This window comes from Eretmochelys imbricata, chromosome 6 (assembly GCF_965152235.1).
Source record: "Eretmochelys imbricata isolate rEreImb1 chromosome 6, rEreImb1.hap1, whole genome shotgun sequence".
Taxonomy (NCBI): domain Eukaryota; kingdom Metazoa; phylum Chordata; order Testudines; family Cheloniidae; genus Eretmochelys; species Eretmochelys imbricata.
This window is the reverse complement of record NC_135577.1, coordinates 8,037,086-8,612,262: the sequence shown is the minus strand read 5'-3', so window position 1 is coordinate 8,612,262 and position 575,177 is coordinate 8,037,086. Positions and strand designations below refer to the sequence as shown.

The window sequence follows — 575,177 nt, the reverse complement described above, 5'->3', positions numbered from 1 at the left end:
AGGGCAGACTAGATCATGTAATGGTCCCTTCTGGACTTAAAATCTATGAATGTAGTGTCACCGTGCCTAAAGTGGGTCACAACTGAGTACCATATTCAGGATAAACTGTATGAAACGGCAGATCCACCCCAAACTGGTGGTTATTCTATCATTAGAGTTTACCAAGTCGGTAACAAAATGAGCTTCTGTCTCACCATACTGGTTCACCAGTGGCCAAAAAATACAGTCCCCTTAGGAAATCCAGCCCTTGGCTCACCACCCAGACATCTGGTCTTTAAGATGAGAGGTCACTGAAAGACAGATTCATCATTAGGGCCCTATGGAATTGACGGTTCATTTTGGGAAATTTCACAGTCATCACATTTTAAAAATCTTGATTTTCACAGTTACAGATCTTTAAATCTTAAATTTTAGGGTGTTGTCACAAATCATGAATATGTATTTAAAAATATAAAACATGTAAAGCCTTCAAGTCAGCACTTTTCAAACTGGGGAGCCCAACCCAAAAGGGGGTTGTAAGGCTATTGTGGGATGGGTGGGGGTGCTGTGGTATTACCACCCTTACTTCTGCGCTGCCTTCAGAGCCGGGCGGCGGGAGAGCGGTGGCTGCTGGGCAGGAGCCCAACTCTGAAGGCCGAGCCACCACCACCAGCAGCACAGAAGTAAGTGTGGCATGGTCTGGTATTGCCGCCCTTCTCCACTGCTGCAGGTGGCAATGGCATACCATGCCACCCTCACATCTGTGCTGCTGATGGCAACAGCACTGTCTTCAAAGCTGGGGTCTCAGCCAGCAGCCACCGCTCTCCCACTGCCCAGCTCTGAAGGCAGCACAGAAGTAGGGGTGGCAATACCGCAAACCCCCTACAATAGCCAGATTTAATAGGGGAGACCAGGTTTTGTGTCTGTGAATTTGGTAGGGCCTTATTCATCATACATAAAGTCCTTGCAATCCCAAGGGACCAGCCACTTAACCAGGTCAATATATCACTCAGATCTGGTAGCCAATCCTCTAGTATTTAATAACTACAGGTTCTTCTTCAAATGATGTCCCTGTGGGGGCTCCACTTCAGGTGATTGTGCGCCCCTGCACCTCTAGTCTAGCAGTGCCCGGTGGGGTCGCATGTGTGCTCTCCCTGTCTCGCGCCAGCAGGGGCCATTAACCAGCGCTGTACGACCAACACTCCCCCCACCCCCCAGTCCTTCTCAACCACCCTTAGTCTGAGTCTGAGCTCCAGCAATGCCTCTGCATGACTTACCTTTTGATATAGGATTAGCCGTGTAGTTTGGGAAATACATTAGTTAGATAGGAAAATATCTCTTCGCCCTTCCAATTACAAAACGATTCTTACAAGGTGTCCGGAATCTCTGTCCTGAACTCAGAATCCTAATACCTCTATAGGATCTTAACCTAGTACTTAGTTCTCTTACCGGACCTCCGTTTGAACCCTTGGCTACATGTCCACTCTTACATCTATCAGTGAAAGTGGTCGTCCTTGTTGCCATCACATCCGCAAAATGCGTAGGAAAACTTGGGGCCCTCATGTCATACCGCTTATACAGGATCTTCTTCAAGAACAAAGTCACTCTAAGACTGCATTCTAAATTTCTATCTAAAATACCCTTTTCATTCCAGCTCAATCAACCCATCCATCTTCCCGCATTCTTCCCTAAACCCCTTAAGACAGTGGTTCTCAACTCTTGTCCACCGCTTGGAGCGCTGGGCCCATTTATTTACCTGCTGTGTCTGCAGGTTTGGCCGATCGCGGTTCCCACTGGCCGCTGTTCACCGCTCCAGGCCAACAGGGGCTGCAGGAAGCAGCATGGGCCGAGGGATGTGCTGGCCACCCTTCCTGCAACATAAGTCAACAACTCAGTTCCCTTAAAGTAACATAGCCTCAGGCTTCTCACTAGTCACCCAAGTCAGATATGATGAGGATTAATGAAAACCTTATTCATCATATAAAAGAAAAGGTTCTGCCAATCCCAAAGGATCGGACACATCACCTGCCATGTTAATGAATGTTCCAGCTCTTACCCAAATACACGCTGACAGCCAGTTCTTATCAACTAAACTAAAATTTATAAAAAAAAGAAGAGAGTATGGTTAAAAGATCAGTATACACCCAGACATGAGTTCAATTCTTGAGGTTCAGATTCATGGCAGAGATGGTGAGCTTTGTAGCTGCAAAGAGTTCTTTCAGAATTTAGTATAGAGGTTATAGTTCAGTGTCCAGTATCACATTCAGGGTGTTCCAGTTTAGGACCATGATCTCAATCTTGCGACTCAAACTTCCCCTGATGAAGCTTAAGCAGATCTGAGACGACAGGATCGGGAACCAAGGATCTTTTATACAATTTTAGGCCTTCTGTGACAGGGCAGAGTCCCTTGGCTCACAAATAGGTCCACCACCAGTACTTAGCTACACGAATTAACATAAGGCAATTGCCTGTTTTTCCACCATTCACAGAGGATTTGCTATACATTTCAAAGAGAGATGAATACAGCAGTATCCTATGTTTAAAGTTCATTTAAATGTTAAGATGTTCTTTTGATCTCTGAATAAATAGAATACAGCATGGACAGGGACTGTCTGATTACATTGTTGACCTCTACCAGTGTATATGTAAATACACAAAACCACAAATATTATCTCCCCATATGTTGAATTTGAGTCATTTATCCTGCAGGAGGCTTAACCCTTTCTGGTCATGCGTCCCAGACCCAGTTTGGGATCCCGACCCACAGTTTAAGAACTGCTGAGCTAGAGAGAGATCCTTAAGTCTAAAGAGGGTTGGGGTGGCAGTAAGCTATGAAATTGCTCCTCATGTTCTTGGTTCCTCATACATTCGGAGAAGCAGGACTTTGTTCATTCTTTGCAAATAAAATTGCATCAAAGAAATACCTGGCTTCCAGCAGCACATCCCCAGGGCCCCAAACTCAGACTAGTTGCTCAGGTCGAAAAGTGTCAATAACACTATGAAGCTATAAAAGCAATATAGTGCTTTAATAGTACCTGTATTAAGAAATGAACTCTGAGGATGAGCACAAATAATTTAGTCCCTTGACTCTGATGCTGACAGCACAACCACCCAGATATCTCAGGGCCTGGCTGAGATCAGTAAAAGGGAGAAAGGCAGCTGGCTGAAGCTTTTCTTGGGCAAGATAGAGATGATGTTGATTGGAAGAGAAAACAATGGGAAGAGCCAGTCACCACCATAGACAGCAGTTTCCATTAATGGAAGAGTCACTCCTCAAATAGTTATTTCAGAGCCTGGGATATCTTCTTGCACACTAAGATAACTACAGCTGCCAAAGACATCCTCTCTCACCTGGGGCTAGCAAGTAGGCAGCAACCCCTGCCTATTGGAGCATGACTTGAGCACAGTGACCTGTATCTGTGGGTAGGTCTGCACTGCAGCTTGGAAGGGTAAATCCCAGGGCAGGTGTGAGGTGACAAGCAACCCAGCTCAGAAATCTCATCTTTAGGGAAGCTCCAGGTGGACGAGGAGACCACAGCCCACTTCCCCAGTAATGTCAGCAACGGAAAGGACATCCCCACCACGTTCGACCTGTTAAACTGGCTCCCTACAGAATACTGGGTTCATGTCACCATATCAGTCCTCAGCTTTAAGGCCCTCCACAGAAACAGACCAAGCTATATGAAAACACCGTTAGGCACCAAGGGGCCAGAGGCAGTGTCAGTCTGTTCCCTTCCCACTTCAGGGAACACTGGTGAGGGAGACCTTTGGGCTTCCCACCAACATCACGCTGCACAGGGGCATTGCAGGGGGAGAGGGTGGAGGTGTGAGTGGGTGTGGCCAGCACATTGATATGTCCTAGCTTCTCTGCACCTCTGCAAAGTCCCTTAAAGGCCACTGTGGCAGGGGAACAATCTTTCCTGTGACAGGGTCCCCCGCAGCTGCTGGATCTGGACTAGTCTCAGTGATAGCAGATGGATCTAGACTATTCTCAGTGATAGCAGATGACAGGACAAGGAGTAATGGTCTCAAGTTGCAGTGGGGGAGGTTTAGGTTGGATATTAGGAAAAACTATTTCACTAGGAGGGTGGTGAAACACTGGAATGCGTTACCTAGGGAGGTGGTGGAATCCCCTTCCTTAGAAGTTTTTAAGGTCAGGCTTGACAAAGCCCTGGCTGGGATGATTTAGTTGGGATTGGTCCTGCTTTGGGCAGGGGGTTGGACTAGATGGCCTCCAGAGGTCCCTTCCAACTCTGTTATTCTATGATTCTATGAACTGGGCAGGCATAAGCTACTTGCTGTGGACTCATTTTGGGCAGTACTTCAGGTACATTGGCGATGGGCTAAGAACCTAGATAGATGGATAGCTGTGTTGTTACAGGGACACCGTCATCTTGAAAACAAGCCACACTTCTGTCTGAAACCTTTTCACTTCCGTTCTGAGTAAAATCCCCATGATTTCGCTGACAAAGTGGTGACTCTAAGCACCGAGAGCACTTTGTGTACAGTCAGTTTCCTCCTGTTTTTGTGGGTCTTTCACATGGGACAGCAGAAGGGGAGAGGAAATATTTGAAACAATAGGACAATGTGATTGTAATCCCATCAAAATGCAGCACGTGAAACTACTTTAAACTCTTTTCTTTTTTAATGACTCGATCTCAAGCTTTGACAGAGACAGTCTCGCCTTCCAGCTGTAGGATTTTTTAGGAAGTCCAGGTGTCAGAGTGTAATTTCAGAGCAATTCCCATGTAAGTACGAAACCAAGGGGTAATAATATGGAATTCAACCATGAAGTTAAATATCATTATTGCTAAGGAAGGTTATCAAAAACTATATTCCTACGGTAATTAATGACACTGTACACACAGCATAACTACATCGCTGTATGATAATGCATACCGTAGGCTGTTAGACATACTGCCTGACAGCCATAGATAGTGTGGATGGATAGATGGTTGAAAATCCTCAAATCTCAGTTACCTCAGGTTTTGTCTCTAGGTTGGGTGAACTGGAGGCGGTGCAGTAACAAGTCCCGTAATGCAGGGGCTTAGTCAGAGGCGGCTTGGGCACCTGAAACGACTGAAACTTCTTCTCGTATTTTTCCACTGCCTGTGGAAGTTCAAGCAGAGTCACTTCTGGGAGATGCAGAGAGAAAAAACACACAAAGCAAAGACAATTCTTTCCTTCTCGCTACAGCCTGGTTGTGTCAGTGCGGTTCACGTGGCTCAGGCCAGACACCTGGGTTGAGGACCCACCCCCATACCACTGGTCGAGGGCCTGGGCCCAGGGTGTTAACAGCCCCCTCCTCACCCCTCCCTGAGCCCAGCCTGGCTCCTCACCTGCAACAAAGCAGAAGCGTCCATAGGCCTCACTGCTGCCCGAGTCCCAGGCGCTGCTATTGTCACATGGGGAACGGGCCGAGTTGCTGGTGCTGGGACAGGGATCCTCCACCTCCTTCCCTGGGAAGGCTGGAAGGTCCTCAGGGACCGGGCAGGGCGATGCCTCCTGCTGGAAATCAGGGCTGGACTCCTGGGCCCGCTGCTGCCCACACAACAAGCCCCAGAGCCACCCTGCCCGGTTCCGCTCCTGGGCTGGGTCCTGCCTTCCCAGCCGCATCCTGGCCCAGCTCCATTTTGGCCTGGATGGAGGGGCCACTCTGCTCCTGGGGAAGATGGCAACTGCTTCCCTCAGGCTCTGCGGCCACCTACAGAGCCTTCTTCCTGAACATCCTCAGGAGCCTGGCCATCCTGGAACCGAGCGGGGAGTAGGCGTGAGTCTGGGGTCAAGGCAGCCTCTCACTAACCAGCCTTTTTTGTCCCTTCCCATCCATGCCCCAGCCAGAGCAGCTCTTCCTCCCCCCACAGGGGTGCAGGGAGTGCAAGCAGGAGTTCATTGCATGGTCTGCTCCCAATGTTCCCCCTTTTCATCCCTGGTGCTGCAATAACTGGGGAGTCTCCCCCTTTTCGAGCACTAGGGTCAGTCACAAAGACCATCGGTCACTTTGGACAAGCAGCTCCCTCCTGCCATCCCAGGCCAGACTCATCCCTACCCCCACCCCCGCACAGGCTAGAGAAGGAACAGAACTGAGAAGTCTGGACTTCTCCTGGGAAACCATTCCCCACTTCAAAGTCCCCAGGCATAGCAAGGCCAGAACCCCCTTGTTTCCCATTGATTTCCATGCTCAGCAGCTCACAAGTTCTGGCCCAGTTCAGAGACTCTCAGCCTGGGGAACAGTCTCCCATAAGGGAAGGGCTGTGGGCCCCATTGCTGGGACCTTTCCAAACACACTGGAGACTGCTCTGGAGAAGCCCCTCCCCGGTCTGAGAACAAGGGGCTCCTGGGGGCTGTTTGCAAATCCAATCTCCTTTGGGAGAGATTCTCTCCCCCTCTTTCTGCCTCTCTCCAGACAGACAGGGAACACCACAGAGGAACCCTAATGCCACTCACTTGCTCTAGGTGATGGAGCGATGGATGGAGGATGTTCAGTGTCGTCCCTTGCCCTTCTCATTCTCCAAGCCCAAGGCGGGCTGGAGAGGGTGATGGTGACCTGAGGAGTTACCCTGCCCAGCCACCAGGCAGGGTGATGACACTGGGGGATCGACTGGCTGGAAAACAAGAGTCTGTCTTATTGGCAAGGGATGGAGAAATTCGGCCTGCAGCAGGGGGTACAGATCACTGCCGTAGTGCGCGGGTGACAGCGCCTCCAGGATCCTGACATCCCAGCACTTTACACACCTTCCTGAAGCCTCCCAACCCGTCTGGGCTGTCAGGATTGCGACCCCAACCCTACTGATGAGAAACAGGCCTGGGGAGGGGAAGCTACTGGCTCAGAGTCACAGCAAGTGTCAGAACTATGGATGGGACCCAGCAGTCCTTATTTCCAGGCCCCTTCACTAACCACTGCTGCACACTCCCTCCCACAGCTGGCAATTACAACCAGGCCCTCATGTCCGCTCCCCCAGCCTTTCAGAGGGAGTGTACTCCGCTGGAGTGACTGGACCAGGGAATTGGGAGTCAGGACTCCTGAGTTCCATTGCTGGGTTTCCTATTGGTTCCATTGCTGGTTGTTTTCCTTTTCCTGTGGGACTTTGGGCAAGTTGCTCCCCCGTCTATGGCTCTGTCCCCAGCAGTCAAATAGGAATTTAATACTTTCCCGCTATTGGAAAGTGCTGGGAGAATCCCCCAGCAAAAGCTGCTCTGACAGTGCTAAGCAGCATCTGACCATTACAGTTCGGAGCGCACTGCCCAGGAGGAGGAGTGTTTGGCTCTGGGGTTTCACTTCAGCCCAGTCTATAGAGAGGGGCCCAGCCATGGAGTTTGGCTCAAGAAGACCAATTCTCCAATTTGTTAAGGGCGTTTTCAATTCCAATCCTGTGCTTCAAAGTGCTTGGTGTCATTTGCAAATTTTAGAAGCATACTCTCCACTCCATTTTCCAAATCATTAATGAAAATATTGAATAGTACCGGACCTCGGACTAATCCCTGCCAGACCCACCAGGTGCACCCTATCCATTGGACAGCCAAACATGGAGAATGGCTCTTGGAGTATGGGCTTTCAACCAGCTCTGCACCCATATTACACTAATTGTATCTCAACCACATTTCCCTCGTTTGATTGTGAGAATGTCCCATGGGACTGTGTCAAAAGCCTTAGTAACACCAAGATAGATCACATCTACTGTTTACCCACCTCCACCAGGCCCGTAACCCTGCCAAAGAAGGAAATAGGACTAGCGAGCATGGATTTGTCAAGAACAAATCATTCCAAACCAATCCTAAGAACCAAATTATCCTGTAGGTGCTGAGAAACTGATTGTTTAAGAACATATTCCAGTATCTTTCCAGCTATGGAAGTGAGGCTAGCTAGTCTGTAAGTCCCAGGGTTCTCTTTGTTCCCCTTTCAAAGATAGGTCTTGTCTTGTTAATGGATGGGAAGATGTTCTTTTTCAGGGATCTCAGACGCGAACTGGGGCACAGCACCTGGTTTGTTAAGGCCACAAAAATGGAGGCAGGAACCTCTTTTCTCCTGCTGGCAAAGAACCCCAGGTACCTAGAAGACAGGGACTCACATCCCTGAATGGGCTTTAAACAAGGCAATGGTTACAAAATTTGGCCCCAGCCATTTCTTGTTTCCACGCGCTAGACATTTTGGCAAACTTTAGAATTCCTTGGTGCTGAACACCGTGAAACTCCCCTCTCTCCTTCACAGAGGGCTTTAGCGCCCCTTCTCTCACTCGGGCTCACGACTGCCCAGAGTTCGAGAATATTCCCCGTTCCCATTGGAGAGATGGGGAGGAGCCTGGGGTACAGAGAAGGGAAGTGGCCGACCCAAGGGCCTACGCTGCCAGGGTGCTAGACGGGGGTGATTCTGGAGCGAGTTAAAGGCTGGGGAGGGGGCATCCTCCATCGAGAGGGGAAAGCCCAGGCTGTTCAGGGTGGCTGATCCCCCTCGCCCTCTGAGGGGGCACTTTGGGGTGGAGAAGAAGATTGACCAACTGCCAGAACTGCCACTTTGGAGGATCCCACTCTCCCAGGTGGCAGGGGCTTATCCTGACACAATCCCAAAATTTGTCACTGTGGCAAAAATCCCCCTTTGCTAAAGAGAACAGGAAAAATGAAAAGGATCTGATTGTTCAGAAACCCCAAAACCAAACATCAAACTGGTGAATTTTCAACCTTTGCCATTTTATCCCTCCCCCCACCCCCCAGTGAAATGGTTCATCCCCTCAGCTGGGAGCTTTTATCCTGAGTCTGGGGATAAGTCTCCAACTCCCTTTCTCCCCCCCCGCACAAGTGAGAATGGTCCTTCCCCAGCCCAGAGTGGCAGTTGGTAATTAGGGGTGGGGGCGGGGTTGTGCAGTTTGAAAGTAGAGGGTGAATTGCCCAGAGAGGGACAGTCTGGGCCTGTATTGGCTCCATCCCACAATCCAAACCCCAGATACCCTTTGCCCTTCACTGCGGCATTAACCCCTGGGAGCAGCAGCTGCAGGGGGCGAGAGGGGACGATGGGCTCAGGAGGATCAAACAGCTCCTGAATTTCTAACAGTCCCAGTGAATGTTCCCTGAGGGGCCACAACAGGCTGCCCCGGCCTCAGACCCTGAGAGGTCCCTGCCCCCGCCCCCATATCCTGTGGGGCAGCCCCTGCTTCAGCCCCTAAGACGTCACTGCCACCCTGTATCCTGTGAGGCTCATCACACTCCACAGGGATCTATGAGATCACCCCCATTTCCTTTCCTTGCCATCTTCACCATTTATGGCCAGGTAGCCCTACCCCATCTCTGTGGAGGGGCACCCCAGATGATGCGCCCAGGGGAGAGGAGCCTGTGACTGCAGATCAGGTTCCTAATAAATTATTCTGTCTGAGGAGTACATAAAAAGGACCATAATGATAAGCTGACCCTGGAGCCCATGCTGATCACTCAGCAACTGTCATGTGAGCCCAGATACACACCAGGAGAGTGTCTGCTTCGGCAACTGCCAAAACTGGTTGAGGGGAGGGAAGGGGATAACACTTAAGGGGTGGGAATGAAGGTTGTCTCCACTGTATTGCAGGAGAATTTCAGCTTTCATTACAAAAGTTTCTAGCCCTCATGGTAGCAGAGAAAACCGTGAATACATGAAACCAGTGCACCTAACAGCTCAGAAACCTAAAGCAAGTAAAAACCTCCAACTTCCATTTTCTTAGAACAGTCTCATGATTTTTAACCATTTGGGGGTGGCAAACAGTTTAGCTAACATGTACTGCTCAGGCAGGTTAGTCATAGTACAGCTCAGGTTCACCAGCAGGAGACAGAGGACAATAACTCCTGCTTTCTATCCCTATGCCCCAGCTAACAGGGATAATACTGACCCACCTCAGAGGGGCTGGCAGGGGTCACCACTGTCATGACTCAAGTTGGAATGAGTTGTGCTCTTGGTAGTGAAGGGCCCAGAATCAGTCCCCATGGATGCCCAGGGTGTCTGTATTGTGCCCGTGTTGACTCACCTAGCATTACAGGCTGTTTAGCCCAGTCCTGTGCATCTGCTCCTGGCCCTCTCTGGCACACAGCTCCAGAGAGAACAGAGGGTCTGAACCCCAAAGAATAAGCAATTGAATCAATGGATTTACTAAAGAATTATTGTGCCATACAGGTACATCATAAGGTCCTCTCATGGACTGGTAACTGGTTAAACACTGCTCTGCACTGACTTCCCTGACCAAGGGTCACCCAATGGCCCACTGCACCCCCAACTTAGCAGCTCCAGCTACCAAGAGAGCAAGACCCAGAGGCCTTCCTGCTCCTGGGACAGAGGAGTAGGTTGATGATCTACCTGGATGTGAGTGTTGGCCTTCCCCATGCCCATGGTCTATACTCCATTCAGGTCAGCACACAGGAACTGCAATTCCTATTCTGGATCTAGGAGCGGTTTCAGTTTGCTGGCAGGAGACTGTACATGAGCCCTTGCAGTTGCAGAGCGACCCAGCACTAACACGGGCATGGAAGTTTGAGGAACAGGGCAGAGGCCTGTGTGGGGCAAGGAGGGCAGGGATTTGGGAAGCAAGATCAGAGGATCCAACACTTTCTAATGTGGGACAGCATGATCCCCATTTCAAAGATAGAGAAAGTGAGGCACCAGGTGGGAGAGTGACCTGGCCAGGATCACGTTACCACTCAGTGGCAGGGCTGCAGTATAACCTGTTCCCTGCTCTCGTCACTGGACCCTGCTGCCCTTTCCAGCCATCCTCTCCCACAGGCCACCCCCACCACTCTCCAATACCAGGCTGTTTCCATAATGGAAGAAGGCTTGTAACAGTTCACTCACCGATAGGTGCCCCTTCCTGGCAAGGCCTGGTGGCACAGCTTTCTTGCTGGGCTAGCACCCCCGCCGAGAGTTGCCAAGGCCCTCTGGCAGTTTTTTGGCAGGTGACCGTCTTTTAGTCCTCTCCTTCCTGAGTCGCGTTCATCCCAAAGGAAAAGTCCAAAAATGTCTTTAACCGAAACAAGGTCCTCCGTCCCTTCGGGGGCTCTTCGTCAGCCTGACTTTGGCTCGGCCTGCCCATGTTGTCCTTGGTAGCCCTTTCTATAGCCTTGTACACCCCCTTCCTTCGAGACCATGGGAGAACCAGTCCTACCCTGGATTCTAGGTTCTGCCCCAAGGCCCGGTACCGAACAGTTAGGCCTGCTCCTGTACCTTTGCTGCAGTTTTCCCTGGCTTTCCCCTCAGGTGGAGCTCACTCTGTAATCCATTTGGCCTAGCTCCAGGCTTTATAACCCACAGGCCAAGCCCCCGTTATATACCCTCCTCCTTAAAACCTGGCCCACATGGGGGGCAAGTTCTGTTCTTGTCCAAGCTTCATCCCTCATCATCTCGTCGCTGTCACCAGCTGCGTGCTTGTACAGCCTGCACCCACAGTGTCTCCAGCTCCACTGCCAGCTGCCTCACCAGAATGAAGAGGCAATCCTCCTCTTCTGCAGTATCCCAACGCTCTTCCTGCAGCCACTCATTCTCATTAACAGCTGCTTGCAGAGCCCGTTCTGAAGCCTTTAGCTTCTTCTGTAGCCTTTTTGCTACTGCCGCTGCAGACGCCAAAACCTTTTCCATCAGGTCTGGGAACCCACCATGGACTGCTCCCCCCTTGTGTTTGTCCCTACTCCAGTCAGCTTCATCTCTGGGCCAACCATTTCATCCTTCACCTCCCTGCAGCACCTGACAAGGTGTGTTGGTGGAGGGTCTGCAAAGTCCATGGCCATTCCTGCCACCTCCATGTTGCCTGCCTCATGTGGGTTTGTGTCAGAGGAACCTTTTCCTTTCTTTCTAACCTCTTGGGGCCCTGGCCCCTCCTTTTGCCACTCAGCAATTTCCTAAGCAGGCCGTGTCTTTTGCTTCTTTGCGGCCAGTACGGGAACCCAGTCCCACCCTGACATTGGTAGCAGCCCAGGGCCCTGTACCCAATAGCAAGGTCTGCTCCTTTCTCTTTGCTGCAGGTTTCCCTGGGCACGTCCTACCTCTCTTCTCAAGTTCCCTTGCTGCTCTGAACGACCTCGTTCTCATTCCTGTTGATACCCCAGCTGGGCTGTGTCACCACTGAAGTCTGGCTCTTTAGGGGGAGGTACCTGGTGCCTCTCAGTTAGGGCTCATTCTGTAATCAGCTTGGCTAGGCCCCAGGCTCTGCAGCCCAGGGGAAAGCACCCTGTTACAGGCCTGCTCTGCCCACTCCTACTGTTATTGGCCTGGGGTCCTTGCTCCCCATTTCAGACCTGGTTTCCAGAGGGGCTGAGCACACACAGGCCCCACTACCTGGAACTGGAGTTTGCTTCTTCTGGTGACTTGGACATTCAGGCCCTTCATCATTCAGAGGCTGACAGGTGTGGTGAGGGGGCTGGAGAAACCCCACTGTTGAGTGGAAGGAAGTCAAAGAGTTGGGATTCTGGGAGATGATGGGTTCATTTGCCCTGCTGCAGGAAGTGGAGTTGGAGACCGGAGATGCCATGTGAACAAGACTACCTGATGCTCTCTTCCTGCCCGAGGGGCTGGAGCCTCCTGCCAGAAATGCTCTCAGGAGTCCAGGTTCGAGGACATCTCTGGGGAGCCCCTTCCTAGGAACAAAACCAGGGTGGTACGATGATGGAGACGTCTCTGTCCCAGAGCTGGGAGTCAGGGACGTGGGAAGCTCCCAGCCAGGCTGTGCATTGGGGAAGCCATTTCTCCCCCAAGAGACCCACAGGCCCCAAGAAGTAAATGGCTCTTAGCTCCATGGGGGAGTGGGGTCTTCCATCTAAGCCTCTTTGAGAGCCAGTGTTGCTTGCTTGGATGGGATGAGGTGACCTGTCCCCACTGCTCCCTGACGTGGCTCAGCTACAGGATGCGCACATCTGGGAGGCTGTAACAGATCCCAGGGTCTGGAAGACAGTTGGGAAGGAGGCTCCTATTCATTTCACACCCAGAGCCCCCATAGAAGGGCCAAGGGGAGAATAAAGGGCAGGAGGTGAAGCTAGCCCTGAACCTCTGTCCCATCCCCACCTCCTCAAAAGTTTCCGAGCTTTCGTGGGGCTTGGGCTGTGGCCCTGACACAACGGCCTTTCCGCACCCTATGGGGCAGGGAGAGCTTTGTTTGGGCACAGGGGAAATGGGATGGGGGTAGACCAAGGAAAGGGGGGAGGGGAATGGGTGTGAGGGAAAGAGCTCCTGCCCCAGATGAAGGAATCTGGGGGGCAGAGGAAAGGACCCTGCTCCACAGAGAAGAGAGAGTTTCTGTGAGTTCCAGGGGGCTCCATTTCCCCTTCCACTAGCTCCCCATTTACAGGGAGTGTGAGGGGTTCAACCCACCACCGCTGGCACCTCTTGTTGGTCACTCCAGGAATAAGCTCTCAACCGCTGTGCAGTGCCCTCGACACGTGGTGTCTGGCCATCGTCTGCTCTGCTGCCCTGGGACCCGCGTTGCTGCCTACTCAGCGGCATCCTCTTTGGCGCAGTACCGTTGTCTGCTTCAGGCCACTGCCCTCCGGCAGTGCCCACCACTCCAGTCTCATCCCCTTCCCGGGGGTGGAGGTGGGGATTTTAACAGCAGTCCTCCTGCTTGCACCTCCCTTGGTGGCCAACCACAACCCTTTAGTCTAGCCCCTCTGCTCAAGGTCTGGTTGCAGTCTGTCACAACCACTCTTCCACGGCCAGGTGCTGTACAAGGGGGAAAGGGGTGGACCGAGGCCTGCCCGCTCCTCTGGGTCCTGACCCAGGGACCCTCTAGCGGCAGCCTCCCTCTGCCCTTCTTCTCTCCCCTCGTCTGCCTAGTTTCCCTGGGCCACTTCACCTTTTGGCCCTATGCACCTTCTCGACCCTTTTTGGCATGGGCCGAGCCTGGCAGGTAACGGGCTGGAGCTCCATTCTGCTCCCCAAAGCCTGCCCAGCACTGCTCTGTCCAAGGTGCTGCTCCTTATACCAGGAGCCAGTCCTTCTCCCTTACTAGCCAGGGAGCGACCACCTTCGCCTCTGCTCGGCAGCCTTTATATAGGACCTAGCCTGGCCCTGATTGGCTGCCTCTTCCTCTGCTCTGATTGGCTTTCCTCAGGCCTTTACCGATTGGCTGCTGGCCTACGCATCCTCTCTGGTCTGGTTCAGCCCTTCTTTCTCCAGGGGTGGGGCACTGCCAGAGCAGTACCTGCAGCAGAAGCAGGGAGCGGGAGTTGCTGGTGGCCTCAGAGGCAGAGCCCCTGCAGCGCCTCAGGTACCCGGCGCAAGTGCCGGATGACGCGGAGCTGGCGCATCACATTGGCCGTGACGCCCTCCTGCTGCAAGGGAACGAGGACCTGTCAGAGACTCAGACGCCCCCGCGGAATCAGGGGGAATTAAGGGCACCTGGAACCAGCAGCATTTCCACCCAGCACCCGCCCACCTCTGAGGGATGGATTCCCCCTCCTGACCCCCAGAATGGAGTCTTGTTGTCCTTTCGAGTGACTTCCAGTGCCAGCGCCCCTCCTTGTAGAGTGAGTGACTCCCCTTCTTGTAGAGTGAGCTCCTGCCACCTCCCCCTCAGTGCCCCTGACAGCTCTTCCACCTCCAATCCACAGCTCAAGTTCTCAGACCCCTCTCTTCCACCCCCACCCAGGTTGGGCAGGCAGGGGGCTCTAGCAGAGGGGCAGGAGGGATTCTGACAGCAGTGAAGTGGGATGTGGGGAGGTTGAGACCTTTCCCCAAGTCATCCCAGCCACTAATGCTGAAGCCGCAGGATGGCAGCCCTGGTGAATGGGGCAGATCAGCAGCCCCTGCTGACTGAATCCTCCCGTTCTCTCTAGAGCGGGTCCAGCCCTGCCAGCAGCAAGACAAGCTTCCCCCGCCCATGTGCCTCAGAACAGCCTGGTCAGTCGCCATCACCTGTCAGTCCTTGGCCTCCCAGGCTGCCAATGATGGGAGCAACTCTGGGTGATGGCCTGGGAGACACGGACACTGGGCCACTGGGTGCAGCCCTGTGGGACAGGAGAGGCTCGCAGAGGGCACTTAGGGGGCTCTTCTGCCCTTCCCAAGAGAGACAGCACTGTGTCCCAAGAACATAAGTCCGTGATGAGGTAATGCTGGTCATTAATTAGCCTTGCTAAAGCGCTGGGTTGGAGCTGCTCCGGGGACAAGCTGGCTCCCTCCTGCTCATGGAGGTGAATTCATCTCCCTTCCCAGTAGCACCTGCTCTCACTCTCATTCCCCGCCAGTCTCCTTGCTGTCAGGCCAGCGAATGGCCATAGGACAGGAATGAGGCCTGGGCCCCACCCCAATCTCCTGAGTCTAATGCAGCTGCTTCCCTTGTCCCCCATCAGCTGCTGGGCTTCCCCCAAGAGGGAGTAGGTGAGGAGCAGCCCAGCCTGGTTGACACGCAGCAGGGGGTCTTGGATGGCCAGCACTGCCGTCCGCAGGAAGAATCTTCTCTGCCCCTCCGAGAAGAACTTTCCAAAGACCTAAACCAACCGGATGTGAGGCTTCAGCAGATTGCCCAGAGCCAGGCTCCAAATCCTGGACTAGAACGGCATCTCCGTCTAGTGGCTCCAGGAGGCAGCCACCCGCAGTGCCAGAGCTGTGTCATGCCCTGGCAGAGTGTCCTTACCTCCCCCACCCTGGCTGTATTCTTGTAGCCCAGGAGCCTGCAGTCCTGGTGCCAATCCCAGACCCACAGATCTTCGGCCTCATGGACGGTCAGGCCTGGGAAAGAGAGACACACACACATTTGTCGTTCTGGTTGCAGTGCTTGTGTCCTTCCAATTGCATTGCTGGCTGCAGAGTTGGCAGAGTCCTCGCTGTGTGCCTGGCCCGACACAATTGCAGGGGGTGGTGTAGAAGACAGAAAGAGAGAGAGACTCATCCTCCAGCCGGGGTCAGTCTGAGAGAAATTGGCTGGGGTCCCAGTCTCACTCTTCTCTCGGGTGCCATTTCCCAGCTGGGTTCCTTACCCCTCTGGTGCAGCAGCAGCTGGTAGAGCTGGTAAACCCCTTCCCTGGCCTGCCGGGTGATGTCCTTGGCTGGGTCACCGATGAACAGAGCCAGCTGTGCCACTTGGTGACCCATCCTGGGGAATTTGGCTGAGTTCTAATGGAAGGGAGAGGGAGAGGGGACTTCATCAGCATTTTCCTGTCAGTTCCCAGTCCCCACCTGGGCCAGGACTCTCCTTCCCCTCAGCAGAAGATGCTAGAGGATAGGAGCTAGAGCTAGATCCTTAATTGTCTCTGCTCGCAAGGGAGCCTGGAGCACAGGGATGCAGGCAGGGCTCTACATGAGGATTTGCTTCCCCAGCTGCTCCAGGATGACAGGAAGGCATGAATCTGTAGCATGGTCCCCTTAAAAGCAAGAGTCGCCACTTAACCAGGATAAGAAGAACTTGACTCAAGCCAGGCTCATTCTCTGCTTCGACTCTGCCTCCCCAAGAGGTGCACTCCTAACCCACACCCCCTGCAGCAGCAGATCCTACAGCCCGTTGGAGCCGGCCCACCTATGCCTGGAGTCAGGAAGCTGGGGTCAGAGGCCACTTATGTCGAACTCAGGGAGGGTGGTGGTGGATCTGAGCAGGGCCATGCTGCTCCTAATGGCCCTGGCTCTCTCTCGCGACACCCTGGACAAGATCCAGTAGTTAATGTGCTGTGGGGAAAGGAGGCAGCTCAGGATCAATGGGCAGGTGCATGTGTTGTGCTAATGAGCCCCGCCCCATTCCCAGGGGGCTGAGACATTGTATGAGGGGTGGAATAGCTGATTCATTAATTGTAGAGCTTTAGAAGGGGATTCTTGCCCCTAGGATGATGCTTGTAGATCACAACTTGTCATTGTCTCTCTAGATTGGGACAATGCTCAGTGTCGGGGCTGGTCCCATCCTCCCTGAACTCCTGATTCCTGAACAGCCCACCAGGAAGGAGATAGACTCCTCCCGCCTCCCTGGCTCTCAAGTCCTTGGTTGGGTGAAGGGACTGAGTATGAGCACAATTCCCCCAGGAATCTCGGGGCCCATCAGAGACAAGGGCTGATTCTCTGGGGTCCTCCTGTTTCTCTAGGAACGAGCTTGTGACTCTTCCCTGAGGACCATCTTCTGGGTCTCACAGGAGGGGTTCAGACTCCCCCTCCTCAAGCCAGCCAGGGGCCCCATGGTTAGTGCTCAACAGAACTTGGCAGAGCTCTGGCTTGAAGTCCCAGCTCCTTCCTCTGTCCTTCAAGGAGGAAGGGCCTGACACTGCATTGCACTGAGTGCCCTGACCAAGGACGGCCCACTGGGGGCCCAGCTAGGAGGACAGCCTGGAAAAGGGATCTAAGAGTTAAGGGAAAATTGCCCCCACCCCTCTCATCAGGCTCACCTCCAAGGTGTAGTGGAGCCTGTTGGTGTCTGGGGACTTTGCCAGCGGGTTCCCCAGCATGGCATCCAGGAGCTCTGGCAAGACCCTATGCAGATCCTGCAAAGCAAGGGAGAGTCATGGGTCAGAATTAGGGAAATTGGGGCTACATCTGCCACAGGATGGGAAGAGGGGGTCTCTGGGAAGCACTGGTGAGACCCCCAAACACATATCCTGGCCTCTCTCATTCACATCCCACTGCAGGCAATTCGCAAGGATTCGTGGCAGGATGACAGCTGGCTCTTCAATCCGGGATTTAGCAGGATCTACCTGGACTTGGGTGGTGTCCTTCTCTGTGCCCAGAGTGAAGACTGCATGCAGGGCAGCTCGAAGGAGGTGGGTCTCCAGCTCTGGCTCAAGGGCAGGTGTCATGGTGCTGGCAAGAGAGAGGAGCCGGTATTAGACTGTGCAGTGCAGGGGTGGGACTGGCACCAACACGGACGTGAAACTGCAGGGAAAGAGGCAGAGGCGGGCGAGAACGGAAACTGAGGCACCAAGCCAGGGACTGATAAGGCCAACGTCTCCCACACAGACAGTGGCAGGGCAGGAATGGTGCCTGTTCCCTGGACCCTGCTGCCCCTCCTGTATCTGATCCTGGGAGTCAGCCTCTCCCCAATGCCATTGCAATGTTACTGGAGGGAAAAGAACAGAGCAGCCAGGAGAGAGAGTGAACCTTCCCGCCACCTCTGCCAGAGGAGACACCCTTGGGACGTGACCTGGGAGTGGGAGGGGCAGTGACTCCCAGCCATGGGCCTAAGCAGCACCAGGGTTAGGGGAACCGGGCAGGAGGGTCTTGGTACCTGAGTTTGCCCATAGCAATCAGGGAGTTGGCCAGGACGGTGCCAGGTGGAGAGTCGTCAGGAAGCTCCTCAATGAGCTCCTGTGAGACCCAAAGAAGACAAAGGAGCGTGTGAGATTTGGGCCTCACTGACACTTCCCAATGAGGAGATTACACAGCCAGCACCCCACTCAGCCAGGAGGATCCCCCCACCTGCCTCCCACTCCTCCGATTCCTGCCCACTATTTCTCCCATCTCTTCTCCCCAATCTTCAGCCCCAGCAATCCCTGCCCTCAGCTGCCCCTCCAGCACCAGCCATCCCCCAGCCATCGGCCCGGGGAGACCCCTGCCCCTCCCATGTCTCTGTCCACCCTCCAGCTGCCGGGCGCCGTGTCTCGCTCACCACAATCCTCTCCACCACAGCCGCCTTGCAGCAGTGCGTCTCCAGTGTGTCCTGCCCTCTCTGCTGTGCAGCGAGACACACGGGGTGGATGGCGTGCAGGAACAGGAGCTGTTGGGCCTCATCCTGCACCCACCAGGAGTGGGGTTAGGGGAGACAGAGCCAGTTAGCCAGGGACCTCCCTGCCCCAGCCACACCAGCTCCAGGACTTAGGCCTGAATGGGGGATAGTGGGGACCCACCCATTGTCCAAATCCCCCACGACTCCTACACCAGCAGGGTCAGGAACTGGGACAGTGCCTGTGGGGGAGGAGACCCCGGGTGGTGTGTGACAAACACCCTTATCTTGGGGGTCCAAGATCATGGAGGAGAAAGGTCCCCGTTAGGGGTGGTGGCTCATGAGGGCCAAGACCCTCTGCAGGGGGTTGGGATGCTGGGAAGAAGCAGGACAATCTCGGTTCTAGCACAGCTGGGGGACGTTTGTACCTTTTCTCGGCCCTGGAGCTGCTCTAGGATGTTTTTGAGAGCAGCTTCCTCTGTGACCACGTCCACCCAGTCCTCCTCCTCCTCGTCCTCTGAGTCCCTGGCGGTCCCTGCACCAGAGAGAGAAGGGGACAGGGTGACTCCTGCTGCCACTTGGGGGAAGGACAGGGGCATGGTGGGGCAATGTGCCCCCTTCCCACCTCTGGGACCTAGGGAAGATCAGGCCCCACACTCCCCCCTCTCAGTGATGCCTTCAGCCCCCAACTTTTTCAGGAGCCCATACCAAAGAGACCCCCCACACTGTCCTGGACTCCCTGGGAGGTGCCTCTCCACCTGCCCCCCGCCCCGCCTAGTGGAGCACCAAGGACCAAAGTGGCAGCATCTAGTGTCAGTGGGGTTCACGTGGCTCAGGCCAGACACCTGGGCTGGGGACCCACCCCCATAGCACTGGTCGAGGGCCTGGGCCAGCAGGTTCACAGCCCCCTCCTCACCCCTTCCTGAGCCCAGCCTGGCTCCTCACCTGGAACAAAGCAGAAGCGTCCATCAGCCTCGCTGCTGCCCGAGTCCCAGGCGCTGCTGCTGTCCCATGGGGAGCGGGCCGAGCTCCTGGTGCTGGGACAGGGATCCTCCACCTCCTGCCCTGGGGAGGCTGGAAGGTCCTCAGGGACCGGGCAGGGCGATGCCTCCTGCTGGAAATCAGGGCTCGGCTCCTGTGGCCGCTGCTGCCCACACAAAAGCCCCAGAGCCACCCTGCCCGGTTCTGCTCCTGGGCTGGGTCCTGCCTGACCAGTCGCATCCTGGCCCAGCTCCATTTTGGCCTAGCCACTGCCTCTCCCACCTCGGCACCTGCGCCAGGAGTGGGTTTCCTCTGCCAGTAGGCTGGGCACTTCCACCTCCTGGCCCGGCTAAGGGCTCCTTCCCCACCAGCAGGGACGGAGGGGCCGCTCTGCTCCTGGGGAGGATGGCAGCTGCTTCGCTCAGGCTCTGGGGCCACCTGCAGACCCTTCTTCCTGAACCTCCTCAGGAGCCTGGCCATCCTGGAACCGAGCGGGGAGTAGGCGTGAGTCTGGGGTCAAGGCAGCCTCTCACGAACCAGCCTTTTTCGTCCCTCCCCATCTCTGCCCCAGCCAGAGCAGCTCCTACTCCCGCCATAGGGGTGCAGGGAGTGCAAGGTACACAAACTGGCAGGAGTTTATCGCATGATCTGCTCCCAATGTTCCCCCTCGTCATCCCTGGTGCTGCAATAACCGGGGAGTGTCATCCTTTTCGAGCACTGGGGTCAGTCACAAAGACCATCGGTCACTTTGGACAAGCAGCTCCCTCCTGCCGTCCCAGGCCACGCTCCCCTGCCCAGGCTAGAGAAGGAACAGAACCCAGGAGTCCAGACTTCTCCTGGGAAACTATTCCCCACTTCAAAGTCCCCAGGCATAGCAAGGCCAGGGCCCCCTTGTTTCCATTGATTTCCATGCTCAGCAGCTCACAAGGTCTGGCCCAGTTCAGAGACTCTCAACCTGGGGAACAATCTCCCACAAGGGAAGGGCTGGGAGCCCCATTGCTGGGAGCTTTCCAAACACACTGGAGACGGCTCTGGAGAAGCCCAACCCCGGTCTGAGAGTGAGGGGCTCCTGGGGGCTGTTTGCAAATCCAATCTCCTTTGGGAGAGATTCTCCCCCCCTCTTTCTGCTTCTCCCCAGATAGACAGGGAAAGCCACAGAGGAACCCTAATGCCACTCACTTGCTCTTGGTGATGGAGTGATGGATGGAGGATGTTCAGTGTCGTCCCTCGCCCTTCTCCTCACCCTCCAAGCCCAAGGTGGCCTGGAGAGGGTGGTGGTGACCTGAGGAGTTACCCTGCCCAGCCACCAGGCAGGGTGATGACACTGGGGGATTGACTGGCTGTGAAAACAAGAGTCTGTCTTATTGCAAGGGACAGAGAAACTTGGCCAACAGCAGGGGGTACAGATCACTGCCATAGTGCGCGGGTGACAGCGCCTCCAGGATCCTGACATCCCAACACTTTACACACCTTCCTGGAGCCTCCCAACCCCCCTGGGCTGTAGGGACTGCGACTCCAACCCTACTGATGAGAAACAGGCCTGGGGAGGGGAAGCTACTGGCTCAGGGTCACAGCAAGTGTCAGAGCTATGGATGGGACCCAGCAGTCCTTATTTCCAGGCCCCTTCACTAACCACTGCTGCACACTCCCTCCCACAGCTGGCAATTACAGCCAGGCCCTCATGTCCGCTCCCCCTGCCTTTGAGAGGGAGTGTACTCTGCTGGAGTGACTGGACCAGGGAATTGGGAGTCAGGACTCCTGAGTTCCATTGCTGGGTTTCCTATTGGTTCCATTGCTGGTTGTTTTCCTTTTCCTGTGGGACTTTGGGCAAGTTGTTCCCCTGTCTATGGCTCTGTCCCCAGCAGTCAAATAGGAATTTAATACTTTCCCGCTATTGGAAAGTGCTGGGAGAATCCCCCAGCAAAAGCTGCTCTGACAGCGCTAAGCAGCATCTGACCATTAGAGGTCGAAGTGGAACCTTCCAGTCCAGGAGGAGGAGTGTTTGGCTCTGGAGTTTCACTTCAGCCCAGTCTATAGAGAGCGGCCCAGCCATGGAGTTTGGCTCAAGAAGACCAATTCTCCAATTTGTTAAGGGCGTTTTGAACTCCAATCCTGTGCTCCAAAGTGCTTGGTGTCACTTGCAAATTTTAGAAGGATACTCTCCACTCCATTTTCCAAATCATTAATGAAAATATTGAATCGTACCGGACCCTGGACTGATCCCTGCCGGACCCACTATGTACATCCTCTCCCTTGGACAGCCAAACATGGAGAAGGGCTCTTGGAGTATGGGCTTTCAACCCATATGGGCTTTCAACCCCCATGCACCCACATTACACTAATTGCATCTAGACCATATTTCCCTCCTTTGCTTGTGAGAATGTCCTAAGGAACTGTGTCAAAAGCCTTAGTAACACCAAGATAGATCACATCTACTGTTTACCCACCTCTACCAGGCCCGTAACTCTGCCAAAGAAGGAAATAGGATTGGTTTGGAATGATTTGTTCTTGACAAATCCATGCTCACTAGTCCTAAGAACCAAACTATCCTGTAGGTGCTGACAAACTGATTGTTTAATAATGTATTCCAGTATCTTTCCAGCTATGGAAGTGAGGCTAACTAGTCTGTAAGTCCCAGGGTTCTCTTTGTTGTTCCCCCTTTAAAGATAGGTCCTGTCTTGTTAATGGATGGGAAGATGTTCTTTTTCAGGGATCTCAGACGAGAACTGGGGCACAGCACCTGGTTTGTTAAGGCCACAAAAATGGAGGCAGGAACCTCTTCTCTCCTGCTGGCAAAGAACCCCAGGTACCTAAATGACAGGGACTCACATCCCTGAATGGGCTTTAAAAAAGGCAGTGGTTAAAAAATTTGGCCCCGAACATTTCTTGTTTCCGCAGACTAGACATTTTAGCAAACTTTAGAATTCCTTGGTGCTAAACACCGTGAAACTCCCCTTTCCTCTTCACACAGGGCTTTAACGCCCTGTCATAACCATAAGGGTAGCCTCAAATTAAGAAGCTCAAATAACCTGGTTGGCACCTGACCAAAGGAACCAATGGGGACAAAAGTTACTTTCAAATCTGGGGGGGAGGGGAGGGTTTGTTTTGGGTTCTTTGTTTCTGTGGCCGTTCTCTCTTGGGACTAAGAGGCTAATAAGGATCTTAGGGATAATGGTAGCATGACAAATGGGAATGAGGATATGGGAGGTAGATATTACCATATCTGAGGTAGAAGCAAAACTCAAACAGCTTAACGGGACTAAATCGGGGGTCCCAGATAATTTTCATCCAAGAATATTAAAGGAATTGGCACATGAAATTGCAAGCTGTCAAGGTTCCTTCCCCACTCTGAACTCTTTGGTATAGATGTGGAGACCTGCATGAAAACCCCCTAAGCTTATTTTTACCAGCTTAGGTTAAAACTTCCCCATGGTACAAACTATTTTACCTTTTGCCCTTGGACTTTATTGCTGCCACCACCAAGCGTCTAACAGATATATAACAGGGAAAGAGCTCGCTTGGAAATGTCTTTCCCCCCAAAATCCTCTCCAAACCCTACACCCCCTTTCCTGGGGAAGGCTTGATAAAAATCATCACCAATTTGCATAGGTGAACACAGACCCAAGCCCTTGGATCTTAAGAACAATGAAAAAGCAATCACGTTCTTAAAAGAAGAATTTTAATAGAAGAAAAAATAAAAGAATCACCTCTGTAAAATCAGGATGGTAAATACCTTACAGGGTAATCAGATTCAAAACATAGAGAATCTCTCTAGGCAAAATCTTAAGTTACAAAAAGACACAAAAACAGGAATATCCATTCCATTCAGCACAGCTTATTTTCTCAGCCATTTAAACAAAACAGAATCTAACGCATATCTAGCTAGATTACTTACTAAGTTCTAAGTCTTCATTCCTGTTCTGTCCCCGGCAAAAGCATCACACAGACCGCGAGAACCTTTGTTTCTCCCCCCCTCCAGCTTTGACAGTATCTTGTCTCCTCACTGGTCATTTTGGTCAGGTGCCAGCGAGGTTATCCTAGCTTCTTAACCCTTTACAGGTGAAAGGGTTTTTCCTCTGGCCAGGAGGGATTTTAAAGGTGTTTACCCTTCCCTTTATATTTATGACACAAGCCCATTAGCAAGAATTTTTAATGAATCTGTAAACTCAGGGGTTGTACCGTATGATTGGAGAATTGCTAACATAGTTCCTATTTTTAAGAAAGGAAAAAGAAGTGATCCAGGTAACTACAGGCCTGTTAGTTTGACATCTGTAGTATGCAAGGTCTTGGAAAAAATTTTGAAAGAGAAAGTAGTTAAGGACATTGAGGTCAATGGTAAATGGGACAAAATACAACATGGTTTTACAAAAGGTAGATCGTGCCAAACCAACCTGATCTCCTTCTTTGAGAAAGTAACAGATTTTTTAGACAAAGGAAACATTGTGGATCTAATTTACCTAGATTTCAGAAAGGCGTTTGATACCGTGCCACATGGGGAATTATTAGTTAAATTGGAAAAGATGGGGATCAATATGAAAATTGAAAGGTGGATAAGGAATTGGTTGAAGGAGATACTACAACGGGTCCTACTGAAAGGTGAACTGTCAGGCTGGAGGGAGGTTACCAGTGGAGTTCCTCAGGGATCAGTTTTGGGACCAATCTTATTTAATCTTTTTATTACTGACCTCAGCACAAAAAGTGGGAGTGTGCTAATAAAGTTTGAGGATGATACAAAGCTGGGAGGTATTGCCAATTTAGAGAAGGACCGGGATATCATACAGGAAGATCTGGATGACCTTGTAAGCCGGAGTAATAGTAATAGGTGAAATTTAATAGTGAGAAGTGTAAGGTCATGCATTTAGGGATTAATAACAAGAATTTTAGTTATAAACTGGGGACGCATCAATTAGAAGTAACGGAGGAAGAGAAAGACCTTGGAGTATTGGTTGACCACAGGATGACTATGAGTCGCCAATGTGATATGGCTGTGAAAAAGGCTAATGTGGTCTTGGGATGCATCAGGAGAGGTATTTCCAGTAGAGATAAGGAGGTTTTAGTACCGTTATACAAGGCACTGGTGAGACCTCATCTGGAATACGGTGTGCAGTTCTGGTCTCCCATGTTTAAGAAGGATGAATTCAAACTGGAACAGGTACAGAGAAGGGCTACTAGGATGATCCGAGGAATGGAAAACCTGTCTTATGAAAGGAGACTCAAGGAGCTTGGCTTGTTTAGCCTAACCAAAAGAAGGTTGAGGGGAGATATGATTGCTCTCTATAAATATATCAGAGGGATAAATACCAGAGAGGGAGAGGAATTATTTAAACTTACTACCAATGTGGACACAAGAACAAATGGATATAAACTGGCCATCGGGAAGTTTAGACTTGTAATTAGACGAAGGTTTCTAACCATCAGAGGAGTGAAGTTCTGGAATAGCCTTCCAAGGGAAGCAGTGGAGCAAAAGACCTATCTGGCTTCAAGATTAAACTCGATAAGTTTATGGAGGAGATGGTATGATGGGATAACATGATTTTGGCAATTAATTGATCTTTAACTATTCATGGTAAATAGGCCCAATGGCCTGCGATGGGATGTTAGATGGGGTGGGATCTGAGTTACTACAGAGAATTCTTTCCTGGGTATCTGGCTGGTGAATCTTGCCCACATTCTCAGGGTTCAGCTGATCACCATATTTGGGGTCGGGAAGGAATTTTCCTTCAGGGCAAATTGGAAGAGGCCCTGGAGGTTTTTCGCCTTCCTCTGTAGCATGGGGCACAAGTCACTTGCTGGAGGATTCTCAGCACCTGGAAGTCTTTAAACCATGATTTGAGGATTTCAATAGCTCAGACATAGGTGAGAAGTTTATTGCAGGAGTGGGTGGGTGGGATTCTGTGGCCTGCATTGTGCAGGAGGTCAGACTAGATGATCATAATGGTCCCTTCTGACTTTAATATCTATGAGTCTATGAGAGGGGCCAGACAGAAATCCATCTTCTCCAACCCATCCTAATACAAGTCTCCAATATTGCAACTAGTATAGGTAAGCCAGGCAAGGCGGATTAGTTTTTCTTTTGTTTTGCTTTTGAATTTTCCCTGTGCTAAGAGGGAGGTTTATTCCTGTTTTCTGTAACTTGAATTTTCCCTGTGCTAAGAGGAAGGTTTATTCCTGTTTTCTGTAACTTTAAGGTTTTGCCCACAGGGGAATCCTCTGTGTTTTGAATCTCAATACCCTGTAAAGTATTTTCCATCCTGATTTTACAGAGATGATTTTTACCTTTTTTTTTAAAATAAAATCTTTCTTTTAAGAACATGACTGATTTTTCCATTGTTCCAAGACCCAGGGGTTTGGGTCTTTGATCATTTTGTAACCAATTGGTTAGGATATTATTCTCAAGCCTCCTCAAGAAAGGGGGTGTAAGGGCTTGGGGGGATTGCTGGGGGAAGAGGAACTCCAAGTGGTCCTTTTCCCTGGTTCTTTGTTAAATCACTTGGTGGTGGCAGCATACTTCAGTCCAAGGATAAATAGAGATTTGTGCCTTGGGGAAGTTTTTAACCTAAGCTGGTAGAAATAAGCTTAGGGGGTCTCTCATGCGGGTCCCCACATCTGTACTCTAGAGTTCAGAGTGGAGAGGGAACCCTGACACGCCCCTTCTCTCACTCAGGCTCACGACTGCCCAGAGTTTGATAATTGTCCCTGTTCCCATTGGACAGATGGGGAGGAGCATGGGGTACAGAGAAGGGAAGTGACCTACCCAAGGGCCTACACAGCAAGGCGGTGGCAGAGCCAGAAAGAGAAGTCACCAGTCCTGACTCCTGTTCTAATGGACCACAACCTCCCTCCCCCTCAGCAAGGATAGAGCCCAGGAATTGAGATGGTGGGAAATTTCATTGAAACTGTTTCTGTCAGAAAATCCCATTCAGACTAAACCAGTTTGTTTCTTGAAATCATAACAAGTGGGATGAAAGTTCTTTGCACAAATATTTTGTTGCAAAACAAATGCATCTCCTGTTTGTCACAGTGTGTTAAATTGTCTTGCCACACACAAAGAGCAGACACTTAGATCTCGAAAATTAGATAAGCTGCTTCAGTCTGAGCTAAGTAGTTGCTGCTCTTAACAATTTCAAAATAAAAAAATACCAATAAAATAGAATATTTCAGCTATTCTATGATGTCATAATCTGATCTGAGTAAACGTGATAGGACACCTCATATTATGCACTTCTCATAGTGACACTCTCCAATGGATCCCCATCCTCTATCCACCGTGAGGTAGGTAGGAGAGGATCATTATTATCCCTACTTGAAAGAGGGAGAAGCTAAGGCTGAGAAAGGAGAATTGACTTGTCTTAGGTCACACAGCCAGTCAGTGGCAGAGTTGGGAATAGGACTCAAGAGCCCTGATTTTCAAACTAACCATCGGATCTTGAATTTCATACATTGAATGACCTGAATAAAGTGCTCTCCAATAAGCTCCAGACCAACAACAGTGCACAGGAATTATTCAGCAAGTATTTTAGGAGAACTGGAATGTTAGAGAGAATCATAAACTGCTCAGAGACAATTAATGCCAAAAAGCAGCAAAATTCGTCAAACATATGACTGGTTATGACTTACTTTCTTGGTCTTAAAAGAGAACAACAAGGACCTGAGTCTACTCTCTGTCAATAACCTCCTGCTCAGGCAATCAGGGTAGAGACTGAGGGTGGGAGGCTGAGGGTTCTCACCAGAGAGCCCGAAGGGTGGCCCAGGTCACTGGTGGGGATCAGTGCCTGAGCGCTATTTCAGCCCCACATTTTTGGGGGTCCTCCCACAGTGGGAGCTGCAGAGCTCTCCCCCACGACACACACACTTCCTGGTGTTGGGAGGTGAACAGGAGAAAGGACAAAAGAAGCAAGAGAAGAAGAGAAAGGAGGGAGGGATGGAGGAAAAGGTGAAACGAAAAGGACAAACCCTAATGTCCCCAGTGATTCTAAGGGACAAAATTCTAGGTGCGGAATAAAATTCTGCCTCCTTAAGCTCGTGTTTTCCATGCCTAGAATTCATCTCTCACCAGATGGATCAGACTGAGCAGGTTTCAAACCTCGAGGAGGCTCTTACCTTCTAAACAGGGACGTCTGTTTTCTACTCAAATTAGTAAAAGGAAAGGAGAAAACTCGAAAGAGGTTCCTCCTCGCGCTCACATACGTGAACCCTAATACTCTCTCAGTCCTCAAAGAGAGACCTCAAGAAGGAGACTTGCTGAAGCAAAGCCACAGGGGGCTGCGAGGTTCCCTGGCCCCTCGCCCCTGTCCTGCCTGGCTGATGTCAGCATCTCTCTGTGAGGTCACCACCTCCCCCCCACCTTGGACCAATAGTCTGAGGTCCTGCAAAAGGCCTTTGTGATGTCACTGCCACACCCCTCCCTTGCTGTGCTAATGTCCTGCCGCTGGCCGGGCATTTTGGAGGTTTGAGCTACTCCCTGTGGATCACCCCACTCAAGGAGTGTTCATTCTCGGAAGCAAGCCGGCTAGACAGTAAAACATCAGACGCTGCTCCCAGTGCTCCACTCAGTTTTTCAGAAATGAGGAGACTTTGTGGCCAGAAGAGACCATTAGAGCATCTAATCTGACACCCTGCATGTCACAGGCCTCCTGTATGACACAATAGCTACTTTTTGGGCAAACACATTCTAGAAAGGATCTAGTCTTTGTTAGGATATAGATATTCAGGCCTGTCTGTAAAGGCCTATACTTTAAGAATTTAGGTATATGTTTATCATTTAGCTAGTTATAGAGGTATAAAAGAAAGAATCTGTGTAAGGGCCTTTTCTCACTGTGACAGTCTGAGGCCCTGTGCTTAGGCTAAGGCCTCTGGATAAGCAGCAGAGGCAGCCATAAGCTGGGAAGCGAATGGTCACATCCTTACATTCCAAACCAGTCATACTGAAATAAGGCAATCTGGGGCTGTTAGAAAGGTAATCCAATTTATCACCTTTAGAGAAAGGATGTAAAAGGAAGATGTAAAAGGAAATTTAGTTTGATAGTTTTCTGTTTGGTAAGAACTCACTTATCAATAGACCCAGCTGGGAAACCCTTATGTCTTCATAGATATAGTTGTGAAATCCTCACTTCTGTATTGTTTTGTCAGTATAGTTCCCACTTTGCTATTGTTTATTTGCATGGTCTCTGTCTGGTTCTGTGATTGTTTCTGTCTGCTGTATAATTAAATTTGCTGGGTGTAAACTAATTAAGGTGGTGGGATATAATTGGTTGGCTAATCATTTACAATATGTTAGGATTGGTTAGATAAATTTCATAAAATGATTGGTTAAGGTATAGCTGAGAATATTACTATATAAATTAGGGGCAAACAGGATGTAAGTTGGGATTCGAAAATAAGGAAAAAGGAACTTGGATTTAAGCTTGCTGGAAGTTCACCCCAGTAAACATTGAATTGTTTGCACCTTCGGACTTCCGGTATTGTTGCTCTCTGTTCATGTGAGAAGGACCAAGGAAGTGGGAGAGTGAAGGAATAAGCTCTCTAACAGTCTTCATTAAATGACATCAAGAGATGGCGAATCCACCACTTTCCTTGGTAGCTTGTTCCTGTGGTGAATCATCCTCGCTGTTGAATATTTCTATAATTGCCATTTAAGGCTCCCAAAGGACTTTGCACTTGGGAATTAAGCCTCAACTCCTCCCCATTTTTCAGATGGAACAACTGAGGCACAAAGGAGCAGTGATGATTTGCCTAAGTCTCCAAGCGAGTCAGTGAAAGAACTGGGGAATAGAACCCAGGAGTCCTGCCTCCCAGCCCCCACTAGACAGACCTGTCCCTGTTCTGACCATGTCTACGGGGTCCCTCTGTGTATTATACACACAAAATCTCCAAAATGCTCTCCCCAATAACCCTGGTCATGGAGCAGCCACGTGGGTTACACACTGAACAGTGCTTCACTCTCTGTATTTCCCTGCTATGTCAGACCAATCATGAAGTCTGAACGTGCCCATACTTGAGGGATGCTGCACACGGTGGAATAGGAACTGGCCTGTGCTCCCAGACATGAACTCCTGCAGAGGGGGTGACACCGAATTCCCCACCCCAGCTCTTACCTACATGTTGGGGATTGGTTCTGCTTTGAGCAGGGGGCTGGACTAGATGACCTTCTGAGGTCCCTTCCAACCCTGATATTCTATGATTCTGTGTCTCCTGGCTCCCCTCTGGGGCCTAAATGATCTCTGGCTTTACTTCTTCTGGTAGATCCTAGAACACAGGATCAGGGGTTAACATGGCTCCAGTGGGGATTTCCCACAGGAGAGCTGTAGAGAAGAGGGAGCCCGAGCAGCTGTGGCTGTTTCTGTGGCCTGGGGGCTTTACAGCAAGGCCGCAGAGGGGACTCAGGGATCAGCTGGACTCTGCCCCACAGTCTGTCATCCCTTGCAATATTCCCCAGGTGACCAAGATGCCCCAGGAGGTCAGTGAAAGGATTGTGAAAGCTGAGTGTTTTCTTCTCAGTGGGCTGGAGAAGCGGCTCTGTGAGGGGGGGCACGGACACTTGTGATCAGCTTCCAGGTGCCAGGAAGAGCGGTTCAGAGAGTTATGAACAATCCTTGCCAAACTCTATCAGGGAAATCCTGTCTTTGCTAGTGCCTCCACCCCTTGCTCCCAAGGGCTCTGCAGGCACCCTGGCTCTGTACAAGAGAGACAGCTCTTCCTAATAAATGCAGCCCACAGCCGGGATAAATGATCTACTACTGCAGCTGCCAGCCAAGGGGGAGTCGCCTTGAGCTCAAGTGGCAGAGGCTGGTCGTGTTGAGGCTGGGGGTTCCCACGTGCACAGCGTATGGAAACAGCACCCCTTCTGCGCAGCCTGTGGCTATACTAACCCAAACATAGCAGGATTGATGTTTCCCCTAGAAAGGGGTGGCAGGATTTGGGGAGCAGGAGCAGCGTGTTGAATGGCAAAGGCAGGACAAGGTGTGGATGGATCCTAAGGTTGTAGATAAAAACCTCCCCTTGCCATTTTGGAAATGCCAAGTTGGCTCAATGAAGCCCCAGCACAGCACTGCACCGAAAACAGTTTTCAGAGGAAAACACTAGGGCTCACATCCCGCCACCAGGAAATCTGGAATTCATTGTTATTGTTGTTATACAGACTAACGTGCTAAACCACCATGAAGGGAAAGGATGTGAGCCGGGTCACCATGGCTCCACACTGTCTTTCTAGAAATATGAACTTTCAGTCGCACCCCCAGCTCTAGCCCACTAGACTCCACTCCCAGAGCTGGGAATAAAACCCAGAAGTCCTGACTTTCCCCCACCCAACCCCCTGCTCTAGATCCTGGAATTGGGGGTGGGGAAGAGGTAACAGTTGCGATAGGAGTAAGTGAAATTAAGTCTATGGATGAAAGAGGAGTCAAAAAAAAGTTGTGTGCCTCCAGGGAGCAACTACTGAGACCCTCACTGATTACTGGGATTGATACAGTTTCTGACCCCTCTAGCCATTTCTGCTTCCCAACTCCACATCCCAACACACAGCCACATGGAGGTAACTTCCTGAACAGTGTCCCAGTTGGATCTGGTACTGTGGTAAATGAAGGGGGGCAGGTAGCTCCCTGTTATGGACACCCAGCCAGCCAGTTAGCTATAAAATCCCTCTTAGTAGCTGTTCTCCACTTGCTTTACCTGTAAAGGGTTAAAAAGTCTCACTGCGATGCATAGGGAAAAGGAAGTGAATTGGCACCTGACCAAAAGAGCCAATGGAAAGGCTGGAACTTTTTAAAATTGAGAAAAACGCCCCCTTTGTCTGTCTGTCTGTTGTTCTCCCGGGAAGAGGGGGACCAAGCAGCGATGCTGTAAGAAGCTTGGGCCAGGTATGAAAAATCATCAGATCATATCTAGAAATTACTCATCTGAAACCTCAGATATGTAAATAGACCAGGAAATGTCTAGGAAGATGCGATTAGGTTTCTCTCTTTTATTTCTTTATGGTTTGTGGATTCCTCTGTGCTAACCCTAGGTGCTCTTGGCACCTTTAAGTTGGAACTCAAATAAACTATTTTTGGAGCTTAATCCTTGTAATTTTTTTTTTTTAAATCAAGCAATAGCTGAGTTTACAGATTTATTTTCTTTCCTTTATTTTAAAAATAAAATTTGCCTTTTTTAAGAATAGAATTAAATTTGTATATCTTAAAAGGTTTGCGCACATGTTGTTTAATTAGCTGGTGGCAACAGCCAAATTCCTTTTTTATTTCTTTCTCAGCTCTTCCCCGGAGGGAGTGGGGGGGGGGGAGGGCGGTGAAAGGGCTTGAGGGTACCGCCCAGGAAGGAGTTCCCAAGTGCGCCTTCCTGGTCTCTCAAAGGGGTTCTGCACTTGGGTGCTGACAGCATCTACCAATCCAAGGCCAAAGAAAAGCTGTAACATGGGGGTTTAATACAGAGGTGGGCAAACTATAGCCTGCAGGCCACATCCAGCCCGCGGGACCGTCCTGCCCAGCCCTTGAGCTCCCAGCCAGGGAGGCGAGCCCCCGGCCCCTCACCCGCTGTCCCCCCTCCCCCGCAGCCTCAGCTCGCCGTGCCACCAGTGCTCTGGGCGGCAGGGCTGCAAGCTCCTGCTGGGGAGCGTGGCTGCAAGAGCCGCCAGCGTAGTGTACTATATTGCTCCCTGTAGGAATGCGCTACTTCCAGTGCTACTTACGGCTGCCAGTCCTGGTGCTCTGAGCGGCATGGTCAGGGGACAGGGAGCAGTTGGATAGGCGTGGGAGTCCTGGGGACCTGTCAGGAGTGTGGATAGGGGGTGGGGTCCCAGGGGGGCAGTTAGGGGTCAAGGAGCGGGGGGAGTTAGATGGGTCGGAGGTTCTGAGGGGGGTGGGAAGTGTGAGGGGGCAGAGAGGGGGCAGGCTGTTTGGGGAGGCAAAGCCTTCCCTACCCGGCCCTCCATACAGTTTCAGAACCCCGATGTGTGGCCCTCGAGCCAAAAAGTTTGCCCACCCCTGGTTTAATACAAGCCTGGAGTAGCAAGTATTAGAGTCCTTGCGGGGCCTCAACCTTCTGCACTTGAAGTGCCAGAGTGGGGAATCAGCCTTGACAGGTACAATACCCTTGCGAGAGCACAGTCCGTACCTTCTCTCTCGGACACAGCTCACACTGGTTCTCTCTCGAGGCATCTGTGGGAAGGAAGACAATGCTTCAGATGAGCACATACCACTGGCATTTCTCAGTGGGGAGAGTCTCCAGACTGCATTACGACTGTTCCTGAAACTGATGCCCTCTCTCCAGCCATAGGAAAGGAGCAATCGGCAGCTACAGTACAAGCTGCCCCATGGCACCGCCCACGTCCCTTGGGGCTGGGATCCCAACTTATACAGCGTTCTCTAAGGCCATTCATTTAGGGGCTCTTGGTGGCAATGACTAGGACTGGAGTAGCTGAGAGCTTTCCACACAGCCAGCGCGCCTGCCTCGCTCCCTACAGCGCCCCCTGCTGGGAGAGGCTAGAGTATCATAGAATCATAGAATATCAGGGTTGGAAGGGACCCCTGAAGGTCATCTAGTCCAACCCCCTGCTCGAAGCAGGACCAATTCCCAGTTAAATCATAGCCAGGAACTCCCCTGCAGCCCGCACTTTAGCTCTGGTCCTGCTGCTGGGAGAGGCTGGGATTGGAGGAGCTGGGAGCTGCTTCCTTAGGCCTTAACCAACCTCTTAAACATTGCTCCCTGGATTTGTTATTATTCCTGCACCAGAGACAGGAGCTAGTGTTCAGACCATCTTTTGTCTTCCCCTTGTCTCCCATATTCTCCCTCCACAGAGAGTGTATGGCTAAGGACCAGGAGAAATATGGTCCCTCCTCTCTCTCCTTCCCTTGTACACTGCCTTGATGCCCTCCAAAGCCATCCTCTCCCCTTGCAGGATGTGTCCCAGAATGTTGCTCACCTTTTAGATGAGCAAAACATAACTTCCTGCCTGTCAATGAAATGCCTGTCAATGGGATTCCCACAAACCCCCTGTGGTCTGATTTTACCACTACTCTGTGTCACCTCTACTTGGTTTGCTCTGTTTTAGGGAACTTTTGCCAAAAAAAACAAGCAAGAAATATTTCCCTGGGGAGACAGCTGTCTGTAGGGAATAGGGAAATGTCACATAGAGCCAGGAAGGAAAACCGTGGAGAACCAGGGGAAATGGGAGGCAAAAATGACAGTGTTGGTTGCATCTCATGGGTCATACAAGGGATGGGATTGCAATGAACTAGAACTGCCTTCATTACCGGTTCCCACTTCCTGGCTTTTCGAACCATTCCCAAAAGTTAGGAGTTTCCGTATAAAAGGAGACATGGATATAATGGGATTCCCCAAGGAGCCGATCTCCCCTCCCTGACTCATTCCTTACCCGTCCTAGTTGCCTCCATGAGTCTCTGTGCCAGGGAAACCCTGTTCATGCCTCTCAGGATGTCCTGGGTCACCCGCAGAGCATGTTCCTGCCCACACTCATGGATCAGCTCCTCCATGACCTCCACAGGCTCTGCTGTCTCCAGTCTATTGCAGGGAACAGGGTTAGAGTCCTGCTCCTGGTTGATCTCAGACACTTTGATCTGGAAGCTCTCAAGTTCCTTCTGTCCCATGCTGCCCCAGGTTTGCATCAGGAGATCACTGACTCTGAAGAGGGCTGATCTCCACTCCCAGGTTTGTCTGATGTAATCCCTCTGCATCTCAAAGTCTTGTCACCTGGGTTCTCTGGTTCTTGTTTCTCAGCACGCTCAGGGTTGCTTCTATGGCATAGCGCACCGTGTAGTGACTGATTATGTCCTCCATCATCTCTGCCAACCCTTCCCTATCTAGCTTGTCCCCATGGATGGGGGGGTTGGTGATAGATGTGTTTCTCAGTTCAACTTCAGTCATTTTGAAGATCCTTGAAGATCCTAAGCTCCTCCTCTCCCAGGTTATCCAAGGTGCAGCACAGAAGCTCCTTCACTCTGGAGATGGTCAGTAGATGCTCACTGCACTCTTTCCCATATGCCCCCAGTGTCTAAGCAAGTCCTTTTGCGCCGGCCTCTTGGTTCATGACTCTTGTCAAGGTTCCTTCCCCACCCTGAACACTAGGGTACAGATGTGGGGACCTGCATGAAAACCTCCTAAGCTTATTTTTACCAGCTTAGGTTAAAACTTCCCCATGGTACAAACTATTTACCTTTTGCCCTTGGACTTTCGCTGCCACCACCAAACGTCTAACACCAGTTACTGGGAAAGAGTTCGTTTGGAAAAGTCTTTCCCCCCAAAATCCTCCCAAATCTTACCCCCCTCTTTCCTGGGGAAGGTTTGATAAAAAATCGTCACCAATTTGCATAGGTGACCACAGACCCTTGGATCTTAAGAACAATGAAAAAGCATTCAGTTTCTTAAAAGAAGAATTTTAATAGAAGAAAAAGTAAAAAGAATCACCTCTGTAAAATCAGGATGGTAAATAGCTTACAGGGTAATTAGATTCAAAATATAGAGAATCCCTCTAGACAAAACCTTAAGTTACAAAAAGAGACAAAAACAGGAATCTACATTCCATTCAGCACAACTTATTTTCTCAGCCATTTAAAGAAAACAGAATCTAACGCATATCTAGCTAGATTACTTACTAAATTCTAAGACTCCATTCCTGTTCTGTCCCGGGCAAAAGCATCACACAGACAGAGAGAAAGGCTTTGTTTCTCCCTCCCCCCAGCTTTTGAAAGTATCTTGTCTCTTCATTGGTCATTGTGGTCAGGTGCCAGCAAGGTTATCCTAGCTTCTTAACCCTTTACAGGTGAAAGGGTTTTTCCTCTGGCCAGGAGGGACCCCAAAAAGGTGTCTACCCTTCCCTTCACACTCATGATGCCCCCCAAATCACAGATAGAGTGAAACGCTGGCTGGGATTCTTCCTGGAGCTCTAGGAGAAAACAGAGTTAATAAGACACATGCACCTCTAAATATACTACAAAGTATATAAAGACTAACAATATTTTCCACATCTCAAGGATGATTTTAACCAGTTGATTCTGGGAAACTTTCACGGCAGAGTGCATCAGCCACTTTGTTAGAAGCTCCTGAGATGTGTTGGATGTCGAAATCAAAATCTTGGAGAGCTAAACTCCACCGAATAAGTTTTTTGTTATTTCCTGTGGCAGTATGAAGCCACTGTAGTGCAGCATGGTCGGTTTGCAGGTAGAAACCTCCTCCCCAAATGTATGGGTGTAGCTTTTCCAGAGCGTAGACAATGGCGTAACATTCTTTTTCACTGACTTACCAGTTGCTTTCCCTCTCAGACAGCTTCTTGCTGAGAAACACTACAGGTTTGATCCAGTCCTTCCTGCATTGAAACTGCTCCCACACCACACTCGGACGCATCAGTGGTGTCATAAATATAAAGGGAAGGGTAAACCCCTTTGAAATCCCTCCTGGCCAGGGGAAAGCTCCTCTCACCTGTAAAGGGTTAAGAAGCTAAAGGTAACCTCGCTGGCACCTGACCAAAATGACCAATGAGGAGACAAGATACTTTCAAAAGCTGGGAGGAGGGAGAGAAACAAAGGGTCTGGGTCTGTCTGTATGCTGGTTTCTGCAGGGGATAGACCAGGAATGGAGTCTTAGAACTTTTAGTAAGTAATCTAGCTATGTATGTGTTAGATTATGATTTCTTTAAATGGCTGAGAAAAGAATTGTGCTGAATAGAATAACTATTTCTGTCTGTGTATCTTTTTTGTAACTTAAGGTTTTGCCTAGAGGGGTTCTCTATGTTTTTGAATCTAATTACCCTGTAAGATATCTACCATCCTGATTTTACAGGGGGGATTTCTTTATTTCTATTTACTTCTATTTTTTATTAAAAGTCTTCTTGTAAAAAATTGAATGCTTTTTCATTGTTCTCAGATCCAAGGGTTTGGGTCTGTGGTCACCTATGCAAATTGGTCAGGCTTTTTATCCAACATTTCCCAGGAAAGGGGGGGTGCAAGTGTTGGGAGGATTGTTCATTGTTCTTAAGATCCAAGGGTCTGGGTCTGTAGTCACCTAGGCAAATTGGTGAGGCTTTTTACCAAACCTTGTCCAGGAAGTGGGGTGCAGGGTTTTGGGAAGTATTTTGGGGGGAAAGACGCGTCCAAACAGCTCTTCCCCAGTAACCAGTATTAGTTTGGTGGTGGTAGCGGCTAGTCCAAGGACAATGGGGGGAATATTTTGTACCTTGGGGAAGTTTTGACCTAAGCTGGTAAAGATAAGCTTAGGAGGTTTTTCATGCAGGTCCCCACATCTGTACCCTAGAGTTCAGAGTGGGGGAGGAACCTTGACAAGTGGTTACTAGGAACGGTTTGTCAAAGTCTGGGGCCCTTAGTACAGGGTCAGACATGAGTGTCGCTTTAAGCTGGTTAAAGGCCTGCTGACACTCTTCAGTCCACTGAACGGCATTTGGCTGTTTCTTTTTGGTTAGGTCTATGAGTGGGGCGGCGATTTGGCTGTATTGTGGTACAAATCGCCTGTAATAACCGGCCAAGCCTAAGAAGGATTGAACTTGTTTCTTTGACTTTGGGACAGGCCACTTTTGGATACCATCCACTTTGGCCTGTAGGGGGTTGATAGTTCCTTGACCCACCTGGTGTCACTCTGTTTAGGCCTATTTGACACTTCTTAGCCTTAACAGTTAGTCCTGCCTCCCTTATGCACTCAAAGACTTTTTGTAGATGTTCCAGGTGTTCTGCCCAGGAATCCGAAAATATGGCCACATCAAGGTAGGCGACTGCATCGTCTCCTAATCCCGCTAGGAGACCATCTACAAGTCTTTGGAAGGTGGCGGGTGCATTCCGCAGCCCGAAAGGAGTACATTAAATTCATACAGCCCAACATGGATGGTGAAGGCTGACCTTTCCTTGGCGGATTCATCAAGCGGTATTTGCCAGTACCCCTTGGTTAAGTCCAAGGTAGAGATGAACTGGGCCCATCCCAGTTTCTCTAATAGTTCATCTGTGCGTGGCATTGGATAGTTGTCTGGGCGAGTTACAGCATTGAGCTTACGGTAGTCCACGCAAAAATGTATCCCCTCATCTGGTTTGGGAACTAGAACCACTGGAGATGCCCATGCACTGCCAGAGGGGCGGATTACCCCTATCTGGAACATATCCTGGATCTCCCGTTCTATAGCAGTTTTAGCTTGAGGAGACACCCGGTAAGGTTGGACTTGGGTGAGCATTACCTGTGTCAATGGAGTGGTATGCCCGTTCAGTCAGTCCTGGGGTGGCTGAGAACATCGGTGCATAGCTAGTGCACAGCTCCTGGATCTGTCGTTGCTGCATACGCCCAAGGGTCATGGAGAGGTTCACTTCTTCTACGCCACCCTCACTTTTCCCTTCGTAGTAGACACCTTCAGGCCACTCAGCGTCATCTCCTCCCTGGGCTGTAAACTGACAAACCTTTAATTCTCTGGAATAAAGGGCTTTAGAGAATTAATATGGTATACCTTAGGCTTTCGGTTAGAGGTGGGCAATGCTATGAGATAATTAACAGCTCCCAGGTGCTCCTGGACCGTGAACGGCCCTTCCCACAACACTTCCATTTTATGGGCCTGGAGCTCCTTTAAGACCATGACCTGGTCCCCTACTTTGAAGGAACGCTCTCTGGCATGTTTATCATACCAGGCCTTTTGCTCTTTTTGAGCATCCTGTAGGTTTTCTTTAGCAAGGGGTAGAGAGGTTCGGAGGGTGTTTTGTAGGTTGGTTACAAAGTCCAGAATGTTAGTTCCTGGAGAAGGTGTAAATCCCTCCCATTGCTGTTTCACCAACAGTAATGGCTCCTTAACCTCGTGGCCATATACAACTTCAAAAGGTGAAAACCCTAAACTGGGATGTGGTACAGCTCTGTAGGCAAAGAGCAACTGCTGCAACACTAGGTCCCAATCATTGGAGTGCTCATTTACAAATTTACATATCATGGCCCCCAAAGTTCCATTAAACTTCTCCACCATGCCATTTGTTTGATGGTGGTAAGGAGTGGCAACCAAGTGATTTACCCCATGAGCTTCCCAAAGGCTTTCCATAGTTCCTGCCAGGAAATCAGTTCCTGCATCTGGGAGGATGTCAGAGGGCCAACCTACCCTGTCAAAAATGTCTGCTAGTGCCTGGCACACACTTTTAGCCCTGGTGTTGCTTAGAGCTACTCTTCCGGCCATCGGGTGGCAAAATCCATGAAAGTCAGTATGTACTGCTTTCCTCTGGGTGTCTTTTTCGGAAAAGGACCCAGAATATGCACAGCTACTCATTGAAATGGAACTTCAATGATGGGGAGTGGCTGGAGAGGGGCTTTGACCTGGTCTTGGGGTTTTCCCACTTTTTGGCATACCTCACAAGACCGGACATAGGTAGAAACATCCTTGCCCATTCCCTCCCAGTGGAATGACCTCCCCAAACGGTCTTTGGTCCTGTTCACCCCAGCATGGCCACTAGGATGATCGTGGGCTAAGCTCAAGAGCTTAACCCAGTACTTAGTTAGAACTACCAACTGTCTCCGAGGATGCCAGTCTTCCTGGTGTCCACCAGAAAGAGTTTCCTTGTATAAAAGTCCTCTTTCTACAACAAACCTGGATCAATTAGAAGAGCTGAGAGGCGGTGGGTTGCTCCGTGCTGCCATCCAAGCTCTCTGGAGGCTTTAATCTGCTTCCTGTTCGGTCTGGAACTATTCCCTTGCTGCTGGAGACATCAGTTCCTCATTGGATTGTGGATTTATGCTTGGTCCCTCTGGAAGCGATGTAGGGGATGGGGCTGTTTCCGTTGATTGTGAACTGCTCTCCACTGGAGCACTATGTTAGGGTTCAGGCTCCGGCTGAGCCTCTTGTGTAGGGTTATCGGCTGCTGCCGGTTCAAGTTCGGTGGGGCCCTCTGGTGTTGGGGTTGCAAGTACTGGATTCAGTGCTGGCAATGGGTCTGGTGCTAGTTGTTCCGCAGGTTCCGGTTCTGGGACTGGCTCTGTCTGGGTCTCTGGGACTGGATCCACTACTGCTGTTGCAGACATTGGCCTGGTGTCTGGGTCCATCACCTCTGACCAGGTCCTGGTAGAAGTTTCCGGAACAGAGCTAGGCGTGACAGTTTGTTTAGCCTGGCTGCGGGTGACCATTCCCACCCTCTTGGTTAGCTTCACACGATTGGCCAAGTCTTCCCCCAACAGCATGAGGATGGGATAATCATCATAGACTGCAAAAGTCCACGTTCCTGACCAGCCCTTGTACTGGACAGGCAACTTGGCTGTAGGCAAATTGAAAGAGTTTGACTTGAAGGGTTGAATCATCACTTGGATCTCTGGGTTGATTAAATTGGGGTCCACTAAGGAAGCATGGATAACTGACACTTGTGCTCCGGTGTCCCTCCACGCGGTGACCTTCTTCCCGCCCACACTCACTGTTTCCCTCCGCTCCAAGGATATCTGGGAGGTATCTGAGCCTGAGGACCTCTAGTGTGATTCCGGTGCAATGAACTAATCTGTTGGGGTTCTTGGGGCAGTTGACCTTTACATGCTCCGGCTCGTTACATCTAACACATTGTCCAGCTGACAGGTCACTGGGGCAAGGTGGGTTGCTGGAGAACAGTGTGGCGGGACGATAAGGTGGCTGGAGGGTTCCTTGGGGGGTAGGTGGGGCCTTGGGCTGCCCCTGGTAGTAGGGTGTGGTCTGGGGTTGTTCCTTCTGGTATCCGCTCCAACTGCAACCAGTTTTTCTCTTTTCTGCCACCTCCACGCATTTGGCTCCAATCTCCCCCACCTCGTTTACTGTTTTGGGCTTCCCATCTAGGATGTACCTTTCTATTTCCTCAGGAACACCCTCTAAGAACTGTTCCATTTGCATTAGGAAGGGCAAATCTTCTGAAGATTTAACACTTGCTCCTGATATCCAGGCATCCCAATGTTTCACAATGTGGTAGGCATGTTGGGTAAATGACACGTCTGGTTTCCACCGTAGGGCTCTGACCCGCCGACGAGAAGGCTCGGGTGTTAGCCCCATTCTGACTCTCGCCTTGGTTTTAAACAGTTCATACTTGTTCATGTGTTCCTTAGGCATTTCAGTCACCACCTCAGCTAAGGGTCCACTGAGCTGTGGCCTCAGCTCTACCATGTATTGGTCTGTAGAGATGCTGTACCCAAGGCAGGCCCTTTCGAAGTTTTCTAAGAAGACCTCGGTATCATCGCCTGCCTTGTAGGTGGGAAACTTTCTGGGATGGGAAGTGGTACCTGGAGGCGGATTGCTAGGGTTTGTTGGTATATTCTGCTGAGTCTTTGCCTTCTCCATCTCCAGTGCATGCTTCCTCTCTTTTTCCTTCTTCTCCAGTTCTTTGGCCCTTGCTTCCATAGCTCTCCTGTGGGCAGCCTCTTGGTTCTTTTCTGCCTCTTTCGCTGCCTCCATTTCTTTATCCTTTGCCTCCATTTCTCTCCTGTGGGCAGCTTCTAGGGCTTTTTCTGCCTCTTTCACTGCCTCCAGTCTGGCTAACTCCAATTAGTATTGTATCTTGGTTTGTGTCATCTTTGCCTCTCTGTTTTTAACTAACTTTACACCCGAGAGTTAGAAATAAACAAAAAAACCCAAAAAACCTTGGCTTGTAACATTTTGCTGTGCTGTAATATGATACCTATATTCTCTGATAATGATTGTCAGCCTACAGAAAAATCCTAAAAAACAAAAAACCCTAACACCTTTGTCTCCAGGCAAATAGATAGAAAACCCCTCTAGTTGCTCTTAGGAAAAAAACAACTTCAGGTCTGTGAAGACTTGTAAATTTCCCTGCAGGAGGTTAACTACCCTGCCTTTAGGTAGGGAAACTCCAGCTCACCAAAGACAATTCCCTTTTGTCTCTGCTCTGGCCCCAAAGCAGGAAAAAATCCTAACTGCTTTCAGCTTAAAACCTGCTTTCCAGCAGCCCAAAGAAAAAAAATTTCTTTTCAAATCTGTGCTTCTGGTTCAAAAGAATCTCAAATTGATCTTAAATGATTTCAAGTTAATTCCACCGCTCTGCCACCATGTCAAGGTTCCCTCCCCACTCTGAACTCTAGGGTACAGATGTGGGGACCTGCATGAAAACCTCCCAAGCTTACTTTTACCAACTTAGGTTAAAACTTCCCCATGGTACAAACTATTTTACCTTTTGCCCTTGTACTTTATCGCTGCTACCACCAAACATCTAATGGATATAACTGGGAAAGAACCCGTTTGGAAACGTCTTTCCCCCCAAAATCGCCCCAAGCCCTACACCCCCTTTCCTGGGGAAGGTTTGATAAAAATCGTCACCAATTTGCATAGGCGAACACACACCCAAACCCTTGAATCTTAAGAACAATGAAAAAGCAATGAGATTGTTAAAAGAAGAATTTTAATAGAAGAAAAAGTAAAAGAATCACCTCTGTAAAATCAGGATGGTAAATACCTTACAGGGTAATTAGATTCAAAACATAGAGAATCCCTCTAGGCAAAACCTTAAGTTACAAAAAGAGGTAAAAAACAGGAATATCCATTCCATTCAGCACAACTTATTTTCTCAGCCATTTAAAGAAAACAGAATCTAACGCACATTTAACTAGATTACTTACTAAGTTCTAAGACTCCATTCCTGTTCTGTCCCTGGCAAAAGCATCACACAGACAGAGAGAGAGGCTTTGTTTCTCCCTCCCTCCAGCTCTTGAAAGTATTTTGTCTCCTCACTGGTCATTTTGGTCAGGTGCCAGCGAGGTTATTCTAGCTTCTTAACCCTTTACAGATGAAAGGGTTTTTCCTCTGGCCAGGCGGGATTTTAAAGGTGTTTACCCTTCCCTTGATATTTATGACGGGGCCATTTAGGGATCTGGGGCAAAAATTGGGGATTGGTCCTGCTTTGCGCAGGGGGCTGGACTAGACGACCCCCTGAGGTCCCTTCCAACCCTGATATTCTATTCTATGATTCTATTCTATTCTAAAAATGAGTGTGGGCTCTGCGGCCACGGATGAGGGATTCAGGGGGTGGGACGGGGCTCAGGGCTGGGGCAGCTGTATGGCCACTCCCCTGTGTGCATGTGCTGGTGTAGTCTGAGGTTTGAGTTGTGTGCAAAGTCCTTGCTGCAGTAAGCACAGGCGTACGGCCGCTCCCCGGTGTGTGCGTGCGCTGATGGGTTCTCAGATGTGCGATCTGTGTAAACCCCTTGCCACAGTCAGCACAGCAATACGGCCGCTCCCCGGTGTGCGTGCGCTGGTGTATTTTCAGCTTTGAGCTCTCTGCAAAGGCCTTGCCGCAGTCAGAGCAGCAGTACGGCCGCTCCCTGGTGTGTGTGCGCTGATGGGTTCTCAGGTGTGCCATCTGTGCAAAGCCCTTGCCACAGTCAGTGCAGTGGTACGGCCGCTCCCCAGTGTGCGTGCGCTGATGGGTTCTCAGGTTTGCGATCTGTGCAAAGTCCTTGCCACAGTCAGTGCAGTGGTACGGCCGTTCCCCGGTGTGCGTGCGCTGGTGTATTCTCAGCTTTGAGCTCTCTGCAAAGCTCTTGCTGCAGTCGGCACAGTGGTATGGCCTCTTCCCGGTGTGTGTTCGCCGGTGGAGGGTCAGCATATTGGCACTGTTGAACCCCTTGTCGCAGTCGGTGCAGCGGTACGGCCGCTCCCCGGTGTGCGTGCGCTGGTGTGTTCTCAGGTGTGCGATTTGTGTAAAGCTCTTGCCACAGTCAGCGCAGTGGTAGGGCCGCTCCCCGGTGTGCGTGCGCTGGTGTATTTTCAGCTTTGAGCTCTCTGCAAAGGCCTTGCCGCAGTCAGAGCAGCGGTACGGCCTCTCCCTGGTGTGTGCGCACTGGTGCTGGATGAGTCCGGAGGGTTTTCTGAACCTCTTGCCGCAGTCAATGCAGCGATGGCGACGCTGGCCCACGGGGAGTCTCTGGTGCGTAGCCAGGTCTGGTCTCTGACTGAGTTTACCCTGGGGATGGACTGTGTCCTGTGCATGGATCCCTCTGTGGGATGTGGAATCCTGCTTTCCTGCCGCACTCTCCCCACACTCAGACCATTTCCTCGTTCCGCCCGGGATCCCGTGCCCTGTTGGAGAGAGCAGAGGCAATCCCAGTGTTAGCTCACGGTTAAGGCTACAAGTTTGTCAAGGATAGAAAATGTCACGGATAGAGCGATTTCTCCATTTGTCCATGACTGTTTTTTGGATGGGTGCCTTACCCTGCAATGATGGCTCCTGTCCCACAGGGATAGACCCAACGCCTTGCACTGGGCATTGAGACCTGGCCCGCGGGGTTACAGTGCCACTCAGATTTGCCCCCACTCACATTCATGATGGTTGGGGTGGGGGGGGCAAACTTCAGTGAATGGCCTTGCCACCCAGATCTTCTCTAGCCCACACCAACCACTCTGCACCAGGCTGTGGTCAGGGTTGCAGTGCTGAGGGGGAGGGTGCTTTTTGGGAGGCTAGTGCCCTCTGGACAGGGCAGGTTTTATTAAAAATCCTGGAGCAGTCACAGTAAATGTAGTGACCTGTGATTTTACTAAGTTTACTTTAACTGCTCCATAATTTTTAATACAAAATTCCACGACAAATCTTCAACCTTAGTCACGGTGGTTCTACCCTACATTGTTTGTGCAGCACCTAGCACCTGCTCCCACGTGTACCATGCACCTCTTGGGTCTCATTTTATGCTTAAATTGTAGCCTGCCCAGGATACAGGCAGCGCCTGGCACAACGGGGCCCTGGTTTTGTTTTCAAACTTATTTTGTTTTTATTTTAACCAGAGGTGTTTACTTACCTGGTGCTGGTTCTTCACTTTCTCCTCTTATATAGCATGAGGCCTGTTTGCCAGTTTTTGTGCTGTTTTAACTACATTGGTTTCAAACTAGTTGAGGGGCTACGATCTCCTCATGTGGACGTACCGAGACTGGTTTAAAGCTGCTGAGAACAACGTAGCTTATTCCTGTGGGGGAGTGAGTCCTTTTCAAGGAATTCCTTTTAAAGAAGTCATTTAGCCTCCGCTTGATGTTTCATTCTTTGTGCAAAACTAAAACTAAACTAAAATCCTCAAGAGGGTGGGGTTTGGGGTTGAAGGGATGTAACCTGTCACTCAGGGTGTGTGATGTAACCTGAAAAACATGTTTGTATTGTTTTACAACCCAATCAGTGACAATGCTGTGCTGGAAAGTGAGAGTGGCCTTTGATCTACAGACAGTCACAGACACATTAGGGCTGAGGGCTGTGCTAAGCATGGACACTGAAGCAATGCAAGTGACAACGATTTCATGCCACTGAGGCCACGTCTACACTACCCGCAGGATCGGCGGGTAGTGATCGATCTATTGGGGATCGATTTATCTTGTCTAGTGTAGATGCGATAAATGGATCCCCAATCGCTCTGCCGTCGACTCCGGAACTCCACCACTGCAAGAGGCGGAAGCAGAGCCGATGGGGGAGCAGTGGCCGTCGATCCCGCGCTGCGAGGACGCGAAGTAAGTGATTCTAAGTTGATCTAAGATATGTCAACTTCAGCTACGCTATTCTCGTAGCTGAAGTTGCGTATCTTAGATCGATCCCCACCCGCAATGTAGACCACGCCTGAGAGAGCAGGACTAGTGGGGATGTGACAAAGGCCATGCCACCTCCTCTCCCTCACACCCTGCCCATACACCAGGGTACTCCACGCCATGGCCTGTAGGACGATTTCGTCTGGCCCCCAAACGCATCAGCTTCCCCTGCAGCAGCTTGCTGGAACCCGGGGCAGTTTTAGCGCATTACAGTGAAGCTCTACAAGTGCCTGAGACCTGCTCTACAAATTGCATCCTCCATGTGGTGTCCCCTCACACTCATCGTACATGACTGATCCTGCTCTGCCTCGAGCCATTCCCAGCTTTCTCCTTATTCGCTGGGGAAGGTTTCTCCAGTCTGAGAGGTTATGTGCACAATGAACTGGCAGAGAGGGGGTGGGGTGGGAACCTGGAGAGGACAGCACCTTCTCTGCTGAGGGCCAGTGACTCTGGGATGCTCTCCCAGGCTGCGAGCAGGTTTTTGCCCTTCTCTGAGCTATATTTGGACCCACGTGCCCAGGGCCATAGGACACCAGCATTCATAACTTGAGAGAGGAGGGTCAGAGGCATGAAACTCATCTCAAAAATCTCTAGGATATCCCTTCCCTTGGTATGATTTTCTGAGGTTTGGGAAGCCTAGAAGAAGGTGATGTGGTCTATGGACCGGCAGGCTTGTATTTCTACCCAGGTGCTTTTCTTCTCCCCCCGCCCGTGCCAGATCCGCTGACACACACAGACGGATTTTAGCCTCACAGTCCCAATGCCCTCTCCATTACACAGGTGAGGAATCTGAGGCATGGTGGAGCTGTAATGACCCACTTCTAGAACTGAACCAATATGTAGGGACAAAATTAGAAAGGCCAGGGCTAAAAACAAATTAAACTAGCTAAGTATATAAAAGGGAACAAGAAAGCATTTTACAAATACATGGGAAGCAAGAGGAAGACCAAGGACAGGCTAGGCCCATTACTAAATGGAGGGAAAGACAATAAGAGAAAACGCAGCAATTGCCAAACTCTTAAATGCCTCCTTTGATTCAGTTTTCACCAAAAAAGTTAGCAGTGATCGGTCGACTAACATAGTGAACATTAGTGTCAACGGGGTAGGATCTGAGCCTAAAACAGGAAAAGAAATAGTTATGAATTTCTTAGACAAGATAGATGCCTTCAACTCAGCAGCGCCTGATGAAATACATCCTAGAATACTTAAGGATCTGGATGAAGAGAACTCCGAGCCATTAGCGATTATCTCTGAGAACTCCTGGAGGATGGTAGAGAAAACAGAGGACTGGAAAAAGGTAAATATAGTACCATCTATAGAAAGGGAAATAAGGACTACCCAGGGAATTATAAACCAGTCAGCTTAACTTCAGTACCTGGAAAGATAAGGGAGCAAGTAATCAAACATTCTATTTGTAAGCCCCTAGAAGGAAATAAAAGTAATAAGTAACAGTCAACATGGATTTGTCAAGAACAAATTATGTGAAACTAACCTAATATCCTTCTTTGACAGGTAACAAGCCTTGTGGACAGGGTGGAAGCAGGACATGTCACAGCTCGACTTTTGTAATGCTTTTGATACTGTCTTCTCATAAACAAACTAGAGAAATATAGCCTAGGCAAACCTACTATAAGCTGTGTGTGCAACTAGTTGGAAAACCACACTCAGAGAGTAGTTATTATGGTTCATAAATGAACGGCAAGGCTATATTGAACGGGATCCCACAGGGATCTGTCCTGGCTCTAGTTCTAGTCCATATCTTCATAAATGATTTGGACAATGGCATAGAGAGTACACTCAAAGTTTATGGATGATTCAAAGCTGGGAGGGGTGCAAGCCCTTCGGAGGACAGAATTAGAATTCAAAATGATCCTGACAAACTGGAGAAAAGGTCAGAATTAAATAGGATAAAATACAATAAGATCATACACAAAGTACTACACTTATGTAGGAATAATCAGTTACACAAATACAGAATGAGAAATGACTGCCTAGGAAACAGTACTGCAGAAAACCATCTGGGGTTATAGTGGATCACAGACTACATATGAGTCAACCATGGAATCGTTTTTTGGGGGAGGGGGAAAAAGCAAATATTCTGGGATGTATTAGCAGGAGTGTTGCATGCAAGATGCGAGAAGTAATTCTTCCACTCTACTCAGCACTCGTAAAGCCTCAGCTGAAGTACTGTGTCCAGTTCTGGACACCACACTTCAGAAAGGATATAGACAAACTGGAGAGGGTCAGAGGAGAGTAACAAGAATGATTAAATGTCCAGAAGACATGACCCATGAGGAAAGATTGAAAAAATTGGGTTTGTTTAGTCTGAAGAAGAGAAGACTGGTGGCGGGGGGGGGGCAGAAGAAGGGGAGAGCTGATAACAGTCCTCAAGTACGTAAAAGGCTGTTACAAAGAGGAGGGTGAGAAATTGTTCTCCCTATCCACTGAGGCCAGGACAAGGAGCAATGGGCTTAAATTGCAGCAAGAGAGATTTAGGTTAGACATTAAGAAAAACTTCCAGACTCTACGGGTAGTTAAGCACTGGAACAAATTATCTAAGCAGGTTGTGAAATCTCCATCATTAGAGGTTTTTAAGAACAAGTGAGGCAGACACCTGTCAGGGATGATCTAGATAATACTTAGCTTTGCCTCAGTGCAGGGGACTGGACTAGATGACCTACTGAGGTCCCATCAAGTCCTACGTTTCTATGATTCAAGATATCAAGGCCAGACAGGCTCATTGTACCCATCCAGCCTGGCTTCCTGCCTAACCCAGGGCAGAGAATCTCCCCTGCAGTGATTCCTGCCTCTGGCCCAGTAACTCCTGGCTGAGTTACAACAGGGCTTTGAGAAAGAGACACCCATCTCCACTGACAGACTCCCAGTGATGGAGAATCCAAGCTGCCATGAGGGGAGCTCTCCCAATGGTTCCTTCCCCTCCCAGATAAACACTGACCCCTAATTCCCAGCCTCCATTTGTCCCCTTCAGCTCCCAGACAGTGGAGCTCGCTCTGCCTTTGCCTTCTACATTAAGGAGCCTGCCACTAGCAGCTGTATAAATCAGAAGGGACTGGATTATTATGACTCACCTGAGGAGGGGCTCTCAGGCCCTGAGGTTTCCCTGGAGTCCTCGGCATCCTGGATCCAGAGCTCTGCCTCCCCTAGCTCGATCCGGTGGATTAAATCCGGTGTGGAACCTGAATAGCCTGTTTGGAGGGGAAAGAATCAATTTTATTAATAAAATTTTGGGGGCAGGGAATCATTTATATATTGGTGCAGCCCCACACAACAGGGCCCCATCTCGATCAGGGTGTGTCTGCCGAGCACCTGGCATGATGGGACACTGACCTTGGATGCTGCTTCCGAGGAAAGCGCAAGAGATCCCAAGCAGGAGAATAAAGAAATAAGCCTTCCTTAGAGATTTCTTCTCATCTCCCACCGGGCAAGTTTAGTTCATACTCTGAAGTGCAACGTCTATAACTCATCTCAATTTGCAGTGGGGGGCCCAGTTTTAAATCCTTACTAGGGGAACTCCAGATGTTCCACAAAAAGTTCTCATCCTGCTAACATCTTGGCCTCCATGCTATCTTGTGGCAGTAAGTTCCATAGGACAACGGTGTTCTTTAACGAGTTGAAATATCATTGAACACCCCATTAACTCTGATTAAGAGACAGGGTGGATACAAAGTCCCCAACTACCCTCTCTCACTTACCCAACTGTCTCCTTAAAAATGTATGGTGGGGAAGACTTTGGAAGAAGGGAAGTTTAGTCCTTTGCCCTCTTATAGCTCAAATTCAACACTTGGCAGTACATCATTAAGGCATAAGCCACAACATGTGCCATGGCAGGTGTCACCAGGTGGCGCCATTCTACAAATCTATCAGTTCTTTTGCTTAGGTTGCAAGCGTTGTTCTACTATACAGTTGTTAAATGTATGATGCGTGTTCTTTTCAGGAGGTTGGGAGCTGCTGCAAGCAGCAGATGTGTTTTCTCCCTGCCTTATTTTTCTAGCTAGAGTCAGTTCCTGAGGCAGAGTTGCTGCCATCGGTGTCTGGCCGGGATTCCTGGAAGAGGTTGTCGTTCACGTGACTGTTTGCTGCCATGGCTGTGCCAGGACTGAGGTACGTAATGCAAGTAAACAAGTTACACTGAGGGCTTGGCTACACTTGCAGATGTAGAGCGCTGGGAGTTAAACCAGCCCTTGGAGAGCGCAGTAGGGAAAGAGCTGCAGTGTGTTCACACTGTCAGATTCAAGCGCACTGGCGTAGCCACATTAGCAGCTCTTGCAACGCCATAAAGAGCAGTGCATTGTGGTAGCTAGCCCAGCGTTCAAGTGGCTGCAACGTGCTTTTCAAATGGTGTGGGTAGGTGGGTGGGTGGGTGGAGTGTGACAAGGACTGTGTTGTGGGTAAGTGGGGGGAGAGAGAGTTGGTTTTTGGGGGGCAGAGAGTGTGTCAGCATGCTGTCTTGTAAGTTCAGACAGCAGCAGACCCCCCCCCCCATCTCACACACTCACAGCAAGCAGCATTCCACAGCAATGGTTGCTTTGTCCCGGAGCAGGTAAGCAGCCAGCTGTCAGAAATGGAGCTTTGAAAGGGCACATCCACATTCCTACAGCCAAGGTCACAACAATGGGAAGAGTGGCCACTTGACTTAAGGGGATTATGGGACGTTTCCAGAGGCTGATCACAGCACAGTAATGCAACATGTCATCCACACTGACGCCCGGGCGTCTCAGCCGAGGCGCAGCAAGCATTGTGCTTCTCGTGGAGGTGGATTACCAGGAGCGCTCCGGCTGCAGAGTCCAGGTGCTGTAAGAGCCTTGCCAGTGTGGACGGGTCGGGAGTTAGGGCGCCCGGGGCTGCTTTAATGCGCTCTAACTTGGAAGTGTAGCCAAGTCCTAAGATTAGCCCCAGGCTCTATAGCAGCGGAGTCCAATACGTTCGCCACTAGCCACATGTGCCTAATAGGCTACTGAATTGTGGCTAATGCAAGTGGCTTTTTTATAATGTGGCTAAGAAGAAAAATTCAAAACCACAAGTGTGGCTCGCAGCGTGGCTAGCATGGAATTTTTATTGGACACCACTGCTCAATAGTCCTGATTTCTGCTTCAACAGGAAGCCGACCTGAAAGGGGCCAACATTTGCCAACACTCGACCGCGGGGTGGCACATGGCAGCTGAGGCATCAAGGGAACCCAAACGTTTCACAGCTATGAGTAGAGATAAATCGGTCCTTACCCAAGGAAACGAGGGCCTGGTAATTCCTCAGCATCTGGTCCCGGTACAGCTGCTTCTCTGGCCGGGATAAGAGCTCCCACTCCTCCCGGGTGAAATACAGAGCCACGTCCTCAAACGCCACCCGCAGCTGCTGGCACAAGCGTTACACACTCAGCACCCTCCGCGCCAGCCCCAGCCCGGGCTCTCAGCAGGGGACGCGGGTTCTAGGGCAGCGGCTCCCGGGGAACCCCCAGCCCAGCAGCTGTGACCCAGGGAGACCCCCCCGCACAGCCCCCCGGGGACTCGGGGTAAAGGGGTCCCGCCTGGCTCCGCATGTCCGCCAGGCTTTGTGGGCGGGTCCTGGGGCCCCAAAGCCGCTCCCCGGCCCCAGCGCTCCGCCTGCTGCAGCCCCTGACCCCCGGGCTGCGCTGGTGCAAAGCGGGAGCCCGGACCCTGCCTGGCCGCGCTGAGCCGCTCCCAGCCCCGGGGTCACTAGCGCGGGAGGGACCCGGTCCCGGCCCCAGCCGGGACCAGCCAGAGCCCGGCCGGGGAGTCCCCGCCCCGCGTCCTACCTGCGCCGGCCCCGCTGCAGCCATCGCCGGGCTCGGCTCCGGTCCCGGCCGCTTCCTCCGCCCGGGCAGCGACTTCCCGCCCCGCGGCTGGTCCCTCCCCGAAGCCGACTCGCCCGCCTGGGGCTGCAGCCGGGACCCGCCCTGCGCAGGGGCCGGGCTGGGACCCAGGTGTCCGGGAAGGCCCCGCCCCGCTCCAACCCTGCCGCGCTCCCCGCCCGCGCCTGCGCCGCCAGCTCCAGCAGCCGGGGGAGGCCCCAGCGCAGGGACTTTCTGGATCAGCCCCCCGGACGCCTGGGTCCCGAGTCCGGCCGCCGGGGGCGCTCGCGGCACCTGGAGCCCCAGTGGCAGGAGCCCGTAAGGGGGCAGCCCGGTCCCCGCCCTTGGGCTGTGCGTGGGGCCGTAGGGAGCTGGCTAGGGCGGGGGCTTGGGAGCCCCGATTCCTGGGTTCTTTCCTGGCTCTTGGAGAGGAGTAAGGATCAGTGGGCACAAGAGGGCTCAGGCCAGGCTGTGCAGCTTGTCAGTCTCTCAGTAATGGTATGTCTACACTGCGAAGTTGTCAACAAAACGTTTGTCTTTCACGGGTACTTAAAAAAGCCCCCCCCACGAAAGACAAAAGTTTTGCCCGACGCAAGTGGCAGTGTGAACATGGCTTTGTCGGCGGGAGCGCTGTCCTGCCGACAAAGCTAATGCCGCTGGTAGGGCTGGAAGAATTTGGCAGCAAAAGCTTGTTGACCCCCTCAAAGATTCTAGTAGATTGGTGAGGCACGATTTCCCTTTACTGAAACCATGTTGACTCTTCCTCAACAAATTATGTTCATCGATATGTCTGACAATATTGTTCTTTGTTATAGTTTCAACCAGTTTGCCTGGTACTGAAGGCAGGCTTACAGGCCTGTAATTGCTGGGAGCATCTCTGGAGCCCTTTTTAAAAATTAGCGTCACATTAGCTATCCTCCAGTCATTTGGTACAGAAGCTGATTTAAATGATAGGTTACATACCACAGTTAGTAGTTCTGCAATTTCACATTTGAGTTCCTTCAGAGCTCTTGGGTGAACTCCATCTGGTCCTGGTGACTTATGGCTGTTCAATTTATCAATTTGTTTCAAAACCTCCTCTAGTGATACCTCAATCTGGGACAGTTCCTCAGATCTGTCACCTAAAGAGAATGGCTCAGGTTTGGGAATCTCCCTCACATCCTCAGCCATGAAGACGGATGCAAAGAATTCATTTATTTTCTCCGCAATGGCCTTATCGTCCTTGAGTGCTCCTTTTGCACCTCGATCGTCCAGTGGCCCCACGGGTTGTTTAGCCGGCTTCCTGCTTCTGATGGACTTAAAAAAGAATTTGCTATTACTTTTTGAGTCTTTGCTAACTGTTCCTCACATTCTTTTTTGGCCTTCCTAATTGTGTAGTGTGTGTGTCTTTCAGGAGGGCTGCACCATGTGTGTTACAGGAGCTCACACCTGTGTCTCTGCCCAGCGCCATGGGGAGGGCAGCTGCCCCATACAGATGCTCTGTTTTGACCTCGGTGCTCGTGCCTGGCTGTGTGCCCCTGTCCTCCCGCCCATTGGGCCAGGCCTTCCGCCCCCGCTGGCCACAACAAATGGTCCAAGGTAAAATGCATCAAGGGCCCGCAGGATGCCGAGCACAGCCGGTGTAGTGTAGGAAACTGCTCTCTGTAGGAATATGCTATTTAGGGTGCACTCAGCAGGCTCACACAAACAGAGCATGCTCACTAACATCTGCTGAAGCCACTGCCCTTCACCCTGCCCTTATTAGCCATAAGATTCTGCTGACTGCTTTTAACGGGAGTTAAAAAGGGGCAAAGGGGGGCAAATCGGAGGAAGGGGGTGGCCAGGGTCTGAGCAGGGGGTGAAACTTGACTGGTCAGGGGGGTCAAGCAGCTGGAGGCAGGGTTAGGGTAGGGGCTGAAGGCAAAATCAGGGATGGGGTGGGGAGGTGACAGGGGTGAGGAGGTGCCAGAGGGTGTCAGAGGGCAAAACCCCGGCAGAGGCAGAGGGGGTAACAGTTACCCCGGTGGACTGAGACACCAGTGTTTGCAAAAATAAAGTGGGGGGAACAGAGGGGCTTTTCTATTTCCCCTCCCACAGACTGGGCTTCCCAGGGCTGGGTTCTTAAAGGCACGGGCATTGCAATGTCTTTTCTTAAAGGCATGGGCATCCGAATGCCAGGTCACTGCAGCTCCTCTTTGACGTAACCTACTGAGGTGCTGCAGCAGGAGACTTAATTCAATGAAACCGGGCCTTCCCTACCCCCCAGAGGGCTGTACACCCCCCCTCAATTTCCCCAACAGCCCCCCCCCCCCCCCCGCCAGTGGTCAACTAGTTACATGCAGTGTTGCCAGTTTAGTCATTGGCTCGAAACTTGAATTGAAATTGAAACATGAATACACACTTTAAAAAAAAGTCAATAAGGCTTTCTGCATGTTGATGCAGTCCAGAGGATTGGAGTTTTGCAGCCTTTTCGCAGTTTGTCATTCTGCATTGGCTTTGCTGATGAAGCTGGCAAACCAGGCTCCTCCACATTTACTATATAAATCCATGGTATGCTCACATCTTGAATACCGTGTGCAGTTCTGGTCATCCCATCTCAAAAATGATATACTGGAGTTGGAAAAGGTACAGAGAAGGGCAACAAAAATGATTAGGCTTATGGAACAGCTTCTATATGAGGAGAGATTAAAAAGACTGGGGGACTTTCCGGCTTGGAAAAGAGACTATGGAGCCGGGGGGGGGTGTGTCTATAAAATCTTGACTGGTGTGGAGAAAGTGAAAAGCTCCCTCACATAACACAAGAACTAGGGGTCACCCAATGACATTAATAGACAGCAGGTTTAAAACAAACAAAAGGAAGTACTTCTTCACACAACATACAGTCAGCCTGTGGAACATTTTGCCAGGGGCTGTTGTGAAGGCCAAATCTAGAACAGGATTCAAAAAAGAACTAGATAAGTTAATCAAGGATATGTCCATCAATGGCTATTCACCAGGATGGGCAGGGATGCAACACCATGCTCTGAGAGCCTCTGTTTCCCCAAAGCTGGGAGTGGATGACCAGGGATGGATCACTCAATAATTGCCCTGTTCTGTTAATTCCCCTTGAAGCACCTGACATTGGCCACCGTCGGAAGACAGAGTACTGGGCTAGATGTTCTGACCCAATATGGCCGTTCTTATGTAAAAATTAATTATAATATAATAGAAATGTTTGGTACAGAAACTCCCAACACCAGCCAAAATCGATCACTTGGGCAACACAACTCTGTCTGCTGGATACCTAGGCAGAGTAGGTGAGTTCATGTAAATACAGTCTGGTCCTGAAGCCTTCCCCCCACCCCTGGCTCATCACTAGCTATCAGGGGAGAGCTCACTCAGACCTTGCTTACAAACCATTATTTTAAATTATAAGGTTGGCCAACATTCCCAAAACCAATGCGCCAATATTGTCAGCAAAAACAGCTGTGTGAGGAAGCTAGTCTTTGTTCAGACTTTTCAAACCTATTATACTTTTTCAGGTACAAGTATTTTATCATCCATTGTATCTGCTTTTAAAGTGTGTATTCACGTTTCAATTTCAATTCAAGTTTCCAACCAATGACTAAACTGGCAACACTGCACGTAACTAGTTGACCACTGGTGGGGGGGGGGGGGGGCTGTTGGGGAAATTGAGGGAGGGGTGTACAGCCCCCTGGGGGGATAGGGAAGTCATAGATGAGATTTTCTCCATTAGGATCATAGACTATCAGGGTTGTCCTGGTTTCACTGAATTAAGTCTCCTGCTGCAGCACCTCAGTAGGATACATCAAAGAGGAGCTGCAGTGACCTGGCATTCAGATGCCTGTGCCTTTAAGAACCCAGCCCTGGGAAGCCCAGTCTGTGGGAGGGGAAATAGAAAAGCCTCTCTGCTCCCCGAACCCCATTTTTGCAAACAGTGGTGTCTCAGTCCACGAGGGTAACTGTTACCCCCTCTGCCCCTGCCTGTGCCGGGGTTTTGCCCTCACCCTGGGGTTAACTTGTCTCCTCCCCCACCCCCATCCCATCAGCCCCTACCCTAACCCTGCCTCCAACTGCTTGACCCCCCTGTACCTTGTGCATGGGCAGTAGGAGCCCACTAGAGGGCAGCCAGCTCCTTGTCCTTGGGCTGTGGGGCCTCGCTGTGCCTTGGGGAGCTGGCTAGAGCAGGGCGCTGGGAGCCCAGATTCCTGGGTCCGCCCCTGGCTCTGGGAGGGGAGCGGGGACTAGTGGGTACAAGAGGGCCCAGGCCAGGCTGTGCAGTGTGTGTGTCACAGTAAGGGACAGGTCGGGCTGTGTGGTGTGTTTGTTGCTCGGCTGTGTGATGTTGGTGTGTGTGTTATAGGAGATCACACCCCAGCTGTGTAATGTGTGTTAGAGGAGCTCCCACCCAGCAGGGTGCCGTGTGTGTGTGTATATATGTGTTTGTTTCAGGAGCTCTCACCCAGTGCCCATGGCACTGCCCGGATCCATGGGGATCCCCATACAGATGCCATGTTCTGTCCTTGGTGTTGGTGCCCTCACTGACTGCCCAGCCCCCTGTCCGGCTGCCCCTTTCCCCACCCATTGGGCCAGGCCCTGCACACCCTGGGTGCTACCCTCGCGGGCCACAACAAATGGTCAAGGTCAAAAACACCAAGGGCACCCTGGGGCCTGTGGGATGCCGAGCGCAGCCGGCTCTTCCAGAAGCTCGCCATGCTGCTGCACTTCGTGGTGAAAGACATGCAGAGGGGAATGGGAGATGGATCCTGTGTGTTGCAAAGCCCCAGCCAGATGGGGATGCTACAGAGCCCTGCCAGCCCAGCCTTGACCACTAGCACTGACCTTGTTGCCCATAACCCCAGCACCCCCTAACCTCTGTTAACCCAAGGCCAGCATCCTCCCTGGCTGCTGGAGAAGAGGATACTGGTCTGTGGGGTAATGTCTCTCCCATTCTCATCCTTCCTCCACTGGACCTTTCCTCTGTCTCACACCTCCCCTAAAGTGGCTGGGTCTGTGCCCCACTCTAGCAGCTGCTTCACGTAAGAGGGGGGCAGCCCAGTCCCTGTGGTTCAGGTGTCCTGAGGTAACAGCTAACAGGGATGAAGAGAAGGACAGGTGGTTTGGGGCAGGGAGGGTCACCAGGGGCCTCAGGACTGCTGGGTTCCATCCCCAGCTCTGCAAGGGAGATAGTGGGTTATAGCAGGGGGGTCTCAGAATCAGGACGCCTGGATTCTATCCCTGGCTTTGGGAGGGGAGTGGAGGCTAGTGGGTTAAAGCAGTGGGGGCTGGGAGCCAGGACTGCCCTGGAATGGGATCTCAGCCACTTTTCCCTTGTGATGCTCTTTCTGTCCTGTTGCGGAGCGGGGACCCAACCCTGATCTCAACACCAGCCTAGCCAATATCAACAAGCAGTGCCGGAGCAAGAGCATCCATTGAGGCAGCCATCAAGGGAGGGGTACGTAGCCGGGTCCTGCCAGCCCAGCTCATGGGGCACAGGGGCTCATGGGCTGCAGCCTTGCTGCATTCTCTGGGTCAGGCCATGCCATGTCGATGGGCATTGGGAGCCTTGAATGAGGGAATGAAGCTGGGCTGGTGGCTACAGTGCTGAGCTGGGCTACAGGACTCCTGGTTTCTAATCCTAGCTCTGCACTTGCCACTCTGTGACCTTGGGCAAATCACTTAAGTAACAGGGAATTGCCAGATTGGATCAGAACAGAGGTCTGTCCACTTCTGTGTCCAGTACCAGAGGCTGCAGAGGCAGGTTTAAGAACACTGCAGTAGCGGCTGTGGGGGATAATAATCCTATGCCAGGACACATCTTGGTCTGTAATAGTAACAATCAGCTCGAGCCCTGAAGCAGGAGGTTTAATATCCCTGCCAGAATTTGGTTACATTAACTATTCCAGCTCTGGATGTTCTTGTGGTCCATAGAAATATCCAGTCCCTCTTTGAATCTTGCTAAATTCTTGCCCTCTGTGACATCCTGTGGCAGTGAGTTCCACAGGATAACCACCCATTGTGTGAAAAAGTATTTCCTATCATCAGCTTTGAATTTCCCATGTTTTATTTCACTTAACATCCTCTAGTCATTGTATTATGAGGAGAGATGATTGGGAAATAGAATGTCCATCCCGTGGGAAATTCTGACACTTCTAAATTTGTTTTCCTTCTGAATCGGATCAAAAATTGAAATGTCAACATTTTTAGTGGAAAGAAAATTCAGAAAAAAACCCAATTCAGAAACATTGAATTATTTCCTTTCACTAATGTCAAAACCTTCTAATTTAATAGAAAACATTGACTCTGCATTAAAATGAATAGAATGGAAAATTGGAATGAACTGGAACAATAGTCAAAATAAAATGTTACATTAGCAAAACAATTCTTTTAGATCATAGAAATAAACTGAGGAAATTGAAACCTCTTGATGCCACCTGGCAAAGAGGGGGTGCATAGGGATTAAAGACATCCCCATGGTCTGATATTTACATAATGGTGTGACAGAATATACTCCTGTAGTCACACCTTACTCATTATTGTGATAAACTTTGTACAAGGCATGTCTTCGGAAGTATCATTTGAAAACTCATTCCTTGCTGAGCAGTAATACAGTATCATGGTAAAATGCATGTAGCAACGTTATAGTTAAAGTTCTGAACATAAGCTGAGAGCATGACTGACGTGTGTTTCCCAGATAAGTCTGGGGAATGGCTAAGCCAGGTTCTCAGACACAAAGGGCAAACTGAGGCCCCAGCTGGGTGCCAACAAAGCTGACGGGCAGGGCCGGTGCAACCACTAGGCAAACTAGGCGGTCACCGAGGGCGCCAAGCGGTTGTGGGCGGCGGTGGAGCGGAGGTGAGCTGGGGCAGGGGGGTGCGGGGAGGGCCGACTGCAGCAAGTAACAGGGGGGCGGTGCATAGGAGAACCGCTCCCCGCCCCAGCTCATCTCTGCTCCGCCTCCTCCCCTGACATCGCTGCCCCGCTCTGCTTCTCTCCCTCCCAGGCTTGCGTGCCAAACAGCTGATTGGCGCTGCAAGCCTGGGAGGTGGGAGAAGCGGCGGTGTGCTCGGGGAGGAGGTGGAGCAAAGGTGAGCTGGGGCAGGGAGTTCCCCCACGGCTCCCCGGGCCAGGGGAGCTGCCGCACGGCGGGGAGTTGCCGCACGCGGCTTCCCGGGCCGAGGTGGGGACGGCCATGGGGAGTTGCCGCATGGCTCCCTGGCCGAGGGGAGGGAGGGAGAGAGGGGGTGGCGGGGAGTTGCCACACGGCTCCCCGGGCCGAGGGGACAGTGGGGCACCTCAGGGCGGGGAGGGTGAGTGGAGCTGCCACAGGGCTGGGGGCGGGTGCAAAGTGGAAGTTTCGCCTAGGGTACGAAACATCCTTGCACCGGCCCTGCTGATGGGCCATTACCTGCCAAGAGGCCATTCTTTGGCCAGAAAGGGGGGCAGGGACAAAGAGATCTGCATTTTAACAAAGAAATACTATGAAGTCTCTTTCCTCCACCAGGCCCCCTGTCTCTTGGTTCTGTCCGGTCAGACAGCCCCTGCGCTGTTAAGGATGATAAAAGGCTCAGGGAAGGAGAGCAGTCAACAGGAGCAGAGGGAAACCTTACCATAGTTGGGACCCTCCTTCCAGATGATATTGGGGTAACTCCAGTCATTAGGAAAAGACAGGTGTTAGTAATTGGAGCGTCGATCACTAGAAATATAGATAGCTGGGTTTGTGATGACCGGGAGAACCATATGGTGACTTGTCTGCCTGTTGCAAAGGTTGTGGATCTCCTTCTGCCACCAGATCCCCTGTCTCTTGGTTCTCAGCTGGAAAAGCTTTCCAAAGAGGAACTGCAAGTATAAAAAGGAGGGGCAAACACTCCAAGACACCCCTTCTCTCTCTTCCTGCCCATCTCACTCTCTGCATCTGAGAAGACAAAGGAAACAGCCATTGGATGCTGGAGGAGGGGTCCTGACCTAAATGTTTGGTCAGCAATGCTGCTGGGAGCATGTGGTGAGAAACTTTCCTTTGAATCTAATATAGTTTGTTAGTAGGCACTAGACAGCATTTTATCTTTATTATTCTTGTAACATCTTCTGACTGTAATGCCTCATTGCTTGTACTCACTTAACATTTCTCTTTGTTGGTAATAAACTGCCCTTGACCCTGCTGACTCCCTAGGCTCCAGACCATTCCTTGCATTGCCCATGGCCATCACTGCCTCTCTGGGGCTCCAGTGTGTTTCAAGTGTCAGGGTAACTCCATTTATGGTAGTAAACTAGTGTATATTATTTCCTTAAAGGAATAATGGATTTCATATTTCTGGACTGTCTGGCAGAGGGTTGGGCATGGCTGGACGTACATTTCTGCAGGCAAACCAGGGATTGGGAGTGTGTTGGGGTCACCCTGCGATAATAATCCAGGCTGGTGAGAGCCAAGGAGTGGCTAGCTGGCTGGCTGCAGCACACACAGACGTAGCTGGGAGGGACCTGCATGCTGGTGGCGGCTTGTGAGCAGTCCAGGTTGGAGGCTAGAGCAGCAAAGCAGTGTAAAGGGCACCCAGGTTACAGGGCAGGGGTGACACAGCCCCCCACTTCCTGGTCTGGATTTGTACCCCGGTGTGTCACAAATGGTTCACCTGAGGGTGGCATGTAAGATTTCTAATGAAAGCTTGTGTTGCAATGAGCATCGTAATCATTGTGAAATGCTTGTACAGAGACAATGTAAGGAGTTAGATATCGATACTGCAAACCATGTTCTTAAGGTCTGCAACTTGGGCAGCTGGTCACCAGAAAAGATGAAAACAAGGTTTTCTTGGGACAAAAGATGTTTATCGTTCTACCTGTTTACATGTGAATTGATGGGTGGGGAGCCCCAGGGAGGCAACAGGAGTCTGGGGAAATGGCTGGGGAGCCCCAAGGAGGCAGTGGTGGCCAGGGGCAATGCGGGGAATGGGTATGAAGCCCAGGGAGGCAGCAGGGTCAAGGGAAAGGGGGAGGTGGGGTGGGGGGAACTGGGGGAGGCAGTAGGAGCCAGGGGAAATGGGAAGATGAGGGGAATACAAGTGCAGTTCCCCTGAAACTGACAGTATTGTATTTCATTTTTTCTAAAGGCCCTCACCCGGAAGAGTACTTCAATGGGCTTAAATCCAAGCACTTGAGCACTACCATTGATTTCATTGGGACTAATCACATGCTTATAATTGACCATATGCTGGACTGAGGCCTTAATGTTGGAATATATTGAGTAATAATTATGAACTGGAAAGTCACACTTTGTAACGTTAACATTAATAACGTTAATAGCAAAAGGAGGTCCGTTGTGAAGCTTTGATCCAAATTCAAGTTCCTAAACTTCAGATCCAAACCCAAGTCACTTCACAAGAGTGTTGGGATTTGAGTTCTGAAATGGCCCCTCATAAAAATAAACCTGAGCTGTGAAGTTGAAATCTGCACCTAGATCTGACTTTTCTCATGTTTCGGAGCGGTCTGGATTCTGTGCCCTAGTTTGGGGTCCATCTCTAGTTAAACGTGAACTGTAAAGAGAAAATAGAATTGTAGGCAAGCTCAGATAGGTGACTGGAACGTCCCTGCTAATGTCCCACCTTCCTGGAAAGCCTTCCTGTGGACCCAGCAAACAGACTTTCAGCTGTGGCTGTGGAGTCATGTGATCACGTCACCTGATATGGGACTCCATGATAAAATTAGTACTTTTCCACTGACCGGAGGTTGGGGTGGGGATCATACTGGAAAACAAAGGATTCCGGCCATATGTGAAATCTATTTAAGGCAGGGGAGTGACATAATCAGTGTTTGTTCTTCACTGAATCCCCGCCCAAGATGTTTGCTGTGAACATTTAAGAAACAAAGGTGCGGGGGGGAGGGGGGGAGAAGAGCTGGAAAGCGGTCTAGCCTTCGAAAGAAACATCTCAAGTTTTAAACTGCAAGCAAGAGCAGCTTTCCTTCAAGAACCTCTGCAATCTGCCCAAAATAACATTTAGGGTGAGAAATTGATGCATATAACCAGTTTCTTTAGCACATTGAGCTTAGCTTGCATGTTTGTTTTATTTGCTAGGTAATCTGCTTTGATTTCTGTGCTATCCCTTATAACTGAAAATTGATCTTTTGTAGTTAATAAACTTGTTGTTTTCTCTAAAACCAGTTTGTGAAATTCATAACTGGGGGGCAAAAGCCATGCATATCTTCCTCCACATTGAGGGAGGGGGTGAATTTCATGAGCTTATGCCAGGGGTTCTCAAACTGGGGGTCAGGAGGTTATTACAGGGGGGGTTGCAAGCTGTCAGCCTCCACCCCAAACCCCGCTTTGCCTCCAGCTTTTATATATTTAACACCCTTATAAATAAGTGTTTTTAATTTATAAGAGGGGTCACACTCAGAGGCTTGCTGTGTGAAAGGGGTCACCAGTACAAAAGTTTGAGAACCACTGGCTTATGCCATATAGTTCACGCCATATAGTTCTCTATGCAGTGCAAGACTATGTAATTTTGGGTTTATACTCCAGAGGGGTTGTGCACTTGAGTGCTGAGCAATTCCTTAGTTGAAGCCTTCCCCTGCAGTGCTGGTTTCAGTGTCGGTGTCTTTCTGCAGCTGGGTGTAGCCCTATCGGTGTGTGCTGAAGGAGGCTTGAGGGCCTGGCTCAGCAGGGCAGGGTAAGGGAGCCCAGGCTGGTGGAGCAGGTGGGCTCAGTGGTTCCCCAGTACATCAGGTGGCACCCGGGGGTAGGGGGAGAACCCGACACAATGACATCAAAAGTAGGTCTAGAAATCAAAACTCCTTTGGTGCTTGAGTACCTGCCCTGACCCTGCAGCGGAGCACCAGAGCCTTTACATATTCCTCCCCGCACTGCCAGCCGTTACCAGTCACCTCTGCACATCAGACATTTTAGTCGCCCAGAGGGTGTTAACTCAGATATGAAGCAGTTCACTTAACACAACCACGTTGTCAATTCATTAACCAGTGTGTAAATATGGTTCATTAACACATATGTAAATATACAAAATGACTTTTTTTTTCCCCCTACATATCTGTTGGAGCTGGCATGCAGGTGACTTCTCTAGCTCAGTTTCACCGTTGCAGTGGCTGGTTCTAGAGACGGAGAGGGAGTTCATTCAGGCGATTCACGCAAGGTGCTGTGACAGCCAGACGCCTGTTCTCTGGGTGGATTTCTCAGCAGTTGCCCAACACTTGACTTTAAAAGATGGAGTTAGTAGGGTGCTTTTCAGCAATCAGAGTGCAGTTGTTATCCAGCAGGGGGTCCTCTCCCTGGCCAGGCCATGATGGTCGCACTCACCATCTTGTTCATGCAGACATTTTGACTTCAGGAAGCAACACTTTATTCATAGATTCATAGATATTTAGGTCAGAAGGGACCATTATGATCATCTAGTCTGACCTCCTGCACAACGCAGGCCACAGAATTTCACCCACCACTCCTACAAAAAAAACCTCACACCTATATCTGTGCTATTGAAGTCCTCAAATTGTAGTTTAAAGACCTCAAGGAGCAGAGAATCCTCCAGCAAGTGACCCGTGCCCCATGCTACAGAGGAAGGCGAAAAACCTCCAGGGCCTCTTCCAATCTGCCCTAGAGGAAAATTCCTTCCCGACCCCAAATATGGCGATCAGCTAAACCCTGAGCATATGGGCAAGATTCATCAGCCAGATACTACAGAAAATTCTTTCCCAGAAAATTCTTTCCCAGGTAACTTGGATCTTACCCCATCTAAAACCCATCACAGGCCATTGGGCCTATTTACCATGAATATTTAATTACCAAAACCATGTTATCCCATCATACCATCTCCTCCATAAACTTATCGAGTTTAATCTTAAAGCAAGATAGATCTTTTGCCCCCACTACTTCCCTCGGAAGGCTATTCCAAAACTTCACTCCTCTGATGGTTAGAAACCTTCGTCTAATTTCTAATCTAAATTTCCTAGTGGCCAGTTTATATCCATTTGTTCTTGTGTCCACATTGGTACTGAGTTTAAATAATTCCTCTCCCTCTCTGGTATTTATCCCTCTGATATATTTATAGAGAGCAATCATATCTCCCCTCAGCCTTCTTTTAGTTAGGCTAAACAAGCCAAGCTCCCTGAGTCTCCTTTCATAAGACAAGTTTTCCATTCCTCGGATCATCCTAGTAGCCCTTCTCTGTACCTGTTCCAGTTTGAATTCATCCTTCTTAAACATGGGAGACCAGAACTGCACACAGTACTCCAGGTGAGGTCTCACCAGTGCCTTATATAACGGTACTAAAACCTCCTTATCCCTACTGGAAATACCTCTCCTGATGCATCCCAAGATGACATTAGCTTTTTTCACAGCCATATCACATTGGCAGCTCATAGTCATCCTATGATCAACCAATACTCCAAGGTCCTTTTCCTCCTCTGTTACTTCTAGTTGATGCGTCCCTAGCTTATAACTAAAATTCTTGTTATTAATCCCTAAATGCATGACCTTACACTTCTCACTATTAAATTTCATCCTATTCCTATTACTCCAGTTTACAAGGTCATCCAGATCCTCCTGTAGGGTATCCCTGTCCTTCTCTAAATTAGCAATACCTCCCAGCTTTGTATCATCTGCAAACTTTAGTTTTGAACAACATGGGACATTTTATACCATTTCTGCTGGGTGGTGCAGCCTGGTCACTCTGCTGGGCAAAGCTGGCCTGGACCAATCAGGAAATGACCCATACTCATGGCAAAAGCTTGGAACATCCAACCAGGATATGAGTTGTGTCCATTCTCATTGTCCAATGGGGCAATCACAATCCAAAGTGTAATCCAGACCAGTGGGGAGCAGTGTCACCGCGTGCCCTGTAACCTGGGGGGCCCAGTAACGCTTTGCTGCTGTAGCTCCCAACCCGGCCCACTCACAAACAGCCTCCAGCATTCCAGTTGTACCCCGAGTGTCTGTGTGTAGCTGCTGCCTGCCAGCCACGCTCAGCTCACACTCTGGCTTTCACAGCCTTGGTTATTACTCCAGGGTGACCCCAAAACACTCACAGTCACAGATTTCCTACCCAAAATGTGTGGCCTGTATTGTCCAGCCTTTTCCTGGACAGTCCTGATACAATAGGTCCATTGCCTCTCCCAGGGGATCAAGATATAACAATTTCCCACCCCAAATGGAGATAGCCGCAGAGTTCACAATACTGGATTCATTTCAATTAAAAGAAGAAAAATTTATTTCATCACAAAGGTAGATTTCAAGTGAGTACAATGATGAAGCATCAAAGTCAGAAATGGTTGCAAGAGAAAAAAAAGAAAAACACTTCTTAGTACCAAACTGAACAAACTAGACTTGAGGCGAAGTGAAGTCCCTTAGAATAGGTTTCCAGGAGCATTGCTGACCAAATTTTCATGTCAGGATCAGTTCCTGAGGTCCAAGAGCTGCTTTTCTTTTCTTTTGTTTGTCCTCTTAGGTGATAAGGAGAGATGAACAGGGAGAAATAACAAGAGGTGTTTTTGCCCCTCTCTTTTATAGTTCCATCTCCCTTTAAAATGCATTTTTCTCCAAGCAACCCCTAGATAAAGTTCACAGCTGAGTGGGGAGACGAATTTTGGTGGGGAAGAGGTTTCATGCTGTTGTTTTCTAAAATGCAGGTTTGTTTGTTCCTGATTGCCTTCCTTTCCAAACAATGGCTACCTGATAGGTGATGACCCATCAGCTTTGATGATACCTTGGCCAGAAGCATTAACTTCTTTGTTTTTGAGAAACGGTTTTACCCACTCCCCAGACGTGTCTGGTAAACACACTTCAGTTGCGATTTCAGCTTAGACACAGTTGCTGATAGGTAGTTTGAAATGAATCACCAAAATAATTGGAACTGTGATTATATTGTGTTATTTTGACAAATAAAATATGCAGAATTTTAAAATATGGTGTGCAGAATGTTTAATTTTTTAGCACAGAATTCCCCAAGGAGTAATGCAAAAGTCTCTGTGTGCACCTGCCAGTCACATAGTTCATCAGGCCTCATAACATTTTGATTGGTTTATTTTAAAGATTTACACTTCACGTTGGCTTTTCCTATGCCATCCGAATGCATCAGCTCCTTTAATAGCAAAGAAACACCTGGTTAGACAGACCTTTGTTACAGATTAGGTATGTAGTTCTTCTTCATCACATTTGAATTTAAAGTAGACTAGCATGAGCAGTTCCCGAGTCTTCTTTCAATCTCACACACCAGGCTGTCCTACCCCCCGCCTCCTCAGACCAATCCATGGGGAGGCAGGACTGCAATCCCATCTCCAGATGTCCCCTAAGAGTCAGCCCCTGCTTGGAACCAAGGTAGGAGTGGGGGGAAGTTCCTGACACGGTCGCATCTAGATGGGGGAGGGTTGTCCTGGCTGCCTCACAGCTAGATATGTGGGGAGAGGGGGCAGAGGGGGACACAGACACCTGGGTGGACCCCAGGTAGATGCAGGGGGGCCCTAATGGAGTAGGCTGTGACCATCTGCTCTAACATCCCCCCACCTGTCTGCTCTTCCCCACACTGCTTGGCCAAGTCCCCTTCCCTGCCCCACACAGTCTCTCTGTGGGGCATCATGGGGACAGGACCACTCCCTGGTCTGCATCTGCTGGCGCTGCGTCAGGCCCACGGGTTGCCAGAAGCCCCTCAGGCCCTGGCGGTGGCAGAGGGGCACTGGTGAGCCAACTGGTGCTGGGCGAGGTTGCCCAATTGAGCAAAGCGTTTGCCAATCAGCACAGCTGCGTGGCCGCTCCCCGGTGCTCATGCGCTGATGCCTCCTCAGTGCTGCTGAAGCTCTTGCCCCAATCGTGACAGCTGCACGGCCGCTCCCCGGTGTCCGTGCGCGGCTGGTTTGTCAGCGTCCTGGCGTTGCTGAAGCTCTTGCCGCAATCGTCACAGCGAGGCGGCCGCTCCCGTGTGCGTACGCTGGTGTTTCCTCAGGTGTCCAATCTGTGCAAAGCCCTTGCTGCAGTCGTCACAGCGGTAGGGCCGCTCCCCGGTGTGTGTGCGCTGGTGTATTCTCAGGCTTGAGCTCTCTGCAAAGCCCTTGCCGCAGTCGGTGCAGCGGTGCGGCCGCTCCCCGGTGTGCGTTCGCTGGTGTGTTCTCAGCTTTGAGTTCTCGGCAAAGCTCTTCCCACAGTCGGTGCAGCGGTGCGGCCGCTCCCCGGTGTGCGTGCGCTGGTGTGTTCTCAGGTGTGCGATCTGGGCAAAGCCCTTGCCGCAGTCAGCACAGCAGTGCGGCCGCTCCCCGGTGTGCGTGCGCTGGTGTATTCTCAGATAGGCAATCTGGGCAAAGCCCTTGCCGCAGTCAGCGCAGTGGTGCGGCAACTCCCCGCTGTGCGTGCGCTGGTGTCTTCTCAGGTGGGCAATCTGGGCAAAGCTCTTGTCGCAGTCGGCACAGCGGTGCGGCCGCTCCCCGGTGTGCGTGCGCTGGTGTATTCTCAGGTGCGCAATCTCTGCAAAGTCCTTGCCGCAGTCGGTGCAGCGGTGCGGCCGCTCCCCGGTGTGCGTGCGCTGGTGTGTTCTCAGGCTTGAGCTGTGTGCAAATCTCTTGCCACAGCTGGTGCAGCAGCGCGGCCGCTCCCCGGTGTGCGTGCGCTGGTGTATTCTCAGGTATGCGATCTGGGCAAAGCCCTTGCCGCAGTCAGAGCAACGGTACGGCCGCTCCCCGGTGGGTGTGCACTGGTGCTGGTTCAGTGCGGATGGGTTGCTGAACCTCTTGCCGCAGTCGGTGCAGTGGTGGGGACGCTGGCCCACGGGGAGTCTCTGGTGTGTAGCCACATCTGGTCTCTGGCTGAGTTTACCCCGGGGATGGACTGCGTCCTGTGCATGGATCCCTCTGTGGGCTGTGGGATCCTGCTTTCCTGCCGCGCTCTCCCCACATTCAGGCTGTGCCCTCGTTCCTCCCGGGATCCTGTGCCTTGCTGGAGAGAGCAGAGGCAATCCTGGTGTTAGTTCATGGTTAAAGCTACACCTTCAACAAAGACGGAAAAATGTCACGGATGGAGCGATTTCCCCATTCCTCCATGACTGTTTTTTGGATGGGTGCCTCACCCGGCAATGGCAGCTCCTCTCCCACGGGCCTGGACCCAACACCTTGCTCCGGGCACTGAGACCTGGCCTGTGGGGTTCCAGTGCCACTCAGATTTCCCCCCGCCCCCAGTCATGATGGTGGGGGAGGTGGGCCAAACTTCAGTGAAGGGCCTTGCCACCCAGATCCACTGTAGCTCACCCCTACCCCTCTACACCAGGCTGGGGTTAGGGTTGCAGCGCTAGGGGGAAGGTGCTTCTTTGGGTGGCTGGTGCCCCTTGGGCAGGGCGAGGAGGTGGGCAGGTTTTATTAAAAATCATGGAACAGTCACAGTAAATTTAAGGACCTGTGACTTTTACTAAACTTATTATAACGGCTCTGTAATTTCTGATACAAAACGCTGTGACAAATCTGCAGCCTGACTCAGGGTGATTCTACCCAATGTTGTTTGTGCAGCGCCTAGCGCCTGCTCCCTTGTGCGCCATGCACCTCTTGGGTCTCGTTTTATGCTTAAATTGTAGCCTGCCCAGGATACAGGCAGCGCCTGGCACAACGCAGCCCTGGTTTTGTTTTCAAACTGATTCTCTTGTTATTTTAATCAGAGGGGTTTATTTACATGGTGCTGGTTCTTCACTTTCTTCTGTTTTACAGCGTGAGGCCTGTTCCCCAGTTTTTGTACTGTTTTAATTATATTGGTTTGAAACTAGTTTCGTTGAGGGGCTGCAATCCCCTCATGTGGACGCAGTGAGACTGGTTTAAAGCTGCTTAGAACAATGTAGTTTATTCCTGTGGGAGAGAGTCCTTTTTGGGAATTCCTTCTAAAGAAGTCATTTAACCTGCGCCTGATGTTTAGTTTTAGTTTTGCACAAAGACTGAAACTAAAATCCGCAAGAGGGTAGGGGGTTTTGGGGGGTGGGAAGTCACTCAGCGTTTGTGTGATGTAACCTGAAAAACAGGCCTGTATTGTTTCACAACCCGCTCCCTGGCACTGCTGACTGGAGGGGGATAATGGCTGCCACCCAGCAGGCCTCTGATCTACAGCCAGTCACAGATGAGTTCAGGCTGAGGGCTGTGCTAAGCCCGGACACTGAAGTAACGTAGGTGACAACGATTTCATACCACCAAGAGAGCAGGGGGTAGGTGACAAAGGCCATCCCACCCCCTCTCCCTCACACCCAGCCCATACACCAGGGTACTCCAAGTCACGGCCCACACGAGCCTTTTGCCTGGCCCCCAAACATGTTCACTCTCCCCATAGCAGCAGCCTGGAACGCGGGGCAGTTTTAGAGCATTACAGTGAAACGCTGCAAGTGCCTGAAACCTGCTCTACAAAATTGCGTCCTCTACCTGGCGTGACCTCGCACTCATCATATGTGACGGATCCTGCCCGGCCCTGAGTCATTCCCAGCTTTCTCCTTGCTCGCTGGGGCAGGTTTCTGCAGTCTGAGAGGTCATGTGCGAAGTGAAATGGCAGAGAGGGGGTGGGGTGGAAACCTGGAGAGGACAGCGCCTTCTCTGCCAAGGGCCAGTCACTCAGGGATGCTCTCCCAGGCTGCGAGCAGGTTTTTGCCCCTCTCTGAGCTATGTCTGGATCCAGGTGCCCCAGGGCCATAAGACACCAGCACACAACTTGAGACAGGAGGGGCAGAGGCATGAAGCCCATTTGAAAAATCTCTAGAGCACCCCTGCCTTGGTATGATTTTCTGAAGTGTGGGAAGCCTAGAAGGCGGTGGTGTGGTCTATGGAACAACAGGTGTGTCTTTCCAGCCAGGTGCTTGTCTGACCCCCAGTGCCAGATCCACTGACACACACAGATGGATTTTATCCTCACAACCCCAATGTCCTCTCCATTACAGAGCTGGGGAACCTGAGACATGTAGTGACTCGCTTCTAGAACTGAACCAAGGTCTTCTGAATTCTACTGAATTCTACTGATGTCCTACCCACTAGGTAAATGCAGCCCCCCATGCTCCCCCACACCACGGAGACCTCTCTTTACTTTAGCACTCTGCAAATCCACCACCCCAGATTGTCCCATATCACAATTCCATCCCTCTTCCCATTTCATCGCAGCCCCATCTCCGATCCATTTCTTTGTTGTGGCTTTGAGACCCCGTCATTTTTAGGTCACATCCTTGAGTCAAAGATTAGCAGTGTGTAGGAGAGATAGGAAGTATTGTAAGAGGCCTCCCCGGCTTAACCAGGAGATCTTCGATGACCTGAAACTCAAAAAAAAGAGTCATACAAGAAGTGAAAACTAGGTCAAATTACAAAGATGAGTATTAAAAAAAAAAAAAACAACACAAGCATGTAGGGACAAAATTAGAAAGGCCAAGACAAAAAACAAAACTAAACTAGCTAGGGATATAAAGGGTAACAAGAGAGCATTTTACAAATATATGGGAAGCAAGAGGAAGACTAATGTAGTGCCCATCTTTAAAAAAGGGAAGGAGGAGGATCCTGAGAACTACAGGCCAGTCAGCCTCACCTCAGTCCCTAAAAAAATCATGGAGCAGGTCCTCAAGGAATCAATTCTGAAGCACTTACACAAGAGAAAAGTGATCAGGAACAGTCAGCATGGATTCACCAAGGGCAAGTCATGCCTGACTAATCTAATTGCCTTCTATGATGAGATAATTGACTCTGTGGATGAGGGGAAAGCAGTGAACGTGTTATTCCTTGACTTTAGCAAAGATTTTGACATGGTCTCCCACAGTATTCTTGCCAGCTAGTTAAAGAAGTATGGGCTAGATGAATGGACTATAGGGTGGATAGAAAGCTGGCTAGATTGTCAGGCTCAATGGGTAGTGATCAACGGCTCCATGTCTAGTTGGCAACCAGTATCAAACGGAGTGCCCCAAGTGTCAGTCCTGGGGCTGGTTTTGTTCAATATCTTCATTAATGATCTGGAGGAGGGCGTGGATTGCACCCTCAGCAAGTTTGCAGAGGACACTAAACTGGGAGGAGTGGTAGATACGCTGGAGAGTAGGGATAGGATACAGACGGACCTAGAAAATTGGAGGATTGGGCCAAAAGAAATCTGATGAGGTTCAGCAAGGACAAGTTCAGAGTCCTGCACTTAGGACGGAAGAATCCCAAGCACTGCTACAGACTAGGGACTGAATGGCTAGGCAGCAGTTCTGCAGAAAAGGACCTAGGGGTTACAGTGGACGAGAAGCTGGATAGGAGTCAGTGTGCCGTTGTTGGCAAAAAGGCTAACGGCATTTTGGGCTGTATAAGTAGGGGCATTGCCAGCAGATCGAGGGACATGATCGTTCCCCTCTATTCGACATTGGTGAGGCCTCACCTGGAGTACTGTGTCCAGTTTTGGGCCCCACACTACAAGAAGGCTGTGGATAAATTGGAGAGAGTCCAGCGAAGGGCAACAAAAATGATTAGGGGACTGGAACACATGACTTATGAGGAGAGGTTGAGGGAACTGGGATTGTTTAGTCTGCGGAAGAGAAGAATGAGGGGGGATTTGATAGCTGCTTTCAACTACCTGAAAGGGGGTTCCAAAGAGGATGAATCTAGACTGTTCTCAGTGGTACCTGATGACAGAACAAGGAGTAATGGTCTCAAGTTGCAGTGCGGGGGGGTGGGGGGGGGGGTTAGGTTGGATATTAAGAAAAACTTTTTCACTAGGAGGGTGGTGAAGCACTGGAATGGGTTACCTAGGGAAGTGGTGGAATCTCCTACCTTTGAGGTTTTTAAGGTCAGGCTTGACAAAGCCCTGGCTGGGATGATTTAGTTGGGGATTAGTCCTGCTTTGAGCAGGGGGCTGGACTAGATGACCTCCTGAGGTCCCTTCCAACCCTGATATTCTATGATAAGACCAAGGACAGGATAGACCCATTATTAAATGAGGAGGGAAAGACAATAAGAGAAAACACAGCAGTGGCCAAACTAGTAAATGCCTCTTTTGTTTCAGTTTTCAACAAAAAGTTAGCAGTGATCGGTCGACTAACATAGTGAACATCAGTGTCAATGGAGTAGGATCTGAGCCTAAAATAGGAAAGGAAAATAGTTATGAATTACTTAGACAAGTTAGAGGTCTTCAAGTCGACAGGGCGTGATGAAATATGTCCTAGAATACTTAAGGAACTGGATGAAGAGATCTCTGAGCCATTTGCGATTATCTCTGAGAACTTGTGGAGGAAGGTAGAGAGACCCAAGGACTGGAAAAGGGCAAATATAGTACCTAGCTATAGACAGGGGAATAAGGACAACTCAGGGAATTATAGACCAGTCAGCTTAACTTCAGTACCTGGAAAGATAATGGACCAAGTAATCAAACATTCTATTTGTGAGCACCTAGAAGGAAATAAAGGGATAACTAACAGTCAGCATGGATTTGTCAATAACAAATTATGTCAAACCAACCCAATATCCTTAGACAGGTAACAAGCCTTGTGGATAGGGAAGAAGTAGATGTCACATATCTTGACTTTAGTAAAGCTTTTGATACTGTCTTACATGACCTTCTAGTAAATCAACTAGAGAAATATAGGGTACGCAAAGTTACTATTGTTGGGAGATTATATATATATATATATCTCCATGTAATATGTTATAGGCTTGTGACGAAGTGGGGATTTCCCCTTTGTCATAAACATACAGCTAAGGGTAGCATAAAATCCCTCCTTTACCTGGAAGGGGTTAAGAAGCTCAGATAACCTGGTTGACACCTGACCAAAAGGACCAATAAGGAAAGAAGATACTTTCAAATGGAGGGGGGGGGGTTGTTTGTGCTCTCTTTGTTGGTTCCCTCTCGGGACAAAGAGAGAGACTAAGCAGGTAACCCTGCTCCTACTGAAATGATACTTACAATTTCTGAAATTTTAGATGTAATAGCAAGGAAATGCATTAGATTATCTTTTGTTTTAGCATGTGAATTTTCCCTATGCTAAGAGGGAGGTTTATTCCTGTTTTTGTAACTTTGAAGTTGAGCCTAGAGGGGCATCCTCTGTGTTTTAAATCTTTTTATTACCCTGTAAAATTACCTTCCATCCTGATTTTACAGAGGTGCTTCTTTTACTTTTTTTCTTTATAATAAAGTTCTTCTTTTAAGAACCTGATTGATTTTAGTGTCCTAAACATAAAGGGTCTGGTTTGTACTTTTATTAAAGGTAATTGGTTGGTATATTAGTCTCAAGCATCCCCAGGAAAGGGGGTGAAAGGGGTTTGGGGGGATATTTTGGGGAAATAGGAACTCCAAGTGGTCCTTTTTCCTGAATCTTTGTCTAAATCACTTGGTTTTGGCAGAAATACCGTCCAAAGACAAGGAAAGGATTTGTGCCTTGGGGAAGTTTTAACCTAAGCTGGTAGAAATAAGCTTAGGGGTCTTTCATGCGGGTCCCCATATCTGCACCCCAGAGTTCAGAGTGGGGAGGGAAACCTGACACCCTTGTTATGTTGTACGTGAGTCTTACTGTTGAGCCTATGTGAGTTTTACTGTTTTGTATGAATAATATGTGCCTCAGTTTCCCTGTGTGCTGCACCAGTATCTCAGTGGTGGGAACAGGGGTGTGTGACTTTGGCTGAGACCTCTGGGGCAGGTGAGGCTGCTTCAGCTGTCTGCATGTATGCTATAACGGGGCCCTTTGTAACCTGAGACCCAAGAGGGGGATGCAACCAGGTGACGACCAGGTGACACTCTGCCCAGGAAGCGAGACAAAGACAAGGAGGAGGAGCAACAGGGGGGTGTTGGAGGTCCGGTCACTCGGAGTCTGCTTGGGGGGGGACTGGAAGAGGGGGAGTCCAGGGCTTCTGGCCCATGACTCCCCAGGATGGACTTGGCTGAAAGTCAACGATTTCTGTGCCAACAAGACCTGAAACTCAAAAAAGTCAAAGCCAAAGCTTTGACTTTGACTTAGTGGGGCTGGTGTAAATGGAAGTTGTGATTTGACTCGATACGTGTCAGAGATTATTATAGCAGCCTCCTGTATTGGGGAAGGAGTGACAGGAAAAATGTATCATTCAGTAGAAATAGCTATACCCAGAGAGCGGGGGATGTTCGTTGTAAAGAACTAATGCTTCAGATAGATCAGGCGGCTGAGCCAGTGATATTGGGGACTCCTTTTTTGAAGAGGAATCGGTTCGTTTTGGATTTAACGAACGGAGTTCTGGGGCGTGTGCCCGGCTGGACGGAAAGCGTCCCGACAGCAGGGGACATTCCACGAATACGGGCTGCAGAAGCAGTGGAGGAGATTATACTGGATCAACAGGATGGGGGTAAAGGAGTTTCCCAGTGTATGGATTAAGAATAAAGCAGAATATAGTAAAATCAAAGCACGTGTTAAAATCGTGGGGGACAAAGCGTCACCACAGAGACAATATAAATATCCTGCGCAAGCAGAGGCAGGAATTGAGAAAATAGTCGAATCATTAGAACAGGGAGTGATTGAAAAGGGGAATTCCACACACAATAGCCCAGTTTGGCCTGTATTAAAAGCCTCAGAAGACTGACAGTGGATTTTAGACAAATTAATAAAGCTACCCCGCCCATGTCACCGATAATAGCAGATCTGCTTCAGGTGACGGCAAGAATACAGGGGCCCCCTAAATGGTTCTCTGTCATAGATTTGGCAAATTGTTTGTTTGCCATCCTGTTGCATCCCGATTCTTGGGCCTGCTTTGCGTTTATGTTTAAGGGACAACAGTACTTGTTTAAAAGAATTCCCCAGGGCCTAAGCTGCACTCCGGCTATTGCACACTAATATGTGGTGTGCCTGCTGGATCAGTTATCCAAAGAGGATCAGGAGAACGTCACCTCAAATGTAGATGACATATTAGCGTGGGCGGACACTGAAGAAGAGGTGGCTGAGCGGACTAAAAAAGAGTCATCCAGGAAACGGGTTTCAAGGCTAATAAAGAGAAAGCCCGACTAGTGCAAAGGAGAGTGATTTATTTGGGGGTGACCCCCGGGGAACAAGGAATTCAGGCGGATCAACAAAAGGTGAAATCATTAGTGAATTTACCAAGGCCAGAGGATTCTCGTGCACTGAGGGTGATGGTAGGAGGGTTTAACTATTTAAGGAAACATATAGAATTTTGCCACTATAACTGGACCCTTGTGGCGTTTACTAAAAAAGAAAGGAGAATGGGAGTGGGGGCCTGAACAAGAAAAAGCTCTCTGTCATTTAAAACAAGCATTGATGCAAGCTCCAGCATTGAAATTCCCAGAGATAAACAAGCCGTTTGTGATTAAGTTGGCAGCAACCCAACAAAGTCTAGCATTGGAACTAATGCAGGAAATTGACGGAAAGTTAATACCGGTAGCATACAAGTCTAGAAGATTAACCCCTATGGAGCAGTAGTTTGGGATCTGTGAAAGAGAATATTTAGCTGCTGTGTGGGCCAGCGAAGCTTTTGCTTTGAATACTGGCACAGCCCCTGTTATAATACAAACACCTCACTTTCCACTGAAGTATATTTTATCAGGTAAACTGCAGGGGAAAGGAGTATTGAATTGCAGAATGGCCCAAGGGACCTTGATGTTAACTAACACAGATGTTACTTATGAGAACAACAAACAAGCCATGATGTTACCATATGCCCTCCATACTGCAGAGACCACTTCCAGAAACCGAACCGAAGTTAGTTGAAGCAGCACCCCTGGTAGACGTTAAGTCTCGGAGAAAAAGAGGTTTGGTTTACAGATGGTAGTTCGTGCCATTGGAACTCTAAGAAACATATGGGATATGCTGCTGTACAAATTGACGGGGAAACTATTTCTGGTTCTATGAGTATGACTGCAGCTCAGGGAGCAGAGGTCAGAGCTCTTAGTGACCTGCTTAAATAGAAAAATAATGTTACGGATTGTCTTTATGTCTAAATGGATTCAGACTTTGTGGTACAAGGACTGTGATACTGGATTGAGATTTGGAAAAAGAATCCTTGGCAAACAGTCGAGGGGAAAAATTTGGTCCAAAAGGAGGATTGGAAATCTAACGGATTGGTTGAAAAAACACCCAGGAAAATTAAGAGTAAGACATATTAAAGGTCATCAAAAGAGAGAAGGGAATGAAAAATATTGGAATGATAAAGCGGATGCTTTAGCTAAATTAACAGCAAAGGAACCTTTGGGAGTTATGGAAGTTACTAGAGCTCAAGCCATAAAACAGGGAGGTTAAACCTGAGGAAAGAAGGGGAAACTGGAATATACAAGGTAACTATGCGGTGAATAAAAAAAAAAACAGGAGAGGTAAAGTGGACACCTGACAAACTTCAAAGAGAAGAGATTATTAACCTGTGTCACTCTGGTGCATCAAGGAATAGAGAATACTCTCTTTAAGGTAAAACAAATTGGAATATGGCTCAGGTGCAAAATGACGTAGACAATTTTGTTAAAAACTGCATAAGGTGTGCAGCAGACGGGAATACACCAGTGAATTTGAGACCCTTGTGGCACCAAAGAATTGTGGAGCCATGGAATAGAATACAGGTTGATTATACTGATAAATTGCCTAAGACTCAAAGGAGGAATCGGTATTTATTAGTGACAGTAGATTCCTTTTCTGGATGGGGGGAGGCAATTCCCACCAGAAATCATATTGCAGAGACCACTGCCAAAAAGCTGTGGGAAGTAGTGCTTAGTAGATATGGACTATTATGTGGGGGAGGTCTAGGTTGGATATTAGGAAACACTGTTTCACTCGGAGGGTGGTGAAGCACTGGAAGGGGTTACTTAGGGAGGTGGTGGAATCTCCATCCTTTGAGGTTTTTAAGGCCCGGCTTGACAAAGCCCTGGCTAGGATGATTTAGTTGGTGTTGGTCCTGCTTTGAGCAGGGGGTTGGACTAGATGACCTCCTGAGGTCTCTTCCAACCCTAATCTTCTATGATTCTATGAACTCCAAAAGTAATTGATTCAGATAATGGGCCACATTTTGTAGGAGGAGTAATTAAAAGTTTATTAAAAGCTTTAGGAATAAAGCAACAACTACATATCCCCTATCATCCTCAATAGTTAGGGACAGTAGAAAGGATGAATCAAACTATTCAACAAGCTTTACGCAAAGTAGTGCAAGAAACTGGCAAAGATTGGGACGATAAATTGCCAATTTGTTGGCGGTCATCCGAAGTAGTGATCTATTGGGTACTGGCTACCAGGCTTATCAAATTCTCTTTGGAAGGCCTATGAGATTGTGGAGCCCTTTATTGTACCCCGAAGAAGAAGAGGAGGTATCAGTTATGCAATGGGTAAGGGTGTTACCGATAGAACTTAAGAAAATGGAATTTAAACTGACTGATGCCATTGAAAAAGCAAGAGACACTGGATTCTCATGTGGCTCAGGACAGTAAATTATGGAAAATCGGAGATAGAGTAATGTATTTGAAATTATCGAAAAATCATGTCCTGGAGTCTAGATGGGTTGGACCATTTCCCATCATGAATAAAATTTCACCTACTGTAGTGCAGATTAACAAGGGGGAAAAGGGAAAGTGGATCCACACATCACAATTAAAGTTATGGCCTAAAGATTAAATAATGTTCCTTTCTTTTTCTTTTAGTTTATCTTACAGAGAGAAAGGAAAGCCCAATTGCACAGGAGATTATCCTGTACGAACCTTGGATTTGGAGTGTGGATACGGTGCTACAATTTTTGTAATTGGTTTATTGCTTATGCTTGCTTTGCTTTGCATTTTGTGCTTAGTAGAAGAATTGTGTTGTGGGTGTTATATTTTAGGAAGAAAAAAAATAATACCAGAGCTCGAGTAAAGATAGAAGAGGGTTAGAGTAAGTATTTAGAATAATACGGCTGGAAGCATTGGACATTATTCCTATGGAATAATGGCCATGACTTCAATATTGAGGCTCCTAATAATTCAAAAAGGGTGGAAATATAATTTTTGGCTTTTATGTTTTTTGAATATTTGGGGAAATGTAGGGGTACATGGATATACATATGGGAGCACCTCTAGGATGGAGGTAAGGATCAAAGGTCAAAATACATTAGACTATTCGTGGGACAGAATGGAAAAAACAGGACCAAACAAAACCAGATGTAAAGAAAAATCTTTTGAGGTAAAATTTGAAATATGGCGGGAAGATGGCAAAAATGTGACACGGGAATATCTAAAGCCAAAAGATTTGATATTGAGACATTACAAGGGAAAATGTCAGCTTTGGGTAAGATTTTGGGGGTTATACAGACACATGTGAACAAAATTTTGGTGCATTATCGGAACAAGGAATAAGTAGTGTAGAACTCCAGTTGAAACAAGCCCAACCCTTGAAAATGTCTCTAAATGTAAATCTATTTGTTGTGTCTGAGATGGACGATAAAACTGTACAAGCAATACGAGGCGTACAGAGGCAAACTTATGGGATACAACAGAAAGAGAGAATGGTTAATCTGTTAAGTAACGGACAATGGCCTTTTGAGTGGTTCAAAGATCCTCATATATGGAATCAGCAAATTGCAGGATGGAAGAAATATATGGTGTTTAATTGGGATCAAGCCACTCTGAAGGTGGAGTGTGGAAAGGCAGAATGCTGTTACACAACACAGGGAAGCAAAGGAACGCAGCAATGGCATTGGTGCTGCCAAAAATTATGAACGAAGAGTTATGGCAAATAGAAATAAGTGGGACACACCTGATTCAAGAAGAAGGGGATTATAAATTAGTAACATTAACGAAACATTGTGAAGAGTGGGGACGAAGTAAATGGGTGTGCCCACAACTAACTTGGTCCCTAGAGGCATGTCATTTGAACCATTCAAGCAGACAATGTACCATGCAATACTTAGCCTCTCATGGCACAAGAGTGTTTGATTTAGGCACGGTTGTATTTGTGTGGTAACCACTGAAAAACATGTATTTTGGGGAAGTATGACAGAAAAAGGCCCAATTAAGTCATGTAAATGTAATGTAATAGAGATCATTATTAATGGAATTATTTACCGAGGTCCTCTATTTTTATAAAGGAAATTGTTTGGGAACCAAAAGATGTGGACTGGTACTTTGATTTGAGGATACATTGGGAACAATGGGAAAAATTTATTGATGAAAGAGAAAAAATCAGGCAATATGCAAAAGATGTATCTAAGTCTGCTCAGCTAGGAAAATAAACATTTTGAGCCACAAAGGTCAAATATTAAAATTGGGGAAAGTAGGAGAAGAATTGGCAATTTCTCATTGGTATGATATTTTCAAAGGATGGTCTCCCAGTGCCACAGCTCTTCTAAATTTAATGCTATATCCTATTGTGATATTATTTGCATGAATTATTTTGTTAACCTTTATTATGCTATGTTTATACTGCCGAATAAGAAAGCGACAAGAAGTTTTGGAGCAAGCGATATATAAAATTGAATTGCTTGTGAAATTATAATGTGATACAATAATTAATGGCATTAATCATGTATTGAGGGGGGGAATGTTGGGAGAGATATATATATATACACACACACACACATTGTGATTCATCTCTAACATATTACATGGATATGTCATTGAGGCCTGGTATGAATGACGCATACTTGACATGAATATGTGCATTGCAAGTTAGCAACGGAAGCAAGAACTTATGGTCAAGGACTGTTAGAACTATCTGTGCAAAAACAATCTTTTTATGTTCAGAGAAAAATATGGAAAATGAGCAGAAAAGGAAACTGTCAGCTGGACTGATATAAAATTGTATAAGAATTGGAGGAAATGGCACGCCTTGAACCATGGCAGCCTGCCCAGGATTGTCTCTTTGGAATTATGTGGGTAGAAAGCCTAGTAAACAAAGGCAAAGAACCAATGACATGACAGAATGGACTAAAAATAGTTGCCTATGACTTCTGCAAATCGGAGTTATTTATTGATCCAGAGCCCCATGTGGATATAGATGTGGTTTTCGCCGGCTCCCCATATCTTATGATCGGAAGGAATCTCTACTGGCCATCGAGCCCATTCTGACCTTTGGTCTCTGGGATAGTATGTTTGGGATGTGAACGTGGAGTGACTAAGGTTTGTTTTGTAATCAATAAAGAGCATTTAGATTATTATATACCAACACTGTGTCCATTATCTATCTGTTCCCCATCCCGTAAGGGAGACTTCTACTGAGGGTCTAATACTCCTAGTGATGGAGAATCATTGTGTCCTGAGGGAAGCTCTCCCAGTGGTTCATTTCCATTAAGATAAATACGGGCTCCTAATTCCCAGCCTCAATTTGTCTCTCTTCAGCTCATTTGCCTTTGTCAAGGAGCCCTTCATTAGCACGTGTGTAAATCAGAAGGGACCGGATTATGACGACTCACCTGAGGAGGGGCTCTCAGGCCCGGAGTTTTCCCTGGAGTCCTCGGCATCCCAGATCCAGAGCTCTGCCTCCCCTACCTCGATCCGGTGGATTAAGTCTGGTTTGGAACCTGAATAGCCTGTTTTGGGGGGGAAGTTTTATTACTAAAGTTTTGGCTGCAGGGGCTCAATTATATGTTGGTGCAGCCCAGCACAACAGGGCCCCGACCTCGGTCAGGGTGTGTCTGTGCAGCACCTGGCACAACGGGACACTGATCTCAGTCGCTGCTTCAGAGGAAAGCACAAGAGATCCCAAGCAGGAGAATAATGAAATAAACCTTCCTTAGAGGAAATTTCTTCCCATCTCCCACCAGGCAAGTTCAGTTCATACTCTGAAGCAGCAACGTCTATGACCCACCTCAATTTGCAGTGGGGGCTGAGTTTTAAATCCTTACTAGGGTAACTCCAGATGTTCCATAGAAATATCCCATGCTGCTAACACCTTGGCCTCTATGCTATCTTGTGGCACTACATTCCATAGGACAAGTGTGTGACACAGATTTTCTTTAACGAGTTGAAACACCATTGAACACCCATTACTCTCAGATTAAGAGACAGGGTGAGTAGAAAGTCCTCAAACACCTTCTCTTTGGTCATTCACTTACCCAGCTGTCTCCTGAAAAATTTATCATGGGGGAAGATTTTGGAAGAAGGGAACTTTTCTCCTTTGCCATCTTATAGCTGTTGAAAACAGTTTGCAGTAGGTCATTATAAGGCACTGGCCACAGCGTGTAACTGCAAGTGTCACCAGGTGGCGCCGTTCAGAGCTACCAGTTCTTTCACATAGGGTGCAAGCATTGTTCAGCTGTACAGTTGTTAAATTTACTATGTTCATTCTTTGGGGGGAGGTGGGGAGCTGTTGTAACAGGAACGTTTTTCCCCTGCCTTATTTAACTCGAGTCAGTTCCTGAGGCACACTTGTTTCTCATGTGATTGTTGGCTACCACTTTTGTGCCAGGACTGAGGTAGGGAATGCAAATAAACAAGTCCCACTAAGGGCTTGTCTACACTACCCGCTGGATCGGCAGGCAGCGATCAATCCAGTGGGGGTCGATTTATCGCATCCAGTCTAGACGCGATAAATTGACCGCTGAGCGCTCTCCCGTCGACTCCAATACTCCACCGGAACGAGCAGTGCAAGCGGAGTCGACGGGAGAGTATCAGCTGTCGACTTACTGCAGTGAAGGCAGGTAAGTAGATCTAAGTACGTTGACTTCAGCTTATGCTAGTCACATAGGTGAAACTGCGTATCTTCGATCGACCCCGCGCGGAAGTGTAGACAAGCCCTAAGATTAGCCCCAGGCTTTATAGCCCTGATTTCTGCTCCAACAGGAAGCCGGCCTGAAAGAGGCTGGCATTTGCCACCACTCAGCCCAGGGTTGTACATGGCATTGAGGGAACCCAGACATTTCACAGCTGTTAAAAAGAAGATAAATTGGTCCTTACCCAGGGAAATGAGGGCCCAATAATTCCTCAGCATCTGGTCCCGGTACAGATGCTTCTCTCGCTGGGATAAGAGCTCCCACTCCTCCCGGGTGAAATACAGAGCGACGTCCTCAAACGCCACCTGGACCTGTGGGCACAAGCGTTACAGCACCTTCCACTCCAGCCCCAGCCTGGAGTCTCAGCGGGGGATGAGGTTTCTAGGGGAGCGACTCCCAGGGAAACCCCCAGTCCAGCAGCTGTGACCCACGGAGACTCTCCCCCCCCGACCCCGCACAGCCCCCCAAGGACTTGGGGCCCTGCTGGCCAGGGACAGGAGTCACCCTTGGCTTCCCATGGGGATCTGGGGTGGGGCGCTGGGAAGGGCCCCAATCCCAGGGCAGGGAACAGGCTCCGCTCCTCTCCCCTCCCCAGCCGGAGTCCCCGCCTCCGCCCCAGGCCTGTGTTCAGTCCAGCTCCCACTCCTGGCTCAGGAGCCAAGAAAGCTAATGGCATATTGGGCTACATTAGTAGGAGTATTGCCAACAGATCGAGGGACGTGATTATTCCCCTCTATTCGGCACTGGTGAGGCCACAGCTGGAGTATTGGGTCCAGTTTTGGTCCCCCCACTGCAGAAAGGATGTAGACAAATTGGAGAGAGTCCAGCGGACGGCAACGAAAATTATCAGGGGGCTGGGGCACATGACTTACGAGGTGAGGCTGAGGGAACTGGGGTTATTTAGTCTAGAAAAGAAGAGTGAGGGGTGATTTGCTAGCAGCCTTCAACTACCTGAAAGGGGGTTCCAAAGAGGATGGATCTAGACTGTTCTCAATGGTGGCAGATGACAGAACAAGGAGCAGTTCTCAAGTTGCAGTGGGGAAGGTCTAGGTTGGATATTAGGAAACACTATTTCACTAGGAGGGTGCGGAAGCACTGGAATGGGTTCCCTAGGGAGGTGGTGGAATCTCCATCCTTCAGGTTTTTAAATCCCGGCTTGACAAAGCCCTGGCTGGGATGATTTAGTTGGGGATGGTCCTGCTTTGAGCAGGGGGTTGGACTAGATGACCTCCTGAGGTCCCTTCCAACCCTGATATTCTATGATTCTATGAAGGGGCTGCGCCCGGCTCTGCATGTCCGCCCGGCCAGGCCCCCCCAGCCCCGGGGGCCCCAAAGCAGCTCCCCGACCCCAGCGGCCCCGGGCTGCGCTGGTGCAAAGCGGGGCCCCGGGCTCTGCCTGGCCGCGCTGAGCCGCTCCCAGCCCCGGGGTCACTAAAGCGGGAGGGACCCGGGTCCCAGCCCCCAGCCGGGACCAGCCAGTGCCCGGCCGGGGAGTCCCCGCCCCCCGTCCTACCTGCGCCGGCCCCGCTGCAGCCATCGCCGGGCTCGGCTCCGGCCGCTTCCTGCGCCCGGGCAGCGACTTCTCTGCCCGCTCCCCGCCCTGGGGCTGCAGCCGGGACCCGCCCTGCGCACGGGCAGGTCCGGGCTGGGACCCAGGGGGCCGGGCTGGCCCGGGAAGGCTCCGCCCCGCTCCAGCCCCGCTGCGCTCCCCGCCCCCCGGCTCAAGGGCCCAGCGCCTGCGCCGCCAGCTCCAGCAGCCCGGGGAGGCCCCAGCGCAGCGACCTTCCGGCCCAGAGCCCCGCACGCCTGGGTCCCGGGTCCGGCCGCTGGAGCGCTCGCTGCACCCGGTCCCCGGGCGGTAGGAGCCCCTTGCAGGGCAGCCCGGTCCCCGCCCCTGGGCTGTGCGCGGGGCCCCGCTGCGCCTTGGGGAGCTGGGAGCCCGGACTCCTGGGTTCTCTCCCGGCTCTGGGCGGGGAGCGGGGACTAGTAGGTACAAGAGGGCCCAGGCCCGGCTGTGCAGCGTGGGAGTGTCACGGAAAGAGACGGGTCGGGCTGTGTGACGGGGTGTGTGTGTGTTACAGCGGCTCGCACCGCCGGCTGCTGTGTAATGTGTGTGTGTGTGTTAGAGGAGGCCAGTGTATGGGTGAGCGTGACAGGAGCTCACACTTGCCTGTAATGTGTGTGTGTGTGCTTCAGGGGGGCTGAGCAGTGTGTGTGTTGTGTGTGTGTGCTTCAGGGGGGCTGAGCAGTGTGTGTGTTGTGTGTGTGTGCTTCAGGGGGGCTGAGCAGTGTGTGTGTTGTGTGTGTGTGCTTCAGGGGGGCTGAGCAGTGTGTGTCGTGTGTGTGTGCGCTTCAGGGGGGCTGAGCAGTGTGTGTGTTGTGTGTGTGCGCTTCAGGGGGGCTGAGCAGTGTGTGTCGTGTGTGTGTGTGCTTCAGGGGGGCTGAGCAGTGTGTGTCGTGTGTGTGTGTGTGTGACAAGAGGTCCCACCCAGCTGTCTGTGTGCGTTTCAGGAGCTCACACCCATGTCCCTGCCCAGTGCCATGGGGAGGGCAGCTGCCCCATACAGATGCTGTGTTCTGGCCTCGGTGCTGGCGCCCAGGCTGGCTGCCCCTGCCCCCCGCTCATCGTGCCGGGCCCTGCACACCACAGGTGCCACCCCCGCCGGCCACAACAAATGGTCCAAGGTGAAGCACATCAAGGGCCCGCGGGACGCCGAGCGCAGCCGGCTCTTCCAGAAACTCACCATGCTGCTGCGCTTCGCTGTGAAAGGTACCGAGGGGGAGAGACCGTTCCTGTGCGTGACCCAGCCCCAGCCAGAGGGAGTGCTACGGAGCCCTGCCAGCTTCCCCGTGCCCCACAGGCCCCGCTGCAGCCAGAGGGGGCATTACAGAGACTTCCCAGCCTCCCGGCACTTGATGGGGCCCAGCCTTCGCCAGAGGCTGTGGCTACAGAGCCCTGCCAGCCCAGCCTTGACCACTAGCACGACCCTAACCCCCACACCCCCTAACCTCTGTTAGCCCGAAGCCAGCAACCTCCCTGGCTGCTGGAGAAGAGGATGCTGGTCTGAAGGGTAGTGTCTCCCCTTCTCATCCTTTCTCCACTCGATCTTTCCTTTGTCCCACAGCACCTCCCCTAAGGTGGCTGGGTCTGTGCTCCACTCTAGCAGCTGTTTCACATAAGAGGGGGGCAGCCCAGTCCCTGTGGTTCAGGCAGCCGGAGGTAACAGCTAACGGTGGCTGAAGAGAGGAGGGGCCTTGGGACAGGTGGTTTGGGGCAGGGAGGGTCACCAGGGACCTCAGGACTCCTGGGTCCCATCCCCAGCTCTGGAGGGGGGATAGTGGGTTAGAGCAGGGGGGTCTCAGAGTCAGGACACCTGGATTCTATCCCTGGCTCTTGGAGAGGAGTGGAGGCTGATGGGTTATAGCAGTGGGGGCTGGGAGTCAGGACTGCCCTGGAATGGGATCCCAGCCATGTTTCCCTTGTGATGCCCCCTTTCTCTCCTGTTGCAGAGGGGGGACCCAACCCTGATCTCAACACCAACCTGGCCAACATCATCGAGCAGTGCCGGAGCAAGAGCATGCCCAAAGCATCCATTGAGGCGGCTATCAAGGGAGGGGTATGTAGCCGGGTCCTGCCAGCCCGGCTCATGGGCTGCAGCCTTTCTGTATTCTCTGGGCCAGGCCAGGCTACGCAAAGGGGCATTGCGAGCCTTGAATGAGAGAGTGAGGCTGGGCTTTTGGCTGTGGTGCTGGGCTGGGCTACAGGACTTGTGGTTTCTATTCCTAGCTCTGCCACTTGTTCCCTCTGACCTTGGGCAAATCACTTGGGACATAGGGAATTGCCAGATGGGTCAGAGCAGAGGTGTGTCCACTCCAGTATCCTGTTTCCAGCACCAGAGGCTGCAGAGGCAGGTGTAAGAATTCTGCAGTAGCAGATGTGGAGATAAGTTAGGTCTCAATTTGGTCTGTAATAGTTACAGTCAGCTCAAGCCCTGAAGCAGGAGGTTTAATATCCCTGCCAGAAGTTGTTTACATTAATTATTCCAAGTCTGGATGTTCTTATGGTTCATAGAAATATACAGTCCCTCTTTGAATCTTGCTAAATTCTTGCCCCCGTGACATCATGTGGCAGTGAGTTCCACAGGATAATCACCCATTGTGTGAAAAAGTATTTTCTATGATCAGCTTTGAATTTCCCACCTTTTATTTTGCTGAACATCCTCTCGTCCTTGTGTTACGAATAGAGATGATTGGGAAAAGGAATGTCCATCCCACAGGAAATTCTGACACTTCTAAATTTGTTTTCATTCTGAATCAGATTAGAAAATTTAGATTTTAAAATGTTTAGTGGAAAGAAAGTTCAGACACACTGAATTATTTCCTTTCACTAATGCCATAACCTTGTAATTTAATACAAAATATTAAACCTACATTGAAATTAATATAATATAATGTAAAATTGGAATGAACTGGAACAATACAGTCAAAATGAAGTGTTACCTTAGGAAAACACATTTTTTGTATTCTTGAACTGAGAAAATTGAAGTGATTCATTTTCACATCAAATTTCATTGAAATTTACAAGCTCCTGTGAAATGTTTAGATTCTAACAAAATTACCTTTTCTAACGGAAGACTGTTTTGCTACCAGTGTTTTGACCATCTGTGGTTATAGGGTGGGGAGAGCAGATGCTCTCAATCTCCTTTCTCTACCCTAGCCTTCAGTTAGCTCAAGAGCATCCCTGACTTCAAGCTGCCCCATCTTGGGATTGTATAAAGGGACTTGGTTCTCAGGAAGTGCCGAGGTCCCAGTCTCTGGAAGTCGTACTCCTTCATGCCCTCTCAAATTGGGGCCCCAACCCTGTTTGGGCCCAAAAATAAGTGGCCTGCCTCCATTTCCCCCTGAGTCTATTCAACCCTAGAGTTAGGGTTGAAACATATCTGTCATAGACCCAGGACAGCCCAACAGCGAACATGTAATAAATGTGGCTTTGGTTTGTCTGTGCCTCAGTTTTCCCATTTGCAAATAGGGTCTGAGCTAATAAACCCATTCGTATTTGCCCAATCAAAAGTCACCCAGTTGCAAAACACACACACATGCACAGGGTGAAGACTGCAAAATGAACTAGAGCAAATGGAAAAATCCCCCACCCTGCCCCGGTATTGCTACCAGTACCTTTTGATTGGTTAGTTTGGTCACACAGTACTGTTATGTTTTTCTGGGGGGTGAGGGGAATGTGCATCTAATCTTCTTCTCTTGTAAATTCATTTTTGAAAATGTCCTGGTTCAAAAAATGTGTCGGGGGGGGGGTCTTCTTTCAGAGGGCGGGAAAAAGAATAGCAAAAATAATTGTGAAAGATTTAGTGAAAACTCAAGTACTATTGCACAGGAATAGTCTGTGGTGCCCATTTTCTCCACCCTGCGTCCTGTCTATTTAGATTATACGTTCTTTGAGGCAGGGACTGTCAACTACTTGGTGTATCTGTGCAGCACTTGTTGCGATGGGGGACCTGATCTTGGTCGCCGTGTATCTGTGCACGCCCGGTCTGACGGGGACTTTTTCTCAGTCACCAAGTGTCAGAACAGCGCCCGGCACAATGGGGACCAAATCTCAGTTCCGAGATGTCTCTGCCGTGCCCAGTGGGCCAGGGCTACGCTCTTAGTCATGGTGTGTCTGGGCTGCGTCCAGCCTCGTTCACCATGAGTCTAAGTTCCCCGTAAGCTGTGCAGCCATGCAGCAGTCTATTTAGTGCTGCGCAGGCGCTGAGGGAAGCAGCCTGGGGACCTACAGGAGGAGGGGTGCCCCTTCCCCAGCCCCAACTCACCCTGCTGCCCTGACCCGGCTGCAGCCGGATCAGGCCCAGGTGCGGGCGGGGCGGCCCAGACCCAGCTGAAGCCGGATCGGGCGCAGGCAGGGTGGCACAGACCCAGCTGCAGCCAGATCGGGCCCAGGCGTGGCCTGACCCGGCCCCGTTGGGGCCAGGGGGAGGGATGCCTATCCTCCAGCCCCAGAGCTCCCGCGGCAGGGAGAGGCGCCTCTCCCATTGGCCTCGCCCAGGTGTTGCTGTGGGGAGAGAGCACTGGGGGCGGGGGGGAGTCCTCTCTCCCTGCAGTAGCCCTGGAGCACCCTCCTGTACCCCAAACCCCTCAGCTCCACCACAGAGCCTGCACCCCCAGCCAGAGCCCTCACTCCCTGCACCCAACCCTCTGTCCCAGCCCTGAGCCCCTCATCCCCGGCCCCACCCCAGAGCCTGCACTACCAGCCAGAGCCCTCACACCCCTGCACCCCAACCTTCTGCCCCAGCCCTCAGCCCCCTCCCACAAGAACCCCTCAGCCCCACTCCCACCACATGGATTTTGTTACGTGCACCAATATGAAGATGATGTGTCACACATCACCTCCATTTTGGTGCCTGTAACAAAATTCATTCCGCACACTGGTGGGAAAAATTAGAGGGGCCACTGCCATGGGGACGTCTACACAGCAATGAAATATGTGGCTGGGCTCGGTCAGCTGACGTGAGCTCATGGGGCTTGGGCTGCAAGGCTATAAAATTGCCACGTAGACATTTGGGCTTGGGCTGAAGTCTAGGCTCTGAGTGCTGTCAGTGATAGGAGACTGGGCTAGATGGGCCTAGATCGTCGGGCTCAATGAGTAGTGATCAACGGCTCGATGTCTAGTTGGCAGCCGGTATCAAGCAGAGTGCCCCAGGGGGTCTGTCCTGGGGCCAGTTTTGTTCAACATCTTCATTAATGATCTGGATGATGGGGTGGACTGCGCCCTCAGCAAGTTCACAGATGACACTAAGCCAGGGGTAGGGATAGATATGCTGGAGGGTAGGGATAGGGTCCAGAGTGACCTAGACAAATTGGAGGATTGGGCTAAAAGAAATCTGATGATGTTCAACAAGGACAAGTGCAGAGTCCTGCACTTAGGATGGAAGAATCCCATCCACTGCTACAGGCTGGGGACTGAGTGGCAAGCAGCAGTTCTGCAGAAAAGGACCTGGGGATTACAGTGGATGAGAAGCTGGATATGAGTCAACAGTGTGCCCTTGTTGCCAAGAAGGCTAACGGCATAATGGGCTGCATTAGTAGGAGCATTGCCAGGAGATCGAGGGAAGTGATTATTCCCCTCTATTTGGCACTGGTGAGGCCACATCTGGAGTATTGCGTCCAGTTTTGGGCCCCCCCACTACAGAAAGGATGTGGACAAATTGGAGAGTCCAGCGGAGGAAAACGAAAATGATTAGGGGGCTGGGGCACATGACTTATGAGGAGAGGCTGAGGGAACCGGGGTTATTTAGTCTGCAGAAGAGAAGTGAGGTGGGATTTGATAGCAGCCTTCAGTTACCTGAAGGGGGGTTCCAAAGAGGATGGAGCTTGGCTGTTCTCAGTGGTGGCGGATGACAGAACAAGGAGCAATGGTCTCAAGTTGCAATGGGGGAGGTGTAGATTGGATATTAGGAAACACTATTTCACCAGGAGGGTGGTGAAGCACTGGAATGGGTTACCTAGGGAGGTGGTGGAATCTCCATCCTTAGAGGTTTTTGCCCATCCTTGACAAAGCCCTGGCTGGGATGATTTAGTTGGGGTTGGTCCTGCTTTGAGCAGGGGGTTGGACTAGATGACCTCCTGAGGTCTCTTCCAACCCTAATCTTCTAGGATTCTATGATCTTGGTGTTGATCCCATATGGCAAAGCCTACAATCTATTGCTCCAGAGGCTCCCCTCCTTTACCCCAGTTTCCAGGTCTGACCGGTGCGCCACTCCATACCATAAAAATTCAGAGTGTTTCTATGGCTCCAGTTTGCGGTTATGTCCCTCATGCATGTGTGTCCAGAGAGGAAGCAGGAGCCATTCCTGGGTAGTGCAGGAGCCACCAGTAACGTTTATCTGGGGCCTGCTGATGGATGGAGACTTGGCCTTTATTGTTTAACCCCAGGCCTTTGTTAGTATATAGGCCTGTTTGTTAGCCTGGGGCAGAATTTTGGGCTTGACTTCTGATGTTCTTATATCCTTACTAATAATTGTGAACAAAGACACTGTGTGTTACTTCTACCCAGCCAGATGGGCTTGTTAGTACAATGAGAAGAAAGAGAGTTAAAAGGGTTACTGGGTATGGTGAGGAGTATAACATACGAGCATATCCTGGATTGCCTGGCACTTCTCTCAAGCCAAGTTCAAGCAACCAGTTAGGAGGGGCAAGAGGGGATTGGGGGGAGACATAAGAAACACTGAAGGCCAAAGAAAGGCCTGGCGTTGGCCAGAACACAACACCACTCCTTATCCCTCCCATGGGATACAAAAGAGGTGATACCATGACCCCAGACTCACGACCCTCTGAAAAGGAACATGACCATACATTGTAAGGGGTAGGACCAGGGGTGTGCACTGCCGATATATTTGGGCCTGCTAAGGAGGTGGGAATAGGGAACGGGGATACAGGTAAAGGATCTGTGGCATCAGAGCCATGGATATGCTTGCTTGAAACTAACCCCAATAAACAATGCATTGCCTGCAATGTTCCCTCTAATTTTTTCCATCCATGTGCGGAATAAATTTTGTTATGTGCACTGAGGTATGTGCGGATGTGCACCACCAGTGGAAACAAAAACCCTAGATATGATATATATATATATTTTTAACAGTTACCAGGGCTAATTACTCCAGCCTGGACCGGTTAGGCATTTTAGAACTCACTGCTCAAAGAATTAAATTTAAATGTAAGAGAGAAATAAAAATTATTAAATGCATAGACCACTCAAAACACTAAAATAACACACTTTGAAAGAATAAAATTACAGAGAATATATGCGAATTGCGGGAAGTACCAAGAAGTACCAACAACAATAATACAAGTATGTGTTGGGAGGTGAGTGTGACTGAGACTGTGCGTGTGTATGAGAGAGAGACACACACACAGAGTGTGTGTGTGTGTGTGAGAGAGAGAGACACACACACACACAGATGCTGTGTGTGTGTGACAGACTCTGGGTGTGTGCTGGCTGCTGGAGAAAGTGCTGCTTTAAGACACTCACTGAAAGCTCTCCTGCTCTGTCCTGAGCCCTGTTTCGCCTCCCCTGCTCTGCGGAGATGGGCTACAGGGGGAGAGGGAGAGAGAGAGTGTGTGTGTGAGAGACTGAGACTGTGAGCTGGCTGCTGGGGAAATCTCAGGAACCGTGCACTGTCTCTTTAAGAAAGGTGCCCAGACACTCACCATTCAGACCTCAGACTGCAGCAGCTCTGAGTCCTGAGCCAGGCTGTCCCCTCTGCTCTGTGGAGATGGGGTACTGGGGGAGGGGGACACCCTTACATCAGTATCCTCCTCCCTCCACCCCTAGTCTGCATAGGCAGCAGGAGGGTCTCGGGAGCAGCTGCAGGACAGAGCAATGGGAGGGGAGGGGCACCTGAACACACGTTGCTGGCTGCGCGGAGAACACAGATTGCCTGCACTTTGGATTTCCAGTCTTCTGCTTTCTGTCTGCATGGCAAGAACTGGGGGTGGGGTATGTGTGAAGGGAAAGCCCCCTAACACCTCCCAAGACATAAGCCCAGCTACAGAGCTGAATCTGCCCCTTCTCGCTGCAGGACAAAGGGAAGAGCTCCTCGTACCTGCTCTACGAAGCCAGAGGCCCTGGGGGATCTGCGCTGCTCATTGAGGTGCTGACGAACAATGCAAAGCGAGCCTACCAGGATATCCGGCTCATCCTGAGCCGCAGTGGGTCAGTCCTTCCCTGCCGAGCCCGACAAACCTGCATTTCATTGCACAAAGGCCCTTCCCGTGCTCCATGCAATGACCAAATCCGACGCTTCTGGGTCTTAAAACATGATTGTCTCGTGGTTGAGATAAACACAATGCATGAGTTCGAGGGCAATAGTTAGCTAATGCTCTCTACAGCCTGGCCACAAGTGGGAGACATGGAACATACAGTCTACATGGGGATCAGGGCTGGTCTGTACATGAGGTTGTAATAAGCAAGGCCTTGGGTTGAATTATCAAAAGCACCTAAGTGATTTAGGAGCCATAGTCCCATTTTCAAAAGTGACTTTTGGCCTTTAGGAGCCCAAGTCTTAGCAAATCAATGGGATTCAGGTTCCTAAGTCATGTAGGTTGTTTGGAAAATGTTACCACTGGTTAACTAGAACAGGTGCACCGGGTTAATTTAAATGGGTTTAATTAAACTGGTGCACATCTGTGGCATTAATTTAGATGGAATAAATGGGCCAAAGGTTCAAGGATGGGCCTAACAACATCACTGTCCAACACAAAAAAGTGTTAAACAAGGTTCGGGGTTTGATATACAGAGACCTTATGCTGCTTAGCCGCACAGCAAATACTCCACTAAAAATCCTTTTGTTAAAGATTCAGAAAAGAAGGCAAAACAGTTAAAGCCTTTGAGATGTAAAGTAGTGAGTAAGGCTTTCATTTTAACAGCTTCCCTTTTAGTTGGAGAGAGTCTTTAGACATCAAACAAGGGTTTCTCCAGTCTCTTAGATGGTCACAAAGATGGTGATTACTGGTCTTTGTGCTAAAAGATAAGTTAGTTGAGATGAGCTGAAGCTGTTACTGCTGCTGCTAAAGTCTGATCGTATTTTATCTCATGTTTGGGGCTTTGTTTGCACTGCAAAGAGACACACCAGCCGGCTTGGGCTAAGAGGCTGTTTAACTGTGGTGTAGACATTCAGGCTCAGGCTGGAGCCCGAGTTCCGGGACCCCATGAGGGGGGAAGGTCCCAGAGCTCAGGCTCGGATGTCTACACTGCAATTAAACAGCCCCTTGGCGCGAGCCCGAGTCAACTGGCACGGGCCAGACGCAGGTGTCCAATTGCAGTGTAGACATAACCTGGGATTCAGGTCGAGCTGGTAGGGGTGGTGATGTCATCTGAATCCCTATCTTTGGCCTGGTCTGGTCAAGACATCCCCGAGGATTAGGTTGAAAGGGGTCTGGGTCCAATAGTCTCCATCTGTTCTTCCCATATTTTCCGCTAAATTGCTTTAAGGACCCCAGAATGTACTGATGCGTGGAATAGCCCAGCCCCTTGTTATCCTGTTCAGCAATTAGGCCTAATTTCCGATTCACCAATTTTGGTTCATTAATTTCTAGTTGCACATCTTTGGTGTTTAGCAAGGATGATTTCAATATAGCCCTTGAGTTATACTAGTCTGACGTTTTTGTTTTAAACTACTTCATTCTTTCTGTCTTTTTCATACCTTTTCCCATCAGCATTTGTTATTAGGGCAAATATAGTGCCAATCTATAAAAAGGGAAATAAGGAAAACCCAGGGAATTACAGACCAGTCACCTTAACTTCAGTACCTGGAGAGATAATAGAAAAACGAATTAAGCAATCAGTTTGCAAACACCTAGAAGATAAGAAGGTGATAAATAACAGCATGGATTTGTCAAGAACAGATCATGTCAAACCAACTTAATAGCTTTCTCTGACAGGGTAACAAGCCATGTGGATAGTGGGGGAGCGGTAGATGTGGTATATCTTGACTTTAGTAAGGATTTTGATACTGTCTTCGATGACCTTTTCATAAACAAACTAGGGAAATACCACCTAGATGGAGCTAGGTGAGTGCATAACTGGTTGGAAAACCGTTCCCAGAGTAGTTATCACTGGTTCATAGTCAATCTGGAAGGGCATATCAAGGGAGGGTTCTACAGGGATAACTTCTGAGTTTGGTTCTGTTCCGTATCTTCATCAATGATTTAAATAATGGCATAGAAGAGTACACTTATAAAGTTTGCAGATGATACCAAGCTGAGAGGAGTTGCAAGTGCTTTGGAGGGTAGGATTAATATTCAAAATGATCTGGACATACTGGAGAAATGGTCTGAAGTAAATAGGATGAAATTCAATAAGGACAAATGCAAAGTACTCCATTTAGGAAGGAACAATCAGTTGCACACATACAAAATGGGAAATGACTGCCTAGGAAAGAGTACTGCAGGAAGGGATCTGGGGGGTCAGAGTGGACCACAAGCTAAATATGAGTCAACAGTGTAACACGGCTGGGGGGAGAGGTAGATACGCTGGAGGGTAGGGATAGGGTTCAGAGTGATCTAGACAAATTGGAGGATTGGGCCAAAAGAAATCTGATGATGTTCAACAAGGACAAGTGCAGAGTCCTTAGGATGGAAGAATCCCATCCACTGCTACAGGCTGGGGACTGACTGGCAAGCAGCAGTTCTGCAGAAAAGGACTTGGGGATTACAGTGGACAGGAAGCTGGATATGAGTCAACAATGTGCCCTTGGTTGCCAAGAAGGCTAACGGCATATTGGGCTGCATTAGTAGAAGCATTGCCAGCAGATCGAGGGAAGTGATTATTCCCCTCTATTTGGCACTGGTGAGGCCACATCTGGAGTATTGCATCCAGTTTTGGGCCCCCCCACTACAGAAAGGATGTGGACAAATTGGAGAGAGTCCAGCGGAGGGAAACGAAAATGATTAGGGGTCGGGGCACATGACTTATGAGGAGAGGCTGAGGGAACTCGGCTTGTTTAGTCTGCAGATGAGTGAGGGTGGATTTGATAGCAGCCTTCAACTACCTGAAAGAGGGTTCCAAAGAGAATGGAGCTTGGCTGTTCTCAGTGATTGCAGATAACAGAACAAGGAGCAATGGACTCAAGTTGCAGTGAGGGTGGTCTAGGTTGGATATTAGGAAACACTATTTCACTAGGAGGGTGGTGAAGCACTGGAATGGGTTACCTAGGGAGGTGGTGGAATCTCCTTCCTTAGAGATTTTTAAGTCCTGGCTTGAAAAAGCCCTGGCTGGGATGATTTAGTTGGTGTTGGCCCTGATTTGAGGAGGGGATTGGACTATATGACCTCCTGAGGTCTCTTCCAACCCTAATCTTCTTTGATTCTGTGACTGCTGCAAAAAAAGGGGACATTGTTCTGGGATGTATTAGCAGGAGTGTTGTAAGCAAGACACGAGAAGTAATTCTTCCACTCTACTCCGGTGCTGATTAGGCCTCAACTGGAGTATTGTGTCCAGTTCTGGGCGCCACATTTCAGGAAGGATGTGGACAAATTGGAGAAAGTCCAGAGAAGAGTGACAAAAATGATTAAAGATCTAGAAAACGTGACCAATGAGGGAAGACTGAAAAAACTGGGTTTGTTTAGTCTGCAGAAGAGAAAACAGAGAGAGGACATAACAGTTTTCAAGTATATAACAGGTTGTCACAAGGAGAAGGGAGAAAAATTGTTCTCTGAGGACAGGACTATCACCGTGCCTCAGTGGGTCATAACTGAGAATACCAAATTCAGGACAAACTGCTGAGAAATAGAGCAGAATAACTCCAAAACTTGTGGTTATTCTTCCATAAGATAAACCGAACCAGCAACAAAATTAAACTTCTGTCTCACCACACTGGCTAACGAGAAGTCAGAACTGCAGCCTCCTTAGGCATTCCAGTCCTTTTTTCAACACCCAGACGCTCGACTTAATGAGGAGTGGTTATTTAAAACCAATTTTATCAACCAAAGGATTATTCTGAGCCCAAAGAAGGAGCCACATACCCAGGTCAATATATAACTCAGATTTTACCCAATAATCACACTCTTGCCAATCCTTTAGTATCTACTGTCTAAAGGTTTATTTATAAGAGAAAAGAAAAAGGTGAGAGTTAAAATTGGTTAAAGGAATCAAATACATACACATGTTGCAAAGTTCTTGTGTCAGGCTTGAAATAAACCGTTGGCCTGTTAAGTCTCTGGTTGCTTCCAAATGATTGGAAGGTCCTCAGTCCTTTGGATGCTCCCGTTAGTATAAGTCCATAGTGCAGAGATCACAGCAGGAAAGAGGCAAAATTGAGATGTTTCCAGGGTCTTTTATAGCTTCTGCCCTATGGAGGGAAACCCATTGTTCCAAGCAAAGCCCTCAGCACAATCTGTTTAAAAGTACAGGCCGAGATGGAGTTTAGCACCACATGATCTAGTCCAGGGGTTCTCAAACTGGGGGTCGGGACCCCTCAGGAGGTTGCGAGGTTATTACATGGGGGGTCACAAGCTTCAGCCTCCACCCCAAACCCTGCTTTGCCTCTAGCATTTATAATGGTGTTAAATATATATAAAAAGTGTTTTTAATTTATAAGGGGAGTCACACTCAGAGGCTTGCTGTGTGAAAGGGGTCACCAGGTACAAAAGTTCGAGAACCACTGATCTAGTCATATGCCCTTGCATGCTTCAATGAGTCATAGCAGGGGCCATTAGCAATATTCTGGCTGGAAAGTCCATCAGGTGGGGATAAGCTTCTGCTATGGCCCATTGTATTTGTTGATGGGTCATCAACTTGAATACTCCATTCACAATGTGTTGGCTAGACTGGATGTAAATACCTTGTGGGTGTTACCACAGGAGCGAACACATTTGAAATACAGGTACATAGTCAATATTCATAACTTCAGGTACTAAAACGATACATGCATACAAATAGGGTAATCATAGTCAGCAAACCATAACCTTTCCTTTGACCCCTTACATGACATACTTATATAAGATTTATTGCAATTGTATAACCGTGGTAGCAACAATAATATACCTGATCATATTTTAATCAGATAATGTCACAAGGATAAGAAACAACGGGCATAAATTGCAGCAAGGGCAGTTTAGGTTGGATATTAGGAAAAACTTCGTAACTGTCAGGGTGGTAAACCACTGGAATAAATTACCTGGGAATGTTGTGGAATCTGCATCATTGGAGATTTTTAAGAGCAGGTTAGATAAACACCTGTCAGGTATGGTCTAGATCAGCGTTTCTCAAACGGGGGTCCCCGAGGGTACCCCAGGGTGTCCGCAGGCCCCGCTGATCAACTTCTCCCTGTCCCTCCCAAAATTCCTCCCCCTTCCTCCCAGCACCTCCTGCACGCTAAAGATCCGGGGGTGCAGTGGGGCTAAGGCAGGCTTCCTACATGCCCTGGCTCCACATCACTCCTGGATGCTGCTGGCAAGTCCCTGTGGCCCCTGGGGGGGCCAAGAGGTCTCGGCACACTGCCCCTGCCCTGAGCACCAACTCTGCAGCTCCCATTGGCTGGGAACTGCGGCCAATGGGAGCTGTGGGGGCAGTGCCTGCGGGCAGGGGCAGCTCGCAGAGATCCCCTGGCCTCCCAACCAAGGAGTTGCTGCCAGAGGGATGTGCCGGTTGCTTTCAGGAGCCGCCCGAGGTAAGTGCCGCCCGGACAGAGCCCGTACCCCCAGCCCAGAGCCCACACCCCGCATCCAAAATCCCTCGCACCCCGAACTCCCTTGTGCACCCCAACACCGTACCCCAGCCTGGTGAAAGTAAGTGAGGGTAGGAGACAGCGAGCGACGGAAGGAGGGGGTGGAGTGAGCTGGGGGTGGAATGAGCGAGGGGCAGGGCCTCCGAGAAGGAGCAGGGTGGGGCATGGCCTCAGGGAAGTGGGCAGAGTGTGGGGACTTGGGGATTCCTGAAAATGTTTAAATCAAAATGGGGGTTCTTGGGTTGCTAAAATTTGAGAACCGCTGGTCTAGGTAATACTTAGTCTTGCATTGAGTGCAGGGCACTGGACTAGCTGACCTCTCAAGGTCCCTTCCAGTTCTATGATTATATAGAGTACTGTGACATCTTATGAATTTTTACATTTTTTTTACAGTTGATCTCACAATTAGGGTAAATTTGCCAGCCCACTTATCACAACACATCTCTGGGTGGACTCTTTTATATCCGTGCAAGAAAGGCTTAATTGGAGGTAGCTTAAACCTCTTCCCAAACCATTTACATTGTTATGGATTCAGAGAAGAGCTGCAAGAGCAATCTGAGGGCTGGAAAACCTGCCTCATAGCCAAGGACTGAAGGAGCTCGATCAATGTAGTTTATCTCAGAGAAGGTTAAGACGTCATGTGATCCTGCAAAAAGAAAAGGAGTACTTGTGGCACCTTAGAGACTAACCAATTTATTTGAGCATAAGCTTTCATGAGTAGCTCACGAGAGCTTATGCTCAAATAAATTGGTTAGTCTCTAAGGTGCCACAAGTACTCCTTTTCTTTTTGCGAATACAGACTAACACGGCTGTTACTCTGAAACCTGTCATGTGATCCTGGTCTATAAGCACCGACATGGGGAGGGGTTTTCTGAGACCAGAGGGTTCTTCAACCTTCAGACAAAAGCAGAGTGAGATCCACTGGCTGGGAGCTGAAGGGAGACAAATCCAGGCTGGAACAAGGAGCCCAAGGTTACCAGGGAGGGGAATGAACCATTGGAACAGCTCCCCAAGGGACGAGGTGGATTCTCCATCACAGGGAGTCTGTCAGTGGAGATGAGATGTCTTTTCTCAAAGCCCTGCTCTAGCTCAGCCAGGAGTTACTGGGCTGGAGGCAGGAATCGCTGGAGGAGATTCTCTGGCCTGGGTTAGGCAGGATGGGCACAATGGGCCTTTGACATCTCTGAGATAAATTCAGTACACTGGGAGCCTTCAAGCTCTCTCTGTGAGGCAGGTGATTCATGCTTGTGGCTCTTCTCTGAGCCCTTCCTCGCTCGTCTCTATCCTGTGCGAAGCACGAACCCCCTGGACCAGCATCCAGGAATGGTCTCTCATGCTGTATAGAAGTGACTCCCTGTCCCTTGATGTCCCCCTGTTCCCATGCAGGGCACAGATGTCCGAGGGGGCCCGGCACAGCTTTGACAAGAAGGGGGTGATCACAGTCAGTGGGCAGGACCGTCAGCAGAGGCCAGTGGCCCTGGAGCAGGCCCTGGAGCTGGCGATCGAGGCCGGGGCCCAGGACGTGTGGGAAGAAGATGAGGAGGAGGAGCGAGCAGTTCTGAAGGTGTGTGTGTGTTAGCCAGGGTGCCCCCGTCATAGTGGCAAGTCCATTGTGGCTCTTGCCACAGGGCCCTCCCACTGCTGCAGGGCAGATTGCTGGGAGAATGTGGGACTCCGGAGTGGGAGATACCATCAGCCAGTGGGGGGCAGCGGCTGTTGTAATTGCTCAGGCACCAATCGGGGCCCACCTGGTGCTAATCTGCCTCGGGGGACAGGTGTGGAGATATGTGGGGATCTGGCTGGTTCTGATCCAGCCCAGGTGACAGGGGAGATACATGAGGGTCTGGTTGCTGCTGATATGGCTGGGGAAGGGGAGGAATCGTGGGGATCTGGCATTGCTCCGGCCCAGGGGAGGGGAGAGATGTGGGGGTCTGGCTGGCGTGGCTCTGGCTCAGGCGTATTATACACGGGATCCGTGGGAGACATTGGGAGGGTATGCTTGGATTTACCCTCGAGAATGCTATGGGAGCATAAGGAGGTTGTAAACCCGCCCCCCCACAGGGTCTTCCCTGGCTGGCATGGGCATCGCATGCTGCCCTCTGTCCCATTCCCTGCTTCCCCAGGGGGCCTGTGTATGAGTGAGAGCTGCCCCAAGGCTGCTCTAGCATACACCTAGGGGCTCGTCCTGTACGCCCTGTCCCACCGGAGTGACTGCATGGGCCCCCCTTTGCTGCCGTTATTCCTGGGGTGGGCGGGTTAAATCCCCTGGAGCCGCAGTGCAGGGACAGGGTGAATGTGGGTCAGACGGCGAGTTAGATGGTGGCCAGCACCAGGCATTGAACTGGCAACAGCCTGGTCTGAAGAGGCAGGCTCTACAAATCAAGCCCCGTGGGGGTGGCATGGTCTGTTCAGCGGGCACCTGTGCTGCGGCCCGGGGGGCCAGCGGGCAGGTTTGCAGCCCCTCACAGCCCCTGTCCTGTCCTCTCCCCTCAGTTTGTGTGTGAGGTGCCATCTCTGCACCGGGTGCGGGAGAAGCTGGACTCACGGGGTCTACAGTCGCTCTCCACTGCCCTGGAGTTCATCCCCAATGCCAGGGTGCGGCTGTCAGATGAGGAGATGGAGCGGGCATCCCAGCTGCTGGCCACGCTGGGCGACTGCCAGGAGGTGATCCGGGTCTACGACAACATCGAGTAGGGGCCAGCGCAGGGGGGTAGCAGATGGAAATCCGCCCAGATAAATGGTGACCAGGCATGTCGTTCCCAGCTTGGCCTAGTCCTGGCCTAAGATCAGCCCATATGGAGGGCAACGGTTGACAGCCTGAGATCCTCTCGTATGGACGGCAACCTGTGTGTGGTTCACAACTTGGCCTAGTCCATTGGATCAGGAGGCCCTGGGGCAACCAGTTCAGGACTCTGCCTCATCCTGCCCTGGGATTGGACCCCTGAACTCCACGTGGTTTAGGGCTTAGCCCAAGATCGGGCTTAATTTGAGATTTCTTCCCAGGTTGAACCATCCCCATGGCTGTCGGGCCATTAGTAACAGGTGCAGCTCTCTAGGTGCCAGCACTGGGTGCAGTCTGGCGGCCCTCTCAGGAGCAGAAGCCCTTGCTCCTGAGGATGGGGCGTGTTCTCTGAGGCACCTTATGGCTCTTAACTCCGTCCCCTGGGATTCGTGACCTGAATGCCTAGGCTCCCCTCTTGAATCTGATCCAGCAGGCCTTCTGCAGTAAGCATGACGTTCTGGCACGTCCCCCACCCCTTGCCTCTCTCCCACCGTGGTGGGTGGAGGGAGCTTCCTCTGCACCCATGCAGCACCGAATGCTCTGTGGATAAAGAGTAACAGTGTGCCAAGGCGATGACAAGCTACGGACTTAACACCTCCCTGTTGTGTGACCCCCTGTTCGCACCCCCAGCAGGAGAACAATAGGGAGTGCATCCCACCCTCCAAATGTACTGTCCAGGGCGGGCTGCCTTTCCCATACACTGCTTAATAAATGGCTTGCTTGTCAGTGCTGGGGAGACTTTGTCCATAACTTGGTTCTCACTAAAGTGTTGGTATGTCCATCCAAATGCAAATGCACCAGGAAGGGCAGAGGGTGCAGCATTAGGAGAAGGGGGCCTTTTGGGGGTCACAGAGTATGGGTGTTGAATGAGCAGTTGACTGGCAGGTAAACCGGATGGTGACAAACTGTTAATGGTTCAAAAGAACCACAAGAATGATTTGAGGTCTGGAAAATCTGCTGTATAGTGAGAGAGTGGAGGAGCATGATCTATTTAGTGAAGAGAAGGTTAAGAGGTGACATGGTCTGTAAGCACCTAAATGAGGAGGGAATTGCTGAGAGCAGAAGGCTGTTTAATTCCCAGACAAAGACAGAGCAAAATCCACAGGATGGGAGCTGAAGGGAGAAAAATTCAGGCTGGGAACAAGGGGCCAGTGTTTCTCAGAGAGGGGACTTCACCATTGGAACAGCTTCCCTATGAGGGGGTGGATTTTCCATCACTGGGAGTCTGTCAGTGGAGATGGGGTGTCTCTTTTTCAAAGCCCCAGTCTAGCTCAGCCAGGAGTTATTGCGTCAGAGGTGATACCGCAAAGATTCCCCGGACTTCATTTTGTGTCCCTAGCTTCCATTTTGAATAGGCAAAAGTCACTCCACCATTAGAAGCTGCAGTTCACATGGTACTTCACTGCTGAAAGTAGGCCAAAAGGTCGAAAGTTCAGCGGGGGGAGGGAAGTGTGGAATAGAATTGGTAGAAAGCCGAAAAGGTGCAGAATAACTCAGTGATAAACAACTAGCAATAAATATGCACCCTAAAGATCTGATAGCTGACAGGACAGTATAAAAGGCAGATGGTTAAGACTATTCAAACAGTTAGGAGTGGAGTGAATGAAAAGATCGAGCAGAGAGGTGACCTGAAAGGGTGGAGCCAAATGGAGTGAAGCAACCTGAAAAACCAGCAGCAGAGTCAACACAGCAAAATCAGCAGATAAGGTGAGTCTGTTAGTTACAATTCTAGTATAGCACAGTACAGTGTAGTATTAATATGTGTGTGTGTGAGGATGTATGAGTGTTAATTTTGCTTTATAAATGTAAAATTCAAAGTACATTTTAAGATTGCTGTGAGTGATCTGTTGCAGACTGGCCATCTGTAATGGAGCGCAACCACTTAGAATCATTTAAACTGTATACTATTGCAGTTTAAATGCTCTTTAACTTGTGTTAATAAGGGATTTGTGCCTTTAGATTATTAGTATATAAGGGATTATTATTTTCACCAATAAAAAGGAGCCTAGTTTTGGAAAGAATACTGCTTGTGTCAATCATTTTATCAGAAAGTTATATCTGTGTTGGCCAAGTTTTTCCCTAACTACTTTGGAGACCCAGACCGCGGGAAGGATAGATTAAGAGGGCAATAGGCAGGTTATTTAAGGGTGCCCCAACACCAGTTTCTCGGAATAACAAACTGGTGAGCCATCCAGGAGTTGTTAAGGAAAGAAGGACGATTGAAAGAGTCAGTTTAACACAAGGCAGTTAGTGGTATAGATAAATTTGTGGGACAATTGAGAGTGGCACATGACCTTGTGGACAAGGACTGTCTCAATAAAGACTTGGGGCTACTATAATCCCATGTGCATGGCCTTGTGGATGGGGATGGTCTTGTAAGGACCAGGCACTGACACAGTCCCGTATGTATGACCTTGTGAATAAGGATCTTCCTATTAGGACCAGGCATGCATGACTGAGGAGTCCTGTGAAACTTTTATCTGTTGTTGTTACAGCATAGGTCTGGGAGGTGCAGAACTATGAGAGACAATCCCATAAGCAAGCAAGAGGGTAGGAACTAGGGTCATAAACTATGTTTCTGCTATAGTCCACTCAGGAAACTTAAGACTCTGGTATTATTACCTGGCTACGTGTGTAAAAATATCAGAATGACAGCAAAGAAAGTAGAATTAAGTACTATTAAAGACGTGGTATTAGGAAAAGAGCTAAAGGATTTTGTTTTAAAATATGGAGACAGTCCTTCGAAGTGTGGTGCTTTTATCGGACCTGATGCATATCAACTATGGAAGCAATGGGATCAGTGAGTTAAGCATGAGAGAAAAAGAATCTTTTCAAGAGCTCCAGACAGGTTTGCAAATGGTAGCTGCAGTATTAAATAAAGAAGTAAGTAGTCTGAGGATAAGGATGCAGGAATTACAGGAGAAAGAAATAGCGAGAGAAAAGAAGTATGGTTTAAAATTACAGAAGCTAGAGGAAGACAAGGTAGCAAGGGACAAGGAATTGGCTAGTCTAAGAGTGGAGGCTGATGTGCTGAGAGCTACTATGTTAACACAAAAAGAACAGGAGGACTTGTGGCACCTTAGCGACTAACCAATTTATTTGAGCATAAGCTTTCATGAGCTACAGCTCACTTCATCGGTGAAGTGAGCTGTAGTGAGCTGTAGCTCACAAAAGCTCATGCTCAAATAAATTGGTTAGTCTCTAAGGTGCCACAAGTCCTCCTTTTCTTTTTTGCGAATACAGACTAACACGGCTGTTACTCTGAAACCTGTCATTATGTTAACACAGACCATAGGCGCCGACTCCGTGTGTGCTCCGGGGCTGGATCACCCATAGGGGAAAATTAGTGGGTGTTCTGCACCCCTTGGCAGCCAGCAAGGTAGACAGAATGGGGGGAAGCGAGATAAAGAGGACAATAAAGGTAGAAATTTTAGTAGGAGACAGTGGAGAACCCCTGACTCATTGAAGAGTTTAGTTTGGAAACTATTGTTGAAGTATGAGAACAGGGACCAAACTGACAGGCCACCCACTGCAGAACTGCTTCAAAGGCTGGCATACCACGAAAAAGCTGCACCTACAGCTCCCCTGCCTGCCAAGAAAATAGCATAGGGAGGCTGGACACCCCTGTTTTCGCAGTATCAGCACAAGATCCTGCTGGCTTGGTGGCACATTTAGATCAGGATACCTGATCGATTTTTTAAAAGTAGGTCTTTTCACAGATTCTGAGTGGGTACTAAGAGCTATAGTAGACTGGATGTCCCAGTGGCAGAAAAGAGAAATGAGATCAGCAGGTAACAAGCCTGTTGCACATGCCAAGAAATTGTCTTACCTTTGGAATTTAGCACAGCAGAGAGAACAGCTGGTACAAATGGGAAAGGTAAGGGGTCATAAGAAAGAGACTGAGGAGGCTCAGTGGAATAACAGTGCAGATGCGGAGGCTAAGGAAGGCGCTAACGAGGGGACATTGTGGCAACCGTAATTCCAGTTAGTTCCAGTAGCAGTAGAAGGGGATAAAACAGAACAAATAGGTCTAATATCCCAACAGGAAAAAAAGATCCAGCAATAAAACGGCTTGTAGCTAAAGGGGAATATCAAGGGTGGAAAATTTGGCTGCATAATACAGGATTCATTTTAGCTACCAAAATGGGGAAAATGTGCCAGTAAGGGTTGTCCCAACTGAAACAAGATCTGAAGTGATAACCCTAGTCCATAATAATGGACATCTAGACATGGAGAAAACACTCAGCAGGCTGCAAGCAGCAGCTGGTGGCCAAATATGAGAACTGATATGGAGCAGTATGTAAATAATTGCTTGCCTTGTGCTGCCAGTAATGCAGATATTGGACTGGTAGAAGGACCTCCCCCCCCCCCCCCGAGTCATCAAAGGATAGAGGGTCCCTGGGCCAGAATACAAATTGATTGTATTCTTCCATTACCTTAAACCGAAAAAGGAAACCAGTGTTGTCTGGTAATAATTCAGTGTGAGACAAAAGGAAAGAGTGAAGTGAAAAATGGTGTTTCTCTCCTGTCACTCGCCCCTGGGGGGTGTCTCAGCTAGATGGAGCTTTGGGACGGGCACTGAAGATGAATCCTGCATCCAAATAGGGGCCACAGGAATCAGAGAAGTCCCAGAATTGGGAAAGCGTAAGAGGACCCTGCCCTGCTCCCTGCATCATGATGCCCACTACAGAGCCCCCCCTACCCGCTCCCTGCAGCACAGCACCCCCTACTGAGCCCCCACTCCACTCCTTGCAACACAGTGCCCCCTACTGAGCACCCATCCCACTCTCTGCAGCGCTCCCTAGCACCACACTGGGTTACTGGGCTAAGCACCACTCCCATTGCCCTCCAGGCTGTGTATTGTGAGGGCCCCTGAAAGTAGGCCAGGCTCAAGGGTCGGGCAACCATGCTGGGGTGGCTGCATCTGCCGCCCTTCCCGATTCATTCCACTGCATGTGCTCCTGGACCCTGCCCGCGGGCCAAGTTAGGGTCAGCATGGCATGCGGGGTCCCATAGCAACAGTCACCCGCACAGCAGGGGGCCCACTGAGGAGCAACAGGTGGTGCCCTTCCCAAACGCCACCTACAACACAAGCTTGGACCTGAAGACAAACAATAAGCCCCACCTTTTCAGCCACTGAACATGTGGGTTATTGTTCATAGACGGGAATTCACTGGACTTTAACCTAACTTTGCGTGTTTGTACCACGGCGTTTTACTTAATAAAACGTATGTGATTTGGGATTTCATTTCATGTCAATATTCCTTGACCCTGGACACTTTACAAAGTTGAGAAGTTGATTACAATGACAAACCATGACAATGCTATAGAAAAACTGGTATTTTGTTCTGAGTTTTTCCTTCAATTTATTTGAAAGTTCCAGAAAAAACAACAACCTCACAAAACAAATGTTAAAAGTACAAATATTGGGAATGCAACATTTCCATCACAGCCAGTCATCTCAATACAGCCTCCACAGCTGAGAGCATGGTAGAGGTTAACCGATTTGTTATCCACAACACAAATACGGGACGTGTGACTCTAACTCACAGCCTCCTTCACATCCCAGTGAGTGTTCAAATCTCCAAGCAGCCTGACAAGATCTCCCCAGTGGAGCTATGGCCAACTTACTCCAGCTGGGGATCTGGGCCATTGACTCTAATGAAGCTACAGACAATTGACACCAGCTGGGGATCTGGCCCCATTGACTCTGTTGGGGCTATACCTGATTTATGCCAGCTGGGAATCTAGTTTAGCAGACTATACTCCTTGTCTAGTTAGATCTGCAAGCTGAGATCTCAGAGACAGGCTGTTACTAGTGACCCAAACTCAGTGACTGAATAGTTTAAATGTTTTGATTCCAGCCTTTCAATCTTCCCCTGGATGAAAAGTTTTTGCTCTCCCAATGCAGTTCTGCCTGGGGAAGCTCCCAGCCAGCAGATCTCTTTCTGCCTTTGTCTGTGAGATCAAAGACCCCTCAGAAATCGAGAGAAATGAATCTAGTTGGGGAGTGAGTTCTAAGTGGATTGTGGGACAAGTCAGCACAAGAAGATCTGTTTGATGTTCCCAGTGCACATCTGCCTGGGTGCAACCACAGGTTGTGTTGGCAGGGCAATGTATAGCCTTTATTGAAAAGAGCCGGTTGGAACTTTTGTGATGCCATAGGTCTCTGTCAGAAAATGCCATTTCATTGAGTGGAAATACATCGATTTCAATGAAATTTCATTTAGGAAAAAAACTGGAACAAAATGCTTTGACCTTTAGCGGAACATTTTGATTTCCCATTTCCAGATGATGTTTCTTTTCAATTTTTTAAATTGCGTATTACATATATTTTAAAAATTGTATATTATGGTATATAATAAAGAATGAGAGAGTCTAACCCAGAACAAATTGTTTTTGCTAACACTAGATGTTCCCTCCCCCTCCCCCACAGATTTTGTTTTAGGGGAAGTTTTGAATTTGTTTCTTTTCATTCTGTTTTGGAATGGATATTTCCCCCCCAAAAAATCACAGAACTTCCCATGAAATGGAAAACCCATGTTCAGTCCAGATCCATCTATGAGTCCACTGTGTCGCTGCTTTAGCCCTATCAGGAGAGGCAGTTGCATGTCCAACTGTGTGTAACCCTCTGCTGCCCAGGCAGCATATTGTGGTTTGTAATTCCCACCATGTCTCTGAGTTAGCACAAACATTGGAGGCTTGTGATGTTAGACCCATAGTCCCCATGGCGAGCACCATTATGTGGGTGTGGTGGAGGGCTGCAAGGCTGTGTGGGTCCTTTGGTGCTGCAGATAGCCTGAGCTCTGCCGGAAGCTCTTGCCGCATTGGTGGCAGCGGTAAGGTTTTTCACCGGTGTGGATGCGCTGGTGGGTGAGCAGGTTGGAGTTCTGGCTGAAGGCCTTGCCACACTGCGGGCACTTGTATGGGCGTTCACCGGTGTGGGTGGTCTGGTGCTGGATGTAGGTGGAGCTCTGGCTGAAGCCCTTGCCGCATTGGTGACAGCGGTAGGGTCGCTCCCCAGTGTGGGTGCGCTGGTGGGTAACCAGATGGGCGCTGCGCCCAAAGGCGCGCCCGCAGTCCGGGCACTTGTAGGGCCGCTCACCGGTGTGTGAGGCCTGGTGAGTGATGAGGTTGGAGCTCTGGCTGAAGGCTTTGCCGCATTGGTGGCAGTGGTAGGATCTCTCACCTGTGTGGGCCCGGCGGTGCTGGGCCAGGGCCGAGCTCTGCCCAAAGCACTTCCCGCACTCACCGCATTGGTATGGTTTCTCACCGGTGTGGATGCGAAGGTGCTGGGCCAGTGTGGAGCCCTGTGTGAAGCTGCGCCCGCACTCGGGGCACTGGTACGGCTTCTCCGCCAGGTGCACGCCTTGGTGCTTGAGCAGGGACGAGCGCTCCACGAAGACCCGTCCGCACTGGGGGCACTCGTGGCGCTTGACCCCCGCGTGCACCCGCTGGTGGGTCAGCAGGTTGGCATTCTGGCTGAATCCGCGGCCGCACTGTGGGCAGCGGTAGGGCTTCTCGCCCGTGTGGGTGCGCCGGTGGGTGGTCAGGTTGGAGCTCTGGGCGAAGCGCTTGCCGCAGTCAGGGCACTGGTAGGGGCGCTCCCCGCGGTGAATGCGCTGGTGTTGACACAGGGCTGAGCTCCAGCTGAAGCGCTTGCCGCAGTCAGGGCACTGGTAGGGGCGCTCCCCGGTATGCGTGATCTGGTGCTGCAGCAGGTGGGAGCTCTGCCCAAAGGTCTTGTCACACTCGCTGCACCTGAATGGCTTCTCGGCTGGCTGGGGGGCAGAGGTGAGATCTCCAAGTGCCCCATCCAGCTGAGGGGCAAGGGTGGGATCCTCAAACACCTCTTCTTTGTTGCACCGGAAGGGCTTGTCCTGCTGGGGGTTAGCAGTGGGATCCCTGGGTACTTCGTCCCCACAGCCAGTGGAGTCTGCCAGGTTCTCCCAGAGGGAGAATGGGCACAGGGAGCTGAGGGCAGAGGGGGCAGTGTTGGTACCTTCCTTGCTCAGCTTCCTGTCAACAGCTGGAACGAAGAGACAATCCAGATGAGAGTCAGTCTGTTGTTATAACATCTACAGCAGGGGCACCTATGAATGGGGATGGTGCAGGGCTTAGGGCACTGGACCGGGAGTCAGGAGATCTGGGTTCAATTTCCTGCTCTGAAACGAACTTCCTGAGTGATGCTGGGTGAACCTCTCTGGGCCTCACCTTTAGCCTGATCCTTCCTAGCCTCACAGGGGCTGCGTGTGGCTAAACTCACAAATGACTGTGAGATGCTCAGACCTGGCACCGGTGAGGCCAGATAAATAACACGGATAGACACATGTGCCAAATAAGAGCAGGGCCCCGTTGGGCCGGGCACTGCACAGACAGAGTGACGGAGAGTGGGGCCCTGTCATGCTGGGTGGTGCACAGGCACCCAGGAAGTGAGATTGGGAGGCTGGACACTGCACGGACACAGAGTGACTGAGATCGGTGGGGTGGGTGAGGCAGAGGGACCAAGATCAGCGCGCCGGGCGCTGCACAGACACTCACTGACTGAGATCAGGGCCCCATCATGCTGGGCGATGCCCAGACACCCAGTGACTGAGATCAGGGACCCATCATGCTGGGCGATGCCCAGACACACGGTAACCGAGATCAGGGGCCTGTCACGCCAGGTGCTGCACAGACACCCAGTGACTGAGATCAGGGACGCATCATGCAGGGTGCTGCACAGACACACAGCAACCGAGATCAGGTACCCATCATGCTGGGCGATGCACAGACACCCAGTGACTGAGATCAGGGCCCCGTCATGCCAGGCGCTGCATAGACACAGTGACTGAGATCAGGGACCCATCATGCAGGGTGCTGCACAGACACCCAGTGACTGAGATCAGGTACCCATCATGCTGGGCGATGTACAGACACCCAGTGACCGAGATCAGGTACCCATCATGCCGGGCGATGCACAGACACCCAGTGACTGAGATCAGGGCCCCGTCATGCTGGGCGCTGCACAGACACCCAGTGACTGAGATCAGGGCCCCGTCATGCTGGGCGATGTACAGACACAGTGACTGAGATCAGGGCCCCGTCATGCCGGGCGATGCACAGACACCCAGTGACTGAGATCAGGGACCCATCATGCTGGGCGATGCCCAGACACCCAGTGACTGAGATCAGGTACCCATCATGCCGGGCGATGCACAGACACCCAGTGACTGAGATCAGGGACCCATCATGCTGGGCGATGTACAGACACCCAGTGACTGAGATCAGGGCCCCGTCATGCCGGGCGATGCACAGACACCCAGTGACTGAGATCAGGGCCCCGTCATGCCGGGCGATGCACAGACACCCAGTGACTGAGATCAGGGCCCCATCATGCCGGGAGCTGAACAGACACCCAGTGACTGAGATCAGGGACCCATCATGCTGGGCGATACACAGATATGCAGTGAGGGCGGGAGATGGAGAAGTGATTTGTTACCCGTTTCAAGGGGTTCCTCCTTTATGTCACAAAGAAGCTCACGTTGGTGTCCTGTTTCTGGGAGAGCTTGGGGCTTCTCTTTGGGGATAGAAAGCAGCTCACAGTGGGGTCTTGCAGGTTTACCCTTTCCCTCCTCCTCCTGGGATAGACATTCTGGATGGAGCTGCGGCTGGTCCAGCTGGGAACCGGGAGATTCCCATAATGCCCCAGGGGATGCCATCTTCTCCCAGGCCACTTGTTCAACCTTCACCGGCATGCACCCTGACCTGGGGAGGAGCCGAACAGGTCACCATGGAGCCAGGGCCTGGGAGGACCCAAGGGGGAGAGGGGAGACTGCAGGGAATGTGCCCCAGAGCCGGGGGAGGGGAGCACAGACCCTCGCTCAATCCCCAGAGCCAGCAGGGGGCGCTGTGGGGGCTGGAGGGGGGAGAGGCCGGTAGCCTTGGCTGGAGCCAGGCTGGGTCTGTCGGAGCCTCCCCCAGGCACAGCTCAGCCGATGCTCCCCGGCCCCCAGCCCCGTTCCCAGCCCATACTGCCCCGGAGCTGGCTGGGGGAGCGGGGGTCTCTCCAGGCCGGTCCCCTCCTCCCGGCAGCGGCTTCTCCCGGGCAGCGATTTCCTGCCTCCCTCCCCGGGTGCCGCCTCTCGCGGCAGCCCGGCGCCCCGCACTCACCGCCCGGCTGGGGCGATCCCCCCAGACCCGCTGCTCACGCGCGGGCCAGACCTGGGGACCTGGGGACCGCGCTGTCAGGAAGGTCCCTCCGCTATCCTGTCCCCGTCCCAGCCGTCTGCTCTGTGAAGTGGCAGACCCAGGAGTCACTGGGCTTAACCCTTCCCACCCCAGCCATGACGCTGCATGAGCCGCTCAATGCATTGTGAGAAATGTGGCAGATCCCCCACGGGTGTAAACTGGGCTCAATGGGGGCTAGGGTGACCAGAGAGCAAGTGTGAAAAATTGGGATAAAGGGTGCAGGGTAATAGGTACCTATATAAGAAAAAGGCTCTGAAGTTTGGGACTGTCCCTATAAAATCGGGACATCTGGTCACCCTAATGGGGGCAGATCCCCAACTGATGTAAATCGGCAACACTCCATTGAGGTGACACTGATTTACACCAGCGAAGGATCTGACCCTGGGGCATCTTTGACATCTCTGTGTTAGGCAAAAATTCCCCAGAATTATCTTGCCACCCTTCAGGCCTTCTCTCTGTCCTAGCCTTTCGGCCTATTGTCTGTCTTTCCGCTATTCCTCTGGCCAAATCTCATTGCAGCCTCCACACGTGGCCTGGAAGTTTCTCCCTCAACACCTGAGAGACTAGACTCCCTCTTATACTGCTGGTGTATTCTGTGGGCAACCTCTGCCTCCTGCCCTACAGTTGTTTATAACAGCTTGGATTTAGAGTCATGGAGCTCGTGGCCAGAAGGGCCCATTGTGCCCATCTGGGTCAGGCTCCTGCCTCACCCAGGCCAGAGAATCTCCCCCAGGATTCCTGCCTCTGGCCCAGTAACTCCTGGCTGAGCTAGAGCAGAGCTTTGAGAGAGAGACGCCCCATCTCCACTGACAGACTCCCAGGGATGGAGAATTCACCCCATCCTAAGGGGAGCTCTCCCAATGGTTCATTCCCCTCCCAGATAAACACTGCCCCCTAATTCCCAGCCTCAATTTTTCTCCCTTCTGCTCCCAGCCAGTGGATCATGCTCTGCCTAGACTGGAGGATAAAGAGCCCTCTGCTCTCAGCCATCCCCTCCATGTCAGTGCTTACACCGGGATCACGTCACCTCTTAACCTTTTCTCGAATAAACGAAACCCATTGAAGTCCTTTGGTACCTCACTATTGGGAGGTGTGGCAGGATTTTATTTTTTAAAATAACGTCGATGTGTCACATCAGTTTGGTTTGAAGCAATTTTTTCAAAATTTATATAAATTTTCACAGTTGTGGGAAATTATAGGAGGTCCAACAAGGTGTGTGGGGGGGAGATGTCAGACAATAATTATTTAATGATGGTAGACCTCGAGATTAAAAAAGTTAAAGCTTTATATTTACTAAAACACTAATGGTCAATGTCACATGTCAAAATAAAACAAGGTATGTAGCCTTAAATCAAACTCTAGTTCTCAAGCAGCATGTTTCTTGCTTTACCTATCTGTAAATTTTTATTATTACAGCGGAAATTGTTTTTCATCTATGGGTGTGTGTGGATGGTGAAATTGACATTTATCGGCAGTTACCAATAAAAATATAATCTTAACTATAGAGCAGGTTTTCCAGACCTCAAATAGCTCCTGTAGCTCGTCTCTGAAACCCTTCTCCAATGGTGGGAGAGCTGTGCTTTGCCATCAAAGGCCCAAACGCTGCTCTCACTTCCCTGGGATTTCCCCCGATAGACCTTTGTGAGAACAGTGCTGTGACACCAATAGACAAGGTGCCAGCTCATGCCAAGGCCCCTAGGCCTCACTGAATACTGACAGATGCATAGCTGGAAACCAGACCGGTTTGCCTGTGTGTTAGCATTGTTAAAATATATATTAGCTTCATAGAAATGTGTTCTGTGTTTGGACTTTATAAAATGCTTGGCAGGCATTGATCTCCATTATAATATCTGAATCTTCTGTTATAAGGTAATATTTAAGTGTTTGCTCTGTAACTATTAAAGTGTTTGCTATGAAACTGGAAACCCTTACAGTCAGGAGACGAGCATTACCACGTGTGCAATACTCGTTTACCACGAGAGGTGTCACCTCCTGCCCAACAAAAGAAGGCCCATAGACACCAGACAAACCATTGTGGAGTGGAACCAAAATACTTTGTTGATTGTTTTCCCCACAAAAAGGGGACATGCGCTTGTCCCAGCAGGGTTTGAACTCTGGGGGAAGGGAATCAAATCCCCCTCAAGAAGAAATTGTCATCACTCTGCTGCTTGGAATGCAGAGAGGGCGATATTACTGAGTTGAAGCAAGCTGCTTAGCTCCAGAGGATTTATAGTGCTTGCACATTACAACAGATTTGATCACCTTTTGGAACCTAAGACTGTAACTCATTTGTGTGTGTAAGTTACCGGCTTCAAGTTTGTGATGTCAAAGTCAGATTCAGGACTCACATAATTTGTCAGCCCACTCTGTTTATTAGCAAAGCGCTTTGCCAATGCACCCAGATATGTGAGCCCCGCTCTGAGGTTCAAGCTAACTTATTTATACAGGTAAGCCAAAGCCAATTTAACATAAGAGACAAAAGGAAGCAAAAACTGACAAATATACATGCATATCTTATTTGCATACTAACGTTTACCAATCTCCTAGCTCAGTAGAAGCTCTAAGTTAATTAGCTTGAGGACCCATTGTCTCACACTCCTTAATGTTTCTCTTCCTGACAACTATATTTCAACAAACCCTTCAAGTAGCATTTCTTTAATGAATTATAATTTCAGTATAATTCATTCTACTTTCACAGTGAACAACTCTCTTGTTTCCTTTTTTTAGTTAATAAATCTTTAGTTAATTAAAGGATTGGCCACAAGTGTTATCTTTGGGGGAAGATCTAAGGTGCAACTGACCTGGGGTAAGTGACTGGTCCTTTGGGACTGCGAGTAGCCTGAATATTGTTAAAAGAAAAGGAGGACTTCTGGCACCTTAGAGACTAACCAATTTATTTGAGCATAAGCTTTCCTGAGCTGCAGCTCACGGCTGTAGCTCACAAAAGCTTATGCTCAAATAAATTGGTTAGTCTCTAAGGTGCCACAAATACTCCTTTTCTTTTTGCGAACACAGACTGACACGGCTGCTACTCTGAAACCTGAATATTGTTGTGATTTTTGGGGTAAGGGACCCTCTCGCACAAAAGCAGGTTTGCCCGGGGTGGCAGGCTAGCCAGAGTGCCCAGGGCAACTGCCAGTGAGGCCAGTTATTCTAGGGCTTGAGGAGTTCACCTCTGATACTTGCTTGGTGACATCTGAGGTACAGAACTCACAACCGGTCTGGGGTCTGTGCCCGGGCCTGCGTCACTCTGCCCTGGGGTTGGCACCCAGGTTGATGAGCCACGTGACACCCTGTGCGGAGCCTGAGGCCCGAGAGGGAGAGACACCCGCTCCCTTGCCGCCTGGGGAGGGATGGGTTAAACCCACCGAGTTCCTCATCCCAGATCAGAGCCGGAGAAGCCGGCCCGGCATGGGGACGTAATAACTAGAGGGACCTTCCTGTGCCAGCCCCGGCCGACACTTGGGTCCCCAGCCCGGCTCCCGGCCTGTGTGTGCGCGCAGGGCGAGTCCCCGGCTGCAGCCCCGGGCCCCGGCAGGGCGGTGAGCGGGGCGCGGCGGAGACGCGGCTCCGGGGCTGGAGGGAGGAAATCGCTGCCCGGAGGAAGCGGCCGCAGGGCCGGGGGAGCGGAGCTGCCCTGTGGCTGGGACCAGGCAGATTCCCCGCTCCCAGCCAGCTGGTCCCAAGGAAGCTCCCCCGCCCCCGGGGCCCTCTGCTGAGCCCCCGGGGCCCTCTGCTGAGCCCCCGGGGCCCTCTGCTGAGCCCCCGGGGCCCTCTGCTGAGCCCCCGGGGCCGCGCGCAGGGTCCCCGCTAGAGGCGTCTCTGTTCCAGCCCCTGCGGCGGAGTCTGGCTGCGCTCGGGGCACGTCCACACTGCAGGGGCACAGGGACCGCGCTGGCCTGGGAACTCCGGAGCAGAGGCGCTTTCTGCAGCGCTGGAAGGGATGTCGCTTATGCACCTCTCCCAGAGGCAGTAGCTGGGCCCAGGGAGGACTTCTCTCCTTGAGCTGGCCACATCTGTTTTGGGCCTAACTACAGCAGGCAGCCAAGATCCCTCCTTTGATCCCCATTGCCTGTCACATTAGCACTTCTTCCACCCAGACGTTTTGTCTTCAGGACCCCCGCTGCTGTGCCCACGGGTCCCCTGGTCCTTTTTGCCATGTCCCGCCATCATACGTCCCTCCAGTCCCTCAAACTCACAGAGCGTCCTTTGTAACAGCTGTTTAACCCAGCCCTGGTCTCCCCTCTTTTCTGTCCTCAGGGCCGGATTCCCAACCCCCAGACGAGCCGTGAGTCCCAGATGGAGCCAGAGGTAGAGCCGTGCACGCTGGATCCCCGGTGCTCCAGTGACAGCCACGTCCCTGCAGGCACAGGTGAGAGACACTTCCTAACTAACCCTGGCTCCCCAGGACACAGTGAGCCCATCCACTCCTGCCTCATCTCGTCCAGTTCAGCATGGGAACCAAGAGCTGCCACATCAATGTGACGGGGTCAGTTGTGACTACAGCTGGATAAGTAATCTGAGACATACTGGATGGATTTGTTTTTTCAGACACACTTTATATAGCGATTCTGTTTATAAATGACAGGTAAAGTGTTAATCACCGAGGCCCAGCTGTTGAAAGCATGGAACAGGCACGTGTGGTGGATGATTATAAGCGCTGGAAGGTGTGTAGATGGTTTTGTTCGGTGTTTGTATAGTGCCTAGGACAAGGAGGTCTTGGTCCACCACTTGGGCTCCTAAGTGCTACAGTAATACAAATAAATCAGACTAATAGTAATAATAATTATACCCCATGGTTTTCAGGAGCGTATTGAGCTGCTGGGCACTCTATCTATTCAGTCACTGTTCTTTAAGACATCGAGGAATTATTTATAGATGGAGCCTTATGATAAAGTGGAACCAACTTTTTGGGCCTTGTGAATTCTCAGATTTGTCAAACAAAATGTTTCTCAGATTTCTCCAGTTAAATAGGCACGTGTCGCTCAGCCAGGAGTTACTGGGTGGAGGAAGGAATCGCTGGGGAGTTAGGTGAGGCAGGAGAACACAACAGTGGCCAGACTGGTCAGACCAATGGTCAGTGTTGCCCAGTATCCTGTCTTCTGACAGTGGCAGATGCCAGATGCTTCAGAGGGAATGAACAGAACAGGGCAACTTATTGAGTGATCCATCCCCTGTTGTCCAGTCCCAGCTTCTGTCAGCCAGAGGTTTAGGGACACCCAGAGCATGGGGTTGCATCTCTAACTATCTTGGCTAATAGCCATTGGAGGGTGGACTGGATGGTTATGATGGGCCCTGCTGGCCTTAAATTAATTCTTGGTTGGCAGATCTTGCTAACAGTGATTGCTATAGAAGTGTACACAACTCACAAACTGGGCTACATTGGCGAGTTACAGAACCCTGTCAGGCTATCTCCATCCACGTTCATCTCTCTGCCCATCTACCCCAGGTGTACTCATCTTTTGGAGAATCCTAGGGGTTAATTCCCCTCTAGTAAACATTGGCTGTGGCCAAAGGGGCTAGTGCAATCCTTGGATGCATACACAAGGGAATCTCTAAGAGAAGCAGAGAGGTTATTGTATCTCTGTATTTGTCATTGATCCATCTGCTCTTAGAATTCTGTGTTCAGTTCTGGTGTCCACAATCCAAGAAGGATGCTTAAAAATTGGAGAGGGTTTCAGAGAAGAGCCACAAGAATGATTAAATGATTAGGAAACCTGCCTTATAGTGAGAGACTCCAGAAGCTCAATCTATTTAATTTAGTAAAGAGAAGGTTAAGGAGTGACTTGACCACAGTCTATAAGTCTACACTGGGATAGAGAAAGGTCTAACACAATCCAGTGGTTGGGAGTTGAAGCTTAGACAAATTCAGGCTGGAAGGAAGGTGTAAATTTTTACCATTGAGAGTAATGAATCATTGGAACAATTTACTAAGGGTCACGGTGGATTCTCTATCCCTGACAATTTTAAAATCAAGTTTAGATGCTTTTCTAAAAGCTCTGCCCAAGGAATGATTTGGGGGCAGGTCTTTGGCCTGTGTTACACAGAAGGTCAGACTAGATGATCACAATGGTCTCTTGTGGCCTTGGAATCTATGAAGTTATACAGCCAAGGATCTTGATACTGGTTGAAGTTCTCTGGCCTGGGTTCTCAGGCTGGACTGGATGGGCACAATGGGCTCTTCTGGCCTTGACATCCACAGCTGAAGTCCTGACCCCATTGTAGCCCATGGAATCATGGATTCCAAGGCCAGAAGGGACCACTGTGATTATCTAGTCTGTTCTGCTGTATCACACAGGCCAGAGAATTTCCCTGAGTTAATTCCTGTTTGAACTAGGCCTGATCTTTTAGAAAAACCGCCACACTTGCTTTAAATCTTGTCATGGAGAATCCGCCACAACCCTTGGTAGGTTGTCCCTATGGTTGATTACACTCATTGTTAAAAAAAGCATGCCTCATAAGCTCTATGGGAGCTGCATTCTGGACTCCAGCACATCCTGGATTTCAGCCCACAACCCCTCTCCTAGCCTGCGTGTCATGCTGGGACACGGGCTCCCAGCCAGCTCCATCTCTAGAGGGTGGGTTGGGAGACGGTTTTTCAGCCCCGTGAGTGGTGATCTGTTTCCATGTCGTTCCAGCTGGCGACGAGGTGCAGAGCAGAGACAAGGAGGGGAGTCCTGGCCCGGAGGACGGGGCGCTGTCAAGCGGGTCCGAGTGGGAGTTGTCCCCCAGCCCCGACCAGGAATGGCCACCAATGACGCTCCCCGCTGCCGACTCAGGGAAACCCTACAAATGTGCCGACTGCGGCAAAGCCTTCACCTGGCCCTCTCACCTGGTGCAGCATCGGCGCATGCACACGGGTGAGCGCCCTTACCGCTGTGCCGACTGCGGCAAAGGCTTCGCCGACAGCTCGTCCCTAGTTAAGCACGGCAGGACCCACACGGGAGAGCGCCCCTACACCTGCCCCCAGTGTGGCAAAGGCTTTGTGGACAGCTCGTCGCTCACCAAGCATGCCCGTACCCACACGGGCGAGCGCCCCTACTGTTGCCCCAGCTGTGGGCGCAGCTTCGCCGACAGCTCCCGGCTGGCCCAGCACCGACGCACCCATGCTGGGGAGCGACCTTACCGCTGCCCCGACTGTGGGAGGGCATTCGGCCGTCGGGCACACCTGATTGAGCACCGGTACACCCACACTGGCGAGAAACCCCACCGCTGCCACCAGTGTGGCAAAGGGTTCAGCCAGAGCTCCAACCTGACGCAGCACCAGAAGACCCACCTGGCGGAGAAGCCTTTCATCTGCCCACAGTGCGGGAAGGGGTTCTGTCTGCACTCCCAGTTGGCCAAACACCAGCGGCTCCATAGCCCTGACAACCCCCACCGCTGTCCCCAGTGCCACAAGGGCTTTGTGGACCGATCGCCGCTCCTTAAGCACCTGAGGATCCACACCGGGGAGCGGCCCTTCCGGTGCACTGAGTGTGGGAAGACTTTCAGCATGAGTTCACACCTCACACAGCATCAGCGAGTCCACACTGGTGAGAAACCCCACCGCTGCCACCAATGCGGCAAGGCGTTTGCCCAGAGCTCCAACCTGACACAGCACCTGCGCACCCATACTGGGGAGCGCCCATACAAGTGCCCGAAATGTGGCCGGGCCTTCAGTGATAGCTCCAGCTTCTTGAGGCACCAGCGGCTGCACAGTGGGGAGCGGCCCTACTGCTGCCACCAATGCGGCAAGGGCTTCGCTGATGGCAAGGTGCTGCGCAAGCACCAACTGACCCATAGCGGTGAGCGGCCCTTTGCCTGTGGGCAGTGTGGCCGCACCTTTGCCCAGAGCTCCAACCTGGTGCAACACCAGGCCATCCACACCGGGGAGCGGCCCCACCGCTGCCACCAATGCGGCAAAGGGTTCTGCTTTCCCTCGCAGCTGGCGCAGCATCAGAAGCTCCATGCCACTATTATTGTGGTGGATGATGGTGATAATGAACTCCCCTCCCCACCTGCCAACTAAGCCCCTCCATTCCCTGGCTGCCCTGGGTGGGGATTGAACCCGTGACTCCTCTGTTGCTTGAGTTACCAGACCAAGAGGGTGATACAGACTTGTAATCCTTTATCCAGCCACTAGAGAGGGACAGGGAGCAGGTGTAGTGCTAGAGCTGATCAAGGGACAGAAAGAAAAACAGTTTCACTAAGTCAATTTGGTTCTGGAACAAGACACCTTTTTTCTTTTAATCAAAATTGTTGGTGATATTTTCCCCCCAAAAGTCATGTGACTATAGGAAAATCTCAGCTTTTTAAAAAAGTCATTTTCTGATCCTCATGGTTGGGGAGAAAGATCTGATTTCTGATTTCTGAATTTTCTGATCCTCATGGTTGGGACAGACCCTTACATTTATGATTTTCAACATCTCATGATGTTTTTAAGCCATGATTATTCTGGGGGCTGACTCATGATTTGTGAATGCTTAGAGTGGCCAGGCTGGTGGGGTTAAATTTTGGAGGCATTTGTGAACCTGCTCCAATCCCGATGGAGTTGGTGGAATTTGTTCATGTGTCTCACAGTTGTGAAGGGTTTAGGAATCCACCAGAGGCTGAATTTATAGCCAGGATTCTAAGGCTCAGGTATAATTCGTGGGCTTAATGCCTGTGGCCATGTCTCCCTCTAGTGCACAGCCCTGGCTACTACAACATCCCACTGCTCACTCACAGCTGGGGGAGTTACCCCTTTAGCTCAGGGTAGCATGGGATCATGCATTTGGGTTGGGATTGGGTCTAATGGATGAGAGCTGGTCAGGAAATGATTTGTGTGTCCCCATAAATTTTTTAATGAAAACAAGGTTGGGAAAAATGTGTTTCCTTGAAATTTTTCGTCTAAATGTTTGTGGAAAATGTTCAGGGTTTTTGTCAACAAACCTAAAGGTGAGAAAATTTGGGTTCATAGAATATCAGGGTGGGAAGGGACCTCAGGAGGTCATCTAGTCCAACCCCCTGGTCAAAGCAGGACCAATCCCCAATTTTTGCCCCTGATCCCTAAATGGTCCCCCTCCAGGATTGAACTCACAAGCCTGGGTTTAGCAGGCCAATGCTCAAACCACTGAGCTATCCCTCCCACTCAAAACCCAAACAGTTTCCAGGTATTTTTCAATGAATCCCATCAACTTTTCCATGGAATGGAAATTTCTAGGGGGGAAAATATCTGTTTTGTCCAAAAAAAAAAAAAAAAAAAAAGGGGGGTGGGGACGGGACAGACCAGCATTTGATCAGCTTTGGAAGAGAGTCATGTGCCCAAATTCCTTCAGATCCTGTAACAATCACCTTTGGGGGCTGAGACCCCATGAGTTGGATATACAAGAATAAACAACACATCACAATGGAATTGGCTCCTTGCTTTTCAAGACTTTTTGGAAGTGTCACTCCTGTTTGCTTGAAACCTCCCTGGTTTTATATATATTATGTATATATATTTGTAATATGAAAATTAACATTTTCCTCCATTCTTTTCCCAAAACTTTTATGTATTTAATTTTTTAGAAAACTAACACTTAAAAATAGTACTTAGGGAAGATTAGAAATAACAACGTACACTTTTTGTTTTATTTGTTAAAACACAAAACAAAAAATGAACAATAAAAACCAAGGAAAGGTTTGTTTTCCACAGGCAAAAAACTTTGTTAACTGCAGGATTCTAAGAATAGTATCACAAATTAAGGGATCACAGAGTCATAGAATATCAGGCTTGGAAGGGACCTCAGGAGGTCACCTAGTTCAACCCCCTGTTCAAAGCAGGACCAACCCCCAATTTTTGCCCCAGATGCCTAATGGATAGCCATTAATAACCTTAACTCCGCCTTTCAGGAAGTGTTTTGTTAAAGACTGAGCTACTGTTGTTAGGACTCCACCACTTGGATTTGGACGTTAGGAGTTAGCCTTCCCAGCTGGGATTTTTCAAAGAAGTTGAAGAGAATTTGGTTTCTAAATTCAATGGGATTAAATTAATCAGAGTGAATTGATATTTTGTAAGCAAAACATATTCCTGGCAAAAAATGAAGTTTAGTGAAAAATGGAGTTTTTCTCATGAAAACGTTATTTTCAACAAAAAATTTTGACTGGTGATCACAAAATGCACATTTTTGTTTAATTTCAAATTGGATTTTTTTGCTTTGCTCTCCTCTCATCAAACACGCTTTCTGTCTCACTTCTACTTTCACCCATCATTTGCAGTGAGGCAAAAAGGAGGGGAGAGAAAAATAACTCAAAAATCCCCAAATTGAAAACTTTTTTCTTTGAAAATCCAGACCGAAATTGTGATTTGAAAATAAAATGTTTTTACATTTCTTTCTTTCTTTTCTTTCTCAAAAAAATGAAATTTTTCATGGTGAAAAATTTCGTTATTTTAACAAGTTCTAGATCAGATTTCCTGAGGGGATTTCAAGATCTTTTGTATGCTGGAAATCTGCCCCAATTCAAGACATCCCCTGCACCAACAGAAGTAATGATTTCCATAGTCTTCCTTAGGGGTTTACATTGGGACAGATACATGACGAGCAGCTAGAATCAGCACAAATCCCAATTTAGACAATGTTTGGGTTAAACTCTTCTTTCCTGAATCCTCCATAACCATATTTATTAGGTGCCACTTTAGAGGCACCTAAGAATCTCTTCGCAGATGCATCCAGGACCTGGCTGCTTCTTGTGAAGTGTTGATAGAAGCCGTAATTGCTATGATCCTTTCAGGATTGGACCTCTGTAGCCTAAAAGGTTTGGGACATCTTTAAAAGGGCTTGATTCTGAATAAAGGGTTGAGCACTTTTCTTCCCAAAATCAGGCCCCCTTTAAGGTATTGAGCTGGGGCACACACAGCCTCAAAATCTCTAGTCACTTCTGAAAATCTTGGCAGAAGGTATTAAGTCCGAACTCCCAAATATCTGCGGTATTTGTTCACTTTTAGCTACAGCATTCTAACAGTGCCGTCAGAAATGGAGGGATGTGCACTCATGACCTTAACTCTGCCCTAGAGGTTGAATTTTGCTTTTAACTCAAGGACTCTAACAATGATGCAGCAAATTAAGGGATATTTGTTATTAACCTCACCTGTGCCCGTCATAGGTTATATTTATCTGTGGGTTTAGCAACAACTGCTAGCATCTGATGTAGGGTTGCCATTCTTCCAGGATTGTCCTTGGAGTCTCCAGGAATTAAAGATTCATCTTTAATTAAAGATTATGTCATGATGAAACCTCCCGGAATAAGTCCAAACAAAATTGGCAACCCTAATCTCATGAGGAGGTGGGACTTGGATGTTACCAAGCTGCATTTGGAGGCTTTAATGTTTTCTACTTGCCAAACCCTCTTCCAAACTTTTTGCCTTTGGAATATCTTTTTCAGTCCCTCTTTTGTTTGCACCTTGCCCTAAATCCTGTCTGGGTCAGTTACATGTGGGTTCCTATTTTTCTCTCTTTATTCAATTAATAAGACTTGCCATTTCCATAAGCAGTTCCCTGCATTTTTGTCCTGGTTCTGGGTCGAGTTTTTATTTGTTTCTTTCTTTCTTTGGTGGTTTTTGTTGTTGTTTAACAATTTTAACTCAGACATCTTTTCTCCAAAATGCTGCTCAGTCATTTGATTTCCCAAAAGAACAAAAAAGAAGTAAACAGGTGTAAAAAGGTGTAAACAGTCTGATTCACAATCCCTCAGCAGGTTTAATTCCCAGGCCAGTGTCCTTGCGGCTAGACCAAGCTGTCAAAGCTACTGAGAGAATGTGGAGCTGGTGAGGGGGCAGAGTCCGAACTCTTGGGTTCTATTCCCAGTCTAGGGATGGGAGTAAGCAGTACAGGAATGTCTGTGCAGTTGTGATCCATGCAGTGAGCTGTCAGATGCTGTGAATTCTCAGGGCATCTCCAGCTCAGGTTCCCAACACATCATAACTGGTCTCCTGGGTCTGACACGTGGGCAGCTCGTCCCCGCCCCCTAGCAGCATCGTGGCATTCAGCCAGACTGGATTCAGCTGCTCCCTTCCAACCTCAGCACAAACAGATCCTTCCCACATTGGAATGGGGCTCAGACCCAGATCTCCCGCACACGCACCACTGCTGTTCAGAGTGAATGTGCCAGAGCTATGTGCCAGCCAGACCTCACCCGCACCCCGGAGACCCCCGGAGCCAGCTCCCCACCCCCTCTATAACACTGTGCCTTCCTGCTATACTGACATTGTCTCCCTGAAAGAGCAACCCCCCAGAAATGCTCCTTGTCAGAGCATCCATTTCAGGAGCAGACCCCATCTCCATTGATCCAATTATTCCCAGCTCTGGGAAGGAAATGGGGTCTAGTGAGTTAGAGGGGGGAGTCAGGATTCCTGGTTTCTATCCCCAGCTCTGCGAAGGGAGTGGGGTGTAGTGAGTTAAGTAGAGATGCAGGAAGTCAGGACTCCTGGTTCTAGCCCCAGCTCTGCAAAGGGAGTGGGGTCTAGCAGATTAGAGTTGGGGGGAGATAGGGTGATCACTCACGCCTCCCCAGAGTACTGGATATTCCAGTACTTCCAGGAATGGTGTGCGCTCTCCCTGCCAGAATGACCTGGGGGGGAATTCATTCCTGACCACAAATTTGGTGAGCAGTTATACCATGAGCATGCAAACAAGGCACATCAGCTCTGAGCACTGGTCCACCCTCCGGTGTCCTACCTCCAGATATGGTCAATCCCTAATGATACAGAGAAAGGTGAATAAAACAAATAACCCAGAATCCATTGCCCAATTGTGCCGCTGGGGGGAAAACGTCATGCCTGACCCCTGCAGGCCACTGGCGGAAGTATAAGATTGGATTACTGCCCTTGTCTTCATGCAGACCTGAGTGTTATGAGCATGCAGAGGGCAATACAGGTGACCCTGCTTGGACAGCAGTCCGGAAGGGACCACCACAACCATCACAGAATCACAGAACTGGAAGGGACCTCAAGAGGTCAACTAGTCCAGTCCCCTGCACTTGAGGCAGGACTAATTATCCAGACCATCCCTGACAGGTTTGTCTAACCTGTTCTTAAAAATCTCCAATGATGGAGATTCCACAACCTCCCTAGGCAATTTATTCCAGTGCCTAACCACCCTGACAGTTAGGAAGTTTTTGCTAATGTCCAACCTAAACTTCCCTTGCTGCAATTGAAGCCCATTGCTTCTTGTCCTAGCCTCAGTGGTTAAGAAAAAACAATTTTTCTTCCTCCTCCTGGTAACCACCTTTTACATACTTGAAAACGGTTATAGAATCATAGAATCATAGAATATCAGGGTTGGAAGGGACCCCTGAAGGTCATCTAGTCCAACCCCCTGCTCGAAGCAGGACCAATTCCCAGTTAAATCATCCCAGCCAGGGCTTTGTCAAGCCTGACCTTAAAAACTTCCAAGGAAGGAGATTCCACCACCTCCCTAGGCAACGCATTCCAGTGTTTCACCACCCTCTTAGTGAAAAAGTTTTTCCTAATATCTAATCTAAACCTCCCCCACTGCAACTTGAGGCCATTACTCCTCGTTCTGTCATCTGCTACCATTGAGAACAGTCTAGAGCCATCCTCTTTGGAACCCCCTTTCAGGTAGTTGAAAGCAGCTATCAAATCCCCCCTCATTCTTCTCTTCTGCAGGCTAAACAATCCCAGCTCCCTCAGCCTCTCCTCATAAGTCATGTGTTCCAGACCCCTAATCATTTTTGTTGCCCTTCGCTGGACTCTCTCCAATTTATCCACATCCTTCTTGTAGTGTGGGGCCCAAAACTGGACACAGTACTCCAGATGAGGCCTCACCAATGTCGAATAGAGGGGGACGATCACGTCCCTCGATCTGCTCGCTATGCCCCTACGTATACATCCCAAAATGCCATTGGCCTTCTTGGCAACAAGGGCACACTGCTGACTCATATCCAGCTTCTCGTCCACTGTCACCCCTAGGTCCTTTTCCGCAGAACTGCTGCCTAGCCATTCGGTCCCTAGTCTGTAGCGGTGCATTGGATTCTTCCGTCCTAAGTGCAGGACCCTGCACTTATCCTTATTGAACCTCATCAGATTTCTTTTGGCCCAATCCTCCAATTTGTCTAGATCCTTCTGTATCCTATCCCTCCCCTCCAGCGTATCTACCACTCCTCCCAGTTTAGTATCGTCCGCAAATTTGCTGAGAGTGCAATCCACACCATCCTCCAGATCATTTATGAAGATATTGAACAAAACCGGCCCCAGGACCGACCCCTGGGGCACTCCACTTGACACCGGCTGCCAACTAGACATGGAGCCATTGATCACTACCCGTTGAGCCCGACAATCTAGCCAGCTTTCTACCCACCCTATAGTGCATTCATCCAGCCCATACTTCCTTAACTTGCTGACAAGAATACTGTGGGAGACCGTGTCAAAAGCTTTGCTAAAGTCAAGAAACAATACATCCACTGCTTTCCCTTCATCCACAGAACCAGTAATCTCATGATAAAAGGCGATTAGATTAGTCAGGCATGACCTTCCCTTGGTGAATCCATGCTGGCTGTTCCTGATCACTTTCCTCTCATGCAAGTACTTCAAGATTGATTCTTTGAGGACCTGCTCCATGATTTTTCCAGGGACTGAGGTGAGGCTGACTGGCCTGTAGTTCCCAGGATCCTCCTTCTTCCCTTTTTTAAAGATTGGCACTACATTAGCCTTTTTCCAGTCATCCGGGACTTCCCCGGTTCGCCACGAGTTTTCAAAGATAATGGCCAATGGCTCTGCAATCACAGCCGCCAATTCCTTCAGCACTCTCGGATGCAACTCGTCCGGCCCCATGGACTTGTGCACGTCCAGCTTTTCTAAATAGTCCCTAACCACCTCTATCTCCACAGAGGGCTGGCCATCTCTTCCCCATTTTGTGATGCCCAGCGTAGCAGTCTGGGAGCTGACCTTGTTAGTGAAAACAGAGGCAAAAAAAGCATTGAGTACATTAGCTTTTTCCACATCCTCTGTCACTAGGTTGCCTCCCTTATTCAGTAAGGGTCCCACACTTTCCTTGGCTTTCTTCTTGTTGCCAACATACCTGAAGAAACCCTTCTTGTTACTCTTGACATCTCTCGCTAGCTGCAGCTCCAGGTGCGATTTGGCCCTCCTGATTTCATTCCTACATGCCCGAGCAATATTTTTATACTCTTCCCTGGTCATATGTCCAACCTTCCACTTCTTGTAAGCTTCTTTTTTATGTTTAAGATCCGCTAGGATTTCACCGTTAAGCCAAGCCGGTCGCCTGCCATATTTACTATTCTTTCGACTCAGCGGGATGGTTTGTCCCTGTAACCTCAACAGGGATTCCTTGAAATACAGCCAGCTCTCCTGGACTCCTTTCCCCTTCAAGTTATCATGTCCCCTCTCAGTCTTCTCTTTTCCAGACTAAACAAACCCAATTTTTTCAATCTTCCCTCGTAGGTCATATTTTATAGACCTTTAATCATTTTTGTTGATCTTCTCTGGACTCTCCCCAAATTGTCCACGTCCTTCCTGAAATGTGGTGCCCAGACCTGGACACAAGTTGAGGCCTAATTAGAGTGGCAGAATTACTTCTCGTGTCTTGTTTACAACACTCCTGCTAATAAATCCCAGAATGATGTTCGCTTTTTTTGCAACAGCATTATTGACTGATATTTAGTTTGTGGTCCACTATGACCCCCAGATCCCTTCTCGCAGTACTCCTTCCTAGGCAGTCATTTCCCATTTTGTATGCGTGCAACTGATTGTTCCTTCCTAAGTGGAGTACTTTGCATTTGTCCTTATTGAATTTCATCCTATTTACTTCAGACCATTTCTCCAGTTTGTCCAATTCGTTTTGAATTTTAATCCGGTCCTCCAAAGCACTTGCAATCCCTCCTAGTTTAGTACCATCCGCAAACTTTATAAGTGTACTCTCTATGCCATTATCTAAATCATTGATGAAGAACCGGACCCAGAACTGATCCCTGTGGGACCCCACTCGTTAAGACCTTCCAGCATGACTGTGAACCGCTGATAACTACTCTCTGGGAATGGTTTTCCAACCAGTTTTGCACCCACCTTATAGTAGCTCCATCTAGGTTGTATTTCCCGTTTATTTATAAGATCATGCAGGACAGTATCAAAAGCTTTACTAAAATCAAGATATACCACGTCCCCCCATCCACGAGACTTGGTACCCTGTCGAAGAAAGCTATTTGGGTTGGTTTGACAAGTGCAACGAGGATGAGCATGGCTCAGCAGGTAGCTCCGGGGCTCAGTGTGTCGGCCGACCCCACGTTTCACCTGGGAACCACGGGCTTTTGTTTTTAATATCAAGAAACCTGCTGCAGCTCAAGCGGCATTGGCTCGGGGCGGGGGGTGGCACACAACCCACGGAGACCTGCGGCACTGTGGGCAGGGCCCAGCCTGCCTGATGCTGGTCCATACAGCAAAGACGGGCAGCTCTCCTAGGGCACCTCTGAGTTTGTTGCCATGGCGCAGCGCTGTGAGCAGCAGACTGGAGCCAGGGGCCAACACTGGCCCTTTCTTCCTTGGGGGGATGAAAGGAGAGAGCTCTGCCCCAGCAGGCCCGGCCTAAGTTGGCGGTAATGCTAGGAGGAGGGTTTAGGAGGCAGCGCTTCCTACTGGACGGAGAGTTCAGCACCATGGCAGGGAAGAGAGGGCTGGTGCGGCAAGATGGAGGAGCCACCTTCCCTGAGGCCATCTGATCCTGCTCCATGGGGTGTTGCTTGGCTCAGGGCTGCAGAGAATCCAGCCACCAGCCACTTCCTCCTGCCTTGTGCTCTGACCATCGCAGCTTACGCCTGCCATGGCCCCAGCCCCAACCCACACCCCTGGCCTTTGGTTCCACCTCAGCCTACACTTGACATGGCCCAGCCCCAACCAACCCCCCCAGCCTTTGGCTCCACCTCGGCCTATGCCCGCCATGGCCCAGCCCCAGCCAGCCCCCGCCCGGCCTTCAGCTCCACCTCAGCCTACACCTGCAACGGCCCAGCCCTGTCCAGCTCCCCTGGCCTTTGGCTCCACCTTGGCCCATGCCCCCAGTGGCCCTAGCTCTGTCCTGCCTGTCCCAGCAAGGGAGTATCTTCACACTCAGTGGCCACCAGCCCCTGGTGGTGAGTCCTCTGGTGCCTGGCCAGGTTGGAGCTGACCCGGAAGGTGCGGCCGCAGCCCTGGCACTGGTAGGGCCGCTCCCCGGTGTGGACTCTCTGGTGCCGGATGAAGTTGGAGCTGCCGGCGAAGGCGCGGCCGCACTCCAGGCAGCGGTAGGGGCGCTCCCCGGTGTGGGTGCGGCAGTGCTCAGCGAAGGCAGTGCTCTGCCCGAACCTCTTGCCACAGTCAGGGCAGCGGTGGGGCTTCTCGCCGGCATGGCTCCGGCGGTGCCGAGCCAGGGAGGAGACACTGGCGAAGACCGCCCCACACTCAGCACACTTATAGGGTCGCTCCCCTGTGTGGCTCCGCACGTGCTTGACTAACGCAGCCCGGAGCCGGAAGCGCCGGCCACACTCGGGGCAGCCGTGAGGTCGCTCGCCACGGTGGATTAGCTGGTGCCGGCTGAGGTGGGTGGCGCGGGTGAAGCCCTGGCTGCATTGGTGGCAGCGGTAGGGGCGCTCCCCAGTGTGGGTGCGCTGGTGCTCCACCAGTAGGGAGCTGCGGTCAAAGCTGCGCCCACACTGGGCACATGAGAACGGCCGTTCCCCCGAGTGGCTGCGCCGGTGGATGGTCAGGAGTGAGTGGCTGGCAAAGCCTTTCCCACATTGGTGGCAGAAGTGGGATCTCTCCCCTACGACATGCGTTCTTTGGTGCCTGGCCAGCCCTGCGCTCCCTGTGAAGCTCTCCCCACACTCAGGGCAGCGCCAGGGCCCCTCGCCCGCTGCGTGGAGGCTCTGGTGCCGGCAGAGGTTGGAGCTCTGAGTGAAGCATTTCCCACACTGGGTGCAGCAGAAGGGACGCTCCCCCGTGTGGACCCGCTGGTGCTTCGTGAGGTTCGACCTGCGGCTGAATCCCTTCCCGCACATGGGGCAGGTGATGGGGCTTGGGATGCCACCCACTGACCCGTCGCTCAAGCCACTCTTCACGCAAATGGAGCCCAGAGGTCCAGGATCCTGCTGCCCTTCCACCCAGCCATCGCCCCCCTTGAGTCTACAGGACACACTCCCTTTGCATCTGGCTGCTTCCCTTTCATGCTGCAAAGTCTCTTCCTTGCTTCTACGTGGGATCTCGGCACCTGTAAGAGGAGCCAGATGGGAGTCATTGCTGCACTGATGCCCAGAGGAGGTGCCCTGGGGCAGATCAGGAGTGGCCTGTAATAATCTATAGCCGCTCTAGATGTTTGTCTGCCTAATGTACAGAGGGTTACTGCAGCATCTATCGGGTCAGTTCCATATCCTGGCAGTCAGGAACCATAGCTGGACAATAGCCCAGGTCAGAACTCTTGCGATGCACACCCAGGACTAGCGACCTCTGCCCTCCCACTTCTGGTGGGCCAGACCCACCTTCCTAGGGCTGAGATCCAGATCCTCAAAGGTACTTCCAACTCCTAACTTCCACTGAAATCAATGGGAACCTTTGAGGATCTGTGCCTGAATCACCCCCGCCCCCATGAAGGGGGGAGGGGACAGTCAAAAGACCGAGGGTGAGCGAGATGTTGAAGAAACACACACTCCCTGAGAGACTGGTTTTACATGATGGTTAAGGGGGAGAAACTGCCTCCCTGAATCTCCTGAGCTGAGAGTGTCTCAAGGAAGCTAAGCCTGCCTAGCATGGAAGATGAGGGAGTTTGTTATCCTCTCCTCCCTATTCACCTGCCAGAGTGCCAGGAGTGAAATCAAAGGATGGTCCCTCACAGATGGTCTCCGAATACCCTCACCTTCTTGGGTGCCTCTTGGCATCTCCTGTTCCTTGGAGCACTGGGGATCTGGGACTTGCAGCTCTTCCCATGGCTCCATGTGCGACACGAGGTCGGGTTTGGGAATGGGGACGCCTGCCCCTGGAACAGCAGAGAGGAGGCATTGGAGATTATCACAGCACTGAGAACTTCTTACTGTCACTAGCAACAGTAGCACCTAGAAACCCCGGCAGAGATCAGGGCCCCATTGTGCCAGGGACCGCATGAGCACCCAACGACCGAGTTTGGGGCTCTGTTGCCCTGGGTGCTGTACAGGTACGCAGTGGAAGACACTCCCTGCCCTGAACAGCTTACTGTCTGCTCTAAATAGACAAAGTGCAGGAGTATAAACTGAGGCCCAGAGAGGAAAGGTGATTTGTCCAAGGTCTATAGCAGAACCATGAATCGAACCCAGGAGTTTGGAGTCCTTGCCCAGCACTCAGCCAGTGCCAGTGTCACAAGTTAGGTCCAATAAAAGTAGGGCTGTTAATTAATTGCAGTTAACGCAAGCAATTAATGGAAAACAAATTAACTAGATTAAAAAATAGTCACGATCAATCACAGTTTTAATCGCACTGTTAAACAATAATAGAATACCAATTTAAATGTATTATAAATACTTCAATATATTTGAAAATGTAGCAAAACATCCAGATTTCAATTACAACATGGAATACAAAGGGTACAGTGCTCACGTTATATTAGTATTTTTGATTACAAATATTTGCACTGTAAAAAATATAAACAAAAGAAATGGTGTTTTTCAGTTCACCTCAGACAAGTACTGTAGTGCAATCTCTTTATTGTGAAAGCGCAACTTACAAATGTAGGGTTATTATTATTACTTTAGAATCTGCAAGTCGAAGCATGAAGGGGCATGCTAAAGTTTAGTGCATCTGGCACATAAACACCTTGCCGTGCCAGCTACCACAGTACCATGAGAACGCCTGTTCTCACTTTCAGGTGACATTGCAAATAAGAAGCAGGCAGCATTATCTCCTGTCAATGTAAACAAACTTGTTTGTCTTAGCGATTGGCTGAACAAGAAATAGGACTGAGTGGACTTGTAGGCTCTAAAGTTTTACATTGTTTTGCTTTTGAGTGTAGTTTATGTAAAAAAATAATTCTACATTTATAAATTGCACTTTCACTATAAAGAGGTTGCACCACAGAACTTGCATGAGGTGAACTGAAAAATAATATACAGTGCGCACTGTACACTTTGTATTCCGTGTTGTGATTGAAATCAATATGTTTGAAAATGTAGAAAACCCTCCAAAAATATTTAAATACATTTAAATTGATATTCTGTTATTGTTTAACACTGCGATTAAAACTGTGATTAATCGGGACTGTTTTTTTAATCTCGTGATTAATTGTGATTATTTTTTTAATCATTTGACAACCCCAGATAAAAGATATTACCTCACCCACTCTGTCTCTCTGAAATCCTGGGACCAACACAGCTACAGCTACGCTGTGTATTGCAAGAGACACAATGTCCTCCTAAATTGCCATTACTTGGGCACGGGATGCCTGGGGCATTGCTAATGGGTAGGGCATCTGATTTTAGGTTTTAGCTGATAAACACGAACAAAACACCCCAATACAAAGAAAAGAAATCAAACATTGGAAAGGGTTATAAGGGCTTGTCTAGACGGAGCAGTCATGTGCACTACAGGAGTATGATTTCTCAAATGAAGGAATGTGTTGAGCATTAATTGGTCCACATGGACCCTGCTGGTGCGCACTAGAAGCTCCCTAGTGTGCTCTAACATAGTGCTGTTTGAAACAGTGCTAGGTAAAAGCGCATAAGGGGCTATAGCAAATAAATTCCTCATTACAATATAATATTGATAATACAGTAAAGTGATAATACTCTGTTGATTTACTCAAAGTTTAAATTGCAAAATGAAGAATATTGATACAAAGGGAAAGGCCTGAAACACCCCCCCCCGCAGCTTTTGGATAGCTACACAGAACTCAAAAATTGTTAAAAATAACACCAGAAAAACTGACGTTAATGAACCCCAAAAGCAGAAGCCCCACTAACAGGGGGCCACTAACTAAGCCCCAGCCCAGCCGCTGTTCCCACCACGTGGGCATCTAGAGGAGTTGGGCAAGTCCCAGCTCCAGCTGCCACACCACAAACTAACTCACCCTTGGCAGGCAGTGTGGGCAGGGAGCAGGTGGCTCCCTGGAGAGGCAGTCATTGCTCCACCAGACACCAGCCCCCCGTGCCTCATGCCTTCTCCACAGCCGGGTTCCTCCCCCCAGCCTAAGTCAGCCCACACCCGGGATCATCGCTGACAGAGCCATTCCCCCGGGCAGGCCATTGCCTCGCCTGCTGCACAACTTGCTTAACGCCTGCACTGCGGAGCTAGCTGCACAGACCCCGGGGCTGCCCAGGGATTGCTGGGGGGGGGATCTCTCTGGTCCCAGCCGCGGTTCGACTCCGATCCCCCCCCGGCCCTGAAGCCGCTTCCTCCAGGCAGCGATTTCCTGCCTCTGCGGCTGTTTCCCTCCCTCCCATGGCCGCCTCTCCCCGCGCCCCTACTCACCGCCGGGCCGGGGCGATCCCCCGGAGCTGCAGACTGCGGCGGGAGGGCAGCTGGGCTCGGGACCCAGGTGTCCGAGGCGGGCACAGGAAGGTCCCTCCGCTATCCCGTCCCCCTCCCTGCTCCAGGCTACACGCCAGGCGCTTGGTGTCTTTAACCCATTCGTGCCCCGGCTCGCTGGGGAACGGGGAGGTAAACGAGGAGGGAGATTCCTGGTGGGAGGATTTGAACCCGGGGCAGGGGGCGCAGAGGCGGCAGCGTGGTACAGAATCGGAGGCAGCCCATGGGTTATGGCTGCCACAGCTGGGAATAAAACCCAGGCCCCCCCTGCTCTAACCAGCTAGACTCCCCTCCTCCCCCCAAGCTGCAAAGAGAACCCAGGAGTCCTGAGTTCCACTCCCCTCCCAACTCACTAGACCTCATTCCCCTCCCAGAGCCAGGGATAGCCTGGTCACCTGAGACAGGGTCTGCCCTGACATGGGGGGGGGGGTCTGATGGGAAATGCAGTGTGTGTGTGTGAGCGGGTGGGACGCATTGCTTGATCTCCCAGGAGACACCGTCTCAGCACAGCAGGAAGGCACAGGGTTATAGACGGGCAGGGAGCCGGCTCTGAGGGAAGGGGAATGGGTCTGGCTGGCACATAGCTCTGGCATATTTGCTCTGAAAGGCAGAGGGTGGATGTGGGTGAGATATGGGTCTGCGCCCCAGTCCAATGGAGGAAGGGTCTGTTTGTGCCTAGGTTGGAGAGGAGTGGCTGAGTCTAGTTTGGAGGGAGGGGGCAGCCCCAGGATGCCGCTGGGGAGGGGACTGGCTGCCCCATCTGTCCGAACCCCGCTGCCCAGCTCTGGGTGACCCGTTAGGCTCACACTCCACATGGCTGAGTGCACAGGGATGGGGATCCAGATTTGGATCCTGCTGCTAACACTGGATAAGCCAGGGAAGGGCCACAAGAACAGGGCAGGGGTAGCTCACCCGTCCGGCTTCCCCTTTGTTCCCCTCCCTCCCAGACCCAGGAAAGGGAGCAGACAGAGCCAGGGATGTGGCTTCCACCATCATCTTTATTAGTGAGCAGAGTGTTCACACAGGGCGGGGACAAGCCCCACCTGGAGTCAGCTGCACACGTTCCCACAGAAAGCACCATCACCAGGGCCAGCAGTGCTGGGGGGGGGCGTCATGCTGGGGTGGAGAGCTCCTCAGTGGGAGGAGCTGTGGGGATCATGCCAGGGGCATGTGAGGCCCACACGGGGGGAGGGGGGAGTCAGTGCAAGGAGCTGTGGGGCCCTGCTGTGCTGGTGGGAGATGGAGGTCTCGGTGGTCAGGGCCGCCACGGATGGGGGGGCTCAGTGGGAGGCACCATGGGGGCCGCACTGGGATGGGGGGGGGGGGGAGGGCTCCACGGGAAGAGCTGTGCAGGCCATAGCGGGAGGGGGGAGGGACTCCATGGAGGCCACATCAGAGTCGAGGGGGAGACGGGGTCTCAGTCATCAGAGCCATCAGGGCTGCCATGGCTGGGGGACGTGGGAGGGCGGCTCAGGAACACGTCCCCGTAGGAGCGGGGGGAAGTGAAGGCCTGGGCAGGGGTCAGCCCCAGGGCGCGCCCCCCAGGCCCGCCCCCTCCGCGGTCCCGTTCCTCTTCCTCCTGGGCGTGGCGGCGGAAGGACTGGAAGTCGATGGCGGCGCAGTTGTCGGGCAGCCCCTGAGGCACCTGCCCGTCCCCGGGACGACACACCTCGAAGCGCACCCAGCGGTAGGCCCCGCACTTGCGGGCCCCGGGGCAGCTCTGGATCAGGTTGTGCACGGCCGGGTGCGAGAAGCCAAAGAAATCAGCCCCGGCTGGCTCCAGCTCAGGGTAGGGCCGCCCCCGGGCAGCACTGATGGCCGCCAGCAGCTGGGTGTGGCAGGTGTCAGCCGTGGTGCCTGCCAGGGCACTGCCCGGCTCATCCTCAGGCACGATCTCAAAGCGGGGGCCTGCCCCGCCATCTTTGATCTGGCAGGTGTAGAGGCAGCGCTGGTCAGGGCGCCGCATGCTGGCGTAGACCCGGGTGCTGCAGAAGCCCACTGGGTAGATGGCCCCCTCATCGTGGAAGCCTGGCCGGTCGGCCACGATCTCCCCCAGGCTGTAGACCGTCAGCCCACCCAGCGCGATGGGGAAGACAGGCCGACCCGAGGGGTCCAGCGGCACTGGCTGCACCAGCCGCCGCACCCCCCTGTCTGGCGCTGCCCGCCGCTTGGCCGCACGCCCGTTCTCCTTGCCCTTCTTGGGCCGCTTCCCCGCAGGTGCTGGGTCATCTGGGCCAGGCGTTGGTGCCACGCTGTACCCTGCTGAAATGCCCCCCAGTGGCACGGCCGGGCTCTCCTCCTCGGCCGTCAGCGCCTGCAGCTGCAGCAGCTTGGTGAAGAGGAATCGACGCTCCTCTCTCGCCCGCAGGAATTTCTCCTCCAGCCGGGCAATCTCATCGCACAGTGCTGCATTCTCGAACACCATGGCCTTGGCCGCCCGGCGCAGCCGGCTGTACTTCAGCCGGTACTTCTCATTCTGGCTCTTCCTTGACACCTTCTTCATCCTCAGCTCACCACGCCTGGAGTGACAGCCACGTTCAGACCTGCTGGAGCAGAGAGCCCGGGCACCATCACCGCTATGGCCACGCACAGACACACACATTCATAGATTCGCTTTCACATGGGCACTCACACAAAGATCGCGGTTTCCTATCCATTCCCAGAGCTCCCTCCATTAGCTCTGTCCCTGCAAAGGCCACTGGACTCTGAAGAACAACACATTTCATAAACGTTAAGGCCAGAAGAAAGGCCCATTTTGCCCCTCCATCCCAGCCCCCCCTAACAATTCTTGCATCCTGTCTGAGCTACCGACATTGCAATTTCAGATGTTTATTGCTCTGTATGATCTGTGCTCTCCGTGATTAGGTAAAAGAGCATTAAGGTATTAGACGTGGTGCAAAGTGTCTCTTTGTGAGTGGGACCAGTATAGTGACAGCTGTATAATTATATAGCTGTACCAGTAAATTTCCCTGTGTAGACAAGCCCTTAGTCTCTTGCTGTAAGGCAGGTTTTCCAGATCTAGAATTGTTCTTGTAGCTCTTCTCTGAGCCCTCAGCAATTTGGCAACATCCTGTTTGAAGTGTGCACATCAGAACTGGACAGAGTCTCCGATAACGGTCTTACTGATGCCCTACACAGAGGTAACCCCCCAGCCCTGCTTCTACTTGCTACTCCCCTACTCAGACAGCCAGAGACTGCGCTATTCCCTCTCAGCTACACCCTCCCACTACCAGGCCATGTTCAGCAGGTTTCCACCATGACCCGTAAGCCTTTCCCAGGGCTTCTCCTTTGCAGGATACAGCCCCTCATCTATTAAGTGTAGGCTACCCCCTCTGTCCTAGATGTGTAACCATGCATTTGGCCCTGTTGAGAAGTGAGCTGTAGCTCACGAAAGCTCATGCTCAAATAAATTGGTTAGTCTCTAAGGTGCCACAAGTACTCCATTTCTTTTTGCGAATACAGACTAACACGGCTGTTACTCTGAAACACTCAATAGGGTGGCTCTGTATAACTGACCTGCCCTTAGCGCTATTTACCGAGCTAGTGGGCCAGAGGCAGGAATCGCTGGGGGAGACCCTCGGGCCTAGATGACGCAGGAGGCCGGGCTGGATGGGCTCAGTGGCCTTGAGCATCTATGAAGAAGGCAAGTGACTGGGCCCCTCCACTCACAAGCCACCACGGCTGCTGTCTGATTGGCTCTGAGCAGGAGAGTGGCTGGCTGGCTGGCTCAGGGGTGTGGGAGAATATTGGACATGGGATCTGGGGGGGGGGTGTCCTGGCTGGCTCAGAGATGCGGGGAATGGGACACGGGAGGGGGGGGAGAAAGGGGGGAATCTCTGATCCAGCCCCAGGGGGACTGGCTGGCTGGGGGGTACCGCTAACGTGGTTGGGTTGGGGGCCCCTGCAGGGCTCAGCTGCACAGACCCCCCCCCAGCCCGTGATGCCCCGGAGCTGGCTGAGTGGGGGTGTCTCTCTCTGCCCCCCCGGGCTCCGATCCCCACCTCGCTCTGCCGCTTCCTCCAGGCAGCGATGTCCTGCCTCTGTTGCTGCGTCTGTTTCCCTCCCGCCCCGGAGCCGCCTCTCGCCGCGACTCTGGGTCTCCCCGGCGCCCCCACTCACCGCCGGGCCGGGGCGATTCCGCGCTGCAGACGGGCCCGCTCCTCGCGCCCGCACGGGCCGGGAGCCGGCTCAGGGGTGGGGCCCCAGCTGCCTGGGGGCCGGCACAGGAAGGTCCCTCTGTTATTCCGGTCCCACCCAGCCCTGCCTGCGCTGTGAAGGGGAGGAGTTTTCAGCCCTTTCTCCCGGGTTAGGGTGGTGCAGGTCAGGGATAGGGCTGTGTGGATTAGAGCTGGAGTTGGGGACACAGGCGGATTAGGTCTGGGATTGGGGTGATGCAAATTCGGGTGATGCAGATTAGGGAGCCGGGGGTAGCATTGGGCAGATTGGGTTTGGAGTTAGAGCTGAGCAGATGAAGGATAGGGCTCAGGTTCTGCAGGTTAGGTTTGTGGTTAGGAAGATATAGATTATGGGTGGAGCTGTGCACATTAGGGTTTGGGTTAGGGTTATGCGTTTTAGCCTGGTTACCCAGGTTTTATTCCATGTAACTCTTTCTACGCCGATTTTGCACTGAGCTCGATTTTTACTCAGAACCCTGTGCTGCAGCAAGTCAAAGAGCCTGTAGAAGTCAAGTCTATTATATCCACACAGTTACACAGATCGGCTAAAAGTGTCGGCTTGTTTTAAAATTGTAGCAAGTTTGTGGAGAGGGTCAGAATCTAAATTAAAATACATAGTTCAGTTCAGAAGAAATGTTGAGGTTGTTTTCATGCCCAAGTTTCAAGCGATGTTTTTCATTTTTCATAAGATTAATCAAAACCATTGTAAAAATAAATAGAACAGGAGGACTTGTGGCACCTTAGAGACTAACCCATTTATTTGAGCATAAGCGTTCGTGAACTACAGCCCACTTCATCGGATTGCTGTAGCTCACGAAAGCTCATGCTCAAATAAATGGGTTAGTCTCTAGGGTGCCACAAGTCCTCCTTTTCTTTTTGCGGATACAGACTAACACGGCTGCTACTCTGAAACCTGTCATTGTAAACATAGTTAGAGAAATTTTTCATTTACAGTAAACAATAATTTTCTAATAACATTTCAATAGCATTATATGTTTGATAAAACATTCAATTAAGAAATGTCACAATGTTTTGTAAAAAAAATGACATGGAAAATATGAAATATTTTTTGTGTGCAAAAGATTTCATTTTTGGGAAAAGGCCATTTTTCAGCAACATTTTCTGTGAAAAATTTTGACCCTAGTCAATTCTCATTCAAAAAAACCATTTTGTAGAGCACCGCTTACATGCACATGACATCGCATGCACCGTCTATGTGAGGGCATGCTGTGCAGAGCAAAATGGAATCATCTGTACACTCGGGATTGGCACAACCCCAGCTGCAGTTTGGGAACGGCTGATATAGATATATTGTTTTCTATACCGTGTTTGAGAAAAAAATTATTAAAAAGTCAAAGTTTTCACAGAAGACAAAAATGCCAATATTTTTTCACAATTTCTTTTGTTTTCAACCAAATATATTTTGTGTTAAAAAATTTGTGACCACCTGTACAAGCCATGTGATGAGTTATTTCCATTAAACCATATTGGTTGGCATCAATTATATCTACATTTTCTCACTCGTCAGACAATTCTTTTAAAACTCTTGGGTGCAAATTATCTGGTCCAGGAGAGGTAGGAACATGGGTATTGCCAAACGGGATCAGAGCTGAGGTCCACCTTATCCAGTCTCCTGGTTCTGATAGTGCCCAGCACCAGATGCTACAGAGAAAAGTGTAAGAACCTAGCAGATGTGGGATAATTTGCCACCTACATAAATTTTGCTCCTCACTATGAAACTATCATTAAACCCTAAAACAGGCTTTGCAGCAGGTGCTATCTCACCCCCACTTACAATCACAAGTATTTTCGCTTTCAGGATAAAGAAGTTGACGCAACACGATGCTGGGAAACTCGGTCCTGCTTTATTAGCTCCAGTTCAAAGTAAGAAACCAAATTAAACCATAAACTTAATTTAGTGCAATCTGATAGATAGATGTATATGGGTATAGTCAGATACAGATTCAGTGGCCATTAGAGCTAATGGAAAGGTTCCTGTTTTATTCTATTCCTGCACGATGAGGCCAATAGATCCCAGCAAACCAGATTGGGAGTTGGGGGGGGGGGGCGGAAGGGGGGCTTTTTACCATTTTACCAAAGCCAGACCTCCTCTAGTTCACAGCTTTTGGTTCACATTGTGATTGATGCTTAGGGCTCCAGCAAAGCATACAATGACCAGGGACCATAATGGCTACCCTTCCTCTGCCAACATCTTGTCTTGTGAGGCAGGGCGCAGGGCCCGTGTCTCGGACCCATCAGAGTGTTGTCATTGTCCCCACTGCTGTCACAGGGGGTGAACATCTCCATCTAAGTCTGACAAATCCCAGATGAGCAGGGGATAGAATGGCCCAGCAGCAGGGTCTGGCTGCCAGCCAAGCTCTGACCTTGCCTCTGCAATGGAGACCACAGAACACACATTCTGACACGTGTTCTGTGTCATCAGGTGGTCTCTTTCTCTCTCTTCCCCGCACACGTCTTCTATGGTGTTAGGGGGTCTCTCTCTCTCTCCTTGCACAAGGACATAGGTACCGAGGCCAGCAGGGACCATTGTGATCATCTAGTCTGAGCACCACAGGCCAGAGAACTTCTCCAAAATAATTCCTAGAGCAGATTTTTGAGAAAATCGTCCAATCTTGATTGAAAAATTGTCAGTGATGGAGAAACCACCACGATCCTTGGTAAGTTATTACAATGGCTAATTACTTTCACTGTTAAAAATGTTCACCTTTTTTCCTGTCTGAATTGTATAACTTCAACTTCCAGCCATTGGATCGTGTTATACCTTTCTCTGCTAGATTGGAGAGGCCATTATTAAATATTTGTTCCCCATGTAGGTTCTTATAGACTGTAATCAAGTCACCTTTTAACCTTCTCTTTGTTAAACTAAATAGATTGAGCATCTTGAGTCTATCACCATAAGGCAGGTTTTCTAATCCTTTAATCGTTCTCATGGCTCTTCTCTGAAACCCTCTTCAATTTGTAAACATCCTTCTTGAATTGTGGACACCAGAACTGGACACAGAATTCCACTAGTGATAAATACAGAAGTAAAATAACCTCTCGGCTCCTACTTGGGATTCCCATTTATGCATCCAAGATTTGCATTAGTGCTTTTGGCCACAGCGTTGCAAGGGGAGCTCAGGTTCAGCTGATTCTGCACAAGGGCCCCTAAATCTTTTTCAGAGTCACTGCTTCCCAGGATAGAGTCCCCCATCCTGTAAGTCTGGCCTACATTCTGTGTTCCTAGATGGAGGCATTTACATTTAGCCTTATTAAAACACATTTTGTTTGCTAGCATCCAGTTTACCAAGCAATCCAGCTTGCTCTGAATCAGCGACCTTCTCTTCATTATTTACCATCCCTCAGTTTTTATGTCATCTGCGAACATTACCAGTGATGATTTTATGTTTTCTTTCAGGTCATTACTAAAAATGCTCAATGGGGTAGGGTCAAGAACCGATCCCTGCAGGACCCCCCTAATACACCCATTCAGGGATGATTCTCCACTTACTACCTTTTAACACCTATTAGTGAGTCAGCTTTCAATCCACTTAATGTGTGCCATGTTAATTTTATATCTTTCTAGTTTTTTAATCAAACTGTCATGTGGTACCAAGTCAAATGCCTTACAGATGTCTAAGTAGATTACATCACCACTATTACCTTTGTCAATCAAACTTGTAATCCCATCAAAAATGATATCAAGTTAGTTTGATGGGATTTATTTTCCATAAACCCATGTTGATTGGCACGTATTATATTACCCTCTTTTAATTCTTTATTAATCGAGTCCTGTATCAAGTGCTCTATTATCTTGCCTAGGATCAGTGTCAGACTGACAGTCCCATATTATCCAGTCATCTCATTTATCCTATTTAAATATTGGCACAACATTAGCTTTGTTCCAGTCTTCTGGAACTTTCCCAGTGTTCCAAGACTTATTGAAAATCACGATTAATGGTCCAGCAAGCTCCTCAGCCAGCTCTTTTAAAACTTCTGGATGCAAGTTATATATTTAAAAATGTCTGACCTTAGTAGCTACAGTTTAACATCTTCCTGAGACACTAGTGGAATGGAATGTTATCATATGATATAAGTCATCATTTATTTTTTCCCAAATACAGAACAGAAATATTTGTTGAACATTTCTGCCGTTTCTGCATTATTATTGACAATTCTACCATTTCCATCTAGTTATGGACCAAGACCATTGTCAGGATTCTTTTTGTTCCTAATATACTTTAAAAACTCCTTCTTATGGTCCTTAACTGTGCTGGCCATAGGTTTTTCCTTGCCTCCCTTTGCTTCTCTAATCAATTTTCTATAATTCCTAGCTTCTGATTTATATTCATCAACTTCCCCTTTCTTCCATTTTGTTATATACTTTTTTTTTCTATTTTCTACAGTTGCCTTCGCTTCCCCGCTAAACCAGATCAGTGGCCTTCTTCCTCAGTTGTGGGACTTTGGCTTTTTAGACATCTAATAAAGTGTTCTTAAACAATTCCCAATTATCAATCATATTTTTCTGATTCAATTCTTCCTCCCAATTGATTTGGTTCATAATTGTTTTCAGCTTTTTGAAATTGGCTCTTTTAAAGCACCAAGTATATATATATAAATCACTGGTCTGGACTGCATTCCGTTTGCACAGTATAAATCTGATCAAGTCATGATCACTTGTACCTAAGTTACCATTAATTTTTAGTTCTGTGATTATTTCCTCTTTATCTGGCAAGATGAGGTCTAATATAAATTCCCCCATGTTGGATGCAACACTTTTTGAATTAGGACATTATCTATAACATTTAGAAATTTCAAGGATGTTTTAGTACTGGCAGCATGAGACCTTCAGCTTATGTCACTCAGATTGAAATCCGCAAGGATCACGCAGCTTTTTTATCTACACATTATAGATAGCTGTATAAGGAGCCGGTCTCCCTGTCCCCTAGTGTGATTTGGTGGTCTGTAGCAGACACCAACTAATAACCCCTTCTTGTTCTTTATCTCTTAGGACATTGAGTCATAAGCATTCAAGATAATTTTCTTCCATGCCATGTTCTGTGCCATCAGGCGGTCACTCTCTCTTTCTCTCCCCTGTGCATGTTCTGTGCTGGCAGGGGGACTCTCTCTCCCCAAGCATGAACTGTGCCCTCAGGTGGGCTCTCTCTCCCTGCACGTGTTCTGTGCCATCAGGTGGTCTCTCCCACTGCATGCTGCCGCCGCTGATGTGCCAGGAGGTTGCCGCTGCGAGTGAATCCCCTCCCACACTGGGCACAGTGGTAGGGCCGCTCCCCGGTGTGAACCCTGTGGTGGGCCAGGAGGTTGGAGCTGAGGCTGAAGCTCTGGCCACATTGGTGGCAGCGGTAGGGTCGCTCCCCAGTGTGGGTACGCTGGTGGGTCAGCAGGTCGGTGCTCTGCCCAAAGCTCTTGGGGCACTGGGCGCACAGGTAGGGCCGCTCCCCGGTGTGGGTCCTGCGGTGGCTGACGAGGTCGGAGCGCCGGCTGAAGCACCTCCCACACTCCCCGCATGGATAGGGCCGCTCCCCAGTGTGGCTGCTCTGATGCGCCAGGAGATTGGAGCGGCGGGCGAAACCCTTGCCACACTGGGCACAGCGGTGGGGCCGCTCCGCGGAGTGGCTGCGTTGGTGGGCCAGCAAGTCTGAGCTGCGACCAAATCCTTTGCTGCACTCTGCACAGCTGTAGGGCCGGTCCTTTGTGTGCAGGCTGCGGCGGTGGGTGGTCAGGCTGGAGCTACGGCTGAAGCACTTGCCGCAGTCAGGGCACTGGTAGGGACGCTCACCCGTGTGCAGGCTGCGCCGATGCAGTGCCAGGGTGGAGCCCAGGCTGAAGCACTGCCCGCAGTCGGCACAGGAGTAGGGGCGTTCCCCCGTGTGCAGCCGCCGGTGCTTGGCAAGGGTGGAGCTGAGGCTGAAGCTCTGCCCGCATTCCCCACACTGGTAGGGGCGCTCCCCTGTGTGCGTGCGCTGGTGGGTCAGCAGGTTGGAGCTGCGACCAAAGCTCTTCCCACACTCAGGGCACTTGTAGGGGCGCTCTCCAGTGTGGACTCGCCGGTGCCGGGCCAACCCCGAGCTGACAGTGAAGCCCTTCCCACACTGGTGGCAGCGGTGGGGTTTTTCGCCTGTGTGAGTTCTCTGGTGGGTAATGAGGTCTGAGCTCTGGGTGAAGCCCTTCCCGCAGTCGGGGCATTTGTAGGGCCTCTGCCCTGTGTGGACCCGCTGGTGCTGAATGAGGTGGGAGCTCCAGCTGAATGCCTTCCCGCAGTCAGGGCAGCGATGGGGCTTCTGCCGCAGCTGGGTTCTTTCCTGGGTCCTATGTTCTGAGCTCCCACTGGGGCTTCCCCCTGGCTCAGCCCATGTGGCTGTGTCCTCCCCTGGCAGGGTGCCATCCTGGACATTTAAACTTCTCCTGACAGTGTCAGGATTGCCATCTGCCTGCTCTTCCAACCCGCTGTGATCCTCGCGGGCTTCTCCCTGCCCAGGACTCTGGTGTTCATCAGCTTCAGAGATTCCTGAGGCGGTCCCATCTGGATCCATTGTCTCATCACCTCCCTGCTGCCGATTCCCTCCTCATCCTTGCTCTTAAATCTCAGCTCCTGCTGGGACGAGAAAGAATCTGGATGTGAGTCAGTCCCTCCACTGGGCAATGGTGGGGGACACAAAGGAGATCTTCACAATGGGGAGTGGCCAAGGCAGTGAAAGGAATAATTGTTGGATAGATCAAAAAAAAATCGGCAGCTGGATACCCCTCAAGTTCCCAGAGGGGAAGCAGGAAGACAATACATCTGCCTCCATGTCCCTTCCAAACACCCAGGGGAAAGGTAGCAGAGCAGGGGAGCAGCTGCCAGACTTCCAGTGATGCCTGCCACAGTTGCTGGGTACAGCCTCAGCCTGGCTGAGATGGGGGCAGAGCTGTGGAAGTTCACGGCAGCTCTGTGGGATCCCAGCTGTTTCACTGCACTCACAAATACTTTGAGCTGGTTTCAATTTTTGTACCTCTCCGCTGTGCTGCTGTCTCTAGGGAAATAGATATCTAGGCCTGAAGGCCCACTGTGCCCTTCCAGCCTGGCCTCCTATCTCACCCAGGCCAGAGAATCTCCCCCAGCCATTCCTGCCTCTGGCCCAGTGACTCCTGACTTTGAGAAAGAGATGCCGCATCTCTATTTTAACAGACTTCCAGTGATGGAGAATCCACCCCATGCCCAGATCCTAGAAATCCAGGATACGTGGCTCTTCCCTTCCCTCTGTCTGGGGAACCACGTCAGATTTGCTGTTGGGAATCCAGCTCAGTGTGAGGGAAAGAATCAAGGTGAGTTCAGGGCTTGATAGGTGTTTCAGGGAATGTGCCAGGGACATGGCATCACAAATGGGGAGCTAGAGGCCAGCTGGGGCTGGGTACGCGCCCTGTGGGAGGTACCGCTCAGCCAGGAGTTACTGGGCCAGGTGCAAGAATTGCTGGGGGAGATTCTCTGGGCACAATGGGTCCTGTTGGCCTTGGCATCTGTGAAATACGTCCTGTTCCGCGGACCCCAACAGTCTGTCGAATGGACGGAGCTAATGGAGGGAGCCCTGGGAATGGACGGGAAACTGGGACCTCTGCCTGTGAGAGTGTGGGTGGGTGCCTGAGGGTGTCTGTGTAAGTTCGTGTGTCAGACAGTGCATGTGTATGACTTGTGCGAAGTGTCAGAGTACCTACGCGTGCATGAGTCTGTGTGCGTCAGCCTGTGAGTGTGCGAAGGTCCCATCGGCGTCTCGGCCGGTGTCGGTGTGACAGCAGCGAGTGGGTCAGAAAGTGGCTGCCTGCCGGCGAGTGTGTGCGTGCGACTGCCAGCGTGTCAGTGTGTGCAGGGGTGCCAGGGGCGGCGCAATGCCAGGGGAGCTGGTGGTAGCAGATCCCCTCTCTCCACTTGTTTCTCCCCTTTCAGTCTCTCTCTCCCTGCCCCCTCGGCGGGGAACCTCCCCTCCCCAGGGCCACGCGCTCCGCCTCGGGCAGCCGCTCTGGGCGCTCGCGGCGTCCGGCGCTGCACAGAGCCCCACCCCCTGCGCTCTCTGTCACCTGGGCCCTGGAGCTAGGGTTGGCAGAGCCCGGCGGGGGCCTCGGGCCAGCCAGCGACGGTCCCCGCCGCAGCTGGGAAGCCGCGCATCAGACCCCGCTGGGCAGCAGCGGCCAATCATCAGCCCGGATGCAGCGGCAGCGGAAGCTCAGCCGGCCCTGGTAAGCTGAGCCGAGAGAGCAGACTCCTGTCTCTTAGCCACAACCGGGGCCCTCTAGTGGCTGCAGCCGCTGGCCCCTTTCCCCACCGGCACCCCGAGCACAGACCCACAGGGCACAAAGTCAGATCTAGCCCGAATCCTTCCCTCCTTTGCAACGCCGGAGACAGAGCCCCAGGGAGCACAGGCTTAGACAACAGGCGTTATCGTGATGGACTCAAGGAGATCAATCGCTTTCGTTGAGCAAAGAGAAGACGGAGGAGTGACTTGATCCCAATCTCGACTCGTACCTCCAGGGGAACAAACAAAGGGCTCTTCAATCTAGCAGAGGAAGGTATAACATGATCCAACGGTGCAAAATCAGGCTGGAGATAAAGTGTACATTTTTAACCCTGACAGTAATTAACCATTGGAACAACTCACCCAGGGTTCAGAGTAGCAGCCGGTGTTCTCTGTATCCGCAAAAAGAAAAGGAGGACTTGTGGCACCTTAGAGACTAACCAATTTATTTGAGTATAAGCTTTCCTGAGCTACAGCTCACTGCTTATGCTCGTATAAATTTGTTAGTCTCTAAGGTGCCACAAGTCCTCCTTTTCTTTTCAGCCAGGGTTATGGTGGATTCTCTATCCCTGCCAATTTTTAAATCGAGACTGGATGTTTGTTCTACAAGCTCTGCTCTAGGAATGATTCGGGGCAGGTCTCTGGCCTGTGTTACACAGGAGGTCAGAGGAGATGACCACAATGGTCCCTTCTGTTCCTGGAATCTATGAATCGAAGACCTCATCTACCTTAGAAAGTTGTCCAGCTTTAACACTGCTGGTATAGCTAACGTGGTCCCACTTCCTCCCCCTGAGTGTGGACGGAGTTATAGCAGTATAAAGATGCTAACAGCAGTATAGCTGTTCCATCGTAGAATCATAGAACTGGAAGGGACCTTGAGAGTTCATCAAGTCCAGTTCAATACAGGAAGATGAATGACTATACTGGTAAACACCACATTTATACCAGTGTAGCTGTGTCCACACTGGAATTTTTACCTGTATACCTATTTCAGAAAAAAAAAATCACATCTCTAACCAAAGTAGTTATACTGGTAAAACTTTTAAGTGTAGACCAGGTCTTAGGTATTTATCTAGACCCCATCACCAGAGGTGGATTAAGATTTATTGGGGCCTCCTGGGCACAAAGGACATTGGGGCCCCCAACATCCCCCCTGCCATAGGGCCCCACACTCTGCTCCTCCGCTTCCTCTAAGGCTCTGCCCTCTGGTCTGGCCAGAAGCCAGGGCCAGGGTAAGAGCTACCCAGGGAGCCTGGGGCACTGTGCGGAGCCCTGGACCGTCTATCTGCCCTGGGCAATGCACCGTGGGGGACAGGAACATGGGCTGGGGGCTGCTCTTGTCTCTTGGGCACCTTGGTCCCCCACCCAGGGCACATGGAGGGCATGGTCTCCCCACAGCTGCCTGGGCTCCCTGGGTGACTTTTACCTCAGCCTAGGAGGGCACGGAGGAACATTTTGGTCACTGTGAGTGCAGTGGGGCCCAGGTCAGCTCATATGGGGGGGAGTGGGGGCAGGGAATGAATGGCACTCATCCTTGCTCTGGCCCCACTCCAGCCCTGCCCCCAGCCTCACCTCCAGCATCACTCCCAGCCACAGCCCCACTCCTGGCCCCTAACCGCAGCCCCTGGCCCCACAGCAACCCCCAGTTCCCACTCCCGGCTCTGGCCCCAGCTCCCAGGGGGGCACGGACCAGGTAAGGGGAGGCCCAACAAAAAAGTTTGGGGACCCCTGTTAGGGTAACCATACCTACCGTTTTGGCCCTGGATGTCCCAACTTTTTTGACAAAACTGGATTTGTCCCATTTGCTCTTGTCAACTGATCACCAGCTGGCAAGAGCCATACAGCACAAATGATACAGTTTTGCCAAAATGGAGTTGAGGGGGGGAGTAGTGGGGCTCACGGGTGGCAAGAGGCAGGGCTCAGGCCAGCCCTGCCTAGGGCAGGAGGGGGTTTGGGCAAGTGGCTCAGGCTGGCTACACTTGGGAAGGGGGGGAAAAGAGACTCAGGGGGTGGGCGGGCGGGGGGTGGGGATATACTCATTCACTCTCTACGCAGGTTCCCGCTGTCTTCCAGCCTGGCTGGGGGCGGGGCCTCAGAGGGAAGAAGACGCGCAGGGCAGAGAAGTGGGGCTGGGGGCGGGGTGGAAGGAGCAGCAGGGGGCGGGGCCAGAGTGCCGGTGTACCTGTGGGGCCTATATGGTAATCCACCACACCCCATCACCATAATATCCTACCAATCTTTAAAGTCTTTATCCTCACAACCCCCCGGTGAGACAGAGCAGGGCCATTAACCCATTGTTCTGATGGGGAACGGAGACACAGAAGGCCAGATTTTTAAAGGCATTTAGGCATCTATTTTCTAAATCACCTGGGTGCCTACAACTCATTGATTTCATGTGTTTAATGTGTAACGAAACAGGTGCTTGGGCACAGGCCCGGCTAGCCCCAGCAGAAATTTAGCTCTGGCTGGGTGGCAGGAGAGCGCCGGCTGCTGGCCGGGCATGCTGCTGGCAGCAGTGCGGAAGTCAGGGTGCCATGGCATGGCGGATTGCCACCCTTACTTTTGTGCTGCTGCTGGTGACAGCACCGCCTTCGCTGGGCGGCCGGAGAGCATCGGCGGCTGGCCAGGCACCTAGTTCTGAAGGCAGAAGCAGGGGTGGAATAAAAAAGCGCAAATAAGTGATCTCCAGATAAAACAAGACCAGAAAACCACAACCCGCAACTTTCCAAAAATTAAAGTGGGAAACAAGCCCAATTACGCTTATTATAAAGCGGACTTGGACAGTACTGTGCCTTTTTTCCCTTCACTTTCTTATGCCAAAGAACTTCTTTTGTATTTGTTAAATCATAGAATGAATCAGGGTGTTTGGGAGCCCAGGACCCTGGTCTATCTAACATAGTCATTTCTCCAGCTCTCCGGGAAGTTCAGACTGTTTTGCTGAACAAATCATGCCAGCAGAAAATCACGAGATTGACTTAAAATCATGAATTTTTTTTTAAAAACAAATACTTTGGGATTGTGTTTATTTGCATGCTGGTGATGGAGTCTTTAGGATGCAGGTTTTCAAGCTTTTCTTTACAACCATGAAGGGTAAAAATTTTCTTTTTTCTGTAACGAAAGCTGAGAAATTTGTCCAGCAGAATCACAGAACTCTGGGAGCTTTAAGAAAAATGCCAAATACTGCAAGAATCACAATTTAGTTTATCCAAGAGAAGACTAAGAGGTCATTTGATCATAGCTGACATAGACAGCTCTGTTAAGATCCAGCAGACAAAAGCAGAAGGCGAGACAATGGCTGGGAGCGGATGCGAGACAAATTCAGACTAGTAAGGTTCAAGATGTTAACAGGAGGGGAATGAACCATTGAAACATTTGCTGTGAACAGAGTGATTCTCTGAATAAATATGGAGTCTGTCAGCAAGACTGAGTGTCTTTTTAAAGCATGCTATAGGTCAAACAGAAACTGTTCGACTGGATGCAGAAATTAGTGGATGAGAATCTCTGGCCTGGGTTATGCAGGAAGCTGTGTTGGATGGGCACAATGCCAGAAAAGGGGCATCAATACTAAGTGATGCCTGCATACTGGATTTGGATCTGTTTTGTATGTTATACATTGGAAGGAGAATTGCAAATTGGTTGATTTATTCAGGGCTCTTTCTTAGTCACTCATCCATATCAGAGGAACAGGTAAGGTTTTAAAATGTATCCACTCTCTTCAAATGGATGAAACTTGCTTCATTCATCTTTCACTTGGGAGAAGTTGCCAGCTTTTGCAATTTGATCATAAATCTCATAATAGCTGGTGTTTTTATTAAAACCCCAAGTCTGGGAGTCATGGAGGTAAAGCACTGGACTGGGTTCTATCCCAAACTCTGCCATTGGCTTCCTGGGTGACCTTGGGCAAGTCACTTCCCTGCCCTGTGCCTCAGTTTCCCTATCTGTAAAATGGGGATAATTATACTTCCTTCCTTTTTAAAGTGCTTTGAGATCTACTGATGAAATGTGCTTTACCAGAGCTACATATTATTATTAGCTTTTTCTATTTTTATAAATAAATTTCTAGCCCTCATGGCTATGGTGAAAAGTTTGAGGGCATCTGAAAGCTTTAAAACCCAACAGGCAATTAGAAAGAACCCAAAATTCATGATTATGTTTAAAACAGTTCATGATTAATCTCAGGTTTTTTGAACACTAGGGAGTTGGTAGTACAGTGAATTCAAAAGTGAAGTGAATTTCTAATCCACCAAGCTGAGCCTGCTTCTGTTATTTGATTGATCAGAAAAATGTGCCCTGGGTTAAAGAACGCAGCTGCCTTCACAAAAACCCCTTCCCTGATCTCCCTAAGTAGGGCTGATTCTCATGACTTCCAGAGAGCACTAACAGCTGTACTTCAGAAAACTCAGATGTCTACTCACAAGAAGCACTCACTTCAATTAGCCACCACACACCCCACCCCATGGCACAAGAAACCCACATTAAAGGAGTAACAGAAGACCAGCTAGGTTATCATATTGTTCGTGGAAACCAGCAGAAGATGGAGAAAGACTGGTATGAACTCAGATTGTTCCAGGGAAAGGAGCCATGAGAAGAGGTTTAAATTTTTAATAGTGAGGATAATTAGTTAATAGAACAATTTATAAGGATCATGGTGAATTCTCCATCACTGACAATTTTCAAATCAGGACTGGAAGTTTTTTCTAAAAGATCTGCTCAAGGAACGATTTTGGGGAAGTTCTCTGACCAGTGTCACAAATGGTCCCTTCTGGTCTTGGACTCTAAGGCAGCTTGGGTTGGCAGGAAGGTGAGATGAAAGGTTCTAGAAATGGGAGGAAATGTTTCAGAGTTATAATCAGCCCCAGATTCATTCTGATTGGATAGTGTTCCTGGGATGAGGCTGCCACCCCCTTTCTGGATGTTGTTTGGGGTCGAGCAGCTGGAGATGTGGGCTGGAAGGATCAAGCTTTAGCATTGTGGCTACTTCCCTATCTCCACCCTCACCGTGGGACCTACCCTGAGACCATTGGGCCTTCATTGTCCTGACCCTGAAAGGTGCCCTGACCAGACCAGGCCAGAGAGTGGGAACATGACATTGCCATGTCCACTGGCTCCGGGTAAATCCTGACCAACACTTGAGTTGTGAGGGTGTTTCACCTTGCACCCTCTCTTCACTTCTCTTTCTGCCTTCTGTGTAGTAAGAATCTGGATGAGTCATCAAGAAAAACTTCACTCCACAAAGCGGTGAGCCTGACTGGATAAGAAGCTAAACGCAACGCCTTAAACAGCCTGGTAAAAGAATCTCTCCTATCAAAGTGGCTCAGAGCACAATGCTGGGCTTGTTTTTTTCCAGCAGCAAGGCTACAAGTGTGAGCACCAGAGACAGGAAACTGCATTTTCTACCTTTTGACCTTTCTCTCAGAACAAGCTCGTCTTGTTTTGTATGAAAGGGAACAGGATTAGACTCCAGCAGCAACAACCATCGCTCCAGATTATTGAAACTGACACTTTTCTCCCCAAAAGGACCATACCTTTAATACCATCAAATGCTGTGAAGTAGGGGTTCCCCCAAGAGAAAACACTTCTGTAAGAGAAAGGGGGTAAGGGATATTATTACAACAAAAGCTTTACTCACTGCTTTACATTTCAAACGCTTTAGCATCATTCTTATGAGTGTTTAATAAGAGTTTACCTTTTGGGAGGGTTTTTGGTGGAGGCAATTGCCCTGGTAGTCACCAGCAATAACTTGACAGGAAACTGCAGACCACACCCAAAGTGTAACATTACACCAGTAAACAGGGTTTACAGCACAGATAACAGCAACCCTGCTGGACTTAAAAGGTTTGCCAGTCTAAAGCCCGCTTAATGCAGATGCAGTTTACAGTGGCAGAATACTTTTGCTGGTGTAGCTTATGCCAGTTTCACAGATTCATAGATGTTAAGGTCAGAAGGGACCATTATGATCATCTAGTCTGACCTCCTGCACAATGCAGGCCACAGAATCTCACCCACCCACTTAGTTCCCCAAGTGAAATAAGCTATAACAGTTAAAGTTTATGTCACTATAACTGCATCCACAGTATGGAATTTTCTAGCACAGAAATGTCACAAAAATCACCTTCAATCAACATTGTTATACCAGCAAAAATTTCTAGTGTAGGCTCCTAATTCACTTAGGGGACATCTACAGCGCAGTCAGAGGAGTGACCGCAGCTCAAGAGGACATAAGTACATCAGCATGGCCAATTTCTCAAACTTAATTGCACCGCGATACACTTCTGACAACAAAAATTACTACACAACCCCAGCAGGGGGGATTTAAGCCTGAGCCCTGCTGCCCCCAAAGGTGGGACCAAAGCCTGAACCCTGCCACTTCAGGTGAGGAGGCCAAACCCAAAGCCCAAGGGCTTTGGCCCCAGCAGGGGGCCTGTAACCTGAGCCCTGCCACCCAAGGCTGAAGTCCTAGGGCTTCAGCTTTGGCCCTGAGCAATGGGGCTTGGGCTTTGGCTCCGGCTCCAGGCGGTGGGGCTCAGACTTTGGCTTGAGTCCAGGGCCCCAGCAAGTCTAATGCCAACCCTGGTGACCCCAATAAAATGGGGTTGTGACCCACTTTGGGTTCCCAATTCACAGTGTGAGAACCGCTGGGCTAGTAGAAGCCAAATACCTCAGGTACATCATACGGAGGGGCATAGTGAAACCCCAGCTGAACAAGTTAGAGGTAATACAAAGTTGGCCTCAACTGCTCAGTAAGAAACTGGTCAGAATACTTCTGGGGATAGTGCGATATTAGAGCACTTCATTCCCCACTTCGGCAGCAGGGCATACCCTTTGACAGATCTGATAAAGATCAGAGGCCCAGGCATGGTAAAATGGACTGGTGCAGCAGAATAAGGTTTTGCACATCTGACAGCCATCTGCAGTAAACCCAGCGTTAGTAGCTCCAAATGTTGAGAAGGAGTTCAGCCTATAAATGGATACCTCCGAAGTAGGGTGGGGAGCCATACTTTCTCAACTGGAAATACCCCATCTTGTACCTCAGAAAACACCTACCCAGAGAAGAAAGGTACACCGTAGTGGAGAAGGAGTGCCTTGTGGTAAAATGGGCCATGGAAACCCCCTGGTATTATCTGCTCGGACAGAGGTTTACCCTTGTTATTGCCCATATGCCTCTTAAGTGGATGCACCAGAACAAAGAAAAAAAATGCAAGAGTAACAAGATAGTTCCTGTTGCTACAACCCTTTTACTGCAAAGTGCTGCACAGGGCAGGAGTCAGGCCCAGCAATGCTGGGAGGATAAACTGTTTCTCACAGATCCCAACCTCATAGTATTGTGCGGGAAGGAGGTGCAGATAGGTGACAGATTCAGAGCTGGTGAAGGGAGGTCTACCAGTCCTAGAATGGTGAAGGCCCTTTTCCCTAGGAACTGAAAAGAGGTTACCTCGGGCTAATCAGAGACTCCTAAGTCCAATTAAGGGGCCCTGGTGACCGCTAAAAACCCCCTCTTCCAACGAGAGAAGGAGGAAGAGGGATGAGAAGTGACGGCTGCAAGGTTTGGAGAAGTAGAGAGAAAGGTCCTCTGCAAAGAGCTGTTCTCCTCTCTCAGTAAACACTGAGTTGACAGGGGAAGGGCTGGCGACAAAAAGCCAGCACCTCCCACCCCCGCAGCTGCCCATGTCCCTGACGCTGGTGATGCTCTCGCTGCTCTACACACCATCAAGAGAGGAATCTCCATAGACGGGGCCAGCATCTCTCCAGAGACCACCCAGAGGGTCACCAGCGCCTCGCCGGATGCCTGCCCAGCCTCAGAAACCACCCAGAGGGACCCCAGGACCTTGCTGGACGCCCGCCCAGCCGGACCTCTCGACCCCACCCGCCCACACCAGGATAAACCGGCCAGTGATACCGCTGATGCTGCTGGAACCCCCCCGCTGCAAGGCAACGAGGACACCGTCTACCTGCAGTACCCCCTCGCTGCGGACGTGCTCATCTGCCCCATCTGCTCTCCGTCCCGAAGCTTCCACCTCCTCGGTGGCGTCACCAGGCACCTGAAGAGATGCCACAGCAAGCGGGTCGCCTTCAGCTGTGCCCTCTGCAGCCTGCCCTTCGAGACGCAGAAGCAATGCAAGACGCACCAAGTCGCCTGCAGGAAACGCCTCAAGGGAACAACACAGTCTCCTGCCCCGGCTCCCATCCCTCCTGCTGCACGCCGGCCTGCTGCTCCTGGGTCTCAACCAAGAAAAGCGACCTTGCAAGCTGCCGTCAAGAAGCCTGCCCCCGTCGCCAGGCCAGCGCAACGGGATGCTGTGATCGAGAAGGTACCTGCTGCCTCAGGGAACACCACCCAGGTCCTCGCCAGCAGGAGGCCCGTCTCACCCTCTCATGTCGCCAATCAAATCTCCATACTGAGACGACTCAGTGCTACCTTGCTCCCTGCCCAGCACGTCCCCGTCCCCAGAAGGATCAGCGCCCCACCGTGCATAGCTGTTCGAGATCCTGTCGCCGGAAGAACCAGCGTCACCCTTGGGCCGCCCTGCAAACTCCAACCGCCGGAGGAGCCAGAGCACACCTCAGACCACCCTACGAGCTCCAGCAGCCAGAGGAGCCAGCGCCACGCCCCAGATCGCCCTACAAACTCCAGACGTTGCTGGAGGAACCAGCCCCGCAGCCACAGCAAAGCACCGGGCCCTCATCGCCAGACGGCCCAGCACGGCCCCTGAGTCCATTCTGCGGGACACGGCCTACGGGAGATCTCACTCTCCAGCAGCAACCGCCCAGACAGCAGCCACTCCTAGAAGGATCAGCGGTGTCCCAGCAACCCCCGAGCCAGACTGCGTCTCTCTGACCACTAGCAACGCCAGCATCCCGCCGGAGATCCCGCCCTAGCGCCCAATCGAAGGGAATCCTGACCCACGAGATAGACGGCAGGCCGACCCCACAGGCTTTGAGCCTGCACTAGACGAGGTCGAGGACCACGAGGGCCAGCAGCCGATGGTGAGGGCTGCCACTCCGTGGCAGACTGCCTGGACCGAGGAGCTACAAGCGGCAGCTTCCTTTGACGACTTCGACCTCCTCATAGACAGGCTCACCCAAGAACTGTCTGCGGAAACCGCTCCCAGGAGAAGTTTGAACCAGGAGAATGCCCCGCCTGCCCACAGAAAGCCTGCTCCTGACCACAACACCACCACCAGGGGAGCCAGAAGTAGAGAAGCCAGCCACCGCTACGATCCAGCAGCGGCTTCAAGGATCCAAAAGCTGGGCAAACCGCTCCAAGGCCATGAGGGAGATCCTCGACGGGCCCTCGCCCTACTGCACGATCCCATCTGAGCGTCTCTACAGCTACGTCAAGGATGTATTCGACCGCATAGCCCGGAATGACGCGCAGCGCCCAGAGTGTCTCCTCCCCCTGCCCCGTGTCGACGAAGCAGGTGGAAACTGACTATACGCCCAAGGAAGCGATGGCCAGACTCTCAAAAACAAAAAACACAGCTCCTGGGAAAGACGGCGTCCCCTACGGCCTCCTGAAAAAGCAAGATCCCGGCTGCCTGGTCCTCACCACACTCTTCAACCAGTGCAAGCGATTCTGCTGGACTCCCAGCTCCTGTAAGAAGGCCATGACAGTCCTGGTGTACAGGAAGGGAGAGCGGGATGACCCCAGCAACTGGAGGCCCATCTCCCTCTGCTCCACGATGTACAAGCTCTATGCCAGCTGCCTGGCGTCAAGGATCGGTGTGAGTGGTCGGTGAGTGGGGGAGCCATCAGCTCCATCCAGAAAGGCTTCATGTCCTGCGAGGGCTGCTATGAACACAACCTTGTCCTCCAAACCACCATCGAAATGGCCAAAAGGGCGCGGAGGCAGTGCATGGTAGTGTGGCTCGACCTGACTAACGCCTTTGGGTCCATGCCCCACCATCACATCTTTGCCACGCTCCAGGAGTTTGGGATGCCAGAGAACTTTCTTTATGTGATCCGAGAGGTGTACGAGGGAGGCAGCACCACCATTCGCTCGGTCGAAGGGGAGACCGCCGAGATCCCGATCCGGAGCGGAGTTAAACAGGGCTGTCCTCTCAGCCCCATCATCTTTAACCTCGCCATGGAGCCGTTGCTGCGAGCGATCTCCAATGGCACAGATGGCTTCAACCTCCACGGTGAGAGGGTGAGCGTCCTGGCTTACGCAGATGAGCTGGTCCTGACCGCGGACGACCCAGAGAACCTCCAACGTATGCTAGATGCCACCAGTCGAGCTGCCAACTGGATGGGGCTCCGCTTCAGTGCAAAGAAGTGTGCAACCCTCCACATCGACGGCAGCAAAAGGGACTCGATGCAGACGACAGGGTTCCGGATCCAGGGCGAGCCCGTCGTCCCCCTGGCAGAGGGGCAGGTGTACTAGCACCTTGGCACGCCAACGGGTTTCCGTGTCCGGCAGACACCTGAGGACACCATCCAGGAGGTCTCGCAGGATGCCGCCAAGATCGATGTCTCCCTGCTAGCACCGTGGCAGAAGATAAACGCCCTGAACACCTTCCTGATCCCCCGTATCTTGTTCGTCCTAAGGGGATCCGCCATGGCAAAGATACCCCTTAACAAGGCAGACAAGATCGTCCAGCAGCTGGTGAAGAAGTGGCTGTTCCTTCCCCAGAGAGCCAGCAACGAGCTGGTCTACATTGCCCACAGGCATGGCGGTGCCAATGTCCCCCGCATGGGTGACCTGTGTGATATCGTGGTGATCACCCCTGCCTTCCGCCTGCTGACGTGTCCCGACGCCATGGTAAGGAACATCGCAGCAAACGCCCTTCATGATGTGGCAAACGCCCTTCATGACGCAACAAAGTGGATCGGCAGAGCCCCCTCCAATCAAGACACCGCCAGCTTCCTGGGCGGTTCCCTGGATGGCGAATTCGGAGGGGACGGGCGTGATATCGCTTCACTGTGGTCCCGCACTCGCAATGCCACGTGTCGCCTGGGGAAGCGCATCGGCTGCCGCTGGGAGTGGTGCGAGGAGCGCCAGGAGCTGGGAGTCCTGGTGCCGCAGATCAGGTCCGACGACAACACCATCATCACCCTGAGTGCCAGGGGCCTGCTGGAGAGGACCCTGAAGGCGGCCATCCACTCACTGTACATGAAAACTCTGAAGTGTAAACTGGACCAGGGAAAAGCCTTCGAACTGACCAGCAAGTGGGATGCCAGCAACCACTTCCTCGTCGGGGGCGGCTTCACTCGCTTCGCCAACTGGCGGTTCATCCACCGCGCCCGGCTCAACTGTGTCCCGCTCAATGGAGCCGTCCACCACGGGAACCGAGACAAGCGTTGCAGGAAGTGCGGCTCCTCCAACGAGACCCTGCCCCACGTCCTGTGCGGCTACAAGCCCCACTCCAGAGCCTGGCAGCTGCGCCAAACGCCGTCCAGAACCGCCTGGGGAAAGCCATCGCACCGCGCCTGGGGGAGGTCGCTGTGGACTGCGCCATCCCTGGTACTGACAGCCCGCTGCGACCCGACGTGGTTGTCACTGACGAGGCCCAGAAAAAGATCATCCTCGTCAATGTCACGGTCTCCTCTGAGAACAGGACCCCGGCTTTCCGCGAAGCCTGAGCTCGTAAGCTGGAAATATACGCCCCTCTGGCTGACACCCTGAGAGCGAAGGGCTACGAGGTGCAGATGGACGCCCTGACTGTCGGAGCCTTGGGCGCTTGGGACCCCTGCAACGAGCGGGTGCTGCACACCTGTGGGATTGGTCGACGCTACGCACGGCTCATGCGGCGCCTCATGGTCTCGGACACCATCCGATGGTCCAGGGACATCTACATCGAACACATCACCGGCCACTGACAGTACCAGGAGGTGTGAGCCGGTACGACCTCGTGCATCCACTATGGGAAAGGGACTGAGAGACTTTTTCCATTGGACCATATGAACTGGAACCATAAACTCACTGAACATTAAATCCCACCAAATGAGGGTAAATCCATCCTCATCATCGTATCCACTCATTATACTCCACACCTGAACATAGCCATTATATGAACAACATATCCCCATATCTCAATGTCTGTACTTTGACCTGTTAGACTTTAACCCCAATCGGAGAGATTTCAGATTATGTATTCTTGTCAGCAAGTTAAGGAAGTATGGGCTGGATGAATGCACTATAAGGTGGGTAGAAAGCCGGCTAGATTGTCGGGCTCAACGGGTAGTGATCAATGGCTCCATGTCTAGTTGGCAGCCGGTATCAAGCGGAGTGCCCCAAGGGTCGGTCCTGGGGCCAGTTTTGTTCAATATCTTCATAAATGATCTGGAGGATGGTGTGGATTGCACTCTCAGCAAATTTGCGGATGATACTAAACTGGGAGGAGTGGTAGATACGCTGGAGGGGAGGGATAGGATACAGAAGGATCTAGACAAATTGGAGGATTGGGCCAAAAGAAATCTGATGAGGTTCAATAAGGATAAGTGCAGGGTCCTGCACTTAGGATGGAAGAATCCAATGCACCGCTACAGACTAGGGACCGAATGGCTAGGCAGCAGTTCTGCGGAAAAGGACCTAGGGGTGACAGTGGACGAGAAGCTGGATATGAGTCAGCAGTGTGCCCTTGTTGCCAAGAAGGCCAATGGCATTTTGGGATGTATAAGTAGGGGCATAGCGAGCAGATCGAGGGGCGTGATCGTTCCCCTCTATTCGACATTGGTGAGGCCTCATCTGGAGTACTGTGTCCAGTTTTGGGCCCCACACTACAAGAAGGATGTGGATAAATTGGAGAGAGTCCAGCGAAGGGCAACAAAAATGATTAGGGGTCTAGAACACATGACTTATGAGGAGAGGCTGAGGGAGCTGGGATTGTTTAGCCTGCAGAAGAGAAGAATGAGGGGGGATTTGATAGCTGCTTTCAACTACCTGAAAGGGGGTTCCAAAGAGGATGGCTCTAGACTGTTCTCAATGGTAGCAGATGACAGAACGAGGAGTAATGGTCTCAAGTTGCAGTGGGGGAGGTTTAGATTGGATATTAGGAAAAACTTTTTCACTAAGAGGGTGGTGAAACACTGGAATGCGTTACCTAGGGAGGTGGTAGAATCTCCTTCCTTAGAGGTTTTTAAGGTCAGGCTTGACAAAGCCCTGGCTGGGATGATTTAACTGGGAATTGGTCCTGCTTCGAGCAGGGGGTTGGACTAGATGACCTTGAGGGGTCCCTTCCAACCCTGATATTCTATGATTCTATGATTCTATGTATTCCTTACACCACCCGTTCCTAAACCGAATTTTGCACCCCTTGATAATCTGTACCTTATTCCCTGATAACCAGAAACTTCTATACTTAAACTCTGTACCGTTTTCTTTTTACTTCAACGTCATCTTAATAAAATTATTAGGCCTTGTCTCCACTTTACAGTGCTGAAACTTTCTCGCTCAGGGGTGTAAAAAAACCGACATGGGTCTACCCTGAGGTTTGTCTCGTAAACATCGTAAATATACCAAAGGTAAGAATTAAAAAGCTCTGGAGTAGGATGGATTTACTCCCTGCTGTACTCCAGTACCTTCCTGCTGCCAGAAGAAGAAACGCTGAGGCTGACATGGGGAAAGAGTTGCCTGGCCACTGTACATTGATTTAGTTTAATACTATAGTAGGTCTGATATGAAACCGGTAGGAAAGTGACACAAAGCTCAGTAACAGCCCCTGGTAAGAAAGGCTGGAATAGAGCTGGGTGAATATTTAATTTTTGGTTTGCTGGCCATCCCCAACACACACCTTCAGGTCAACTTGAAATAAAAAAAAAAACCCACAAAATTTTCAGTAAACCAAAAAGTAAAATAAATAATTCCGTTTGCATTGAATGAAACTTTGTTTAACCTAAATCCAAATGTTTCATTTCAGCTCTGAGTTTTTATAAACATTTTTATCTTTCTAAAAATAAAATGTCATTAAGTTTTATAACAAAAAGCTGCTTTATATAAAAAAAGTGGAACCATTTCATTTTGAACATATTGAAACAAATCACTTTCGTTTTTCTTTTCTTTTTTTACCAACTGAAACAATTCAACACAAATCTGCAAAATTTTTGGTGGTCCTGAATCTGCTTTTTTTCAGTGGAAAAATCTTTCTGTGCAAACATTTTGCACAAATGTAGTCAGGAAGTGAGATGAAATTCCACCCTGCTTCGCTAAGGCTGGACAATAACAGATCTAAAGGACAGGTTTCAGAGTAGCAGCCGTGTTAGTCTGTATTCGCAAAAAGAAAAGGAGTACTTGTGGCACCTTAGAGACTAACCAATTTATTTGAGCATAAGCTTTCGTGAGCATCCAGTGCATCCGATGAAGTGAGCTGTAGCTCACGAAAGCTTATGCTCAAATAAATTGGTTAGTCTCTAAGGTGCCAGAAGATCTAAAGGACACTTTTTTGAATGGTTGGTGACACTGACAACCCTGTTTCTTAGGATTTCCAGTTTTATTGGTTACACTGTAACCAAACTGACTTCAGCAGCCTGAGCTACAGTTTCATCTTGAAGGCAGAAGTAACTGAAAACCCTGCATATGGGCCTATTGCTGTTGCAGACTACAAATGTTACTGAATTACTTTCACTTTCAAAATGAATAGTTACTTACATAGCTCTTACAAGAAATAGAAAGAGAACAAAGAAATCACGTGTTTTGGGAAGCCAATTCAAATACAGTATATATAGGCAGACATGAAACAGATGTATTTCCTGGTGAAGATAACATGCACCAGCAGGCATCTTTATGGCCAGGGAGTCTGCTACAAGGTAGGGTAAATGCGTGTTAAGACTTTTTAAACTGCTAAATCTTGCATGATTTCCTCAGTTGGTTTGTGATGGGACTGATGCCTGAGGAGAGACCGCAGGATTTCCCTGTGCTTCTGAAATTTATAACAAACCTTTAAATTAAGGGCAAACAAATAGACGGATCTTTCCTCTGTATGAGCCGTATTATGTTGAAATTAGAATGACATTTCCTGCTCTTGGTGAAATGGCATTGTTGACTAAAATGGATGATTGACCATTTATAGAAAGTTCTCTTATAAATTCTGATTCACAGGGATTATGGTATAAATTCTGATATATGCCTTTAACATAGATGTGCTTCCTTATTTACATCCTTTAAAAACTCGGATAATGACATTAACTTCTCCAGAGTCACCCTAGATTTATAATACTGGTGTCACTGAGATCACAATTTACCCTGACCCCATGGCAGTCTGTGGCTGACTCCAGATTGACTCCAGGGGAGCTGAGATCAGAATCTGGCTCCAATCCCCCTGCAGTCAGTGGATGACTCAGGATTTATCCCGAGTTCACTGAGAGCAGAATCAGATCTAATTGCTGTACTAATATCACATCGCTGTGATGTGTTGTGTGCAATTTGGGGCAAACCTCCCTGCCCTTCACCTTGTGCCATCATTAACACCAGTGCAAAATGAGGATAGAGCACTGGACTGGGGCCCAGGAGTTTGATTTAATGCTATTTACCTGGTATATTTTGATATGTGAGACTGACAATTTGTGTTTAAATGGTGATAAAGCTTTAACTTTTTGAATAACAACATCTGCGTCATTAAATAATTATTGTCTGACCCCCACTTTGCTGATCCCTTACTACTTCCCACAAATGTGAAAACTTAAATAGATTAAAAATCTTTAAAAATTGCTTAAAAACATAATTTTGTACATGCATTTTCAGTGCAAACTTAAATAAATAAAAAGAATAAATGCGTAAAAATAAACATCAGTATTATCTGTCAGAATTATATACAAAAAATTCTGCCAGACCGAATGATAAACATATACAGATCCATTATATGTCAGCACCACCTGTTCTGTGTCACAGATGGACTTGCTAGGTATACTAATCAGAAATGCCAACCAAAGATGGGGCCCCATGGTGCTAGGTGCTACACTGACACAGATAGTGGGTGGTATATGAAATTATATGATTTCCTTTAGCTGACTATAAGTTTACTCCTGCTACTCAGTGATCCAATCAGTGTTAGGTACAAAACCACATAGAAAAGAGTGCGAACAAGTAAAGGTTTTTTTTAAAAAAGCAAGGCCAGAGACCAGAAAGATAAAGGAACAGGAGGGGAGGGGTAAGGGGTTGGGGTGGGGAAAGGAGAATAACATCTCTGTTCCCATCTGCTAGGGGTTAATAACGTCGACAAATTCAATGCAATGTTGAGCTTGTAAATTGTGTATATGTGTTTGCCTGACCAGGGCCTATGTCCATTGTGCATAATGCATTAGGAGTATTAACTGCATGAAAAAGAAAGTAAAATATTAGCAGCTGATAGTCCCAAATTACAGCCCATCTTCCACTGTCCTTTTCATGAGGAGAACAGTTTTGCGTTTAGTGGAAATTATTATTTGCTTGTCTACTGCACATGATTTATCAGTGTCACCCAATTCCATTTGTCTTGATGCTGCTGATTATATTTGACAAATATCATTTTTTGCTAAAGCTGTTGTGTTGGTAGAAGGATGAAAGAGAAGGGAGAGAGAGAATGCATTTTTGGTTTTACCTCTTCATTTTATGCCCTTTATTGTGCAAGCTGAGCTGAATTTGTTAGGTTTGTTTTCACATATGATACTTTTGACACAGCTCTGTCACTTCCAGGGATCTTCACATGAACAGCTTCTTCCTGGATAGCTTATGCCTTGAAATTCAAATCTTAAAATGAAAAGCTGGGATCAATTGTTGAGAGAATTAAGGCCGATGAAATCAGAGATTCAGAATTAATTACAATGTTAAAAAACCCCTACCTACATCACTCTACTTCTCTTACCTGAAAAGTAAGGGGGAGGCACTAGGTTTTTAGGTTTGTAACTAATACCATGTTGGCTGCTCTCATAATTTTATTGTTTTGTGATAGTTGGTGCTTTTATAAAATCCTCAGCTCCTGGAGTCAGGTAGTTATGTAAGACTCTCAGCTTTCCTTTCAAAACAAAGCCAGATTCTATCTCTCGTCACTGGGGAGAAAAGCTACAAAACATGATCCCCAAAAGGCTCAAAAACCAGGAGGCAAAGGAAAAAAGACCCTGACATATTATTTTTTAAAAGCCTCATGATTTTTAAAGCCAATCTCATGATCTTTTGGTGTTTGTCTCATGAATCCCTGCTGATACAGCTCTTTGGTTAAGGTTAACTTTCTAGGATAAGCCATAAAAATGAAATGTGCAGAATGCGACGGCAAATGTCTGGAAGGAGGAACACTCTGTCCGGAATGTCAGCAGCCTCTGAAGGGCACAAATGGGTCGCAGCGTCTGACAGAAGGTAACATAAAGCTTTACATGTGTTACTGGTGGGTTGAACATTCCTTGTCAGCCACTCATTTGATTTATAGAATGGGGAGTTCTTCCACCAGGAAACCCGGGAAAGTCCAAATACGTATTGAATAGAAAGACCCCGCCCAGCCTTGTTATGTTGTAAAATCTCATTATTTTCTCTCTAAAAAAAAATTCACTCCTTTTCAGTTTAAAAAAAGTGTGAAAAGTCTTCCCCTCCAAAACCGTTTCTTACTCTTTTTAGTTATTTATTAGCTGGAAAGAAAAGAAAAGAAGTGGATTCCTTCTCCACACACTGCCTCTCACTCTTAAAACTTTCCTCTTCCTGTGAAAGTAAAAGGGAGGGAAAACGCCAGAAGATCCCCAAATCAAAATTTTTCAGTTTCCAAAATCTCAAATAACATACCATTTTGATGCTGAAATTAAATAAACTGTCAATTCAAAATGAAAAAAAAATATTGTGACATTTTCTGCAAGAAAATTGAAAATTTTCATTTTCTTGTGAAAAATTTCATTTTTGACAAAACATTTCCACCTAATTTTTTTTGATCCATTCTAATCTTAAGTCTTTTACAAATAGATTCACAGGATTTGATTTTCCGGTGTAGAGAGAAACCCAAAGATATTCACCTCCACAGCGCAGGCTTGTACCATTAAGCTGAAGGAGCAACTCTGTTAGCTGGCAACAATAGTAGACTTTTATCCTTTGTCAGCTAGATTTTCAAAGACATGGATGTTAGGTGCCTACCTGCAATTTGCACCTATGAAAACCTCCCCTTAAGTGGTTAAGGCACTAAAAAGGGACATGACACGCATAGCTTCTGAGCACCGTAGCTATGCCAACCTAATCCCTGGTGTAGATGCAGCTAGGATGATGGAAGAATGCTTCTGCTGAGCCACCATTGCTCAGAGAGGTGGTTTATCTATAGGCATGGAAAAACCCCTTCTGTCTCTGCAGGCTGCCTGTATACCATGGGGTTATGCCAGCATAGCAACAGCACCGTCACTATCCTGCTATAGCCCCCGTCGTACAGGCAAATCCTTAAGCCAGCCAGTTTTTTATTCTTGTGTGATGGCCTCTTTCTGGGATGATACTCTGGGGATTGAACCAGGGACCTCCCGCATTAACAGCACAAGCTGCTACAGTTTGAGCTAAAAAGACTGCTCTCTCACTGCAACTGTGGGCTGTGGCAACTCACACTCCCCGTGGATCGGCACGTGAAAGGGGGACCTATAGTCCACTCAGCAGCGGGTTATACTTGTGCCTGGTGTTTTCATTCACACGTGTGCCAACGCTACCAGCAGGGAAAGCAAGTGAACAATGCTGATCTTCCTCACTTTGCAAGGCGTGGACAGTTAGCCCTGCAGAGTGGTTATCTGTAGCATACAGTAGGGACGGGTGTTTTCTAGCAGGATTGCTGTCACTGGCTGATGGAATGCATGCCACAGTGCGGGGTTGGGGGGATATTTCTTTAGCTGTCCAATTTTAATATTAACATATTCACTGTTTTTTTTAGAGCAGCTCGATTTGATAGACTTATCAAGTTAAGACTCTGATGCAAAGCTGAGCCCCCGAGTGTGTTGTGATCATATTTCTTTCTGTTGGACTTGCTGTGTTGTCGATGCTTTATACCAAGAGCTGTTAATATCATATTTTCCAAAACCTCATTAAAAATATTTAGAAAAGGTGAAAAGAAACCACTGCAAAAAGATTCCTACATGTTTGAACATCTTCCAGAACATCTGCTCCGCACATTAAGTGATATAGGGGCCCCACTGTGCCGGCGTTACACGGACACACAGTGACTGAGATCACGGCCCCGTCTTGCTGGGTGCTGCACAGGTTCACGTCCACTGAGATCGGGGCCCTGGCAGGCTGCACCAACAAACAGTGATTGAGATTTGGGTCCCGTTGTGCTGGGTGCTGCACAGATACATACAAAGACACTGGCCACACTGTGAAGAGTTAACATACTGACAACTGTATATTTCCCCATTTTACTCAGCAGTGGGGTAAAACAGGGGAAAGACTTTTCCGGTGCTGGAGACTCTAAGACGGTCATTTAAGTGAACACTGGGAATTTGCCCTCACACTCAGTGAACAGATGCTGTTTTTCTGTTTTTGACTTTTTTAGTACCAGGAGCTAAATCTTTAGAGCTAGATACAAATGAACCAAACCCTCTGAGTTCAGGACTGTCAGAAGACGCCCCTGCCGCTGAACAGGATCCAGGACCTGGACTCCAGCCACCAGCTGATTCTGCGGAAGCAGCCATTGAGGTGGGGCGTTCGTTTCCTTAGGATCAGTGGGAACTGAGCTTAGTTTTATGGCTGCTCAGAAATTTTCCAACGATTTTTTTTTGTATGAAAATGCTGATTTATTGAAACTGAAATTCCTTGCGGACAGGAAGGAAAAACACAGGCCTGTTTTCCTACCAGCTGACCTGGCAGGGTGTTCGGGGGCCTGCCATTTCAGGATCTATGGGTTCAGTGGAGTGTAGCAGCCCTGGAAGCTGCTCTCAGGTCTTCTAGGCTTGTCACTCTGCAGCGGGGGACTTTCTGGGCAGTTCCTGACTGTGGGGGATTCCTGGGGCTGGGTGCCCCTCAAAGCATCAACAGCAGCCTAAGGAGTCCGTTGTAGGTGGGCAGCTGCTACATGTTTTGTTTTAAAAAAGTCAAATTGAAAAATGTTGATTTTCCTGGAACAAGTTAATTTTTTTCCCATGGGACATTTTGAAATTTCTAGGCTGTCCTCACTAGAAACAATTTCAATTTTCTAACCATCTCTAATATTTAGACATCTCATAAAAGCCTGATCCAAAGTCTTAGTGAAATCGTGGGGAGTCTTTCCACTGACTTCCATGACCTTTGGATTAGGCCCTAAATGGTCTACTTTTCAGAAGCATTGGGCACCCAGCAGCTCCCAGTGTAGTAAGCGGGATCTGCTGGCTTATGCTGTTGGAAATCTTTCCAAACTTTTTTCTTTTTGTTGAAAAATGTGGATTTTTGACTAAACCAAACTTTCCAGAAAAGTGTCCACTTTCATTAAAATCTTTTGATTTTTGGCCATTTGGGTCAAAAATTATTTAGTTTTTAATAGTTATTGACCAATTTTTTTTAGTTTTTTGGCAATTTGGGGCCAAAATTTTTACAGATTTTGGCCAAAATTGTTTGAGTTTTTGGAGATGTTGGGCTGAGAATGTTTTGGGGCTTAGCAGGGTTTTGACAAATAGCTGTTTCTTCCTGTGAAAAGCCCTCCCATTTTCCAGCTCAGCACATCTGAAAATGAGTCCACTTATTTAATTGCCTAAATATGGAAGTAGGAGCCTAACATTAGCCTCCTGTTTTTGAAAATGTTAGCCACAATAACCCAGCAGCTCTTAACCTGCTCAGTTAACCTGTTTCTGCCGTCGGTTAGCAGAGGAGTTGTTCATGCAGGTACCCTCATGCCTGTCAAAGGGCTGCATTTGGCCTAAATCAAGCCTCTGCTATGTTTAAAGAATCACCCCATTCATGCTTTGATGACCTTCCTTTTCCAAGGAACGCAAGGTTGGAACAGACCGAGCCACTGGAGAAGCAGAGACAGAGGAGCAGAAAGAGGGGAAAATCCCGGATAGCAGCGGTAACCATTTCATTTCCCCGTGTGATTTTTTTTTTTAGAGCTGGGTGAAAATTTTAGACAGAAGAGTTTCCATGCAGTTTTGTCCAAAATGAAACATCTCATTTAGAAAATGTCATAATGATTTGTTTTGATAATGTTGCTTTGATTCACTTTGTTTTGACTTTTATATTAAATATTAAATTTAGTATTACATGTATGATACTTAATAAAATGTATATATGCTAGTAAATGTTTAATGGAATGTAAAAGTCAAAATAAAATGAATCAAAATGACACCGTTGAAATAATACATTTCAATGTTCCTGAAAATAAAAATTTTGAAATTTTCATACTTTAGGAAATTTCATCATTTCAGCTTTTCATTCCAATTCAGAACATTTTTTTGAAATGTCACAGTTTCCCCCAGAATAGAAATTCCCTTTCCTGAGCAGCTGTGGTAATTCTATTTACAAGTTTTTCATTTAAAAAGTTAAATGGAATCCAAAAATCTGCCCCTTCCACCGGTAAAGCCTAAAACTAAGTCTACACTACAGAAGTGAAAGCGCTGCTGTGGGAACGCTCCTACGGCAGCGCCTTGATGTGCAAGTGTGGTCGCTCCTGGTAACCCCCCTCCATGAGGGGAATAGCTCCGAGCGCTGGGAGTGCGGCTCCCCGTGCTCGGAGCCTGTCCACACTAGCGCTTTAAAGTGCTCAAACTTGATGCGCTTGGGGGGTGTGTGTGTGATTTTTCACACCCCTGAGCCAGCAAGTTAGAGAGTTTTAACTTGCCAGTGTAGACGTGGCCTAAGCTGATGTGAACCATTACCGCCTGGGAGCAAGCGAAGATGTGTGCACAATCTCACAGAGACACAGCTAGTGCCTTAACTGGACAGCCAGAAGACTGGGGTCTGGTAGCTGGGATGGGATCACTGCAGTGTGGTCTCTGGTGGACTTAGACATGGTGCGGCTCAGGCCAGCACGGCTGGGGCAGCTGGGGCCAGCATGGCTGGGGTGTCTTGGGCCAGCCAGGGCAGCTCAGGCCAGCTTGGGGGTCAGGCCTGCTGTTGCAGGCCAGAGCAGCTCAAGGGTCAGGCCCGCTGGTGCAGGGTGGCTGGTGGGGGTCGGGGTGGCTGGGGCCTCAGGCAGATGGGGTGAGGCTGGCGGCCTAGCCCCCCTGAATGGAGGGTTCAGCCACTGCCCGTGGCTGTGAGTTTTGCTCATCAGAATATCAGCAAGGGTTTTTTTCTGGGAAAAATTTAGAGGAAAATATATTTTTTTAAAACATTTTGTTGAAAACTTAAAAATAAACAAAAAGTTTCAGTTTTCAGCAGCCAGAAACTGAAAAGTTTTCAGTTTTGCAACACAAAATTTTTTAATAGACACATTCTGCAAAAATGTTTAAGATAAAGACAAAATTTTCCCTTGGAAAAGCATTTTGATTAATAATTTCTGACCAGCTCTAACTGAAATAATTTTTTTAAGTAGATATTTTTCAATTTTTACCAAAATTAGCTAAAGAAAGGGGCCAGGGATGGGGCTGGACTAAATGGGAGGCTGATAACTGAGGGGGAAAACTGGGTTTTTTTAGGACTGTCAAGCAATTACAAAAATTAATCACGATTAATCATGTGATTAAAAAAAGTATTCACGATTAATCATGTGATTAATCGTACTATTAAACAATAATGGAATGCCATTTTAAATATTTGTGGATGTTTTCTACATTTTCAAATATATTGATTTCAATTACAACACAGAATACAAAGTGAACAGTGCTCACTTTATTTTTATTACAAATATTTGCATTGTAAAAATGATAAAATAATAGTATTTTTCAGTTCACCTCAAACAAGTATTGTAATGCAATCTCTTTATCATGAAATTGCAACTTACAAATGTAGAATTATGTACAAAAATAACAGCATTCAAAAATTAAACAATGTAAAACTTTAGAGCCTGCAAGTCCACTCAGTCCTACTTCTTGTTCAGCCAATTGCTCAGACAAACAAGTTTGTTTACATTTACAGGAAATAATGCTGCCTGCTTCTTGTTTACAATGTCACCTGAAAGTGAGAACAGGTGTTCCTATGGCACTGTTGTAGCCAGCATCACAAGATATTTACATACCAGATGCACTCCAAGATCCAAAGTGAGCACTGTACACTTTGTGTTCTGTGTTGTAATTGAAATCAATATATTTGAAAATGTAGAAAAACACCCCAAAATATGTAATACATTTCAGTTGGTATTCTATTGTTTAACAGTGTGATTGAAACTGCGATTTTTTTTAAAAAAATTAATCACGTGAGTTAACTGTGATTAATCAACAGCCCTGTTTATTATTCTTAATATTAGTGTTGTTTTTATTAACATTTGCTTTAACCAGGATCTGGAAGTTTAGAACCAGAAATAAATGAAGGAAATGAAGAAAATGAAGGAAAACCTGAGAGTCCAGGACTTTTGAAAGATGACCTGTTTGGACAGGAATCAGGACCTGGATCCCAGCTTCAGGCAAAAACAGAGGTAGGAGTTATTTCCAGATTTATGTTTTAAATCAGTTACTCCAAGATATAGGAGGTAAATTACAGCTGTGGGAATTCCTCCCATTTCCCAACAGAGTGAAAAACAAAATGTCAGGATGCATAAGGAGATATTCTAGTGCCAATGTTACACCTTCCTATGGATACTGCATTCAGTTCTGGTCACATAGGCGCCAACTTCCCCTCTTTTCTGTGGGTGCTCGACACCCCCTCTGCCCCCAGCCCTGCCCCCACTCCACCTCTTCCATGAGGCCCCGCCCTGCCTCTTCCTCACCCCCATTCCAACCCCTTTCCCAAAGTCCCTGCCCCAACTCCGCCCCCTCCCTGCCCCCACTCCACCCCTTCCATGAGGCCCTGCCCTGCATCTTCCTCGCCCCTATTCCAACCCCTTCCCCAAATCCCTGCCCCGGCCCCGCCTCTTCCCCACCTCCTCCCCTGAGCACGCCATGTTCCCACTCCTCTCCCTCCCTCCCGGAGCTTGCTAACACTGACAGACAGCTGTTTGGCGATAGCCGGGTGGGAAGCGCTGGGAGATAGGTGGAGGAGCGGGGACGCAACCTGCTCAGGAGAGGGGGAGGAGCGGGAGGAGGTGGGGTGGGGGGTGAGGGGAGGTTGGCTGCCGGTGGGTGCAGAGCACCCACTAATTTTTCCGCGTGGGTGCTCCAGCCCTGGAGGATCAGGGGCTTGAGACTTATGTGCGAAGAAAGATTGGAAAGATCATGATTATTATTATCTATATGTGACAGTGCCTACGGGCACAGTTCCAGTGTGCTGGGAGCTGTACAAACAGAGAATAAAAGATGATCCCAGCCTCACAGCACTTACAGTCGAAATAGGTTTAGCTTGGAGGGGTGGTGAAGGGAGGTTAGGGTATTAGCTTAGCCCCTTGGGATGTAATGGTTCAATTCCTTGCTCCACCACTGACTTGTGTGAGCTTGGTCATGCTCAATGGTTTGAGCATTGGCCTGCTAAACCCAGGGTTGTGAGTTCAATCCTTGAGGGGGCCATTTGGGGCAAAAATTGGGGATTGGTCCTGCTTTGAGCAGGGGGTTGGACTAGATGACCTCCTGAGGTTCCTTCCAATCCTGATATTCTATGATTCTGTGATTCTATGTCAGTGCCTCAGTTTCTCATGTGTACAAGAAGCGTTGTAGCCATTTCCTACCTTCTAGGGGTATCGTGAGGATAAATACAGTAAAGGTTGTGAGATGCTCATGTATTATGGTAACAGGGGCCATCTAAATACCAGAGATAAATAAGAGGGGGCATGATGGAGGACTTTAACATAATGAATTGACTTCCATGAATGCTGTTTAATGATGCAAGAGCAAAGGACAGAATAAATTAAATTGAAAGGCAGTGAGTTTAAAACTGACCAAAGTAGCTATTTCTTTTTTGGAGAGAGAGTTAGCCTGTGGAACTCACCGACACATAGGTATCTTTGAGGGCAAGAACTTAGTGGGAGTCCCAAAAAAGGGAATGGACATTTATAAGGATAAATTTACGCATAGTTCAAGTAAATCTGGTAAAACTTTATAATAAACATAAACCCACCTCCTCTGGGGAACAAGCCACCCATTAACTGTCTGTGGATAGGAATACGTTATTCCATAACTATCCACATGGTGGTTCCGTCCTATGTAAGAGCTGACACTGACCATTGGAGTCTGCTGGGCTGGATGGATCATTAGTCTGACTCATGCATTAACAACGATGCTGCTTGGATCCTGCTTCTGTGTTATCGAATGCCTTGTCAAGTGTGTGGAAGGAAAGGCTTCTAGGAGCTGATTTGATACCATGGCTCCTGGAAGGAAACATGATGATGGAAAGTAGGTTTCAGTGGCTTGGTGGGTAGATGGGTTCTCACAGGTGATGTGAAGAGTCAGAAAGAATCACGGGGTGAAATGTTCTGGCCTATGATACACAGGAGGCCAGAGTAGATGATCACCGTGGTCCTCTCTCACCTTGGAATCTATGGATCTGTTTTGTCCATAGCAAGTCCCAGGAAATTGCCCTCCAGTGAATGACCTGTTCAACATAACGCTCTCCTGTGTCCAGCCAACAAAAGATGAGAGGGAAAAAGTTTTTATGGATGAAATTTGCCCCAGCACAAATTCTAGGTACCGCCTCAATCCTGAAAGGAGTTAGCAGCGTACTGTCCTTGTGTGCGAGAGACAGTGCACTCCCTGGGCTGCTCCTGGCCTGACACAGTGATGCATTGCCCCTTATTTGGGGCTGATGGTAAAGTTTCCTCAAGTTTTCTTCAAGCTCAAGATCTCAGAGAGCTCCCTGGGGGCCCAGGCAGCTATTTTGCCTTTGGATTTCTGTCTAGGCCTAAATTTCACCCCATCTGAATGCCTGTTACAGGACATAGAATCACAGAAACTTAGGGCTGGAAGGGACCTCGAGGTATTATCTAGTCGGAACATGTGATCTGAGGCAGGACACATTTGGCCTTTCTCAGGGCTGTATGGCCTTTATTTCCTAGCCTTTAACTTTCCTTTTCAAAGGAACACAAGGACACCAGCTCAGACAGCAACCTCGCTGAGGCAGGGAGAGGTGATGACCTGCTGCAGCAGGAAGATGACCTCTGGGTGCTGGTACCCGACAGCGCAGGTAACCAGCTTCAAACAATTTGCTTAGGAAAAATCTTTATTTAGAATTTCTTTTTCCAGAAAAGAACAACTGATCCTTTCCCACCAGTCCTGCTCTCCTGTAATGTCTTTCTTGACGCAAACCAATTCATTCTGCAGACCAGAGGGGCATGTCTTCTAGCCTTTTATGTCCAAATTGGGAGCAAAATTAAAACATCTGACTCTTATCATCTATCTCAAAGTGCTTGACTAAAGGGGTGCGACAGGGTACTATTAGCAGCACCCTGGTCACTGATGTCACTGCATCCTGAAGAAGACTGCAAGCTCTGCTATGATCAATTAAACACTGTTGGTGAGGATGCAGAGATAAAGTTTCTTGGCACCTGAAATTACGGCTTCTTGGAGCAGCTGGTCCTGGAGCCCACAAGGGAAGAGGCAATTCTTGATTTAGTCCTAAGTGGAGCACAGGAAGTGAATATAGCTAGTCCACTTGGTAATAGTGCCTATAATATAATTAAATTTAACATCCCTGTGGCAGGAAAAACACCACAGGAACCCACCAAGGTAGCCCTTAATTTCGGAAAGGGGAACTACAGAAAAATGAGGAGGTTAGTTAAACAGAAATGAAAAGGTACAGCACCAAAAGTGAAATCCCTGCAAACTGCATGGAACATTTGTAAAGACACTATAATAGAGGCTCAACTTAAATGTGTGCCCCAAATTAAAAACCATAGTAAGAGAATCAAAAAATGCCACCGTGGCTAAACAACAAAGTAAAAGAAGCAGTGAGAGGCAAAAAGGCATCCTTTAAAAAGTGGAAGTTAAATCCTAGTGAGGAAGATGGAAAGGAGCATAAATTCTGGCAGGTGAAATGTAAAAATATAGTTAGAAAGGCCAAAAAAGCATTTGAGCAACAGCTAGCCAAAGACTCAGAAAGTAACAACAATTTTCTTTTTAAGTACATCAAAAGCAGAAAGCCTGCTAAATAACCAGTGCGGCCACTGGACGATCGAGGTGGTAAAGGAGCACTCAAGGAAAATAAGGCCACTGCGAAGAAACTAAATGCATTTCTTTGCATCAGTCTGCACGGCTGAGGATATGAGGGAGATTCCCAAACCTGAGCCATTCTTTTTTGACAAATCTGAGCAACTGTCCCAGATTGAGGTGTCATTAGAGGAGGTTTTAGAACAAATTGATAAATTAAACAGTCACAAGGACCAGATGCTATTCACCCAAGAGTTCTGAAATAACTCAAATGTGATATTGCAGAACTACTAACTTTGGTTTGTAACCTGTCCTTTCAATCAGCCTCTGTATCAGATGACTGGAGGATAGCTAATGTGATGCCAATTGTCTTTAAAGACTCCACTTGTGATCTAGGCAAGTACAGGCTGGGAAGCCTGACTGCGGTACCTGGCAAACTGGTTGAAACTATAGTAAAGAACAGAATTGTCAGACACATAGATGAACATAATTTGTTGGGGAAGAGTCAACATGATTTTTGTAAAGGTAAATCATGCCTCACTAATCTATTAGAATTCTTTGAGGGGGTCAACAAGCATGTGGACAAGGGGGATCCAGTGTACATAGTGTACTTAGATATTTGGAAGGCCTTTGATGAGGTTCCTCACCAAAGACTCTTAAGCAAAATAACCTGTCATGGGATAAGAGGGAAGGTTCTCTCATCGATCACTAATTGGTTAAAAGATGGGAAACAAAGGGTAGGAATTAATGGTCGGTTTTCAGAATGGAGAGAGGTAACGACGTAATTGGGAGGATACAAGTGGAAGGAACAGGAGGCAAAGGAGAAGCTCAGAAGAAAAGCTCGGAGGGTGAGCCTGGGCTGAGGAAAGAAGGCTTTGTGGAAGTCTCCTCTTGCCATAAGCCCCCAGTACACCGTTCTACTTGGCAAGGAAAGAATAAATATGCACTTCGGTGGAAGGGTAACAATCCGGTGTGTGTTTGTGACTGTGAGGCCACACAAACTGGCCAGGCCGTAGAGTACACCGGGCAGAGGCTCCTGGTCTGCTGCGCAGAGCTGGGAGCGGGGGCTGATGTTGGAGCGTTCCCTTCCCCCGTCCATGTACCCAGTCTCCGCTGAGCTGCGGCTGGCACACAGGGAGCCTGTCTGTGCCTCGAACTCAGGAGTGGGAGGGGGTGAAGGAGAGGAGCAAGCAGCAGGTGGGGAGGCCTTGGGGAAAAGGGTGGAGCCACTCGGTTCCCTCCCTCTAGGCCCCCTCTCCGACCCCTTGTTGCCGCTTGCTCCTCTCCTCTGCTGCAGAGGAGAGGAGCGAGTGGTGAAGGCGAGCGGCAGGGCCTCGGGGGGAGGAGGCTGAGTGGAGACAGGTCTCTGGGGAGAGCAGGGGGCGAGGCCCCGGTCTGGGCACTGGGGGAGCTTCCGGGGTTTGCACCAGCCTCCCCAAATGCCAGTCATGTGCCGCCCATGACTGCTGTATTGAACAAGTGTTCAGGCTTCTAAGTGCTCATCTTACAGAGACAGCGAGCTGACACACTCAGGTACACACACACACACACTTCCCCCCAACATGCAAACTCTTTCACATACACACACTCCCCACCACACACTCTCTTGCACACAGACACACACACTTATGTTGTTATTGTTGTTGTTACTTCTTGGTACTTCCTGTTGAAATGTGCAATGCACATATAGTCTCTGTAATTTTATTCTTTCAAAGTTCGTCAAGGATTACAGTGCTGTTATATTAGTTTTTTGACTGGTCTGTGTATTTCATCATTTTATTTCTCTCTTATGCTTAAATGTAATTCTTTGAGTAGTGAGTTCTAAAATGCCGAACCTGTCCCAGCTGGATTAATTTATCATTATTACTTTTATTACCATATTGTGCTTTGTCATTCATTATTTAAAGTGGTACAATCAAATAATAGAATCCTTCTAGAATGTAAATTTAGCTTGTACTCACCTTTTGTACTCAAACTTTTGTAGCTTGTACTCAAATTTAGCTTGTAAACTCACCAGTTTAAAAAAAAACCAGACACCAAAAAACTTAGCTAAACACATGACTTTAGACACAGTGCAGATGAAGGTCACTTATTTTCAAATTGTATTTTTAGTTATAGCTGTAAAATAACTTAAAATCCGTACAAAACTAAATGTGGTTCCCAGTCTGATACTAAAAGCAGCGATGGAGTCAGATGTTAGTGACTCACGCACACGATTGTGATCAGGGAGCATAAACAACAAAATAATTAGAAAAACAAATCCCTGTTCTTAATAAAAGATTAAAAAACACAGATGTTAAAGTTAAATAAATACATTTTTAGGGGAGTGAAAAGCAATTGATTAAAATAGAGTGAGTGAGTGTGTCTGTTAAGCAGATTTTAAGCAAATTTTATTTATTTTGAGTTATCTCTACTAAAGATAGTGTGCAAAGTATCAAACTTGGGTTTCTGTTATCTGTGTTAAGGTTCCAGAATTGAGACGTCCCGGTTTCGGATGGGGACTATTTTGCTGTATTATCTCCTGATGGTTCTAAACTTACATCTTTTTTTTTTCTTCTTCTTTTTCCTTTATGCTGCTTTACCTGGTGAGGGTCACGGCAGCAGCATGGAGAGAAGGGAGGACCAGACCTCCATCCTCCGCAACAGGTTCCAGCTCCTCCTGGGGGATTCCCAAGCGTGCCCAGGCCAGCTGGGAGATATAATCCCGCCAGTGTGTCCTGGGTTGGCCTCGGGGCCTCCTCCCAGTAGGATGTGCCTGGTAGAATTCCAAAGGAAGCCTCCTAAGAGGCATCCTTATCAAGTACCCGAACCACCTCAGCTGACTCCTCTCGAACTGGAGTAGTGGCTGTTCTCGGGGGCTCTCCCAAATTGCTGAGCCCCACACCCTAAACTTGCATATAAACTTAAAATACGGCTTTAATAGGTGTTTGTATATATTTTTTTCTTTCTTCATATAGGAATTAGGTACAGTGTTCCTGTCAGCTAATTTCTAAGTTATTATCCGCAAAAAACCTAGAGTTTTCAGGTGCCTAAGTAGCCCCTGGAATCACGGTTAAAGTTGCCCCCCAAATCTGAAATGACACCCGTGCCTCCCTCCCAGAGGGGTCAGAGTGAACCCCTGGAACAAGTACCACACTTAATGATAGAACAACACTTTTATATAACCCAGGCAAAGCCAGGAACAGACCCAGGCCAGGATCTCTAGCAGGGATTTCAGACTGCCTCCCCCAGGCACAGCACACAACAAAACAGCTCTTCCTTGCCCGGCTAGACACACACAGACTTTTGACCCCACACCATGCGACCCCCTCCCTACCTTGGGTCAATCCAACCTCTCCCTGCAGTCTGGTGCTGGCTAGCAGGGTAACGTGGACTCAGCTCCTGGCTGAGAGTTTACGAGAATCCCTTTTGCAAGCAGCGGGTTCTCCTCCAAGCAGCTTCCTCTCTGCCCTAGCTTCAGGCTCCTCTTTCTTCTTTGTTTTCTTTTCCAGTTTCCAGGCTTGTCTCTCATCCTGATTCCTGCCTGCTCATTCACTCAAAACCTTGCAAGGGTCAGAGTTAATGCTATGCCTTTGGCTGGCACTCCCCGCAGCCAGTCAGGTTTGTGCACAGTGGCAGGGGGGGGCAAGGGGAAGGAGCCATCATGCCAGCTCCACAGAGGTCAGTACCATCATCCCCATTCTACAGATGGGGAAACTGAGGCACAGGGAAGTGATGTGACATGCCCAAGATCATTCAGTAGCTGAACCAGGTGTAGAATTCACTGCTGCCTCTTACCATCTAAGCTGCTCTGACCCAGGAAATAAATATATTGGGTTGAAAATGACTCACTTGGGGAAAATACTCTCCTAGCCCCTTTCATTTCCTGCTTAAGCTCCTCCTGTGATCAGTTCGGTAATGCCGCCCTCCTCTAACTTTCAGATGGTGAAGATGGAGAGGCTCCTGTAGCAGAAATTAATATACAGAGAGCAGAGCAAACAGCAGCATTCTCATGCCAAGGTAAAACCCCAAATAATGGCCCAGATTCTACTCTTTTGTTCTGGACACTTTGTGCCATTCAAGTGGGGCCCAGTGGTGGAGTCTTGCCCATGCTGGCCAGCTGAGAGTTCCCCTCTCTGGGGAAGTTCTCAGCTGGTGTAAGGTCGCAGAGCTGCCAGTTGGACCCTGCCTGCACCCTGGCACAGGAAGTGGAGAATGAGCATAGCTCAGGCAGACTCTGTCCTTGCACTGGTGTCTAGTGTCTGAGATGTACAGCTGATGCTGTGAGTATCATCAAATTACACGCTGAGTCTTTGGGGCTGCACCTCTCACCACTCCATTTGAAGAGCTCATGCCATTGCCCCCCACCATCCCCAGGAGGGACAGGCAAATTTTCCCACTGTACACTGTGAAAGCCATTCTAGAAAGGTGGAGCTCACACAAGCACTACAAACCCTGGCATGCATAGGTGCTGACTTCCCCTCTAGCCAGGGGGTGCTCGATCCCCACTGTGCCCCAAGCCCCGCCCCTCCACCCCTTCCCCCCAGCCCTCACCCCACCTATTTCCACCCCTGCTCCACCCCCGTGCTTCCCCATTCCAACCCTTCCCCCAAGTCCCTTGTAAAATAACTGTACATTATTTTGCATGTACAGTCGGGATTATATTTTCCAATGTGTGTTACTTTGCATTTGTCAACACTGAATTTCATCTGCCATTTTGTTGTCCAGTCAACCAGTTTTGTGAGATCCCTTTGTAATTCTTCACAGTCTGCTTTGGACTTAACTGTCTTGAGTAGCTTTGTATCTTCTGTAAATTTTTCCACCTTACTACTTACCCCTTTTTCCAGATCATTTATGAATATGTCTAAGTACCGACTGCTAGGGGACACCACTATTTACCTCTCTCCCTTCTGAAAAAATTACCATTTATTCTTACTGTTTCTTTCCCATCTTTTAACCAGTTACTGATCTATGAGTGGACCTTCCCTCTTATCCCATGGCTGGTTACTTTGCTTAAAAACCTGTGGTGAGGAACCTTGTCAAAGGCTTTCTGAAAGTCCAAGTGCACTGTATGCACTGGATCACCCTTGTCCACCTGTTTGTTGACCCTGCTCAAAGAATTCTAGTAGAGTGGTGAGGCATGATTTCCCTTTACAAAAGCCATGTTGACTTGTCCCCAGCAAATCGTGTTCATCTCTGTGTCTGATTATTCTGTTCTTTACTATAGTTTCAACCAGTTTGCCTGGTACTGAAGTCAGGCTTACTGGTCTGTACTTGCCTGGATCACCTGTGGAGTCTTTTAAAAAAATTGGCGGCCCATTGGCTAACCTCCAGTCATCTGGTACAGAAGCTGATTTAGGTGATAGGTTACAAATCACAGTTAGTAGTTCTGTGACTTCTTATCTGCGTTCCTTCAGAACTCTTGGGTGAATACCATCTGGTCCTGGTGACTAATTGCTATGTAACTTCTCAATTCGTTCCAAAACCTCCTCTACTGACACCTCAACGTGGGACAGTTCCTCAGATTTGTCAGCTAAAAGGAATGGCTCAGGTGTGGGAATCTCCCTCAGCTCTTCCGCAGTGAAAACCAATGCAAAGAATTCTTTTAGCTTCTCCACAATGGCTTTGTCTTCAGCTTCAAAGGAAGTTGAGAGCCTGTTTCCTTATTGTCATTAGGAATCATGTTTGTTAGGACAGTGTCTCGGGTCAACCAAAAATGTGGCCTCATTGTGCTAGGCGCTGCACAGACACAGAGTGGTAGATGTCCTTGTCCCGAAGAGTTGACGATCTCAACAAACCAGACAGACCCAGGGTGAGGGAAGGGGTAGGACACACCAGCAGAGTGACCAATGGGATGGTGGCAAAACAATTTTCTATTTTCCAGAGGGTTTAGTTAGGTGGGGACCAGCTACATGGACAGAAAAGAGAAGTGAGAGGGGACCCAGAAGAGAGGCTGAGGGGGACAGGGCAGGAGAGAAGAGGATAAAAGGGGCAGGTGTGGATTGAAACGGAGGTGAAGAGACTTTGGGGAGGTGGAGGGTTGGAACAAGCAGCCAATTGGAGAAAGTCCTGTCCAAACTATAGAGAACCAAACGGTTTCCTCATTTCCTGTGTCCTGCAGGACAGCTCCGGAAAGGAGGGGCATGAGGCATGTGTGAAGGATGCTGGGATGGGTAAAAACTGGTGATCTTCACTTGTTGTTTGTTTTGCACCCAGAATGGAGAACTTCAAAACCGAACCAAGACGAAGCACGTCTGCTGGGTTCAGGACGGGAATTGGGACCTGGATCCCAGCTGCAGTGCCGTGCTGCTATGGTAACAGATGAGGTGGGAGTTTTATTTAACCTGATCAACATCAGTTGAGCATAGTTATTCCAACAATTAGCAGGCAACCCGGCTTGGCTGGTGGCACAGGGTGGTGCCCCAGGGCAAGATCCCAATTCACATCTGGCCAGTGAAATATTTCAGTTTGGTCCAAGAGGGTCTAAATTCACAGAGACTGTTATGATCATCTAAATTTGGTCTCCTACATAACCCAGGCCAGAGAACCTCACCCAACCTCACGCCAGGGATGAATATGGCACCACTCTCTGTTACCCTCAAGTGACTGCTAAATGGATGGCTTATTTTCAAACACTGGCCCAGAGTCTCTCATAGGGATGCTGCACTGGCATCCCCTTACCCTGGGAGCACCCTGCGGGCCAGCGGGCTGGGAGGTGAGGGCTGTAAAGTTGCTCCAGCAGCTCTTAAAATACCCAAGATTGCTCCTACACAGAGAATCCAGAGCAGACCCTAGAACTGAGTCTTTTAATTTTGTTTTTTAATGGCAAATGGATCTAGATTTATTACTGTTAATCTGCCTTGAGATTTATTACTATTTATGATTATTTCTTTCAGCTAGGGCGGGTCAAAATATTTCCATCCAAACTGGTTTTTAATGGAAAATTGGATTTTCAACTAAGTGAAGTTGAGCGTCCACACTGCATTGTAAAGCTGCGTTTACAATTGCTGGGCCTGGGTCTCACAGCCATGCTAACACTTCCATGCTGCACTACACAGACCTTCTGACTTGGGTCTGTGTCCACACTGTAAAATGACAGGGCTTGGATCTGAGTCAAGGTGGGATTCGGGCTCTGACCCATCCCCTAGCAGGGTCTGGAGTGCTGGCTGACCTGAGTCAGACTGATTTTGTGTGAACGGAAGGGGGCTTAGGCTTAAACCTGAGTGAAAGCCTGGTCTTAGTGTAGATGTACCCTAGCTGGCCAGTCAAACGTGGTGCCCAAATATTAGTGGCCATTTCTGAAAATTTAGGCCGATTTGTACAAAACGTATTTATCACTGCCTGTAGGTTTTAATAGTTGTAGAAGCACTAAGTTCTACTGCCCAAAGACACTGTACAACATAATAAAAGCCCCTTTGATACCTGAAGCCTTCACATAATTGAAAAACCGATAACCCACAATTCACATGCTCATCAGTTCCAAGGCCAGCAGCGCGCAATGTCTGACCAGTCTGGCCTCTGGCATAACCCAGGCCAAAGAATCTCTCCCAGCCATTTCTGCATCCAGCCCTATAACGCCTGGCTGAGTTAGAGCAGATTAACTCAATCCTGCAAGCCAAGAAAACAGATGAGTTTTGTAATCCCTGAAGGTCAACAGATCTGGAGGCATGAAGTGAGTGGCAAGATTGTGAATTCCTTGCAGAAAATATCCCTGTTTGTTAAACCAGGGACCTACTAGCTCGGTTGCCTTTGCTGGTCGTAGTTGTAGAGGTATCCCATGGGGAGAGAACGGAATTTTCAATGGGAAGGTCCCAAGCCATTTTGGGCTTTCTGGGTCACAACCAACATCCTAAACTGCACTGCCAATCAGCAGCCAGTGCTGACCTTGGAGCCCTGGCAAATGGGCCTAACTGTGGTGCACGGCGTACCAAGAGCGCAGTCACAGCGTGCATCGACTTGACTTCATGAGCAGAGCTGAGCAAAAATCTGATTTTTCAATTCAGAGGTTGAACCAAAAAATGTGAAGAAAAAATTCATTTTGAGTTGAAGGATTTTTTATTTAATTTTGGGTTGGTTTTAGGTGTTTTTCACTTTTTAAATTAAAAAACAAATGGCCATTTTGAAATGAAAACTCAGAACGGTTCATTTCAAAGTGGTCAGAATGAAATAGTTCAGGGTGAAAAGTTGAAATGTTTTGTTTTGAAGTTGCCAAAAATGAACTATTTCAAGGTCTTCAAATTCTTTCCCCGTTTTTTTTCTGCCAAAACAATTTGCTGGATTAGATCCACTTTTTTAAATAGTTTTGTTGCCTCAAAAATGCATTTTTTGGCAAATATATTATCCACCTAAAAAAATGTGCCCAGCTTTATTTATGAGGGTTCTTAAGTTGTAACTCCATGAAAAGCACCTTGGATTGGGGTCATCTAGTTGTGACAAAGGCCAGGGTGACTGTAGCAAGCACCACATCCCAGAGGAAAGGCTGGTTCCTTCAATAAAATCATATATCCCCCAGCTTGTGCTGTCGCCTGGACAAGAGACCAGAATTCAACAGTTCTCTGGGCACCAGCCGGAGTCACCAAAGAAGATGGAGAGAGACAACCTCACAGGCTCCGCTTCCCAGCCAAAGGAGCAGAAAAAAAAGTTGGGTCGAAAACGTTTGGATCAGCCACATGTAGCCTCTAAATCCCAGGTAAATGGGAAATGCATTTAAACTTTCAATAACCTGGTTGATAAAGAAGCAAAGTTCTATCATGGATCAGATGTTGTCTAAAAGAAAGAAAACAAAGAGAAGGAAAAAACAGACCATTCCTGTAGTACATAAGGGAGCATCCCTTTAACTAGTATGGGAGCCCTCTAGTGGTGCTCACTGTTTTCTGTGCCAGGGACCAGCAGGAGCAGCCATGTGTATGTAGCTGGGCCTTGTCTTTGCATGTTCAGTGAACACAGTTAATTGGGATGAGGAGTGGGCGAATAAAGTTTTTTCTGGTTCACTGGAAATGCTGAAAAATTGGAAAACAATTGTTTTGTGTCAAACCCAAAACAACATTTCCAAGTATTTTGGTGAATCAAAAAGTTGAAAACATTTCCATTGTAGATTGAACTAAACATTTGGTTTCATTTCAATTTTGAGCATTTTTAAATGTATTTTAATTGTTAAAAAATAAAATCAAGGCCATTTCAGAAGTAAAGTTTGTTTCAGTCTGAAAAATTGAAACATATTGTTTAAAAAATTAAGTGTTTCATTTTTATTATATATTCCAAAGGTTTTTTTCAACTGAAACAGTTTGGTAAAATCTATGTGAATTTGCTAAATATTTTGGTGTCACTGAATCTGAATATTTTAACTGAAAAAATGTTTAAGTAGAAAAAATTTGCCCAGCTCTATTTAAGATCAGCTGTGTCTGGGGGAAGGTTCTCCATATTGTTGGTGTTGTGTAAAGCACAAAAGACACAATTCCCAATGCGGCTATAGCTTAACTATGGAGATGTCAGAAGGGTTTGTGGGAGGAAACTGTGGTTTAAAATATTTAGTAAATATCTGGCAAGGGGGCTAAGGAGGAAGGGAGGAAAATTTTGCAGAAGTCTGTGAAGAAAATGGGTGAGACCTAACCAAGCAAAGTGAATGGGAAACACCCTGGCAGGGGAATTCAGCGATGATAAACCCAAACTAATACACATGAGAAGGAGCAATTTCAAATACTGATACACCTTACAGGGCTATATTGTAACTGTGCCAGCTCAGAAAAAGTGGGTCCATTGTAGCTTAGTGAATACCTCTGCTCAAAGTGCAGCTGTGTGTAAAAAAAAGCAAACGAGAGGTTCAGATGCAGAAGGACAGGATGGAGAATTTTACGAGAGGTTCTGATGCCTTTGTATAAATCGGTGGAGCTGCCCCATCTGGATACTGGGAGCAGTGCTGGGTCAACCCATCTCATGTGGGATATTGCAGAATTTGGGCAGGTCTACACATAAAACATGGCAGCTGAGCTGCTGTAGCACTTCAGTGAAGATGCTACTATGCCAACAGGAGAGCCACTTCCCGCAGCTCCCATTGGCCGGGAATGGTGAACCGCAGCCACTGGGAGCTGTGGGGCTCCCTGCCTGTGGACACTCAAGGCAAACAAACTGTCTCGCGGCCTGCCAGTGGCTTAGCCTGATGGGCCGCGAGCCAAAGGTTGCCAACCCCTGGCTTAGTTAATCCACCTCTGCGAGATGCACCATAGTTGTGTCGATGGGAGAACATAGCACTGTCTACACCAGGGGTTAGGGTGTGGATTTTCTCATCCCTGAAGGGCTTAGTTATACTGATGTAAGTTTATAGTGTAGACCTGACCTTAGAGAGGTTCACAGAAGGGTGATGAGAATGCTCAAGAGCCTGGAAATATTCTTCGATGAAGAGAGTTTGAAAAGACTGGGAGGGTGGTGCCTTTAGCGAGGAGATGGGTAAGAGGACACATGATAAAAGCCTGCTCTGAGTGATCTAGAGAAGGGAGATTGGTCACTTCTGTTCTCCCTGCCTCATAACAAAGAAACAAGACAACATTCAATGAAATTGAAAGTGAGAAATTCAAAACTGAACAAAGGAAATACTTATTCACACAATGTGTAATTAGCTGGTGGAACTCTCTGCCACAATCTATCACCATAGCCAAAAGCTTAGCAAGATTCAAAGAAGAACTGGATTTTTATAAAGATAATGAAAACATCAGCTGTTACTTCAGATGGGAGTACAATACATAATAGAATTAAATCTGCACGAGCCATTCTCTAAGTGCCTTTGGTAAGGAAGACATTTCCTCTGTGTTTTGTCCACACCAAACCCTAGGAACTAACCTACAGTTTAGTAGCATACAAATTGCCAGACAGAATCAGACCCAAGGTCCATCTAGCCCCATCTCCTGTCTCCGACAGTTCCCAGCACCAGGTACTTCAGGGAAAGGGATAAAAACCACCACAGTATCCCATGGGATATGTGGGATAATCTTCCTCCTATGCTAGAGTTCATCGTTGTCTCTGATAACAGGATATTGGCTTAATTCTTGTGGCAGTGAGTTCCACAGACTAATCACTCGTGTTAAAAAGTATTTTTTAAATCAGTTTTACATTTTCCACCTTGCAGTTTCATTGTGTGTTCCTTTGTGTTCCGGGATGGGGAGAACAGATGTGATCAATCTCCCTTCCCTAATCCAGTCAGAATTTTACAAATCAAGAGTCCCATAACTTTTACCATCAGGGCTTCCCCAGGACTCAAGCCCAGCCTTCTGGCACCAAAGTGAAAATCAGATCCTCAAGATACCCATTTTACAGGGCTGCTTACATCTCCCTTTTTCAATTAACATAAAGATGACTCTCATGCAGGAGTAGATTCCCTGCTGCAGGAAGGCACAGAACAGGCCAATGCACTCCTTCCATCTCGGTTACATCGTAGGGCCACACTGCTGTTAAAAGGTCACCGCTTTGGTACTTTAACTGGAATGTTTTAAAACTTTCTTTTCAAAGAAGCAGGTCCCTGGCAGTGCAGTGAGAGAAGAGTCTGTGGAGCTGGAGGTGAAACCCCACAGAGCAGGTAACCATTCCATTATTTCAGTATGATCTTGTTCATCTGTCCTTGGCCCAATGCTATTCGATATCATTCTCAATGATCCAGAAGGAAATACAAAATCACTGCTGATGTGGTTCCCAGATGACACAACAATCAGTGGGCAGTGAGTGTTGGAATCAGAGCAATTCCACAGAGCATTCGGGATCAGCTGGGCCCAGGGCTGGCCTTACCATGAGGCGAACTGAGGCGGCCACCTCAGGTGCCAGACTGGGGGCGGGGAGGGGGGCCACTAGGACCCAGAGTGTAGAAAATTGTGTCTGCTGCTGGTGCATATGTATTCTCTGCTCTAGATGCACAGAGATGGTGGAGTGCTGTGTTGGAGGAAGGAGGGCACTAGAGACAGAACAGGCAGGCAGGAGAAAAGGTGAGAGGGAATAACAGAAAGCAGCAGGAGCTGCAGGGAGAGAGAGGAGGAGGAGCCTCTTGTGCACCTCTCCAGCACCGCCAGGAGCCTGGACTGATTAACACCAGCTTCTCAGGGGGCTTCCTGTTTCCTGCTGCTTCCCTGAACCCACTTGAGGAGAACAGGCAGTAAACTGAAGTGGTAGGAGCCAGTTAGGCCCTTAAGACGCTGATATCTTCCCTCACTCAGGCCCTGCTACCAGCCTGCTTATTTGTCCCCTTCAATTGAGTGTTGAGAGCCACTATAGCTGGCACAGAACAGCAGTCATGAGTGAAAGAAGAAAACTCCCCTCTGGGGCAGCATTCAGAAAAAGAAAGAAAGCAAAGGAAGCTTTTCTATCTAAGCAGGAAGGAGCTCTCCTGAGATACAGAGACACAAACGTTCACGGTGAGCCTCCTGGCCCCAGTGAGGGTGTGAGTGGTGAGGAGATGCCTGATCTTCCAGTTAGTCAGAGTGCAGGTGACCTGGCAACTACTGCAGCATCCATATCTGCATCTCAAATGGATGTAATCATGCACATTCCTGAAGAAAAGTGAAGATCAGAGAAGGGTGTGGAGGAGGTGCAAGAAACAGCTGCTGCTGAGTTTAGTTCCTTAAGTCTCGATGATCCAGGACTGTGGACCCACCTGAGGAGTAGCCTGAGGGACTTCCTTGTACTGCATGGGCCACAGCAAGTGAAAAACTTTCTGTTCCCCAAAGACAATGAAAATAGAATTTTTCATCCAACACATTCCTGGCATGAAATCCCCAATGGTGACAAAGTGGAGAGGCCATGACTTATGTACTCAGAAACCCAGAATGTTGCATACTGTTTTTGTTGCAAACTCTTGCAGTCTAATGTTCCAGCCATATTGGGTTCTACAGGAACAAAGGACTGGAAAAATCTGGCTAAAAATCTGGCATGGCATGAGAAGGCAACAAATCATCAGAGAGCATTCCATTGGTGGAAAGAGGTTGAGATGAGACTAAGGTTAAAAGCCACCATAGATGATCAGCCTGAAGAGAAGATTGCATCAGAGTCTCTTTACTGACAAAATGTTCTGAAAAGGCTCATTGCCATTGTGAGAATGCTTGCTGAGTTTGATGCTGTACTCCAGGAGCATCTAAGAAGAGTCACCACCCAAGAAATGTACACACACCACTACCTTGGAAAAACCATTCAAAATGAGATCATACAGTTACCGGGAACAAAAGTCAAACAGAAGATTGTGGCAGATCTGAAGTCAGCAAGATATTACTCTGTTATTCTGGACTGCACACCTGACATCAGCCATACGGAATAAATGACTTTAATGGTGCATTTTGTAACAACAACAGAACCTAGTGAAAACATCCCTGCAATGGTGACTGTCAGAGAGCATTTTCTAGAATTTATTGACATTGATGATAGTACAGGAGCTGGTATGACAAATGTGCTTCTTAAGAGCTGGAAGATACGGGAATTGCGATAGCTGACATGAGCGGTCAGGGCTATGATATGGTGCCAACATGAGAGGAAAGAACAGAGGAGTGCAGACACAGATCCAAGAGTTAAACCCTCGAGCTTTTTTTGTCCCATGCAGTTCTCATTCATTGAACTTGGTGGTCAGTGGTGCAGCATCAACTTCTAGTGAGGCTGCTGAATTTTCAAATGTAATTCAAAGCATCTGTGTATTTTTCTCTGCATCAACTCATCGATGGCAAATTTTGAAGCAACATCTGGGAACATCATCTCTGACACTGAAATCACTGAGTGCCACACGCTGGGACAGTCGAGTGGAGGCGATAAAGCCTATCAAACACCAAATTGGGAAGATAGATGATGCCATAGTTGCCCTTATGGAGGATAATGCTATGACAGGAGCTGTTCGTGGGAGAACAGTGGCAGAGGGATGACAAATCAGATGTCAAGAATTATAACATTCATAAACCAGTCGGAGAACACTTCAATCTCTCTGGTCACGCTATTACAGACATGAAAGTTGAGATATTACAACAGAAAAACTTCAAAACCAGACTCCAGTGAGAGACTGTTGAATTGGAATTCATTTGCAAATTGGATACAATTAACTTAGGCTTGAATAGAGACTGGGAGTGGCTAAGTCGTTATGCAAGGTAACCTATTTCCCCTTGTTTTTTCCTAGCTCCCCCCCCCGACATTCTTGTTAAACCCTGGATTTGTGCTGGAAATGGCCCACCTTGATTATCATACACATTGTAAGGAGGGTGATCACTTTAGATAAGCTATTACCAGCAGGAGAGTGGGGTCGGGGGAGAGAAAACCTTTTGTAGTGGTAAACACCCATTTTTTCATGGTTTGTGTGTATAAAAAGATCTTCTGTATTTTCCACAGTATGCATCCGATGAAGTGAGCTGTAGCTCACGAAAGCTTATGCTCAAATAAATTGGTTAGTCTCTAAGGTGCCACAAGTACTCCTTTTCTTCTTAGAGGGAAATGGAATCACCAGAAACATACATGACTTCAAATTTCTGTGTGGCTTAGTTTTGTGGTGTGACATAGTGTTTGAAATAAATGTTGTAAGCAAGAGACTCCAAGGTGTTGACCTTGATATATCTGGAGCAATGGAACAACTGGACAAAGCAAAGTCATATCTGGAGTCTTACTGGTCACATGAGGGATTTCAAAACATTCTGAAGAGTGCACAGAAGTTGGCAGAGGACCTTCACACTGAAGCTATTTTCCCACCCATTCAAGAATACAAGAGTCACCGAAGAAGAAGACATTTTGATTATGAGGCATGGGATAATCCCATAAGAGACCCCAAACAACAATTCAAAGTTGAATTCTTTAATCAGGTGCTAGATTGTGCAATACAGTCTGTTGAAGAACGTTTCATGCAGCTCAAGGAACACAGCAGTATATTTGGGATGTTGTATGATATTCCCAAACTCCTCACTATACCTGAAGAAGACCTACACCAGCAATGCAGGGCACTAGAGACAGTATTGACACATGATGACATGTGCGATATTGATGCGAGCGATTTAGGTGATGAACTGAAAGCCCTTTCAAGATACATTTCAGCAGGATCAACTCCAAAGGCTGTTCTGGAATATATGTGCACAAATAAGATGACCACCCTCTTTCGAAATGCTTTTGTTGCTCTGCGCATACTTCTAAACTTCCTGTAACAGTTGCCAGTGGAGAATGCAGCTTCTCCAAGCTGAAGTTAATAAAAACACATCTGCTCTCCACAATGACACAGGAGAGGCTGGTTGGCCTTGCAACCATCTTGATAGAGCATGAGCTGGCCCAGACTGTGGACCTTCGGGAAGCAGTTCAAATCTTTGCAACCAAGAAGGCACGGAAAGCACCACTTTGATTATTCAAACAGATAAAAATGCCAATGTTTACTATGCAGACAAGAAAAACTACATTTGCTGTTCAGAGGTTTGAAAGTTAAGTGTTACTTAAAATTTGTGAACAAGGCATTTTAAGTTGTTAGTTCTCCCTTATTGGGGTAGGTAGCAGAGCAGTACCATGAAAGGAGAAGAACAGGAAGAAGGCAGAATTGAGACCTTTCAAAGTTTTGGCCCAAGTGAGGGGGCATGGGGGCGTCATTTGAGCTCCCAGCCTCAGGTGCCAAAAAGTTGTGGGCCGGCCCTGGCTGGGCCCATGGGAACATGCATTTTAATACAGCCCAGGGGCAAGGTTCAGGAAGCAAGAACATAGGCCGCACTTGCCAAATGGGGGCTGTATCCTTGAAAGCAGGGGCTCTGCCTGGGAAGGGCAGAAGGGGGTCCTGTGGAAACCTGCCGAACAGGAGCTCCCTGTGCGATGCTGTGCTTAAGGTGGCAAGGCGATCCCTGGAGAGAGAAGCAGTGGGATATCGAGCAGGGGCAGAGGGGCCGGGTTACTTCTGTACATGGCATTAAAGAGATTGTTCCTGGAGACTGTGGCAGGTCTACACTACAAACGTACAGCACTGATACAGCTGGGCTGCTGTAGTGCTTCTGGTGAAGACACACTAAGTGGCGGGAGAGAGCCCTCCCATCCGCTTCATAGCTCCACCTCCGCGAGAGGCGATGGCTACGCTGGTGGCAGCTCTCCTGCTGACATAGCGCTCGCTGTCCACACCGGTGCTTAGCTCAGTATAACTACATCACTCCGGGGTGTGGATTATACATACCCCGAAGTGACCTGGTTATACTGAAGTAATTTTGCAGTGTAGACTAGGGCTGTGTTCAGTTCTGGTGTCCGCACGAATGGTGACCAACTGTTAATGGTTCAGAAAAAAGCTGCAAGGATTATTAGAGGTCTGGAAAAAACCTCGTAGTGAGAGACTCAGAAGCTCAATCTATTTCATTCATCCCATGAGATTGAAAATATCATATTGCCTCTATAAAAATCTATAGTATGCCCACATTTTGAATACTGTGTGCAGATGTGGCTGCCCCATCTCAAAAAATATATATTGGAACTGGAAAAGGTTCAGAAAAAGGCAACCAAAATGATTAGGGGTATGGAACAGCTTCCGTATGAGGAGAGATTAGTAAGATTGGAACTTTTCAGCTTGCAAAAGCTACATCTAGGGGGATATCATACAGGTCCTTAAAATCATGACTGGTGTGGAGAAAGTAAATAAGGAAGTGTTATTTACTCCTTCTCATAAGTGGAAGGTTGGACATATGACCAGGGAAGAGTATAAAAATATTGCTCGGGCATGTAGGAATGAAATCAGGAGGGCCAAATCGCTCCTGGAGCTGCAGCTAGCAAGAGATGTCAAGAGTAACAAGAAGGGTTTCTTCAGGTATGTTGGCAACAAGAAGAAAGCCAAGGAAAGTGTGGGCCCCTCACTGAATGAGGGAGGCATCCTAGTGACAGAGGATGTGGAAAAAGCTAATGTGCTCAATGCTTTTTTTGCCTCTGTCTTCACTAACAAGGACAGCTCCCAGACTGCTGCGCTGGGCATCACAACATGGGGAGTAGATGGCCAGCCCTCTGTGGAGAAAGAGGTGGTAAGGGACTATTTAGAAAAGCTGGACATGCACAAGTCCATGGGGCCGGACGAGTTGCATCCGAGAGCGCTAAAGGAATTGGCGGCTGTGATTGCAGAGCCATTGGCCATTATCTTTGAAAACTCGTGGCGAACGGGGGAAGTCCCAGATGACTGGAAAAAGGCTAATGTAGTGCCAATCTTTAAAAAAGGGAAGAAGGAGGATCCTGGGAACTACAGGCCACTCAGCCTCACCTCCGTCCCCGGAAAAATCATAGAGCAGGTCCTCAAGGAATCAATCCTGAAACACTTACATGAGAGGAAAATGATCAGGAACAGTCAGCATGGATTCACCAAGGGAAGGTCATGCCTGACTAATCTAATCGCCTTCTATGATGAGATTACTGGTTCTGTGGATGAAGGGAAAGCAGTGGATGTATTGTTTCTTGACTTTAGCAAAGCTTTTGACACGGTCTCCCACAGTATTCTTGTCAGCAAGTTAAAGAAGTACGGGCTGGATGAATGCACTATAAGGTGGGTAGAAAGTTGGCTAGATTGTCGGGCTCAACGGGTAGTGATCAATGGCTCCATGTCTAGTTGGCAGCCGGTGTCAAGTGGAGTGCCCCAGGGGTCGGTCCTGGGGCCAGTTTTGTTCAATATCTTCATAAATGATCTGGAGGATGGTGTGGATTGCACTCTCAGCAAATTTGCGGATGATACTAAACTGGGAGGAGTGGTAGATACGCTGGAGGGCAGGGATAGGATACAGAGGGACCTAGACAAATTGGAGGATTGGGCCAAAAGAAATCTGATGAGGTTCAATAAGGATAAGTGCAGGGTCCTGCACTTAGGATGGAAGAACCCAATGCACAGCTACAGACTAGGGACCGAATGGCTAGGCAGCAGTTCTGCAGAAAAGGACCTAGGGGTGACAGTGGACGAGAAGCTGGATATGAGTCAGCAGTGTGCCCTTGTTGCCAAGAAGGCCAATGGCATTTTGGGATGTATAAGTAGGGGCATAGCGAGCAGATCGAGGGACGTGATCGTTCCCCTCTATTCGACATTGGTGAGGCCTCATCTGGAGTACTGTGTCCAGTTTTGGGTCCCACACTACAAGAAGGATGTGGATAAATTGGAGAGAGTCCAGCGAAGGGCAACAAAAATGATTAGGGGACTGGAGCACATGATTTATGAGGAGAGGCTGAGGGAACTGGGATTGTTTAGTCTGCAGAAGAGAAGAATGAGGGGGGATTTGATAGCTGCTTTCAACTACCTGAGAGGTGGTTCCAGAGAGGATGGTTCTAGACTATTCTCAGTGGTAGAAGAGGACAGGACAAGGAGTAATGGTCTCAAGTTGCAGTGGGAGAGGTTTATGTTGGATATTAGGAAAAACTTCTTCACTAGGAGGGTGGTGAAACACTGGAATGCATTACCTAGGGAGGTGGTAGAATCTCCTTCCTTAGAAGTTTTTAAGGTCAGGCTTGACAAAGCCCTGGCTGGGATGATTTAATTGGGGATTGGTCCTGCTTTGAGCAGGGGGTTGGACTAGATGACCTCCTGAGGTCCCTTCCAACCCTGATATTCTATGATTCTATGATTCTATGATAACACAAAAACTAGGGGTCGCCAAATGAAATGAATAGGCAGCAGTTTTAAAGCAAATAAAAGGAAGTATTTCTTCACAAAACACACAGTCAACCTGTGGAACTCTTTGCCAGAGGATATTGTGAAGGCCAAGACTATAACAGGGTTCAAAAAAGAACTAGATACATTCATGGAGGATAGGTCAATCAATGGCTATTAGCCAGGATGAGCAGGAATGGTGTCCCTAGCCTCTGTTTGCCAGAAGCTGGGAATGGGCGACAGGGGATGGATCACTTGATTACCGGTTCTGTTCATTCCCTCTGAAGCATCTGGCAATGGCCACTGTTGGAAGACTGGATACTGGGCTAGATGGGCTTAGCCCCTTTCATTTTCTGCTTAAGCTCCTCCTCTGATCAGTTCCCCTGACTTTCAGATGGTGAAGATGGAGAGGCTCCTGTAGCAGAAATTAATATACAGAGAGCAGAGCAAACAGCAGCATTCTCATGCCAAGGTAAAACCCCAAATAATGGCCCAGATTCTACTCTTTTGTTCTGGACACTTTGTGCCACTCAAGTGGGGCCCAGTGGTGGAGTCTTGCCCATGCTGGCCACCTGAGAGTTCCCCTCTCTGGGGAAGTTCTCAGCTGGTGTAAGGTCGCAGAGCTGCCAGTTGGACCCTGCCTGCACCCTGGCACAGGAAGTGGAGAATGTGCATAGCTCAGGTAGACTCTGTCCTTACACTGGTGTCTAGTGTCTGAGATGTACAGCTGATGCTGTGAGTATCATCAAATTACATGCTGAGTCTTTGGGGCTGCACCTCTCACCACTCCATATGAAGAGCTCATGCCATTGCCCCCCACCATCCCCAGGAGGGACAGGCAAGTTTTCCCACCGTACACTGTGAAAGCCATTCTAGAGAGGTGGAGCTCACACGAGCATGACAAACTCTGGCATGCATAGGTGCTGACTTCCCCTCTAGCCAGGGGATGCTCGGCCCTGCCTCCGTCCCAGGCTCCGTCCCCACACTGCCCCATTCCAACACTTCCCCCAAATCCCCGCCCCAACATGCCTCTTCCCTGCCTCCTCCCCCAAGCACTCCCCATCCCCGCTCCTCCCCCTTCCTCCCGGAGCATCCTGAACTCTGTGTAACAGCTGTTCGTGGTGGGAGGAGGCGCTGAGCGGGGGGAGCTTGACTGTTGGTGGGAGCTGAGCACGCACTAACTTTTCCCCATGGGTGTTCCCGGAGTCGGCGCCTAGGCTGGCATGCGCCTCCCCCCCCCCCCCGAAGTCCGAGCCACGTGTGAGTGAGCCGAGCTCCAGGGGGGCGCAGGATGTACTATAGCTACCCTTGCAGAACGTAAGAATGGCCTTACTGGGTCAGTCAATAGTCCATCTAGCCCAGTATCCTGTCTTCCAGCAGTGGCCAATGCCAGGTGCTTCAGAGGGAATGAACAGAACAGGGCAATTATCAAGTGAGCCATCCCTTGTCATCCAGGCCCAGCATCTGGCAGTCAGAGGCTTAGGGACACCGAGAGCATGGGGTTGCATCCCTAAACATTTTGGCTAATAGATCTATCCTCCATGAACTTATCTAATTTTTTTTTGAACTCAGTTATACTTTTGGCTTTCACAACATCCCCTGGCAATGAGTTCCACAGGTTGATTCTTTGTGTGAAGAAGGACTTCCTTTTGTTTGTTTTTAAACCAGCTGCCTATTCATTTCACTGGGTGCGTCCTGGTTCTTCTGCTATGTGAAGGGGTAAATAACATGTCCTTATGCACTTTCCCCTCCACCATTCATGACTTTATAGACCTTTGTCATTTGTCATCTCTTTTCAGGCTGAACAGTCCCCGTCTTTTTAATCTCTCCTTATAGGTCAGCTTTTTTGACTACTGTTGCACAATAAGTGGATGTTTTCTAGGACTCCAAGATCTTCTTCTTGAATGATAGCAGTTAATTTAGATCCCATTATTTTGCATGTACAGTTGGGATTATATTTTCCAATGTGCATCACTTTTACATTTATCAACACTGAATTTCATCTGCCATTTTGTTGCCTAGTCAACCAGTTTTGTGAGATCCCTTTGTAACTCTTCACAGTCTGCTTTGGACTTAACTGTCTTGAGTAGCTTTGTATCATCTGTAAATTTTGCCACCTTACTGCTTACCCCTTTTTCCAGATCATTTATGAATATGTCCAAGTATCGACCACTAGGGGACACCACTATTTACCTCTCTCCCTTCTGAAAAAATTACCATTTATTCCTACTGTTTCTTTCCCATCTTTTAACCGGTTACTGATCTATGAGTGGACCCTCCCTCTTATCCCATGGCTGGTTACTTTGCTTAAAAACCTGTGGTGAGGAACCTTGTCAAAGGCTTTCTGAAAGTTCAAGTGCACTGTATGCACTGGATCACCCTTGTCCACCTGTTTGTTGACCCTGCTCAAAGAATTCTAGTAGAGTGGTGAGGCATGATTTCCCTTTACAAAAGCCATGTTGACTTGTCCCCAGCAAATCGTGTTCATCTCTGTGTCTGATTATTCTGTTCTTTACTATAGTTTCAACCAGTTTGCCCGGTACTGAAGTCAGGCTTACTGGCCTGTACTTGCCTGGATCACCTGTGGAGCCTTTTAAAAAATTTGGCAGCCCATTGGCTAACCTCCAGTCATCTGGTACAGAAGCTGATTTAGGTGATAGGTTACAAATCACAGTTAGTAGTTCTGTGACTTCTTATCTGCATTCCTTCAGAACTCTTGGGTGAATACCATCTGGTCCTGGTGACTAATTGCTATGTAACTTCTCAATTCGTTCCAAAACCTCCTCTACTGACACCTCAACGTGGGACAGTTCCTCAGATTTGTCAGCTAAAAGGAATGGCTCAGGTGTGGGAATCTCCCTCAGCTCTTCCGCAGTGAAAACCAATGCAAAGAATTCTTTTAGCTTCTCCACAATGGCCTTGTCTTCAGCTTCAAAGGAAGTTGAGAGCCTGTTTCCTTATTGTCATTAGGAATCATGTTTGTTAGGACAGTGTCTCGGGTCAACCAAAAATGTGGCCTCATTGTGCTAGGCGCTGCACAGACACAGAGTGGTAGATGTCCTTGTCCCGAAGAGTTGACGATCTCAACAAACCAGACAGACCCAGGGTGAGGGAAGGGGTAGGACACACCAGCAGAGTGACCAATGGGATGGTGGCAAAACAATTTTCTATTTTCCAGAGGGTTTAGTTAGGTGGGGACTAGCTACATGGACAGAAAAGAGAAGTGAGAGGGGACCCAGAAGAGAGGCTGAGGGGGACAGGGCAGGAGAGAAGAGGATAAAAGGGGCAGGTGTGGATTGAAACGGAGGTGAAGAGACTTTGGGGAGGTGGAGGGTTGGAACAAGCAGCCAATTGGAGAAAGTCCTGTCCAAACTATAGAGAACCAAACGGTTTCCTCATTTCCTGTGTCCTTCAGGACAGCTCCGGAAAGGAGGGGCATGAGGCATGTGTGAAGGATGCTGGGATGGGTAAAAACTGGTGATCTTCACTTGTTGTTTGTTTTGCACCCAGAATGGAGAACTTCAGAACCGAACCAAGACGAAGCACGTCTGCTGGGTTCAGGACGGGAATTGGGACCTGGATTCCAGCTGCAGTGCCGTGCTGCTATGGTAACAGATGAGGTGGGAGTTTTATTTAACCTGATCAACATCAGCTGAGCATAGTTATTCCAACAATTAGCAGGCAACCCGGCTTGGTTGGTGGCCCAGGGCAAGATCCCAGTTCAAGTCTGGCCAGCAAACTTTTTTAGTTTAAATTCACAGGGACTGTTATGATCATCTAAGTTTGGTTCCTACATAACCCAGGCCAGAGAACCTCACCCAACCTCATGTCAGGGGTGAATATGGCACCACTCTCCGTTACCTCAAGTGACCTCTAAATGGCCCAGAGTCTCTCATAGGGATGCTGCACTGGCATCCCGTTACTCTGGGAGCACCCTGCGGGCCAGCGGGCTGGGAGGTGAGGGCTGTAAAGCTGCTTCAGCAGCTCTTAAAATACCCGAGATTGCTCCTACACAGAGAATCCAGAGCAGACCCTAGAACTGTGTCTTTTAATTTTAATGGCAAATGGATCTAGATTTATTACTGTTAATCTGCCTTGAGATTTATTGCTATTTATGATTATTTCTTTCAGCTAGGGCTGGTCAAAATATTTCCATCTAAACTGGTTTTTAATGGAAAATTGGATTTTCAACTAAATGAAGTTGAGCGTCCACACTGCATTGTAAAGCTGTGTTTACAATTGCTGGGCCTGGTCTCACAGCTGTGCTAACACTTCCATACTGCACTACACAGACCTTCTGACTTGGGTCTGCGTCCACACTGTAAAATGACAGTCAAGGTGGGATTTGGGCTCTGACCCATCCCCTAGCAGGGTCTGGAGTGCTGGCTGACCTGAGTCAGACTGATTTTGTGTGAACGGAAGTGGTTTAGGCTTAAACCTGAGTCAATGCCTGGTCTTAGTGTAGACGTACCCTAGCTGGGCAGCCAAACATTGTGGTGATGCCCAAATATTAGTCGGCCTCTTCTGAAAATTTAGGCCGATTTATGCAAAGCATATTTATCTCTGACTGTAGGTTTTAATAGCTGTAGAAGCACCAAGTACTTCTGTTCAAAGACACGTAAATGAAAAACCAATAACCCACAATTCACACGCTCATCAATTCCAAGGCCAGCAGGGCCCAATGTTTGTCCAATCTGGCCTCCAGCATAACCCAGGCGAAAGAATCTCTCCCAGCCATTTCTGCATCCAGCCCTATAACACCTGGCTGAGTTAGAGCAGGTTAACCCAGTCCTGCAAGCCAAGAAAACAGATGAGTTTTGTAATCCCCGAAGGTCAACAGATCTGGAGGTGTGAAGTGAGTTGCAAGATTGTGAATTCCTTGCAGAAAGTATCCCTGTTTGTTAAACCAGGGGCCTACTTCGCTGGTCGTAGCTGTAGAGGTATCTCATGGGGAGAGAACGGAATATTCAACAGTAAGATCCCAAGCCACTTATGGCTTTCTGGGTCACATCCAAAATCCTAAACTGCACTGCCAATCAGCAGCCAGTGCTGACCTTGGAGCCCTGGTATGTGGCCTAACTGTGATGCACGGCGTACCAAGAGCGCAGCCACAGCCTGCATCTCCATTGACTTTATGAGCAGAGCTGAGCAAATACCTGATTTTTCAATTCAGGGGTTGAACTAAAAAAATCTGAAAAAGCCCCCCATTTTGAGTTGAAGGATTTTTTATTTAATTTTGGGTTTGTTTTATGTGTTTTTTCACTTTTTAACTCAGCTAAATTTCAAAACAAATTGCCATTTTGAAATGAAAACTCAGGGTGAAAAGTTGAAATGTTTTGTTTTGAAATTGCCAACAATAAGCTACTTCAATGTCTTCAAATTCTTTCCCTGTTTTTTTCCAGCCAAAACAATTTGCCAGATTAGATCAAATTTTTTGAATAGTTTTGTTGCCTCAAAAATGCATTTTTTGGCCAATATATTATTCACCTAAAAAAATGTGCCCAGCTCTATTTATGAGGGTTCTTAAGTTGTAACTCCATGAAAAACAACTTGGATTGGGGTCATTTAGTTGTGACAAAGGCCAGGGTGACTGTAGGAAGCACCACATCCCAGAGGAAAGGCTGCATCCTTCAATAAAATCATATCTCCCCCCAACAAGAGGCTTCTGCTATCGCCAGGACAAGAGACCAGCATTCAACACCAGCAGGAGTCACCAGTGAAGAATCATAGATCATAGAATTATAGAATATCAGGGTTGGAAGGTACCTCAGGAGGTCATCTAGTCCAACCCCTGCTCAAAGCAGGACGAATCCCCAACTAAATCATCCCAGTCAGGGCTTTGTCAAGCCTGACCTTAAAAACCTCTTAGGAAGGAGATTCCACCACCTCCCTAGGTAACCTATTCCAGTGTTTCATCACCCTCCTAGTGAAAAAGCTTTTCCTAATATCCATCCTAAACCTCCCCCACTGAAACTTGAGACCATTACTCCTTGTTCTGTCATCTGCTACCACTGAGAACAGTCTGGATCCATCCTCTTTGGAACCCCCTTTCAGGTAGTTGAAAGCAGCTATCAAATCCCCCTTCACTCTTCTCTTTTGCAGACTAAATAATCCCAGTTCCCTCAACCTCTCCTCATAAATCATGTGCTCCAGTCCCCTAATTATTTTTGTTGCCCTCCGCTGGACTCTTTCCAATTTTTCCACATCCTTCTTGTAGTGTGGGGCCCAAAACTGGACACAGTACTCCAGATGAGGCCTCACCAATGCCGAATAGCGGGGAATAATCACGTCCCTCGATCTGCTGGCAATGCTCCTACTTTTCAGCCCAAAATGCCATAAGCCTTCTTGGCAAGAAGGGCACACTGTTGACTCATATCCAGCTTCTTTTTCACTGTAACCCCTAGGTCCTTTTCTGCAGAACTGCTGCCTAGCCATTCAGTCCCTAGTCTGTAGCAGTGCTTGGGATTCTTCCGTCCTAAGTGCAGGACTCTGCACTTGTCCTTGTTGAACCTCATCAGATTTCTTTTGGCCCAATCCTCTAATTTGTCTAGATCCCTCTGTATCCTATCCCTACCCCCCAGTGTATCTACCACTCCTCCCAGTTTAGTGTCATCTGCAAACTTGCTGAGGGTGCAGTCCACACCATCCTCCAGATCATTAATGAAGATATTGAACAAAACCGGCCCCAGGACTGACCCTTGGGGCACTCCGCTTGATATCGGCTGCCAACTAGACATGGAGCCATTGATCGTTACCCATTGAGCCCAATGATCTAGCCAGATTTCTATCCACATTACAGTATAGTCCATTCATCCAGCCCATACCTCTTTAACTTGTTGGCAAGAATACTGTGGGAGACCATACCAAAAGCTTTGCTAAAGTCAAGGAATAACATGTCCACTGCTTTCCCCTCATCCACAGAGCCAGTTATCTCATCATAGAAGGCAATTAGGTTAGTCAGGCATGACTTACCCTTAGTGAATCCATGCTGACTGTTCCTGATCACTTTCCTCTCCTCTTCAGAATTGATTCCTTGAGGACCTGCTCCATGATTTTTCCAGGGACTGAGGTGAGGCTGATTGACCTGTAGTTCCCTGGATCCTCCTTCTTCCTTTTTTTAAAGATGGGCACTACATTAGTCTTTTTCCAGTCATCCGGGACCTCCCCCAATCACCATGAGTTTTCAAAGATAATGGCCAATGGCTCTGCAATCACATCCGCCAACTCCTTGAGCACCCTCGGATGCAGCGCATCCGGCCCCATGGACTTGTGCTAGTCGAGCTTTTCTAAATAGTCTTGAACCACTTCTTTCTCCACAGAGGGCTGGTCACCTCCTCCCCGTGCTGTGCTGCCCAGTGCAGTAGTCTGGGAGCTGACCTTGTTCGTGAAGACAGAGGCAAAAAAAGCGTTGAGTACATTAGCTTTTTCCACATCCTCTGTCACTAGGTTGCCTCCTCCATTCAGTAAGGGGCCCACACTTTCCTTGACCTTCTTCTTGTTGCTAACATACCTGAAGAAACCCTTCTTGTTACTCGTAACATCCCTTGCTAGCTGCAACTGCAGGTGTGATTTGGCCTTCCTGATTTCACTCCTGCATGCCCAAGCAATATTTTTATACTCTTCCCTGGTCTGAAGGTGGAGAGAGACAACCTCACAGGCTCCGCTTCCCAGCCAAAGGAGGTGAAAGAAAGGTTGGGTCGTAAACATTTGGATCAGCCACATGTAGCCTCTAAATCCCAGGTAAATGGGAAATGTATTTAAACTTTCAATAACCTGGTTGATAAAGAAGCAAAGTTCTATCATGGATCAGATATTGTCTAAAAGAAAGAAAACAAAGAGAAGGAAAAAGCAGATGATTTCTGTAGTGCATAAGGTAGCATCTCTTTAACTGGTATGGGAGTCCTCTAGTGGTGCTCACTGTGTTCTGTGTTTTGGAAGCTGCTAGGAACCAGCCGGAGCAACCATGTGTATGTAGCTGGGCCTTGTCTTTGCATGCTCAGTGGACATAGTTATTTGGGACTAGAGCTGAGTGAATAACGTTTTTTCCCGGTTCACTGGAAATGCTGAAAAATTGGAAAACAATTGTTTTGTGTCAAAGCAAAAAAAAAAAAAAAAAACTTTCAATTTTTTTGGTTAATCAAAAAGTTGAAAAAATTTTCATTGCAGATTGAAGTAAACATTTTCTTTCATTTCAATTTTGAGCCTTTTAAAATGGATTTTAATGGTTAAATTATGAAATTTCCTTAATTTTATATTTTAAATAAAGTTTGTTTTGGTCTGAAAAATTGAAACATTTTGTTTAGGAAATATCAAAATGAAATGCTTCATTTTAAATATATTTTAAAAAGTATTTTTAACTGAAACAATTTGGCGAAATCTTCATGAATTTGGTAAATATTTTGGTGTCACTGAATCTGCATTTTTTAACTGAAAAAAAGGTTTAAGTAGAAAACTTTTGCCCAGCTCTATTTGAGATCATTTGTGCCTGGAGGAGGGTTCTCCATGTTGTTGTTGTTGTGTAAAGCACAAAAGACACTATTCCCAATGTGGCTATAGCTTAACTATGGAGGTGTCAGAAGGGTCTGTGGGAGGAAACTGTGGTTTAATATATTTAGTAAATATCTGGATAGGGGGCTAAGTAGGAAGGGAGCAAAATTTGCAGAAGCCTGTGAAGAAAATCAGTGGACCTAACCAAGCAAGGTGAATGGGCAATATCCAGGCAGAGGGAATTCAGCAGGAGTGCAAGTAGGGTGGTACTCTCCAGTACGCAGTACCGGCAAGACATTTTAGCAGGTATGGGGTACCGGAAAGTCTTGGAGCTAGCCCCCCGCTCTGGAGAGGTGGGGGTGGGGGCTGTGCTCTGCTCCTTAAAGGAGCAGAACATGGCTAGGGAGGGCATTCTTTATATGGCTTTAACAGCATAATACATACGCTAACAAACTTAAAAGCTTTGTTTAAGTTTGTTAGCATATGTATTGTGCTGTTACATTGGTCAGGAGTCCCCAAAAAGGAGGGGTGGGGGAGGGACGGAAGGTGTTTAAACAGTGCTTTTTATTCTGTTTCTCCCCCTTGGTCTGAATTATCCATGACATCCATACTGCATCACATCAAGTCCAAATCACTAGAGGAATGCCTCTGCTTGCATTGACCAGCGGATGTTTGAATTCTGATGTCAGCCCAGTGCTGCAGCCTGAGGCGAATCAGGTGTTGTCCTCAGTGTACATAGAATTCTTCTTTCCAGCCAAACTAGTCGAACATGCATTTTGTTAACTGGAACTGGAGCAGTAAAACAAAGAATACAAATGCCTCATTTTCCAGCTTTGTGTGTGAGAGAACTATAAGTGAAGATTATTATGCTGGACACTGACGGCCTTAAACCAGCTGCCTCAGGAATCTCCACGAACTTTGCTGAAAATATGTTCCTCATCTTAGCAACGGATCTAAGACTTATCACACATCTGCCCACCTTTATTTGAATGAAGCTCCTTCTGATCTGACAGCTCAGACATTGTCAGTTTCATCCAGAACAATTTACAAACTTGGGATCTAATTCTGTAAACCCTTAATCATTTGATCAATCCCATTGAAGACAATGGGACTATTTGCATGAGTATGGACCACTTTTGTGGTAAGAGTTTCAGGAGTCTGTTCCTATAAAGGAAGTTGAATCCCACATTGAAATGCAATGTTTGGGTACAATACCATAAAGCGGTTTAGGATACAGTTCTACTTAAAATTTATCTTTTAATAAGTCATACGTATGCTGAAATGGCTCCTCACCCAACTCCCATATTCCATATAAACAAAATGAATACTACATATGTGGGGTGAAAGTGAGTAGTTAAGCATGTTGAAGTTTGTATATACAACGGGGGATGTCGGAGAGGATGGGGAGAGTGTGGGGGCCCCGGGCTGGGCAGAGAGGAGTCACATGGAGGATCACTTGGGGAGGTCACGTGCCCCCCGCCTTGTGTCCCTCCCATGAGTGCCGTAATGGCAAGAAATGATTTCTACTTGTACCACTGGAATTCAGTGATGATAAAGGCAAAGTAATGGACATTAGAAGGAGCAATTTCAAACACTGATAAACCTTACAGGAGTTTATTGTAACTGTGCCAGCTTAGAAGAAGTCCTTGGGTCCATTATAGACAACTTAGTGAATACCTCTGCTCAAAGTGCAGCTGCGTTCAAAAAAGCAAACAAAATGTTCAGATGTAGTAGGACAGGATGGAGAATATTACAGAGACTGTTCTGATGCTGTTGTATAAACTAGTGTGGCTGCCCCATCTGGACACTGTGTGCAGTGCTGGGTCAACCCATCTCATGTGGGTTATTGCAGAATTAGAGCAGGTGTACGCATAAAACGTGGCAGCTGTGCCACTGAAGCCCTTCAGTGCAGACTCTACTGGGCTTACAGGAGACTCCTGTTGGCGTAGTTCATCCACCTCTGTGAGACTCAGTAGCTGTGTCCTCCCATAGGCATAGCACAGTCTACACCAGGGGTTAGGGTGCTGATTTTCACACCCCTGAGCAACTTAGTTATACTGATGTAAATTTATAGTGTAGACTTGGCCTAAGGGAAGTTCACAAAAGGGTGATGAGAATGATTAGGGGCCTGGAAATACTCTTCTATGAAGAGAGTTTGAAAAGACTGGGAGTGTGGTTCCTTTAGTGAGGAGATGGGTAAGAGGACACATGATAAAAGCCTGCACTGAGTGGTTTGGAGAAGGGAGATTGGTCACTTCTGTTCTCCCTGCCTCATAACAAAAGAACAAGAGTACGTTCAATGAAATTGAAAGTGAGAAATTCAAAACTGAGCAAGGGAAACACTTATTCATACAATGTGTAATTAGCCTGTGGAACTCACTGTCAGTATCCATCACCAAAGCCAAAAGCTTAGCAAGATTCAAAGAAGAACTGGACTTTTATAAAGATAATGAAAACATCAGCTGTTACTTCAGACTGGGGCACAATACGTAAGAGAATTAAATCTGCATCAGCCATTCTCTAAGTGCTTTGGGTAAGACAGACATTTCCTCTGTGTTTTGTCCACACCAAACCCCAGAAACTAACCCACAGTTTAGGAGCATACAAATTGCCAGACAGAATCAGACCCAAGGTCCATCTTGCCCTGTCTCTGACAGTTCCCAGCACCAGGTATTTCAGGGGAAGGGATAAAAAAACCCACAGAAACAGATGTGGGATAATCTGCCCACTATGCTAGAGTTCATCCTGGTCTCTGATAGCAAGGTATTGGTCTTAATTCCTGTGGCAGTGAGTTCCACAGACTAATCACATGTTGTGTGAAAAAGTATTTCTTTTGATCAGTTTCAAATTTTCCATCTTGCAGTTTCATCGAACGTTCCTTTGTTCCTGTGGGGATGGGGAGAACAGGTGTGACCAATCTCCCTTCTCTAACCTGGTCAGAATTTTATAAATTAAGAGTCCCATAACTTTCACCATCAGGGTTGCCTCAGGATTCAAGCCCAGCCCTCTGGCACTACAATGAAAGCCAGACCCCCAAGACACCCATTTTACTAGGCTGCTTGCTTCTCTCATTTTCAGTTAACGCAGAGATGACTCTTATGCCAGGAGTACATTCCCTGCTACACAGAGACAGGGAACAGGCCAATGCCTTCCATCTCGGTTACACCGTAGGCCCTGCCGTTAAAGGGTCACCACTTTGGTGCTTTAACTGGTATTTATGTTTTAAAACTTTCTTTTCAAAGACCCAGAGTCCTGGCAGCTCAATGAGAAAGGAGCCAATGGAGCTGGAGGAGAAACCTCACAGAGCAGGTAACCATTCCATTATTTCAGCACAAACGTGTTCATTTGTCCTTGGCCCAAAGCTTGGCCCAAAGCAGAGTGGTTACACAGAGCATTCGGGATCAGCTGGGCCCATGGGAACACGCATTTTAATACAGCCCAGAGGCAAGGTTCAGGAAGCAAGAACATAGGCCGCACTTGCCAAATGCGGGGCTGTATCCTTGAAAGCAAGAGCTCTGCCTGGGAAGGGCAGAAGGGGGTCCGGTGGAAACCTGCTGAACAGGAGCTCCCTCGGCGATGCTGTGCCTAAGGTGGCAAGGCGATCCCTGGAGAGAGAAGCAGTGGGATATCGAGCAGGGGCAGAGGGGCGGGGTTACTTCTGTACATGGCATTAAAGAGATCGTTCCTGGAGACTGTGGCAGGTCTACATGACACATTTACAGTGGTGCTTCTGGTGAAGACACTCTAAGCCGACGGGGTAGAGACGACTCAAACCTGCTGATAGCGGGCGGGGGGGCGGAGGGGGGGCGGCACGGGACTGCTGCATGGGTCACCTCTGGGAGGAACTTCCAGCCCCACCTCCCTGGGCCAGGGCAGCCAATCCCGCTGCCTTCTGGGGGGCTGGGGCCACAGGAGTGGGGAGCACGTGCCTCTGGGCCGGGCCAAGGGCGGGGTGTGCGGGGAGGAGAGGGTCACAACAACACAGTTTTCCCTACTCCTCAGAGCTCTGGTGCCATTGCGGACACCTCAGCAGGGGAAGGCACGCAGGCAATGTCCCTAACTTGGGCTGAACAAGAGGAACCTGCTCCCGGCACCTTCCCCAGTGACGCCCCCCCTTGGCGCCCCCAGCCTGGGGCCACTGTGCACTCCCCGCCAGAGTTACTTGCACGGGATGGGGGAGGCTCTGTCCTTCTCCTGCTGCACCTCCCCACCTGGCACATTTCCGGTTCGCTCGGCCCCTCTCCCTGGCAGCCAGGCCAGGGTGGGGAGCAGCAGGGGTGGGACGGAGCTGCTCCTCACACCGGGTGAGGGTTGTCTCTCCATGTCGCTGCTTCTGTGCACCACGGCAGCTGCCTGTGAGAGAGCCTGGCTGGGGACATGGGGGCAGCCCATCCACTTCACTGCCTGGGCCTGGCTGCCAGGGACTGGGGCCAACTGAGCCAGAAATGTGCCGGAGAGAAGTGCGGGGAGGGGGCTCCGGCTTGCTTGGCACCTCTGACTGGCAGCCAGGCCTGGGCGGGGAGATGGCTGCCACTGCCTCCCCAGCTGGGTTCTTGCAGCCAGCCACTGGGGTGACCCAGAGAGGCCACCCTCATTCAGCGTGAGAAGTGTCTCCATCCCATCCTCTCCACTCCCCACCTGGGCCCAGCTACCAGGGACAGGGGCCAAGTGAGCCGGAAACGTGCAGGGGGAGGGGGAGGGAGGGAGGTACAACAGGAGAAGGACAGAGCCCCTCTCCTTCCCCTCCCAGCAGGCTGAGCAGAGCAAGCTTTACAAGGGCAGCTTGGTGCTCACAGAAATTGAGGGGGGCACATGGTCCCGCATGCCTCTCCCCCCGGTTTTCCTGTCAGCTTAATAACTCCATCTCCGCAAGAGGCGGTAGTTATGTCGGTGGGAGAAGCTCTCCCGCGGACATAGCCCTCATCTACACCAGCGATTAGGTCGGTAAAACTGCGTCACTCAGGGGTGTGGATTATTCACGTCCCTTAGTGACGTAGTTATACCAAAGTAATTTTGTAGTGTAGACTAGGGGTGTGTTCAGTGTCCACATTGATGGTGAACGACTGTTAAGGGTTCAGAAAAAAGCTGCAAGAATGATTTGAGGTCTGGAAAAAACCTTGTAGTGAGAGACTTGGAAGCTCAATCTATTTAGTTAATCCTAAAGAAGTTTAAGAGGTAACTTGATCTCACGATCTACAAATACCTACCTGGGAAGGAGATTTCTGATAGTGGAGAGCTCTTAAATCTAGTAGACCTAGGCAGAACAAGACCCAGGGGCTGGGAGCTGAAGCTAGAAGAATACAGCCTGAAAATAAGAGGCCAATGTTTAACAGGGAGGGGAATCATTGGAACAACTCACCTAGGGAACGCGGTGGATTCTCCTCACTTGGAGTCTGGTCCCTGCTGGTGTTCAGATCCGTGAATCTGGTTTAAAAATCTGCCCAATTTTCCCCTAAAGTCTGTTGAGCTGAAACATTTCTCCTTGAGGGCACAAGAAGCCATCGCTGCGTGTGCAGTCTCACCGACACATGGCTGCAGCCTGGTTCTTACAAAGACATCCAGGACTATAGTGCCTAGCAACGAGTGCCCATAGGGAGGGGATCTCTGCTTACAAGGCAAGGCAGCTGGTTTCCAGCGGCCTCAGGTGTGGTGTGGGGAGGCATCTAGATCACGGCGTGTGCCAAGAGGTTCAGCACTAACAGCTCCTTCCCAGCTCTTCTCGTGGGGATGCCCACCTTGAAGGAGCTAAGGGATCTGTTCTTCCAAACCCTCCCTTTCTCTCAGGGACTCCTGCTCTGCATGTCTGCTCCCCAGACGAACTTTAGCTTTAGCAAAATATTTTAATGGGACTTTTTTTTTTTTCAATTTTACCATAATGAAAGAAAACGTTATCTGCTGCAAATGTGACAGCCAACACAGATGTCAAATGCATTCTACTGACTGCACGTGAGCTAAGGTGTAACAAAGTATTCTGAGGCACTTTGACCTGTGGCCAGGCCCCGTTTTTGTAATGAAGATGCAACTTCTGAGCTGTATATGTTGTAAATTTGAAGTTTCTTTTCTTTATTTTTAGCACATGAAATTTTTACTCACCCTTTGCAAGTTTAACTGAAAGCTCTTTTTTAAAAATTGCAGATCGTAAGGGAAACGAAGAGAACTCGGCATCGGAGGAGAGGTTTGTCGCGTGGTTCAGAAATGGATGTTGTGAAGCAAATGCAGTGCAAATAAGAGTGTAAAAGAAGCAGATGATGTACTAGGGATTTTACATGAAAATCAATGAAGCTTGAGACCCGAGAGTCAAGTGCTATGTAGTGAGCTCTTGGCTATTCTTAATCGAGCCAGCTTTGCTCTAAACCTAACCCTAGCTATATCAAAACCAGCTTGGATACAAACTAGCCATTTGACAAAGCCCTGGCTGGGATGATTTAGTTGGTGTTGGTCCTGCTTTGAGCAGGGGGTTGGAGTAGATGACCTCCTGAGGTCTCTTCCAACCCTAATCGTCCATGATTGTATGATTCTTCTATGATTCTACACCTACATGAGCTGCAGTTACATTTCCTGACTGCAGCGTAGACATATTCTCTGTCTTCCTTTTGTGCAGCACCCAGCACAATGGGATCCTGATCCCGAGCTGAGACATCTGGGTGCTGCCATAACATAAATGTTCAGTCATAGTAATAAAATTGAGAGTCTTTAGAAAGAATCCCAAGTAGAAGCAGGCAGCGGCATCACCTCTGTGTGCAGCATTGACAAGAGCATGACTGGATCCTGTGTCCAGTTCTGGTGTCCACGACTCAAACAGGATGTTGCCAAATTGTTAAGGGTTCAGAGAAGAGCTACAAGAACAATTCAGGGTCTGGAAAACAGGATTTAGAGTGAGAGACTGAAGTGGCTCAATCTATTCAGTTAAGAAGGTGAAGAGGTAACGTGATGCTTGTCTGTAAGCACTGACATGGGGAGGGGATTTCTGAGAACAGAGGGCTCTCCCCAGACAGAGTCAGAGCAAGATCCACTGGCCAGGTGCTGAAGGGAGACAAATTCAGACTGGCAACAAAAAGCCAATGTTTAACAAGGAAGGAAATTAACTCTTGGAACGACTCCCTGAGAGACGGGGTGGATTCTCCATCACTCCGAGTGTGTCAATGGAGATGGGGCATCTCTGCTCCAGCTCAGGCAGGAGTTATTGGGCCAAAGGCAGGAATTGCTGAGGGAGATTACGTGGGGGCCAGGCTGGATGCAGTCTCTGTCCTTAAAACCTTTTAACTAATGTGATAGCATGTGTAGGAGAGCTTTAATTTAACCCATAGAAATGTTATGGGGCACCAAGAGCCAATCTGCAGTTAAGCTGTGTTCACTTTTTGAATTAAAGTAGAGCTTCAGGGCCTGAGTCTCTGTGGCCTTATCCCTTGTGTACTCATTTACCGCTGTGTACACTGAGTGCAAAATAGGTAGGACGCACTCCCATGCTGATCTGCTAGCCTTTTCCACCTGCTTTGCACTCTCGCAAGAAGAGAGAATGAAAAGACTGAGGTTACTTACTTTGGAAACTATGTAAAATATGGAGGAAGGGTTATTCTTCCCAGATGGGGAACTGAGCCACAGGGTATTTCTTACAGTTATTCCTAGGAAACAACTAAAGTCGGAGCTCTGTTGTGCTGGAGGCTGAACAGATACAGAGTAAGAAACACCCTCTGCCCCAAAGGGCTCATAGTTGAAATAGACAGGACAGGGGAGGAGTTGGGATTCAACATACAGCAGCAGGATGGTTGGCAAATGTCATGTTAGTGCCACATATTTTTGTTTGGGGAGGGTTGTGTTAGGAGGTGATTAGTTAAGTAGTAAGAAGAAGGCTATGGGTGGGGGACAGAGCAGGGGAAGATGAAATCTCTTGCCTAAGATTATTCAGGATCTGAAGTCAGATCCCCTGAGTCCTACTTCAGTGCCTTAATTCCAAACCATCTCTCCTCTTTTTAGGGCATAGTTGGGGAGAGGGGAGGGGCCTAGCTGCTCATGGTTTTCATGCCTGGGTGGCTGTGTGGAAGATGGTTTGGAGACTATCTTATGGCATTTTCATTTTTTCTAGTATTTTATCAGAGAATCCATATTTTTCAAGCACGATTTCCTCAGTGGAAGACACGATGACTCTGGAGTTCGTTGCCATATGGTCTGAACATTTTAAAGTTAATGAACCGTTTGACAAGATTATTGTTGCAGCCTACAGTCATCCCGGGAGATACCAAGAATTTGCTAGGATGGAAATAAGGTAAAATGACACTGGAGTTGGATTACACTGACAGGTCATTAGATCTTTCTTGGTGGGGAAGGTGGGAGGATGTGATAATGAGACATATTTCAGGCAGCAGCTGGGGAATTCCCATGGGTAGAGTCACCACTGGCCTGTAGAAAGCAACTGGGACTGGGAATGGAGTAAGGGAGGGGCAGCCATGATAAAATGCAAGAGCAGAATCAAATGTCCACCACCACAGCTCCATTTGGCACCTCTGTGGGGGGAGACTTTGGCAACTGTCATCTCAGTTTCCCCCATTCCTGGGAGCTGTCCAGGGATGGTTTGGCCCCCGGCACAACTTAGGGCAGCTCTAACTTGTGTGGGCTGGAACAATCAGCCTGGGATTTCTGGGAAGCAAAGTGACCTGCCACATCCCTATAATGGCTGCTGTGAGTAGGTCCAGGAGTCAAAATGGAGTGGCACAGAGCCAATTAGGACAGCTAGCTATATCCCTGCAGCAGGGGGAGAGGTGTATCCAGCTCCTGTGAGCCATGGGAGGATTGTAAGAGCCAACACACTGGGGACTGAACCAGGGACCCTCCAGAATGAAAAGCCTATGCTGCTACAGCTTGAACTAACACCCCATAGCCGGTGGCTGCAGCAGACTCATTTCCTGTGTGTATTGGCAGAGAGGGGACTCTGTAACTAAGGTTGCCAGGTGTCCAGTTTTCGACCAGAATGTCTGGTCGAAAAAGGAAACTGGCAGCGTCCGGCCAGCACCGCTGCCCAGATGCTCAAACTCCGGTTACCTGCGGTAACCGTCCTCTACTACCGGGGAGTGGGAAGAGCAGCACCGGCTGCTGGAGCCTGGAGGAGCAGTTCTGCTTAGCAGCTGCTGCTCTTCCCGCCCCCAGCCCTGATGGAGAGAACTGGTTGTGTGTGTATCCTGGCTGTCCCCCACCCCCACCCCACTGTGCCCCGATTTCCCTGCCCCAGCCCCTCGCTCTGGGGACTGACTCCTGCTGTGCCTCGCCGGGCCCTGATTGGGCAGGCTCTGTGTCAGCTCTGCAGGTGGCAGGTGAGTCCCGGGGATGGGGAAGCGAGCAACAGGGCGGAGGTTCTCCGTTAATATCATGAGAGCGGCTTAAAACTCATGAGATTTTTACAGAATAAATGTCATGGGTTCATTTTATTTATCTTCTGGTTTCTCAGCCCTTACAGGTCACATTTTCAAGCTCTTCTCCGCAATCATGAGGGCTAGAATCTTACTTTTTGTTTAAATGAGAGCTGACATTCTCAGCTTGCAATAAATTCTGAGTGCTGGTAACTCTGGTCTTGTTGCACTGACCTCACTGCAGAATCAAGGCCTTATTTGGCTTTGATCATGAGCCCATTGAGGTCAAAGGGAGGTTGCTATTGACTTTGATTTAAAATAAACTCTTTATTCCAAATAAACTTAAATTTATTTTCTTTGATTTAAAATATTTTATTTAATATTTAATTTATTAATTAAATCCTATAATTTATATATATAAATTAAATTCTATTTAATATATAATATATTTACTATTATTTATTTGATTTAAAATAAACTCTTTATGATTTAAAATAAACAGCCAACTCTTCTGTTTTGTTTTACTTTCCTAGTTTCGAGAATAATTACGGCCTCCTTATCGTAGGCCAAGCAAAAATTCCTGTTTCGGATCTACAAAGCAGACAACCCATCTATTATAAATATGGGATTATTGATACCTACACTGATCCGAGAGCAGTTCGAGCAGAGCATATTTATAAAACAGTGCAAAAAAATGAAAAGGCGGAGTCCCATCGAGTTCTAATTGTGCCCGATTCGGCCATCAAAGCAGGAGGTAAGAATCACGTTTAGCCCTGTGGAAAAGGATGACTGAAGGTCCAGGCTTGCAGGCTCTCCAAGTATAAGTACAAGTGAATCTGATTGTAATGTCATTGACTTCAGTGGAACCATTTCTGATTTACAGCGGCATGAGAATCAGTCTGAATAAATGGAAAACGTGGGCAGTTTGTGCAGTGAGTGTTCGAGCACAGAATCTCCATGGTCATTGTTGGGTGTTAGATTGTGAGCTCTTGGGGCAGGGACTGTGTTTATACAGCGCCTAGAACGATGGGTCCCGGTCCGTGACTGGGGTGCCTAGGCAATACCATAATACACCCAAACCCAATAAGTAATCTATAGTGCCTAATGCAGTGGGATCCTGGTCCATGACTGGAGCTTTCAGGTGCTTCTACAATATAAATAATTAGAGCTGGTTAGAAAATGGGGCTTTTGTCTAAAGGAAAAAAAATTGGGGTTTTCAGCCATAAATGTTCAGTTTTCAGGGTTTGGGTTTTCCAATGAAAATAAAAGAAAATCAAGGAAATAAGACATTTTCAGTGCAATTCGTTGTTTGGTTGACAAGTCAATTTCACATAGAAAATAAATTTAGGTGGAAACTTTTTTGAGCAGCCCAATAAGTAATGAATGATACTGTTCCATTTAGATGTAGCCCATAATTAGGAGAGCTCCAGGAAACATTTTGGTTTGGGGAGGCAAAGTACCTCCCAGAGATTCCAGGGGCATGTGGGATGTGCCCAATGCTTTGGGTAAGTGGTTTTTCTAAAATATATGTTTTAGGAATTATTTTGGGATCATTCTTTGGCTTGTCTGACAGGAAGTCAGACCAAATGCTCACAGTGGTCTCTTTTGGCCTTGGTATCTATGAATCTGTGGGCCGGTCTACACTAGAAGAGCTACATCGGTGCAGCTGCACACCTTCATGAGCTGCAGCTTACTCCCTCCTTTATGTTAGTGCCATAATGCGAGCAGGGACATGGGAAGGAGGTGGAACTCTGGCCTGGCCATCCTCTCTAGTCTCAGGCCCTGTTCTGGTATCCACATTGTCCAGTTCTGCTGTCTGCACGTCCAAAAGGACTTTGACCAATTGGCGAGGGCTCAGAGAAGAGCTATGAGAACAGTCCGAGGTGTTGGAAAACCTGCCTTAGAGTGAGAGATTGAAGGAGCTTCATATATTTTGTTTATCTAAGAGAAAGTTAAGAGGTGACATGATCCTGGTCTACAAGCGCCTACGTGGGAAAGAGATTTTTGAGAGGAGAGGGCAGTTTAAGCTCACAAAGGCAGAGCGAGAGCGAATGGCTGGGAGCAGAAGGGAGACTAATTCAGTGTGGGAATAAGAAGCCCATGTTTACCAGGGGAAAGAATTAGCCTTTGGATTAGCTCCCTTACAACAGGATGGATTCTGCGTCACTGGGAGTCTGTCAGTGAGATGGGGCATCCCTGTCTCAAAGCTCTGCTCTAGCTCAGCCAGGAGTGACTGGGCTGGAGGCAGGAATCACTGGAGGAGATTCTCTGGCCTGGGTTAGGCAGGAGGCTCGGCTGGATGGGTACAAAGGGCCCTGCTGGCCTTGGAATCTATTAACTGAATGGCACAAACAGCACTATAAAATGGCAAATGAAAATATTAGCTCTGTGACGATTGTGGACTGCTTGCTCCCACAGTCTGCTCCCTTGCAAGTTTGAAAGTTTACAAGCATTTATTTGAAGGTGTATACATGTTTATTTCCCACTAGGTATGTGGACCCAATTTGATGACATCTGTCAGTTTCCAGAAAAGTCCTGGTTTGGCTTTTTATCAAGAGGAAAGTCCAAAGAGAAAGCTAGTGAGCCTATCCTACAGTTCCTGGAAAATGAGCTGTACCGAGAACTTTCTCACCGAAAGGACTTTGGTGATGTGGAAAGGAAGCTTGACTGCTACAAGGAGTGCTTGAAAACCAGCAACATCGGTGATGCAGAGCGAAAAATAAATGATCACCAAACTGACTTTGACGAGACAAAGGTAAGTGAGCAGTGCCCATCTCTCATGGCAGCTCCACAATAGCTGGAAAGGCCCCCACTGAACCTTTCTGGAGATAGCTCTACCTGTGCATGGTGCATTGACAATCATCCAAGAATCATTAAAAGCTGAACGTTACTTTTGGTGTTCTTTCCCTCTCCAGCCTCAGGGTCTGCTCACTGGAGTTACAGCAGCCCATTGGAGTTACAGCAGTCTTTCCATTGACTTCACGGGCTTTGGATGAGATCCTAACGGCCCAATCTAACTCCTGTTGAGATGGAAGGATTTCCATCAGCTTTCATGGGAGCTGGACTGGGCTGCCACAAGAATCATCTGTACCAGCTTTGGACCTGATTTCCAGAGTTTATTCTTGAACAAGCTGCCTCCATAAAAGGCAGGGTGGCTTTAAATTTGGCAAAATCTCATTCATTATGATGAGGGCTGCAGATGTGTCATGGCATTTTTTTTAATCAAAAATCACAGAGCGGTCATGGTCAATATCGTAAAATTCATAGGTTTAGTGTTTGCTCCATGAATTTGGATAAATGATGCCCTGACAAATGAGGGGGCATTGACCACCCATAGCAGCCCCCTCTGCCCCAACACCACAACCCTAATCTCCGCTTGGGGAGGGGGCAAGGCCCTGCCCCGCACTCAGCCCAGGCTCAGGCAGCTCTTTTGTGTGGCTGGTCCCCAGCTCCCCACTCTGGGAGTTGTGATCTAAAGCGTGTGGCTGCAGCAGCATTTGCTCAGGTTTGGCCCTGCTGCCTCCCCATCACATGCTCCCTTCAGCGCTGAGCCAGGGACCCACCTTCAGGAAGTCACGGACAAGTGGAGAAATCCTGGTATCTGTGACATTTTCTGCACTGTGACAAACCTGCTGCTCTAATCAAGCCCTACCGTAAGGGCCTGGGGACTAGAACCCAGGCCAGGGAAAGATACAGCCAGGGCGCACTGTGGAGAGTAGGTGCAACACGAAGTACCGCCCACAAGAGCCAGAATGACAGTACCCCTGCAGCCCTCTGTTTGCCCAAGTGCCCCTTATAATCCCAGGTGTTGCCCTAGGAATTTGTTTGGGAAACCACCCAGATCTTGGCCTGCTGCAATGCCAGACTTTGCTTTGTCTCCTGGTCTCTGACTCCAGCCTGACTTTGACCCTGATTCCTGCCTCTTGATTCCAACCTGGTACTACCTCTGATCTCCGGCCTCCGACCACAGCCTGGCTCTGACCCTGACTCTTGTTTATGGGACCTGGCTCCTGGCCTGGCGACTCCTGTCCCTGGTGGGCAGACCTCAGCTCAGCTGCAACTGCTAGGCAAGGCTGCCTGCGCCCCGGTCCCTTACATCCAATACCTAAACCAGTCATAGGGCAGAGACTGTCTGTTGTGTCCCTTGATCTTTACACAGTAACAATATGAAGAATCCAGACAGGTGCAGCTAGGTCCCAAATAGCCATGTTTACTAACTATACACAGGTTTCAGAGTAACAGCCGTGTTAGTCTGTATTCGCAAAAAGAAAAGGAGTACATGTGGCACCTTAGAGACTAACCAATTTATTTGAGCATGAGCTTTCGTGAGCTACAGCTCACTTCATCAGATGCATACCACGGTATGCATCTGATGAAGTGAGCTGTAGCTCACGAAAGCTCATGCTCAAATAAATTGGTTAGTCTCTAAGGTGCCACAAGTCCTCCTTTTCTTTTAACTATACACAGACAGACCAGTCTCAGCTACACACACCACTGCTCTGACTCGTTTCTGGGGAGTTCTAAAACATAGAACAGAGTGAGCGCTGTCACGTTGTCTGGAGTGGCTCACAACTGTGAGTGATGACCTCAGGGCAGATTGTCAGAAAACAGGGCAGACACCCCAGACTGGTGGTGTGTTCTATAATTAGATTTCACCAAGCCAGTGACAAATGTGTATCCTGGATCATTATACTAGTCTTACCAGAGAGTCCCTTTAGACACTCCAGTCTATCTTGCCACCCAGACAACCTGGACTTTGTGATAAATTGTCACTTAAACCAAAAATAACACCACATCAGTTTGCTCCCAGTCCCAAGAGACCAGTCACTTATCCCAGGTCAAATGGTACTCCAGATCTTACACCAAAGACCACCCTGGCAGCCAATCCTATAGTAAACTAAAAGTTTATTAGCTAAGAAAAGGAAATGAGAGTTATTGAGAGGTTAAAGCAGGTAAAATATATGCACGTGTGAATCACAGTTTCTAATTCCAAACTGGCAGTGATGTAATAAACTGCCAGTCTCCCAAAAGTCTTTCAGGGTACCCAGATTGTCTCTGGTGATCTCCGCTTTACATCTGGTACACTTCCCTGTAAGAGTCCAAACAGTCCATAGATGAAGGATCTTTCCTAGAATCTGTATTTATAGCTTCTTCTGACAGAAAACAAGCAGACAGTGTCTCTACTCATGTGGGCTTTGAAATGTTTGGGTTTTGTTCTAATTCAGAACGAAGCCAAATTTCAAAATCCTCCACAAAGCAGAGCTTCCATCCTGTCTACGGTTCTGATAAAGGCACTCATACCATGGTGAGAAGTGGCTATGTAGACACACAGGCTCTGTCTACACTACAGGTGCTACAGTAGTACAGCTACTGCGCTGCAGCCTTTCCGCCGTAGGGTACCCACTTCCTATAGCTACAGAAGGTGTTTTCCCATCTCTGTAGTTAATCCACCCCTGCAAGAGGTGGTAGCTTGGTCGACAGAAGAATTCTTCTGTTGACCTAGCAGTGTCTACACTGAGGCTTAGGTTGGCTTAACTGAATCTCTCAGGTGTGTACACTTTTCACACCCCTGAGTGACATAGCTAGGTCAACCGAAATTTTAGGTGCAGACCAGGCCGTAGTAACCAAGATGGGGGCTTCATTGTGCTGGGTGCTGCACAAACACATAGTGACCAAGTTTGGGGTCCTGTCACACAGGTGCTGAACAGTCACAAACTCAAGAACAGTCCCTGCCTTGAAGATCTTACAATGTAAATAGAAAAGTTTGAGATTAACTGACTTGACCAAGTCATACAGGAAGTCTGTAGCAAAGGGAGGAATTGAACATACGTCTCCTGAATACTATGCTAGAGCCTTTAGCCTCAAGGCCACCTTTCCACTCTGCAAGTAATGGTAAATACCTCCTCTATCATCCGTCCCCATCCACTGGCCAGTGCAGCTGAGACAATGCTGGGAGAACTGTATTTCAGGCATGTCTGATGCTTCCGGTAAAATATGCATGTTATTACTGTGTTTGTCTAGGTTTATGACTACATCCGCAAATTCATTGAAAATGTACTCGGAAACCCCAAATTTCAGAATCCTGCTATTTCAGCAATGGATGTTCTCCTCTTTGCATTATGCACAGTATTTCACCACAGTATCCATATAAGTGCAGAGGCCATGAGCAAGATTGAACAAATGGCCCAAAATGTTGGCTTGCAGGAAGGCAAATTCATGAACCTGAAAGAACCAAGAAAAAGGTAATATCTAACTCACTATATATTTAGTTTTATTTGCTTGAACTCTGTCTGTGGTTTTAAAGGTAACACATTTACTTCCCTTTAAATGCTCTGAACTGACATATTTGCAAAGCACACAGCTTGGAAAGTAGAAGACTTAATTGTTTATGGATTTTCATTATGTATAATAGGGGCTCAGCATGGGATCACCCTCTTCAGGGTTAACCCTAGAGTGACAATTACTATAGTTTATTATTTGTACTGCAGTAGCACCTAGAAACCACAATCTGAACCAGCAAGACCAAATTTAGAGGCTGCTGTGTGGCAGGTAATGAGTCCTAGCTCTCCTCTAATGTTCGTCAGATGGAAACCTAGTCTATCCCTCAGATCTGACAGCCTTAAAGTCAATGGGAGCAGAGGGTTAGTGCTTCCAAGGAACAGGTCTCCAGTTGGCTGCTAGAGGTGCTGTCCCCAGATGGGTGAGAGCTCTGGTAGGGCTGCCCAATCTGCATTAAGCCGATTGACACAAGAGCCCAAACCTGTTTTCTGTGATGGTCTTAGGTGCAGGAGTCTCTAACCTGTGGTTTGTAGAATGCCCATTGAATCCAGGGAAGATGGACATACAGATGTGAGGGGAGGAACATCTGCCAGCTTTCCAGCTACTGCAACCTTATTATCAGAAAACAGAATTTACAAAGCGGGACAAAAAGTCAACAGCAGGCAGCATGTCCTCCTCTGGCTGTTTTGTGGCTAGCCCTTTAAAATGCCTGGAAACAAACTGTTTTGGGTTGAGTGCCATGTTTCATTTGACCCAAAATAGACTTTTTGGATTCGTTGAAATTTTTTGGAATTTTCGCATTCGGTTCTACCTGAACCAAATATCCCCCCCCCCAATATTTTGGAACAAAAACATCAATTATTCACGCAGCTCTCAAAACGACCACGGCCCTATTTGTACAGCTGCATGTAGTATCTTTGCCTTGTCGTCCATCCAGCCACCCAGTTTGCAGCTGAAGTTCAAACTCATTAAGAGATGCACTGACGTAATTGTGGATACAATTTGTCTGAATACAAGGAATTTTTTTGTTTGTTTGTTTAACATTTTGCATCCCCGTCATTGCAGGGAATGTATTTTAGCTCTGAAGCATGTTTGCATCCAAAGCTCCAAAAACTCTAAGAGCACGTGTTGGGTCTGGCTGCTTCCTTTGCTGTATGAAATTCAAAGGGAATCATTTGAAAAGGCAGAGGACCCTTTAACTTCAGAAGACATGCAGTCTCTGCCCTTTGCTCAGCTGAGGCATGATGAAGAGAAGCAAACGTGAGTCTACAAGGGAAATATTCTGTGAAAGAACGTTGTCGTTCTTTTGTCTCGCAAAATGTAAATATCATTATTTGTGGTATAATGATTTGGAAGCACTTTGCTTGCTGCCTCCAAATGGGTAGTACCCCTGAAGACTGTGTGGGCTAGTGGTTAGAGCAACTGGCCTGGGTCCTGGACATGCCATTGGTTTGCTAGGAGACCTTGGGCAAATCCCTTCACCTCCTCTGTTCCTACATCTGTAACATGGGGATAATGATGTGGCTTCAGAGTGCTTTGGTTCATAGATCCCAAGGCCAGAAAAGACCATTGTGATCATTTAGTCTGACTCTGGTTTAACAGAGGCCAGAGGACTTCCCTGAATTAATTCCTATTCAAACTAGAGCCGACCATTTAGAAAACCATCTAAACTTGATTTAAAAATTCTCAGTGATGGAGATTCCACCATGGGACGGGAGTGTCTATGTTATGAATTTGCTGATTTTAGATTTTAAAGCTGAAATCTAGTAAACTAAATTTGCCAATTTGATTAATGTTACAGGCAATATTGGAGAGGGATTTCATTAGGATAACCCTTTTTATTGAGCCCAGGGAGTGTGAGCTTACTAATTTTGAGAAATTCAAGAGGGTTCAAAAAAGAGCCAGGAGAATTATTAAAGGATTGTAAAGGCCTTATAGTGAGAGATTCCAGGAGCTCAATCTATTTAGCTTAACAAAGAGAAGTTTATGAGGTGACTTGATCACTGTCTATAAGTATCTGCATGGGGAACAGCAATTTGAGAATAGAGGACTCTTCAGTCTAGCAGACAAAGGGTATGTCTACATTTGCCGGTAGATTGGTACTGCTGCAATCGATGCAGTGAGTGTCGATTTAGTGGGTCTGGTGAAGACATGCTAAATCAATGGAAGAGCACTCCCTCATCAATTTGTATACTCCAGCTCCTTGAGAAGCATAAACGAAGTCAACAGGAGACACTCTCCCATCGACACAGCGCAATGTAGCCACCGCGGTAAATGGATCTAACAACCTCGACTTCAGTTACGCTATTCATGTAACTGAAGTTGCGTAAGTTAAGATTGATTTACCGCGGTTGTGTAGACCAGCCCAAAGGAATAACAAGATCCAATGGCTGGATGTTGAAGCTAGACAAATTTAGACTAGAAATAGCATAAGTTTTGAATAGTGAGAGTAGTTAATTATTGGAAGAATTTACCAAGGACTGTGGTGGATTCTCCACCAGTGGCAATTTACTGTATAAATCAAGACTGGATGTTTCTCTAAAAGGTCTGCTGTAATTCAAAAAGGAATCATTTCAAGGAAGTCCTGTGGTCTGTGTTATACAGGAGGTCAGAACAGATAATCACAGTGGTCCTTCTGGCCTCAGAATTTATGAATCTATTAATCTATATTTTTAATTCTAGGTTCCTTTCAGGTCTACTTTTACCTTAGACAGTGTTTCTCAGAGCTGGACAAGTAGTTATTCTTAATCAATCCACAAGTTGATGAATTCACCAAGAACCACTCCAGTCTATAATCAGTAGTTTTATAGATGTTCAAACATCACACTGTAGACATATACAAAATACAACATGCTGTCTTGCAAGTGACTGACATGAACAGCAGCTATAGCACAGAACAGTACAAATCATCATCCATCCTAAAGAGGCCACAAACATCGCCAGCCCAATTTTTGTTTTCCTTTGCAGGTCACTGTAAAGCAACAGTATTGAGGAGAGAATTACTCCTGAGAAGTTTTTCCTGAGATTTCATCTAAATCTGCTAAGCTGTAGTTTGAACCCATTGCCTCTTGTCCTGCTCCTTGGGCCAAAACTGTAATGATAGCTAGTGTAGTTAGTGTAGTTTAAAAAAATAAACCAGTCTGCCCACAGCAAATACCTCCCCAAATGCAGACTTTTATTAACATCGAGCTATATCCCACCTGTACAGGAAAGTTCTGGCGATGATAAAAGACCATCAGACCTTCATCGGGAGCTGCGCTCCTCTGGCAGAGAAAGTCATTGAGATGCTTGCCCTGAAGAATTTTTGTAGAGAGCCTGTTCCTCACATTTATGTGCCCCTGCAGCTTCTTTTGAACAACGTCTACCAGCGGATCACCAGTCGCCTAGCAGAGGGTCGCGGAATAAACGTAAGGTTGACGGACAACAAGCACGTTAATGGGGCCACCTCCCATTAATCTTTATTTCCTAAACCATATTTTCTAGCTGGTCATAAAATCTTTGTTTTTCCTATGGAAAATGTAAATTAAAACAAAATAAAGAAGGGGGCAAATATTGGGGGACAGGGGTCTAAGGGACACTAGAATTGAATCTGGGAATTTAGACAAAAACAGGAAAAAATAATTTAATCAAAATTCCTGTCAAAAATTTTGACTTTTCATCAAAAAAACAAAATCCCAGATAGTGAAATTTTTTCAGATTTCACCAACTGAGCCCAAAATTTTTTGCAGCCATAAAGGGCCAAAAATTGAAAAAATGACCCAAATCGCAAATTTTAGAGGTGTGTGTGTAGTGTTTCTTGACAAAAAATTGGAATTGTCAATTTCACCTTTGGTGAAACTTTCATTTAGTCAAAACTACAATTTTCCATTGGAACAAAATGCTGGAGGAAAACTTTTGAGCAGCCCTAGTAATTTCCTGTAAGGCCTTGGTGAGGTGCCTTGCTTGGGTTTCATTGCTTGTTTCCCAACCCAAGCCTTCCCACCACAGCTTGTCTAACTGAATAGCATAGGGCTCAGTCTCCACCATTTAGGGTGACCAGATGTCCCATTTTTAAAGGGACAGTCCCATTTTTGGGGACTTTTTCTCATATAGGTGCCTATTACCCCCCACCCCCTGTCCAGTTTTTTCTCAGTTGCTATCTGGTAACCCTACCACTATTGAACTTAATCAGCTTTAAGTCTAGAGGTGCTGTCACACCAGTGTAATGAGAATTTGTCCATTGATTTCAATGGGAGCTGGATCAGGACACAAGCTAAATATTTTGGGCATGGAGTACATGATCCTTAGGTGTGGCTTAGCCATGCGAGGTGCAGGATCTGCAAAGTCTGGGAGGATAAAGGTGACTAGGGCTCACTGAAAATTTTCTGTCAAAACTGTTTTTCAAGAAAGTTTGGGTTTTCAACAAATCTTTGTTTTGTTTTTCCTTTTGGTGTAAAATTTTTGATTGTTCATAGGAGAAACAAATATCCAAAAGGTTTTGGCTTTCACCTGAAGACACTGGGCTTTCTTTCTTTCTTTCTTTCTTTCTTTCTTTCTTTCTTTCTTTCTTTCTTTCTTTCTTCCAAAAAGTTGAAGTTCTCCATGGAAGAGATGTAATTTGTGATGAGCTTTAAAGTTGACCCGTTTCCATGCTATGCGCTCTTTCTGTGGTTTCAGGAAAGTGATGTCAATGTAGCTTTGCAGGACATTGCCAGAAGGACAGAGGCTTGGCTTGGTACCAGGTGAGTATTTTACATCCAAACTTCTTAACAAGGTAGCAAAGAAACAGAAAGCAGCCACCACCATCATGGGGAGATGCAGGAGGAGGTGATGGTGCTGTTGCCTGATCTTTAGATTGTGTATTAATTATATAGATTACTTAAGAATCCCCAGTTATCACTTTGAGGGTTGACAGGTTCTTGTCCCAAGATCAGGCCCAGTATTATTTAAATTGTTATATAGTTGGGAACCCCAATGTGCACAGTTGCAACAACTCACACTATAGGAACTCTTTTATATTTACAAATATAGTTTATTAGTACATTTAGCACAGTCACAAACACCCCAACTTAGTAAAATAGAGATGCTACAGAATGTACATCTGCACTTCCAGATACTCACATCATCCCTTGCAGAACAACCTGAAGTGTTAGCCATCATCTTCCTCATCACCATCACCTTCCCCACCATTGCCAGTGGCCATCATTCTGGCACCTCCCAATGACTACATCTCTTTCTCCTACCTTCCCTAGGCTGGGATGCCACTTTTATAATATGTTATGCTGACACCACTATGTTAGATGCATATTTAGTAGGGGATTTCCCCCCTTTTCCTTATTTGCTTTCCTCATCTTACTAATATTGGAATGTCTTTTTCCTATAGGTTAGTACATCAGTGATCTTAACTTAGTATCATATATGTCAATTCGTTACCATGGCCCTTTTGTGGTTAGGTATCACATTTGTTGTTTCTGTCCTACTTGCTTATTTTGGTTCTTTCCAAGTTCCAAGTTGTGGTGTATCTGTTAAGTTTAAAAGGGTATGAACTTAGGAAAGCCCCTATGCTAACCTGCTTTAATGCATCCTCTATGCTAAAAGTCATAGCCATACATGGACCTTATGCATTAGCTCATAACCACCTATCTAGGTGAAAGGTCCCAAATATATGTATACTCAGTGGTGAGCTGGAGCTGGTTCTCACCGGTTCTCGCGAACCGGTTGTTAAATTTTTAAACGGTTTTAGAACCGGTTGTTAACCTGCTTCCCTGCAGGGGGCGCTGAGGCTTTGATGGGCTCCGGCCGGGAAGTGATGTAAATCCTCCTCCGGCCACCAGGAGCGCTGCGCTGCAGGAGCCCTGTTGCTGCTGCTGCTCCCCTGGCCCTGGGGCTCCTGATCCCACATGCCCTGCCCTGAATTTTAAAAATTCCTCCCGGGCAAATGCGGACGTATGATAACCCTGTGGATACAAAAAATACATACTGGGGCACATCCCTTAAATCAGAACTTTTTATAGGGAACCCGTTGTTAAGATTTTGGCAGCTCATCAGTGTGTATACTAACTTTGCTATCTGGGTGAAAGGTCCCGGACATATGTTTGCTAACTTTGCCTTAGCTCAACCTATTAATAAAACAAATAATCAAACCTATAAGAAAATAAGAAACTTATAAGAAAAGATATATAGGCAAGCAAACAGGCTAGCCTATAGGCTACACGCCCCCCTTTGTAAATGAACCTCATCACACAGGTACAGATGTAGATGGTCAAACATCTGTGGGAACAGTTTCAATGCCATTTTCCACTGCTTGGGGTGGAGGAAGGGTATCATGAAGATGATACTCTAGACCCTAGTGCATTTTTGGAATGGGTACCATATATATATATATTTACCATCATTAATGTTTGGTACCTGTTTAGGTTTTTTTTGCTTATACCAATTGAATTTACACTGAGTGCAACCTAAAATAATGAAAATAATCTCTATTGCAATTCCTTGGACCGTAACCCAGTCTTTTACTTCAAAATCTACCTTGGGGATTGTTGAAGACTCATCACCTTCATTCATTAATTGGGTAATAGCTTGTTTGGCTTTATACATATCGTTAATAATTTTTATGAGGTCTCCTTACAATTGGTTACCATGCAAAATTGGCTATTTCCAGCATAGGTCACCCTCTCCATCAGAGTCTTCCACTTGGTCAGCCTTACCACACAAAACAGTGTCTGTCTCAAACACATTACATCTACAGATGTACTGAGGCCCTTAACCTTTATTTTCAGCTCCCCAAATACTTGGGGTTTTCTGTTGGGCTGTTTATTTGTGCAATGTTTATCTGTTCAAAGTTCATAGGCCTTAAGCCTTATGCTAACTTGTAGAAGCTAATGTCTTCCAGGATACAGGCCTGTAGGTTGCCTGCATTACTGCTGAATATAATGCAAAGCAGAATATAATGTAAAGCAGTAAATATAATAAAGGCAAGCTAGCCCACTGGGCTGCAGTAGCAGTGAATATAACAAAGGCCAACTAGCCCACTGGGCTATGGGTGTTAATGAACCCTTGTCCCTATTACATAAGATGAGGACTTTATCCTTAACACAATAGATAACAGGAAAATGGGAATTGCCACCTACTTAATTAGTATAGGTGTATATGTGCCTTTGGGGTTTGGCAAAAATTTAACCCTGTGATCCTGCACTCCAATTGACCAAAAGAGTAGATTTAAGGTATATTGCAATAATAGAATACCAGCCACTTCACTATATGTTACCCTCTACATCCAAGCCTATTGCTAGCATAGGCGCTTACCTCCCCACTTTCCCATGGGTGCTCGACCCCACTCCGCCCCCGGCCCCACCTCCACTCCACCCCTTCCATGAGGCCCTGCCCCTGCCCTGCCTCTTCCCACCCCTGCCCCACCCCCATTCCAACCCCTTCCCCAAATCCCTGCCCTGACCCCACCTCTTCTTTGCCTCCTCCCCTGAGCGCACCATCTTCCCACTCCTCCCCTCCTTCCCGGAGTGTGCTAACGCTGCCAAACAGCTGTTTGATGGCGGCCAGGGCGGAAGCTCTGGGAGGTAGGCGGAGGAGCGGGGACGTGGCGTGCTAAGGGGAGGAGGGGGTGGGGCAGGGGTTGAGGAGAGCTTGGCTGCCGGTGGGTGCAGAGCATCCACTAATTTTTCCCCATGGGTGTTCCAACCTACGGAGTCGGCGCCTATGACGGCTTGGTTAGCCTGGCAGGCTACCAACGATGACAACGGATTTTATGGTACCTTCTTTCTGACCACACCGTGGTGTGTCCACCTCAAATATATTTTATCTGCCAATGTGCTGATACCCCTCTTCAGAGCAACAGGCCATCGGTGGAATTTTTCTGTTTGGGTGATAAACTACCAGATGAGATACATTGCTGCATTTATTAGAGACATTGTCTTCAAGGTGACCTACTGAGTGGGTAACTGCCAAGTGACCGAACACATTCTCACCTGGATTGAACACAGGCAACGAGGCTGTGAACAGGACACACAAGATTTTGCCATGATAATCTTAGTTAAATAAGAGTTTTAATTAGGGTGCAGTGTTACAGACCCCAGACCTGAATTGCTTTGAGTGGCACTTCAAGAATTAAACAAATGGCTTTTCCTGTTTCCTGTTTTAAAAACAGTAATTTACAATACAATGTAGCTATTGCTAATCCTTGGTGTAATGTGGGACCTTTTCCAATCCTATAATTATAGGATGGTGTCGTATACTGCATACATAGCTGATTTACGCCCATTGCTACACCTGGTATAGATGTACCCTCTCCAGAGTTGTTGATTTGAAGATAAACCCTGCCATAAATTATTGAAGAGCTGAGTTTTCAATGCTATTTCCTTTGCTGTATCCACAGACGTCAGACAGGAAGTGCAGAGGATGCTCTGCAGCCAAAGGAGTTGGAGGATGTTCTGCAGTGCCTTAATTTAACATTTACTTTGGTGAGAAAGTTCTTGAAACACCCAAAGAAAATACCATTCAACCCCGTGATGACGTCACTGCAGATTTTTGAATTGTTCTCTGGAACAGAAGATTTACTGCAAACCAAACGGGTAAAATGAACATTTTAAGTTATTGATGAGGGATAGCTCAGTGGTTTGAGCATTGGCTTGCTAAACCCAGGGTTGTGAGTTCAATCCGTGAGGGGGCCATTTGGGATCTGGGGCAAAAATTGGGGATTGGTCCTGCTTTGAGCAAGGGGTTGGACTAGATGACCTCCTGAGGTCCCTTTCAACCCTGATACTCTATGATTTTATGAGGAATTTTCTCTAAATGTTCCAAGGTTTCTTTCAGGATGCTCATACCCTTGTTAGCGGCCACGAACTTTGCTGTGCCAAAAATGTCCATTTGTAAAACCATGAATTGTCATTGAGGTGCCATATGTGATCTGGCAGAGAACCCGCATAAACCTTCTCAAATAAAACTGCTCAGAGCAGGCTAATTGGAAGCATGGCAAACATGCCAGAAACCTCCGGAGCCTTGTCTACACCAGGGCTCCCACTGTTGAACCAGTGGTAGCAATGGTGGAATCTTGCTATACAATTTCCTAGTGTGCACTCAGTGGGCCAGGTCCTCCTCTGATTGCCAGAGCTCCATTGATTCCAGTGGACCTTTGGATGATTCATACCAGCTGTGGTATCATTGACTGCAGTGGAGCTGTTGCCAATTTACACCAGCTACTGATCAACCAGCTCTGCCAGCCTGTTCCAACTAATCCCGCCACATTGTGTTAAGTGCAGCTGTACTGCGTGGTGGAGAGATTCATTGGAGCAGATTGGAAGGGCGGTGACTGCGATCTGAGGCACAGTGCATGTGTAACGTGAGGGATCCAGGATGAGGGCTGAGGTCATTAGCCTGTGTCAGTAGCGGTGGGGGTGGTCAGTAATCTGGTCGCACACATCCTGTGGTCTCTGAGGCACAGTAAGGGGCAAGCGAAAGCAACGTCTCAGGAGGAATTCTCTGTGCACAGGTGAAGGGCAGGGAACTGTTTGCCTGTCAGGGGTGGTTTGTGTAGAGCAGGCTCAGTGTTGGGGTGTAGGCCAGGGGTAGGTAGCTCCTGTTTGCTACGCCTGACTGAAAACTGAATTTTGCTCTAGAAAAGAGAACATGTTAGACCAGAGGCGCTGAGTTTCTGAGTTCCCGGGGGCAGGAGGGGCGGGGTGCTCGACTCCCGCTCCACCCCAGGCCCCACCCCCACTCCACCCGTCTCCCAAAGCACCACCCCTGCCCTGCCTCTTTCCACCCTGCCCCACATCTTCCTGCCCCTGCTCTGGTCCCTCCCCCCAGTGCCTCTTGCATGCCGCTGAACAGCTTATCGTGGTAGGCAGGAGGCGTTGCAGGGGAGGGGAAGGAGTCGATCGGCGAGGCCGCCAGCAGATGGGAGGTGCTGAGGGGCAGGAGGAGCTGGCTGCCAGTGGGCACTGAGTACCCACAATTTTTTTTTCTATGGGTACTCGAGCCCCGGAGCACCCACCGAGTCGGTGCCTATGTGTTAGACTGTGTCCTACAGTGCTCACACTTTCTGTTGCATCTGTCAGGGCAGAGCGCTGATGTGTGTGTTGTTGGGGGTGTTGGGGCATACATTGCTCAAAGATTTAAGGTTGTTTTGTGGGGGTGGCTTGGACGTTAACACTGTATTTCCTGGTTTTCAGAGGTTTAAGTTTGTGTTACATTAATTCTGAAACTGCCTGGCTTTCAGAGATTTAAGTGTAGATGCTCTGGAAGGGCGCAAGAAAGTGCTTCTCAGTAGATAGTGGAGAAGCTTCACAATGTGACCTCATCTCTTCGATGTTTTGATCAGCAGTAAAATAGCTGACAATGTGGTCCTTTCAATTACAATGAGGCTTCAATTACAATGGGGAGGGATAGCTCAGTGGTTTGAGCATTGGCCTGCTAAACCCAGGGTTGTGAGTTCAGTCCCTGAGGGGGCCATTTAGGGATCTGGGGCAAAAACTGGGGCTTGGTCCTGCTTTAAGCGGGGACTTGGACTAGATGACCTCCTGAGGTCCCTTCCAACCCTGATATTCTATGATTCAGAGTTAACACCCCACTGAAATATTCTCCCTGTCACTAGCAGCTTTTAAATCAAGATTGGATTTTTTTTTTTAAAGATATACTCTAGTTCAAACAGGAATTATTTTGGGAAAGTTCTCTGGCCTCTGTTTACAGGAGGTCAGACCAGGTCATGACGATGGTCCCTTCTGACTCCTAAATCTATCAAACTATGAATTGCGCTTTGTTCACAATTCGGAGGGTTTATTAGCACCCTTAAGGCCTTAGAAGAATGACTTTATTTTTAATTAAGTTTAGATTCTGAAGCGCAAGATGGCAACCCTAAAAAAAGGAGTACTTTTGGCACCTTAGAGACTAACCAATTTATTTGAGCATGAGCTTTCGTGAGCTACAGCTTACTTCATCGGATGCGAATACAGACTAACACGGCTGTTACTCTGAAACCTAAAAAAAAGGGTTTGCTCACTGAATCACTTCAACTTGGCCCAATTTGTCTCTTGAGCTAAGTCTACGCTTAGCAGTTTAAAGCACTGCCATGGCAGTGCTTAAAGGGACAGTGTGGTCGTACGTGAGCACCGGGAAGACAGCTCTCCCAGCGCTCTAGGTAAACCACTTTGCGCTCCCAGCACTCGGATCCTGTCTACACTGGTGCTTTACAGCACTGACGCTTGTTGCGCTTGGGGGGGGGGGTGAGTTTTCACACCCTTGAGCAAGAAAGTTTCAGCGCAGTAGCTTCCCAATGTAGACAGGCCCTTGGTTTCAGTTATTTTCTCTTGTAGCTCCCAGAACTACTTAAATCTGTCGTTTCTCCAGCCATCTGATAATGAGTTTTGCACAACTGAATTTTCCAATGACCTGATATTTAGGCTTCTGAATAGTACCAAATCTTGAAATGCAGTCTTGAAATTGGTGACTTTCTTTTCAAGTGTTTGATTTAATGTCTATAAAGGAGATGAAAAGCTGAGTTTACCACTTCTGTAACTTGCTTCTTTTTTTATTTTCAAGGATTTCCAGGACCTTAAGCGGACCCAGGGGCTCAAGGAATTTATGAATGTAGCAGAATCATGGATCAAGGAGTTATTCCCCAAATTGTCTGAACAGGAAAAAGTCTTTTTTGATTATATTGACGTGAGTCCAAAAAATCCCAGTGAAACTGATTTTTTCATTCCTATTAAAAGTAGTCAACTGATAGGTTTATTCTGTTCTTAGAAATGGCAGCAGCTCATTTCCACTGGGCTGTTCTGTGAAGAGTGGACCCGTGACTGGCAAAAACTTATTAAATCTTTGTTTGCGGAGTGGATAAAAAGGGTGAGTTGACTAACTGAAAATCAGAAAGATGGTCTTTCCCTCAGAGAACTGAAACGGAGGTACAGACAGATGGGAAGAGAGCAGTGGGATGATTATTATTGGAAGAATAAGCAACAGTAGCAGCGTACCATGGGGGACCATCACAGCATCCATTGTTTTTAAGGAGAGATTTAGAGGGAGATGGAGTATGAGGGACAGAGTAGGGACCAGCTGTGAAGGTCCTTGAAAGTAGAGTTGGGGAACATTTTTGGACAAAATTTTTTTGCTGAAAAAAGCAAATTCGGTGACATCAAAACAATATTGCAAGTTTGTGTTGATTTCCCTCAGTTGCTTTGGTTGGTTGAAAACAAAACCAAACCAAACAGAAAAAAAACAACATTTTTGTTTTGATATTTATCAACTGAAACGTTTCAAGTTTTTGATTTGAACTGTGACTTTTCATTTAGAAATTTCCTTTGATTTTATTTTTTTAAAAATAGTTTAAACATGCTTGAAATCAAAATGAAATGTTTGACCCAAAACAAATATTGTTCCTGATTTTTTCTGGAATTGTCAGCAAACCAAAATAACCCCACAACCATGATTCACACAGCTCTAGGCATCATAGCATCAGTTGTGTTTAAGGAAATATTTAGAAAAAGAGAGATGAGAGGCAGGGTGAGTACCAGCAGTGCAGGTCCATGAAAGTGAAGACAAGTACTTTGTGCTTGATATGATGGAGCAGAGAAAATGCCACAGTGTTGGGTGTGATGTGAGCAAAGTGACGAGCCAGGACAATGATCCTTGTGGCAGGGTTTTGAACAGATTCAGTGAAGAAGATGGGATTTGTCCAGGCCAGAGAGGAGGAGGTTACAGCTGTATAAGCACGAGATGATGAGGGGCTAGATGAGAAGGTTAAGGGGTGACTTGATCACAGTCTCTAAGCACCTACATGGGGAACAAATATTAAATAATGGGCTCTTCAGTCTAACAGAGAAAGGTCTAATATAATCCAATGGCTGGAAGTTGAAGCTAGACAAATTCAGACTGGAAATGTGTAAAATGTTATCAGTGAGGGGAATAAACCATTGGAACAATTTACCAAGTGTTTTGGTGGATTCTCCATCACTGGCAATTTTAAAATCAAGTTTGGATGTTTTTTCTAAGATACCTGCTCTAGTTCAAATAGGAATTAAATCATAGAATCATAGAATATCAGGGTTGGAAGGGACCCCAGAAGGTCATCTAGTCCAACCCCCTGCTTGAAGCAGGACCAATTCCCAGTTAAATCATCCCAGCCAGGGCTTTGTCAAGCCTGACCTTGAAAACCTCTAAGGAAGGAGATTCCACCACCTCCCTAGGCAACGCATTCCAGTGTTTCACCACCCTCTTAGTGAAAAAGTTTTTCCTAATATCCAATCTAAACCTCCCCCACTGCAACTTGAGACCATTACTCCTCGTTCTGTCATCTGCTACCATTGAGAACAGTCTAGAGCCATCCTCTTTGGAACCCCCTTTCAGGTAGTTGAAAGCAGCTATCAAATCCCCCCTCATTCTTCTTTTCTGCAGGCTAAACAATCCCAGCTCCCTCAGCCTCTCTTCATAAGTCATGTGTTCTAGACCCCTAATCATTTTTGTTGCCCTTCGCTGGACTCTCTCCAATTTATCCACATCCTTCTTGTAGTGTGGGGCCCAAAACTGGACACAGTACTCCAGATGAGGCCTCACCAATGTCGAATAGAGGGGAACGATCACGTCCCTCGATCTGCTCGCTATGCCCCTACTTATACATCCCAAAATGCCATTGGCCTTCTTGGCAACAAGGGCACACTGCTGACTCATATCCAGCTTCTCGTCCACTGTCACCCCTAGGTCCTTTTCCGCAGAACTGCTGCCTAGCCATTCGGTCCCTAGTCTGTAGCTGTGCATTGGGTTCTTCCATCCTAAGTGCAGGACCCTGCACTTATCCTTATTGAACCTCATCAGATTTCTTTTGGCCCAATCCTCCAATTTGTCTAGGTCCTTCTGTATCCTATCCCTCCCCTCCAGCTTATCTACCACTCCTCCCAGTTTAGTATCATCTGCAAATTTGCTGAGAGTGCAATCCACACCATCCTCCAGATCATTTATGAAGATATTGAACAAAACCAGCCCCAGGACCGACCCTTGGGGCACTCCACTTGATACCGGCTGCCAACTAGACATGGAGCCATTGATCACTACCCGTTGAGCCCGACAATCTAGCCAGCTTTCTACCCACCTTATAATGCATTCATCCAGCCCATACTTCCTTAACTTGCTGACAAGAATACTGTGGGAGACCGTGTCAAAAGCTTTGCTAAAGTCAAGAAACAATACATCCACTGCTTTCCCTTCATCCACAGAACCAGTAATCTCACCATAAAAGGCGATTAGATTAGTCAGGCATGACCTTCCCTTGGTGAATCCATGCTGGCTGTTCCTGATCACTTTCCTCTCATGCAAGTGCTTCAGGATTGATTCTTTGAGGACCTGCTCCATGATTTTTCCAGGGACTGAGGTGAGGCTGAGTGGCCTGTAGTTCCCAGGATCCTCCTTCTTCCCTTTTTTAAAGGGAAGAAATCAGGGAAGTTCTTTCAGTGATGGAGGGTCCCTGTTGAATTTCACTGAAGGCAATGCGTGTGAACCATGCACCCAGAGTTTTTCAGTGTAGTGGTGACTGTTGGTCCATGCATGTGTCCTTACATTGCCTGGTGGTTTTGCCCAAGATGATAAAGGATGGGGTGGACTGACTGCGTCTTCAGTTCCTTCTTACTGCCGCGTGGTCTCAGTCACAGATTCTGCTGGCCTCTCATCCTTGGTGATGCATTTTCCAAATAAAATGGTTTTTACTCTTTAGTTAGGAATTTTAATGGTTTATGTAGTAGTTTCTTGTTTCTGAGAGTTTCATAGAGTTAACAGCTGGAGACACCATTTTGGCAGTTTCCAACCAAAAACACCCCTGCCCCCTCCAGCACCCATGTCTGGGTACTACATGTAGACAGGATCTTCCATGGTGTTCAGTAGTAATTTTCTTGTTTCTGAAAGTTCTGTAAGTCTCTGAACTTCCTACCCTTGTTTGTTCTCCCTCAACGATTCCATTGTCTTCCTCACACCCCCGCCTACCTAGGTACTGCTTGTTAATTACTTGAAGAAGAAGGGGAGGTTATTTACCTGTAACTGGAGCTTCTTTGAGATGTGTGGTCCCTATCTGTATTCCAAACCCACCCTCCTTCCCCTTTGCTGCGGATCTGATAGGTCTGCAGTGAAGAAGGAACCGAAGACACAGTCAGTCCACCCCGCCCTTTATTGCCTCAGGCAAAACCACAGTGTAAGGCAATGTAAGGGCACATGCACAGACTGATGGATACCAGTACTTTGAAAAGCTCCAGCTCTGGGCACCCTTCAGTGCAATACAGATAGGGACCACACATCTTGAAGAATCTCCAGTTACAGGTAAGTTACCTCCCCTTCTCTGGCCTGTATTATACAGGCCGTCAGACTAGATGATCACAATGGTCCTTCTGGTCTTGAAATCTATGACCTGATTCCTCATGGATTTGCAACCTGTGCATCATTTACATCTGTGCAAAGGAAATGTAAATTGCTACCATCAGGGGCATGATCAGGTGTCATTTCACCCCCACTTGACATTGCAGCGAATGATGTCCTCAGCTGGTATATGTTGGTGTGACTCCAGTGTGGACCTACTGATTTACACCAGCTGAGGATCTGATGACAGGGGAAGGATCACTTGATAATTGCCCTGATCTGTTTGTTACCTTTGAAGCACCTGGCATTGGCCACTCCCCCAGGAGTACAATGGTTCATCTAGCCCGGTATCCTAGGTTAGCTGAACCATGGTACTCCTGGGGGAATTCTGCGCCACTGCACAATGCAGAATTTTGCAGAAATTAATGTTTTTTGCACAGAGTTTCCTTTCCCCTACAGAAATGGGTTGCAGTGCTGCTGACTGCCACTAGGGGCCTCTGGACCTGGCAGAGCCCAGCTCGCACATAGAAGACACTGCTGGGAGGGAAGGGGAAGGAGCTAGAGGGTTCCTGCTGCTGTTCCCAGCATGCCCTGAGAGAAGGAGAGGGTGGTGCGCAGCAAACTCCACACAAACCTGGGACCCAGCATCAGGCTGTTTCTACCTCTGGATCCCTGTGTCCTGAGGGGCAAGCGGTGGGTGGCTGGGCTCTCGGGGGGGGGGGGGGGAGAGGCTGTGGGTATCTGGACAAGGGGGCCCCCCACAGCTGGGCTCTGCCTGAGAGGAGTTGTGGGTGTCTAGCCTCCTGGCTGGGCTCTGGCCAGGGGAGGGGGCAGAGAAACAGGAACTTGGGTTGTCATAGGGGTTTCTTTAACTCTCTACTCCTGGGGGAAAATCTTTCATGTGTCTGTATTGTTACAGACATACTTGCTGACAGGTATTTTGAAATAAATTACCAAAATAATTGAATCTGATGTGATTATGTAGTGTTATTTTAACAAATAAAATGTGCAGAATTTTAAAATATTGTGCGCAGAATTTTTAATTTTTTGGCACAGAATTCCCCCAGGAGTACCATTGGTCAGTGTGGCCGTTGTTATGTTCCTATCTGACTCATCATGAGCTTTAAGAAAGGTTTTTCTGAGGGTATAAAGGATGGTTGCATAACAAATGTTTCCTTGTTCTAGGTGAACCATAAACATCTGTTTGATCACTACTTGGTTTTCATTAACATTAACAAGTTCCGAGATACAGAATTGGAAAACTGCTTTTCACAACACATCATTCAGAGTATCAAAGGGCTGACAAAAAGCAAGGTATAGCAGAATCTCTCTCTTCCCTCCTGTGTAGCACCTGCCTGACCTTCACTGAAGAGAGGGACCAGAAGCCAGGAAATCCTGAGCTCTGTTCCCCACTCTGCCATGTTGGATGGTTTTGTGCATGTTTATTATACTATTGGTCACGCTTTATATGAGGGGAACACTTACAAATAGATTATAAAGTGTTACTAAATGATTAATAGGTGTTATAAGGGGCAATTTTTTGGAGGGGCAAATAGTTTTTCTGCCCCCAAAATGCATTTTTTGGAGCTCCAAAGCTATTCACAAATTTGGGTCAAATTCAACAAATAGTTCTGGGGGGAAAACTGAAAAAAATCATAAAAATTGAACATTTTCGCTTTTTCAAAACATTGCGACTTTTCATTTTGAAATGGCATTTTATTCTCAAAGTTGGTCAATTAAAAAAAATACACATGGACCCCCCCAAAAAGTGCAAAACATCCCAAAATAGCCAAATCAAAATGAAAAACTCAAAAACAATGTCTATTCATAGATTCATAGATATTAAGGTCAGAAGGGACCATTATGATCATCTAGTCAGACCTCCTGCACAACGCAGGCCACAGAATTTCACCCACCACTCCTGCAAAAAACCTTTCACCTATGTCTGTGCTATTGAAGTCCTCAAATCATGGTTTAAAGACTTCAAGGAGCAGAGAATCCTCCAGCAAGTGAACCGTGCCCCATGCTACAGGGGAAGGCGAAAACCCTCCAGGGCCTCTTCCAATCTGCCCTGGAGGAAAATTCCTTCCCGACCCCAAATATGGCTATCAGCTAAACCCTGACTATTCAAGTTGACTAAAATGTTTTGGTTGACTTAAATCAGATCAAAATCCTTTAAACAGTGGCAACGCTGCGGAGGGGGGGGGGCACCTCTGGAAAAGTGTGTGTGTGGGGCTCACCGTGGGCCACGCCAACGTGCAGGCCATCATGTGACCCACTTCTCCCCTCCCACGAGTTGCCCCTGCCTTTAAATAATTAATTTTTGAGTCAACCAGAAACTGTTTGATTCAAAATGGCATTTTCTGAGTTTTAAGTTCAACAAGAAACTTAATAAAGGGGTTTTAGTTCAGCCCCTAAACCCAAAAATCCATTATTTCCTCAGCTGTAGTTATGTTACAGACGTGAGTAGTGCTTTATACACTGTACAAAAACATCAGCAGAATTTGAGAGATGGTTTTAAGCTCTGTGTGTGTGTGTGTGTGTAAAATATCTCTACCCATATAGTTAGAAAATATTCTTTCTTATAGAAGTCAATGTTGAAAGAAATTCTTCACAAATTTTCAAAGACAAACAAGCCAGTTCTTGCACAAATCGTATCTATTATCATTGAAAGTACGTGGACTGAAGAATTGAATCAGATAGCGAATGCTAACCGGTTTGAAGAGAACACAGCCAGAGTTCTCAAATGGCTACTCAACTCCTCCATGGGCTTGGATATTATCTCAGCTGTCCGTGAGTTTCTATGTGGACATTTTGTTCCAGTGATCTCAGAATGGGTTCAACTTATTGGGATCATAGTTAAGTGAAAAGGAGTTGGCTGGGTGCCAAATCCCACTAGTCATCTATCTCCAGCTGTAGATGCCTTAAATGCATTTGAAAATCTGGCCCTTAGAGATTTAAGACTAAAAATGGTTAACATTTTTTAGACACAACCTTTTTTTGGCAAAAAATATAGATTCAGCATCATCGTTTTATGAATTTGTGTCCATTTCACCAAACTGTTTTGATGGGGGGGGGAACAAAAAAAAATTGAAATGTTTTGTTTTGACATTTTCGAAAAAAAGTTTCAATTTTTGAGTTTGAAACAACTGTTTATGTTGAAATTACCTTCAATTTTATAAAAATAAAATTAAAAAAAAACATTAAAAGCACACAAACCCATAACAAAATGGTTTTGCCAGGAAATAAAATTATTTCAACTTTTTGATTCACCAAACGTTTCAAAAAATTTCAATTTCGGGTCTACTCAAAATGATTTTCCCCCGGATTTTTTTGGAATTACCGGTGAACTGATAAATCTATTATTTGCCCAGCTCTACTTAGGAGTATGCCAGGGCTTATCATAATGCAGCTGAGTTGTCCCAATGAAGTCAAGGAAGTGAGAAACTGTTAACATTTTCTGGGGTTTGTTGTTAAAATAAAGAAGAAAACTCCAGTGCATTTTCTGAAATCATTCCCAGTATCTCACTATATTTTTTGTATTTTTGTATTTTGCAGAAAATTTGAAGCCCAAGGTTCAAAATCAAATCAACAGAGACGCACAACTGCTGCTTTCAAAGGTGTCTGAGTTGTTCTCCTTTGTGGGTCTTAGTTTATTTTCTGGAGACATCCCATTCGAGATGCTACCTGCCATTCTGCAACACACACAGGAGTTTGCCGAGATGCTGACTCTCATCGGTGAGTTTGCAGCTTCATACTTTTATCCCTAAGAGGTGCCTTAAACATATTAATTTTTTTTCTAATACATTCAGAAAAGAAAAATGAATATAAAATGCAAACCGTATGTTATTGCAACTTCTATAGAATATCATAAAACCAGTTGTTGTTAATAAATAAAATATTCAAAGGTGGAGTCTTAAAATATGGGGGGGGGGTAATTGAAAACCACTGTGTTAAATGTGATGGATTGACATTTTTTAAGTTAAAACACTCCTTCTTTATGAACACCTGGTAGCAGCTAGATATTTGCAGCACCCTTACCATTTATTTTAAAAATGCAGTTACATTCTAGACATTTACAATATTCAGTTTTGGCTATTTATGCTGATTATATCAGGAACTCCAATACTTCATGCTGCTTGCAAAATGTTTGTATGATTTGTAAGAAGTTGAGGGACAAAAGTTCTCTTCCAAGCTCTTCCCACAACATAAGCTCCACCCAGTAGTTCTCAGTGCTATTATTTGAGGCACTTTGCAGACTCAGGCAGATATTTGTTGTTGCATCAGTTAAATTCAGAGCACCTTCCCCATATCATAGAGATTGTCTCAAAAATCTTGTGTATCTCTTTTCCAGAGCCATCTTATTCTCAATATATAAAGGAAGTGCTGGATGTCAGAAGAAATGAGTTTGAGCAGCTGAAAAAGCAGACAGAGCAAAGACGAGCATTTCTGTATCTATGCAGCTGCATCTTGGGCATCATAAATGGTACCATCCTGTTCTGTTCTCCTACAGTACATAATAATAGAATTTCTTACACACTTACTGGATGTGTGATGAATAATAATAATAGAATTTCTTACACACTTACACACTTACTGGGGTGTGATGGGTTGGATCACAGAAAACCCCTTGGGAACTGCCAACTGATGTGTTGAGATTACTTCTGCCCCTGCTTTTTTGCCCTGGCAGCTTGGGACTTCAGTGTCCTGCCTGGTTTGAGCCAGACACGCTAGCCTGCTGCAAACCCAGACCCAAGTCAGAACCATGTCCCGGAACAGCTGCAGGCTTAACTGAAGGAGGCTTAAAAAGTGTTCCTGTCTCTGACACTCAGATGCCCAACTCCTAATGGGGTCCAAACCCCAAATAAATCCGTTTTACCCTGTATAAAGCTTATACAGGGTAAACTCATAAATTGTTCGCCCTCTGTAACACTGATAGAGAGATATGCACAGCTGTTTGCCTCCCCCACAAGGTATTAATGCACACTCTGGGTTAAATAATAAGTAAAAAGTGATTTTATTAAATACAGAAAGTAGGATTTTAAGTGGTTCCAAGTAGTAACAGACAGAACAAAGTGAATTACCAAGCAATATAAAATAGAACATACAAGTCTATGCCTAATACTGTAAGAAAGCTGAATACAGATAAAACCTCACCCTCAGAGGTGTTCCAGTAAGCTTCCTTTTACAGGCTAGACTCCTTCTAGTCTGGGTCCGGCAATCACTCCCACCCCCTGTGGTTACTGTCCTTTGTTCCAGTTTCTTTCAGGTATCCTTTGGGGGTGGAGAGGCTATCTCTTGAGCCAGCTGAAGACAAAATGGAGGGGTCTCCCAGGGGTTTAAATAGATTTTCTCTTGTGGGTGGACACCCCTCCCTGCCCCTGTGTAGAATCCCAGCTCCAAGATGGAGTTTTGGAGTCACATGGGCAAGTCACATGTCCATGCATGACTCAGGACTTACAGGTAGCAGCCATGGCTCACATGCTACCTTGAACATCTTCAAGTAGACTTCTTATGTGGATTGGAGCCTTCCAAGATCCATTGTCCATTAAGTGTTTCTTCATTGGGCACGTAACTTGCACATTCATTTCTCAAGAAGCTGACCAAATGTTTTGCTAAGGCTACTTAAAATCAAGCAAGTACACAGCCAATATTCATAACGTTGAGTACAAAAATGACACATGGATACAAATAGGATGAATATATTCAGTAGATCATAACCTTTACAGAGATATGTAACATGGCATATGTAGCATAAAACATATTCCAGTTATGTCATATTTACATTCATGAGCATATTCCCATAAAGCATTATCGGGTGCAGTGTCAGAGGGAGGACTATATCCTGGAAAGCAGCAACACTAGAAAGGGGATTCTGATGGAAATCAACTGAATATGAACTCCCAGTGCAGTTCAGTGACTAAGAGGGCAAATACAGTCCTGGGTTGTATGAGCAGGGGAATATAGAATAGAAGAAGGGAGATGATATTACCTCTGTATATGGCACTGGTGAGGCCATTACTGTATACTCTGTGTCCAGTTCTGGTGTCCATACTTCCAAAAGGATGTTGCAAAACTGAAAGGCTTCAGGAAAGAGCTACAAGAATGATTCGAGGTCTGGAAAACCTGCCTCCCAGTGAGAGAGTGAGGGAGCTCAACCTACTGGGCTTATCCAAAAGAAGGTTAAGAGGTGACATGATCCTGGTCTATAAGGACCAACACAAGGAAAGAATAGCTGGGAGCAGAGAGGTCTTTAACCTCCAGACAAAGACAAAGCCAGACCTGCTGGCTGGGAACTGAAGGGAGACAAATTTTGGCTGGGAATAAGGGGCTTGTGTTTACCAGCAAGGGGAATTCACTACTGGAATAGCTGCCCTAGGGACATGATGGATTCTCCATCACTGGGAATCTGTCAATGGAGATGAGGTGTCTCTTTCTCAATGCTCCGCTATAGCTCAGCCAGGAGTTACTGGGCCGGATGCAGGAGTCACTGGGTTATGCCGGAAGCTGGATTGGAAGATCGGAATAATCCTTTATGGCCTCTGTGAATCTGCTTTACAGCTAGATTGAGAATTTTCCTCTGTGGAACGGTTACACTTGGGGCAGTTCCTCCTTTCAGAATGATTGTCACAGGGTCTCTGCAGACTCAGGCAGATGTCACAGCAGTGGTTACACGCGGGTTACATTTAGATGGTCTTCTTTGTGACCCTGGGAATTTCCTAATACTTGAATACTTTGCAACTGTAACCTTCTTTCGGTGTAGCTCTCTGTATTTAATTATATTCATAATGTTTACTGTCCCACCCCCTATGACTCTGCTACACACACAGTTAGCTGCTATCCCAGATTACCATGTCATTATTTTATTAAAAGACAATGAGAATTGTGAATGTTCATATAAAAATCTAGTTGTCATGGCCATTTAAAGGGCAAATTTAAAGGATCTAGGGGTGTCAGTGGACAAGAAGCTGTATATGAGTCAACAGTGTGCCTTTGTTGCCAAGAAGGCTAACGGCATTTTGGGCTGTATAAGTAGGAGCATTGCCAGCAGATCGAGGGACGTGATCGTTCCCCTCGATTCGGCATTGGTGAAGCCTCATCTGGCGTACTGTGTCCAATTTTGGAAACAGTCCAGCGGAAGGCAACAAAACTGATTAGGGGTCTGGAGCACATGACTTATGAGGAGAGGCTGAGGGAACTGGGGTTATTTAGTCTGTAGAAGAGAAGAATGAGGGGGGATTTGATAACAGCCTTCAACTACCTGAAAGGGGGTTCCAAAGAGGATGGATCTAGACTGTTCTCAGTAGTAGCAGATGACAGAACAAGGAGTAATGGTCTCAAGTTGTAGTGGAGGAGGTTTAGGTTGGATATCAGGAAATAGTATTTCACTAGGAGGGTGGTGAAGCACTGGAATGGGTTACCTAGGGAGGTGGTGGAATCTCCATCCTTAGAGGTTTTTAAGGTCAGGCTTGACAAAGCCCTGACTGGGATGATTTAGTTGGGGATTGGTCCTGCTTTGAGCAGGGGGTTGGACTAGATGACCTCCTGAGGACCCTTCCAACCCTAATCTTCTATGAAATGTTTTTCTACAAGATCTGTTCTAGTTCACACAGGATTATTTTGGGGAAGTCTTTGGCCTGTGTTACACAGATGGTCAGACTAGATAATCACACTGATTCTTTCTGGCCTTGGAATCTATTAATTACATGTTAATAAATTTCTATCCCCACACTGTTTAGTTGACATAGGTGCCATGAAACTCAGTGTTGCAATTAAACAGAGCATTAAGAATCAGATGCTGGTGAAGAAATACTCCATACATGGAAAGGAGAAAAGTGAAGGTCTGCAGTCGAACCCACTCGCTAAACACAACAACATGGTTAGAAAAGTTCATACCCTCCAGGAAAGCCAGTTCTTCCGGAAACTGTGGAAGCTGAAAGCGGAACTTGCCAAGAATGAATTCCCAGACAAAGCCCTTCTTTCCCTGGATGCAGTGCAGGAAAACGTTTACATCCCGGCCATGGACGATTTTCGAGACACCTATCGGGCCCTTAAAGATTTTTCCATCAGCCTTGGTGACATTGAGAGTCAGTTTGGAAAGCTGCTAATAGATGAACAGGTGCTCAGAAAGGAATTTAAAATCATGGAGGAGAGCGAGGGAGAACCTGGCAGCAAGTCTGAGTGGGCTGAGGCTGCGGTGGTTAAGATTAACAACTACATGAAACTCTCCATGGTGGTGAACACAGCCAAAATGATAGATGAGCTACGAAGGACACTGGGACTTGGTGGAGATTTCCAGCTCCTTGATGACCTGACCAAATATGTACGTAGGACTCTCATAAATATCATTAGGGCAATTAGTTAGACAAATGCAGTCTCATTTTACGCATCTACTCATTGTGATCTCATTTACTCAGGTGAAAGCCTAGAGTGACTCCATGGAAAACACTGGAGTTCCAGTGATGTAAAAATGGCATAAGCAAGATGAATTTTTTAAAAAATTTTTATATTATGCAGCTACTAGAAGCAATAACCTGAGATCAGGGCCCTGTTAGGCCGGACGCTGCATAGACTCAGTGACAGAGAGCAGGGCACCATTGCGCTAGGAGCTGCACAGACTTTCAGTCTTAGATTCACAAAGCTACTGAACTTTTAGGTGCCTAGAGAACAACACTGCAATCCACATAGCCTGGGTTAGGGCCCAGGCTCCTTGTACAATGAGTGGAGAGAGATAGGTGCCTACGAATGGGGAACAACCTAAGGTATCCAGTGGGAGATGCCTACAACAAGGGGTATGTGCAGGCTCTGCCCCTCTTTCAGACATAGGTACCGAAGTCAGGGCTGCATGGAGGCACCTATCTCTTTCAGGGATTCACAGCTGAGAACCCTCTTTGGGGTTCGGTGCCTAAGGCATTTTTGCAATAAATTTAGTCACATTAATAACAAATTTCAGAGTAGCAGCTGTGTTAGTCTGTATCTGCAAAAAGAAAAGGAGGACTTGTGGCACCTTAGAGACTAAAAGGGTGTGAGTTAGAACCAATTCAGTGGTCAGCTCTTTTCTTGGATAAGAGTAGGCCAAGTCAAAAGTGACTTTAGTTAACTCAACTTTAATCACTTTTATTCCAAAATGAGAGTGTCCAACAAACAGATTTCCACCAAAATAACTAAATGCGTTCTAAGAACCTGATTTAGTTAAACCAATGCATGTTTGTGTGTAGATCAGTCCTAAAAATCCACAATAGTAAATGGCTGAGCAGATTTTTATAGACTCCCACAGGATTATATTATTAACTGTTGCCAGCTTTTGGAAGCAGAGCTAAGGTTGCATAGTGGGAGTGGCATGTACTTTAATTTTGGATTTCCTTGTTTTCAGAGGTTTATGTTTCAGAGGTTTAAGTATGGGCACTCTCCACATTCTAGAAGGGCACAAAGCAGCACTGGGCAACCTTAACGCGGCATTAACAAAGTTTTGGGGGCAAGGACAGTTTTCTTCTCCGTGTTTGTGCAGCTCCTAGTGCAACACAAACAGTAAATTAATTAAAATAAATGCTTGTCTCATTTCTTTGCTAAGAACACAGTTCTTTATCCTGTATTTTAACAGGAAGACGAGGACTTCAAGGACAAGACTCTTGATTATATGACTGATGATATTATAAAGGTTAAAGATACTCTGAGTAACATCCCTGAGAGTGTGCTTGACTTCTTGAAGGAACTTCTTGAGTGTGCAAAGAAAGACTTTATCTCTTGGATCACAACCGTCATAAAAGGTGCGCTTTAGACCAGTATTTATAAAATAAGTAAGAATGTAGAGCCAATGGTGTAGCCCTCACGTACTTGAGTTCATAAGTTCACAGTGGGTCGGAGATAGGTTTGTGATTGTAATGCATATGGTGAGTTTTCACGTGTTTGAATGGTAACAGTTATAAAATATCACTGAAAATTTCCCTAATTGGTCCTTCATTGTCTTTCTGAAGATCAGATTATGTTAAAGATAATTCTGGAGTTCGTTCTCACATAAGGGTTCTATTCAATAGTTCTGTGACTGTAGCTGGAAAAAAATCAAGATCTTTCTGCAGCAATTTCCTTCTTTTTTTAGTAAAGGAAACTAATAATGAGACTGTGGAACTCACTGCCGTGGGGATTGTTGCTGGACATTTTTATGTGTAGTAAGAACACTTGGACAGGCATTGGTTTGGGGTAGGGAATTATGAAATGGAGCAAAATATTTTTCTCCTGCATATGTTGTAAGGTGTCCAGTAGTAGAGCGCTTTGTAAGGTCAGTAGGAAAGACGTTACACGTTGCACTTGTAATGTTGCACTTTCTGAGCACAGTAAGAGGTGAGCTGCCGGAGAAGGTGCCTGAACTGTTGGTAAAAAAACAACAAGGAGTCTGGTGGCACCTTAAAGACTAACAGATTTATTTGGGCATAAGCTTTTTCATGGGCAAAAAGCTTTGTCAGATGCATGGAGTGGAAGTTACAGATACAGGCATAAATATGCTGGCACGTGAAAAGAAGGGAGTTACCTTACAAGTGCAGAACCAGTGTTGACAAAGCCAATTCAGTCAGGGTGGATGTGGCCCACTCCCAATAGTTGATGAGGAGGTGTCAATACCAGTAATGTGATAGATGTCAGCAATGCCCCTCTACCATGTACATTGGCCAAACCTGACAGTCTCTACGTAAAAGAATAAATGGACACAAATCAGACCTCAGGAATTGTAACATACAAAAAACCAGTAGGGGAACACTTCAATCTCCCTGGACGCTCCCTGGACACAGATTTAAAAGTAGCCATCCTTCAACAAAAAAACTTCAGAAACAGACTTAAAAGAGAAACTGCAGAGCTGCAATTCATTTGCAGATTTAACACTGTTAATTTGGGCTTAAACAGGGACTGGGAGTGGCTGGCTCACTACAAAAGCAATTTTCCCTCTCTTGGTATTGACATCTCCTCATCGAGTGCCACCGGACTCCTCGTTGTTTTTGTGGATACAGACTAACACAGCGAGCCCCTGATACTTTTACTGTTCGTGGAAATGAGCAGCTTTAAAACCTGGAAAAAATCTTGACTATTGGCAACCAAAAACTTGTGGTTGAAAACTGCCAAAAATCTAAAAAATGAAGAAAAAAATCATCATTTTCCCAAGTTTCTGGTTTTCCAATCACAAATAAAAAAATTCCGAGGAAAACAGAGACTTTCTACAAAAAATTTGTTTAGTCAAAAACACAATTTTATTTCTAAAAAGTTTTGATGGAAAATTTCTGGCCACTCCTAGATCTGAGATTTTATTTGTTTGATTTAATTGACATATCCAAATGGAGCAACAACAGGGATTTTTCAGCTTTGGAGGGCAAAGACATTGAAGCTTTTGATTAAAACTATTTGTAGATTCTTGAGCTTAGATTGCTTGTTTCACGTGCATTGCTGGATTTTTCTTCTTGCAGACAAAACGGAACTTCCTACCTTTGTGGAGCTGGCGTCCATTTCTGCAGGAGAAAACGACATGGACATTGACAAAGTGAGGTTCTTCCGAGATGCTGTCTCTGCCTCTGTGCCCATCTTATTCGACTTGACTCCCGAATCAGGATTTGAAGCTTTTTCTTCAGCTCTAAATCCCATCAGAGACGCTGTAGAAAATGACAATAACCTTCCAAAGAAGCTAGTAAGTTTTTCTGTTTTCTGCTCAAAATAAATATCTTGAAGAGACATTGTGACGTGACACTTGGTGGAATTTTAAAACAAGTAACGGCTGAAATCTAGACAAAATTATTACAAGGTGGGTGGGTGCACAATCGGTTGAAAGACTGTACTCAAAAAGTAGTTATCAATGGTTCACTGTTACACTGGGAGGATGTATCTAATGGGGTCCTGTAGGTCCAGTACTATTCAATATTTTCATTAATGACTTTGATAATGGAGTGGAGAGTGTGCTTATAAAATTTACAGATTATATCAAGCGGGGAAGGGTTGCAAGCACTTTGGAGGGCAGGATTAGAATTCAAAATAACCTTGACAAATTGGAGAATTGGTCTGAAATCAACAAGATGAAATTCAGTGAAGACAATTGCAAAGTACAACACTTAGGAAGGAAAAATCAAATGTGCAACTGTAAAGTGGGGAATACCTGGCAAGGTGGAGTACTGCTGAAAAGGATCTGGGGGTTATAGGAAATCACAAACTGAGTGTGAGTCAACAATGTGGTGCAGTTGCAGAAAAGGCTAATATCATTCAGGGGTGTTGTATGTAAGACATGGGAGGTAATTGTCCTGCTCTACTTGGGGCTGGTAAGGCCTCAGCTGGATTACTGTGTCCAGTTCTGGGTGCTACACTTTAGGAGAGATGTGGACAAATTGGAGAGAGTCCAGAGGACAGCAACAAAAATGACAAAAGGGTTAGAAAACCTGACCTGTGAGGAAAGGTTAAAAAAAACTTGGGCATGTTTAATTTTGAGAAAATAAGATTGAGGGGGGACCTGATGATCTTCAAATATGTTATAAAGAGGACTGTAATCAGCTGTCCTCTATGTCTGCTGGAGGTAGGACAAGAAGTAATGGGCTTAATCTGCAGCAAGGGAGATTAGGAAAAACTTTCTAGCTATAAGGATATTTAAGCTCTGGAATTGGCTTCCAAGGGAGCCTATCTTTGGAGGATGGAGCAGATTGGGCAAACGTTTGTCAGGGATGGTCCTGCCTCGGTACAGAAGGCTGGACTTGATGAACCCTTGTGGTCCTTCCAGCTCTATATTTCTCTGATTCTATTATTAAGTCCTGGGGTAAAAGTTTCAGAAATGTCTAGTTGACTTAGGAGACTGTCACATTTTTAGAAGTGATTTAGGCACTTAGGAGCCTAATGCCTCATGGAAATTTAATGGCAGTCAGGTTCCTAAACAGAGCATGGTGACTAGTACATTAGCTGCAAAATGCATTCTGAGGGCACCAAAATGGTGAATTTGGGGTGAATTTCATGAATAGTTTTGGCCAAAAAAAAAAGGAAAGGTTTTTTTTTTCAGGTTGAAATGGTGTGTTAACATTTCTATGCTTTGTTTCAGCCATTTTGAAACATTTTGTTTGGATTTTTCATTTTGAAATGGCATTTCATTTTAAAATATAGCTAGTTTAAACAAACAACAACAACAAAACACAAAAAAGGTGAAAACCACAAAAATGACCCACAATTAAGTAAACAAACAAAGTTAGAGACTAATGAATTTATTAGAGCATAAGCTTTCGTGAGCTACAGCTCACTTCATCGGATGCATAGTGATGAAGTAAGCTGTAGCTCATGAAAGTTTATGCTCTAATAAATTTGTTAGTCTCTAAGGTGCCACAAGTATTCCTTTTCTTTTTACAGATACAGACTAACATGGCTGCTACTCTGAAACAAAGTTAGTTAGTTTCAGGTCAAATGAAACATTTTGTTCAATCCAAAACGAATTTTTTCCCCCCAGTTTTTTGTTTTGATGATTGTGACGTACCCGGGTACAATCCAGACTAATGAGTACCTGTGTCACCCCTGATTTCTAACCTGGGGTGCCTTTTCTGCTGTAGCCTCCAGCCTGGACTGCTCACAAACAGTCTCCAGCATGCAAATCACTCCCAGCAAGGTCTGTGTGCTGCAGCCAGCCAGCCACTCCTTGGCTCTTACCAGCCTTGGTTATACTGCAGGGTGATTCCAACTCACTCCCAATCTCAGATTTCCCCCCAGAAATCTATGTCTTGTACTGCCCAGCCCTCTCCTGGACAATACAAGTTTATGTAAATTCTGTATTTCTTCAATAGAAAGTAGGGCTGTCAATTAATCAGAGTTAAATCAGGCGATTAACTCAAAAGAATTAATCGTGATTAAAAAAATAAACACAATTAATCACAGTTTTGATCGCACTGTTGAACAGTAGAATACCAACTGAAATTTATTAAATATTTCTGGATGTTTTTCTACATTTTAAAATATATTGATGTCAATTACAACACAGAACACAAAGTGTACAGTGCTCACCTTATATTATTATTTTTTATTACAAATATTTGCACTGTAAAAATGACAAAAGAAATAGCTTTTTTCAGTTCACCTCATACAAGTACTGACGTTGTGCAATCCCTGTGTCATAAAAGTGCAACTTACAAATATAGATTTTTTTTGTTACATTTTGCATTTTGTTACATTTGCATTTTGTTACATTTGTTTGCACTCAAACTAAAACAACGTGAAACTTTAGAGCCTACAAGTCTACTCAGTCCTACTTCTTGTTCAGCCAATCGCTCAGACAAACAAGTTGGTTTACATTTGCAGGACATAATGCTAACCACTTCTTATTTACATTGTCACCTGAAAGAAAGAACAGGCATTTGCATGGCACTTTTGTAACCCACATTGCAAGGTATTTACATGTCAAATATGCTAAACATTTATATGCCCCTTCATGCTTTGGCCACACTCTGTTTTACCTGCATTCTGCCAGATAGTTTATGTTCTAGCAATCTTGGATGATGACCCAGCACATGTTGTTCGTTTTAAGAACACTTTCACTGCAGATTTGACAAAAAACAAAATAAGATACGAATGTGAGATTTCTAAAGATAGCTACAGCACTCGACCCAAAGTTTAAGAATCTGAAGTGCCTTCCAAAATCTGAGGGGGATGAGGTGTGAAGTATGATTTCAGAAGTCTTAAAAGAGCAACACTCCGATGTTGAAACTACAGAACCCGAACCACCAAAAAGAAAATCAGCCTTCTGCTGGTGGCATCTGACTCAGATGATGAAAATGAACATGCGTTGGTCTGCCCTGCTTTGGATTGTTATTAAGCAGAACCTGTCATCAGCATGGATGCATGTCCTCTGGAATGCTGGTTGAAGCAGGAAGGGACATATGAGTCTTTATGAATCTGGCATGTAAATGTCGTGCAATGCTGGCTAAAACAGTGCCACGCAAACACCTGTTATCACTTTCAGGTGACATTGTAAACAACAAGGGGACAGCATTATCTCCTGCAAATGTAAACAAACTTGTTTGTCTGAGCAATTGGCTGAACAAGAAGTAGGACTGAGCGGACTTGTAGGCTCTAAAGTTTTACATTTTTTTATTTTTGAATGAAATTATATTTTTGTACATAATTCTACATTTGTAAGTTCAACTTTCATGATAAAGGATTGTACTTCAGTACTTGCATTAGGTGAATTGAAAAATACTATTTCTTTTGTTTTTTACAGCGCAAATATTTGTAATGAAAAATAAATACAAAGTGAGCACTGTCCACTTTCTGTTCTATGTTGTAACTGAAATCAATATATTTAAAAATGTAGAAATCATCCAAAATATTTAAATAAATGGTATTCTATTATTGTTTAACAGCGTGATTAATCACAATACATTTTTTTAATTGCTTGACAGCCCTAATAGAAATAATATGCATGCATCTTGTCACCCCCAATAGAGTTTCCCAGACACTTTACTTTAAACACATTGGATTAGAAAAAAAGAAGAAAGCAAGTTTATTAACTACAAAGAGAGAGATTTTAAAGGAGTACAAGTAATGAAGCATAAAAGTCAGAAATAGTTATGAGAATAATAAAGATAAAAACACTACTAGTGCCTAACTTAATAAATTATGTTAAATTCAAAGCAAACTTTTCTCACCGCATGCTTTCAGCAGTGTTACTGACCAAACTTCTTATGTCAGGACCCCTTTTCCTGTTCAATGACTGCTTCCTTTGTCCTTTCTGGTGCAGTGAATCGATGGGCAGGGGGCGAGGGGTGTCTTGGGGTGCTTGTCTCTCCTTTTTATAGTATCAGCCCCTCCCTTGAGAAACATTTCCAGCAGAGACTCAGGAGTCAAAGAGTCTATGGAGAAGGATGACAGGTTTCAGAGTGGTAGCCATGCTAGTCTGTATCAGCAAAAAGAAGAGGAGTACTTGTGGCAGCTTAGAGACTAACAAATTTATTTGGGCATAAGCTTTCGTAGGCTAAAACCCACTTCATCAGATGCATGCAGTGGAAAATACAGTAGGAAGATATATCTATATCTATATCTATCTATCTGTCTATATATATATATATATATATACAGAGAACATGAAAAAATGGGGGTTGCCATTAGTCTAACAAGACTAATCAATTAAGGAGGGCTATTATCAGCAGGAGAAAAAAAACTTTTGTAGTGATAATCAGGATGGCCCATTTCAAACAGTTGACAAGAAGGTGTGAGAATGTGACAAGAAGGTGTGAGAACACTTCAACCTCCCATGACACTCAATTACAGACCTAAAAGGTGCAATTCTTCAACAAAAAAACTTCAAAAACAGACTCCAACGAGAAACTGCAAAACTGGAATTAATTTGCAAACTGGACACCATTAAATTAGGCTTGAATAAAGACTGGGAGTGGATGGGTCATTACACAAAGTAAAAACTATTTCCCCATGCTAATTTTTCCCCCTACTGTTACTCACACCTTCTTGTCAACTGTTTGAAATGGGCCATCCTGATTATCACGACAAAAGTTTTTTTTCTCCTGCTGATAATAGCCCTCCTTAATTGATTAGTCTCGTTAGAGTTGGTATGGCAACCCCCATTTTTTCATGTTTTCTGTATATATATCTTGTATATATATCTTCCTGCTGTATTTTCCACTGCACAGATCTGATGAAGTAAGTTTTAGTCCACAAAAGCTTATGCCCAAATAAATTTGTTAGTGTCTAAGGTGCCACAAGTACTCCTCGTTCTTTATGGAGAAGGATGTTCTCTGCTGCTTTTCCTCACCTGTTTGAGGTTTCTATGTCTACCCTTCCTGCTTGATGGTTCTCTTTACCACTGAAATGCAAATTAAGCAGAGCACCCATTTCTTTGTTTGAGACAGAGCTGTTTGCCAACTTCTGCTGTGGTTTGGAACATGTGTTAAAAACATTATAAAAAGAAATCTTGTAACTTCACATACAATGTTGCCACACATATTTTATTAGGAGAATATTCAAATTATGCATTTTCAGATGATACATTGCAAGACATACTTTGCAGAAAGATTATTACAATAGTGTGTAGAGTATGGACACGGGTACATTCTGTCATAGTGACAGAAAATCAATTTTGATTTGAATTGAACTGAACTAAATTTGGATTTGGATTTTTCAGTTTGCTGCCCCTTCCTCCTCTCTTAACCCAAAAAAAAAAATAAAATCAATTTTTCGTTCAGCGCTAGTCCTAAGTGCTTCAGTCTCTTTTGAAAAAGGCACTTAGGAGTTTGGTCCCTTGAAAATGATACCCTTGCTCTCCGCACCGTTTTGTTCTGTATAATTGTTTAGGTCATAGGAGTGATTTTTTTTAACCAAAATATTTAACTCAGCATAGCCCCTAGCATGAGCATAGTTATACTGGTGCCCTACACTTAGTCCCCTTCCAATACAGGAATAACTATGCTGGTATAAGGACAATTACATCGATTTAACTGTATCCTCACTAGGAGAGTGGTAGGTTTAATGTGATGTGATCCTTTTTTTTTAAATGACACATGCTGGAAAGAGAAAACTTTGGCAGAGTTAAGCTGAGGTGAAGGAAAAAGAGGAGTGCAATAGTTATATATAATGTTACCTCAGTATTCCTCTAGCCCAGGGGTGGGCAAACTTTTTGGCCTGAGGGCCACATCAGGGTTGCAAAACTGTATGGAGGGCCGGGTAGGGAAGTCTGTGCCTCCCCAAACAGCCTGGCCCCTGCCCTCCATCCATCCATCCCCTCTCACTTGCCACCCCCTGACTGCCCCCCTCTGAACCCCTGTCCCATCCAACGCCCCCTGCTTTTGTCTCCTGACCACCCCCCAGGACCCCCCACCCCTAACCACCCCCCTGGGACCCCACCCCCATCCAACCCCCCCTGCTCCCTGTCCCCTGACTGCCCTGACCCCATCCACATGCCCACCCCAACAGGCCCCCCAGGACTCCCACGCCTATCCAACCCCCTGTGTTTCCCGTCCCTGACTGCTGCCCCCAGAACCTCTGCCCCATCCAACTGCCCCCTGTCCCCTGACTGCCCCCTGGGACTCCCCCACTCCCCACCCCCTTACCATGCTGGAGCCAGCCACGCCGCTGCGCTGCCCGGCAGGAGCGGTGGGCTAGAGAGCGGGTGGCGCAGTGAGCTGAGGCTGCGGGGAAGGGGGGACAGCAGGGGAGGGGCCGGGGGCTAGCCTCCCCAGCTGGAAGCTCAGGGGCCAGCCAGGATGGTCCCGCGGGCCATAGTTTGGCCACCTCTGCTCTAGCGTCTTTCCCCACATGTGTTTCTGTCTATCATTTGTGCCCTTCACAACTCCTATGTGCTACCACTTCCTTTGCCATCTTGCCAATGGAAATGATTCTAACTCTTTCTCTCTGGGAAGTTGTGAGGGGAGTGAACACTACAGCGATTGGGGTACTATGGGTATCTCAGCAAACGATGCTATAGCGTTCTGGTGTGTGTAGCTTTATTCCTTCTTCAGGAACTAACACATTAATTGTTTTTAATAGAAAGATTCCTGTCACAACAGAGAGTGGCTGCAAATGGTCCACGATTGTCACGGGTCCGTGGAGCGCTCCTCGATGTCTCAGGCCAGGGCCATCAATGGCAGTGGGATTTTTATCATCTCCACACCTCAGAAATTCAAGGTAAAAGTTCAGCAGCATTTAACAAAAGGGCCCACATTTTCAGAGGGACTTTGGCTGCCCAGCTTGAGCTGCCTGAAAGAGGCCTAGTTTTCAAGGGTGGGGGCTGTGGTATATTAAAAGCTCTGTTAAAATGGGAGGCCGTCACTTTAAAAATTAAAAAAAGAAAAGGAGGACTTGTGGCACCTTAGAGACTAACCAATTTATTAGAGCATAAGCTTTCGTGAGCTACAGCTCACTTCATCGGATGCATTGGATGCTCACGAAAGCTTATGTTCAAATAAATTGGTTAGTCTCTAAAGTGCCACAAGTACTCCTTTTCTTTTTGTGAATACAGACTAACACGGCTGCTACTCTGAAACCTTTAAAAATTAAGTTTTTCCTGATCCTGCTTGCAGGCTCTAGGGAAACATGCAATCAGAGTCAGTCTGGAAAGAGCCAGCCTGGAACAAGGTGGATTGAGTTGTGCCTCTCTGTCTTAGGGAGCAGCCTGTTCTCTCTCTCTCTCTCTCTCTCTGTGTTGGGATCCTTGCGTATTATTGTTATGAATTCTAAGACGTAAAGTAGTGTTATGATGCAAACTTCCAGCAAGAGTATTTTATATATTTATTTAACTTCTCTGTGTGTGCCATGAACATAACAGGAGCTCGGCACTGTCTGAAAATCAGCCTCTTTTAAAAGGAGCCACACTGGCTCCCAAAATCACTAGTCACTGAGTCTACAGACTTAGAATTATCCCTTTTCCCCATTCAGACCTGGTTCATACTAGAAGCTCGAGACCCAAGAGCTGGAACCTGGCCATGATTTTCAGAAGCGACCAATGATTTTGAATATCCAGTTGGAAGCACCTTAACAATGGGTGCTCGGATGGGTCTGAAAATCAGGCTCCTTTAAGATGTTTCAAGTTGGTCCCAAAAAATCATAGGACTCCAAATAGTTCATTTTGCTTCTGCATATCTTTGGTCTGCTGTACATAATACCTTCAAAGATCTAGAATGATTCTTCCACCTTTACTGTCTTGCACAGGTAATGAGTAGATTTCTAAGATTAAAACCCTTGCACAATAACAGATTCTGAAATGCTTTGTATTGGCCTTGATGGGTGCACATATTGGTCCCACAGAATAAAGACACAGCAGCATTTATCTTTTTTAACTCTGTTTTCCCTCCAGCCTTCTCTCGATAATTGCATTTCACTGCTACTACCAGGGGATATTGCTGAAAAGGCTGCTCAAGGACACCAGACAGACAAGACGGACTCTAGAACGTACAGCCTGGCTCAGCTCACTGAGCTGCAGAACAAGCTCATGCTGATAGCCACAAAGGCTGAGCAGGGGAGAGAAGAGGTGAACAGGTTCCTGGAGGTAAATCCTGATCTCTGCATTAACCACGAAATGTGACTTTTTGTACTCCTTTATATTTGTGCTTCTTTTTGATGGGAAGTTCCGTTTCTCCAGCAACATGCCTTCCTGTTGTAGAACTGATGTTTTGGAGGAGACTGTCCCATGCCTTTAGTTCAGTGTTAGGAGACCAAGGTAGGAACTAAAGCTGGTCAAAACTTGGAATTTCCATTCCATGGGAAATTCCAATATTTTGACATTTGTTTTCATTCCAAATAGGAACAAAAACAACAACAAAAAAGGAAATGTCAGATGAAATTAAATTTTTGAAACACAAACTCAGAGTTGCCATAGACCAGGTGCAGCTCTGAGGTTGCAAGCAGGAAGCTGGGGGAACTTGGGAGGAGGGCTGGGTGGGAAGTAATTTTCCCATCCTGAGAGAATTTTTAATATGTTGAAAAATTTTCCCTACAGGAACTGGGACAAAAAGTCAAAATGTCAAAATGTTTCACTAATGAAAATCCAAAGCATTTTTTAAGTTCAGGTCAATTAAAATGTGTTCTTGCAATACTGTCAAAACAATTTGTTCTGATTTTTATCTTTTTCATTTTCATTTTTTTAGTGTAAACTAAGTTAAATTTCAGAACAAAAAGTCTTTTTGAAGTAAAAAAATTGGAACTTTTCGTTTCAAAAATATAAAAATGGGATGTATCAATAATTTGGAACATTTTTTCTCTACTTTTTTTTGAGTTGGAAAATTTGTCACAACCATCTCTGTTTTGTGAACAGTTTTGATTTTGACAAATTGGCATTTTTTGATGAAAAAATGTTTTGTCAAAAAATTTCTTACCTGCTTTCTCGAGAGGTCTCAGCACTTATTTCTAGGTCCAGGGCAGCTGAACTGCGGATCCCAATGTGACAAGATCCCGAGGGTGCAGCCTGGAACTGTGGGACCACTGAGTCCCCTTAACGCTCCAGCCTGGGCTGTCTCTCACAATGCTTTGCTAGTGACCAGCAGCAAACCCCTCCAGGTGCTATCACCACTCAGCACAACTGCATATGGCGTCCCGTACCCAGCTAGATTGCACGAACGCTCCCAGAGCCACTCATGAATCACACAGAGAAACGCATCAGCTGAATCCCCCCAGCTCCCAGCCTTGCACGTCAGGAATATACCATCTTGCACTACTCAAGACGAGCCGTGCAAGTTTATTAATTGGTTCACCACTTCATCAATGGAAAGTGGATATACAGCAGCCTTTGTAAACCTGAGCGGATTTACCAAACCAAAGATCTTTATTAATGATCTGGATGTAGGAATAGAGAGCATACTGATCAGATTTGCAGATGACTCAAAACTGAGGGGACTGCCAACACTTTGGAGGATAGGTTTCAGAGGGGTAGCCGTGTTAGTCTGTTTCAGCAAAAGCAATGAGCAGTCCTGTGGCACCTTAAGGCTAATAAATTTGTTTGGGATAAGCTTTCATGGGCTGGAACCCACTTAGTCAGATGCATGAAGTGGAAACTTCAGTTTGACAGATATATATATATGCATACAAAGATGGCTGTGGTACATTACTATGCGGAGGACCAGTGCTAACGAGGTCAATTCAGTCAGGGTGGATTTGGCCCACTCGTAACAGTTGATGAGAAGGTGTGAATACCAAAAAAGGAAAATTGCTTTTTGTAGTGAGCTAGAATAAAGTGATTTTCCCTCTTTTCATATTCACACTTTCTCATCAACTGGTAGGAGTGGGCCACATCCACCCTGATTGAATTGACCTAGTTATCACTGGTCCTCCACATAATCATGTAACACACCCATCTTTGCATGTATATATATGCCTGCCAAACTGAAGTTTCCACTTTATGCATCTGACGAAGTGGGTTCCAGCCCATGAAAGCTTATGCCCAAATAAATTTGTTAGTCTTTAAGGTGCCACAGGACTTCTCGTTATCATCATTTGTGTTTTTCCCAGGTTTATTTGAGAAATCCTTAACAGATGTACTTTATATGGGATAAGATTGTTAGCCTTATTCCAACCCCCAACATGGAGAACCAATGGCCTGCAGCTATCCTATCCAATGTGGGAGACTCTGTTGGCAGCAAAGCTACCGCTGGCTCAGCTCTCAGGGTCACGAGCATTCAAGCCCTTCCACCACATCAATCCCCTCCCCTACGTCAATCTGTAGGAAGGGGCAGAGAAACCCCATTTTTAAATAAAATCCCAGCCTGAGAAATTCTTCCCTCAACCATGTATTTGTATTGCCAAGCTCCATCCTTCACCCGTACAGGGCTCATCTGTTCACTGGGGATGGGCCAGGGTGGCATGTTCCCTGACAGTTCCCCAACATCCCCTCCTAGGTAGAGCACATATCTTGGCATTGCCTCATGCATGGCATAGTTTGATACAAGCAAGCAAAAAGCATGGCATAACTTGGTATGGACCTGCCTCCTTCTGTTACACCAACCATCCCAACTCTTCTTCTTTTAATCCTGCGCACTCTTGGCCTCAGTTATAAATTGTGGCAATGAATGAAAAATGGTGGCATTTAAGCACCTTAAGAAAGGGAGAGAAGTTTTTATTCAGTTCCATTGACATCAATGGGAGCTATGTTGGGTTTGATCAACAAAGCACTAAGGCTCTGATTGTCAGAAGGGCTCACGAGAGCTACGTGAATGACTGATTTTGTTGTCCACTGGCTGTTCCGAAAAATAATATTAAAAAGAGTCAACCTAAAATGATTTTTTTAAATATTTTCAGCCCACCAAAAAGTTGAAGAAAAATTCATTTTGGGTCGAACAAAATATTTTGATTTACCCAAAATAAAACATTTCATTTTATTTTTGAGCTTTCAAACATGTTTTCTGAGTTTTTAAAATAAAATTGAATTTCAAAACAAAAAATGGTTTTGAATTGAAAAAAAGAAAAGTTTCATTTAGAAAATATCTAAACTAAATATTGCAATTTTTTTGTCGGGGGGATTGACCAAACAATTTGACGAATTTGATTTGAATTCATGAAAGGTTTTAGTTGACCCAAAAGTGCGTTTTTTGGTGAAAAAAGCTTCAGCCAAAATGTTTCTTTTCCCACTTTTAGTTGTCACTAACTTAGTTGTGTGGTCCATGCTCAGCACCTACCAAAATTAGGCCCTAAAAGGTTGGGGCTTGGCTCTCTTAGAAGTTATCTTAGTTCTGTGGTGAGATCAGCCGAGATTCTTGAGTGGAGCTGGTGGAAAAAAAAATTTTGCTCATGGAAAATTTCAAGAAAAATGGGAGGGGGAATTGTTTTCACTGAAAATTTTCAAGGAAAACTTTGAGTTTTTGGTGAAAAATCAAAAACCAGAAATTTTCAGCTGAAAACCCAAATATTTTGATTCTGAAATAATATGTAGCACCTTTTAATCAGTAGATCTTAAAGAATTTACAGTTTGTAATGTCTTTATCCTCACAACTCTCCTGTGAGGCAGGGTAGTTATCCCCATTGTACAGAGGGGGAACTGAGAGGCTGAATGATTTGCCCAAGGTCAAACTGAAAGTCTGAGGTAGACCAGGGAATTGCACCTGGGTCTTTTAAGTCCTAGGCTAGTGCCCAAACCACTGAAACATCCTTCCTCTCAAAATGCCACTGTACTGTCTCATGGGAATTGTAGTTTGGGTGACTCATGTTCCCATTCTCCTCTAAAGGCTGGGCTCCCTAGTTGGACTACATCTCCCATGATGCACCAGCCATGTCAAGGAGAAATGGTTGCATCATGGAAGATGATGACCCGCTGAGGAGCCCAGCCCATAGAGGAGAACAGGGACGTGAGACAACAGCTGAACTACAACTCCCATAAGGCACTATAGAAGGATAGCCAAATGGAAATATTGTGATTTCCAGATGTTTAGGTTTTTGATGAAAAATCAAAATATTCCACAGAAAGCAGGTCCTTTTCATGTCAGCATTCTGTAAAATGTAAAATGAGAAAAGTTGGGTGTCCCAAGATGAATCCCCACTTAATCAAATGATTCAAATTACTTAGGTTAAGTTGTAAAGATCCTCAAAAGAAAGTATAATATTCATAGTGTCCTAATGATCTTGAAAACTAGCAGTATTTTATAAATTCTATTTTCCCATTGTGTATTTGACACATTACAGATCCTGGAAAAAATTGAAATGGTTGGGAAGCTCTACTTGCAACTTCTCAGCGTTGGCAACATCCTTTTCATAGACTGGAAAGCTGAAATTTATTGTGACCCCAAACGCAAAGTAACAATCTACGCTGAGTTTGGAATAGCCGGAATCCTTGTTCAGACCAACAAACCCCTCCTGGAAGAATTAGATGGCATTTGCAAAGTCATGGAGCATTGCCTTGTAGAGTGGAAAAAATATCTGGAGACTCAAAGGAACAATTATTGCCATCTAAACATGTTCACTGCACGCCAACTCTTCTACTTGTGTAGCAAGTTAGCCCAACTGCGTGAAGGACAAACAGACCCACAGGTTCTCAATATGCTTTCTGTTTTCAAGCATGATGTTAAAGCAGAGGATATCGGAGAGGCATTAAAGAGAGCACTTGAAACTCCTGCAGAATCCGTTGATATATCTGAGAAAGATGATCAGTCCGTGTCCTGGAATGACTACATTGTTAAATTTCCTCAGCTCATCCAAGGTCTGGTTGAGTCTGGGTATGACGAATCGGTGGGTAAGGCAGCTCTGCAGAATTATCTGCCAAACTCAGCCATCACAGAGCAAATGCTCATGGAATTTGCCTTAGACTATGCTGATGAAGAGGAAAAGATTGAAGAGCTGAGCAAATTATATGACAAGCAGAGAGAAGCCTTTCTGCAGAAGTCCATGAAGTTTAAAAATAGGAACAGAGATGTGGATCCATCCACCTTCCAAAGCCTTGCGAAAGATGAACTGGCCACTTCCTTTGAGAGTTTGCCGTCTATCCATGCCAAGGTGCATTTTCTCTGGAACGCTTACTGCAGCAAGCTCACTGGCTTGGTGTCGGACAAATACATCAGCCTGGATGTTTTCGGTGAAATGCTGAAATACCTGACGTCTCCTGAAACTGCTGTCACTGAGAGAAATTTACCAGTGGGTCTGGAAGCGGGGAAGCCTTGCCTTGTCACATGTAAAGAAGAGCAGATGTTACTTCTCCTGCTGTCAGTCTATATGCGCTCTGAGGGGGCACCTCTTCCAACGTATGATGAGGTGCTGGTCTGTACCCCTGAGACAGAGGAAGAAGACATTGAGCTGATTGTGAGGAGAGCTCTTTCCCCAGACCCCAGACACAAAAAGATCTATTGCTTGCTTGGTGCAGAAAAATTAGTTTACAAAGTCTCCAAGAAACTGGAGTCCCTCTTCTTTCTCTTTGCACAATCTTGCAGCAATGACAATTACAGGTTTCTTATCTTCTGTGACGCCAAAGCTCACAATTCTTATGTTATGACAGCCTTCGACACATACAAAGTCTCCTTTTCTTGTGATTCGGGGGTAGACATTCAGAAATACCTGAAGACACATCTGAGAGTCCCCAGTGGGGTGGCACCTGTTGCTCAGGTCTTTGAAGAGCCCTTTCAACAGAACGTGAAGATTGTATTTTCAGAGCGAGCTGGCATGGGTAGGTTTTAGTAGAGATTGAGGGATGGCTACACTTGCCAGTTAGAGCGCATTAAATCAGCCCCAGGCGCCCTAACTCGTGAGGTGTCCACACTGGCAAGGCACTTAGAGTGCCTGGACTCTGCAGCTGGAGCGCTCTTGGTAATCCACCTCCACGAGACGCATAAAGCTTGCTGTGCCCCGGCTGAAACGCCCAGGCGTCAGTGTGGATGACATGTTGCATTACTGCATTCTGATTGGCCTCCAGAAATGTCCCATAATCCCCTGAAGTCAAGTGGCCACTCTTCTCATTGTTTTGAACTCGGCTGCAGGTGTGCAGATATCCCCTTTCAAAGCTCCGTTTCTGACAGCCGACATGCTTATCTGCTCCGGGACAAAGCAACCATTGCTGTGGAATGCGGCTGCTGTGAGAGAGAGGCTGGGGGAGGGGAGGTCTGCTGCTGTCTGAATTTACAAGACAGCATGCTGACACACTCTCTGCCCCCCAAAACACACTGTCTCTCCCCCCAGAGACACACAACACACTCCCTGTCACACCCCACCCCCACCCCCATTTGAAAAGCACGCTGCAGCCACTTGCACGCTGGGCTAGCTACCACAATGCACTGCTCTTTGTGGCATTGCAGGAGCTGCTATTGTGGCCACGCCAGTGCGCTTGCAGCTAACAGTGTGAACACACAGCAGCGTTTTCCCTGCTGCGGTCTCCGGAGGCTGGTTTAACTCCCAGCGCTCTACATCTGCAAGTGTAGCCAAGCCCTTAATCGGGATTATCGTTGTCCCGATAAGTATGAATTGAATACAGATTAACGGCTAGATTCTGCTTATCCTTTATGCACTGGGAGATGGAGCAGAATCAGTCTTCTCTGTCCCAGCTCCTCTGGCGATGCCCCAGAGTACATAGGGAACAGGTAGACCCATGGCCTACACATGGGGGTCAAGGTCTAGCTGGAGGTGTAGCCATGGGCACACTTTCCCTGTGAGGCTCCTGCGTATCTGTTGACCCTGTTAATCAAATGGGCTGTTGGGTCCAGACTTGGCTCTGGGGCTGCAGGGGGTGGCAAAGGAGCTGGCTGAAGAGAATCTACATCAGAGTGGAGCAGAAAATCTGCCCTCAGTTTTAGCTCTGCTTTATGCTCTTTATTGAGGGGGTGGGGATTCAGAGCTTGAACTGGTACCACAGTCACTGGGCTTTTACCATGTAGAAAGCTCAAGTTACAGCAAGTTGTGCCATGCCTGGCCTGTGGAGCAAAGGTGAGATTTCTCCAGTGTAGAAACTTCTTTTAGCTCCCCAGCTGAAGAAAAATTTTATAAAAAGGCCAGATCTTCAGCCTGTGTACATGAGCGTAGCTCCACTCACTCCAATGGCACCACACCCATTCACACCAGCTGGAGATCTGCACCATTGACTCCAGCTGACTTATGTCCATTTATACTAGCTGGGGGTCTGGCCCATTGATGCCAATAGAGCTATGGCTGATGGGGGGAGGGATAGCTCAGTGGTTTGAGCATTGGCCTGCTAAACCCAGGGGTGTGAGTTCAATCCTTGAGGGGGCCATTTAGGGATCTGGGGCAAAAATTGGGGATTGGTCCTGCTTTGAGCAGGGGGTTGGACTAGATGACCTCACAAGGTCTCTTCCAACCCTGATATCCTATGATTCTATGATACACTAGCTGGGGATCAGGTCTTCTCTGTTTCAGGGGAAGAAATGGAAACATTAAAGACAGAATCTGAGACAGCAGAGCACTGTAGAAATTGAATCTTGACCTTCTCTCTCATTTTAGGGAAGTCTTTGTTTGTCGCAAATACCACCAGAAAAGCCAAAACCCGACCAGAGAACGCAGGACTGCACCACAAAACCATTAGGCTGACAGAGTCGGAAATAGATTTTGGATTTCTCCTGGAAGAGCTTCGCTCACTGGAACAGAAACCAACTGAGGCTGGGCCCAGTATCTTCCATATTGACGTATCCCCTGTGGTAAGTGTCTCTTTACCGAGCGCAATGTCCATGCCATGATATACAGTGGAGATGGATTTTCTCATTCAAACTGTGAATGTGCCTGTCAGTGTCAGATAAATAAACTCCTTCCACTGGTAGTTATGGAAAGCAGTTAATACCATCCAATTTCTGTAACAAACAGTTAAACTGTGAACAGGGGTATCACAAAAATGTAGTTGTCTTACCAGAAGTTCCACCACAAACCAAACTCGACCCACCCACTTGTGATGCCAGAAGAAGATGATGCTCACAGTAGATTTTAACTCTGCATCACTGTGCAGTTTCCCAGGACCTGCTACTCTGTCACAATGCCAGCAAATCTCTTCGTATTGCCATTGTCTCTGTCACTGGCACAGCGACAGCCCAGCATTTACTGTCATATCAGCAGGGAGACCACACAATGGGTCAAATCCTTGGCTGGTGTAAATCGATGTAGCTTGCTTGAAGTCAATGGCACTGTGCCTGTTTTCCACTAGCTGAGGTTCTACCTGGGGTGTACTTCCATGGAGCATCTCTTCTCATTGATTTATTGGGTCTTCAGTAACTTAGAAAGTTTACAAAAAGAAAAGGAGTACTTATGGCACCTTAGAGAAAGTTTAGTAACTATGGGAAGCAATGAACAGTTGACACTGTGATGAAGCAAAACTGACCACTCCTGCATCTTTCTTGACAGGTCTCGAAGGGTCTTTACAAGTTACTGATTGAGCTGTGCATTCTGAGACACATCCAAAGCCCTGATGGCATGGTCTGGAAGTGCAGAGAGTCCCATCTTTATTTGATTGAATACCTGGTGAGAGGAAAAGGCATAAGCAGCACAAGAAAACAAGAGGTACTCTCCAAATGATAGTGAATGGCAGGTTTTCTCAGAAACCTAGCAACGTGCGTGTGATAGCAGCATGTTAAAATTCAAAGTGAGAAGACCTTGATGGAACTACAAATCTTTGGCCAGTATTGTACTGTCCAAAAATAGAGAAAAATGAGTGAGCTGTATAAAATTGTTGTTGGAGGAGACACATATTGTCAGTATTAGAGCTGTTTGGAAACTGGAACTTCCATCCTGTGGGAAAATCTGCTATTTCAACTTTTTACCCTAACTTTGGAAAGTTCTGCGAAGTTTTGATTCAGAAATATCAAAATGAAAAATGGCAACATTTCTGACTGAAAGAAAATATTCAGACAGGTCAAAAAGAATTTTTTTTTCATTTTAATATTACCAAATCAAAACCATTTTTGGACATGTGATTCAAAACAAAAATGTTGTTTTTTTTATGGAAAATTGAAAAATGTAATAAAAATGTAATCAGAATCAACCCTTTCCTGCAGAAAATTTCAGTGAAACCACATTTTTTGTCAGGAAATTTTTTCAGTCAAAAAATTTGGCCAGCTCTAGTCAGTATCCAGAGGAGCATTAGGTTGGCCACATTGTATATGTATATGTTACAGTTAAGCATCCTGCCTTGAATCTTGTGAAGCTGTTTATACGTATATGATGCTACCATTCTAATCTAATACTGTTGTACAAATGATAGCACAAGGTGCCAATCAATGGAAAATCAGACCTCAAGATTGGTACTTAGCTTGTTTAGAGTGTCAACTACACACAGAAGTGTGCAAGAGGCAAGACCATTGGACTATATTAGAGTAAGGCTTTTTTCATAGCAAGGGTTAAAGTTTACCTAAAATGGGCTGCTTCTCATCTTTAAAATCCTGTGAATTAAACACTATCATATAGGAAGATGAGATGGTATCATTTATATTTGAGGATTAGGTAAGTTACTTCAAAAATCTAAATTTGGCTGTATCAGTGAATGATATGCACTGTGTAACATGGTGCTACCTTATCCAAATTCTTTGTGCTCTGCTCATTAAGCCATGTCCTCATGAATAATATTAGTGTCAATGTGTAGATGATTTCTTCAGTTTGTGCGGGTAACTTCAGTGTTTTTAAAGCTTTAACTCCTTGTCATTTGGCTTTTAGATGACCAGTGAAATGGAGAAAGTATTTCTAGGTCTCCTTCCCGCTGTGAAATGCATATCACCAATAGAAGTACTAGAGATGCTTACCAATAACAGTTCTGGAGCTGCTGCTGAAGTGGAACAGCAGCTGCTGGACAGTGACACGTTCAGGGGTGATGGCTTCCAAAGGTCATACCAGTACATCAGCAGATACCAGCGAAAGGCTAATCTTGACAGCTTCTGTTTCACCCCTGGGAGGGTTGAAGGGACCAAGGAACAGTGTCTGAGGCTCTTGTTGGAGTCCTGCGGGAGAAAAAACCCTTCCTGGACTGAGCTCAGCAACTTCACGCGCTTCCTAAATCTCCAGCTGATGAAGTGTGAAAACTCAGTGTTCTGCAACAGCAAATTAGCCGGAGAGGAATTTAAGGGGTTTAAAGCATTTATTGTAAAATTTATGATCACCATGTCCAAGGACTTTGCCTTGCCTTCCCTAGCCATGGCAGATGAAAGCTCACCCAGTGAAGAGGATAAAATGGATGAGGACAGTGTATTGAGAGGGTACCAGTTAAGACGCAAGTGGGAGCAAGAGTCTCACCCCTACATAATTTTTCATGCTGACAACCACTCCATGGAGTTCTTGGGTTTCCATATCAATCGGAGTTTTGATGCTGTTGACGCACATTCACAGGTTGTTCTGGAGAAGAAGGTTATTGACCAACATTTATATCTCACCCTTGAGGCTCAGAAAGTCCCGTTCAATAAAAAGTTTGAAGATCTGTCCAGACAAGAGCAGCTAGAAACTCTCTGCAGCGTATTCGGTGTGAGAAGCTCCCAGGACCCAGATGAATCCTACCAACTGACCCTGGACAATACCATGAAAATGCTGGCCATTCACCTAAGGTTCCAATGTGGGATCCCCGTGATCATCATGGGCGAAACAGGCTGTGGGAAGACCAAGCTGGTGCAGTTCATGTGCAGCTTGCAAAGAGCAGGAAGGGATGTTCAGAATATGATCCTGGTGCGTGTTCATGGAGGCACCAGCTCCAAAATCATCCACCAGAAAGTCAAGGAAGCCATCGAGCTGGCGCGCTACAATGAAGAGACGCACAACATGGACACGGTGCTGTTCTTTGATGAAGCCAACACCACCGAAGCCGTGTTTGCAATTAAAGAGGTCCTGTGTGACCAGAGTGTGAATGGAGAGCCAATCTCCACCACTCGCTTAAAAGTGGTGGCTGCTTGCAACCCTTACAAAAGGCACACCAAGGAAACCATTGAGAAGCTAGAGAAAGCTGGCTTGGGGTACAGAGTTCGGAGTGAAGACACCCTAGAAAAGCTGGGCTATATCCCTTTGAGGCAGCTGGTGTATCGGGTGCAGCCTCTTCCACCGAGCATGTTGCCTCTTGTCTGGGACTTTGGGGAACTAAATGAAAAGACTCAGAGTCTGTACATCAGACAGATTGTTAAATCCATCGTGAAAGACAAGCTTCCCGAAGACAACATGGATGTTTTTACCTCCGTCATTTCCACCTCCCAGAAGTTTTTAAGAGAAAAGAGAGAGGAATGCAGAATCGCCAGCCTCCGGGACATAGAGCGCTGCATGGGGGTGCTGCTGTGGTTTTATAACTTAAGAGACCTGCTTTTTCCTCTGATCGATGAAAAAAAGAGTGAGGCTCAACATTCACAGGACCAAGACCCATCCATTCATGCCCTTGCAAAGGGGTGTGAGAAAGATCAGATATCTCTATTAAACAAAGCACAAAGATCTCTGGTTCTTGCAGTTGGGGTTTGCTATTATGTATCTCTCGAGAGTCGCCAAGATTATCTGAAAGAGATAGCGAAATGCTTCTCTGTGCCTGAATCCCTGCTTCAGCAAGAGATTGTCCTTTGCCAAGAGGTGTTCCTGGATAACCTCTCTGTTCCCAAGACAACAGCACGGAACGATGCCCTCAGGGAAAACATCTTCATGATGGTCATATGCATGGACCTGAGAGTGCCACTCTTCCTTGTCGGGAAGCCAGGTAGCTCCAAATCCTTGTCTAAGACCATAGCCGCTGATGCAATGCAGGGCAGATTGTCTAAAACAGAATTGTTCAAACGCTGCAAGCAAGTCCAGCTGGTGTCATTCCAGTGCAGCCCTCATTCCAAGCCAGAAGGAATCATCTCCACTTTCAGACAATGTGCACAGTTCCAAAGGGGCCAGAAACTGGAGGAGTTCGCTTCTGTGGTTATCCTGGATGAGATAGGCCTTGCAGAAGACTCACCTGAGATGCCCCTGAAGACACTGCACCCTCTTCTTGAAGATGGTTGTGTTGATGATGAAGCCCCAGAACCGTACAAAAAAGTTGGCTTTGTTGGCATTTCGAACTGGGCCCTGGACCCTGCTAAAATGAACCGGGGCCTCCTTGTGTTCCGGACCGACCTCAACAAAGACGAGCTGGTAAAGACGGCCAAGGGAATCTGTGCTGACGAGATGCATGTTACCAAGATTGAGCATTTGTTCCCCCCCCTGGCTGACTTCTATTGTGAAGTGTTAAAGGAACAGTCCATGGAATTTTTTGGGCTCCGTGACTTCTACAGCCTCATCAAAATGATACTGTCCTACGCCAAGAACATAGAAAGCATCTCTCAAGAAAAGAAGCTCATTTCAAAAGCAATTCTGAGAAACTTTGGAGGTTTAAAAGTTCTGAATCCTTTAGAGCTGTTCAGACAGTACTCACCCATATCTCTGCCTTCCAACTTAGAAACCATCCATACAGTTCGTTTGTTACAGGAAAATTTAGACAAGAAACAGATGGGGTTTGTATCTAGATACTTGTTGCTGTTAACAACAAACCACGCGGCTTTCCAGATCATACAGATGACCAAACTCATGGACATAGAGAACTGTGATATTATATTTGGCTCGGGTTTCCCACGGGACCAAGAATATTCACAGGTGTGTCGGTCTGTTAACAGAGTGAAAATCTGCATGGAGACAGGCAGGCCCGTCATTCTCTTAAACATTCACAACCTGTATGAAAGCCTTTACGATGCACTGAACCAGTGCTTCGTCAGATTAGGAGGAAACTATTATGTCGACCTTGGCCTTGGAACTCACAGAGTTAAATGCCGCGTGAAGGAGGAGTTTAGGTTGATTGTGATTGAGGAGAAGAACGTGGTTTACAAACAGTTCCCCACCCCACTGTTGAACAGGCTGGAGAAGCACTGCTTGGAGATGAATACCATTCTACACTGGCAGCAGAAGGACCTGAGGATGGAGCTGGACAAATGGGCCAAGTTGTTTGTCACTATCAAGAACACGGACTTCTGCTGCACGAGGCCGGCAGACCGGGCTCCCCAGGAACATGATGTTTTCATTGGTTTCAGCGATGACACTTCTGCCACTGTTGTTCTGCAGTGCTCTCCGAGTGGCCTTCAGGGGATCTGTCTGCCCAATGAAGAGTCAGTCCTTGCAGCTTCTAAAAGCAAACTCATCGAGTGTGCAACCCCCGATTCCATCCTGCGCCTCAGATATTCTCCGCTGGAGGACGCAGAGCAGATTCAGGACCTGTACTTTGGAAAGCAGAAGCACAATGGCCTGATTGACATTCTGAGGGGAGCCGTGAATCAACAGTCAAATGCAGATGACACCAATGGACTGTGCCTGGAGGTGAGAGGTTTTATTTTAGTGTTGTTATAATGGGCCTGATTCTAAGAGGTGGGGGCAACCAGAACTCCAGCTGATTTCCGTGATAACTGCAGGTGCGCAGCACCCCTGAAAACACAGTATTAGACGACGACTACTGTTTTTATTTATCGTTCGTATGGAGGTAGCACCGATAGACCCCAGTCACAATCGGAGCCCCATTATGCTAGGCACTGTACAAACACGTGGGAGGGATGTTGATAAATTGGAGAGGGTTCAGAGAAGAGTCATAAGAATGATGAAAGGATTAGAACACAAGCCTTATAGCGAGAGATTCAAGGAGCTCAATCTATTTAGCTTAACTAAGAGAAGGTCCAAAGCTGACTTGATGACAGTCTATAAGTGGGAACAAATATTTGATAATGGGCTCTTCAGTTTGCTAGGTATAACATGATCCCATGGCTGGAAGTTGAAGGAAGACAAAATTCAGATTGGAAATGAAGCATACATTTTTAACAGCGAGGATAATTAACTATTGGAATAACTTACCAAGGGCTATGTTTGGACTCTATTAGTCGTAGTCTTAACATTGAGGTTGGATTTTTTAAAAGTTCTATTCTGCTTCAAACAGGAATTGTTTTGGGGAAATCCTATAGCCTGTGTTAGACAGGAGGCCAGACTAAATGATCACAATGGTCATTTCTGGTCTTGGAATCTATGAACTGAAGTTCTTGGCTTCAGCAAATTATTGCAGCAGTGAGTTCCACAGGCTAATTACATGTGTGAAAAATGATTTCTTTTTATCAGTTTTGAATTCCCCACCTTTTATTTTCATTGACTGTCCCCTTGTTACTGTGTTATGAGACAGGGAGAACAGATGCTCCTTATCTCCCTTCTCTGGAACAGTGAGTATTTTAAAGATTTGGATCCAGACCCCTTTTATTCATCTCCTTTCTGTGGTAACAATCCCACTCCTTCAGTCTTTCTACAGAGCAGTGTTTTTCTTGGTTCTTTGACTTTGTCATTACAGGTAAAATGTTTGTGGTTTTGAGAAATGAAGAGGTTAGTTCTATATATAAGAACATAGGAGTGGAAGGGACCTTCTGGAACATCTAGTTCCGTCCTTGCTCACATAGGCAACTCTGTCAGATAATTCCCTTAATAAATGTATCAAGTTGCATCTTAAAATCAGTTTGGTTTCTTGCCCCCACTGCTCCTATTGGGTGACTTCCAGAACTTCGTTCACCTGATGGTGAGAAACCTTCTTCTAAATTTATTCATGGCCAATTTATCCCCATTTATTTTTGTGCCAGCATTGTCCTTTAGCTTCAATAGCCCTTCTCTCACCATGGTTTTTACCCCCTGATGTATTTTTAGAGAGCAATAGGATCCCCTCTCAGCCTTCATTTTGTTAGGCTAAACCACTCTTCCAGTGTCATCTTGTAAGATCAGCTCTCTATCCCCCTGAGCATCCTAGTAGCTCTGCTCTGCACCTGCTCAACTTTGAATTCATGTGTAGGTGGGTTTCTGCTAAGTGCCTATTTGCCTAACTCTCTGCGTCTTACCCAGCTCTGTCTGCATCTTACCCAGCTATCCCAACCCGGCCTAAGATCCTCCAGCCTTTTTCACTGACCCAAAGCCCAGAAAGTGAATGAGAGTCATTATTACTGTGGCCATTGCAAGGAAATTCTTATGATCCACTGATGTTTGGTGTTGGTACCTCATGCTATGTCTTCTCAAAACCCATAAAGCATGTGTCTGGAGGGGACATGTTTCAGAACAGGGCTTTCTCCCCTCCCAGTCAGTGCTGACTCCAATGCCCCAGTTGTGGTGCTAGAGGGCGCTGTGCTGCAGGGAGTGGGGTGGGGGCTCTGTAGGGGGTGCTCTCCCCTCTCAGTCAGTGCTGATCCCAATGCCCCAGTGCAGTGCTAGGGAGCGCTGCGCTGCAGGAAATGGGGTGGTTCGTGGCTTTGGTTTTTCAACAAAAAGAATCAACATTTTCCATGAGAGGGAAAAACCCATTTTCACATCAGTTCTATTGGGCAACCGTTCAAAAGTCCAGTAAAGGAATGATTTTTATTGCAGTTTTCCTATGTGTTTACAATAGCAAAATCAGGTGCAAAAATCTTGCCTAAATTGACCTTCTTTTTCATAGGTTTCTACACATGCTAGACTTTTAAACCAGAGAGATTTGGAAGTGGTAAGAAAGAGGCTGAACTTCCAAAATAAAATCCGCTGTCTTTTTCTCAGTCAGTTTGACACAGAACATGCATTCCGCCGGGAACTTAGGTAACGAGTTTGTTTGGTCCTACTCTTTTTCTTTTTGTTTAGTCTTGTATGTGATTTTTTTTTATGTCTTCAGTGTGATTTTTTAAAAAGTATCTAAAGAGATTTTTTCATCATGTGCAGTAAGTTTTTCAGAGAATCGACTGAAGAGAAACTGCTTTTTGTCCAGTTCAACTTTGATGAGCCGCAGAGCAGCAAAAGGCTTCTTGCCTGTGCAAAGTAAGTAGCTTTTCTTATCATTTTAGGTCCCAATACAGTGGAGGAGTAAAGCATGTGCTTCAATGATTTGCTGAATTGGGGCCTTATAAAATAACCATGGTGGTTCTGTGCTAGTAGATCTTCCTGCTGATGGAATTTCCAGCACTCCACTCCATTGCAGTGTCTGAGGGAGGCTGAATGGGAAAAATAAGGCTGTCAAAAGAATCTTGGAGGCCAGCTCGGCACCCAACCTTAAACAAAAGCAGGTTTTCCCATAATCTAGCCATTTTGGGAACTGGGGCTTGGAGAAAAATCACCAGACTTGGCAACAGTCAGTACCCATTGCAAACAGCAGGGATGGCTGATTGTGCTGGTATCACCTCATATAATGGCAAAAAGTCAAAAGCAGACTCAAGGCGGGTCTAAAACTTAGATCAACCTAGCTACACGTCTCAGGGGTGTGAAAAACTCACTCCCCTGAGGGATGTAGTTAAGCCAGCCTAAGTCCCAATGTAGACAGTAGTAGGTTGATGGAAGAATGCTTTTGTCAAACTAGCTGCCGCATCTTGGGGAGGTGGATTACCTATAGCGACAGGAGAACCCCTCCCATTGCTCTAGTGAGTGTCTACACTGAAGCGCTACAGCGGTGCAGCTGCAGTAGCGGTTTAAGCGTAGATATAGCTTTACTCTAGGACGTTACAGTGGAGAATGGAAACAGGGTGAAATTCTGGCTTCACTGAAGTCAGTGGGAACTTTGCCATTGACTTCAGGATATCAGGACTTCACCCAGAGGGAAGAGACGGATGGAGAGACAAATAACACATTTTCTGTCTTGATCATGGCCTAAAGGACATACATGGGGAGGAGATTTCTGAGGGCAGAAAAAGGCAGAAGGAGATCCAGTGGCCGGGAGCTTTGAAATGAGACAAATTCAGACTAGAACTAAGGTGCAAATTGTTGACAGGGAGGGAAATTAACGGCTGGAAGTGCTCACCTAGGGATGGGGTGAATTTTCCATCACTGGGAGTCTGTACATCATGGCCGTGCATCTCTTTGTAAAAGCTCCACTCTAGCTCACACAGAAGTTATTGGGCTGGATGCAGGAATCACCAAGTAAGATTTTTTTGCCTGTGCTATCATGCAGGAGGTCAGACTGGATGATCAGAGGGTCTCTTCTGACCTGAAGATCTATGAAACTATGAATCTTACTTTTGTTGTGTTTTCAGATACTGCATAGTGGATGAGAGAAGAAAACCAGGAACAACCAGTCCATCACACGTCGTCATTATAACCAAAGTCCCAAGGATACTCGGGGGGTGCAGCTACCTGGCATTCAGTGCTGGTAAGAATGTGCCTTGATTTGGAAAGGCTTGAAAGAAGAGGAGAAAGTAAGAGGGATTGTTAATATTATTGCAACATTTGAATAATTTTAACTGTCTTAATCACTGTTTTAGGGTGGAATTTTCAATAGCATGTAAGGCCCCGATTTCTATTATTTAGGCATTGCTGTGCTCAGCATTGCACCATCTCCGTCCCATTTTCAAAAGGGATTTAGGCACTTAGGAGCCAAAATCCCACTGACAGTCAATGGGATTTAGACCTTAGGTGCTTAAATCATGTTTGACATTGAGACTTAGGCTCCTAAATCAGTTTGGTGTTGCAATGCTGAGCACAGCAACAGCTAAATAACTTTAAAGATCTGGGCCTAAGTGACTTAGAAGTATAAGTCCCTGTTTCCATGGAACTTGTGTTCCTAAGTCACATGAGGGAGAGCTATCAAAATTCAACCAAAAACTGGAATTTCAACAAAAACAGTAATTTTCCCAAGGAAAGCTGCTTCTTTTTGTTGGGAATTCCCCACCCCCGTTTTTGATCAAAATTTGACGTTTTGATGAAAAATGTCACAAAAATGTCAACAATAAAAAAAAATTCTGTTAGCTCTAGTTGGGAACTCTTAGGGGAAAAGGCTGGTGGTGCTGGATGCTCAAGAAATCGAGCTTTATCCCCAAATGATAAAAATCACACATGGACAGAATGGCAGACTGTATACAAGAAAGCAGTGACTCTGCAAGGATCTATGGGTCACAGTGGCCAAGTAGCTCAACATGAGCTCCCAGTGCAATGCTGTGACAACAACGGCTAATGTGATCCTTGGGTGTATAAACAGGAGGAGTTAGGAGCAGTAGGGAGATGATTTTACCCCTGTATATGGCATTGGTGAGGCAAACACTAGAATACTGCATCCAGTTCTAATATTTACGTTTTAAAAAGGATGCTAAAAATTGGAGAAGGTGCAGAGAAGAGATACAAAAATGATGTGAAGGCTGGAGAAAATGCCTTACAGTGTGAGACTTAACCACTGGAACAAACTACCAAGGGAAGTGATAGATTCTCCATCCCTTGATGTCTTCAAATCCAGATTACATGCCTGGCTGGAAAGATACTCAAGTTATTGGGCTCAATACAGGGGTAACTTGGTGCAATTTAATGGCCTGTGTTATACAGGAGGTCAGACTGATGATCTAATGGTCCCTTCTGGCCTAAAACTCTGTGACTCAATGACATTTTGTGGTCTATTCCATTTGTGCCTCTGCAGGTGAGTGGCACACTGTTCACTTGGATGACCTGCTGCCTCCCGAGACCTTTGCAGCCAATCTGGGACAGCTCTCCAAAATGACAGTTGCTGAGATTTTCATGATCAGCACCCAGCAGGGAACCGACACAAGTAACTGACTTCTTGCTTTAAACCCATCTCTGATGTGTTGTTTTACCTTCTGCTGTTTCCCTGCCCCTATAAGGGGATGGTAACATCAGTGGAGTGAAGTTTAATCAGATAAGGAGACATCACCATACGTTTAAAAGCGACTGTGCAAATGGAGCTGTGGGGTTCCACGCACATTCCCTGTGAGGACTCAGTAGTGATTTAGGCTACACACCCGCACAGAGACGTAAGAGGGGGGTAGGGAATCCCGTAATGCTCCCTGCCTGGGTCATCCAGTCCACGGGTCCACTTGCGCAGGAGTCAGAGGCAGTCATTGGGTTTACTATGCTGGCAATGGTGCCATCGCACTGGGCCCACGCTTGGCAGGGGCTGTCACTGTGCCTCAGTGGGTCACAACTGAGAATATCAGACTGCTGAGAAACGGGGCAGACTCACCCCAAATCGGTGGTTATTCTTCCATGAGAGCTACCAAACCACTCACAAAAGTAACTTCAGTCTCACCACACTGGCTAACAAGAAGTCAGAAATGCAGTCTCCTTAGTCACTCCAGCCCTTGTTGAACCTCTAGAGTTAATGATGAGTGGTTATTTAAAACCAGTTTAATCAAACCAAGGGTTCTTCTGATCCAAAGGACCAGCCACATACCCAGGTCAATGTAGGACTCCGATTTTACCCAGTAATCACACTGTTGCCAGTCCTTAAGTATCTAATATCTGAAGGTTTTGATGCAACAGATAAGTAACATGCAATTGCTCATCATTCAAGGTTGTCCAGAGGATTCTATTGCCCCTGAAGATGCTGAAAAAGCCAATTACTCCCCAGAGGAAAATGTAAGTGTTTTATCTATCTTGCCTGCCATAAGTGAGAACTATCAAATCCAGTGTTAGCTTTTCAAATATAACAGGTTGAAATTGGGGAGGTCCCTGCCCAAGGGAGGAAAGGTTGCAGGGCATCACGCCTGGCATTTTAGAGGCGATCACCAGCCATTCTCCCTTGTTAAGTAGTGTGGGAAAGTTGGCCCTGTGGTAAGGCACTAGGACTAAGTTTCAGGACTTCTGGGTTCCATATCTGTCTCTGTCACTGACTTCCTGTGTGACCTGGGGAAAGTCACTGAATGTCTGTGGGCCTCAGCTTCCCCCTGTGACTGGGAGGGGGAATAGGGCTGCCAACCTCATGAGGATAAACTCATCGGTGTTTGTGAGGTGCTCAGATACTGCAGAGATGGGGCTATATGAGACAGATACAGGAACTGCAGACTTGAGATGCAGCACGTGCCTCCTGAAACTGCTACAGAGATAGCCAGGGAACAGCTCAGATGCTATTCTGCTGATGGCCATGAAAATGAAGAGGAAGGATGGTCTATAGTATTTTGGGTACTAGCCTGGGACTCAGAAGATCTGTGTTCAATTCCTTGCTTTGCTGCTGACTTCCTGTGTGACCCAGAGTCAATCCCTTAGTCTCCATGTCTCAGTTCCCATCTGCCCAATGGGAACAATAGCATTGCCCTGCCAAATATTTTTCCAGCTGCAGCTGATCAACACTGAATTCATGATCAAACAAAGTGTCCAGAAAGCTGTGATCCAGCTGGAGGATAAGAAAGACAACAGCCAGCGAGCTACAAAAAGGATACAGATTCTCTATGATGCACTTTTTCAGTCTCAGAGCAAGAATATACGTGAGTATAAACAAAAGACCTTGTATTTGTGTGTGACTGGATATTACAAGATGTTCTGAGAACAAACTGGTTGGATTAATGGTACAATCAGCTCGGGCACTAGTATTATATCTGTGGATTCTTAGATGAAAAAATCCTAGTTAGACATCAAATGCAAATGAAAAATGAGTGTGGCGGTCTTTCATGCTGCTGTGGCTGTCAATGTTTGTTAAGTTCTACACAATTATTCAAGGCAACTGTGCAATCGTCCTTAGTGATTAAATGGGATCCAACTTTAAGCAAACAAATGTGTAAATATTTCAGACTAAGTAAATGGAAGGTGCTTTTTTCATGGAGGGAAACTATAGTCTAATGACAGGTTTCAGAGTAGCAACCGTGTTAGTCTGTATTTGCAAAAAGAAAAGGAGTACTTGTGGCACCTTAGAGACTAACCAGTTTATTTGAGCATAAGCTTTCGTAATGGCATGTCTAATCTGATTTGTCTAATCTTCGTTGCCAAAACTAAAGGAAGGAGCCACATAACTTGTCAAGAATTTACTGTGAAAACTTTCAATGGAAAATTGTATTTTTAACAAAACAATTTCTGTGAAAAGTGTCTGTTTTTCTTGGAAAATATTGACTTTTCATTCACTGAATAACCAAACAGCCAAACCCAAAACCTTTCCATTTGGAAATGCCACTAAAATGTCTCATGGGAGCTGAAGTTTGGTTTCCTCAAGCCCCCATTCTCTTCTGTGGGCTGGGCTCCAAGCTCAACTACATTTCCCATCATGCACTGTGGCTGCAGTAGTACCATGAAAGTGGGGACACCATGGTGCATCATGAGAGATGTCATCTGGTCCATAGAGAAGAATGGAGCTATAGGGCACGTGTGATAGAATCATAGAAGATTAGGGCTGGAAGAGATCTCAGGCAGTTATTTCGTCCAACCCCCTGCTCAAAGCAGGACCAACCCCAACTAAATTATCCCAGCCAGGGCTTTGTAAAGCCAGGCCTTAAAAACCTCTAAGGTTCGAGATTCCCCCACCTCCCTAGGTAATGCATTCCAGTGCTTCACCACCCTTCTAGTGAAATAGTGTTTCCTAATATCCAACCTAAACCTCCCCCACTGCAACTTGAGACCATTGCTCCTTGTTCTGTCATCTGCCACCACTGAGAACAGCCTAGTTCCATCTTCTTTGGAACCCCCCTTCAGGTAATTGAAGACTGCTTTCAAATCCCCCCTCACTCTTCTCTTCTGCAGACTAAATAAGTCCAGTTCCCTCAGACCCTCCTCATAATTCATGTGCCTCAGCCCCCTAATCATTCTCGTTGCCCTCCGTTGGATTCTCTTAGTTTGTCCACATCTTTTCTGTAGTGGGGGGACCCCAAAACTGGTCTCAATACTCCAGATGTAGCCTCACCAGGGCTGAATAGAGGGGAATAATCACTTCCTTCGATCTGCTGGCAATGCTCCTACTAGTGCAGCCCAAAATGCCATTACCTTCTTGGCAACAAGAGCACACTGCTGACTCATATCCAGCTTCTCATCCACTGTAATCCCCAGGTCCTTGTCTGCAGAACTTCCACTTAGCCAGTCAGTCCCCAGTCTGTATCAGTGCATGGGATTCTTCCATCCTAAGTGCAGGATTCTGCACTTCCCTTGTTGAACCTCATCAGATTTCTTTTGGCCCACTCCTCCAATTTGTTTAGGTCACTCTGGACCCTATCCCTACCCTCCAGCGTATCTACCTCTCCCCCCAGTTTAGTGTCATCTGTGAACTTGCTGAGGGTGCAATCCATCCCATCATCCAGATCATTAATGAAGATGTTGAACAAAACTGGCCCCAGAACCGACTCCTGGGGCACTCCGCTTGATACCACCTGCCAACTAGACATTGAGCCATTGATCACTACCCGTTCAGCCTGACGATCTAGCCAGCTTTCTATCCACCTTATAGTCCATTCATCCAATCCATATTTTTTTAACTCGCTGGCAAGAATACCATGGGAGACCATATCAAAAAGCTTTGCTAAAGTCAAGATATATCACGTCCACCACTTTCCCCATATCTCATCATAGAAGGCAATCAGGTTGGTCAGGTATGACTTACCCTTTGTGAATCCATGTTGACTGTTCCTGATCACCTTCCTCTCTTACAAGTGCTTCAAAATGGATTCCTTGAGGACCTGCTCCATGATTTTTCCGGGGACTGAGGTAAGGCTGACTGGCCAGAGTTTCCCCGATCCTCCTTCTTCCCTTTTTTAAAGATGGGCACTACGTTAGCCCTTTTCCAGTCATCCGGGACCTCCATGAGTTTTCAAAGATAATGGCCAATGGCTCTGCAATCACATCCGCCAGCTCCTTTAGCACCCTTGGATGCAGCACATCCGGCCCCATGGACTTGTGCTCGTCCAGCTTTTCTAAATAGTCCTGAACCACTTCCTTCTCTACAGAGGGCTGGTCACCTCCTCCCCATACTGTGCTCCTCAGTGCAGTAGTCTGGGAGCTGACCTTGTTTGTGAAGACAGAGGCAAAAAAAGCATTGAGTACATTAGCTTTTTCCACATCTTCTATCACTATGTTGTGTCCGCCGTTCAGTAAGGGGCCCACACTTTCCTTGACTTTCTTCTTGTTGCTAGCATACTTGTAGAAACCCTTCTTGTTACTCTTAACATCCCTTGCTAGCTCAACTCCAAGTGTGATTTGGCCTTCCTGATTTCACTCCTGCATGCCTGAGCAATATTTTTATACTCCTCCCTGGTCATTTGTCCAGTCTTCCACTTCCTGTAAGCTTCTTTTTTGTGTTTAAGAGTTCATCAGGGTCTGTCTGTCCTGCCTATCCCAAATGCCCTGGGATGTATCCCGCCATGCCATCTGGCTGCTCTACATTTTTGCCAGTATCACAGCCTTTAGCTTGGTGCTCGCTCAGGGCCATATAAGCCAGCTGAGCCTGGTCGGTCAGACAAGGGGCTCACCGTAGTGCCCAGACTCCCTTGTCCCATCCAGTGCTGGTAGCCAGCAGCTCAAACATCAACAAAACCATATTAGGGTCATCTCCCAGGCCCACTGCACGATTTCCAGTTCTCTCACTGGAACTCACCCGCTTCCAGAGGAGCTGTTGCTGTACCCGAGACCACTTTTTAATAAACTGCTGTAACGTCTGCCGCTGCTCTGTCTGCCAGCCAAGAAGTGCCTGCCAGCAGGGTCTTCTGCTTCTCTGTCTGCTGCTCAACTACATTTTCTCCCTGGCATCTGGATCCTCCTGCCCAAGCACTGGTCACTCCTTGAGTCTCCTTTTCTCAAGTCAAGAGGGATAAAACCCTGGACAAGCCCCCATGTGTTGCGGAGCGCTTCTTCAGCTGCCCGGTGTGCCACGCTGCCTAGCCTGTTTCCGTGATCCCTCAGTCATTAGCACACCCAACTTGTTTCCCTTGCACTGTATGTACCTTTAACCTTCAGTTCTCCAGAAAACAGTACATGACACAGGGACACTGCAGGAGGAGACTTCGCGAGGCCTCTCTCCTCTGCACAGCACACCCTCTTCTTGTTCCTCCCCTTTATATCCTCCCCATTACTGGTGATTTTCATCAGTCCAGCAGTTACCACCCAGGGGTTTGTAATCGCCCAGCCGAAAGTGTTTAATTGCTCCAAGCCGAGCCTTCAGCCTTTTCTGTGCTGCCGTGATGTCAGTGATCAGGGTGCTGCAGCCAGCTCTCGGTCACAGGCACACAAACGATAACTCCCATGAGGCACCAGGGTGGCATTTCAGAATCAACATTTTTCATTTTAGATTTTTTTATTTATTTTTTTGCTAAAAAGTCAAAATCTTCCATGGAGGGAAAAGAAGTTCTAACCAGCTGTACTTTTAAATACCAGTGGACTGCTTCAGTTTCTAGCCCGGCCGGGGGTGGATTCTGCTCTTGGTTACATTAGTACAACATGGAAGTAACTGCACTGAATTCAACAGTGTAACTACAGATCTACACCAGAGTAACTGGAAAAAGTGAGGGTATGTCTACACTTAAAACTCTGCAACAGCACAGTTACCCCACTGTAGAGCTTTAGTGACACTATCTGCACAGAGGGGCGTCTGCCATCAGTGCAGGTAATCCAGCTCACTGAGACGCAGTAGCTAGGGCAATGCAAAATTTTGTCCATTGACCTAATGCTGTCTACACTGGGGATTAGGTAGGTATATCTACATCTGTGAGGGGTGTGGATTTTTCACCTGCTTGGGAGACGTAGCTATGCCAATGTAAACCCCTAGTGTAGACCAGACCTGAGAGACACATGGAACCCTCAGGTCTTACAGCTCACTTTTTTCCATGAACCCTTTATCTCAGAGTTTCTTGATTTCAGTTGGCAGGTCAGCTTGCTTAGGCCAAAGGAACTGTTTCAAAGAAGACAAATAGGAAATGTTTTTAGATGCACTGCTTGGAAAATGTTTTTCTCCCCTCCCCCACGGAAATTTTCAATTTTTTTTCCAGAAACCAAACACCTGAAAACCCAAAAAATTTTGGCCCAAAACTGCTGAAATCCAAAACATTTTTGGCTCTTGGCTGAAATTTTTCAGGTTTGGGGTTTTCTGACAAAAAAAATCAAAAATTTGAGGAAAGCAGAGACTTTCTACCCTACTTTTCATTTAGTAGAAAACAATTTTCCATTAAGAAAATGTTGACCAGCCCTATTGTGGGATAAGTGATTTCTTTTTCTTTTATGGCTAGTTGCCTGTCATTTTATGGAAGTGTTGAAAAGGAGAATTTGTAACCTTTTACAAGAACGAGAGAAGGTGAGCCATAAGCCTAAAGAGTGGATTTTCCGCAAAGCTCTGTCGAGCGAGTTCATACTTGAAGGAACCTCATTCAGGTAACGTATGTTCTTGTATAGTTGCATGATGTTGACCATTTGAATTTCAAATAGCTCAAATTTTTGGAATACCAACAAGAAGTGATATGTTTGTATCACGTCACTTAAAGTATTCCTTTACGGGGCTCGGGTACAACAGTGATGAGGTGGTATAAGTACTTATATAGAAGACTAGCATATGTTTTAAAAATCAGAATTAATCAGGGTATTGGCAACAAAATCTTAGGTCATTGGACAGTTCAAGGGTCTTGTTTGTAACAAGAACAAAGAACAAGAACAAAATTGATCAGCTGTATGAAATGTGCCGAACCCTACAGATAACTTGAAAGTTTTGGAAATTCATATTTATGGTATTCAGTCACTGCAGACAGCTGACTCCCAATCTGCTTGAGAGACATCACCCAGCCAATGCTATATTTGCTCCTTGTTTTGTCCTGTGTGGATGACTATGCCTTATTTTGATTGTTGGATATTTACATAGTTGTATCTTAGGGCTCAGCCCTGCAAAGCAGCCCTCATGTTACAGACACACAGAATGAGCTGGTTGAGGGGGGGAATTGAAAGAATTATTTTATAAGACATGTTTTTCCTTGTTTTTAAAGGCATGTTGTCTGGATTCATTTGGAAGACATTGTGGCAAACATGTTTGCTCAAATTCTAGCAGTAATTGATGCAAACAACAACTTGGATCATATCTCTCAGGAGACTCCTTTCTCTGACCTCTGGCTCCAGATGTTCAAAGATGAATCATTTCTGAAGATTAAGTATACCAGCAAGTAAGAAACCACTAGGAAAGCTCAGACTCTCAGGATTAGATCTGAGTGAGAAACACTGTTCCCATACTGCAAGAGTTTTTGAGGTTTCAGCATTTTTTCCCCATCCTGAATTGGAATAAAAAGTTGAAATCTTGAAAATTTTCACAAACTGATAGTCTGAAAATAATCTTGGCTCCATCGTAAAATTGAATTTTTAAAATTTTTAAAAAAAGGTTTTACATTTTTTTAGTATAAATTAACTACAATTGCTAAGTGGAAAGTCATTTCAAATTATAAACCAAAACTGTTGTTTTTTCCCCCCAAAAAATGTCAGAACAGGATGTTTTAATGGTTTTGAAACTTTTTTCCAAAAATTGCTCAAATCAAGAGGCTTGGTGAAACCGACCCTTTTCCTGCAAACTGTTTCGGTTTCAATGAGTCATGATTTTCAGATGAAATAATGTTTAATCAGAAAATTCCTGACCAATCTCTATTCAGGATTGAGAAAACCAACCTCTCTCCAGATCTGCAAAGGTACAGTGCCATAGCAATGAGAGCAGTGAGAGAGTCTGGGATGGTGGAGAGTGCGTTCATTAGACGAGTAGATGCATAGTGAAGTGGGAAGGCAACAGACGTATAGAAGTTTAAGCCATGGAACTCACTGTATTGGAAGTGTATGGAACTCGCTGGATCAGAAGGCAGAAATTTAGTCAGACAACTGTGGGAACAGAATTACAGGCAAAGTCATTTGTGCCAGCTTTTAAGTGCATCATTATTATAGTTGTTGTTATTGTTCTTCTTATTTATTTATAGATCCATAAATTATAAGACCAGAAGGAAGTGTTGGAATCATAGAGCCATAGAGTTAGAAGGGACCACAAGAGAGAGAACACTTAACCCCTTCCTAGCCAGGTCTGATTGACGAATAGGCTGGCTGGCCCCAGGCCTATGGCCCCTGAAGCGGGAGACCATCCTTTTACAAAGGGGACAATTGATGAAATTGAAAGGCAGCAAATTCAAAACCAGTCAAAGGAAATGTTTTTTTCACACAACACGTAATTATCCTCTGGAATCTACTGCCACATGAAGTCACTGAGGCTGAGAACTTAGCAAGATTATATGGATATGTGTGTGTGTAAATATATATATATGATATGTTTGTTTGTTTTAAACACTAAAGGGCCCCTGATGTTAAGATATCTGTGTTATCAATGAGCGAAGACCCCAGCAGGTCCACACAGTGCTGCTTTCCTTTCAGCTGGGTTCTGAAAGCTCGCCTGGATGAGATATGGGAGACAGTCCGTCGGGTGAAAGGTAACTTCACACTTTCTGCATCTATTAAAATTAATTGCAGTGGAAGAAAATACGGGACCCAATTCTCCTCTTGCTTTTGCCAGGGTAAATCCAGATCAGGTTTATAGAAGAGCTACATGGGGAGGAGATGTCTCATAATCTCTGCCTCTGTTTTCACTAACAAGGTCAGCTCCCAGACTGCTACGCTGGGCATCACAAAATGGGGAAGAGATGGCCAGCCCTCTGTGGAGATAGAGGTGGTTAGGGACTATTTAGAAAAGCTGGACGTGCACAAGTCCATGGGGCCGGACGAGTTGCATCCGAGAGTCCTGAAGGAATTGGCGGCTGTGATTGCAGAGCCATTGGCCATTATCTTTGAAAACTCGTGGCGAACCGGGGAAGTCCCGGATGACTGGAAAAAGGCTAATGTAGTGCCAATCTTTAAAAAAGGGAAGAAGGAGGATCCTGGGAACTACAGGCCAGTCAGCCTCACCTCAGTCCCCGGAAAAATCATGGAGCAGGTCCTCAAAGAATCAATCTTGAAGTACTTGCATGAGAGGAAAGTGATCAGGAACAGCCAGCATGGATTCACCAAGGGAAGGTCATGCCTGACTAATCTAATCGCCTTTTATGATGAGATTACTGGTTCTGTGGATGAAGGGAAAGCAGTGGATGTATTGTTTCTTGACTTTAGCAAAGCTTTTGACACGGTCTCCCACAGTATTCTTGTCAGCAAGTTAAGGAAGTATGGGCTGGATGAATGCACTATAGGGTGGGTAGAAAGCTGGCTAGATTGTCGGGCTCAACGGGTAGTGATCAATGGCTCCATGTCTAGTTGGCAGCCGGTGTCAAGTGGAGTGCCCCAGGGGTCAGTCCTGGGGCCGGTTTTGTTCAATATCTTCATAAATGATCTGGAGGATGGTGTGGATTGCACTCTCAGCAAATTTGCGGATGATACTAAACTGGGAGGAGTGGTAGATACGCTGGAGGGGAGGGATAGGATACAGAAGGACCTAGACAAATTGGAGGATTGGGCCAAAAGAAATCTGATGAGGTTCAATAAGGATAAGTGCAGGGTCCTGCACTTAGGACGGAAGAATCCAAAGCACCGCTACAGACTAGGGACCGAATGGCTAGGCAGCAGTTCTGCGGAAAAGGACCTAGGGGTGACAGTGGACGAGAAGCTGGATATGAGTCAGCAGTGTGCCCTTGTTGCCAAGAAGGCCAATGGCATTTTGGGATGTATAAGTAGGGGCATAGCGAGCAGATCGAGGGACGTGATCGTCCCCCTCTATTCGACATTGGTGAGGCCTCATCTGGAGTACTGTGTCCAGTTTTGGGCCCCACACTACAAGAAGGATGTGGATAAATTGGAGAGAGTCCAGCGAAGGGCAACAAAAATGATTAGGGGTCTAGAACACATGACTTATGAGGAGAGGCTGAGGGAGCTGGGATTGTTTAGCCTGCAGAAGAGAAGAATGAGGGGGGATTTGATAGCTGCTTTCAACTACCTGAAAGGGGGTTCCAAAGAGGATGGCTCTAGACTGTTCTCAATGGTAGCAGATGACAGAACGAGGAGTAATGGCCTCAAGTTGCAGTGGGGGGGGGGTTAGATTGGATATTAGGAAAAACTTTTTCACTAAGAGGGTGGTGAAACACTGGAATGCGTTGCCTAGGGAGGTGGTGGAATCTCCTTCCTTGGAAGTTTTTAAGGTCAGGCTTGACAAAGCCCTGGCTGGGATGTTTTAACTGGGAATTGGTCCTGCTTCGAGCAGGGGGTTGGACTAGATGACCTTCAGGGGTCCCTTCCAACCCTGATATTCTATGATTCTTTGATAATAGAGAGCTCTGTGATCTAACAGAGAGAAGCAGAATGAGATCCACTGGGTAGGAGCTGAGTGGAGACAAATTCACACAGAAAGAAAAGGAGTACTGCCACATACTCCTTTTCTTTTTGCGAATACAGACTAACACGGCTGTTACTCTGAAATTCACACAGGAAATAAGTAGTACATTTATAACAGGGAGGGAAATTAACAGGGAGGAGTCATTGGCCCAGTTCACCTAGGTATGGAGTGGAATCCGCATCACTTGGAGTCTTGGTAGTGCTTAACTAAATTTGGTTCAAAAATTTTAGTTAAAACAGTTTGGCATCAGAAAATGCCATTTTGAGAAAACTGAAACTTTTCATCATATTTTGTTGATTTAGATGAAATTTTGTTAGAAAACAAATTGGGAAGAAATGTTCAGAAAATGTCAAGACATCGTGTTTCAACATTTTCACAAAGTTTCGTTTTTTTGTTTCTAAAGGATATTTTTTTGAAGTTTATTTTATACATATAAAATTAAATAAAAAATGGTCAAATCAAAATAAACCATTGCAAATTTATCAAAATTAATAATTTTGATTGACCCAAACAAAAAAAATCATAAGTTAATTTTGTGAAAATTTTCAGAATTTGTCTTTTTGTCACGATTTGTGACAAAAAAAATGCACAATGTCAAAATTTTTCATGGAACAAAAATCAAGTTTTCCAACCAGCTCTACTTTTAATTCAGCCAAATGCAAGGATCAAAGAATGTAGGTCACTTTTACCAGATGGCGGACGGTATCCTGGAAATCAGTGACTTGGGAAAGAAATCTGTAGATAGATCTGGGGATCTAGGTACTCTCAGCCTGGGTCTCACACTTGCAGATCAGTAGGGTCTGTGCTTAATCTTCTGCTGCTTAGAGGAGTCTTGTTGGTGGGAGCAGGAAGAGTTCCTCGTTGAAGATTGCCCTGTAGGACTGTCTGAGCCTTCTTGTCCTTTGTAAGCCCAGTCCTTCATTCCTTGGAAAGGTAGTCAATTGCTCCTCTCCCCACCCAGCTAGAATAACCTAGAACCTCCCTACCCAACTAGAATGACCTAGAACTCTGCATCATAATTCTAACAAGTAGCCATTTATAATGGAGAAAAACAGGATTCCCATTGCCCCACCATGCTTATACTCTTGCCCCCTTTCACTTGTATATTAATAATTAACAAACAATATTTATAGTGATCTGCTATAATTGAATAAGCCCCCCTCCTTTGTTCATTCTGTGACATCCTAGGTTATCCAAAGGACCCTACTGTGGACTCTGCTGTGATGTTTCAAAGCTCTGTCTTGAACATGCCAGTGCCAGAGGGCAATAATCCAGAAATGGTTCAGCATTATGCCAGTGATTTTGTGAGGATGGCTTTTCCGGGGCAAGATGTTCAGGTTTATGAGGTAAACGGGTTTCTGCAGAAAAGCACTTTTAAACATTATCAGTCTGGATGGTTGGGGTGAGATTACCAACGGTATAGTAGACATATTAGACTTAATGCAGAAAAAATAAAAACCTTACCGCCAGATCCCCAACTGGTGTAAATTGGCCCTGTCTCCATTAGAATCAATGCGAGCAAATCCCCAGCTGGTGTCAATCAGCCACAAAAACATTGGACTCAATGGGCCACATCCCCAGCTAATGCAGAAATTGTCTGATTTCCTTTAAAACATTTCAATTTTTTGTCGATTTTTTTTTCATATCAAAAAGGTCTTGCCTGAGTTTTTTTGGAAAAAAGCTTTTGGTTTTGATTTTTAACAGTCAAAATTTTCTGCCAAAAATAAAATCACTTCCTGTCCAACTGTTCTGTATTTTGATAAATGCACTTTACAGAAACCCTGTATTTGCTCTTAAATTACTGCTAAGTGCTCTCAACTTTAACTGCATTTTAACGTCGTTTTTTTGACTTGGGTTAGAATTAGTGATGATGAAAATTTCATACATCTTTCATTAAACATGGCAGCAACAGAGAACTTAATTCTATGGGTCAATCTCTATTCTTGTAGTTGATGATGAGTAGAAATAATACTTTTTATTTTATCACCAGATTTTGTCTAATGTTCTCGTAACTGGTGCGAAACGGCTCTGCACCTCTTTGGCACATGGTGATGTGGAGTTTTCCCTGATTTGGCTGCACATTGAATATTTCTACCTACAAGAGAATTATCAGCTGTTCATCAATTTAGTAAAGAATGAGGAGACTGTAGCCAATGAGCTGCAGAAAGTTTATAAAGAAGACACAACTAAAATGGTGAGCGAGGTAACCTGAACAGTGTTTCATTGTTGCTCTTTTCAACCTGTAATTGTAAATGGGAATCATCATTGAGAGGGTGTGTTTCTACTGGATCCCACAGGGACTGGTTTTTGGCCCTATGCTATTTAAAATTTTTATTGATGGTCTGGAAGAAAACATAAAATCATCACTGATAAAGTTTTCAGTGAACACAAAGATTGCGGGAATGGTAAATAATGAAGGGAACAGTCACTGATATAGAGCAATCTAGATCGCTTGGTAAGCTCAGTAGAAGAAAACAATATGCATTTTAATATGGCTAAATGTATATGTATGGGAACAAAGATTTTTGGCTACACTTATGGGATGGGGGACTATCACGGGAGGCAATGACTCTGAAAAAGACTGGGGGTCATGGTGGTTAATCAGTTGATCAAGAGCTCCCATTGAGACACTGTGGCCAAAAGGGCTAATGCGATCCTGGGATGCATAAATAGGGAAAACTCCAGTAGGAGTGGGGAGGTTTCATTACCTTTATATTTGGCACTGGGGTGGCTGCTGCTGGAATACTGTGTCCAGTTCTGGTGCCCACAAGTCCAGAGGGATGTTGATAAATTGGAGAGAGTTCAGAGAAGAGCCATGAGAATGATTAATGATTAGAAAACCTGCCTTATGGTGACAGACTCACAGAGCTCAATCTACTTAATTTAAAAAAAGAAAGCTAAGGGGTTAGTTGGTTAAGATTGGACATTTTTCTAAAACATCTGCTGTGGTTCAAACAGGAATGAATTCAGCAAGATCCTATGGCCTGTGTTATGCAGGAGGTCAGACTAGGTGATCACAGTGGTTCCTTCTGGCCTTAGAATCTCTGATTCGAAGAATCTTCCATGTATTTCCCTGCTTCCAATCTCAGAATCTGTAGAGCCATAGGGTTAGAAGGGACCACAAGGGTCATCTAGTCTAGCCCCCTGCCAAGATGCAGGATTTGTTGTGTCTAAATCATCCAAAACAGATGGCTCCAGCTTCCTTTTGAAAGCCTCCAGTGAAGGAGCTTCCACGACCTCCCTAGACAGTTTGTTCCTTTGTCTTGCTGTTCTTACAGTTAGGAAGATTTTCCTGAGGTTTAATCCTAAACTGCCATGCTGTAATTTGAACCCATTGTCTCTCGTTCTGCCTCTTGTTCTGTGACAAGAAAGAACAAATTTTCTCCATATTTTTATAGCAGACTTTCAAGTGTTTGAAGACCACTATCATGTCCCCTCTTAATCTTCTCTTTTCCAAACTAAACATACCCAGTTCCTTCGGCCTTTGTTCGTATGGTTTGCATTCCATCCCACTGATCATCTTTGTCGCTCACCTCTGGATCCTTTCCAGTTTCTCTACATCCTATACACAGAACTCCAGCTGAGGCCTAACCAGCACCGAGGAGAGCGGTACTGTCACCTCCCATGACTTGCATGCTCTGCCTCTGTTAACGCAACCCAGAATTGCATTTGCTTTTTTTTGCAATACCATTGCATTGTTGACTCATGTTGAGGTTGTAATCTATTGTCACTGTGTCTCAGTGGGTCACAGCTGAGAATACCAAATTCAGGACAAACTGCTGAGAAATGGGGCAGACTCACCCCAAACCGGTGGTTATTCTTCCATAAGATGTACCACATCTCTAACAAAAGTAAACTTCTGTCTCACCATACTGGTTAACGAAGTCAGAAATGCAGTCTCCTTAGGTATACCAGTCCTTGTTTCATCACCAAAACACTAGAGGTAATGATGAGTGGTTATTTAAAACCAGTTTCATCAACCAAAGGGTTCTTCTGATCCCAAAGGACCAGTCACATACCCAGGTCAATGTACAGTCAGATCTTACCCAATATTCATGCTGTTGCCAATCCTTTAGTATCTAATAGCTAAAGATTCATTTATAAGGGAAAAGAAAGAGGTGAGAGTTAAAATGATCAAAGGAATCAAATACATTCACACATTGCAAAGTTCTTGTATCAGATTTGAAGCAGTGATGGAATAAACTGCTGGCTTGTTAAGTCTCTGGTGGCATCCAAAAGATTGGAAGGTCCTCAATCCATTGGTTAGAATGCTCCTTTTAATATAAGTCCTTAGTCCAGAGATCAGAGCAGGAAAGAGGAAAATGGAGATATTTCCAGGGCCTTTTATAGCTTCTGCCATGTGGAGGGAAACTCATTGTCCCAAGCAAAGCTCCCAGCATAGTTTGTGGAAAAGTACAGGCACAAGATGGAGTTTAGGGTCACATTGCTCGTCACATGCCCCTGCATGCTTCGATGAGTCATAGCAAGAGCCATTATTCATATTCTGGCTAAAACGTCCCCAGGAAAGCCCATCAGGTGGAGATAAGCTTCTTCAATGACCCATTGTTTTACTAAATGGGCCATCAACTTGAATAGCCCATTCACAACGTGCGTGCTGACTGGATGTAAACTACCTGGTGGTAATTACTATCTAACCTTATTATTATTGAATTATAACATTCAAAAACCAGTCCGAGATCACTTCAGTCTCCCTGGTCACTCGATTACAGACCTAAGAGTTGCAATATTACAACAAAAAAACTTTTCCATTCACGCCTTACATGATATACTTTGTGTAATATTTGTAGCAATTATATAACAGTGGTAGCAACATGGTATACATGGTTATATTTTAACATCACATCCACCACAACTCCCAGATCCTTCTTAGCAGTGCTGCTGCTAAGCCACATGCTTTGTATAATATAATGTCCTTGGCATTAGGAGGTGGTCACTACAGTTTTAAGCCAGCTGGTTTTGTTTGATGCAAGTGCTGTTTACACTGGACCAGGAGCTGCATTATCCAAACCAGTTTTAACCATTCTTTAAAAATGGCTTATACCTGCTATGGACCGGTTCACATTAACAAGCCAAAGCAGATTAAATCCAAGGCAGCCTGAACCAATTTAATACCATGGTGGTTAAAGGCTGGCCCCAACTCTCATTGATGTCAGTGGGAAGATGGATTGATTTCATGGGGAGTTAGATCAGGCTTAAAACTTGATAAGGTGACAAGATCCTCGACTCAGAGCACTTAGGTCCTGAAGGGGAGGGGGAATGATATTCTGTGGCACTGTTACAATCTGCACTGCTTGGGAACAAATGTGGGATTTCTCTCCCTCCTTTCCTTGTTCCTTTGCCTCGGCAGCGGGATGAGTAACACGGTGGCGCAGTAGCTGTGACTGTATCTCGACTCCTGCTCCTGTCTTGCATTTAATGGAGTTATCCCTTTAGCTCAGGTGGTGGGAGTCTTTGCCGCTGATGCCGAATCACCAGAGCTCAGTCCCGGCTGATGAGCACATCTTGCGTGTGCGTGTGTGTGCATGTGTCTATGGGTGTGCCTCTGTGTGTGTGTGTGTATTTATATGTGTGTGGGCAGCCACCAGTCCTTGCTTCGTAACCTGCTCCAGTTCTGTTGCTTCAGGTCTTCAGCGAGCGATACTCCTGCCCTGTTGTTTTCTCTCCTCTTTGCCCCTCACCCCAGAACACAATGGCTAGCTCAGAAACTCACGGGATTTGTTTTTAAATGTCATTTTAGTTTGTAGCTCTTGATGCCGTGAGCGTCATCCTGAAGCAGCTGCAGCCCACAGAGAAGGAGCTTCTGCCATTCAACGCCTGCCTGAGCTGGCTGAAAAGGATCAAGTCCATTAAGCACACTGTGGAGCTGATCACATCGGATGACTACCAGATGAGACTTTACTGTAACAAAGAGGAATTATTGAACAGCGTATTGTAAGTTTTACCCCTTCTCCCAAAAAACTGTGTATTTTAAAGAATGTAAACATTTTTAAAGCCTGTAACAGTCAAAACTTTTCTATGAAAACTTTTTTCCCCCAGACAGAAAGATGGGTTTTCCTTTAAACAATATTTTTTGCAGACAGTGTCAGATTTTCTCAGAATTTTCCAAATGCATGTAGAAAAGCTTGAAAACTAAAAATTTTCCAGCAGTTTTCAGCTGGAAATCAAAAAATGTTTTGATTTTTTTTTAAACCAGAACCTTCAGTTACTGGGGAAAAAATGCGTTTTGTTTTCTCAATGAAAAGTCATAATTTTCCACGGGGTGGGGGAAAACCTTCCATGTTCCACATGGTGAATCAGTGTTTGCTGTGACCCCATTAGTGGCTGGTCTACATAGCAGATAAAAGCCCATTACTTTGCCACTGTGTTACTCTGTGTGACAGACAAGAAAGGCTGAGTCAGCAATCTCTTCCCGGCAGCTCCAATCAAGCAAGGCAGAATGGAGCTGATTAAGCAGGGCTGGCCTAATTTGTGGGTGGGGCAGGGCAGAAAGGCTAATTAAGCCATCAGGCCGAGCCCACAAACAGGCACAGGAAGGAATTGGAAAAGAAGGAAGCAGGCAGTCAGGCGAGAGAGAGATTGCTCTCCTTTGCTTGTTCCGGGAGCTGTATATATTATGAAGATGGTGGGAATTCATTTGCACAACCTGTTGGACCAGCAGAAGGGTCTTTGAGTAGTTTGTAGAACAGAACAGAAGGAGGAGCCAGGAGGTCCTGTTACACTCTGTTAGTTCAAATGGTAAAGGAAACATCCTAGATCCCTTCACTAGTCCTTGATGTCCCCCTTCTGGGCCCTTTGCAGGGATGAAAGTTACAGTACGCAGTGCAAGGGGTGGCTCTGGGACCCCCCAGAAGGGGTGGGCCCTCGGGTGGAAGGGGCAGAGCTGGGGACCAGACTCCTTCAGCCAGCTCTTCAGTGCGGCAGCCAGGAGCCCCGGGTCCTTTTAAATCTCGGGGCCTGGGGCAGTTGCCCCTTTTGCTTCCCCCTGTTGGTGGCCCTGCCCGCCATTCCCCCCCCCATCAGCGACCCTGCTGGTACAGTCCAGCAGCACTGAGGCTGTGTATAGACCGGTACCAGTGGCCACTTCTTACCGGTACGCTGTACCAGCCCATATCGGCCCACTTTCACATCTGGCCCTTTGTGATGCTATTTACATCTGTGCAGACTGCGTGTAAGTGTCTGCTAGATCAGACTTCTCCTCTCACACCACCGGGAATGTTTTACACATGTAAATGATGGGTCAGAGCACCAGTCCATGAAGGATCAGAGCCATCTTGTCACTAAAGATCCAGTATTTTATGTCACCTGGTCACAGCTGGCTGCTTGCTTTGCTGGCACAAATCCTGCCTTTGGAAACTTGCATTTTAATATTGTAGAATTGAATGTATGCATTGGAGAGCGGCTTCCCCAGCTGGGGAAGGAGAATGAAACTGGACCAGGAACAGAGAAGAAGATGCTCAGGGGAATGGAGAGCCTGAGGACAGGAAACTAAAGGAGCTTGGCTTGTTGAGCCTAACACAAGGAAGGCTGTGTGGCGATCGGGATTGCTCACTATAAATACATTGGGAGGCGGAAGGGTGGCTGTAAATGCCAGGGAGGGAGAAGAGCTATTGAAGCTAAATGACAGTGTTGGCACAAGAACAAATGGGGACAAACTGGCCATGGCTGAATTTAGGCTGGAAATAAGAAGAAGGTTTCTAACCATCAGAGGCAGGGAGGCTCTGGAAGAGCCCCCAGTAGGATGAGGGACGGGAGGGGAGCAAACACCCTAACTGGTTTGAAGATGAAGCTTGATAAGTTTATGAACAGGATTATCTGATGGGGTTGCCAGTGATAGCAAAGACTGGATTCCATGGCCCAAGTTGTCCCTTCCAGTTCTACATTCCTATTAAAACCCCAGATATTAGTCCTGCCATGGTCCTTTCTTTAGAGCTTGTTCTATCAACAAATCCACTTAAAAACCTTGGGCCATAATCCCACCAAGCCTTTCCAAGCGTTACACAGACAGCAGAGGAAAGGACAAAGTTTTTTTCCCTTTGATTTCCCCATTGTATCCACTTCCCCTTCCTTTTGTAAACCGCTCTGAGCAGCGGGTAAAGGGTGTCTCTGACTGTAAGCCATCACACCTAGCCTGAGGGGATTGTGAGCCTAAGGACCTGTTTACATGTTCAGTTCCTATCTCCAGGTGGCTGGTTTTGTCCAAAGATGTGGGGAAGAATTATTTTTCCCAGCAGACAAGGCGCAGCTACTCTCAGTGAGGCAATTCTGTCTCTTTTTCAGACACCAGTGGAATTGCACCAACATTGTCTACCTGCTCATCGATCACCTGCTACACGATGAAACCAACATGAACGAGAAGCTGCTAAAGCTCGTTGTGAAGCAGTTTGTCTTCCTCTGGAATGTAGGTGTATAAAATAGCACCCCGCTGCCCCTTTGAAACTGCATGGAACAAGAGGCTACAGCACTAAGGCCCCAGCAGAGTAGGGAAGGAGGATCGCTAGAAGAACTTTTTCATCCAAAACTTTTTTTGGAGAAAAATGCAGATTTGGCAATACCAAAATGCTTCCTGAATTGACGTTGGTTTTGTCAGATTGTTTTGTTAGGCTCTGATACGGATGGGGGAGCAGGCAGATACCAGATACAGTGTTGGTATATAATACTCTAAATAGTTGTATTGATTACAATATAACTCCACACTCACTCCATGTTCACACCCCTTTCATATTACACCAGAGTGTGAAGATTAAAGCAAAGTCCCAATGGCCAGTCAAGGTCTGCTCCAATCATGAGGCATGGGGAGCCTGGCACTACACATCTCTTCTTTATCAGGGCTCTGGATCGATGTCTGATTCCAAATTTCAGATATGTCAGGCAACTATTTATAGACCAGTCCGTCTGTTGCATCATTGGCTCTTTGTCTGTTTAAAGCCTTGTACCAATAACTCCAGGAAGACCGTTCCTGGCAAGCCTCCATAATACAGGACATTCCATTTCCTCCTATGGACATGACACAGTTGTTTTGCGCAGACAATCCTTGACCACTCATAACCTTAAATCCTCGCTTCAGTTGCCAAAACGCAACTCACGTACTCATGTCAAGCACACTGCATTTATACGAGGCCGAAATGGCTTATAGCGGTTTATAACATATACTACTTTATATCTCAATAGTTTCAGTCAGAAAAAAAACTACAAAGAAAAAAATCAGGGGAAAAAAATCAAAACATTTCCATTTTTTGGTTCAAAATGACTTTTCCATTTCAAAAGTTCCTTTAATTTTAGTTTTTAATACTATTTTAAAAAATTAAAAATGGTTGGAATCAAAACAATGTTTCGGCTTTCTCCAAAATGTTTTGTTCGATACTAAACAAATTTGACATGAAGCTAGTTCCTCCCCCCCTCCATTTTTTTTGGAATTGTGAGTGAACCAAAAAATCCATTATTCACCCAGCTCTAGAGAGGATTCCTGTCCTCAGAGGTTTCAACCACCCCCATCCTTCACCCACATGAGACATGGTGTCCCCACAAGAGATCAGGAGGTAGCCTGCAGGTGGCCCAAGCTGCACTGATTCTGCACAGCTCCCCTACATACCGTCTCCTGCCCCTGTTACACAGTGATACTACACCCGGGCCCCCTGCAATCCTCAGCCCAGAATTAGAGCCTTACACAGGACAGAAAATCTGTTTGGCAAAAGGATACAGAGATTTGGAAATTTGGCTTAATTCCCAATTGGAACAAAAACTGAAAATTTCTAAATTTCCACAAAGTAAAATTAGTTTTGGGTTGATTGAAATGTTTTGATTCTTAATATTTTGGTATTAGACTATACAAAATATATGGGTATTGTAGTGTAAAATATAATTTCCGTGTTTCAGAGTTTTGGTTTTCCGACAAAAAACAAGTTTTTGCAGGAACACAGACAACATCCATTAAAGCTTTTGTTAGTCAATAACCCAGTTTTCCATCAACAACATGCTTTGACCAGCCTTTCTCAGCTGGTGTGCCCAGCAATGGAGACGTGTGTGTAACATCAGGCACTCAAGTTTTCAAAATTTGGCCCCAGGTGTTTTTGAAAACCTTTGTAACCTTAATTCAGCCCCCCTGTGCTTCTGCATTATGATACAGTCTTTAATTACATGATCACGTGCCATGTGTTCTGTCAGACTCCTGGCTCATTCAGTGCACAGGATGAACAGTGAATGAGGGATAATGTTTAAGGCTCTGGGCTGGGACTCAGGAGACTTGGGATCTAATCTGGGCTCTGCCCCAGACTTCCTATGTGATGTTGTACAAGACTATCAGAATGCATGCCCTAAAGGGGCAGAGTTAAGGTTGAATGGGCAACCTTGATGCTGGCATATCCTAACTTTTGAGTGCTTGCTTTTGCAAATGTAACTTTTTTAACACTTCTTTTGTCACTTAGAATGTAATGACATTCACTGTGCTTTATTTTCTGTAGTTACTGTACAAAATTGAAGACCATAAACCAGCAAAGATTTTTGAAGTTGTGACAAAAGTGCTGAAGAGATGCAGCAACAATGCTGCTACTGTCTACCTTGTGTAAGTCGAGCAAACAAGCAAAAAAGACCATTGTGGGTAAATTTTCAGCAAGAGCATTTTTAGCAGACAATGTGTCTATTAATTACGCTTGCAAGTTAGTTTATTTCCTGACAATATTTTTATTTCCATGTACCATGTAACTCAGCGTTCAGTGCTGTACCCACACATATGGAAAACATTTTGCATTATGTACCATAGGTCTGAACGATTCCCCCTCCCCTGAGCACCCCCTTGCGGCTGGGCACCTTCATACCAGGACTAATGTCCCACTTCTCCTCTCGGGCCCCTTAGGCCTCCCCAACAGACTCTCTTGCCTCAAAAAATACTCCTCCTTCAGGCCAACTTATTACAAAAAACTACTGCAAAGAACCCAGAACAAGAGTCCCAAAACATTGTCCATTTATAACCCGCAGCACCTATAGTCCTTAAAATCACAAGACAGCAGCAGGACATACCACTCTCTGGCATCTTCCACCACACCACAGCTCTTTGTCAGTCCTCTCCTGTCCTTCTCCCAGGAAAACCACCCCAGCCCTTCCAGCTGGAGTACAACCCTGCTCTTCCCAGTGGCAATACCTACCCCCACTCCCCCAGCCTCTCTGCTGGGAGATCATCCTCACCAGGGGAGCATCCATCACTCCTCCTATTACGCTAACTTTTTCCAGTTCTTCTAGGTGGTGATGTCAGCAGGTAATCCCTTCTGCTGCTCCCCTTGCCTTCAATCCTTTCTGGCCCTGGCTCTCTGGCTTGGGGAGGTCAGCCAAGGAACCCTTCTGCTGCTTCTCTGCCTTCAGCCTTTCCCCAGGAACCTCCTGCAACCTCCTTCAGGGACTTCCTCCCTCTCTGATTCTCCCTGATCCTATATATCCCCAGGTGCTGTTCTGCGTTTTAATTGGTTAAACTGAAAGCACCTGTTCTGGCAGAGGGGAGCAGGACCTGCTTTATTGAAAGAAGCCAGCCACCCTGTGCAATCGGACTTATATATATTGCCATGGAGCTTGGGCCCAGCTATGCAAGGCTTTATTATTATTTATTTATTAACTCTGTAAGGCACAAGGCAGCGGAGAATCAGACCCCGTGAATTGCATCTTGCTTTCGTGGTGTCTTTCAGGAAGGGCGTGAACGAGTGCAAAAGCTGCCAGAACGAGATCACTGACCCAGCTGAGCTGCCCTGTGGTCACATTTTCTGCACACAGTGCATCCGGGAGTGGAACATCAGGCAGTGCAAGATCTGCAAGGAGAGCGTCCCCAAGGATTATATGCCCACCGCCTCCCAGATCACCAGGTACTGCACAGTTGCCTGACTCTGTGATTTGGGACACTTGTTTAGCAGTAATATTCCTGCTAATCTCTGTTACTGACAGCGTGGCCAGAACGGTTGCTTTTCTTCCACACCCCTCCACTACGTTTCTTTGAGCTCTTAGAAAAATGGGCTGCTCCCTCTCCAAGACTGGTACCAGACATAGCTCCTTGTTCTGCTGAAGGATTTCCCAAGATAGGTCTGTCCGAAAACAATGACTTTAATGGGACTTCGTGCATGCAGGGTCTGCACACGCTGATCCCTTTTCAGGACTGGGGGCCTGGGATTGTAAATATCTGAAGTTGCAGATTACAAAAGGGGGCTCTGGTGGCACAAAGGGGACTGAAAGCGGGTGCATCTCCCCGCATAGAGCTGATGGAGAGTAGCATTTTCCAATGTGGCTTTAGGATTTAGGAACCTAGATCCCATTAAAAATCATGCTTTTGAAAATGGTATCTGTGCATAGGCACTGACTTTGTGGGTGCTCTGGGGCTCAAGCACCCCCAGAAAAAAAATTGGGGGTGCTCAGTACCCACGGGGCTGGGCATTGATCAGCTGTGCGGTGGCCCCTGGGGCTGGCCATGGCTTCAGTGGCTCCCGCCACTTGCTCCTTTTCACCCTCAACTCTCCTCACTCACCCTTAAGGCAGGAGGGGGCAGAAAGGACCAAGCAGCAGGCAAGAGGTGCTCAGGAGTGGGGGCAGAGAGGAGTGAGTGGTGGGCAGGTGGGTGGAGCCTTGGGGCGGGGGCGGAGAGGAGTGAGCAGGGGGGGCCTTGGGGGAGGGGGTGAAGAGGAGCGAGCGGCAGCAGGGTTGAGGGGGAGCCTCGGGGGCAGAGGCAGAAAAGAGAGAGTGGGAGGCACTCAGGGGGCAGGAAGAGGCAGAGTAGGGGCGGGGCCTCAGGAGGGGCAGAGTAGGGGAGGAGCCTTGGGGGAGGGACAGACAGGGGGTGGGGCACCCAGCGTGGGGGTGGGGCACCTACTGTCAAAAACAAAAGTCAGCACCTGTGTATCTGTGGCCAGTTCTGTGTCAAGCCTGGCCTTGCAGCTGGTGCAGAGGCCATGTATGGCGGACAGGCGGCTGGCTGCAGAACATCCAGCCCTTAGACTCATAGCCAGCTGATCCGTTCACAGGCAGCCCTAAGCTATGGTGGTCCCAGGTTCAGAAACCTGCAAGTGACCCCTCTGTGCTCCCCATCTTACCTTCACCCAGCACGCGTTGGAGGTTTGAGCCCAGGGCTCCAGTGTCAGGGGTCAGCTTCTTCTGATTTTAGGTAATTATTTTTAGATACATTTTTAGGAACCATAAATGATTTTTTAAGCATTTTTCTGGAATTGTGTCATTATGGCAGCTGTCATCAGGTAGGGCTGTTACACACACTGTTTTTTCACAGCATGCGAGCAGGTTTCAATTCTAGGGAAGACAATGTGTGTTGTTATTTTGCGATAATGCAGAGTTTTGGGTAGGGAGAGTTGTGTGAGCAGCAGGAGAATTTGCTGTCTGCCTTGGGCTCTTGTTTAGAATGGACTGTCTCCCTGGGGACTGGGTGATTAGCTTTGGGCTGACATTCCTGGGAGAAGGGCTGAAATGTGTGATAGAATTTGGCAACATTAACTCCCAGTGAATAAAGTTGTTTTGCCCGGAATGTGGAATAATTCATGTCGGACAGAATTATTATTGACTTTACAGGATCAAGTCTATCCTCAGTACACACTCAAGTCCTCTTAACTTAGCAAGAGTAGTGGAGCTATGTGCATGTTTCAGCACAGAGAGATTTGAAGATTCATAGATTTTTAAGGCCAGAAGGGACCATTAGGTCATGAGGCCAGAGAATCTCACCCAGTGATGTCTACATCATGCACATAACTTTGGCTTGAGCTACAGCAGATCTTTTAGAAACATATTCAGTCTTGATTTAAAGATTTCAGATGATGGCAAAACCACCACTTCCCTTGGTAACTTGTTCCAATGGTTAAACATCCTCAAGGTTACAATTTTTGCCTTTGTTCCAGTCTCAATATATGTAACTTCAGCTTCCAGCCATTCTCATTTTGTTTGCTACCTTATATATTAAAATAGTGACATTTAAAAAAAAATAATCTTTTTCTCGCCCTAGGGAGGCAGTTGCAAATCACAACAAATTCAGGAGGAAGTGCAACTCCTTCTTTGTGGAGTTTGTCAGTAGTTACTGTTTTGGGGACAAAATCCCTCCATCTGCAGAGATCATCGAACAACTGATTAAGTTCGTGGCTTGCAAACCTTCTAACCCAGAACATCAAGAGGTTAGAAAGGGTGAGTGATGTGTGTAACACAGAAACGGCTCGATCCTGCCAATCCCAGTTGTTCAGATATCCCGAGTCAGGCCCCAAAACTCATGACAGTGACTTTAAAATCATGAGATAAAAACCCAAACAATAAATACGAGGTTTTTTTATTTGCCTTCTGGTGTTGGAGCTTTTAGGGCAATTCACACCAGCTGGGGGTCTGACCCTTTGACTCCAGTGTAGCTGTGGGGGGTTCACACCAGTGAGGGATCTGGTCTTGTGCTCAGAAAAAAAAAAAAAAGTAATCCATTCTACTCTTTGGTTTCAGTGTACAAACCAACGAGTGACTTGTCGCCCTTTGAAGAATGCATGGATCCGAGTCCTACTGTCAAGTCCTCCCTTTTGAAAATGCTGCTTCGGTGCAGGTTGGTTCTAGTTCTTCCAGTGGCTATATTAACTGTGTTTCACTCACAGATCCACGTTGGGTATATTCAGTTTTATAACTTATGTTCATTTCCTCCTAGACTAGACGATGTGAAGGAACACCTGGAAGGGTATCTCTCCAGGATGGAGGAAGTATTATCATTAAATCAAAGCAGTCGCAATGATTTCTATTTCATGGTAGTGTGCTGCTTTGAGGTGAGTCCCATGAAGAGTCTGTGGAGAAATGTAGACATTTTATTACATCCATAATAACTATGTTAAAAGAATAGTTAAGGTTGCAAAGTCAAGTACTCCAATGTTAGGAAATGCTAAAATTAAGGTTACCTGTGCAGTCTTCACTTTTGCTCTGGCATATGCTTTACAATACAGTCTGCAGTTACATAACCAGATACTATTTTTTCCACAGAATGCCTGCCTCAATCAGTATATGAAGTTACTCAATATTTATTTATGTATTTGTATTTTTGTAGCGCCTAGGAGTACTAGTCATGGGCCATTTACCCCGCATTGTACCAGATGCTGTACAAACTTGTGTGCCCCCGCCTTATTCTCTGCACACCACCCAGACCCTGCGCCGAATTCAGAAGTATTAATTCTACGGTGCTCTCGCTAGAGTATCAGAGTGCCTCACAAACGTTAATGAATTCATCTTCACAATGCCCGTGTGAGGATAGGTGATATTATTATGCCCATTTTACAGCTGTTGCACTGAGACACAGAGAGATTACTGCCAAATTGTCAGACGTCTCCACTAATTTTGGGTGCCCGATTTGAGATCCCCAGGGCTGACAAGCAGAGTACTTAGAATTTTTATAGCATTTTATGTGTTCATAGCACAGCTCCCATTGACCTCAGTTGCAGCTGTGAATACTCAGCACTTGTACAAGTCAGACCCAGGTATTTCACGTTGGGCACCCAGAAATGGAGAAACATACAATTAATGGCCAGTTCTCCCATTTTCAGAAATAACTTTGGTACTTAGGAGCCTAAATCTCACTGACTTTATGAGACTTAGGGGAAAATTTCAGCAGTGCCTAAGTCACTTAGGAGTCTAAGTCTCATAGATGTTCAGTGACTTTTGGCTCCTAAATCACGTTGGCACTTTGGAAAATTTTACCCTTAGGCTTGCAGAGAGGGGCAAAAGATGTGGGGGGATAGAAACCAGGGTGGGGAGAAGTGGACGGGGGAGAGACAGGAGCTCTTACCCCCAGGCTGTTATTTTTAATCAGTGGCATTGTTTCAAAATGACCAGAACAATTTTATTTTTTGTAGCCTTTAAAGTTAATGTCTGCTGTGTGGTGCGGGGAGAAGGGAAAAGTTGAGTCACTAAAAAAAACCTGCCCAACCAACTGCATCCCCTTTACCACAGGGGTACTGTCTGTTCACTACTGTACATTTTTAAAAATTCTCTCTCTTGAACAGGATTTTATGTATTCCTCCTTTCAAGAAGATGCCAGCCAGAATTCAGAGCACTTGTTCTCCACTGCAGATCTGTCTGCTCCCAGCTCTGCCACTCTCACCAACATTGAAAACCTGCAGTTCATTGCTAAGCTCCGACTCGCCATCGGTAACGTTGCAGCTGTGCTTGGCAGAGAGCTGCCAAGTGGTAAGTGGAGTTTCTAACCGTTTTCCAGTTGTGCTGGACATCAGGGAAGATTGGTTAGAGAATCGTTCAGCTCCGTGGATGTTGTTTGCTTTAAGGGTTGTGTTTGTCCAGAGTAATTTCCAGAGCTGATCAAAACATTTTCAGCTGAACAGTTTTCCATTGGAAAACGCTGTCCCATCCGAACTGAAATGTGTTGTGGGAATGCGTCGATTTTGATGAAATTTTTAACAGAAAAGTTTTGAAACATTTTGCAATTGAAATGAAGCATTTTATTTGATTTTTGTCGTTTTCATTCAGTTTCATTTTGATTTTTACTTTTTGTTTTAACTTTATCATTTCAGTTCAATTTTCTCATTTTGACTTTCATATATTATGTATGACGTGATCAAACTGAAATGTTTTGACATTATCAAACGTTTCATTTCAATAAGGTTGTTTCTATGTGAAACCCTTCTGCCTGTTGGAATTGGCAGCAACAAGGGCCGGGTTCAGTATCTAGGGGTTCCTTTTCGACAGTACAACACAAAACCGGCTTGAGCCCCCACCCAGTGACCTGGGACAATTACACACCACCCCCGGGGCACCTCTAAGAGGCAGTACTTCCCCTCTTGCAAGCACTGAGTCTGTGTATGGAAAAGAAAACTTTTAATAAAAGGGGAAAGGAACCCAGCATTAATTGGGGAAAACACGACAAACATGATTCAGAAACAGATGGCCATGAACAAAACACCCACACCAGAGTACACAGGGGAGTGTCCTTTTCCTTAGTCTCTCACCTTGTGGTATGAAAGTCTGACAAACAAATGTCCCTTTAACACACCACTCCCCTGTCCCTCCACCGCACCCCACTCACAGTTGTTGTCCTTGGTCAGTGAAGACCCAGAGTTCAGAGGTGCATCTCTGTGAGTTCACCTCCCATCCAGGGGATGAAGGACACCCAGCAATGCTTCAGCTGTCACTCCACTGTTGGCCACTCGCTCCACCACTGCTCGCGGAGCCATCAGCCACTTTATTGGCCGCTCGTTCTGCTGCCACTCACTCCACCAGCTCACTCTGCTGTTGCTTGCTCTGGCAGCCGCTCACTCCTATGTCAGCTGCTCTGCCATCGCTCACTCCACCACTGCCCTCTAGTGCAACCTCTGGAATGTCTTGAGGTCCCACCACTTAACACAGCTCTCAGTGATTTCAGCTGTTACAGGGGGAGCCTCATTGCTAGGGCAGGCTGGGCAGTCACTTTTACCAGAGACACTGTCCCATAGCAGCTCTAATGCTTGGACCTGGTTATCAGTGATTTCAGCTCTAGTGATCCAAAACAAAAGACTCTCAACTGAATCTTAATCAGCTCTGTCATTAAACAGTGGAGAGGGGGAAGGATAAATGTGTCAAGAACTCTTAGGCAGAGCTCACACCACCATGTACAGACACCTGTCCCCACCCTCTCACCTCTTCACTGGGCTTCAGCTCTCCTACCCCCTTCTTAGCAGGTGGAGTTCAGCTGAGGTTGAACCTCTCAGTCAGGGTATGCCAAGCACAGATCTGCTGCCCTCTATTCACACAACAAGGGTAATAAAACTGTATTACTCCTGCACCCAATACCAAAATGCAATCCAACACCAGCCAAAAGTGATCATTTGGGCAAAGCTGCTCCATCATGCCGCACACTTAGGCAGAGTGGGCATGTCTATGCAAACTAGGTCGGCTCCTGATGTCTTCTCCCCCAGTTCATCACTAGATGTCAGGGGAGAGCTCAGTCAGACTCTGCTTACAGATCTTTCTGAATCGGAATATTTCATACATGAAATATTTTGAGATTTTGACTTTTCCTCATCATTTGGGACCAATACAAATTTAGAAATGTCAGAATTTCCCACAGAACAGAAATTCCATTTTCCAGCCAGCTCTGATCATTACTGGAAAATACAACCTTAAATGACAAGATGTACAAAAGTGTGTGGTACCTACAGAAACAAATGTCCCACTTCTATATGGCCAGCACGTTTACCCAGCTGACTTTAGTGAAATGATCTTTCCCCTCAATTTCACTTGGTATGAGGTCACCAAATTAAAAGAGACAGGGTAAAATCTTCTTTAAATGAGTTTTTAAAGTATTTAAGTCAAGAATTTAAGTCTGTTTCTCAAAGCTCCACTCTAGCTTAGCCAGGAATTATTGGGCCAGATGCAGGAATCACCAGGCGAGATTCTCTGGCTTGGGTTATTCATAGATTCCCAAATCAGAAGGGATTATTATGATCATCTAGTGCAGCATAAGCCACAGAACTTGCCCCAAATAATTCCTAGAGCAGCACTTTTTATAAAAACATCCAATCTTGATTTGCAAGATTATGCAGGAGGCTGAACTGGGTGGATACAATGAGCCCATTTGACCTGAAAATCTGAGACCTAAAAATGTCTGACCTCTCTGAATGCTGTAGGCTCTGCAAGACCAAACTCACTGTTGCCACAAAATTAATGGTGGCCACATTTAGTCCTACAGGATGAATTTTATCCATGAAGCAGTTTTCACGGGGAGGTGGTATTGCATTTTATACCTGTAAATCTTCACTTCAGAAGGGTTAATGGAAGGACTGTTCCTTCTGGTTCAGATGAAGTGTATCTATTCAAATGGGGTCTTTCTTGACTTTCTCCTTTTTTCCCCTTTTATCTTAAATACTATGGTAACATTATTGCAGGGATTTCATTGCATATGAGCTTTGAACAACTGTGAAGCTAGGCAGCAATATTGCATTGGTTTGGGGCTAATACTGAACTCTGCTTGGCAGATGCAGACCAGAATACAGGGACCAGTGCTGAAACTGCAGAAAAACAGTCCCAACTTGTGAATTCAATGAAAAATCTGGTTGAAAAGGCCCAAACACCTTGGCCTCAAATATTCCTTATTAGAAATCTTTGTAATTTCTATGGGATGAACATAATGCAGAAGATTCTTCAGCGAGAGCAGTGGATTTTACCCAGAGGGATTGAGACTTCACAGGTAAGTGGCTTCCAAAGGGAACAGAATTTTATGCTTACAAACTATTCATACAGTTTCTGTATCTCCTTTCTACGGGATGGTTAATTCAAGAGACCTGTATTCACCTGAAAGCCAAGGGCATCCCTAAGGGGGTGCAGGGCCTAGGACAACACTCCCCCCCGCCTCTTCCTGCCCCCGCTCCGCCCCGCCTCTTCCCTCACCCACTCTGCTCCCGCTTCACCACTTCCTGCTCCACCCCCATTCTGCCCCTTCCCTCCAGCCCCTGCCCCCACCCTGCCTCTTTCTGCCCCTTCCCCCAAACCCCTGCCCCACCTCTCCCCCAAAGTGTGGGGCCCGGGGCAACTACCCCAAACCGTCCAATGGCTCTGCTGAAAGCAGTTTTGTTCTTGATAAGCAAAAAGTGCTCCAAACCATAACATTGGTAAGACATGACCTTTGTGCTTTTGTGTGTTATTTTCAAAATGATGTTGGTATTTAGACTGAGAGCTCTTTATGGCAGGGACTGTCTCTCAGTAAGTGGGTGCAGTGCCTTGCACAATGGGGCTCTGATCTTAGTTACTGTGGGCAGGTTTACACTTAAAATACTGCACTGGTGCAGCTGCCCCGCTGTAGCTCTTTAATGAAGATGCCCTACGCTGACAGGAGAGAGCTCTCCCGTCGATGTAGTTAATCCTCCTCCCCGACAGGCGGTAGCTACATCTGCAGGAGAGGTTCTCCTGCTCACTGACATAACACTGTTTACATGGTTTGGTTGATATAACTACATCGCTCAGGGGGACTGATGTCAGTCACTGTGTGTCTGTGCAGTGTCTGGCACTATGGGCCACAATCAAGATCATGGCTTCTAGACACTGCCATAATACAAATAATAAAACAATAAATAAAATAAGAATAATAATTAATAATAAAATACATGAAAAACATTTTGATTAACCTTCAAATGTAACTGGTCTGATAGGATTCTTTAGCAGCCTCTTGCTGTAAAATGATGTGCCTTAAATAATACATAAACCGCTTCTTTATAACAAAAGTATAAAATATTTTTATTTCCTTAGGACATAAAAATCAGCTCCAATACACCACTGATGCTTGTGACGCTAGACAGAGCAAGAGGCCACATTAAAAACACAGAATCTGAAGAAGCCAAGCAAATAACAGTGAGTGTCTGTTTTCTATTTTAATGGAACATGGTTTGGTTTGTGATTCTGTACAAGTGAAATTCACCCCTGTGCAGAGAGCCAGCACAATTTACACCAGCTAAGGATCTGCCACACAGGACCTGAATCAGAGAACTAGAAGGGACCTCGAGAGGCCATCAAGTCCAGCCCCCTCCACTCATGGCAGGACCAAGCACCATCTAGACCATCCCTGACAGGTTTCTGTCAAACCTGCTCTTAAAAATCTCCAGTGATGGAGATTCCACAACCTCCCTAGGCAATTTATTCCAGTGCCTAACCGCCCTGACAGTTAGGAAGTTTTCCCTAATGTCCAACCTAAACCTCCCTTGCTGCAATTTAAGCCCTTTGCTTCTTGATCTATCTTCAGAGGTTAAGAAAAGCAATTTTTCTTCCTCCTCCTTGTAACAACCTTTTAGGTACTTGAAAACTGTTATCATGTCCTGTCTCAGTCTTCTCTTCTCCAGACTAAACAAACCAAATTTTTTCAATCTTCTCTTATAGGTCATGTTTTCTAGCCCTTTAATCATTGTTTTGCTCTTCTCTGGACTCTCTAATTTGTCCACATCCTTCCTGAAATGTGGCGCCTGGAACTGGACACAATACTTCAGTTGAGGCCTAATCAGCGCAGAGTAGAGTGGAAGAATTACTTTTCGTGTCTTGCTTTCAACACTCCTGCTAATACAGCCCAGAAGGATGTCTGCTTTTTTTGCAACAGTGTTACACTATTGAATGACTCATATTTAGTTTGTGGTCCACTATGACCCCTAGATCCCTTTCCACAGTACTCCTTCCTAGGCAGTCATTGCTCATTCTGTATGTGTGCAACTGATTGTTCCTTCCTCAGTGGAGAACTTTGCATTTGTCCTTATTGAATTTCATCCTATTTACCTCAGACCATTTCTCCAGTTTGTCCAGATCATTTTGAATTTTAATCCTATCCTCCAAAGCATTTGCAACCCCTCCCATCTTGGTATCATCCACAAACTTTATAAGCATACTCTCTATGCCATTATCTAAATTGTTGATGAACAGGACCCAAAACTGATCTCTGCGGGACCCCACTCGTTATGCCCTTCCAGCATGACTGTGAACCACTGATAACTACTCTCTGGGAATGGTTTTCCAGCGAGTTATGCACCCACCTTATAGTAGCTCCATCTAGGTTGCATTTCCATAGTTTTGTTTATGAGAAGGTCATGCGAGACAGTATCAAAAGCCTTATTAAAGTCAAGATATACCACATCTGTTGCTTTCCCACAAGTCTTGTTACCCTGTCAAAGAAAGCTATCTGGTTGGTTTGACACAATTTGTTTTTGACAAATCCATGCTGACTGTTACTTATCATCTTATTATCTTCTAGATGTTTGCAAACTAATTGCTTAATTATTTGCTCCATTATCTTTCCGGGTACAGAAGTTAAGCTGACTGCTCTGTAATTCCCTGGGTTGTCCTTATTTCCCTTTTTATAGATGGGCACTATAATTGCCCTTTTTCAGTCTTCTGCAATCTCTCCCATCTTTCATGACTTTTCAAAGATAATCACTAATGGCTCAGATATCTCCTCAGTCAGCTCCTTGAGTATTCTAGGATGCATTTCATCAGGCCTTGGTGACTTGGGGACGTCTAATTTGTCCAAGTAATTTTTAACTTGTTTTTTCCCTATTTTAGCCTCTTCTGATCCTATCTTAGTTTCACTTGCATTCACTACGTTAAATGCCCAATCACCACCAACCTTCGTGGTGAAAACCAAATCAATGGAGTCATTAAGCACCTCTGCCATTTCCACATTTTCTGTTGTTCCCTCCTCCCACTGAGTAACGGGCCTACCCTGTCCTTGGTCTTCCTCTTGCTTCTAATGTATTTGTAGAATGTTTTGTTGTCAGCCTTTATGTCTCTAGCTAGTTTGATCTCATTTTGTGCCTTGGCCTTTCTAATTTTGTCCCTACATACTTGTGTTATTTGTTTATATTCATCCTATTTAATTTGACCTAGTTTCCACTTTTTGAAGGACTCTTTTTTTTTTTTTTTTGATTTTTAGATCACTGAAGATCTCCTGGTTAAGTCAGGGTGGTCTCTAGCCATACTTTCTGTCTTTCCTGCACTTAGGATGGAAGAATCCCATGCACCGCTACAGACTAGGGACCGAATGGCTAGGCAGCAGATCTGCAGAAAAGGACCTAGGGGTTACAGTGGACGAGAAACTGGATCTGAGTCAACAGTGTGCCCTTGTTGCCAAGAAGGCCAATGGCATTTTGGGATGTATAAGTAGGGGCATTGCCAGCAGATCGAGGGACATGATGGTTCCCCTCTATTCGACATTGGTGAGGCCTCATCTGGAGTACTGTGTCCAGTTTTGGGCCCCACACTATAAGAAGGATGTGGAAATATTGGAAGGAGTCCAGCGGAGGGCAACAAAAATGATGAGGGGACTGGAACACATGACTTATGAGGAGAGGCTGAGGGAACTGGGATTGTTTCGTCTATGGAAGAGAAGAATGAGGGGGGATTTGATAGCTGCTTTCAACTACCTGAAAGGGGGTTCCAAGGAGGATGGACCTCGACTATTCTCAGTGGTAGCAGATGACAGAACAAGGAGTAATGGTCTCAAGTTGCAGTGGGGGAGGTTTAGGTTGGATATTAGGAAAAACTTTTTCACTAGGAGGGTGGCGAAACACTGGAATGCGTTACCTAGGGAGGTGGTGGAATCTCCTTCCTTAGAAGTTTTTAAGGTCAGGCTTGACAAAGCCCTGGCTGGGATGATTTAATTGGGGATTGGTCCTGCTTTGAGCAGGGGGTTGGACTAGATGACCTTCTGAGGTCCCTTCCAACCCTGATATTCTGTGATTCTATGGTTCCTATGCAGTGGGATAGTTTACTCTTGTGGGCAATGGGTCTTAACTGGTACCTACTGTAATTATAGGGAATGTGCCTTTAAGGTCTGAGCTTCCCAGACAGACAGTCAGGTGGGGTGCTGTGAATCTCTTGTTATTACAGCCAGTTGGAAACAGACAGAACAAAGCAGATCTCTTTGCAAGCTTCTATGCACTGAGCGATCACTGAACACCACACCTTGGTCTTGCGCTGGCTTCTCTGCACAGTGGTGAATTTCACCCTAATTATAAAACACAACAGATAGTGGTGTGACCCTCTGGAGTGAAATGTGCAAAGTGGAGCCCATAAACCTCTCTCTGTTTTATTTGATTGTCATTTAGGCCATCACAAAGCAAATGGAGAGGCTCCTACAGGCACCGCTGCCATCAGAAGAATCCGTGGAAAACAAATTGGAAAAGATCATGAGTGACGTGAGCAGCCAGGAAAATGCAGCCTTGTTGGAAGTGGTGCTGCATACTGCTCTCACGCTGATCCTGTCTCAGAACCCACTCACCGAGCTGTTCAAATCCATCTGCTTCCAGCCCAGCGCTGTCAAGGTGAGTCTAAAGCAAAGAGCCATTGTATTCCTCCTCGGCCCCAGCAGCTCTGTAGTGCCAGTGACCTAATCCCCTTTATGCCCCTTTCTGTCTGAAGTGTCAGTTACAGCAGCTTTTGGGTGTGGGAGGAACTTAAGATCTGTCTCTATAAATACAGATATATTTAAAATCATCCAAAATCATGGCCATCGTGCCACATCCCACCTGCACTTTGCTTCTGGTTCTCGTCTCTTTCTGTTAACTCAATCGCTAACCAGAGACTTTGGATTTTCTAGTCCAAAAACTTCCAAAGTCACTATTTGCATTTCCCCCTTTGTCCAATGACACATGCTGGGGATATGTGCATGACAGCACCTGCCTGAGGTTCTGGGGGCTCCAGGGAAATAGTACCGAAAGAATTTAAGGACAGAAAGAACCATTATAACCCCTGCATAACCCAGGCCAGAGAATCTCACTCAATTACCATTGTTTGGAGCCCTGAATTATTCGCCTGTCTGTCTGTCCGTATGTGTGTGTCTGTCTGTTTGCAGTGACTCATTATCTTAATGTCAGCTGATAAAGATAGATTTTCCTGTTGAAATCAAAAGGGAAATCAAAATTTCCACAAGTCATTGGGTCGGATACAGGAATTGCTGGGTGAGATTCTCTGGACTGTGCTATGCAGGAGGCTGGGTTGGATGGTCAGAAAGGTTCCTTCTGGCCTTGACATCGATGACTCTTTCCCTTTGTGCTCATGTGGCTAGTTTCCCAAGTTATGGCACCAAATTCCCAGAGGAAGAATACGGTCTTTGTTTAGGCAGAGAAAGCCACATAGCACAAGGAAATGGAAACCTGTACCTGGGACGAAGGGGGACAATTTGGCATGAAGCTGGGTTGGCATAGCACAAACACCCCTTGTGAGAATTGATCTGACCTAGCCAGCAGCCTGCTTTGGAGGCTGAGCACTTTTACAGGCCCATTTTGCTTTATGATTCCGTACCAGTATTTTATTACTCATTCAGTGGGGGATCATTGGGGGATCAGGCACTGGACTAATACTCAGGTTTCCTGGGTTCTTTTCCCACCTCTCCCTGGGTGACTTGGGCAAGTCACTGAACCTTTCTCCTTCTTAGTTTCTCCTCCCACCTCTTGTCTATTTATTTTGTAACTCGTTGAGGCAGGGATTGTCTCATTATATGTCTGTATGGTGCTGGGCACAACAGGACCCCGATCTCGGTCGCTGTGTGTCTGTGCAGCGCCCAACCCGACAGAACCCTGATCTCAGTTGCTGTGTGTCCGAGCCGTGCCTGGCATAGAATCATAGAATCATAGATTATCAGGGTTGGAAGAGACCTCAGGAGGTCATCTAGTCCAACCCCCTGCTCAAAGCAGGACCAACACCAACTAAATCATCCCAGCCAAGGCTTTGTCAAGCCGGGCCTTAAAAACCTCTAAGGACGGAGATTCCACCACCTCCCTAGGTAACCTATTCCAGTGCTTCACCACCCTCCTAGTGAAATAATGTTTCCTAATATCCAACCTAGACCTCCCCCACTGCAACTTGAGACCATTGTTTCTTGTTCTGTTATCTGCCACCACTGAGAACAGCCAAGCTCCATCCTCTTTGGAACCCCCTTCAGGTAGTTGAAGGCTGCTAGCAAATCGCCCCCTCACTCCAGTTCCCTCAGCCTCTCCTCATAAGTCATGTGCCCCAGCCCCCTAATCATTTTCGTTGCCCTCCGCTGGACTCTCTCCAATTTGTCCACATCCCTTCTGTAGTGGAGGGACCAAAACTGGACGCAATACACCAGATGTGGCCTCACCAGTGCCGAATAGAGGGGAATAATCACTTCCCTCGATCTGCTGGCAATGCTCCTACTAATACAGCCCAATATGCCATTAGCCTTCTTGGCAACAAGGGCACACTGCTGATTCATATCCAGCTTCTCATCCACTGTAATCCCCAGGTCCTTTTCTGCAGAACTGCTGCTTAGCCAGTCGGTCCCCAGCCTGTAGCGGTGCATGGGATTCTTCCTTCCTAAGTACAGGACTCTGATGGGGGCATGATGGGGCCCTGATTTCAGTCACTGTGTGTCTGTGTGGCACCCGGCACGATGGGGCCCTGATCTCGGTAACTGTATGTCTGTGCAGCGCTTGGTGTAATGAGGTTCTGAGCTTCACTCACTGTGTGTCTGGAAGGTGCCAGGAATCATAGAATCATAGAATATCAGGGTTGGAAGGGCCCTCAGGAGGTCATCTAGTCCAACCCCCTGCTCAAAGCAGGACCAATCCCCAATTAAATCATCCCAGCCAGGGCTTTATCAAGCCTGACCTTAAAAAGTTCTAAGGAAGGAGATTCTACCACCTCCCTAGGTAACGCATTCCAGTGTTTCACCACCCTCCTAGTGAAAAAGTTTTTCCTAATATCCAACCTAAACCTCCCCCACTGCAACTTGAACAAAACCTATATCTCCCAAGTCTCCATCCAGCGCTCTATCCACATACTCTTCCTTCCACTCTGCCCCAGTGCTGTAGTAAAGGTGTCCAACTGTGGTTTGTTTACAAGGGGACCTACCTTCCGACCATGCCGGGCGACCTTCTCTTTGATGTGATGAATTGGAAAAACGTTGGCTTTACAAAGATGTGGAGTAAGTCTCAGAAAAACTTTATATTAATATTTTTTCTTACTGCTTTTAAGTGCACCACTGTTGTAATACCAGGTGTGCTTGCCAGGAGGCAGCCATTCCGCTTAACCCAAATGGTGCCTACATACAGAGAGGTTCCTGTGCCAGCTCCTTTCCAAGCCCCCGGGGGGAGGTGTGGCTGGGAAAAATGCGGCATGACTGGGACACAGCTGAGACCAGCTGATCCCTGCTTGGCAGAAAAGTACCCTGAGGCTATAGGAAGCTGGTCTTAAATTAGAGCAAGGTTAAAGATGGGTCTGGCAGCCGTGGTACAAGAGATGGGTAAAGGCTGCTGAAAACAGCGACTGCATTTCAGACGGACCAGAAATCTGGTTTAGAATGTTGGTTCACAAGGTCATTTTTTACAGAAGCAGGAAATTTGGGACCAGGTCCCTGGCTCCGTTGGAGTCAGTGAGCCAGATTCCCAGCTGAGGAGAATCGGTTGTCGCTCCATTGGAGTCAGTGGGGTTATGCTGATCCACCACCTGAGGTTCTGGTGCATTCTCATTACTGTTGTTTTTGTGATTGTACCAGTAACTGACTGGTCTGATTCTCTCTCTCACACAGGATGCCGATGCGGGCAGCACTGGCCCATTCGAGCTGTAAGTGTCTCTTCGTAGCTGTTGTTTGTTGGGGGTGTATCTTCAGCCTCGTGCTGCGTCTCTGTGTCTCTGGGATGTACGTGTAGGATTTCTTGGGACAGGGCTACTTGCCATTGACACAAGGATCCAGAGGCCCAAGCTGACTCCTAACCTGATCTCCCTACTTAAAAATATGCACTTAAATTGCACCTAAATCTTCATGTTAGGGCTGACGTAGTGTCTGGGCTTGAGCTTTTCACTGCTGTGCATCCCCAAGCTAGTCTCCTGTGATACGAGAGTATCCTATCCGGAGCTGTATCCACATGTAGCCCCTTCCTGGGGCACCCCTGTAAGGGTGGTAGAGCCCCTGGGTGGGGGCTGAACCTACCTCCTCCAGAGCTTCCTGCCTGAGCCGAAAGACCCACCTCTCTTAGCCCAGGCTGTAGCAGGCTCATCAACCTCTATGTACGGCCCAGCCATCGCTAGAGCTGGGCAGGGCCCCACACTGGTAAGCGTGGGCTACATGTGTAGATGGGTCTGTGGAGACAGTTACTGAAGATAAAGTGTTCCATGGCATGGCCTGTAGGAACAAACCATGTGGTATTTGTAGAGGTAGTTGCTTTTGCCCTGCACGTGCCTTAGGCCCAGCTCCGCAAAGGGGTTGGACGTTGTGACGCTGCACGTGGCAACACCTAACTTTTAGTCGCTTAGAAAAGCACTGGAGCAGCAGTGGGATCCACAGAGCCCGAGTTAGGCACCCAGCTCCCTGTACAATGCCTGGGCAGAGACAGGCACCGGACAGTGTGACCCATCAAACCAGCATGCCAGGCGAGGAGCTGCGTAAGCCAGCCAGTGGGAGATGCTGATCAGTGGGGTATGTGCTAAGCCCTTCCCCACTCCTTGGTCCAGGCTGCAGGGAAGCGCCTAGCTCTGCTCAGTGATCCAAAGGGGCGTAGGCACCTAAGTCATTTCTGTGTCACTCTGCACAAAGATTGAGATTTTCACTGCTGTACATTCAAGCTACTCTCCTGTGACACTAGAGTTTCATCATATCCAAAGCTGCATCTGTATGAAGCCTGTGTCACTCCACACAAAACAACCGGAGGAGGAGGAGGAGGAGGAGGTAGTGGTGGTGAGAAGGAGTCTGCAGTCCAGTGATTAGGGAGGTGGAGGACCAGTCCCCTTGTTCCAATGACTCATTGTTTAGCCTCAGCGGAACAGCATCACGAGGAGAGATTGAGGAAGCCCCATCAGAATTTCCCATAGCTCAGTGTCTACGGCTCCCTTCTGGGAGGTGGGAGCCCCTAGTTTAAATCCTTTGGGCCAAGGGAGTATTTAAACCTGGATTTCCTGGGGTGAGTGCTCTAACCACTGGCCTGAAAGGTGTGAAGGATCCTCCTCCTCTGGCTAGGTTTTCAACGGGCTCCTTTTCCTGTCTTCCCCCAGTTCATGGGTTGCTCTGGGGCTGAGGCAAGAGATCAGTATTTGGACACCAAGAGTGGGGCAGCAGTGCACATGCCCAGAGGCAGAAGCCTTAGCACTGAGGGAACTTGTACCCTGAAAACAGAGGCGTGGAGTGAGTGTAGATGTCTACAGGGTTAGTTGGTAGCTGAGCAGGAGTTTTGGGGCTCACAGTGATGCCTGAAATTGGGACTTAGCCACAAAGTACCCTGGTGGATCTGGGCCTTCCCAAGTGCAGGTCTGAGTACCCTGCACCTAATCCTCCTCCTCTGTTCTAGCAACATGGTTTTCAACAGTGACCGATCTGGTTTTGCCTTGCCACTAGCAGTCATGCTCATTCTGCGTACATTTGGTGAGACCACCGCTGTATACACTCAAAGGGAGCTGCATGCAATTTCAGTGTGTTTGGGGAATTTCAGTGTGTTTGGGGAGCCTGGGGGCTTGTCTACGTGGCCATTTGTGTGTGCGGCAAGCCGGGGTGTGAACTACAGCATACTGTCCTGCACACTGTCACCGTGTGGACGCTGCTGCCTCTTGTGCACTAAAAGTTCCGTCTTGCACTTGGACGTCCTGCTGATTCACTAGCATGTGCTGGAGCAGGTGCCATGCAGACAGTTGGTGCGTGTACATTCACACCCCAACCTCCCGTGCACTGAGGGGCTGTGTAGACAAGCCCTAACTGCACTAGGCTAGTCTGAGAAACATGATCCTACACACAAAGCCAGTATATTGCACACTCACTGTCTTTCCTGTTCACTCTTCCGAACATTTCTGCCTCCAGTGGTTTGTGCAACGTCTGTTTCTTGCTCCGCTGCAGAGTGATGCTGTCTGGCTAGCAGCTGAGCAATCCATTGTACAATTGTTGCATTGCTGATTCTTTAAAAAATGACTAAAGCTGGCCTTATCCCTGTGACAACAGTGCGGACTGCCCATGGAGATTATGAAATGTGTGTGTGGCTCCGAGGTCGGTGGGACTGATCACAAACCGGTGAAGGGATTTGAGGAAGTAGATGTGTAAGTTTAAAGTCATTGCATGTAATGTAAAAGGAATGAATGAGACTGTGTCAACTTAAACCCACACAGCTGTCTGGGAATTGTCTACTGGGGTGAACTATAGGTGCCAATTTTAGGGGAAATTTCATTGAAAGTTCAAAATTCCAATCATTTTCCCCACCCCAATGTGACCCCACGGTCACTATAGTTGTGAACTGATTTGGGTGAAACACCAAAAAGTACACGGTTTGGGAGAAAAGTCTGACCTCTGACTGTCAGATAAATTGTGGTTTCTTAATGCAGCACGAAGGATAAAACAGAGAGAGGCTATGTGCTGGGGAGTCCGTCCTCACGGAACAATGAGACCGAGAGAGATCTGCCTGCAGCCTCAGTCTCCATCGCCAGAGCACTGCTCCATTCTTCAATGCTACTGGGGACTTTTACCGATAGACAGGTGGGAAAACAAATGCCCCCGGCAAAACATCTGTCTGTCTGTCTGCAGTAACTGATCAGTGTTACACACCACTAACAGGCTATAAATTGTAATGGTAATTTTGTCTGACTTATACATTGCCTTTGTGGAGGTGTCTGTACAATTAAGACGGGAAATGCTTCCTCAGAGCTAAGCTATGGAAATACTTTGCCTTCTAGTCCATTTTGGAGCTAATGAAAGTGAAGCCCCAGGACGCAGAAAAGTTCTTTTGTGACCACCTTGAAAAAGACATCCAGTTCCTCGCAGAGTCACTTAGTGGAAACATAGACGATGCAACAATGACAGTCCACCTCTTCCTCAGATACATCCTCGACAACACAGCAGGTAAAGGAACGCCTCGTTTTAGGGGCTGTTATTTTTTGTTTTGTTTTTTGCTGCTGTATTTATGACAAATTCAGACTAAAATTAGGTTCAAAATGTTTAACCGAGAGGGGCATGATCCATCAGGACAGCTCATGTAGGGATGAGGTAGATTCCCCAGCACTTGGAGCCTTGACATTAAGAATTGATATCTCTTTCTAAAAGTCTGCTATAGCTCAGACAGAGGTGATGGGCATGGTGTAGAAATCACTGGGTGAGGTTCTATGGCCAGTGTTATGCAGGAGGTAGGACTAGATGATCATAACGCTCTCTTCTGGCCTTACAGTCTATGAATCTATCAATAAACTGATTTTTAACTGGCTAATATTTTAATGTGTTCCTATATCTTATGACTCAAGAATCCAGTTGCCTGGTAACATTGTAATTCATTTCACTATTATGAACGACAATATTTACTGCAACTCCTCTACTTTAGATCTGCTCGTTATTTTATGTTAAATGATGAAAGCTTACGTGTAATTGTATATTTCTTACAGACACAAACATGACTATTAAATTTATGCATGAAAAAGCAGACAGAGTACAATGGGAAAGCTGCTTCAAAGCCGTAACTCAGTCGTTCTTCCAGGTATGTGAGGACTGGTTTTCTATACATGGTAAATATCACAAATATAACCAGCTGTTTACTCAGGGTAAGAGAGAGAGCCAGAAAAAGCCCACCTGAGACTTCCATGCCACAATATGAAACCAGAAGTCACACAAAACATTTCTAAAATGCCATTTTTTTGCCTCCAAAGAACCCCTTGGTGCTCCGGTGCCACAGTGATAGGCGCGTTATAAGAACCTGATAGAACAACATAGACTATATTAAGCCTAGCTCGCTTTTCCAATGCAAAACTTGTTCATTGTGTTCAGCATACTAGAGAGGAAAACCCTGTGTGTTTGAGTGTCTACAAACCTGGTATTAAACGGCCTGCCACTCTGTATTTCCAAGAGTTCTGTTGGCATTTCATTATTATTAATTATTATTATTATTATTATCATCACAGTAGGGCCTGTTGGCTTAAACAAAGATCAGGGCCCCATTTTGCCAGGCAATTCACAGACACACACAAAGAGTCTCTTTGTGCTGGGCATGGGGGCCAGGGAGCCATGGCCCTCCGACTTTTTACCAGCAATAAGGGCGAGCAACAGTGGGGAGGGGGAGGAGAAGAGCAGGGGTCCAAGTCCTTGGGGAGAAGGGGTTAGGATGGGGCTATGTTTTGGGGGCCGGTGGCCCCCCCACTCCTAGGGAGCTTCCATCATCCCTAGCTGGGTGCTGCACAGACACACAGTGAAAGACAGTCCCTGCCCCAAAGAGCTCACAGTCTAAATGGACAAGGGCAGGATGATTGTCCCTTTTTACAGATGAGAAATGGAGACACAGAGTCATGAAATAGCTTCTCTGAGATCACACAGGGAGTCGGTGGCAGAGCCAAGAATTGAACCCAGATCTCTAGTCTTGTGCCTTAACCCTGAGCTGGCCCCTTTATAACAAGACTCGATTGCTAACTGACATCTCACTTCCACAGGTGCTGGAGCAGAAACTTGCTTCTGCAAAGCAGCAGATCGTAGAGGAGGGAGCTCACAGTTCAAATGTTCTCCTGAAAGTAGCCTATGGCCAGTCCCCGCCTTTCAGCCACCTGCCGAGCTGCGGGCTGATCAACATGCCCTGCATGTGGAAATTTGAACAGAGGATGACACTCCAACGCCTGACCCATCTGGTGCAACAAGAAAATGGAGCAGACCAGTTCCCTGTGCTCCTGGAACTACTGTCCAAGGTGCTCTGGGATGATTTGAACTAATGTGTACACACAAACAGCACATGCGTTAGAACAGCACACACACACACACGCACACACACACACACACAGATGTGAATACATTGTAACCCTTTTTCAGCCCAACAAGCTAGTCAAAGTTTGGGGCCTTGTGGATGTTCCAGTTGGAAGTAGAAATTGATGGAGTCTGGTATTTTCTTTACTGCAGTTTTGTTCATTTACAAAGAATATACAAAGTCCTGTCTCTCTGAACACAGGGGGAATCAACTAGCAGGAAACAGCTTTTGTTGCTCACAGGACCAAGAGCAATCTTAGAGCCTGCACCTGACCTCTTCCCAGGTTTCTGCCACTGGCTTGCAGCTGCTCCCTCCTTCTCTGTCTGTTCTTGTCTGTTTCTGTGAGCTCGTCTACACTACAATGCTGTGCCGCTGTAGCACTTCAGTATAGATGCGCCCGACGTCAACAGGAGGGATTCTCCCACTGGTGTAGGTAATCCGCCTTCCCAGCCCTCTGTGATCTCTCTTCCCACAAACAAACACAGCTACCCAAAACAATACTCAGTCAAAAGCTCCTGGGCCGGTTCACACATGTCTTTTGTCTTAGCTGGAGCTTTTACTTACAGTTATGTTAACTGAAGGGTGAGTTCACACCTATCAATCTCAGTGGGGTTTTAACTCCGCCCGTAATAAGGTTTCACCCAGCTCATAACAATACTCATTTATAGTTAGAGTAATAGGAACATTAGGACTAGAAGGGAGCTCATAGATTCCAAGGCCAGAAGGGACCATCTAGTTTGATCTCCTGTCTAACATAGGCAAAAAACTGCCCCCAAAATAATTCCTAGAGCAGAGCTTTTAGAAAGACATCCAATCTTGATTTTAAAGTGGTCAGTGATCGAGACTCCCCCATGACCCTTGGTAAATTATTCCAATGGTTAATTACTCTCACTGTTAAAAATATACTCCCGGGTCATCGTGTCCAGTCCCCTGCTGTTGTTCATCATAGAAACTTCTTCATAGCCTATCAATGATGAGATAACTGGCTCTGTGGATATGGGGAAAGCAGTGGACGTGATATACCTTGACTTTAGCAAAGCTTTTGATATGGTCTTCCACAGTATTCTTGCCAGCAAGTTAAAAAAGAATGTATTGGATGAATGGACTATAAGATGGATAGAAAGCTGGCTAGATTGTTGGGCTCAACGGGCAGTGATCAACGGCTCGATGTCTAGTTGGCAGCCGGTATCAAGTGGAGTGCCCAAGGGTCGGTCCTGGGGCTGGTTTTTTTTCAACATCTTTATTAATGATCTGGATGATGGAATGAATTGCACCCTCAGCAAGTTTGCAGATGACACTAAGCTGGGGGCAAGTATCAGAGGGGTAGCTGTGTTAGTCTGTATCCGTAAAAACAACGAGGAGTCCAGTGGCACCTTAAAGACTAACGCATTTATTTGGGAATAAGCTTTCCTGGGCAAAAAGCCCCCTTCATCAGACGCATGGAGTGGAAATTACAGATACAGGCACGAATATACAGGAACATGAAAAGAAGGGAGTTACCTTACAAGTGCAGAACCAGTGTTGACAAGGCCAGTTCAGTCGGGGTGGATGTGGCCCACTCCCAATAGTTGACGAGGAAGTGTCAATACAAAGAGAGGGAAAATTGCTTCTGAAGTGAGCCAGCCACTCCCAGTCCCTATTCAAGCCCAAATTAATGGTGTTAAGTTTGCAAATGATTTGCAGCCTGCAGTTTCTTTGAAGTTTGTTTTTGATGTTTTTTTGTTGAAGGATGGCTACTTTTAAATCTGTTACTGAGTGTCCAGGGAGATTGAAGTGTTCTCCTACTGGCTTTTGTATGTTACCATTCCTGATGTCTGATTTGTGTCCATTTATTCTTTAAGGTAGAGACTGTCCAGTTTGGCCAGTGTACGTGGCAGAGGGGCATTGCTGGCACATGATGGCATCTATCACATTGGTAGATGTGCAGGTGAATGAGCCCCTGTTGGTGTGGCTGATGTGGTTGGGTCCTATGATGGTATAGTCTTTAAGGTGCCACCGGACTTCTCGTTGTTTAAGCTGGAGAGAGAGGTAGATATGCTGGAGGGTAGGGATAGGGTCCAGAGTGACCCAGACAAATTGGAGGAGTGGGCCAAAAGAAATCTGATGGGGTTCAATAAGGACAAGTGCAGAGTCCTGCACTTAGGACGGAAGAATCCCATGCACCGCTACAGGCTGGGGACCAACTGGCTAAGCAGCAGTTCTTCAGAAAAGGACCTAGGGATTACAGTGGATGAGAAGACAGATATGAGTCAACAGTATGCCCTTGTTGCCAAGAAGGCTAATGGCATATTGGGCTGCATTAGTAGGAGCATTGCCAGCAGATCGAGGGCAGTGATTATTCCCCTCTATTCGGCATGGTGAGGCCACATCTGGAGTACTGCATCCAGTTTTGGGCCCCCCACTACACAAAGCATGTGGACAAATTGAAAAGAGTCCAGCGGAGAGCAGTGAGAATGATCAGGGGGCAGGGGCACAGACTTACGAGGAGAGGCTGAGGGAACTGAGCTTATTTAGTCTGCAGAAGAGAAGAGTGAGGGGGGATTTGCTAGCAGTCTTCAACTACCTGAAGGGAGGTTCCAAAGAGGATGGAGCTCGACTCTTCTCAGTGGTGGCAGATGACAGAACAAGGAGCAATGGTCTCAAGTTGCAGTGGGGAAGGTCTAGGTTGGATATTAGGAAACACTATTTCACTAGGAGGGTGGTGAAGCACTGGAATGGGTTACCTAGGGAGGTGGTGGAATCTCCATCCTTAGAGGTTTTAAAGGCCTGCCTTGACAAAGCCCTGGTTGGGATTATTTAGTTGGTGTTTGCTCTGCTTTGAGCAGAGGGTTGGACTAGATAGCCTCCTGAGGTCTCTTCCAACCCTAATCTTCTATGATTCTATGAAACTCCATCTTAAAACCCAGTTAGTGTTGGGCTCCACTCCTTCTGGGAGGTTGTTCCAGACCCTCCCTCCTCTGATGGTTTCCAGCCTACATTTATTCTTGGCCAGTTTATCTCCATTTGTTCTTGTGCCAACATTGTCCTTCAGCTTCAGTAGCTCTTCTCCCTCCCTGGCGTTCGCCCCCCTGAACTCATTGTTCCACCGTAATGAAGCGATATTCCAGGTAAAAGAAAAAATCTAGTATTTGTCGATTTTGAGGCCAGAAGGGGCTGTTATAATTGTCTATAGTCTGGCCTCCTGTGTAACCCAGGCCAGAGACCCTCACCCAGTGTTTTCTGGGTGACCTAGAATGGATATTTTAGAAAGAGACTGAGGTCTTGATTTAAAGACAGGAGATAATTATGCTAGGTTTCCCATCATGTCTGTATTTAAACATGAACATACAGGTTTAAATTATGCCCGTAAATTATGCACTGACCAATGTGCAAGTGAGTCATGTGACAATGGCTGATTTCTTCACACACTGAACAAGGAACTTTATTAGAATAAAAGGTTTCAGAGTAGCAGCCGTGTTGGTCTGTATTCACAAAAAGAACAGGAGGACTTGTGGCACCTTAGAGACTAACCAATTTATTTGAGCATAAGCTGTCATGAGCTACAGCTCACTTCATCAGATGCATTCAGTGGAAAATACAGTGAGGAGATTTATATAAACACCCATTTTTTCATGTTCTGTGTGATCATACACACTCACTTAAGATGAGCTATTACCAGCATAAAGAATACTAGAATAAAGAAACTCACAGTTTCCCTGTAGCCCGCTGTCTCTCTCTAATCCTAATGTTCTTTGTCCAGACTAGGAAAAAACCTGGTGTAGGCAGGTTTCACATGTCTTATGAACAGCACTTAATACATTTTAGCTGACTTTAAAAAAACACCATTTTTTCCTACTTTAAACTCCTCCCCTTCTAACAGGCTTCCTGCTATACATGTAAAGAAATAGGACAGCTATCCTCACAAGGGGGTTAATTTACACCATTATGTTTACACCTCTTAATCTGGCCCAAAGAAACAAGGCAGGTGTGATCTGCTACTTCCATTCCAGTCAGGCAGCTTTATTTGATTGCAGTGCTTGCCTATGGACAATTTTGAGTTTGTATTACAACAGGTGTGCTAGCAATGACCAGTATGAAACGCCAGGGGGTTGGCAGGTAGCAGGATCTTTGTATAGCTTTCCTAGGGTCCAATAGAGAACTGTAGGGGTAAAGTAGGTTACTATTAAAAAGTCCAAAGGGGCTTGGAGCCAGATGGACTGGTCCCCGCCTGCTGTTTTGCACTCCTCCAGTAATGCAAAGCAGCCAGATACCCACATAACCATGAAGTTTGCAGGAACATCAAAACCACACGACGCCCTTCCCAGTAACCTCTTTTCTCTCCCACTGAACACAGACATCACGTTAAAGAGGTGGCTACTTTTCTCTTACAGCACCAGCACATCCGACACGTGCAGCACCTGCCCGAAATTCTCGCTCTGCAGCGCTCTCTGATCCACTTTTTCCAAAACGGCGATATCCATGAAGGTGAAAGGCTTTCTGTGAGAAAGTTCTTGGAACGGGATGACCTCTCAGGTACACGTCATACTTCTAGGGTTATGGTACCAAATCCACCCTTGGAACAGTTGTGTTGGAGTCAGTGGGGCCAAATCTCCAGCTGGTGTGAATTATTACTGTGCGCTGGCCCAATAAACCTGTGGAGTCCTCAGTGCTGCAGGGATCTTCTTGTGGCTTTAGGGCAGCTTTGCATTGTGGGGACAACCCCTGTCAGCCTCAATGCGCCCAAGAATCTGTATGACCCTATTTCTTGAGCATCCATAAAGAACCCAAGGAACTTCATGGCTGAGCTAGGCATGGTCTCTGTACAAGGGATAATACTGACATGCCTGGGGCTTGAGCCAGATAGTGTAGAGATCAAGGGAAAAACTCCCATTTGCTGCAGTGGGCTTTGGAACAGGATCAAAGAGAACACCTGCAGTTCTGCAATTATTTGCAAATTATAAACACCAGTCAAAGAAGCCAATGAGAGCAATCAATCAAAATGCTAAGAGCCACTGGCTTTCCATAAGACGGTGGGCAGGTCCACAGTACAGACATTTGACAGCATGGCCAGGCTGGTCAGGTGTGATGAGGTGCAATTTTGTGATTGATGGAGCTTGATGGCAAAAGCTCCTAGTGCAGAGACAGTTCTACCAGCTGCACTGTGCTTTTGCCAGGACCACTTATTTTGCTCAGGGAGGCAGGAATAAGCCAAACCGGCAAAAGTGCTTTGGCTGCTGTACGCGGTGTCCACACTAGGAGCGCTTTGCTGGAACAGGATACTGGTATAGCCACGCCGGCAAAGTGCTCCAAGTGTAGACCTGGCCTTGATCTTCTCAGGGCTAGATCCGCAAAGGGGACTTAAAGTCAGCATTGCAATGCCTGACAGTTACACACCAGGCTGCTTAAGGGAATCCACAGATTAATACTTACCCTGATTGGGCCAGAGAGAGAATGGCTTTGTAGCCTGGTGATTAGGTTACCCACCTGGGAGAGCCCGGCTCCAGTCCCCCTGCTCCAGCTAATATTTAAGTAGTTTATACAAAGTGAAGCAGGTTCAACAGGAGAGATTGAGAGGATGCTAGCCCAGAATACCCAATAGTCCAGTGGTTAGGTCACTCACTTGCAATCCTAGGGACCCTGGGTTCTAGTCCCAGCTCTAAGTAAGATAGATGGGGGTTTTCCAGGGAGAGTGCTCTAACCACTGATACAAGGGCACCATCACTACCTCTTCTGTCTCAGCTCTGACTTGGAAGCAGGCCTCTGAGAATGCTTACTGGGTTGGGCTTCTGCAGATGAGATAGGTGGAGAGATGTCTAGTTCATAGACTCATAGAAATGTAGGGCTGGAAGGGTCCTCGAGATGTCGTCAAGTCCAGGATCGAGTAAACCTAGATTATTTCTGACAGGTGTTTGTCCAGCATGTTCCTAAAAAAACCCCACCCCAATAATGGAGATTTTACAACCTCCCTTGGAAGCCTATTCCAGAATGTATGGAATGTGTAACCTAAATCTCCCTTGCTGCAGATTAAACCCATTACTTCTTGTCCTGTCTTCATGGAGAACACTCGATCCCTGTCCTCTTTGTAACGGCCCCTAACATATCTGGAGACTGTTATCGGGTCCCCCCCTTCAGTCTTCTTTTCTCATGTCTAAACATGCCCAGGTTCCTCCTAGGTCAGGTTCTCTAAACCTTTTATCATTTCTGTTGCTCCCCTCTGGACTCGCTCCAGTTTGTCCACATCTTCGCTCATGTGTGGTGCCCAGAACTGGACACAGTATCCAGCTGAGGCCTCCGCAGTGCTGAGTGGAGCGGTGACCTCCCATGAACCCTGCTGGGGCTTGGGTGGCGTCAGGATTTTGAAGGCTGTGTATATGCCGCCTAGCAGTCATTTAGGCACCTAGCGGACTTTACCAGTGGGAGTTTAAGCAACTGCAGAGTTAAGTGGCAGCTGAGTGGTGATTTTAAATATCTAAATTTTGGCTTCAGGTGCACAAAATGACAATTAGGTGCCTAAATCCCTTTGTGGATCTAGCCTTCAGTGCCTAAATCTCTCAAAAATCAATGTCAGGCTCCCAAAAAACATAGGCACTTTTCAAAATGTTACCTCATACCTGTTGGTAAATCTTCTTTAATGTTGCAAGGTATGTTAACATTTCAATTAGTCTTTTTACTATGAGAAGTATTTTTGCAAGAGGGAAACTGTTTCTTTTTCCTGGAAAATGTATGTTGATAAATGCCATGTTCTCTTCCAACTTCAGATGATCAGCGTTTGACTTTCAAAAGAGCCATACAAACTGTTCGGAAAGTCTGGAGCAATATAAGATCAAGCCTCAGAAGCTCAGGTATTTTGACTTTCATGGTACTTTACTTTCCTTACTCTACTTTCTAGATATTTTTCTATCATGTAACAAACAAACGATTCAATTGTGAAGCTGAATATGAGTCTACTCCAGAGTAATTACCAAGTATTCCCTGACACGCAGCTGGTCCCAAATTACCCCCTATCCTGCAAAGACATGAACATCCTTAACATACTCTGAGTGGTTCCACTGACTTCACTGGGGCTACTCGAAATGTCTAAAGCTCAGCATGGATGTAAATATTTGCAGGGTTGGTGAGTAAGGGAGCTGTGTACTGAAAGGGCAGTGATAATCAGGTTGCCTAGTTGTGTAAGCTAACTGAGCATTTTTGCATATGGAAATTGCTAGCTAGAAGTGGGGGTGACTTTTAATTTTTTTCTAACTGTTGCAAGTTTTTCACAACTTATTTTTTCATAAAACACTTGCTGGGTTTTTTTCCAGCCAGTTGGTTGAATTTTGTTTATTTATTTAGATTCAGTTTGAAATTTTGACAAAAAGACGGCATGGAAAATGTGGAGAATAATTTTGTGAAAACCATTTTCTTTCTCCCCTGCCACTTGATCCCCTGGTTCCTGTGATTCCGTGCACACAGTGTGAAAGATTCTTTGCTTTGTTACAGAAATCAATATCCCTGAGGAACTGTGGTGCAAGGAGATCAACGCTGACACTGCCATCCTGGACCTCCTGCCAACCACTCCATCCATAACTTCCATTGTTACGAGGTTCTTAATACAGCTCCAGAACAGCTGCATTGACACCGCTGCTCAACTCACTAAGGAAAAGCAAAGGTATCTTTCAATCCTCGCCCCTAGAGGTGAACCACTCTGACTAGGTAACTTTAGTTACCCATAAATCAACAATTCAGCTTAAAACATAGATCCTGAGTCTCATCTCATTTCAGCCATCTGTGTGAGAGCCAGGCCAGACCTCTCCAAGAAGAAAACATAACTCTTATGACCTTGTGCAATGAGGCAGTTAGGGTGAAGCTGTACCAAGGTGTGCTCAGGTGGCGTGTAAAGTTGATTTGGTCTTATTTTAGTGTCCCAGACAGGGGTGCTGGAACTAGGGGTGCAGGGGGTCCTGTAGCACCCCTGGCTTAAAGTGACAGGTTTCAGAGTAACAGCCATGTTAGTCTGTATTCGCAAAAAGAAAAGGAGTACTTGTGGCACCTTAGAGACTAACCAATTTATTTGAGCATGAGCTTTCGTGAGCTACAAAAGTGAGCTGTAGCTCACGAAAGCTCATGCTCAAATAAATTGGTTAGTCTCTAAGGTGCCACAAGTCCTCCTTTTCTTTTGGCTTAAAGTGGTTTCCATTCTATACAGGGTTTACAGGTTTGTCCAATAGCTTTCAGCACCCAGCACCGTGGTCCCAGACTTACCTTAGGGTAGCTGAGATCCGAATCCAACCCTGACCCTACAGCAATCAAGGGATGACTCCATACTGACCCCAGGGTAACTTGTCATGTTACTATAAGGACGGACTGAGGAGCACAGCAAGATACTTATGGTCCCAACAGGGAACTGCCTTTTTACAGCCAACCTGGGCATGCCACAGACATTCAGCGGCATATAATCCAGAGTGTGATCGCAGCTGTACCAGTATGAAGATGTTGACAGCAGTGTAGTTTTCCCATAAATTTGGGGTAATAAGTTATAGTGGTGACAGGTATCAGAGGGGTAGCCATGTTAATCTGTATCCACAAAAACAAGGAGGAGTCCAGTGGCACCTTAAAGACTAACAGATTGATTTGGGTATAAACTTATGCCTAAATAAATCTGTTAGTCTTTAAGGTGCCACTGGACTCCAAGTTATAGTGGTGTAAGCGTCTTTATAACAGTGCAACTGCACCCGGCTAGGGGTTGAACCAATTAATTTATTTAGCAAAAAAAAAAATCTCGCACAACCCAAAAAATAGTTAAACTGGTACAAAATCTATTGGTAGAACACGCTAGCTCAACCGATATAATACAGCTGCAAACGGATATAAGAGCATCCACACAGGGGTTTGCACCAGTGCGACTACATTGATTTTTTAAAACCGATTTCAGCTCAAGGAGCGCTTGATTTCAGTTCAGCTGGTACAACCACAAGAGCAAAACTTCCACTGGCTTTAATAGGGCAGGTTGAAACTCTTAGGGCCATATTCTTAGGGATTTACAACGGTGTTTAGGCACCTGAAGGTGCAAAGAGGCACCTCGTGGGATTTTTCCAAAGTGCCAAGGCAGATTAGGCTCCAAACTCCCATTGTTTTCAATAGTTGCAATGGGAGGCACTATAGGCTAGTGGACACAGAAGACCTGGGTTCTAATCCTGGCTCTGCTGGGGCATGTTGGGTGAGTCCATTGCCTTCCTCTGTGCCTCAGTCTTCCTAACTGTAAAATGGGGATAATGGTACTTAGCTCTAAGAGCTAGAGGTTATTACTTCTTATTATCTGCATCTGTAGGTGCCCAAAGACTGTTGTAAAGCTGACCTTTGATCCTTTAGCTCACACAATGAAGGTGCTCAGTGCTGGAGATTGCATAGTCTCTCTTTGCTTTCCCCTTGTCTCATCTCTCTGGATGACTGTGCTGCCAACTCACCCTGTTTTACTGCCAGTCTCAGCTTCCCTGTCCATTTCTGGCCTTTGTGGCTGTGGGGAAAAGCCTGGAAATGTGGTCCCCAAGTCTGCCAACTCCAGGAGGTGAATAGAAATGCCTCAGAATATAATAGTCTTTAAATCTTAAGCCAGCTGCATGATTGTTGGAGCCCAGCATGTGTGGGGTTGGCCAAGCTGACAGGGTGTTGTGCTGTCAGGGTAAACATCGCAAAGATTCATGTTCAGAGTTTAAAGACAGAAAGGACTCTTGGATCATCTAGTCTGAATTCCTGTATAGCACAGGCCATTAGTATCAGCCAGTTACAAGCTCTAAGACCAACAATTTGTGTTTGGCTAAAGTATCTTTCAGAAAGGCATCCCATCTGGATTGGAAGCCACCAAGGGATGGAAAATCCCCCACTTCCCTTGGCAGTTTATCCCAGGGTTAGTCACCTTCACTGTCAACAGGTGGTGCCTTATTTCCAATTTGAATTTCTCAGGCTTCAGCTTCTAGCCATTGGTTTTTGTTCCCTGCTAGATTAAAGAGCCCTTTAGTACCGGTGATTTTCTCTGTGTACAGGTATTAATACAAGCCAAGGGCTTTTTTCACTCAGCAAGCGACACAGCCAGCCAGCGCTGTTTCCGTACGTGGCAAGAAAATCAGCCTAGCAGCGCATCATTAAGAGCAGCTTTGGGCTCTTCCTCCACTGACTCCCGTGGAGCTATTGCGCTGATGTGACGGAGAGTAGCGTTTGGCTCACTGTCAGCAGCTCTGCTAAGCATGAAAAAGAACATGAGTCCACTCCCCTGAAATCACAAGATTCCTCAAAAGTCACAAGATTTTTTAAAAATATGCTATGTTAGAAGGTGCCATCAAGCAGATCTTTGATCTACAGACAATCACACACTTCCTTAAAGCTGATGACTGTAGGGAGCACCTTTATTTCAGGCTGAATGGAAGGAGCGGTTTACTACCCCGGTGTATAATGATACATGGAAACAATAGAAGACACCACCCCAGGCACTAAGCCACATGGCAAGGCCAATCAGAGAGTAAGACATGTTGGATGAGGGGTTTCCCTGAGACTGACTGCAAATGTAAAAGGCTAGTGGATTGTTTCTCACACTGTGTGTATGTGTGAGAAGAAGAAAGACAGGGAAAAAAATCCAGCAGAAAACGAGACAAGTGGTGGTGAGCATGGCCCAGAGACATGGCAGAGACAGAGAGCCTCCAGACTTGGAAATGGTGAGCCAGGGACCTGCCTCCTGCTTGTATGTTTCTGCTGTGTTCAGGGAACCAGGACTTCATGTGCATTCTGTAAATAAATAGGGTTGCACCAAAGAAATACCTGACCTGTATCATCCATTTCTCCTCTTAATGGAAACAATCCCACAAGGCCCTAAATGCTGGCTAATTTCTTGGGTCAAAGGGTCAACAATAATAAAGATGGAGGTGCTTTTATTTGCCTCTCAGGGTCAAGATTTCAAGCTTTTCCCTGCAGCTACCAGGGTGGGAAACGTGCCTTTTTTTAAAATGGGAGTTGCTTTTCTCCCATGACTCCAGGAGCTGGAACCACTAATAGCATGAGACTCCCAAGAGTTGGCAACTGAGCGTAAGGCTGGAGAGATGTGCTAAATGGCCCACCAGGGCTTGTTCCATCTTAGATTTTTTTTGGCAGTAAAGAAGAAGACCCCTCATGTTATTCTTCCCTTTTCTCCAGGTCTGTTTCAGCGGAAGAGGTGAAGCACGCCTCTGTGTTAAGTGTTACTGAGAGTGACTTGATCACCATGGCGCTGTTGAACTTCCAGTATGTGCTCGAGGAAGATGGAACCAAGACCACCCACTATAACTTTCTGACTCTGCAGGGGCAAGCGATTCACCGATTCATCAGCGGGAAGCCCGTCGTGAAAGCCCAGGTGAGTTCAGGATGAAATCATGGAGGCGGCGCTTTGCCATAGACTTCAGTGCAGCCAGGATTTTACTCTCGGTGCTTGCTGTGAATGACCTGTGTGGAGTCATTCACACCTGAACAAAATGGGTGCAAACCACAAACAATTCAGAATGCACAGGTAGAATGGTGATGACCGGTGAAAGACCTGATCCAATATGGCCTTTTCCAGATTTACACCTGTTTAGCTCCATTGATTGCAGTGGGGTTACACTGGTGTAAATTGGGGGTAGTGCATTGGCAAATCAGCCCCACTGTGTTTAGACTTAGGTTAAAATGTTCAAACGTGCCTAAGTGACTTAGGAGCCTAGGACCCATTTTCACAAGGGACATAGGAGCAGAGCTGGTTGGGAATTTGTTGACACAGTTTTGTTGTTGTTGGAAAATGCCAATTCATCAGGACCAAAACTTCCCATGGGAACATGCTGATTTTGACAAATTGTTCGTTTAAATAAAAAAGAAAATTGGAGAAATGTTTTGAAAATATCAAAACCTCTCGTTTCCTCATTTGATTTCTGGTTTGAAACAATTGTGTATTTTGAAATTATAGTTATTTATTAGTTTAAATTTTAAAAATAAAAGTAAAAAGTCAAAATCAAAATTAAACATTTTTGAAATTATCAAAACAAAACACTTCAATTGACCCAAACCAAAACATTTTTCTGTTTGTGAAAATTTTCAAGATTTTGAGTTCCCATATCAATTTGGAAGAGAGAAGTTTTTGAACTCTCAAATTCTCTCAGGATAGCAAAACCATTTCCCTCCCAGGTCTGCTTAGGAGTCTAAATCCCATTGACTTGCAATGAGACTTGGGCTCCTAGGGGCCAGATTTTTTAAATTATTTATCAGAGGGGTAGCTGTGTTAGTCTGTATCCACGGAAACAACGAGTAGTCCAGTGGCATCTTAAAGACAGATTTATTTGGGCATAAGCTTTCGTGGGTAAAAAACCCACTTCTTCAGATGCAAGGTTTTTCTTTAGATTTTTTACCCACGAAAGCTTATGCCCAAATAAATCTGTTAGTCTTTAAGGTGCCACCGGACTCCTCCTTTTTTGAAATTATTTAGGCATCTAGGGGCCTATTGGAATTTTCAAAAGCACCTGAGCAGGTTAGATGCCTAAGTCCCACTGCAAAACAATGGGATTTGGGCACCCAAGTGACTAAATCATCTTTAAAAATGGTATTTACATTCCAAAATCACTTAGGCAATTCTGAACACTTTAGCCTGAACTCCCATTGATTTCAATAGATGATTTTTTAAAATCACATTGGGCACTTTTAAAAATCCAGCCTTAAGAGCCTAAGACACTTTTCAAAATGGGCTGTAGGCTCCTAAATCCCTTAGGTGCATTTTGAAAATTATGCTTTAACCCTTGGAGTGTGCTTCAGGTTTTTTTCTGTACTGAACAATGCTGTACTTCATAAACCAGTTATTAATCACTAACATTTTCATTTTCAGACAACTCCGTCCATTACGCTGAACAATGTGAAGACTCTGCACTCCACGAAAGATAACGTTAAAGAACAACTGCGCCAGGTGAGATCAAAAACAACCCTGGGTTTTCCCGCAGCTTCAGACTCAGATAATCCTCTCTCTTTCCCCCACTGTAAATAGCTTTCATAGCCACTTTAGGGTCAGAAGGTTGAGTAAATATCCCAAACCTACAGTATGTCCACTCGCCCATTAAGGGCACCATTCTCTAAACACTCCAGTCATTTCTGGGTGCCTCCAGGATTTGAGTGCTCAGCTTGAGATATTGGAGCAGCACAAAGCAGCCGTAGAGTAGGCCAGGATCAGGCCCATGATGAGCCAAGTGACCCATCAAGGTCTAGCTTTAGCCACCAAAAAGCACATTTTTGTACAGTTCCTTGGCCACTTGGAGTCAGGGGGGCTGGTTCTCTTCCCTCGTATGCCAGCTACACAACAGTTTTATTCCATTGACTGCCCTGATTTTACTCCTGAATTACGCTGATGTAATGCTCTCATTATTGGTTCAAACACATTTTGAAAGAATTCCCATTATAAAATAATTATTTAGAGAAGGGTGTCTTGGGGGCCATTTGTTCTCCCTGTCTCATGACACAGGAAAAACAGGATTTTCAATTAAATTAAAAGGTGGCAAATTTAAAACTGATCAAAGGACATACTTTTCCACACAATATGTGGCTATTCTGTGGAACTCATTGCCACAAGAAGTCACTGAGGCCAAGAAGTTAGCAAGATTCCAGAAATGATTGGACATTTCTGTAGATCACAGAAATATCCACAGTTAGCAATAATTACTGACGACAAAAATTTTGTAAACCTCCCACTATAGGATGTGAGCCGGTCTCTTACTATCAGAGATCAGATGGGGTCTAGCATGGGGGCAGATTATTTTCCATCTGGGGCGGGAGGGCATTTCCTATGCCTTCCTCTGTGGCATCTGGTATTGCGTGTTGTCAGAGACAGGTGACTGTACTAGACGGACCTGGCATTGATCCCATCTGGCAATACCCATGTTCCCTTCTGGTAAAGTCCCATAGAATTTAGTACTGATGAAACCAAAGGTCTCTGTAGTGTGATTCCATAGAAACTGGTCTCTAAATCTTTCCAGTTTCATAGAGAATTATATCCTTTTTCAACTGAATGCATCCGATGAAGTGAGCTGTAGCTCACGAAAGCTTATGCTCAAATAAATTTGTTAGTCTCTAAGGTGCCACAAGTACTCCTATCCTTTCTATGGTTTTTGTCACCTTCCCCTAGAATGCCAAGCAGGAATAGAATTCTCACTTGAATTATATAGCAAAATCATCAAACGTATAGCACTTACATTCTATAGGAGTTTTGCGTAGAGGGTCATCTAACTTTACAATCTTAACTATCAGAATGAGATAAAATACGTCATGAAAGTGTTTGTGTATTATTAACACGGCATTATTAACACATCTTAACGATGAGGTGACTTGATCACAGTCTAAGTACCAACATGGGGAACAAATACTTGATCATAAAGGGCTTTTCAATCTAGTAGACAAAGGTAAACTGTGATCTTGTGGCTGGAAGTTGAAGTTAGACAGGAAATGAAGTAACATTTTTAACAGTGAGAGTAATTAGCCATTGGAATAATTTACTGAGGGCTGTGGTGGATTCACTCTCACTACCAATTTTTAAATCAAGATTGGATGCTTTTCTAAAAGACCTGCACTTCAAACAGAAATTATTTTGGGGAAGTTCTGTGGCTTGTGTTACACAGGAGGTCAGACTCAGTAGACCATCACAGCAGTCACTTCTGGCCGTAGAATCTATTAATTTAATATTCATTTGTCTTATATATGGCATCTCTAACAAAATTCCTCATAGGTTCTTCACACATCGTATACAATCCCATAGATCATATAAGGCCAGTGTGGAAACACTTAAGGCTGAGTTTTTCAAAGTTGCTTAGGGGATTTGGATGCTATTGATTGTAATGGAAATTGGATGTGGAAATCCTACAGACAGCCTTTCATCTCCTGTTGCTATCCATAGGAACCCCTGAGCGTGAGTCTAATGAAACGCATTATGGAAGAGGCCAGTTCAGTGAACGACATTTCCAGAGCACTCTCCACCCTGAAAGTGGCTGCGGAGTTCCTGGCCGTGACTGGAGGGGACCCAGAGCGGCTCCTGACTGAGTATGTCAGAAATGACCTGAAGATGGAGGCTAATGCAAAGCAGTTCAGAGACTTACCAGTAAGAGATTAACTTTGGTTTGAATTCACAGCAATGAAAACGAAGCTCTTTATAATAAATATTCTTTCTTTTCATGCTTTCTACTATACATTCTGAATATATGAATATAGAATACAGTTTCTTTCCAAAACTATTGTTTGAGCAAAAAATTGTGGTTTTGACTAAATGAATATTTTTGCTTTCTATGGAAAATTTCAACGTTCCATCAAAAAAGAAAAATGAAAACTTTTGAGTTTCCCCCAAAAATGGAAACAAAAACATCAATTTTCAGGTTTCTAAGGAAAGGTTGAAATTTTCCACAAAACATTTCATTGAAATGTTCTGTGGAAGAAAACCCATTCTCTGACCAACTCTCATGTATAAATTCTAGAGTAGAGTAGATTTTTCTGTCAGAAAATGCCGACTTGATTAAACTGAAACAATCTGCAGGAATTCAGCTGACTCCTACCTCCCCAGGTTCTTCAGCTCCTCCATAGCCCCAGGTCAGAATGGGAGGCTCCCAAATCATTTAGACACTTCTGAAAAGATTACCTTGCATTCGTTTGCAGACATGCATTGTCTCTTTGTTACATCCCAGCACATGGTGACCGGTGTCTTTTGACACTATTGCTATACAAATAAATAATACTAATGAATAATCCACATGGGCACAGTTTCTGAAAATGCCTGCCAGGTACCATAGAATCATAGAATAACAGGGTTGGAAGGGACCTCAGAAGGTCATCTAGTCCAACCCCCTGCTCAAAGCAGGACCAATCACCAACTAAATCACCCCAGCCAGGGTTTTGTCAAGCCTGACCTTAAAAACTTCTAAGGAAGGAGATTCCACCACCTCCCTAGGTAACGTATTCCAGTGTTTCACCACCCTCCTAGTGAAAAAGTTTTTCCTAATATCCAACCTAAACCTCCCCCACTGCAACTTGAGACCATTACTCCTTGTTCTGTCATCTGCTACCACTGAGAACAGTCTGGATCCATCCTCTTTGGAACCCCCTTTCAGGTAGTTGAAAGCAGCTATCAAATCCCCCCTCATTCTTCTCTTCCACAGACTAAACAATCCCAGTTCCTGCAGCCTCTCCTCATAAGTCATGTGTTCCAGTCCCCTAATCATTTTTGTTGCCCTCTGCTGGATGTTTTCCAATTTTTCCACATCCTTCTTGTAGTGTGGGGCCCAAAACTGGACACAGTACTCCAGAGGAGGCCTCACCAATGTCGAATAGAGGGGAACGATCCTGTCCCTCGATCTGCTGGCAATGCCCCTACTGATACATCCCAAAATTCCATTAGTCTTCTTGGCAACAAGGGCACACTGTTGACTCCTATCCAGCTTCTCGTCCACTAGGTCCTTTTCTGCAGAACTGCTGCCTAGCCATTCGGTCCCTAGTCTGTAGCGGTGCATGGGGTTCTTCCGTCCTAAGTGCAGGACTCTGCACTTGTCCTTGTTGAACCTCATCAGATTTCTTTTGGCCCAATCCTCTAATTTGTCTAGGTCCCTCTGTATCCTATCCCTACCCTCCAGCCTATCTACCACTCCTCCTAGTTTAGTATCATCCGCAAATTTGCTGAGAGTGCAATCCACACCATCCTCCAGATCATTTATGAAGATATTGAACAAAACCAGCCCCAGGACCGACCCTTGGGGCACTCCACTTGATACTGGCTGCCAACTAGACATGGAGTCATTGATCACTACCTGTTGAGCCCGACAATCTAGCCAGCTTTCTATCCACCTTATAGTCCATTCATCCAGCCCATACTTCTTTAACTTGCTGGCAAGAATACTGTGGGAGACTGTGTCAGAAGCTTTGCTAAAGTCAAGGAACAACACATCCACTGCTTTCCCCTCATCCACAGAGCCAGTTATCTCATCATAGAAGGCAATTAGATTAGTCAGGCATGACTTGCCCTTGGTGAATCCATGCTGACTGTTCCTGATCACTTTCCTCTCCTCTTCAGAATTGATTCCTTGAGGACCTGCTCCATGATTTTTCCAGGGACTGAAGTGAGGCTGACTGGCCTGTAGTTCCCCTGATCCTCCTCCTTCTAATTTTTAAAGCTGGTTACTACATTAGCCTTTTTCCAGTCGTCCAGGACCTCCCCTGATCGCCATGAGTTTTCAAAGATAACTAGCAGGATCCCAACTTTTCAAACCAGAGCTTGGCCATTCTACTCAATGAACTATTCATTGAACTGAACTAGTTGAATAAACTGAAACAAAGAAAATATCCTCTCTGTGCCTACAAAAAGCTGTCAAAAGCTGGTTTTGCTCTTCAGCAAACTCTGGTTCCAGGTGCTTAGCCAGTGACTCCCACCAGCTCAGTGGTTTGATATTCTTTAAAACTTTGGCAGTAGCAAGGTAACTGTGAAACAAATATAGAATGTGCTCACTTCCACGATGAGGATTTAAGTAATGGTGTAAAGGCTTTCTGGGTGCCAAGGTCTGGGTAAATCCCTGTCTGTGTTGTTTCATCCCAGGTTGTCCCACAAACCCGGCTGAAGCACATCCTGTCTCTGTGGCAGATCCTGTCAGCAAAGAGATCAGCGCTACTTGTACAAATGAACCAGGTAATGGAGGAACCCACCCCAGTGAGTGCCTGGGATGGGGCTGTGACTAGACTGAAAACTTTCTGTGCAATTGTTTTTAATCAGAAAATTGGGTTTTTGACAAACGGAAGTTTTTCACAGAAAATTTTGACTTTGCTGCAAAAAGTAAAACATGAAAACTTTCCAGCTGAAAACCTATTCCTCTTTTGGACATGTTTCTGACAGCCAGCTGCACTGTGAAGTGGGTGATTTTCAATTGCTTGTAACTCCACCAGATCTGAACAGAGTTTCTTGATCACAGCAAATGGCACCTGCCTGGCCCAAGGGCCATCCCACTGTCAAATGTCATGCTGCAAGCCACAGATACAATTATTTTAGTTATTGTTTTGTTTTCTGATTAAAAGTCAAACTTTTGTGCAGGAAAATATCCCAACATTTCCCAACCAGCTCTAGTTATGACCAACGTTCTCTGCTCACTTGCTGTGCAGTCCCTCCTCTGCTGCGTCAGGCTCCATCACTTGGAGTCTGTAAATCTAGGTGCGTCATCCCTTTCCCAAAGTTGCACTCTAGCTCATCCAGGAGTTATTGTGCCAGAGGCAGGAATCTCTGGGGGAGATTCTCTGGTCCAGATCTGGCAGGAGGCTGGGCTGGATGGGACCTGATGGCCTGAATACTGTTGATAAATTGCATAGACAATTGTTTGTCCACATCTTGGTTTGTTATGAAGTATATTCAAGAGATCGGTCAGGTTTATTGCTAAAAGTCAGGAAGAGTATAGAGAGATGTCTGTTGGTCTTTCCCTGACCTGAAGAAGAGCTCAGTGCATCTCGAAAGTGTCTCTCTTTGAGCAACATACATTGTTCCAGTGAGAATACCTCACCCACTCATCTCTTTAATATCCTGGGACCAACATGGCTACAACAACACTGACAATAATAGCATACTACTGGAAGAAAGGCTTTGTAATATAGCCATTTCCGTGAAGCCGTCTTGTGCTGCTGTTCAATTCACTTTACACAGAAGGTGTGCTCCCAGTTACATATTTCAGCAAATAGTATTTATAGGATGGTTTACAAGTTACAAAATGCTTTATACGTCACAAAAATCCAGCCCATCAGCTTGTGTCAGTTCCTTAACTCGTTGTTCTGTGTCTTCCCTTACTTTGTTTTGGATACTAGTGTTCCAGGTACTGGTCCAGCTTGTACTGGGCACATTAATGTATTTTGCGTTTGGCAAGTTTCTTATTTTCTAATGCCAAAGCTGACTTCAGTTTTGCAAAGTGTTATGGGATACTTAGCACAAGAGAACAGGATTATAAAAAGACAGACAATTCAGGCGAGGTAACTTCTAGAAATGTATCTACAATATAATGTTCTGTTGATATTGTGTGTTTAATGCATTGTGGTATCAATATTGATAATGTGAGATGGATGGACAGACATTAGTCAATAAAAGCTATGAAAGTTTTGCTGGCTACAGGGACTGCAGCACTGGCCTGAGGTCATGTGCAGAGCCACCTGCTCCATCCCACCCCAGGAGCACTCCCTATGCATAGGGTAGAAGCAAGAGAGTCACCAGGCTACACCTGCTCTGAGCCAAATGAGGAGACTCTTCCATTAGGCACATCCTCAACTGCTCTGTGCATGGGGCATCCAGCCACTCCTGCAGCACCTCTGCACTTGCCCCCGCTGACACTGTGCTTCTCATTTCAGAATCCCTTCTTCCTGATAGACAAGGGCTTCCATGACGAGCTGGCTGCCCAGGAGAGGGAGGAGCTGACAACTGCGCTATCCACTGTCAATATTGAGTTCTTTATCATTGAGCTGCACGAAATGATCACAGTGACATTGGAAAGCTACGAAAACAGTTGGGGGTAACAACATGTTTCTCTTGTCTGTGAATATGGGAAGGGCCTCTGCACAAACATTTAGATCCAGATGAAAAAAAAAATTTTTTTTTAACTTTTAATTTGGAGCAGGCACAAACCACTTTAGATATGATTCCCTATTGATTTAAGAGCCTTTGTGGGTATGTTTGGTTGTTGTTTGTTTTTTACATGCAGGTTAAAAGATCAAGGCAAATGTAGGGGAAGAGACCCAGCCTCTTAAAATTGCCTGTATATTACTCGTATGCTGTATTAAAAGGGAACGGTCAAATCATATCACATATAAAAGGTCATTTTCCCTAGACCTCCAAGTCTTTAGAATTGGATAACCTGCTTGGCTAGAGATTCTCAGACTTTCCATACTGCAGAACTAGAGGGCCTTAGAGAAGGGCAATGAGAATGATCAGGTTTGCGGAGAAACTACTATGAAGAGAGACTGAACAGATTGAGGTTGTTACCTAGGAATAGAAGAGATTGAATAATGGTCTATAAAATACTGACTGGTCTAGAGAAGGAAGATCAGGAGGCATCTGTTCTTCCACTCCCATATAACACAAGAACAAAGGGATGTTCAGTGGAACTGAAAGGTAGGAAATTCATAGGGAATAGTTTTTTACATGGCTTGTGGAACTCACTGCCACATGAAGTCATTGAGGCTGAGAATTTTGTAAGACTTAAGAATGGATTAGGCATGTCTATGGATAATAAGAACATCTGTTGTTGTTGATAAAAATTCCAGCAGGGATATTAAATCTCATTCTTTAGGTAAGGGCTGGAGTTTAGGAATCTTCTATTCCTTATGACCCTTTAATGCCTTGTTTTCTTCCCCAGAATTATCTCCAGTACTGGATAATTTCACCCACTGCTGTTTAAGAGCACACTGTTTTGCTTAAAAATTGATGGAAGGAAACATTACCTCTTGTCTGACAACTCTTGAATATTCACTAATTGAGGCTTTAGAAACTTTACACATAGGGCTTTTTTGAATGAAAAATTGAGTTTTGGATTAAATGTAAATTTTCTCAGAAAGCATCTGCCTTCCTCAAAAAAATTTAGTTCAGAAAACCAGAAATTTTTAGACATTTTTCATTTATTTGAGCCATCAACATTTCACTTTTCAGCAGTGTTGAGCTGAAAATGTTTACTTTTTAGTTGCTGAAAACCAAACCATTTTCAGATTTGGGGGGGTTCATTTTTTGACAAAAAGTCAAAACTTGCTGCAGAAAAATACCCTACTTTATACCATCTGAAGTGACCAACAGTGTGAAAAGAGAACTCAAGAAACTGGGTGTGCCTGTCAGACTTGGCACTTAGCCTTTCCGAACCAGTGTCCTGAACATTTACAATCTTGTTTTCTTTTATGAACAGGATAGTGGAGACCTTTCAAGAATATTTAGAAAAAGAGGGAAAAGAAGAAAATTACATTATGAATCTGACCAGCGCTGTGAGCCCAGACCTTCAGCTGAAGAAGGTCATTTCAGTGTGGAAAACTGCCGTGCTAATCAACAAAACATACGCCCGCTCCTACAGCCAAGAGTGAATGGGTCCGTGAATTGTTTCCTGTGGATACCAAAACCAATTACTGCGCCCAGCCTGTAATCCGCAGAGATTTAGGAAGCAGAGTTTCTTTAAGAAGTGAGTCTCAAATCACCAGGCCAATGCATCACTTGAATCAATCAGATTGAAGTGGTGCCTAGGCCCGGGCATTTGAGTGGAGACGTTATGGCCATGACCAGCTCTGCGAGTGTTGCTCTGCGTGTTGCTCTCTGCAAGCGAGTGAATTTCACCCACCGAGAACTACAAATGATGGGCATGATTCTCGTGCCACTTAAGCCTTGTCAACACATAGTGCTTTAACGATAAGGGGAATAAGCGATACCTCTGTAAGTGCATTTATCTGTAAGGGGAAGCACTGAAGCCTGGTAACTAGGGCTGGGGAATGGGACTCAGGCCTTGGCTACACTTGCACGTTATACCACAACAAAGCCGCCCAGAGCCCTCTAACTCACTCCCCGTCCACACTGGCAAGGCACATAGAGCGCTCTGACTCCCTGGCTAGAGCGCTGCTGGTACTCCACCTCCCCGAGAGGGATACGGTTTGCTGCATATTGGGTGAGACGCTGCAGCGTCAGTGTGAACGAGGAGTTACTACAGCGCTCTGACTGCCCTCCGGAAACCTCCCATAATCCCATTAACTGAAGTGGCCTCTCTTGTCTTTGTTGTGAACTCCGGCAGGAATGCGGAAGTGGCCCTTTCAAAGCTCCGTTTCAAACAGCCAGCTGCTTATCAGCTCCGAGAAAAAAACGAACAGCTACTGTTTGCTTTGAGTGAGTGAGAGAGGCGGGGGAGGAAAGGGGGGTCTGAATTTACAAGACAGCATGGTGATGCACTCTCAGCACCCCAAAAACCCGCTCTCTCTCCCCCCACATACACACAACACACTCCACCCCCTTCCCATTTGAAAAGCACGTTGCAGCCACTTGAACGCTGGGATAGCTGCCCATATTGCACTGCTCCCAATGCCGCTGCAAGGGCTGCAGATGTGGCCACGCCAGTGCGTTGGCAGCTGTCAGTGTGGACAGACTGGGGCGCTTTCCCTGCTGCGCTGTACGAAGGCTGGTTTAACCCAAAGCGCTCTAGAGCTGCAAGTGTAGCCAAGCCCTCCGGAGACCTATGTTCTGATCAGTAAAATGGGGGAAATGATACTGATCTGTTACATAAAGTGCTGTGGCATCTGCAGATGAAAAGCGCCAGGTGCTATCATACGGGGTAACTGACACCAGTCTAGGGCATTTTGGTAAAATGATCACACTCCTCACGGACATGGTCAGGCCAACCCAACTTCCACGTGTAGGCCGGGCCTTGTACTGGGCAGTAACTCCACTGGAGTCCTGCTGTTTCCCGCTGTCATTTGCGCCTGAGCAAAGCGCGTGTAAAATACCACCAAATCAGAAAGGTCCTTTGCAGCCACGGTGCTCTCTCTTGGTGCAAGAATGACACAAGGTGCAAAGCAGAGGAGGAGAATTCCCCATGGATAACAGAGCATTAGGCCCCTAATTTTTAAAGTCTGTGGTGCATTATCTCAGACTTGGTCCGAATCGCCCTCCATTGTATTCTAGCTCTTTACTTGGGCTTTAGCAGATGAAATCGTCAGTTCTTTTTGCAGTGTCATGGCATGCGCCGTATCACAGACTCTGTGATCACAGTGGTCCCTTCTGGCCTTACAATCTGTGAGCCTCTGCTCAGTGTTTTGCAGCTACGTGAAATTTAGGTGTTAGAAAAAATATTTGCAGCTATCGTTTTCCGCCTGGCTTTCAATGCAGACATTTCCCTGTGCCTCTCAGTAAACAATGGAACAAGAAAGTGTCACATTCTTCTAGTTATTACCAGGTTTGAAGACTTTGTGAAAGTGAGAATGTGCAAGCGAACCCTGTCCGTGTCTGTACGCGTGTGTGCACTCTTAGGTGTGGGCATTTGGGAGAAAATTATCTTTTCATTCTAGTGAAATGAATTGGACTAGGAATTCTTTTAATAGCGTTTGCCCATTCTGTGAATATTTTCAAAAGATTTTTCAAAATTTCCCCCCACCTTGAATCAGGACAAGACGACGAAATCCCCAAAATATTCACAAACTAAAAAAACCTTGTTTTTCCATTTTGGGTCAATTGAAACATTTCATTGTGATAGCTTTGATATATTTCATTTTTTCTCTTTTTAACCTTTTGTTTTCAGTATAATCAGCTTCAATTCTGAAACAAAAAGTTATTTTGCACCAGAAAACAATTTTTTCATTTCGAAAATCTCCAAACAAAATGTCTTGACAATTTTGAAACATTTTTCTCAAAAAAAAATTTTTTTTTTGAGTCAGGAAAATTTTTGAACCCAGTCCCATTCTTGGTTCAATGAATCTGCATTTTTAAATGAAAAAAAAATTATCAAAGATTTCTCGGTTCCACTTTTTAAGCCTTCTCTGTATAACCCACCGTTACACAGGATACCATCTGTCTCCCTCCTGCCAATGGTTGAACCAGACAGGTAAATGAGCCTGCTACTGCGTTTGGCTACAGAGGTCTTTTAGCTCACGTAGGAGAGGCTCATGCTTTTAGCTCTATATATAATCACAGGTTCAATCTACTGCCGCTAGGGCACATTACACCCACACAAAGAAACTGGATCAGTTTAATTTAAATCAGTTTAAGGCTGAGCTCTTCCACTGATATAAATATGTTTTATATCAATTCATCTTAAACCAGTTGGGAAAACATTTAAGCTGAACCAAAACAAGGCCAGTTTCCATCAGTGTGATATACTGTGAGATGTCCAGTAATTTTTGCAGTAATTTAACTAAATTGATTTTAAAGGTGATTTCAGGCCAAGTCTGCTTTCAAACTTCCACTGGCTTAATTATACTGTTTAGTTAAACTAGTTGAAAATCCTGTGTGAGTACTCTCATTTCAGTGTCAGAGTGGCTTATTTCTGTTTAGCTTAACCCAACTCCTAGTCAGCTTAACCAGAATGTCAGCCTTAGCCTGGAATAAAGATGTCCACACAGGAATTGAAACCAATTTAACATAAGCAGTTTAAAAATCACATCACTGCAAGTTGCTGATGCAGACAGGCCCAAAACTAAATTAGCTGAAGTTGGATTTAAGCAAAATCAATTTTAATCCCTTTTAAACCAAAATCTGAGGCCTGGTCTACGCTAAAAAGTTAGATTGACGTAAGGCAATTTACACTGAGTGTCTATACTATAAAATTATAAGTCGTCCACTACACCAATCTAATAACTCCACCTCCACAAGAGGCATAATGCTTCAGTCAATATAGTTAGGGCAACGCAATGTCCAAGTAGGCACTGCGTTACTTACTTTATTGCCTGGCAGAGGAAGCACCGGGCCTCCACCATCGAGTAGTGGACCCAGTAATGGGCCCCCTAGTAGTGCAACAGGAAGGACGCCCTTGAGCGTTGCCCTGTCACGGGCCACCGGTGGCAGTTGGAGTTGCACCAGCCGGCAGAAGGACAGGACGTGACGGAGGGCGGGGTCCTTGCAGCCCAATGGGAGAGGGCTGATGACGGACATGGTTTCCCCCAGGGTGGAGAGGGAAGGCAACAGGACCGCACTGGGGAGGAAGGATGGGACAGAGGTCAGTACCACCCATACGCCCAGCTCCTCCACCCCCACTGTAAGGCCCTTCTCCACCGCCTCCTGAGTGGCAGCCTCTAATGCCAGGAAGACCATGACCTTCCCATACATTTTGGAGGCTGCCACGATGGCCTTGGGCCTCACCATCCGCACCAGCACCCGCACGTAAGTTTCGACATGGAGCGAGGTGGACACCAGGAGGCAGCGGACGCCGTGCCTCCTAGTCAGCGAGGGGATGGGACCCCAGCCACCAAGGATGGTACCGGAGGTGGCGGTCAGGGTAGGTGGCACATGGAGGGGCTCCATGCCTCTCCCCCAGCCCCCCCACAGCAGCAGAGGTACCGCCCCCCCCAGGACCACAGGTGTTATAGTCACTGAGTCCAAAAGCAGAAACAAACCCCCTCCACAGTGCTGCCCCTCGCAGCAGCCTTCCTCCTCCTCAATGAGGGCAGCAGGCTCCAAGACAGAAGCAGCAGCAAGCAGGTGGCAGCCAGCCAAGCAGGAGGGACCCAGAAATGGTGGTGGGCTCTTCGCTTCTCCCTCCATAGGATGGGGTACGCTGGCTGGGCCCCCCCCCCAACACACATAAAACAGCAGCAGGCCAGGGAGGGCTCCAGCCAGCCAGCAGCAGCAGCCCAGGGAGGGAAGAAGCTCCAGCCAGTATAGCAGCCAGAGAGACGACACCTGTAGTGGTCTTATTGGAAAAGCCTGGGAGGTGCTTGTGCCCACCCACATCTAAAGGCCCCTCCCTTAGCCTAGCGGCTCGAACCCCGGACCTGGGTTCCAAATGAGTACTTGGGACCACCAATGAAAAACAGGTTTGGGAGTGATGGTCAGAGGTTCAAAATGTGGGATCCAGATGGAGACACAATCATGGACAGCGCCCACTGCTCCTCAAAGGTGTCTAGGGAGCCAGCGGATGCTGCCCAGAGGAACGCTGCCCGGAAACATGAGATCAGGGAGGACCGGAAATAGGCCCCACAGTCGCAGAGCACCCCCTTGTCTAGCATCCTCCTCCTGGTGTTTTAGATGGTGACCTTGGCTAGGTCCAGGAGGAGGTTGACGAGGAGGTCTCGCGACTTCATGGGGACACGGATAGGGTGTGCAAAAATGAACAGGCGTGGGGAAAAGTGCAGCCAGAACCTCAGCAAGAGGTTCTGGAGGAGCCGGAATAGGGGCTGCAACCTGGTGCATTCAAGCTAGGCTTGTGCCAGGTTCTCCCTCATGCTGCAGAAGGGGCAGGCCTTGGGTATGGGGGTGAACCACGCCAGGTACATGCCCGTGCTCACGTCTCTGCAAAGGAGCCACCCACTGATGGCCCCAGCGGGCCGTGGGAAGAAGGTGGAATATTGGCTGGTGGAAGGTAGCCCCACCATTTGGTGTCGGGGGCGGGACACGAGGATGAGGAAATGCAATGTGTGGCGCACGAGCGTGTACCGTTGGTCCCTAGGCACGGTTCGGAAGCGAACTGGCTGCAGGGTATGCAGCCGGCTTGAAGTGTGACAGGGTGGGTGCCGGGGGAACTCGTGGAACAGGAGCCCAATAAAAAGGTCCGGAGGGCCTGGGGTGAGGGTGGGCAGGAAGCTCCCTCTCGCAGGGCCCGCTGCAGAAAAATGAGAGAAGTGGGCGATAAGGCTGCCCCCACCTCCTGGAGCATGCACAGGGGAGTCAGAAGGGTGGAGAGCCCCATGAGCCGACCGAGCACCTGGGGGTCCACCCAGTCCCCCCCCGTCGTAGTCCAGGAGGTCTCCAACCCTGGTGGTTTCTGCCAGTACCAGCCTCTGGCACAACGAGGGAGACTCTGCCACCTGCCAACCTGGGGGTTGTGTAGCAGGGGCTCCATAAGGAGGTCCACCCCCTCCATGGCCACAATGGACCTGGTCGCTGAGACCAGGTTCCAGGTCTGGAGAATGTCCTGGTAGAAGACCGGCAGCTTGGAGACATCTCGTGGAAGATTCCTCGGGTGGAGAAAAGGAGCTACCGATTGTATCGGAGCCCTCAAAGGCGGCAGAGGAAGGCGTGTGCCAACGTGCTCCATGCCTGTCTACCTGCACCATAAAGGAGTCTCTGCAGGGCCTGGAGGCAGAAGATGTGGACCTGGCTATGAAGGCAGACCAGGCCCTGTCCTCCTTCCTCCAGGGGAAGACTCAGGACCCCTGCAGAGACCCAGTGCAGTCCTGGCCAGAAAAACTCCAGAGCTGTTCTCCGGAGTTGGGCCAGGATCCCCGGGGCCGGGCTCAGGGTGTTGAGCCAGTGCCAGACCATGGACAGGAATAGCTGGTTCAGCACCAGCACCCTCCCTTCCAGGGAGAGACTCCAGAGCAGTCCCGTCCATCTCTGCAGCTGCTCTCCCACCCTGGCCACCAAATTGTGCCAGCTCGCCGGTGGAGAAGGATGCATGGCAGAAAGATAGCCGCTGAGATAGAGCAGTGGACCCACGTGCCACTGGATGGCTTGAAGCCCTGGTGGGAGGGAGCTCACCTGCCACCCGTCCCCAACCACCAGGCCAGAGCTCTTGACCCAGTTGACCCAGGAGGAGGAGGCCGCCGAGTAGATGGCCCGGCAAGCCTTCACCTGAACCAGGTCGCCCGGATCCTGGACCACGAGGAGCACATCGTCGGCGTACGCCAACAGAACCAGCCGCATCTCCGGCTCCCAAAGCACCAACCCCGTCAACCGCTGGCGGAGGAGACAGAGGAAGGGCTCAATCACCAGAGCGTACAGCTGGCCCAAAAGGGGGCACCTCTGCCGTACTGCCTGCCCAAAGCTGACTGGCTTGGTCAGGATCCAATCGAGCCTGGCCAGACCCTCCACGTCAGTGTACAGCACCTGGAGAAAGCCCACGAATTGGAGCCTAAAGCCGAACACCCTCAGAGTGCCCGGGAGATACCCATGGTCCATCCTGTCAAACACCTTCTCGTGGTCCAGGGACAGGAGGGTGAATGAGCGCCAAGAGGTCCTGGACCAAGTACAGGTTATCAAAGATGGTCCAGCCCGGGACAGTGTAGGTCTGATCAGCATGGACCCCAGCTGCAGCGAGATGGCCTTCGCTATGACCTTGTAGACCATACTGAGGAGTGAGACGGGACACCAGTTCTGAAGGTTGTGGAGGTCCTCCTTCTTCGGCAACAAGGTGAGCACGGCTCACCTGCACAAGAGAGGGAGGACCCCACTTTCCAAGTAGTCAGCCCAGACGGTGACATGGTCTGGGCTGAGGACGTCCCAGAACACGCGGTAGAACTCCACAGTCAGCCCGTCCATGCCAGGGGATTTATTAGTGGATATGCGGCGGAGGGCTTCCAAGAGCTCAACCAGAGTGAGAGGCAGCTCCATATGGTCTCAGTCGCCCACACTGACCGTCAGGAGTTCGGTCCAGAGCACCCTGAAGGCTTTGGCTTCAGTTGGATCCAGGGAGAAGATTCTTGGCCCTTCCACACATCTCCTCCGGATCTGTGAGGGGGGTGTCGTCCTCCGCCAGGAGGCAGGTGATGTGCTTCTTTGTCCCCTTCTTTTTCTCCAGGGCATAGAAGAAGTGGGAGCCACGATCCATCTCCCACAGGAGACAGATGCGGGATCAAATGAAGGCACACTGGGCCCGGCGGTCTTCCAGGGCCTGGAGCTCCTCCCACTTCTCCTGGTACGCTGCGCAGAGGGATGGATCCTCAGGGCTGGTGGTCAGACACCTCTCCAGCTCCAAGACCTCCCGCTCCAACTGCCCTATCACTGCATCCCTCCACTGGCTGGTGCCCCGTGTGTAGTCATGGCAGAAGAGCCGGGCACGCACCTTCCCCACATCCCACCACCACCACACCAAGGGAAAGGCAGCCTCTGCCCTCACCAGGCCAGCCAGAACTCCTGGAAGGATGCCATGAAGCCCTTGTCCTCCAGCAAGCTGTTGTTGAAATGCCAATAGGCCGGCCCCAGCCTCTCTGAACTCAGAGAGGCTGCCATGGCTGCCAGGTGGTGGCCCAAGAATGGAGCCGGCCAGATGCTGGAGGAGTGGGATCATGTCAGATGGAAACAAGATAGATAAATATGGTCCTCCACCTGGACACAGGTAAAGGTGGTATCATTGTCCAGGTGGTGGTCGTGCCAGACGTCCACCAGGGAAAGATAGACCACGATCTCCCTGAGGATGCCCATGGTGGCCTCGCAGCTCTCAAGTCCTGAGCGGTCCCAGTCCTCAAGGGTGGTGTTGAAGCCCCCGCCCAGGACCAGCCAGCCAGGTGAGGACCCAGATAAGTAGTGGCAGCGGTGGTGATGATAATGCTCTCCCTCCGGAGGGGTGGGGATGGGGGGGCAGTCCGGCAGGGCCCCCTTTCCCCACAACAGTAGCAACAGCAGCAGCTTATGGAAGGGGTCCCAGCCAACCGCAGCAGCACAAGGGAGAAAGCTCCAGCCAGCAGGGCAGCCAGAGAGGCGAAACCTGTCACAGTGCAGTGGCCCGCTCCAGAGGGGGAGGGGCAGAAGCAGCCAGGGAGGCTGCACAGAGCTGCAGCCATTCCTGACAGGGCATCAGTCAGGAAAGGGCCTGCTAGTGCAGCCCAGATATCAAGGGCTGCCCAGCAGAGCAAGAGAGATCAGTCTCCCTGCGACCAGCAAGAGAGGAGGACCGGCTCCTGGTAGAAGGAACAGCACCCTGGACAGAACAGTGCTGGGCAGCGTAGCAGGGCAGCGGGAGCTCTGGCTGACCCCTGCTTGACTGCAGGCCTTGAAACAAGGGCTGACTGGGTGCTAGGGCTACAGGAAAGTGTCCCAGTGAAGGCAGGCAGTAAAGGGGAGTGGAGGAAGGAAGCAAGCGGCTGCTGCTCAAGGGTCCCTGGACCACAGCCCAGAGTAGTGGGTGGGCCTGCGTCTCCCTCACCTTTGCCCCACTGGCCACTGGAGGGAGTGGCCATATAAAGGACTTGGGAGATGGGCTACACTAAGTAGCTGCAGTTCACCACTGCGGTGGGACTGAACTGAGGACTGCTGATTCCCCCTGAAGTGGGAAGAACTGAGTTGGGGCAGAACTGGAGGGCTGTGCTCTGAAGAGGATGCTGCGCTCCAAGAGCAGCGTGGGTCCCAGATGGTGGAGAGAGAGCAGAATGGGCGAGTCACCACCTGCAGAGGGCATTCCAGGACTGGACTGAGCTAATTCCCAGGAGCAACCAGCAGGAGGTGCGCTTGGTGAGTCCCAACTTGCTACATGGCTGTATATCCAAAATGTCAAGTCCAGTTTTCTCATAATACGCCCCTCCTCGAAGGTCGTAAAAGTACAATTAAGACATTCACACATGCGCATACACAGTCACACAATAAATTCAGTGGATTACTAGTGAGACCCAGCATGGGTTCAAGGCTTTCAGTTGAGACCAAGCGAAGATCTTCTCACTGGCACCCTCAGCTTTCGCTCCTGAGTTTACCTCATCAGTGACCAATCTTCATGTAATTGCGCCTGGGAAGTGCCATGGTCTGTAGAGGCACAAGCTTTGCAACCGATTGAATTTTCTCTGAATCCAGCATGTCAGTGCTAGGCAGGGATGAAAGTAAGTTAGAGGACTTACCAGTACGCCGGAGTCCTGAGCAGGGGGCGTGGCCTCAATCAGAAGAGGCGTGGCCTTAAATCCCCGGGCCCTTTAAAACTTGATTTAAAGGGCCAGGGCTCCAGCTGTGGTAGTGGCGGCTGGGAGCCCGGAGCCCTTTAAATCACCCCCGAGCTACCAGCTGCAGAAGCGGCTGGGAGCCATGGGGCTCAGGGGTGATTTAAAGGGCCCAGGGCTCCGGCTGCTGCTACCGCAGCGGAGCCCCGGGCCCTTTAAATCACTGAGGAGCCCTGGGGGCTCCCGGCTGCCACCGCTACCCCGGGGCTCTGGACTCTGGCAGAGCTTTAAAGGGCCTGGGGCTCCGCTGTGCTAGCGGCTGCTGGAACCCCGAGCCCTTTAAATCCCCACCTGAGCCCGGCTGCCCGAGCCCTGGGGTAGCGGCGGCTGGGCTCTGTCGGGGATTTAAAGGACCCTGGGGCTCCAGCCACTGCTACCGCCCCGGCCCTTTAAATTACCCTCCTGGGAGGCCAATCTACCATACTGTGGTGTTTACTGTTGGGGCTATGGGCAGGGGCTTCTGCAGCTCTTCCAGTGTTTGGAGCAAAGAGCCATATGGGGACTACCTGAAAGGACCCAGGAGAAACTCATTAGAGTTATCCTTCTCATAGCATTAATAAGGAGGATGAAAATCAGGGCCTTCTTCTGACTCATCCCCCCTCCCTAGACTATGAGACCTTCTGATCGCAGCCACTATTCCCCTCTGCCCTCCCAGCTCCACTCTGAGGGCATAAATCTGACTCTTACATTCCCCATGGTCTGCCTGGGTCTTACTCTGGGTATTCTTCAATAAGACTCTAACCACTGCCTTGCTGTTCTCTGCTTTTTCAACTCGCATACTTCCTGCTTCACCCTCTCACGGTCACACACTTGCTTCTGCATTGCCGCTATCTATGCCGCCTGAGTGAGGGTCGTATCCCTGAGGGTGTCTGACTCTGCCTTTAGGCAAGTTGTTTCTTTTTCTTTCCCAGCTTTATCTGTGTCTAACTCATCCACTCTTGCCTTTAACGTATCTATCTCTGTATCTAATAGTATTGCTACCACACACAATCCCTGTAATGCAGTCTTTTTCTTCGCCTTAAAATTTGGAGTTTCCCACGCTGACCCACATTTCCCATTTCTTAAAGAATGCTATGGGACTGGTGGAAGCTTCAAGCTTCCAGAGACCATTACCATATTCTGTCAAGCTGCACCACAAAAGCATTTCCAACCTTTCCAGATGTTCCCTTTCCTTCTGTCATATTTTCTCCCTTGACCAGGCTACCAACCTTAGTCCTAAGTCCCCATAATGGAATATATCCGTAAATTTACTTGAAGACGAAAACATGGGAATTACAGGTTGCGACCCTGTCTCTCCATCCTCTAGTCCCTATTGCAACAAACCAGTCCTGGGTGGCTTGCCAAATCTGTCACCTGGGAGTATCTGAACCCAAACCTATGGTAATTTACAATTATCTTTCTAGGAGATTTCAGTCAAGGGGGAGGTCACAGCTCCTCTGGCTGATAAATGAATGGTACAAAAAAGAGTGCTTTCACCCAAAGCTCCTTCTTCATTGAGTCTTAAGCACACATGCATATGCAATAGTATAGAGCACCCCAGATATAGTTACCCAAAGTCTGAAATGGTTTTGAGTGGCAACAGCAGGTTTCAGGTGATCAGCCTTCTTCCTAGCTGCCAGGGAGTAAGATGTCAGCTCCTTGCTTGTAGAAAAGCTTCTTCGAAGTGCTCCACATTGCATACTCTTACTTATCTTTCAATAGACTATTCAAATAAACCACATAACTTTTAGTAACCCCTAGTGGGCTGACTATTCTCCTAGCATTAGCAAAAACAACTCATAATTTTATTTATTAGCAAAGCAACTTTTAGTCATAGCAACAGCAATGAACTCACAATCAGAAGCACCCAGCTTCAAGATCAGCTCTCCACACTCCTTCCCATTCTCATGAATCTATTACTTTCTCTATTCTTATTAGCAGAGTTGCAGCTGTTTTGCCTGCTTATGCAAATACAAATGATTCCTGACTGAGATGTTCCCGCTTTTAGTCAATGGTGGCTGTATCCCTAATGTCTCCAGTTATGTCAAGTCCAGTTCTCTCATAACAGGGTGACCTGGCCTCAATTTTTTTGCTCTGCACAGGACTCCCTTTTGTGGCACTGGGCAGGTGACCTGGTCTTTCTGTACCTCAATTCCGCATCTGTAAGGGACAGGGAATTTCTGAGGATAAATACACTAAAGAGTGTGAGGCACTCAGATATTCAGAAAAGGGGATGGGTACAAAGGTATAGAGGGCTATAAATGCAAAAGGAGGGATTGCTGGAGGGGGATTGTAATGGAGTGTCATCTAGTCCAACCCCCTGCTCAAAGCAGGACCATGTAAGTGTGAGAATGGTCCTGCTATTGTGAGGAACTTTCCTAGCTTCTGCACTACCCCAGTGGACTAGGATACCAAAAGGATGTGAGTCCTCACTCCACCTTGTTTTACCTGGAGGCCTGCTTGACCTCAAGGATTCCCCTTCCACTCTCCTGTGAGGCAGAGTCCTCGTAACCCTGACAAGGCTGGGCCCATGATTCCTGGAAAGCTTAACCTCCAGTCTTCTCATGGTCACTTAGAATGGGGCTAGGGTGTCCCCACTCCAGGGTGCTTTCTCCACACAAGGCATTTCCCTGACCCACTGATCACTACATTAAGCTCAAAGCAAATTTATGAAACCGCAATTGTAAGAGGAATAAGGGGAAATGGAAAAGGTTAAAGGACCAAAGAATCTGCCCTAGGGACACAGGGAACACAATAGAAAAGTTCATAGTCTCTTCGCAGCTGTGCGGGAGGGGGGTCACTGTACGGGGAGCTGCTCCCCTGTCTGTCCAACCCCAGACACCTGGAGTCTGCCTGCACTCAGACATCTCTGTCCAGCCCCACCCTCCTGCATCCAGACCTCCACCCCCTGCACGCAGACTACCTCCCACTTAGTTCCCCCATATTCAGACTCCCACCCCAGTGAGCCCCAATCAGCTGAACCCAGACCCCCGCTAAGCCCCACCCTCCCCCACACACAGACAACCCCTGCTGAGCTACAACCACCTTCACCTGGAACCCCTCAACAAGCCCCTGCACATCCAGATCTCCCCACCACACCCAGACCCCTGACTGAGCCACCCACACCCAGCTTGCCCCACACAGAACCCTCTCATCCCACATTAAGTGCTGCCTCCCCCCCCACCCCCGCCACACACACACACACTTGGATCCTGCTGACCTGAGTCTGCTTGCTCTACACCTGGAGCAGGGGCTATGGCTGGGTGTGTGTTTGACTCTGTCCCTCTTGCTTGCTATCTTGTTGTGCCTGGCGTGGAGGGGCAGGCCCAGTCCTTGCATTGTGTCAAGATTGGGTGCAGCCTCACCCCTGAGTCCATGTCCCGGGAGGGGCGGGGGACTGCAGGGTGAGCGCCCACCTCCGTGCAGCCAGTGTCCTGTGCTCCCCACTGCCATACTGTGGGGATTTATTTATTGATAGACAAATACAATATGCAGAATTTTGCAGAATTTTAAAATAGTGTGTGAGAATTTGCATTCTTTTGGCACAGAATTCCCTCGAGTATTTTTACAAGGGGGCACTGGAAGAGCTTGTCTTGTTTAGCCCAATAAACTGCAAGCGGGGTGGGGGGGGGAGATCTGATTGCTTTCTATATATACACTAGGGTGGCAAACACCAGGGAGGGAGAAGACCTATGGAAGCTAAAGGTCACATTGAGTCAAGAAGAAATGGGGCTAAACTGGCCATGACTAAATGTAAATTGGAAATTAAAAGATTTCTCACCATCAGAGGAGTGAGGTTTTGGAACAGCCTCGCAATAGGAGCAGCAGGGACACGAAACTGAGCTGGTTTTAAGATGGGAGTTTGGATTATATGACAGGGTTGCCAGCAAGAGCTGGGGACTGGCCCTCATGACCCACAAGCTCTGTTCTAGTCCGTTGTTTGTTCCTCCACTGAGCCTGGGATAAGGCTCCTGTTGGCAGACTAGCACCAACCTGCACATACAGCAGAGACAAGCACAGAGGGGCGATTCTGCAAACTGGGCTGGACATCAGACATTTGCCATCAGACATAGCACCCTCAGCGTGTTAACAGGAAAGGGCACCAGTCAATGGAGACCCAGGACCAGGGTGTGTGGATACTGTCACGGAAAGGGAATTACAGGGCGGGGAAATAAGCATGGGGGTGGTTGATGGTGGCTCTCCATTGGATGGGATTTTAATCCAATTCAGCCAATCCAGTTTAAATGCAACCTCTTTAGTTAATTTTGATTAATTTTCCTGAGCGTAGACAAAGCCTTCGGAACTTTGGACAATCCCACTCACATGGATGAGAGCAGCGCCACTGTATTGCTCATGGCTGGGGAGGAGGGGGGACTCTTGCCCTACTTCATGTGGCCCTAGCTATGCAATGAGTCTGGATGTCTGCCAGGCAGAGAGAAGGGTTTTAGCTGCTCCTGAACAGAGGCAGGGAGGTAGCTGGGCACTCCATGGGGAAGCCAAGAGATACCACACTCAGATCATGCTGCTGCCTGCCATAGCCCTAGCCATTCTCTCTAGGCAGCGGACGCATAGGGATCACAAACATTTTGTTCACACCGGTGCTAGCTGCATACAGGAAGCACCTGGGCTACAGCACCTTTGTCCTTGTGAAAGTAATGTGGTCAGTAATCTGGCCAGTTAGTTGTGTATACAGGGCTGTGGGAAGTAAAACCTGTGGATGAGACAGTGATGTCACATCTGAGGACTCAAGGACCATATTGGTCCAGCTACTTAGTCTCAATGTCTCCCTACCAGTTCGGAGGGGACAGGACCAAGCAGCTTCTGAGAAGAAAATCAAGACTGGGATCAGAAGTAAAGGAGAGTAAAGGGGTCACCTCTACTTGAATAGTAACTGAGTTCATTCATGGGTTTTTATTAACTAAGTGCAGAGTGGCGTTGTGGTGACTGGGGGTTTGTGGCTGTGGCCTTCAAAAAGTACCAACCACACTTATCAGTGAGTCCCCCACTCCTTGGGACAGCTACCTGGGGTGTAGGAACCCTGAGGCCATACAAGTTCTCATCATCCCTTCCTGACCCGTCATTCAGGAAGCTGTTGGGTTTGGATACAGCATAAAACTTTCTCACTAAATCTTTTACTTTTTTAAACTACCAATGTTGCTGTTTGCATGTAACCACTTCTTCTTAAAGCACAAACCGCTCTGTCCTGAGCTAAAAGACTTCCCTGTTAATCAAGGCTGGAGCTGCTGTGTGGGCCAGTTACCAGTAGAGGGGGCCAGTGTGCTGCACTGAGCAGATGGGGGTCACACTTATTTGAAAACCTAAACATCAGTGGGGTGTGTGTGTGTGTCTGTCAGTGGAGATGGGGCATCTCTTTCTCAAAGCTCCACTCCAGTTCAGCCAGGAGTTTTGGGGCTGGAGGCAGAAATCAGTGTGGGAGATTCTCTGGCCTCAACATGTTTTTTACACCCAGGACACAAGAACTGGGGCCAAAGCATGCTGGGTTGAGGGGATCCAGCTGAGGAATGAATGGCCAGAGGGGACTAAGTGAATGCAGAGTGTGAATGTCTCCAAGACATGCTGCCAAACCTTCCTCTGTGAAAAGGCCTTTACACCATAAGAATGATAATTGCAACCCTGACCCTGTCTATTCAATAAGACCCAGAGCTGACCCTTCTATCCCCAAATCCCAACACTAACCCCCTTTCTACCTAATAAACCCCAGAACCTTGTGACATCTACTGCTGGCCTTTTTGCAACATTAAAAATAGACCATTTTCCCTCCCTTCTGTTGCTGCTCCAGGATGGTACTTTGCCATTCATCCTTCAGAGCCTCTCATGAAGTCTCACGGGCCAAAGCCTTGTTAAAAGTTCAAGAAATGACATCCATGACTTCTCCTTTAGTCACTATTTTATTGACACACTCAAAGAATTCTAATAGGTTAGTGAGGCATGGTTTCCCTTTGGGGAGGCCGTGCTGGTTAGACACTAGCATATATCACTATCTTCTAGATGTTTGGTAACTCTATTTTTGTTTATTGTTTCAACCGGATTTAACAGATACGGAGAGGTAGGGCTCACTGGTCTGTCATTCCCGAGATCGCCCCTAACAGCTTTGGTAAAAATCACTTGCAAAAGACATACATAAAAGAGAATCTTTCGCCCCTACACTCTGCATTGATGTAGGGATTTCTAGTTGAGGAACTCAAAAGCTCTTTACTCATAGATGAATCCTCACTAGCCCAGATGGACAGGGAGAGGGGAAGTCAGTGGAAGGGCTGCTGAGAGAACCCAGGAGTCCGGGCTGCCCGGCTCCTGGCCTAATCACAAAGATGCTGCCTAGATTATCGTGTTAGAAAATAAAAGCTTTTCCCAGAAAGCGGTTCATGCTTACAGTGAGGTTGTCTGCATATCTGTCTCAGAGCAGAAGGAATGAATATCATTCCCTGCCTGTGTCTGCTCTACAATATTTTGTGTAGCCTAGGTGCTCTCATTATAACTGAATATTAGTGACAGGAGCGCTTTCAAAACTGGGACTGCCAGACTGTATCAAACCAGGGATTCATCTAGCCCAGTGTCTTATCTCTGACACTGGACTGGCACCAGATGCTGCAGAAGAAAGTGAGAGGAACCCATGTTTGGGATCATCTACCCACATGAATGTCTCATCCTAAATCATAATAGCTAGAGATCACCTTAAACCCTGGAACTTGAGGTTTTATATTCTTTCCAAACCTGCTTCTTTATCATTTACTATCATACAGGTCTTGTTATCCACATAAACAACCAGTCCCTCTTTGAATCTGGCTAAGATCTCAGCTACAGCAGCAACCTGTGGCAGGGAGTTCCACAATCCAACAACATACAGTGTGGAAGAGTCCTGAGGAATTGGTGGAGGGCTGGAACCTAGTTTTGCAAAAGGACGAAGATGGACATGCAGGTGGCAAAAAAAGGTGAGGGACTAGCTCGAAAAGGAGGCTAGGCACAAAGATCAGGTTTCCAAAAAAAATCCTCTAAGCTTAAAGGTCTCTAGTTTCCCTCTATAGCTCTTTGAATACAGGAAGAGGCTCTCAGTCTTTGGCAGCCTGGTGATTAGGGCTTTGCTGTCTTCCTGAGCCAATCGTGGGTTTGAAGCTTGTGGAAACTGTCCATTTCTTCCCACAATTACTTTCCTGTCTCTTAGCTCCTTTCCGATTCACAATAGCACCTCACCTTTCACCCTGTGGTTAACAAAATTACTTAGCAGTCGTCTTAGTTGTATTAGACCCCAAAGCACAATCTCTCATTTCCGCATCCTTCTTAATAACAAAACTCCAAAGGAGTCAGCAAAATGAGAAGTTTAGTTTCAGTGTCATCAAAGATTTTCTAAAGATGAGAGTTGTACAATGGTCACCTAACAGAGAAAGTGAAATCTCAGCCACTAGGGATATGCAGAACAAGACTGGGCCAATACACTGTTTGATCAGTTCTGCATTGGACAGGGAGGCAATGGACAGCAGTACATGTAAGTGATGTAAACCAGAGACTGTGGTTGACTGTGTCTGTGCAGCACTGGGTGTGACGGGGCCCTGATCTCAGTCACTGTGGGTCTGTGCAGCGCCCGGCATGATGGGGCCTGATCTTGGTTTGCCTCCATGTGCCATGGCTGCATCCTGCTTCCCTGATGGAAAGGAACAACCAGGGCCATCCTGATGCAAGATAGCCTGGGTTCTCCAGCATGTCCATGGGATGTCCTGGTGGTCTCTTTATAGGGTCCCCTTGCTTGGAGGGGAGAGGGGGGAAGCAGGGAGGGGTCCCAGTGTTGCCCTGGCTCCTGGGGATCCCCATATGGAGTCCATAATAGGAGATGGAGCTTGGTGATCCCCATATGGGGGGATCCGAGAGTCCCAATACAGGGCCCCAGGCTCAGGTAGGTCCCAGCACAGCTCCCCTAGCTGAGATGTGTCCTCTGGTGTTTGCTGAAGGCTGAGCTCCAGCAAAAGCTCTTGCCACACTGGCCGCACTGGTAGGGGCGCTCGCCGGTATGGGTGTTCTGGTGCTCCAGCAGGTTGGCGCTCTGGCGGAAGCTCTTGCCGCACTGGGGGCAGCGGTAGGGGCGCTCACCAGTGTGGGTGCGCCGGTGCTTGATGAGGTGCGAGTTCTGGCAGAAACTTTTACCGCACTGGGGGCAGGTGTAGGGGCGCTCGCCAGTGTGGGTGCGCTGGTGCTGGATCAAGTTGGAGCTCTGCCGGAAGCCTTTGCCACACTCGGTGCAGCGGTAGGGCCGCTCCCCAGTGTGGGTGATCTGGTGCTTGGCCAGATAGGAGCCCAGGGCAAAGCTCTTGCCACAGATGCCGCAGCGGTGGAGTTTCTGGCCGGCGTGCGTGCGCCGGTGCTCCGCCAGATTGGAGCTCTGGCTGAAGATCTTGCCGCACTCAGGACACTTGTAGGGTTTTTCACCGGTGTGAGTCACCTGGTGCCGCAGAAGCTTGGAGCTCTGGCCAAAACTCTTGCCGCACTCGGGGCACTTGTAGGGCTTCTCAGCCATGCGGCAGCTGCGGCGGTGCTCAGCCAGCCGGCAGCTCCACAGGAAGCTCAGGCCGCACTGTGGGCAGCGGAAGGGTTGCTCTCGCTGGTGATGTCGCAGGCCAGCACTCTGGGCATAGCCCTTGCCGCACTCAGAGCACTTGAAAGGTTTCTCCTCCCCGTCGGCGCTGTGCCGGGTGCGACGGTGCCGGGCCAGCTTGGCGCTCTCCAGGAAGCACTCCCCGCAGTCGGAGCAGGTGAAGGCCTCGTCGCCGGCATGGGTGCGCTGGTGCACCAGCAGCGTAGCGCTTTGGTGGAAAGCCTCCCCGCACTCGGAGCATCGGTAGGGCTTCTCGGCACCATGCTGGCTGGCTCGATGGGCAGCCAAGGCGGCGCTCCAGCCAAAGCCCTCCCCGCACTCCCCACAACGGTAGGGGCCTTGGCCGCCAGTGTGGGTGCGCTGATGCTTGGCCAGGTCCGAGCTGACCACGAAGCTGCGTCCACACTCCAGGCAGTGGTACGGCTTCTCTCCGGTGTGGGTTCGGCGGTGGGTCACCAGTGTGGACTTCCGGCCGAAGCTGCGCCCGCACTCGTCGCAGCGGTAGGGACGCTCCCCGGTGTGGGTGCGCTGGTGGTGCACCAGCGTGGAGCTCTGGCTGAAGCGGGCGCCACACTGGTGGCAGCGGAAAGGCTTCTCGCCGGTGTGGATGCGCTGGTGCTCCAGCAGGGTGGAGCCACGACTGAACTTCTTCCCGCACTCCGGACAGCTGTGGGGCTTTTCGCCAGCATGAGATTTCTGGTGCTCCAGCAGCGATGAGCTCCAGGTGAAGGCCTTGCCACACTGGTGGCAGCGGTAGGGCCGCTCCCCGGTATGGACCCGCTGGTGTTTGATCAGGTTGGAGCTCTGGGCAAACCCTTTGCCACACTCAGAGCACCGGAACGGCTTATCCTCCGCATCGCAGGCCTGCTCACCCGCACCTGCATCACGCCATCTACCCTGTGGCCTCTCAGAGCTCCCGCAGGAGTCGTCCCCTTCGGAGCGGGCTGAGAATGGCCCTTCTGGCTCCCCATCATCGTCGTCCTGCTCCTGCACATCGTCCGCCTCCTCGTCCTCACTCAGGGCGCCGTCATCTGGTGGAAGGAAAAGAGAAAGGGAACCCAGACACACGTCAGTCATGCCAAGGGGAGGAAGGGCCCTGCACTGAGTCATAGGTGTCAAGGCCACAACAGCCCACTGTGCCCATCGAGCCCGGCCTCCTACCTAAACCAGCCCAGAGCATCTCCCCCAACCATTCCTGCCTCCAGCCCAGTAACTCCTGGCTGAGCTAGAGCAGTGCTTGGAGGAAGACACCTCTAGGGTTGGTCGGGAACGCCAGAATGATTTTTCTGACGGAAAATAACTGTTTCTGCAAAATTTAAAATGTGCTACGGGAAAACTTCAATTTTCTGTTACAAAAATTGAAATGAAAGCTCCAGCTCAGCAGCTCTTTGACACTCACAAGGTAAAGGTGCAGACCCAGGGCTCCCAGGGCTTGTAGGCTCCCTGGAGGAGCTGGCAGCTACTTCAGTACAAACAGTAAATAATAAAAAGGGGTCATGCAGTGAAAGTGAAAGGCAGCAAATTCTAAACCTTTTTCGTATGGTGTATAAAACAGCCCATGAAACTCATTGCTACCAGATGTAGTGGAGGCTGAAAGCTTAGCAGGACTCAGAGCAGTCCTGGCTGTCTATGTGGATAACAGGAACATTCAGAGCTACTTAATGCTAATGGCTTGAGCCGATCTCTAACGATTAGAAACCACGATGGGATCGAACATGGCAGCAGATTAGCCCCAATCTGCTACTGCAGGTTCTCCCACCTTCCCCTGCAGCATCTGGTGCAGGCCACTGTCGGTAACAGGAGACTGGGCTAGACAGACCTGGGTGCTGATCCGGTCTGGCAACTCCCTACGGTCCTGCTTCCACTGCAGGTTCTCTTCCGGAATTCCTCACCTGTCAGGACAACTCTCAGCTCCTCCCGCTCATCTGAGTCGGCGTCACATAGCTCCTCTCCTCGCTCCATCCATGAGAACTCGGCTGAGTGTGCCATCGGGAAGCTTGTGCATGGGAAAAGAAGACAGGAGACAGCCATTGGTATGGGTGAGACATTGGACTCCAGTTCGAGGCTGGTCCCCGCAGGGGGGAGCTGACAAAGTTAACACATTTTTATTGTGAGCCATAAATCAGTGCCAGCTCAGGCCTTGAAACCACCCTTTCACAGGGCGGCTGCCTCTTTAAAGGGAGATAGGTCTCGGCCCCACCCAACTGTCCCAGGAGCGTGGGGAAGGAGGAATGGAAAAGGCCATGTAACCCAATCAGGCCTCTGGGGCAGATAAGGAAGAAGCCTGGGAGAGTCAAGGCAGAAAGGCATGGGAGGGGGATTGGCGGGGCTGCAAGCAGTGAGAAGGCTGCTGCAGGGGACACCAGGGGAGAAGAGACTCCAGCTCGGTAAGGGGGACTCCAGGCAGAAGGCCTGGGAGCGGCTGGATGAAGAGTCGGGAAGGATGGATATATAAACCTCAAAGTATATCAGCTTCCGACTTGGACTCTCAGGGCTTTATTTTGTAGCCGTTTATGATAACAAACCAGCCCAATACGGGTGTTACTGGTTATGAGAAAGCCTCTGAGAAATTACTGAGGAAAGAGAAACTATAGCTGCAGGGCCAACCCATGTCTCAAGGGGGAGCTGTGGCGGCAGAGATCATTACATCCCCCTACAACGCAGCCTGATCCATTATTATTGTAATTTGTGTTATAGTTGCACACAGCCCCTGCCCAGAAGAGCTTACAATCAAAACAGACAAAGGGCAGGACAAGAAACTAGGCACAGAGCGGGAAAGTGACTTGCCTGAGGTCACCCAGCAAGCCAGTTTTATAGCTGGGAGTGAACCCAGGTGTCCTATGCCCTAGGTCTAGGGCTCTAGCCCACAGTGACTCAGTGGATTAATACAGACAGATGCTCCACCCTGCATTGGGCCTGTTATTTCGAAGCTGGGTCCACCCAGGTGTAAGGGTCAGATCACATGATCAGGGCCCACACCTGTAGTTAGAACCTTTCCTCTGTGACTCAGGCTTTAGCTACACTGGGGCTTAAGCAGCAATTCCAGCCCTGGTGCAAATCTCCCATGTAAACAGGGAAACAAGTTGTTTCCATAAACCACCAAGATTTGCATCAGTTTAACTCTGCTTCTGAGCAGGCTCCATCAGTGCAAATAGAGGGCCACTGTTCACATGGGATGAGGGGCAGATCGTGCACTTAACAGCAAGTGCCTTACAATGAACATTTGATCCCTGAGCTGGGAGGCTGCTTTGGCCTGGCCCTAAAGTTAAAGATGACTGAAGAGATTATTGCTCTTCAAATCCTTGCCCTGAACAAGATAGCACTGACCAGCCTCTTTGCATGGTTCCCACGCAGCCTGCGGTGCTGGAACAAGGAACAAATTGCAGCGATCAGGACAGGAAAAAATGGGGAAGAACAAATTGTTGGCTGTAAATAAGTTGGCCCACAATTCTGCCAACCCAAAGAGTTCAAAAAAGACAAGTCAGGCCCCCAAAATATCAGAGCATCTTAAAAATGAGATTATTTTTATATAGCTACATTTTTTTAATTCTGCTTTTGGAACCTTTAGGACCCCGCCCCTCCAAACCACAAGGGCTGGAAATATACTCTCTCTCTCTCCCCCCAACATAAAAGCTGAGATTTTCCCATAAATACAAGGACCCAGTTGCTGGGGCTTTGAGGGGAAAAAAACAGGTAAATATCCCGACGCTCACAGTAAAAAAAAATCACCAGAGCTGACAACCCTGGGTGAACGAATTATTTGATGCTAATAAATTAGCCCAGCTATAGCACATAGGGATTACTGGACTGCCTCAGCACCATGGTCTGTCTAGCCCAGGACTTGATACCGCAGAAGAACGAGCAAGAAACTCCACCGTTTATAGATTCATAAATTTTAAGGCGAGCAGGGCCCATTGTGCCCATCTAGTCCAGCCTCCTGCCTAACCCAGGCCAGAGAATCTCACCCAGTGATTCCTGCCTCTGACCCAATAACTCCTGGCTGAGCGAGAGCACAGCCTTGAGTAACAGACACCCTATCTCCACTGACAGGCTCCCACTAATGGAAAATCCACCCAGTCCCTAGGGGAGCTGTTCCAACCATTAATTCTCCTCCCTGATAAATTATTTCTTATTCTTAGCCTGAATTAGTCTCCCTTCAGCTCCCAGCTATTGCACCTGGCTTTGCCTTTGCCTGGATGTTAAAGAGCCCTCTGCCCTCAGAAATCCCCCCCCATATTGGTGCTTAAAGACAGGGATCACGTCAGCTCTTAACCTTCTCTGAGTAAACCAAATACATTGAGCGCTGTTAGTCTCTTCATGGATGACAGGTTTTGCAGACCATGAATCATCCTTGTAGCTCTTTTCTGAACTGTAACAATTTCTCAGCATCCCTTCTGAAGTGTGGGCACAGTACCCAATAGGGGTCTCAGCAATGCCATAGAAAGAGGTACTCGACATTCCCCTGCTTACATAGCCAAACATCAAGTTTGCCTTTTCAGTACAGCATTGCACTGGGGTCTCCTATGCCAGATGTTTTCACCTGTCCTTTCTAGAGTCACTGCTTTCCAGGATACAGGTTCCCATCCTGCATGGGTGACCCATATTCTTCATTCCCATGTGTGACCATGCATTTGGCTGGGTTCCAATGCACATTGCTCACATGAGCCCAGCTTACCAAGCAACATGGGTCTTTCTGTATCCCCACCACTAACTAGCACTCCCACCTATACTTGTGTCACATTTTGTCAGCAGTGATTTTTATATTTTCTTTATGATTCATGTTCCAATTAGATTTTCAGTTAGAGGATACAGGGACAGACGCCTCCACTCCTTGCTAATAATGGAGAGCACAAGCAGATTGCGTAAAGATGCCCATATTATTATTATACTGTGGGTGCCTGTCCAGCACCCACAATTGGAAGCAGGTTTTCCAGGCAGTTAAGTCAGTGGTTTAAATCTCCTAGAGCGCTAAGCACGCAGCAGCTCCCACTGAGAACAGTTAAAGTCCCCCTGGCCCTAGCATTTTGCTTGTATGTCACCTGTACTTTACTGTATGCCTGGTGTGACTAGTTAGACTGTAGGCGCTTCAAGGCAGGGACTCTCACTGCGTGTCTGTGCAGCGCCCAGCACAACTGGATCTCACACTCGGTCACTGTGTCAGCCTGTGACATGCCTGGCGTAACAGGGCCCTGATCTTGGCCACTGCGCGTCTGTGCAGCGCCCAGCAAGACTGGGCCCCCTATGTGGTCACTGTGTGCCTGTGCATGACAGGGCCCAATCTCAGTGGAGATTTAGACTACACTGTAAAACAGATATCTAACAACAAAAAGATTGGCTCTTGCCTCTAAAAGGTATGCAGAGGACTTACAGATTATTCATATTTACTACTGATATCATGATACCACCAAGAGACCATAACTGAGGTCAGGATCCTGTCACTGCTAGCATTGCCCAGACTGGGAATCGCTGGCCCAATAAGGGCTCCCTGTGCAACCAGCTAAAACCATTCTCCTCACTTTACTGTTGGAGAAACTCAGGCCCAGGCAGAGTCCATGACTTGTTTGAGGTCACCCACAAAGCATGTGGCAGCAGGAACTGAACCCGAGTCTCCACAGTCCCAGGCCTAGACCTTAACCCCAAGGACACCCTGGCCAAGTAGTAAGACCATCATGTGCTCAGTCCTATAAGGGGCAAACAGGCTTGGGCCATTACCTCTCCTCGCTGGGATCCTCCAGTGGAAAGGGGCCATTGCTCTCAGTATCAACCAGAAAGTCAGGGTACGTCACAGACTCCACCTAAGACAGGAGAGACAAGGGAGTGTGGAGGGATTTACGCTGGCCTGGTGGGACAGGGTGGCCCAGCTGAGATGTCCCACTGAGCCAGCTCCTCAAAGAGAGAAAGGGGTTGCTCCCAGCTCCAAGAGCCTCTGTGCTGGAAAGGCCCCCACACACCATAGGCCCCTGCCCCATAGGGAAAGTGCACACACAGGGTCCAGGGTAAATATCACAATCACATGCACATACACATAGACCCTTCCTCCAATATTGAAGGATCACACACACAAGCATTCTGGGATAAGTTACACACTCTGGGGGCTGAGGCAAATCTCACACACCTGCACATACACACACACTAGCATCTGCATGGATGTGCACACACACACAGGTCCCACGGTAAATCTCTCACACACACACAGGTCCCAAGGTAAATTACACACACTGGAATCCTAAACAACCCAGGCATGCGTGCAGACACACTGTGGTTCCAGGAGTAAATCACACAGGTGAGTGCACACATGCGTCCCAGGAGTAAATCACACACACACACACAAGGGTCCCAGGAGTAAATCACACACACACACACAGGTCCTGAGGGCACAGCACAGACAGACACACACACACACACGGGTCCTGAGGGCAAATCACGCTCTCTCACACGCGGAGGTTTACAGGGACAGATCTCTCTCGCGCACACACACACCCTGGTGTGGGGCAGGCGGGGGGCAGACGGGTCCTGTCCCCGCCGCAGGCCCCGGCCCCGGGCAGCGCGACAGGCTCCAGCAGGCCGCAGGGCCAAGCCAGCCCCCGGCCCCTTTGTCCATCTGCGCCTGCCCCGCGGCCTCCCCGCCGCGCACCCGAGCCCGGAGCGTTCCCCACCCCGCCGCGGAGCCTGGCCCGGGGCGCCCGCGGTGACAGGCCCGGGGTAAGACCCTGGAGAGACGAGAAGAGCGGGGCTGGCCTAGCCTAGCCCCCCACCCAGGCCGATCCCTTAGTGCACCGAGTCCGGGTGCGGGGGTCTCCGCAGCTTCCCCGCTACAGCCCTGCACCCTGATCCCGCTACACATGCCCCCACCCCCCGCACTCAAATCGGGGCGTCCGAGTCCTCGTGTCTCCCCCTGCACATGGGCCCCTCCCCGGTGCCCTGAATCCAGCCGCTGAGGTCGTGGCATCTCTCTCCCCCCAGCGCCCCGCTCCCCTCCTTCCCTGGGGCCCTGAACCTGGGCGCTGAGTGCGTGGGACTCACCTTCTCCATCTCCCCCCTGTGCCCAGCGCCGGGGCCCACCGCAGCCCGCGAGGGGTTAAAAATCCACAGACAATGCTGGGGCTAGGAGGAAGGAGGTTGTGTGTGGGGTGGGGGGGGAGGAAGAGGCACCTCCTCCCCGCTCATGCCATTGGCAGATCTGCCGTCCCCATCAGGAGCAGGCAGAGCGATTGATTTGCCTGCGTAGCGTGTGTCTGCTCCAACGCCCCCATTACCCAGGCTTCTTCCCGTGGGCCTACCCCCCCGACATTTCTGGGAGATCAGTGAGCTCCCAGCGCCCACGTGAGACGGTGTCCCCTCCCTTTCAATAACTGGGGTACTGGGTGGGGACACCCATTTCCAGCTCTGCCACTGACCTGCTTTGTGACCTTGGACATGTCACTTCCCCTCTTCGTGTTGCCTCCATTTCCTCTCCCACTCCTTTGTCTGTCTGGTCTATGAACAGTGTAAACGCCTAAGGGCAGGGATTGTCTCGCCCCACGGGGCCTAGAGCCTCTAGGCACTTCCGCAATACAAACAACCGATGCCTTCTGCACAGTCCCCAGGCTCAATCACGCCAGTGGCTTCTCTACAGCCTTACAGGCTGTTTGTTAGCACTTGCTGTCTGGCTGAATTTAATTAACGCCTGCCAAAACAAATTCAAACCTAGAGTTAATTAGATTGAGCTCCATAATTCTATGTATCATTTGCACCTTTAAAGCGTAGTCTAGCCAAAGCCACAAACTCACTATGTCCCGCCTCCAATCCACTACTCTGAGCTACAGGTGCAGAGTTAGTCTACTCCAAAATATTCTCGTGTCTGGTCATTAACCAAGGTAGTGATCTGTCTCTTTTTTGTTTCTAGATGCATGTGCAATGGTTAACCACTAGCCAGGACCTAGAGATACCTAAGTTCAAATCTCTACTGTATTACAGACTCCCTGCGAGACCTTGTGCAAGTCACTTAGACCAAGTCTATGCTAGAAACTGTTTGCTGATATAGCTGTAATAGCAGACCCTCATACTATAGACCCAATCTTCTGACAAATAAGTGCTTTTGCTGGCATAGCTTATATTGGTTCCATGAATGAAATAAGCTTAATTGACAAAAGCATTTTTATGCCAATATAACTGTGTCTAGACTAGGGCTTTTGCTTGTACAGAAGTGTTGTTGTTTTTTAAATTGCATCCTTAACTGGTGTTACTATGCCAGCAAAAGTTTCTACTATATACTTGCCCTCAGTTTCTCTGTGCCTCAATTCTCCATCTGTAAAAATAGGAATATCTCCTTACCTCAAAAGAGTTTTATGAAGATAAACACATTAAAGATTTACTTAGTTACTATGGTGAAGATACCTATAAAGTATCTGAGATCGACAGACATGAAAACTACATTCTTAAGATTGCAAAGTCAGATACACAAACATTAGGAAATGCCAGAGTTAAGGTTACCTGAACTTTAACTCTGCCCCTTTGTGCACGTGCATTAAAGTGCAATCTCTCCAAGGTGCTCCCAGTATTTATACTTCTTGTGACATGGACTGCCACTTACATCTGTCTGTACAGCACCTAGTGCGAATGCAACAAATAGATAATAATTGTAATGGGGCCCAATGTGATTGAGGCCTTTAGGAATTACCACAATATCAATGTTAAATAAACCCAACAGCAATAGTTGAATTTTTTCAAGCAAAAAAAATTTTTGTGAGAAACTGCCTTTTGAAATATAAATATTTTGTGAAAAGTTGACAGTCAAAAATGTTCTTTTGGTGCAAAAATACTCTTTCCTTTTAATTTTTATTTTAAAAATTATTTCAACATTTTTATCAAAACACTGATTTTGTTTTCCAAAAACTAGGCATTTGGTAAACAAAAAAATTCAGTACTATTTTTGATTTAAAAAAAATTGTAAAGAATTCATAATAAATTGCAAAAAATACAAATTAAAATTAGATCAGTTTCAAATACTTTGAAATAAAAAATTGACATCTTTCGTTAAAATGGATTTTTTATCAGTCCTAGTTGTTAATCAACATTAATATTCATTCTATTAATAACATATTAATTGCATCATATACTTTTTCCCCAATTGGGGCAGAGTCAAGGTTGCACAGACAACTTTAATTCTGATATTTCTTAATTTTTGAATGCTTGACTTTGTAACTTTAAAAAAATCCATTTAATACAGTTTTGCAGTATAGCTGGGGGATATAGTTTCCTAGATTTTTTTTTAGAACAATGACACAAAACTACCCAGAAATTCCAACATGTGGAGTTGTAATGACCCCAACATCTCCAGTGGAATTTGAATCCAGGCTTTGAAATAAATATCTAAGTGTCAGCTGAATGTTATTTACTTTGATGTGTGTGGTCCTAATAGTGATCTGCTGGTTTCTTTTCCTTGTCTAAGGTAAACAGGACTCCTGGGTTCTATTTGTGGCTCAAGGAGGGGAGTGGAATCTAGTGGCTGAGAGCAGAGGGGTAGGGTGCAAGTCAGGATGCCTGAGCTCCCAGCTCCCCTCTCTGTGCCTCAGTTTCCCCTTCTATAGAACGGGGACAATGATACTCCTTGTAAAGTGCTCTGAGGCCCACAGATGGGAACTGCTGCCTGCAGATTATTACATTTGTGTTTACCACAAATCTCAGTAACTGCTGGATATGCTGAGTAAGGAAAACAAGGCAGCTTTGAGCCCATCACTTTATGAATCCTATTGAGCAGGTGCTCCAGCATAGTGCATATGGGGAAGGATACTTCCAGGGTTTGTACTAACCTTGCTTTCCCTGCAGACGAGGTGAAGATGCAGCTGTAGAAAGCTCAGCCTTCATCCTCGGAGTCTGTCTTGGGGTTTGTTAATGTCCTTGCTGTTACAGATTGTCCCAGTTGTTATGCAGACAGATCGGGTGTGTTGGGGCCAGTGACCAAAACATCAGACAGGTGGGATTTCCAAGGAGGGGCATCTTTGTGTATTCCCAATGATTAACATTTATTTTTTTCCCAATGTATTAACATTGTTTTCCTTGTCCCTCTCTGACAGCTGGGACTCTACGCACCACACCAGCTTTTTCCAAACCAACCCGCTGACAAATATCACCCAAAGTGAAAGGCCAGGCACTGAGCGGGATAAGGAGACCTGAGTTCTGTTCTTGGCTCTACCACTGAACTGCTATATAACCTTGGGCAAGTCCCTTCTGTGGTCAACTCTTTGTTTATTCACACAGTGAGCACTTTTGAGCAGGGACTGTATCTCACTTTGTATCTATACAGCAAGGGGGCCCACATCTCAGTCACCGTGGGTCAATGCAGCACCAGGAAAAATGAAGCCTTAATCTCGGTCATGGTGTGTCTTGGCAGCAACAGAGCCAACATATCATTTGTTGTGTGCTTTGCAGCCCCTGGTTGTCGTGTGCCTGTGCACTGCCCAGCATGGCCAGGCCCTGATCTCTGTCACCACGCAAAGCGCTCAGATACTACAGCGATGGGTGCCATATGTCCCTCAGATAGATGTGTCTGTGCAGGACCTCACATGACAAGGCCCCAGTCTCCATGGGACCTTTCAAAAACTACTGTACTATAAATAATAGCAATCATAAATTAAGTCTGCCACCAGTCAACCTCCCGCAACCTACTCAGCTGTAGAAGCCTGAAAACAAAAGCTTTGAAAATCCCATAACAATCCTGTTGGTGCACTGGGCTGGAGTCTCAACCAGCCAGGATCGTATCCAAGCTCGTAGTCCGCTTAATCTATCTGGCAGAATGAGATTCAGGGCAGGTGAATGCCTGGAGTGTGTTAAGGGGTGGATGGACAGGCAGAGGGGTGAGATGTATGGGGAGAGACAGTTAGATAGGTGCATGTGGTGATAAAAAGATAGAGGGGCAGTACGGGGATGAACAGGTAGAAGAGTAGGGCTAAGGAAGGACAGACAGTGTAGTGTTTATGGGGATGGGTGGATGAATAGATGGAGGGACTTGTTATGTTGTTATGGAATGGATGGATGGACAGACAAAGGGATAGTGTGTATAGGGAGTGATCAATGGGGAGAGAGAGACAGAGAGAGAGACAGAGAGGGAGAACATATGATTAGATAAAGCATGTCTGGGGTTCGATAGAAGAACAATGCTAAGGTGCGACAGACAGAGTAGTGTTTTTGGAGATAGGTAACCTGTTTCCTTCTCTATCCAGGAGAACAACGCAGTAGTCCCATCATCTCTGCATTGCAGTACTGTTGTTAAGTTGTGGCACTGGGGCCATTCCCATCTCACATGTACTGGGAACCCCCAGCTGCATCACAACCCCTTGTTACAGCAAACTCTGCCTCTTGTCCCCAACTAAGCTGGCGCTGTGCGCTTTCTGCAAGCCTCTGGCCTCTCCTTCTTGCTGCACCGCTGGTGAGAAATGAGTAGCCCCCTGCTGCGGAAGGCCTCCCCGCATCCCGCACACCGGTAGACCCTCTCGGCAGCATGGAGCCTCTGGTGCCTTGTCAGATTGGAGTTGCGCCCAAAGCTCTTGCCACACTGGTGGCAGCGGTGGGGTTTCTCGCCAGTGTGGATCTGCTGGTGTCTTGTTAGGGTGGAGCTCTGGCTAAAGCTCTTTCCGCACTCACTGCACGTGAAGGGGCGTTCACCACGGTGAATCACCTGGTGGATCAGGAGGTGGGAGTTCCGGACAAAGCTTTTCCCACACTCAGTGCAGTGGTGGGGCCGGTCCCCCCGGTGGATCCGCTTGTGTCTCAGCAGGTCAGAGCTGCGGCAAAAGGTTTTCCCACACTCAGGACATTTGAAAGGCCTGGGCTGGGGTTCGGGCTTCCCCAAATCTGGTAGGGGAGGGGCTGGTTCCACCTGCCTTTTCCCAGTGGGGCTCCCATGTTGCCTCCCCACCCTGCGCTGAGTCCGTGACGCCTTCCCTTTGTATCTTCCTAGGGACACCCTGCGTGGCCCTGCCATCTCTGTCTCCTCCTGCTGGGGACTTGCGCTCAGCACCACATCACCTGATGGAATGAGAGGAGAGAGAATCCAGAGGTAAGTGGGGGGCGGGGGGAAGATGTGTTGCCAGCTTTCATGATATTTGCTCTCAAAGCGCCCAGTTCCTGGAGTCATGTGATTATTGGAAAATCATCATTTTTTTTAAGGGAGTCAATTCCTAGCCCTACTGTTTGAGGAGCAAACCTGGAAAATTTTAACCCCTAATGGCTCAAAATCCAGAAGGTGAATAAACAGAACCCAGAATGTACTAGTATTTTTTAAAAATCATGTTTTTTAAGCATTTTGGGGTTTGTGATATTTGTAAAGGAGACTGCAACTGTTACAGATCTGAAATCTAGAGCCAAACTCACTCCCTCCTCCCCACCGCACACATACTGAACCCTTTTCAAAGAGAAGGGAGCAATTTAGCTATTCCAAAACTCAGTGGGGGTTGAGTGACTGACTCCTTCAGGGTCCATCATTAGTCAGTATTTTCATAAATGACTTGGATAATAGAGGAGAGAGTATGCTCATAAAATCTGCAGATGACACCAAGCTGGGAGGGGTTGTAAGCACTTTGGTGAACAGGCTTAGAATTCAAAACGACCGTAACAAATTGGAGAATTGGTCTGAATTCAACAAGATGAAATTCAATAAAGATAAGTACAAAGTACTTCACTAAGGAAAGAAAGATCTACACACAACTACAAAATGGAGAATAACTAGCTAGGTAGGAGCACTGCTGAAATGGATCTGGAGTTATAGGGGATCACAAATTGAATATAAGTCAACAATGCGATGCAGTGGCACAAAAAAACACTAGTATCATTCTGGGGTGCATTAACAGGAGTGTTATATGTAAGACACAGAAGGTAATTGTCCTGCTCTACTCAGCACTGGGGAGGCCTCAGCTGGATCCTGTGCCCAATTCTGGGCTCCACATTTTAGGAATGATGTGGACAAAATGAAGAGTCCAAAGAAGAGCAACAAACACGATAAAGGAGTTAGAAAACCTGACCTATGAGGAAAGGTTAAAAAACTGGTCATGTTTAGTTTTGAAAAAGCAGAGGGGAACCTGATAACAGTCTTCAAATATGATAAGGGCTGTTATAAAGAGAACTGTGATTAATTCAGTGGACATGGAGAACAAGTAATGGACTTAATCTGCATGAAGGAAGATTTAGGTTAGCTATTCGGAAACTTTCTAACTATGAAGGTAGTTACATTCTGGAATAAGTTTCTGAGGGAGGTTGTGGAATCCCTGTCATTGGAGGTTTAAAAGAACAAGTCGGACAAACACCTGTCAGGGATAGTCTAGGTTTATTTGGTTCTGCCTCAGCACAAGGGACTGGACTTGATGATTCTCAAGGTCCCTTCCATCCCTACATTTCTATGATTCTATGAGTTTAAGGGTTTGCTCTGAGAATTAAAAAGGAATTTATTTGTAGATTTTAAGGCCACTATGTGAATACCTTCACCTACAGGTCAAAACCCAGAAGTGTTATCATTATAATAGGACAGTGCCATCCTAATGTATCTGAAGAAGCAAGGAGGTATTACCCATTCCTGACACTCAGAGCATGTGAATCTCCCATATAACTTATATCCCAGACATTGCAAGGTATTTACGTGTCAGATATGGTAAACATTCATATATCCCTTCATGCTTTGGCCACCATTCCACAGGACATGCTTCCATGTTGGTGACGCTCGTTAAAAAAATAATGCATTAATTAGATTTCTGACTGAACTCCTTGTGGAAAATTGTATGTCTTCTGCTCTGTGTTTTACCTGCATTCTGCCATATATTTCATGTTATAGCAGTCTCAAATGATGACCCAGCATGTTGTTTGTTTTAAGAACACTTTGACTGCAGATTTGACGAAACGCAAAGAAGGTACCAATGTGAGATTTCTAAAGATAGCTACAGCACTTGACCCAAGGTTTAAGAATCTGAAGAGCCTTCTAAAATATGAGAGGGACGGGGTTCGGAGCATGCTTTCAGAAGTCTTAAAAGAGCAACACTCCGATGCGGAAACTACAGAACCCGAACCACCAAAAAAGAAAATCAACCTTCTGCTGGTGGCATCTGACTCAGATGATGAAAATGAACATGTGTTGGTCTGCACTGCTTTGGATCGTTATCAGGAAGAACCCATCATCAGCATGGATGCATGTCCTCTGGAATGGTGGTTGAAACATGAAGGGACATATGAATCTTTAGCACAACTGGCACATAAATATCTTGCAACCCTGGCTACAACGGTGCCATGTGAATGTCTGTTCTCACTTTCAGGTGACACTGTAAATAAGAAGCGGGCAGCATTATTTCCCGTAAATATAAACAAACTTGTCTAAATGATTTGCTGAACAAGAAGCAGGACTGAATGAACGTTCAGGCTCTAAAGTTTTACATTGTTTTGTTTTTGACTGCAGTTATAAAACAAAAAAAATTCTACATTTGTAAGTTGCGCTTTCACGATAAAGAGATTGCACTATGGTACTTGTATGAGGTGAACTGAAAAATACTAATTTTTTTGTTTATCATTTTTACAGTGAAAATCTCTGTAATAAAAATAATGTAAAGTGAGCACTGTACACTTTGTAGTAACTGAAATAAATATATTTGAAAATATAGAAAAACATCCAAAATATTTAATACATTTCAATTGGTATTCTATTGTTTAACAGTGTGATTAAAATTGCATTTAATCGTGATTAATTTTTTTGAGTTAATTGCGTGAGTCAACTGCGATTAATCAACAGCCCTACTTTGTATATTTTGACATGTGGATAATTTGTATTTTAACTGTTATAAGCTTTAACTTTTTGAATCTTTGTGTCTATTATCATTTAATAATTATTGCCTCCTGCCCAAGTTGTCTGATTCCCTCATAATTTCCTGTAACTTTGAAAATTTAAATCAATAAAAACAAAAAATGCTTAAAAACAAACTGATATTATCTGTCTACATTATAAAAAAAATGAAAATCAAATTCTGCCAAGCTTAATTATAATACAGTCTTTAATTACATGATCACAAACACTTTTTTCCACAGGACCCCTGTCTCCTTTAGTGCATAGGATGGTCTGTGCCATGGGGATGAGTCAGGGTTTTGTAACAAAGGCGGCTGTACGACAGTTGGCTCATTTGTCGCTGAAGTCGGAAGGTGTACAGAGAATGAGGCAAGGGATTGAAGGAAGAGGTCTCTTGGTTGAGGCAGTTAAATGCCGCCCTAGAGAAATAGATTCTGTTCTTGCCTCTGCCATAGAGTTCCTATGTGATGCTAGGCAAGTCACTAAACCAAATTTTCACAGGTGGCCATTGTGTGTTTCTCATTTTCTGGGTCCCCAACCTGGGTCACCAGGGGTCAGAGTTACAGATGTGCTGAGCACTCCGCTGTAACTTAGATCAATAGCTGTGCTTTGATAATATCCAGTGCTATAAAAATGCTAAGTAATCTGGGCCTGGCAATCTCAAATTTGAAACCCAAATTTGGTAGAGACTTTTTGATAACTTTGACCTTCATTACATAGATCTAAAGTGGGGATAATACTATTTCACCTCACAGGGGTTTATGAAGAGAAATGCATTAATGTTTGTAAAAAACTAAGATATATGATGAAAGCAGCATAAAAAAGTCCATGAGGAAATTAATAATTCTGTATTCAATGCAGGGTTTGGATGGTGTGCAGTGAATAATGTCTGAAGCCCCACTCTGAAGGTGAAGGATAAAAAGAAATATTAACCTACCCATCATCCTGTGTTCACCATCCATCATGTGCTCTGAATGAGGCAGGGGGCCTGTGGAAAAAAACAGTATGCAACAATGTAATTAAAGAGCGTATCATCATGCGTATGCATGAGGACAAATTATAGGTTAATTGATTTTAAGTCTTGGAGTGACTGTTATGATTATCTGGTCTGTCCTCCTGCATAACCCAAGCCAGAGAATTTCACCCTGTGATTCCTATATTGAATCTCTGTGCATGTGAATCTCTAGTCAGCATGTTGGGGGCTTAGTTTCTTACATCAGATGCTGTGGATGCCTCCCTTGTAATCTGGGAGCTTGGTTTGAGCAACTGCTGCTCACTTGGGTTTTAACTTTTCCTCTCTAATTTTTGAATAGTGATATAAATCCCGCAGACGTTAATGTTTTTTCCTCATAATGAAATATTGATCCTAAAATCCCCTCAAATTCCTCTCATTGTCTAATTATTAAATATTGATAGAAAAATCTCAAAATTCACATTTTCCCTCTCTAATTACTGAAGGAGATGAAATCCCCTCTGTTCGTGAGGGAAACTGTTGCTCTGGTTTAATTATCCCAAAGTGGGGGCAGAGGGGCTTAAACTCCCTAAGGATCAACTTTTTCTCTTATCTTCGAGGGAGGGTCACAGGAAGAGAAAGGGAAAGCAGGTGTCCCTGAGGAGGGATTGGCTACCCAAGGAGTTATTCCAGAATACTTTCTGTGTAATACTCTTATTCCAGAAAAAGAGTACCTTGACCCGCTATAGTCCAATCCACCTTTGAAAATGGCTTAAGCTAAACAGGAACAAGGAGGCACTCTTCTCTGGCGTAACAGTGTCCACAGAAAGAGTTATTCTGGAATAGATTTTCAAGTCACTCCCTGTCTTAATCCCAATTAACTTTCAAGTATAAAAAAGCCCTGATGAGTCTGCCCAGCCCCAATTTAATCCATCCTAGCTGCTCCTCAGACCCCAACAACCCAATCTAGCTCCCCACCTCCACCTGCCATTCACTCACCCATCCCCCTCTGATATCCCCTCCCAACTGCCAGAGAATTCTCCGGAACTTTTAAGGTCCCTTCCAGCCCTACATTTCTATGATTGTACAATGAATGCACTCCCCCCACCCCCGAAATACACCTCTCTCAAAGCACAGGACTCCTTATTGCCTATATCAATGACAGGGCCAAGCCACAGTGGCAGGGGATGGGGTAGGGACTGTAGCTATTGACTGAAATCTCCATGGGGACATGGGAGATCAGGTGGAGAGTGATTTCATCCCCTTTTCCTCTAAGTATCAATGATTGTTGGAAAATCTTAATTTTCCCCTCAGATTTTTCCATTTCTCTCTAATTTTTGAATATTGATAGAAAACTCCCTCTAGTCTGACTTCCTGTACATTGTAGGCCACAGAACCTCCCCCGGCTTCTCCTGTAATAGAACCTTAATCTCTGGCTGTGTTACTGAAGGCCTCAAATCAGGGTTTAAAGACTTCAAGTTACAGAGAATTCACCATTTACACTAGTTTAAACCTGCAAGTGACCTGTGACCCATGCTGCAGAGGAAGTCAAAAAACAAAAACAAAACCCCAGAGTCTCTGCTAATCTGATCCAGAGGAAAATTCCTTCCCAACCCCAAATATGATGATCAGTTAGACCCTGAGCAGGTGGGTAAGATCCACCAACCAGACACCAGGGAAAGAATTCTCCGTAGTAACTTAGAGCCCTTCCAATCTAGTGTCCCATCACTGCCATTGGGGATATTTGCTGCTAGCAGTTGCAGATTGCCTACATGCCATTGTAGGCAGTCTCATCATACCAATTCCTCCTCCAAATTATCAAGCTCAGTATCAAGCTTAGTATTGAAGCCAGTTAGATTTTTTGCCCCCACTGCTCCCTCTGGAAGGCTCCCTCTGATGGTTAGAAAGCTTCACTTAACTTCAAGCCAAAACTTGTCGATGGCCAGTTTATATCCATTTGTTCTTGTGTCCACATTGTATTTTTGTGGCACTTAACTTAAATACACTAGAACCTCAGAGTTATGAACACCAGAGTTATGAACTGACCAGTCAACCACTCAGCTCATTTGGAACTGGAAGTAGGCAATCAAGCAGTAGAGACCCAAAAAAGAAGCCAATACTGTACAGCACAGAACTGTGTTAAATGTAAACTACTAAAAAAATAAAGGGAAAGTTTAAAAGAAAGATTTGACAAGTAAGTAAACTCTTTCTGTGCTTCTTTCATTTAAATTAAGATGGTTAAGGCAGCATTTTTCTTCTGCATAATAAAGTTTCAAAGCTGCAATAAGTCAATGTTCAGTTGTAGACTTTTGAAAAAACAACCATAATGTTTTGTTCAGGTTTACGAACATTTCAGAGATATGAACATTTCAGAGTTACAAACAACCTCTGTTCCCGAGGTGTTTCTAACCCTGAGGTTCTACTGTAACTTCTCTCTCTCCCCCTGGTATTTACCCCTCTGATGTATTTATAGAGAGCAATCATATCTCCCCTCAGCCTTCTTTTGGTTAGGTTAAACTCTTTGAGTCTCCTCTCATAAGATAGATTTTCCATTCCTCGGATCATCCTAGTATCCATTCTCTGCACCTGTTCCAGTCTGAATTCATCTTTCTTAAACACGAGAGACCAGAACTGCACACAGTATTCCAGATAATGTCTCACTAGTGCCTTGTATGATGGTACTTCCCTGTCTCTACTGCAAATACCTCGCCTGATGCATCCTCACACTGCATTAGCTTTTTCATGGCCACATCACATTGGTGGCTCATAGTCATCATGTGATCAACCCACACAACTAGGTCTTTCTCCTCTTCTGTCACTTCCAGCTGATACGTTCCCAGTTTAGTAAAATTTCTTGTTGTTAGTTCCTAAATCCATGACTTTGCACTATTAAATTCCATCCCATTTCTTTTACTCCCATTTTCAAGATCATCCAGATCTTCTTGTATTATATTCTAGTTCTTCTTCTTATTGGTAATACCTCTCAATTTTGAGTCATCTGCAAATTTTATTAGCTCACTCCCAATTTTTGTGCCAAGGTCAGTAATAAAAATGTTAAATAAGATTGGTCCCAAGACCAATCCCATAGGAACTCCATTAGTAACCTCCCTCCAGCCTCACAGTTCACCTTTCAGAATGACCCATTGTAGTCTCCCCTTTAACCAGTTCCTTATCCACCTTTCAGTTCTCATAGTAATCCCCATCTTCTCCAATTTAACTAATAATTTCCCATGTGGAACTATATCAACGCCTTACTGAAATCCAGGTAGATTAAATCTATTGCATGTCCTTTGTCTAAAAAATCAGTTATCTTCTCAAAGAGATCAGGTCAGTCTGGCATGATCTACCCTTTGTAAAACCATGGTGTATTTTATCCCAACTACCTTTAAGCTCTATCTGCTTAACTACTTTCTCTTTCAAAATTTGTTCCAAGACCTTGCATACAACTGAGGTCAAACTATCACCGTTTTTTCCCTTTCTTAAAAATAAATACTATTTTTGCAATTCTCCAGTAATAGGGTACCACCCCCGAGTTTACAGGTTCATTACAAATCCTTGCTATTGGGCTCGCAATTTCATGTGCCAGTTCCTTTAATATTCTTGGATGGCAATTATCCAGGCTCCTTGATTTTGTCCCATTAAGCTGTTTGAGTCTGACTTCCACCTCGGATGTGATAATTTTTACTTCTATATCCTTATTCCATTAGCAACCCTGTCACTACCCCCAAGCTCTTCGTTAGCCTCATTAAAACCAGAGGCAAAGCATTTGTTTGGGTTGTTGGGCCATGCCTAGATTATCCTTAATTTCCACCCATCCTTCGTGTTCAGCCCTCCCACATCTTCTTTCCTTGTTTTCTTTTTCTTTATATGGCTGTAGAACCTTTTTACTACTGGTTTTAATTCCATTTGCAACGTCCAGCTCTGATTGGCTTTCAGCAGTTCTCACTTTATCCCTACACTTTCTGATCTCCAAGAGATAGCTCTCCTTGCTGATCAATCCCATCTTCCATTTCTTGTAGACTTTCTGCTTTCTCTTGAGATGCTTGTTCATCCAGGTTGGTCTGCAACCTTTCCCTATGATTTTTTTTCCTTTGCTTGGGGTGCAGGCTTCAGATAATTTCTGTAACTTTCACTTAAAGTAATTCTAAGCCTTCTCCATCTTCAGATCCTTGAGTTCTTCAGTCCAGCCCACTTCCCTAACTAATTAGCTTAATTTTTTAAGGTTTGCCCTTTTGAAATTAAGGACCCTAGTTGCAGTTCTATTTTTGTTTATCCTTCCTTTTAGTTTAAACTGAATTAGCTCATGATCACTCAAACCCAGGTTGTCCTCTACAACTAGTTCTTTGAGGTCCTCAGTACTCACCAATACCAAATTAAAAATGGCATCACCTCTTGCGGCTTCAGCAATTATTTGGTGGAGAAATCTGTCAGTTATCACATCCAGGAAAACCCAGGCTCTACTATTATTAGTAGCACTTGTCCTTCAATCTAGTTCTTGGAAGTTAAAGTCTCCCATAATCATACAATGCCCAGTAGTATTTATTTAATTAAAACCATTAAAAGGTCTCTCTCTCTATCCAAATCAGATCCCGGGGTCTGTAACACACTCCAAGTCCTATCTCAGGGAAAACTTTAGTAGCTTTCTTCCCCAAAGTGATTTTGGCCGAAACTAACTTTCTTATCCATTCCATAACTTCTAATTTCTTTACAGTCTACCTCATAATTAGCATACAATGCTACTCCACCACGTTTGTCGTCATTTCTGTCTTTCCTGAACAGCCCATACCCTTCAATCCCTGTACTCCAGTCATGACTACTAGTCCATCATGTTTCTGTTATCCCTATAATATCTGGTTTCTCCTCCTGCACCAGTAGTTCTAGTTCCTTCATTTTGTTACCCAGGCTCCTTGCATTGGTGTAAAAACATCTTGACTGGTGTTGCTGCTGTTCCCTCATTGCTGCCCTCTCCTAACTGTCACAGAACCTTCCAGCCTCATCTCCCAACCGCCAAACAACTGCCCTTCCACCACCGCTTCCCTCTTCCAACTGTCATGGAACCTTCCAGCCTCATCTCCCAACTGCCAAACAACTGCCCTTCCCCCACTGCTTCCGTCTCCCAACTGTCACGGAATCTTCTGGCCTCATCTCCCAACTGCCAAACAGCGGCCCTTTACATGCTGCTGTCCCTCCCAACCGTTTTCCTGCTCCATCCTCCCCACCCTTCTCCTGTCACAGCCATTTTGCCCTGTGCTCCTGGCTGCCTGTGCAAATGTTTGGTTGGGAACAAACCCTCACTTTCTCTAATTATCAAACGGATGTACAGTCTCCTCATATTTTACCACTTTTCTATATCCCCCTTTTTAACTTCTGGTTTTAGAGGGAAACAATTGCCCTTAGTTGACATATCTTTTAGCCTGTCAACTTTCAAATATAAGACTTACTATGTGACAAAGGTCCAAAAGCATTAATAGAAATATATTATTAATTTAAATTAATAAATTATTAATATAAATCCCCTGGGATTTTACCCCTTCCCTTCCCCATCTATTTATCCAGTACTTATGGAAAATCTCAATTTCCCTCTCAGGTTTTGCCATTTTTGTCTAGTTCTTGAATATCAATAGAAAATCCCAATGTGCTTTTCTCTAAGTAATGACCAAACATTGATCAGATTCCTCAGATCCCCCCAATAATTAAATATCAATATAAAGTCCCCTCAGACTATGCCCCTCTACATATCAATCAGTTATGTGACATCTCCTCAGACTGCCATTTTCTGTTTAATTATCCAATATTCATATTTGATATGAATAGCAAAGCTCTTTCAGATTTGGGGGTTTCCCACCCTTTTAAAGTGCCATAAATTCTCCTTATTTTGGAGGGGAAATGTTGCCTTGAGTCATTACCTCAGTTCTCCTTAGCTACCTGCTTCCCTAGATTGGTGGAGTCCCTTGACACCCTTGAACAGGCAACCTTAATTTCAGCATTTCTTAACTTTTGCTGCTGGACTTTGTAATTTTAATGTTCTTTTAACATAGGTTTCTCTATGTTATTGATTAATACATGCTGCCTAGTGTATAAATATACATCATGTAATGTATTAAGCACCATTAAGCACAAATATTGTAACAATGATATAGCCTAAACTGACCTATACCATAATCTTGTACACTTATGCTAAGTATCCCTAACACCTTGAATTAGCTGAAGTAAACCTTGGCTTGAGTAGATAGAAAAACCGTCAGTATCCAGACAGATGACTACATCTTCATGACGGTAGGAAAGGAGTTACACACAAACCTAGGAGGTGCTTTCAAGTCCCTTAGTACTTGGTGCATGTGCTCAGAACAAAAATAATGGTGCATCGTGACCTGAAAGACATAGGGTGACCAGATGTCCCAATTTTATAGGGACAGTCCGGATTTTTGGGTCTTTTTCTTATATAGGCTCCTATTACCTCCCACCCCTTGTCCTGATTTGTCACATTTGCTGTCTGGTCACTCTAGAAAGACATGGGTTCAGAACAAAAGATAAAGGAGTAAATCTGGTATCACAACCAGACAAGGTAGAAAGCTGATTAATTAAATCCAGTTTCAAATGACGTATGTGATGCCTTTTACTGGTAAAAAAGTAGGGTACAAAAGAATGGCTTTAGGGGTATAACTCTGGGAGGACACCTGTGTGAGATTAAAATAACTTCGCTGCATGGGACTGATCTTCAGAAACTGGTATCATATAGTACCTTTTTCCTGAACCATATTGATAAACCTGCCTGACATGTAATATTTGGTCTTGGGAGTATATTTCATAATACAATAACAAGCCAAAGTATAGTCAAGCAATTGACTATACAATTTATCAACAGTGTAATAAAAAAAAACAGATCAAGCTTCTTGAACCTCCCACTGTAAGACATTTTCCAGACCTCAAATAATTCTTACAATCTTGTATTCCTTTTCTTACACTTGTTCTTGTATTCTTTTCTGAATCCTTTCCAGTTTGTCAAAGTCCTGTGTGAAGTGTGGACACCAAAACTGACACACAGTATCCAGTAATGGTCTCACTAATGCCATACACAGAAGAAACATCCCTTTCTTGGTCCAACTTCATATTCTCCTGCTTATACATATGAAGGCCACATTCAGCCTCCTAGCTACACTATTGCACTGGGAGCTCATGTTCATTTGTTTACCTATCATGACCCCTAAGTCCTTTTCAGTGTCGCTGCATTCCACGATACTATCCCCATCCAGTGAATGTAACCTACATTTTTCATTCCTAGATGCGTGATCATGTATTTAGCTGTATATACACATGCATGGTGTTCAAATAAACCAATCCAGATTGCTATGTATAAATGGCTTGTCCCCATTGTTATTTGCCACTCCACCTAATTTTTGTGTCATCTGCAAATTTTACTACCAATGATTTTGTATTTCTTTCCAGATCACTGATAAAAATACTGAATATCATTAGGCCAAGAACAGAGCTCTGCAGGACCCCACCAAAAAAATAAACACCCACATGCACATGAGGAATCCTAACTTACAATTACTTTCTGAGATCTAACAACTAGCCAGTTTTCACTCCATTTAATATGGATGCCCTGGTTTTGTATGGTGCTAATTGTTTAATCAGAACGCTGTGTGGTGCTAAGTCAAATGCCTTACAGAAGTCTCAGTACATCATGTCAAGAGAGTTACCTTTGTCAACCAAACTTGTGATCTCATCAAAAAGTGACATCAGGTTTATTTGACAAGACCTATTTTCCACAAAACCAAACTGACTCACAGGCATTAGTTCTTTATTGATTGCATCCCATAGCAGCTGCTCTGTGATCTTCCCCAGTATTGATATCAGGCTAAGTGACCTAGAGATACCCAGGTTTACACTTTTAAATATTGGTTTGACACTGGGGAGTTCCAGAGGACTGGAAAAAAGCTTGGTGTTCCACGATTTCTTAAAAATCACAATTATTCCCACAAATCTCCAGAGGAGTGAGAAACAGGGGAGAGGGGGCAGAGATGAATGGTGGGGGATATGAGCCTGGGGCTTGGGAAAGGGAGAAAATGAAGGAGCAGCCATGAGAGGGGGAGATAAGCAGGAGCAAATAAGATGCAGAAGACTGGAGCACTGAGCTTGATTAATGTGTATGTGACTTTCCAGGGACTTCCATATTACATTCAAAACCGCTATGTAAACACAGTGTTAAGGTTGCAAAGATGAACACTCAAAGGTTGGGAATGCCAGAATTAATCTTGCCCATGCAACCTTCTTTCAGCTTCCTTGTGCATATGCATTATTATAGTCTTTAATTACATGATCACAAACTGTTTTTTCCTCATTCAGAGCATAGGATGGACAGTGTTCATTGAATGGTAGCTATTCAACAACCCTTTTTATCCTCCACATTGATCGTGTGGTCCCATGCGTTATTCACTGCACACCATTCAAACCATGCACTGAATACAGAATTAATGATTCCTCATGGGCTTTTCAATGCTGCTGTCATCGTAGTATCTTAGTTCTTTACCAACGTCAATGAATTTATCTTCACAACAACCCTGTGGGATATGGCGTTATTATGCCATTTATACACAGGGAACTGAAACACAGAGACGAAAGCCAAAATTGTCAAAAATGTCTTCTAATTTTGCATGCCCAATCAGAGGTGCTGAAAACCTGATTTTTCAGAGTACTTAGTATTACATAGCACCATATCTGTTCAAAGCAGAGCTTCCTTTGACCTCATTCACATTTGTGGTGCACAGCACTTCTGCAAATCAGACTCCAGGCTCTCAGTTGGGCACCTGGAAAATGAGGAACACACAGAGTGTGTCTACACTGCAATGTAATCCCAAGGTGAGAGGGACTTGAATCGGTTGACCCATGTTAGGGAAGCCTGTGAAAAGTTCGATTTAAGTGGCTTGCCCAACATCATATAGAACTGCATGGCAGAGGCAGGGGAATATAATCCAGTTCCCACACAGTTGTCAGAGAAAACTCCCCATATAGAATCATAGAAATATAGGGCTGAAAGGGACCTCAAGATGCCATCTAGTTCATCCCCATGCACAGAGACAGGATTAAGTATCCTAAATGATTCCTGACTGGTCTTAACTTGTTCTTAAAAACTTCCAGATATCTTTGCCCCAACTGGCATCTAACAACATATGAAATGCTGCTGGTCAAAGATTTGGGGAGGGGTGTATGTGAAAAATGTTGAAAGAAAATTAACAGTTTCATTCAAAACTTTTCACTTTCCCCTTCATTTTTTTAAGAAAAAAAAGCACAGTGAAATTTTTCAGTTAGAAATATTTTGTTTATATTTTTTTCATTAAAAAGTTTGGACAGAAAAAGGGGATAAAAATCTGTTTTGAAATTTTTTTTCTATAAAATTTCAGTTTGTATTCTGAATATCGCCTGTATTTCTCTCCAACACTGGAAGTGGACGGGGGTTTTCATATTCCATCGCTCCCCACCCCCAAGCAAGCCAGTACTCCCTAGTCCCCGCAAATGTTCAGCCCTGGGTGCTCACCCCTCTGCTGCCCCCTCAGCCCCGCACCTTCCCCATACCTGGCTTATTATCTATTTCCTGGAGGATCGGGGGCTCCTCTTTGGGGACACAGAGTGGTTCATACTGGTGTCCTGGGGTATCAGCTCGTCCCACCTCCTCCTGGGATACACATTCGTGATGGGGCTGCAGCTGCTCTAGCTGCGAGCCGGGAGCATCCCATAATGCCTCAGGGGAAGCAATCTTCTCCGAAGTCACTTCCTCAACCTTCACACGCACCGTGACCTGAGGATGAGCCAAAGACATCACAGTGTAGCTGGTCCCTGGAACCCACAGGGGAGAGTGGAGTCTGAGAGGGGAGCCTTCGGGGAACATCCTCAAGAAACACAGAGATGGTGGAAGGGACCACAGACCCAAGCTAGATTTCCAGGCTCAGCAGGGGGCACTGTGGAGGGCAAGTAACAAAACAGAGACCCTTACAGTAACACAGGAGCATAAGGAAGAGAATGCCCCTTGAACACACTCTGTGCAGGGCCTGAGGCACCATGTCAAAAAGCCAATTAATAATAAGAATAGTAATAAGCTAAATGAAGTGATGCCCACACAACCAGGTTCTGCCAGGTCAGACAAACAGATTGTCAGAGGCTTGTGAAATTAGGAACCCAGGAACTGCCAGACTGGATCAGACCAGTGGTCCATCTAGCCCAGTATCTCATCTCTGACAGTGGCCAGCACCAGACACTTGAGAAAGAGATGTAAGGACCCCATCATTATGGGGAAATCTTCTCCCCAGGAAAGATCGCTCCTGATCCCCAATATCTAGAGGTCAGCTGAGGTAGGTGAAGTTGGATATATACTACAGGTTGTACCTTGCTGGCCCGGCACCCTCGGGACCTGACTGGTCCCGAACCAGGGAACTTGCTGGGCTGGGGGGGGTCAGGTCAATGCCAGCCCCTCTGCTGCTGCCAGCCGTGGGTCTGTGCTCCGGCGGCAGCAGAGGGGATGGCACTGACGGAGCAGAGACAGGGTGGCACTCCGGGGAAGAAGTGGGGCAGCTGCAGAGCCCTGCAGCCAGGGGCCCAGAGTGGAGCCCCGCAGCCCCGGCAATGGAGCCCGGGAGCACTCCCAGCGGCCAGGATGCACTCCTGGCCCCCGGACACAGGGCTTCACAGCTGCTTCTCTTCGTCCCCTGAGCACCACCCTTTCCCCTCTCCTCTCCCTCCCTCCCTCCCTGAGCTTGAAAGCGGAAAATCAGCTGTTTGCAGTGCTCCAGAAGCTCTGGGAGGGCGGGGGAGGAGTTTCTAAGCCTGGGGATGCTGGCTTTTCCCTGTGAGTGCTCCAGCCCCGGAGCACCCACAGGGTCATAGAGGATGCTGGACCACAGATGTTGCTGGACAAGGGAAGTCCAGATTAAAGAGGTACAACTTGTAGTATAATCATGGAAAGTCCTTCTATCCATAAATATATCCAATCCATTTGTTGTACCCTGCTCCATTCTAGGCTTCAAATAGCAGATTGTGTTGTGTGGAAACGGACTTGAAATTTTACATTTTGCTTTATGCCTAGTGGCTTGCCATCCCCTTATTCATGTAATAGGAGACAGGGCGAATAAAAGATCCCAGTTCAATGCCTCTATGATATCCCTTCTTATTCTTCTCCTTTCAAAGGTATGCTGGATCCCTTTCTTCCTCTAGCTCTGATCATGAACCAAAGAGAATCTTGCAGACCTTCAGTACCAGCTCCTACATCCAGCCATCACTCCCCGCCTAATAGGAACAGCCTTTGCTCTCTGCTTGCTCTAGGGAGGAGGACTGGATGCTGAGTTTACAGCACAGCAGTCTGGTCTGTGAGCATCCAGTCCCATCTGGAGCCTGTCTATATATTTGGCCTCTTCTTTCCCTCCCCATCAGTCTCCACTGGGATTATCAAATTAAAATATTCTTACCTGCTGCTCCCATAATCCAGCCTCTGGCTGCCTCAGTTGGAACCCCTCTGCCAGGGCCACCGCTTGGGCGCAGTTCTCTGGGCCACGTTCCCAGACCCAGTTCTGCATTTCCTCCGGCAGGATGGTCAGGAACTGCTCCAGGATCAGCAGCTCCAGGATCTGCTCCTTGGTGCGGCTCTGCGGCTCCAGCCAGCGATGGCAGAGTTCCTGGAGGCGACTGTAAGCCTCCCGGGGCCCCTCGGCCTCTTGGTAGCGGAATTGCCTGAAGCACCGGCGCCGTGTCTCCAGGCGGGTGTCCTCCCCTTGCAGGATGGCAGCTTTCACCTTCCCATAGTCTCTGCTGTCTCTAGCCTCCAGGCTGCTGTAGGCCTGTCGGGCTTTTCCGCTGAGTGCTGGCACGAGTCGCGTTACCCACTCTCCTCTCGGCCACTGGCAGGCATTAGCCACATGCTCGAAGTTGGCCAGATAGGCCTCGATATCGTCCCCTGGTGCCAGCTCAGGTAGCTGTAGCGTCACTGGGGCCGGCACAACTTCAGGAGGGGTCCATAGGGCCTGCAGCACCTCCTGCCACTGGACTTCCCAGCGCTGGGGCGGCTCGTCCTGCCTCTGAGGCCTGGACTGTTGTGGAGCCGCCCATCTCAATAATTCCCCGATGGTCCCAGAGCAGACAACAAAGGGAAGGTTCTCTCCTTGCTCCACTCCTTGCCCTGGCTCGGGGCCTGGTGTGTCTTGTTCCTCCCTTTTTACTGGGGGCTGCACCCCCTGCTCTAAAGGCACCTGTAATTGGAGACCCAAATCTGCACTTGTACCCAGGTCTGTGGCCATGGTCTGTCTCCGGAGCGGCTGCACTTCGAGCTAGGGCCTGGACTCTCAGACGCCAATCTCAATAAACATGAGTGGAACCTGTCGGGAGCATCCAGCCTCCTCCTTCGCAGCCTGCAGCAAAAGATCCATATGAAACACTACATTAAAAGTACGGTACTTAGGTTGCAAAGCCAACCACTGGAATGTTAGGACATTCCAAGATTTGCCCATTCAGCATTAACTCTGCCCACTTGTGCATCCCTCTGGGGCCCTGAGTGTGTCCTGTGGAAAAAAATAGGATGAAACTATCTAATTAAATTAATGCAGATGAATAAAGCAGGCAACCGTGAATCTACCATTTCCTAATTTATGGGTGCTGCTTGACTTTGCTACCTAAACAATGTTCTTTTAACAGAGATTTTTGTACGTAATTTCCAAATATTTTTTATTTTAATACAGACATTCCCAGTACCGTACCTGCTGCTATTAGGTCATCGAGAGGCCAGCCTTACAACATTTCGGTGTTCAGCTATTATTTTGGCAAGCTGCTGACGTTTTCCTGAGGAACAAAATCAAGAGGAGGGAAATGGCAATTTTTAGCAGTTTATAACTCAGTAGGGTGATCAGGTGTCTTGTTTTTGGGGAGCTTTTCTTGTACAGGTGCCTATTACCCCCCACCCCCGTCCCGTTTTTTCACAGTTGTTATCTGGTAACCCTAAAACTCAGCCAAATCTGAACAGAATTTCATTGGACAAAGAAGAGGCACTTCTCCAGCCTGCTGCAAAGAGCAGAGGAATGGGAGCGTCTCAAAGAAAAAGTTGCAAGAATTTTTTGTAAGGAAAAGTGTTTGGTGACCTAAATACTAGAGCTTCCTGCAATAAATGTAGTGAGGGCAAGACCCACGACTTGTACCCCCAGCTCACTGTCCCCCTCAGCACAGGCAGGTCCCTCCTTGACCCTCCCTCCCCCCCATCTCTTGCGGTGGGGGCTCTTGTTCCTCAGGTCCCAGAGGGAGCTGCAAAGAGAAAAGCCCCCGCCGGGGGGACATGTCCTGAATGGGCATATCCCCCTGAGCATCGGGGTGATGGAGGACTCCCCATTGACCAGGGCAGGAGGCAGGGGGCGGCAGCCCTTCTCCCTTGTGGCTCCTGCAGTGGGGACGTACCTGGGGCTGGGGCTCCTGCTCTTCCGATCCAGCGCCTCCGTCTGCTCTGTTCTCTCTATGTATCCAGCAACTGCTGAATCCCCGCCCCGGAGCCCGCAGGTGTTGGGGAGCTGGGACACTGGGAGGGGGTGTCCCTGAGCAGGGGAGCCCTAGACGATGCTGAGGGGCTGGTCCTACCTAGGAAGTGACAAGGATGCTGGAGAAGGGTTAATCCCACCTCTGCAAAACCAGGACTGGCTGGGCTTGCTGTCAGTCCGGGCGAATCCCTCCCCTGCCTTGACGGCCAGCCCCTAATTGGGATTGGATCATGTGGGAGTATTGAATGTCCAACACTCCCCCACGGCAACAGCTGCAGCCTCTTGTGAGGAAGCCTGACAGACCATCCCCTCACACAATACTGTAATACAGTGGTGAGTCTGAGTGTACTATCAGAGCCCCCCCGGGATAGAATAGAATAGACTAGAATAGCCCCGCACTGTAATGCCACAGGACCAGTCTGGCACGGAGACATTTAACTTCAAATCCGCAGAACATGGGGATGCTGCACAGACACACAGTGACTGAGATTATTGTGCCAGCAGGCGCTGCACAGACATTCAGGGAGAGACAGTCCCTGGGTTGAAGCGTTTGTAAACTAAATAGGCTAGAGAGGCAAAGGGTGGGAGAAAGAGCATATTGCTCCCATTTTACAGATGTATGGATTCTAAAGCCAGGAGTGATCACTGGATTATCTAATCTGACCTGCCTAATCTAAACCACATAATGAGATCTCAGGCACAGAGATTGAGTGACTTGTCTAAAAGAAAGAGGAGCAGAAGAGGCAATTGGGCAGAGGCAGAGTGGCTTGGTGGGTAACGGTGCTAGACAAAGATCTGGGAAACCTGACTTCTGCTTCTAGCTCTGTAACCGAGTTCCTCATTTCCTCTCTTTGTGCCTCTGTTTCCTTTCCCATTCTTTATCTATCTGGTCTATTTAATGTGTATGCTCTTCAGGAACGGAATATTCTGTCACAGGATGTCTGTACAACACCTGGCACAATGAGTGCTGATCTCAGTCACTGTTTCAGAGTAGCAGCCATGTTAGTCTGTATCCGTGAAAAGAAGTACTTATGGCACCTTAGAGACTAACAAATTTATTAGAACATAAGCTTTCATGAGCTCGCGCTCTAATAAATTTGTTAGTCTCTAAGGTGCCACAAGTACTCCTTTTCTCAGTCACTGTGTTTCTATGCAATGCCCAGCACAATGGGGCACCAATTTCAATCACCGTGTGTTTGTGCAGTGCCTGGCACAATGGGGCACTGATCTTGGCTGCTGTGTATGTCAATTTCTAAATGTTTCTACACTACATCCAAAGAACCCATGTTAAAAGAATGTTAACATTGCAAAGTCAAACACTCAAAAGTTAGGAAGCACCAGAACTAAGGTTGTCCATGCAATCTTATTTCAGTTCCCTTGTGTGTATGCATTATGATTAGTCTTTAATTACATAATCACATAATGTTTTTTTCCATGGGACCCCTGCCTTATTTAGAGCACAGGATGTACTGTGCTCACTGAATTATGGGTAGCTGCTCAATAATATCCTCATCGTTCAGTGTGTGGCCCCAGGCCTGACTAACTGCAGACCATCCACCCCCTGCTCTGCTCCCACAGTTATTGATTCCTCCTGGGCTTTTGTATGATCTTTTCCCATCTTCCCTCATAGGTCATGTTTTCTAGACCTTTAATCATTTTTGTTGCTCTTCTCTAGACTCTCTCCAATTTGTCCACATCCTTCCTGAAATGTGGTGCTCAGAACTGGACACAATACTCCAGATGAGTCCTAATCAGTGTAACCCTTCTGCCTGTCAGAGTTGGCAGCAACAAGGGCTGGGTTCAGTATCTAGGGGTTCCATTCCAATAACACAATGCAAAACCGGCTCGAGCCTCTACCCAGTGACCTGGGACAAATATATACCACCCCCGCTGGGCGCCTCCAAGAGGCAATACTTCCCCTCTCGCAAGCACATAGTCTGAGTGTAACAAAAAACCTTTAAATAACAGAGAGAAACAATGTGGCATTATGTTGGGGAAACACCACCAACAGGGTTCATAACACAACCCATGAGCAAAAACCCACCCCAAGCAAATTGGGGCATGTCCTTTCCCTTTAGTTCTTGAGTCCAGCAACCCAAAATCACCCAAAGTCCCAAAAGTCCAACAACCCAAAAGTCTCTGTCCCTAGTCAGGGCAGCCCCAGAGTTCAAAAGTTTACCTGCAGAGTTTTACCTCCCAACCTGGGTGGAGATTGGGGAGTGGGGGGTTAAGGGGCACCTTACATGGTCCAAAGCTGATGGCCCCACCTCTCCATGGGGCTCCACTCTGCCAGCCACCCCATGGGCTGCTCTAGGCATCCAACAAACTGCTCTGCTCCACCAGCCGCTCCGCTCTGCTCACCATCCCGCAAACTGCTCCGCTCCACCAGCCACTCTGCTCACTGTCCCGCAAACTGCTCCACCATATATCTTCAGGCTCCCCCACTACTTAACACAACACTCAGCAATTGCAGCTCTTAGTAAGTTTAGCTCTTTTGTGATTTCAGCTTGTAGTAGGGGAGCCTCAGTGCTGGTGCACTATTAGCCCAAAGTAAATTCAGCTCAGCAGCCTGTAACTAGACTCCTAGTGGAATCAAAATTAGCTCTAATATTCCATAGTGGAAAGATAAGGCAGTACAATTAGCATATAAGACCCTCACTGGGGAAACTACACTACCAGATACTAATACCTATCCCCCACCTCTCTCAATTCACAGAGTTTTGGAACCCATGTCCCTTGCCTAGCGAGTGCTACTTAGTTGATGGTGAGTCCCTCCATCATAACAAAAGGCCAAGTGCAGTTCCACTGTCCTTGATTCCCATAATCAGGGTAATAACAATTTATTCTTCCTGCCCCAATAACAGAGACACTGGGGAATCCCACGGCAGCCAAAGTGACCATTTGGGCAGCTATGGCCTCATTCTAGGAGGGGTGGGTGTGCCTATGCAAATGAGATCAGCCCCTGAACAGAGCTTCCACAGCTTGCCACACCTCACCACCAGATGTCAGAGTGGAGCTCATCCTGACTCTGCTTACATCAGCATGGAGTGGAGTGGAAAAATTACTTCTCATGTCTTGCTTACAACACTCCTGTTAATACATCCAAGAATGATTGCTTTTTTTTTTTTTGCAACAGTGTTACACTGTTGATTCATGTTTAGCATGTGATCCATTATGATTCCCAGATCCTTTTTCACAGCTTGTTCCTAGGCAGTGATTTCCCACTTTTTGTGTGTGCAACTGATTGTTTCTTCCTAAGCTTGCATTTGTCCTTATTGAATTTCATCCTATTTACTTCCGGCCATTTCTCCAGTTTGTCCAGATCATTTTGAACAAAAGTAACATAAGTACAGCCATATTGGGTCAGACCAAAGGTCCATCTAGCCCATTATCCTGTCTCCCAACAGTGGCCAATTCCAGGTGCCCCAGAGGGAATGAACAGACAGATAATCATCAAGTGATCCACCCCTGTCGCTCATTCCCAGTTTCTGGCAAACGATGGCTAGGGACACCATCCCTGCCCATCCTGGCTAATAGCCATTGATGGACCTATCCTCCATGAATTTATCTAGTTCTTTTTGTAACCCTGTTATAGTCTTGGCCTTTACAACATCCTCTGGCAATCCTCTGGGTTCACTGTGCATTGTGTAAAATAATACTTCCTTTTATTTGTTTTAAACCTATTAATTTCTTTTGGTGACCCCTAGTTCTTGTGTTATGAGAAGGAGTAAATAACACTTCCTTATTTACTTTCTCCACCCCAGTCATGATTTTATAGACCTCTATCATATCCCCTCTTAGTTGTCTCTTTTCCAAGCTGAAAAATCCCAGTCTTATTAATCTCTCCCCATACGACAGCTGTTCCATGTCCCTAATCATTTTTGTTGCCCTTTCCTGAACCTTTTCCAAGACAAATATATCTTTTTTGAGATAGGGTGACCACATCTGCACACAGTATTCAAGATGTGGGCATACCATGGATTTATATAGAGGCAATATGATATTTTCAGTCTTATTATCTATCCCTTTCTTGATGATTCCCAACATTCTGTTAGCTTTTTTGACTGCCGCTGTACATTGACAGGTTTCAGAGTAACAGCCGTGTTAGTCTGTATTCGCAAAAAGAAAAGGAGTACTTGTGGTACCTTAGAGACTAACCAATTTATTTGAGCATGAGCTGTACATTGAGTGGATGTTTTCAGAGAACTATCCACAAGGACCTCAAGATCTCTTTCTTGAGTGGTGACTGCTAATTTAGACCTCATCATTTTATATGTATAGTTGGAATTATGTTTTGCAATGTGCATTACTTTGCATTTATCGACATTGAATTTCATCTACCATTTTGTTTCCCAGTCACTCAGTTTTGTAAGATCCTTTGTAACACTTTGCAGTCTGCTTTGGACTTAACTATCTTGAGTAGTTTTGTATCATCTGCAAATTTTGCCACCTCACTGTTTACCCCTTTTCCCAGATCTTTTATGAATATGTTGAATAGTACTGGTCCCAGCACAGGCCCCTGGGGGACACCACTGGTTACCTCTCTCCATTCTGAAAACTGACCATTGTTTCCTATTAACCAGTTACTGATCCATGAGAGGACCTTCCCTCTTATTCCAAGACAGTTTAACATGACATGAATTTTAATCCTATTCTCCAAAGCACTTGCAAACCTTTCCAGCTTGGTATTGTCCGCAAACTATATAAGTGTACTTTCTATGCCATCATCTAAATAATTGATAGAGACATTGAAAAGAACCAGACCCAGAACTGATCCATGCGGGACCCCATTCGTTATGCCCTTCCAGCATGACTGTGAACCATTGATAACTACTCTCTGGGAATGGTTATCCAACCAGTTATGCACCCACCTTATAATAACTCCATCTAGGTTGTATTTCCCTAGTTTGTTTATGATGTTGTTATCCTCTTACTTCTTTACAGACCTTAATACATTTATTTCTTCACAAACCCCCTGTGAGTATAAGGAATAATTGTTTTCCCTATTTTACACCAAAATTAAAGACAAAATTGTTAAAAATGCCACAAATTTTGGGTGCTCAATTGGAGATGCCTAGGGCCAGATTTTTCAGAGCACCGAGCATTTTTACAGCACTTTATATATTCAAGCACAGCTCCCATTGACCTTAGTTGCAGCTGTGAGTACTCAGCACCTCTGTAAATCAGACCCAGCTCTCTAAAGTTGAGCACTCAGAAAATGAAGAACATACACTATCTAGTGGCTACCTATGACAAGTTGAATTTAAGTGACTTGCCAGGTCAGCATTCAGCTTCTTTAATCAGAAGACCTTCATCTTCCACCTTGTTCACTACATGCCTTCTATCAGAAGGGTAGCCATGTTAGTCTGGATCTGTAAAAGGGGCAAAGAGTCCTGTGACACCTTATAGACTAACAGACATATTGGAGCATAAGCTTTCATGGGTGAATACCCACTTTGCCGGATGCATATATTCACCCACGAAAGCTTATGCTCCAATACGTCTGTTAGGCTATAAGGTGCCACAGGACTCTTTGCCGCTTTTACATGCCTTTTGACACCCTGGTAGGCCAGTCTGTACTCCACTCTAGTTGCACATCTTGCTGGGGATATTAATTGGTGGCTCCTCCATGGAGCTGTTACTGGTGTGGAGTTTGCCTCTCTGCACAGTTAGCATAGCCTAACCAAGACAAAAGGGATCATTTTAATCTTTTAGAACTTTATAAGGGAAAAACATCAAAATTGTACCAGGAGCATAAATACTATAGAACATTACCAAAGACTTACTATTTATACTAATAAACCATAGGTTACCAACTCATTAACCTTTGTGAGCTTGTACGTGCTGTGCAGTTAGTACCAAATGCATTTGATATGATCAAGAACAAGAGTTGACTCTGTGATATACTGTGTCACTTCGGAGAAGAATCAACTTTTCCTCTCCTTGGCTGTAGGTCCAGCTCCACTCTTGCTGTCCTTTTCTTTGCTTCTCTTCAGCCTGAAGTGCTCCGAAGAGTCGATGTTCCTGTGGCTGTACATCTTTGCACCGAGTTTATCCACAAGCGGGGTTTCTTCACCTAGTGGGCCCTCACTTCTCCATTAGGCACCTTTGAACTGTATTCTGTCAATAGATGTTCACACCGCCATTCTCTTTGCTTGTGTAATTTAAGTCCTTTGTGGGTGGGCATCTTGTTCTCCCTTTTCAGGATCTCTTTGCATCTAACACAGATCAATCCCCCTTTCCCTCAGTCGCAGTTCCTTCCAGTTTTTCCCTTGATCCTCTCTTTCTGAGTAAGTCTGTAGATTTTCTTTCTGTCCACTTCCCTTCTCTCATAGTGCCTGCTTGTGTACCCAGGTCTGTTTTTTTTCTTCTTCTCATGGCTCAACACCTTTCCTATTTTCCTTCTTTCACTTCCCAGTCCCTCACTTTTATTCTCTTGTTCTTTTTTTTAAAAATCACCTCCCCTTCTACCTAAGCTCCAGTTCATCTGCTAGCTCCACATCTCGATTCTTCTCCTTCTGTAACAGCTTTTCCCAACTGCCCCTTTGAGTGCATTCCCAGCCCCCTCCCCAGCTCAAGCTGCCTCCTCGCTGGCTGTCTCTCTCCCCAGGACAGCAGTCTATGCTGCTGCATCACAGCTGGATGGTAGCAGCAAATTCCATCCTCTGTTCCAGTTTTCTATACATAGGCAAAGCTCATTCCAGAGACAAAATAGCTCCATTATTTTGTATTTCCTGAAATGACAACCTAGTCTGAGCTGAGTCATGGCAGGATAGTTCAGATTATTCCTAAAGTGTCCCCCATGGTCGATTGTGCAGTGTAGCCTTGTATAATGGGCTTAGTCGTGTCGTTACGCGGAATAGTAATAATCACAGAGCAAACACTTTTCAAAAAAGTACTGAAGAAAAAAAAAGTACTTTTACAAGCCTAATTTAACCATATTTTTTACTTTAATTTTTCTTCCTGAGTAGAATTTGTTCTCATGATAGAACAATGTTGTTTGGCTCATTATACTTGCATTATGTTAAAAAAAAATCCACCACCACCACAACCTTGAGAACAATACAGATGCAACCATGCAATGGGAAAAGGGGAGGGAGGAGAGCGGCGAGTGACGGGGGGGAGAGGGGATGAGGAGTAAATGGAGGGTGGGGCCTTGGGGGAAGAGGTGGACCAGGGGGTGGAGGGAGGTACCAGCACTCCTGCTGTACTGTCCAGTTTTGGGAAATTGGAAAGTTGGCAGCCCTAAGGCCATCACCGGCCGCCACTTTGCCAACATATACAGTTGTTTTGGGGGGGCAACACCCCCTCATTTGCCCCCAGACTCCACCTCTGGCAGACCACCCAGGACTGTGTTGTGGCTCACCTTTGGGCCACAGCCCACAGTTTGGGAACCCCTGCTCTAAGACACCAGTCAGAAAAGACTCCAGCATGGTAGGGGAGACTCCGGGCAGAAGGCCTGGGAGTGGCTGGATGAAGAGTCAAGAAGGATGGACGTATATAAACCTTAAAATATATCAACTTCAGACTTGGACTTTGATGGTGTTATTTTGTAGCCGTTTATGATAACAAGCCAGCCCAATATGGGAGTTATTGGTTACGAGAAAGCCTCTGAGAAATTACTGAGGAAAGAGAAACTGTGGCTTCAGGGCCGTCCCATGCCTCAAGGGGGTGCTGTGGAGGCCATTATATACCCATACAATGCAGCCTGCTATTTGCGTTATAGTCACACACAGCCCCCTCCTGGAAGAGTTTATACTCAAAATAGACGAAGGGCAGCACAAGAAACTAGGCCCAGAGTGGGACGGTGACTTGCCTGAGGTCCCAGCAAGCCAGTTTTAGAGCTGGGAATGAACCCGGGTGTCCTGTGTCCCAGTCCAGCATGCTAGTCATTAGATCCCATTGACTCTCAGTGCTGCATGTGGATCAATACAGATGGATGCTCTTCCCTGTGCTTGGCCCTAGTCATTCCAAAGCATCAGCTCCATACAGGTATAAGAATCAGATCACATGATCAGGGCCCAAACATGTAGATTAGAGCCCTTCCTCTGTGACTCAGGGGAACAAGTTGTTTCCATAAACCACCAAGATTTGCACCAATTTAACTCTGCTTCTAAGTAGGCTCCATCAGTGTAAACAGAAGGCGTCCGTCTACCCGGGATGGAAGGCAGGGGGTAGATCGTCCCACAGAGCACTAAACAGCAAGTGCCTTATGATTAGCATTGATCCCTGAGCGGGGAGGCTGCTTTGGCCTGGCCCTAAATGCCAAGATGACTGAAGAGATTCTGGCTCTTCAAATCCACGCCTTGGACAAGGTGGCATTAACCAAGTCCTTTGCACCAACCGCACAGGGCGGGGTTCCTACACGGCCTGCAGTGCTGGAACAACAAGGAACAAATTGCAGAGAATAACAGGGAGGAACAAATTGATGGCTGCAAATAAATTGGCACATAATTTTGCCAACCCAGAAAGTTAACAAATGATGAATATCAGAGCATCTTAAAAATGAGATTATTTTTAAATAGGTACATTTTTTTAATTCTGTTGTTTTAATCTTCAGCGCTTATCTCTCCCCCACCCCCACCCCAACCTCTAGGGCTGGAAACATACTATTATTTCCCCAAACATAAAAGCTGAGATTCTCCCATAAACGCATGGCCTCAAGTGCTGGGGCTTTAAGGGAAAAAATAGTTAAGTATTACAAAGCTCGTAGCAAAAAATCACCAGAGCTGGCAACACTGGGGGTGAACGAGTTGTTTGATGCAAGTGAATTGGCCCATAGGGATTACTGGACTGGCTCAGCACCGTGGTCCGTCTAGCCAAGTCTCTTCTCTCTGACAATGCCCAGCGCTTGATACTGCAGAAGAAGGTGCAAGAAACCCCACAGTTCACAGATTTGTAAATTTTAAGGCCAGCAGGGCCCTTTGTGCCCATCCAGTCCTGTCTCCTGCCTAACTCAGGCCAGAGAATCTCACCCAGCGATTCCTGCCTCTGACCCAGAGCTGGAGCGGAGCTTCGAGAGAGACGCCCCATCTCCACTGACAGACTCCCAGTGATGTTTAGGTTTTCAAAAAAGTGTGCCCCCCCTCCCACAACACTTGCTCAGTGCAGCACACTGGCCCCCTCTAGTGGTAACTGGTAGCCATACAGCAGCTGATGGAGCTGCTCCAGACTTTGTTAACAGGGAGGTCTTTTAGCTCAGGTTGGTGAGGCTTGTGCTTTAAGATGTAGTGGTTACATGCAAACAGCAAAACTGGTACTTTAGAAAAAAAAGATTTAATGAGGAAAGAAGAAAGTAACAGATTCATGAGAATGGGAAGAAGTGCAGTGGATAACTGACCTTAGATTTGGGTTTCTCTGGTGAGTTCCTTGCTGTTGCTATGACTAAACGTTGCTTTGCTGATAAATAAAATTATGAGTTGTTTTTGCTAATGCTAGGAGAATAGTTAGCCCACTTGGGGTAACTAGAAGTTATGTGCTTTGTTTGAATAATCTATAAAAAGATAAGTAAGAGTATGTAATGTAGATGAGTTCAGAGAAGTTTTTCTACAAGCAAGAAGCTAACAGCTTACTCCCCAGCAGCTAGGAGGAAGGCTGATCACCTGAAACCTGCTGTTGCCACTCAAAATCATCTCAGACTTTGGGTAACTATATCTGGGGTGCTCTAGACTATTGCTATTGCATATGTGCTTAAAACTCAATGAAGAAGGAGCTTTGGTTGAAAGCACTCTTTTTTGTACCACTGTGATGGGGTCTGCTTACCCCCACACTAGCCCAGACAGGGTTAAGCCCATATTATTGACAGCAGAAGTCCTGCCTCCCAGGTAGGACTGGGCATGCTCCAAATGCTATAGCAGTATAAAGGGAGGAAGCTCAGCTCATTCTGGGCAGGTGGCCATAGGGGAATAATCAGTCTTGGAAGCACCTGTGGTGGACTAGCCACAGCCCCTGCACATGCCAGGGACCAGAGCCTTGCTGGACCTGCTTGAACCCCTGCGATCAGAGAAGCTGTCAGCAGCAACTGGCATAGCAGACCATGCAGGAGCTGTAGCCTCATGGGGAACCTCCACGTTGATATTGGTAGGAAGTGACCCGGGGGGGTGTCTGAGTGGTACCTCCCACCTGAGAACACTCAGCATGTTTTGGTAGGACCTCTCCCCACCCCTGCTGAGCCAGTGGCAAATTACTTGGCCACTGTTAGCCCCCTGGGCTGGGGCATGGTGGAGTCAGGTGGACCTGGGCCCTCCTACTGGCCACCACATTCATAGAATATCAGGGTTGGAAGGGATCTCAGGAGGTCATCTAGTCCAAACCCCTGCTCAAAGCAGGACTAATACCCAACTAAATCATCCCAGCCAGGGCTTTGTCAAGCCTGACCTTAAACACTACTAAGGAAGGAAATTCCACCACCTCCCTAGGTAACACTGTGTGAGTGACCCCCTCCTGTGGGACTCTGGCCACTAGGCCATGCTGCCCTAACCCCAGGGGACATCGCTTGTGTTCCAGGCCTCAGACCCTGACCCAATCGTCTGAGAAGCCTGGGGGTGGACTTGTAGGTGGTGCCCCTCTGCCCCTAACCCCTGTCGGTGCGAGGAGGTGGACACGCACCACCAAAACCACTCATTTATCAACCAGTGGCTCTGAGACATCCCTCCCCCTGCACTTGATTGAAATCGCTTAGAGAGAAAATAGTAAATTACTACAGATTCGGGCTCAGATAATCCCAGGTAACAGATTTTGTGAGCTAGCCAGGAGTAGTTTGTTGCAATAGGGACTAGAAGATGGAGGGAACAGGGTCGCAACCTGTAATTCCCATGTTGTAGTCTGCAAGTCAGTTTACAGGTGTATTCTATTATGGGGACTTAGGCTGGTAGCCTGGTTGAGGGAGAAAATATGACAGACATAAAGAGAACATCTGAAAAAATGGAAAGGTTGGAAATAGTTTTGGGTAACAGCTTGACAGAATATGGTAATGGGCCCCTGGCAGCGTGGAGCCTTCACCAGTCTCAGGGCATTCCCTCAGCTCTGTAAGCAGTGGGAAACCTGAGTCAGCATGGGGAGAGCTCCAAATGTTAAGGTGAAGAAACGGGCCACATTGCAGGGTTTGTTGTATGGTAGCAATGGCATTAGATAAAGAGTGAGATAAGTTAAAGGCAAGAGTGAACGAGTTAGAGACAGATAAAGTTGAGAGAAAAAGAAGCAACTTGCCTAAAGGCAGAGTCTGACATGCTCAGGGCTATGACCCTGACTCAGCCAGCACAGATAGTGGCAATGAGGAAGCAAGTGTGTGACAGTGAGAGAGAGAGAGAGAGAGGCTGGAGCTGGGGCAGTTGCCCCACACAGGCCTGGAAGGGGTTAATAGCAGCCCTTGAAGAGGCTATGCAGAAAATGGCCAATCAGGGCCAGGCTGGGCCCTATAAGAAGGCTGCAGAGGTGAGAGGAGCTCAGTCTCTCCTGGGAGCTGGAGGGAAAAGGACAGACTATCTAGAGAGATTTCAGAGTAGCAGCTGTGTTAGTCTGTATTCGCAAAAAGAAAAGGCGTACTTGTGGCACCTTAGAGACTAACCAATTTATTTGAGCATAAGCTTTCGTGAGCTACAGCTCACTTCGTCGGATGCATTCAGTGGAAAATGCAGTGGGGAGGTTTATATACACAGAACATGAAAAAATGGGTGTTATCATACACACTGTAAGGAGAGTGATCACTTAAGATGAGCTATTACCAGCAGGAGAGTGGGGTGGGGGGAAGAAAACCTTTTGTAGTGATAATCAAGGTGGGCCATTTCCAGCAGTTAACAAGAACGTCTGAGGAACAGTGCAGAGGGGGGTAGAGGAGAATAAACATGGGGAAATAGTTTTACTTTGTGTAATGACTCATCCACTCCCAGTCTCTATTCAAGCTTAAGTTAATTGTATCCAGTTTGCAAATTAATTCCAATTCAGCAGTCTCTCATTGAAGTCTGTTTTTGAAGTCTTTTTGTTGTAATATTGTGACATTGGTAGATGTGCAGGTGAACGAGCCTCTGATAGTGTGGCTGATGTGATTAGGCCCTATGATGGTGTCCCCTGAATAGATATGTGGGCACAGTTGGCAACGGGCTTTGTTGCAAGGATAGGTTCCTGGGTTAGTGGTTCTGTTGTGTGGTATGTGGTTGCTGGTGAGTATTTGCTTCAGGTTGGGGGGCCGTCTGTAGGCAAGGACTGGCCTGTCTCACAAGATTTGTGAGAGTGATGGGTCATCCTTCAGGATAGGTTGTAGATCCTTGATGATGCGTTGGAGAGGTTTTAGTTGGGGGCTGAAGGTGACGGCTAGTGGCGTTCTGTTGTTTTCTTTGTTGGGCCTGTCCTGTAGTAGGTGACTTCTGGGTACTCTTCTGGCTCTGCATCTGTAGCTCACAAAAGCTTATGCTCAAATAAATTGGTTAGTCTCTAAAGTGCCGCAAGTACTCCTTTTTCTTCTGGTTCTGTCAGCCACACTATCAGAGGCTCGTTCACCTGCACATCTACCAATGTGATATGTGCCATTATGTGCCAGCAATGCCCCTCTGCCATGTACATTGGTCAAACTGGACAGTCTCTATGTAAAATGGACACAAATCAGACGTCAAGAATTATAACATTCATAAACCAGTCGGAGAACACTTCAATCTCTCTGGTCACTCGATCTCTGACCTAAAAGTCACAATATTACAACAAAAATTTCAAAAACAGACTTCAACAAGAGACTGCTGAATTGGAATTAATTTGCAAACTGGATACAATTAACTTAAGCTTGAATAGAGACTGGGAGTGGATGAGTCATTACACAAAGTAAAACTATTTTCCCATGTTTATTCCCCGTGCGCCCCCCCCCCCCCCCCCGGTTCCTCAGACGTTCTTGTTAACTGCTGGAAATGGCCCACCTTGATTATCACTACAAAAGGTTTTCTTCCCCTCACCCTTCCCCGCTCTCCTGCTGGTAATAGCTCATCTTAAGCGATCACTCTCCTTACAGTGTGTATGATAACATCCATTTTTTTCATGTTCTGTGTGTATATAAATATTCTCACTGTATTTTCCACTGAATGCATCAGATGAAGTGAGCTGTAGCTCATGAAAGCTTATGCTCAAATTGGTTAGCCTCTAAGGTACCACAAGTCCTCCTTTTCTTTTTACCTAGAGAGAGTAGCACCTCAGACAAAGCAGTGCTGGGCAGGCTCAGGGGAGCAGAAGTGAGGGAGCTCCTGCCAGACTGAGGTCACTGTCTCAAAGGACTGAGAAGGCAGGCAGTGGAGGAGGCAGTAAGAAGCTGCCATTCGAGGGTCCCTGGGCTGGGCCCCAGATTAGTGGGTGGGCCTGCCCACCCCCTTTGCACCACTAGCTGCTGGAGAGAGTGGCCAAGAAAAGGACTGCAGCTTGCCCCTGAGCAAGGGCCTAGGCTTGGGACTGCAGTTCACTGTGGCATGGGGCCAGACTGAAGATTGCCGGTTCCCCCGGAAGTAGGGAGAATGGAGTTGGGGGCACAGCCGGAGGGCCATCCTGTGAAGAGGACGCTGCAAGCTAGGGAGCAACATGGGTCCCAGATGAGGAGCGGGAGCAACAATGGTGCGACACCACCAGAAGGTGCTAATTCCCAAAGTGACCAGCGGGAGGCACCATGGGGTGAGTCCCAACCTTGCTACGGTTGTACTGCAGAGATCAGGTTGGTTAAGGTTAGAAATTCTCACAGCAGAGAGCCCATTGCCTCGGGAGAATTGAAGTAGGTTCCAATGAACTGTTAGGGTTGGTTTTTTTTGTGCATTTATTTGGAGGCCTAACTTAGTAAAGAGAGCTACTGTCTGGTCAGTGGAGACTAACGCTGCTTGCTGTGTTGGTGCTTTCAGCAGGCAGTCATCCAAGTACAGGAATTTCACACCCCTGAGCCAGCAAGTTAGAGCACTTTAACTTGCTAGTGTAGACCTGGCCTAGGAGCTGGGCTAAGCTAAACAGAAGTAAGCCAGTCTTAACCCTGTGAGAGTACTCTCATTTCAGTGTTTCACTAGTTTAACAAAACCAGTATAATTAAGCCAGTGGAAGTTTGAGAGCAGACTTGGCCTGAAATCACTATTAATATCAATTTAGTTAAATTACTGCAAAAGGCCATGTGGACATCACATAATATATCCCATTCATGGAAACCTGGTTTGTTTTGGTTCAGCTTAAACATTTTTCCCAACTGGCTTAAGCTGAACTGATATAAGAACTTAAGAATGGCCATACTGCGTCAGACCAAAGGTCCATCTAGCCCATTATCCTGTCTTCTGACAGTGGCCAGGACCAGGTGCCCCAGAGGGAATGAACAGAACAGGTAATCATCAAGTGATCCATCCCCTGTCGCCCATTCCCAGCTTCTGGCAAACAGAGGCTAGGGACACCATCTCTGCCCATCCTGGCTGATAGCCATTGATGGACCTATACTCCATGAATTTATCTAGTTCTTTTTTGAACCCTAAAACAAATCTCTCAGTGGAAGAGCTCAGCCTTAAACTGGTCCAGTTTCTTTGTGCAGGTTTTATGTGCCCCACCAGCAGCATGGATTGAAGCTGTGATTATTTAGAACTAACAGCAGGAGCCGTTCCTACCTGAGCTCTCTACTAGTAAAAGGCAGGAGCAGGCTCATTCACCTACCTGGTTCCCCCATTGGCAGGAGAGGGAGGAGGGAGACGGATGGCGACAGTATGTAAGGGTGCATTGTTTTGAGAAGGCTTAAAGTAGAACTGAGAAATTTTTGATAAATTGTTTGCTTTTTTTCATTGATAAAGGCAGATTCATTGAACCAAGAATGGGGTTGGGTTCAAAAAATTTCCTGGCTCAAAAAAAGCTGAGGGAAAAATGTTTCAAGATTGTCAAACCATTGTTTTGAGACTTTCTAAATGAAAATTGTTTTCTGGTGCAAATGACTTTTTGTTTCAGAATTGAAGCTGATTAGACTGAAAGCAAAAGGTTACAGCTTTGAAATATTTCATTTTTTTTCCTATCAAAATGTTTCAACTGATCCAAAATGGAAAAACAAAGTTAAGTTTGAATATTTGGGGGATTTTGTTTTCTTGACCTGATTCAAGATGGGGGTGGGAAAATTTTATCTTTTGAAAATATTCATAGAATGGAGAAACACTATTAAACTTCCTATGCCAATTGATTTCACTAGAAAGAAAATTTTCTCCCAAATGTGCATGCATGCACATGCCCCCACACCGCTCTCGCACACACCCCTCCCTTTCAGTCTTCAAACCTGGTAGTAACTAGAAGAATTTGACATTTTCTTGTTCCATTGTTTATTGAGAGGCACAGGGAAATGTCTGCACTGAAGCAAGGCAGGAAACTATAGCTGCAAATATTTTTTTCTAACACCTAACTTTCACGTAGCTGCAAAGTACTGAGCAGAGACTGAGACTGTAAGGCCAGACGGGACCACTGTGATCACGTAGTCTGTGATACGGCACATGCCATGACACTGCCTGAAAGAACTGGGAATGATTCCATCTGCTAAAGCACAAGTAAAGAGCTAGAATATAATGGAGAGTGATTTGGACCAAGTCTGAGAATCCCTGGTTGAGAATTCATCAGACTTTTAAAAATTAGGGGCCTAATGCCCTGTTACCCATGGGGAATTCTCCTCCTCTGCTTTTCACCTTGTGTCATTCTTGCACCAAGAGAGGGCACCGTGGTTGCAAAGGACCTTTCTGATTTGGTGGCACTTTACACGTGCTTTGCTCGGGCGCAAATGACAGCAGGAGTAGCCAGGCTGAGAACCAGCCTTGCTGATTCCAGTGCAAGGCTCGGCCTACACTTGGAAGTTGTGCTGGTCTAACCATGTCAGTGAGGAGTGTGATCATTTTACCAAAATAGCTATATTTAGGCTGGGGTCAATTACACCAGTACAATAGCGTCCAGATCTTTTCATCTGCAGATGCCACAGCACTTTATGAAACCCATCAGTATCATTTCCCCCACTTTACTGAACAGAACATAGGTCTCCTGAGTCCCACTCCCTGGCTCTAGTCACTAGGCTTCAGTGCTTCTCCTTGTAGTTAAGTGCACTTACAGAGGTATAGCTTATTCCCCTTCTCTATACTGGTATTGTTAAAGCACTACGTGCTGACAAGGCCCAAGTGGCACGAGACTCATGCCCATCATTTGTAGTTCTCGGTGGGTGAAATTCACCCGCTTGCAGAGAGCAACGCGCAGAGCAACACTCGCAGAGCTGGTCATGCCCATAACATCTCCACTCAAATGCCCAGGCCAAGGCACCACTTCAATCCGACTGAAGGCCTATTTTGATGGAAGTGATGCATTGGCCTGGTGATTTGAGACTTTAAGAAGAAAGAAACTCTACTTCCTAAATCTCTGTGGATTACAGCAGGCTGGGTGCAGTAATTGGTTTTGGTATCCACAGGAAACAATTCACGGACCCATTCACTCTTGGCTGTAGGAGCAGGCGTATGTTTTGTTGATTAGCACGGCAGTTTTCCACACTGAAATGACCTTCTTCAGCTGAAGGTCCAGGCTCACAGCGCTGGTCAGATTCATAATGTAATTTTCTTCTTTTCCCTCTTTTTCTAAATATTCTTGAAAGGTCTCCACTATCCTGTTCATAAAAGAAAACAAGATTGTAAATGTTCAGGACACTGGTTCGGAAAGGCTAAGTGCCAAGTCTGACAGGCACACCCAGTTTCTTGAGTTCTCTTTTCACACTGTTGGTCACTTCAGATGGTATAAAGTAGGGTATTTTTCTGCAGCAAGTTTTGACTTTCTGTTGAAAAATGAACCCCCCCCCCCCCCAAACCTGAAAATAAGTTGCTGAAAACCAAACAAAGTAAACATTTTCAGCTCAACACTGCTGAAAAGTGAAATGTTGATGGCTCAAATGAAAAATGTCTCAATTTTTGGTTTTCTGAACCAAATTTTTTTGAGGCAGGCAGATGCTTCCTGAGAACTTACATTTAGTCCAAAACAATTTTTCATTCAAAAAAGCCCTACGTGTAAAGTTTCTAAAGCCTCAATTAGTGAATATTCAAGAGTTGTCAGACAAGAGGTAACATTTCCTTCCATCAATTTTTAAGCAAAACAGTGTGCTCTTAAACAGCAGTGGGTGAAATTATCCAGTACTGGAGATAATTCTGGGGAAGAAAACAAAGCATTAAAGGGTCATAAGGAATAGAAGATTCCAAAACTCCAGCCCTTACCTAAAGAATGAGATTTAATATCCCTGCTGGAATTTTTATCAACAATAACAGATGTTGTTATCCATAGACATGCCTAATCCATTCTTAAGTCTTACAAAATTCTCAGCCTCAATGACTTCATGTGGCAGTTAGTTCCACAAGCCATGTAAACTACTCCCTATGAATTTCCTACCTTTCAATTCCACTGAACATCCCTTTGTTCTTGTGTTATGGGAGTGGAAGAACAGATGCCTCCTGATCTTCCTTCTCTAGACCAGTCAGTATTTTATAGACCATTATTCAATCTCTTCTATTCCTAGGTAACAACCTCAATCTGTTCAGTCTCTCTTCATAGTAGTTTCTCCGCAAACCTGATCATTCTCATTGCCCTTCTCTAAGCCCCTCCAGTTCTGCAGTATGGAAAGTCTGAGAATCTCTAGCCTAGCAGGTTATCCAATTCTAAAGACTTGGCGGTCTAGGGAAAATGACCTTTTATACGTGATATGATTTGACCGTTCCCTTTTAATATAGCATACGAGTAATATACAGGCAATTTTAAGAGGCTGGGTCTCTTCCCCTACATTTGCCTTGATCTTTTAACCTGCATTTAAAAAACAAACAACAACCAAACATTCCCTATTGATTTAAGAGCCTTTGTGGGTATCGTATCTAAAGTGGTTTGTGCCTGCTCCAAATTAAAAGTAAAAAAAAAAAAAAATTCTTTTCATCTGGATCTAAATGTTCGTGCAGAGGCCCTTCCCATATTCACAGACAAGAGAAACATGTTGTTACCCCCAACTGTTTTCGTAGCTTTCCAATGTCACTGTGATCATTTCGTGCAGCTCAATGATAAAGAACTCAATATTGACAGTGGATAGCGCAGTTGTCAGCTCCTCCCTCTCCTGGGCAGCCAGCTCGTCATGGAAGCCCTTGTCTATCAGGAAGAAGGGATTCTGAAATGAGAAGCACAGTGTCAGTGGGGGCAAGTGCAGAGGTGCTGCAGGAGTGGCTGGATGCCCCATGCACAGAGCAGTTGAGGATGTGCCTAATGGAAGAGTCTCCTCATTTGGCTCAGAGCAGGTGTAGCCTGGTGACTCTCTTGCTTCTACCCTATACATAGGGGGTGCTCCTGGGGTGGGATGGAGCAGGTGGTTCTGCACATGACCTCAGGCCAGTGCTGCAGTCCCTGTAGCCAGCAAAACTTTCATAGCTTTTATTGACTAATGTCTGTCCATCCATCTCACATTATCAATATTGATACCACAATGCATTAAACACACAATATCAATAGAACATTATATTGTAGATACATTTCTAGCAGTTACCTCGCCTGAATTGTCTGTCTTTTTATAATCCTGTTCTCTTGTGCTAAGTATCCCATAACACTTTGCAAAACTGAAGTCAGCTTTGGCATTAGAAAATAAGAAACTTGCCAAACGCAAAATACATTAATGTGCCCAGTACAAGCTGGACCAGTACCTGGAACACTAGTATCGAAAACAAAGTAAGGGAAGACACAGAACAACAAGTTAAGGAACTGACACAAGCTGATAGGCTGGATTTTTGTGACATATAAAGCATTTTGTAACTTGTAAACCATCCTATAAATACTACTTGCTGAAATATGTAACTGGGAGCACACCTTCTGTGTAAAGTGAATTGAACAGCAGCACAAGACGGCTTCACGGAAATGGCTATATTACAAAGCCTTTCTTCCAGTACTATGCTATTATTGTCAGTGTTGTTGTAGCCATGCTGGTCCCAGGATATTAAAGAGATGAGTGGGTGAGGTATTCTCACTGGAACAACATATGTTGCTCAGAGAGACACTTTCGAGATGCACTGAGCTCTTCTTCAGGTCAGGGAAAGACCAACAGACATCTCTATATACTCTTCCTGACTTTTAGCAATAAACCCGACTGATCTCTTGAATATACTTCATAACAAACCAAGATGTGGACAAACAATTGTCTATGCAATTTATCAGCAGTATTAAGGCCATCAGGTCCCATCCAGCCCAGCCTCCTACCAAATCCGGGCCAGAGAATCTCCCCCAGAGATTCCTGCCTCTGGCACAATAACTCCTGGATGAGCTAGAGTGCAACCTTGAGAAAGGGACGACGCACCTAGATTTACAGACTCCAAGTGATGGAGCCTGACAGCAGCAGAGGTGGGACTGCACAGCAAGTGAGCAGAGAACGTTGGTCATAACTAGAGCTGGTTGGGAAATGTTGGGATATTTTCCTGCACAAAAGTTTGACTTTTAATCAGAAAACAAAACAATAACTAAAATAATTGTATCTGTGGCTTGCAGCATGACATTTGACAGTGGGATGGCCCTTGGGCCAGGCAGGTGCCATTTGCTGTGATCAAGAAACTCTGTTCAGATCTGGTGAAGTTACAAGCAATTGAAAATCACCCACTTCACAGTGCAGCTGGCTGTCAGAAACATGTCCAAAAGAGGAATAGGTTTTCAGCTGGAAAGTTTTCATGTTTTACTTTTTGCAGCAAAGTCAAAATTTTCTGTGGAAAAACTTCCGTTTGTCAAAAACCCAATTTTCTGATTTAAAAACAATTGCACAGAAAGTTTTCAGTCTAGTCACAGCCCCATCCCAGGCACTCACTGGGGTGGGTTCCTCCATTACCTGGTTCATTTGTACAAGTAGCGCTGATCTCTTTGCTGACAGGATCTGCCACAGAGACAGGATGTGCTTCAGCCGGGTTTGTGGGACAACCTAGGATGAAACAACACCGACAGGGATTTACCCAGACCTTGGCACCCAGAAAGCCTTTACACCGTTACTTAAATCCTCATCCCAGAAGTGAGTACATTCCATATTCATTTCACAGTTGCCTTGCTTCTGCCAAAGTTTTAAAGAATGTCAAGCCACTGAGCTGCTGGGAGTCACTGGCTAAGTACCTGGAACCAGAGTTTGCTGATATGTGAAACCAGCTTTTGACAGCCTTTTGTAGGCACAAAGAATATTTTCTTTGTTTATTCAACTAGTTCAGCTCAATGAATAGTTCATTGAGTAGAATGGTCAAGCTCTGGTTTGAAAATCTGGGATCCTCCTGGTACCTGGTAGGCATTTTCAGAGACTGTGCCCATGTGGATTATTAATTAGTATTATTTATTTGTATTGCAGTAGCGTCTAGAAGCACTAGTCACCATGTGCTGGGATGTAACAAATAGACAATGCATGTCTCCAAATGAAGACAGGGTAATCTTTTCAGAAGCATCTGAGTGAGTTAGGAGCAATGTTCCTTCTAATTATTTACATCTATGTGTGGAATGAATTTTATCAAAAGTGACGTGGGGGCTGTGGAGGAGCTGAAGAACCTGGGGAGGTAGGAGTTGGGTGAGCTGAATTCCTGCAGAATGTTTCAATTTAATCAAGTCAGCATTTTCTGACAGAAAACTTGACTATACTGTACTACACTTTACTATGGAATCTATATTGTCGGGTTGGTCAGAGAATGGGTTTTTTCCACAGAATATTTCAATGAAATGTTTTGTGGAAAATTTCAACCTGAACAAAATGATGCTTCTGTTTTTCAGAGCAAAGTTTTCCATTTTTGGGATGAAACTCAAGTTTTTTCATTTCTTTTACAACAACAAAAATCCTTTAGTCAAAATCCCAAATTCCTCTCAAAGAACAGTTTTGAAAAACCTTACTCTATATTCAGACTTCATAGTAGAAAGCATGAAAACACAAAATATTTATTATAAAGAGCTTCATTTTCATTGCTGTGAATTCAAACCAAAGTTAATCTCTTACCGGTAAGTCTCTGAACTTCTTTGCATTAGCCTCCATCTTCAGGTCATTTCTGACATACTCAGTCAGGAGCCGCTCTGGGTCCCCTCCAGTCACGGCCAGGAACTCCGCAGCCACTTTCAGGGTGGAGAGTGCTCTGGAAATGTCGCTCACTGAACCGGCCTCTTCCATAATGAGTTTCATCTGACTCACGCTCAGTGGTTCCTAAGGATAGCAACAGGAGACAAAAGGAGTCAGGCTGTCTGTAGGATTTCCACATCCAATTCCCGTTACAATCAATAGCATCCAAATCCCCTAAGCAACTTTGAAAAACTCAGCCTTAAGTGTTTCCACACTGGCCTTATATGATCCATGGGATTGTATACAATGTGTGAAGAAGATATGAGGAATTTTGATAGAGGTGCCATATATAAGACACATGAATATTAGATAAATAGATTCTAAGGCCAGAAGAAACCACTATGATGGTCTAGTGAATCTGACCATCTGTGTAACACAAGCCACAGAACTTCCCCAAAATAATTCCTGTGTGAACTACAGCAGCTCTTTCAGAAAAACATCCAATCTTGATTACTAGTGATGGAGAATCCACCATGGCCCCTAGTAAATCATTCCAATGGTTAATTATCCTCACTGTTAAAAATGTATACTTTATTTCCAACGTGAATTTGTCCAGCCACTAGAGCACAGTATACCTTTTTGGCTACTAGATTGAAAAGCCTTTATCAAATATTTGTTCCCCATGTAGGTACTTAAAGACTGATCAAGTCACCTTATTGTTAAGCTGTGCTAATAATGCACAGATACTATTAAGTATTTTATCTCATTCTGGTAGTTAAGACCGTAAAGTCAGGTGACTCTAAGCAAACCTCCGACAGATTGCAAGCGCTATACATTTTTTTGATTTTGCTATAGAATTCAATTGAGAATTCTTTCCCTGCTTGGAATTCTAGGGGAAGGTGACAAACTATAGAAAGGATATCATTCTCTATGAAACTGGAAAGGTTTGGAGATCAGTTTATATGGAACCACATTAAAAGATCTTTCATCCTTCCTAAATTTTATGGGATTTAGGAGAAGGGTACATGGGTATTCCCAGATGGGATCAACACCAAAGCCCATGTAGCCGTCACCTGTCTCTGACAACACCCAGCACCAGATGCTGCAGAGGAAAGTGTAGGAACCCCACTGTATCAGATGGGGGATGATCTGCCTGCCCCCCCCCCCAAGCTAGGTCCCATCTAGTCTCTGAGATTTGGCTCAAACCCTAAAGCAGGAGGTTTACACAATTTTTGTCATCACTAATTATGCTAACTGGGTATTCTTGGCATCTACAGAAATGTCCAATACTTCCTGGAATCTTGCAACTTCTTTGCCTCTGACTTCCTGAGGCAATGAGTTCCACAAGATGATCACATATCATGTAAAAGTATTTCATTGGATCAGTTTTGAATTTCCACCTTTTTAACTTCATTGAATGTGAGAAGGTTACTCGGTGCAGTAACTGAGGTTCTTCAAGATGGTTGTCCCTGTGGGTGCTACACTTTAGGTGACTATTGAGCAGTGCTCTCAGTGGAAGGGAGTGGCTTTGGAGTTGTGTTGTGGATGGTGGATAACACAATGAGTACAAAGCGAGCATCTGATGCTGACTGTTGTATAGCAGAGTTTTTGTGAATGGATGGGCTGATCCCCAAGTTTCTGCTCTGCAAATGCCGATAATAGAAACATTGAGAAAAGCTTCGGATGCGGAAAGTGTTCTGGTAGAGTGTGTAGATGCCCGTTGGGACTTGTAAATGGAAGTTTTGATAACAAAGGTGGATACATCCTGATATCCACTTAGTTCCTCCCATTGATCATTCTGTTATAACGACAAATCTTGATGAATTTTTAAATGGTTTTGCTCTTTCAATGTAGAAAGCTAGAACTCTGCAAGTGTCCAGTATGTGAAGTGATGCCTCCCTTCCATCTGCATGTGGTTTTGGGGGGGAAAAACAGATAAGTAAATGGGTTGATTCAAATGAAAGAGGGAGGCAACCTTGGTAGGAATTTGGGAGGTGGTCTTAAGGCAACTTTGTCTTTAAAGGAAGTTTGCCATTAAGGCACCCAGTTCTCCCACCCATCTGGCGGACATGATGGTGATGAGGAATACCAGAGTACCCAGAAGTCACCTACTACAGGACAGGCCCAACAAAGAAAATAACAGAACGCCACTAGCCGTCACCTTCAGCCCCCAACTAAAACCTCTCCAACGCATCATCAAGGATCTACAACCTATCCTGAAGGATGACCCATCACTCTCACAAATCTTGTGAGACAGGCCAGTCCTTGCCTACAGACGGCCCCCCAAACTGAAGCAAATGCTCACCAGCAACCACATACCACACAACAGAACCACTAACCCAGGAAACCTATCCTTGCAACAAAGCCCGTTGCCAACTGTGCCCACATATCTATTCAGGGGACACCATCATAGGGCCTAATCACATCAGCCACACTATCAGAGGCTCGTTCACCTGCACATCTACCAATGTGATATATGCCATCATGTGCCAGCAATGCCCCCTCTGCCATGTCCATTGGTCAAACTGGACAGTCTCTACGTAAAAGAATAAATGGACACAAATCAGACGTCAAGAATTATAACATCCAAAAACCAGTTGGAGAACACTTCAATCTCTCTGGTCACTCGACTACAGACCTAAAAGTGGCAATTCTTCAACAAAGAAACTTCAAAAACAGACTCCAACAAGAGACTGCTGAATTGGAATTAATTTGCAAACTGCATATGATTAACTTAGGCTTGAATAGAGACTGGGAGTGGATGGGTCATTACACAAAGTAAAACTATTTCCCCTGCTCCACCCCCCACCACTGTTCCTCAGACATTCTTGTCAACTGCTGGAAATGGCCCACCTTGACTATCACTACAAAAGGTTCCCCCCCCCCCCCCCGCCCCGCTCTCCTGCTGGTAATAGCTAACCTTACCTGATCACTCTTGTTACAGTGTGTATGGTAACACCCATTGTTTCATGTTCTCTGTGTATATAAATCTCCCCACTGTATTTTTCCACTGAATGCATCCGACGAAGTGAGCTGTAGCTCACGAAAGCTTATGCTCAAATAAATTTGTTAGTCTCTAAGGTGCCACAAGTACTCCTTTTCTTTTGTGAATACAGACTAACACAGCTGCTACTCTGAAACTAATCATTTTTGTTGCCCTCCGCTGGACTCTTTCCAATTTTTCCACATCCTTCTTGTAGCGTGGGGCCCAAAACTGGACACAGTACTCCAGATGAGGCCTCACCAATCCCAAATAGATGGGAATGATCACGTCCTTCGATCTGCTGGCAATGCCCCTACTTATATAGCCCAAAATGCCATTAGCCTTCTTGGCAACAAGGGCACACTGACTCATATCCAGCTTCTCGTCCACTGTAACCCCTAGGTCCTTTTTCAGCAGAACTGCTGCCTAGCCATTTGGTCCCTGGTCTGTAGCTGTGCATTGGGTTCTTCCGTGCTAAGTGCAGGACTCTGCACTTGTCCTTGTTGAACCTCATCAGATTTCTTTTGGCCCAGTCCTCTAATTTGTCGAGGTCTCTCTGTATCCTATCCCTACCCTCCAGCGTATCTACCACTCCTCCCGGTTTAGTGTCATCTGCAAACTTGCTGAGGGCGCAGTCCACACCCTCCTCCAGATCGTTAATGAAGATATTGAACAAAACCGACCCACGACCGACCCTTGGGGCACTCCACTTGATACTGGCTGCCAACTAGACATGAAGCCATTGATCACTACCCATTGAGCCCAATGATCTAGCCAGCTTTCTAGCCACCTTATAGTCCATTCATCCAGCCCATACTTCCTTAACTTGCTGGCAAGAATACTGTGGGAGACCGTATCAAAAGCTTTGCTAAAGTCAGGGAATAACACATCCACTGCTTTCCCCTCATCCACAGAGCCAGTTATGTCGTCATAGAAGGCAAGTAGGTAGTCAGGCATGACTTGCCCTTGGTGAATCCATGCTGACTGTTCCTGATCACTTTCTTCTCCTCTAAGTGCTTCAGAATGGATTCCTGGAGGAACTGCTCCATGATTTTTCCAGGGACTGAGGTGAGGCTGACTGGCCTGTAGTTCCCTGGATCCTCCTCCTTCCCTTTTTAAAAGATGGCCATTACATTAGCCTTTTCCCAGTCATCTGGGACCTCCCCCGATCGCCATGAGCTTTCAAAGATAAGGGCCATTGGCTCTGCAATCACATTTACCAACTCCCTTTAGTACCCTTAGATGCAGTGCATCCAGCCCCATGGACTTGTGCTCGTCCAGCTTTTCTAAATAGTCGTGAACCACTTCTTTCTCCACAGAGGGCTGGTTACCTCCTCCCCATGCTGTGCTGCCCCATGCAGCAGTGTGGGTGCTGACCTTGTTTGTGAAGACAGAGGCAAAAAAAGCATTGAGTACATTAGCTTTGTCCACTGGACATAGTGGGGGCTGACCTAGAAGGAATATTCAAGTGGCTCAGTACCAAGCTGGATGAAGTATCCTTGGTACCAAGTAGAGGGGATTCTAGTGTTGAAGAGACTATTAGGTCCACATGTCTCGAACTGTTGTGGAACTGTGAGCTTCAGTACCAGGGACAGTGTTGCTGGCAGTCCAGGAGTGTGAATTGTAGCCGCCAGTGCCAAGAGTTTTGAGCTGTGTGGCACAAGTACCACAGGTGGCCCCATTTTGTCAGTCAGTGCCGAGGTTTTTTTGGCTCTGTGGGTGCTCATGTTGAGGGTTTCACTTTGCTTTGCAAGCCTCCATTCGAGCTTGTCTTCATAGGGTCTTTCACTCTCGAAACTGGACAGTCCTGGTGTTTCATGATCTGACACACTCGGTGCCGTCAGTACTAGAGTAGATTTTTTCAGTCAGGGATCGCTTTTTCTTAACCAATTCCCAGTGCAGAAAAGTCTGGGAACGCTTTTTGGTTGCCTTTCTTGGGTAAAGGATCCTTTGTGGGCACTGCTGGGACAGAACCTCTGTCAAAGGCTGTCGATGGCAACAGTTGGCCCTAAGGTGTCCTGGACTTGGGGTCTGAGGCCAGCCTGAGGGATTTCTGCATCATAAGGCGTTTAAGTTGGAGATTCCTGTTTTTTTTTCTTGCCCTGGCCATGAGGTTCTGGCAATATGGACACTTTTGAATAATGTGCATCTCACCGAGACAGACACTCAATGTGTGTCTGTCAGAAACCGGGATTGACAGTCTACAAGTCAGGCAGCATTTGAAGCCCAGTGATCTAGGCATACCCGAGAAAGTCTGTCCCCCTACAAAAAAAAGAGGGTAATAATCCTACTGGAGCTAAACATATCTTTCTACTGAGGGGAATAAAGGTACATAGGGAAGAAACTTAACAGATAAAAATAGGTATAAAGGGTAAAATATCTAACTACTGCTTATACTATAAAGCATCTAAAAGCTAATCTTATCTAAAGTAAGAGAGGGTGTTGCTGATCGCTCTGACTCCTGCCAAAGGCAGGAGAAAAGGAACTGAGGGACGGTTAGTCACCCAGTACTATGTAACCATCTGAAGCAGCGCAAGATGGTAACAGTACATGCGCGACCCAACCAGGCACTGCTACCACAGATCTCCAATTACAAGTGCAGGGCATCAAGACACCTAAAGTGGAGCACCCACAGGCACATTCCTAAGAAGAACCACCTCTTGCTCCTGTGTTATGAGACAGGGAGAACACCTTTCTCTAGATCGATCATTGTTTTATCATGGGAATTATTTCAAAATGTGTTTGAAGTTTAATAAATGTTACATCAGTGTAATTCAGGAGTAAAATCCAGGCAGTCAGTGGAGTAAAACTGGTGTACAAGGGAAGAGAAACAGCCCCCCTGACTCCAAGTCGCCAAGGAACTGTACAAAATGTGCTTTTTAGTAGCTAAAGTTAAAGTCTGATGCTCCACTTGGCTCAGGAGCCTGATCTTGGTGTACTCTACAGCCACTTTGTGCTGCTCTGATGTCTCAAGCTGAGCACCCAAATCCTGGAGGCACCCAGAAATGATTGGATAGTTTAGAGAATGTTGCCCTTAATGGGCGAGTGGACATACTGTAGGTTTGGGATATTTACTCAACCTTCTGACCCTATAGTAGCTATGAAAGCTATTTACAATGGGCAAAAGAGAGAGGATTATCTGAGTTTGGAGCTGGGGAAAACCTAGAGTCGTTATTAATCTTACCTGGCACAATTGTTGTTTAACATTAACTTTCGTGGAGTGCAGAGTCTTCACATTGTTCAGTGTAATGGATGGAGTTGTCTGAAAGTGAAAACATTAGTGATTAATAACTGGTTTATAAAGCACAGCATTGTTCAATACAGAAAAACAACAACCCTGAAGCCCATGCCATGGATTAGAGCATAATTTTCAAAAGCACCTAAGGGATTTAGGAGCCAAAGGTCCATTTTGAAAAGTGGCTTAGGCTCTTAAGACCAGATTTTTAAAGTTGCCTAGTGAGATTTTCAAAAATCATCCATTGAAATCAATGGGAGTTTAGGCTAAAGTGTTCAGGGCAGTCCTATTTTTAAAGATGATTTAATCGTTTGGGTGCCTAAATCAGGGGTGACATAAGGCAACTAAAAGAAAAGGGGCCATGGGCACCAGAACTGTGACCCTGCCCCCTCACACGGATCCTTCCCAAGGTCCTGCCTTTGCACCGCACCTTCCTCCTGAGGCCCTGCCCTCGCACCACCCCTTCTCCCCAATGCCCTGATACCACTTGCTCCTCTCTGCCCCCTCCCCCCATCACTTACACTTATGGCTGGTAAAAAGAGGAGGGGCCATGGCGCCTGTTCTGGTGCCCCTGGCCTAAATCACATGATTCCCATTGAAAAACAAGGCACCTAACCTCATTAGACATTTTTGAAAATTCCACTAGGCCCCTAGATGCCTAAAGACGTGGGTTTTTGTTTGTTTGTTTTTTTTAAAATCTGGCTCCTAGGAGCCTACGTCTCTCTGAAAGTCTGTGCAATTTAGGCTTCTAAGCAAAGCTCTAAGGGAAATAGTTTTCCTATCTTGCAAGAATTTAAGAGTTCAAAAATTTTTCTCTTCCCAAATCAAGATGGGCACTCAAAATCTTGAAAATTTCAAAGACCGAAAACCTGAAAAAAATCTTTGGTTTGGGTAAATTGAAATGTTTTGATAATCTCAAAATGTTTAATTTTGACTTTGACCTTTACTTTTATTTTTAAAATTTAAACTAAAAGAAATAACTAATTTCAAAATATACACCCGTTTCAAACCAGAAATCAAAACATTTTGTTCCAAAAATGTGGAAATGAGATGTTTTATACTGTATTTGCAAAACATTTCTCCAAATTTTCCATTTTTTTAAAGTGAACAATTTGTCAAAATCAGCATGTTCCCACGGGAAGTTTCGGTTTTGATAAATTGGCATTTTCCAAGAACAAAATTGTATCAACAAATTCCCAAACCAGCTCTTCTCCTAAGTCACTTAGGCTCTTTTGAAAATTTTAAAATAAGTCTAAACACAGTGGAGCTGATTTGCCAATGCATTTATTCCCAATTTATACCAGTGTAACCCCACTGAAGTCACTGAATCTCAAAACGTATAAAGCTGGAGTAAGGCGAGAGTGGATCAGGTCTTTCACCTCCCATCACCATTTCCACCTATGCATTTTAATTTGTTTGTGGTTTACACTCATTTTGTTCAGGTGTGAATAACTCCACACAGGTGCCAGGCGGCAGAGCAGCAAGCACTGAGAGTAAAATCCTGGCTGCACTGAAGTCTATGGCAAAGCACCGCCTCCATGATTTCATCCTGAACTCACCTGGGCTTTCACGACTGGCTTCCCGCTGATGAATCGGTGAATCACTTGCCTCTGCAGAGTCAGAAAATTATAGTGGGTGGTCTTGGTTCCATCTTCCTCTAGCACATACTGGAAGTTTGACAGCGCCATGGTGATCAAGTCGCTCTCGGTAACACTTAACACAGAGGCGTGCTTCACTTCTTCCGCTGAAACAGACCTGGAGAATAGGGCAGAACAACATGCAGCGTTGTCTTCTTTACTGACAAAGAAATCAGAGCTTGTTCCATTTTAGGCCGTTTAGCCCATCGCTGGGCTTCCGACTCTTGGGAGTCTCGTGACATTAGGGGTTCCAGCTACTGGAGTCATGTGATCACAGGAGAAATGCAGCTTGCGTTTAAAAAAGAAGTAAATTTGCCACCGTTGTAACTACCAAGAAAAGCTTGAAATCTTGACCCTGGGAGGCAAATAAAAACACCTACACCTTTATTATTTTTGATCCTTTTGGTCCAAGTAGTTAGCTAGCAGTTAGGGGCTTGTGGGATTGTTTCCATTAGGAGGAGAAATGGATGACAGGTCAGGTATTTCTTTGGTGAAACCCTGTTTATTTACAGAATGCACATGAAGTCCTGGTTCCTGAACACAGTAGAAACACACAAGCAGGAGGCAGGTCCTTGGCTCACCATTTCCAAGTCTGGAAGAACTCTGTCTCTGGGCGGTGCTCACCACTGCTTCTCTCATTTTCTGCTGGCTTTTTCCTCCCATCTTTCTGCTTCTCACACATACACACAGTTTGCCAAACAATCCACTAGCTCTTTACATTTGCAATTAATTTCAGGGAAATCACATGGCTTACTTTCTGATTGGCCTTGCCATGTGGCCTAGTGCCCTGGGCAGTGGCTTCTACTGTTTCCATCTATCATTATATACAGGGGTAGTTAGTCACTCCTTTCAGTTAGCCAGAAATAAAGGTGCTTTGCAAACTCATCAGCTTTAAGGAAGTCTGTGAGTAACTGTAGATCAAAGACCCACTTGATGGCACCTTTGAGCATAACAATATTTTTAAAAGTATTCATCATCTGGACCCATGGGAAAGAAGCCCCTGAGGAATTCCACCATGATTTCAAGTATCGGGGTAGCCTTGTTGTTTTTGTGGATTCAGACTAACATGAAGTCCGGTGGCACCTTAAAAACTAACAGATTTATTTGAGCATAAGCTTTCTGAAGAAGTGCAGTTTTTACCCACAAAAGTTTATGCCTAAATAAATCTGTTAGCCTTTAAGGTGCCACCAGACTCCTTGTTGTCACTATGATTTCAACAATTTCCCTCCCATCATCAACCTCAGCCTGGACCAATCCACACAAGCGGTCCATTTCCTGGACACTACTGTGCTAATAAGCGATGGTCACATAAACACCACCCTATACCGGAAACCTACTGACCACTATACTTACCTACATGCCTCCAGCTTTCATCCAGGACACACCACACAGTCCATTGTCTACAGCCAAGCTCTAAGTTACAACCACATTTCCTCCAACCCCTCAGACGGAGACAAACACCTACCAGATCTCTATCAAGCATTCTTAAAACTACAGTACCCACCTGTTGAAGTGAAAAAACAGATTGACAGAGCCAGAAGAGTACCTAGAAGTCACCTACTACAGGACAGGCCCAACAAAGAAAACAACAGAACGCCACTAGCCGTCACCTACAGCTCCCAACTAAAACCTCTCCAGCTCATCATCAAAGATCTACAACCTATCCTGAAAGATGATCCCTCACTCTCACAGATCTTGGGAGACAGACCAGTCCTTGCTTACAGACAGCTCCCCAACCTGAAGCAAATACCAGCAACCACACACCACAGAACAAAAACACTAACCCAGGAACCCATCCTTGCAACAAAGCCCGATGCCAACTCTGTTCACATATCTATTCAAGTGACATCATCATAGGACCTAATCACATCAGCCACGCCATCAGGGGCTCGTTCACCTGCACATCTACCAATGTGATATATGCCATCGTGTGGCAGCAATGCCCCTCTGCCATGTATTATTGGCTAAACTGGACAGTCTATGCAAAAGAATAAATGGACACAAATCTGACATCAGGAATCATAATATTCAAAAACCAGTAGGAGAACACTTCAACCTCTCTGGTCACTCAGTAACAGACTTAAAGGTAGCAATTTTGCAACAGAAAAGCTTCAAAAACAGACTCCAATGAGAAACTGCTGAACTTGAATTAATATGCAAACTAGATACCATTAACTTAGGCTTGAATAGAGACTGGGAATGGCTGAGCCATTACACAAATTGAATCTATTTCCCTATGTTAAGTATCCTTACACCTTCTTGTCAATTGCCTGAAATGAGCCATCCTGATTATCACTACAAAAGTTTTTTTTCTCCTGCTGATAATAGCTCATCTTAATTAATTAGCCTCTTAGAATTGGTAGGGCAACTTCCACCTTTTCATGTTCTCTGTATGTATATATATCTTCTTACTATATGTTCCATTCTATGCATCTGATGAAGTGGGCTGTAGCCCATGAAAGCTTATGCTCTAATAAATTTGTTAGTCTCTAAGGTGCCACAAGTACTCCTGTTTTTTTTGCAGATATAGACTAACATGGCTGCTACTCTGAAACTTAAAAAATCTTGTGACTTTTGAGGAATCTTGTGATTTCTGGGGGGCAGACTCATATTCTTTTTCATTCTTGGCAGAGCTGCTGACAGTGAGCGAAACACTATGCTCAGTCACATCAGCATAACAGTGCCACAGAAGTCAGTGGAGGAAGAGCCTAAAGCTGCTCTCAATGATGCGCTGCTAGGTTGAAGTTTCACATGCAGAAGCAGTGCTGGCTGGCTGGCTGGCTGTGTCACTTGCTGAGTGAAAGAAGCCCTTGGTCCTCTATAAAAATCTGTACACATTGAAAATTATGGGTACTAAAGGACTCTTTACTCTAGCGGTGAACAAAAACCAATGGCTGGAAGATGAAGCCTGATAAATTCAAACTGGAAATATGGCATCAAATGTTGACAGTGAAGGTGATTAACCCTTGGAGCAAACTGCCAAGGGAAGTGGTGGATTCTCCATCCCTTGATGGCTTCCAATCCAGATTGGATGCCTTTTTGGAAGATACTTTAGCCAAACACAAGTTATTGGGCTTAGAACTTGGGTAACCGGGTGACACTAATGGCCTGGATGGAGCTCAGACTGGATGATCTAAGAGTCCCTTCTGTCTTTAAATGAATATGAATCATTGTGATGTTTACCCTGACAGCACAACACCCCGTCAGCTTGGCCAGCCCCACCGCTGGGCTCCAAATCATGCAGCTGGCTTAAGATTTAAAGAATATTATGTTCTGAGTCCTTTCTATTCACTTTCTGTAGTTGGTAGGCTTGGGGACCATGTTTCTAGTCTTTTCCCCACTGCCACCAAGGCCAGAAACTGACAGAACTGATAGGAAAGCTGTAGAACAGTGAGAGTTGGCAACACAGCAACAGGAAATCAGAACGGGCTGGGTCCCTATCCACTGAGAGGAGACAACAAGAGAAAATCAAGGAAAGACTCTGCAGTCTCAAGCACTGAGTACCTTTGCTGTGTGAGCTAAAGGACCAAAGGTCAAAGATCAGCTTTACAAAGGTCTTTGGGTACCTACAGATGCAGATAATAAGTTATAACTTCTAGGTCTTGCCTCTCAAAGAGCCAAGTATCATTATCCCCATTTTACAGAAGAGAAAACTGAGACACAGTGAAAGCAAAATTGATTTGCCCAGCATCAGCTACCAAAGCCAGGATTAGCCAGGTCTTCTGCGTTTTTGTGTTGCACTCTGTCCACTAGCCTGTTCTACCTCCCATTTCAGCCATTGAAAACAATGAGAGTTTGGAGCCTAACCTGCCTTGGCAATTTAGAAAATCCCATGAGATGCCTCTGCATTTTCAAGTGCCTAAACACCTTTGTAAATGTGGCCCTAAGAGTTTGAACCTGCCCCATTAACGCCAATGGGAGTTTTGCTTTTGAATTCAATAGGAACACGATTAAGCTCTATACACAGTGGTTGCATCAGTTGAACTGAAATCAAGTGCTTCTTGGCCTTTTGGCTAAGATCAAGTGCACCAGTTGAGCTGAAATCAGTTTAAAATCCATGTATTTGCACTGGTGCAAACCCTTGTGTGGATGCTCTTATATCCGTTTGCAGCTGACTTGTATGGGTTCAGCTAGTCTCCTCTAGAGACAGATCTTCTACTAATGTAACTATTTTGGGGTGTGTGTGATTTTTTTTTTTTTTTTTTAGCTAAATAGTTACATTGGTTCGACCCCTAGCCAGGTGCAGTTGTACCGGTATAAAGATGCTTACACCACCATAACATATTCCCCTAAATTTATGGGAAACTACACTGCTGTCAACATCTTCATACTGGTACAGCTGGGATCACGCTCTGGGTTATATGCCACTAAATGTCTGTGGCACTCCCAGGTTAGCTTTAAAAAGGCACCTCCCTGCTGAGATCATAAGCATCTTGCTGTGCTCCCCAGTCCTTCCTTAGGGTAACATGAGAAGTTACCCTGGGCTAATTTGGAGTCATCCCTTGATTACTGTGGGGTCAAAACTGGATTCTGATCTCAGCTCCTCTGGGATCAATCCTGAGTCACCTCCTGACTGCAGTGGGGTCAGGGTCGGATTCTAATCTCACCTACCCTAAGATAAGTCTGGGACCAGGGTGCTGAGTGCTGAAAACCATTAATAAAACCAACAACTGTAAATCCTGTATATGATAGAAACCACTTCAAGCCAGGGGTGCTGCCGCATCCCCAACACCCCTAGTTCCAGTGTCTGGGACACTAAAATAAATGAGGATCACTGAACTTCCTAAATTGCAGTGCAGTTGATCAGTCCTTCAGGCATTAGATATAATTCAAGCTTATTCAAAGTATCTCCCTGAACAAACTAAATCAACTTTACACCCCACCTGAGCAGACCAGGCCTTGAGATGGTCTCAACCTAACTACCGCATTGCACGAGGTCATAAGAGTCATGTTTTCTTCTTGGAGAAGTCTGGCCTGGCCCTCCTCGCGTATATGGCTGTACATCAGGAGTAAAACCATTGACATCAGTGGAGCTATGCCTGTTTTATACCATCTGAAGTGAGAGGAAACTCAGGATCTATGTGTTAAGCTGAATTGTTGATTTATGGGTAACTAAAGTTACCTAGTCAGAGTGGTTCACCTCTAGGGGCGAGGATTGAAAGATACCTTTGCTTTTCCTTAGTGAGTTGAGCAGCGGTGTCAATGAAGCTGTTCTGGAGCTGTATTAAGAACCTCGTAACAATGGAAGTTATGGATGGAGTGGTTGGCATGAGGTCCAGGATGGCAGTGTCAGCGTTGATCTCCTTACACCACAGGTCTTTAGGGATACTGATTTCTGTAATAGAGCAGAGAATCTTTCACACAGTGTGTATGGAATCACAGGAACCAGGATATCAAATGACAAGGGTAGAACTAAGGGGGGGGGGACATTTTCCACAAAATAATTCTCCACATTTCACACATCTTTTGTCAAAATTTCAAATGAAATCTAAATAAATAAAATTCAACCAAAAAATCCCCAGCAAGTGTTTTGTTTAAAAAAAAAAAAAAGTTGTGAAAAACTTGCAAAACTTAGAAAAAAATAAGTCACCCCCAGTTCTAGCTAGCAATTTCCACCTGGGATAATGCTCAGTTAGCCTACATAACAGAGTGATCTGATTATCATTGCCCTACTAATAAGCAGCTCCCTTCCTCGTCAACCCTGCAAAGATTTATGTCCATGTTGAGCTTTAGACATTGGGAGTAGCCCCAGCGAAGTCAGTGGAACGACTCAGAGTATGTTAAGGATGTTTGCAGGATAGGGGTTACTTTGGATACTTTGTGTATCAGGGAATACTCGGTAATTACTCTGGAGTGGACTTGTACTCAGCTTCACAACTGAATCGTTTGTTGCGTGATAGAAAAATACTTAGAAAGGAAAGTAAAACACCATGGAAGTCAAAATACCTGAGATTCTGGGAGTTGATCTTATATTGCTCCACACTTTCTGAATAGTCTGCATTGCTCTTTCAAAAGCAAAACGCTGATCATCTAAAGTTGGAAGGGAAGATGGCATTTATCAACAGATGTTTTCCAGGAAAGATACCCGTTTCCCTCTTGCAAAAATATTTCTTATAGAAAAAAGAACTAATTAAAATTTTAACATGCCTTGCAACATTAAAGAAGATTTACCTACATATGTGAGGTAAAATTTTGAAAAGTGTCTAAATTTCTTGGGAGCCTAAGACTGATTTTCGAGAGATTTAGGCACCAAGGGCTAGAACCACAAAGGGAATTGGACACCTTATTGCCACTTTATGCACCTGAGGCCAAAATTTAGATATTTAAAATCACTCAGCTGCTACTTAACTCTGCAGTTGCTTAAATTCCCACTAGTAAAGTCTCTGTGGTTCCCAAATTTCTGCTAGGCAGCATGTACACAGCCATCAAATCATGATGCCACTTAAGCCCCAGCAGGATTCATGGGAGGTAACCACTCCACTCAGCACTGCGGAGGCCTCAGCTGGAGTACTATGTCCACTTCTGGGTGAAGATGTGGACAAACTGGAGAGTGTCCAGAGGAGAGGAACAGAAATGATAAAAGGTTTAGAAAACCTGACCTGTGAGAAAAGGTTAAAAAAACCTGGGCATGTTTAGACATGAGAAAAGAAGACTGAAGGGGGGGGGGGGGACCCAATAACAGTCTCCAGATATGTTAGGGGCTGTTATAAAGAGGACAGGGATCAAGTGTTCTCCGTGAAGACAGGACAGGAAGTAATGGGTTTAATCTGCAGCAAGGGAGATTTAGGTAACATATTAAGAAGGGTCATTAAGCTCTGGAATAAGCTTCTAGGGGAGGTTGTAAAATCCCCATTATTGGGTTTTTTTTGTTTGTTTTTTGTTTTTTAAGACCATGCTGGACAAACACCTGTCAGGGATAATATAGGTTTACTTGATCCTGGACTTGACGAGCTCTCGAGGTCCCTTCCAGCCCTACGTTTCTATCATTCTATGAACTAGACATCACCCTTCCTATCTCATCTGCAGAAGCCCAACCCAGCAGGCATTCTCAGAAGCCAGCTTACAAGTCAGATTACGTTAGGAGTCTATGTTAGGAGCACTTTGCCTGTCTGGCTATACCAGTATCCTGTTCCAGGAAAGCGCTCCTAGTGTGGACGCAGTGTACAGTGGCAAAACTGCACTTTTGCCAGTATAGCTTATTCCCGCCTCCCTAAGCAAAATAAGCTGTCCCAACAAAAACACAGTTCAGCTGGTCTAACTATGGATGTAAGCAGGGTCTGAATGAATGCATCTCTGAACTCTGGGATTGGTCCTGCTTTGAGCAGGGGGTTGGACTAGATGACCTCCTGAGGTCCCTTCCAACCCTGATATTCTATGATTCTATGATAATGCTTCCCTGACAGCTAGCTGGGAGGGGGAGAGAGACTCTAGGTGTGGTTATGTAAATACAGTTTGCTCCTGCTTTGTTTAGGTATGCTTAGATATTCAGCAGATGGAGTGGTGTTTTGCTCATTGTAATCAACTTGGCTGGTGTGGAGTCACAGATCACATTAGTACTGAATGCAGGGGTAGTGAAATGCTGTTATCAATGTTGTGATTATTGTGAGAATACAGGGAAGTAGGACTGTGCTTAACCTGTTCCAAATGCGGGGGTCACCCATAGTGGAGAGGACCTTGTTGAGCCAGGGGCTTGACTGGCAAATCCCTGGGAAAGTAAGAGGTGGTGGGACAGGTGTGCTGGTCAGGAGTCTGCACAAACTCCCTCCACCCCCCCGCCCCCGTTCTCTCTAGACTGACTTAACCTGTTCTTCCCTGCTGTTCAAAGAATATAGCTAAATAGGCTTCATTAGGAGCCCCTTTTGTTATTTTAAGTGCTCAATCAGAACAGAGACCAGTTGTGGAACTGTGTTTCTGCCCCGCCTGCTAAGAGCTAAAATCACTGAGAGCTGAAATCACTTGAGTTGGGGCAATGTTTCTGTCCAGCCTGCAAAAGAGCTGAAAATAACTGGGAGACTGATGTGCAGAGGTCACAGCAGAGAGGCAGAAGGTGACTGACAGTTAGCTGGTGAGTGAGCAGCCAGCAAGGCAGTGGCGGAGAGGCATGGTGAGTGGCCAGCAGGGCAGTGGCAAAGAGGCATGACAAGCGCCAGCAGAATGGCTGGTGGAGGGGCACGGTGAGCAGGTGGCTGGTGAATGGCCAGCAGAGCGAAGAAGCGAATAATGCCTCTTTACCCCCCCCCCCCACAGGGTGGGAGGTGAACTCTGCAGATGCATCTCTGAACTCTGGGTCAGCACTGACCAAGGACAGCAACTGTGAGTGGAGTGTAGAGAAGGGTTGGGCATGTGAAAGGGACTTTTTTTGTGGCTGGACTTAAGAACCTGAGAGGAAAAGGACCTCAGTAGACCCAACCAACTTAGGGGTGGGTCTTTTACTCATGGTTTATGTTTATGAACCATGTTTGCGGTGTTTTCCTAAATTAATGCCGAGTTACTTCCCTCCTTTTAGTAAAAGTTTCTTTTCTACACTCGGACTCTATGCTTGTGAGTGGGGAGGTACTGCCTCTCGGAGGCGCCCAGGTGTGGTGTGTAATTTTCCTAGGTTAGTGAATGGGGACTCTAGCCAGTTCTGTGTTGTATCAATGGAAAGGAACCCCTAGATATTGAACCCAGCCCTGGTTGCTGCTGGCTCCATCTGGCAGAAGGGTTACGTCTCTGTACTAGGAGCTTTTGCCGTGAAGCTCTGTCAGTCACAAATTGCACCTCATCACACCCTGACCAACCTGGCTATGCTGTCAAATGTCTGTAGTGTGGACCTGGGCCTCAGTCTTATTGAAAGCCAATGTCTCTTAGGCTCCTCAGTCACTGAACCATTTTGATTAATTGCACTCATTGGCTTGTTTGACTGATGTTTACAATTTGCACACAATTGCAGATCTGCAGGTGTTCTTTGTCCACGGGCCTGATCCAAAGCCCACTGCAGTAAAAGGGAGTTTTTCCCTTGGTCTCTGCAGTATCTGGCTCAAGCCCCAGGCATGTCAGTATTATCCCCTGTATAGAGACCACATGTAGCTCAGCCATGAAGTTCTTTATTGCTACTCAGGAAATAGGGTCGTACTGACTCTTGGGAGCGCTAAGACTGCTGGGGGTTGTCCCCACAGTGCAAAGCTGCCCTAAAGCTGGTGGATCTGGCTGCAAGAAAATCCCCGAAGCACTGAGGGATCCACAGGTGAGTAGGGCCAGTGCCCATCTGGCTCTGATGGAGTGCACATCTGGTACCAGCTGGAGATCTGGCCCTATCAACTCCATTGGAGACTGAAGCAATTCACATCAGCTGGAGATCTGGCCCCACTGACTCCAATACCGCTGCATCAAGGTTAGATTTGGTACCATAATCCTAGAAGTATGACGTGTACCTGAGAGGTCGTCCCGTTCCAAGAACTTTCTCACAGAAAGCCTTTCACCTTCATGGATATCGCCGTTTTGGAAAAAGTGGATCAGAGAGCGCTGCAGAGCGAGAATTTTGGGCAGGTGCTGCACGTGTTGGATGTGCTGGTGCTGTAAGAGAAAAGTAGCCACCTCTTTAACGTGATGTCTGTGTTCAGTGGGAGAGGAAAGATGTTATGGGGAAGGGCGTCGTGTGGTTTTGATGTTCCTGAAAACATCATGGTTATGTGAGTGTCTGGCTGCTTTGCATCATTGGAGCAGTGCAAAGCAGCCAGCGGGGACCGGTCCATCTGGCCCTGAACCTCTGTGGACTTCTTAATAGTAACCTATTTTATCCCTGCAGGTCTCTATTAGACCCTAGGAAAGCTATACAAAGGGCCTGCTAACCCAACTCCCTTGCATATCACACTGGCAATTGCTAGCACACCTGTTGTAAAGCAAACTCAAATTGTCCATAGGCATGTGTTGCAGTAAAATGAAGCTGCCTGACTGGAATGGAAGCAGTAGATCACACCTGCCTTGTTTCTTTGGGCCAGATTAAGAGGCGTAGCATAAACAATGATGTAAATTAACCCCCTTGTGAGGTTAGCTGTACTATTTTTTACATGTGTAGCAGGAAGCCTGGTAGAAGGGGAGGAGTTTAAAGTAGGCAAAAATTATGCTTTTTGTTTTAAAGTTAGCTAACACATATTAATTAATTAGTTTTTTTTCCTAGTCTGGGCAAAGAACTTTAGGATTATAGCGAGACACTGGGTTTTAGGCAAACTATGGTTTTCTTTATTCTAATAAAGTGTCTTGTTCAGTGTTTGAAGAAATCAGCCATTGTCACATGACTCCTTTACACATTGATCAGTGAGTGTGAGTTGACCTAGGAGAGTCCAAATGAGAGTAAAGGAGTAAATCTTACACATCACCTCAGAATCTGGCTTTATGGGCATAATTTAAACTTGTACGTTTATGTTTAAATACAGACATGATGGGAAACCTAGTATAATTATCTCCTATCTTTAAATCAAGACTTCAGTCTCTTTCTAAAATATCCATTCTAGGTCACCCAGAAAACGCTGGGTGAGGGTCTCTGGTCTGGGTTACACAGGAAGCCAGACTATAGACAATTGTAACAGCCCCTTCTGGCCTCAAAATTGATAAATATTAGATTTTTCTTTAACCTGGAATATCGCTTCATTATGGAGGAACAATGAGTTCAGGGGGGCGAACGCCAGGGAGGGAGAAGAGCTGAAGGACAATGTTGGCACAAGAACAAATGGGGATAAACTTGTCAGGAATAAATGTAGTCTGGAAACCAGCAGAAGAGGGAACAGCCTCCCAGTGAGAAGGGGCCCAACACCCTAACTGTTTTTAAGATGGAGCTTAATAAGCTACAAAGGGGTTTCTATGATGAATAATAGCACGGGACTGGACACAATGACCCAGGAGCATATTTTTAACAGTGAGAAAATTAACCACTGGAACAATTTACCATGGGTCATGGTGAATTCTTCAAAACTGACCATTTTAAAATCAAGACTGGATGTTCTTCTAAAAGCTCTGCTCTAGGAATTATTTTGGGGCAGTTCTCTGGCCTGTGTTATGTGGGAGGTCAGACTAGATGATCACAATGGTCCCTTCTGGCCTTGGAATCTATGAGCTCCCTTCTAGCCCTAATGTTCCTATTACTCTAAGGCTCTGTCTACACTAGAGACCTTACAGTGGCACAGCTGTACTGAAGTAAGTTAAGCTGACCTAAGGCCCTGTGTAGACAGTGCTACGAAATGGAAGAATTCTTCCACCAACCTAGCTACTGCGTTTTGGGGAGATGGATGAGCTACGCTAGTGGGAGAGTCCCTCCCACTGGCATAGGTATCATCTATACTGAAGTGCTACAGCGGCTCAGCTCTGCCTCTCTAGCAATTTAAGCGTATTCAAGCCCACAAAAACAGAGGTCAGACAAGATCAGACTGAGAGGGAGAGACTGCCACAAGGAGGGAGCAGCTGAAAGCTCAGTGGCTGACTCTGGCAGAAACTTGGGAAGAGGTCAGGTGCAGGCTCTAAGATTGCTCTTGGTGCTGGGTGCAACAAAAGCTGTTTCCTGCTAGTTGATTCCCCGTGTTCAGAGACACAAGACTTTGTACATTCCTTGTAAATAAACAAAACTATAGTTAAGAAAATACCAGGCTCCATCAATTTCTACTTCCAACCAGAACATCCACAAGGCCCCAAACTTTGACTGGCCTACTGGGCTGAAAAGGGGTTACAATGTATTCACATCTGCGTGTGTGTGTGTGTGTGTGTGCTGTTTGTTTGTGTGTACACATTAGTTCAAATCATCCCAGAGCACCTTGGACAGTAGTTCCAGGAGCACAGGGAACTGGTCTGCTCCATTTTCTTGTTGCACCAGATGGGTCAGGCGTTGGAGTGTCATCCTCTGTTCAAATTTCCACATGCAGGGCATGTTGATCAGCCCGCAGCTCGGCAGGTGGCTGAAAGGCGGGGACTGGCCATAGGCTACTTTCAGGAGAACATTTGAACTGTGAGCTTCCTCCTCTACGATCTGCTGCTTTGCAGAAGCAAGTTTCTGCTCCAGCACCTGTGGAAGTGAGATGTCAGTTAGCAATCGAGTCTTGTTATAAAGGGGCCTGGCTCTTCTAGTTGGTCTGAGAGGCAGCCTGGGCTGGCGCAAGTTTAAGGCACCAGACTAGAGATCCGGGTCAGTTCTTGGCTCTGCCGCTGACTCCGTGCGATCTCAGAGAAGCTATTTCATGACTGTGTCTCCATTTCTCATCTGTAAAAAGGGGACAATAACCCTGCCCTTGTCTATTTACACTGTGAGCATAGATGGCCCTAGACCAAATGGGGCCTTAGGTGAGGAGCATCTTTGGTACCTCTCTCCCTGCAATTTGTTAAACATTTGAATATCTTATGTATTGCATTTGTAGCTTATTTCATGGTTCTGATGCACGATTTGCATGCATGATTTATCCCTCTCATATAAGATGATAAATTTGCTAACAAAAACAGCATCCGAAGCCTGGCGCTCACCCATGACCGGCAGCCCAGGTGGTTGTTGCCTGGGTTGCCAGCCTCTATATTTGGCCCTGACTATGAGCTCTTTGGGCCAGGGACTGTCTTTCACTGTGTGTCTGCACAGCACCCAGAATGACCGGTCTTTGACCTTGGTTACTGAGTGTCTGTGCAATGCCCGGCACAACAAGGTTCTGTGGGTCTGCGTTACCCTCAGAACCCAGTTGTGCTGGGTGCTGCTATCTGTGTGCAGCGCCCGGCACAATGGGGCTCTGTACGTGTCTGTGTGGTGCCCGGCACAATGGGGCTGCGTTTGCGTGTGTGTGTCTGTCTGTGCAGTGCTTGGCACAATGGGACTGCATTTCTAGGTTGTGTGTGTTTCAGTGAAGTGCCTGGCGCAATGAAGCTATGTGTGTGCGTGCAGCACCTGACACAATGGGGCCCTGATTTCAGTTAAGGGCAATAGGCCCTAATGGAAAAATAAAATAAATAAATAAATGCCAACAGAACTCTTGGAAATGCAGAGTGGCAGGCAGTTTAATACCAGGTTCATAGACACTCAAACACACAGGGTTTTCCTCTCTAGTATGCTGAACACAATGGACAAGTTTCTGCATTGGAAAAATTAGCCAGGCTTAATATAGTCTATGTTGTTCTATTCAGGTTCTTATAACGTGCCCATCACTGTGGCATCTGAGAACCAAGAGGCAAAACAATGGCATTTTAGAAATGTTGTGTGTGACTTCTGGTTTCAGATAGTGGCATGGAAGCCTCAGGTGGGCTCTTCCTGGCTCAATCTCTTATCCTGAGTAAACAATTGGTTATATTTGTGATATTTACCATGTATAGAAAACTGGTTCTCACATACCTGGAAGAATGACTGAGTTACGGCTTTGAAGCAGCTTTCCCACCGTACTCTGTCTGCTTTTTCATGCATAACTTTAATGGTCATGTTTGTGTCTGTAAGAAATATACACTTACACATCAGCTGTAACATCATTTAACATAAAATAACGAGCAGATCTAAAGTACAGCAGTTGCAGTAAATATTGTTACTCATAATAGTGAAATGAATTACAATGTTACCAGAGAACTGGATTCCTGAGTCATAAGATATAGGAGCACCTTCAAATATTAGCCAGTTAAAAATCAGTTTATTAATAGGTTCATAGGTTATAAGGCTGGGAGAGAGCGTTATGATAATCTTGTCTGACCTCCTGCATAACACTGGCCATAGAACCTCACCCAGTGATTTCTACACCATGCCCATCACCTCTGTCTGAGCTATAGCAGATCTTTTAGAAAGAGATATCATATCTTAATGTCAAGACTCCAAGTGCTGGTGAATCCATCTCATTCCTACATGAGCTGTCCCGATGGTACATTCTCTTCTCTCAAACATTTTGAACCTAATTTTAGTCTGAATTTGTCTCACTTCAGTTTCCAGGTATTTGATCTTGTTTATTTTTCCAGACTAAAGAGTCATTTACTTTTAGAAATCTCCTTCCCTGTGAAGGCACTTTTAGACCAGTCTCATGTCACCTCATAACTTTCTCTTGGATAAACTAAATAGATTGAACTTCTTCAGTCTCTCACTATGAGGAAGGTTTTCCAGACCTCAGATTGTTCTTGTAGCTCTTCTCAGAATCCTTACCAATTTGCAAGATCCTATTTGATGTGTGGACATCAGAACTGGAGACAGTCTCCAGCAACTGCTTCACCAGTGCTGTATACAGAGGTAATGCCATCTCCCTTCCGCTACTTTTATATATCCAGTGGTTGCATTAATTCCCTTAGCAGCAGCACTGCCCTGGGAGCTCATGTTCAGTTGGTTTCCACCATGACCCTATGTTCTTTTCAAAGTCATAGAATCATAGAAGATTAGGGTTGGAAGAGACCTCAGGAGGTCATCTAGTCCAACCCCCTGCTCAAAGCAGGACCAACCCCAACTAAATCATCCCAGCCAGGGCTTTGTCAAGCCGGGCCTTAAAAACCTCCAAGGATGGAGATTCCACCACCTCCCTAGGTAACCCATTCCAGTGCTTCACCACCCTCCTAGTGAAATAGTGTTTCCTAATATCCAACCTAGACCTCTCCCTCTGCAATTTGAGACCATCGCTCCTTGTTCTGTCGTTTGCCACCACTGAGAACAGCCGAGCTCCATCCTCTTTGGAACCCCCTTCAGGTAGTTGAAGACTGCTCTCAAATCCCCCCTCACTCTTCTCTTTTGCAGACTAAATAAGCCAAGTTCCCTCAGCCTCTCCTCGTAAGTCCTGTGCGCCAGTCCCCTGATCATTTTTGTTGCCCTCAACTTGACTCTTTCCAGTGTGTCCACATCCTTTCTGTAGTGGGGTGCCCGAAGTACTCCTGATGTGGCCTCACCAGTGCCAAATAGAAGGGAATAATCACTTCCCTCAGTCTGCTGGCAATGCTTCTACTAATGCCCCTCAATATGCCATTAGTCTTCTTGGTAACAAGGGCACACTGTTGACTCATATCCAGCTTCTCGTCCACTGTAATCCCCAGGTCCTTTTCTGCAGAACTGCTGCTTAGCCAGTCGGTCCCCAGCCTGTAGCGGTGCATGGGTTTCTTCCATCCTAAGTGCATGACTCTGCACTTGTCCTTTTGAACCTCATCAGATTTCTTTTGGCCCAATCCTCCAGTTTTCCAGGGTACAGACCACCACCTGGTAAGTCTGACCTAGGCTCTTTGTTCCTAGATGTGTAACCCTGCATTTAGCTGTGTTAAAATGCCCCTTGCTCAAATTCACTGTACATTTTGTCATAACTACAGCAGCAGCAGCAAAAAAACCAAAAACCAACAACAACAAAAAAACAGCCCCTAAAACGAGGCGTTTCTTTACCTGCTGTGCTGTCGAGCATGCATCTGAGGAATAGGTGGACTGTCGTCATTGCATCGTCTATGATTCCACTTAGTGACTCTGCTAGGAACTGGATGTCTTTTTCAAGGTGGTCCAAAAAGAACTTTTCTGAGTCCTGGGGCTTCACTTTCATTAGCTCCAAAATGGACTAGAAGGCAAAGTATTTCCATAGCTTAGCTCTGAGGAAGGATTTCCCCTCTTAATTGTACAGACACCTCCACAAAGGCAATGTATAAGTCAGACAAAATTACCATTACAATTTATAGCCTGTTAGTGGTGTGTAACACTGATCAGTTACTACAGACAGACAGACAGACAGATGTTTTGCCAGGGGCATTTGTTTTCCCACCTGTCTATCGGTAAAAGTCCCCAGTAGCATTGAAGAATGGAGCAGTGCTCTGGCGATGCAGACTGAGGCTGCAGGCAGATCCCTCTCGGTCTCTTTGTTCCGTGAGGACGGACTCCCCAGCACGTAGCCTCTCTCTGTTTTATCCTTCGTGCTGTATTAAAAAACCACAACTCATTTGACAGTCAGAGATCAGACTTTTCTCCCAAAATCTTGTATTTTTTCAGTGTTTCACCCTAACCAGTTCACAACTGTAGTGACCATGGGGTCAGACTGGGGTAGGGGAAAAGCATTGGAATTTTGAACTTTCAATGAAATTTCCCCTATAGTTCACCCCGGTAAACAATACCCAGACAGCAATATGGGTTTAAGTTGACACAGTCCCATTCATTCCTTTTAGGTTACATGCAATGATTTTAAACTTACATATCTACTTCCTCAAATCCCTCCACAGGTTTGTGATCAGTCCCACCGATCTCGGAGCCACACAGACACTTGACAATAACATAGGGCCGTCCGCACTGTTGTCACAGGAATAATGTCAGCATTAGTCACTTTATAAAGAACCAGCAATGCAACAGTTGTACGGTGATTTGCTCAGCTGCTAGCCAGACAGCACCACTCTCTGCAGCTGAGCAAGAAACAGACGTTGCACAAACCACTGGAGGCAGAAATGTTCGGAAGAGTGAACAGGAAAGACAGTGAGTGTGCAATATACTGGCCTTGTGTGTAGGATCATGTCCTCAAAGTAGCCTAGTGGAGTTAGGTCTTGTCTACACAGCCCCTCGGTGCACGGGAGGTTGGGGTGTGAATGTACACGCACCAACTGTCTGCGTGGCGCCTGCTCCCGCACGCTAAAAGTGCTGTTGACTCAGCAGGACGTCCAAGCATGATACAGAACTTTTAGTGCACAAGAGGCAGCAGCGTCCACACGGTGACAGTGTGCAGGACTGTGTGCTGTACATTCAAACCATGGCTTGCTGCGCACAAAATGGCCATGTAGACAAGCCCCCAGGCTCCCCAAACACACTGAAATTTGGGGTGGGGGGTGCCTAGCTCCCTTTGTGTGTATAAAGCTGTGGTTTCACCAAATGTACGCTGAATGAGCATGACTGCTAGTGGCAAGGCAAAACCAGCTCGGTCAGTGTTTAAAACCATGTTGTTAGATAGGAGGAGGAGGAGGATTAGGTGCAGGGAACTAAGACCTGCAGTCGGGAAGGCCCAGATCCACCAAGACACTTCATGGCTAAGTCCCAATTTCAGGCATCACGGCGAGCCACAAAACTCCTGCTCTGCTATCACCTAACCCTGTAGATATCTACACTCACTGAGCGCCTCTGTGTTCAGGATACAAGTTCCCTCAGTGCTGAAGTTTCTAACCCTGGGCACGTGCACTGCTGCCCCGCGCTAGCTGTCCAAATACTGATCTCTTGCTTCAGCCCCAGAGCGACCCACGAACTGGGGGAAGACAGGAAAAGGAGCTGGTTCAAAACCTAGCCAGAGGAGAAGGTTCCTTCACACCTTTCAGCCTAGTGGTTAGAGCACTCAGCCCCAGTGTGAAAAGCCCAGGTTTAATTGTCTCCTTGGCCCAAAGGATTTGACCTGGGGGCTCCTACTTCTCAGGAGGGTGCCCTAGTCACTGAGCTATGGGATAATCTGATGGGGCTCCCTCAATCTCTCCTGGTGACGCTGTTCAGCTGTGGCTAAGCAATGAGTCACTGGAACAAGGGGACTGGACCCTGGGATCTCCCACCTCTCTAATCACTGGACTGCAAACTCCTTCTCACCACCACCTCCTCCTCTGTTTGTTTTGTGTGGAGTGACACAGGCTTCATACACGTACAGCTTTGGATATGATGAAACTCTAGTATCACAGGGGACTAGCTTGGATGCACAGTAGTGAAAATCTCAGTCTTTGTGTGGACCCAGAAACGACTTAGGCACCTAAGCCCCCTGACTCTAGGGGAGGGGTTCCCTAGCACTAGGCAGAGCTAGGCTGGTGCCTCCCTGCAGCCTGGACCAGGCACCTACCTCTGTGAGGGGGGAAGGGCTTAGCACCTACTCCACTGATCAGCATCTCCTCTTGGCTGGCTTAGGCAGCTCCTTGCCTAGCATGCTAGCTTGGTGTGTCACATTCCCATGCCTGTTTCTGTCCATGCATTGTATAGGGAGTGAGGCGCTTAACTCGGGCTCCTGTGGATCTCACTACTGCAACCAAAAGTTAGGTGTTGCGACATGCAATGTCACAACGCCTAACTCCTTTGTGAATCTGGGCCTAAGGCATTTTCAGGGCAAAAGCAACTAACTTTACAAATACCACATGTTTTGCTCTTATAGGCCATGCCATGGAACTCTTTATCTTCAGTAACTGTCTATACAGACACATCTACACATGCAACCCACACTTACCAGCGTGGTGCCCTGCCCAGCTCTAGGGATGGACATACCGTACATAGAGGTTGACGAGCCTGCTACAGCCTGGGCTAAGAAAGGTGGGTCTTTTGGCTCAGGCAGGAAAGAACTGTGCTTTTAGCTCTGGAGGAGGCAGGTTCAGCTCCCACGGAGGGGCTCTACCATTCTTGTGGAAGTGGGCGGGGGGGTGCCACAGGAAGGGGCTACATGCAGATACGGGTTTGGATATGAAATTCTTGTATCACAGGAGACTAGCTTGGATGCACAGCAGTGAAATTCTCAAGCCCAGACACTACATCAGCCCTAACGTGAAAGTTTAGGTGCAATTTAAGTGCATATTTCTATGTAGGAAGATCAGGCTTGGAGTCAGCTTTGGCCTCCGGATCCTTGTCAAAGTGGCAAGTAGTCCTGTCCTGAGAAATCTACATGTACATTCCAGAAACAGAGACGCAGCAAGAGACTGAAGATACATCTGCAACAAACAATAGCTACGAAGAGACACTTACGTCTTCAATGCGCCAGTGCTGCCCACATCGGCATCCTGTGTGTGAGAGGGAATCAGACCAATCAGCTACTGGTACAGTCACAAAAACAACACTAATGATAACGCACCAGAACCTCAGCTGGGGTGGATCAGCACAGCCCCAGCGACTCCGATGGAGTGACAACCGATCCTCCCCAGCTGTGGATCTGGTCCCATGGAATTGGAGCTACAGCTCATTTACATCAGCTGGGGACCTGGTCCCAAACTTCCTGGTTCTGTAAAAAATGACTTTGTGAAACAACATTCTAAACCAGATTTTTGGTCAGTCTGAAAAATGGTCAGTGCAGGACCAGACTGGAGGGACATAGCTGGTTTTAACCAGCCATTACCCAACCCTTGTGCCAAGACTGACAGACCTTGCCCCAACCTTGCTCTAATTTAAGACCAGTTCCTACAGCCTCACAGCACTTTTCTGTCAAGCAAGACTCAGCTGTGTCGCAGCATTGCCCTGTTTTGCAGTGGCTTGGAAATGAGGTGGCATAGGAACACCTCCATATGTAGACACCATTAGGGTTAAGCCAAATGACTGCCTCTTAGAAAACATACCTTGTATTACAATAATGAGGCATTTAAAAGCAGCCAGGGAAAATATTGATATTAAGTTTTTCTGAGACTTACTCCACAGTTTTTCTCCAGGATTGTGTTTCCAATTCGTCACATCAAAGAGAAGGTCGCCCGGCATGGTCGGAAGGTAGGTCCCCTGGTAAACAAACCACAGTTGGACACCTTTACTACAGCACTGGGGCAGAGCAGAAGAAAGAGGTCATGGAGCAGGTCCTCAAGGAATCAATTCTGAAGCACTTAGAGGAGAGGAAAGTGATCAGGAACAGTCAGCATTGATTCACCAAGGGCAAGTCATGCCTGACTAATCTAATTGCCTTCTATGACGAGATAACTGGCTCTGTGGATGAAGGGAAAGCAGTGGATGTGTTGTTCCTTGACTTTAGCAAAGCTTTTGACACGGTCTCCCACAGTATTCTTGCCAGCAAGTTAAAGAAGTATGGGCTGGATGAATGGACTATAAGGTGGATAGAAAGTTGGCTAGATTGTCGGGCTCAACGGGTAGTGATCAATGGCTCCATGTCTAGTTGGCAGCTGGTATCAAGTGGAGTGCCCCAGGGGTCGGTCCTGGGGCCGGTTTTATTCAATGTCTTCATAAATGATCTGGAGGATGGTGTGGATTGCACCCTCAGCAAGTCTGCAGATGACACTAAACTGGGAGGAGTGGTAGATATGCTGGAGGGTAGGGATAGGATACAGAGGGACCTAGACAAATTGGAGGATTGGGACAAAAGAAATCTGATGAGGTTCAACAAGGACAAGTGCAGAGTCCTGCACTTAGGATGGAAGAATCCCATGCACCGCTACAGACTAGGGACCGAATGGCTCGGCAGCAGTTCTGCAGAAAAGGACCTAGGGGTTACAGTGGACGAGAAGTTGGATATGAGTCAACAGTGTGCCCTTGTTGCCAAGAAGGCCAATGGCATTTTGGGATGTATAAGTAGGGGCATTGCCAGCAGATCGAGGGAGTGATCGTTCCCCTCTATTCGACATTGGTGAGGCCTCATCTGGAGTACTGTGTCCAGTTTTGGGCCCCACACTACAAGAAGGATGTGGAAAAATTGGATAGAGTCCAGCAGAGGGCAACAAAAATGAATAGGGGACTGGAACACATGACTTATGAGGAGAGGCTGAGGGAACTGGGGATGTTTAGTCTGTGGAAGAGAAGAATGAGGGGGGATTTGATAGCTGCTTTCAACTACCTGAAAGGGGGTTCCAAAGAGGATGGCTCTAGACTGTTCTCAGTGGTAGCAGATGACAGAACAAGGAGTAATGGTCTCAAGTTGCAGTGGGGGAAATTTAGGTTGGATATTAGGAAAAACTTTTTCACTAGGAGGGTGGTGAAACACTGGAATGCGTTACCTAGGGAGGTGGTGGAATCTCCTTCCCTAGAAGTTTTTAAGGTCAGGCTTGACAAAGCCCTGGCTGGGATGATTTAGTCGGGGATCGGTCCTGCTTTGAGCAGGGGGTTGGACTAGATGACCTCCTGAGGTCCCTTCCAGCCCTGATATTCTATGATTCTATGAAGGGCTTGTGGATAGAGCGTTGGATGGGGATTCGGGGGATATAGGTTTGGTTCTTGGCACTGCCCAAATGCACAGTGGCTAAGATCAGAACCTCATTGTATCGCACAGACATGAAGTGACTAAGACTGGGGTTCTGTTTGGGGAAGGCGCTGCACAGATGCCCAGTGACTAAGATCAGAACTCATTGCACCAAGCGCTGGACAGACACACAGCAACCAAGATTGGGACTCTGTTGTGCCAGGTGCCCACAGACACATAATGAGACAATCCCTGTCCCAATGAGCTTACAATATAAATAGACAAGAGGTGAGAGGGGAAACTAAGGATAAGAAAGGTGCAGTGACTTGCCCAAGTCACCCAGGGAGTCTGTGGCAGAGCTGGGAACAGAACCCAGGAAACCTGAGTCTTAGTCCAGTGCCCAATCCCCTCGATGACACCGCCCCTCTGAATGCATAATAAAATACCGGTACGGAATCATAAAGCAAAATGGTCCTGTCAAAGTGCTCAGCCTCCAAAGCAGGCTGCTGGCTAGGCCACATCAATTCTCACAAGGGGTGTGTCTTATTTCCCTTTGAGAGACAAGCTGGGTGGCATAACATCTCTTATTGGACCAACTTCTCTTGGGGAGAGGCATGATTTTGACTTGTCTTGTTCACCAACGGAAGTTGGTCCAATGCAAGATATTACTCCACCGACCTTGTACAACTTACTTACCTTTGATATGCGACACCCCTCTATGGCACTCTGTCAATAAAAGAAGCTGTTTGTGCTACATCAACCTAGCTTCTTGCCATATTCTCCCTTTTCGTCCCAAGTGCAGATTTTCATTCCCGTGTGCTATGTGGCTTTCTCAGCCTGAATAAAGACAGTATTCGTCCCCTGGGAATCTGGTGCCAGAACTTGGAAAGCTGATTAGATGAGCGCAAAGGGAAAGAGTCATCGATGCTAAGACCAGGAGGGACCTTTCTGATCACCCAGCCCGCCCTCCTGCATAGCACAGGCCAGAGAATCTCATGCAGCGATTCCTGCATCTAGCCCAGTGATCTGTGCAAATTGTGATTTCCCATTTGATTTCAACAAGAAAATCTAATTTTATCAGGTGACAATAATATAATGTTTCATTGCAAACAGACACACACAGATGGTCAGGCCTGCAGGCAGCTAATCCAGGGCGCCAAACGGGTAACTGTTTGAGATTCTCTGGCTTGGGTTATGAGGAGGTCAGACTAGATGGTTATAATGGTCTCTTCTGGCTTGAAATTCGATGAATACTATTTCCCTGGAGCCCCCAGAACCTCAGGCAGGTGCTGACATGCACATATCCCCAGCATTCGTCATTGTAGAGGCGGGGAAATGCAAATAGTGACTTTGGGGGGGCTTGGAACAGAAAAGCCAGTCTCTGGTTAGTGACTGAGTTAAGAGAAAGGGATGAGACTCAAAAGCAAAGTATGGTGCAGGTGAGATGGCCATGATTTCAGATGATTTCAAACATATCTGTATTTCTAGGGACTGATCGTAAGTTCCTCCTACACCCAAAAGCTGCTGTAACTGACACTGCAGACAGATGTAGTCCCCAGCCGGTGCTAGGTTTAGGGCTGGTGGTGTCAAGAGGATGAGGGCACTGACGCCACAGAGCTGCCGAAGCAGAGGAAGGATACACTCACTCTTTGCAGAAAAAGCTTTTGACTCACCTTGACAGCGCTGGGCTGGAAGCAGATGGATTTGAACAGCTCGGTGAGTGGGTTCTGGGACAGGGTCAGCATGAGAGCAGTATGCAGCACCACTTCCAGCAAGGTTGCGTTTTCCTGGCTGCTCACGTCACTCATGATCTTTTCCAATTTGTTTTCTATGGATTCTTCTGATGGCAGCGATGCTTGTAGGAGTCTCTCCATGTGCTTTATAATGGCCTAAATGACAAACAAATAAAACAGAGAGGGGTTTAATGGGTTCCACTTTTCACATTTCATTCCAGAGGGTCACACCGATCTCTGTGGTGTTTCATAATCAGGGTGAAATTCAGCACAAGACCAAGGTGTGGTGTTCAGTGATTGCTCAGTGCATAGAAGCTTGTTCTATGTCTGGTTCCAACTGGCTGTGATAACAACAAGAGATTCACAGCACCTCTCCTGAGACTCTGTCTGGGAAGCTCAGTCCCTAAAGGCACATGCCCTATAACTACTTTAGGCACCAGTTAAGTCCCATTCAGATCCTACATGGCAGATCCTCTGCTGGTGTATAAATTGTGCTGGCTCTCTGTACAGGGGTGAATTTCACTTGTACAGAATCACAAACCAAACCGTGTTCCATTAAAATAGAAAACAGACACTCACTGTTAGTTGCTTGGCTTCTTCAGAGTCTGTGTTTTTACTGTGGCCTCTTGCTTTTTCTATAGTCACAAGTATCAGTGGTGTATTGGAGCTCATTTTTATGTCCTAAAGAAATAAATACTTTTGTTATTACAAAGCTGTTCATGTACCATTTATGTACTTATTTATTAAGGTACATCATTCTACACCGAGAGGTCACTAATGAATCCTATTAGACCAGTTACATTTGAAGGCTAATCAAAATGTTTTTCATGTATTTTATTATTATTATTCTCATTTTATGTATTGTTTTATTATTTGTATTATGGCAGTGTCTAAAAGCCCCTGTCTTGATTGGGGCCCATAGTGCCAGGCATTGCCCAGACACACAGCGACTGACATCAGTGCCCCATTTGCATTGGGTGCTGCACAAATACAAAAGTCTGGACTACACTATAGACCTAGATCAGTATAACTATGTTGCTCAGGGTGTGAAAAATACCCCCCCATAGCGACGTAATTATGCCGACCTAACCCGCCATGTAGACAGCGCTATGTCAGCAAGAGAGCCTCTCCTGCTGACGTAGAACCACCTGTTGGGGAGGTGGATTAACTACACCGACGGGCTCTCCCGTCAGTGTATAGCATCCTCATTAATGTGCTACAACAGAGCTGCAGCTCTACCGCTACAGAGTTTTAAGCGGAGACCTGCCTACAGGAGTTGAGATCAGCACCCCATTGTGCGAGGTGCTGGACAGACATGTACTGAGAGACTGTCTCTGCCAGAGCCGTCCCTTGGGTATGGCGAATTGGGGCGACTGCCCCGGGCCCCACGCTTGGATAAAATCGTGAGAAGGCGGGCGGAGAGGTGAGGTGGGAAGCGGGCGGACGAGCAGGGTGACGAGGCGAACGGGGAGGCGAGCGGCAGGAGGACAGCTGGGAGGGGGGTGAGGAGGCAGGCAGTTGGGGGGGGAGGGTAAGGAGGTGAGTGGTGGCCAACCCCTTTCAGAACCTCCCCCTTTCCCCAGCATCTCCTGCCTGCCGGCGGGCCCCAGTCAATCAGTGCCTCCCTCTCCCTCTCAGCGCCTAACGCGGATCAGATGTTTCACCCATGGCGTCAGGAGGTGCTGAGAAGGAGGGGAGAGGTGCGAGGGTGCAGCATGCTCGGGGCCGGGGGAAGGGGGTAGGGACTGGGCAGGGAAGAGGTGGACCAGGGATGGGAAGAGGCAGGGTGGGGTGGGGTGGGATCAGGAAGAGGCAGGGCAGGGGGAGCATCCCCCAGCAGATTAGAAGCTCAGCGCCTATGTCCTGGGCCCTGCATCTCCCTAGGGACAGCCATGGTCTCTGCCACAAAGAGCTCTCAATCTAAATACCAAAATCATTTTGAAAGTAAAACTCAAAAGCACAAAGGTAATATTTTAGCAATTCCATGTGTGGGAACATTTTTTTGCTTATCAGGAAGTACAAAATTGCTTTCATGTGAATACAAAGCTCTTGAATTTACCATCCCATAGAAAGGAGATGAAAACCATTCATACAGTTTCTGTTAAGCATAAAATTCTGTCACCTTTGGAAGTCGCTTACCTGTGAAGTCTCAATCCCTCTGGGTAAAATCCACTGCTCTTGCTGAAGAATCTGCTGCATTATGTTCATCCCATAGAAATTACAAAGATTTCTAATAAGGAATATTTGAGGCCAAGGTGTTTGGGCCTTTTCAACCAGATTTTTCATTGAATTCACAAGCTGGGACTGTTTCTCTGCAGTTTCAGCACTGGTCCCTGTATTCTGGTCTGCAGCTGCCAAGCAGAGTTCAGTATTAGCCCCAAACCAATGCAATATTGCTGTCTAGCTTCACAGTTGTTCAAAGCTCATATGCAATGAAATCCCTGCAGTAATGTTACCATAGTATTTAAGATAAAAGCGAAAAAAGGAGAAAGTCAAGAAAGACGCCATTTGAATAGATACACTTCATCTGAACCAGAAGGAACAGTCCTTCCATTAACCCTTCTGAAGTGAAGATTTACAGGTATAAAATGCAATACCACCTCCCAGTAGAAAATTGCTTCATGGATAAAATTCACCCTGTAGGACTAAATGTGGCCACCATTAATTTTATGGCAACAGCGAGTTTGGTCTGGCAGAACCTACAGCATTCAGAGAGGTCAGATACTTTTACAGAGTCACCAATTCTTAGGTAAAAAAGGCCCATTGTGTCCATCCAGTCCACCTCCTACATAATCTTGTAAATCAAGATCGGATATTTTTCTTAAAGCTCTGCTCCAGGAATTATTTGGGGGAAGTTTTGTGGCTTATGCTGTACTAGATGATCACGGCTGCTACTCTGAAACCTGTCATTATGCAAGGTACTGCATTTAGCCGTATGGAGTGGAAATCTATCAACTGCATGAAAAAAACTTGTACAGATACAAATGAAGGGATAAACACCCATTTTTTCATGGTCTGTGGGTATAAAAACTTCCTCACTGTATTTTCCACTTTATTCATCTGATGAAGTGAGCTGTAGCTCATGAAAGCTTATGCTCAAATAAATTGGTTAGTCTCTAAGGTGTCACAAGTACTCCTTTTCTTTTTGAGAATACAGACTAACACGGCTGCTACTCTGAAACCTGTCATAGATGATCACAATAATCTCTTCTGATCTGTGAATCTATGAATAACCCGGGCCAGAGAATTTCCCCCAGTGATTCCTGCATCTGGCCCAATAACTCCTGGCTGAGCTACAGCAGCGCTTTGAGAAAGAGAAATCTATTCTTGATGTAAATACTTTAAAAATATTTAAAGAAGCTTTTACCCTATCTTTTAATTTGGTGACCTCATACCAAGTGAGATTGGGAGGAAAGATCATTTCATGAAAGTCAGCTGGGTAAATGTGCTGGCCATACAGAAGTGGGACACTTATTATTGTAGGTACCACACACTTCTGTACATCTTGCCATTTAAAGTTGTAATTTTCAGTAATGATCAGAGTTTGTTGGAAAATGGAATTTCTGTTCTGTGGGAAATTCTCACATTTCTAAATTTGTATTGTTCAAATCATGAAGAAAAGTCAAAATTTCGAAATATTTCATGTATGAAATATTCCGATTCAGAAACATCTGTAAGCAGGGTCTGAATGAGCTCTCCCCTGACATCGAGCGGTGAGTTGGGGAAGAGGACTTCAGGAGCCGACTTTGTTTGCATGGACACACCCACTCTGCCTAGGTGCGCAGCATGATGGAGCCGCTTTGCCCAAATGATCAATTTTAGCTGGTGCTGGGTTGCAAATCACTTTGGTTTTGGGTGCAGGAGTGATAAAGTGTTGGCATCCTTGTTGTGTGCATAAAGGGCAGAAGATCTGTGCTTGGCATACCCTGATTGAGGAGTTCTCCCTCAAATGAACTGCATTTGCTAAGCTGTGGTAGAGGTGCCAAAGCCCAGTGCAGAGGTGAGAGAATGAGGACAGGTGTCTGTACATGGTGGCGTGGGCTCTAAGGGTCCTAGACACCATTTGTCCTTCCCCCGCTCCACTGTTTAATGACAGAGCTCATTAAGATTCAGTTGAGAGTCTTTTGTTTTGGATCCCTAGAGCTGAAATCACTGATAACCAGGTCCAAGCTTTAGAGCTGCTATGGGACAGCGTCTCTGGTAAAAGTGACTGCCCAGCCTGCCCTAGCAATGAGGCTCCCCCTGTAACAGCTGAAATCACTGAGAGCTGTGTTAAGTGGGGGGACCTCAAGATATTTCAGAGGTTGCACTAGAGGGCAGTGGTGGAATGAGTGATGGCAGAGCAGCTGATATAGGAGTGAGCAGCTGACAGAGTGACCAATAGTGGAGTGAGCTTGCGGAGTAAGCGGCTGATGGCGCACTGAGCAGCAGCAAAGTGAGTGGCTGATGGTGGAGTGATAGCTGAGGCATTGCCCAGTGCCTTCTGCCCCATGGGTGGGAGGTGAACTCAGGCGAATGCACCTCTGAAATCTTGGTCGTCAATGACCAGGGACAACAACTGTGAGTTGGGCACCCAGAGGTGGTGTTAGGATATAGATATTCAGGCCTGTCTGTAAAGGCCTGTACTCTAAGAATTTAGGTGTATTCTTATCACTTGGCTAGTTATAGAGGTACAAAAGAAAGAATCAAAATCACTGTCTGCCAGTGTAAGGTCCTTCTCTTACTGTGACAGTCTGAGGCCCTGTTCTTTGGCTAACGCCTTTGGCTAAGCAACAGAGGCAGCCATAAGATGGGAAGCGACCGGTCATATCCTCACATTCCAAACTAGTCACATTGAAAGAAGGTGCTATTGGGCTGTTAGGAATACAATCCTGTCCTGATAGTGCCTGTCACCTCCAGAGAAAGGGAAGTGCCTAGAAGATGTAAAAGGAAACTTAGTTTGATAGCATCCTGTCTGGCAAGAACTCACTTATCAATAGCTGGGATGTGAAATCCTCACTTCTGTATTGTTCTGTCATTATAGTTCCCACTTTGCTATTGTTTGTCTGTATAATCTCTGTCTGGTTCTGTGATTGTTTCTGTCTGCTGTATAATGAATTTTGCTGGGTGTAAACTAATTAAGGTGGTGGGATATAATGGGTTACATAATCATGTTACAATATGTTAGGGATTGGTGAGTTAAATTTCAGGAAAATGATTGGTTAAGGTATAGCTAAGCAGAACTCAAGTTTTACTATATAGTCTGCAGTCAATCAGGAAGTGGGTGGTGGGAAATGGGAACAGGGAATGGGGGTAAGGAAATTGAAATAATGTTTTGCTAAAGGGGGAACAGGGAATGGGGGTGGGAAACTGGAATCATGTTTGGCTAAGGGCAGGAATGGGAACAGGGACACAGGTGTAAGGCTCTGTGGTGTCAGAGCTGGGAAGGGGGACACTAAGGAAGGAAACTGGAATCATGCTTGCTGGAAGTTCACCCCAATAAACATCAAATTGTTTGCACCTTTGGACTTCGGGTATTGTTGCTCTCTGTTCGTGCGAGAAGGACCAGGGAAGTAAGTGGGTGAAGGAATAAGCTCCCTAACAGGTGGTGTGTAATTTTCCCAGATTCCTTGGTGGGTGCTTGAGCCAGTTCTGTAATGTATCATCAGAAGGAAGCCCTAGATATTGAACCTGGCTGGCCCTTATTGCTGCCAACTCCAGCTGGCAGAACGGTTACACATAGAAATTACTCTGGACAAACACAACTCTTAAAGCAAACAACATCCATGGAGCTAAATGGTTCTCTAACCAATCTTTCCTGATGTCCAGTACAACTGGAAAACAGTTAGAAACTCCACTTACCACTTGGCAGCTGTCTGCCAAGCACAGATGCAACGTTACTGATGGTGAGTCGGAGCTTAGCAATGAACTGCAGGTTTTCAATGCTGGTGAGAGTGGCAGAGCTGGGAGCAGACAGAACTGCAATGGAGAGCAAGTGCTCCGAATGCTGGCTGGCGTCTTCTTCATAGGAGGAATACATAAAATCCTGTTCAAGAAAGAATTTTAAAAAATGTAAAGTAGTGAAGAGATAGTACTTCTGTGTAAAGGAGATGCAGTTGGTTGGGCCATCTGTATTTTTGTGACTCAACTTTTCCTTTCCCCTCACACCACACAGCAGACAATAACCTTAAAGGCTACAAAATATAAAATTGTTCTGAACCTGATCATTTTGAAATAATGCCACTGGATTAAAAATAACAGTCTCCCATCTGCCTCTCCCCACCTTGTATCTACCCCGCCATCTTCTGCTCCAGCCCCTCTCCCCGCTTCCCAGCTCCTAAGAGCCTCTGGGTAAAATTTTCAAAAATGCCAACGTGATTTAGGAGCCAAAGGTCACTTAAAGGCTGTGGGACTTAGGTTCCTAAATGACTTAGGCACTACTGAAAAATTTCCCCTAAGTCTCTTTGAAAGTCAGTGAGATTTAATCTCCTAAGTACTAAGTTATTTCTGAAAATGGGAGAACTGGCCATTAATTGTGTTTCTCCTTTTCTGGGTGCCCAACATGAGGTACCTGGGTCTGACTTGTAGAAATGCTGAGTGCTCACAGCTGCAACTGAGGTCAACGGGAGCTGTGTATGAACTGTGATAAAGTTCCTCCTCTACCTTGGTGGGTCGTGTGTTTATTGGCAGATTTTGCTCGCCTCAGAGATTCACAGTAGCCCTCAGTTTGGCCACTTTCGTGGCTCAAATCTGCCATTCACTCAGGTAACCTCATCACTGGCCAGCATGGGGGAAAAAAAGAGTAAGAACAACCCCCGCAGTTTCTGATGATCCACCTTGTGGGTCGGGGAACAGCCCAGAGAACTCCCCTCTGGTGGAAGCTCCTGTGTTGGATCAGGAGTTGCAAGGTTTAGGGGTAACTCAGGCCCGCTCTCTACCCTGGGTTCCAGCCCAGGACCCTGCGGACTACAGCTGTCTAGAGTGCCTTCTGGAACAGCTGCGCAACAGCTACAATTCCCTGGGCTACTTCCCCATGGCCTCCTCCCAACCCCTTCTTTGTCCTCACCACAGGACCTTCCTCCTCATGTCTGTTAATGCTTGTACTCCTCAGTCCTCCAGCAGCATGTCCTCTCACTCCCAGCTCCTTACACACACCTCACTAACTGGAGTGAGAGCCTTTTTAAACCAGGTGTCCTGATTAGCCTGCCTGCCTTAATTAGTTCTAGAAAGTTCCTGAGTGTTCTGGAATAGTCCCTGTTATTTTATCCAGGGAAAAGGGACCTGCTTAACCTGGAACTAATGTATCTACCTTCGACCACTCTCTTGTAGCCATATCGCCTGACCCTGTCACACAACATAAAAAATGCTATAAAATGCTAAGTACTCTGCTTGTCAGTCCCTGAGGATCTAAAATTGGGCACCCAAAATTAGTGGAGATGTTTCACAATTTGGCCTTAATCTCTCTGTGTCTCAGTTCGACAGCTATAAAATGGACAAAATAATATTACCTAATCTCACAGGGGTGTAGTGAAGATCAATTTTGTGAAGATCAATTCATTAACGTTTGTGAAGCACTCTGATACCATAGTGAGAACACCTCAGTAGTAATAATTTTGTATTCAGAGCAGGGTCTGGATGGTGTGCAGAGAATAAGCTAGGGCACCTAGTACAATGGATCATAGTCCATGACTAATACTCCTAGGCACTACAATAATACAAATAAATAAATAAATACATAAATAATAAGAAAAATATTGAGTAACTATTCATACAGTGAATGAGGCAGGGATTCTGTGGAAAAAAATAGTATGTGATTATGTAATTGCAGACTATACCATAAGGAATATGACAGAACACATGAGGATCAAGTGAAGACTGCACAGGTAACCTTAGTTTTAGCATTTCCTAACATTCAAGTACTTGACTTTGCAACCTTAAGTGTTCTTTTAACATAGTTATTATGGATGTAATAAAACATCTACATTTATCCACAGACACCCCACTCATGGGACTCACCTCAAAGCAGCGTACTGCCATGAAATAGAAATCATCACGACTGCTTTGATTTAATGATAACGCTTCCTCCATCCTGGAGAGATACCCTTCCAGGTGTTCCTTCACATCGTCTAGTCTAGGAGGAAATGGACGTAACTTATAAAACTGAATATACCCATCGTGAATCTGTGAGTGAAATATAGTTAATATAGTTAATCTGGCTGGGAGGAAGCGCTGGAACTAACCTGCACCGAAGCAGCATTTTCAAAAGGGAGGACTTGACAGTAGGACTCGGGTCCATGCACTCTTCAAAGGGCGACAAGTCACTCGTTGGTTTGTACACTGAAACCAAAGAGTAGAACGGATTACTTTTTTCTTTTTGAGCATGAGACCAGATCCGCATCTGGTGTGAATCAGCCACAGCTACACTGGAGCCAATGGGTCAAATCCCCATCTGGTATGAATTGACCCTATCTACACTGGAGCCAACGGGCCAGGTCCCCAGCTGGCGTCAATCGTCCGAAGCTCCACTGGAGTTAATGGGGCTAGACCCCCAGCTGGTGTGAATTGCCCTAAATTCTCCAACACCAGAGGGCACACAGGAAGAACCACATATTTAGCGTTTGTTTTTTTCAGTCTCATGATTTTAAAGTCACTGTCATGAGTTTTGGGGCCTGACTCGGGATATCTGAACAACTGGGATTGGCGGGATCGAGCCGTTCCCGTGTTACACACATCACTCACCCTTTCTAACCCCTTGATGTTCTGGGTTAGAAGGTTTGCAAGCCACGAACTTAATCAGTTGTTTGATGATCTCTGCAGATGGTGGGATTTTGTCCCCAAAACAGTAACTACTGACAAATTCCACAAAGAAGGAGTTGCATTTCCTCCTGAATTTGTTGTGATTTGCAACTGCCTCCCTAGGGCAAGAAAAAGATTATTTTTTAAAATGTCACTGTTTTAATATACAATGTAGCAGACAAAATCATAATGGCTGGAAGATGAATCTAAATATATTGAGAGTGGAAAAAAGACAAAAAAAATTAACCGTGAGGGTGAGTAACCATTGGAACAAATTACCAAGGGAAAAAGAGGTTTTGCCATCATATAAAATCTTTAAATCAAGACTGAATGTATTTCTGAAAGATCTGCTATAGCTCAAGCCAAAGTTATGTGCATGATGTAGAAATCACTGGGTGAGATTCTCTGGCCTTATGATCTAATGGTCCCTTCTGGCCTTAAAAATCTATGAATCTACAAATCTCTCTGTGCTGAAACATGCACATAGCTCCACAACTGCTGCTAAAGTTAAGAGGATTTGGTGTGTGTACCGAGAGTAGACTTCTGTTCTGCAAACAGGGCCTTGCCATCGAACAGGAGGTCCTACAAGGAGGTCTGTGCCTCACTGGACAGCCCAGACAGCAGAAGCCAAGACACCCTTTTCATGGACACCGCAGAGGCCATAGACCTTGCAGCCGTATCCGCAGCATCCGACGCTGCTTGCAGGGTTGCCCTGGCAGCCGCTGTATCCTCCTCCACCAGAGCTTTGAACTCCTTCTTGTCACACTCCTGGAGGGAGTCCTTGAATTTGGGTAGAGAACCCCACAAATTGAACTCATACAGACCCAGGAGAGCCTGATGGTTCGCCACACTTAACTGGAAACTCGAGGATGAATAAACCTTCCTTCCAAATAAGTCCAGCCTCCTTCAGTCTTTATTTTTCGGAGTAGGGGCTGGTTGGCCCTGCCTCTCCCTGTGGTTGACAAACTCAATCACCAGGGAGTTGGGGGCAAGGTGGGTGTACAGGTATTCATGCCCCTTGGCGGGCACAAAGTACTTCCATTCTGCCCTCTTAGACATGGGGGGCAAGGAAGCCGGGGCTTGCCACAAGGCATTTGAAATTTTTGCCATCCCTTCGTGGAGTGGGAGGGCCACCCTGCCCGGTACCAAAGCCAATAGGACGTTGAAGAGGGAGTCCGAGGGCTCCTCCACCTCCTTGGCCTGAAGGTTGAGACTTGATGCCACCCTTTTCAATAGCTCTTGGTGGGCTTTAGAGTCCTCCTGCAGAACAGAGGGAGGAGGGGCCGTAATTGCCTCATCAGGGGAGGATGAGGATGCGGGTGCGGTACTCTGTGTACCCACCGGTACCGGAGGTCCCACCACTTGGTCGCCCTCCGGGCACGGAACTGAAGATGCATGCCCCACTGACTCCTTTCTGGGAGGCTGGGAAGGGGAGGCCAACTGTCTTTCCAAGGCTTCGGCCACTGAGCGAGCCCCCACTGGGGGCTGCATCGGGGGCCACGGGGCCCATTGGTACCACGGGGCCGGCCAAGGAGCCCGGTGCCACTGCGCCTGCTGTGGCACCGGTGGAGCAGGCTGTTCAGCCGAACTAGCCTGTCCCATCGACGGATGGCTACGAAGGGAGGCCGGGCTGGCGTACGACCTGCCTCTATCCCTGGACCGGGAGGAGCAGTGGCGTCGGGAATGGTGCCAACCACGAGACCGTGATCCCGACATGGAGGAATGGTACTGCCAGTAGCAGCTGCTCTGTGATCGGCTCCAGTGGGCGGATTCGTGCCGGCGATCGATGCCCGGGACTGCAGGAGCGGTGCCGCAGAGGGCTCCTGGGGCGAGACGATGAGCAGGAACGGTGTCGATGCCCGTATCGCGATGGGCTACGGTAGCCTCTCTGAGACGAGGACCTCCGATGCTATCTGTCTCAGTCTCGACAGGGCCCGCTCCCCTCGCGAGGTCTACGGTCCCTTGAGGCGCAGTGGTGCCTGGAACCCCTGTCAGTCGGAACCCAGCCAGACAACCTGGTGGGGGTCGATGGTGACCGGCATGGACTACACACGGGACGGTCGCTGAGCAGTGAACGGCGTCAGGAACATTCCCTCGACCGCGAATGGTACCGACCAGGAGGCGACTGCGGAGATCCCAGCAGTGGCTTGCCTCTGGACCGGGGAGCCAACATTGGCGGTGCCCCGGGACTGGCAGAGACATAACGTCCTGGGCTGCTTGCAGGGCCTCCGGCGTGGAGGGCACCCAGACATCCGGGGAAGCCTGCGCTGAATGGGCCGGGCTACTCTGCTCAACCTGAGTCGGAGGCCTGGAGGCCGACGGGGACCGAGAACTGCCCAACGTGGGTCTAGTCTCTCCCCTGGTCTTGCTCCAGTGCCTCGGTGGAGAAGACCTCTTCTTAGCCTTCTTGGTGTGCCCCGTGGACGGGGAGCAGTGCCGACTGGTGGAAGGCACCGAAGGGTCACTGCGCACTGACACCGTGGTACCTGGTGCTGACTTGGAGCGGCGCACCGGAGTCAGGGTCAACGCCGACTCCATCAGAATGGCTCGGATCTGAATGTCCCTTTCTTTTTTGGTCCAAGGCTTGAAAGATCTGCAAATCTTGCAGCGATAGCTGAGATGGGTTTCCCCCAGACAGCATAAACAGTCTGCACGAGGGTCACTCACTGGCATTGGCTGCCTGCAAGTGTCACATGACTTAAAGCCCGGGGCACGGGGCATGCCTTGACCCAGGTGCACTAAACTAAACTAACACTAATCTAAACTACTTTAACTTCAGGTACTACTAACTATGAACGAACAAGAGTTCAAGAGGAAAGCTGCAGACAAGCTGGAGTAGAGCAGTTCCAATGCACCTTCACTGGCGGCAAGGAGGAACTGAGGGTGTGGAGAGCACGCAGTGCCCCTTATACTGCGCCATAGAGGCGCCACTCCAGGGGTCGCTAGCGGCACTCCCCTACGGGTACTGCTAGGGGAAAAACTTGGCGAGCACGCACACCTATTGTGGAATACACATGAGCAATCACCCGAAGAAGCAGCAATCATTCTGGACAACTGTCAGTAACTCAGGTTAACAGTTGCTAAACAAGTGTCCCAAATCACAGAGTCAGGCAACTGTACAATACCTGGTGACCTGGGAGGCGGTGGGCGTGTAATCCTCGGGGACGCTCTTCTTGCAGATCTTGCACTGCCTGATGTTCCACTCCCGGATGCACTGAGTGCAGAAAATGTGACCACAGGGCAGCTCAGCCGGGTCAGTGATCTCGTTCTGGCAGCTTTTGCATTTGTTCACACCCTTCCTGAAAGACACCACAAAAGCAAGATGCAATTCACAGGGGTCTGATTCTCCGCTGCCTTGTGCCTTACAGAGTCCATAAAATAAATAATAATGAATAAAGACTTGCATAGCTGGGCCCAAGCTCCACGGCAATATACATAAGCCTGACTGTCACAGAGTGGCTGGCTCCTTTAAATGAAGCAGGTCCTGCGCTGCTCCACCAGAACAGGTGCTTCCAGTTTGGCCAATTAAAATGCAGAGCAGTATCTGGGGCTACAAAGGATCAGGGAGAATCAGAGAGGGAGGACATCCCTGAAGGAAGCTGCAGGAGGTTCCTGGGGAAAGGCCAAAGGCAGAGGAGCAGCAGAAGGGTTCACTGGCTGACCTCCCCAAGCCAAAGAGCCAGGGTCAGAAAGGTTTGAAGGCAAGGGGAGCAGTGGAGGAGCTTACCCACTGACATCGCCACCTACGAGAGCTGGAAAAGTTAGTGTAGTAGGAGGAGTGATGGATGCTCCCTTGGTGAAGATGATCTCCCAGCAGAGAGTCTGGGGGAGTGTGGGTGGGCATTGATACTGGAAAGAGAAGAGTTGCACTCCAGCTGGAAGGGCTGGCGTGGTTTTCCTGGTAGAAGAACAGGAGACAACCAACAAAGAGCCCCAGTGTGGTGGAAGGTGCCAGAGAGTGGTATTTAAGGTCTATATGTACTGTGGGACTCTTGTTCTGGATTCTTTGCACTAGGTTTTTATAATAAATTGGCCCCAAGGAGGAATACTTTTGAGGCAAGAGAGCTGTTGGGGAGTTGTAAGGGGCCTGAGGGGAGAAATGGGGAAATAAGCCTGGTGTGAAGGTACCCAGCCACAAGGGGGCACTGACAGGAGGGGGAGTTGTTCACATCCATGGGGTACATAATGCAAAATGCTTTGTGTATGTGTGGGTATAGCACTGAATGCTGAGTCAGGTATCCCATGGTATGTGGGAGGCTGCAAGCAGGTTTCAGGGGGTCCTCCAAGCAGGGACAGTGTTAGACTCGCTGGGGCTCAGGACAGAAAGCCGAAGCCCCACCACATTGGGCTGAAGCCTGGGACCCTAACTCTGCCACCCAGGGCTGAAGCCAAAGCCTGAGCAGCTTGGCTTCCCGGGGAGTCCTGTGGCATGGAGACCCAGGCAATCGCCCTGCTTGCTACCCCCTAATGTCGGCCCTGGCTTTTATATGCAGAAAACAAGTTATTGTGGCACACGTGGACCATGGAATTTTATAGCATGTTGTGGGGGGACCTCTGAAAGAAAAAGATTGAGAATCCCTGACAATATTTTTGTTAACTTGCAAGTGTAATTAATAGACATATTGCCTGCGAAAGATGCCCTTATTGAAAATTTACCCACAACGGTCTTTTTGCTTGTTTGCTTGACTTACACAAGGTAGGTGGTAGCAGCATTGTTGCAGCATCTCTTCAGCACTTTTGTCACATCTTCAAAAATCTTTGCTGGTTTACCATCTTCAATATCGTACAGTAACTACAGAAAATAAAGCATAATGCATGTCATTGCATTCTAAGTGATACAAGAAGTATTTAAAAAGTTACATTAGCAAAAGCAAGCTCTCAAAAGTTAGGATATGCCAGAATCAAGGTTGCCCATTCAACCTTAACTCTACCCCTTTAGTCTTGTATAAGATCACATAGGAAGTCTAGGGCAGAGCCCAGACTAGATCCCAGGTCTCCTGAGTCCCAGCCCAGAGACTTAAATACACTCCCTCATTCACTGTTCATTCTGTGCATTGAATGAGGCTGGAGTCTGACAGAACCCATAGCACATGATCATGTAATTAAAGATTATATCATAATGCAGAAGCATCGGGGCTGAATTAAGGTTGCAAAGGTTTTCAGAGAGATCTGGGGCCAAACTTTGCAAACTTGGGTGCCCAATATTACACACACATCTCCATCACTGGGAACACCAGCTGAGGATGGCTGGTCAAAACATGTTGTCAACAGAAAATTGGCTTATTTACTGAACAGAAACTTTAATGGGTGTTGTCTGTGTTCCTGAAAAAAACTCGTTTTTTTGTCAGAAAACCAAAACCCTGAAACCTGGAAATTATATTTTACACTGTAACACCAAGATGCTATTTTGTGTCATCTTAATACCAAAACTATTGAAAATCATAATCAAAACGTGGAAATTTTGAATTTTTCAGCTTTTATTTCAAATTGGAATGAAGCCAAATTTTCAAATCCTGTGCCAAACAGACTTTCTGTCCTGTGCAAGGCTCTAATTCTGGGGTGAGGACTGCAGACGGCCTTAGTGTAGTGTGCACAGGAGATGGGGACGGTAAGTGGGGGAACTGTCCAGGGTCAATGCAGCTTGGTCCACCTGCAGGCTACCTCCTCACCCCTTGTGGGGACACCACGTCCCATGTGGGTGAAGGACAGGGTTGGGTGAATCCTCAACTGATGTGTGAATAATGGATTATTCAGAGCTAGGTGAATAATGGATTTTTCAGTTTGCTGGCAATTCCGAAAAAATTGGGGAAAAATGAGCTTTGTGTCAAATTTGTTTAGTAAGGAACAAAACATTTTGGAGAAAGCCGAAATATTTTGTTTTGATTTCGACCATTTTAGTTGTATTAAAAAGTAAAATTAAAGGAAATTTTGAAATTGAAACAAAAAAATTGAAATATTTTGATTTTTTCCCTGAAATAATTTGGAAAAACTGACATGAAGCATTTTGGTATTGCCAACTCTGCATGTTTCTCCAAAAAAAGTTTTGGATGAAAAAGTTCTTCTAGCGGTCCTCCCGATCTCAGCTGGGTCCTAGGGGGCTGTAGCCTCTCGTTCCATGCGGTTTCAAAGGGGCAGTGGGGCACAATTTTATACACCTACATTCCAGAGGAAGACAAACTGCTTCACAACGAGCTTTAGCAGCTTCTCGTCCATATTGATTTCATCGTGTAGCAGGTGATCGATGAGCAGGTAGACGATGTTGGTACAATTCCACTGGTGTCTGAAAAAGAGACAGAATTGCCTCACTGAGAGTAGCTGCGCCTTGTCTGCTGGGAAAAATAATTCTTCCCCACATCTTTGGACAAAACCAGCCACCTGGAGATAGGAACTGAACATGTAAACCGGTCCTTCAGCTCATAATCCCCTCAGGCTGGGTGTGATGGCTTGCAGTCAGGGACTGTTCAACTGTTACTAGCTCTTCAGGGAAGCTTACAAAATGAAGGGGAAGCTGATACAAGGGGGAATCAAAGGGGGAAAAAACCTTTGTCCTTTCCTCTGCTGTCTGTGTAAAGCTTGGAAAGCCTCGGTGGGATTATGGCCCAGGGTTTCTGAGTGGATTTGCTCTATCTTTGTGGCTAGAACAAGCTCTGGAGAAAGGGCCATGACACGAGTAATATCTGGGGTTTTAATAGGAATGTAGGACTGGAAGGGACAACTTGGGCTGTGGAGTCCAGTCCCTGCTATCACTGGCAACCCTGTCAGATAATCCTTTTCATAAATTTATCAAGCTTCATCTTCAAACCAGTTAGGGTGTTTGCTCCCCACCACTGCCTCTATTGGGGGCTCTATCAGAACCTCCCTTTCTCTGATGACTGGAAACCTTCTTCTCATTTCCAGCCTAATTTCAGCCATGGCCAGTCTGTCCCCATTTGTTCTTGTGCCCACACTGTCCTTTAGCTTCAATAGCTCTTCTCCCTCCCTGGTGTTTACTGTCACCCCTCCCACTCCCAGTGTATTTATAGTGAGCAATCCCAATCCACTCCCAGCCTTCGTTTAGTTAGGCTCAAGAAGCCAAGCTCTTTTGGGACTGGTCTACATTGACGCTGTAAGTTGATCTAAGTTACACTAGTTAAGTTACGTAAGTAATGTAAGTCGACGTACCTTAGGTCAACTTACAGCGGTGTCCACACTATGCTATGTTGCTGGGAGATGTTCTCCTGGTGACATAGCTTCTGCCTCTCATTGAGGGGGATTACAGACGTTGACGGGAGAGTGCTCTCCCATCAATTTAGCATATCTTCAACAGACCTGCTAAATCGATGCCGTTGCATCGATGGCAATGGAACTGATTTAGCATGGCAGTGAAGACAAGCCTTTAGTCTCCTGTCCTCAGATAGGTTCTCTATTCCCCTGAGCATCTCTTTCTCAGTTCCTGTTCCAGATTCTTGTCCCAGCTGGTGAAACCACTCTCCAGCGCACACACCCAATTCTACAATATTAAAATACACATTTCCAAAGGCAGGATTTGCACCAGCAACACAAGTAGCCAGCTGTGTGCAGGTGACATAAAATATTGAACCTTGAATCACAAGATGAGCCTGTTCCATTAATGGCTCTGATCCTCCATAGACTGGTGCCCTGCCTCATTATTTACATACGTGTAAAACATTCCCACTGGTGTGAGGGGGAAGTCTGATGTAGCAGACATTTACATCCAGTCTGCGCAGGTGTAAATAGCATCACAGAGGACGAGGAAGGGGGACATCAGGGACTAGTGACGGGATCTAGGATGTTTACATTTGAATTAATAGAGTAACACAGCTGGCTTTTATCTTCTATGGAGGCCGGCCACTATTGAGGCCATAGCAAACACTGAGCCACCATCTGACAGAGTTGATTGGAACATGGAGGTTTTTCCCCCGTGGAAAATTATGACTTTTCACTGAAAAAACAAACCCCCCAATTTTTTCAGTAACTGAAGTTTTTGGTAAAAAAAATTGCAAAAAATCAAAAAATTTTAAATTTTTAGTTTGCAAGTTTTTCTGTATAAATTCAGAATATTTGGAGAAAATCTGACACTTTTTGCAAAAAAATTGTTTAATGGCAAACCCATCTTTTTGTCTGGGAAAAAAAAGGTTTAACAGAAAATTTTTGACTATTATGTGTTTTAACAAAGTTTATATTCTTTAAAATACATAGACATGATTTTGGTGGGAGGGGGGTAACACTCACAATACGCTCTTCAATAATTTCCTTTTGTTACAGTAAAGTCTCATCTGGTAGTCGTCCAATGTGATCAGCTCCAGAATGTGCTTAATGGACTTGATCCTTTTCAGCCAGCTCAGGCAGGCGTTGAATGGCAGAAGCTCCTTCTCTGTGGGCTGCAGCTGCTTCAGGATGATGCTCATGGCATCAAGAGCTACAAACTAAAATGACATTTAAAAACAGATCCTGTGAGTTTCAGAGCTAGCTATTGTGTTTCAGGGTAGGAAGCATAGAGCAGATAAAATGACAGGGCAGGAGTATCGCTTGCTGAAGAACTGAAGCAACAGAACTGGAGCAGGTTACGAAGGAACGACCTGTGGCTGCCCACACACATATATATATATACGCACACACAGGCAAGACATGATCATCAGCAGGGAGCAGCAAAGACCCTTACCATCTGAGCTAAAGGGATAACCCCATTAATGGCAAGAAAGGAGTAGCAGCCGAGATAAATCACGACTGCTGCACCAGTGTGTTATACATCCAGCTGCCGAGGCAAAGGAACAAGCAGTACCTTAATGGAACAGAGGGAGAGAAATCCCACACTTGTTTACAAGCAGTGCACACCATAATGGAGTGCCACAGAATATCATTCCCCCTCCTCTTCAGGACCTAAGTGCCCTGAGTTGAGGATCTTGTTACTTAACCAAGTTTGAAGCCTGATCTAATTCCCCATGAAATCAATCCACCTTCCCGCTGACATCAAGGGGAGTGGGAGCCAGCCCTTAACCATGGTATTAAACTGGTTCAAGCTTCAACAAGATTTAAGCTGGTTTGGCTTGTTATTGTGGACAAGGCCAGGGCAGGGATAAGCCATTTTTAAAGAGTGGTTAAAACTGGTTTGGATAATACAGCTCCTGGTCCAGTGTTGACAGCACTTGCATCAAACAAAACCAGCTTAAAATTGTAGTGATCATCTCCCAGTGCAATGAATGTTATATGATAAAAAGCACATGTGACTCGGCAGCAGCACTGCTGAGAAGGATCTGGGATTTTTGGTGGATCACAACCTCAACACGAGTCAGCAGGGTGAAACTACTGCAAAAAAAGCAAACGCAGTTTGGGGTTGCAGTAACAAAGGCAGAGCACGCAAGTCATGGGAGGTGATAGTACCGCTCTACTCAACGCTAATTAGGCCTTGGATGGAGTAGTGTGTCCAATTTTGGTCACCAATGTATAGAACGGATGTAGAGAAGTTATGACTATTGGCTCTGTACCTGGATTTCAAATGTTTGCTCCTGGGGTAAGGCCCACAAGGTATTTGCCTACACATCTTGGAAGGGCTATTCAAATTGAGTGGCCCATCAAAAGAACATTTAACTCACAATGGAAGATGCCCATCTACCTTGAATGGACTTTCCTGTGAATGTGCTGTTTGAGATATAGGTAATGGCTTCTACTGCATCCGAGCAGAATCATGCATGGACATGTGACTTGCCCATGTGACTTCAAATACTATCTTGTCACCTGTGATTTTCCACTAGCTGTGCTGAGGGCTTTGTTTGAAACAAGGGGTTTCCCTCCACATAGCAGAAGCTATAAAAGGCCCTCCATTTTGCCTCTTTCCTGCTCCAGCCTCTGGACTATGGACTTATACTAATGGGAGCATTCAAACCAAGGGAATGAGGACCTTTCAAGGATTTGGAAGCAACCAGAGACTTGACTTAGACCAGCAGTTTATTCCATCACTGCTACAATCCTGAACCAAGAACTTTGCATTTATTGTATGTATTTGATTCCTTTAACCAATTTTAACTCTCACCTTTCTTTCTTTCTTTTTATAAAAAAAACCTTTTGATTTTAGCTAACAAAAGATTGGCATCAGCGTGATTTTTGGGTAAGATCTAAGTTATATATGGACCAGGGTGTGTGGCTGGTCCTTTGGGATCAGAAGAACATTTTGTTTGATGAGACTGGTTTTAAAGAACCAATCGTCTTTAAATCCAGTGTTTTTGGTGGTAATACAAGGACTTGTATTACCACCATACAACCCTGATATTCTATGGTTCTATGATTAAAATACCTAAGAAAACTGCGTTCCTGACTTTTTGTTCGCCAGTGTGGTGCAACAGAAGTTTACTTTTGTTGCTGGTTTGGTATATCCTATTGAAGATTAACCACCAGTTTTGGGGTGTATCTGCCCTATTTCTCAGGGGTTTGGCCTGAATTTGGTATTCTCAGTTGTGACCCATGGAGGCACAGTTACAGGCTGCCATAAAAAAAGACGGAGAAAAGTTGTTCTCTCTTGCCAGAGAGGGCAGGACAAGAGGCAATGGGTTCAACCTACAGCATATCAGATTTAGATCAAATCTCAGGAAAAACTTCCTAACTGTAAGAACAGTAGGACAATGGAACAAACGGTCCAGAGATGTCCTGGAAGCTCCTTCACTGTAGGTTTTCAAAAGGAGACTGGATCCATCTGCCTTGGATGGTTTAGGCACAACAAATCCTGCATTTTGGCAGTGGGCTAGACCAGTGGTTCTCAAAGCTGGTCCGCCGCTTGTTCAGGGTAAGCCCCTGGTGGGCCGGGCTGGTTTGTTTACCTGCTGCGTCCGCAGGTTCGGCCGATCACGGCTCCCACTGGCCGCGGTTCGCCGCTCCAGGCCAATGGGGGCTGCGGGAAGGGCAGCCAGCACATCCCTCGGCCTGCATCGCTTCCCGCAGCCCCCATTAGCCTGGAGTGGCGAACCGCGGCCAGTGGGAGCCGCTATCGGCCGAACCTGTGGACATGGCAGGTAAACAAACTGGCCCGGCCCAGCCCGCCAGGGGCTTTCCCTGAACAAGCGGCGGACCAGCTTTGAGAACCACTGGGCTAGACTATATGACCCTTGTGGTCCCTTCTAACCCTATGGTTCTACAGATTCTATGATTGGAAGCGGAGAAATACATGGAGGATTCCTAGAATTAGAGATTACCACTGTGATCACCTAGTTTGACTTCCTGCCTAACACAGGCCATAGGACCTTCCTGAATTATTTCCTCTTTGAACTAGAGCAGATCTTTTAGAAAAACATCCAATCTGGATTGAAAAATTGCCAGTGATGGAGAGTCCACCATGACCCTTAGTAAATTATTCCAATGGATAATTCCTCTCACTGTTAAAAAATTATACCTTATTTCCAATCTGAACTTGTCTAGCTTCAACTTTGAGCCACTGGGTCTTGTTATACTTTTATTTTCTAGACTAAAGATCTAATCATCAAATATTTGTTCCCCATGTTGGTACTTATAGTCTTTACTCAACTCACCCCTGAGCTTTCTCTTAATTGAGCTCCTTGATTCTATCACTCTATCACCTGTGGACACCAGAACTGGACACAGTACTCCAGCAGCAGTCACACCAGTGCCAAATATAAATGCAACCTCCCCACTCCTACTCAAGATTCCCCTGTTTATGTATCCTGGGATTGCATTCACTCTTTTGCTAACAGCATCACACTGGCAGTTCATGATAAGCTGATTAATCACCATGACCCCCAAATCTTTTTCAGAATCACTGATTCACAGGATAGAGTCCCCCATCCTGTAAATATGCCTACATTCTTTTTTCCTATACATATGCATTTAGCTGTATTAAAATGCATATTTTTTTCTTGCACCTACCTTACCAAGAAATCCAGATCGCTCTATATCAGTGACTGTTCTCCATTATTTACCACTCCCCCAATCTTTGTGTCAACTGCAAATTTTATCAGTGATGATTTGATGTTTTCTTCCAGATAATCAATAAAAATGTTGAATAGCGTACGGTGAAGGACCAGTCCTTGTCGGATCCAGTAAAAACACCCACTTGATGATGATTCTCCATTTACAATTATATGTTGAAAAGATCTACAGTGAAAAACTATTCAGATAACCTCGCTCACCATTTTAGTTGTGTCTTCTTCATAAACTTTCAGCAGCTCACTGGTTAGAGTCTCCTCGTTCTTTACTAAATTGATGAACAGCTGATAATTCTCTTGTAGGTAGAAATATTCAATGTGCAGCCAAATCAGGGAAAACCCCACGTTGTCATGTGCCAAAGAGGTGCAGAGCCGCTTCGCACCCGTTACGAGAACATTAGACAAAATCTGGTGATAAAATAAAAAGTATTATTTCTACTCATCGTCAACCACAATAATAGAGATTGACCCATAGAATTAAGTTCTCTGTTGCTGCTGTGTTTAATGAAAGATGTATGACACTCTTACCCCAGTCAAAAATGTTGTTAAAATGCAGTTAAAGTTGAGAACACTTAGCAGTAATTTAAGAGCAAATACAGTGTTTCAGTAAAGTGCGTTTATCAAAAAACAGCAGAAGCGGACAGGAAGTGGTTTTATTTTTGGCAGAAAATTTTGACTGTTAAAAATCCAAAACCTTTTTTCCAAAAAGCTGAGGCAAGACCTTTTCAATAAAAAAAAAATTTACAAAAAATTGAAAATATTCTGCATGAGCTGGCAATCTGCCCCCAATGACCCCAATGGAGTAAGGGCTGATTAACACCAGCTGTGGAACTGGCCCTAAGTTTTTTATTTTTTTCTGCATTAAGTTTAAATTGTCTGCTATACCATTGGTAACCCCATCCCAACCATTCAGCCTGGTGATGTTTAAAAGTGCTTTTCTGCAGAAACCCGTTTACCTCATAAACCTGAACATCTTGCCCTGGAAAAGCCATCCTCACAAAATCACTGGCATAATGCTGAACCATTTCTGGACTATTGCCATCTGGCACTGGCATGTTCAAGATAGAGCTTTGAAACATCTCAGCAGAGTCCATAGTAGGGTCCTTTGGATAATCTAGGATGACACAGAATGAGCAAAGGAGAGGGGCTTATTGAATTATAGTAAATCACTATAAATATTGACAGGTTTCAGAGTAACAGCCGTGTTAGTCTGTATTCGCAAAAAGAAAAGGAGTACTTGTGGCACCTTAGAGACTAACCAATTTATTTGAGCATGAGCTTTCGTGAGCTACAGCTCACTTCATCAGATGTATACCGTGGAAACTGCAGCAGACTTTATATATACACAGAGAATATGAAACAATACCTCCTCCCACCCCACTGTCCTGCTGGTAATAGCTTATCTAAAGTAATCGTCAGGTTAGGCCATTTCCAGCACAAATCCAGGTTTTCTCACCCTCCACCCCCCCACACAAATTCACTCTCCTGCTGGTGATAGCCCATCCAAAGTGACAACTCCTTACACAATGTGCATGATAATGAAGTTAGGCCATTTCCTGCACAAATCCAGGTTCTCTCACTCCCTCAACCTGGATTTGTGCAGGAAATGGCCTAACTTCATTATCATGCGCATTGTGTAAAGAGTTGTCACTTTGGATGGGCTATCACCAGCAGGAGAGTGAATTTGTGTGGGGGGGTGGAGGGTGAGAAAACCTGGATTTGTGCTGGAAATGGCCTAACCTGACGATTACTTTAGATAAGCTATTACCAGCAGGACAGTGGGGTGGGAGGAGGTATTGTTTCATATTCTCTGTGTATATATAAAGTCTGCTGCAGTTTCCACGGTATACATCTGATGAAGTGAGCTGTAGCTCACGAAAGCTCATGCTCAAATAAATTGGTTAGTCTCTAAGGTGCCACAAGTACTCCTTTTCTTTTTACTATAAATATTGTTTAGTAATTATTAATATGCAAGTGAATGTGGGACAAGAGTATAGGCATGGTAGGGCAATGGGAATCCTGTTTTTCTCCATTATAAATGGTTACTTGTTTGAATTATGATGCAGTGTTCTAGGTCATTTTAGTTGGGTGGGGAGTGGAGCAATTGTGATTCCTTCAAGCAATGAAGGACTGGAGTTCGCAAAGGACAAGGAAGCTCGGACAGTCTAATAGGGCAATCTTCAATGAGGAACTCTTTCCCCCACCAGCAAGACTCCTTTAAGGAGCAAAAGTTTAAGCATAGGCCCTACTGATTTGCATGTCTGAGAGTACCTACATCCCCAGATCTATCTGCAGATTCCTTTCCCAAGTCACTGATTTCCAGGATACAGTCCACCATCTGGTAAGAGTGACCTATATTCTTTAATACTTGCATTTGACTGCATTACAATTAGAGCTGATTGGAAAATCAATTTCTGTCCCATGGAAAATTTTGACATTTTGCATTTTTTGTCACAAATCATAACAAAAAGCCAAAATCTGAAAATTGTGACAAAATTAAGTTATGATTTTTTTGGTTTGGGACAATCAAGATGATTAATTTTGATAAATTTGCAATGGTTTATTTTGATTTGACCATTTTTAATTTAATTTTTTATGTATAAAAAACAAAAACATCAAAACAATGTCATTTAGAACCAAAAAAAAAATGAATGAAACTTTTATTCTGAAAACGTTGAAACAAGATACTTTGACATTTTCTAGTTTTCCCCAATTTGTTTTCTAACAACATTTCATCTAAATTAACACAATTTCATGAAAAATTTCAGTTCTCAAGATGGCATTTTCTGACACCAAACTGTTTTGATTAAAATTTTTCAACCAACTTTACTTAAGCACAACCAAGACTCCAAGTGATGGACATTCCACCCCATACCTAGGGGAGCTGGGCCAATGGTTAATTTCCCTCCCTGTTAAAAATGTACTAATTTCCTGTGTGAATTTGTCTCCCTTCAGATCCCATGCAGTGGATCTTGTTCTGCTTCTCTATGCTAGACTACAGAGCTCTCTTTTATGGGAAATCTCCATCCCACGTAGCTCTTCTAGAAACCTGATCTGGATTAACCTTGGCAAAAGAGAGAGGAGAATTGGGTCCCATATTTTCTTTTGCAGTTAATTTTAATAGATGCAGAAAGTGTGAAGTTACCTTTCACCCGATGGACTGTCTCCCATATCTTGTCCAGGCGAGCTTTCAGAACCCAGCTGAATGGAAAGCAGCACAACATGGACAGGCTGGGGTCTTCGCTCATTGACAACACGGAAATCTTAGCATCAGGGGCCCTTGAGTGTTTAAAAACAAAGAAACATATACACACCCACACACACATTTATATATATAAAAGAGAGAGAGAGAGAGTTAAGCAATTTAGAGATGTGTCTTATTCCCCTCAGTCATCTCTAGACATGTTCTTCATTTAAAAGATAAACATGCCTAGAAAGGAATTCAATAAAAAAGAGAAACTGCCAGGTGGGATCAGAGCCAAGGTCAGTCTAACTCGATCTCCTCTCTCCAACAGCACCAGATACTGCAGAGGAAGGTGTCAAAACCCACAGGAGTAGATGGGAGGTAATCTGCCTCCTACATTAGGTGTCTAACAATTAGGAATTGGTTTAAGCATTGAAACATAAGGTTTAATATCCTTTCCAAACTTTTTGTCAGCATTCAATATGTTAACTCTGAATATTCTTGTGATCCTTAGAAATGTCCAGGCCCTTTTTGAATCTTGTTAAGTTCTTAGCCTCAATGACTTCCTGTGGCAGTAAGTTCCAGAGGATAATTACATGTTGTGTGGGGGAAAAAATATTTCCTTTGATTGGTTTTGAATTTGCTGCCTTTCAATTTCATCTATTGTCCCCTTTGTAAAAGGGTGGTCTGCCCCTTTAGGGGCCATAGGCCTGGGGCCAGCCAGCCTATTCTTCTATCTGACCTGGCTAGGAGGGGGTCAAGTGTTCTCTCTAAAGGGCTGAGAGTACTCAGTCAGCGAAGAGGCTGGCTCCTGTGACTTACTCTGCAGCAGACAAATGCAGAGTGAAAGGCCTCTGGGCCCCTACAGCAGGGGAATAACTTTGTTTTGTGTTAGTTTGTGAATTAATAAACTGTGCCCAGGGGGAGGGGCCTGAAAGAGATCAGTGATTAGGACTAGATGACCCTTGTTGTCCCTTCTAACCCTGTGGTTCTATTATTCTAAAACTCCCTTCTGATTTTTAAATCTATGGATCTATAAATACTCCTCCTCCTCCTAACCCTAATAAATAATGATGCATATAAAAACTGGCAGAAATGACTTTGCCTGTAATTCTGTGCACATATTTGTCTGGGATTACTTGTGTTTAAATAGAACTACTAAATTTCTGGCTTCCAATACAGTGAGTTCCATACAGTTCTGATACAGTGAGTTCCATGGCTTAATTCTTCTATACATTTGTTGCTTTCCCACTTCCTTGCGCATGTACTTATTTAATAAACACACTCTCCATCATGTTTCCCACTCAGATCTAATCCTGAGAGTCCGAGCTTTCCTAGTGGTTTCTTACTTGCTAGTATACTTAATCTTCAGAAATGATTCATCTTTGAACATCTGGAGCCAGAGGTCAGAGAAAGGAGTTTCTTGAGAGATATGATCCAAGTTGTTGTTTGCATCAATTATTGCTAGAATTTGAGCAAACATATTTGCCACAATGTCTTCCAAATGATTCCAGACAGCATGTCTTAAAAACAAGGAAAAACATATCTTATAAAATAATTCTTTCACCTCCCCCTGCTTAATCAGCTCATTCTGTGTGTCTGTAACATGAGGGTTGCTTTGCAGGGCTGGGCCCTAAGATACAACTATGTAAATATCCAACAATCATAGTCATCATAGAATCATAGACTATCAGAGTTGGAAGGGACCTCAGGAGGTCATCTAGTCTAGGCCCCCTGCTCAAAGCAGGACCAATCCCCAATTTTTGCCCCAGATCCCTAAATGGCCCCCTCAAGGATTGAACTAAGATTAAAATTAAGGAAATTAGTTAGGGAAGTGGATTGGACTGAAGAATTTATGGGTTTAAAGGTAGAGGAGGCCTGGGATTATTTTAAATTAAAGCTGCAGAAGCTATCGGAAGCCTGCATCCCAAGAAAGGGGAAAAAATTCATAGGCAGGAGTTGTAGACCAAGCTGGATGAGCAAGCATCTTAGAGAGGTAATTAAGAAAAAGCAGAAAGCATATAGGGAGTGGAAGAAGGGAGGGATCAGTAAGGCAAGCTACCTTATTGAGGTCAGAATATGTAGGGATAAAGTGAGACAGGCTAAAAGTCAAGTAGAGTTGGACCTTGCAAAGGGAATTAAAACCAATAGTAAAAGGTTCTATAGTCATATAAATAGGAAGAAAACAAAGAAAGAAGAAGTGGGACCGCTAAAAACTGAGGATGGAGTGGAGGTCAAGGATAATCTAGGCATGGCCCAATATCTAAACAAATACTTTGCCTCAGTCTTTAATAAGACTAAAGAGGATCTTAGGGATAATGGTAGCATGATAAATGGGAATGAGGATATGGAGGTAGACATCACCATATCTGAGGTAGAAGCGAAACTCAAACAGCTTAATGGGACTAAATCGGGGGGCCCAGATAATCTTCATCCAAGAATATTAAAAGAATTGGCACAAGAAATTGCAAGCCCATTAGCAAGAATTTTTAATGAATCTGTAAACTCAGGGGTTGTACCGTATGATTGGAGGATTGCTAACATAGTTCCTATTTTTAAGAAAGGGAAAAAAAGTGATCCAAGTAATTATAGGCCTGTTAGTTTGACATCTGTAGTATGCAAGGTCTTGGAAAAAATTTTGAAGGAGAAGGTAGTTAAGGACATTGAAGTCAATGGTAATTGGGACAAAATACAACATGGTTTTACAAAAGGTAGATCGTGCCAAACCAACCTGATCTCCTTCTTTGAGAAAGTAACAGATTTTTTAGATAAAGGAAACGCAGTGGATCTAATTTACTTAGATTTTAGTAAGGCGTTTGATACGGTGCCACATGGGGAATTATTAGTTAAATTGGATAAGATGGGCATCAATAGGAATATTGAAAGGTGGATAGGGAATTGGTTAAAGGGGAGACTACAACGGGTCCTACTGAAAGGTGAACTGTCAAGTTGGAGGGAGGTTACCAGTGGAGTTCCTCAGGGATCGGTTTTGGGACCAATCTTATTTAATCTTTTTATTACTGACCTGGGCACAAAAAGTGGGAGTGTGCTAATAAAGTTTGCAGATGATACAAAGCTGGGAGGTATTGCTAATTTAGAGAAGGACAGGGATACCCTACAGGAGGATCTGGATGACCTTGTAAACTGGAGTAATAGGAATAGGATGAAATTTAATAGTGAGAAGTGTAAGGTCATGCATTTAGGGATTAATAACAAGAATTTTAGTTATAAGCTAGGGACGCATCAACTAGAAGTAACGGAGGAGGAAAAGGACCTTGGAGTATTGGTTGATCATAGGATGACTATGAGCTGCCAATGTGATATGGCTGTGAAAAAAGCTAATGTCGTCTTGGGATGCATCAGGAGAGGTATTTCCAGTAGGGATAAGGAGGTTTTAGTACCGTTATATAAGGCACTGGTGAGACCTCACCTGGAGTACTGTGTGCAGTTCTGGTCTCCCATGTTTAAGAAGGATGAATTCAAACTGGAACAGGTACAGAGAAGGGCTACTAGGATGATCCGAGGAATGGAAAACTTGTCTTATGAAAGGAGACTCAGGGAGCTTGGCTTGTTTAGCCTAACTAAAAGAAGGCTGAGGGGAGATATGATTGCTCTCTATAAATATATCAGAGGGATAAATACCAGAGAGGGAGAGGAATTATTTAAACTCAGTACCAATGTGGACACAAGAACAAATGGATATAAACTGGCCACTAGGAAATTTAGATTAGAAATTAGACGAAGGTTTCTAACCATCAGAGGAGTGAAGTTTTGGAATAGCCTTCCGAGGGAAGTAGTGGGGGCAAAAGATCTATCTTGCTTTAAGATTAAACTCGATAAGTTTATGGAGGAGATGGTATGATGGGATAACATGGTTTTGGTAATTAAATATTCATGGTAAATAGGCCCAATGGCCTGTGATGGGTTTTAGATGGGGTAAGGTCCAAGTTACCTGGGAAAGAATTTTCTGTAGTATCTGGCTGATGAATCTTGCCCATATGCTCAGGGTTTAGCTGATCGCCATATTTGGGGTCGGGAAGGAATTTTCCTCCAGGGCAGATTGGAAGAGGCCCTGGAGGTTTTTCGCCTTCCTCTGTAGCATGGGGCACGGGTCACTTGCTGGAGGATTCTCTGCTCCTTGAGGTCTTTAAACTACAATTTGAGGACTTCAATAGCACAGATATAGGTGTGAGGTTTTTTTTGTAAGAGTGGTGGGTGAAATTCTGTGGCCTGCGTTGTGCAGGAGGTCAGACTAGATGATCATAATGGTCCCTTCTGACCTAAATATCTATGAATCTATGAATCTATGAATCTATGAACTCCCAACCCTGGGTTTAGCAGGCCAATACTCAAACCACTGAGCTAGCCTTCCCTCCCTCCTTCCCGTCCACACAGGACAAAACAGGGAGCAAATTTAGCATTGGCTGGGTGATGTCTCTCAAGCAGTTTGGGAGTCAGCTGGCTGCAATGGCTGAATACCATAAATATGAATTTCCAAAACTTTCAAGTTATTTATCTGCAGGGTTCGGCACATTTCATTCAGCTGATCAATTTTGTTCTTGTTATAAAGAAGACCCTATAACTGTCGAATGACCTAAGATTTTGTTGCCAATACCCTGATTAATTGTGATTTTTAAAACATATGCTAGTCTTCTATATAAGTTCTTATACCACCTCATCACTGTTGTACCCAAGCCCCTTACAGTAATCCTTTAAGTGACGTGAAACAAACATATCACATCTCTTTGGTATTCCAAAAAAGTGGAACTATTTGAAATTCAAATGGCCAACATGATGCAGCTATAGAAGAACATACAACGTTACCTGAATGAAGTGCCTTCAAGTATGAACTCACTAGACAGAGCTCTGCGGAAAATCCACTCTCTAGGCTCCTCACTCAGCTTCTCTCGTTCTTGTAAAAGGTTACAAATTCTCCTTTTCAAGATGACCATAAAATGATGAGCAACTAGCCATAAAAGAAAAATAAATCACTTTATCTCACAATAGGGCTGATCAACATTTTCTTAATCGCAAATTGTGTTTTCAACTAAATGAAAAATAGGGCAGAAAGCCTCTGCTTTCCTCACATTTTTGATTTTTTGACAGAAAACCCAAAACCTGAAAATTTTCAGCTAAAAACGTTTTGGATTACAGCAGTTTTGGGCCAATTCTTTTTCCAGTTTTCAGGTGTTTGGTTTCTGGACAAAAAGTTGAAATTTACCATGTGGGAAGGGAAAAAAATATTTTCAAGGCCACTCTCCTAAAAACATTTCCTGTTTGTCTTTTTTGAAACAGTTCCTTTGGCCTAAGCAATCTGACCTTCCAACTGGAATCAAGAAACTCTTAGATAAAGGGTTCACGGAAAAAAGTGAGCTGTAGCAACTGAGGGTTCCATGTGGCTCTCAGGTCTGGTCTACACTAGGGATTTACATTGGCATAGCTATGTCTCTCAAGCAGGTGAAAAATCCACACCCCTAAGAGATGTAGCTACACTGACCTATCCCCTGGTGTAGGCAGCATTAGGTTGATGGACAAATTCTTGCGTCGACTTAGTTATTGCCTCTCAGTGAGAGGGATTACCTGCACTGATGGTAGAAGCCCATCGGCGTGGGTAGTGTCTACACTAAAGTGCTACAGCGGTGCAGCTGCGCAGTTGCAGCATTTTAAGTGTAGACATACCCTCACTTTTTTCAGTTACTCTGGTGTAGATCTGTCATTATACCACTGAATTCAGTGCAATTACGTCCATGTTGTAGCAAAACCCACTCCCACCTGGGCTAGAAACTGAAGCAGTCCACTAGTATTTAAAAGTACAGCTAGTTAGAACTTCTTTTCTCCCCATGGAAGATTTTGACTTTTCAGCCAAAAAAAATCTAAAATGAAAAAATGTTGATTCTGAAATGCCACCATGGTGCCTCATGGGAGTTATCGTTTGTGTGCCTGTGACCGAGAGCTGGCTGTAGCACCCTGATCACTGACATCACTGCAGTACAGAAAAGGCTGCAAGCTTGGCTGGGAGGAATTAAACACTTTCCCTTGGTCGATTACAAAAACCTGTGTGGTAACTGCTGGATTGATGACAATTAGCAGGAATGGGGAGAATATAATGGGGAGCAACAGGAAGTGGGGGAAGAGCTCAGAGGGTGAGTTGTGCAGAGGAGAGAAGCTGTGTAGAAGTCTCCTCCTGCAGTGTCCCTGTGTCATGTTTTGTTTGCTGGAGAACTGAAGAATAAAGGTATACATGATGAAAAGGAAACAGCCTGGGCATATTTGTGTTTTAGGGACCGTGGAAACAACCTATGCAATGAGGCACACTGGATAGCTGAAAAAGCATCCTGTGTTTTAGGGACCATGGAAACAACCTATGCAATGAGGCACACTGGATAGCTGAAGAAGCGTCCTGTGACAAGTGCCCCATAGCTCCATTCTCCTCTATGGGCCAGGCAACCCAGCCAGATGACATCTCGCACGATGCACTATGGTGTCTCCACTTCCTGAGGCACTAAGATATATCATAGGACTCCCATAGTCAGAGAGCATCATGGGAAATGTAGTCCAGCTGGGAGCCCAGCCCACAGAAGAGAAAGAGGGCATGGATGTAATCAAACTACAGCTCCCAAGAGACATTTGGGTGGCATTGAAAGGTTTTAGATTTTGGCTGGTTGCTCAGTTTTTCGATGAAAAGTTAACATTTTCCAAGGAAAATGGACACTTTTCAGTGTCACCTGACACAGTGGTTCTCAACCTGTGGCCTGCGGACTGCTTGTGGCTCAATCAGCACAGAACAGCAGCCCATGTGACATCCTCAGAGCCGTATAGGTTGTATTGGATGTGGCCCACAACTGTAAATAGGTTGAGAACCATTGGGCTATAGTTTCTCTCCATTAAAAAAAAGCACCTTCCATCTACTTAGTTTGAAATATTTACACATTAGTTTGTTTAAAGTTGGATCCCATTTAATCACTAAGGACGATTGCACAGTTGCCTTGAATAATTGTGTAGAACGTAACAAATGTTGACAGCACAGCAACATGAAAGACCGCCACACTCATTTTTCATTTGATGTCTAAATGGCATATTTTTACCCAGGAATCCACAGCTGTAAAGCTAGTGCCCTAGCTATTGTACCACTAATCCATCCCATTTGTTTTCTTAAAAGTTCTTGTAATGGCCAGTCACACACAAATGCAAGACCTTTTATTTATACTCACATCTATTTTTGCTCTGAGACTGAAAAAGTGCACCACAGAGAATCTGTATCCTTTCTGTAGCTCGCTGGCTGTTGTCTTTCTTATCTTCCAGCTGGATCACAGCTTTCTGGACACTTTGTTTGATCATGAATTCAGTGTTGATCAGCTGCAGCTGGAAAATTTTTTGGCAGGGCAATGCTATTGTCCCCATATGGCAGATGGGAACTGAGACACTGAGAGACCAAGGGACTGACTCAGGGACACACAGCAAGTCAGCAGCAAAGCAAAGAATTGAATGAAGGTCTTCTGAGTCCCAGGCTAGTGCCCAGAATACTAGATAATCCTTCCTCTTCACTTTCATGGCCACCTGCAGAATGGCATCTGAGCTGCTCCCTGGCAATCTCTGTAGCAGTTTGGGGAGGCACGTGCCGCATCTCAGGGCTGCAGTTCCTGTATCTGTCTCATGTTGCCCCATCTCTGCAATATCTGATCACCTTACAAACACCAATGAGTTTATCCCCATGTTGTTGGCAGTGCTATTCCCCCTCCCAGCCACAGGTGGGGAGCTGAAGGCCAGAGACATTCAGTGACTTTCCCCAGGTCACACAGGAAGTCAGTGACAGAGCCAGAAATGGAACCAAGAAGTCCTGAAACTTACTCCTAATGCCTTTCCCACACTACTTAACAAGGGAGGATGGCTGGTGTTCTCCTCTAAAACGCCAGGCGTGATGCCCTGCAACCTTTCCTCCCTTGGGCAGTGAAACCGGAGAAGCAGGGACCTCCCCAATTTGGACCTGTTATTTCTGAAAAGGTGAGACTGGATTTGATAGTTCTAACTTATGGCAGGCAAGATAGATAAGACACTTACATTTTCCTCTGGGGCGTAATTGGATTTTTCAGCATCTTCAGGGGCAATAGAATCCTCTGGACAACCTTGAATGATGAGCAATTGCATGTTACTTATCTGTTGCATCAAAACCTTCAGATATTAGATACTTAAGGACTGGCAACAGTGTGATTACTGGGTAAAATCGGAGTCCTACATTGACCTGGGTATGCGGCTGGTCCTTTGGATCAGAAGAACCCTTGGTTTGATTAAACTGGTTTTAAATAACCACTCATCATTAACTCTAGAGGTTCAACAAGGGCTGGAGTGACTAAGGAGACTGCATTTCTGACTTCTTGTTAGCCAGTGCGGTGAGACTGAAGTTACTTTTGTGAGTGGTTTGGTAGCTCTCATGGAAGAATAACCACCGATTTGGGGTGAGTCTGCCCCGTTTCTCAGCAGTCTGGTATTCTCAGTTGTGACCCACTGAGGCACAGCGACAGCCCCTGCCAAGCGTGGGCCCAGTGCAACGGCACCATTGCCAGCATAGTAAACCCAATGACTGCCTCTGACTCCTGCGCAAGTGGACCCGTGGACTGGATGACCCAGGCAGGAGCATGACGGGATTCCCTACCCCCCTCTTACGTCTCTGTGCGGGTGTGTAGCCTAAATCACTACTGAGTCCTCACAGGGAATGTGCGTGGAACCCCACAGCTCCATTTGCACAGTCGCTTTTAAATGTACGGTGATGTCTCCTTATCTGATTAAACTTCACTCCACTGATGTTACCATCCCCTTATAGGGGCAGGGAAACGGCAGAAGGTAAAACAACACATCAGAGATGGGTTTAAAGCAAGAATTCAGTTACTTGTGTCGGTTCCCTGCTGGGTGCTGATCATGAAAATCTCAGCAACTGTCATTTTGGAGAGCTGTCCCAGATTGGCTGCAAAGGTCTCGGGAGGCAGCAGGTCATCCAAATGAACAGTGCGCCACCCACCTGCAGAGGAACAAATGGAATAGACCACAAAATGTCATTGAATCACAGAGTTTTAGGCCAGAAGGGACCATTAGATCATCAGTCTGACCTCCCGTATAACACAGGCCATTAAATTGCACCAAGTTACCCCTGTATTGAGCCCAATAACTTGCATATCTTTCCAGCCAGGCATGTAATCTGGATTTGAAGATATAAAGGGATGGAGAATCCACCACTTCCCTTGGTAGTTTGTTCCAGTGGTTAAGTCTCGCACTGTAAGGCATTTTCTCCAGCCTTCCCATCATTTTTGTGGCTCTGCTCTGCCCCTTCTCCAATTTTTACCTCCTTTTTAAAACATAAATATTAGAACTGGATGCAGTATTCTAGTGTTTGCCTCACCAATGCCATATACAGGGGTAAAATCATCTCCCTACTGCTCCTCACTCCTCCTGTTTATACATCCAAGGATCGCATTAGCCCTTGTTGTCACAGCATTGCACTGGGAGTTCATGCTGAGCTACTTTGTCCACTGTGACCCCTAAATCCTTGCAGAGTCACTGCTTTCTCAGATACAGTCTACCCTTCTGTCCATGTGTGATTTTTATCATTTGGGGAGAAAGCTCACTTTCTTGAACATCCAGCACCACCAGCCTTTTCCCCTAAGAGTTCCCAACTAGAGCTAACAGAATTTGTTTTGATTTTTGACATTTCTGTGACATTTTTCATCAAAACTTCAAATTTTGATCTAAAAGGGGGGCTGGGGTGAAGAATTCCCACCAAAAAGAACAGATTCCTGGGCCGGGGGGGGGGGGGGGAATTGTTTTTGTTGAAATTCCACTTTTTGGTTAAATTTTGACTAGTTTTCCCCCATGTTACTTAAAGCACAAGTTCTATTGAAATGGTAGTTATGCTTCTAAGTCACTTAGGCCCAGATCTTTAAAGTTATTTAGGTGTTGCTATGCTCAGCATTGCAACACAGAACTGATTTAGGAGCCTAAGTCTCAATTTCAAATGTGATTTAAGCACCTAGGAGCCTAAATCCCATTGACTGTCCTGAGTGCCTAAATCCCTTTAGAAAATGGGACTTAGACATTGCAATGGTGAGCACAGCAATAGCTAAATACCTTTAAAACTCCAGGCCTTACATGCTACTGAAGATTCCACCCTGAACAGCAATTAAGATGGTTAAAAATTATTCAGAATGTTGCAATAATTGTAACAATCCCTCTTGCTTTCAATTTTTTCCAAATCAAGACACATTCTTACCACCACTGAATGCCAGGTAGCTGCACCCCCCAAGTATCCTTGGGACTTTGGTTATGATGACGACATGTGATGGACTGGTCTTTTTTGGTTTTCTTCTCTCATCCACTATGCAGTACCTGAAAACACAGCAGAAGTAAGATTCATAACTTCATAGATCTTCAGGTCAGAAAAGACCTTCTGACCATCCAGTCTGACATTCTGCATGATAGCACAGGTGAAAGAATCTCACTTGGTGATTCCTGAATCCGGTCCAACAACTTCTGCATGAGGTAGAGTTGAGTTTTTAGAAAGAGATGCCCGGCCATGATTTACAGACTCCCAGTGATGGAGATTCACCCCATCCCTAGGTGAGCTGTTCCAATGGTTAATTCCCCTCCCTGTCAACAATTTGCACCTTAGTTCTAGTCTGAATTTGTCTCATTTCAGCTTAGGGTGACCAGACAGCAAGTGTGAAAAATCGGGACGGGGTCGGGGAATAGGAGCCTATATAAGAAAAAGACACAAAAATCGGGAGTATCCCTATAAAATCTAGACATCTGGTCACCCTATTTCAGCTCCCAGACATTGGATCTCATTCTGCCTTTTTTGCATTCAGAAATCTCCTCTCCATGTAGGTCCTTTAGGCCACAATCAAGACAGAAGATGTGTTATCTGTCTCTCTAGCAGTCTCTTCCCTCTGGTTGAAATCCTGATATCTTGAAATCAGTGCCAAAGCTCCCTTTGACTTCAGTGAAGACAGTATTTCACCCTGTTTCCATTCTCCACTGTAACGTCTGAGAGTAAGGCTATGTCTACCCTTAAACCGCTACAGTGGCACAGCTGCACCACCGTAGTGATTCAGTGTGGATACTCACTAGAGCAATGGGAGGGGTTCTCCTGTCGCTATAGATAATCCACCTCCCCAAGAGGCAGTAGCTAGGTTGACAGAAGCATTCTTCCATCAACCTAGTACAGTCTACGCTGGGGCTTAGGTTGCCTTAACTACATACAAGGGTATGAGTTTTTCACACCCCTGAGACTTGTAGCAAGGTTGACTTAAGTTTTAGACCAGCCTTGAGTCTGCTTTTGAGTTTTTGCCATTATATGAGGTGATACCAGCACAATCAGCCATCCCTGCTGTTTGCAATGGGTACTGACTGTTGCCAAGTCTGGTGATTTTTCTCCAAGCCCCAGCTCCCAAAATGGCTGGATTATGGGAAAACCTGCTTTTGTTTAAGGTTGGGTGCCGAGCTGGCCTTCAAGATTCTTTTGACAGCCTTATTTTTCCCATTCAGCCTCCCTCAGACACTGCAATGGAGTGGAGAGCTGGAAATTCCATCAGCAGGAAGATCTACTAGCACAGAACCACCATGGTTATTTTATAAGGCCCCAGTTCAGCAAATCATTGAAGCACATGCTTTACTCCTCCACTGTATTGGGACCTAAAATGATAAGAAAAGCTACTTACTTTGCACAGGCAAGAAGCCTTTTGCTGCTCTGCGGCTCGTCAAAGTTGAACTGGACAAAAAGCAGTTTCTCTTCTGTCGATTCTCTGAAAAACTTACTGCACAAGATGAAAAAGTCTCTTTAGATACTTTTTAAAAAATCACACTGAAGACATAAAAAATAATCACATACAAGACTAAACAAAAAGAAAAAGAGTAGGACCAAACAAACTCGTTACCTAAGTTCCTGGCGGAATGCATGTTCTGTGTCAAACTGACTGAGAAAAAGACAGCGGATTTTATTTTGGAGGTTCAGCCTATCCCTTACCACTTCCAAATCTCTCTGGTTTAGAAGTCTGGCGTGTGTAGAAACCTATGAAAAAGAAGGTCAATTTAGGCAAGATTTTTGCACCTGATTTTGCTATTGTAAACACATAGGAAAACTGCAATAAAAATCATTCCTTTACCGGACTTTTGAATGGCTGCCCAATAGAACTGATGTGAAAATGGGTTTTTCCCTCTCATGGAAAATGTTGATTTTTTTGTTGAAAAACCAAAGCCACGAACCACCCCATTTCCTGCAGCGCAGCGCTCCCTAGCACTGCACTGGGGCATTGGGATCAGCACTGACTGAGAGGGGAGAGCACCCCCTACAGAGCCCCCACCCCACTCCCTGCAGCACAGCGCCCTCTAGCACCACAACTGGGGCATTGGAGGCAGCACTGACTGGGAGGGGAGAAAGCCCTGTTCTGAAACATGTCCCCTCCAGACACATGCTGTATGGGTTTTGACAAGACATAGCATGAGGTACCAACACCAAACATCAGTGGATCATAAGAGTTTCCTTGCAATGGCCACAATAATAATGACTCTCTCTCACTGGCCCAAAGCCCAGAAAGTGAATAAGGTGGGAGGATCTTAGGCCTGGTTGGGATAGCTGGGTAAGATGCAGACAGAGCTGGGTAAGATGCAGAGTTAGGCAAATAGGCATTTAGCAGAAACCCACCTACATATGAATTCAAAGTTGAGCAGGTGCAGAGAAGAGCTACTAGGATACTAAGTGCAATGGAGAGCTGATCTTACAAGATGATACTGGAAGAGTGGTTTAGCCTAACAAAATGAAGGCTGAGAGGGGATCCTATTGCTCTCTATAAATACATCAGGGGGTAAAAACCATGGAGTGAGAAGTGAAGCTAAAGGACAATGTTGGCACAAAAATAAATGGGGATAAATTGGCCATGAATAAATTTAGAAGAAACTGGTTTTAAGATGCAGCTTGATAAATTTATTAAGGGAATTATCTGACAGAGTTGCCTATGTGAGCAAGGATGGGACTAGATGTTCCAGAAGGTCCCTTCCACTCCTATGTTCTTATATATAGAACTTCTTAGTTTCTCAAAACCACAAACTTTTTACCTATAATGACAAAGTCAAAGAACCTAGAAAAACACTGCTCTGTAGAAAGACTGAAGGAGTGGGATTGTTACCACAGTAAGGAGATGAATAAAAGGGGGCTGGATCCAAATCTTTAAAATGCTCACTAATCTAGTGAAGCAATATAAGGAGCATCTGTTCTCTCTGTTTCATAACACAGTAACAAGGGGACAGTCAATGAAAATAAAAGGTGGGGAATTCAAAACTGATAAAAAGAAATAATTTTTCAAACATGTAATTAGTCTGTGGAACTCACTGCCGCAAGAATTTGTGGAAGACAAGAACTTCATGGATTCCAAGGCCAGAAGTGACCATGGTGATCATTTAGTCTGGCCTCCTGTCTAACACAGGCTATAGGATTTCCCCAGAACAATTCCTGTTTGAAGCAGAACAGAACTTTTTAAAAAATCTGACCTCAGTGTTAAGACTGCCACTAATAGAGTTCAAATACAGCCCTTGGTAAGTTGTTCCAATAATTAATAATCCTCACTGTTAAAAATGTATGCTTCATTTCCAATCTGAATTTTGTCTAGCTTCAACTTCCAGCCACGGGATCATGTTATACCAAGCAGACTGAAGAGCCCATTAGCTAATATTTGTTCCCACTTATAGACTGTCATCAAGTCAGCTTTGGACCTTCTCTTAGTTAAGCTAAATAGATTGAGCTCCTTGAATCTCTCGCTATAAGGCTTGTGTTCTAATCCTTTCATCATTCTTATGACTCTTCTCTGAACCCTCTCCAATTTGTCAACATCCTTCCCACATGTTTGTACAGTGCCTAGCATAATGGGGCTCCGATTGTGACTGGGGTCTATCGGTGCTACCTCAATGCGAACGATAAATAATAACAGTAGCAGCAGTCGTTGTCATCGTCTAATACTGTGTTTTCAGGGGCACCTGCAGTTATCACGGAAATCAGCTGGAGTTCTGGTTGCCCCCACCTCTTAGAATCAGGCCCATTATAACAACACTGAAATAAAACCTCTCACCTCCAGGCACAGTCCATTGGTGCCATCTGCATTTGACTCTTGATTCACAGCTCCCCTGAGAATGTCAATCAGGCCATTGTGCTTCTGCTTTCCAAAGTACAGGTCCTGAATCTGCTCTGCGTCCTCCAGCGGAGAATATTTGAGGCGCAGGATGGAATCGGGGGTTGCACACTCGATGAGTTTGCTTTTAGAAGCTGCAAGGACTGACTCTTCATTGGGCAGACAGATCCCCTGAAGGCCACTCGGAGAGCACTGCAGAACAACAGTGGCAGAAGTGTCATCGCTGAAACCAATGAAAACATCACGTTCCTGGGGAGCCCGGTCTGCCGGCCTCGTGCAGCAGAAGTCCGTGTTCTTGATAGTGACGAACAACTTGGCCCATTTGTCCAGCTCCATCCTCAGGTCCTTCTGCTGCCAGTGTAGAATGGTGTTCATCTCCAAGCAGTGCTTCTCCAGCCTGTTCAACAGTGGGGTGGGGAACTGTGTGTAAACCACGTCCTTCTCCTCAATCACAATCAACCTAAACTCCTTCTTCACGCGGCATTTAACTCTGTGAGTTCCAAGGCCAAGGTCGACATAATAGTTTCCTCCTAATCTGACAAAGCACTGGTTCAGTGCATCATAAAGGCTTTCATACAGGTTTTGAATGTTTAAGAGAATGACGGGCCTGCCTGTCTCCATGCAGATTTTCACTCTGTTAACAGACCGACACACCTGTGAATATTCTTGGTCCCGTGGGAAACCCGAGCCAAATATAATATCACAGTTCTCTATGTCCATGAGTTTGGTCATCTGTATGATCTGGAAAGCCGCATGGTTTGTTGTTAACAGCAACAAGTATCTAGATACAAACCCCATCTGTTTCTTGTCTAAATTTTCCTGTAACAAACGAACTGTATGGATGGTTTCTAAGTTGGAAGGCAGAGATATGGATGAGTACTTTCTGAACAGCTCTAAAGGATTCAGATCTTTGAAACCTCCAAAGTTTCTCAGAATTGCTTTTGAAATGAGCTTCTCTTCTTGAAAGATGCTTTTTATGTTCTTGGCGTAGGACAGTATCATTTTGATGAGGCTGTAGAAGTCACGGAGCCCAAAAAATTCCATGGACTGTTCCTTTAACACCTCACAATAGAAGTCAGCCAGGCGGCGGAACAAATCCTCAATCTTGGTAACATGGATCTCATCATATTCATGCATCTCATCAGCACAGATTCCCTTGGCCGTCTTTACCAGCTCGTCTTTGTTGAGGTCGGTCCGGAACACAAGGAGGCCCCGGTTCATTTTAGCAGGGTCCAGGGCCCAGTTCGAAATGCCAACAAAGCCAACTTTTTTGTACGGTTCTGGGGCTTCATCATCAACGCAACCATCTTCAAGAAGAGGGTGCAGTGTCTTTAGGGGCATCTCAGGTGAGTCTTCTGCAAGGCCTATCTCATCCAGGATAACCACAGAGGCAAACTCCTCCAGTTTCTGGCCCCTTTGGAACTGTGCACATTGTTTGAAAGTGGAGATGATTCCTTCTGGCTTGGAATGAGGGCTGCACTGGAATGACACCAGCTGGACTTGCTTGCAGCGTTTGAACAATTCTGTTTTAGACAATCTGCCCTGCATTGCATCAGCGGCTATGGTCTTAGACAAGGATTTGGAGCTACCTGGCTTCCCGACAAGGAAGAGCGGCACTCTCAGGTCCATGCATATGACCATCATGAAGATGTTTTCCCTGAGGGCATCATTCCGTGCTGTTGTCTTGGGAACAGAGAGGTTATCCAGGAACACCTCTTGGCAAAGGACAATCTCTTGCTGAAGCAGGGATTCAGGCACAGAGAAGCATTTCGCTATCTCTTTCAGATAATCTTGGCGACTCTCGAGAGATACATAATAGCAAACTCCAACTGCAAGAACCAGAGATCTTTGTGCTTCGTTTAATAGAGATATCTGATCTTTCTCACACCCCTTTGCAAGGGCATGAATGGGGTCTTGGTCCTGTGAATGTTGAGCCCCACTCTTTTTTTTGTCGATCAGAGGAAAAAGCAGGTCTCTTAAGTTATAAAACCACAGCAGCACCCCCATGCAGCGCTCTATGTCCCGGAGGCTGGCGATTCTGCATTCCTCTCTCTTTTCTCTTAAAAACTTCTGGGAGGTGGAAATGACGGAGGTAAAAACATCCATGTTGTCTTCGGGAAGCTTGTCTTTCATGATGGATTTAACAATCTGTCTGATGTACAGACTCTGAGTCTTTTCGTTTAGTTCCCCAAAGTCCCAGACAAGAGGCAACATGCTCGGTGGAAGAGGCTGCACCCGATACACCAGCTGCCTCAAAGGGATGTAGCCCAGCTTTTCTAGGGTGTCTTCACTCCGAACTCTGTACCCCAAGCCGGCTTTCTCTAGCTTCTCAATGGTTTTCTTGGTGTGCCTTTTGTAAGGGTTGCAAGCAGCCACCACTTTTAAGCGAGTGGTGGAGATTGGCTCTCCATTCACACTCTGGTCACACAGGACCTCTTTAATTGCAAACACGGCTTCGGTGGTGTTGGCTTCATCAAAGAACAGCACCGTGTCCACGTTGTGCGTCTCTTCATTGTAGCGTGCCAGCTCGATGGCTTCCTTGACTTTCTGGTGGATGATTTTGGAGCTGGTGCCTCCATGAACACGCACCAGGATCATATTCTGAACATCCCTTCCTGCTCTTTGCAAGCTGCACATGAACTGCACCAGCTTGGTCTTCCCACAGCCTGTTTCGCCCATGACGATCACGGGGATCCCACATTGGAACCTCAGGTGAATGGCCAGCATTTTCATGGTATTGTCCAGGGTCAGCTGGTAGGATTCATCTGGGTCCTGGGAGCTTCTCACACCGAATACGCTGCAGAGAGTTTCTAGCTGCTCTTGTCTGGACAGATCTTCAAACTTTTTATTGAAAGGGACTTTCTGAGCCTCAAGGGTGAGATATAAATGTCGGTCAATAACCTTCTTCTCCAGAACAACCTGTGAATGTGCGTCAACAGCATCAAAACTCAGACTGATATGGAAACCCAAGAACTCCATGGAGTGGTTGTCAGCATGAAAAATTATGTAGGGGTGAGACTCTTGCTCCCACTTGCGTCTTAACTGGTACCCTCTCAATACACTGTCCTCATCCATTTTATCCTCTTCACTGTGGGAGCTTTCATCTGCCATGGCTAGGGAAGGCAAGGCAAAGTCCTTGGACATGGTGATCATAAATTTTACTATAAATGCTTTAAACCCCTTAAATTCCTCTCCAGCTAATTTGCTGTTGCAGAACACTGAGTTTTCACACTTCATTAACTGGAGGTTTAGGAAGTGCGTGAAGTTGCTGAGCTCAGTCCAGGAAGGGTTTTTTCTCCCACAGGACTCCAACAAGAGCCTCAGACACTCTTCCTGGGTCCCTTCAGCATTCCTAGGGGTGAAACAAAAGCTGTCAAGATCAGCCTTTCGCTGGTATCTGCTGATGTACTGGTACGACCTTTGGAAGGCATCACCCCTGAACGTGTCACTGTCCAACAGCTGCTGTTCCACTTCAGCAGCAGCTCCGGAACTGTTATTTGTAAGCATCTCTAGTACTTCTATTGGTGATATGCATTTCACAGCGGGAAGGAGATTTAGAAATCCTATCTCCATTTCACTGGTCATCTAAAAGCCAAATGACAAGGGGTTAAAGCTTTATAAACACTGAAGTTATAAACTGAAGCAATCATCTATAAATTGACATTTATATTATTCATGAGGACATGACTTAATTAGTAGAGCACAAAGAAATTGGATAAGGTAGGACCATGTTCCACAGTGCAAATCATTCACTGTGATACAGCCAAATTTAGATTCATGAAGTAATTTACCTAATCCTCAGAAGGTACCATCTCATCTTCCTAAATGATAGTGTTTAATTCACAAAACTTTGAAAGATGAACAGTTGCCAATTTTAGGTAAACTATAAGCCCTGCTATGAAAAAAGCCTTACTCTGATATAGTCCAACAGTCTCGCCTCTTGCACACTTCTGTGTGTAGTTGATGCTCTAAAACAAGCGAAGCACCAACCTTGGGGCCTGATTTTCCACTGTTTGGCATCTTGTGCTGTCATTTGTACAATAGTATTAGATCAGAATGGTAGCATCATATAGGTATAAATAGATTCACAAGATTCAAGGTAGGCTCTAACTTTATTTATACATATATAATGTGTCCAATTTAACGCTATTCTGGGTACTGACTAAAGTTGGCCAAAATTTTTTGTCTGAAAACATTTCCTGTCAGAAAATGTGGTTTCATTGAAATTGTTTGTAGGAAAGGATCAATTCTAATTACATTTTTATTACATTTTTCAATTTTCCATAAAAAAATACTGAAACAAATTTTTTTTGTTTTGAATCACATCAAAAATTGTTTTGATTTGATAATGTTAAAATGAAAAAAATGCATTTTGACATATCTGAACTTTTTTTTTTCAATTAAAAATGTTGCCATTTTTCATTCTGATATTTCTGAATCAAAACTTCTCAGAACTTTCCAAAGTTAGGATGAAAAGTTGAAATAGCAGACTTTCCAACAGGATGGAAGTTTCATTTTTCTAGCAGCTCTGGTACTGATAATATGTATTTCTTCCAACAGCAATGATTTTATACAACTCACTCATTTTTCTCTATTTTTGGACTGTACAATACAGGCCAAAGATTTGTAGTTCCATCAAAGTCTTCTTACACTAGATTTTAACATGCTGCTATCACATGAGAAAATCTGCTATTCACAGTGCAGAATTCACATTTGGAGAATACCTCTTGTTTTCTTGTGCTGCTTATGCCTTTTCCTCTCACCAGGTATTCAATTAAATAAAGATGGGACTCTTTGCACTTCCAGACCATGCCATCAGGGCTTTGGATGTGTCTCAGAATGCACAGCTCAATCAGTAACTTGTAAAGACCCTTCGAGACCTGTCAAGAAAGATGCAGGGCTGGTCAGTTTTGCTTCATTGCAATGTCAACTGTTCATTGCTTCCCATTGTTACTAAACATTCTGAATTAGTGACGACCCAAAAAAATCAACAAAAGAGAAGAGATGCCCCACAAAAGTACATCCCAGGTCAGAACCTCAGCTAGTGTAAAACAGGCATGTCTTCACTGACTTCAAGCAAGCTACACTGATTTACACCAGTCAAGGATTTGACCCATTTATGGTCTCCCTGCTGACATAACAGTAAATGCTGGCCTGTTGCTGTGCCAGTGACAGAGACAATGGCAATACAAAGAGATTTGCTGGCATTGTGACAGAGTATCAGGTGCTGGGACACTGCACAGCGATGCAGAGTTAAAATCTGCTGGGAGCGTCATCTTCTTTTGGCATCACGAGTGGGTGGGTCGAGTTTGGTTTGTGGTAGAACTTCAGGTAGGACAACTAAATTTCAGGTAAGACAACTGTTCACAGTTTAACCCTTTGTTACAGAAACTGAAGGGTATTAACTGCATTGCAATTCTACCTACCAGTGGAAGGAATTTACTTATCCGACACTGAAAGGCCATTTTGAATGGGGCCCTGGAAAATCCATCTCCACTGTATATCATGGCATGGAGATTGCGCTCGGAAAAGACACTTACCACAGGGGATACGTCAATATGGAAGATCCTGGGCCCAGCCTCAGTTGGTTTCTGTTCCAGTGAGCGAAGCTCTTCCAGGAGAAATCCAAAATCTATTTCTGACTCTGTCAGCCTAATGGTTTTGTGGATCAGCCCTTTCTCTAGTCGGGTTTTGGCTTTTCTGGTGGTATTTGCTACAAACAACGACTTCCCTAAAATGAGAGAGAAGGTCAAGATTCAATTTCTACAGTGCTCTGCCTTCTCATAGCCTGTCTTTATGTTTCCATTTCTTCACCTGAAGCAGAGAAGGCCAGATCCCCAACTAGTGTAAATCAGCCATAGCTCCATTCACATCAGTGGGCTAGACCCCCAGCTACTATAAATGGGCATAAGTCACTTGGAGTCAATGGTCCAGATCCATTGGAGTGAGCCATTGGAGTGAGTGGAGCTACGCTCATGTACACAGGCTGAATATCTGGCCTTTTAAAATAATTTTTCTTCAACTTGGGAGCTAAAAGAAGTTTCTACACTTGAGAAATCTCACCTCTGCTCCACAGGTTAGGCATGCCACAACTTAGAACATAAGAATGGCCATTCTGGGTCAGACCAAAGGTCCATCTAGCCCAGTATCCTGTCTTCTGACAGCAGCCAATGCCAGGTGCTCCAGAGAGAATGAACAAAACACACAATCCTCAAGTGATTCATCCCCTGTCACCTCTTCCCAGCTTCTGGCAAACAGAGACTAGGGATACCATCCCTGCCCATCCTGGCTAATAGCCATGGACCTATCCTCCATGATTTTATCTAGTTTTTTTTTAAACCCTGTTATAGTCACTTGCTGTAAAATGAGCTTTCTTAATGGTAAAGGCTCAGTGACTGTGGTACCAGTTCAGGTTCTGAATCCCCACCCCCTCAATAAAGAGCATAAAGCAGAACTAAAACTGAGGGCAGATTTTCTGCTCCACTCTCTTCAGCCGGCTCCTTAATCACCCCCTGCAGTCCCAGAGCCAAGTCTGGACCCAACAGCCCATTTGACTAACAGTGTCTAAAGATATTTAGGAGCCTCACAGGGAAAGCGTGCCCATGGCTACACCTCCAGCTAGACCTTGACCCCCCTATGTAGGTCATGGGTCTACCTGTTCCCTATGTACTCTGGGGCATCGCAGACTGATTCTGCTCCATCTCCCAGTGCATAAGGGCTAAGCAGAATCTAGCCCTTAATCTGTATTCAATTCATACTCATCAGGACACGTATAATCCAGATTAAATCTCTACTAAAACCTACCCATGCCAGCTCGCTCTGAAAATACAAACTTCATGTTTTGTTGATAGGGTTCTTCAAAGACCTGAGCAACAGGTGCCACCCCATTGGGGACTTTCAGATGTGTCTTCAGGTATTTCTGAATTTCTACTCCCAAATCACAGGAAAAAGAGACTTTGTATGTGTCAAAGGCCATCATAACATAAGAATTGTGAGCTTTGGTGTCACAAAAAATAAGAAACCTGTAATCAGCATTGCTACAAGATTGTGCAAAGTGGAAGAAGAGGGACTCCAGCTGTTTGGAGACTTTGTAAACTAATTTTTCTGCACCAAGCAAGCAATAGATCTTTTTGTCTCTCGAGTCTGGGGAAAGAGCTCTCCTTACAATCAGCTCAATGTCTTCTTCCTCTGTGTCGGAGGTACAGACCAGCACCTCATCGTACGTTGGAAGAGGTGCTCTCTCGGAGTGCCTATAGATTGACAGCAAGGAGAGTAACATCTGCTCTTCTTTACACGTGACAAGGCAAGGCTTCCCCGCTTCCAAACCTACTGGTAAATTTCTCTCAATGACAGCGGTTTCAGGAGACGTCAGGTATTTCAGCATTTCACCGAAAACATCCAGGCTGATGTATTTGTCTGACACCAAACCAGTGAGCTTGCTGCAATAAGCGTTCCAGAGCAAATTCACCTTGTAATGGATAGACGGCAAACTCTCAAAGGAAGTGGCCAGTTCATCTTTCGCAAGGCTTTGGAAGGCGGATGGATCCACATCTCTGTTCCTGTTTTTAAACTTCATGGAATTCTGCAAAAAGGCTTCTCTCTGCTCATCATATAATCTGCACAGCTCTTCAATCTTTTCCTCTTCATCAGCGTAGTCTAAGGCAAATTTCATGAGCATATGCTCTGTAATGGCTGAGTTTGGCAGATAACTCTGCAGAGCTGCCTTACCCACTGATTCGTCATACCCAGACTCAACCAGACCTTGGATGAGCTGAGGAAATTTAACAATGTAGTCATTCCAGGACACAGATTGATCATCTTTCTCAGATATATCAACAAATTCTGCAGGAGTTTCAAGTGCTCTCTTTAATGCCTCTCCGATATCCTCTGCTTTAACATCATGCTTGAAAACAGAAAGCATATTGAGAACCTGTGGGTCTGTTTGTCCTTCATGTAGTTGGGCTAACTTGCTACACAAGTAGAAGAGTTGGCGTGCAGTGAACATGTTTAGATGGCAATAATTGTTCCTTTGAGTCTCCAGATATTTTTTCCACTCTACAAGGCAATGCTCCATGACTTTGCAAATGCCATCTAATTCTTCCAGGATGGGTTTGTTGGTCTGAACAATGATTCCGGCTATTCCAAACTCTGCGTTGATTGTTACCTTGGGGTTGGGTTCACAATAAATTTCAGCTTTCCAGTCTATGAAAAGGATGTTGCCAACGCTGAGAAGTTGCAAGTAGAGCTTCCCAACCATTTCAATTTTTTCCAGGATCTGTAATGTGTCAAATACACAATGGGAAAATAGAATTTATAGAATACTGCTCATTTTCAAGTTCATTAGGGACTTTCTTCTAAGCATCTTTACAACTTAACCTGGGTAATTTGATTAAGTGGGGATTCATCTTGGGACACCCAACTTCTTTGTTTACATCAGATAACCAGAATGCTGACATGAAAAGGATCCGCTTTCTGTGGAATGTTTTGATTTTTCATCAAAAAAACAAAACCTCTCGAAATCACAATATTCCCATGTGGATATGCTTCTACAGTGCCTCAAGGGAGCTGTAGTTCCGCTGTTGCCTCATGTCACCATCCTCCTCTGTCGGCTGGGCTCCCCAATGGGTCTCCACCTTCCAGGATGCCACCATTTCCCCTTGCCATGGATGGAATCACGGTGCATCATGGGCAGGGGTGAAAGTAAGTCGAGTGACTTACCGGTACACTGGGGCCAGCTCTGGCCCCTGGAAGGGGCAGGGTCTAGGGCAGAAGGGGCAGGGTTGAGGGGGTCAGAGCCAGCCCCAGCCCACCCTGTAATGTAAGTGTCCCCCCGTGGGTAGCAGCAGCAGCAGCCCGGGGCTCCGGGGACTATTTAAAGGGCCCGTGATTCCCCTCTTCTACTGCTCTGGCTGTTTAAATAGCCCCTGGAGCCCTGGGGTAGTGGTGGGGCTCCAGCTGCCTCTGCTGCCCTGGTCCTTTAAATAGCCGCTGGAGCCCCGCCGCTTCCCCAGGGCTCCGGGCGCTATCTAAAGGGCCTGTGGCTCCCCTGCTTCTACCTGGGGAGGCAGTGGGTCTCCAGCAGCTATTTAAAGGACCGGGGCTGTAGAAGCAGGGGAGCCACAGGCCCTTTAAATAGCCTCCGGAGCCCTGGGGTGCTGCTGCTGCTACCCAGGGGGGGACACTTAGCCCTGCAGCCACTGCTGGGAGCCCCAGGCCCTTTAAATTGCCCCCTGGGGAATCCGGGCTGCCCCAGTACGGTGCACCGGCTCTTGCCGGGTACGCCATACCGGGTCTTACTGTCACCTCTGATCATGAGAGATGTAGCCCAATGAGGGAGTCCAGCCTATAGAGGAGAATGGGAACATGAGGCACCCAAACGACAACTCCCGTGGGGCAGTACAGTGGCATTTTGAGAGAAAGGATGGTCCAGTGGTTTGGGCCCTAGCCTAGGACTTAGAAAATGCAGGTGCAAGTCATTCAGCATCTCAGATCCCCCCTCTGGACAATGGGGATAACTGCCCTGCCTCACAGGAGAGTTGTGAGGATAAAGACCTTAAAGACTGTGAAATCTTTAAGATCTACAGATAAAAAGTGCTATCTATTATTTCAGAATCAAAATATTTGGATTTTCAACTGAAAATTTTTGATTTTTTCACCAAAAAGTCAAGCTTTTCCCTGGAAATTGTCAGTGAAAACAATTCCCCCTCCCATTTTTGTTGACACTTTCCAGGGGGGAGAAATTGTTTTCCCACCAGCTCCACTCAAGAATCTCGGCTGATCTCACCACAGAACTACTATGCTTCTAAGAGAGCCAAGACCCAACTTATAGGGCCTGATTTTGGTAGATGCTGAGCATGGACCACACAACTGGGTTAGTGACAACTAGAGCTGGGAGAAGAAACATTTTAGCTGAAGCTTTTTTCCCCAAGAAAAAGCAGTTTCAGGTCATCTAAAACCTTTCATGAATTCATGTCAAATTTGTCAAATTGTTTTGGTCAATTCCACCCGCCCCAAATCCTAAAACCGAATTCTGAAAAAAATTGAAACATTTTGTTTAGATATTTTCTAAATGAAATTTTTCTATTTTTCAATTCAAAACCATTTTTTGTTTTGAAATGTACTTCAATTTTATTTTAAAAAAATAGAATACATTTTTAAAAGCTCAAAAATAAAATGAAATTTTTTATTTTGGGTTGATCAAAATGTTTTGTTTGACCCCAAATGAAGTTTACTTCAACTTTTTGGTTGGCTGAAAATTAAAAAAAATATTGGGTTGGCTTGCAAGATTCTTCTTTTTAATTTTATTTTTCGGAACAGCCAGTGGACAACAAAATCAGTCATTCACGTAGCTCTTGTGAGCCTTTCTGACAATCAAAGCATTAGTGCTTTGTTGATCAAACCCAACGTATTTCCCATTGACATCAATGGAACTGAATCAAAACTTCTCTCCATTTCTTACGGTGCTTAAATGCTGTCATTTTTCATTCATTGCCACAACGTGTAACTGAGGACAAGAACGTGAAGGATTAAAAAAAGAAAAGTTGAGATGACTGGGGTGACAGAAGGATGCAGGCCCATACCATGTTATGCCCTGCTTTTTGCTTGTCTATACCAAATTATGCCATTTTGTGCCCTATGTTGAAAGTCAGTTTAATCTTTTATATGTATAACTGGTGGATGAGGCAATGCCAAGACATATGCCTTGCCTAGAATGGGGTGTTGAGGAACTATATCTTGGCCCATCCTCAGTGAACAGGTGAGCCCTGCATGGCTGAAGGATGGAGCTTGGCAATATAAATACATGGCTGAGGGAAGAATTTCTCAGGCTGGGACTGGATTTAAAAACAGGGGGCTTCTCTGCCCCTTCCTACGGATTGATGTGGTAGAGGGGCTTGAGTGCTCATAACCCTGAAAGCTGAGCCAGGGGTAGATGTGCTACCAACAGGATCTGCCAAGCAAGATAGGATAGATGCCAGACCAAGGAGCAATCCATTGGTTCTCCAGCTTGGGGGTTCTGAATAAGGCTAACAACCGTATCCCATAAACGGTACATCTGTTAAGGATTTCTCAAATAAACCTGGGAAAACCACAAATGATGATATGGATAAATGCCCTCAGTGACGGAAGGAGGACTGGATGCTTCATGGAATGTTTTGAGCTTATATAGGCCAGGAGCCCTCCAAAATATGGCAAATACACATGACATCCCTGCAAGAAATCAGATGACTGGGAAATAGATCAGAGGGCTGGGCATGTAGTTAGGATGATGGGAGACAGACCAGCTAAACATCTCTTGGAAGGACATTCGTATGGTGTCTGACCAAGGAGAAGATGGAGTGATAATACTGAACAAGGCCTAAGAACTCTTAATGAGAATCACCATCAATTGGAAAAACATGCCTGAACTTAAAAAAATAAGTTTTGGATTTTCAGTAAGTGAAAAATTTTGACATTTTGACTTTTTGTCCCGATTCAGGTAGGGAAAAAATTTCAAAATGTTAAAAAATTCTTACAAGATAGATTCCCACCCAGCCCTCCTCCCAAGAGCCACCAGTTGCCTATTCACACCCTCAGAGCTGTACCTGGTCTGTGGCCACTCTGAGTTTGTGTTTTGAAAATTTAATTTCCTCTGACATTTCCTTTTTTGTTGTTTTTGTTTCTATGTGGAATGAAAACAAATTTCAAAAAATTGGAATCTCCCATGGAATGGAAATTCCAAATTTGGACCAGCTTTAGTTCCAATCTTGGCCTCCTAGGACTAAACTAAAGGCATGAGACAGTCTCCTCCAAAACATCAGTTCTTCATCAGGAAAGCATGTTGCTGGAGAAATAGAACTTCCCATCAAAGGGAAGCACAAATATAAAGAAGTGCAAAAAGTCTCACATTTTCTGGTTAATGCAGAGATCAGGATTTACCTCCAGAAACCTGTTCACCTCTTTTCTCCCCTGCTCAGCTTTTGTGGCTATCAGCATGAGCTTGTTCTGCAGCTCAGTGAGCTGAGCCAGACTGTACGTTCTACAGTCCATCTTGTCTTTCTGGTCTTCTTGAGCATCCTTTTCCTTGACATCCCCTGGCAGTAGCAGTGAAATGCAATTATCAAGAGAAGGCTGGAAAACAGAGTTAAGAAAGATAAATGCTGCTGTGCCTTTATTCTGTGGGACCAACATGTGCACCAATCAAGGCCAATACAAAGCATTTCAGAATCTGTTATTCTGCAAGGGTTTTAATCTTAGAAATTTACTCATTTAATCTTAACAATGCAAGACAGTAAAGGTGGAAGAGTCATTCTAGATCTTTGAAGGTATTATGTACAGAGGGCCAAAGATATGCAGAAGCAATGGATTATTTGGAGTGCTATGATTTTTTAGGGACCAACTTTAAACATCTTAAAGGAGCCTGATTTTCAGACATATCCGAGCCACCATCATTAAGATGTTTCCAACTGGATATTCAAAATCATTAGTCGCTTCTGAAAATCATGGCCAGATTCCAACTCTTGGGTCTCAGACTTCTAGTATGAACCAGGCCGAAATGGGGAAAAGGGATCATTCTAAGTCCATAGACTTGGTGATTAGTGATTTTGGGGGGCCAATCTGACCCTTTTTAAAAGATGCTGATTTTCAGACAGTGCTGAGCTCCTGTTATGTTCATGGCACACACAGAGAAGTTAAATAAATATATAAAATACTCTTGCTGGAAGTTTGCATCATGACACTACTTTATTTCTTAGAATTCAGAACAATAACACACAAGGATCCCAACAGAGAGAGAGAGAGAGAGAGAGAGAAACAAACAGGCTGCTCCCTAAGGCAGAGAGGCACAACTCACTCCACCTTGTTCCAGGCTGGCTCTTTCCAGACTGACTCTGATTGCATGTTTCCCTGGAGCCTGCAAGCAGGATCAGGAAAAACTTCTGAAATTTAAAGGTTTCAGAGTAACAGCCGTGTTAGTCTGTATTCGCAAAAAGAAAAGGAGTACTTGTGGCACCTTAGAGACTAACCAATTTATTTGAGCATGAGCTTTCTTGAGCTACAGCTCACTTGAGCTGTAGCTCAAGAAAGCTCATGCTCAAATAAATTGGTTAGTCTCTAAGGTGCCACAAGTACTCCTTTTCTTTTTTCTGAAATTTAAAGTGACAGTCAAACTAGGTCTCTTTCAGGCAGCTCAAGTTGGTCAGCCAAAGTCACTTTGAAAATGTGGGCCCTTATATTAAATGCTGCTGAACTTTTACCTTGAATTTCTGAGGTGTGGAGATCATAAAAATCCCTTTGCCATTGATGGCCATGGCCTGAGACATCGAGGAGCGCTCCACGGACCCATGACAATCATGGACCATTTGCAGCCACTCTCTGTTGTGACAGGAATCTTTCTATTAAAAAAACTTAATGTGTTAGTTCCTGAAGAAGGAATAAAGCTACACACACCAGAACGCTATAGCATCGTTTGCTGAGATACCCATAGTACCCCAATCGCTGTAGTGTTCGCTCCCCTCACAACTTCCCAGAGAGAAAGAACTAGGATCATTTCCATTGGCAAAGATGGCAAAGAAGGCGGCGGCGCACAGGGGTTCTGAAAAGCACAAATGATAGATAGGCGTACATTTTGTGTAAGGGGCTAGAGGAATACTGAGGTAACATTATATATAACTATTACACTTCCCTTTTTCCTTCACCTCAGCTTAACTCTCACCAGAGTTCTCTTTTCAGCATTTATCATTTAAAAAAAGGATTACACCACATTAAACCTACCACTCTCCTAATGAGGGCACAGTTAAATTGATGTAATTGTGCTTATACCAGCATAGTTATTTCTGTATTGGAAGAGGAATAAGCTGTACAGGTGTAGGGCACTATTATAGAATATAGAATATCATAGAATATCAGGGTTGGAAGGGACCTCAGGAGGTCATCTAGTCCAACCCCCTGCTCAAAGCAGGACCAATCCCCAACTAAATCATCCTAGACAGGGCTTTGTCAAGCCTGACCTTAAAAACCGCAAAGGAAGGAGATTCCACCACCTCCCTAGGTAACCCATTCCAGTGCTTCACCACCCTCCCAGTGAAAATTTTTTTCCTAATATCCAACCTAACCTCCTGCACTGCCACTGGAGACCACTGCTCCTTGTTCTGTCATCTGCCACCACTGAGAACAGTCTAGAACCATCCTCTTTGGAACCCCCTTTCAGGTAGTTGAAAGCAGCTATCAAATCCCCCCTCATTCTTCTCTTCTGTAGACTAAACAATCCCAGTTTCCTCAGCCTCTCCTCATCAGTCATGTGCTCCAGCCCCCTAATCATTTTTGTTGCCCTCCGCTGGACTCTTTCCAATTTTTCCACATCCTTGTTGTAGTGTGGGGCCCAAAACTGGACACAGTACTCCAAATGAGGCCTCACCAATGTCGAATAGATGGGAACAATTATGTCCCTCGATCTGCTGGCAATGCCCCTACTTATACAGCCCAAAATGTCATTGGCCTTCTTGGCAACAAGGGCACACTGTTGACTCATATCCAGCTTCTCATCCACTGTAACCTCTAGGTCCTTTTCTGCAGAACTGCTGCCGAGCCATTCCCTAGTCTGTAGCAGTACATGGGATTCTTCCATCCTAAGTGCAGAACTGTGCACTTGTCCTTGTTAATCCTCATCAGATTTCTTTTGGCCCAGTCCTCTAATCTGTCTAGGTCCCTCTATATCCTATCCCTACCATCCAGCGTATCTACCTCTCCTCCCAGTTTAGTGTCATCTGCAAACTTGCTGAGGGTGCAATCCATACCATCCTCCAGATCATTAATGAAGATATTGAACAAAACCAGCCCCAGGACTGACCATTGGGGCACTCCGCTTGATACCGGCTGCCAACTAGACATATTATAACTATGTCCATGCTAGGGGCTATGCTAAGTTAACTATTTTGGTCAAAAAAAGAATCACACCCATAACCAAAACAAGTATACAGAACAAAAACAGTGCGGAGAGCAAGGGTATCATTTTCCAGGGACCAAACGCCTAAGTGCCATTCTCAAAAGAGATTTAAGCACTTAGGTCTAGAGCTGAATGAATACTTGATTTTATTTTTGGTTAAGAGAGGGGGATGGGAAGCAAACTGAAAAATCCAAATAAAAATTCAGTTCAGTTCTAACCAAAATTGAATTTTTTTGTTCCTGTCACTGTGACCGAAAGTACCCATGTGTCCACACTCTACACATTGTTGTAATGTTTGTACAAAATATACCTTGTGAGGTATCATCTGAAAACTCATAATTTGCTGGTCTATATTGTCCTAATAAACTATGTGTGGCAAAACTGTATGTGAAGTTACAAAATTTCATTGTATAATGTTATTAACACATGTTCCAAACCGCAGCCGAAGTTGGCAAACAGGCCTGTCTCAAACAAAGGAATGCGTGCTCTGCTAAATTTGCATTTCAGCAGTAAACAGAGTCATCAAGCAGGAAGGGTAGTCAACGAAACCTCAAACAGGTGAGGAAAAGCATCAGGAAACGTCCTTCTCCACAGACTCTTTGTCTCCTGAATCTCCTCTGGAAATATTTCTCAAGGGGGGGCTGACACTATAAAAAGGAGGGACAAGCACCCGAAGACACCCCTAGCCCCCTGCCCATCGGTTCACTGCACCAGAAGGGACAAAAGAAGCAGCCATTGAACTGGAAAAGGGTCCTGACCTAAGAAGTTTGGTCAGTAAGACTTCTGAGAGAATGTGGTGAGAAAACTTTGCTTTAAATTTAACAGTTTGTTAAGTTAGGTACTAGTCACGTTTTTATCTTTATTTTTCTCATAACCATTTCTGACTTTTATGCCTCATTACTTGTACTCATTTGAAATCTCTCTCTTTATGGTCAATAAACTTGTTTTATTGTTGTTTTTTTCCCCTAATCCAATGTGTTTAAATTGTTCGGAAACTCCATTGGGAGTAACAAGATGGGTGCATATTATTTCTATTAAAGAAATACAAACTTTATATAAATGTGTATTTCCAGGAGGGTGCTGGCTGGGCAGTACAAGATATACATGGGGGATGGGGAGGAGAGCGAGAATCTTAGACTGGGAGTAAGTTGGAATCACCCTGCAGTATAACCAAGGCTGGTAAGAGCCAAGGAGTGGCTGGCTGGCTGCAGCACACACAGACGTAGCTGGGAGTGATTTGCATGCTGGAGGCTGTTTGTGAGCAGTCCAGGCTGGATGCCACAGTAGCAAAGCAGTATAAAGGGCACCCCAGGCTGGAGGGCAGGGGTGACACAGCTACTTATTAGTCTGGATTGTACCCTCATGTCACAGTCACCAAAACAAAAAATAATTAGTTTTGGATTGAACAAAATGTTTCATTTGATCTGAAACAAACTTTGTTTGTTTGTTTTGCTTAGTTTTGGGTCATTTGGGGTGTTTTCTACCTTTTTAATTTCAATTAGCTAAATTTTAAAATGAAATGTCATTTCAAAAGGAGAAGTCAAAACAAAATGTTTCAAAATGGCTGAAACAAAACATAGAAATGTTAAGATCATTTCAGTTTTTAAAAAAACCCTTTCCTATTTTTTTGGTCAAAACTATTCACCAAATTCAGCGCGAATTCACCATTTTGGTGCCCTCAAAAATATATTTTTCAGCTAATATTGCCATGCTGTATTTAGAAACATAAATCCCACTGAATTTCAATGTGGCATTAGGCTCCTAAGTACCTAAATCACTTCTAAAAATGTGACAGTCTCCTAAATCAATTAGACATTTATGAAAATTTTACCCCAGGAATTGATAGAATCAAAGAAATGTAGGGCTGGAAGGGACCTCAAGCGTTCATCAAGTCCAGCCTCCTGTGCAGAGGCAGGACCATCCCTGACAAATGTTTACCAAACCTGCTCCATCCTCCAAGGATGGGCTCCCTTGGAAGCCTATTCCAGAGCTTAAATATCCTTATAGCTAGAAAGTTTTTCTTAATATCTAACCTAAATCTCTCCTGCTGCAGATTAAATCCATTACTTCTTGTCTTACCTCAAGCAGACATGGAGGACAGTTGATTACAGTCTTCTTTATAACACATTTGAAAACTGCTTTCAGGTGCTCCCCGCCCCAGTCTTATTTTCTCAAGACTAAACATACCCATTTTTTAAAACCTTTCTCACAGGTCAGGTTTTCTAAACCTTTTATAATTTTTGTTGCTGTCCTCTGGACTCTCTCCAATTTGTCCATCTCTCCTAAAGTGTGGCACCCAGAACTGGAGACAGTACTCCAGTGAGGCCTCACCAGCGCTGAATAGAACAGGGCTGTTACCTCCCGTATCTTACATACAACACTCCTGAATTATATTAGCCTTTTTTGCAGCCGCATCACATTGTTGACTCACACTCAATTTGTGATTCGCTATAACTCCCACATCCTTTTCAGCAGTCGTACCACGTTGCTAATTATTCCCCGTTTTGTAGTTGCGCATTTGATTTTTCCTTCCTAAGTGTTGTACTTTGCACTTGTCTTGACTGAATTTCATCTTGTTGATTTCAGACCAATTCTCCAATTTGTCAAGGTTATTTTGTTTTCTAATCTTGTCTTCCAAAGTGCTTGCAACCCCTCCCAGCTTGGTATCATCTGTACATTTTATAACCACAATCTCTACTCCATTATCAAAGTCATTAATGAAAATATTGAATAGTACTGAACCTGCAGGACCTCACTAGATACAACCTCCCAGTTTGAAAGTGAACCATTGATAACTACTTTTTGAGTACGGTCTTTCGACCAATTGTGCACCCACATCATAGTAATTTCATCTAGCCTTCATCTAAAGTTACTTGTTTTAAAATTCCACCAAATGTCACATCACAATGTGTCTTTAAGGTATTTACTTTGAGCAGAAAACAGTAAAAAACTTACTAGCTTCTTTGGAAGTTTATTGTCATTTTCTACAGCATCTCTGATGGGACTCAGAGCTGAGGAAAAAGCTTCAAACCCTGATTCGGGAGTCAAATCGAATAAGATGGGCACAGAGGCAGAGACAGCGTCTCGGAAGAACCTCACTTTGTCAATGTCCATGTCATTTTCTCCTGCAGAAATGGACGCCAGCTCCACAAATGTAGGAAGTTCTGTTTTGTCTGCAAGAAGAAAAATCCACCAATGAGTGTAAAACAAGCAATCTAAGAATGCTCCAGAATCTATAAATAGTTTTAATCAAAACTTACAATGTCTTTGCCCTCCAAAGCTGAAAAATCCCTGTTGTTGCTCCATTTGGACATGCCAATTAAATCAAATGAATAAAATCTTAGATCTAGGGGTGGTCCATCAAAACTTTTTTTAGAAATAAAATTGTGTTTTTGACTAATCACATTTTTTGTGGAGGTCTCTGTTTTCCTTGGAATTTTTTTATTTTTTATTGGAAAACCAAAAACTTGGAAAAATATTTTTGCTTATTTTTCATTTTTTAGATTTTTGGCAGTTTTCAGCTACAAGTTTTTGGTTGCCAAAAGACAGATTTTTTAGCGGATATTTATTTTCCATGCAGGAGAAAATCCCAACACTTTTCAAACATCTCTTCTCATTTCCACCAACAGTATGGGCACCTTCTCTGGCAGCTCACCTCTTACTGTGCTCAGAAAGCGCAACATTACAAGTGCAACGTGTAACATCTTTCCTACTGACCTTACAAAGCGCTCTGCTACTGGACACCTTATGACATACGTGGGAGAAAAATATTTTGCTCATTTCATAATTCCCTACCCCAAACCAATGCCTGTCCAAGTGTTCTTCACAACACATATAAATGTCCAGTGACAACCCCTGAGTGCCACAGTCTCATTATTAGCTTTCTTTACTAAAAAAAGAAGGAAATTGCTGCACAAAGATCATGATTATTTTCTAGTTAAAGTCACAGAAATATTGAAAAGAACCCTTACGTGAAAACAGAACTAACTTTAAGATAATTTGATCTTCAGAAAGACCATGAAGCACCAATTAGGGAAATTTTCAGCAATATTTTATAACTGTTACAATTCATACACGTGAAAATCACCATAGACATTACAATAACAATCCTATCTCCGACCCACAATACGATGACTTACAAACTCTAGCAAGTAAGAGCTACACAATTGGCCCTACGTTCTTTCTTAGCTTATAAATAGTGGTATAAATTTCACCTTTTATGACAGTTTTGATCCAAGAGGTAAAGCCTTTCTTTGCACACTCAAGAAGTTCCTTCAAGAAGTCAAGCACACCCTTGGGGATATTACTCAGAGTATCTTGAACTTTTATAATATCATCGGTCATATAACCAAGAGTCTTGTCCTTGAAGTCCTTGTCTTCCTGTTAAAACACAAGATAAAAAATTATGTGTCTTAGCAAAGAAATGAGACAAGCATTTATTTTAATTAACTTATTGTTTATGTTGCACTTTGAGCTGTACAAACACAGAGAAAAAGACTGTCCTTGCCCCCAAAACTTTGTTAACGCAGAGTTAAGGTTGCCCAGTGCTGCCTTGTGCCCTTCTAGAATGTGGAGTGGCCAAATTTAAATCTCTGAAATGCAAACCTCTGAAACCCAGAAAATCCAAAATTAAAAGTACATGCCACTCCTACTACACAGTCTTTAACATTGCTTCCTAAAGCTGGCAACAGTTAATAATATAATCGTCTGGGAGTCTATAAAAGTCTGCTCAGCCATAGTTGGATTTACTATTGTGGATTTGTATGAGATAATAAGGACTGGTATACACACAAACATGCACTGGTTTAAATAAATCAGGTTCTTAGAACCGATTTAAATATTTTGGTGGAAGTCTGTTTGTGGACACTCTCATTTTGGAATAAAAGTGGCTAAAGTTGAGTTAGCTAAAGTCACTTTTGACTTGGCCCACTATTATCCAAGAAACGAACTGTCCACCGAATTAACTGAATTGGTTCTAACTCACACCCTTTGTTATTAATGTGACTAAAATTGTTGCAAAAATGCCTTAGGCACCGAAACCTCTAAGAGGGTTCCCAGCTGTGGATCCCTGACAGAGATAGGTGCCTCCATGCAGCCCTGACTTAGGCACCTATCTCCGAGAGAGGGTCAGGGTCAGCCCACACCCCTGTTGTAGGCATCTCCCATTGACTAGCTTAGGTAGCTCCCCATCTTGTGTACTGGCTTTTGTGAATCATATTCATAGGCGCCTATATCTCTCCACACATTGTATATGGAGCCTAGGCCCTAACCCAAGCTATGTGGATTGCAGTGTGGTTCCTGTGATTTTCTAGGCACCTAAAAGTTCAGTAGCTTTGTGAATCTAAGACTGAAAGTCTGTGCAGCACCCAGCGCAATGGTGGCTAGATCTCTGTCACTGTGAGCCTGTGCAGCATCCGGCCTAACAGGGCCCTGATCTCAGGTTACGGCTTCTAGTAGCTACATAATATGAAAAATTAAAAAAAAAAACAATTAATCTTTCTTTTGCCATTTTTACATCACTGGAACTCCACTATTTTCCATGGAGTCCCTCCAGGCTTTCACCTGAGTAAATGAGATCAGAATGAGTAGATGTGTAAAACGAGACTGCATTTGTCTAACCAATTACTCTAATGATATTTATGAGAGTCCTACATACGTATTTTGTCAGGTCATCAAGGAGCCGGAAATCTCCACTGAGTCCCAGTGTCCTTCGTAGCTCATCTATCATTTTGGCTGTGTTCACCACCATGGAGAGTTTCACGTAGTTGTTAATCTTAACCACTGCGGCCTCAGCCCACTCAGACTTGCTGCCAGGTCCTCCCTCGCTCTCCTCCATGATTTTAAATTCCTTTCTGAGCACCTGTTCATCTATTAGCGGCTTTCCAAACTGACTCTCAATGTCACCAAGGCGGATGGAAAAATCTTTAAGGGTCTGATAGGTGCTTTGAAAATCGCCCGTGGCCGGGATGTAAATGTTTTTCTGCACTTCATCCAGGGAAAGAAGGGCTTTGTCTGGGAAATCACCCTTGGCAAGTTTAGCTTTCAGCTTCCACAGTTTCTGGAAGAACTGGCTTTCCTGGAGGGTATGAATTTTTCTAACCATGTTGTTGTGTTTAACAAGTGGGTTCGACTGCAGACCTTCACTTTTCTTCTCTCCACTTACGGAGTATTTCTTCACCAGTATCTGATCCTTAATGCTCTGTTTATCGTCATCAACACTTCGCTCCATGGCACCTACATCAACTAAACAGTGTGTGGATACAGATTTATTAATATGTAATTCATAGATTTCAAGGCCAGAAGGGATCGCCATAATTATCTAGTCTGACCATCTGTGTAACACAGGCCATAGAACTTCCCCAAAACAATCCTGCTAGAGCAGATCTTTTAGAAAAACATTTGCCCATTAAATGGCCATGACAACTAGATTGATAAACACTGGCCCCTTATTCCCAGCCAAAATTTGTCTCCCTTCAGTTCCCAGCCAGTGGTCTGGCTCTGTCTTTGTCTGGAGGGTAAAGACCCCTCTGCTCCCAGCTATTCCTTCCTTGTGTTGGTCCTTATAGACCAGGATCGCATTACCTCTTAACTTTCTCTTGGATAAGCCAAATAGGTTGAGCTCCCTCACTCTCTCACTGTGAGGCATGTTTTCCAAACCTCGAACCATTCTTGAAGCTCTTTTCTGAACCCTTTCATTTTGGCAACATCTTTTTGGAAATATGGACACCAGAACTGGACACAGAGTATCCAGTAATGGCCTCACCAGTGCCATATACAGAGCTAATATCGCCCTGCTCCTACTTTACATTCCCCTTCTCATAACCCGGGACTGTGTTTGCCCTCTTAGCCACAGAATCGCACTAGCAGCTCATGTTCAGCTGATTTCCATCAGGACCCCAACCCCTTTCTAGTGTTGCTGCTTTCCAGGATGCAATCCAGTGAGTGTGTAAGTAATTCCATTATTATGTACTACAGGAGAACAGAACAGGATGGTACCTTTTAGGATGTCCGTGATGCAGCCGCACAGACGCAGAAATGCTCGTCTTTCCTCTGTTTGTTTTTTCAGCTGCTCCAACTCCTTTCCCCTGACATCCAGCACTTCCTTTATATATTGAGAGAAAGATGGCTCTGAAGAAGAGATACACAGGATTTTTGAGACAACTGCTATGATATGGGGAAGCTGCCCTGGAGTTTAACTGATGCAGGAACAAATATCTGCCTGAGCCAGCAAAGAGCTTCAGACAATAGCACAGAGATGTAGGTGGAGCTTATTTTGAGGGCACAACTTGGAAGAAAACTTCTGTCCTTCAGCTTTTTACTAGTCATACAAAGATTTCTGCAAGCAACACGAAGTATTGAAGCTTCTGATGAAACCAGCATAAAGAGCCAAAACTGAATATTGTAAATGCTTAGAATTCAACTGCATTTATTAAAATAAATGGTACTTCAAATATTCAACTGCTATCAGATGTACATAAAGAAGAGAATGTTTTAATATTAAAAGTCAATCCATCACATTTAACACAATTGATTCCAATTAAAAAACCATATTTTAAGACTCTGCCTTTGAATATTATATTTACCATTAATAATTGGTTTTATGTTCCACAGAAGTGGTAATAATGTATTGTTTTGCATTTTATACTCATTTTTCTTTTCTGACTGTTACATAAAAAAATTAATATGTTGGGTGCCTTTTGGGGTCAGAAGTATGAAGCTGCACATTTACCAATGAGACACAGCATCTTGACAAATTCTTCTGTGTGTTGTAGAATGTCGGATAGCATGTTGAATGGGACGTCTCCGGAAAATACTCTGCGACCCACAAAGGAGAACAACTCAGATACCTTTGAAATCAGCAGTTGTGCATCTTTGCTAATTTTAATTTGACCTTTTTGCTTTGATTTTTCTGCAAAATACAAAAAATATAGTGAGATATTGGGGACGATTTCAGAACACATACTGGAGTTTTCTTCTTTGTTTTAACAATAAACTCAAGAAAATGTTAACTGTTTCTCACGTCCTTGACTTCATTGGGACCGTTCACCTGCATTAAGATAAGTCTTTGCATACTCAAATTTTTTTGAGTAGATCCAAATTTGAATATTTTTGAAATTTGTGGTGAATCAGAAAGTTGAAAAATATTGTTTTGATTTTGGGCATTTTAATGATCTTTTCAATTTTATTTTTATAAAATTGAAGGTAATTTCAAGACATACAGTTGTTTCAAACTGAAAAATTGAAACTTTTTTTTTCAAAAATGTCAAAACAAAACATTTCAATTTTTTCTTGTTTTCTTCCTCCACCAAAATAATTGGTGAAACAGACACAAATTTGTAAAATGTTGAGTTATTGCTCTATTTTTCTCTGAAAGAAAGTTGTGTCTGAAAAGTTTCAATCAGCTTTAGTCCTAAGTCCCTAAGGGCCAGATCTCCAAAGGCACCTACAGCTGGAGATAGATGACTAGGGGGATTTGGCACCCAGCCAACTCCTTTTCACTTAATTATGATCCCAATAAGCTGAACCCATCCTGAGGTCATCAGAACAAAATGTCCATACAGAAACTCACGGACAGCTGATATAATATCCCAGCCCATGGAGGAGTTGAGCAGCCCTATGAGAACGCCAGCTGTCTTCTTTTCAAACCGGTTAGCATTCGCTATCTGATTCAATTCTTCAGTCCACATCTTTTCAATGATAATAGATAGGATTTGTCCAAAGATTGGCTTGTTCGTCTTTGAAAATTTGCTAAGAATATCTCGCAACTCTGACTTCTGTAAGAAAGAATATTTTCTAACTACATGGGTAGAGATATTACACACACACACACACACACACACATCATCATCTCTCACATCTGCTGATGTTTTTGTACCCATGTGTAACATACTACTCATGTCTGTCACATGTCATAAGTAGAGCTAAAGGAATAATGGATTTTGCGTTTTAGGGGCTGACCTTAAAAAAAAAATTGAGTTTGATTTGGACTTTTTGTTTATTAAATTTCTCATTGAATTCAAAACTCAAAAAATAACATTTTGAATCAAATAATATGTTCCTGGTTGGCTCAAAGTTTATTTTTTTAAGGTACATGATTTGTTTTAAGTCAACTGAAACATTTTAGTCAACTTGACTAGACACTGTTTTTGAGGTTTTCATTTTGGTTTGGCTGTTTTAGGGGTGTTTTACACCTTTGTGTGCATGTGTGGTTTTTTTAATTGGCCAAATTTAAAAATAAAAAGTCGCAATGTTTTGAAAAAGTCAAAATGTTTCAACTTTTATAATTTTTTTCAGGTTGTTGTTTGTTTGTTTTTGTCCTAAACTACTTGTTGAATTCAATCCAAAATTGTGAATAGTTTTGGAGCTCCAAAAAATGCACATTTTGGCCAAAAAAATCTATTCATCCCCTCCCCCAAAATTGCCCAATTCTACTAACAACATCTATTAATCATTTAGTAACCTTTTAGAATCTATTTGTAAGTGTTCCCCTAAAGTGTACAATAAGTATGCACAAAGCCACCCAACATGGCAGAGTTGGGAACAGCGCTCAGGATTTCCTGGCTTCTGGACCCTTTGTTCAGTGAAGGTCAGGCAGCTCCTACACATGAGGAGAGAGAGATTCTGCTATACCTCGCTTTTTGTCAGACTTTCAATCCTCTGAACGATGTGTTGTGAAAAGCCATTTTCCAGTTCTGTGTCTTGGTACTTTCTAATAAAAGTCAAGTAGTGATCAAACAGGTGTTTATGGTTCACCTAGAACAAGGAAACATTTGTTATGCAACCATCTTTTGTACCCTCAGAAAAACCTTTCTTAAAGCACATGCAGAGTCAGATCCTCAGCTGGTGTAAATCAGCAGGGCCACATTGGAGTCACACCAACGTATACCAGCCGAGGAGCTGCCTATCATTATTTTGGTGTGTAAGACAGGGGTAACGTGGTAGTAAATCAGTCCCTTAAATATTATGGAGCTCATTCTCTCCTGGTTGGTGCTGTGGGACATCATTTGCTTCAGTTTCAAGTGGGGGTGAAATGACACCTGAACATGCCCCCTGATGGTAGCAATTTACATTCCTTTTGCACAGGTGGAAATGACGACACAGGTTGAAAAACCATGGGGAAGAAGGTCATAGATTCCAAGGCCAGAAGGGCCATTGTGATCATCTAGTCTGACCTTCTGTGTAACACAGGCTAGAGAATATCCCTGAATTAATTCCTGTTTGAACTAGAACAGATTTCTTACAAAAAACATCCAAACAATTTAAAAATTGCCAGTGATGGAGAATCCACCATGGTCCTTGGTAAATTGTTCCAGTGGTTAATTCCCCTCACTGTTAAAAATTTACCCATTATTTCCAGTCTGAATTTGTCTAGCTTCAGCTTCCAGCCATTGGATTGTGTTAGACCTTCCTCTGCTAGACCGAAGAGCCCATTATTGGGTATTTGTTCCTTGTGTATTGTGACAAAGTTCCTCCTCTGCCTTGGTGGGTTCTGCGCTTTCTGGCGGATTTGCTCGCCTCAGAGGTTCACAGCAGCCCTCAGTTTGGCTCCTTTTGTTAGTGGCACAAACCTGCTGTTCACTCAGCTAACCTCATCACTGGCCAGCATGGGGAAAAGGAGGAGAACAGTTCCCACAGTCTCTTCTGACCCACCTAATGGGTCGGGGGACAGGCCAGGGACCTTCCCCTCTGGAGGGACCCACAGTCCAGGTCACCTCCTCTTGTATCAAATAGGGAGTTAGGGGGGATGGGGGGAACCTGGGACCGCCCTCTACTCCGGGTTCCAGCCCAGGCCCCTGTGGATTGCAGCTGTCTATAGTGTGTCCTGTAACGGGGGAGCATTGCGGGGGGTAGATTTTTTGTTTTCAACCAACCAAAACAATTTAGTGAAATCAACACGAATTTGCAAAATTGTTCTGGTATCACTGCATCTGTTTTTTCAGTAAAAAAAATTTTTCACCACAAATGTTCCTCAACAATACTTTCAAGGATCTTCACAGCCAGTCCCCATTCTTCCCCTCACTTCGCATAATCCACCTTCCTCTAAATCGCTCCCTTAAAAACAACTGATGCTGTGATTGTCACCCATGGACAGGTAGCTGGTGCACTGTGACCGTTGCTTATTATTTCAGTAATAATAATCTCACAGCTCTCTTGTGCTTCCCCAACTCTCTGTGTCTCCATCCTGTTCTCTCTTGCCTTGTGCATAGATTTTAAGTTGTCTGATTTGTATCTGTGCAGCACCCTACACAAGGGGGCCCTGGCCTTCTCAGGAAAAGAGCTTGCCCAAGGTCTTTATTGTAATTAGTCAACTCACCTTTTTTATCCACTCTGCAAACAAAGATTTAATATGTTTTCGCCAGCCAAGTGTCCACTTATCACAAAACAGCCCAGCGGAAATGAGCTGCTGCCATTTCTAGGAACAGAACAAACCTATCAGTTGACTATTTTTTAAGAGGAATAAGAAATCAGTTTCAATGGTTTTCTGGACTCACATCAATGTCATGAAAAAAGGCATTTTCCTGATCATGTGGTTTGGGAAATAATTCCATGATCCATGATTTTGCTATATCCACAAATTCCTCAAGCCTGCTGGTCTGACTAAGGTCCTGAAACTCCTTGAAGATAAAAAAGGAGCAAGTTACAGAAGTAGCAAATCCTGCTTTTAATCTCCTTTATAGACATTAAATCAAACACTTGAAAAGAAAGCCACCAATTTCAAGACTGCATTTCAAGACTTGCTGTTATTCAATAGCCTAAATATGAGGTCACTGGAAAATTCAGCTGTTTAGAACTCATTAGCAAATGATAGAGAAATTATAGGTTTAAGTAGCTCTAGAAGCTACAGGAAAAAATAACTGAAACCAGGAATCAAATTGGGCCAAATTGAAGCAATTCAGTGAGCAAATAATTTTTTAGGGTTGCCATCTTGTGTTTCAGAATTTAAACTTCATTAAAAAATGAAGTAATTCTTCTAAGCTGTTAAGGGTGCTAACATAACCTCCAAATTGTGTGTGATTCATAGATTTAAAGGTCAAAAGGGACCACTGTCACCATCTGGTCTGATCTCCTGTAAACACAGGCCAGAGAACTTTCCCAAAATAAATTCCTGTTTGAATTAGAGTATTTAAAAAAAAATCCAATCTTGATTTAAAAATTGCTAGTGAGGGGGAGAATCCACCACAAACTTTGGTAAATTGATGTGACATCTGCCTGAGTCTTCAGATTGCTTAGGCCATGCTCCTCACTGTGGTATCAGAGCTCTCAGAACCTTTAGCATGCCATCCCAGTCACACAACCACTCTCAGGTGAAGGTCCTTGGGAACTGTCTCTATTGATGTTTCAGTGGAGTGTTAATACTGAAGCCTAATCATAATTGAAATGTCCACATTGTTAACTATTTCACTGTTGATCAAAACATCCAAGAGATGAGAGAGGGGGTCACATTGTGAAGCTCTCCACTATCTCCTGAGTTGCACCTCATTTTGGAGTCAGAAGTGCATGAATGGAATTTAGTTTATGGGTGAAACTTGGGGAAGGATCACTGCCCCCTACCCTGTTTTGCCCCAGTTTGATTTGTGTCTAAAAATTAAGTATGAAGAAAAAAACGGTTACTCACCTTCTCGTAACTGTTGTTTTTCGAGATGTGTTGCTCACGTCCATTCCAATCAGGTGTGCGCGCACCGCATACATGGTCGTCGGAAACTTTTTCCCTCAGCAGTTCCCATCGGAACTTGCTGGAGGATTCTCTGCTCCTTGAAGTCTTTAAACCATGATTTGAGGACTTCAGTAGCACAGACATACGTGAGAGGTTTTTTGCAGGAGTGATGGGTGAAATTCTGTGGCCTGTGTTGATCATAATGGTCCCTTCTGACCTTAATATCGATGAATCTATGAATCTATGAATTGGATTGGTTGGGGAGCCCCTTGGAGTGACACCTTCATGGCACTCAATATAAAACCCTGCCAACCCGACTCCACTTCAGTTCTTCCTTGCCGGCTACTCCGACACAGTGGGAGGAGGTTGGGTATTGGAATAGATGTGAACAACACATCTTGAAGAGCAACAGTTTTGAGAAGGTGAGTAAGAAGAAGCTGTGCAGGAACGATGGTTCTTCGAGATGTGTGTCCCTGTGGTTGCTCCATTCTAGGTGTCTGTGCATCCCTGCACCAGAGATCAGAGATTTCTCGCAGCAGTACTTGGTCGGGAGAAGGGCGCACACAGGAGTCGTCTTGTGCAGCCATCGTCACCTCCTGTAGCGCGCGCATCCCCGACCTGCCCCTCCGTTCCTTCTCTACCGCAGAGCTCGGTGGTGTGAACTCCCAAGTAGAGGGGACGAGGGTGAGTAGTAGAGCACCCACAGGGACACACGTCTCAAAGAACCATCGTTACTGCACAAGGTGAGTAAGACAAGGTTACTCACCTTGTGCAATAACTGAGGTTCTTCGAGACGTGTGTCCCTATGGGTGCTCCACTTTAGGTGTTCGTGCACCCCTGCGCTCATAATTGGAGACTTTTAGTAGCAGTGCCGGTTGGGTCGCATATGTGTGGTCCGTGTCTCGCGCTGCTGCAGGCAGTTAACCGACACTGTGCGACTAACCCCCACTCAGTTCCTTCTCTACTGAAGAGACTAATAAGGAAACTCTGAAGTAGAGGGGAGGAGGGAGGGTAGTGGAGCACTCACAGGGACACACATCTCAAAGAACCTCAGTTACTGCACAAGGTGAGTAACCTTCTGTTCTTCGAGTGCTGTCCCTGTGGGTGCTCCACTTTAGGTGACTTCAGAGCAGTGCCCTCCGATGGAAGGAGGGGCTTCGGAGTTGAAGTCATGACCTCCGATAGCAGAGAGCATCCAAAGGAGGTATCAGATGCTGCCTGTTGCTTTAAGGCATAGTGCTGTCTAAAGGTATGGGCTGAGGCCCAGTCAGCAACTCTACAAATGTCTGTGATAGGTACATTATGCAGGGAAGCCATGGAGGCTGATAAGGCTCTAGTGGGACGTGAGCGAATCCCCATGAGGGATTGGCAGTCACACTGATGATAGCAGGGTTTTGTGTGATTATGGATCTACATGGAAAGTCTTTGTTTAGAGATGGTGCTCCTTTTGGAGCATTCAGTGATGGGTAGAAACAGTCTGGGGGATTTATGGGATGGTTTAGTCCTGTCTATATAAGAAGCCAATGCCCTCCGAACATCAAATTATGGAGTGTGTAATGTGTTCTATCTGTGTGAGGTTTAGGGGTGTGGTCTGAGGGAGGCTTTATCCTCAAAGAAGACCATGTATGAGGGTTCCGCCATGAAAGCCCACAGTGCTCCCACATGTTTTTCATAGATACTAAGGTCAGAAGGGACCATTATGATCATCTAGTCTGACCTCCTGCACAACGCAGGCCACAGAATTTCACCCACCCACTCCTGCGAAAAACCTCTCACCTATCTCTGAGCTATTGAAGTCCTCAGATCATGGTTTAAAGACTTCAAGGAGCAGAGAATCCTCCAGCAAGTGACCTGTGCCCCATGCTACAGAGAAAGGCGAAAAACCTCCAGGGCCTCTTCCAATCTGCCCTGGAGGAAAATTCCTTCCCGACCCCAAATATGGCGATCAGCTAAACCCTGAGCATGTGGGCAAGATTCACCAGCCAGACATTATAGAAAAATTCTTTCCTGGGTAACTCAGATCCCACCCCATCTAACATCCCATCACAGGCCATTAGGCCTATTACTAAAACCATGTTATCCCATCATACCATCTCCTCCATAAACTTATCGAGTTTAATCTTAAAGCCAAGTAGATCTTTTGCCCCCACTGCTTCCCTTGGAAGGCTATTCCAAAACTTTACTCCTCTGATGGTTAGAAACCTTCATAGAATCATAGAATCATAGAATATCAGGGTTGGAAGGGACCCCTGAAGGTCATCTAGTCCAACCCCCTGCTCGAAGCAGGACCAATTCCCAGTTAAATCATCCCAGCCAGGGCTTTGTCAAGCCTGACCTTAAAAACTTCCAAGGAAGGAGATTCCACCACCTCCCTAGGCAACGCATTCCAGTGTTTCACCACCCTCTTAGTGAAAAAGTTTTTCCTAATATCCAATCTAAACCTCCCCCACTGCAACTTGAGACCATTACTCCTCGTTCTGTCATCTGCTACCATTGAGAACAGTCTAGAGCCATCATCTTTGGAACCCCCTTTCATGTAGTTGAAAGCAGCTATCAAATCCACCCTCATTCTTATCTTCTGCAGGCTAAACAATCCCAGCTCCCTCAGCCTTTCCTCATAAGTCATGTGTTCTAGACCCCTAATCATTTTTGTTGCCCTTCGCTGGACTCTCTCCAATTTATCCACATCCTTCTTGTAGTGTGGGGCCCAAAACTGGACACAGTACTCCAGATGAGGCCTCACCAATGTCGAATAGAGGGGGACGATCACGTCCCTCGATCTGCTCGCTATGCCCCTACTTATACATCCCAAAATGCCATTGGCCTTCTTGGCAACAAGGGCACACTGCTGACTCATATCCAGCTTCTCGTCCACTGTCACCCCTAGGTCCTTTTCCGCAGAACTGCTGCCTAGCCATTCGGTCCCTAGTCTGTAGCGGTGCATTGGATTCTTCCGTCCTAAGTGCAGGACCCTGCACTTATCCTTATTGAACCTCATCAGATTTCTTTTGGCCCAATCCTCCAATTTGTCTAGGTCCTTCTGTATCCTATCCCTCCCCTCCAGCGTATCTACCACTCCTCCCAGTTTAGTATCGTCCGCAAATTTGCTGAGAGTGCAATCCACACCATCCTCCAGATCATTTATGAAGATATTGAACAAAACCGGCCCCAGGACCGACCCCTGGGGCACTCCACTTGACACCGGCTGCCAACTAGACATGGAGCCATTGATCACTACCCGTTGAGCCCGACAATCTAGCCAGATTTCTACCCACCTTATAGTGCATTCATCCAGCCCATACTTCCTTAACTTGCTGACAAGAATACTGTGGGAGACCGTGTCAAAAGCTTTGCTAAAGTCAAGAAACAATACATCCACTGCTTTCCCTTCATCCACAGAACCAGTAATCTCATGATAAAAGGCGATTAGATTAGTCAGGCATGACCTTCCCTTGGTGAATCCATGCTGGCTGTTCCTGATCACTTTCCTCTCATGCAAGTACTTCAAGATTGATTCTTTGAGGACCTGCTCCATGATTTTTCCAGGGACTGAGGTGAGGCTGACTGGCCTGTAGTTCCCAGGATCCTCCTTCTTCCCTTTTTTAAAGATTGGCACTACATTAGCCTTTTTCCAGTCATCCGGGACTTCCCCGGTTCGCCACGAGTTTTCAAAGATAATGGCCAATGGCTCTGCAATCACAGCCGCCAATTCCTTCAGCACTCTCGGATGCAACTCGTCCGGCCCCATGGACTTGTGCACGTCCAGCTTTTCTAAATAGTCCCTAACCACCTCTATCTCCACAGAGGGCTTCGTCTAATTTCAAGTCTAAACTTCCTGATGGCCAGTTTATTTCCATTTGTTCTTGTGTCCACATTGGTACTGAGCTTAAATAATTCCTCTCCCTCTCTGGTATTTATCCCTCTGATATATTTATAGAGAGCAATCATATCTCCCCTCAACCTTCTTTTAGTTAGGCTAAACAAGCCAAGCTCCTTAAGTCTCCTTTCATAAGACAAGTTTTCCATTCCTCAGATCATCCTAGTAGCCCTTCTTTGTACCTGTTCCAGTTTGAATTCATCCTTCTTAAACATGGGAGACCAGAACTTAAACATGGGAGACCATGTCTGACAGATGTCATTGCCACAAGAAATGCTACTTTCGTAGAATGGTGTAGCAGTGATTATGTCGTCCTGGGTTCACATGGGGAAGAGGTGATGGTTCGAAGGACCAGGTTCAGGTCCCATGGTGTAGTAGGCTCACGTAGTTCAGGGTAGGCATTATTGAGTCCTCTGAGGAAACATTGGGTCAGTAGATGGGTAAAGACGGGATGGCAATCCACTTTGGGGTGGAATGTTGTGATGGTAGGTAGATGGACTTATTGAGCTCACGGATAGGTCTGACTATTTGAGTTCTAATAGGTAATGAAGTATAGAGGGTAATGTCCCTGGGATGGAAGTCATCCATTTTAGTTGGCACCAGGCCTTAACTCATCTCACCCTTCAGGGTGTATGGGCAACAGTTCATTTCTGTTCAACTGTGTAACTATATTTTGTACTGCCTCTGAACAGGTCAGTTCAGGTTCCATGAGCCATGGAGGAGCCACGCTCTGAGATGGAGTTTCTGTGGATGCAGGACACGGCCTCAATCCTGGGACAACGTGTGAGACAGAAGTGGGAGTGCGATTCATGGATGTATGGTCATGCTGAGGGGGTAAGGATACCGTGGTTTGGTGAGATCATCATGATAGTAGAATTACTGTGGACCATCCAGCATGATCTTGTGGATCACTCGGTTCAAGAGAGAAATCGGAGGGAAGGCATACAGAAGGGGAGCGTTCCACTTGAGGAGGAATGCATCGCATAACAACTGCACACCGAGACCTGCACCGGATCAAAAACGAAGGTGTTTGGTATTTTGTGCAGTTAATAAAAGATCTACTGTGGGGAACCCCCAGTGCTGAAATACATGCTGGAGTATTGTGTTGTCGAGCTCCCTTCGCGGTCCTGAGAAATTTGTCTGCTGAGGGTATCTGCTGTGGTGGTGTGGATATTGTGTCTGATGCACCATCGTCAGGGTTTTATGGCTTGCACGCAGAGTACTGTGAGTGTGCTCCCCTTGTCTGTATATATAATACATACAAGCTAAGGCTTCAAATAGCCTTGTCTGTGATGAGTGGCAGGAACTGGGAGCAAGAGTTGGGGACAGCTTGAAGTTCCAATAGGTTTATATGTCGAAGGGATTCCGCAGGGGACCAGTGGCCCTATATAGAATGTGGGTGCAGGTGTACTCCGCATCCCAGGAATGAGGCATTTGTGGTCTGAATGAAGGATGCCCCCGTGCATACGATGGTCGGTTTTGCCCACCAGAGAAGGGGGTCCTTTATTTTGCCCGATATCGTGGGGTGCTTGTTTATGCTGTGCCTGTGTGGAACAAAGTTGATACGTAGCCTTCCTTGTAGACAACGGATGTTTAATCTGGTGTGTCTGACAGCAAATGTGGTGGCTGCCGTGTGGTTAAGGAGTTGGAGGAAAGTCCTGGCAGATACCTGTGGGCTATTTCATGCAGTGGGTATGAGGCTGGTGAGAGTGAGAGAACGTTGTCTTGGTAGTGAGGCCATAGCCTTGATAGAGTTGAGGTGGGCCCCAATGAAGTCCAGCTCTTGCACTGTTGTGAGAGTGGGCTGGCCAGTATTTATTAGGAAGCCCAGATTCATGAAGAGGGTTACCACCTCTTCGGTGGCTTGCAATGCTGTCTGCTGGGTTGACACTTTTATCAGGCAGTTGCTTATAGTGTATAGTATGACCATTTTGAATCATTGTGTTTCTGACAAACTTGTTGAATTATTGGAGGTCGAACATTGGTCTCCAACCACCGGAGTTCTTGTTAGGGGAAGTTGATGGTTGGGATGCAGCAACTTGAGAAGTAGATTGTTGTCCCCTCAGGGCCTGTGTCTGCGACCCTGTGAATCAAATCACCACTGTTGTTGTGAATACATTGGTGGGTGGTATCATTGGGATGTAAAGTAATTCCTCTGTTTCCTCTTCGGTTTGGGGTTATAGGTTCCCAAGGATCGGAGAGTCGCTCGTGAGTGAATGGAGTGAGTCGCCTGTCTTTTTGGCGAATAATTTGGGCTGGCAAGTCTTTCACCGTGAATTGCACCTCTTCGGGGAAGCCAGAAAGATAGAGCCATGAGGCACTTCTCATTACAACCACCGTCGACACAGATGTTGCAGCCCTGTCCTCAGAATCAAGTGCTGTGAATTGTTCTCCCTTGTCCTTGGCAATAAAATTAATCAATTCGGACATTTTTGTGTAGTTTGTATAGTTGTATTTTGTTAGTAATGTCACATAGTTGGCTTTGCGGAGGTGAGGGGTAGCCAAGGAGTAAGCCTTATTGCCAAAGCTGATCAAGTCTTTTCCAGTCCTTATCATGAGTTGTGTTTCAGGGCTGTTGTTGCATGCCACCTCACTGGACTGTGTCTATCACTAAGAAATTAGGCACTGGATGCGAAGTCCACACCCTTTGTTGGTATACACCTCCTGTTGGACCTCCCGACAGCTGGAAGGGCAGCTGCAGGGGTCCACAGAATGACCCCTACAGAGTCCATCAGTGCCTCATTCATGTGAAGGGCAACTTTTTTTTTTTTAACAAAACGGATGTATGCAAAAAATCCACTAGCCCATGCTGTATCATGGGGACCTCCTCAAGGGAGATGTCCAGAGAGGGCCACTCTCTCAAATAAGCAATGGAACAGTTTGAAATCATCCCCTATATTGGGGGGGAGGCATAAAAGTGTCCTCTGTGGACAATGATGGCAAGTGGGTAGGTGATGTCCTCTGCAGGGGCGGAGATGTTCCTCCTCTTTCCCCAGTACCACTGAGGATATTGGTACAGAAGTGGTTGGGAATTACTGTGTGCTGGGTCTGGCCATGGCGGGCAGTCCCCCCTTGTGTGGGGCATATGACCCATGGAGGCCAGTATGCACATTGGGATGGGAGCAGCATAGAGGGTCCCCATACCACTGTAAGTACCCGGAGACAGCATAATATGCCCCAGGAGAGACTCCTGGGTTGACTGACTCCTGATGGATAGGAACCGAGGGGGGAATACTCCCTGTTCTTCCTCATCTTCCTCCTTCAAATAAGGAGCGAGACAGCGAGTGATGCTGGGGACGCAGGGAGACTTGGTGCCGAGGGTCTCATGCTCGTATCGGTACCGCGAATAGAGGGATCAGGGGCAGAGCCAAATACCAGAACCCTCTGTCTGAGGAACTGCTGATGTGCTGGTTTGACTGGCCCCTGGGGCTGCCTCCTTGTCAGAGCCAGGGCTGCAGAGGAGAAGGTGGTGCTGCGTGTTGGGTGCACCTTTGAAGACGCTGCCTTTTGTAGCGGTGCAGAGGCACAGGGTTTCGGTTTCCCCTTAGTGCCTGTGTCGGAGCCGGCTCTTGCAGCGTCTCTGGCTCTAGCGGTGCCGGGGTTTTCCACCACCACGGCTCCCGGCGCTGACAGCATAGCTGGTGCCAGCACTGGATGCCTGCCTGTGGAGCGACTGTGGATTGCGGCATGGAGGCACGGGGCTCCGAAGTCTCTGTCTGCAGCAGCGCCGGAGCTCCCAGCCACCGAAGCGCCAGACGCTGACAGCACAGCCGGTGCTATTATTATCCACGGGACGGCTGTGGGGTTTTTTTTATTATTATTATTTCTGCGGTGAGGACCCAGGTGCTTCCTCGAGTGACGCCCGGCAGGGCACTCCAATGTGGGGCTGGAGAAAGCACTTCTGTACAAAGCTGCCGCTGGCAAAGTGAGGGGCAGCGGGGTGGGGGGTGTCTCAAGCCTCATGCCCTGACGCAGGTCAGAGAGACCTCTCCACGCCCTGGCTTTCTGTGAGCCTGAGGCAACGCAACACTTCGTTACTGCCTGTGTTGGAGGCACTAACAGGCAGGCAGCAAACACAGCTGTGGCTCACGAAAGCTTCTGCTCAAATCAATTGGTTAGTCTCTAAGGTGCCACAAGCACTCCTGTTCTTTTTGCGAATACAGACTAACACGGCTGCTACTCTGAAACCTGTCAGGGACAGGCACTCCGAGCCTAGAGGCAAGGCGCTGAGAGCCCAGGAAACCGGGCATTCCCATTGGGGGGCTAGGGGGGCTTTCACCCTCAAAACGGCTCTTTTTCTGAAGTTCCTGGCCATGAGGTTTCTTTTTTTTTTCCAACAAGGAAAAGAGGAAAAGGAAACAAGCTAAGTAGCTGCTAATAAGGAAACTAAGTAAGTGACCGTAACTAATTAACTACAAAGTAGCGAGGCGCTGCTGATTGCTCCGACTTGTAGCCAAGGGCGGTAGAGAAGGAACTGAGTAGGGGTTGGTCGCACAGCGTCGGTTAACTGCCTGCAGCAGCGCAGGGAGGCAGGGACCATGCATGTGCGACCCAACCGGCACTGCTACTAAAAGTCTCCGACTGTGAGTGCAGGGGCACACAAACACCTAAAGTGGAGCACCCACAGGGACAGCACTCTAGGAAGAACTTCTTCGAGTGAAAAGAAAAGGAGGACTTGTGGCACTTTAGAGACTAACCAATTTATTTGAGCATAAGCTTTCATGAGCTACAGTGAGAGAATAAAAATGTGTACTCCTTGGAGGGGACAAAGTATTTCCTCTCTACTCCCCTGGCGGTGGGTGGGATGGAGGCTGGAGTCTGCCACAGGGTTTTGTTATTGTTTTGTATGGTTTTTATACTGGGTAACACTACCCTGGAAGGACCCTCTAGGGTGAGAATATTGACCATTGGGTCCTCAGATTCAGCCACTTCCTCCACCTGAAGACCAATGTTCCGGTCGATGCGGTGGAGCAGGTCCTGACGTGCCCTATGGTCAATGGATGGAGGACCTGAGGCTGAAGCCTCTGCGACTACCTCATCAGGCAATGATGATGAAGAGGCCAGTGGGGGTACCGGGTCCTCCTGGTCCTGCAACTGCTCGGGAAGGTCCTGTGCTGAACTAGGGTCCTCCACTGGCCCGACGCAATCTGATGTGTCCTGGGGTCATGGGTGGTTCTGGAGCTGGCTCTGCCAAGTCCTCTGAAGTGTGAGGGGGCAGCCTGCAGAGGGTTGCTTCTGCAGACCGAGGAGCAGGCCTGATCACTGAGGACTGGGAGGGAGGGTGACTGGAGGCCACCAACCTGGAGGCTCTAGAGGGGGTACCCTGGGCCTGACGGTAAGCCCAGGGGGTCCAGAAGGGCCACTGTACGGGGAGGCAGCCACTGTTGGTGCTAGGCCGCTGTCACTTCTGAACGGCGCCTACTCGAGCGATGTCTACTGTGCCTAGAGCAAGCAGAGTCATCCTCCAAGTCTGAGGATCCCGAGGGCGATGACCTCAGCGGCACAGATGATCCTTGCACAGGGGATCAGTGCCGTGAGGAAGGTGGCGGGGATTGGTGCCTCGATGATCGAGTTGGTGTCAACCATGACCAGTGCCGTGTATCTGGTACCCGTGAATGGGTGTTGCGCCTCCGTGCCAGTTCTGTGAAGAAGACCTGGATCAGTGCCAACCTTCCAGTACTGGGAAAATGGAGCGACATTCCTTCAGTGCCGGGCGCTCACATGCCAGTGTCGCGGTGACGGAAACCGGGACCGGTGCCGGGCTCGGTGCCGGTCCGGTATAAGGGAGCGCCACATCATTGTGGGCTTACTTCTCAACTGAACGAACCTAGGGGGTGCTGGAGGCTTTTCTCTAACGGCCGGGGGCTGAGGCTCGGTGATCTCTATGAGGTCGTTAGCTGCCTCAAAAGTGTCCGGGGTGGAGGGGGGCTCCAACATCTCCACCAGGCACTCCCCCGCTGGAGAGTCACTAAGAGCTGGACTAAATGGTGCCTGCTGGGGTGCCGGAGTCAACAGCCTGAGTCTCTGCTGCTTGGGCGCAGAGTCCTTTCTCTGGTGCAGCAAGGTATCTCCCAATGGTCTTGTAGCTCTCTGGGGAGAGTGCCCTCTCTCCACCTTCTTGTGGTGCTTTAGAGACACCGGGCATGTGGAGCGGTGCTGGGGTGCTGCTCCATGCTGCGGTGCCAGTGATCCTTGGTGCTGAGGGTCTCTAGCTCAAAAGTCTTTCCTCGGCACCGTTTCTTGGACTGACGCCGGAGTGCTCCGCATCGAGTTCACTCCCAGGCCCTGGTGGTCAGGTGCCGCTGGACGAAGAGCAGCTTCCGTCAGCAATTGTTTACGCCTGAAGTCATGCTCCTTCCTGGTCCTAGGTTTGAAAGCCTTACAGATCCTGCAGCGCTCTGACTGATGCACCTCCCCAAGACACCTCAGGCATGAGTCGTGGGGGTTGCTATTAGGCATAGGCTTCCAGCATACACCGGAAGGCTTGAAACCTGGGGCTGTCAGCATGCTTCGAAGCCCAGGGCGGGTGAGGGGATGTGGACCATCCCGCCCACCAATGTCTCTACTAAGAACGAACTAACTGTTAAGCTAAGGGAGACTTACAATCAGCAAGCGAGACACTGTTCCAATGTCACCATGGACGGTAAGAAGGAACTGAAGGAGGGTTGGGCCAGCAGGGTCATATATTGAGCACCATCAAGGCGCCACTCAAGGGGGCTTCCCAGCCGACCCGACGGGAGCTGCTGGAAAAAATTTCTGACGACCATGCGTGTGATGCACGCACACCTGTTTGGAATTGATGTGAACAAGCACTGGAAGAAGAATAAAAAGTGCTTCAGATCTGGATTCAATGTTGAAGACAAACTACCCAAACATTTTTCAGAACCAGATGAGTTAAGTCGGGTGCCAGGACTGGGCATGTGCAATGTGTTATGCCTCTTGCCTTCCAGCAACTGATTTGTGAGCATCAGAGCCAGAGGTTCTAATGCTCCAGTCTGGTTGAGACGTGTTCAGTGCAAGTCCAGAAATGGGTAATACCAGAGGTTGCTTTAAACAAGCAAGCCCCTGTTCCTTAGGGGTAGTGAATGAGCTCTTGAGAGTGTGTTTGTCTGTCTGCTTGCTGATTTGTTTTCAGTTTGCAAAATCTAATAAGGGACAGTGTGCTGTGACAGAAGCAGTGCCAATGATTGCAGCTGAACCTTGATTAAGGGGCAGGGCTTCCCTCATCAACAGTTCTATAAAGGCAGCCAACTGGCCAGCCAAAGGCACAGGAGCCAGAAAACAGAGCTAACACCAGAGAAGTTTGGGGAAGTGAAGGGCAGAGGCAGACAGTAACAGAAGATGGGAGAGTAAGGAAGAAGAGAAGAGGCTCAGGTGATCTTCAGTGGGATTTTACCTGTCCCTAGAGGAGGAGAGAGAAGACGAGACAAGATTATGATGATCATCAGAAGGCTCAGGCAGTGGCAGGACTGGCTCTAGGCACCAGCAAAGCAAGCACGTGCTTGGGGCGGCACAATTCCAGGGGCAGCATTCTGGCCATTTTTTTTTTTTTTGCTTGGGCAGTTGCACTCTCGGAGCTGGGGTGGCAAATTTTTTGCTTGGGGAGGCAAAAAACCTAGAGCCGGCCCTGGGCAGTGGTGCTATCAGGAGAGCTTTGGGACGTTTGACCACTGGGACACATTCATGGACAGAAGACTATTCTCATGGGATGGATTCCACTTGAGTAGGGAGGGAAATAGACTTCTAGGATGGAGGCTGGCACAACTGATTACAAGAGCTTTAAACTAGAAATGCAGGGGAGACAGTTGGGAGATGCTCATGGAATCACCACTCCTGATTTTAACACTGAGCGGGAAGAAAATCAAGTAAAAGAGGATACAGCAATGGAGAAAGGAACAACAGAGTATAGGATAAAAATGGACAAGAAAAGATGGTGCCGATGACAGTGACAATAACAGTCAGGTAGGTGATACTGGCAGTCAAATGACTGTAACTATTCAGATGAGGAATCTGGGTAAAGCCAAGGAGAAGCAACTTACATGTCTATACTCCAATGCAAAGAGCCTGGGTAACAAAAATGGAGGAACTGGAACTACAGTGCAGGAAGCGAAACCAAATATTATCGGAGTGTAAGCAGAGTCAGGATGAGCTCCCCCCTGACATCTGGTGGTGAGGTGTGGCAAGTTGTGGAAAAGAACTTCAGAGGCTGATCTCATTTGCATAGGCACACCCACGCCGCCTAGAATGAGGCCATAGCTGCCCAAATGGTCACTTTGGCTGCTGTGGGATCCCCAGTGTCTCTGTTACTGGGGCAGGAAGAATAAATTGTTATTACCCTGATTATGGGAATCAAGGACAGTGGAACTGTACTTAGTCTTTTGTTATGATGGAGGGACTCACCATCAACTAAGCAGCACTCGCTAGGTAAGGGACATGGGTTCCAAAACTCTGTGAATTGAGAGAGGTTTGAGATAGGTATTAGTACCTGATGGTGTGGGTGCCTTTGTGAGGGCCTGAAACACCAATTGCACCTCTGTCTCTGTGGAATGTCAGAGCTAATTTTGGGTCTATTAAGAATCTTGCTACAGGTACTGTGCTGAATTCACTTTGGCCTTATGGTGTACCAGCACTAAGGCTCCCACTATTATGAGCTGAAATCACTGAGCACTGTGTCGAGTAGTGGGGAGCCTGAAGATTTAGAGTGCAGTGGTGCTGTTTGTGGATAGGCTGGCAGAGCGTTCGTGAGATGGTGACGGGGGCGGAGCCCTGTGGGGCAGTCGGCTTCAGGCCACGTGAGGTGCCCCTTACCTCTTCCCCCCCCACCCCAGGCACATTTTTACCCAGACTGGGGAGTAACACTCTGCAGATGAACTTTTGAACTCTGGGGCTGGACTTTTTGGACTTTAGGTGATTTGTGGATTGCTGGACTCAAGAGACGTTTGGGTTGTGGGACTCAAGAACCCGAGGAAAAGGACATGGCCCAATTTATTGGGGTGGGTCTTTGCTCATGGTTTGGTTAGTAAACACTAGTTGTGGTGTTTCCCCAGTTTAATGCTGATGTCGTTTACCTCATGTTATTAAAGATTCTCTGCTACACCGAGACTCTGTGCTTGCGAGAGGGGAAGTATTGCCTCTTTGAAGTGCCCAGGGGGTGTGTAAGATTTTTCCAGGTCACTGGGTGGGGGCTCGAGCCAGTTTTGCATTTGCTTTCGTGAGAGGGAACCCCTGTGTACTGAACCCGGCCCTTGCTGCTATCAACTTGGCCTGGCAGAAGGGTTACAGGAATAATGAAAACATTATTGGAATAATTGGTGGAAATGATGGAAATTGGTGGAATAACTGGAGTACAGGTATAGAAATTGATGGAATAACTGGAGTACAGGTATAGAAATTGGTGGAATAACTGGAGTACAGGTATAGAAGGGTATGTGTTGTTCAGGAAAGACAGTAATAAACGTACAGGTGGTGGAACAGCATTGCATGTGAATGACAAGGCAGACTGTAAAGAAACTGGAAATCATTGCATGGATAAAACAGAATCTGTTTGGGTCAAATCAGTTTGGGGAAGAAAGGTAACAGAGGCTCCACTGGGATAGTGCTTGGGGTCTGCTATAGAACCTTAGGATCCGATCTGGATCTGGATTGAGACCTTTTTAATAGTTGTAATTAAATAAATGCTACTGAGCATTGTTTGATTATGGGAGGCTTTAATTTCCAGATGAAGGACAAGTGCCACTAATAATGGTGATAGCTGACAGATTTCATCACCAAATAGTCACGAATGCAACAAGAGGGGATGCCATTTTAGATTTAGTATTGGTAAGTAGTGAGGATCTCATACTGCTGGTTGTAGGGGATACCCCTTTTTCGAGAGATCATGAACTAAACTAAGCTTAAACTAAACGAAGGATAAACAAAAATACGTCTGCAACTAGAGTCCTTGATTTCAAAAGGGAAAACCTTAAAAAACTAAGGGAATTAGAGAACATAAGAATGGCCATACTGGGTCAGACCAAAGGTCCATCTAGCCCAGAATCCTGTCTTCTGACAGTGGCCAATGCCAAGTGCCCCAGAGGGAATGAACAGAACAGGTAATCGTCAAGTGATCCATCCCCTATCGCTCATTCCCAGCTTTTGGCAAACAGAGGCTATGGACACCATCCCTGCCCATCCTGGGGAAGTGGATTGGACTGAAGAACTCAAGGATCTGAATGTAGAGGAGGCCTGGAATAAGTTTCTGCAACTTTGACTTAAAGTAATTGAAGTCTACATCCCAAGGAAAGGGGGGAAATCATAGGAAATGTAACAGACCACACTGGATGAACAAGCATCTTAAACAGGTTAAGAGAAAGAAGAAAGCCTATAAGGAATGGAAAGCAGAAAGCCTACAAGGAAAGCTACCTCTTGGAAATCAGAAAGGGAAGAAATGAAAACTGCCAAAAGCCAAGCAGAATTGGACCTGACAAAGGAAAAGAAAAAAATTCTTTAACCATATAAATAAAAAGAAAACAAGGAAAGGAGAAGTGGGACTGAAATTGCAAGCCCAATGGCAAGGATTTTTAATGAATCCATACACTCAGGGGTCGTATCCAATGACTGGAGAACTGTATTTTCTGTTCTCCAGTCACTGGGTACGACCCCTGGGTTTATGGATTCATTAAAAATCCTTGCTATTGGGCTTGCAATTTCATGTGCCGGTTTCTTCAATAGTCTTGGATGGAGATTATCTGGGGCCTCAAAATTTGGACACATTAAACTGTCTGAGTTTGGCTTCCACCTCGGATGTGGTAATTTCTACTTCCAAATTCTCATTCCCATTAGCTACCCTGCCACTGTCCCCAAGGCCCTCATTACACTTACTAAAAATGGAGGCAAAGTATTTGTTTAGCTCTTGGGCCATACCTACATTATCTTTAATCCCCACCCCACCCTCAGTGTTTAGCAGTCCATCATTTACTACAGTAGCTTTCATTGTGTTCAGTGCACTGTACTAAATGGTGGAGGGATTTGTTGGAACAGGTTGGCAGAGCTGCCTGATCTCTAGATGACGTAAATCAGCCATAGCTCCACTGCAGGCAATGGGGCCAGATCCCCAGCTGGTGTCAATGGTCTGTAGTTCCACTGGAGTCAATGGAAGTTGTGGCAATTTACACCAGAGGAGGACCTGGCCCACTGAGGGCACACTCGGAAATTGTGTAACAAGATTCCACCATTGCTACCACTGGTTCACCCTGGTGTAGACAAGACTCTGGAGGTTTCTGACATGTTTGCAAGGCTTTCAGTTAGCCTACTCTGAGCAGTTCTTTTGAGAAGGCTTATGAGGGTTCTCTGCCAGGTCACATGTAACACCTCGGTGACAATTCATGGTTTCACTAATGGACGTTTTTGGCACAGCAAAGTTCATGGCTGCTAACGAGGGTATGAGCGTCCTGAAAGAAACCTTGGAACATTTACAGAAAAATCCTCATAAATAGCTTGAAATGTTCATTTTACCCTTTTGGTTTGCAGTAGATCTGCTGTTCCAGAGAACAATTCCAAAATCTGCAGTAACATCATCATTGGGCTGAATGGTATTTTCTTTGGGTGTTTCAAGCAATTGTTGACCAAAGTGAATATTAAATTAAGACACTGCAGAACATCCTCCAACTCCTTTGGCTGCAGAGCATCCTCTGCATTTCCTGACTGACGTCTGTGGATACAGCAAGGGAAATAGCATTGAAAACTTGGCTCTTCAATAATTTGTGGCATTTTAACTTTAAAATATTTCAAAGCAAGCAAAATATGGGACTATTAGCATATTAGCCAAGCACTGCACAGACACACAGTGACAAAGATCAGGGCCTCCTCGCTCCAGGAGCTGAACAGACACACTGTGACTAAGATCAGGGCCCTGACACACAGGGTGTTGCACAGACATACAGCGAGAGACAGTTCCTGCCTTAAAGAACTCACTGTCTAAACAGACAAAGGAAGAATTATTATCCACAGGTTACAGATGGGGAGGTGGGGCCCAGAGAGACTAAGTGACTTGCCCAAATCACTCAAGAGTCTATTGCAGAGATGGGAACTGACCCCAGACCTCCTGAGTCCTAGGCCTCGTCTACACTGCAGATTTGCCCCTGTTCTAACCATCAGTGGTCAAAAGCCTCACAGCTGACAAGAACCTGGGCCAGTGCCTTAGCCACACAGCTTTCTGTCTCCTCTGAGCGGTAAACTACCCTGAACAGAGCCTGATTCTCCATTGCCATGGACCTGGTGGAGTTGTGTAGCATGGCTGTCAGATTCGGCTCTTCTGACCTGGTAGGATTGACACCTACCTGGCACAGGTGTAAACAACAAGGCACAAGGCAGGGGAGAATTAAATCCAATGTGTGAATATTGGCGGGTTCTTAGTTTTCAACAGCAGAAACTACACAGGAAATCTAACAGAGCTTAGACACGATATTTAACCAGTCGGCTGGCTCTGTGATCAATGTGGACAAGGAGCAGCTGTGTTAAGCATTATGCCAGCTAATCGTGAAATCCCACTGGGCCCAAGCTTTAACTGGAACTAGTTGGCATGACACTGAAGGTGACTTGCCTTAGGGTAAAATTTCCAAAAGTGCCTAAATGACTGAGGATACTGAAGTCGCACTTTCAAAAGTGATGCAGGCTCAGACCCTCAAAGGTATCTCAGAGCCTAGAGATGCAGATGGGCACCTAGTGGAGTTTCAAAAGCAGCATCTGGACACCTGACTCCCATCGAAATCTTCCCTGATCGCGAGGAGAGCAGGGAGGATAAACCCATTAAAGACTGTGAGGTGCCCAGATATTAAGGCAGTGGAGACCAGATAAATACCTGGGACAGACAGAGGTCAGTTGGGGTCAGAGGTAACTCAGTGCCTCTCTGTGAGGGCCCAATGTGAGTCATTCAGGGCCAAGTTAAGCACGAAGTTACACACAGCTCCAAACAGCCTTGATCCTCTGCTCCAACTAGGGAGTGCTCAGAGTATTACAGGCAGGGGCCAGCAAGTGCTACGCATTATGGGATGTCTCAGGTCACACCTCGTAGCAGTGTAGGACCACATTCAGACACGAGGAAGCAGAGGGCTGTCAGGATCAGACCCTGGCCCTGCCTGAATCCCCACCTCCTGGCCCCATTCTTCTCCAGCGGTGGGCGCTCCTCACATGGATCTGTGGATCAAAGTTCTGTTGGCCCCCAGGGACACCTGCACGCCCAGTACCAGGTCTAAAATTCGTATGGAGTTGCAACTAATTAGCCCCTGGAGCAGTCCTGGGAACTTCTAAGTGCTGGGGCCTTTCAGGAAATTGCCCACTAGGCCACACCTGCTCCATGGTGTTATCTGGGCAGCAGGGCACCATGACCTCCTCCTGCTTCCCTCCGTGATGGTGGTGGCTCCTTTCTGTTTCTTCACTACCTTGTTGAGAAGTCTCAGTGTAGACTACTCACCTAGCACCAAGCCAAATCTTTGTCCTTCTGGCCATGTCCTCCAAAACTGGATTGACATCATTTTCCTGAAAGGACAGAAAGAGTGCACAACATGGAAATGGGTCAACTTTAGAGCTCATCAAAAATTACATTTCTTTTCCACAGAGGACTTCAACTTTTTGTCCAAAGAAAGAAAAAACCAAAACAGTTTTGATTTTTGGATATTTGTTTCTTCTATGAAGAATCAAAATTTTTACACTAAAAGCATAAAAACACAAAACAAAGTTTTGTTGAAAACCCAAACTTTCTTGAAAAGCAGTTTTGACAGAAAATTTTCAGTGAGCCCTAGTCACCTTTATCCTCCCAGACTTTGCAGGTCCTGCACCCCGCATGGCTAAGCCACACCTAAGGATCACACTCTCCATGCCCAAATATTTACCATGTGTCCTGATCCAGCTCCCACTGAAACCAATGGACAAATTCTCATTACACTGGTGTGACAGCACCTCTAGACTTAAAGCTGATTAAGTTCAAGGGTGGGGATTGAGCCCAATGCTATTCAGTTAGACAAGCTGTGGTGGAAAGGCTTGGGTTGGGAAACAAGCAACGAAACCGAAGCAAAGCATCTTGCCAAGGCCTTGCAGAAAATTACTAGGGCTGCTCAAAAGTTTTCCTTCAGCATTTTTTTCCAATAGAAAATTGGGTTTTTGACTAAATGAAATTTTCACCAAAGGTGTCTGCTTTTATGAAAATATTCCAATTTTTTGTAAAAATCAACACACACAAAATCGGTTGTGCGGTGTACCCTCTAATTTTTCCCATGCATGTGCAGAATGAATTTTGTTATGTGCACCAATATGAAGATGATGTGTGACACAACATTGGTGTGTGACACAACACCCCCATATTGGTGCACATGACAAAATTCATGTGATGGGATGGAACTGAGAGGTAAGGAGTGCGGGAGGGGGCTCAGAGCTGGGGCAACGGGTGCATGGGGGAGAGGTCTCTGGCTGGGTGTGCAGGCTTTGGGGTGGGGCTGGGGATAAGGAGTTTGGGGTGTGAGAGGGAGCTCAGGGCTGGGGCAATGGGTTGGGGTGAGGGCTCCAGATGGGGGTGAGGGTTCTGGGGTGGGTCTGGGGATGAGGGGCTCAGGGCTGGGGCAGAGGGTTGTGATGCGGCAGGGGTGCAGCTCTGAGGTGGGGCTGGGGATGAGGGGTTTTGGGTGCAGGCTTCCCCAGAACTATGGCAGAGAGAGAGAGAGAGAGCTCCCCGCAGCTCTCTCTCCCTGCAGCAGCACCTGGGCTGGGGTGGAGAGGCACCTCTCCCCTGGCTGCAGCAGGTTCGGGGCTGAGGGAGAGGGATCTGTAACCCTGAGTGCTTGTGCAGAGCTTAATAGACTGCTGCGTGGCCGCACAGCTTAGAGGGAACATAGGATTTTGGCTCCCTTTTTTTTTTTTTTGTTAAGTGTTTGGCTATTTTTGGCTGAAAAATTTTGGGGGCTCAGTTGCTGATTTCTGGAGGGAAAAAAATCAATATTTGGGTTTTTGTTTTTCTGATGAAAAGTCAAATTTTCTGCTAAGAATTTTGACTAGATTAATTTTTTTCTTGTTTTTGTCTAAATTTTCAGGTCTAGTATTTAAGTGCAACACACTAAGTTCCCCCCTCCCTGCCCATCCTCTCTCCACCACTCACTTCCCTACAACAATTCCCAGATTCAATTCTAGTGTCCCTTAGATCCCTGTCCCCCAGTATTTGACCCCTACCTTTATTTTGTTTTAATTTACATTTTCCGTAGGAAAAACAAAGATTTTCTGACCATCTAGAAAATATGGCTTAGGAAATAAAGATTAATGGGAGGTGGCCCCATTAATGTGCTTGTTGTCTGTTAGCCTTACGTCTATTTTGCAAGGCTCTGCTAGGCGATTGGTGATCCGCTGGTACACGTTGTTCAAGAGAAGCTGCAGGGGCACAGGTATCTGAGGAACAGGCTCTCTACAAAAATTCTTCAGGGCAAGCATCTCCATGACTTTCTCTGCCAGAGAAGCGCAGCTCCCGATGAAGGTCTGATGGGCTTTTACCATCTCCAGAACTTTCCTGTACAGGTGGGATAGAGCTCTATGTTAATAAAAGTCTGCATTTGGGAAGGCATTTGATGTGGTGGAGTGGTTTATTTTTTTAAAATACACTATCATTATAGTTTTGGCCCAAGGAGCTGGTATCCAAGGCATAAGGATAAGTAATTCTCTCTTCAATACCTTTGCTTTACACTGATTTGCAAAGGAAAATAAAACTTGGACTGGCAATGTTTTTGGCCTCTTCAGGATGGATGGTGATTTGTACTGTTGTGTGCTATAGCTGCTTGAACTCAATGCTGTTTATGTCAGTCACTTGCAAGAAAATATGTTGTGTTTTGTACATGCCTAGAATGTTACATCTGAACATCTATAAAACTACTGATTATACACTGAAGTGGTTCTTGGTGAATTCATCAATTTGTGGATTGGTTAAGAATAACTACTTGTCCAGCTCTGAGAAACACTGTCTAAGGTAAAAGCAGACCTGAAAAGAAGAGAAGGTTACTCACCCTGTACAATAACTGAGGTTCTCTGAGATGTGTCCCCCTGTGGGCGCTCCACTTCAGGTGTCGGTGCAATGATTAACTACCCTCACTATTCAAAACGTATGCTATTTCTAGTCTGAATTTGTCTAGCTTCATCGTCCAGCCATTGGATCTTGTTATTCCTTTGTCTGCTAGACTGAAAAGCCCTCTATCATCAAATTGCTGATACCAGGCAGATATTTATAGACTGTCACCTTGTAACCTTCTCTTTATTAAATTAAATAGATTGAGCTCCTGGAATCTCTCACTACAAGGCCTTTATAATCCTTCCATAATTCTCCTTGCTCTTCTCTGAACCCTCTCCAATTTCTCAAAATTAGTAAGCTAACACGTCCTGGGCTCAATAAAAAGGATTATCCTAATTAAATTCCACTCCAATATTGCCTATGACAGCTATCAAATTGGCAAATTTAGTTTCCTATATTTCAGCTTTAAAATCTAAAATCAGAAAATTCATAACATAGACATTCCCCCCATTCAGCACAAAATCTTAACAGTGACTTCATAAGCCTTATGACTTCATGACATTCATGACTGGCACATCTGACTTGCACTTGGCCTATGCATCTGTGAAATGATTCTGCTGTAACACTGCTGAACTCAAAAGAAAATGAGACAATTCACCAAAAGGGATGAGATTTTTCTCTCATTATTCTCTGTGTCAATACATTATTCATCAGTTCACCATGAAAAATTCAAATAGTGCTCAAAGTTTAGAATTTGTGTTTGTTTTTTCCTGTTAATCTGAACTCTACCACCCAGCCTGAACCACGGTGCAGCTACCTCTGAAAATCCATTAATTAAATAAATTCATGAAAAATATAAATGCCGAAGAAACCCAGATAATACTCCCTAGCTCTTACATAGCACTTTTCATCTGTAGATCTCTGACTGGAAATAAGGTGTAAATGTTTAACAGTGAGAGTAATTAACTTTTGGAACAATTTACCAAAGGTTGTAGTAGATTCTCCAGTCACTGACAATTTTTAAATCAAAATTAGAAGGTTTTCTAAATGATCTGCCCTAGTTCAAATAGGAATTAATTCAGGGAAGTCCTGTGGCCTCTGTTATACCAGAGTCAGATTACATGATCACAGTTGTCTTTTCTGGCCTCGGAATCCATGCATCAAAGCACTTTGCCAAGAGGGGCCACATCTTCATCCCCATGTTACAGATGGAGGAACTGAGGCATGAGGAGGTGAAATGATTTGCCCAAAGCCTCCCAGCAAACCAGTGGCATGGGCAGGAATAGAAGTCCAGGTCCTCTGGGACACACACCAGTTGCTCTAACCACTAGCCCACACAGTCTTCAGTTTTACTACTTCATTTGGAGCCAGCAAGCAAAGTGCTTCCAAGTTATACCACAAATAGCTATATTAAAATTTGCTAGACGAAAGAACTACAACATTCTTCTACGGAATATTTCTCTTGTAGACTCACGTTTGCTTGTCTTTATCCTGCCTCAGCTGAGCGAAGGGCAGGGACTGCATGTGTTGTGAAGTTAAAGGGTACTCTGCATTTTCCAATGGTTCCGTTTGAGCTGCATACATCAAAGGAAGCAGCCAGATCCAGCACATGCTATTACGGTCTTTGAAGCTTTGGATGCAAACATGCTTCAGAGCTGAAACACACTTCCTGCAATGACAGGGATGCAAAATGTTAAACAAACAAAAAATTCCTTGTATTCAGACAAACCCTGAATCCACAGTTATGTCTGTGCAGTTCTTGATGAGTTTGAGTTTCAACTGCGATCTGGATGACTGACTGGACAGCAGAGTGAAGACATTGCATCCAGTTGTACAAATAGGCCCAAGGTTTTTCTGAGCGGTGATGAATAATTGATATTTTTGTTGCAAAATATTGTAGGAAAAAAAAACTCTGGTTCATGCTGAACCAAATCCAAAAATTCAGAAAAATGTCAACGAATCCAAAAAGTCCATTTTGGGTCAAATGAAACATGGTGCTCAACCCAAAACAGTTTCCAGGCATTTTCAAGGACTAGTTTCTCAAAATGACCAGAGAAGGATGTGCTGCCTCTTTTATAACCATTAGTCCAGTTGTGAGGGCACTCATCTGCAATGTAGGAGACCCAGCTTTGAATCCACACTCTGGAAGGGCTCCCTGGTGAGTGCCCTAACTGCTAGGCAATTCTGTGATGACACTCTCTCTTAGAAGCTTTGTATAAAATACTTGAATAGTCACTGGGCCAGATCATGCACACAAGAAAGAATGATTCTATAGCCTGGTGGTTAAGGCATTCACCTAAGATGTGGAAAATCTGTATTCGAGTCTCCCTGTTCCAATGTTTCCTGTTATAATAGGGGTTTAGCATCAGATTCCTTGAAAATTTAAAACCCACTTTGCTTTAAATCAACATTTGCACTTGAAATGTCATTTAAAGTCAAAATGTTAATTTAAAAAGAACATTTTATTGAAACTTGACTTTTTAAAATGAAAAATGTCATCTCACATTGTTAAAACATTTTGTTTCAATCAGAAAATGTCAACATTTTCCATTGTGACATTTCCAAATAGAAATTGTTCAGAACTTTTCATTGCATGAAAATTTTCAAGATGTTGACTTTTTGTCCTGCGTTGCAAATTCTGTTTTCTGATAATAAGATTGCAGTAGCTTGAAAGCTGGCAGATGTTCCTCCTCTCACACCTGTATATCCATCTTTTCAGATTCAATGGGCATTCTACAAACCACAGGTTAAAGACTCCTGCACCTTAAGACTATCACAGAAAACTGAGGTTTGGGATCTTTTCTGTCAATCATTCACGTCTTCATGCAGATGGGGCAGCCCTGCCAGAGCTCTCACCCATCTGGAGGTAGTACCACTAGCAGCCAACTGGAGACCTGTTCCTTGGAAGCATAAATCCTCTGCTCCCATTGACTTTAAGGCTGTCAGCTCTGTTGGCTAGTCTGTTTCCATCTGATTAGCATTAGAGGAGAGCTAGGACTCTCATTACGTGCCACACAGTAGCCTCGACATTTGGTCTTGCTGGTTGGTATCACAGTTTCCAGCTGTTACTGCAGTACAAATAATACATTATCGTAATTGTCACCCTAGGGTTAACCCTGAAGAGGGTGATCCCACGGTGAGCCCCTATTATATATAATGAAAACCCATAAATAATTAACTCTCCTACTTTCCGAGCTGTGTGCTTTGCAAATATGTCAGTGCATAGCATTTAAAGGGAAGTGAATGTGTTACCTTTAAAACCACAGGCAGAGTTCAAGCAAATAAAATTACATATATAGGGAGTTAGATAGATATTACCTTTTTCTTGGTTCTTTCAAGTTTGCGAATTTGCCTTCCTGCAAGTCAACCTTTTTGGCTATTTTTTCGATCTTGCTCACGGTTTCTGCACTTATATGGATATTGTGGTGACATACAGTGCATAATGCAAAGAGGAGAACATCCATCGCTGGAATAGGAGAATCCTGAAAACTGGAGTTTCCGAGTACATTTTCAATGAATTTGCGGATGTCATCATAAACCTAGACAAACAGTAAGAATGTTGTACATTTTACCGGAAGTGTCTGACATGTCTGAAATAAAGTTCTCCCAGCATCATCTCAGCTACATTGGCCAGCGGATGGGGATGGATGATGGAGGAGGTATTTGTCATTACTTGCAAAGTGGAAAGGTGGCTTTGAGGCTGAAGGCACTAACATGGTGTTCAGCAGACTCATGTTCAACTCTGCCCTTTGCCACAGACTCCCTGTGACACCTTGGTCAAGTCAGTTAATTGTTCAACTTTTTCTATTTAGATTGTAAGATCTTCAAAGCAGGGACTGTTCTTGAATATGTGACGTGTCAGGGCCCAAAACTTGGTCACTGTGTACCTATGCAGTGCCTGGTGTGACAGGGCCCCAATTTCGATGGCTGTGCATTTTTGCAGCACTAAGCACAATGGAGCCTGGCCCACACCTAAAACTTAGGTTGACCTAGCTATATCACTCAGGGATGTGAAGAATCCACACCCCTGAGAGAGATAGTTAAGCGAACCTAAACCTTTTTGTAGAAACTGCTAGGTCAACAGAAGAATTCTTCCATCGACGAGCTACCACCTCTCAGAGGGGTGAATTAACTAGAGATGGAAAAACACCGGTCTTTATAGGAAGAGTCTACCCTATGCTGGCATAGCTGCAGTGCAGTAGCTGTGTGCTGTAGCATCTGTAGTGTAGACATAGCCTATGAGTCTATATAGCCACTTCTCACCATGGTATATGAGTGCATCTGTGGATGGACGGATGGAGAGGATGGACGTTCTGCTTTGCGAAGAATTTTGAAATTCTTTGTTCTGAATCAGAACAAAATCCAAACATTTCAAAGTTCTCTGCAAAGGGAAATTCTGAAAAAAAATTATTTTGGGTCAGACATTTCAATTTCAACATTTTTTAAATTGTGTTATATTATAATATATATATACACACACACACACACTATAATATAAAAATTTTAAAAATTCAAAACAAAGTCATTTCAAATAAAAAAATCAAAAGGTTTCATTCTGAAAATGCCTGAATATTTCCTCCCATTTTTCAAGATGAAATTCCAGCTTAATCAACCTGATTTCACAAAGCCTTTCAATTTTGATGGTACCACAGTTTCGCCAACCAGCTCTGGGCTTTCTGATTTACTTATCTGCAGTTTCCACAGTATCTAGCTCTCTCTCTTTCTGACCCTCTTCTTTCATTTACAAAAGCATTGCATTGATTTGTATTTTGCTGTTTTTCAAGCACAAGATTACTTTTGCTGGGGTACAAAAGTATATTGAACAATATACTAGATCGTATATTATTTGCAATGTTGTTGTAGCCAGTTGTTCTAATGCAAGATATTACCTCACCTACCTTGTCTCTCTGATAATCATATATTATCAGTAGTTAAGACTTGGTTGGGTTTTTATGTGGCTTGAAAGTCACCTCTGTGCAGAAGGGCCCAGCAGAAGATCTATTTGTAACTTAATTCCTCAAAATAGGAAATAAGTGCAATTTAAGAGGTTCACATGCCTGTGGCTGGACCTTCTACATGGGTGGGGTGGAAGTGGAATCAATGGGAAGATTCAATGCACTTTGGATCAGGACCATAAAATCAGGGCGTAAGCCTGTTCATCAGTTAACAAAATATTTTTTTTTAAATGGGAAAGCTAAGAAATTTGTCCTGGAGCATGTCATCTTTTTTGTAACACCTTTTAACTAAAAATAAACTCAGACCCACAAAACCAAAGTTCTCATGCAGCCGCAGCCCGAGAATTCCTTTATTTATCATAACTGACTGCCCTTTTCTCCATCATGATTACAACTGGCTGGGAAACGGATCTCTCTTCCTGCAAAATTTTGCATTTAAAAAAAGAAAAGAAAATCAGTCCTGAACCAGGACGAAAAGTCAAAGCCACCTAAAGCCACAGGGTGGGATTTCAAGAATATTCTCTGTTTCAGGAGACCCTACATGGAATTTTTCAGCTCCCTTGCTATCTGCCTGAAGAGCTCTGTGTGAGCTTGAAAACTTGTCTCTCTCACCAACAGAAAGTGGTCCAATAAATATATTACCTCACCCACCTAACCTTGCCTCTGGAAGGTTCTCATCAATTTCACTGAACTTGAGAGCAAAACTGAAAAGAGCCTCCCAGTCTGGCTGTTGGAGAGACAGAGAGCTCAGCTACTCTTTCCCCTGTTATGAGGGTGGGGACGATGAGTGCCGCACCTCTCTGCCTTTCCAGCCCCGGAGCTGGGGAGAGGCAGGGAGAGTGACAATACATCTACACTGCAATAAAAACCAAAAACAACCCTGTGGCAAATAAATTGAGTTTCCACAGTATGCATCTGATGAAGTGAGCTCACGAAAGCTCATGCTCAAATAAATTGAAGAGTGGTCAGTTTGGACGAGCTATTACCAGCAGGAGAGTGAGTCTGTGTGTGTGTATGGGGGTGGGTTTTTGGAGGGGGGTGAGGGAGTGAGAGAACCTGGATTTGTGCAGGAAATGGCCTAACTTCATTATCATGCACATTGTGTAAAGAGTTGTCACTTTGGATGGGCTATCACCAGCAGGAGAGTGAATTTGTGTGGGGGGGTGGAGGGTGAGAAAACCTGGATTTGTGCTGGAAATGGCCTAACCTGACGATTACTTTAGATAAGCTATTACCAGCAGGACAGTGGGGTGGGAGGAGGTATTGTTTCATATTCTCTGTGTATATATAAAGTCTGCTGCAGTTTCCACAGTATGCATCTGATTAAGTGAGCTGTAGCTCACGAAAGCTCATGCTCAAATAAATTGGTTAGTCTCTAAGGTGCCACAAGTACTCCATTTCTTTTTGCGAATACAGACTAACACGGCTGTTACTCTGAACCCTGTGGCAGTGAGTCTTAGAGCCCAGGTCAACCTACCCAGGACCCTCCCACCTTGCTGGGTCTCAGAGTCTGGGCTCCAGCCCAAACAGTAACAAATGGCCGTCCAACATCTTGACAGATGAAAGGAAATGTCAGTCAGTCAATGATGCTTGACAGCAGTGTAGGAGAAGAGCCCAATATGCAAGTAGCAGACCTTCCCACAGTGGTTATAGATCCACTCACCAGATGGAGGTTGAAGTACACTCTTCTCCCTGGCTCACCTGTGGGCCTCAGCCTGGGCTCTCTGATGGCTGTCTGCAATGACTGCACCAGCCTTGACCTAGCTTCTCCAGACTGAGTGGGCAGGGTTCTCCCATTTGTCAGTGGGAATGCTGAATTTCTTGAGACCATGCCTGACTTTGTCACTGTATCGGAGGAGATTTGGCCTTCCTCTGCATCATAGGCAGTTCTTGAATTGGACACAGAACACGGCCTTTAGCAGATGATCTTGAGGCTTATGCTCCACGTGTCCAGTATAGTCTGCATAGACTATAGGCCAGCTCTCTCAAGGATCTTTTTGTTAGTGATCCATTGGTCGCTAGTGACGCCAAGGATTTTTCTAAGACAGCAAAGGTGGAAGCTGTTCAATTTCCGGTCCGGCTTAGATTATGTGACCCAGCTTTCACAGCTGTAAAGGAGGGTACTGAAGACACAAGCCTGATAAACAGACTTCACGGTTAGGAGCTTCTTGTTCCAGACATGTGAGGTAAGTTTGCCAAAGGTGACAGAGACTTAGCCTTGATAGGGAACTCGATGTGAGAATTGGCAAAGTGAGCTGGTTACAGTTGAGCCAAGATAGCAGAAGTGATCCAGGCTGTCCAGAGCTTCATTACTGACCTAGATTTTAGGTGGGATGTTGATGCCCTGCGACATGACAACTGTTTTCTTGATATTGATTACCATGCTGAACTTGATACACGTGTCAGAGAACTTATTCATCATGATCTGCAGTTCATCAGGTGAATTAGAGATGAATGCAATGTCATCTGCAAAGAGCAGATCCTGAATAGTGAGCGGGGTGACATGCCTTTTGCTCTGAAATCATCTGATGTTGAACAATCCTTGATTCAATTACTACGCCAGATGGATTGTCTCCAAAAGCATATTTAAGAAGAATAGAGAAGAAGATGCCAAAGCCAGAGGGCACTAAAGCGCAGTCTTGCTTCATGCCAGTATCAATGCTAAATTCAGATGATGTTTCAATTTCATACTGGATGGTTGCCTTCATTCCCTCATGGACCCCCTTATATAGGGAGAGCACTTTTTGTGAACAGCCAATTTTCGACAGGATCTTATACATGCCATTCCTTCTAACCATGTCAAAGGCCTTTTGTAGGTCAATGAACACTACATAGAGAGGTGCCTATTGTTCACAGCTTTTTTCTTGCAACAAGCGCATTGTGAAGGACATGTCAGTCATAAAGTCTCCAGCTGTAATACACACTGTCTCTCAGGGTGAATTCTCTCAGCAAGAACTTGGAATCCTTTCAGCAGGACCCCTGCAAGCACCTTGCTGACCGTGCTAAGCAGAGATATCCTTCAGTAGTTGTTGCAGTAGCAGTTTATTTCTGTATAAAGAAATGATGTTTGCATCTTTCAGATCCTGGCGTATGTGGCTTTCTTCCCAAGTGCGTGGATGTCGCTCACAAGTTTTCTCCCCCTACCTTTAGGAGCTCTGGAGGTATCTGATCATTGCCTGCTACTTTCCCCAAACGCAATCTCTTTGATAGCTTTCTCTACATCTTTGAGAGCTGGTGTTTGGTCCAGCTCCTGCATCGTTGGCAGCTGGGGAATGGCAGCTGTCATAAATATAAAGGGAAGGGTAAACACCTTTAAAATCCCTCCTGGCCAGAGGAAAAACACTTTCACCTGTAAAGAGTTAAGAAGGTAGGATAACGTCGCTGGCACCTGACCAAAATGACCAATGAGGAGACAAGATACTTTAAAAAGCTGAAGGGAGGGAGAGACAAAGAGTCTGTCTGTGTGATGCTTTTGCCGGGGACAGATCAGTAATGGAGTCTTAGAACTTAGTAAGTAATATAGCTAGAGATGCGTTAGATTATGATTTCTTTAAATGGCTGAGAAATTAAGCTCTGCCGAATAGAATGGATATTCCTGTTTGTGTGTCTTTTTTAACTTAAGGTTTTGCCTAGAGGGATTCTCTATGTTTTGAATCTAATTACCCTGTAAGGTATTCACCATCCTGATTTTACAGAGGTGATTCTTTTTATTGTTACTTCTATTTTACTGTTTCTTCTATTAAAATTCTTCTCTTCAAGAACTGAATGCTTTTTTTTATTGTTCTTAAGATCCAAGGGTTTGGGTCTGTGGTCACCTATGCAAATTGGTGAGGATTTTTACCAAACCTTCTCCAGGAAGTGGGGTGCCAAGGTTGGGAAGATTTGGGGGGGAAAGATGTTTCCAAACAACGCTTTCCTAATAAAATAAACCCGGATAAACATTTGGTGGTGGCAGTGGAAGTCCAACGGCAAAGGGTAAAATAGTTTGCACCTTGGCGAAGTTTTAACCTAAGCTGGTAAAAGTAAGCTTAGGAGGTTTTCATGCAGGTCCCCACATCTGTACCCTAAAGTTCAGAGTGGGGAAGGAACCTTGAAAGCAGCTAAGGCAGTATCACAGATAATAACATCCTTTGAGTAGCATTCTTTGTAATGCTCAGTCCATTGGTCAAGTTGTTCTTGCCTGTCAGTCCGGATGATACCATCTTTCACTTTCAGGTTTGCAGACTTTTTACAAATTGGACTAAGTGCCTCTTTGATTCCATCATAGGTACCACAAAGGTCCCCTCTTTCAAAGCAGGTCTGAATCTTTTTGCACAGGTCTTGCCAATACTCCTGGGCTAGGGTGACCAGATGTCCTGATTTTATAGGGACAGTCCCGATTTTTGGGGCTTTTTCTTATATAGGCACTTATTACCCACCACCCCCTGTCCTGATTTTTTACACTTGCTATCTGGTCACCCTATCCTGGGCACATTCTCTAGTGGCTTTCTGGACTGCAGCCTTACCTTCTTTGAACTTAAGAGATCTGGACTTAGATAGTTGTTGAAGTAAAGTTAGGCAAGCTTGCTTTTTCTTTTCTATGAATGGGAGCAGCAGATGTTCAGATGCTGCAGACCAGTCAGGTTGTTTTTTCTTTGTTGTTCCAAAGACATCTTTGCAGTAGCCAGTGTCTTATTCTTGAAACTTTCCCACAAGGTGTCAGAAACAGGGGAATCATGTTGATCATTTTCAGACATACGCTCAAGAGCGTGTTGAAACTTTGCTTAAGTGTCAGAGTCTTTCATGTTAGTAAAGCTGAGGCAACAAGGGCATGGTCAGTGTTGCAATTAGTGCTATGCATTGATCGAGCATGCAGTACATCACAAATGTTTCTGTGATGGATCAGGATGAGGTCAAGCTGATGCCAGTGTCCCGAGTGAGGGTGCCTCCATGTGACACTGAGGCTGCTACTGCCAGCAAAATAGGTATCTGAGACTATCAGCACACACAAGAGGCGCAAAGCTCAAGCACACATTGGCCATTTTCATTGAGGCTACTATGTTGGCTAATGCTGTGTCCTCAGTGCTCCCAGTCCCTACCCACATGGGCATTGAAACCATTGAGATCAGCGTGACTGTTCCTTAGAGAGACATTCTTGATGATTTGTTCCAGTTGAGAATAGAACTCATCTTTTTGCTGTTTGGAGCACAGTTATTTTTAGCCCTGTAGTGCGACCCCAAGTTAGTTGACTCAAGGTCTGAGACTCGCTGGGTTTTTTCTGCAGTGTAGACTTACCCAGAGAGTCAGAGCATTCTGCCTCAGCCATAGGCAGAAAATGAAATTGAGAAGAACCTTCCTCACAGGCAGCTGTGGAGTCATCATGAGGCTTGCATGTGGGAAAACAGGGCCCAATTGTGCCAGTTGAGGTACACAGCACTTTGCAAATGACAGATTATTCCATTCACTGTCAGTTGCAAACAATTGAACAAAAATATTCATTATGGGTTGAAATGAAAGCAAAATTTTCAGAGAATCAGAAAATTTGAAGGAAAAAAAACCACCTCATTTAGGGTCCAACTAAACATGTTGTTTGACCTGAAACTGAATGTTTCCTTTGGATTTTCGGTTTAACCTTTTTAAATTTTAAAAAATAAATTTGAAGGAAATTTCTAAATGAAAAATAACTTCATATTGAAAAATTGAAATATTTTGACTTCTTCAGCTTTTATTTCCAACCAAGACGATTTGGTGAAATTGACACAAATTTGCATAGTGTTTTGGTATCACCGAATCTATATTGTTTGCCAGAAAAAAGGTTTGGCCAAAAAAATGTGCCCATATACATATACGTAAGATTTTTGGGTGTTGGAACTTAGCAGTGAGCCACTGAGAAGTTATTACAGGGTTTTTCCAGCATGCACAGTTACTTGGTCATGGGAGCACCTCAATTGTTCTGTAACAATTTTCCAAGGGATGTGGTAGATTCTCCACCCCTGGCCATTTTTAAATCAAGGATGGATGTTTTTCAAAATGATCTACTCTCGTTCAAACAGGAATTAATTTGGGGAAATTTCCTTGGCCTGTGTTATACAGGAGATCGGACTAGATGATCACAAGTGGTCCCTTAGAATCTATGGGAAACTTCAGAAGGTTAGGACAGCAAGACTGTCTGAGAATGTGAAATTTTCAAATTCTCAGTTATGGATAGTGGCACCCCTGCTTCCACAACTGCAAAATGTGTCACCGCTACATTCCTTTCTGGGAATGGTCAGTTATCACCATAGGTGCTTTTCAAAAACAGCTACAGTGTTACAGCCTGTCATAAATATAAAGGGAAAGGTAAACCTCTTTAAAATCCCTCCTGGCCAGAGGAAAAATCCTCTCACCTGTAAAGGGTTAAGAAGCTAAAGGTAACCTCGCTGGCACCTGACCAACATGACCAATGAGGAGACAAGATACTTTCAAAAGCTGGCAGGAGGGAGAAAAACAAAGGGTCTGTGTCTGTTTGTGTGATGTTTTTGCCGGAGACAGAACAGGAATGGAGTCTTAGAACTTAGTAAGTAATCTAGCTAGGTATGTGTTAGATTATGATTTCTTTAAATGGCTGAGAAAATAGCTGTGCTGAATAGAATGAATATTCCTGTCTGTGTGTCTTTTTTGTAACTTAAGGTTTTTCCTAGAGGGGTTCTCTATGTTTTGAATCTAATTACCCTGTAAGGTATCTACCATCCTGATTTTACAGAGGTGATTCTCTTTTAACTTCTATTAAAAGTCTTCTTGTAAGAAAACTGAATGCTTTTTCATTGTTCTAAGACCCAAGGGTTTGGGTCTGTGGTCACCTATGCAAATTGGTGAGGATTTTTACCAAACCTTCCCCAGGAAGTGGGGTGCAAGGGTTGGGAGGATTTTTGCTGGGAAAGACGTGTCCAAACTACGTTTTTTCAGGAACCCCGATAAAGTTTGGTGGTGGCAGTGGAAATCCAAGGGTAAAATAATTTGTACCTTGGGGAAGTTTTAACCTAAGCTGGTAAAAGTAAGCTTAGGAGGTTTTCATGCAGGTCCCCACATCTGTACCCTAGAGTTCAGAGTGGGGAAGGAACCTTGACACAGCCCCTGAATGAACTGTTACACAATGGACAGAAATGGTGCTGCTCCACACACCGAAGCTTATAGCATGTGGAAAGGTCCTTACCCTACACTGCATCTTTGCCTGTAAAGCTAGTTGGTGTCACTTTCCCAGATGGCACAGGAGCAGTAGTGTCTAATGTGGTAGCATCCCTTTCAATAGTTGGTGAGCCCTAGTGGTGCTTGTAACCCTGGCTGACCAGGTGCCAGCTCATGCCAGAGCCACAGGCCAATTCACTTGTGTGTTAGTAGATCAAAGTGGGTATTAAATGAGTAAGTGTGTATGCAGTGTTGAAACTTAAACTTAATGAAATCTAGTGGAATGTCACTTGCATTGCTTTCACGTACCTGTATCCTGTTATAACAGCAAATATTTACATTGTGTATGCCCCGTAACTAAATAACCAATCAAACGCGAATGAAGCTTTGTGGAATGCAAATGAAAAAAAAGGCCAATTTCAAAGCAAGTGGTCTGTGTGTGTGATGATCAGAGATCAAGGACCCAAAATGGATTCTTCGCTCTCCATCATCAAAGGAAAAGCCCACATGAGTATAGACACTGTCAGCTTGCTTTCTGTCAGAAGAAGCTATGAATATGGATTCAAGGACGGATCCTGCATCTCTGGACTGTTTGGACTCTTATTGGGAAGTTTACCAGATGCATAGCAGGGCTCCCCAGAGACAGTCTGAGTACCCTGAAAGACTTTTGGGAAACTGGCAGTTTATTACATCACTGCCACCATTTGGAATTACAAACTGTGACTCACCTGTACATTTCTTTTACCTGCTTTAAACCTCTCAATAACTCTCATTTCCTTTTCTCAGCAAATAAACTTTTAGTTTACTACAGAATTGGCTGCCAGCGTTGTCTTTGGTGTAAGATCTGAAGCACCTATTGATCTGGGGTAAGTGACTGGTCTCTTGGGACTGGGAACAACTTGATGTGATGTTATTTTTGGTTTAAGTGACCATTTATTACAAAGTGTAGGTTATCTGGGTGGCAAGATAGACTGGAGAGTCTAAGGGGACTGTCTGTGACTCCATGGTAAGACTGGTATAGTGATCCAAGAGTTCACATTTGTCACTTGCTTGGTGAAATCTAATTGTAGGACACACCACCAGTTTTCTGCCCTGTTTTCTGACAGTCTGTTTTGAGGTCATCACTCACAGTTCTGAGCCATTCCAGACAACGTGACAGTACTCACTGTGTTCTATGTTTTCTAAACCCCCAGAAACTAGTCATAGAAGAAGAAGATTAGGGTTGGAAGAAACTGCAGGAGGTCATCTAGTCCAACCCCCTGCTCAAAGCAGGACCAATGCCAACTAAATCATCCCAGCCAGGGCTTTGTCAAGCTGGGCCTTAAAAACCTCTAAGGAAGGAGATTCCACCACCTCCCTAGGTAACCCATTCCAGTGCTTCACCACCCTCCTAGTGAAATAGTTTTTCCTAATATCCAACCGAGACCTCCCGTACAGCAACTTGAGACCATTGCTCCTTGTTCTGTCATCTGCCACCACTGAGAACAACCTAGCTCAGTGTTCTTCACTGCAAGGCCTGCGAGCCAGTGGCAGATCCCATGGACCTAAAGTTCGGCTCCCTGTTGATCATGATCTCCGGCGATCTCCAGCAGCACAGGTTCCCTGAGGCTCCCTGCCTGCCCCAGCCCTACGCCACTCCCGGAAGCAGCCATCACACCCCTGCAACCCTGGGGTGGGAAGCAGAGGTCTCCATGCACTGCTCCTGCCAGCAAGCACCGCCCCTCCAGGGCTCCCATTGGCCGGGAATGGGGAACCGTGGCCATTGGGAGTTGCAGGGGCAGTGCCTGCAGAGAGGAGCAGAGCACAGAGCCACGTGCTCCCGCAGGGGCCACAAGATGAGTTGGCCCCTTTCAGGAGCGGTGTGGAGCCAGGGCTGCCTGAAATAAGTGCTGCCCGCTCCTGCACCCCCAACTGGAGCCAGCACCCCATATGCCTCCTGCACCCTAAGCCCTACCCTGAGACCCCTCCCAGAGCCAGCCCCTCATACCCCTTCTTGCACCCCAAGCCCCTGCCCCGACCCCCCTCCCAGAGACAGCACCCCATACCCCCTCCTGCATCCTGTACCCCTCCTACACCCTGTACCCCCTGTGCCAGCCCTGACCCCCCTCCCAGAGCCAGCACCCCATGCCCGTTCCTGCACTCCAACCCTCTGCCCCAGCCTGGAGTCCCCTCCTGCACCCAATCTCCCTCCTAGGCTGTGGTTGGAGACTGGAAATCAAAGGTAGTACCAGGTTAAAATGGTGAGGCAGGAATCAGGGTCAAAGTCAGGCTGGAGTCACAGACCAGGAGACAAAGCAAAGTCTGGCATTGCAGCAGGCCAAGATCTGTGTGGTTTCCCAGACAAATTCCTAGGGCAACTCCGGGGGTTAATAGGGGCACTTAGCCAATCTGGGGGCTGCAGGATACTGTCATTCTGGCTCTTGTGGGCAGTAAGTCCTGAGGCACCTACTCTCCACAACTCTCCCTGGCTGTGCCCTTGCATGGCCTCCTAGTGGTACTGTGGGAATATCAGCTGACCCAGGCTCTGCAGACCTAGGGTCTAGTCCCCAGGCCCTTACAGTAGGGCTGCAGGTTTGTTACAGTGCAGAAAAAGGCCCAGACACCATGATTTCTCAGTTAGTCTATACCTTTCTGAAGGTGAGTCACTGGCTCAGCACACGATGGGGAGGCAGCAGAGCCAAACCTGCGCAAATAGTGCTGCAACCAAATGCACTCACGGGCAGCGAGTTGTATGGGCCGGTGGTGCCCGTGCTCCACCAATATTTAGAGCACAGGACCCAGCTCCACCAAAGTTCAGGTATGGGTCTCTCCCCCAGCCCCGCCTGCTGCCGCCCTTGCGTGCCTCCCCCGGCCCCACCTGCTGCCCCCGGGTGATTTTCGCTGCCACCACTGGCAGAGTAGCGAGGCTAAAGCGGCTTCCTGCCCACCCACTCCGCTCCAGGTGGCTGCGGCCCTTGGGCAGGGAGTGTGTGGTGTCTCTGTGTAGTGCCCCCATCCCAAGCGCCCCTGCGGCCAATGGGAGCTGCGGGCATGGTGCCTGCGGGCAACAGCGTGCGGAGACCCCCTGCCCCACCTAGGAGCTGCTGCCGGGGGTGGTGGGTCACTTACGGGAGCTGCCCCAGGTAAGCGCCACACTCCTCCTGCAGCCCGCTCCCGCACCCAAACTCACTCGCAGAGCCCACACCCCAATCCCTTGCCCCAGCCCAGAGCCTGCACCCAAACTCCCTCCCACAGCCTGCACCCCAATACCCTGCCGAAGCCTAGAGCCCGCACCCTGCACTCAACGCTCTCCCAGAGCCTGCACCCCAAACCCACTCCTATACCCAAACTCCGCCCAGAGCCTTGGGGGTGGGACGGGTGGGACTTGGACCCGTTCTAGGCACCACCAAAAATTCTACAAACCTGCCACCCTGAATGCACTAGCTCAAAACATCCAGAGTGACCAGTCACACAGGAGCTGCCTTGGCTGAGTGTAGGACAGGCTCATTTTTCCTTCCTCACTGAGCTGAGATTAGGGTTGCAGTGCTGTAGCAGAGAGGGCTGCTATAGGTGTTCAATGCCCCCTCATTTGTCAGGGCATCATTTATCCAAATTCATGGAGCAAACACTAAACCTGTGAATTTTATTAAATTTACCATGACTGCTCTGTGATTTTTGATTAAAAAAAATGCCATGACACATCTCCAGCCCCCATCAGGTCCCAATCTGGTAGAGATGATCCCAGTGGCAGTCCAATCCAGCTCCCATTAAAGCAGATGGAAATCCTTCCATTTCAACAGGAGCTAGACTGGGCTGTTAGGATCTCATCCAAAGCCCACAAAGTCAATGGAAAGACTCCCATAACTCCAGTGATCTTTGGAGCAGGGCTCAAGGCTAGAGAAGGAAAGAGCAGTATATATATATATACATAACTCCCAGCTTTTAATGATTCTCTGATGATTGTCAATGCGCCATGTGCAGGTACAGCTATCTCCAGAAAGGTTCAGTGGGGGCCTTTCCAGCCATTGTGGAGCTGCCATGAGAGATGGGCACTGCTCACTTACCTTTCTCTCGTCAAAGTCAGTTTCACGATAAATTATTTTTTCCTCTGCATCACCGATGCTCCTGGTTTTGAAGCACTCCTGGTAGCAGTGAAGCTTCCTTTCCACGTCACCAAAGTCCTTTCGGAGAGAAAGTTCTTGGTATAGCTCATTTTCCAGGAACTGCAGAATAGACTTCCTATCATTCTCTTTGGACATTCCTATTGAGAAAGGGTATTTCCAGGACTTTTCTGGAAACTGACAGATGTCATCAAATTGGGTCCACACTCCTAATGAGAAATAAACATTGTAAGCCTTCAAATAAATGCCTGTAAACCTTCAAACTTGCAGGGGGGCAGATTGTGGGAGGTAATAGTCCACAATCTGTCAGAGTTAATGTTTTCATTTGATATTTTATAGTGCTGTTTGCACCATTCATTTAATAGATTCATTGATTCTAAGGCCAAGCAAGGCCCATTGTGCCTATCCAGGCCACTCTCCTGCCTAACCCAGGCCAGAGAATCTTCCCCAGCGATTCCTGCCTCCAGACCAGTAACTCCTGGCTGAGCTAGCGCGGAACTTTGAGAGAGAGACGCCCCATCTCCACTGACAGATTCTCAGTGATGCAGAATCCATCCCATCATATGGGAGCTGTTGCAATGGCTATTTCTCTTTCCTGGTAAACACTGTCCCCTTATTCCCAGACTGAAATGGTCTCCCATGAAGTTCCAGCCAATGGATCTAGGTCTGCCTTTGTTTGTGAGGTTAAACTGCCCTCTCCTCTCAGAAATCTCTCCCCCATGTAGGTGCTTGTAGACCAGGATCATGTCCTCTCTTAACCTTCTCTTGGATAAATAAAATCTCTCATGCTAAGGCAGGTATTCCCAGACTTTGAAATGTTCTCATAGCTCTTCTCTTGTGCCCTCTCCAATTGGTCAAAATCCTTTTGGAAACGCAGACACCAGAACTGGAAATGTGGATAGCACAACAGGACTTGAGTCTAGAGAAGATGGCCAGGCCATAGTTCCATCTCCTTCCCATGTCCCAGCTCGCATTATAGGACTAACACAAAGGAGGGAGTAAGCTACAGCTCAGGAAGGTGTGTAGATTCATAGATTCATGGATTCCAAGGCCAAAAGGGAGCACTGTGATCATCTAGTCTGACTTTCTGTCCAATACAGACCAGAGAGCTGCCCCAAAATAATTCCTAAAGACATAGGCATGGGAACTATGGGTGTGTGAATGGAGGTGGGGGGGTACCGCAGCACCGCCAGCTTTTGTGCAGATCCCACCCACCACTCCATGTCCAGGGTCCCAGCACTGCTGGCTCAGTATCCAGGGCTCTTCTCCTGGCCCCACACCTGGAGTCCCTCTGCTCCTGACCCCGCGCCCAGAGGCTCAGCTCGTGGCTGCCACCGACCCCATGGCCAGGGCTCTGTTCATGGCCCCACACCTGAAGTCCGAACACAGGGTCCCAGCCTTGGCCTCCTCACCCCTGTTCTCATCCCCCTGTCCCCAGAGCCATTGCTGTGCTCCTGGCGGCCCAGCTCTGGGGAGTGGGGGGCATTGACAGGAGTAAGGGGGTAAGGTAAAAAGTTTGGTGGGAGGACTACTGGCTTTCAGCCTCCCCCGCCCCACACGCACACACAGTAAAAAACATTCCAGAACCACTGCCTAAAGAATATATTTTTTCGGGAAAAAAACCTAACCCAGAGGGTTGGGCACATCCCACGTGCCCCTGGAATCTCTGCTAGGTACTGTCTCCCCAAACCAAAATATTCATTACTTATTGGGCTGTTCGGAAATGTTTCCGCCTAAATTTATTTTTGATGTGAAATTGGGTTGTCAACCAAACAAAAAATTGCACTGAAAATGTCTTATTTCCCTTGTTTTTTTTTTTAATTTTCATTGGAAAACCCAAACCCTGAAAACTAAACTGTTATGGCTGATAACCCCAAATTTTTCAGATTTCAGCTTATACAGAATGAAAAATCATTTTTTCTTGAGACAAAAGCCTCATTTTCCAACCATCTCTAATTATTTATATTGTAGAAGCACCTGAGAGCTCCAGTCATCATCATTTATCGCAGTGCAAAATGTGATTCTTACCTCCTGCTTTGATGGCCGAATCGGGCACAATTAGAACTCGGTGGAACTCAGCCTTTTCTTTTTTTTGCACTGTTTTATAAATATGCTCTAACTGAATTGGTCTTTTACTACTGTGCATGTCAATAACCCCATATTTATAATAGATGGGTTGTCTGCTTTGTAGATCCGAAACAGGAACTTTTGCTTCACATACCGTAAGCATCCCATACTTATTGCTGACACTAGGAAATTAAAACAAAACAGAAGAGTTGGCTGTTTATTTTAAATCATAAAGAGCTCCAGTTGACCTCCCCTTGCCCTCAGTGGGATCATGATCAAACCCCAATAAGGCATCGATTCTGCAATGAGGTCAGTGCGACAAGACCAGAGTTACCAGCCCTCAGAATATTATTGCAAGCTGAGAATCTCAGCTCTCATTAAAACAAAAAGTAAGATTCTAGCCCTCGTGACTGCTCAGAAGAGCTTGAAAATGTGACCAAGACCCCTGTAAAGGCTCAGAAACCAGAGGATAAATAGAATGAACCCATGGCATTTATTTTGTAAAAATCTCATAAATTTTAAGCCAATCTCATGATTTTTGAGGACTTTCTGATTATTTATTAGCTGAGAACCTCAGCTTTCTTTTCTTTTTTAACATAAGCTTCTAGCCCTCACAGTTGCTGAGAAAAACATGACAATGCTGATACTAAATGCTCTGGCACCAGGAAGCAAACAGAAACTCCAGATTTAACATTTTAAAAAAAATCTCATGATTTTAAGCCAATTTCAAGATGGGGGGGAGGCTTGTGGGAACTATGGTTTTAAATTGAGTTGGGATATTAGCATAAGCAATGGGCCCGAAGTATGTGTCCAAAAAGAATGAGATCTTGAGAAAGAAGAGTTTTTGTGTTAAACTTGCAGTGAGCCTTCGAAATACCGGTGTTATCCTATTTAAGGTTTGGGTTGAAGTAAGAGAAATAAAACATGGTTTTCTGGGTACCAGATGCAATAAATAATCGGCTACATAAGTTTGTTTTATGTATTATAATAAAACTGCTTCATCTGGCCTTAGCTAAGATCGGCTAATGGCCAATGACATCACTTGTTTGTTAAAGTATAAAAAAGTAAAACTCTTGAAGGGCTCTTTGCTCACACCTGCCCGACCAAGCTGGAGCTGATCAATATGGATCTAAACACCCCTGGGTCCAGTCCATTTGTAAGTATCTTGATCAAATGCTCATAAATGTTTAGTTACTATTTGGATATAGTACATTTCTTATTATTTAGGTTTATAAGGCATGTTTAGAGGAATCATATAGGTATCATTTGGCATTTGGATTTAATAAAGGAATTTATGGTTAAATTAGTATCGTGGTAACACCCTGCATAAACAACAACTCCAACAGGTTTTTGATTCTTTAAAGCTTGGTAATGGTGATACTGCAAGATTGAGGCCTAATTCAATCAACTTGGTAATGATAAAGACACATATACAACGAGCCTGATTGTTCTCTCTGTTAAACCAGTGTTACTCCATTACTCCAGTAACTTTAATGGGCTTCTTTGGATATGCACCATCATGGGCTGAGTGCAGGGTTTGTATCTGGAATGTTCAGCACTCAGACCATAAGCTTCTACCACTTGAACTGAAGGACTCAGGGGCAGATTCTTACAGGTATTTAGGTGCCTGACGATGCAGATTTTCAAAATCCATCTGGGTGCTTATCTGCATGGTTAGGGCCAGATTCTTACAGGCACCTAAGTTCTGCTCTCCATGCAAAAGTTGCTCGAACTGAACTAAAGTATGTTACCTCGTGACAACCACACACCGGAAAGCAGCAGACGCAGAGCAGGCTGAAGGAACTGGTGATCAGAGTGCACTCGGAGAGGAAACATGTCAGACAAGAACTTAGGAGAAAGAAGATCTGTCCCCGCAAACCAGGCCCCCACCCATTACAAAATGGAATAAGCAAAAGAACATTCAGATGTTCAAATTTCACCGTGTTTGAAACCTTGTGACAAACATTAAGGCCCAGTCCCCGCTGTATGCCGTGTGGATGGCTGCTCTGAGAAAATCCCTGATCCCCAGGCCAGTTTTATGCCAAGACTGGTGGTGTTTAGAGCAACACGGGTAATTCCTTTATTCCTCCTTTTTTAATTCTGCCTTTCTCCAGCTGCTGCTGCTGCTATTTCTTTTTCGTGTGGTCTCCCTCTCACATTGGAGGTGGACGTTGGCATTTTTGCCAAAACCTTCCTTATCAACCGTGTGCAATGGGGCCAAGAGATATAGTGCTTAGGGGTCAAGCTGTTAAAGTAACCCACAAATTCATAGATGTCAAGGCCAGCAGGGCCCATTGTGCCTATCAGCCTGGCTTCCTGCTTAACCCAGGTCAGAGAATCTCCCCCAGTGATTCCTGCCTCCAGCCCAAAAACTTCTGGGTGAGCTAAAGCAAAGGTTTAAGAAAGAGAAACCCCATCTCCGTTAACAGATGCCCAGTGATGGAGAACCCACCTCACTCCTATGTAGTTGCATCGACTGCCCTCTAGGTATCAGTATGTCCTGGAGTCTGGCTTTCCTGGCGCATCTGACATGTGACCTTGATTAACCCCCCCCAAGCTAAAGTTGTCAGATGCAGCCTCTGATTGTGAGCGTCTCAGTTTTGGGGGAAGTGGAGCTGACATGAGGCACCTTGGGCCTGATTTACAGGGCAGGGTACGAGCCCCTGCAGCCCCCACTGACTGTAATTAGGGCTGTGGGTTGCAGCCCCTCTGAATATCAGGGCCTACAGGCCTCAGGCTAAGCCCACCCCACAGCAACTGAGGCACTTGCGCTCCAAGGCCATTTTGCAAAATGTTGGCCGCAGATTATGGATTATGTAGAGGCCAAATCCTCAGCCCCCATCTCCTTCCTGCTGTATAACCCCATGGTGAGCGAGTGGTAGTGTCCCCTCTCTGCCAATCCACACAGGAAACGAATCTGCTGCAGCCACCAGCTATGGGGTGTTAGTTCAAGCTGTAGCAGCATAGGCTTTTCATTCCGGAGGGTCCCTGGTTCAATCCCCAGTGTGTTGGCTCTTACAATCCTCCCATGGCTCACAGGAGCTGGATACACCTCTCCCCCTGCTGCAGGGATATAGCTAGCTGTCCTAACTGGCTCTGTGCCACTCCATTTTGACTCCTGCACCTACCCATAGTGGACACAAAAGGGGGTGTGGCAGGTCATTTTGCTCCCCAGCAATCCCAGGCTGGTTGTTCCAGTCCATACAAGTTAGAGCTCCACTAAGTTGTGCCAGGGGTCAAGCCACCCCAGGACTGCTCCTAGGAGTGGGGGAACAGAGAAGTGACAGTTGCCAATGTCTCCACCTGGAGGGGTGCCAAATGGAGCTGTGGTGGTGGACATTTGATTCTGCCCTTGCATTTCATCATGGCTACTCCTCCTGAGTGATGGAGTAACATTCCCAGTGCAAGTTGGTTTCTACAGGCCAGAGGTGACTTTACCTGTGGGATTTCCCCACCTGCTGCCTGAAATGTGTCTCATTATCACATTCTTCCCCGCACCAAGAAAGATCAAATGACCCGTCAGTGTAATCCAACTCTGGCATCGTTTTACCTTTTTTTCATCCTAGCAATTTCTCCGTATCTCCTGGGACCCATGTAGGCTGCAACAACAATCTTGTCAAGGTTTTCATGAAACACAAAATTTTTAGACCATACGACAACAAACTCCAGAGTCATCATCTCCTCCAATGCGCATCTTGTGTTTGTAAAATATCGATTTTCCAGTAAAATGCTAGAAAAAAATTAAAATGGCATAAGATAATCTCTGTGCCATCTTCCACACAGCCCCCCAGGCATGAAAACCCTCAGCATCTGGACCCCTCCACTCTCCCCAACTCTGCCCAAAAGAGAGGAGAGATGATTTGGAGTTAAGGCAGGGAAGAGGGGCTTAGGGGACCTGGGTACAGATCTTGCATAACCTTAGGCAAGAGATTCCATCTGCCCCTGCCCGCCCCTTGCCCCCTTAGCCTTCTAAGTAATCACTTCCTAACAAAGCCTACCCCAAACAAAAGCACGTGACCCTAACGTGACATTTGCCAACCATCTCTCTGCTGTACATGGCATCTCAACTCCTCCCCTGTCCTATCTACTTAAATTATGAGCCCTTTGGGGCAGGGCCTGTCTCTATCTGTGTAACACAATGGAGCCCAACTTTGGTTGGTCCCTACATACAGCTGTAATAAATAATAATACCCTGTGGCTCAGTTCCCCATCTGGGAGAATAAACCTTTCTCTGTATATGTATTTTATATACTTTCACCGTGCCCCTCTTCCAGGTCTCCTTTCCAAGGTAAGCAACCTGAGTCTTTTCATTCTGTCTTCTTGTAAGAGTGCAAAGCAGGTGGAAAAGGCTAGCTGATGGGCATGGGAGCATGTCCTACCTATTCTGCACTCAGTGTACATAGTGGTAAATGAGTACACAAGGGGCAAGGACATGGGCAATCAGGCCCTGAAGCTCTACTTTAACTCAAAAAGTGAACACAGCTTAATTGCAGATTGGCTCTTGGTGCCCCCATAACATTTCTGTGGGTTAAATCAAGGCTCTCCTACACATGCTACCAAAACTATTCAAAGGTTTAAGGACAGAGAATGCATCCAGCCTGGCCCATGTAATCTCGCGCAATGATTCCTGCCTCTGGCCCAAAAACTCCTGCCTGAGCTGGAGTGGAGATGCCCCATCTCCACTGACACACTCCCAGTAATGGAGAAGCCACACCACCCCTCAGGGAGCCATTGCAAGAGTTAATTCCCCTCCTTGTTGAATATGGTCTCCTTACTGCCAGTCTGAATTTGTCTCTCCTCAACTCCTAGCCAGTGGTTCTGGCTCTGCCTTTGTCTGGAGGTTAAAGACCCCTCTGCTCTCAGAAATCCCATTCCCATGTCAGTGCTTGTGGACCGGGATCACATCCCCTCTTAACCTTCTTAACTGAATGGATTGAGCTGCTTCAGTCTCTCACTCCAAGGCAGGTTTTCCAGATCCTGAATCGTTCTTGTAGCTCTTCTCTGAAACCTTAAAAATTTGGCAGCATCCTGTTTGAGGTGTGGACACCAGAACTGGACACAGGATCCAGTAATGGTTTTACCAATGCCATACACAATGCCCCTCCCTGCTCCTACTTCATATTCTTTCACAAATGACTCAATTATGAATATTATGGGTGAACATTTATATTATGGTAGCACTGAGATGCCTCACGGGGTCCCATTGTGCTGGGTGCTGTTCAAAAGGAAGACAGAGAGGCTATGGCTACGCTGCAGTCAGGAAATGCAATTGCAGCTTATGTAGGTGTACCCAAGCTAGTTTTGATATAGCGAGGGTTAGGGTTAGATCAAAGCTGGCTCAAGTAACAATAGCAGCGCAGTGAGAGCTCGCTATGCAGCACTTAACTCTCGGGTCTCAAGCTTCCTTGATTTTCAAGCAAAATCGGCTTCTTTTACACTCTTATTTGCACTGAGTCTGCTTCACAATATCCATTTCTGAACAATGCAACAAACCTCTGATCCGATGTTGAGGTCTCTTCATTTCCCTTGCGATCTGCAATTTTTATAAAGAGCTTTCAGTTAAACTTGCAAAGGGTGAGGAAAAGTTTCACATGCTTAAAACAAAGGAAAGAAACTTCAAATTTACAACATTTACAGCTGACAAGTTGCGTGTTCATTACAAAAATGGGGCCTGGTCACAAGTCGAAGTGCCTCAAAATACTTTGTTACACCTTAGCTCGCATGCGGTCAGTAGAATGCATTTGACATCTGCTGCTCCAATCGTCTTGTTGCCCTTCACCCAACTTCATTTCTTTAGCTAGTGGGTAATCCACTGGTGAGTGTGAGAGACAGGTCCCCATTTGTGCCCAATCCACAGAGGATATGGGCCTGTTGTAGCCCCATTCAGGCACAGTTAGCTGTGTAGCTCAAGCTGTAGCGGCACGTGCTTTTAGCTCTGGAGGGCCCCAGTTAAATCCCCAATGTGTTGGCTGTCACATTTGCAGCAGATAAAGTTTTCTTTCATTATACTAAAATTGAAGAAAAAAAGTCCCATTAAAATATTTTGTTCACACTCTCAGCTAAAGCTAAAGTTCATCTGGGGAGCAGACGAACAGAGTAGGAGTCACTGAGAGAAAGGGAAGGAGTACTTGTGGCACCTTAAAGACTAACCAATTTATTTGAGCATAAGCTTTCGTGAGCTACAGCTCACTTCATCCAATGCATTCAGTGGAAAATACAGTGAGGAGATTTATATACACACAGAACATGAAAAAATGGGTGTTACCATACACACGGTAAGGAGAGTGATCACTTAAGATGAGCTATTACCAGCAGGAGAGCGGCGGGGCGGGGGGCGGAGGGGGGGGGAGAAAACCTTTTGTAGTGATAATGAAGGTGGGCCATTTCCAGCAGTTAACAGGAACGTCTGGGGAATGGGGTGGGGGGAGGAAATATGGGAAAAAAGTTTTACTTTGTGTAATGACACATCCACTCCCAGTCTCTATTCAAGCCCAAGTTAATTGTATCCAGTTTGCAAATTAATTCCAATTCAGCAGTCTCTCGTTGGAGTCTGTTTTGGAAGTCTTTTTGTTGTAATATTTTGACTCTTAGGTCTGTAATCGAGTGACCAGGGAGATTGAAGTGTTCTCTGACTGGTTTTTGAATGTTATAATTCTTGACATCTGATTTGTGTCCATTTATTCTTTTACATAGAGACTGTCCAGTTTGGCCAATGTACATGGCAGAGGGGAATTGCTGGCACATGATGGCATATATCACATTGGTAGATGTGCAGGTGAACGAGCCTCTGATAGTGTGGTTGATGTGATTAGGCCCTATGATGGTGTCCCCTGAATAGATATGTGGACACAGTTGGCAACGGGCTTTGTTGCAACGATAGGTTCCTGGGTTAGTGGTTCTGTTGTGTGGTGTGTGGTTGTTGGTGAGTATTTGCTTCAGGTTGGGGGGCTGTCTGTAGGCAAGGACTGGCCTGTCTCCCAAGATTTGTGAGAGTGATGGGTCGTCCATCAGGATAGGTTGTAGATCCTTGATGATGTGTTGGAGAGGTTTTAGTTTGGGGCTGAAGGTGATGGCTAGTGGCGTTCTGTTATTTTCTTTGTTGGGCCTGTCCTGTAGTAGGTAACTTCTGGGTACTCTTCTGGCTCTGTCAATTTATTTCTTCACTTCAGCAGGTGGGTATTGTAGTTGTAAGAATGCTTGATAGAGATCTTGTAGGTGTTTGTCTCTGTCTGAGGGGTTGGAGCAAATGCGGTTGTATCGTAGAGCTTGGCTGTAGACAATGGATCGTGTGGTGTGATCTGGGTGAAAGCTGGAGGCATGTAGGTAGGAATAGCGGTCAGTAGGTTTCCGGTATAGGTGTTTAGGTGACCATCATTTATTAGCACTGTAGTGTCCAGGAAGTGGATCTCTTGTTTGGACTGGTCCACGCTGAGGTTGATGGTGGGATGGAAATTGTTGAAATCATGGTGGAATTCCTCAAGGGCTTTTTTCCATGGGTCCAGATGATGAAGATGTCATCAATATAGCGCAAGTAGAGTAGGGGCATTAGGGGATGAGAGCTGAGGAAGCGTTGTTCTAAGTCAGCCATAAAAATGTTGGCATACTGTGGGGCCATGCGGGTACCCATAGCAGTGCCGCTGATTTGAAGGTATACATTGTCCCCAAATATGAAATAGTTATGGGTGAGGACAAAGTCACAAAGTTCAGCCACCAGGTTAGCCGTGACATTATCGGGGAAACTGTTCCTGACGGCTTGTAGTCCATCTTTGTGTGGAATGTTGGTGTAGAGGGCTTCTACATCCATCGTGGCCAGGATGGTGTTTTCAGGAAGATCACCGATGGATTGTAGTTTCCTCAGGAAGTCAGTGGTGTCTCGGAGATAGCTGGGAGTACTGGTAGCGTAGGGCCTGAGGAGGGAGTCTACACAGCCAGACAATCCTGCTGTCAGGGTGCCAATGCCTGAGATGATGGGACGTCAAGGATTTCCAGGTTTATGGATCTTGGGTAGCAGATAGAATGCCCCAGGTCGGGGTTCCAGGGGTGTGTCTGTGTGGATTTGTTCTTGTGCTTTTTCAGGGAGTTTCTTGAGCAAATGCTGTAGTTTCTTTTGGTAACCCTCAGTGGGATCAGATGGTAATGGCTTGTAGAAAGTGGTGTTGGAGAGCTGCCGAGCAGCCTCTTGTTCGTATTCCGACCTACTCATGATGACGACAGAATCTCCTTTGTCAGCCTTTTTGATTATGATGTCAGAGTTGTTTCTGAGGCTGTGGGTGGCATTGTGTTCTGCACAGCTGAGGTTATGGGGCAAGCGATGCTGCTTTTCCACAATTTCAGCCAGTGCACGTCGGTGGAAGCACTCTATGTAGAAGTCCAGTCTTTTGTTTCGACCTTCAGGAGGAGTCCACCTAGAATCCTTCTTTTTGTAGTGTTGGTAGGAAGGTCTCTGTGGATTAGTATGTTGTTCAGAGGTGTGTTGGAAATATTCCTTGAGTCGGAGATGTCGAAAATAGGATTCTAGGTCACCACAGAACTGTATCATGTGCGTGGGGGTGGAGGGGCAGAAGGAGAGGCCCCGAGATAGGACAGCTTCTTCTGCTGGGCTAAGAGTATAGTTGGATAGATTAACAATATTGCTGGGTGGGTTAAGGGAACCATTGCTGTGGCCTCTTGTGGCATGTAGTAGTTTAGATAGTTTAGTGTCCTTTTTCTTTTGTAGAGAAGTAAAGTGTGTGTTGTAAATGGCTTGTCTAGTTTTTGTAAAGTCCAGCCGCAAGGAAGTTTGTGTGGAAGGTTGGTTTTTTATGAGAGTATCCAGTTTTGAGAGCTCATTCTTAACCTTTCCCTGTTTGCTATAGAGGATGTTGATCAGGTGGTTCCGCAATTTCTTTGAGAGCATGTGGCACAAGTTGTCAGCATAGTCTGTGTGGTATGTAGATTGTAATGGATTTTTTACCTTCAGTCCTTTTGGTATGATGTCCATCTGTTTGCATTTGGAAAGGAAGATGATGTCTGTCTGTATCTGTACGAGTTTTTTCATGAACATTATAACATTCAAAAACCAGTCGGAGAACACTTCAATCTCCCTGGTCACTCGACTACAGACCTAAAAGTCGCAATATTACAACAAAAAAACTTCCAAAACAGACTCCAATGAGAGACTGCTGAATTGGAATTAATTTGCAAACTGGACACAATTAACTTGGGCTTGAATAGAGACGGGGAGTGGATGTGTCATTACACAAAGTAAAACTTTTTCCCCATATTTCCCCCACCCCCACCCCCCACTGTTCCTCAGACGTACTTGTTAACTGCTGGAAATGGCCCACCTTCATTATCACTACAACAGGTTTTCTCCCCCCCCGCCCCCCGCCCCGCCGCTCTCCTGCTGGTAATAGCTCATCTTAAGTGATCACTCTCCTTACCGTGTGTATGGTAACACCCATTTTTTCATGTTCTGTGTGTATATAAATCTCCTCACTGTATTTTCCACTGAATGCATCGGATGAAGTGAGCTGTAGCTCACGAAAGCTTATGCTCAAATAAATTGGTTAGTCTCTAAGGTGTCACAAGTACTCCTTTTCTTTTTGCGAATACAGACTAACACAGCTGCTACTCTGAAACCTGAGAGAAAGGGATGGTTTGGAAGAACAGATCCCTTAGCTCCATCAAGGGGGGCATCCCCAGGAGAAGAGCTGGGAAGGAGCTGTTAGTGCTAAATCTCTTGGCACATGGCGTGATCTAGATGCCTCCCTGCACCATGCCTGAGGCCATTGGAGACCAGCTGCTTTGCCTTGTAAGCAGAGATCCCCTCCCTATGGGCACCAGTTACTAGGCCCTACATTCATAGATGTCCTTGTAAGAACCAGGCTGCAGCTGTGTGTTGGTGAGACTCCACACACAGTGACAGCTTCTTGTGCCCCCAAGGAGAAATGTTTCAGCTCAACAGACTTTAGGGGAAAACTGGGCAGATTTTTAAATCACAGATTCACAGATATGAACACCAGCAGGGAGCAGACTCCAAGTGATGGAGAATCCACCATGTTCCCTAGGTGAGTTGTTCCAATGATTCCCCTCTCTGTTAAACATTGGCCTCTTATTTTCAGGCTGTATTCTTCTAGCTTCACCTCCCAGCCACTGGGTCATGTTCTGCCTAGGTCTACTAGATTAAAGAGCTCTCCACTATCAGAAATCTCCTTCCCATGTAGGTATTTGTAGATTATGAGATCAAGTCACCTCTTAACCTTCTCTGGGATGAGCTAAATAGATTGAGCTTCTGAGTCTCTCACTAAAAGTTTGTTTCCAGACCTCAAATCGTTCTTGCAGCTTTTTTCTGAACCCTTAACAGTTGGTCACCATCTGTGTGGACACCAGAACTGAACACAGCCCTGGTCTACACTGCAAAATTACTTCAGTATAACCAGGTCACTTCGGGGTATGTATAATCCACACCCCGGAGTGATGTAGTTATACCGAGCTAAGCACCGGTGTGGACAGCGAGCGCTATGTCAGCAGGAGAGCTGCCACCAGCATAGCCATCGCCTCTCGCGGAGGTGGAGCTATGAAGCGGATGGGAGGGCTCTCTCCCGCCACTTAGTGTGTCTTCACCAGAAGCACCACAGCAGCCCAGCTGTATCAGTGCTGTACGTTTGTAGTGTAGACCTGCCACAGTCTCCAGGAACGATCTCTTTAATGCCATGTACAGAAGTAACCCCGCCCCTCTGCCCCTGCTCGATATCCCACTGCTTCTCTCTCCAGGGATCGTCTTGCCACCATAGGCACAGCATCGCACAGGGAGCTCCTGTTAGGCAGGTTTCTACCGGACCCCCTTCTGCCCTTCCCAGGCAGAGCTCCTGCTTTCAAGGATACAGCCCCATTTAGCAAGTGTGGCCTATGTTGCTGGTTCCTGAATCTTGCCCCTGGGCTGTATTAAAATGCGTGTTCCCATGGGCCCAGCTGATCTGGAATGCTCTGTGTAACTGCTCTGCTTCCACCACTATTCACTACCCACTGATTGTGTCATCTGTGAACGACATCAGCAGTGATTTTGTATCTCCTTCTGGATCATCAAGGATGATATCAAAGAGCTTTGGGCCAAGGACAGATGAACAAGTTTGTGCTGATATAATGGAATGGTTACCTGCTCTGTGGGATTTCTCCTCCAGTTCCACTGCCTCCTCTCTCATTGAGCTGCCAGGGCTCTGGGTCTTTGAAAAGAAAGTTTTAAAACATAAATACCAGTTAAAGCACCAAATTGGTGACCCTTTAACGGCAGGGCCTACGGTGTAACCAAGATGGAAGGAGTGCATTGGCCTGTTCCCTGTCTCTGTGCAGCAGGGAATGCACTCCTGGCATGAGAGTCATCTCTACATTAACTGAAAATGAGAGATGCAAGCAGCCCAGTAAAATGGGTGTCTTGGGGGTCTGGCTTTCATTGTAGTGCCAGAGGTCTGGGCTTTAATCCTGAGGCAACCCTGATGGTGAAAGTTACGGGACTCTTAATTTATAAAATTCTGACCAGGTTAGAGAAGGGAAATTGGTCACACCTGTTCTCCCCATCCTGTAACATAGGAAACTGCAAGGTGGAATTTTCAAAACTGAACAAAAGAAATACTTTTTCACACCACATATAATTAGTCTGTGGAACTCACTGACACAGGAATTAAGCCAAACTCTTGCTATCAGAGACCAGGATGAACTCTAGCATAGTGGGCAGATTACCCCACATCTGTTACTGTGGGGTTTTTTATCCCTTCCCCTGAAGTACCTGGGGCTTGGACTGGGCAAGATGGACCTTGGGTCTGATTCTGTCTGGCAATTTGTAGGCTCCTAAACTGTGGGTTAATTCTTGGGGTTTGATGTGGACAAAACACAGAGGAAATGTCTTTCTTACCCAAGGCACTTAGAGAATGGCTGATGCAGATTTAATTCTCTTGCGTATTGTGCCCCAATCTGAAGTAACTCCTGATGTTTTCATTATCTTTATAAAAGCCCAGTTCTTCTTTGAAACTTGCTAAGCTTTTGGCTTCGGTGATAGATGGTGACAGTGAGTTCCACAGGCTAATTACACATTGTATGAATAAATATTTCCTTTGTTCAGTTTTGAATTTCTCACTTTCAGTTTCATTGAACGTACTCTTGTTCTTTTGTTATGAGGCAGGGAGAACAGAAGTGACCAATCTCCCTTCTCCAAACCACTCAGTGCAGGCTTTTATCATGTGTCCTCTTACCCATCTCCTCGCTAAAGGAACCACACTCCCAGTCTTTTCAAACTCTCTTCATAGAAGATAATTTCCAGGCCCTTGATCATTCTCGTCTCCCTTTTGTGAACCTCTCTAAGGCCAGGTCTACACTATAAATTTACATCAGTATAACTAAGTCGCTCAGGGATGTGAAAATCCACACCCTAATCCTGGTGTAGACTGCACTATGTCAATGGGAGGACTTTTCCTGCTGACACAGATACCAAATCTCACAGAGGTGGATTAAGTACGCCAGCAGGAGCTCTCCTGTAAGCATAGTAGCGTCTTCACTGAAGAGCTACAGCTCTGCCATGTTTTATGTGTAGACCTGCCCTAATTCTGCAATATCCCACAGGAGACTAATTGACCCAGCACTGCACACAGTATCCAGATGGGGCAGCCACACTAGTTTATACAAAGGCATCAGAACAGTCTCTGTAATATTCTCCATCCTGTCCTACTACATCTGAACATCTCGTTTGTTTTTTTGAACACAGCTGCACTTTGAGCAGAGGTATTCACTAAGCTGTCTATAATGGACCCAAGGACTTTTTCTGAGCTGGCACAGTTACAATAAACTCCTGTAAGGTGTATCAGTATTTGAAATTGCTCCTTCTAATGTCCATTACTTTGCCTTTATCATCGTTGAATTCTCTCTGCCGGGGTATTTCCCATTCACCTTGCTGGGTTACGTCTCACTGATTTTCCTCACAGGATTCTGCAAATTTTGCTCCCTTCCTGCTTAGCCCCCTTTCCAGATATTTACTATATATTTTACCACAGTTTCCTCCCACAGACTCTTCTGACACCTCCATAGTTAAGCTAGAGCAATGTTGGGAATTGTGTCTTTTGTGCTTTACACAACAAACAACAACATCAACAACATGGAGAACCCTCCTCCAGGCACAGCTGATCTCAAATAGAGCTGGGCAAAAGTTTTCTACTTAAACATTTGTTCAGTTAAAAAAATGCAGATTCAGTGTGTAAGGAGCCAGGATGGCTTCCCTCAGAACCAGAGGGAAAGAGCCACCCTCTCAGCCTGAGTGGGCGGGGCCAGACCCAGCTTCCACCAATCCCCGGAAGGGGAGGGGTGGGACAGGAAGTACAAAGGGCGGGGCCCTTTGCCCAGCGAGGAGCGCACCAGGGAGGGAGACAGACGCAGGCTGCTCCCTCGCAATCCTGCTGCCACCCCAGGGGAGGCCCTGGGCCAGGAGGAACCTGACTGGGAGGAAGGCCTGTGGCAACCAGGACTGCCAGCCGCTGAGTACCCGGAGGGACCTGGCTGTAGCCCGGGCCGGCGTGAGTCCGACACAGAGGGGGAGCTGGAGCTGCCAGCAGTGGAATACCCGGTGAGCCGGAGGGACCGGAGGGACCCGCCGGAGAGACCGGGTAGGAAGTAGCCCAGGGGCAGAATTGCACTGTGTGTGTGGGGGGGGGTGTTTGGTCAGCGGGTGCGGATGGCCCCCCCGCTGACCTAGCGGCAGGACCTTCGCCTCCCGCCACTGTCAGGGCCCTGGGCTGGAACGCAGTGGAGTTGGGTGGGCCTGCGTTCCCCTACCCCGGCCAACCCGCCTTGGGTAGCAGGCCTGTGCGGTGCAGACTCGTCCCGTCGCGCCCCTGCCCGCTAATTCCCCAGCACCCGAAAGGTGTGACTAAGGCCTGCCAGTGGGACCATAGCTCTCCATCGCCCCCTAGGGGCTCGGAGGACCGACTGAAACCTGTCACACAGTGACACCAAAATATTTAGCAAATTCATGTACCTTTTGCCAAATTGTTTCAGTTAAAATACTTTAAAAAATACATTTAAAATGAAGCATTTCATTTTGATATTTTCTAAACAAAATGTTTCAATTTTTCAGACCGAAACGAACTTTACTTAAAATATAAAATTAAGGAAATATCATAATTGAACCATTAAAATCCATTTTAAAATGCTCAAAATTGAAATGAAACAAAATGTTTAGTTCAGCCTGCAATGAAAACTTTTCAACTTTTTGATCCACCCAAAAAAAATTGAAAAATGTTGTTTTTGGTTTGACACAAAACAATTGTTTTTCAATTTTTCAGAATTTCCAGTGAACTGGAAAAAAAACGTTATTCACTCAGCTCTAGTGCCAAATAACTATGTCCACTGAACATGCAAAGACAAGGCCCAGCTACATACACATGGCTGCTCTGGCTGGTTCCTAGGAGCTTCCAAAAGACAGAACACAGTGAGCGCCACTAGAGGGCTCCCATACTAGTTAAAGGGACGCTCCCTTATGCACTACAGAAATGGTCTGGTTTTTCCTTCTCTTTGTTTTCTTTCTTTTAGACAACATCTGATCCATGATAGAACTTTGCTTCTTTATCAACCAGGTTATTGAAAGTTTAAATACATTTACCTGGGATTTAGAGGCTACATGTGGTTTATCCAAACGTTTACGACCCAACCTTTTTTTCACCTCCTTTGGCTGGGAAGCAGAGCCTGTGAGGTTGTCTCTCTCCACCTTCACTGGTGACTCCTGCTGGTGCCCAGAGAACTGTTGAATGCTGGTCTCTTGTCCCGGCAACAACAGAAGCCTCTCGTTGTGGGGAGACATGATTTTATTGAAGGATGCAGCCTTTCCTCTGGGATATGGTGCTTGCTACAGTCACCCTGGCCTTTGTCACAACTAGATGACCCCAATCCAAGTTGTTTTTCATGGAGTTACAATTTAAGAACCCTCATAAATAGAGCTGGGCACTTTTTTTTAGGTGAATAATATATTTGCCAAAAAATGCATTTTTGAGGCAACGAAACTATTCAAAAAATTGGATCTAATCTGGCAAATTGTTTTGGCTCAAAAAAAAAAAAAACCGGGGAAAGAATTTGAAGATATTAAAATAGCTTATTTTTGGCAATTTCAAAACAAAACATTTCAACTTTTCACCCTGAAACATTTCATTTTGACCACTTTGAAATGAACCGTTTTGAGTTTTTGTTTCAAAATGGCCATTTGTTTTGAAATTTAGCTGAGTGAAAAAGTGAAAAAACAAACAAACCCAAAACAACCCAAAATTAAATGAAAAATCCTTCAACTCAAAATGTGGGGTTTTTTCCAGATTTTTTAATTCAACCCCTGAATTGAAAAATCAGGTATTTGCTCGGCTCTGCTAATAAAGTCAATGCAGATGCAGGCTGTGGCTGCGCTCTTGGTACGCCGTGCATCACAGTTAGGCCACATACCAGGGCTCCAAGGTCAGCACTGGCTGCTGATTGGCAGTGCAGTGTAGGATTTTGGTTTTGACTCAGAAAGCCCTAAATGGCTTGGGATCTTCCCGTTGAAAATTCCGTTCTCTCCCCATGGGATACCTCTACAGCTACGACCAGCAAAGGCAACCAAGCTAGTAGGCCCCTGGTTTAACAAACAGGGATATTTTCTGAAAGGAATTCACAATCTTGCAACTCATTTCACGCCTCCAGATCTGTTGACCTTCAGGGATTACAAAACTCATCTGTTTTCTTGGCTTGCAGGACTGAGTTAATCTGCTCTAACTCAGCCAGGCGTTATAGGGCTCGATGCAGAAATGGCTGGGAGAGATTCTTTGGCCTGGGTTATGCTGGAAGCCAGACTGGATGGGCACATTGGGCCCTGCAAACCTTCGAACTGACAAGCGTGTCACTTGTGGGTTATTGTTTTTTCATTTACGTGAAGGCTTCAGGTATCAAAGGGGTTTTATTATGTTGTACAGTGTCTTTGGACAGAAGTACTTGGTGCTTCTACAACTATTAAAACCTACAGGCAGTGATAAATACGCTTTGTACAAATCGGCCTAAATTTTCAGAAGAGGCCACTAATATTTGTGCACCACCACAGTGTTTGGCTGCCCAGCTAGGGTACATCTACACTAAGACCATGCTTTGACTCAGGTTTAAGCCCAAACCCCCTTCCGTTCACACAAAATCAGTCTGACTCAGGTCAGCCAGCACTCAAGACCTTGCTAGGGGATGGGTCAGAGCCCAAATCCCACTGTGACTCAGATCCAAGCCCTGTCATTTTGCAGTGTGGATACAGGTCAAGTCAGAAGGTCCATGTAGTGCAGTATGGAAGTGTTAGCATGGCTGTGAGACCCAGGTCCAGCAATTGTAAACACAAGTTTACAATGCAGTGTGGACACTCAACCTCATTTAGTTGAAAATCCAATTCTCCATTAAAAACCAGTTTTGATGGAAATATTTTGAGCAGCCCTAGCTGAAATAATCATAAGTAGCAATAAATCTCAGTGCAGATTAATAATAATAAATCTAGATCCATTTGCCATTTAAAATTAAAACAAAATTAAAAAGCTCAGTTCTAGGGTCTGCTCTGGATAGAGCTCTTCTGCATCCTCTCTGTGTAGGAGCAAGCTTGGGTCTCTTAAGCACTATTGGAGCAGCTTTACACCCCTCACCTCCCAGCCTGCTGGCCCACAGGGCACTCCCAGGGTAAGGGGATGCCAGTGCAGCATCGCTATGACAGAATCTGGGCCAGTGTTTGTAAATAAGCCATCCATTTAGCAGTCACTTGACGGCAATAGAAAGTGGTGCCATATTCCACCCTGACATGAGGTTGGGTGAGGTTCTCTGGCCTGGGTTAAGCAGGAGACCCGATTTAGATGATCATAATAGTCTCTGTGAATTTAGGCCCTCTTGGTCCAAACTACAAAAGTTTGCTGGCCAGACTTGAATTGGGATCTTGCTCTGTGGCACTACCCTGTGCCACCAGCCAAACTGGCATGCCTGCTAATTATTGGAATAACTATGCTCAACTGATCTTGACTGAGTTAAATAAAACTCCCACCTCATCTGTTACTCCAGCTACATGGCACTGCAGCTGTGATCCAGGTCCCAATTCCCGTCCTGAACTCAGTGGATGTGCTTTGTCTTGGTTCAGTTCTAGGTGCAAAATAAACAAGTAGTGAATATCACCAGTTTTTACCCATCCCAGCCTGGTAGCATCCTTCACACATGCCTCGTGCCCCTCCTTTCTGGAGCTGTCCTGCAGGACACAGGAAATGAGGAAGGAGTTTAGTTTTCTATAATTTTGACAGGACTTTCTCCAATTGGCTGCTTGCTCCAACCCTCCCCGTCCCCACAGTAAACTCACCTCAGTTTCATTCCACACCTGTCCCTCTTACCCTTTTCTCCCCTGCCCTGTCCCCCTCAGCCTCCCTTCCCTTCTGTGTCCCCTCTCACTTCTCTTTTCTGTTTGTGTAGTTGGTCCCCTCCTAACTAAATCCTCCAAAAACGTTTTGCCACCATTCCACTGGCTCACTCCGCTGTTGTGATCTACCCCTTCCCCCACCCTGGGTGTATCTGGTTTGTTAAGATCGTCAACTCTTCTGGACAAGGACATCTACCACTCTGTGTCTGTGCAACACCTAGCACTATGAGGCCCCATTCTTTTGCCCTGAGGCACTGCCGTAACAAACATGATTACTAATGACAATAAGGAAACAGGCTCTCAACTTCCTTTGAAGCTGAAGACAAGGCCATTGTGGAGAAGCTAAATGAGCTCTTTGCATTGGTCTTCACTGCAGAGGACGTGAGGGAGAATCCCACACCTGAGCCATTCCTTTTAGGTGACAAATCTGAGGAACTGTCCCACACTGAGGTGTCAATAAAGGAGGTTTTGGAACAAAATTTTCAAATTAAGCAGCAATTAGTCACCAGGACCAGATGGTATTCACCCAAGAGTTCTGAAGGAACTCAAATTGGAAGTTGCAGAACTACTAATTGGTATGTAACTTATCACTTAAATCAGCTTCTGTACTAGATGGCTGGAAGATAGCTAATGTGATGCCAATTTTTAAAAAGGTTCCAGAGGCAATCCTGGCAATTACAGGCTGGGGAAGAGTCAACATGGCTTTTGTAAAGGAAAATCATGCCTCACCAATGTATTCAAATCCATGAGATGGGGGTAAACAAACAGGTGGACAAGGGTGATCCAGTGAATATAGCATGCTTGGACTTTCAGAAAGCCTTTGACAAGGTTCTTCACCAAAGGTTTTTAAGCAAAGTAAGCAGTTATGGGATAAGAGGGAAGGTCCTCTCATGGATCAGTAACTGGTTAAAAGAAAGGAAAACAAAGGGTAGAAATAAATAGTAATTTTTCAGAATGGAGAGGTAAATAGCAGTGACTCCCAGGGATCTGTACTGGGACCAGAACTGGTCAACGTATTGATAAATGATCTGGAAAAAAGGCTAAAGAGTGAGATGGAAAAGTTTGCAGATTGTACAAAACGACTCAAGACAGTTAAGTCCAAAGCAGACTGTGAAGTTACAAAGGGGCCTCACAAAACTGGGTGAGTGGGCAACAAAATGGCAGATGAAATTAAATGTCGATAAATGCAAAGTAATGCACATTGGAAAAATAGAATCCCAACTATACATACAAAATAATGCAGCCTAAGTTAACTGTTATCACTCAAGAAAGAGATCTTGGGGTCATAGAGAACATCTGCTCAATGTGCAGAGGCAGTCAAAAAAGCTAACAGAATGTTAGGAACCATTAGGAAAGGGATAGATAATAAAACCAAAAATACCATAATACCACTATATAAATCCATGGTACGCCCACACCTTGCATACTGCAGGCGCCCCATCTCAAAAAAGATGTATTAGAAATAAAAAAGGTACAGAGAAGGGAAACAAAAATGACTAAGGCTATGAAACAGCTGACATATAAGGAAAGATTAAAAAGACAGGGACTGTTCGGCCTAGAAAAGAGACAACAAATGACAGAGATCTATAAAGTCATGAATGGTGGGGGGAAAGTGAATAAGGAAGTGTTATTTACCCCTTCTCATAGCAGAAGAACCAGGAGTCACCCAATGAAATGAATAGGCAGCAGGTTTATAAACAAACAAAAGGAAGTCTTCTTCGCACAAAGCAGAGTCAGCCTGTGGAACTCATTGCCAGGGGATGTTTTGAAGGCCAAAAGTATAACTGAGTTCAAAAAAGAATTAGATAAGTTCATGGAGGATAGATCTATTAGCCAAAATGGTTAGAGATGCAACCCCATGCTCTCGGTGTCCCTAAGCCTCTGACTGCCAGATGCTGGGCCTGGATGACATGGGATGGCTCACTTAATATTGTCCTGTTCTGTTCATTCCCTCTGAAGCACCTGGCATTGGCCACTGTTGGAAGACAGGATACTGGGCTAGATGGACCTTTGGTCTGACCCAGTATGTCCATTCTTACATTCTTATGTTCTGTAATGCTGGATTTCAACCAGTCACTTAGAGGGTACGTCTATGCTTCACTAAAAGACCCATGGCACTGCCAGGGTTGGCCCGGATCAGCTGACTCAGGCTCAAGGGCTCAGGCTGCAAGGCTATAAAGTCACAGTGTACATGAGGGTGGGTCTTAGACCGCAGGCTCCAGCAGCTACAGTACAATTTTTGGTCCCGCAGCCTGAGCCCTGAGAGCCCGAGTCAGCTGACCCAGGCTCTAAACTTGGTGCCAGAGGTTTTTTATTGCAGTGTAGTCGTACCCTCAGGGTGTGTCCATGCTCTAGACTCTAGTGATCCACCCTCACGTTTCTTCTCTTCTGTTAGCCACACACAGCCTCTGAAACCCACGTTAGCCTGTCTTGTGGGAGAGCAGCCACGCTACAGAACAACAGCGGAGGTCTGCAAGGGTAGCTATAGTACATCCTGAGCCCCCTGGAGCTTGGCTCGCTGACATGTGGCTCAGAGTTCTGGGGCTGCACGCCAGGGTTCGTAGCACTCGTGTGAGCTCCACCTCTCTAGAAAGGCTTTCACAGTGTACAGTGGGAAAACTTGTCTGTCCCTCCTGGGGGTGATGGGTGGCAATGGCATACAGAGTGGTGAGAACAACGAGGAGTCCTTGTGGCATCTTAGAGACTAACAAATTTATTTGGGCATAAGCTTTCATGGGCTAAAACCCACTTCATCAGATACATGGAGTGAAAAATACAGTAAGCAGAATATATATTATAGCACATAAAAGATGGGAGTTGTCTTACCAAGGGGGGTGTCCACCTTAATTGAATTGGCCTCATTAGCACTGACCCCCCCCCCCCACTTGATAAGGCAACTCCCATCTTTTCATGTGCTCTAATATATAAACTGCCTACTGTATTTTTCACTCCATGCATCTGATGAAGTGGGTTTTAGCCAATGAAAGCTTATGCCCAAATACATTTGTAAGTTTCGAAGGTGCCACAAGGACTCCTCGTTGTTTTTGCTGACACAGACTAACACGGCTACCCCTCTGAAAAGAGTGGTGAGAGTTGCAGCCCCAAAGACTCAGTGTGTAACTTGATGATACTCACAGCATGAGCTGTACATCTTAGACACTAGTGCAAGAGGCAGAGTCTGCCTGAGCTATGCTTATTCTCCATTTCCTGTGCCAGGGTGTAGGCGACGTCCAACTGGCAGCTTTGCGACCTTACACCAGCTGAGAACTGCCTTGCGTAGGGGAATTCTCAGCTGGCCAGCATGAGCAAGACCTCACCACTGGTGAACCCGCTACTAGAGATCCTGACCTGGATCTGCTCCTGGCTTTGCCTGGTTTAGATAAAAGTGTTATCCTATTGTTAAGTGTGGTGCTTGTCCCAGGGGTTAATTCTGACACACACACCCCGAGAGGGAAGGTTGGGTTTTTGCAGAGGTGCAGGGATAGGACCTGGGACTCCTCTCCAGACTATAGAAATCCCCCACCAGACACCCAATTACAAGGCACCTCTGCCACTGCCCAGTATACTGCCCTGGCCAATTTGTGTGGCCCCCTCAGTCACAAACACACACCAGATTGTTACCCATTCACCAAAGTGTGTATTTATTCTTTCCTTGCAAAGCATAACAGTGGACTGGGGGTTTACGACAAGCAGAGGCTGCCACACAGCCTTCACTCCTCAGCCCAGCTTCAACTTCTTAGCTTCCCCCTTGCCTCCTGTTCCTTCCACTTGTATCCTACCAATTACATTGTTAGCCAAGCGATTACCACTCAGGTGCGCATAATCCCCCACCAGACAGTGTTTAATTGCTCACAGCTGAGCTTGCAGCCTTCTTCATGCTGCAGCGACATCAGTGACCAAGGAGCTACTGACAGTCCCCGTCACACACCCCTTTTGTCAAGCACTTAGAGATAAAACAACATCTAACTCTTATCTGTGTAAGAGCCCTGGATGTCAGTTTTGTTCCCAAAATGGTCATAAAAGGGTAGGAGATGCCCCTCTGGTCTGCAAAATAACAAGACAGACATTACAGGGGAGACGGACTGGTGGAAAAAGAAAATCTAAACAAAGATTTTCTTAAGCAAATTGTTTGAAGTTGGTTACCTGCACTGGGGGGTAGAATCACCCAGGAGGAGTCATCCCGCAACTGCAGGTCATCACCTCTCTCTGACTCAGCGAGGTTGCTCTCTGAGCTGGTGTCCTTGTGTCCCTTTGAAAAGAAAAGTTACAAGCTAGAAAATAAAGGCCATACAGCCCTGAGAGAGCTCAGTAAAGCCCGGAGAAAGACCAAAGGTGTCCTGCCTCAGATTGGGGGTCTAGACTAGATGGTCTCTTAAGGTCCTTTCCAGCTCTACATTTCTATAATTCTGTGTCCTGTAACAGGTAACTAGCTGGGGTGAAATTCATGCCTAGACAGAAATCCAAAGGCAAAACAGCTGCCTGGGCCCCTTGGGAGCTCTCTATGATCTGGATCGTGCAGAAAACTTGATGTAACTTTACAATCAGCCTCAAATAAGGAGTAAGGCATAGCTCTGTCAGGCCAGGAATAGCCCAAAGAGGCGTTGTCTCTTGCACACAAGGACTGTATGTTTTTAAGTCCCGTTGCTTTCAGGATTGAGGCGATGCCCAGAATTTGTGCTGGGGTAAATTTCATGCAGAAAAACTTTCCCTCTCATCTTTTGTTGGCTGAACACAGGGGACCTTTATATTGAACGGGTCATTCACTGGAGGGCAATTTCCTGGGCTTTACTATGGACAAAACAAATCCATAGATTCCAAGGCCAGAAGGAGCCACTATGATCATCTATTCTGACCTCCTGTGTATCACAGGCCAGAACATTTCACCCCATGATTCTTTCTGACTCTTCACATCACCTGTGAGAACCCATCTGCCCACCAAGCCACTGAAACCTACTTTCCGTCATCATGTTTCCTTCCAGGAGCCATGGTATCAAATCAGCTCCTAGAAGCCCTTCCTTCCACACATTTCACAAGGTGTGCGATAACATAGAAGCAGGATCCAAGCAGCATGAGGTCTGACTAATGATCCGTCCAGCCCAGCAGATTCTCCCGCAATGGTCAGTGACAGCTTCTCCATAGGAAGGAACCCCCGTGTGGACATTTATGGAATAACTTATTCCTATCCACAGTGGCTGGCTCATTCCCCAAAGCAGGTGGGTTTGTTTATTATAGTGTTTTACCGAATCTACTCAAACTGTGCATAAACTTATTAACCATATAAATGTCCATACCTTTTTATTGGAATCCTAAGTTCTTGGCCTCAAGAATACCTTGTGTCGGTGAGTTCCACAGGCTAACTATCTCTCCAATAAAGAAATAGCTACTTTGGTCAGTTTTAAATTCCTTGCTTTTCAATTTAGCTGAATCTGTCATCTGCTCTTGCGTCATGAAACGGCATAAATGGAAGCATCTGACTGACCTCCTCTCTGCCATTCATTATTTTAAAGTCCTCCATCAGGCTCCCTCTTATTCTATCTCTGGTATTTAGATGGCCCCCATTACCATAATATATGAGCACCTCACAACCTTTGCTGTATTTATCCTCACAATACCCCTAGAAGGTAGGAAATGGCTACAACGCTTCTTGTACACTTGAAAAATTGAGGCACTGACGTGACCAAGCTCACACAAGAAGTCAGTGGGGGAGCAAGGAAATGGACCATTACATCCCAAGGGCTAAGCTAATACCCTAACCACCCTTCACCACCCTTTCAAGCTAAACCTATTTAGACTGTAAGCTCTGAGGCAGTGATCATCTTTTGTTGTTTATTTGTGCAGCTCCCTGCGCACTGGGCCTGGGTCTGGGCCTGTAGGCACTGTCACAGATAAATAATAATCCTGATGTTTCGAATCATTCTTCATATATAAGTCTCCAGGCATTGATCCTTCTCATTGCCCGATTCTCACATCCTTTCTGAGATGGGGTCACCAGACCCGAATGCACTATCCATGGGAGGGCATAACTCTGGCACTAGTATATCACAGAATCATAGGACTGGAAGGGACCCAGAGAGCTCATCTAGTTCAGTCCCCTGCACTCATGGCAGGACCAAGCACCATCTAGACCATCCCTGACAGGTGGTTTGTCCAACCTGCTCTTAAAAATCCTCAATGATGGAGATTCCACAACCTCCCTAGGTGATTTATTCCAGTGCCTAACCACCCTGACAGTTAGGAAGCTTTTCCTAATGTCCAACCTAAACCTCCCTTGCTGCAATTTAAGCCCATTGCTTCTTGTCCTATCCTCAGAGGTTAAGGAGAACAATTTTTCTCCCTCCTCCGTGTAACAACCTTTTATATACTTGAAAACTGTTATGTCCCTTCTCAGTCTTCTCTTCTCCAGACTAAACAAACCCAGTTTTTTCCAATCTTCCCTCATAGGTCATGTTTTTTAGACCTTTAATCTTTTTTGTTGCTCTTCTCTGGACTTTTTCCAGTTTGTCCACATCTTTCCTGAAATGTGGTGCCCACAACTGGACAGAGTAGAGTAGAAGTATTTCTTGTTTTTTGTTTACAACACTCCTGTTAATACATCCCAGAATGATGTTTGCTTTTTTTTGCAAGAGTGTTACATTGTTGATTCACATGGGTGGCGGGTATAATAGGCCAGGGGAGTTTAAGTCTCCCCTGACCCAACCGCCACCCCGCCGCCTTTCAGAGTGCAGATGCCAGGGCTATGGCCCCTCGCTCTTCCCCCTCCCCACTCCGCCTCCCACCCTCCCCTCGCTCCACCCCTTCCCTGCTCAGCCCCGCTGCTTGCCCTTACCGTCGAGGAGAAGAGGAGCGATGGAGAGCGGCAGGCGGGGGGGGCTGAGTGGGGAAGGAGCTGAGTGGCTCCGCCCATTCCCACTCAGCCCCGCCGCTCACTCCTCTTCTCCGCAGAGGACTCCTCCTATATCTTGGAATAACTGACTTAAAAAATAAAGCTTGAAGGCAGAAAAGACACATGCCTGCTGATAGTAGGAGGGCAGAATGAGGGAAGCCAGCTTCAGCAGTGTTACTGAGCATGCCCAGTCCATGTAAGCATGCTCAGAACAAGCCAAGCAACAAATCTGGGGGGACACGTGACCCCACATACTGTCCCACACGCATCGCCTCTACTGGAAATGACAGTCCTACCTCTGTTTTTGCCTGAAGCTGGGATCCAGATCCTGATTCCTGCCCAGACAGGTCATCTTTCAGAAGTCCTGGACTCACAGGTTTTCCTTCATTTATTTCTGGTTCTAAACTTCCAGATCCTGGTTAAACCAAATGTTAATAAAAATAACACTAATAATAAATAATAATAATAATTAATAAACAGTTCTCCCACTCACTTATCAGCCTCCCATTTAGTCCAGCTGAATCCCTAGCCCCTTTCTTTAACTAGTTTTGGGAAAAATTGAAAAAATATCTACTTAAAAAAATTAAACTCAGAGTTAGGGCTGGTCAATATTTTTTTAATCAAAATACCTTTTCAAGGGAAATACCTTTTCATTTTAATCTAAACAAACATTTTTGCAGAATGTGTCTTAATAAATTTTTCATGGCAAAACCGAAAACTTCAGTTTTTGGCTGCTGAAAACTCAAATTTGTTTTGTTTGTTTTCAAGTTTTCAACAAAATGTTAAAAAATATATATAAAATATATATTGTGACAGGGTTAGGCCAGATGGCTACAGGAGAGTGATAGAAGGCAGATATATTAGCCCCAGGTTAAGTAGGTCCCTTTTCCCTGGGTAAGGTAACAGGGAAGGTTCCAGAACAATCAGGAACTTTCTGGAAACAATTAAGACAGACAAGCTGATTAGAACACCTGCAGCCAATCAAGAAGCTGCTAGAATCAATTAAGGCAGGCTAATCAGGGCACCTGGGTTTAAAAAGGAGCTCACTTCAGTTTGTGGGGCGCGTGTGAGGAGCTGAGAGTGAGAACGCGTACTGTTGGAGGACTGAGGATAAAGAAGGTGTTGGGAGGAGGCCATGGGGAAGTAGCCCAAGGAGTTGTAGCTGTCGCACAGCTATTCCAGGAGGCACTCTAGACAGCTATATTCCACAGGGCCCTGGGCTGGAACCTGGAGTAGAGGGCGGGCCCGGTTTCCCCCCAAACCTCCCAACTCCTGGTCAGACCCAGGAGGAGCTGACCTGGACTGTGGATTCACAAAAACGGCCAAACTGAGGGCTGCCATGAATCTCCGAGGCGAGCAAATCTGCAAATAAGCGCAAGACCCACCAAGGCAAAAAAAATTGGGGATTGGTCCTGCTTTGAGCAGGGGGTTGGATTAGATGATCTCCTGAGGTCTCTTCCAACTCTGATAGTCTATGAGTCTATGAGGAGGAACTTTGTCACTATATATATATATATATATATATATATATATATATATATATATTTTCACCTAAATTTTTCCCAGAAAAAAAAAACACTCACTTTCTGACCAGCAATATTCACAGCCTCCTGGGGAAGAGACTAATGAGTCAATGTGACAAAGGGATGGTTCTGAAAAACAGAACCCTTAGCTCCATCAGGGTCAGGATTCCCAAGAGCAGAGCTGTTAGTGCTGAACCTCTTGGTAAATGGCATGATCACCTTGGTATCAACCTTGCGTTGCATCAGAGAAAATGAAGACTTTCTGGACAGAAGTCAGCATTTGGTTCTGGAGGTACAACATGCTGAAGAATCAGAGAGTGCAGCGCAGAATGGGGAATCATAGAATATCAGGGTTGGAAGGGACCTCAGGAGGTCATCTAGTCCAACCCCCTGCTCAAAGCAGGACCAATCCCCAATTTTTGCCCCAGATCCCTAAATGGCCCCCTCAAGGATTGAACTCACAACCCTGGGTTTAGCAGGCCAATGTTCAAACCACTGAGCTATCCCTCCCCCTGAAGAATATTGGCAGCATGTGACCTCCAGAAGAATGAGGAGAACCCATGTACCCCCTATGCCAGGGGTGGGCAAACTACACTCCACGGGCCACATCTGGCCCGTGGGACTTTCCTGCCCGGCCCCTGAGCTCCCGGACAGGGAGGCTACCCCGGCCCCGCCCCTGCTGTTCCCCCTCCCCTGCAGCCTCAGCGAGCCGTGCCATCGGCGCAATGCTCTGGGCGGCAGACTGCGAGCTCCCGGGCCAGCGTGGCTGCAGAGCTGCAGCCTGACCCGGTGCTGCACAGTGCACGGCTGCCTGTCCTGGTGCATCCGCACCACCAGCCACCCGTGCTCCAGGCAGCACAGTAAGGGGGCGGGGGGGGGTGGATCGAGGGCAGGGGAGTTTGGGGGGTAGTCAGGGGGCGGGAGTGTGGATAGAGGTTGGGGTGGTCAGAGGGCGGGGAACAGGGGGGTTGAAGGGGGCAGTCAGGAATGAGAGGAGGGGTTGGATGAGGCAGCAGGGGGCAGTCAGGGTGGGGGTTCTGGGGGAGGTCAGGGGACAGGGAGAAGGGGTGGTTGGATGAGGCAGGTGTCCCGGGGGGGCGCGTCAGGAAGGAGAGGAGAGGAGTTGGATGGGGTGGCAGGGGTAGTTAGGGGTGGTCAGGGGACAGAGAGTGGGGGTGGATGGGGCAGAGGTCCCGGGGGAGGCCATCAGGAAGTAGAGAGGGGTTTGGATGGGGCAGGAGTCCTGGGGGGGCTGTCAGGGGGCTAGAAGCAGGGGGGGTCGGATAGGGGGCAGGGGCCTTGCCACACCTGGCTGTTTGGGGAGGCACAGCCTCCCCTAACCGGCCCTCTGTACAATTTTGAAAACCCAATGTGGCCCTCGGGCCAAAAAGTTTGCCCACCCCTGCCCTATGCAGATAGAGGTAAGAAACTGTTTTCAGGCTTTCTGCACACATACTACTGAGGAGAATGATTTGGAAGAGCCATCTGAGGGAAGGGATCAGAAGGAGACCCCATCAACTAGAAGGCATGAGATGCATTGTCCTAGGGATGGGGGTTCCATGACCACCACTCCCAAGAGGAGGAGACGGGTGGTGGTGGTGATCGAGGACTCCCTCCTAAGGGGGACAGAGTCATCCATCTGCCGGCCAGACTGAGAGACTCGAGAAGTGTGCTGCTTGCCTGGAGCTAGAATTCAGGATGTGACTGAGTGTCTGCCGAGACTGATCAAGCCCTCAGACTGCTACCCTTCTCCACATGGGCACCAATGATACTGCCAAGAATGACCTTGAGCACGTCATTGCAGACTATGTGGCTCTGGGAAGAAGGATAAAGGAGTTTGAGGCACAAGTCGTGTTTTCATCCATCCTCTCTGTTGAAGGAAGAAGCCCAGGTAGGGACTATCGAGTTGTGGAGGTGAATGCGTGGCTATGCAGGTGGTGTCAGAGAGAGGGCTTTGGATTCCTTGACCATGGGATGTTTTTCTGGGAAGAAGGATTGCTAGGAAGAGGTGGGATCCACATAATGAAGAGAGGGAAGAGGATCTTCGCAGGCAGGCTTGCTAACCTAGTAAGGAGGGCTTTAAACTAGGTTCGCTGGGGGACAGTGACCTAAGCCCTGAGGTAAGTGGGGAAGTGGGATACTGGGAGGAAACACACGGAGGAGGGTGCAACGGGAGTGTGGGGGGTGAGCGTCTGATTCATACTGAGAAAGCAGGGCAATTGGCTAGTTATCTTAAGTGCATGTACACGAACGCAAGAAGCCTGGGTAACAAGCAGGAAGAATTGGAAGTCCTGGCACAGTCAAAGAACTATGATGTGATTGGAATAACAGAGACTTGGTGGGGTAGCTCACTGGAGCAGTGTCATGGATAGGTATAAAATGTTCAGGAAGGACAGGTACGGGAGGAAAGGTGGAGGAGTTGCACTGTATGTAAGAGAGTGGTATGATTCCTCAGAGCTCCAGTATAAAACTGGATAAAAGCCTGTTGAGAGTCTTTGGGTTAAGTTTAGAAGCGAGAGCAACAAGGGTGATGTCGTGGTGGGCATGTGCTATGTGCATCCAGAAGGATGAGGCGGACGAGGCTTCCTTCGGACAATTAACTGAAGTTTCTAGCTCACAGGCCCTCGTTCTCGTGGGGGACTTCAATCACCGTGGCGCCTGCTGGGAGAGCAATACAGCCGTGCACAGACAATCCAGAAAGTTTTGGAGAGTGTTGGGGACAACTTCCTGGTGCAACTACTGGAGGAACCAAGCAGGGGCCGTTCTCCTCTTGACGGGCTGCTCACAAACAGGGAAGAATTGGCAGGGGAAGTAGACGTGGGTGGCAACCTGGGCAGCAGTGACCATGAGATGGTTGAGATCAGGATCCTCACAAAAGGAAGAAAGGAGATTAGCAAAATATGGACCCTTGACTTCAGAAAAGCAGACTTTGACTCCCTTGGGGAACTGATGGGCAGGATCCCCTGGGAGGCAGAGTTGATGGGGAAAGGAGTCCAGGAGAACTGGCTGTATTTTAAAGATGCCTTACTGAGGGCGCAGGAACAAACCATCCTGATGTGCAGAAAGAATAGCAGGCAACCAGCTGGCTTAACAGTGAAATCTTTGGTGAGCTTAAACACAAAAAGGAAGCTTACAAAGATGTGGAAACTTGGTCAGATGACTAGGTAGGAGTATAAAAATATTGCTCGAGCATGCAGGGGTGTAATCAGGAAGGCAAAAACACAACTGAAGTTTCAGCTAGCAAGGGATGTGAAGGGTAATAAGAAGGGTTTCTACAGGTATGTTAGCAACAAGAAAAATGAACAGGGGAGGCAACCTAGTGACAGATGATCTGGAAAAAGCTGAAGTACTCGATGCTTTTTTTACCTTGGTCTTCACAGACAAGATCAGCTCCCACACTACTGTCCTGGGCAACACAGTATCGGGAGGAGGTGAGCAGCCCACAGTGGTGAAAGAACAGGTTAAGGACTATTTAGAAAAGGAGTATTTAGAAAAGCACAAGTCCATGGGTCTAGATTTAATGCATCTGAGGGTGCCGAGGGAGTTGGCCGATGTGATTGCAGAGCCATTGGCATTATCTTTGAAAACTCGTGGCAATTGGGGGAGGTCCTGGACAATTGGAAAAAGGCAAATATAGTGCCCATCTTTTAAAAAGGGAAGAAGGAGAACCGGGGGAACTACAGACCGGTCAGCCTCACCTCAGTCCCTGGAAAAATAATGGAGCAGGTCCTCAAGGAAACCATTTCAAAAGCACTTGGAGAAGAGGAAGGTGATCAGGAACAGTCAGCATGGATTCACCAAGGGCAAGTCATGCCTGACCAACCTGATTGCCTTCTATGATGAGATAACTGGCTCTGTGAATATGGGGAAAGCAGCAGACATGATATATCTTGACTTTAGCAAAGCTTTTGATACAGTCTCCCTCCCACTGCAGTCTTGCCTAAAAAAGTATGAATTGGATGAATGGACTATAAGGTGGGTAGAAAGCTGGCTAGATTGTCGGGCTCAACGGGTAGTGATCAATGACTCCATGTCTAGTTGGCAGCTGGTATCAAGGGAGTGCCCCAAGGGTCGGTCCTAGGGCCGGTTTTGTTCAACATCTTTATTAATGATCTGGATGATGGGATGGATTGCACCCTCAGCAAGTTCACAGATGACACTAAGCTGGGGGGAGAGGTAGATACACTGGAGGGTAGGGATAGGATACAGAGGGACCTAGATAAATTGGAGGATTGGGCCAAAAGAAATCTGATGAGGTTCAACAAGGACAAGTGCAGAGTCCTGCACTTAGGATTGAAGAATCCCATACACTGCTAAAGGCTGGGGACCGACTGGCTAAGTGGCAGTTCTGCAGAAAAGGACCTTGGGATTACAGTGGATGAGAAGCTGGATATGAGTCAGCAGTGTGCCCTTGTTGCCAAGAAGGCTAACGGCATATTGGGCTGCATTAGTAGGAGCATTGCCAGCAGATCGAGGGAAGTGATTATTCCCCTCTATTTGGCACTGCTGAGGCCACAACTGGAGTATTGTATCCAGTTTTGGGCCCCCCACTACAGAAAGGATGTGGACAAATTGGAGAGAGTCCAGCGGAGGGCAACGAAAATAATTATGAGCCTGGGGCACATGACCAAGGAGGAGAGGCTGAGGGAACTGGGCTTGTTGAGTCTACAGAAGAGAATCATAGAATCATAGAATATCAGGGTTGGAAGGGACCTCAGGAGGTCATCTAGTCCAACCCCCTGCTCAAAAGCAGGACCCATCCCCAATTAAATCATCCCAGCCAGGGCTTTGTCAAGCCTGACCTTAAAAACTTCTAAGGAAGGAAATTCCACCACCTCCCTAGGCAACACATTCCAGTGTTTCACCACCCTCCTAGTGAAAAAGTTTTTCCTAATATCCAGAAGAGGGCGGGGGGAGTTGATAGCAGCCTTCAACTACCTGAAAGGGGGCTCCAAAGAGGATGGAGCTCGGCTGTTCTCAGTGGTGGCAGATGATGGAACAAGGAGCGATGGGCTCAAGTTGCAGTTGGGGAGGTCTATGTTGGATATTAGGAAACACTATTTCACTAGGAGGGTGGTGAAGTACTGGAATGGGTTACCTAGGGAGGTGGTGGAATTTCCTTCCTTAGAGGTTTTTAAGGCCCGGCTTGAGAAAGCCCTGGCTGGGATGATTTAGCTGGGGTTGGTCCTGCTTTGAGCAGGGGGTTGGACTAGATGACCTCCTGAGGTCTCTTCCAACCCTAATCTTCTATGGTTCTATGTCTGAATCCACTAGAGACCACACTGCGGTGACCCCATCCCCGCTGCCAGACCACAAATTTCTGGCTGTCCATTTAAGGCACTAACCATGTCTCTGTGAGATTGTGCACACAACATCTTCACTTGCTCCCAGGTGGTAATAGTTCACATCAATAGAGACTTTACAGGTGGAAGGGGCAGATTTTTGGATTACATTTATCTTTATAAATAAAAAACTTGTAAATAAAATTACTAGAGCTGCTCAGGGAAGGGAATTTCTATTCTTGGGGAAATTCTGACATTTCAAAAAAAAAAATGTTCTGAATTGGTATGAAAAGCTGAAATTATGAAATTTCCTGAAAATGAACATTTCAGAAATTTTCTTTTCAGGAATATTGAAATTCAGTGGTGTCATTTTTACTTTTATGTTATATTTAAATGTTAAATATCATATATACATATTATTAAATATCATACATGTGATACTAAACTTAATATAAAAGTCAAAACCAAAGTGAACCAAAACAATATTATCAAAACAAAACATTTTGACATTTTCTAAATGAGATGTTTCAATTTGGACAAAACTGCATGGAAACTCTTCCATTTAAAATTTTCAAACAGCTCTAAAAGAAAAAAACACACACAGGGAATTAAATGGTTACCTGTACCATCTGCTGTGTTCCCCTCTTTCTGGTTCTCTGTCTCTGCTTTGCCAGTGGCTCGATCTGTAGCTCCGACCTTGTGTTCCTTGGTAAAGGAAATGAATCAAAGCATGAACGGGGTGACTAAACACAGCAGAGGCTTGATTTATGCCAAATGCAGCCCTTTGACAGGTGTGAGGGTAGCTGCATAAACAACTCCTCTGCTAACCGAAGGCAGAAACAGATTAACGGAAAACGTTAATAACAGCCGGGTTATGGCTCAGATTTTCAAAAACAGGAGCCTCCTACATCCATAGTTAGGCAATTAAATGAGCGGACTGATTTTGAGATGTGCTGAGCATCCAGCAGCTGAGCTGATTGGAAAATGGGAGTGGGAGTGGTTTTCACAGGAAAAACGCAACTATTTGTCAAAAAGCCGCTAAACCCAGAACTCTTCAGCCCAACACTTCCAAAAATCAAAATAATTTTTGCCAAAAACTGTAATAATTTTGGCCCCAAACTGCCAAAAACCTTAATAATTTTGGTCAATAATAATTAAAAACAGAATAATTTTTGGCCAAAACCTGCTAAATAATAAAAAGATTTTGAGGAAAGTGGAGACTTTTCAGGAAATTTTGGTTTAGTCAAAAAAATTTTTCCACCAAAAAGAAAAAGTTCTTGGAAAGATTTCCACCAGCGTAAGCCAGCAGATCCCATTGACTACACTGGGAGCTGCTGGGTGCCCGATGATTCTGAAAATTAGACCATTTAGGTCCTGATCCATAGCCAGTGGAAGTCAGGGAGACCCCCACAGTAAGGAGCAGCCCAGACAGTCCCCTGCTGCACATTGGGAAGCCTAGAACACCTGAGAGCACCAGATCCAGCCAGGTCTCCAAGAACTTCCAGGACTGTTACACTCAGGTCTTCATGGCAGGAAGCCTGGAAGCCCTAGGGTCTCTGCCCAGTTGCAGTCCGCCTGGTGAGGTTGCCCTGAACCCATGTATTCTGTAATGCCAGGCCCCTAAGCACACCACCAAGCGAGCTGGCAGGAAATCAGGCCTGTGTTTTGGTGAAACTTTATTGAAACTGAAATGTGTCCGCAAGGAATTTCAGTTTCAATAAACCAGCATTTTGTGACAAAAAAACAACAACATATCATTGGAAAGTTCCTGATTAGCCATAAAACTAAGCTCAGTTCCCACTGATCCTAAGGAAACGAACGCCCCACCTCAGTGGCTGCTTCAGCAGAACCAGCTGGCGGCTGGGGTCCAGATCCCGGGTCCTGTTCAGCAGGGGCATCTTCTGACAGTCCTGACCTCAGAGGCTTTGGTTCATTTTTATCTAGTTCTAAATAGTTTGTTCCTGGAATGAAACAAAAATCAAAAACAGAAAAACAGCATCTGTTCACTGAGCGTAACAGCAAATTCCCAGTGTTCATTTAAATGACCATTTGAGAGAGAAACTATTACAGTAAGTTTCGATCACAGGGAAAGTATTTTCCCCATTTTATTCCACTGCTGAGTAATATGGGGAAATATACATTTTTCAGTATGTTAACTCTTCACAGTAGGGTCAGTATCTTCGTATATATCTGTGCAGCACCCAGCACAACGGGACCCAAATCTCAAGCCCTCAGCAAGATGGGGCCGTGATCCCCATCACTGTGTGTCTGTGTAGTGCCAGCATGATGGGGCCCCATCTCAGATAAGGTGTGTATTATTATTTATGGTAATGTTAAGGAAAAGTTAGCACATGTGACTCCATTTTGGTTTGGAACCCACCATTGTCTAAAAGCAAGCACATCATGCACCAGGAGGCGTGTTCCTTAGACATTGCATTCCTGTGAAAATCCTCCTCCTTGTCTCCAGCCTGCCTTGACTCCCAGTATCTGTTTTTTTGTCAGTCCCTAACTCCCTATCTCCTGGCCTTTGATGTGAGGCCTCCCATCGTGATAATAAAAGTTACTGATGCATGGCTTTAGGACCATGCTGTGTAATTAACATACTGGTTTAGCACAAGGAATGAACCAAGCAGGGATAGGTGGTAGATAAGACAAGGGTTTGTTTATTGGCTAAGGTTTCCGATGCACAAGGGCAACATGCTTTGCTAAAAAGTATATAACCTTTGTATAATCTGTATTCGGGGTCCCCTCCTGGCTAGCAGGGGGGCACCACGCTCGAGCGTAATAAACTTGGTGTTTTTTGGGAACTCTGCAGTTGTGGACTTTGTTTATGTGCCTCAGCCTAGATTTGAACTGTGCGTGACCTATCAGGTATAATTCGTAGCATTTGTGTGCGTGACCTACCAGGTGTAATTCGTAGCATTTGTGTGCATCTCCTACCAGGTATAATTCGTAACAGTAATAATTATTAATGATAATAATTAAGTGGAGTGGCAAAACCAATAAATGTTCAGGAAGATGTTCAAAGATGTAAGAATGTTTTTGCAGAAATTTTGTGAACATTTTCTAAATATTTTAATGAGGTTTGGGGAAATATGACGTTAATAGCTATTGGTAAAGTATCGACAAAACAGAAAGCAAGTGCAAAAGAAGGAATTAAGATCACAACACACTTGAGGCCTCAGCTTTGGATCAGACTCTTAATTTGATAATTCTGTCAAATTGAACTTCTCTAAAGAAAACCAATGAATATGTTAGTATTAAAATGGACAGCTTCGGAGAAATCTAGGGGTGCTGAGAGCCACTGAACCAAAGAATAAACCCTATATATAATGGCAACCACTTCAAGCCAGGGAGTGTGGCAGCACCCTTAGTTCCAACACCTACGGAGAAATACCCCCGCCCCAGCATGCATGTCATTAGCAAGAGACAGAAATCCTGCTATAAAACAACTTTCCCTATTGTATGCTATAGATGGTCAGCTCTGCAGGGCTGACCGTCCTTGCTTTCACTGGTGGTAGGGAGTCACACACACTTTGCACAAGTGTGAATGATAACACAAAGTGCAAGTATAACCCACCGCTGAGTGGGCTGCAGGTGCCCATCTGTGCCAATCCACAGGGAATGTGAGTTGCTACAGCCCCCAGCTGCAGGGGATTGGCTTTTTAACTCAAGCTGTAGCAGCTTTTGCTGTTTGCTCTGGAGGTCTCTGGTTCAATCCCCGAACACTAGCTTAAGGGTTTGTCTACACTACAGGGGCTGTAGCAGTATAGCTGCAGTGCTGTTGTAACCTCACAGTATAGAGGCAGTCTACAGAGACAGAAGGGTTTTTTCCATGACTATTGGTAAACCAACTCCCTAAGCAATGGTAGATCGGTTAACAGAAGCATTCTTGAGTCTTCCATCATCCTAGCTGTGTCTACACCGGGGCTTAGGTTGAAATAGCTACGGTGCTCAGAGGTACAGACCAGGCCTATTGTGTCATGTCCCTTTCCAGTGGCTTAACCACTTAGGGGGAGATTTTCATAGGTGCAGATTGCAATTAGGCACCTAACATCCATGTCTTTGAAAATTTAGCTGATCGAGGATAAAAACCTACTATTGCTTCCAGCTAACAGAGTTGCTCCTTCAGCTCAACTGGTACAAGCCTGCGCTGTGGAGGTAAAGATCTTTGGGTCTCTCTATACAGGGGAGAATCAAACCCTGTGAATTTAGTTTCAAAAGACTCAAGATCAGCGTGGATAAAAAAATGGCAATTCCAATGAAAATTTTCAATTTTGAATTGACAGTTCATTTAATTTCAGCTTCAAAATGACATTTTATTTGAGATTTGGAAACGAAAACATTTTGGTTTGGAGATCTGGGTTTTTCCTGCCCTCTTTATCCCCACCACCACCTTTTACTTTCACTGAAAGAAGGGGAGGAAAGTTTTTAAAAAGTGAGAAGCAGTGTGTGTATAGAGAAGGGAATCCACTTTCTCCCACTTTCCCCCCCTCCTCATTTTTTACTCGTTCCAGCTTGGAAAATAACTAAAAAATGAGAGAGTTTTTTTGGGGGTGTCATAAATATAAAGGGAAGGGTAACCACCTTTCTGTATACAGAACTATAAAATCCCTCCTGGCCAGAGGCAAAACCCTTTCACCTGTAAAGGGTTAAGAAGCTAAGATAACCTCGCTGGCAGCTGACCAAAATGACCAACGAGGAGACAGGATACTTTCAAAGCTGGAGGGTGGGGGGGAACAAAGGGTCTGTCTAGCTGTGTGATGCTTTTGCCAGGAATGCTCTTCATAACTCCTTAAGTTAGTAAGTATTCTAGCTAGAAATGCGTTAGATTTCCTTTTGTTTAATGGCTGGTAAAATAGCTATGCTGAATGGAATGTATATTCCTGTTTTTGTGTCTTTTTGTAACTTAAGGTTTTGCCTACAGGGATTCTCTATGTTTTGAATCTGATTACCCTGTAAGGTATTTAACATTCTGATTTTACAGAGATGATTCTTTTTCTTTGTCTCCTGGTTTTTGGGCCTTTTAGGGATCATGTTGTGTAGCTTTTCTCCCCAACAACAGAAGATAGGATCTGACTTTGTTTTTAAATGGAAGCTGAGTCTCACGTAAACACCTGACTCCAGGAGCTGAGGATTTTAAAAAGCACCAAATATCACAAAACAATAAAATTATGAGAGCAGCAGCCAACATTGTATCAATTACAAATCTGAAAAACAGCAGTGCCTCCACCTTAGTATTCAGGTAAGAGAAGTAAAGTGATGTAGGTAAGGGTTGTTTTTTTAAAAACATTTTAATTAATTCTGAATCTCTAGTTTTGTTAGCCTTAATTCTCTTCAACACTTGATCCCAGGTTTGAATCTCAAGGCAAAGACTATCCAGGATTTGAATTTCAAGGTAAAAGCTATCCAGGAAGAAGCAGTCTGTGTGAAGATGCAAGGAAGTGAGAGAGCTGTGTCAAAAGTTGAAAACAAACCTAACAAATTCAGCTCAGCTTGCAAGGTTGGAGTGTAAAGCTTTTCATTGAAGACACAAAATGAGGAAGTAAAACCGAAAATGCATTCTCATGCTCCCCCTGCCCCATCCTTCCATCAGCACAACCGCTTTAGCAAAAAATAATATTTGTCAAATCTAATCAGCAGCATCAAGACATATTAAATTAGGTGACGTTGATAAATCCCATGCAGTAGTGCATAGACAAGTAAAAAATAGTTTTCACTACATGCAAAACTGTTCTCCTCATGAAAGGACAGTGGAAGAAGATGGGACTGTCAGATGGTAATATTTTACACTCTTTTTCATGCAATTAATATTGTTAATGCATTATGCACAATGGAACATAGGCCTTGATCTGGCAAACACATACACACCTATGTAGGGGTTTACAGGATGGAGGCCAGAATCATGGGAGCTTTCACTTGTGCATTTCTGAGCTACAAGCATTAAATTTTCAAGCACAACATTGCAATTAATTTGTAGCACTTATTAACCCCTAGCAGATGGGAACAGAGGTGTTGTTCTCCTTTCCCCCACCCCAATCCATCTCTTCCCTCCCCTCCTGTTCCTTTATCTTTCTGTTCTCCTGCCTTGCTTGCTGTCGTCTTAAAAAAAAAAAATTACTGCATTCACTCTCTCTTTTGTGTGATTTTATACCTAACACTGAGATTGGCTCATTGAGTAGAAGGAATGAACTTACAGTCAGCTGAAAGAAACCATGTCATTTCATATACCACCTGCTATCTGTCTGTCTGAGCAGCACCTAGCACCAAGGGGCTTCATTCTTGGTTGTCCAACTGGCAGTTGTGATTATTATACCCAGGGAGTCTAACTGTGACACAGAACAGGCGTTGCTGACACAATCTATCTGTACATGTTTTTTCATTATGTCTGGCAGACTTTTATATATAATTTTGACGGATAATATTGATATTTATTTGTAAGCATTTTTTCTATTTTAATCTATTTACATTTTCACTGTTGTGCAAAATTATAGGTTTTAAGCAATTTTTAGATTTTTATCTATTTAAATTTTCATATTTGTTGGAAATGAAGAAGGGTCAGACAATAATTATTTAATGATGTAGATGTTGCAATTCAAAAAGTTAAAGCTTTTTAACCATTAAAATGTAAATTGTCACCATCACATGTCAAAATATTCTGGGTAAATAGCCTTAAATCGAACTCTGATAAGTTCTCAAACAGCATTTTTCTTACTTTGCTCATCTGTAAATTTAGATTATTATTGATGGAAATATTTTTTCCATCAGTTTGTGGGTGTACGGTAAAAATCAATGTTTAGGGACATTTATAGATAAAAATATATTTCTTCCAAGCCTATTTATCATACAAATTCTTGATTGCTGGACAATGGCTGTTTTGCTGATCTAATTGTCATAACTGTACTTCCCCCTCTAGATTTGTGATTTTGTGTTTCTCCTACTTGTGAGGGGGAGGGAAAAATCTATAAAATGTAAATAAAAAATAAATGTGTTTACATTCAGTTCCCTTGTTTTAGCACACAGGTATAGGACAGCATCCATGTAAATACTTTGGGACCCCTCCCATGGCACTCACTGTGTTCTCTGCTTTAGAAGCCAGTCGAATTTTCTCAGAACAACAGTAGCTGGGCCTGGTGTGTCTGTGTGTAGTTAGTAAACATAGTGATTTGGGGCCAGCTGAGCCCAAGAGAATCTAGGGTGACCAGATGTCCCGATTTTATAGGGACAGTCCCTATTTTGGGGTCTTTTTCTTATATAGGCTCCTATTACCCCCATACACACACACCCTGTCCCAGTTTTTCACCCTTGCTGTCTGGTCACCCTAAGAGAATCCTTCAGATTGTTTTTGTTGTGTAAAGAGCAAAAGACACAAGGTTTTTGAAAAAGCCAACTTGCCCCCTACTGGCAGATTTTGCTCCAAAGTGGAAATGCAGTTAAACAGAGGAAGAGCCCCCATTCTCTAGTTCTTATCATCTGTAGATCTCCAGTTTCATTATCCCAGTTTACAGATGGGGAAACTGAGGCACAGACCTTTGCCCAAGGTCATCCAGCAACCAGAGCCAGGCCTCCTCAGCCCCTGTCCAGTGCTCTACCCTCATTTTCCACTGGTGTTAATGATGGCACAAGGTGAAGGGCAGGGGGATTCAACCCAAATGGCCAAGCCTATGGTGTTTCTTTGCACACAACACATCACCGCAATCTCACATTTTTGTCAGTACAGATATCGGACCTGATTCTGCTCTTAGTGATCTCAGAATTAATCCAGAGTCACCCACTGACTGCAGGGCACTTGGGGCCAGATTCTGATCTCAGCTCCCCTTGAGTCAATCTGGAGTCACCCCCCATTGACTGCAGTGGGGTCAGGGTTGGATTCTGATCTCAAAGCCCACAGGCCAAGTCCGGGGTCTCCACTTGCACACAACACATCATGACAGTCTCACATTTTTGTCAGTACAGGTGTTAGACCTAATTCTCCTTTCAGCGACCTTGCTCTAAATTCAGTCACTCGCTGACTACAGTGGGGTCAGGGCCAGATTCTGATCTCGTTTACCCCAGGGTAAATCCAAAGTGACTGTGATGGAGTCAGTGCCAGATTCAGATCTCAGCTCTTGAGGGTAAATCTGGAGTCAGCCCTTAGTGCACTGGAGTCAGGGCTGAATTCTGATCTCAGTGACACCACCACTACTGTAAATCTAGGAGACTCTAAAAAAGTTAATGTCATTATCCCAGTTTAAAAAAAGACGTAAATAAGGAGGCACATCTATGTTAAAGGCATATATCAGAATTTATACCACAATGTATCAATTCCTGTGAATCAGAATTTAGAAAAGAATTTCTATAAATATTCTATCCTCCATTCTAGTCATCAGTGCAATTTCACCAAGACAGGAAATGTAATTTCCGTGTAATACGGCTCATGCAGAGGAAGCGGCAGCTATCTGTTTATCCTTAATCTAAAGATTTGTTGTGAAATTCAAAAAACATAGGGAACTCCTGCCGGCTTAACTCAGGCATCACAAACCAAGTGAGAAAGACATGCAGCCAGTTAAAAATATCTTAACATTCATTTTCATAGATTCATAGATACTAAGGTCAGAAGGGACCATTATGATCATCTAGTCCGACCTCCTGCACAACGCAGGCCACAGAGTCTCACCCACCCACTCCTGCAAAAAACCTCTCACCTATGTCTGAGCTATTGAAATCCTCAAATCGTAGTTTAAAGACTTCAAGCAGCAGAGAATCCTCCAGCAAGTGACCCATGCCCCATGCTACAGAGGAAGGTGAAAAACCTCCAGGCCTCTTCCAATCTGCCCTGGAGGAAAATTTCTTCCCGACCCCAAATATGGCGATCAGCTAAACCCTGAGCATGTGGGCAAGATTCACCAGCCAGATACTACAGAAAATTCTTTCCTGGGTAACTCAGATCCCACCCCATCTAACATGCCATCACAGGCCATTAGGCCTATTTACCATGAATAGTTAAAGATCAATTAACTACCAAAATCATGTTATCCCATCATACCATCTCCTCCATAAACTTATCGAGTTTAATCTTAAAGCCAGATAGATCTTTTGCCCCCACTGCTTCCCTTGGAAGGCTATTCCAAAACTTCACTCCTCTGATGGTTAGAAACTTTTGTCTAATTTCAAGTCTAAACTTCCTGGTGGCCAGTTTATATCTGTTTGTTCTTGTGTCCACATTGGTACTGAGCTTAAGTAATTCCTCTCCCTCTCCAGTATTTATCCCTCTGATATATTTATAGAGCGCAATCATATCTCCCCTCAACCTTCTTTTAGTTAGGCTAAACAAGCCAAGCTCCTTGAGTCTCCTTTCATAAGACAAGTTTTCCATTCCTCGGATCATCCTAGTAGCCCTTCTCTGTACCTGTTCCAGTTTGAATTCATCCTTCTTAAACATGGGAGACCAGAACTGCACACAGTATTCCAGGTGAGGTCTCACCAGTGCCTTGTATAACGGTACTAAAACCTCCTTATCCCTACTGGAAATACCTCTCCTGATGCATCCCAAGACCACATTAGCTTTTTTTCACAGCCATATCACATTGGAGGCTCATAGTCATCCTATGATCAACCAATACTCCAACGTCTTTCTCCTCCTCCGTTACTTCTAATTGATGCGTCCCCAGCTTCTAACTAAAATTCTTGTTATTAATCCCTAAACCTTACACTTCTCAGTATTAAATTTCATCCTATTACTATTACTCCAGCTTACAAGGTCATCCAGACCCTCCTGCAGGATATCCCGGTCCTTCTCTAAATTGGCAATACCTCCCAGCTTTGTATCATCCGCAAGCTTTATTAGCACACTTCCACTTTTTGTGCCGAGGTCAGTAATAAAAAGATTAAATAAGATTGGTCCCAAAACTGATCCTTGAGGAACTTCACTGGTAACCTCCCTCAAGCCTGACAGTTCACCTTTCAGTAGGACCCGTTGTAGTCTCCCCTTTAACCAATTCCTTATCCACCTTTCAATTTTCATATTGATCCCCATTTTTTCCAATTTAACTAATAATTCCCCATGTGGCACAGTATCAAATGCCTTACTGAAATCTAGGTAAATTAGATCCACTGCATTTCCTTTGTCTAAAAAATCTGTTACTTTCTCAAAGAAGGAGATCAGGTTGGTTTGGCACGATCTACCTTTTGTAAAACCATGTTGTATTTTGTCCCATTTACCATTGACTTCAATGTCCTTAACTACTTTCTCCTTCAAAATTTTTTCCAAGACCTTGCACACTACAGATGTCAAACTAACAGGCCTATAGTTACCCAGATCACCTTTTTTCCCTTTTTTAAAAATAGGAACTATGTTAGGAATTCTCCAATCATACGGTACAACTCCTGAGTTTACAGATTCATTAAAAATTCTTGCTAATGGTCTTGCAATTTCATGTGCCAATTCCTTTATTATTCTTGGATGAAGATTATCTGGGCCCCCAATTTGGTCCCATTAAGCTGTTTGAGTTTCACTTCTACCTCAGATATTGTAATATCTATCTCCATATCCTCATTCCCATTTGTCATGCTACCATTATCCCTAAGATCCTCTTTAGCCTTATTAAAGACTGAGGCAAAGTATTTGTTCAGATATTGGGCCATACCTAGATTATCCTTGACCTCCACTCCATCCTCAGTGTTTAGCGGTCCCAGTTCTTTTTTTGTTTTCTTCTTATTTATATGGCTATAGAACCTTTTACTATTGGTTTTAATTCCCTTTGCAAGGTCCAACTCTACTTGACTTTTAGCCTGTCTCACTTTATCCCTATATGTTCTGACCTCAATAAGGTAGCTTTCCTCGCTGATCCCTCCCATCTTCCACTCCCTGTATGCTTTCTGCTTTTTCTTAATCACCCTTCACCTCTCTGAGATGCTTGCTCATCCAGCTTGGTCTACCTTTATCCTACCTTCTATTGGATTCCCAGCCATAAAGATGCCTTCATGTGCCTTTGTCTTCGCCAGGAAATAACATCTGTTTCGTGTGTGCTTGTATATACTGGAGTCAAACTGCCTGCCCAAACCACATGATTTCTTTGCTCTCTGTCTTGTAAATAATATGCATTCATTCTGAAAGTGAAAGTAATTCAGTAATATTTCTAATCTGTGCAAAAGGCTAATATTGTACGTAGGGTTTTCAGTTACCCCTATGTTCCTAACATACTTCTGGGCAAGTCTACACCACAAACTTACATCGGTATATCTACATCGATCGGGGGGTGAAAAATCCACACTCCTGAGCGACAAAGTTATACTGATCTAATCCCCGATGCAGAAAGCGCATAGCTACGGTCTCTCACGGACATGGATTAACTGCACTGTCAGCAACTCCACTGAAGCATTACACCATCACAGCTGCACAAATGCAGCTGCGCTTCTACAGTGTTTTAAGTGTAGATCTGCCCTCAGTCTTCTGAAATGAGGGAGGTTACAGTGTAACTAATAAATATGGAAATATTAAGAAACAGGGGTTTTCAGTATCACCAGCCATTCAAAAATCATGGGGTTGTCTTAAAAATCACCAGAGTTTTAAAAAATAATAAATTGGGGGAGGGGGATCTTTACTTTTGCTTTCTGAGCCTTTAGGGTCACACTCAGGACATGTTTTTAAGCTTTTCTCTGGAGTCAATAGGACTAGGAGCTTTTTAACTGAAAGCTGAGTTCCTCACGTAATCCTGTGACTTCAGGAGCTGGGACTTTAGAGGAGAGACCTACCATTATGGTAAAATTGCCAAGTTGGTAATGAATTTATTTCTTCTTAAGGTGCAGCTCTGCTTTGGAGTCTCCATGTCTTGATATCTTAATATTCAGATAAGATGTCTTTTTTGAGGATATTTTTGCCAAACACAAATTTTTGGGTTCAGAACAGGGATGATAGGTGAAATTAAATGCCTTGTGATATACAGGATGTCAACTAGATCAGAGGTTCTCAAACTGTGGTCCGAGCTCCATTCAGGTGGTCCGTGGATAGTTCCTTCTAAGCCTAAGAGTATTTCCATTGACTCTTAAGTAGCAAGCAGCACTAGGTTTGGTGGGGGTGCTGCTGGGTGTTTTGTAGGATAAAGACCTTATCTGCAAGCTCCCTGAAGCAGGGATCTGTCTGCAAACTCCAAGTCATGTGTTAATGAGTTCCAGCACTTATAAAAACTCAATGAGTGCACTGTGAGTTTCTGAGTTGGTGACACACAACACGATGTGAAACCAGG

At 46.4% G+C, this 575,177-nt stretch overlaps 11 protein-coding genes and 1 long non-coding RNA gene across 24 annotated transcripts; 3 read left to right on the top strand and 9 right to left on the bottom strand.

Annotated features, from left to right (window-relative positions):
* Positions 1-41,901: 41,901 nt before the first annotated feature.
* Positions 41,902-130,159, bottom strand: LOC144266062 (uncharacterized). The gene is given in 11 exon segments (XM_077819209.1): positions 41,902-42,620; positions 42,623-43,539; positions 48,111-48,227; positions 50,262-50,388; positions 50,813-51,142; positions 57,644-57,716; positions 65,717-66,529; positions 105,233-106,183; positions 125,814-126,861; positions 127,504-127,623; positions 130,083-130,159. Coding segments are annotated over 10 exon segments (4,596 nt in total). The 5' UTR covers positions 127,583-127,623; positions 130,083-130,159; the 3' UTR covers positions 41,902-42,479.
* LOC144267065 (zinc finger protein 92 homolog) lies at positions 66,667-82,030 on the bottom strand. Its single transcript, XM_077820730.1, has 4 exons — positions 81,918-82,030; positions 80,589-80,715; positions 79,106-79,222; positions 66,667-69,069 (listed from the first exon to the last, which is right to left on the bottom strand). The coding sequence occupies exons 1-4, from the start codon at positions 81,939-81,941 to the stop codon at positions 69,047-69,049; spliced, it is 291 nt and encodes a 96-aa protein (XP_077676856.1). The 5' UTR covers positions 81,942-82,030; the 3' UTR covers positions 66,667-69,046.
* On the top strand, positions 82,195-99,148 carry TACO1 (translational activator of cytochrome c oxidase I). Its single transcript, XM_077820720.1, has 6 exons — positions 82,195-82,394; positions 82,916-83,174; positions 83,915-84,021; positions 89,995-90,128; positions 97,027-97,204; positions 98,134-99,148. The coding sequence occupies exons 2-6, from the start codon at positions 82,928-82,930 to the stop codon at positions 98,332-98,334; spliced, it is 867 nt and encodes a 288-aa protein (XP_077676846.1). The 5' UTR covers positions 82,195-82,394; positions 82,916-82,927; the 3' UTR covers positions 98,335-99,148.
* On the top strand, positions 111,988-118,025 carry LOC144267040 (uncharacterized). Of its 5 annotated transcripts, XM_077820686.1 has the most exons (4): positions 112,142-112,194; positions 112,913-113,141; positions 113,241-113,319; positions 115,291-118,025. In XM_077820686.1, the coding sequence occupies exon 4, from the start codon at positions 115,407-115,409 to the stop codon at positions 116,658-116,660; it is 1,254 nt and encodes a 417-aa protein (XP_077676812.1). In that variant the 5' UTR covers positions 112,142-112,194; positions 112,913-113,141; positions 113,241-113,319; positions 115,291-115,406; the 3' UTR covers positions 116,661-118,025. The 5 variants fall into 5 exon arrangements, with proteins under 5 accessions (XP_077676810.1, XP_077676812.1, XP_077676814.1 ...); XM_077820684.1 differs by lacking the exon at positions 113,241-113,319 and having other exon boundaries at positions 111,988-112,194; positions 112,913-113,024; XM_077820688.1 differs by lacking the exon at positions 113,241-113,319.
* Positions 130,160-131,117: 958 nt separating the features above from the next.
* TBRG1 (transforming growth factor beta regulator 1) lies at positions 131,118-134,275 on the bottom strand. 6 transcript variants are annotated; one of them, XM_077820711.1, is made up of 3 exons: positions 134,141-134,197; positions 132,772-132,844; positions 131,118-132,685 (listed from the first exon to the last, which is right to left on the bottom strand). In XM_077820711.1, exon 3 carries the CDS (start codon positions 132,640-132,642, stop codon positions 131,557-131,559), a length of 1,086 nt encoding a protein of 361 aa, XP_077676837.1. In that variant the 5' UTR covers positions 132,643-132,685; positions 132,772-132,844; positions 134,141-134,197; the 3' UTR covers positions 131,118-131,556. The 6 variants fall into 6 exon arrangements, with proteins under 6 accessions (XP_077676837.1, XP_077676838.1, XP_077676839.1 ...); XM_077820712.1 differs by having other exon boundaries at positions 131,118-132,682; XM_077820713.1 differs by lacking the exons at positions 132,772-132,844; positions 134,141-134,197 and adding an exon at positions 134,259-134,275.
* Positions 134,276-136,176: 1,901 nt separating this feature from the next.
* LOC144267043 (uncharacterized) lies at positions 136,177-142,448 on the bottom strand. The gene is made up of 2 exons (XM_077820691.1): positions 142,388-142,448; positions 136,177-140,927 (listed from the first exon to the last, which is right to left on the bottom strand). Exon 2 carries the CDS (start codon positions 140,866-140,868, stop codon positions 139,504-139,506), a length of 1,365 nt encoding a protein of 454 aa, XP_077676817.1. The 5' UTR covers positions 140,869-140,927; positions 142,388-142,448; the 3' UTR covers positions 136,177-139,503.
* A 4,808-nt stretch (positions 142,449-147,256) lies between these two features.
* LOC144267076 (uncharacterized) lies at positions 147,257-148,335 on the bottom strand. Its single transcript, XR_013346535.1, has 3 exons — positions 148,289-148,335; positions 148,128-148,180; positions 147,257-147,418 (listed from the first exon to the last, which is right to left on the bottom strand). It is a non-coding gene; the product is annotated as an uncharacterized LOC144267076 (long non-coding RNA).
* Positions 148,336-157,294: 8,959 nt separating this feature from the next.
* Positions 157,295-331,457, top strand: LOC144267066 (E3 ubiquitin-protein ligase rnf213-alpha-like). The gene is made up of 74 exons (XM_077820731.1): positions 157,295-157,344; positions 159,733-159,865; positions 162,012-162,154; positions 163,415-163,496; positions 165,862-165,998; positions 168,526-168,631; positions 173,515-173,592; positions 175,789-175,898; positions 178,085-178,261; positions 181,072-181,138; positions 191,648-191,757; positions 199,867-199,933; positions 202,760-202,799; positions 204,708-204,887; positions 206,499-206,719; positions 208,455-208,720; positions 211,987-212,207; positions 213,310-213,504; positions 215,453-215,651; positions 216,901-216,965; positions 220,613-220,808; positions 223,774-223,896; positions 223,978-224,076; positions 228,751-228,879; positions 230,154-230,358; positions 231,124-231,303; positions 231,920-232,051; positions 235,305-235,888; positions 237,167-237,332; positions 239,013-239,230; positions 246,055-246,192; positions 247,361-247,552; positions 251,671-253,141; positions 254,923-255,116; positions 255,811-255,966; positions 257,116-260,745; positions 262,877-263,010; positions 263,131-263,226; positions 264,432-264,547; positions 265,802-265,930; positions 266,693-266,757; positions 267,452-267,602; positions 272,310-272,451; positions 273,054-273,227; positions 274,387-274,520; positions 277,595-277,752; positions 278,397-278,600; positions 282,165-282,358; positions 284,705-284,825; positions 286,885-286,985; positions 288,097-288,270; positions 290,400-290,575; positions 290,876-290,972; positions 291,072-291,186; positions 292,414-292,597; positions 295,378-295,589; positions 296,645-296,746; positions 299,980-300,195; positions 302,741-302,822; positions 303,426-303,460; positions 305,820-305,914; positions 306,197-306,347; positions 306,545-306,710; positions 307,244-307,335; positions 308,279-308,527; positions 312,954-313,095; positions 315,321-315,404; positions 316,042-316,210; positions 319,723-319,918; positions 321,410-321,487; positions 323,462-323,662; positions 326,138-326,227; positions 327,919-328,079; positions 329,460-331,457. The coding sequence occupies exons 2-74, from the start codon at positions 159,760-159,762 to the stop codon at positions 329,629-329,631; spliced, it is 15,741 nt and encodes a 5,246-aa protein (XP_077676857.1). The 5' UTR covers positions 157,295-157,344; positions 159,733-159,759; the 3' UTR covers positions 329,632-331,457.
* A 13,296-nt stretch (positions 331,458-344,753) lies between these two features.
* Positions 344,754-354,963, bottom strand: LOC144267020 (uncharacterized). 4 transcript variants are annotated; one of them, XM_077820643.1, is made up of 5 exons: positions 354,856-354,963; positions 353,171-353,253; positions 350,786-350,821; positions 349,351-349,454; positions 344,754-348,489 (listed from the first exon to the last, which is right to left on the bottom strand). In XM_077820643.1, exons 1-5 carry the CDS (start codon positions 354,874-354,876, stop codon positions 346,784-346,786), a joined length of 1,950 nt encoding a protein of 649 aa, XP_077676769.1. In that variant the 5' UTR covers positions 354,877-354,963; the 3' UTR covers positions 344,754-346,783. The 4 variants fall into 4 exon arrangements, with proteins under 4 accessions (XP_077676769.1, XP_077676771.1, XP_077676772.1 ...); XM_077820645.1 differs by lacking the exon at positions 354,856-354,963 and adding an exon at positions 354,482-354,584; XM_077820646.1 differs by lacking the exon at positions 350,786-350,821.
* A 2,550-nt stretch (positions 354,964-357,513) lies between these two features.
* Positions 357,514-373,027, bottom strand: LOC144266056 (uncharacterized). Its single transcript, XM_077819200.1, has 3 exons — positions 372,784-373,027; positions 363,193-363,243; positions 357,514-359,464 (listed from the first exon to the last, which is right to left on the bottom strand). Exons 1-3 carry the CDS (start codon positions 373,025-373,027, stop codon positions 358,806-358,808), a joined length of 954 nt encoding a protein of 317 aa, XP_077675326.1. The 3' UTR covers positions 357,514-358,805.
* Positions 373,028-373,139: 112 nt separating this feature from the next.
* LOC144266051 (uncharacterized) lies at positions 373,140-376,772 on the bottom strand. The gene is made up of 4 exons (XM_077819193.1): positions 376,636-376,772; positions 375,948-376,029; positions 374,667-375,602; positions 373,140-373,166 (listed from the first exon to the last, which is right to left on the bottom strand). The coding sequence occupies exons 3-4, from the start codon at positions 375,489-375,491 to the stop codon at positions 373,140-373,142; spliced, it is 852 nt and encodes a 283-aa protein (XP_077675319.1). The 5' UTR covers positions 375,492-375,602; positions 375,948-376,029; positions 376,636-376,772.
* Positions 376,773-392,001: 15,229 nt separating this feature from the next.
* LOC144266048 (E3 ubiquitin-protein ligase rnf213-alpha-like) lies at positions 392,002-573,923 on the bottom strand. Its single transcript, XM_077819190.1, has 70 exons — positions 573,882-573,923; positions 564,781-564,914; positions 563,574-563,658; positions 556,445-556,563; positions 553,409-553,514; positions 548,903-548,997; positions 546,485-546,664; positions 542,999-543,065; positions 537,355-537,394; positions 535,412-535,591; positions 531,823-532,043; positions 529,738-530,003; positions 516,915-517,135; positions 515,071-515,265; positions 512,906-513,104; positions 511,029-511,093; positions 509,072-509,267; positions 492,539-492,661; positions 492,361-492,459; positions 490,677-490,799; positions 489,616-489,820; positions 488,776-488,955; positions 488,043-488,174; positions 486,703-487,289; positions 485,261-485,426; positions 484,002-484,219; positions 479,359-479,496; positions 478,043-478,234; positions 472,931-474,401; positions 471,667-471,857; positions 470,851-471,006; positions 466,067-469,711; positions 463,883-464,016; positions 463,667-463,762; positions 462,220-462,335; positions 460,846-460,974; positions 460,020-460,084; positions 459,173-459,323; positions 456,786-456,927; positions 453,311-453,484; positions 451,923-452,056; positions 449,734-449,891; positions 448,982-449,185; positions 445,080-445,273; positions 443,007-443,127; positions 441,539-441,639; positions 439,973-440,146; positions 436,791-436,966; positions 436,292-436,388; positions 436,068-436,182; positions 433,914-434,097; positions 430,212-430,423; positions 428,652-428,753; positions 428,013-428,228; positions 424,853-424,934; positions 424,197-424,231; positions 421,705-421,799; positions 421,282-421,432; positions 420,915-421,080; positions 418,920-419,011; positions 417,369-417,617; positions 415,000-415,141; positions 411,533-411,616; positions 410,753-410,921; positions 405,509-405,704; positions 403,899-403,976; positions 397,675-397,875; positions 396,541-396,630; positions 394,688-394,848; positions 392,002-393,318 (listed from the first exon to the last, which is right to left on the bottom strand). The coding sequence occupies exons 1-70, from the start codon at positions 573,901-573,903 to the stop codon at positions 393,147-393,149; spliced, it is 15,375 nt and encodes a 5,124-aa protein (XP_077675316.1). The 5' UTR covers positions 573,904-573,923; the 3' UTR covers positions 392,002-393,146.
* Positions 573,924-575,177: the final 1,254 nt, after the last annotated feature.

Excerpts from the sequence above, each read along its gene's own strand:
- LOC144267066 (XM_077820731.1), top strand. The coding sequence starts at position 159,760 with ATGAAATGTGCAGAATGCGACGGCAAATGTCTGGAAGGAGGAACACTC. Across the intron at positions 208,721-211,986 it reads CTGACTTTGACGAGACAAAG|GTTTATGACTACATCCGCAA; the intron begins GTAAGTGAGCAG and ends GTGTTTGTCTAG. Across the intron at positions 224,077-228,750 it reads TTGCGGAGTGGATAAAAAGG|GTGAACCATAAACATCTGTT; the intron begins GTGAGTTGACTA and ends TCCTTGTTCTAG.
- TACO1 (XM_077820720.1), top strand. The coding sequence starts at position 82,928 with ATGTCCCTGCCCAGTGCCATGGGGAGGGCAGCTGCCCCATACAGATGC. Across the intron at positions 84,022-89,994 it reads AGGCGGCTATCAAGGGAGGG|GACAAAGGGAAGAGCTCCTC; the intron begins GTATGTAGCCGG and ends TTCTCGCTGCAG. Across the intron at positions 90,129-97,026 it reads CTCATCCTGAGCCGCAGTGG|GGCACAGATGTCCGAGGGGG; the intron begins GTCAGTCCTTCC and ends GTTCCCATGCAG.
- LOC144266051 (XM_077819193.1), bottom strand. The coding sequence starts at position 375,491 with ATGGCCACAGACCTGGGTACAAGTGCAGATTTGGGTCTCCAATTACAG. Across the intron at positions 373,167-374,666 it reads CTGGATTATGGGAGCAGCAG|TGCCCCCTGCTGAGCCTGGA; the intron begins GTAAGAATATTT and ends TGCCCTCCACAG.
- LOC144267043 (XM_077820691.1), bottom strand. The coding sequence starts at position 140,868 with ATGGATCCAGATGGGACCGCCTCAGGAATCTCTGAAGCTGATGAACAC.
- LOC144266056 (XM_077819200.1), bottom strand. The coding sequence starts at position 373,027 with ATGTCTTTGGCTCATCCTCAGGTCACGGTGCGTGTGAAGGTTGAGGAA. Across the intron at positions 363,244-372,783 it reads GGAAATAGATAATAAGCCAG|GCCCCCTGCCTCATTCAGAG; the intron begins GTATGGGGAAGG and ends TTTTTTCCACAG. Across the intron at positions 359,465-363,192 it reads TGGTGAACACAGGATGATGG|GTGATGTGGTGCTGAGCGCA; the intron begins GTAGGTTAATAT and ends TCATTCCATCAG.
- LOC144267065 (XM_077820730.1), bottom strand. The coding sequence starts at position 81,941 with ATGGCTGCAGCGGGGCCGGCGCAG. Across the intron at positions 79,223-80,588 it reads TTGGGCCCTCATTTCCCTGG|GCTATTCAGGTTCCAAACCA; the intron begins GTAAGGACCAAT and ends CCCCCAAAACAG. Across the intron at positions 69,070-79,105 it reads GCCTGAGAGCCCCTCCTCAG|GTCATCGAAGATCTCCTGGT; the intron begins GTGAGTCGTCAT and ends TTTGAGTTTCAG.
- LOC144267040 (XM_077820684.1), top strand. The coding sequence starts at position 112,952 with ATGGAGCCAGAGGTAGAGCCGTGCACGCTGGATCCCCGGTGCTCCAGT. Across the intron at positions 113,025-115,290 it reads CCACGTCCCTGCAGGCACAG|CTGGCGACGAGGTGCAGAGC; the intron begins GTGAGAGACACT and ends ATGTCGTTCCAG.
- LOC144266048 (XM_077819190.1), bottom strand. The coding sequence starts at position 573,903 with ATGGCTGGGAATCCAATAGAAG. Across the intron at positions 456,928-459,172 it reads GTCTCAGAGCAAAAATAGAT|TTGCTCATCATTTTATGGTC; the intron begins GTGAGTATAAAT and ends TTTTATGGCTAG. Across the intron at positions 424,935-428,012 it reads TCCAGCCCAGCGCTGTCAAG|GGGACCTACCTTCCGACCAT; the intron begins GTGAGTCAAAAG and ends TTTGTTTACCAG.
- LOC144267020 (XM_077820643.1), bottom strand. The coding sequence starts at position 354,876 with ATGTCCAAGGTCACAAAGCAG. Across the intron at positions 350,822-353,170 it reads GAGGATCCCAGCGAGGAGAG|CACCGCAGGCTGCGTGGGAA; the intron begins GTAATGGCCCAA and ends TCCTTGTTCCAG. Across the intron at positions 349,455-350,785 it reads GGAACCATGCAAAGAGGCTG|CTTCCCGATGGCACACTCAG; the intron begins GTCAGTGCTATC and ends CCCATGCACAAG.
- TBRG1 (XM_077820713.1), bottom strand. The coding sequence starts at position 132,642 with ATGAAGAAGGTGTCAAGGAAGAGCCAGAATGAGAAGTACCGGCTGAAG.